Source organism: Brassica napus, unplaced genomic scaffold, assembly GCF_020379485.1.
Source record: "Brassica napus cultivar Da-Ae unplaced genomic scaffold, Da-Ae ScsIHWf_1230;HRSCAF=1757, whole genome shotgun sequence".
Classification (NCBI taxonomy): Eukaryota; Viridiplantae; Streptophyta; class Magnoliopsida; order Brassicales; family Brassicaceae; genus Brassica; species Brassica napus.
Window position 1 is genome coordinate 1 of NW_026014653.1, and position 540,350 is coordinate 540,350.

General features: G+C 34.3%; 51 protein-coding genes, 8 long non-coding RNA genes, 2 other non-coding genes and 12 pseudogenes across 90 annotated transcripts; 35 read left to right on the plus strand and 38 right to left on the minus strand.

Annotated features, from left to right (window-relative positions):
- Nucleotides 1-735: 735 nt before the first annotated feature.
- LOC106404010 lies at nt 736-6,289 on the plus strand (annotated as a pseudogene).
- Nucleotides 6,290-12,030: 5,741 nt separating this feature from the next.
- LOC111212238 (aquaporin NIP1-2-like) lies at nt 12,031-14,440 on the plus strand. The gene is made up of 5 exons (XM_022713688.2): nt 12,031-12,342; nt 12,505-12,729; nt 13,136-13,354; nt 13,862-13,923; nt 14,027-14,440. Exons 1-5 carry the CDS (start codon nt 12,172-12,174, stop codon nt 14,244-14,246), a joined length of 897 nt encoding a protein of 298 aa, XP_022569409.1. The 5' UTR covers nt 12,031-12,171; the 3' UTR covers nt 14,247-14,440.
- A 7,559-nt stretch (nt 14,441-21,999) lies between these two features.
- LOC125596564 (oil body-associated protein 2B-like) lies at nt 22,000-24,711 on the plus strand. The gene is made up of 2 exons (XM_048771642.1): nt 22,000-22,116; nt 24,365-24,711. Exons 1-2 carry the CDS (start codon nt 22,008-22,010, stop codon nt 24,619-24,621), a joined length of 366 nt encoding a protein of 121 aa, XP_048627599.1. The 5' UTR covers nt 22,000-22,007; the 3' UTR covers nt 24,622-24,711.
- An 8,944-nt stretch (nt 24,712-33,655) lies between these two features.
- Nucleotides 33,656-34,316, plus strand: LOC125596550. Its single transcript, XR_007331128.1, has 2 exons — nt 33,656-33,761; nt 33,870-34,316. It is a non-coding gene; the product is annotated as an uncharacterized LOC125596550 (long non-coding RNA).
- A 5,844-nt stretch (nt 34,317-40,160) lies between these two features.
- On the minus strand, nt 40,161-41,841 carry LOC106403181 (GDSL esterase/lipase At4g18970-like). Its single transcript, XM_013844020.3, has 5 exons — nt 41,529-41,841; nt 41,305-41,429; nt 40,984-41,229; nt 40,630-40,885; nt 40,161-40,541 (listed from the first exon to the last, which is right to left on the minus strand). Exons 1-5 carry the CDS (start codon nt 41,758-41,760, stop codon nt 40,318-40,320), a joined length of 1,083 nt encoding a protein of 360 aa, XP_013699474.1. The 5' UTR covers nt 41,761-41,841; the 3' UTR covers nt 40,161-40,317.
- An 8,136-nt stretch (nt 41,842-49,977) lies between these two features.
- LOC106405239 lies at nt 49,978-50,629 on the plus strand. The gene has a single exon (XM_013845818.3). The coding sequence runs from the start codon at nt 50,132-50,134 to the stop codon at nt 50,459-50,461; it is 330 nt and encodes a 109-aa protein (XP_013701272.1). The 5' UTR covers nt 49,978-50,131; the 3' UTR covers nt 50,462-50,629.
- Nucleotides 50,630-52,100: 1,471 nt separating this feature from the next.
- On the minus strand, nt 52,101-54,999 carry LOC111212240 (probable xyloglucan endotransglucosylase/hydrolase protein 29). Of its 2 annotated transcripts, XM_048771668.1 has the most exons (4): nt 54,465-54,999; nt 53,848-53,948; nt 53,565-53,773; nt 52,102-53,065 (listed from the first exon to the last, which is right to left on the minus strand). In XM_048771668.1, the coding sequence occupies exons 1-4, from the start codon at nt 54,658-54,660 to the stop codon at nt 52,525-52,527; spliced, it is 1,047 nt and encodes a 348-aa protein (XP_048627625.1). In that variant the 5' UTR covers nt 54,661-54,999; the 3' UTR covers nt 52,102-52,524. The 2 variants fall into 2 exon arrangements, with proteins under 2 accessions (XP_048627626.1, XP_048627625.1); XM_048771669.1 differs by lacking the exon at nt 53,848-53,948 and having other exon boundaries at nt 52,101-53,065; nt 54,465-54,554.
- A 183-nt stretch (nt 55,000-55,182) lies between these two features.
- Nucleotides 55,183-60,795, minus strand: LOC111207444 (protein ENHANCED DISEASE RESISTANCE 2-like). Of its 4 annotated transcripts, none has more exons than XM_048771661.1 (22): nt 60,302-60,795; nt 59,981-60,055; nt 59,342-59,395; nt 59,195-59,260; nt 58,991-59,094; nt 58,801-58,868; nt 58,599-58,715; nt 58,373-58,413; nt 58,165-58,265; nt 57,954-58,049; nt 57,573-57,637; nt 57,408-57,479; nt 57,165-57,320; nt 56,869-57,098; nt 56,749-56,788; nt 56,515-56,663; nt 56,321-56,422; nt 56,138-56,182; nt 55,917-56,057; nt 55,754-55,849; nt 55,579-55,680; nt 55,183-55,498 (listed from the first exon to the last, which is right to left on the minus strand). In XM_048771661.1, exons 1-22 carry the CDS (start codon nt 60,437-60,439, stop codon nt 55,448-55,450), a joined length of 2,109 nt encoding a protein of 702 aa, XP_048627618.1. In that variant the 5' UTR covers nt 60,440-60,795; the 3' UTR covers nt 55,183-55,447. The 4 variants fall into 4 exon arrangements, with proteins under 4 accessions (XP_048627618.1, XP_048627617.1, XP_048627616.1 ...); XM_048771660.1 differs by having other exon boundaries at nt 55,183-55,484; nt 58,801-58,862; nt 60,302-60,792; XM_048771659.1 differs by having other exon boundaries at nt 55,183-55,484; nt 60,302-60,790.
- A 7,285-nt stretch (nt 60,796-68,080) lies between these two features.
- Nucleotides 68,081-71,167, minus strand: LOC125596573 (meiosis-specific protein ASY2-like). Its single transcript, XM_048771664.1, has 3 exons — nt 70,813-71,167; nt 69,831-70,726; nt 68,081-69,742 (listed from the first exon to the last, which is right to left on the minus strand). The coding sequence occupies exons 2-3, from the start codon at nt 70,623-70,625 to the stop codon at nt 68,705-68,707; spliced, it is 1,833 nt and encodes a 610-aa protein (XP_048627621.1). The 5' UTR covers nt 70,626-70,726; nt 70,813-71,167; the 3' UTR covers nt 68,081-68,704.
- Nucleotides 71,168-73,007: 1,840 nt separating this feature from the next.
- LOC111207446 (cadmium-induced protein AS8) lies at nt 73,008-74,769 on the minus strand. Of its 2 annotated transcripts, none has more exons than XM_048771670.1 (4): nt 74,493-74,769; nt 74,018-74,225; nt 73,629-73,865; nt 73,008-73,345 (listed from the first exon to the last, which is right to left on the minus strand). In XM_048771670.1, the coding sequence occupies exons 1-4, from the start codon at nt 74,493-74,495 to the stop codon at nt 73,305-73,307; spliced, it is 489 nt and encodes a 162-aa protein (XP_048627627.1). In that variant the 5' UTR covers nt 74,496-74,769; the 3' UTR covers nt 73,008-73,304. The 2 variants fall into 2 exon arrangements, with proteins under 2 accessions (XP_048627627.1, XP_022561213.2); XM_022705492.2 differs by having other exon boundaries at nt 73,979-74,225; nt 74,493-74,719.
- A 229-nt stretch (nt 74,770-74,998) lies between these two features.
- Nucleotides 74,999-79,179, minus strand: LOC125574932 (cyclin-dependent kinase F-4-like). 3 transcript variants are annotated; one of them, XM_048771667.1, is made up of 16 exons: nt 78,952-79,179; nt 78,589-78,809; nt 77,821-78,319; nt 77,645-77,723; nt 77,491-77,559; nt 77,321-77,410; nt 77,091-77,229; nt 76,896-76,998; nt 76,723-76,775; nt 76,538-76,604; nt 76,331-76,439; nt 76,196-76,261; nt 76,043-76,111; nt 75,909-75,969; nt 75,580-75,807; nt 74,999-75,473 (listed from the first exon to the last, which is right to left on the minus strand). In XM_048771667.1, the coding sequence occupies exons 3-16, from the start codon at nt 77,826-77,828 to the stop codon at nt 75,241-75,243; spliced, it is 1,374 nt and encodes a 457-aa protein (XP_048627624.1). In that variant the 5' UTR covers nt 77,829-78,319; nt 78,589-78,809; nt 78,952-79,179; the 3' UTR covers nt 74,999-75,240. The 3 variants fall into 3 exon arrangements, with proteins under 3 accessions (XP_048627624.1, XP_048627623.1, XP_048627622.1); XM_048771666.1 differs by having other exon boundaries at nt 74,999-75,476; XM_048771665.1 differs by having other exon boundaries at nt 74,999-75,485.
- A 2,411-nt stretch (nt 79,180-81,590) lies between these two features.
- Nucleotides 81,591-83,832, plus strand: LOC125596574. Of its 2 annotated transcripts, XR_007331140.1 has the most exons (3): nt 81,695-81,744; nt 81,824-82,250; nt 82,323-83,832. It is a non-coding gene; the product is annotated as an uncharacterized LOC125596574 (long non-coding RNA). The 2 variants fall into 2 exon arrangements; XR_007331139.1 differs by having other exon boundaries at nt 81,591-82,250.
- A 527-nt stretch (nt 83,833-84,359) lies between these two features.
- On the minus strand, nt 84,360-88,184 carry LOC125596549 (probable methyltransferase PMT21). Of its 2 annotated transcripts, none has more exons than XM_048771624.1 (8): nt 88,001-88,184; nt 86,754-87,080; nt 86,511-86,659; nt 86,232-86,427; nt 85,932-86,142; nt 85,123-85,801; nt 84,974-85,051; nt 84,360-84,901 (listed from the first exon to the last, which is right to left on the minus strand). In XM_048771624.1, exons 2-8 carry the CDS (start codon nt 87,015-87,017, stop codon nt 84,673-84,675), a joined length of 1,806 nt encoding a protein of 601 aa, XP_048627581.1. In that variant the 5' UTR covers nt 87,018-87,080; nt 88,001-88,184; the 3' UTR covers nt 84,360-84,672. The 2 variants fall into 2 exon arrangements, with proteins under 2 accessions (XP_048627581.1, XP_048627582.1); XM_048771625.1 differs by having other exon boundaries at nt 86,754-87,027; nt 88,001-88,141.
- A 6,823-nt stretch (nt 88,185-95,007) lies between these two features.
- LOC106401469 (replication protein A 70 kDa DNA-binding subunit E) lies at nt 95,008-97,862 on the minus strand. Its single transcript, XM_013841993.3, has 2 exons — nt 97,435-97,862; nt 95,008-97,327 (listed from the first exon to the last, which is right to left on the minus strand). The coding sequence occupies exons 1-2, from the start codon at nt 97,716-97,718 to the stop codon at nt 95,191-95,193; spliced, it is 2,421 nt and encodes an 806-aa protein (XP_013697447.2). The 5' UTR covers nt 97,719-97,862; the 3' UTR covers nt 95,008-95,190.
- A 150-nt stretch (nt 97,863-98,012) lies between these two features.
- Nucleotides 98,013-99,712, plus strand: LOC106399412. Its single transcript, XM_048771622.1, has 5 exons — nt 98,013-98,408; nt 98,555-98,685; nt 98,770-98,895; nt 99,001-99,128; nt 99,277-99,712. The coding sequence occupies exons 1-5, from the start codon at nt 98,198-98,200 to the stop codon at nt 99,572-99,574; spliced, it is 894 nt and encodes a 297-aa protein (XP_048627579.1). The 5' UTR covers nt 98,013-98,197; the 3' UTR covers nt 99,575-99,712.
- A 7,600-nt stretch (nt 99,713-107,312) lies between these two features.
- LOC125596548 lies at nt 107,313-110,145 on the plus strand. The gene is made up of 7 exons (XM_048771623.1): nt 107,313-107,585; nt 107,673-108,037; nt 108,121-108,424; nt 108,503-109,033; nt 109,114-109,350; nt 109,436-109,596; nt 109,686-110,145. The coding sequence occupies exons 1-7, from the start codon at nt 107,345-107,347 to the stop codon at nt 109,779-109,781; spliced, it is 1,935 nt and encodes a 644-aa protein (XP_048627580.1). The 5' UTR covers nt 107,313-107,344; the 3' UTR covers nt 109,782-110,145.
- A 2,572-nt stretch (nt 110,146-112,717) lies between these two features.
- Nucleotides 112,718-115,470, minus strand: LOC125596547 (probable apyrase 7). Its single transcript, XM_048771619.1, has 2 exons — nt 113,291-115,470; nt 112,718-113,208 (listed from the first exon to the last, which is right to left on the minus strand). Exons 1-2 carry the CDS (start codon nt 115,182-115,184, stop codon nt 112,928-112,930), a joined length of 2,175 nt encoding a protein of 724 aa, XP_048627576.1. The 5' UTR covers nt 115,185-115,470; the 3' UTR covers nt 112,718-112,927.
- Nucleotides 115,471-115,637: 167 nt separating this feature from the next.
- Nucleotides 115,638-119,307, plus strand: LOC106401318 (ABC transporter E family member 2). The gene is made up of 13 exons (XM_048771620.1): nt 115,638-115,824; nt 116,125-116,238; nt 116,410-116,495; nt 116,597-116,694; nt 116,781-116,898; nt 116,994-117,083; nt 117,146-117,450; nt 117,528-117,723; nt 117,809-117,994; nt 118,081-118,350; nt 118,424-118,669; nt 118,762-118,896; nt 119,006-119,307. The coding sequence occupies exons 2-12, from the start codon at nt 116,136-116,138 to the stop codon at nt 118,879-118,881; spliced, it is 1,818 nt and encodes a 605-aa protein (XP_048627577.1). The 5' UTR covers nt 115,638-115,824; nt 116,125-116,135; the 3' UTR covers nt 118,882-118,896; nt 119,006-119,307.
- LOC125596546 (pentatricopeptide repeat-containing protein At4g19220, mitochondrial-like) lies at nt 119,218-122,299 on the minus strand. The gene has a single exon (XM_048771618.1). It carries the CDS (start codon nt 122,278-122,280, stop codon nt 119,368-119,370), a length of 2,913 nt encoding a protein of 970 aa, XP_048627575.1. The 5' UTR covers nt 122,281-122,299; the 3' UTR covers nt 119,218-119,367.
- A 24,599-nt stretch (nt 122,300-146,898) lies between these two features.
- Nucleotides 146,899-149,429, plus strand: LOC111208232 (abscisic acid 8'-hydroxylase 1). Its single transcript, XM_022707150.2, has 7 exons — nt 146,899-147,305; nt 147,397-147,715; nt 147,807-148,193; nt 148,308-148,473; nt 148,575-148,681; nt 148,768-148,886; nt 148,979-149,429. Exons 1-7 carry the CDS (start codon nt 147,106-147,108, stop codon nt 149,082-149,084), a joined length of 1,404 nt encoding a protein of 467 aa, XP_022562871.2. The 5' UTR covers nt 146,899-147,105; the 3' UTR covers nt 149,085-149,429.
- A 9,729-nt stretch (nt 149,430-159,158) lies between these two features.
- Nucleotides 159,159-159,265, minus strand: LOC125596579. Its single transcript, XR_007331141.1, has one exon. It is a non-coding gene; the product is annotated as a small nucleolar RNA R71 (small nucleolar RNA).
- Nucleotides 159,266-170,025: 10,760 nt separating this feature from the next.
- Nucleotides 170,026-172,103, minus strand: LOC125596563. 2 transcript variants are annotated; one of them, XR_007331134.1, is made up of 3 exons: nt 171,517-172,103; nt 170,630-170,716; nt 170,026-170,500 (listed from the first exon to the last, which is right to left on the minus strand). It is a non-coding gene; the product is annotated as an uncharacterized LOC125596563 (long non-coding RNA). The 2 variants fall into 2 exon arrangements; XR_007331133.1 differs by having other exon boundaries at nt 171,737-172,056.
- A 6,766-nt stretch (nt 172,104-178,869) lies between these two features.
- Nucleotides 178,870-185,296, minus strand: LOC125596554. Of its 8 annotated transcripts, none has more exons than XM_048771632.1 (7): nt 184,924-185,295; nt 184,669-184,835; nt 184,248-184,509; nt 184,082-184,172; nt 183,602-183,752; nt 180,894-180,989; nt 178,870-180,815 (listed from the first exon to the last, which is right to left on the minus strand). In XM_048771632.1, the coding sequence occupies exons 1-5, from the start codon at nt 185,009-185,011 to the stop codon at nt 183,686-183,688; spliced, it is 675 nt and encodes a 224-aa protein (XP_048627589.1). In that variant the 5' UTR covers nt 185,012-185,295; the 3' UTR covers nt 178,870-180,815; nt 180,894-180,989; nt 183,602-183,685. The 8 variants fall into 8 exon arrangements, with proteins under 8 accessions (XP_048627589.1, XP_048627590.1, XP_048627593.1 ...); XM_048771636.1 differs by lacking the exons at nt 178,870-180,815; nt 180,894-180,989 and adding exons at nt 182,358-182,678; nt 182,765-182,831 and having other exon boundaries at nt 184,669-184,832; nt 184,924-185,296; XM_048771635.1 differs by lacking the exons at nt 178,870-180,815; nt 180,894-180,989 and adding exons at nt 182,358-182,678; nt 182,770-182,831 and having other exon boundaries at nt 184,669-184,832; nt 184,924-185,293.
- LOC125596576 (protein decapping 5-like) lies at nt 179,637-181,013 on the plus strand. Its single transcript, XM_048771671.1, has 5 exons — nt 179,637-179,823; nt 179,944-180,044; nt 180,151-180,234; nt 180,406-180,567; nt 180,651-181,013. The coding sequence occupies exons 1-5, from the start codon at nt 179,637-179,639 to the stop codon at nt 181,011-181,013; spliced, it is 897 nt and encodes a 298-aa protein (XP_048627628.1).
- Nucleotides 185,297-186,370: 1,074 nt separating the features above from the next.
- LOC125596553 (long-chain-alcohol oxidase FAO4A-like) lies at nt 186,371-190,306 on the minus strand. Its single transcript, XM_048771628.1, has 3 exons — nt 189,999-190,306; nt 188,624-188,893; nt 186,371-188,242 (listed from the first exon to the last, which is right to left on the minus strand). Exons 1-3 carry the CDS (start codon nt 190,254-190,256, stop codon nt 186,458-186,460), a joined length of 2,313 nt encoding a protein of 770 aa, XP_048627585.1. The 5' UTR covers nt 190,257-190,306; the 3' UTR covers nt 186,371-186,457.
- A 6,351-nt stretch (nt 190,307-196,657) lies between these two features.
- On the minus strand, nt 196,658-200,452 carry LOC125596558. The gene is made up of 3 exons (XR_007331129.1): nt 199,293-200,452; nt 199,104-199,159; nt 196,658-198,949 (listed from the first exon to the last, which is right to left on the minus strand). It is a non-coding gene; the product is annotated as an uncharacterized LOC125596558 (long non-coding RNA).
- Nucleotides 200,453-200,620: 168 nt separating this feature from the next.
- Nucleotides 200,621-202,154, plus strand: LOC125596560. Its single transcript, XR_007331130.1, has 2 exons — nt 200,621-201,315; nt 201,778-202,154. It is a non-coding gene; the product is annotated as an uncharacterized LOC125596560 (long non-coding RNA).
- A 2,443-nt stretch (nt 202,155-204,597) lies between these two features.
- LOC106423425 lies at nt 204,598-205,352 on the minus strand. Its single transcript, XM_048771637.1, has one exon. It carries the CDS (start codon nt 205,286-205,288, stop codon nt 204,782-204,784), a length of 507 nt encoding a protein of 168 aa, XP_048627594.1. The 5' UTR covers nt 205,289-205,352; the 3' UTR covers nt 204,598-204,781.
- A 7,951-nt stretch (nt 205,353-213,303) lies between these two features.
- Nucleotides 213,304-218,617, plus strand: LOC106399224 (cysteine-rich receptor-like protein kinase 15). Its single transcript, XM_048771641.1, has 7 exons — nt 213,304-214,137; nt 214,268-214,411; nt 214,520-214,638; nt 217,147-217,357; nt 217,456-217,693; nt 217,785-217,935; nt 218,051-218,617. Exons 1-7 carry the CDS (start codon nt 213,339-213,341, stop codon nt 218,357-218,359), a joined length of 1,971 nt encoding a protein of 656 aa, XP_048627598.1. The 5' UTR covers nt 213,304-213,338; the 3' UTR covers nt 218,360-218,617.
- A 1,647-nt stretch (nt 218,618-220,264) lies between these two features.
- On the plus strand, nt 220,265-232,770 carry LOC106399264 (protein NUCLEAR FUSION DEFECTIVE 4-like). Its single transcript, XM_013839742.3, has 3 exons — nt 220,265-220,712; nt 231,154-232,076; nt 232,182-232,770. Exons 1-3 carry the CDS (start codon nt 220,404-220,406, stop codon nt 232,651-232,653), a joined length of 1,704 nt encoding a protein of 567 aa, XP_013695196.2. The 5' UTR covers nt 220,265-220,403; the 3' UTR covers nt 232,654-232,770.
- Nucleotides 232,521-234,917, minus strand: LOC106406250. The gene has a single exon (XM_013846878.3). It carries the CDS (start codon nt 234,234-234,236, stop codon nt 232,788-232,790), a length of 1,449 nt encoding a protein of 482 aa, XP_013702332.2. The 5' UTR covers nt 234,237-234,917; the 3' UTR covers nt 232,521-232,787.
- Nucleotides 234,918-235,104: 187 nt separating this feature from the next.
- LOC106399281 (disease resistance protein RPP2B-like) lies at nt 235,105-239,715 on the minus strand. The gene is made up of 5 exons (XM_048771650.1): nt 239,231-239,715; nt 237,516-238,617; nt 237,127-237,438; nt 236,016-237,065; nt 235,105-235,938 (listed from the first exon to the last, which is right to left on the minus strand). Exons 1-5 carry the CDS (start codon nt 239,713-239,715, stop codon nt 235,234-235,236), a joined length of 3,654 nt encoding a protein of 1,217 aa, XP_048627607.1. The 3' UTR covers nt 235,105-235,233.
- Nucleotides 239,716-239,749: 34 nt separating this feature from the next.
- On the plus strand, nt 239,750-244,260 carry LOC125575156 (disease resistance protein RPP2A-like). 3 transcript variants are annotated; one of them, XM_048771651.1, is made up of 6 exons: nt 239,750-240,805; nt 240,883-241,957; nt 242,074-242,370; nt 242,462-243,070; nt 243,208-243,393; nt 243,590-244,260. In XM_048771651.1, exons 1-6 carry the CDS (start codon nt 239,976-239,978, stop codon nt 244,052-244,054), a joined length of 3,462 nt encoding a protein of 1,153 aa, XP_048627608.1. In that variant the 5' UTR covers nt 239,750-239,975; the 3' UTR covers nt 244,055-244,260. The 3 variants fall into 3 exon arrangements, with proteins under 3 accessions (XP_048627608.1, XP_048627609.1, XP_048627610.1); XM_048771652.1 differs by having other exon boundaries at nt 242,074-242,208; XM_048771653.1 differs by having other exon boundaries at nt 243,208-243,361; nt 243,590-243,955.
- A 108-nt stretch (nt 244,261-244,368) lies between these two features.
- On the plus strand, nt 244,369-251,109 carry LOC106446421 (vacuolar protein sorting-associated protein 54, chloroplastic). Its single transcript, XM_013888146.3, is given in 19 exon segments — nt 244,369-245,450; nt 245,543-245,605; nt 245,679-245,758; nt 246,101-246,221; nt 246,399-246,473; nt 246,649-246,805; nt 247,129-247,217; nt 247,511-247,537; nt 247,539-247,768; nt 247,875-248,046; nt 248,131-248,214; nt 248,523-248,926; nt 249,090-249,243; nt 249,347-249,428; nt 249,695-249,774; nt 249,962-250,123; nt 250,201-250,268; nt 250,422-250,502; nt 250,588-251,109. Coding segments are annotated over 19 exon segments (3,120 nt in total). The 5' UTR covers nt 244,369-244,619; the 3' UTR covers nt 250,748-251,109.
- Nucleotides 251,110-255,904: 4,795 nt separating this feature from the next.
- Nucleotides 255,905-262,390, minus strand: LOC125596570 (probable disease resistance protein At4g19520). 2 transcript variants are annotated; one of them, XM_048771649.1, is made up of 5 exons: nt 261,837-262,389; nt 259,673-260,756; nt 259,183-259,476; nt 257,698-259,082; nt 257,287-257,627 (listed from the first exon to the last, which is right to left on the minus strand). In XM_048771649.1, exons 1-5 carry the CDS (start codon nt 262,241-262,243, stop codon nt 257,618-257,620), a joined length of 3,180 nt encoding a protein of 1,059 aa, XP_048627606.1. In that variant the 5' UTR covers nt 262,244-262,389; the 3' UTR covers nt 257,287-257,617. The 2 variants fall into 2 exon arrangements, with proteins under 2 accessions (XP_048627605.1, XP_048627606.1); XM_048771648.1 differs by having other exon boundaries at nt 255,905-259,082; nt 261,837-262,390.
- A 14,004-nt stretch (nt 262,391-276,394) lies between these two features.
- On the plus strand, nt 276,395-288,611 carry LOC106446424 (probable disease resistance protein At4g19530). Its single transcript, XM_013888148.3, is given in 6 exon segments — nt 276,395-277,180; nt 283,481-284,294; nt 284,296-284,673; nt 284,741-285,058; nt 286,837-287,727; nt 287,802-288,611. Coding segments are annotated over 6 exon segments (3,474 nt in total). The 5' UTR covers nt 276,395-276,710; the 3' UTR covers nt 288,405-288,611.
- Nucleotides 288,612-289,364: 753 nt separating this feature from the next.
- LOC125596571 (F-box/kelch-repeat protein At5g39560-like) lies at nt 289,365-294,615 on the minus strand. 3 transcript variants are annotated; one of them, XM_048771658.1, is made up of 3 exons: nt 293,794-294,615; nt 293,604-293,686; nt 289,365-293,418 (listed from the first exon to the last, which is right to left on the minus strand). In XM_048771658.1, exon 3 carries the CDS (start codon nt 291,982-291,984, stop codon nt 290,665-290,667), a length of 1,320 nt encoding a protein of 439 aa, XP_048627615.1. In that variant the 5' UTR covers nt 291,985-293,418; nt 293,604-293,686; nt 293,794-294,615; the 3' UTR covers nt 289,365-290,664. The 3 variants fall into 3 exon arrangements, with proteins under 3 accessions (XP_048627615.1, XP_048627614.1, XP_048627613.1); XM_048771657.1 differs by having other exon boundaries at nt 293,604-293,702; XM_048771656.1 differs by having other exon boundaries at nt 293,604-293,716.
- A 4,732-nt stretch (nt 294,616-299,347) lies between these two features.
- Nucleotides 299,348-301,041, minus strand: LOC125596572 (annotated as a pseudogene).
- A 488-nt stretch (nt 301,042-301,529) lies between these two features.
- LOC125596556 lies at nt 301,530-302,972 on the minus strand (annotated as a pseudogene).
- A 461-nt stretch (nt 302,973-303,433) lies between these two features.
- LOC125596557 (F-box/kelch-repeat protein At4g19930-like) lies at nt 303,434-305,308 on the minus strand. Its single transcript, XM_048771638.1, has one exon. It carries the CDS (start codon nt 304,935-304,937, stop codon nt 303,675-303,677), a length of 1,263 nt encoding a protein of 420 aa, XP_048627595.1. The 5' UTR covers nt 304,938-305,308; the 3' UTR covers nt 303,434-303,674.
- Nucleotides 305,309-308,967: 3,659 nt separating this feature from the next.
- On the minus strand, nt 308,968-310,126 carry LOC111207657. 2 transcript variants are annotated; one of them, XR_002659887.2, is made up of 2 exons: nt 309,991-310,126; nt 308,968-309,617 (listed from the first exon to the last, which is right to left on the minus strand). It is a non-coding gene; the product is annotated as an uncharacterized LOC111207657 (long non-coding RNA). The 2 variants fall into 2 exon arrangements; XR_002659886.2 differs by having other exon boundaries at nt 309,957-310,091.
- Nucleotides 310,073-314,519, plus strand: LOC106449779 (fe(2+) transport protein 2). The gene is made up of 4 exons (XM_013891475.3): nt 310,073-310,197; nt 310,280-313,681; nt 313,780-313,929; nt 314,017-314,519. Exons 2-4 carry the CDS (start codon nt 313,094-313,096, stop codon nt 314,320-314,322), a joined length of 1,044 nt encoding a protein of 347 aa, XP_013746929.2. The 5' UTR covers nt 310,073-310,197; nt 310,280-313,093; the 3' UTR covers nt 314,323-314,519.
- Nucleotides 314,520-316,882: 2,363 nt separating this feature from the next.
- LOC106421052 (glutathione S-transferase T2-like) lies at nt 316,883-317,758 on the plus strand. Its single transcript, XM_013861904.1, has one exon. The coding sequence runs from the start codon at nt 316,883-316,885 to the stop codon at nt 317,756-317,758; it is 876 nt and encodes a 291-aa protein (XP_013717358.1).
- A 4,551-nt stretch (nt 317,759-322,309) lies between these two features.
- LOC106449780 (fe(2+) transport protein 1-like) lies at nt 322,310-326,091 on the plus strand. The gene is made up of 3 exons (XM_013891476.3): nt 322,310-325,286; nt 325,361-325,510; nt 325,596-326,091. Exons 1-3 carry the CDS (start codon nt 324,705-324,707, stop codon nt 325,899-325,901), a joined length of 1,038 nt encoding a protein of 345 aa, XP_013746930.1. The 5' UTR covers nt 322,310-324,704; the 3' UTR covers nt 325,902-326,091.
- Nucleotides 326,092-331,475: 5,384 nt separating this feature from the next.
- On the plus strand, nt 331,476-333,759 carry LOC125596561 (fe(2+) transport protein 1-like). Its single transcript, XM_048771640.1, has 3 exons — nt 331,476-332,621; nt 332,919-333,068; nt 333,135-333,759. Exons 1-3 carry the CDS (start codon nt 331,836-331,838, stop codon nt 333,438-333,440), a joined length of 1,242 nt encoding a protein of 413 aa, XP_048627597.1. The 5' UTR covers nt 331,476-331,835; the 3' UTR covers nt 333,441-333,759.
- A 3,314-nt stretch (nt 333,760-337,073) lies between these two features.
- On the minus strand, nt 337,074-340,779 carry LOC106448485. Its single transcript, XM_022706108.2, has 6 exons — nt 340,727-340,779; nt 340,559-340,624; nt 340,402-340,478; nt 339,034-339,113; nt 338,643-338,948; nt 337,074-338,546 (listed from the first exon to the last, which is right to left on the minus strand). The coding sequence occupies exons 4-6, from the start codon at nt 339,109-339,111 to the stop codon at nt 337,269-337,271; spliced, it is 1,662 nt and encodes a 553-aa protein (XP_022561829.1). The 5' UTR covers nt 339,112-339,113; nt 340,402-340,478; nt 340,559-340,624; nt 340,727-340,779; the 3' UTR covers nt 337,074-337,268.
- A 6,433-nt stretch (nt 340,780-347,212) lies between these two features.
- LOC125596566 (E3 ubiquitin-protein ligase BOI-like) lies at nt 347,213-348,429 on the minus strand. Its single transcript, XM_048771645.1, has 2 exons — nt 348,268-348,429; nt 347,213-348,129 (listed from the first exon to the last, which is right to left on the minus strand). The coding sequence occupies exons 1-2, from the start codon at nt 348,321-348,323 to the stop codon at nt 347,268-347,270; spliced, it is 918 nt and encodes a 305-aa protein (XP_048627602.1). The 5' UTR covers nt 348,324-348,429; the 3' UTR covers nt 347,213-347,267.
- Nucleotides 348,430-359,435: 11,006 nt separating this feature from the next.
- LOC125596544 (lecithin-cholesterol acyltransferase-like 4) lies at nt 359,436-362,113 on the minus strand. The gene is made up of 11 exons (XM_048771616.1): nt 361,752-362,113; nt 361,571-361,662; nt 361,381-361,499; nt 361,171-361,306; nt 361,045-361,096; nt 360,867-360,967; nt 360,607-360,795; nt 360,360-360,517; nt 360,212-360,266; nt 360,075-360,128; nt 359,436-359,989 (listed from the first exon to the last, which is right to left on the minus strand). Exons 1-11 carry the CDS (start codon nt 361,996-361,998, stop codon nt 359,579-359,581), a joined length of 1,614 nt encoding a protein of 537 aa, XP_048627573.1. The 5' UTR covers nt 361,999-362,113; the 3' UTR covers nt 359,436-359,578.
- A 457-nt stretch (nt 362,114-362,570) lies between these two features.
- On the minus strand, nt 362,571-364,450 carry LOC125596545 (glutathionyl-hydroquinone reductase YqjG-like). The gene is made up of 6 exons (XM_048771617.1): nt 364,270-364,450; nt 363,859-364,083; nt 363,592-363,768; nt 363,291-363,515; nt 363,090-363,218; nt 362,571-363,011 (listed from the first exon to the last, which is right to left on the minus strand). Exons 1-6 carry the CDS (start codon nt 364,351-364,353, stop codon nt 362,778-362,780), a joined length of 1,074 nt encoding a protein of 357 aa, XP_048627574.1. The 5' UTR covers nt 364,354-364,450; the 3' UTR covers nt 362,571-362,777.
- A 6,555-nt stretch (nt 364,451-371,005) lies between these two features.
- LOC106421026 lies at nt 371,006-374,911 on the plus strand (annotated as a pseudogene).
- A 2,896-nt stretch (nt 374,912-377,807) lies between these two features.
- LOC125596559 lies at nt 377,808-385,423 on the plus strand (annotated as a pseudogene).
- Nucleotides 385,424-386,245: 822 nt separating this feature from the next.
- On the plus strand, nt 386,246-390,232 carry LOC106421027 (potassium transporter 9-like). Of its 2 annotated transcripts, XM_048771655.1 has the most exons (9): nt 386,247-386,975; nt 387,076-387,301; nt 387,374-387,619; nt 387,700-387,750; nt 387,822-388,082; nt 388,204-388,371; nt 388,689-388,943; nt 389,031-389,553; nt 389,639-390,232. In XM_048771655.1, exons 1-9 carry the CDS (start codon nt 386,829-386,831, stop codon nt 390,156-390,158), a joined length of 2,397 nt encoding a protein of 798 aa, XP_048627612.1. In that variant the 5' UTR covers nt 386,247-386,828; the 3' UTR covers nt 390,159-390,232. The 2 variants fall into 2 exon arrangements, with proteins under 2 accessions (XP_048627611.1, XP_048627612.1); XM_048771654.1 differs by having other exon boundaries at nt 386,246-386,975; nt 387,076-387,619.
- Nucleotides 390,233-397,629: 7,397 nt separating this feature from the next.
- Nucleotides 397,630-398,112, plus strand: LOC125596577. Its single transcript, XM_048771672.1, has one exon. The coding sequence runs from the start codon at nt 397,630-397,632 to the stop codon at nt 398,110-398,112; it is 483 nt and encodes a 160-aa protein (XP_048627629.1).
- A 5,087-nt stretch (nt 398,113-403,199) lies between these two features.
- Nucleotides 403,200-407,253, plus strand: LOC125596565 (potassium transporter 9-like). 2 transcript variants are annotated; one of them, XM_048771644.1, is made up of 9 exons: nt 403,200-403,551; nt 403,627-403,852; nt 403,936-404,181; nt 404,409-404,459; nt 404,531-404,791; nt 404,906-405,077; nt 405,177-405,427; nt 406,119-406,641; nt 406,719-407,253. In XM_048771644.1, exons 1-9 carry the CDS (start codon nt 403,405-403,407, stop codon nt 407,251-407,253), a joined length of 2,412 nt encoding a protein of 803 aa, XP_048627601.1. In that variant the 5' UTR covers nt 403,200-403,404. The 2 variants fall into 2 exon arrangements, with proteins under 2 accessions (XP_048627601.1, XP_048627600.1); XM_048771643.1 differs by having other exon boundaries at nt 404,906-405,073; nt 405,173-405,427.
- A 1,367-nt stretch (nt 407,254-408,620) lies between these two features.
- LOC106421097 (uncharacterized protein At4g15970-like) lies at nt 408,621-410,461 on the plus strand. The gene is made up of 3 exons (XM_013861943.3): nt 408,621-408,909; nt 409,023-409,388; nt 409,868-410,461. Exons 1-3 carry the CDS (start codon nt 408,679-408,681, stop codon nt 410,342-410,344), a joined length of 1,074 nt encoding a protein of 357 aa, XP_013717397.2. The 5' UTR covers nt 408,621-408,678; the 3' UTR covers nt 410,345-410,461.
- A 2,797-nt stretch (nt 410,462-413,258) lies between these two features.
- On the plus strand, nt 413,259-414,954 carry LOC125596575 (annotated as a pseudogene).
- Nucleotides 414,955-415,479: 525 nt separating this feature from the next.
- On the minus strand, nt 415,480-416,958 carry LOC125596562. 2 transcript variants are annotated; one of them, XR_007331131.1, is made up of 4 exons: nt 416,556-416,958; nt 416,144-416,225; nt 415,901-416,029; nt 415,480-415,802 (listed from the first exon to the last, which is right to left on the minus strand). It is a non-coding gene; the product is annotated as an uncharacterized LOC125596562 (long non-coding RNA). The 2 variants fall into 2 exon arrangements; XR_007331132.1 differs by having other exon boundaries at nt 416,144-416,221; nt 416,556-416,907.
- Nucleotides 416,959-418,153: 1,195 nt separating this feature from the next.
- On the plus strand, nt 418,154-420,071 carry LOC106421197 (protein OSB2, chloroplastic). The gene is made up of 7 exons (XM_013862047.3): nt 418,154-418,621; nt 418,703-418,841; nt 418,931-419,084; nt 419,260-419,369; nt 419,448-419,595; nt 419,695-419,759; nt 419,846-420,071. Exons 1-7 carry the CDS (start codon nt 418,263-418,265, stop codon nt 419,972-419,974), a joined length of 1,104 nt encoding a protein of 367 aa, XP_013717501.1. The 5' UTR covers nt 418,154-418,262; the 3' UTR covers nt 419,975-420,071.
- A 53-nt stretch (nt 420,072-420,124) lies between these two features.
- On the minus strand, nt 420,125-422,217 carry LOC106421196 (multiple organellar RNA editing factor 1, mitochondrial). The gene is made up of 5 exons (XM_013862045.3): nt 421,810-422,217; nt 421,252-421,349; nt 421,098-421,163; nt 420,424-421,010; nt 420,125-420,337 (listed from the first exon to the last, which is right to left on the minus strand). Exons 1-5 carry the CDS (start codon nt 422,169-422,171, stop codon nt 420,314-420,316), a joined length of 1,137 nt encoding a protein of 378 aa, XP_013717499.2. The 5' UTR covers nt 422,172-422,217; the 3' UTR covers nt 420,125-420,313.
- A 180-nt stretch (nt 422,218-422,397) lies between these two features.
- Nucleotides 422,398-423,495, plus strand: LOC125596569 (annotated as a pseudogene).
- On the minus strand, nt 423,392-425,637 carry LOC125596568 (polygalacturonase QRT3-like). Its single transcript, XM_048771646.1, has 3 exons — nt 425,038-425,637; nt 424,726-424,953; nt 423,392-424,477 (listed from the first exon to the last, which is right to left on the minus strand). Exons 1-3 carry the CDS (start codon nt 425,215-425,217, stop codon nt 423,461-423,463), a joined length of 1,425 nt encoding a protein of 474 aa, XP_048627603.1. The 5' UTR covers nt 425,218-425,637; the 3' UTR covers nt 423,392-423,460.
- Nucleotides 425,638-426,254: 617 nt separating this feature from the next.
- Nucleotides 426,255-428,965, minus strand: LOC125575269 (annotated as a pseudogene).
- A 2,898-nt stretch (nt 428,966-431,863) lies between these two features.
- Nucleotides 431,864-435,180, plus strand: LOC106421186 (allantoate deiminase-like). Its single transcript, XM_013862033.2, has 12 exons — nt 431,864-432,206; nt 432,343-432,431; nt 432,906-433,009; nt 433,103-433,187; nt 433,271-433,387; nt 433,471-433,580; nt 433,661-433,766; nt 433,836-433,922; nt 433,997-434,239; nt 434,325-434,450; nt 434,534-434,695; nt 434,856-435,180. Exons 1-12 carry the CDS (start codon nt 431,966-431,968, stop codon nt 434,976-434,978), a joined length of 1,593 nt encoding a protein of 530 aa, XP_013717487.2. The 5' UTR covers nt 431,864-431,965; the 3' UTR covers nt 434,979-435,180.
- Nucleotides 435,181-435,446: 266 nt separating this feature from the next.
- On the minus strand, nt 435,447-435,520 carry TRNAT-AGU. Its single transcript has one exon. It is a non-coding gene; the product is annotated as a tRNA-Thr (tRNA).
- A 613-nt stretch (nt 435,521-436,133) lies between these two features.
- BNAC07G36260D lies at nt 436,134-437,376 on the minus strand. Its single transcript, XM_013861939.3, has 3 exons — nt 437,122-437,376; nt 436,893-437,030; nt 436,134-436,397 (listed from the first exon to the last, which is right to left on the minus strand). The coding sequence occupies exons 1-3, from the start codon at nt 437,210-437,212 to the stop codon at nt 436,381-436,383; spliced, it is 246 nt and encodes an 81-aa protein (XP_013717393.1). The 5' UTR covers nt 437,213-437,376; the 3' UTR covers nt 436,134-436,380.
- Nucleotides 437,377-438,265: 889 nt separating this feature from the next.
- Nucleotides 438,266-441,899, minus strand: LOC125596551 (putative terpenoid synthase 7). Its single transcript, XM_048771626.1, has 7 exons — nt 441,645-441,899; nt 441,087-441,363; nt 440,604-440,982; nt 440,282-440,503; nt 440,065-440,206; nt 438,839-439,087; nt 438,266-438,744 (listed from the first exon to the last, which is right to left on the minus strand). Exons 1-7 carry the CDS (start codon nt 441,894-441,896, stop codon nt 438,451-438,453), a joined length of 1,815 nt encoding a protein of 604 aa, XP_048627583.1. The 5' UTR covers nt 441,897-441,899; the 3' UTR covers nt 438,266-438,450.
- Nucleotides 441,900-456,989: 15,090 nt separating this feature from the next.
- Nucleotides 456,990-459,780, plus strand: LOC125596567. Of its 4 annotated transcripts, XR_007331136.1 has the most exons (6): nt 457,280-457,411; nt 457,537-457,681; nt 457,833-458,169; nt 458,253-458,379; nt 458,552-458,600; nt 458,722-459,780. It is a non-coding gene; the product is annotated as an uncharacterized LOC125596567 (long non-coding RNA). The 4 variants fall into 4 exon arrangements; XR_007331137.1 differs by lacking the exon at nt 457,280-457,411 and adding an exon at nt 456,990-457,267 and having other exon boundaries at nt 458,552-459,780; XR_007331135.1 differs by having other exon boundaries at nt 458,552-459,780.
- Nucleotides 459,781-465,812: 6,032 nt separating this feature from the next.
- On the plus strand, nt 465,813-466,790 carry LOC125596578. The gene has a single exon (XM_048771673.1). The coding sequence runs from the start codon at nt 465,813-465,815 to the stop codon at nt 466,788-466,790; it is 978 nt and encodes a 325-aa protein (XP_048627630.1).
- Nucleotides 466,791-472,878: 6,088 nt separating this feature from the next.
- Nucleotides 472,879-480,023, minus strand: LOC106421144 (annotated as a pseudogene).
- Nucleotides 480,024-480,746: 723 nt separating this feature from the next.
- LOC106421115 lies at nt 480,747-485,758 on the minus strand (annotated as a pseudogene).
- An 11,980-nt stretch (nt 485,759-497,738) lies between these two features.
- On the minus strand, nt 497,739-508,885 carry LOC106421057 (annotated as a pseudogene).
- LOC125596552 lies at nt 502,776-503,813 on the plus strand. Its single transcript, XM_048771627.1, has 2 exons — nt 502,776-503,229; nt 503,316-503,813. Exons 1-2 carry the CDS (start codon nt 502,951-502,953, stop codon nt 503,811-503,813), a joined length of 777 nt encoding a protein of 258 aa, XP_048627584.1. The 5' UTR covers nt 502,776-502,950.
- A 17,423-nt stretch (nt 508,886-526,308) lies between the features above and the next one.
- On the plus strand, nt 526,309-529,089 carry LOC125596555 (annotated as a pseudogene).
- The last annotated feature ends 11,261 nt before the right edge of the window (nt 529,090-540,350 follow it).

Consider the following 540,350-nt stretch of genomic DNA (forward strand, 5'->3'; position numbering starts at 1 on the left):
TATTTATATTGAGGGTAATCAAAAACCTTTTTTTTTTTTTGCTGGGTAACACTTCAAACTCTTTTTTTGTTATAAATTGAAATATTTGTATGCTGTCAAATTAAAGCACCAAATGTCAACTCTTTTTTTTCTCTAAAACCAACAAAATACTAATATTTCAAGAGTTAACTGCAGTGTCACAAACTTATTTAGGAACACTGTTGTATTTGATGACATCAAACCGAGCTTTATCTTACGGATCATACTCGATTGGTTTTGTCCTACCTCAAGTTTCTCAAGGGTCGTTATGAAGAGATGGCTTAGAGTCTCTTTTTAAAAAAAAAGTTTGGTGCATGATTAGGAACAAATATCCCAAACTTCTCTGGATTGGTCTATCTAACTCTAAACAGTTTTTAACCTATAAGTCTCGTAAGTAGCATAGCGAAAGGCAAATTTCTACCAATCTAAATGAACAAGCCAAAACAACCTACATTCTCACTTATTCAAAAAAAATAAAAAAAGATTTAGAACATCTAATTGATGCAGTAACGCACGCATATAATCTTTTTTAATGCCTAATAATTTGTAAACATTAGCGGGAATGTCTTCAGACATTGTAGTCACATCGTTGTTATTAGATTACCATATAAATTGCATAGAGGCAAAGTTCTAAATGGTGAGAACAAAATATGAAATGCTTCAAGGACAGTAAGAAAGAAAGATAGAAGTACATTGGGTGCAGAAAAGTTGTATGAGATGGAGGAGATTCCTTTGTCTTGGTCATGTGCTTGGTCATAAAATGGCTATGAAACAGGATGATATGAAACTGGTTTACTTGGGAACAGTGTGGATGGTAGTCACGAGGATGAAAAGAAGAAGAAGAAGATGGAGATGAGATTAGTGAAGTTAATCATGCCAAAGCCGTAGCAAAAGGTTTTTGGTAAATCTTCCAATAGAAAGAAGGCTTCTATATCGATGGAGGTTGATGAGGTAGCTGATGGATTGAAAGAGCTCAACATGGATAACTATGATGAAGAGGATGATGGTATGTTCAGTTTTTGTTGCCTCTTTGGTAGAGAACAGAGTTTTTCCACATTGAAAGCTGCCTTTCTTTTTGTTGCTGGGTTGGACTTAGACATTCAATTCTTCAACTCTGGGCTTAGGGATCTTTATTATCCAAGTAATGAGTTGGATCCTACTCGTTTTCTGTAGGTGTAAATGTCTAGTATTGGGGGATCATATGAAAGCTATGTGACCAGGTTTATGTGTACGAGGAATATGTATGTTCAGGTTTATGTGTAATAGGAATCATCGAATGGGTCACCGAACATGTATGTTCATCATCACATAGTTATACCGGAGTTTCCATTGTGTACTGCTTGGATTTATTGTCCTCTCAGAGGAGGCGAAAAAGGTTAGATTTATTCTTGCTATGGAGGATATATCACTCTTACCATGCTGTTGTTTGCGTTGGTATTGGCAGGGAACTTTGTAGCTATTGGATCAAAGGAAACACCGACAATAGAGATATGGGATCTTGACGTTGTATGTAAACTATCTTTGTATTTATGTTGTTTAATCTGATCAACAATGAGAGTGCTGCTGATAAGGTTATTTTAATGATGTAGGTGGACGAGGTGCTACCTTGTGTACAACTAGGAGGAACAGAGGAGATGAAGATTAGTAAGGAAAAGAAGAATAAGAAAGGTAAGAGCAAGAAAGAAAAGATTAAGAAGCAGGTGTGACTCATCAAACTCGTCTGTAATTCTATGGCAATGTAAGATTACTATGGAACATCACACAAAAGAGATAAGAACATGACTCATACATAGTGCTAGTTCTGAGACATATATCCTAATGGTTTACTGTTTTGTTTGGCTCACAGGTTCAAGCGGTTGCTTGGAACCATTATGCTCCAGAAGTGCTTCTCAGTTGGTCGTTTGATCAGACTGTTGTATTGGTAACTCCTTTCTTCCATGTTCTATCTCGCATGTTCCAATTTTTTTATCATTAACATGAGTTTGTATATTATTGTTGCAGAAAGACGGAAGACAACCTTCACACTTGGGTTTCAAATGGTCTGTCATGACTGATGTTGAAACCTTAGCCTGGAATCCCCACAGTGAACATTCCTCTGTGGTGAGAGCTTCACTTCCCTTTGCTCTTATTATAGACAATCTGGTGTTATGTCATTTTAAAACATTTTCTTACCAACTGTTCCTCTTAGGTAAGTATTGAGGATGGAACCATGAAAGTTTTTGATATACGCGCCGCACAGTCAGGTTTTAGATTCTGACTTAAGACTAAGGAGTCTCCTCCATCTCATGCAACATTTCCGCACCCAATGTACTTATATATCTCTCTCTTACTGTCCTTAAGCATTTCATATTTTGTTTTTGTAATCAGTTCTCACTTTTTTATGATCTGTGATTAACAGCTTTTGGCTACGGGTTCGATGGATAAAACGATAAAACTTTGGGGCCTTACGAACAATGAGCGTTCATGCATTTATTCACACAAACCAAAAGTGGTAAAAACCAATCGAACATAAAATATATATGTTTTACTCATGTATTCCTTTTTTTTTATCATCGACTTTTACAGACTCATACTGAATCTGTAAATCACATCAGGAGATCTGCATCCATGTGAACAACGAAAGACGGTTGTGTCCTTGCACTGCGTGCGAGGCTATCCGCCTTGGTATTTTGCGTTCTTGGTACATAGTTAATCTCTGATCGGAGGAAACTTGCGTTCTTGGTACATAGTTAATCTCTGATCGGAGGAAACTTGCCATGTATTCCTTAACCATTCTGATTTTGTCAACAGGGAGCTGTATTCTCCATTTCCTTCTCAGTGGATAACCCTTTCTTGCTCGCTATCGGTGGCTCAAAGGGAAAGTTACATGTGAGTAGATAGATTAACACAAAGAAACTGATACATGGGGTATCAAGGACCAAAATTCACTTGGTGCAACAAAAGAGAAGAAGGTCTAATCTGTAAAAAATTGGATCGGGTTTTGATAAATGAAGAATGGCTGAATTCATCAAAAGCGTACTGTGTATTTGAGCCAGGGGGATGCTCAGATCACTTGCGATGTAGGATTCAGCTTGAAGTGAATGAAGAGAAGAAGAGGAAACCATTTAAGTTCTCAAATCCAATTGCAAAGATGCCAGAGTTCATACCTCTAGTGGAAAGGCATTGGAGAGAGAATGAAGCTTTGGTCCATTCCACTTATGTAATGTTTAGACTGACAAAACAGCTCAAGGCCTTGAAGCAGCCTTTGAGAACGCTGAGTAAGGAGAAGCTGGGGGACTTACCAAAACGAGCTCGAGAAGCTTATATAGAGCTATGTGATAAGTAGAAAGCTACAGTAGAGAGACCAAATCAAGATGCTATACGCGAAGAAGTGAAAGCATATGATAAGTGGAAAAGACTAGCAGATTTGGAGGAAGAGTTTTACAAAAAGAGGGCAAAACTGCATTGGCTGCAAGTTGGCGATGGCAATAATAGATCTTTCTACAATGCAATAAAGGTCAGAGAAGTGAGAAATAGTATTCAAGAAATAATGAGGTCTGATGGAACTATTGCAAAGACTGATGCAGAGATTAAGGTGGAAGCAGAGAGATTTTTTACTGAGTTTATGACTACAATACCGGATGATTTTGAAGGAGCAACAGTGGAGAGGATGAGAGAATTATTGGGGTTTCAATGCAGCAGTATGGATTGTGGAAAGTTGGAAAAGGAAGTAACAAGAGAAGAGATTAAGGAGGTCTTATTCCACATGTCGGGAAGTAAGTTACCAGGACCTGATGGATACACGGCTGAGTTCTTTAAGGAGGCATGGTCAGTCATTGGAGATGATGTCACCATAGCAGTCCAGTCTTTTTTCATCAAGGGATTTCTGCCGAAGGGATTAAACTCAACTATATTAGCGCTGATACCGAAGAAAGAAGAGGCAAAGGTATGAAAGATTACCACCCCATATCCTGTTGCAATGTGTTATATAAGGTGATATCGAACATTATAGCAAACAGGCTGAAGGAGATCCTACCTCAATGTATCTCGAGTAATCAGTCAGCATTTATAAAAGCGAGACTTCTGATGGAAAATGTGTTGCTGGCAACAGAGATAGTGAAGGATTATCACAAAGAGACAATATCTCCAAGATGTGCTACGATGATTGATATATCCAAGGCGTTTGACTCGGTACAATGGCCTTTTCTTCTCAACACATTAAAAGCTCTTGGACTGCCTGAGAAGTTTATTCACTGGATCACTCTCTGTGTTACAACGGCTTCCTTCTCTATCCAAGTGAACGGAGAACTAGCGGGATACTTTCAAAGTCGGAGGGGATTGAGGCAGGGATGTTCTCTCTCACCATACCTATTTGTTATATGTATGAATGTCCTCTCGAAAATGCTTGATGATGCAGCAGCGAAAGGACTTGTAGGATATCATCCTAAATGCAAAAACATAAGTCTTACACACTTATGTTTTGCTGATGATTTGATGGTATTTGTCGAGGGAACGAAGAGATCAGTTGAGGGGATCCTAGAGGTATTTGAGGAGTTTGATAAAATGTCAGGGCTAAAGATCAGTTTAGAGAAGTCCACTCTCTTCATGGCAGGATTCACAGCTCAAAAGCAGGAGGAAATCTTGAATCATTTCCCTTTTGAAGCAGGAAAGCTCGCTGTTAGATATTTGGGACTTCCATTATTGACAAAATGCATGACGGTAACGGATTTTCTTCCTTTGGTAGAGAAGATTAGGAAGAGAATTGGATCGTGGACATGGCGCTTTCTATCATATGCTGGAAGAGTTCAACTGATCAATTCAGTCATTGCTAGCCTTACAAGCTTTTGGATGGCAGCCTTTAGACTACCTAGTGGGTGCATAAAGGAAATTGAAAGGTTATGTTCTGCTTTCTTGTGGTCAGGGCCGGAGCTAAACAGCAAAAAAGAAAAGATTGCCTGGACAGAGGTCGTTAAAATGAAAAAGGAAGGAGGTATGGGAATTAGATCTTTGAGGGAAATGAATATAGTAAGTGTGCTGGAGCTTGTTTGGAGAATTCTTTCAGCTAACTCGCTATGGGTCACGTGGATACATGTGTATCTCATACGGAAAGAATCGTTCTGGACAGTTAGAGAAGCGTCTGTAGGTTCTTGGATGTGGAAGAAGATCTTGAAATATAGAGAAATTGCAAAGAAGTTATATAAGGTTGAAGTGGGTAATGGAAGAAGAGCTTCTTTCTGGCATGAGAGGTGGTATAATCTTGGCTGTTTGAATGATCTTTTAGAGAACAGAGGGTATATTGATATGGGTATAGCTGTAGATGCGAAGGTGGCTGACTGCAGAAACCATAGAAGGAGGAACCAAAGAATTCAGGTTCTAAATGATATAGAAGAGGAAATTGTGAAAATAAAAGAGAAAATGGTACAAGGAGAAGAGGATCTCTCACTATGGAAAAATGGCAGTGGAAAGTTTAAGAGATGGTTTTCTACTAGTGAAACGTGACATATCACTAGGGAGAAGCATAGAGAGAATGAATGGCATAAGGCAGTATGGTTCAAGAATGCAACACCAAAATTCTCGTTTTTGGTTTGGCTAGCAGTTCGAGATAGATCGTCAACGGGAAGCCGTATGAAGAATTGGAATGGGAATGTGGATCTGTCATGTATCTTCTGCCAAGAGCCATTAGAAACGGTCGGACATCTCTTCTTTGAGTGCTCATATTCAAAACAAATATGGGAAGAGCTAGTGAAAGGTGTGCTTGGATCCAATCCACAGAGTGCTGGTCAGAGATTCTGCAGTTCCTCATGAGCTCGGGCCAGAATAAACTTCAATTATACACTGTGAGATATGCTTTCCAAGTAACAGTCCATAGCATCTGGAGGGAGAGAAATAGAAGAAGGCATGGAGAGACAGCTTCTCCAACAGCTCTTTTGACAAAGATGATTGATAAAACTGTGAGAAATAAATTTTCCATTATGAAGAGGATGAAGGATAATGGCCTAGAAAGAGGGTTGAGATTCTGGTTTGCCACTAGACAAAGATAGAGCAATGAGAAGTTATAGAAGCAAAGTATTTTGTTAGCAAAGTTTTGTATAGAAGAACTTAAAAAAGGAAGCACTAGTAATAAGGATATTTTTTGAATTCAATTTAACATTCAATTCAAAAGAAACTGATACAAATTCACTTTTTATTAGAGAATATAAGTACTTATCTTGTGTTTATATTTGCAGGTTTGGGATACACTTATTAGACGATCGATAATATCTCTCGCAAATATGGGAGCAATCAATCTTGAAAAAAACCACAAGGATCACTTGCTTCTTTATATCTGAGATAATTGTCGTTATATTCTTTCACAATTATGCCAGCGCCTCCTTTTTAACTTATCAAGAAGATCTAAGTTTGTAAAATCACATTTTTTAACATAGGAACTAAGTTTACTTCTTGCGTTATAAAATGATGAAAATTAGGAAAAAGTCCAAGGTTAAAAAGTCCACCTTTGCGGTCACCCCACACGAGTTCGATTCCACTAAGTAGCGTTGCTTCATGTTGTAGAATGTAGCTATAGATTGGGGACTGGTGACAAACAAAAATGACGAAAACTAGCATTTCCAGTTGTTGTGTTTAAAGAATTTTACTGCTACTACGTATTGAATTTTTGGCAAAGTGAAATTATAAATTGAAGATACGGTATACTGGATTTTATGTAGGGTAGTGGAATACATTTAAAAGTAGTTTTGACATCTTAAAATTAAACGGAGATATTAGGACCTATGCATCTAGCCTAGCAATCGCTACTAGATGAATTCATATGACGGATTGATTGTTGTGGAGGTACGTATACATGACGTTTCTTTTGTGACTTTCGAAAAACTAGTCATGCTACATTAAAATCCAAACTCTAGACCATAGAGCATACTTGGATTTGACTCTGGCAGTCGAAGAACCCCACGAATAAATTACGGAACCGTGATTAAGTTATACTACGACTTCTACGACAGTAGATAATTAATTTCAACACAGAATCATAAACAGCAATGTCTAGTAAATAAGTCGTTGTCTGCCACAAAACTCATGAAATCTTAACTAACCCCTTTTATGTTTCTGGCTATAGAGTCAAAAAGCCTAAGATCTTCACAGGATTAAAGCATTTAGAGCACCATTAACGGTAAGTCTCTCACCTTCAATCTCTTAACTGTTTTATATTAAAAAGTACAAGTAACCACTCAGGATGAGGCAAGTGGAGAGATCATCTCTCATATCTTCTTCAAAGTCTCATCATGAAAAAACGTTTCTCATCTATTTACCATATCTCTTATTAGACCTGGTTATCTCTAGTCTCTTAATTAGAGTTTTTATCTTCGGTTAAGAGACGATTTTTAATTTTTCTTAATTTTTAACTTAGAAAAAATTAAGAACTGTCTTTTAAATAAGAGATATAAGAACCGTTTTTTAACCGAAAAGTGTAAAAAAAAAATAAAACAAAAATAAAAAAAATGTTAAATCATGAGTTAAGAATCCCGGTTAAAAGACCGGAGTTAATCATGTCCTTACTTTTAATATGAGAGACTCCTTCTCGTACTTCCACTAATCACGCTCTCAGTAACTAATAGTATGTGCCCGTAGCATTTAAAGTCGGTTATTATATTGTGTTGGTTAGTCAAATTTAGCATATATGAAGCAGTACTTTTAACTCTTAAGGAAGAGAGTGATCCAACAATGTACATATGCATATTTATTTATTTTGGTAAAATATGCATATATTTATTTTATTGTGAGCTTATCACTTATCTAACTATGTTTCTGATTTTGTCGTTCTGGGTTTTTAGCTAAAAATGTATACAAATTACAAAGTCATAATATCTTCAGATATATATAAAATTGATAGCATATGTATACAGAACTTGTTTTCATATTCCTTTGGTGAGTTTTTTATTACCTTAAAGTTTAAACCGAAACTCGTAATTTTTTTCAAACCCGACGCCATAACATAATAAAGTATTGATTACTCGAAGTCTCGAACATACAACTTCTAGGTGATCTATAAACTTCACTTTGTGTATTTTTGCAGTTGAGTTAACAAGACATAGTATTTATGTGACGGGGTCTAATCAATTAATAATCCGTCTAATAAATAAATACTAGCTTTTTAAAATAGTCCATTTTATTCTAAAACCAAATGTATAGTCACGTGGGAATGGGATCTCCGTTGAAGGTAAATGTAAATAGTGGGAGGTTAAAGATTCTGCATGCGCACTGAAAAATACTATAACCATAGTCACTTTTAAAGTACACATTTTCATTATGCTCATCATAAAATTCATAATTATGATAAAGTCTTTGTTATTGTTAAGTTTTTTTTTATAATAATAATAATACTATTTAACTGAAACTTTCAAACTCGATGGACGACGCAATAGTCAAAGTCTCGATTTAAAAGAAACTTGTGCATTATGTCAATGACAATATTATTAGTTATCTTCTCGACCAATAACTTTAGATGGTGATATGAGTAACATTATTACTATTATTGAAATGTTTGTGACATAATTATCATGAAATCACCACGACATTGTGCATTCAATAGATTCATCCCTTTTTCTAGCTTTCTTCACTTATAATTCCGTTGATCTGACGATATTCACTCGTTCCATCTTTATGAAATTTCTTTCTAGACATTGTATGCCAATCAAATGAATCAATCTATATTATTTTCTTAATTGAGATAGTTTCGTTATGAAACGTTTTACTTATAATCTTATCATATGCTAAAATAAAATAAATGCATGGAGTTATTAGAGCACCTCTAATGGTAGAGGTACTCACTTTAGTTTCTTAATGATAAAAATATTAATACTTTAATAATGGTTTAGTTTTTTATTTTAATTTTTGAATTTTATAAAAAAAAGTTATTCAATTAAAAAAGGACATCTGTACTGAAGAGTCTAAAACGTTCCAAAAATATTTTCTGCAAGAACTTATTCTGATACAAATATTTTCTTCTTGATTTTTTTGATTTTTTAAAAATTGGTTAGAACCCATCAATAATCTGTCGATGGAGGTGCTCCTAGTGGTGAAAAGAATACCAGTTTCTGTCGAAAATGGTTGTTAACGTGTTTTAATTGACACTGTAATTAGCCTAGGCAAAACAACATAAACCGAATAACCGAACCGAAACAGAAATACCCAAAATTGAAACCGGATCAAAACCTTCAAATACCCGAATGAAGGTCATCAACAAATTTAGTAAATGTTTTTTAAAAAAAATTAGAGATTTATGTTTACATAAATTATTTTTTAATTCTAAGGGATTATAGGCTAGTTTTTCATATGTATGTCTAGGACAGGTTTTGCTACTATCCCAACAACTTAAGGACCCTCAATCTTAAGTTTCTTGCTTCTCCCTTTCTCATAAGGAAATATGTGCTGGGACCTGAAGTTTATCACCTTATGGCTCCAATCTTGGGGTATTTGTTTATGGTTGATTATCTTCCTTTTATAGTTTCAATTTTTTTGCTTATACTATGTGGTTTAGTAACTTTCAACGTTTAAAAAAAAAGAAGAAGAAATTTAGCGTATCTTGAATGATTTAGTTACTAAACATGTGACTAAATTTAAAACGAACTAATAATACTAAAACTGATTTCCCGTGATCCGTGGCTCATGACCATTATTATATAACAAGTTTGTATTCTGGAGTTTTAAGTCACCCTTCCCTTCCCATAGGAACACAATGAGTCCAACAATCGAAAAGTCAAAAAATATCTCATATGATTTATCCATACAAAATTCAATGTATGTCCGAAGTATTTAAATCCGGGAGAAATCACAGACGCATAAAAAATAACAATGGATGTTCTCACATACAAATACAATGAAATATTCTCATTTATTCAATCGTGTATCTTAGTTTTCTTGTCACCGTAGGCATACGTCTCCAACTTTTTGGCACATGTGGAGCTAAGCTTAAAAATTATTGATGTATATGTGATGATTTGAACCAGTCTATCACATATATATATACATTGAAGCACGGGTTGGGAGACAAGAAGTATAGATTGGTGAAAATTCATGAAAGTGTTTCTAAGATTTTAGTTAAATCCAAAGTTGTGAACTGTATAGAAGAGTCTTTTTGGTATATATATAGCACATATTTCATTCTTATAGTTAGTCACATGTTACGACGGATAAGACCGTAACATAGAATTGGAAATTGAATTCTGAGGTGAAATTCGATATGGTCTGGTCCGAACATAGAAGTTATGCCGGCATCTAGACTCAAAAATAACTTTTAACTTTTGTAATAACTAGTTAGCAAAAAAAAAAAAAAAAAAAATTTTGTAATAACTCTTGTACTGTTTGTTTTATATCAACCATGCGTCCATATTTTCGGTTGGTAGTTGAAGACTTGAAGAGGCCTTCATCAATTCCATCAAGTGACATTTGTTTAATTTCTCTTTTTTTGTAACACTTTTGTTTAATTTCTCATAGATGTTTTTTTATCATAAAGTTTGTATGGCCAAAATGTATTTTTAATGGGTCTATATGCTACGATCAAATATGGGTGTCTCAACATCCAACAACTTCTGATCGGAGAAATGAGCAGTGTATCGGAAATTGGAGCATCCAATGTTTTGCTATTCCAAAATCCAAACTGGAGCTTTTTTCTTATAAATTAGATAATTTAGATTCATATTGACTTTTATACATAATTTTAAACATATCAATAATATTTTATAATTATGTAATAATAAAAGAGATGTGATATATATTTCCTTTTTTTTTGAAAAAAAAAAGTTAAACCAGAGTGTATTAAAGACACATACCTAATCTTCGGATGAAAGATGCAGTCTACAGATACATCTTCTTCCGAATATTCAAATGGACCGAAAAACAGTAATTCATATCTATGTAGGGTGATTTAGTTTTGCATGACAAGTAGATCAAACATAAAATGTGATTACGTCCTAAACTTTTTTTTTTACCACTTGACCACAGGTTACCAATCTATATTTCCTGTTTTGAAAACACCTATAATGAAGAATGCGATTGTCTTTTATAAAAAAAAACTCTATAAGTATCAAAAAAATTATTCTTAAGCTGTTATATGACATTTCATAAATTTTTATACGGATTTATATCAAAATTTGGATTCAGATATTTAATTATTATTATATCTAGTTATAGCACTACAACATGCAAGACATTAAATTTCATATATAAGTTTTTGAAAAATAACTAGGAAAAATGATAATTTATGGAAAGTTCCTATCCAATAATTTAAAACTCGATTACCTGGCATAACTTTATCGCTCGGAAACATGGATAAATGCCACATCAATGCTATGACGATCACATTAACCACATGATGTGGATAAAAAGTAAATGATTTTCTTTTTCAACTTATGGAAATAATATGCTTTTACGGATAAGATCAGATATATTCACTTTTTTGCTAGTATAGGAATTATATACCAAGAATTTAGAGAATAAGATTACTTTACGAAAGTATAAGAGAAATTATGTAAAAGTATATTTACAGATATTAAAACTTACACGTAAACATAAATAACAACAGATTCATGAATGTATAGAGTAACCAATTAATAAATATAGGTAAAGTAACAAAAGAAATATAGGTAAATAGACGATATTATTTTAAAATATTATATACAAAAATGTAATATAGTCAGAAATATTTGTTTATTTTGTCAAAAACTTCCAAGAAATATGTTAAGATTTTTTTTTAGTTATGGAGGAATTTGGACGCATAAAGATTTTTTTTCTTAGCTTAAAGATCAGACATATATCAAAAGCACCAAATATAATAGCGGAAAAGCTTACACGTGGATACCAGGAGTTTTTGTTCTGCTATCAGATTTTAAGTTTTATGCTTTTAGTTATTGTCGTAAAAAAAATGTTAAGTTCTTACGAAGGCAAAGTAATAATGGTCAAAAAGATACATGTGCAATAGTTTCCTACTAAGCAGTAAGCATAACATATCATCGGTTATTAATTTAATAAAATGTGAAAAGTCCAACCTCTTTCTCTCTCCCTGACGATTTGTCAATAAATTGGAGATAATCGCCACCAAACTCTTTCACACAAGTCGTAACGGTCCTTCAAAGATTTTGTTTTTCTTTTCTTCTTTGGTTCTGAAAGAGAAAAAATTACGTAATGGCGGAGATCTCGGGAAACGGCCATGGTGACTCCAAAGAAGGAGCAGTGATGGTGAACATCAACCAAGAAGTTGAACTTCAACAACAACAAAAAGAAGCTATTCATACCACAAAATCCATGAAGAAACAAGACTCTGTCCTCTCGTTCTCTGTCCCTTTCTTACAAAAGGTGTTCATTTCTGTTACTCTCAATCCCCAAACAACAAAAAACAAAAAACAAAAAAAAATCTTTCACCGATCTTTCTGGTGTTTAGACTCTTTTCGATGAAAATTTCTTCTGTTCAATGAAACTACTCTGTTTCTTATTTTGTTGCAATTGCTCTGTTTTCAGTTGATGGCGGAGATTCTTGGAACGTACTTTTTGATATTCGCCGGTTGTGCATCGGTGGCTGTAAACGCCCAACACGACAAAGCCGTGACTCTTCCGGGGATCGCCATCGTTTGGGGACTCACCGTCATGGTTCTTGTTTACTCTCTCGGTCACATCTCGGGCGCTCATTTCAATCCGGCGGTCACGATTGCGTTCGCATCTTGCGGCCGTTTCCCTCTCAAACAGGTCAACACATACACACAATATATAACACCTATCAAGTTTTGTTTTTATGTGTCATTTTGAGTTTGATGAACAAACTAGAACCTTGACGTTTTGTGTTTGATAACTCTAGCTTAGCTGTCTTCTTGATTGTATTGCACGCAACTAATTTTAATAATAAAGATTTTTTCCCTAGCCAATAAAGTTTTTATTGTAGATTGCAGTTTTATTTTTATATCTTTCAAAATTTAATTTCTGAGAAATAGTTTTGTCAGACAAGTTTTTTAAAAGAATTTATCCGTATTAGATCAATCATTTACTAAATTCCATATTCAGCTCAAGGGAGGAATTATTTAAAGCCGATTTACCTTTAATGCGACATTAAGCCACATTTTCTAAAGTTTATCTATATGATTCTTTGATATTTTAGGTTCCGGCTTATGTGATATCACAAGTGATCGGATCGACGCTTGCGGCGGCGACGCTGCGGCTTTTGTTCGGACTTGATCAGAATGTTTGCAGTGGGAAACATGATGTGTTCGTCGGAACATTACCGTCGGGATCCGATTTGCAGTCGTTTGTGATCGAGTTTATAATCACTTTCTACCTAATGTTCATCATTTCCGGAGTTGCAACCGACAATAGAGCGGTTAGTATTTCAAAATCTTCTTATACTGCATGGAAAGTCTACAGTATTTCAACAAAATTATATATAGTCAAATGATTTAAATTTGATGGCTGTTTGTTGGGGATTCTTGCTATTTTTAGCATGTTCGTTTTAACTTTAGCTAATGTTATAGCTTTTCAGTTTAGTTATAAAGATCAAGTTTATGTTAAATTGTAAAGTCTGCTTTTCAGCAAAAAAAAATATAGAGCTAATATTTTGTTTCCATTTTACCTTTTAAGGTTTTTAATGAAAAGTGGACTACGTACACTAATTTATAGTTTTATCTTTGATTTTAAATTTTTACTACTAGGAAAACAAGTTTACTATATTTTTCTTGACCAAAGCCTTTTCCTAGCCCTCGATCGTATATTTAATTATTAATTTGTGTTGTTATGATTACCTCAGCAATATTTATGATAAAGTAATTAATATTGGACCCGTTAACAAAATAAAAGTGATTAATAATATTAGACCCATATGACAAATCAGATTGGAGAACTTGCCGGACTAGCAGTGGGGTCGACGGTGCTACTTAACGTGATTATTGCCGGGTAATTATTTTTACTTATAACATCTTTTTATTTTACCGTTATGTATATATTTTCTTCTTCTATTTTTGACAAAAACTTAAATTGATATATGGTTTTTTATCAGACCGGTATCAGGAGCTTCGATGAATCCAGGAAGAAGTTTGGGACCTGCAATGGTATACAATTGCTACAAAGGAATTTGGATATACATAGCGTCTCCAATTCTTGGTGCGGTTGCGGGTGCATGGGTTTATAACACGGTTAGATATACCGATAAACCGTTGCGTGAAATAACCAAAAGCGGCTCGTTTCTAAAGTCCGCGCGAAATGGTAGCTCTCGTTAAGAAAACAAAGTCATGGCTACGTTAAGTTAGTCATTCGGAGGTTATGTTGTATATCAATTAGAAGTAATGACTGTTTTGGTAATTGTGTTTCTTTAAATGGATAACTACCACTAAAAGTTTAAGGATGTATGGTATGTAACGAATATATAAAATTAATTTACCAAAAAAGAATATATAAAATTATGAGTTTTTAACTTTTTAGCATATAATCCGCTATCTTGAGTAAATTTACAAAAACAATCATCACCAAAACAAAATACAAGTCAACCTTTTACGTAATCAAACCTGTAGGGATTGTAAAATCGGCATATAGCGGTGTACAGATTTGAACATTTAAAACCCCCACGAAAATATGAAACGGAAATTCAAGCCCTAAGAAACTTACATTAACACACTATCATTTTACCATGACAAATATATAGATGTACTAGGGTCGGCCCGGGCGTAGCCCGGCATTTTTTTTTAATTTTAATTATATATTTAGTATGTTTATTTAATATATAAATTTTAGAATCTATTATAAAAAATATAAATAGCTACAGACAAATATAAAATAATTTTAAATCATTCATTGCTTTTGGCTTACACAATTTAAAAATTTTAGTATCTAATTTTTTTTGTTATTGGAAATTATATATAAGGTGAACAGCAGAATGAAAAAAAATGAATTAAACTCTAGTTATAGTATTTAATTGGTTAAATTGTAGACATGTGTTATTTCACTTAAAATAAAAAGGGTCGGTCCGCGTGTGGATTATATATTTCAATTTGTTATTTATATTATTTGTTTTATATTTTTGTTTATTACTTTTCTTATATGTTATTTGATATTTATAATATATTTTATTACAATATTAGTAGGTAAAGATAATATAAATACTCATTATTTTAAGTAAAACTAAATTATATCTCTTATTCAAAGAAATTCATAAAAAAAGTAAATAAAATGCATTATTTATTTACATGCTAAATGTCCTCAATATATTCATCTCATGTATGTTTTTTAGTGTGTTACTTCCCCACATTGGTGAAGATTTATAACTTAAAATTGTGATAAAAATTGGTAATGAATACATTTGTGAGTGACTTATATGCACAGACAATTGTTATAACTTTTATTTTAAGAAAAACTTTAAAAGTTTTGCGTTTATGAAATTTAAAGAGTTCCACTAACTCTTTCTTCCATTTTTTTTAACTTCTTCAATTATTTTATTGTTTACTCCGTATAGTTATATACTTATATATCTCATGTAGTTCTTTGTTCATGTTACTCGAACCAATACGATGGAAGCACATATATATGAATAATATTGAGATTTCTCATTTCAAATTTAAGCAAGCTATACCTTCGTTTTAGTAGTTAGCCTTTACGATACTACTTGATCAAGTAAAAGAAAATAACCAAAGTTATGATTTAGGTGACCTTTTACTTTTTTCCCAAGTCATGCCTACTGAAATTCTACAACTCTCTGTTTTCTATCCATTTTTCAGCTTCCATGTCTCTGTTAGGCATTTCTTCAAGAAAATTCAAATTTTTTATCAACTCCAATACCAGGCCTAGCTCTGTCTGTCCAATCTATTCCATTATCATAACTACAAAACAGTCACCAACCACCATATTTCTTCTTCTCAAACTATGAACCAATGTTGTAATTTCTTGTTCAATCTCAAACTATCAAGGCACATATGATGGTATAGAGAAGAAGTATGAATCTTAGTCCATGACTGCTGGTCTTCTTGCACACATCAATTAAAAAACGTGTGAAACAGATGGATTAGCAAGATTTGCGGGCTATGAACTCCAGGATGCTTAGCTTGCATAAGATCCCTCTTCTGAGGATTTTTCAGCTTCTTTGGCACTTAATTAAATACCATGTATGCATTCTACAAAAATCTTAGAATCAACATAAACTTGCATCTAAAATAAGCATTAGCAATCCTAAAACAGTCTTATTTCACTCTAGATTGATGATTCCCAATTTATCAATGGAAAGACCAGTAAACACACAAAACAAACAGTCCACAAGCATGTTCTGCCTCAGATTTAAAAATATATAAATTACTATGGAACTTAGAAAAACAGCTGAGAAATTGTACCTTGAGCATGACAATCGATGAAAGTCAAAAAGTCAAGCAATCATCCCCACAATTGCCGCTGCTACCTCTGTTATTCGAAAATTGTTGTTGACTTCGCAACTCCTTATTTTGAAAGGTGAAAATGCCACATGAGTTTAGCTGAAAATAACAAAACCTCACTAACACTATTGATAAGAAATTTTTCAATCAGGCGTACCAGAACAGATTTTATTTGGCTAGTAATGCATAAAAAATCCCATAATTAAAGACTGCCAACCTCTCTTCCGCCCCACCTGTATTTAGTTATGCAAAAATATCAACTCTGAATCGAATTTGTTATATATGAGCACAATTCTTGTTTTTTTTTCAACAGATAGCTCATCGGCTCCATCCAGCATGTTTTTGTGTAAAGACTTTAAGCTGCTTCACTAACCCGTCTGTTTTCTAATATTTCAGGTACACATAAAGAAGGATTCTAACCCTCAATTCGTGATGCTGTTGTGTAGGGGAGTACTTGCAGTAACCCATGACCTGAAAAATACAAAACACATATCTTGATGGTCAAAGCACTGCAGGAGCTTTTGCTGCAGAAAGCATATGAATAAAAAAAGTTTAGAGACTCCCTTTTGACTGAATGTATAAATCATCGATCTGGAACAAAACGTATAAGATTAAAAGAACCAAACGAAAATAATAGATAGAGTATATGTCTCTTGGAATGAAATAGATGATGCATATGCTAAAAGATGAGAACCCAATTAACTCAAAATCCATTATTATCACCACCGATGAACCTCTCGAATTTTACAGGGAAAGATTGGCTTGCATGAACGTAGATATGGGGTGAGGTTGTTGTTTTTCTTAAAAAAATACTTTGACAAATGCAAGATATTCGTTTTCCATATCCCTCTCTGATATTTATCGAGTCAAACTTAAACTTAAACTTATACACAATGAGAGTATCAGAGATATTTACCTTTGTTCCAAACTCATGACTGATATTAGGGATGTCGTCTTCTGCTATAGTTGTCAGCACTGCAACGACACGTTTCTCTGCCACAATGGCTAACACTGGCTCCGTCAAAGTAATGATCCCGAGTCGTCAGAAACCAAACTGTGATATCGAGTCGCCGGAAACCAGACTAAGAGGATTTGGAACAATCTTGTTTCACCTTAGAATAAAATGCGATTGAAACATGGAGAGCAATCAGAAGAGCTCAACGTTTTGGAGTTGACAACGAATTCATCAGAATAAATATTGAATATTAAAAGAGATTTACAATGAGCGATGCACCTACAGGGAGAAGACGGCGAGATGATATCATTACAGTAAGCGATACACCAAATCTTCGGAAACCAATTTATAGCTATGAGGAATTGTGGGGATGTGTTAAAGGTGTTAATGACGTTTAATCAATAATCTCGCAACGTTTCAGAGGATAAGAACCGAAAACGAAACAACGATGTTTAATATAGGGATTGTTCACGACAATTCGTCTAACTCAACCCTCCTGAAACTCCATTGTGGGTGAAGATCGTCAGAGATCAATAGAAGATGAACCCTAAAACTGGATATCGCTTGCGCTAAGAAAATATTAGTCTCTCTAACGGGTTTACCATTTGACTTTCGCAAAACTAAATAAGAAAGAGCTCACTAAATATTCAAGAAAAAGCCCATTTTAATTTGATTACGTTTAAATGATACGGTGTGTTTTGTTTGGCTGGACACGTGTCACAACGCCATAGCTCGACTTTCCTATGTGGAATCCTATGTGGCGCAAGAAGGAGAGATCAAAACAATACTTTATAATAGATAGGTAGATAGATTCAATAAATCTTTGCTGCTTATCGGAAAAAAACATAATTTGATACTTGTCCAAAATTTTCGCCGTACTCTATCCCGTCGTAACTACCCAACTCGGCGACGATAAAACCGTCTAATGCGTCACAATTATTAGAAAATTTTCTCACCGTCCAATTTGTTTTTTTTTTTTTTTGAAACACACCGTTCAATTTGGTTTGGTTTGTGGTTATGCTATTTAAAGTTTTGTATATATACATGTATATATTTGTAATTACGATAAAAACTGTTGTGACAAAAATGATACTGCGTTTAAAAAAAAAAAGAGCTCAGAGGTTTGGATTTTCATTTCACATTTCTAGATCTTTTAAAATGTTGAAAACAGTAAAATTTTGATAACAATACACGGTTATGTACGTGTTGTAAAATCTATATAATAAAAGTTATACTTACAATCTATATTATTAAAAGAGAAGTACCCATTTGAATATGTTATTACTTCATTAATTAAACTTTTTTTTTTTGCTTGTCTTTTTCAGTTCATTTATGAAATATCCTAAAACGAATAAAACTGCATAATTTATTATTTGCCTTTTCAGTTACATTAATGAAATATGCTTAAATGAATTTAAACTTTCTATTTTATTGTTTGTCTTTTTCAGTTACCTTAATGAAATATCATTAAATAAATTTGGACATAACGTCATTTAATCAACAAAAAAAACTCATGAGTTATCCTTACGTGCATAATTTTAATAATGGAGATTTTTAAAAACGTTCATCATTAAAATGTTACCTAAAACATGCAGTACTAATATATAACATGCATCAATAAAACTAGAATTTGACTCACACAATTGTACGGATATTATTTTCAGTTGATTAAATTTAAAAATAATTATTTATTCAAAAAATATTTAAGAATGGCTATGTTTTTAAAAATTATATGGTATTATTTTCTCATAACTCATTTGTCATTTGATAAATTGTTAGAAATAAAATTTTAGCATAATATAACTCAGTTGTCATTTGCTAAATTTATGGTTTTTATTTATATTTTTTTATTATTTAATTATAATATTTTTATTTTATATTTGAAAGATAAATGAATTTTCTTTCAAAAAATATTTTTGTAAATGTATTTTCTAAAAAATAATCAATTAAAATTGTTATTATCATTGAATATCATTATTTTTTACATAATTTGAGTTTTCGTTTACATCAAAACTTATTATATTTTAGGATAATTTTAATTTAAAATGTAATTTTCATATTTTTCAAACAAATTCTAAAAATAGTTTTTAAATATTTTGTTATAATTGTTAAAAAAAATATTGAGTTGCATTTCAAATAATAAGGTAAAGATATTAAAAATATTCTAATTAAAATATGTAAAATTTAATATAGTTTTAAGGAAATGGTCAAAAAAAATTACACATAAAATAATCATGATTTTTGTTAACTGGGCGGATCATTATTTATATGATATCGCACACGAAAGATAAATTTCTTTTTTTTTTTTAAATTATCTAATTAACTCTATACTCATTTTTTAATATTTTTTATATGATATCACACATTCGTAAAAAAAATAGATAGTTTAAGATGCAAAAAAAATATTTACTTAATGAATATAATATGAACGAATATTACAAATACATCATTTAATAAAATAAATAATTAAAAACTGAAAATTCATATCCGGGGTCTAGTTGACTCTATAACGAAAGGTTTGCTTACATTTTATTTTTGTAATAATGACTATTTCTGTACATTTAAGCGAAGTGACGGTTTTATTTGAAAAAACTATAACAACCTTGACCAGGACTTACGTATGGTTGTATGAATTTTTTCGATCTCTTCCTCTCTTTTTTATGCGAAATATTCGATCTTCATATTCAGGAGGATAATGAACTCAGTTATGGAAGCCGACAAACTTTTCTTTTAAAAGCAATATTTTCCAAAATTACTATTTAGAACTCGTCAAAAGAAGCACCAAATACGGAGTTGCTAACATTGCCAAGTGTGCAATACATTGTCCAGAGCTTGACAATCGACTAAGTGTAACTTTGTCCACAAAACGCCAACGTTAACCTCGCTATTGTTCGCCACATCTGAACTCTATAACCATTCGCCACATATAATAACTTGTTACATCCAAACCATCGTCATATTTTCCTCATGCAACATCTCTCCTGTCTTGTAAGACCATAGCACAGAACAAGGCTTTTTAGTCGTTACGCGATGGCGTCAAGTGATAAGGCTCCGGTGGCGTGTCCAGCAAGCATCGGAGAATGTAAGGAGCCAATGGGAGATCCTACGAAGACAACTACGGCGATACTAGAAAAAGGAACGGCTATGATGCAGTCTATGAAACCAATCAAGCAAATGAGTCTCCACATGTGTTCCTTCGCTTGCTATAGCCACGATCCTGGCCGTCAGATAGAGGTTCATATCTATGGTCACCGTGTAAACCAAGACTTTCTCCAATGTGCTGTGTCTACGAATCCAGTTCCTCTAAGGCTCATCTCATAGGTATACATACGGATGTTATATTGGGTTATCCAGTCCAACCCAGCCCTATAAAATATAAACTCAGTCCTATTCTAGCCCTAATCATACTTTAGCCCTAATAGTATATGCATGAAGGGCTGGGTCAGGATTGGATCAGGGTTAGTCCATTATGTAGTCTTTCAAAACATAGGCAAATAATATTAACATGTGATTTAGATAATTATAGTAATATCATCAAATAATATATAATATAATCAAACAATGTTTTGCGGTTTTGGCGGGAAAACTCGATTTCCCGGGTTTGACGGGAAAACTCGATTTCCCTGTTTTGGCGGAAAAACTCGATTTCCCTGTTTTGGCGGAAAAACTCGATTTCCCGATTTTGGCGGGAAAACTCGATTTCTCGGTTTTGGCGGGAAAACTAGATTTCTTGGTTTTGACGGGAAAACACGATTTTTCAGTTTCGGCGGGAAAACTCGATTTCCCGGTTTCGGCGGGAAAACTCGATTTGCCGATTTTGGCGAGAAAAACTAGATTTCTCGGTTTTGGCGGAAAAACACGATTTCTCGGTTTTGATGGGAAAACATGATTTCTCGGTTTTGACGGGAAAAACTCGATTTTCCGGTTTTTGGCGAAAAAACTCGATTTTCCGGTTTTGGCGGGAAAACTCGATTTCTCGGTTTTGGTGGGAAAACACGATTTCTCGGTTTTGGCGGGAAAACTTTATTTCTCCGGTTTGGCGGAAAAATTGATTTCTCGGTTTTGGCTGGAAAACTCGATTTCCTGGTTTTAGCGGAAAATACTTTTTTTTTTGCAATTTTAGTGAAATATCAAATTTTATGAATCCAGGAGGAATTTTTTTTTTTGAAGTTTTAAGCTCTGTACTAAAACATTGTTGTTTAACAAAAAAACAAAGTTATCTAGTACTGTGTAATAAGGTCAACTCTATCAAAATATTTTATTTCTTTAACCCAACCCTAAATTAGCCCTAAACACCTCAAGAGCAATGTAGTAGGGTAAGGGTTCTTAAATTATTGGATGGGCTAAGCCATCCCTAAGTCAAGCAGCCCTATATAACATCTCTAGGTACACATAAACATTGATTATACGTATAAATGTCCTTGTTGTAACGTTGAGTTTTGAAGCTTTTGCGTTAGATTATGAATTTAAGATTTATGATGTGTTTTTTATTGTATTAAATTTCTAGGGATCGAATATATAGTGTCAGAGAAGTTATTCGAATCAAAGAATCTCATTCCCATGATTATGAGGTTCTTGATTTTTCATTTTGTATACATTTCCGGTATGTTTATTTATTTTTATCAAAGAATCAAAAATGATAAAATTGTACGTATTGTTTGTAGATCCAGATGGCTCTTCTAGTAACTCCAAGGATCCAAGAGCTCGTTGCAAAGCCGGAGCTTAAAAATCTTGCCAACTCCTACGGAAAATTTTGGTGTACATGGCAGATCGATCGCGGTAAGCAACTAGTCGTTGTAAACACTACAAGAAAAAACGCTTTTCTTAGCGGACGAAAAACGCTATCTAACGATAAGATAGCGGTTTATGAAGTGTTGTATCATCGCCCGTCATAATAGGTCAGACACATTAGATAGCGGTTTTTCACACTGCTATCTTATTATTATATATTATAGCGTTTTATTGTATGCAATTAAATATTTTTTAATAGCATTTTATTTTTGCTATTATTTACACTAAAATTATTTATTTTAAAATTTATTTATTTTTAGCTATTATTTTAAAAAAGAAAAACATAATTAAAACTTTAAACTGATTTATATATTAAAATTATGTTTATTATTTAAATTTATTTATAATTAAACTGGGTTACAAAAATATGATTTACAATTTTAATAAACTAAACCTAATAACAAAACCAAAATTAATAAACTAAACCTAATAAGAAAACCTAATAACAAAATTAATCTAAACCTATCCCGCCGCACCACCACCTTCTTCGTCGTGTTCTTCCATGACCTCCGCCTCTGCATCAGTTTTCGTCACGCCTCCGCCTCTGCCTCCGTTACTCGCGCCTCCGCCTCTGCCTCTGTTAGTCGTGCTTCCGCCTCAGCATCCGCTGTCTCATCCTTCACCTCTGGCGCACTTCCATCCCGGTTCGTCACTATTTGGGTTTGTCTCCAATCCAGATTTGTGACAAAGATGCTTGTACGGTCGACATCGAAGCTCCGTGTAAGAACAACGCCGACGACGACAGCTACATCTCCCACCAATCGTTGCGCAGTAGATCTGGTGACTGGGTCTCGATCCTTACGCTAATGGTTGGAAAGGGAGAGGTTTGGCTGGGTCTGAGGGTGGAGTTGGGTTATCGGATTCGTTTGAGAATATTGTTAAGTCTGATGGTGAACCTGTAAAGGAAGAAGAATGAAAGAGATGACAAGAAAAAGAGATGAGATCTACGAGAGAGATTTTAGGCCTTTAGATCAAAAATAATCAATGGTTAAAAATTGTAATCCTTGTCATTGAAAAAGTGACCAATGAGAAGAAAGATAAGAAAACTAAAGGATTGATCTGTTAACCAATGAGAAGAGAGAATAAAAAACTAAAGGATTGATTTGTGGCCTTTGATTTAATGTTAATCAATGGCTTGGTATTCTTACAAGAAGTGTTTTTATTTTTTTTAAATTAATATTTATTTTTTGTAATTTTAATTATATATTTTGATTATTTTATATATAAAATTAAATTATTCATTTATATTATAAAGCTAATGATATAAAATTACAAAATGATTAGATTTCATTTTTATAAGCAATTTAAGTCAAATAAAATTAAGATTAACAAATTCGGTTAAAACAATTAAGATTAACAAAATGAATAGATTTCACTTTTATAAGCATTTTAAGATTTGAAGTTAAATAATAAAAAATATTATAGTTTCAAGATTTTTAGTTAGAGTTTAAGGTATGTGATTAATTTAAGGTATGATATATATAGGGTTTGAGGGTAAAGGTTTGAGGGTATTGATTTAAGATTTTAAGTTAAGATTTGAAAATAAATTTGAATTTATTTTAAGAATTAAATTTAAGTTTGAAACTTTTTTATTTAGGGTTAGATTTAAAGTTATGAGTTTAAAATAGAGGTTGAGTATAGGGTTTAGGGTTTAGAGATTTGAGATTTATTTATGAAAATATATAACTTTGAGTTAATATTTAATATTTTAGGTTAAATTTAAGATTTGACGTTAGAATATTAGAGTTTAAAGTTCGTGTTTAGAATTTAGGGTTGAAACCTCGTTTAGGGTTTCGGGATTCAAAAATCCAAATATAGCGTTTTTAATTATGTGCTATTAAAAATACGATATCATAGCGTTTTTATATACACCACTCTATCATAGCGTTTCCAAATATACAAACGCTATCTAAAACTAAAGGGTATGTCAACCATAGCAGAAAAACAAAAAACGCTATCCTCTACTGCTATCAAAACACATATTTCTTGTAGTGAAAAAAAACCATATATTATTATTTTTGATCAAAAATAAACTATATTTTCATGTAGAACAATTTTCGGCAAAGTCTAATGAAACATTCATGTTGGCTCCCAAATTTGAATGCATTAATATATATATGTTTTACGGTCCCAAATTATAAAGGAAGACTTTATAGTAAAATTTTGTAGTAATAAATATTTCAGGACAGCCTCTCTCATAGTATGAGTTTCAATTAGGGTTTTTTGTTTGTTTTAGGGGATAGATTACCACTAGGTGTACCATCATTAATGGTGTCGCCACAAGATGTGAATCTCGGGAGGATAAAACCGGAACTTGTGAAAAAGAGAGATGAAGAACATGGGATCTCGACGGAATCGTTGAAGCCGTCACGGGAAGGGATTTGCGGACCGGAGAAAAAGAATTTGGTTGCTGATTATTGGGTTCGGTTTAGGAAAGGCTTTGCGCTTGATGTCGTTGAGACAGATATGAAGAAAACATCTCCCTTCCCGTGACTTTCTCTTGTTTAGGTTTTGTTTCCTTGATGAATTTCGAGATATTATGAGTTCGTAAGCTTATGGTACGTGTTTTAATGTATGCGTTCAATATCCTCTTGTGAATAAGAAAAATTTCGTGGACCAACTATGATTTTGACTCGACGAATTATTTACTCCATTTTTTTGTTAATCTACTAATATATATTGTTCAATGAAAGAAAGCTGATTCAATAAAAACCTCTCGTAAGAGTAAAAAGGGTGTGGTCTTCATCTCTGTTTTAAGACACAATTCGATTCAGGAAACTGCATCGACTTCATTGAGGCTCTCAAGATGGGAAAGGTAGCTACTTGTCTTCCCCAGGTTGGAGGAAAAAATATCAAACTTTTTTTTGAAAAAAGTTGGTTACTTCAAATATTTTTCTGTTGGTATGTGGTATATTTGGATAGCGAGTAACCAGCTAGTTTTCGAAGGGAGACAGATCACCCCGGAAAATACAGTATCGAAAGCCATATGGAGCACAAGAGAATGGAATATGGCCTAACTGGATACTCTCATTCGGACTTAGACACATTGCTCAAACAGTTCATTGATCACTCCCAACCTGGATGAGCTAATTACTTGTTTCTCAGACGCGGCATGGAGACAAGAAAACAACATGGCAGAGTTCGGAAGTATCTTCAAGAACAAAGCGGGTGGTACTGATCACCAAGCTACTGGGGTGGAACTAAATATCGCCTCACCGCTCGTTGGGGAAGCACTGGTTCTCGATGGGCTCTCCTCACAGCTCACGCACGGAACTACTCCAAAATCTGTTTCAACACAGATTGTCAAACGCTCTTAACAGTAATCACTTCAAAGGCTCCTCCTGCTGACCTCTACGGGATCATCCAGGACATCGATCAACTATCTCTACTTTTCATCTCTGTTTCCTTTAAATATGTTGCTTGATTGTCAAATTCAGCAGCTGATCAGCTTGCTAAGACTGCATTATGTCCTGGTATTTCATCTCTTTCCTCTTCGGGAGTCTGAGCTTTTAATCAAAAGTTATGTTTTGTGTTAAAAAAAAGAGTAAAATAGATTGTTTAGGCTTCGTATAAGCCCATTAGAGCATGATTATTGAGATATTTAAGAACCGGTTCTTAATTTTTTTGGTTAAAAGTTAAGAGACGGGTTCTTATATTCCGGTAAGAACCCCACCCTAAGAACCCCCAATAATCATGATTATTAGGTATAGTAGTAGACACGGAATTTTTATAAACTGAGTAAAATATATGCATCTTGTGGGATTGTTTCTCTAGTATAAGTCTAGTTAAAGTAGTTTGGTCTCCTTGAATAAGGGTGAACTATCCAAGGATTTGAATTATTGGATTTTATATCAGAATGATAAAAAATGATTTATGAGTAAAACACTAAGGATCTAATCAGAAATGTTGTTGACATTTGTTACACTACCTACGTAAATTCTTTTCCAAAAGGTTTGAATTCAAATTAAACGATAAAAAATTTTAAGAAGGTTTCGTGAGATGAGATGATTGACGGACGACGAATGCCCTTTGCTGAAAGAGAAGACAGTGAAACTTATAATTGCAAAGAGGGCCATCGTTCAAAGCTCCATCAAAGTAAGCTTTACCCTCATGGATTTAAAACGCCAGTCTTATTTTCTCTTCACCATTAAACGGGAAGGGACAGTTTTGCATCATTGTTTCGTTTAGTCCATCACATTGACCGGTTAGGCCCCGTCCTGTCCACTTTTTGTATCCCCTAGGTTGATAGAGGAATGCTGGCTAGATAAACCCGCCACGCAACAGAGATATTAACAAACGGTTTGAGTTCATTCTACATCATATGGGTGATGGGTCACAAGAGGCAATGGAGGGTCTCTCTCTCTCTCTCTCTCCATCTCTCTATTGCACACAACAGCATATATATGTTTTATGAACTTTTATTAGTAAAGAATAATAAATTATAAACTTATAAGAAGAAATTGCAGTTATTAAAATACCATTGGTTAAACTTATGAAAATAGTTAAGTACAAAAAAATGTATTTATAATCAACTGTTAATATATTTTATTAATATATGTAAAACACAAAAACATACATCATTTAACAACATAGGAAGTAGTTTTTAAAACCCATTCCGACCATGGAAGCTTGATCGACTTGAGTTGTTAACTCTTCTGAATGACCTAATAATTTTATCTATATGTATGATGTAAAAGCATCTAGTTTTTATATTTTTACTAATCGCTTACAGTTGTCAGTCCATGTCCTAAAATATATTTTTCTCATGTCTAAGGAAAATAAAAGCTAACAAAAACTTCCAATAAACCTATCAAAAATTAATCTTCATTTACCTAACAATATCTTTTATTCAGTGGGGACTAAACGTAATCAGAGTTTTTTTTTTGTGCACCAAATTCTTTATTAATAAATCTAAGCGATTACACGATTAATAGCAACATCGTACAAACCACGATGTGCGACCAGAAAAACTATCTCTAAAACAGAAGAAACAACATAATACAAGGATAGAGACACAAACTTGTAACAGTTTGATAAGAGATTATGAGAAATATCAAAGCTGCCACTTGCAATGCAATCAATAAAAGACACACACTGCACTTTGAAATCTGCAAATAACCAACGATTAGTCACAATGAAATGTGACGTCGCAATACCGTCTAAAACCTCGACCCTCAACCAAGTGAAAATCGTTGCATCTACCGGCCCCAAGTGAACCTTCACATAAGATAGCAAACGGCTAAGACATTGACAATTTTTACCGGTTTTGAATACCGGAAGAGTATCACCTCTTACAAAGAGGGACTGTGATGAAAAATATATCTCCCGTGAGAAGGAGGAAGTGGATGAAGATCTCTCTCGGCCCCGTCGAGAGGAATTTTTAAAAAACTTATCCAAAAAGGATAAGTTTAAAGAGCTGTTTATTTGGAGCTTTGGGAATCTCAGATTTGTAGATGATATTGTGCTTTGTCTCCCCATTGAAATAGATGGCTTTTGCAGACGCATGAAAATTGTAAGAGCATGCCAATAACTATTGAAGGAGATGCTTTTTCCCTTGTCTTGTGGAGACATCGTAAGGTGTCCATATGGCATTTGTGATGGGAGAAGGTTATGAAATTTAGGAACAGGAGCTTCCATCGCCTTTAGAGATTGACCATCATGAGATGAGCAACTAAAGTGCTCAAATCTTGTGACTTCTGAAGTAAAGCTATCGGGCATGGTGTCTCGCTCAAAGCTTGAAGGTGGAGAGCATGAGAATGATGAATCTGGCGGTGAAGACCGAACCACCTTTACACCGGCATAACAACAATGAGTTTGACAAGATTTGGCAGAACGGCAGAAACTATGGCCAAAGAGACACTCCGGACACCAATATTACCGTAGGCGATGGGACTTTGGGTCTTCCGACAGGGTTAGATTCGCCGCAGAGGATGAGGAATAGAGTTCAGAGCATACGAGGCTCGTAGATCTGACGAATGAACCTCGGAAGATAACGATACGGAAGCTTCGTTCACAACGAGGGAAGTTAGAGCATATCTTCCCCGTAGGGAGAAAGTTCATCGCCCAAGAGGACGAAGAGAGTGGTAGATCTGTACGCCGTACGTTCTTTGGAAAACGAGATAGAGCAGTACAAGCGCAAACTTCACAGGTCAGATCTGATACTAGTGCAGCCATGATGGACGAAGGTGGACTACATGTGAGAAACATAATCCAGAGGGTTTGGATACGGCATCGGCGAGAGCTTGCACATCCATTGACAAAGGAAGAACTCAAGAAACCCAAGTATAAGAGGCACACTTGGAGAAAATCAACAAAAGAAACAAAGAGGGAACTGTAACGGAGAAGCGGAGAGGATAGACGGCGACGCCGGCGAGAGCTGCCGGCGTCGGAATCCATGGCGTAAGCGGCTACCTCGAGTTTTGTGTCAGGGAGACTATAGTTTTTTTTACGTAATCAGAGTTTTGTTTCTCTTTTTTACTACTTTCAAGTTTTTTTAGAGGTTGGTATCGCGCGCATGCAATGCTAGGTTTGGCCTCTGTAAGATTTGTTGTGTTTGTTACAGAATCTTTGATCACGTCATCACACGGATGTTATTTATTCAAAGTAAAATTGTTTTTTAGACCAAAAATTTGATAACTATGTCATTTTAGGTTAATCTCATATATTTTATGTTTTATTAGTCTAAATATTTTCAAAATGGAAATATTGTCCTTAGTTTCAATTAAAAATTCGAAATTACAATTAATAAAAAAATGTTAAATATTAAAATATAATTTTTCACTAAAATAATTTTAAAAATATTAAAAATTCTCCAAAAAGGAAAATTGCCACATATACCACTTTCATAGTACCACTTTTCATGTTACACTAACCACTTTTACCTTCACTTTTAATGAAGAGTAAAAGACACTTATACCCATAGGATTAATAAATCTAGACTTAGAGTTTAGAGTTGAGGGGTGGATTAGGATTTTTGGAACGTAGAATTTAGGATTCAAATAAATATATAAATAAATATTTAAAAATATATATAATTTTTTTAAAAAAAATTGATTTTTTTTATAAAAAAGTTTGAATTGAAAAAGTATAATTTAAAAACATAATTTTTTTTTAATTTAAATAATGATTTATTATATATATAGAAAACAAGGAAATAAAAGTCCTTTTCCGGTTTAGATCAGGATCGACCGGTTCAGATCAAACGGTTTCCAAATCGATGTTTAATTTTTTAATTTAAAAATTGATTTTATAAATCGCGATTTTCTTTTTTTTTTTAAAAAAAAATCGATTTAATAAATATAAGGAAACTGAATATTTCCAAATATTCTCTTCCCATATTTATGGAACTGATTATCTTTATCCATATAATATGTATTCTACTATATGTAGAACACAGTAAACATGTTTGAAATCGATTTTTACTAGTTTTAAATTTATAGTAATGTGTAGATTTTGATTTCTACAGGTTTTAGATTTATAGTAATGTGTAGATTCCAGATTCTACAGATTTTAGAACGATAGGTTAAGCGTGGAATGTGTTTTCCAAATATTTTTAGATTACTATTATTTACGTAGATCACGTATTCTAAACATATTCAATGAAAAAAGTGGATTACATTTTCTACTGTGTAGAATGTCAATTCTACTTTTTGTAGAATAAAATATGAAATCACGATTTAAACATTTTTATAATTATAAAAAAAATATCAATAAGTTGATATAGGTATTTCATCAGTGGTTACTATTTTTTGAATTTTTTTTTGTTTGGAAAACTATTTATTTGATTTATTTTTGAAAATACTAAATGTATTAGAGAAAAAATGGTACAAAAAAATTAGCCTAATATGACATAGTTATTATTTTTTGGCCTAAAAAAATAAATTTCCCTTTATTTTATTTATCATTTACATTTATTAGTAGTAAAAGGTTGTGTTAGTTTCAGTTCTTGACTTCTGACAAAAAGGTTTATGTCATGATGAATTAATTTGGAAAGTACTTATAAATTCAAAATTGCATAGTACTACATTTGACCCCTTAATATTCGGCTTCACATTTGGACAATACCCATTGTAATTATTCCTCCTAATGAAAGCAAAATAAAAATTGACTTCATATTAGGTGTATATATACACCAAGAAAATACACAAAGAGACAAATAAATAAGGATATCTTTATATATAAAGTAAGCTTTGTATCCCTCCTAGAGTGTCCAGCTCGGATGCCATGTCACAAATTCGAGTTCCATAATCGTGACACGTGTCTATGAAGATGAAACTTACCGTTTCATTTAAACTAGGATAAGACCCGCGCCTTGCGCGGAATTAAGTTATTATTTTTATTATATTTTGGAGAATGAAACAATAGTTTAGCTTCATTTGGATTAGGGGTGTTCAATCCAGATATCGGGTTGGTTTCGATTTGGTTCGGTTTTTTCCGGTATTTTGGTTAGTAAAATATAACTACTATTCCAAATTCATATTTACTTTGACTTTAGTCTTTCACATACTTTTGAAAGAATTCAACTGGACAACTAAATTGATCAGCCAATCTTGTTGCTTTAAATCATTAGTGTATATATATATATATATATATATATATTATTTAATTTGAATATTTATTAAATAAAAATTCATATGCGTTATATTTTACGATCATTTGTAACTTATTATAACAAAAAAAAAAATCTATTGATCACAAAATTTTCAGAGTGAGAATCTTCAAATTTTTAATAATATATAGACGTTTTGAAAAATTCAAAATATAACATATAAGAAAAAATATAAATGTTTTTATTATATATTTAATGTGATTTTTTTAATATCTTTTAATAATATAAAATTAAAAAAAGAACTAAGATACCAAAATTGTTATCAAATATTTATTATTCATAATAATTAATTTTCATATATACGTTAATCATATTAGGTAATTTCGTAGCTTCTAATTAAGGAAAGTGCAAAAAAAATATTTGGTAGATTATTTATCAATTCGAATATTCGATAGTTAGTTTAATAAAAAATATAATTTAAGTTAAGATGGACCAACCTATTTTTTTAAGAATAATATATTTTATATAGTCATTTATTAAATTAGAATTTATAATCATACACTTCTATGATCATTCATATCGTTTTATAACTGAATATTTAAATCATCGATAACAAAATTTTCAATGTGAAATCTTTAATAAGTTTATAATTTATAAATGATTTGAAAATTCATTGAAAGTTTTAATATTAAAATATTTATGTAATCTTATGGTATATTGTTTAATATATATATATATATATATATGTTTTATTATTAAATAATATTTTTTACTCATATGGTTTTAAAATCATGTGTATCTTCTTATAATATTAAATAAAAGTTCATATTAATACAATTTTATGATCATTTGTAACTTATTATGACAAAAAAAATAATCTATTGATCACAAAATTTTAAGAGTGGTGATCTTCAAATTTCTAATAATTTATAGACGTTTTGAAAAATTCAAAATATAACATATAAAAAAATGTTTTTATTATATATTTAATGTGATTTTTAATATATTTTAATAATATAAAATTTTTAAAAAGAACTAAGATACAAAAATTGTTATCAAATATTTATTATTCATAATAATTAATTTTCACATATATGTTAATCATATTAGGTAATTTCGTAACTTTTATTTAAGGAAAGTGCAAAACATTTTTTGGTACGTTATTTATCAATTCGATAGTTAATTTAATAAAAAGTGTAATATAAGTTAAGATGGACCAACCTATTTTTCTAAGAATAGTATATTTTATATAGTTATTTATTAAATAAGAATTTATAATCATACGGTTCTATGATCATTCATATCATTTTATAACAAAATATTTAAATCATCGATAACAAAATTTTCAATCTGAAATCTTTAATAAGTTTATAATTTATAAATGTTCTTGAAAATTCATTGAAACTTTTAATATTAAAATATTTATGTAAGCCTATGGTATATAGTGTTTAATCTATATATATATATATTTATTTTATTATTAAATGATATTTTTTACTCATATGGTTTTAAAATCATGTGTATCTTCTGATAATAAAAATGTTAAACCATTGATCATTAATTTTTAACATAATAATTTTAATAGTTTTAGTCATTTATTGTCGTTTTTAATAATTCAAAATATAACATATACGAAAAAATCTAAATTTTACTTTTATAGCTAATTTGATTGTTTAATTTATTTTAATAATATAAAATTAAACAAAAAATGATGGAGGAGATATAAATTGTTATCAAATCTTTATTATTAAAATCATTAATTGTCATATATATATTAGTCATTTATGGTAATTCCGTAGGTTTGATTTAAGGAAAGAAAATAACATATCATATCATTATATCATATAGTTTGACCAACTTATGTATCTAACAACATATAAAAATCGAATGTGGACCTACTTATTTTTCAATTGAATGTAATTGACTACCTAATTGAGTGCCATCTATGCATTGGGGCCTATTTTAATTAATACAAAATTGAGGTTACATCTTTTCAAATGTTCCTCAATTAATATACAGGGGATGCATATGCAATTGATACGGGCTTTAGCTTTGGAAGTGGGCTCATAAAACAAAAATAATAGATATGACGTTCTCAACATTGTCTTCTCCGCTTGATCTAGGATTCTTTGTACCCTAAAACTAAGATTAGGTCAAACTCCAATGGAGGTTGTACGAGATTGTACGTCTCAAATAAAGATTGGTCTCCTTCATGACGTATCGTTCCCGATTCATGGCCTCTGTTACGTTATGTAATTAAGTGTTCATCGCTATTAACATCGTTCTTTACTCATTGGACCCACTCCACTCATGATTTATCATTCAATACTTCTCTTCTCCTTTACAGGCGGTTAAACTTCACCTAAAAAGTATGTCTTCTTCCTATAAACGTTATCCTCACCAATCCACAAAATTGCGACTCCGAGTCTCCGTCGTCTTCAGTTGACCAGAAGAAGCTTCAAGCTAAGCCTTTGAAATCAGCCGTTTGATGATTGGGTTGGGAGGTTGTTGGCTCTGGTTTCTTCAGACATGGTACAAACACTGTCTTAAATAGTGATTTAAAAGAGAAAGGTGTGGACTTTGTTGTTAAAACGAGTTTTGATTTTGGTATATTGATGTACCCAGATAAATGCTGGGTGGGTCTCGATTTGATGGGAGTAACTTACCAAGAGTGCAGCTCAGATCGTTTCTTTAGTTTATACTTTGTTTGGTTCAACAGTTTACTATCGCATATTAAGGTATGTGTGTATGGCTTTTACTCTGTGGTGAGATTGAGTATTTGTTTCAGTTATTCTGACTTTTCTATTTGTTTCAAAGCAGAATCCAGAAAGTTCTAGAATTGTTCGAGTGGTTTCATGTACTTCAATCACTGATCTCCTTACAAGGTCTGTAAGAAAATATATGTACATCAGATTGTTTATACCCTTTATTATTTTTGTTTGTTTGTGTAAATCTAAGCTGCTTTTTAAATTGGAATTAGTCTGTCTAGATTCACGAATACGAAGAAAGATGCAGTTTCTCACGCTTCGAAAGTAATCTTTCCATCATTAAACTATTGGAGGAAGAATCTTCAAAGGCACTATGGGTAAGTGTCATAATTTAACAAGGCCTTGAAGTTTCTCATTTTAGCAAACGTTAGTTCTGATCATGTCATTGCTATAATCCCCATTTTGATTGGTATTGGACTGTGCAGGAAAGCATTGTCCATCTGCTGAGTACAATCCATCAAATTTCCAGCCTGAGTCATGTGAACATGATTTTCAAATTTATTTGAATAATAGCCATCACAGCAAATATCGAGATAGGAGGAGTTGCCGGAGACATTTTTAGGATCTCAAAGTAGATACTGCCATCAGCACTATCAGTAAGTGCTCTGAAAATATAAACCAGTAAGTTCCTTTCCAAGTTGAATTCTGTTAAGGCTTCTTAATTAGATGGTTTTTGTTGCAAATAACAAAGACACATGTGTGTTTGATCTTGATATGTGATTGCATGCATCTGTTTTAAATTTCCAATCGGTGTATGGCAATAGATTTCATGCGGTACATCTGAATGGTCATTGAACTTTGTTATTATATGATGATTAAATGTCCTTTTGTTAATGAAAATCAAGTTCTTAATATAGTATTAGAAATTATATTATTATTATTATTTCTGCTTTTTGTTTCATACATGGTTTTTTTAGATTCTGGTAATATAATCTTTATGAGTTCGTCTCTTTACATGTCTTAAACTGTGGTAGAAGAAAGAAAGAACAATTATACTGAAACAAGACGAACTAAGTGACCTTCGTATCAAAACCATTTTAGCATGAATGAATTCCCACTATAGTAAACAGTTAATGTTATATACATATTTCATGGAAAGTAGGAGGTTGGATAACCGAGATGTGAGTAGAGGGTTTATGAAAAAAAACAAAAGACAAAAGGTGCGACTATAAGCTATTAGCTAGGTAATACTTAATTAACATACTTGAGCACACTTGAGTAAGCATAAAATCAAACGTATGATAAAGCTTTTCTCTTCTAGGTTGAGGACAATACACGTAAAATATAAAAACAAGAAGCATTTGTAATCGATGGATGATGTACAATGATCATGCAAGCCTATTTCGAAAAAACTTTAGTTACATATCATGTATTAGCATGTGAAATCCAAATAAAACTATAATATAGATTTCTAACCGCAATACAATATTTGTTATACTTTGTTAATAATTATTTTGATCACCAACCCATTCTGAGAAAATGACAGTATTATGTAAATACGATTATGAACATTATTCAAACAAATTGTATATAGATAGCAAATACATCAACGGAGATGGATGATGAAGAGGAAGAAAAAAACAAAAGATAAATGTTCTAATATCCTTAAACATTATAAATTTAACGGTTTTAAAGCTAAAATAAAATTTAAATGGATTGTGCATAAAATTTATTTTAATTAAAATTAAATAAGTACGATAAAAATATTCAGATTAAACTAAGCTTATATCATTTTATATGTTTTTTTATCACGTGATATATAATTTACATTAATAAAAATAACTTATTTTGAGTAGTAAAAGATTCAAATCTAATAGACCAAAAATATTTAATTTCTTAAAAAAAAATCTTTTTTAAAAAAAATTGTCTAATGATTTATATTTTAATAATAAATGTTAATATATACATAATATTGAAATAAATTAAAATGATAGAATTAAAAATAAATATTATGGAAATACCCCGGCCGTAGCAAGACGATCTCTGATCTGATTTTTTTTAAAAAAAATATTTACTAAACCACTTTCATCACAGGAACAACAACCAATCTGAAATTCAACCCTTCTGAGCTTATACGAAGCCATTGTTTTCGGAAATACAAATAATAATAGTTTGAAACTCTTGACTCCGTTTTTATTTTAAATTTCTGTCAACATATGACTCTAACTTATTTACAGTTCTACATTTCCCATTCTGATGAAAAACATCCTATTAAACTGACCCTATTAGTTAAATAAATGGCTTCAAATACAGAGTCCCTAATATATATTTACTACCTTATTTACACAGCAAATAAAATAATTATATTTCAAATAAGTCGACACAACTGGTGCATAACATAACCTCATAAAATATAATCCATACAACAAAAACTAATCAAGCATACTTTTTTTTTTGTAACAACTTAATTTTATTACTCTTCAAACTGCTTGATTACAACGAGTAGAAGGAATTAACCATCCTCTTTGATTGGAAACATAAACTACAACAATGTAAACTAAAGAAGATAATTCTTCAAATAAAGATGACAGCGAATTCGAGACGAAGCTTGAATGCGTCGGGGTAACCTTCACGACAAAGTCGGACAGCATAGAAATAGTCACATATAGTGACTTTGAAGACCAGCTCTCATAGACGAGGAAGCTGAAACCGAAACTCAACAACGAGTTCGGGAATTCCTCTCCTTTCATAGAAAGGAGAGGAAGGAGGTATGATGATGACAGAGACCAACCCGGTGAACCCACCGGTAAACTATTCTTCGTAAAAGAGAAATATGGCATTAAGCTCAAGATAAAGGCCCCAGTGAACCCACCGGAAATCCTTTGCATCTTTGCCACACTTAACAAATCATCAAACACGGGTTTAAGATTTGGTGGGCCAGCAAGATGAATAACAGATTCACAGATCTTACAGGGCCAGGCCCAGAAGATTAACATTCTCGGCTTTGAACTGAACGCCTGCTTGATCGGGAGACTTGAAAGCTTAGGGTTCTTGCCGGAGTTGAAGGGGCAGTCGCCGGTTATGAAGCATGGCGTGTCAGATGATGGTAAGTTATTCTCCCCGGAGTCGACAAGACTCACAACACCATCTATCGAAGATGGAGCAGAACTGTCGTCAGCGCGTCGGACCTCGCCGTATCCATAGTAGAGTCTTTCAAAACGGGACCTTGTCGGGATGGAGGTGGTGGTTGTGAATCGAGGTGAGCTTGTCCATATCAACCAAAATGCTTCCAGATCTGAACGGCGGGTCAAGCGTGGAGCCCCACAGACAGCAGACGTTCGGTCACCTGAAACTAAAGGCGAAAGGAGGACTTGCGGTGGAAGGGAGGAAGAGATCCGTCGAAAATCTTCGGTTGAGAGTCTCTGAGTTACGTTGATGAAGACAAGGCTCGTAGATCTGCACGAGACAAGCGAGGAGCCAAGGTAGAGGCTGCAGCGAGGGGAGGAAACGCTTGGACGAGATGTAGACCGGGAACCCCCGGAGGAACAAACAATTCCGGTGGTATCCAAACCGCCAGAGAATGCCATACGAGTCATCTCAAAGGAGGGAGGAACCGAGAACGGAAAAGACAACACAAAAACTCCAAAAGAACTTAGGTAGACAGAGACCAGAGTGAAGAGAAGCATGGGAGGAAGGAAACAGAGGAGACACCGGCGAGAAGATGCGCCGCCGGCGCCGTGAAACGGTGACCAAAAGGGTTTCTCGATAATTGTGCCTGAGAGGTTTATTGTCTCCACTATCTTCTTTTTTTTTAGTTTCTTACCGTAAACTAATCAAGCATACTTATAACTAAAATAATAGTAATATTAAAAAAAATAGATTGCATATTTTTTTTATAATATGCAATCTATTACAGCTATTTAGATCACATTTTGAATAGTTATTTAGTTTAATATAATAATATTTTATTGTTAACTATATTCCGTACGCTTTTGTATTATTTTGTATTACGTTATAAATATCTAAACATCAATCACAAAATTTCGGTGAGAATTTAATAGCTTATTAATTTATAGTCATTTTTCAAGTTCAACACATAATATACTGAGTACAGAAAAAAACATAAAAATCACTAAGATTTGATCATTATATATTATTTCTTTCAGCCAAATGCTTTATTGGGTTTAAAATATAATTTTATATATATTATTTATTTTAGCTTATATTTTACTCTTTCTTAATTGGGTACTTATGCTGTGGTTATGGAAGTTGTTATTATATAATAACTTATGAGTTGCATCTAATATCCAGAAATATTGTGTAATTATTGATTCAGATGTATATATTAGCACACTCACACCTAAGAAGAAGATGAACTCTGCACTGTACGCATTAACAATATTGTAAGCAAAGAGAATTCAATGAATTGCCGTACAACCATATCTTTCACCACCAGTGCATCGTTGACTGGTTTATATCAAATTTAAGCTGTCCAACATGTCAAGATACGGTACTTTAATATTAGTATTTCCGGTTTACACAACTAATAATTAACCGACCTAATAATAAATTTTACTCATAAATGCTTACTTAATATATAATTACAAGTTTGTCTATTTCCTCACTATTAATACTCTTTAAATTCATCCAACTCCAGAAAATTTCTAAAAATGATGTGATGGCACCATGAAAAAAAATACTTATCAATACGCCATGGTATATTTAGTCATCAAATACAATAACATATACAGAATTTAACTAATATGTATATTTTAAAATATAACAATTTATATTAAATATTTACTCTAATTATTTACATAATTTTTAAAATAGCATCCCGCCCGTAGGGTCCTAGTGCTTAATATGTTTCATATGTCTAAGAAGTAAAAGATTAATGATCACTGATTCAATAAATCTGGTACAGATACATTTATGCAATTTATGTTTGGTGTAGATACATTTATGCATTTTCTGTTTCTTGTTTTTAATCCACTTTTTTCATTTAATCTAACACCGGAACTGCGGCAGAAATTAACGCACAGGTAACTTAAGACTACACATACGAAGTCCCCACCCCTAACTTAACTATTTGATATATTAATACTTTTGAAAACTTAATTAGGCGATTGATGGGTGAGACAATAGGGTCAATGTCCCCCAAAGAGCTTAGGAATTTAGAAGGCAGGTTAGACAGAAGTATTAATCGAATCCGATCCAAGAAGGTAATTTTATTTAGTAAATGTTCTCCGAAATCAAACTGTTTCCTACAAAATTATTTATTTATATATTCATGTTTGCTAAATTTATAAATTATTCTTTAAAATGTTTTTGCAGAATGAACTCTTATTCGCTGAAATTGACTACATGCAGAAGCGAGTAAGGCACATCTTATTATTTCCATTGTTAATCTGTATATATATGATAATTTGGCTCATTTCATTTGTAATGAAAGTCTATGCAGGAAGTTGATATGCATAGTGAGAACCAGCTTCGTCGTGCTAAGGTAGATTCAGACTGTGTTGATTTGTTTTAACGTCCTAACGATTCGTTTCTACATATATAACACCAAATTTTTAAAAAAAAATAATGAAATACTAAACAAATATCTATGATATATTTGGTATATAGATAGCTGAAAATGAGAGGAACAATCCAAGTATGAATCTTATGCCAGGAGGATACGAACAGACTATGCAGCCGCCTCAAACGCAATCTCAACCGTTTGATTCACGGAACTATTTCCAAGTCGCTGCATTGCAACTTAACAATCACCATTACTCATCCGCAGGTCGCGAAGACCAAACCGCTCTTCAGTTAGTGTAAGAAAACAAATATTGGTGTTGGATGATCAAAGCCACTCTTCAGCATTGATTTGATCAAAAATTAACTCCGTATCATTTTTTCTGCAGGTAATATTGAGTGGAAGCCTTAAGGGACGAGGAGTGAATAAGAACCAGGGATTGGGCTAAGGAATGAGCAATATAAAGCTAATGCAGTGTCATATATAAATGTGTAATATCTATATTTATATTTCACGAGTGTTGTGTCAGTGATTTCTGTACTTGTTTAGATTGCTTATGGCGGTGTGAAATTCTATCATAAAGACATATTATTAATGTGTATAAGTGTATTTTTAGTTCAAATGTTTACTTTACCAATTCATGCCCTTGTTTTTTTACATGATGGCTCCATATCTACTCTTAAAACCAGCAAATAGTGCTCATTGTCAAGCCTATTTTCCATGCCTTCCTTTACAAGATTTGGAGGGAATGCAACATCTGCCTCCATTGCTAGGAATCTCAACCAGGAGCTGTACTTAGTGATGGTCCATCTATTCTAACTTTTCTGTATTAATTCTCTTGTTTCTTAGAAACCTTTTGAAAACATTTAGTGTCTTATCATTCAACTAGTATACCCTTTACACTTAAATTTTGTACATTTAAAGCGTAACTGAACTAAAAGTTTTAATATTTAACCAAAAATATCATCAAATTACCGTTCCACTCTGGTTTTCAATTCCATTTCAACTTATGTGTAGCTTGAATTTATGGGTCATATATTAGCTTTTAAACATCAAAACACTGGGCTAGGCCCGTTTTCCTCTCATGCGTTTCAAAACAAGAATATTCAAAAGGAAGTTATCATTTTCAACACGTAAATGTGTATTATGACAGAACAACATCCAGTGAAAAGTTAAGTTGGTGCTTGGTTCTTCATAGATCTATGCTAACAAAGATCGTCAAAACATCCCAAATTTTTAATCATACATAAAAAAAAAGAAAAGAAAATTCATGTCATTATATAGAACAATGATACATTAGCTCCACAACACAAACAATTCTTCTGCAACAACAAAAACAAGTATCAAACACAAGCAAAAGATTACATATCTCTCTCTTTCTCTCTTTGTCTGTGTGGAGGAAATTTCATGAGCTAGAGCAAAGCAAGCTGCTGGATATCATAAGGGTGAGCATCAGATGGAGATTCTCTCCTAAAAGATCGACTACCGATCACGATATTCGCTGCTTCTCCCGGATGAAACGCATCCCAGAACACAAACTCATCCCTGTTCAGACATGGAGCTTGACCTGGAAGACAAGTTATCTGTCCATTGTTCCTCCCAACTCCACAACAACCCGCGTTTGTCACCCTAAACCCTGAAACCATTAATGTAAACTAATCAAGAAAATGTTCCAGGCAAATACAAATCCCATCGTGTTACGGTTTAAGAGGTGAGATACTTACCATAGCGAGAAGGATTAGCTACCATGTCTTGGAAGATACCATAAGCATTGATGTAAGTGAACTTAGCATCTGGAGTGTTTTGGTTGAAATGGTCCACCAGAGACACCAGCTTGCTGTTAAAGATCCTGTTTGCTGAGTTGATCCTTTCGTCACAAGTCGTCCCGTCTCTGCTGTTCTGCGCCAGCTCGTTAGGGCTACATCCTATTGCGCCGATACCAATTAGCGCAAACTTCCTCGCTCCATTGTTATACAATATCTACTCCAAACCAAACAAAAAAAAAAAACAGAGGAAACAGAAACATTAGACACAAAAACAGAGGAAACAGAGGATATAGCACGAGTAAATGAACGGACCCTGAGTTGCTCAGTGTAGCGGTTGATAAGGTCGTTGGCAAAGGAATCTGGAGAGTACTGGTTCCCGGTGGAGTAATAGAGAGGCATAAAGTAGTTATTGAGATAGTCGTTACTTCCCAAACCAATCGAGTAGATGCATTTACTTAGGTAATTAGCAGCTTGGTTCTCGTCTCCGAGAATGTCCACCACTTGCGACACAGTGTTCACGTGATTAGCTACTTGCCCTGCAAACGTTATTCTAGCTCCCTGAAACCAAACAATGGAAACACAGTTATGCTTCCTAGTCAAGAAACCTAAACCTAAGTGATATGAATGACTTACCAGCTGACGGCCGGTTTCTTCTCGAACTCCCGCAGCTGCAGAAGCGTAGTTTACTCCTCCTAGGATGTCTTCTCCGCTTGCTTGAGAATATGGTGTAATGTAGTCATCGAAACCAAGAAGCTCAGCTTTTCAACGAAAACAGAACAAGTTAGTTTTGTTTGTTCAGTTACATGTTTTGGAGAGAAAAAAAAAAAAAAAAAACAAGGGTGTTGTTATAAGATTACTGATGACATCGACGGTTGTTTTTCCATTACAGAATCTGCCGGTTGGACCAAACTGGAAGTCGATACCGTAAGGGAAGTAGTCAGCTCTTGCTAAGGATTGAAGCTGATTGTTGTTTCCACTGTCAACCAAAGAATCACCAAATATGAAGTAACACGGTGCCATTGGTTCACCTCTAGCTACGTTCAAGATCATAGCTACCATCATCATAATCATTACACAAACTCTAGCCATCTCTCTGGAAAAAACCTTATCCGGTAAGAGAGAGAGTGCGTGACGAAGTGGAGAGAGACTGGTTTGAGAACGTGAAGAATGTAAATAGGTGTATATAATAGAGGTCAGAAGAATATGGAGGGAATTACAAAAGAACAAAAAAAAAGAAGAAGTTTTGAGCCTTTGAGGGTTGATGAAGCATTTAATGTCACGCGGTGATAATGTTTGTGTAGATATGTAAAGTAACTCTATAAATATGGATCTAGAAACAGAAAGAGTGTAGCGGAGTTATTAATATTCTGAGTACTCAGGGGCCAACTTGTATGTAATGTGATAAGTCTGTTATTACACTTTGCCAGAAAAAATTAAGAACTTTATCTTAAGAGGTAACCACATGTTTCAATCATTATTGGATTGTTGATGGGTTATTTAAAGTATTAGGAAGTTGATATTTGAAACCAAGATTGAGATGGTGACAATGACTTTTTTTTTTTTTTTTGCTAAAATTTGGTGCAATGGTGACAATGACTTGCTCTTTTGTTTAGCTTGTTTTGCTATGGATGGCAAATTGTAATCAAATCATGAGATGGGAGTGAGGGCCACTTGCATAATCTTGATCATGTATCCTGTGTCCTGGGATTGTGGCTATCTAACGGTTAAGACTTATCATGGTTGGGTTTGAGGGTGAGGTATGGATGTATGTATTAATTGAGGTAGATGGAAGAAACATTAAATGGGAAGAGGAAGAGACACTATGTCATGAAGATGATCATCATGATGTATAAAATATGGTAGTTGAAGTTCATAAATTCGTTGTCTTTGTTCATGCTTCTTGTTCAGTGATAAAGAAACAAAGTAATCACTTTGGGACACAGATTCAAGTTTACTGTACTTAGTAGCCACCAAAAGAATTAACAAAGACGAAATTAGAATAGGGTTGGTAAATAATGAAGATAGAATGGAGAATTTAAAGAATGATAAATGAAGTTGTTGTTATAATGTGACTTTGAAGTTTTGAAGTCAGTGATTCATAAATTTGAAGCATGATCTTGTGGGGTTTTGTGACAGGGTAAGTTAGTTAAGCAGCCACTCTGGATTCTTTACCAAAATAAAGAAACCATTCAAAAAAAAAAAGATAAGAACAGAAGAAACGATCATGTCTACACCAACCACAGGCAAGTATTTATGAACACTACAAAGCATGAGTGTCATTTAACACTGACAATTCATTTGTTTTATCAAGAAAAAGGATAAGTTTATTAATGTAGATTCTTTCTAGCATCTTCTTGGTGAATTAACAGTTTAGATATCACAATCAGGATTTAAGAGCTTTGGGGTAATGTTTTTCACTAGACTACTCAACTCGTGACACCATCGATAGCAACACTTGCACTTGAGGCATAGGTAGTCATTTTGCTTACTTGAATCACACGATGCCATTGGCTTGTCTTCAAAGCTCCATAAACAGCCTCTTTTTTATATGGCAATCCAGAGAGCTGCCAGTTGAGAGTTGTAAATCATCATGAAATGCTTTATTACCGTTCTATGATGTGCTTTCTTCCCTCACTTTCTTTATCTCCTTCCTACAATAAACAAACAAAAAAACTTACTAACTAATCAATCAAGACAAGAAAACAGAAACAGTTACTCAAGAGACAATTTGGAACCAGACTTTAGTCAAAACTACAAACATTCACTTGTTTAATACAAAACAGCAAATCTACTATTCACAGTGGATCCATGACTTCCGTTAACCTTCCTGTCGTGCTCTTCTGAGAACTTGAAAAACAAAGTCCACCATTGTGACATGTTGTGTTTCATCTCAAACGAAGCAAGTTTTAAAGCCAAAGAGACACTAAAACAGAACAACAGTAACTACAAATACTTTTTTTTTTGCCTTTGCCCTGATGCAAAAACCAAACCTTTTCGCCTTCAGACAACTTGTAAGTTCGAGCAATGAAAAGTTACATAGCGCCATCACTGTTCTGATTGAAGATTTCTTTTATAAAAATGGAACGACGCAAATCGATTCAGGGTTCATAGATTCGAATTCCAGTTATGGGTGATGATCAGAGAGAATAAGATATTTTGGTAAGCCGAGGCAAATCGGTTTATTTAATTACTAAACCGACCAAGAACCGAAGCAATTTGGTTAAAATTTTAAGTCAACCTAATGATTAGAATGTATATATTGGGCTTTTAAATTAAAGATGGGCCTCATATGAACCATTTTTAAGCATTGCTTATTGCTTGCTAATTATTTATGACTGAAGATTTTTTGACTCTGATGCAGCGGTTGGAGTTCCTCGGTCACTCGGTGTTCTATTATCTAGCACATATGATCTATACATAACATATTATATTTTAGTCATCTATTAGTTTTACTTGAATTGATCATTCCAAAATTTAGTTCTGCAGTATTGGATTTCACCTTTTTAGAGTATGTTATATATCCGTGATATTTATTGCATTGATTAGGACGATTTGAGGTGTTTCTTTTTATTACCTGATGACTATCGTCTAAGACAGAAAATCGAACAATGTTCATTGTATCTCTGTGAACCTGAAACTAGGAGGCTGATTATACCATTAAAAAAATGTAGATCATCTCTTTCAAAGAAGGTTAGACCTAGGAATAGAATAGTGAATCAGCTATTACTATTTCACGGTATGGCACATGGATTTCCAATTTACCATGATATTAACAGATTCTAGCAAGACCCAAAAAAAAGAAGTATTCTCTATTAAGAAAAAAAGAACTCCAGGGAAAATTAACATCAACGTCCATGTGATTAAGAAAGTTCCATACAAATTGATATTCCCTCCGTTTCATATTAAGTGTTGTTCTAGAGAAAATTTTTCGTTGCAAAATAAGTGTCGTTTTAGTATTTCGATACAGAATTTATTAACTTTATTCTGCAGTTTATTTTTCTATAAGTTGAAATAGAAGTAAGTGTATGGGTAATAACATTTTTATATGGAAAGCATGCAAAATTAATTGATTTCTTAATTTGTGTGCAAAAATCTCAAATGACATTTATAATGAAACAGATGAAGTATATAACTAATTAAAAAATGAACGCCTTGTCTCTATCTCCACTTCTCCCCAGTTAAGTTGTATTAATATCATCTGAATCCATTTGAAATTAATCAAGGCACAATCTATGAGTCATGCATGATATGACTATAAACATATGACATATGAAAAAGAGAAGAAAAATGCATCTAATGCACCGGATTGCATGCATATACATTTATTTGAAATTAATTAAGGGATATAATTATTGTATCACTAATGCACTGAATCCCATAAAAACTCTAACCAAGAAATAGCAGTTTTTTGGCTTTTTTTTTCCTCGAACTATTACTTTCACTTTTTTTTGCTAAACAGAAATAGCACAATTTTTAAATAACACAATGTATAGTGGAAATGATAGCTTTTTTTTTTTGAAACACAGATGGAAATGATAGCATAAATATGAAACAATAGTAAAATGAAAATGACATTACGTACATAGTGTTAAACAACTGTTTCACCTTTTTACCAAAGAAAACAATGGCTTCACTTTCGAAATATAAAGTACGAATGTTGTTTATGTTTTTTTCTTAATATTAGCAACACCAAGATCACGAGGCAGGATACGTAAAACTAGCAAAATAATTATTTGAGTTTGTATGTATTTGGAATGGTTTCAAATTATGAGTATCCAACATCTGAAATTATCAAAAAAAAAAAAAAAAAAAAAAAAACATCTGAAATTATCGAAGGGACCACTAGGAGTAGGAACCACACTTGTCCAAAATTATTCTAAGTTTTTTCAAGTCATTGTCTTTATGATGAGATTATATGCATCTATCAAATGCCCCAATTCGTCCAGTGTCCAATTCACTCGACTCTATCTGTCTACCTTTTTGTACATTTTCATCGTCTCTTTTCATTTTTAAGATGTATAGTAGGATAAGCACAAAATTTGATATCACCGAATTGTTCCAACATTAAATCATATAATAAATAATGGTGTGTGCAATGATGCTTTTACGTACCGCGTTTGTTTTGTTGTGAAGACGTATTTCAATTACATCCAATGCCACAATGCACTTGCAAGATAATTTTTCATGGATCTACAGAGAGATTATACATATTTGTCTTTAATGAGAATAAAATGAGATTTTTCTTAGACAAGAAGAAAGAAAAATGTGTTTCTTTATTATTGTTTAGTATACATTTTAATATTTTATTTATTGTTATTTTTAAATTAAAAATACATATAGCAAATTTTGTTGATATAATAAATTATATTTTTTTATTCTCTATAATTTGATATCCACTTTGATATATATTTTTGTTATATTTTAAAATCTATACTTGTACACGTATTCAATGATTGTGTTATGGATGAGTGATCTGTGGATGTTTGAAAAACATGGATAACTACATGTAGAATATAAGCATAGAACAACACATGTGGATGGGTGTGGGAAATAAGTGTGGACGTGTAAACATGGACGGCTATTTGTGGACGAGTAAAATTATGATGAAAATTCAAAATTCAGCATACTATATATCTCATGGTGGAGGACTGTGACGAGATCGAACCACCGCAGCTTCACCAAGCTCATCCACGGCGATGTTGAGCTCGGAATCCATGGTGTGGCTCACCGGGAAGAGGAGCTGACTCGTTTTGACCGGGAGTTTTGGAGGAGGAGATGACTCGTTTTAACTTTTTGGTTTGTTTAGCTTTGTTTTCATCACTCAAGCTTGTTTTTTTTCTCGTACATTGTAGTTATTGGTTTGAAGTTATTAATTTGTTCATCCTTGAAATTGTGGACACATTGGCATTCATATCACAATCTTTCAATATGTTACATTTTTATATCTATGTTTAGTGTTTGAGTTAGTACTCTATCCACCATATCAAGCTTCAATTCCCTATACACAAATTTAAGAGATCTCTCTTGTTCTAACTCATGGTTATGTTAGCGTTTATATCCACAACATAATCAAAATCTTCTCGTCCTCGTCCACAGACAAACATTGTTGTTGGAGTTGTGTCTTTAAGTTCAACTATTGTGGAGCTTGATCTGATAAAGCTTCTCGAATTTTCACACTCATCTCCGTCCACGCATCACCCGTTCACGTATCATCCATCCACGCATCACCCGTCCACGTAGCATCCGTCCACGCATCGAATGTCTATTAAGGACAAAGTTGTCCACAGTTTATTGCTGGCCCACAACAAAGTGTTTTACACGGAGAAAGTGACTCTGAGTGTAAAAAAAGGTCAAAAAGTGGTCTAGAGAGTAATCAACTCAAAATGTAAATACAAAACTACTATACATCTTAAAACGAAGTGTTTTGTTTTGTTGTGAACACGTAAAAGACACCACTAGTCATATAAATATCTATACTACAAAAATACAAAAAGGAGCATATAACAATAACTTGTGTCATCCTAATTTGAAGTATTGTTTTCTGAACAAAGAAAAAGCTTTTTAATCATTCGAGATTTCAAAACTATTACCTAACTAAAGCCTGGTAATTTGTCATCCTAATTTGAGTATTGTTTTCTGAACAAAGAAAAAGCTTTTTAATCATTCGAGATTTCAAAACTATTACCTAACTAAAGCCTGGTAATTTGTATACTTCTGAATTACCACTTAAATACATTTTTTGTTTACTTAAAGTTTGATATACTTCCCATTCAATATTTCAATTTTTGGTTTGTTTTGTTTGCTTTGCACTAAATGCATTTATTTGGTTTGTTTTGTTTCACACCTATCATTCTCTAATTTTAGTTTTGTAAGATTTAACACCTATATAATCAAAATCACAAAAGAAAATTTTGCCTCAATCATCAAAGGTTCTAACTCTGATGGTTTGATGGAATCAATCATTTTCAGTAACCCTTTTTGTTATATGTAATACTCAAGGCATGTCTTGCTCACTAATAATTGTGTCTCAATTAATAAAATCTTGCTTTTGCGACAACTTCACGGATAAATTTGTTTTGTCAAGAAAATATAACTAAATATAGCATTAATAAATTTTAAATTTTCCTTGGAATCACTCAACCAAACCCAGAGAAATATCAAAGAAGTTTTATTATATTTCAAGAAATTCCTCAATATTTTACTTTTTAATAACTTTACTTGTTATTTTTAATTTATTGAGTTATTTTGTTATATGATTGAAAGATTAACTTCATTACAACTTCATTCCGTACTAACTTAATAGTTTGTATAGCGCGTAAATAATTATTATACACACAGTTTGTTTCCTTTAGAATCAACATTAATATGCAGTTTTAAGTTTTTAACAATTTAGAAGATGACTTTTTAAGCCATATTTGATATTTTCCCTTTTCTTCTCCGAAAGCAACAAATTATTGGCAACAAACGCCGCCAAGTAATCGCCAAAGACCAGTTCTGGATAATTCGGACACGGCACCGTGTGGTACAAGTTAGCGCACGAGTGGAAGGGAATATCATAGCGTTGAGCGAGTAACCGCGTAGCCACGAAACGCGCTGGACTTGCTTTCAGTAGCGTTACACCTACTCGGCTTCGCAATCATTGAAATTTCGTAGTAAGTGTAAATATATTTTTTTTTCCTGAAGATGTAAATAAACTTAATTTAATAATCATCAGTACATGAGTTAATTTTTTTTTTGTAGAAGAGTTAATTAGAATACATACATCAACAATATATTTATTTAAACAGCTAGATGCAATGTCAGATAAAGAAAATGTTAAGAACTTCGAAGTTCGAACTATAAATTACTAAAATATTTTTTATTTGTATTTATCGATCCACATAATTTATATGCTAAATATATTCGAATAGTTACAATTATTTTATAATAATATATATACAGAGCCGGACTTTAATATTTTAGACCCTCAATCATATAAAATTTCTTGGCTCGTTAATATTAGCTTTCGAAAAAAAACTCAAAAACGGATTTGAATTTGTGATCTTAATTACGCATACAAAGACATTTACCAATAGTGTTATACTCCCTCTGTATCATTTTAAGAGGTGTTTAAGATTTTTGCACAAATATTAAAAAAATACAAATTTTTATGTAATTGGCTTTGGTTACATAAAATAACATTAAATAAAACTAATTCAACCAATAAAAAAAAGATACAATATTTTATAGTAGGTCAAAAATTTCAAATGACATTAAATTTCACCTAAAATTATGAGAACATCACTTATTTTGAAACAAAATCAAAATCCTTAAACACCAGTTAAACTGATACGGAGAGAGTATGTGTTTTTTTTTAACTATTTTCCCCTTAAAATATTAAAATAATTTTACCCCCAAATACATATATACATGCATGTGTATATATCACAAATTGAGAAACTAATAATAAAATATTATATTTGTTTCAAAATAATCCATGTTTTAGAGTTTTCAGACATTAATAAAATATATTAATTTTTTATATAAATGCATTTTTATGATGACAAAAGGCATTATTTTCTTATTAATTACTCAATCTGTTTTAAAATAATGTATATTCTAGAATTTTTACACTTATTAAGAAAACACGTAAAATTTTGGCAATAAATGCATTGTTTTCCGTATTTAGTTATTTCTTATGATTTTTAACCAATCAAAATTCAGTAAATACAATTAATGTTTTTAAAATTTACAATTTGCCATTATTACATACATTGAAAATATATAAACAATTTTTATTTCTAAAACATGGATTATTCTGAAATATAAGGAGTATTTTTTACAAATTTTAGTAAATAACAGTTCAGTAAATAAAATTAACTTTTAAAAGTTTCTAATTTACCTTTATTTCCTAATAAAAAATTTAAAACATTTTTTTCTAAACATAGTTCATCTTGAAACTAGTAAAGTATATATTTAAGTTATAAGTTTAAAAGTAGAAACATTGAAAATAATATATTTTGCCCCGTTCCTAATAATTGTGGCATTGTTCAAATTCCCTAAACGTCTTTTATGAGGAACTTTGAATCAAACGAGGCATGAATGCATGATGTTACTAATTAGTAATTGCATACCCACACGGATTACGATTATTTTGTGGCAAATTGATGTGTAAGTGTATACAAAGTCTTGTGTAATTCACGATACTTGTCACATCCTTAATGATTAATTAATTATTACATCGAATCCCTTGACTTCACTCAAACACATTCACGATGACGCCATCTGATGCAACACAAGAAAATATTAATACTCACGTATATACGCACACATATACATATATATACGTGTAAAACATGAGATTCTGTTAGCGATTATATAAGTTCCATTTTCCCCCATAGTTGTGTCTTCTTGTCCTAACCACGCTCTTCAATAAAGTCATTTCCCTAACGTTCTTGGCAAAGATATTTTCGACCTTTCAATGTCAGAACTTCAAGAATCAGAGGTTATATTTTCCGATGAATATTATACTAGGAACAACAACAAGAGTAGCAACGACGAAAGCAACAAAACAAAGACGACGGCGATGGAGAAAAAGTCATCTCCGGTGAGAATTCCGTCGAGAAGTATATTCCGGCGTACGGAGGAGGAGGAGGAAGAAGAGGAGGGAGAGATGACTCCGCCACATATAATCATCGGAAAACGAAGAATGGAGGCACAAATGGCGTTTTCCTTTTTTACCCTCAAAGGAAGAGAGTTGAGTCGTCACCGTAACTCCGTTCTTAGAATGACCGGTTTTTTGGAAGTCTAATTGAAAATTTTTGCGGTTTAGTTTGGTTCGGTTTCATATCGTTTTTCTCAATTCTTCCTTTGGGGTGTATACAACAGCACAGAAATGAAACAACGGAGAACGATTTTTTCCGTTACTTGGTGGATGAAAGTTTCAAGTATTAGGAATATATTTTCCCATGTTTTATCAGGTAACAGTGAGATGTTAATTTTTTAATATTATTTATGTTAACTTATTGTTTGGTTTCTTGAGAAGAGGAAAAACCATAAGAATCAAATCTTATGTTAAATTGAGTTATATATGGGTTTGCTTGTGAAGTTATTGGTTTCTTGGCTTGTAAATTTTGTTTTTGGTCCACATCCATGGGATTCTGCAATTTGCTTGCTAATATGAACCGTAAAAGCTTTTTTTTAGCTATTGTGAACTCATCAGAGAAATCGATATCTTGGAAAGGACTGTTAAATTAAATACATGATTTGTTTAAATAAACCAAATTGATACCTTAAAAAATCAATCTGACTTTTGGTTGGGTATATGCAGATGATCCAAATATACTAATCAACATGGACTTTATTTTATGTTCATGGAATGTTACATGTCATCTATTGAGCACACGAGTTAAAAAAAAGTAGTTGCTTACGATTTATAAAGTTCAGATCAATTAGTCATTCGAGTATACGACTAGTCACTAATGACTAATATATCTGACTATATAAATTGTCAGCAAATCACTCGTATACTCGTAGCGGTGGACACTTCGGTTATTTTCTCGGTTCGGTTCGGGTTCGGTTCTAGTATTTTTCCAACTGAAATAAACCATAGTTAGTTTGGTTTGGTTCAATTCGGTTTGTGTTTGGTTCAGTTTATATTCGGTTTGGTTTGCATTCGATTCGGTTGGATTTATTTTTTGGATCAGTTTATTTAGGTTCTTCTTAGTTAGGTTCTTTTTTAGTTTAATTTTTTTAAAGAGAAATTATGTTTTAAAACATAAATTATATAAACATAAACTATGTTAACTAAATTCAATATAAAACTAAAACAAAAACCTTTAAAAAGTCACAAAAAATATATAAACATTAAAACAAATGAAAGTTAACTATAAAAACCAACATCATTAGTAATGTCTCTTATATCAATGAATCATCTTCCATGTGACGCTGTGGAGAAAAATTTTTTGTTTTTAATAAAATTTGCTTTACATTTTAGGTTTAGATTTAACATCTATGTTTACATATATAAGAATATAAAGATACATATTTTTCTATTTTTTAAATGAAATATTTTAATGATACATATTCGGTTAGAAAAATATATATGTTAATAAACGAAAAATGGAAAATATGTGGTATGGTATTAGAATTTTAGTATATTGGTATTACTAATATTTTTAATTTAAATAACTACAAAAACACATCAGTTTCTCGGTTCGGTTCGGTTTAAAACCGAACCATTCGGGTTGGGAAAATCTTCAACCGAATGGTTTGAAATAGACTTTGGTTCAGTTTGAATCGGTTTCGGTTCGGTTGGTACGGTTCGACTCGGTTCGGTTCTTTTTTTTTTCCCACCCCTAACTTGTAGTGTATGTTTAACTTCAACCTGTTTATTCATTAGCTCCTTTCCCATCTTTAGCTTTTATTGGTCCATAAGGACTACTTTTTTTTTTTTGAGAATTGGCTTCCATAAGGACTAACTACTTTACTACTAGATTAAGGCTAGTATAAACTTAAACCTATTTCTCAAAAGCTACGATCTCAAGCTATATGACCGTTAGTCATATCCATGTAAAATTTATTTTGCATTTTAATAGAATACCATTAAACAAAATAAGGTAATAAAAAAATAAAATAGCAGATTAAGATTTTTATTTCTTTTCAAAAAAAAAAGATTAAGATTTTTATGGTATATAATAACGCAACAATGAAGCTTACGTTTTGGTAGATTTCGATTTTTTCATTAATTATAAAATTTTAACATGTGTGCTCTATATAAGAAATATTTTAAAATGTAAACGTGAAAACATGTTGAAATCTATAACAAAAACACTATATATATACATACTCGGGAATCAATTCAACTAATTAATGCTATAGTTCAGCCGATACCACCGGCGTGGACCGGTTCCGCCTCCTTTTTTTACGTGCTCTATGCACTTTAGTATGACTACCACCGAACTTCAACCGTCCTGTATCCCTAAACCGGTCCTTCTCAGCTGTCAAAATCACACATTCCGGCGGAGGCACCGCGTATCGTACGGTATCATAACAATACGAATAATACATGTAACGTTCTCGGAACCGTCGCATTGCAGCTGCTTGTTTAGGACTAATGGTTGAGTAATCGCTGGTCATGAGAAGTTGGTCAGAGGCAGAACAATTGATATTGTTGTAGTTATCTCTGGTCAGAGTGGTCAGTGACTCGGAGACATTACAACCATCGAGAGCAATGTCTTTGAACTCGGAGACGAAAGGTGAGAATGTGTAGTCAACGCTGAATTTACCGCCGGAAGTTGCCCAGCTTGAGGCGTCCCAAATGGTTGCGTAGAGAGACATTGGCTTTTGTGGGTAGTCTCCATTCATTTCTTCTTTTCTTTTGATTTCTCTTATTGGCACATCGTCTACCCAAAATCTGAAAATTGTAACTAAACAACATTGTTATATTGAACTTTTCTATACCATATTTTATTGGCTAATTAGAGCAAGTTTTACCATGTGGTTTCAAATCTTGATGACCTAAACTGATTCAATCTTAATCAAACTAGGTTTAATCCCATATACTTTACAAATGCATAAATAAATTCAGTCAACAATGAAAATTATTACCCTCATGCATGTAAATCAACAAGGTGTACATATATATATTGCGTTCACTAAAATACACAGCATGTCAACAACCACTTACGTTTCATGCACAGTACACTATCAAAGCTATTCAAACCACATGCACTATCTTTTTCTTGACTTAGAAAAAAACTCCTTTTCTAGATCACCTAACTATGAGTTTTTCTTTAATAAAAATTAGCTCGAAACAATACTATTTTACTCTCCAAATCATTTACCTAACAATTTTTAAAACAATGATCATAAGTTGTTGAGAAAAAAAAAAGAGTGGGAAAGAGGAAACTAACATTATTTTGGTAGGGTTCCAAAGGATGCTATAACGGTGAAACTCCTTGGAAGGATCAAACCAAAGACGGTAACGTTCTTCGCGGCCACGGCTTGTGCTACCGTTTCCATACATATTCGTCTGAAACCGCCACGGCTTCCCTTCAACGTTCCCTAAAAACTCTATGTCTAATTCGTCGTGGTTCTTCACAAACACATCGCCGTTTGATGTCTGGATTGAATATTAATTCACATTCAATCACTTTTTACTAAATTTTAAGAAATTGAAAAAGATTAATGACTTACATAGAAGGCGACTACAAGACCGGCCGTGTTAGCTCCAGGCAACTTTATCAACGAACTGAAAAATCCATGTTGATACATGCTTGAAGATATGAATCCTGACCCTATCGAATTCATTTTGAAATAATTTCGTATTAAATCTATATAATTAAAAACCCAACGACTTTAAGTAGTAACATATTTTCAAGAAACTTTATTAACAAAGTTGACAAACGGTGAAATAAATAAATTGCGTATGTCACATCATTTACTTTTACATGAACATGATGATTGAATCTAGATCAAGATTTTGCAAAAGTCTTTTTTCTTTTTAACTTATAATTTTGCAAAAGTTCATGTTTGGTAAAAGATGGTATAATCGCATGATCATGTTAAAACCATTGTAACATGAATACATGATACAAGATGGTTTAATCGCATAAGTATGTTATCACCATCGAGTTATCGTTCCATTCCTATCCATTATTATGTCCATGCAACTCACAAAATTAAAAGTAGAGATTATCATCATCATCAAAAACCTAAAACTCGAGTCTCTTAACGTGAAACTAATTGTATTTCCTGAGAAATATTTGTACTAATAATATCTAAATAATTACTTAAGAAGACAAGAAAATTACCGGTGTATTTGTCGAGGAGTAATCGAACGCTGCGATCATCAGGAGATCGAATGAGATTAGATTCACCAAATAAATGAGAAAGACCTTCATCAAAGAAGATCGGGTTAATGTTCTCCAATCCCAAAACACATCTCCAAGAAACGATCACCATCATCATCACCATCACCTTTAGTTGACGATATATTAAATCTCTCATAACTTCTTTTGTTCTCTTGAAACACAAAGAGAAGATTGATTTGTTTTTCTCTTTCTATGACTGGTCTAAGATGTTTGTTATTGGTTCTTCTTCTCTTATGATGCGTCAAAGTGGGAACGAAGACCATGGAATTGTCTAAGTTTTGCTCCTCTATATATATACTTTCTTTTTTGGTTCTCAACTAATTCCTTTTTCATGCAATAGATAAGTAAATGTTACTTTTGTTATATAGTAACCTACTAAACTCATCTTGAACTTCTATATTAGACTTTTTTATATAATAAAGATAGAATTCTAGAGTCGGTTAATTAAAAATGATTAATAATTTAATATGTTAGAAAGAATTAATTCTAGAGACAGTGATGGCTGGAAGATCTTTCTGCTTTTGTCTCTATTGAAGTGTTCCAAAACCAAAGAAGAAATCGAATGTAGGCCCTTCAAGTTTACAATGACGCATTATCATCATCGTCGGTAACTCAAATGTCATTGTATACTTGAGACTACTCATGGTCAGTTACCAAGCAGCTTAAAAGTTGTGCATTTTACACTATTGACGCATTGTAAAGAGGATATATAACAGACATATATATTTTTCACCATGAAATGAAATTACAACAGTGAACATTTCCAAAGAGCCACCAAAACACTTTGATATGACAGAACATATATGAAGTTTGATAGTAATTTCTAAGGGAGGTGTTAAGGAGTCATACACTATATTATTAACCTGACTCCAGATTTGGAACTATAGCTGAAGAGAGTTCTATATGCGAAACCCGAACCGCACCTATAAGCCTCTCTGGCAATTCTTCCGGTGCATTTGCCTGCCAAAACCAAACTAGATTTGTTCGTATACATTATTACAATAACCCCAACTACTTTAAAGCAAAACCTATAAACATTGTGTCCGTTTGTCACCTGTACAAGGAAAGCCATTTCGACAACCAACGATGTGATTACACCAATGACGAGTCCCAACACTCCATTTGCAACAGTTGATGAACCAATATCCACATCAATCTACATGATGAATCATTTGAGTTATTAATGGTTACAGAGAGCTTCGAATTCAACACTATATAACTTCACTCACTTCTAAGTATGTCGGGCCACGAATGTAGTTGCAGTCCACTGCTTTCCCTAGGAGACATGGAGTGCTTCCCACGCTTTGCCTTACTATCCATGACCCCTTACATAAAAATAATGTCAATATACTTGTTAGTGGTAATCACAAAGAGAAAGAGAGACGAACATACCTTAGGAACTAAAGGTATAAGCTTTAGCCTACTATTCCGGAACTCATCATCCCCATCAACAAATCGTTGCAATAAGGACCCGGGTACAAGTTCTTTCGTCACGAAATAAAACACCATACTGTAGTGTGTTGACCCTGGAACCTATTATACAACCAAATATGACTTTGTGGTTTGTACATTATGTTCTGAATCTTAATAATAGTTTGATCGTTAAAACTTACTTGTACATTTACAACCATTGAGAATAGACCTTTCTCTGCAGCAACCTGAACACGTTTATCAAAAGACTCAATAATCATGGATATTCCTTTCTAAGACGAATCCAAAGGCAAGAGAATAGTATGGGAAGGGAAGCATTTGAAGATTTGATTGTAATAATCTCTGCTTGATGTAATGTATCTTACTTGTGCTGCACAGCCCTTACGTCTAGCCACATGATCTATTCTTTTACTGTCTTTGAACCAATCGACAGCAACGAGGTCCATAAGATGCTTCCCAGCAGGAATCTTCAGTATAGCATTAAATGGACAGGAACAGAAGTTAGCTGGATGCAAGAACTGAACCATTCTAAAGAACTAAGACAAATAGGTTCACCGACCTTTCTTTTATCATCACAAAAGTTCTTGCTACGAACTTTGAAGTTGTTCCCGTCAGAAGTCCTCCAGCAGTTACGAGCATTTTCATTTTCATTCCGCTTTAGGTTACCCGAGAAGCATGACAGATCAATCTTGTGTGCAGGTTCTTCTTCTGAAGTTTCAATTCACATAAAACTATTAGATTATCTTTCTTGAGTCAAGGTAGAATTTTTACACTTAAATCATAGGGTGCTCACCTGTTTTCTTGACATCAGTCTCTATCTTACTTGTTTCATCCTGAAATTGTACACAAGAATGACGATTCAATACCACATGCAGCTTAGTATTAGATGATGAAAATGCTTGGATATTCAAACCTCTTTTTCTGATTCAGCGATCTGAAACTCATCATCATCATCATCAGAGTCTTCATCCATGAGCACAGAGTTTCTGTTGGCAGCATTTGTTTGATCAACAGAAAAGGCAGACTGATGCAGAGACCTTCCACTCTTACTCAAGCTCAAGGAAGATGATGCCATGTTAACCATAACAGGGATCCGGGTATGAACACCTCTCTCATCTGTCTGTGAAAACCATTCCCGCAAACCTGTGATGAGAGCATTACAACGCATGATAATAAATAGCCAGCAAGGACCAATGGGAAAGAACTTACCAGCAACACTATTCAGCATTTGAAGAAGACAATGTTGTTGAAATGCTGGAAGGTAGCCTGCACCCCACCCTTTTAAATCAATTTGTATTAGATGTTGCACCTGTGTTCTAGGCCTCCCATTTCGTGGCTTTAGTGGGGCAATATTATATCCTCCACCTAAGATAAACAACAAAAAGATAATAGTACATCAAACATTATAACATTTTAGTTAATGCTGAGATATGTTTAGGTTCATAGACATACTCTCAAGATGAGCACGGACACAGCCAGGTTGTGGACCACAGTTATCATGCTCCCTAGAACGGAACAACACAACTTCACAGAAAGAGCGAGATTAATAACCAACAAGCTATTGTAAAAACTACCTTTTCCAGATTATAGCTCGAGTAAGGAGGAAAAGAAAGGTACCATAACTCCCATCATCATTACGGCGCCAATAGCGGACATAACAGAGGTCACGAGGCCACACAACCCTGGAGCCATTTGATATAAATTAGGATAAAATTGGAAACAACAAAGTAATATTCTAAAGATCACAGATGACAACAATAACTAACTATAATCCTGAATTGTTTCCCCTGAGACCATGGTATCATGGTAGAAAGAAAATCAAAGACATTCTGCATACATTCTAGGCCCTTCAGGACAACGGAGTCTATTTAGCTAGGGATGTAGCATATAAGATGTAATTTAGTTGTGATGAAATTATCACTTCTCAGTTATTGATTAAAAGATTATGTTCGGAAGCTATGAATGTAACTGGACGATGATATTTAGGTATAACATTACATTGGAAACCAGTCGAGCAAAAGTCTACGATAGAGCACTGCTGTGTGACCATCCACCTCTTCCACTAAGCTACCATACTGAAAGCTGCAGTCCCACCTGCACCACACAGGGGAATAACTTCAGGTACAGACCAGAACAGTTAGAACAAAACACTTCTGGATGCATACTATAGACAGAAATGAAGAAAAACAGAAGGCAGAGAAGCACCTACTCATAACGAGTGCCATCCATGCTCATCACAAGTTCGAATACTTCCTCACATGTTGCCTCCACTACTCCAACAGCTTTCATTGCCCTGCTGCAGCTTCTCGGCTGCACACGTAGCACTGTAAGTTACGGTTCTTGTCTAGATAAAGTTTCTACATAATCAGAGGGCAATCACGCCACAAAAAATGACAAGCTATTAGAAACTTCCATACAAGGTAATCAACTTCAAGAAGCTCTTCAAAAATCCGAAGACCTGTCAAATGTATAAAAAACACAAACAAAGAAGATTAAGGTCAAATTCTAGCTCTTTCATTTACCAGTTACTATAGCAGATAACTAAGGAGAGCACTGGGTTCCACATAAGATATATATATTTTTGGGATTTAACATGGGAAAATAATAAACTATGTTGCGTAGCAACCCTGCAACACCACTAACCGTTTTGGCACTGAAGAAGACGCCAGTGTTTTCTCGAGAAAGCTTGGTTATCAGAATTCTGGTTCGCCAACTCTGCATCAAACTCCTTAGTCCAGTCAAGTACAGATGGCGGGGGACCTGCACATTTGCTTGAGGTGATTAGATTACAGTCAGGACTGCAGCTGACCAGATTAGCTCATAAATAAATGAACTCGGAACAAACCATTTCCAATAGTAGTCCTTCTCACTAAACGACGCCTAGAGTCATCTTCATCTTCTGGTGCACTGAATCTTAATAAAATTGGAGATATTTAGTCAGAAAGTTCCTAAAAGTTTCTCCTGGACCAGTGAGTTGTTGGCAAACTGAATCAACATGCCATCAGAGAGGGAAATTATATCAGATAGGGACTCACTGGCTTTCATAATCTGAAGATGAAGCAGTCCTTCCATTATCCATTCCAGACTTATATTCAAATGCAACATATTGCTGACCATTTAGAACTTGAGACTCTTGATGCTGCGCCAGTGAGGTAAATCAGATAAAAGCACCAATGTACGCAAGTCTAGACAAGTAAATACTAAACAAATAATTTCGTGATGGCGGGCATATGACAGACCTGGTCTATAACAGACTCAATTTTTTCCTTCCACATAAGTGCTTCCTGGATGTTGAACGCTGCCATCTAGCAAGAATATACTACTCCATAATTAACTAACAAGGTAAAATGTAGTGCTAGCTATTTTTGGAAGTAAAGAGAAGATACCGTTATTCTATGGTGCTTTTCTTTCTTGTTATAGACAGACAACACGTAAACCATCTGCAGAAAAGAGTTGACAAGCACAAAAGAAAATTTTAAAGGCATAAGTGATAGTACAGTCAAGGTTATAATAATAGGAAGTTAACTTGGCATGAAGAACCATCAACTGATTCACTACAAACATTATCAAATGTCTTTGAACTGCAGAAAGAGATTGAAAATGCTGTAAAAATCTGGCCTTGCACAACCTTTAGATGATCCCTCTAATTTATTTGTTTAAAATGTGGGATTTTTATAGCATACATATAAGTATCTTTTGTGCATTAAATGTTAATATTCTCATGAAACATGGAGCACATTTGCTAACCAAATTTAGTTGAATCAAGTATTATACTCTCAGTTACTTAGCTCAAAAAGTCTTGCTCACAACTAAGAAAATATTTCTCTACCAAGCAGTGCCTCCTATTTCCTATAATAGTCTTCTTCTCCTACTCATTAAGTTCAAATATTAGCCTAAATAATTTTCTAGCTTATAAATATAATGTCAAGACCAGAGGTTGCAATTCACAAAACCACATACTGTCGACCTATAAGCACTTGGAGTAACAAAATAGTAACAGAAAAGGTAAAGTTAAGACTACTGACATGACCATGATGCGTCTTCAAGCCTCGATCTTCAACTCTGCAGTTGCCATCAATTAACATGGTCTTGATAGGAACCTGTATTCACCACATGTAGAAAGCATCATCATTACACACACGCCCCATAAGTTATAGTAGACTTTTTTTCCTATAAGCATAGTGCCTTATACAGTCCACTCTATGATCTCACAGACATACTTGGAAACCCAGAGACATATAATACTGATTTTCAAGAAACCCAAAAGGGAAAGTTTGAAACTTGCAAAACAGATACAAAAAAAAAAAGAAAAAGAAAAGTAAAAAGAGTTTAGAAGCGGTTAAGACCTGAGAATCCTGAGGTTTCTTCTTGTAATAGGCCATAAGACGAGGCTCCAAAACGAAGTACCTCATATGAATATACGACCGTCCGATCTTCCTCCTTCCATACCTCACCATCCACCCTTCGTACACTACCTTTGACATTCTCCCTGTCCGTACGAGAAGGAAGAACAAGGGCACAACTTTCCCCACGGAAAACCGAAACTGGAACTATATGTATTTCCGCGGGAGATGATCATATACTACTTGGACATGACCTGTGTTGTTCATCGGAGCTCCGGCGCCGGAATCTGGTGTTGGATTCCGGCGAAGATTTAAAGAGCTCGAAGCTCCGGAGAAAGAATCAAGTTTGTAGACGACGAAAAAACAAAGAGAAAGCGATTCAACTTTGACAGAAACAGAAAATTTTCTTCTTCAGGGAAAAACCGTAGAGAGACAAAGAAATAATATAAAAACTGATTTAAGTGGACAACAAAAACTAATCACGCCAAAGATGTCTTCTTGTTGGATAAACAAACAAAACATAATTAATATGGTAATAAAACATAATTAATTTAAAATTAAGACATGTCAAATCAGTTCGAAACACACATTTCCGATTTGTCCTCATGTATATGCATGTATAGCTGACTATCGAAGGTCGCTGACGGCGAGCTTATATTCCGTTAGGCACGACGACGTATCAACATATTAGATGACGTGTGAACCACAATCCAAAGAAAAGTTTATTTTTCTTTTTTTTTTGCAGCGAATTATTGATGCATCGAATTCAAAATAATTTCAAAACTAATTACAGATCAATATCTGCACTAATAATTTTACAAAAAAGATTAAAAATTAAAAAAAATCACAGATCAATTTTGCAGTGACCAGATACGTATAGATTTAGCAGTGTATTGGGTTTTGTTTTGTTGTTTTATAAACATATACAAATTTGAAGAAAAATATTACATGGTCCAGTGTCTGGCTATGTGCTGAGCTACGGATTCAAAACCTCTTAGACACTAAATAAATGATAGTTAAAAGAAAACTTATAATACATGATGAGTGAAGAGGATGAAGTGCTTGAAGCATAACTGTAGGAGATGGATCTAACCATCCCTCAAGGCCCAAGGAATAGGAGGCCTGGCCCGGACCAATGAAAGCGACGGCTCGGATAGCCGGCTTAGAAGGTCAGTCTCTCGGCTCACTTCTAGAGTACCTCGAGTCGACCGTCGTCGACTAGGAGGCATCCGGCTCGGCGATCGCTCGGATTAATACGGGCCCTTCGGCCCAATGAGGAAGGCCCACGAAGACGACCTAAATTAGGTCAAGAACGACACATCAGAGGATTATATAAGGAGAAGGAAGAGGAACGAGAGAGGGATCCGAAATCATCTGACTAACACTTGGCGGCTAGATTAGGGTTTTCACCTTTGCTCATCTTGCCGATATCTGTATCTCTCCGGTAACTCATCGAGTTGCCGGCTTCTCTTCTGTCGCTTTCTCTTTACTTCTCTTGTAACCGACTGAAAGTCTCTCCGACCATAATAAAACGTCTTTGTTAAACCCACATCTTTTTATCACCGTTTTCCGATCAAACAGTTGGCGCCCACCGTGGGGCCTTTAGCAAAGTAACGTTAGTACCATGGTTGTCAGCAACGACAGTTCTTCGTCAGGCGAGGAGCGCGAAGCTCTCGAGGTGATGCCGGCTCCCGAGGTAACACCCACGCCTACACCAGCGACTCCGCTCCCCCCTCCGGCGTCTATGGAAACCATCTTGGCACGCCTCGCTCTGCAAGAGGCGGCGCAGAAGGCGGCGGTCGACCAAATCACAGCGATAGCAAAAATACTCGCCCCTATCGCTGCAAACGCCGAAGCTTCAACGGCGCAGTACCGTCGACACCTGTTCGCCACTGAACGGACCACCAACGTCGCTCCCGCGCGGAATAACAACGACCAGAGCGCCGGTATCGATAACCAGAGCGCCGGCAACAATATCAATGCCGACACCGCAAGCGAGCTGGCCGCGTTGAAACAGTCGGTCCTCGACATCAACTCCAAGATCCACCAGGTGACGACCTCGGCGCCCCAAATCGAGCACGTACTCGCGGAGTCCCTCCGTACGCCCTTCACGCAGAGGGTCACCGCCGTACGACTCCAGAAGATGGAAAAACTTCGCCTCCCGACTTTCAAGGGTCTCTCTGACCCTTCTACTCATGTCACGTCCTTCAACATAGCGATGCGGCGCGCAAATCTGACCGACGAAGACAAAGACGCCGGCTTTTGCCAACTTTTCGTCGAAACCCTAGAAGGACCGGCCCTTACTTGGTTCACAGGCCTCAGAGAAAACTCCGTCGATTGTTTCCACGATCTCTCGACGGCCTTCCTGAAAAATTACATCATGTTCACCAACCAAGAAACGACCGTGTCAGATTTGTGGAACCTCACTCATACCAGCGGCCAAAGTCTCCGCGACTTCATGGAGAAGTTCAAGGCTATCGTCTCGAAAGTTGATATTCCTGACCATATCGCTGTCGAGTCTCTGATGAATACTCTGCACGTCGACTCCACGTTCCGTCAGGATCTTTACCGATACCCGACGAAATCTGTTTCCGATGCCATCGCTCGCTCGAACAACTTCATCCGCATGGAAGAAGACACAAGAGCAAAATTCGCAAAAGAAGCAGCAGCGAAACAACGACCTGCCCGAACAAACGACACCCACCCTGAGCCCCGCCAGCACTCCTCCGGTGGGAACACCACTCAGAAACGAGGCTACGTTAGTTCGGTGGGCGACGAGGAATCACCAAAAACAGCAGCTGTCACGCGAGAGAAAGCCTGGAATCACTGGGACCGAGACTCCGCCTCGAAACAGTCGAAGTCGTCCGAGCCAACGAGTTCAAACTCCGAAGAGCCAAAGAAATGGTGCCTCTACCACAAAAGGGATTCCCACGATACAAAAGAATGCAAAGTCCTCATCGGCCAATTCTTCGACGGGATCACTAACGGAACGATTCAAATGCCCACTTCTCCAACAACACCAAAAAACACCAAGAGCTGGAGTAAAAACAAGGAGAAGAAGGCACAGAGGTCTCAACCAAACGCGGCACCGAGCGAGGAAAGAGCGAGCCCTGAGCGCACTCCTGTCAACAATGTTGGCCCCGCCAACGACTCGTCAGAAGACGAACATCCGCGTCGCCGGCGGCGAGTGGACGTCATACTCTCTCATCCTTGCGACTCCTCTGACGACGACTCCTCGGCAGTACAGCCAGATCTACGCGAGAAACTGAACAGCAAAGTCGAGAAGTCTCTTACTACCACGACAACAGATAAAGACCTGCGTACCCTGTTGAAGCGAAAGAGCGCTACAAACGAACACGTAGGAAGCGCCGACCTCCGCACAACCATCTCAAAATCCAGCACCAGGAGAATAGGTCAAGACGGCGACCTTCGCGACCAGCTCAACTCAAAGGCCGATGACCTGCGAATCCAACTAAACCGTTCGAAGAAGTCCGATCTGCGACGACGTCTCGAGTCAAAAAAGAAAAAGCCCGCGGAAGCTCCTCAGTTCGAGAACACAACCGACGATTTAAGGAAGCAACTCGAATCATTGCGAGCTACCCGCACGCCAAACATTAGCGTCATAATGGGAGGATCGCCTCCTTGCGGCGACTCAGTTCGAGCCGTCAAAGACTATAAGCGACAAGCCACCACTTCCAAGAAGTGGCCACTTCCAGTCGAGAATGATCACCAGATCACTTTTTCGGCACTAGATACCAAGGGTATCCACATGCCGCACAACGACCCCCTCCTCGTCGATCTCGACATCGGAGAGTGCCTAGTCGCGAAAGTACTTATCGATACAGGCAGCTCGGTCGATCTCATCTTCCGCGACACACTCGATAAAATGGGAGTCGATTTAAGAGATATGAAGCCTTCCTCTCGCACGCTCACTGGCTTCAACGGAGCCTCAGAGCAGATGATCGGAACAATTCGTCTCCCAGTATACGCAGGTGGCATAACCCGCACCGTCAAGTTCTCCGTCATCCGAGCCAAAGCACCATACAATGCCATCCTCGGAACACCATGGTTGCATTCCATGAAAGCCGTTCCCTCGACGTACCATCAATGCGTCAAGTTTCCCGGCAAAGACGGAAAAACACAGACGATACGGGGAGATCAACAAGCCGCGAGAGAACTGCTGATTGCAACTGTAAAGATGCAGCAACAGGCTTCCCTCGTCAACTCCGTCAGCAAACCACTCCACAAGATATACCCCCAGAAAGAGGAAGTTCGAGAAGTCGCAATTGATGAATCCGACCCAACGAAAATCATCCGAGTGGGCGTATACCTGTCCGACGACTTGTGTTCAAGGATCATCTCTTTCATCAAAGACAACGCTTCAACGTTCGCCTGGAAGACCTCCGACATGAAAGGGATCGACCCCGCAGTTACATCCCATGAACTGCACGTCGACCCCACGTTCAAACCCATCCGACAGAAGCGACGGAAACTCGGTCCAGAAAGATCTAAAGCAGTGAACGACGAAGTCGACAGGCTCCTCGACGCAGGTTTTATTACCGAAGTCCGATACCCCGAGTGGTTAGCCAACCCGGTCGTCGTCAAGAAGAAGAACGGCAAATGGCGCATATGCGTCGATTTCACGGACCTCAACAAGGCGTGCCCAAAGGATAGTTACCCACTCCCTCACATCGATCGTCTGGTCGAGTCAACCGCTGGCAACGAACTCCTAACCTTCATGGACGCTTTCTCAGGCTACAACCAGATCCTGATGCATCCCGACGATCGCGAGAAGACGGCATTCATCACCGACAGAGGGACCTATTGCTACAAGGTGATGCCTTTCGGGCTAAAGAACGCCGGCGCGACCTACCAGCGACTCGTTAATCGAATGTTCGCTGACCAGCTGGGCAATACCATGGAAGTGTATATCGACGATATGCTAGTCAAATCACTCAAGGCCGACGACCACCTCAATCACTTGCGCGACTGCTTCAAGATCTTGAACGACTATGGGATGAAACTCAACCCGGCCAAATGTACCTTCGGTGTCACTTCCGGAGAATTCCTCGGCTACATCGTCACTCAGCGAGGAATAGAAGCCAACCCCAAGCAGATCTCAGCGATTCTCGACCTTCCAAGCCCGAAAAACAGCCGCGAAGTGCAGCGACTAACAGGACGCATTGCAGCTCTAAACAGGTTCATCTCGCGATCGACCGACAAGTGTCTTCCCTTCTACGAGCTACTAAGGGGAAACAAGAGGTTCCTCTGGGATGAAAAATGCGAGGAGGCGTTCAATCAACTCAAGCATTATCTCACGACCCCACCCGTTCTATCGAAGCCAGAAGCCGGCGACACACTATCTCTCTACATCGCCGTCACCGCCTCTGCCGTCAGTAGCGTATTGATTCGAGAAGATAGGGGAGAGCAGAAACCAATCTTTTACACAAGTAAAAGAATGACGGAGCCCGAGACGAGGTATCCAACACTCGAAAAAATGGCCCTGGCCGTCGTCACCTCGGCAAGAAAACTGCGACCCTACTTCCAGTCGCACACGATCGAAGTACTGTCAAACCAACCACTCAGGACGGTTATGCAAAATACCAACCAATCGGGACGGTTGACCAAATGGGCGATGGAGCTAAGCGAACATGACATCGTTTATAAAAATCGCATAGCAGCAAAGTCGCAAGTCCTTGCCGACTTCTTGATCGAGTTAACGCCAGAGCTGGAACAAGACCTCATCCTACCAAGCGTAAACTGGATCCTCCACGTCGACGGTTCATCCACGAGTAAAGGATCAGGAGCAGGAGTGCAATTGCAATCACCAACAGGAGAGCTAATCCGGCAGTCGTTCAGCTTCGGCTTCGCGGCATCAAACAACGAAGCTGAGTACGAATCCCTCATCGCGGGGCTTCGTCTCGCCAAGGCGGTGAAAGCAAAGCGAGTCAGCGCTTACTGCGACTCTCAACTCGTCGTAAGCCAGTACCTCGGTGAATACGACGTCCGCAACGACAGGATGGACGCGTACCTCAAACTCGTCCAAGACCTCACGCGAGACTTCGAGTTCTTCGAACTCACGAAGGTTCCTCGCGGAGAAAATGTTTGTGCCGACGCCCTTGCCGCTCTGGGAAGCAAGTTACACGACCAGGTCAAAAGGACAATCCCGATCCATAAAATCGAGGAACCGAGCATCGATACGAAGGCAGAACAGGCCGCGATTATAGCAGCGATCAACGACGCGATGGATATTGACGAAGTGGAATCCCCCTCGCCAGATGATCACTCAACGGATTGGCGCAAGGAACTCATCGATTACCTCGCGGAGGGTTTACTGCCCGTCGAAAAATGGGATGCCCGGCGGCTGAAAAGACGCAGCACACACTACGTCGTCCTAGACGGGGAACTACACCGATGGACTGCATCAAAGGTACTACTCAAATGTATCGCCGGCGACGAGACGAGACTCGTCATGGCCGAGACACACGAAGGAGCAGCAGGCAACCACTCGGGCGGGCGAGCTCTCGCACTAAAAGTGAAAAACCTCGGATTCTACTGGCCAACCATGAATGCCGATTGCGAGACATACGCGCGCAAGTGCGATAAGTGCCAGCGTCACGCCAAAACCATACACAGCCCAACGGAGTTTCTCCACACCTTGACTGCTCCATATCCATTTATGAGATGGGGAATGGACATCATTGGTCCAATGCCGGCATCTCGACAAAAGAAGTTCATCCTGGTCCTCACTGATTACTTCACCAAATGGGTTGAAGCCGAAGCCTATGCCAGCATAACCGACAAGGAGGTACAACACTTCGTCTGGAAGAACATAATCTGCCGACACGGGCTCCCATACGAGATAATCACGGACAACGGTTCGCAATTCATCTCGCATCACTTCAAGGGCTTCTGCGACAGATGGCGCATACGACTCAACATGTCGACACCGAGAAACCCGCAAAGTAATGGTCAAGCCGAATCGACGAACAAGACCATCATCGACGGTCTGAAGAAACGACTTGACTTAAAGAAAGGATGCTGGGCAGACGAACTAGATGGTGTCCTGTGGTCCCATAGAACCACTCCTCGCGGAGCGACGAAAACTACGCCGTTCTCAATGGCCTACGGCATCGAGGCGATGGCTCCCGCGGAAGTGAACGTGACGAGTCTACGCCGGTCGCGGATGCCACAGAACACTGAACTCAACCGAGACATGCTCCTAGATGCACTCGACGATATCGAGGAAAAGCGCGACCAAGCACTACTCCGCATCCAGAATTACCAGCATCAGATCGAGAGCTATTACAACAAAAAGGTCAAGTCGCGTCCTCTCGAAATGGGCAACCTCGTCTTAAGAAAGGTCTTCGAAAACACTAAGGAGTGGAAGGCTGGCAAGCTCGGAGCCAACTGGGAAGGACCATACAAGATAGTCGAAGTCATCAAGCCAGGAGTATACCGCCTCGAGACTTCGACAGGCGAAGCAGTACCGAGAGCCTGGAACTCCAAACATCTCCGCCTTTTCCACCCTTAGCCTGGGAACACCAACCCGAGTGAATGCGCCACAAAGGCCACTTTCACTCGCACATACTAGTCGAGTAAAAGCACCATAAAGGCGGCTTTTACTCCAAAAAAAAAAAAAAAAAAAAAAAAAAAAAAAAAAAAAAAAAAAAAAAAAAAACGAGTGAATGCGCCACAAAGGCCACTTTCACTCGCAATCTAAGAACTACGAATGGCTTGATTCCCGCAAAGGGATACGTAGGCAGCCCAAAGAAAAAGGGTCCAGCCGAAATAAAAAAAAAATATAAAAACCCTCCCCGAGGAATCGATCTCCGAAGCAGACGATCACTTAAGCGATGCCTACTCGAACACGCCCCGGCTCCTCGAACAAACGTATCGGCACTCGCATCCCACGATTGAATACGTCCTGATCAGACACGTATTCACGGGAATCGACCGCGTTGCGACCTAAACCAACACGGCCGAGACAATGACTCCGATTCATCCTATAATTTAACTAAGTAAGGTCTGGCCAACCAAACGCTTGAAAATTACATCGGGATCGACGCGGAACCGTCAAAGTCGAAAACTCTAAATTAACGATTTAAGCTTAAAAATGGCAAACGGTCGCGACTCAAAGAGGTCAACCGAGACAAAGTCATAACAAGTTTAAAATTATAATGATTCGACATCTCGAACAATATTTACACCGAACGAGCAGAGTCACTTCAAATCTTGAGAAATCACGATTTCGATAGACAAATCTAAAGTAAATCAGTCTAAATCACCAAAAGAGTTCGAGATAGCGAGAAAACAGCAAAACAAAAGCCTCGAGGGCAAAGGTTCAAAATAAAAACAACAACAAAAGTCCTCCGGGACTCAAAAGAAAACAACACACAAAAGACGTTAACCCTCTCGATCGCTCTCACGGTCATTGAGGGCAGAAAGTTCTGAAGCCCTAACACTCGACTCGCGAGCAACCGGAGAGACGTGCATCTCATCTGATCTCGGGACCTCTTCAAGCATCCCCACATTCTCTCCTTCATTGCCTCGACGGGATCCTTCAGCCGAAGTGTCCGAAAGTACGAGCAAAGGAGCATTATCTTCAGCAACAAGGTTCCCTCGGTTAGGCGTCTCTCCCTCAAACGCAGTCGAAGGACCCTCGACGTGGGAGGGGGGGTCTGCGTGCTGTTCTTCAGTCGGATGCGTAAGAGGAGTGTGAAGAGTCAGCGCAGTCTCAGGGTCGATTAAGCCAGCGTTAGACCCATATGGATCAAGACTCGCCAAGATTCGAGCATCCACGAACTGAGAGTCCAACACAAGAGGAGAGAGTATGAGATCTTCCGCAGGTATCTCGCCCACTTTGAGTTTCTCGGCCTCTTGTTCGTATTTCCTCTCCTGCTCTGCGAATATCTCGATAACAGATTGCGAGATGTCGCTCCCAACCCTCCTTAAGGATTCAAGACATTTCCTGGTCCCAAAGGCTTGGCTATGGAGTAACCTAGCTTTATCATAGGCATCCCGCTGTTCTTCTCGGGAACGGATCCTCGCAAAGCGACGGTTAGCTTTCGCAGCCATCTCGGCCTCGACTCTCCCCCTTTCCTTCGTGACCTCTAGGATTCTGGAATCCCTAAGACGCTTCATCTCTCTTTCATGAGAGGCAGCGAGCGAAGCCTTCTCACCTTCGAGCTCCGCATTCTTCTGCTCTAACTCATGGATGACTCCACGAGAGGCCGCCAAATCGGCTTTGAGCTCATCCCTTCGAGCAATTGCGCGAGTGACCATCCCGTTAAGTCTCTCGACGTTGGCCTTCGATGCACTTAGCTGACGAGCAGAAGCCTCTTCTTTCTCCGCATGCTCCCTCTTGGCCTGCTCGAGCTCGTTCAAAGCCCCCTTCAGCGCAGTATCATATTTGTCGACCACGATGTTCATTGCGCTATCCCCCTACGAGATGCGAAGCAACGAAAACCGTAAAGAAATGGCACTAGAGGAACAAGGGAAGAAAAAGACAAAAGGAAGTCAAATTACTCACCAACAGCTTGGCCCTTGCAGCCTCCTCGTACTCGCCCCCGAAGACGAGATCCTCCACAGCGGGCAAAGGTTTCGCCCTTCCTCTAAACTGACGAAGGAGCTCCCCGCATTTTTCCGGAACATACGCCAGCGGAGCCGGCCCCTCGTAGTGAAAGTCAACTCTGTCGGGAAAGCTGACTCCGGGCACCCTCCTCAAAATGGCGTCACCGCGAGAAGAGGTACCAGTCTGGACGGCCCCGATATTGGGACGGGCTGGAATCTCTGCGTGAGGAGACATCGGAGCAGGAAGTTGCTCCTCGCCATCAGCTTCATCGCCGCGCCCTCTTATCAGAAGTGGCGACCCCTCAGATTCCTCTGCGAGGTTGTCTGAGCCCGCATCTTCAAGAGAAGTCTCAGACTCTTGTCCGTCGACGGCTTCTTCCTCGTCGCCTTCTTCTCCAAGGGCCCTATCTGCGGGAACCTCTTCCTCGGGACGAAGTTCTTCTTCCTGGACGTTCTCCCCCTCAGTTTCGGTCGGTCCCTCGAGATTCCCTGATCCCTCGACAGCAGACTTCTTCTCTGTCCTCTTTCTCTTCTTCTTCGTTTGGAGTTCACCTGAAGGAGGAACGCCGCTCGTTCCCTCGGCACTCCTTTCGGTTCCCGAGCCACCCCTCTTCCTTTTTTTACCCTTCCCTGCGTCGCGGGTATTAGAAGGGGGAATCGCGTCAGCGCGAGGAACCGCTACTGACGATCCTCCCCCACCGATCAACCCCAGCTGGGCAGACAGTATCGCACTCAAATCAGGAAGAGTTCCCATCCTCTTTGCCTCGGAAATTTGTTTTTGGATGTCCTTCGGGAAGATATCTAGTCGTTTGGTACGAATAGGAAGAACGACCGGAAGATCAGATCTCCACTCTCCTAAAAACAGAAGGCAGAGAGGTCAGGGCGCAACGAGTGAAAATCGCGACTAAAAGAATATAACTCAGAGCCGCGAGAGAACGTACTTCGCGCGATTCGATCTTTAAGCTCACGGATCTTCTTAACGGTGATCTCCGACCAACGATAGGTTCGAAGCAGAGATACGGCACGAACACTCTTCAAAAAATCTTCGGGATAGATCGGGGAGGTAGGATGGCCAACTGCATACAAAGCGAAAAAGGAGACACGATTAGAATCAATAAGTCGCTTACGGTTTGCGACAGAATATTCTACCGCAAGAACGGTTCCAAAGAACTCGACAATCGTTTTGTGGAGGTTCCTCGAAGGCCGAGCTGTCAGATCTGAGGAAGAAGTAAGAACGCTGCCAGTTCTGCGTCTTGTTCGGATGACCGGCGCACACGTTGCAGTTCGGTCGCATCTTCACCGAGTAGGTGCCGTCTTTCATGTCAGTTATCGAGGTCATCTCTTCAAACGACCTAACGCTCATCGGCATGTCGATCTGCTCCGCCAAAATCGACAAAGTAACTGCTAATCGCAGCGAGCCATTCAGGAGTTGACTGATCGCGATATCTCGGCGCCTAGCGTATGCTGTGATCAGTCGAGGAATGGGAAACCAACATCGAGTATCTCCCTGAAAATAGGATTCATACACCGTCTGATACCCGATCGGAGGAGACCAGGGCCTCTGCTCTTCCGTAGGAACGAGGAAGGTCACGCCTACAGCGCCCGCAGCCCGAAGAACCCTCTTCACGCTCCCCAGGGTAGATTTTGTCTTCTCTACGCCTTCCCAATCTTGACCGGCCAAGAAAGCAGGACGCAATAAATCGGGATGGAGTTGAGGAAGCTCTTCAAAAATCCCTTCGGGGTAAAAGGTAGTCGGAAGCAACTCGGCCTCAGAATCATCGCCTTCCGAGAGGCCGCCTCCCGCGGGGGGAGTACTCGGGGTGACCGAGTCAACAGGCATCGCTCCGCTTTGCCCGTCCCTCGAACATTCCATCGCGTCTCTCGCAACGACGCTTTCGCTCCCTTCTCTCGCGAGCCTTGCAGCATCCGCGACCAGAAGTCTCTGGGAACGAGATAGATTAACCGTATCCATCATCGCCGCGCGATGAATCACCTCCGGATCGTCGACACGATCCCCGTCGGGATTCCTTGTCGGACTCAGCGTCGCGGCGACTCCCTTCCCCTTCTGCTGCCTCGATAACCTCGGACCCGACGACATCGCGGAACGGAACAGTGAAGAGCGCTTTGAACAAATCTAACAAACGCTTAGAGATATAAGGTAAGGAGAGAGAAAGTACCTTTGATCGCGGAGAAAACTTGAAGAAATAAGGGGGGGATCTGCGTATTTATAAGGAAGAGAGAGGGGGGAAACTCGAGGCGTCATCATTAAGCCTAAACGGGCCTAAATGGGCCTCGAAATTCTCCCTAAAAACCCAGCCGACTCTCGCGGCGTTTCGACTTCTCGATGCATTTATGAAGAAAGAAAAAGGGAAAAATTCGAGGTATCATTATTAAGCCTAAACGGGCCTAAATGGGCCTCGAAACTCTCCCTAAGATCCCGATGGCTTCCGCGACTTTCCGGCTCTTCGTCTTAATTAATCGACGGCTATCCTAAAAACGGTTAAATCGACAATTAGCCAAGACGACTCAACGACTCCGAGAGAAGGCATTACCACAGCCTTTTCTGCGACTCATCGACCCCTCGCTTTAACCTCCCGACAGGACTCCCACTCCTTTGAACCCCCATGTTCTAGAATCCATCATGAGCTAAACGACCTTCGCTCACTGATGGACCGGGGGGACTTACTGTAGGAGATGGATCTAACCATCCCTCAAGGCCCAAGGAATAGGAGGCCTGGCCCGGACCAATGAAAGCGACGGCTCGGATAGCCGGCTTAGAAGGTCAGTCTCTCGGCTCACTTCTAGAGTACCTCGAGTCGACCGTCGTCGACTAGGAGGCATCCGGCTCGGCGATCGCTCGGATTAATACGGGCCCTTCGGCCCAATGAGGAAGGCCCACGAAGACGACCTAAATTAGGTCAAGAACGACACATCAGAGGATTATATAAGGAGAAGGAAGAGGAACGAGAGAGGGATCCGAAATCATCTGACTAACACTTGGCGGCTAGATTAGGGTTTTCACCTTTGCTCATCTTGCCGATATCTGTATCTCTCCGGTAACTCATCGAGTTGCCGGCTTCTCTTCTGTCGCTTTCTCTTTACTTCTCTTGTAACCGACTGAAAGTCTCTCCGACCATAATAAAACGTCTTTGTTAAACCCACATCTTTTTATCACCGTTTTCCGATCAAACAATAACTACACTTATGCACTCTGTTTTCCTTTACCGAACCTGAACTGTCTGTCTGATAAATGCTACTGCCAAACACCAAACCTCGTACATGTATCTATGTAACTGTATCATGGACCCGCACACAAATGCTTCAGGTTTGTTTCGTAGTGTGCCCTCCAACCAAGACAGGAAAGTAATAACTACTCAATCAAAATCTCGACAGGAGGGTCTCAAATGCTTGAGATCCTCGTGGTCTAACGTCATTACATAGCTGATGAATCTCCACGGTTCTTGTCCTCCAAACCTGAAAATAAAATCTGATTACATCTTACTGATTTCTCTATCCAGATTGTCCTAACAAACAAAACCATCGATTCTATCCACTAAATAAGAGTAACATCTCCAAACAGCACGAGACTGAAAAGTGTTGGAATGCTCAGGATACAGAAGCCATAATTTATTAGCTTTTCTTGTATTAGCAAAACGAGAAATCTTAAGACAATGTGTCGTATCAATGACAAGAAAACAGATAGATAAGAGCTTCAAAACATTAATAGAGAAATAAACATATAGACAGTGAAATGTACCTTTGCGCATATAGAGAAGATGGATCCCAGAGCTTCCACAATCATGTGGAATGAACAAAGGCAAACTTTTCAAGTCAACGGCATCATCTAAGAGAGGAGGCTTCTTGTTAAAACCAGAGCACATCTCACTGACTTGTCTCTGCAACCCAACAAACTGAGGCATAACATCGCTCCAGCCATCAATTGAAAGACTATTACCAAACAACTTAATAGCACCCTTTCTAGTTGCTTCTACAGCTGAAAACAAAACAAAAAAATAACATGAAAAAGAAGTTCATCAGACGAAAGATTACTTGTAATCAAGAAATTTCATAGAAAGAAAGAGTGTGTGTGTGTGTGTGTGTATATACTGTTATAAGGAGCTGCAAGAAGAAGGTTTGTGGGGAGACCAATGCCGAGACCAGCGAGTGTAATGCCAACACTGAAACCAACGCCGCAGCCAGCACCGACGTAGCCAATGACCTCAGGGCCAAAACCAGGTCCCCATCCGACGCCACAACCTATCCCAATCCCCATTCCCCAAAAAGCTCCATAAGTAGGATGAACCGGATTCCATTTCTCATACCTCCTGAATATGCCCTTGATGATCATCACCACCTATGAAGAGGTTTGAAACACAACCGTAAGATTACCACTGACCCACTAGAATCATCTTCAATACCCAAATCCAATGCACGTTAAAAGCTATAGACTATTAAACCAACACTATGTATAATATCACCAGCCAAGCATAAAGTAGATATGAGAAACCAGTTCACTTGGTGGCAAACCAGACAATTGATGAATAACAAACATTCAGACCAACTGGGATAAATCTAAAGAAGAAACAGAGACAAAGAACAGAACAGAACATCTAAGGTTTACCATTAAGGGATTGCTGTTTCAGTTTTTCTCTTCCGTTTCGATCTTCGCTCCTTCTTTGTTTTTCACCTTTGATTGGATTTGCAGATGCAAAACACTCTTCGTTAGCCTTTTCGCCGACGAACACCGATAACCACTCGTCGTTTAGCGCTTGGATAAAAGAAGAAGCAAAATAACCGGTCCGGCCATGCTTGACCGTATAATTCGACCCGGTTTACCATCCAAATATCAGAAGGCTGAAATTAAATCAATAATTGGACCGGGTAAAACGGATGTATACCGGATCCAACTGAACCAGCATTAGAGTATAAACCTTGTCCATTTCTCCCACTCGAAAACAGAACGGAGAAGAGAACACAAAAATCCGACGATGCATGTCCACTTTGTCTATATTTTGATAGGGTTTTGCTTCTTGGTTCATCGAAACCAGTACAAGAAGATACTTCAAGAGTGTGCTTCTGCCAATCCCCCAAACGCAGCTATAGCAAAGTACCCAAGTACAACGCAAATAGTCCCAAGTCGAACTTTATTGCAAACCACCAAGTTAATCGTTACTCATAATACAAACCATCACACGACCGAAAGCATGAAAAGAAAATGAAACAAGGGCTGCAGACGACACAGACCGTCGTGTAACTGAAAAGACATTAAGGTATTTGATTTTATGGACAAACCAGAGTATAGAGTAAAGATATTTATAGTAAAGAGTATTCTTCAGAAGAGGCTTGTGTTTGAGGTTTTTTTTTTTGGGTCAGCCGGCGACTTTCCTAGAGTAGGCGTTGGTGGTGGGTTGTGTTGGTCTAATGAACATGTCACGTGTTTCTCCTACACATCCTGCCTTCATCTGCGGCGGCTTCAGCTGCTGTTGCTGCATCACAGACACTGAGTGTCTTCTAGACACGGTTCCTCTGATGCTCATGTTCGAGAGCTTATCAGCAGTTTCAGATACACCACGAGCGACACGGTTCTTGTTCACCGATGAACCTGCTGCATTACCTCCAATTGAATGGTTTTGTTTTAATCAAATGAAGAAAAACAACCATTGTACGTGTTATAAGACATAAGGGGTGGTTTTAAGGTTTTTACTTACAAGGACTCTTTCTTCCGGGTGGTCTGTATATGGAGTCTTTGGCTGAACTTCTCGCCGGTTTAGTGTTTCTCGTACCATCTTGCTTAGCCAAATCGAGTTTCCTCTGAACGCCACTACCAAAAGCAGTATTCGACTTTGGAGAAGCGTGGCTGTTGAATGTCTTAGCTTTGGCAAGAGACACTGGTTGCCGTTTAGCTGGCTGCTGCTCGAATGATCCCCTTGGTCCAACTAGAGATAACCAAAGTACGAAATTTAGATTTGTAACAATCTCAATAAAGATATAATAATCCACATCCTGATATTGGCAACCAACAAACTAAAAATATTACCAGGCGGAGTTCTTGCAACAGATGGCTTGGGTCGGAGAGATGGTGGGACATAAAAGCAACTCTGCCACGTGAGAACATGTTTAAATCAGCTGATCATGAGTGGAGCTATAAGAAGAAAGTACTCTCCGGTGTACCTGAAAGAACGGGTGCTGCAGGGCCTCTGCAGCAGTCGGTCTGTTGCATGGATCCCAGGAGCAAAGCCTCTGAACAATCAGGAAAAAAGGTAAAGATTAGTGTCACGAAATACGTCCACAGCTATAGGGCCCTTTTAAAAAAGTGTTAATTACCGTAATAAGATTAATTGCATCTTTACTAGCAGATGGCATCAAGCTTGAAAGAGGCACACCAGAAAGCTGCAAGCTGACAACAGTTAGTCCTGAACTATTGAGGCTCAACACACATTATTCAAGCTCGAACAATACCTGAGGGAATTGATAGTTTATGGTGTTAGCAAGATTAAGTCCCTCTAACCAGGTCTCTTCAGTTGGACTGCCTATGACATCACAGATTTTGTAGATTTCATCTGCTTCACTACAAGAATGATACGACAACATTTTCACTTGGTTATTAGCTTTGAACTCTGCAACATTTCAAACCACCAAAATACAAATCAATCACTGCTAAGTTACCTAGCCCCTGGAAATATAGGACGCAGAGACAACAGCTCAGACATAATAGCTCCCATCGCCCACATATCTGGAAAAGGAAAATTACCACATTGTTTAGCACTAGATCAAGAAAATTACCACATTGTTTAGCACTAGATCAATAAAGAGAAAATATATTTATTTCTTACAACAGTATGGATACTAACCAACTTTTGATGTGTATACGTATGACTGAAGGAGTACTTCGGGTGCCCTATACCTATTAGTAAAAAGACTTTTGGGTCAGTTAGGCAATAATTTATAGCATCTACTCGACATATGACTTATGAGTAAAGAAAGACTCATTGCAACATAAAAAAAAGGGAGAAGTGAATCTTACCAGCGTGTAGAAACATACTCGGTAAAAGGTGGACTCGAATTAACCTCCCTTGCCAGACCAAAATCAGCAATCTTGATGATGTCTTTAGAGACTAATAGATTTTCTGCAACAACCAACACAGTATAAAGATAGATTCTTGACAAAGTATTGAACCATGATCGCTAGAAAGACAAAGTGATTAAGGCGATCGATTACCTGGCTTAAGATCGCGGTGGAAGTAACCACGCTGATGCATATAAGAAAGGCCTTGGAAGACTTGAAAGCACCAGTTTCTAATATCAGCTTCTGCGAAAAGCTTTTTTCGATCCTTCATAAGCTGATAAAGATTGCACTCCTGATCAAGTAAGAATGACATGCGCAGATTCAGTTAAATGAATTAAAGTGTACGCAAAAAAATAGCAATCTACAAGCGGGAAGAAGTATACCATGTACTCAAACACAAAGTATAGGATATCATGTTCCCGGATGACTTCCTTCAGCTTCACGATGTTTGGATGATTCATCCTCCTAAGCGACTAGTAGGAGAAAAGGGGAGGAATCAGTAAACATACGCTAAACAAGACAAAAGAGCATGTTAACAAACGCAATTCACTACCTTCACTTCTCTCAGATTAATACATTCTTCCCATGAGTAGTATTTCTTTTTCATTTTCTTAATTGCAACCTGCTCATTGAATACTTCAGTTGGTAAGAAAACCGAGCACAGAACATTAAGCAGGCATAGACAGTTCTCAAAGAAAGAAACTTACAACTTCACCCGTCTGCTTATTGATAGCTCGCCAAACAGTACCAAAAGTTCCATCACCAACCTCTTTTATTAACTTGTACCTATAAATTCATGTCAGGGAGAAGCAAACTTATAAGCAATATATCAAGGAGACATATACCAAAAGGTGTTAAAAAAATTGAGAGATCTTTGAGCTACCTGTCCATATTCTTTACGGTAAAGCAAAGTAACCTCTTTATTTTATTTTTTTATGTATGTAAAGAACTTCTGAAAGATTTATATAGCATTAATCTTCCAGTAGTTCGTAGCAAGGACTGGACACCAAAGCAGTTAAATCAATGATTCTCCAGCTGGGTAGACTGACCGTTATTTACTTTGAGAACCAAGGGGTTGACCATTAAGGGAAAAGAAAGACAGCAAGAGAAGAGGAAAACACATACTGAGAACTCAAAGCAACCAACAAGAAAGAGTGTGTTGGCTGACAGGAAGGACCCGAAGCTCACAACAACTCAGTCAGGGGTTAAGACTCAAGAAAATAGCATCATGTAAACTTGAAAACGAAACTGATATATTCTTCTTCAACCAGCGCCCATAAGAACAAGAAATGGAAGAGGGGGCTAACAGAGCTTTGTCTGCAGGGGGCAGATAAAGAGGTTTCTTTAGGACTATGCGAAGCAAGAATTTGCAGACTTCAACCCTGCAAAAGAAACAAAAAATTCCTAATTTTTAGCAGTTTTACCATTTCTTATATTGATTTTGCATTTGCCAGTTAAAAAAAAACAAGTAAAAATATCTAAATAAGATCAACTAAAACCTCCAATTGGAATATTTTACAAGGAAATACACATGTTCTAAATGCATATCACGAACTAAAGTTCCAGCAACCGCAGATATCTAATGAGGGAAGCATCGTGTAGAGCAAAAACAAAACTGTCAACAGCTTCAATATAGGAAAAAAAAACATACCAGTCTCAGAAATTTGCCTTCCCTAAAGATGATAGGAGAGAGTTTGAGAACTAAGTGCAGTTAGCGAAAGAGCCAACAAGGAAATCAGAGCGAACAAGAAACCGCCAATCAAGCGCTTCTTGGAAAGAGAAAAGCCGATGATGGAAGCAGCTTGGCCAGACGAGAACTTGCTCCATATCTCAGAAACAACACAATCCACCCAAAATTAAGCCTGATAGAGCCTGTACCAATGATATGAACCAGTCAGATATCTAAGCTAAGCCGAAATCAGATCCAATCTGATGAAACGCGAAAAACACATCAACAAATTGATAATCGAATTCGTAATAAGCAAAGACCAGAGTCAAATCACGAGACGGAGACCTCAGAGCCAACAGGCATAACCACCGTCGCCGCCGACGGAAATCCAGAGCTTCTGCTTACCCTCTTTCACCTTTCTACTTTTCGATTCCGTTTCAACAAATATCAATCCTTCCCTCTCTCTCCTCTCTTTCTGCGTGCGGTTATCTCGTGAAAAGAGAATATTTTTCCTTGCCTACCTTTGATATTGTGGTCTTGTCGCGTTTAAGAAAACTTATAATCTTCTGTGCATCGCTGCAGGAATATACCGTGCGCTTTTATACATAACCGTCAGATTGTCAAGTGGTGATGTCGTTACTTTATATGAACCGTCCGATTACGAGGATTTTCACGGTATCTTTACGTGGCCGGCTCTTTACTCTTTTTCTTTTTATTCTTGCCTTCCAGTCTTCCACGATGTAACTGATAAAAATACTTTATTTCTTTGACCTTTCGTGATTGTATTAAATATGATTCAGTAGATTAACAAAAGTAGATTTGATTACCTTCAATTTTGCTTGTTAATAATTTCACGAACAAATAACTTCTTTAAAGATTTTATGAATTTTGAGGTTTGTGGATATCATTATTATACTCTAAAATGAATAAAAAAGTCAGGTTGATATGAAAGAAAAAAATGGCAATCATAGTCAAATAGTAGACTTACTTACCTCTGGAAAATAACCTACTATGTTTTATTTGGAGGGAAATAAGTTTTAAATAGTTTGGGTGTAGAAAAAAACAACTTTCGTCGCTTCCCTCTAGTATAAATTTAAACTCGTTGCATAATACCCGAATATACGTTTTTGGATGTCTAAACTAAAGGAGATCGTTTACTTCTTTTTAATTAGATTTCATGGACTAATATCCATTTTAGTATGTTTTAAAATTGTTATGTCATATTCAACTACGAACCTTTCACCTAACCAAGCCGACCATATTTACTCTTCAGTTTTAAAATATTTCCATCATTCATCGGCTCCTATTGGTAGCGACTGTTGCTTTAGGCTTTGACTTTAGACTTTTGGCCGTAGAGATTTTGACTTTAAAAACTGTGACCGTTAGTTACAATAATTTTATAAATCTGATTGTTGTAAAAAAACGGTAGAGGTTGTAGAAAGAAAACAAATTGCATACACATATTTGAGGTAATGAAACATGGCACCAGAGCCGTAACATTACAATGCTTCGCTATAAGGTCCCTAATTTAGCCGTGCTATATCAAAATTTTAATTTCATGTGCCTGTTTAGTTTATTTCATCTTTCTCAAATACAAAAAATGCGTGAAAATATAAATTTTTGAATCAACAAAAATTGTTAGTTCTTGGAACAATCCATTCTCCCCGCTCACTTAATAGTAAGTATCATGAGAATAAAGTACACAACTCTTTCGGTCATAAGGAATTTTTTTTTTTGTTTATGAGAAATGGATCTTAAAATAAAGATAAAAAAATAATTGTTAACTAACTAATTTATTCTTTGCGATAACATATATAATAAAGGTAGAGATGTGTTTCTATTCTTCTGGTAAGAAACGAAAGAAAAAAAAGGTTTATTTTTTTTCTCAAAGCCACGATAAGCTGACCTTTAGAAAACAGGTTGGAAACTTAAAAAAGAGAAGAAAGCGGCTGTGATGGCTTTAGACAAATAAATGTTTCTAAAAGCCCGATTGGAGAAAAAATGACCGTAAGAACTGTTACAAACCATACAGCCTCAACAGTTCTACTACCAATCGGACCCCTTGTCTTTTTACTTTTTGGCTACAATATTAAAAACACGAACCAAATCCTTACCGTTAATGGTATTTGTTCTTTGTTTGGTATATAAATTGTCGGAAAGATAAAACAAAACACACAACTATTTTCTTTACGCAAATGCAAGAGAAAAGTAAGAAATTCTTTTGTAATGGATTAATGGACCACTGCAAGTATTAACGTGTAAAACAATACAACTGTATCTCAAATCAATACACGTAACTTTGGAGAAATCTCGACAATTTAAAATTTAAAATTACAGTTTAAACAAAAAGATCAATAATATATTTCTCACCGAGCATCTATTATCTATTATTATAAAAGAGTGTTTTTCTCTCTCCAGGACGTGCCACGTCGGATTCCAGCTAGATAAGTCGTTTCACGACGTGCTGACAAGTGTTATGTTCTGTAAAGTGCAGCGTTTCATTTAAGTTCTTTCGTCACGGGCTTTGTTTGTGTATGTTGGGCTCTGAAATTAGAAGGTGTATCCGGCCTGGTTAGATTGATTCTGCCCTCCAACCCTAATTATGCTCTACGAAGATCATCTCTCTTCTTCGTGCGACGACGAGTTGACGTTTGCGCTTCTCCATACGATATGAAACGGTCTGAGTTATTGGCTTTGTGTTTACTCCCACTGATTCACTCAACCCACTATGTTGTCTTCAATGCTTTGTTTCGATCTTTAAAGCGGTGTCTCTAATCCTATAAAAGGTAAACCTTCCTTTTGGTAGAACATCATCATCTGTACTCTTGATTTCGAATACGTTTGTTGATTTTGTTTGTATTTGTGATTTTGTGTTTTCATGTTTCGATTAGATTGCATTTTACCCTAGATTGAGAAACTCGATTTTGTGTTTTAGATGAGCAGTAAAGGTTTCTTCAATTAGTTCAAAGTATTTTGCAGCTTTAGGACACATCTCAGCAGTATTATCTCAGTTACTAAGCTCTTTCTTATATGCAAAAATGTGAACCCTTTTTCTTTGATCTCTAATTTCTTCTCTTTCTCTTTGGCAGAGCTAATGCATCTGCAAATTGTTTAAGCTATCCTCCATGTCATCAAAAGGTTGGTGTTTAGATCATGAAAATATCTTCATGTCACTTTCATTGCATACAACTAAGATCCACTTTCCTCCCGATTGCAGAGAGTTCGGAATCACGGTGACTCTAAAGCCTCACCAAGTCGAAGGAGTCTCTTGGCTTATGTACAAATATCTTCTCGGCGTCAATGTCCTTCTCGGTAACTCTCCGCCCTTTTTCTTCAGATATAAACCAGAACTCAAAAACTTTTTTTAGTATGATTGCAGGTTACGAGGTACCACCACTTTTTTTTTTTGAATCGCTATCTTTGTGATTGTATCTATGTTGAGACTAATCTACAGATTGAGCATATGGGGTTGGGGAAGACTCTAGAAGCAATTTTTTTTTTTTAGTTATATGAAGTTTCTTCAAGGATTACGAGAGCCATTTTGTGAGTCAGTGAGATTGGCTTCTTAAAGATTTGTCCTTTAAGCGTAACAGATGGTTGGGTGTGAGAGACAAAAGGTTCACTTCAGAACATGAAGTTCTTAGGTATGTTTGTATTGCTTTGTTTTGATCTGTAAGGCTTTGTGTAATTATATTGTTCTGTTTGTTTTGTTCCAGGAATCTTTGTTACTGTTTAGTGTGTTGTTTACAACGTATGATATAGCATTGCTGGATCAAGACTTCCTTTCTCAGATTCTGTGGCAGTATACTGTAATTGATGAAGCTCAAATACTCAAGAATCCCAACAGATTGAGCAGAAAGAGATGGGAGTAGTATACGTAGATATTGTGTATGTTGTCGCTCGCTTGGGAAACAATTGACATATATTGTATATATAGATATAGATTTGTAGTAGCTTTTCTAATTAATAACTATGAGACTCAAAATTTTGTACTCTATCCTTTTGGAATTTTGTTAGGCAAGAAACTTTTCCACCAGCATAGAGCCATAGATCAAGAGTCAGTTATTGCTTTCCCTTTCGCAGACTCACTAAAGCATTGTTTATCATTCCTGTATTAACATTATTTTTCTTTACTCCCACATGGAAAATCTATCACTTTGTTTATAATGAGGGTGATGCAATCATATATGGCTTCGGATTTCCACTTTTGGTGAAGTCTTTGTTTGAAAATAGTAATATCACCTTCATTTAAAATTCATCTCTGTTTTCCAAGTGATTATATAGGATCATCGTTCTCTGTTGTAACTTGAATGATGAATCTTAATAATTAAACAACTCCCGATAACCACAAAATAAAGCACCAAGTTGTTGACCTAGTTTTTGATTTTCAGATTGAACGAATAAACAAAAAGAAGATGAAAAAGTTGGTTTGTTTACATGACACCAAAAAATACCACTGAAATTCATACCTAAAACTAAAAACGAACCTTGAAATTTGGTTGTTTATATATGATCCATCAATAATATCCAAACACGTGACAAAAAAAAGTAAAAAAATAATAATATCCAAACATATTGGGATGAGTCCTTAATGTTTTGGTTTATACGTTTGCAAGCTATAACAATACAAGTTTTTCTCCCCACTCAAGTTACAAAATGGAAATTATAAAACCAAAGTAGTAACACATTAAGCAAGAGATTGCTAAAGTTAGAAGAAGTGTCTTTTTTTAATTAAAAAAAAAATTCATTAGCATAACAAGAAAAAAAATGCTCAAATCAGCTTTTCCAGTCAGCATCTGATTTAACACAAGAAATTGTCGGGTTTAAAATTGATTTTTAGGCTTGATTTATTAGAAAGCCAGTAATTCAACCATATTATATATACAACAATAATTATATTTAAGTGAGAGCACTATAACTGTAACTTAAGATAAATGTTGAAATTGATTTTGAGAACAAAAAGGTTAATTTAAAATTATTCAACAGATTTCTAAAAATATTGTCAAAAATTAATAATTGAGTGACTATACATAATATAGTTCAATAATATAAAAAATTCCAGTGGTAAATAGAAAACTTTTGTAAGGAAAACAAAAAAGGAGGAAATCTATTTATGATATTGCTTTTTGTTTCATCAAGTTAAAAAAATTAACAAGAAAATTATTGAAAACATCAAACACAAATTAACACATAATCAAAAAAAAAAATTCAGAAAGAAGTAGTTGGCAAAAAAAAAAAAACTGATCCAATAAATGTAACACTAACTAAAACACAAAGGAAACTATTATATTTAAAATAAAAAATGATTTCTTACAAAGAAAATTAATCTACTGATCCAATAAAAATATTCAAACAGAAATTTAATACTGATATATATATATATATATACAGTATAAACACGCAACATAAAATAAAACAAGAAAACTAAGGTTGTACAGTATAAACAGTTTTAAAAATATTTATATTTGTACAATATAAACAAAAATTCAATGTAAAACAATTTGACCAAAAATATATAAAGTATAAATAAAATAGATAAACTACCATAAAATAAATATTTTAAAAATCTAATTCGTCAAAATATAAAAAAAACATAAATATATTAAACTATTTTAACAATTTTATTAAAAAATTAACTTGATGCAACGAAACTAAGGCTAATATTTTACCATCAAAACTTTCAACTGAAAGAATCAATAATGTATATTTTTATCACAACAATTTGACTATTTTCACATTGTTTAAATAAGCAATTAAAAAAATAAAATATTAGAAAATTCAATAAATAAGTACAATTACATAGTTATATACATCAAACATAAATTATATTACGCGCGTAACGCGAACCGACCCTAGTATACTATAAGCAAAATTAAATCGAAAGTTGATAAATATGCTGGTATAATAAAATAAGAATTGGCAGCTGCTTTAAACACCTTCTTGGCTTTGAAGCAAGACAAAGAACATATACTTTGCTGTAGTGACTTTGTTCTCAAGAAACCTCCAGGACACACAAAACCAAGGCTTTAAGCTTAAGCTTTAGATTTTGCCCCTCTCACTTTTTTACTATTTTGTTTCTGACGTAGTGTTAGATGAATACCACAGCTTCTTCTGGCAAATCAAGAGCTTCTCGTTCTCTGACTCAGACTCTGTTTGTTCCTTACGGCAACTCCATCTCAGTCCTTTAGCGACGGATGCAATATTATCCACGAAATAGCTCGACTCGCGTATAATCGCATACCCATTAGGACGCAAGATCCGATCCATTTCCAGCATCACATACTTCATCTCACACCTGCGTAATACCAGATCATTACTTAGCACTATATCACAGCATCGATGAGTTTCAAAGGCTTTGAGATCTTACCTTTGGCTCTCAGATGTAAACAAACCGTCAACGTGAAGAAGATCGTAAGTTCTTGGATACGTCGAAAAAGCCTCACACCTATGTCACAACATAACGCATTATGTATGCAAATTCAAATTGATTAAAGAATAGGCTTTGATAAATTTTACCAGTCGTGATACGTTCCAATCAACCCACGATCAAACACCACGGGAAGCGTATTCGCAGCGTAAGACGACACAACGTTCATCACCCACAAAGGATCATCCACCAACGCAGCAGCCAAACCACCGTAAGCAGTGTTCATATCCATCACATTCCTTATCTTATCAGACCCAACAGCAGGCAACAGCTTCTTGTAATGCTTAGCCCTCGCTTTCCACTTGCTACCGTCGCGCTTAAACAAGCCACCGTTTCCTCCAGGAACATCGGAGATCCTCTCAGGAGTCGCGTGCAACCTCTGAGGCCATTTGGGAGTAGACTCCAAACCCGTCTTCTTAAGCTTAGGGCTCGGAACCACCACGCAAGGGCGTATGGGGGTGTACCAAGCGGAGTCCGGCTCGAGGCTGTCGTCGCATTTCGGCGGGTACGCGTCGGGGTCGTTAGACAGCTTGTTGTAGCACGCGTTGTCTGGAGATTTTTGCCACACCGCGATGTCGTCTTTCTTGGCGTACATTTTGAAGCACATTGAGGTTAAGAGATCCTGGAGCTTCTCGTAGTTTGATCTCTGAGCTTCGACGGTTGTGTCCCATCCTTTCCAACGGTTCTCGTAGTTGACTGGGGGACCGGATAAGACCCAGAAGCCACCGGGTCTTAGGATACGGTGAACCTCCAGGAGATAGACTCCACCTGAAGTCAGCAGCAAAGAGAAAAATACTTACATGAGTTTTCATCGCATTATCAGATAACCAAAACTTGGTCTAATTAAATGGGTAGCCGACAAAAAAAAAATTAGAAAATCAAGATAGCTCTTCATTACCAAACTCAGTCCATGGAATAAGGCATCTTGAGCAATGAGCCATATCGAATGAGTTTGAAGGGAAAGGGAGACGTTGAGTTGAGATGATGCCGAGTATCGCAGGGATTCCACGTTCTAGAGCAAACTGGACTTGAGCTTCGTGGTTATCTCTTGGGGCGAGTGACACCGTGAGGATACCACGGTCCAATAAGTCTCCTCCCCAGCTTGCAACCTTTTAAACAGAGCAAAAATGTAGGAAGTTGAAGAAAAGGAACCTCTAATGTTTTTAAGTTGAAATTTCAAGAAAATGTATAAACTCACCCCACAACCAGTGTCAATGGCAGTTCGTATAGTCCCATCTTTCATTTCAGGGATCAGGTCTTGCATCAAATCGACGTAAGCACTAACTCCATTAGGAAACATTGTGCCTCCACCAGGGAAATGGAACTTATCACCCTCTTTCTTTAGCCAATGCTGGTTAGATTTTTGTTTGTTAATCCAATCATATGGCACATTCCTGAAATTAAATCACATCAAAATTGTCACTTAATTACTTCAAATATCTGAGGACAGGAGAGATCTAGAGAAGCAAATATTTACCTGTACCAACATTCATTTTTACTCTTAGGCCATCTTATTGGTGACTTATACCCATTAGGAGGAGGGACTAGACATTGCTTTCTATCAAACACAGGAGGACAATGACGTTCCATGAAAGTAAGCCTGTGAGTACCATACTTCTTCCATTTCTACCACCATGCCAAAATTGAAAAATAAAAAAATTAGCTGAACTATTTTTACAGATTCAAGGACTAAAAGTATACTTAAGAAAATTGAGTGTACCCTTGGATCCGTGCAGGGAGTGTAATCTTGGTAGTCACTACTGCACTCCGGAAAAGAAACAGATTTGACTTGAGGAGAGTTATCAACAACATCCAATGAAGATCCAGCTTTTGCAACATCGTTAATTTCGAGTTTGTTCTTTCCACAGTAAAGTCCACCAAGATAGAAAGAAAGCCCACATAGCAGAATCAGCAGAGCAGTCTTGGGCAAGATCTTGGTTGAACCTCTCTCAGCTTTCTCGTACTTGTCATCGTTATCCTTCATCGTCTTTGGACTGAATTAAAGATATAAATAGAATCTTTTTTTTGGTTAGAAACTTGACAACACCTGCAAGAAACCAAGAACTAGCCGTAGTCAAGAACAAATATAACAATTACTCATGTAAAAGGGTCAAACAACAGTTTGGATCAAGAAATAGACAAGTACAGCATGAAACACTGCCATTACCAAAAGAAATTTTACTAAAGAGGAAAGATAACTTTTTGGGTAAATCTTGAATAAACAAATGATGGGACAGACACCCTTTTGACAAATGAGTGACTTGAGGAAACAAAAGGACGTAGAGATCTAATAAAGGGACAAAACAAACAACGTTGCCGACATATAGAGAGTGTTGCTTTAATGTTAATCACATGGTGTTTTGGGACCCAGACTCGACCGCCATAACATGCTCTATCAAAACTCGAGGAGGACAATAAACAATTGGATGGATAATAAATGCATACACATGAATGATTTTATTTTGTCACTGACACATGAATGATTTCTATAGTAGAGATAACGTTTAAAAGCGTTTCTTCAGTTTCGCATTTAAAGTCTGAAAACAAAACCTACACAAGAGATAAAAGCTTGCAGACAGCTAAAAAGGCACAAAGGGGGGTCAGGGGAAGAGAACTAGCATTAATCATTACTTGGCAGACACGGAAAGTCTTTAATCTTTTGTATTTTACACATACAATAAAACCAGAGAAAGCAATAGATGAAGACGAAACACACAGAAAATTAACAATGAATGTGTAAGTACTCACACGCGAAAGCAAAACTTAATGATCTGCAATCAAACGAACACAAATGAAGAAGAACCACAGAGAAAACTTTAGATCTGGTTATACCTCGGCTTGAACTAGAATAGAAAATCAATGAAGAACACAAATTAAAAACGAAGTATGTTATCTGGTTATACCTCGGCTTGAACTAGAATAGAAAATCAATGAAGAACACAAATTAAAAACGAAGTATGTAATTACCGTTGATAACAATTCGAATGGTCTCCTACAATTCTTGAGGAGAGGATTTTCTTGCGACGGCGAGAGACTTCGATTCTCTCTCTTTTTCGAAAATCCAATGAAAAAGTATATTATGGGGAGAGCGATGAAAGATTGCAGAGGAGCTAATGTTAACATATATAGCTTCTTGGATGTACACACAATTATTAATTATTTTCTTCTTTTTTTCCGTTCACTCTCTGTCTCTCCTTTCGTTTTCTATCTTTTTCGTTAGTTTAATTCTGACTATTATTTTCCACTTAATTTCACTGTTTTTTTTTTCTTTCTAAATAATAGTCACTTGTTCTGTTCTTAATTACGATTGAATACTATTCTCTACCAAAATACTTTCCGGTGGATATAACTAATTTCTAATGAGAATTTTACCACACACTAAAAAATAACTGTAAATTATAAATTAGTATCTTACGTGTAAGAAAACATACTCCAAAATACGAATTTCTATAAAATGATAGATCCTCCTCGTCTAGGAAATGTCACAACGACTGTTTTTAGATCGCCATTCACGGAATTCTATGTTAGTTTGGAAAAGTATATTAATTGTTTTCCTTTTACTAAAGTAGCCAATCGTATCTTTTAGGATTCTTATTTAGATTATTAAATATAGATAGTATAAGTGGTTCCACCACCGACAAAAGGAATCACCGTCGGCATCAGCGTTACGACTTTCCTCACCGTTCCCATGCATATCTACATAAAATGGAAAATACCAATTTTCTGGTTATTATATTTTGGGGATTCAAATTTGAATACCTAAATGAATAATAGCTGTGAATTTTCCATGTTTTGAAATATTTTTATAATCTAAATTCATAAAACTGTAAGACAGACGAATCGAAATTTGAAATGATTTTTTTCTTTGCACTTTTAAAAGTTTGTTACACAACCATTAACCAGACAATATGCTTTGGATAAAAACCAGAACAACATTGTTTCAAACCAAAAAAATATAATGACTCTGTAACCTATATGTAGGGTCTGGAATTATATACATAAAAATCTAAAAACTATGAGAATATTTTTTAATAAATTCGAAATTAATTAATTAATTACTAATTAATACTCCCTCTGTTCCTAAAAGATTCATATTCTAGAGTTTTCACACATATTAAAAAAACACGCAAAATTTTACCAATAAATGCATTATTTTCTGTTTTTAGCATTTACCTATGATTTTTAACCAATCAAAATTTAGTAAACAAGATTAATGTTTTTGAAGTTTGCAATTTATCATTATTACATGCATTGAAAATGTAAAATATAGATCTTTTAAAGATAATTTTTTTTTCTAAAACATGAATTACTAAGGAACGGAGAGAGTAGAAACTGTTGGGATCAGACCGAGTTAGTCGGTGGGTTTGTCACTTGAGATAGATCCACGAAGACACTGAATTATTAAGTGTTGACTAACTAAACCGCGTTTAAGTACACACATACTCTTCAGTTACAAAAAGAAAAGAAAAGTACACACATACTCTTCCTCCAAGACTATAGTGTATTTAATGCCTTCAGTAAAAAAAAGAGAGTCTGTAGTGTATTTGTATATAAAGATATAAATATTCCAGATTATAATGTATATATAAATATTCCAGATTCTACAGGTTATGTAGATATTAATTGACAAGAACAAAAATTAAAAGACTATAATGTGTATATAAATATTCCAGAGTCTACAGGTTATGTAGATATTCCATTCCCAATTTAACCAACATCGTCTGGTACATAATGTATTGTTCATTATCACTATGTAAGAAATATGATTATTTTAGATCTTGTTTTTTTGCCGACAAGAACTATGGTTAACTACTTTTATGTATGTGAAACCCTTATATATAACCCAAGCTGGATAAAAACAAATTCTGGTCAAAGTAAGACAAAACTACAGTTGACTTTTATTTTACATATATTTTTGTCTAAATTTCTTTTTTGACGACTATACATTTTGGAATTCATATAAATTCATAGTTTTCTCTATTTCGTTTAATCTTATAAGTTCTACTCATAATTGCAATCACAAAACGTCATAGCAGCCGGATCTAACATCGAATTATCAAGGGTCATAGACTATGAATTGTGACACACGAACCAAATACTTTTGAATAAGTCTAAAGTTCGAGAAAAAAGCACGAAAGCTGACCTTTATTTCCCCGTGTGGAATCGGTTAACTTAATGGTGCATCATCTTCCCATGTGAGTGATTAGGTCTTTTTACACAAATTATTTGTCTTATTTTTATAATTAAAGAATAGGAATAGGCGAAACCTTTGTAGAGGTTTAATGTCGATCATAATGGCAAGCGATGCAATGCAATGCATTCCAACTTTTTGTTGTTGTTGTGTGTTTGCACTGCAGCGTGAAGATATTTATGAATTTCAGTAGCATAACATGTCTTCATTTAATAATTCTCTGTATCTTTTAACATTTTGTATGTACCACCGGACTTCTTTGGTGTAGTCGATCTTAGCTATAATCTGATTTTTGTTTTTAAAATTTAAGTATCCGGTTAATTCTTTATTTTTAATTCTATTTCATGCAGATCTACTTATGCTGAAATGGATTTTGAACGCTGATTATATAATTTTTTATTAGAATGCTAGTCATTTGTTGATGTATCTGGTCGATGAATGTCTTCTAAATCTTACTCTAAACATCTGTCCTGCCTTTTGGGGGACCATTGGAGCTTCATTTTTTTTCTTTTAATAATGAATGTTTGATTTTATTCACCAAAAGACTGTTTTACAATGAATGCTTCTTTTTGTTTGAAAAATGATTGAAATGAAAAGATCAAAACAGAACTAGAACTGGGGCTGATATCTTCAAGTGTTTCTCCTTATACAGTTCTCATGTTGAACCACTTTCACGGTGCCTTGTTGAAGCTCCGGAGCTTTAATCTTGGGACGGGTAAAGTTTTGAGACAGTAACGTCTATCATGTGAATGTTGGTAAATCTGCTAAATCAACCGACTCTGTTACTGAAGGTCTAAAAGAGAACAGAGAAGAGGTCACAAAAATTGAATGCTTCTCACTATCTACATAGGATTTTGCCTCTTGGTTCATGTCTTGTCTGGTTCAGTGGCTTCTGCACCATGTCACTCCAAGCTCTCTGCTTCTCACCATCTTCTTCTTCCAAGGTAACCTTCTCTCTCGATCTCAATATATCCTTCGGTGTACTGAGGCTGAGTCGACTTGTTCCTTCTCCTCTTTCTGTCGACCAATCTGGTACCATTGATTCAACTCGTTCCTTCCTTGAAACTTCTTTTGGTTTACCAGTGGTCTCAAAATCACTACTTATATAGGAGCGGCGCTAAACGATCATGAAAAAAAGATAAAAGATTGGTGTCCCAGAATTGAAGGCACCTGATGGAATACATTAGTATTGATTCTAACCAAATTTTGATGCATAAGACTATAGAAGTACTTTAGCGACTAACAGACTTTCTGAAACAACTAACACAACATAAACGTACATTCTTGACAAACTATTTAACCATGATTGTTAGAGAGACATAGTGATTAAAATCAAAACTGTCAATCTTCATAGCAGATGTTTGAAGTTGTGTATCAATTAACACACCAAGGCTATCAATTACCTTGCGTAAGATCGCGTTGGAAGTAACCATGACGATGAAAGTAAGAAAGGCCTTGGAAGACTTGAAAGCACCAATATCAAAATCAACAAAAAGCTTTTACCAATCCTTCGTAAGCTGGTAAACATTTGACTCCTAACCAAATAAGAATTGGCATATGAAGATTCAGTGCCAGTGAACCAATGTCAGCAAATATCAAACTGCAAGCAGGTAGAAGTATAGCATGCACCCAAAGACATTGTATATCTCGCCAATAACTACCAAAAGTTCCATCACTGACTTCTTTTATTAATTTGTACATATGAGTTCAAAGCCAACTCATTAGTCATAAGCCACATGTTCATCGTGTTTCAAGTAATATGCAAAATCTGAGCTACATGTTCATCGTGTTTCAAGTAAAGCAAAGTAGCCTCTTTATTTTATTTTATGTATGTTAAGAACTGCAAGATTTATTTATTTTAACTTATTGTTTGGTTTCTTGAGAAGAGGAAAAACTATAAGAATCAAATCTTATCTTAAATTGAGTTATATATGGGTTTGATTGGAAGTAATTGCTTTCTTGGTTGTAAATTTTGGTTTTGGTCCACATCAATGGAATACTGCAATTTGCTTGCTAACATGAACCGTAAAAGCTTCTTTTTTTTTGGCTATTGTTAACTCATCAGAAGGATCAATATCTTGGAAAGTATTGTTAAATTAAGTACATTATAATGATTAGTTTAAATAAATCATATTGATACCTAAAAAAACAATCTGACTTTTGGTTGGGTATATGCAGATGATTCATATATACGAATCAACGTGGACTTGATTTTATACTTATGAAATGTTACATGTCATTTATTGTACACGAGTTTTAAAAAAAAATTAAAGTAGCTGCTTACAATTTATAAAGTTCAGTTCACTTAGTCATTCGAGTTTTGGTGAGATGATTAGTTTTAAATGTATTTATGATATTTGGTGAGATGATTGAATTTGGGAATAACATTTTATTATAGTCAAATATTAGTCAAAAAGATTTAAAGCATATATTTACTCAACCATTATCATCTCTTCTTTCTGCTTGATATATGAAATTGCTAATTAGTCTTAGATTGTTATAGTAATTAAGGGAATTACCTCTTTTGTGTTAGACACGGTAAAAAGGCTGAAATAACACTAGGCAGCACTTGTACATCAAGTCACAAAACTATATAATCTGGTGCATGATTACTTATTTATTTCAATTTGGTGTGATCGGAGTAACAACTTTTTATTGGATTGGATATAGGCAACATAGAAAGAGATGAGCAGGCTTGGCCCTTAGATCTAAACCAACCATGAGCCAACCTTTCTTTTTCTCCTAAAATTTGGTGTTCATTACTATAGAGTATAGAATTAACCGGCTCATAAAATACTCTAAACGCGTGTATATTTAGCATGTTATGTTGAAAACATTCAATCATTCAAGCCCATCATCCGCATGGGCATTCAGGTATTCAGGTTCGGTTTCAGATAGGAACTATTCGATTTCGAGTATATCGGATAAATTATTTTTATATCCAATAAATATTTATGAGATTTCGATTCGATTTCGGGTACCCATTTAATATATGAATCAAGTATATATATACAAAATATATCAACTAACATGTTAATATAAGTGGTCTAATGGTTACACACTTGCATATTTATAAATCCAACTAGAATTCGAGTCACTCAAGTGCTTGTTTTATAAGTATTTACTCTATTTTAATACATAAATACCATATAAATATGTATAATATAAAAGACAACATAAAAGATAACATGGTCTGGTGGAATTCTTCATGTCTAACTCGGATTCGAATGGGGTTGATGACATTTTATCATATATTAGAAAGCTGAACCTTGTTTTTTTCCAGATATTCGGATACCCGTTCGGTTCTTTGTTCGGTTTCGATTCTGGTTCGGTTATTCGGATATAGAAATATAGAAACCATTCGGATATTTGAAGATTTCGGTTTAGTTTTTTTTTGTTTCGGTTCGGTTTTTGGTTCCGGTTTTTTTGTCTAGGGCTACCCATCATCGTTAAGAGCATGATTATTGGGAGGTTCTTAGGGTGGGGTTCTCAGCGGAATATAAGAACTCGTCTCTTAACTTTTAACTAAAAAAACTAAGAACCGGTTCTTAAATAAGAGTTTTAAGAATCGGTTCTTAACTTTTTTAGTTAAAAGTTAAGAGACGGGTTCTTATATTCCGCTAAGAACCCAACTCTAAGAACCCCCAATATTCATGCTCTGCCATTGATTTGGTTGAGACTGTAATCTTTACTAGATTTTACTTCACGCATATTATGTATTATAAATTTGTCAAATAGTTTGATATAAAAACAGTGTGATTAAAGTATATGTTTTGTTGTTACAGTAATAAAAAAGTAGTGTGATAAAAGTATATGTCCATCAAATATAAAATAAATAAATAAATAAATGTTACACTACTCTTTTGTATGTGAAACCCTTACATTTTAAGAGTTCTATATTTAACCCATGCTGGATAAAAACAAAATTCTGGTCAAAGTAAGACACAACTACAGTTGACTTGTATTTTACCACAGATTTTAGTCTAATTTTAAATTTTGACGAATATAAATTTTGGAATTCATATAAATTCATAGTTTTCTGTATTTTGTTTATTCTTATAAGTTCTACTCATAATTGCAACCACAAAATGTCATATTAGCCGGATCTAACACGAATGATCAAGGGTCATAGGCTGTGAATTGTGACTTACGAATGAATAAAGTCTAAAGTTCGAGAAAAAAGCATGAAAGCTGACCTTTATTTCCCCATGTGGGATCAGTTAATGGGTGCATCATCTTCCCATGTGCTGTGATTAGGTCTTTTTACACACATTATTTGACTTATTTTTATAATCAAATTAAGAAAAGGAATAGACGAAACCTTTGTAGTGGTTTGATGTCGATCATAAAAATTTCCAACTTTTATTTGTTGTGTCTGCACTGCAGCATGAAAGATAGTTATGAATTTTAGCAGTATTAATAATTTTATAAATCTTCCAACATGTTGTATATTTTTGCTGTAGTGTTGAGATAAACAATTTGAAATCTGCTTCCAATTTACAATCCTTGATGGAAGCTACAAAACAGTGTAGCTTTACAAAAGTATGGAAACGCAAAGTTCCGAAGTCTCTTGCATCAACCGCAGCACCACCATTACATGCAACAATGAATAGCCCGAGAGGCTTTGTGACCGATTCTAAGAAAGCCAAAATGCAGCTCTGAACTTGCGATGACTTCCAGAGATGGTGACCAGCGGAATGGCTTACCACTCTTCATTGGTCTGATACGTATGAAACTCTTTCTAAAATATCTTAGATCGTTTCTGTTTTCATGCCAACACATATACACTTTTGCCAAAAAATCACCATACTTAAAATGTGAACACAAACTAGTTTTGAAGTTTTTGCAGAGTGACAAAAGAGAACATAATATCATAAATAACCTACAAAGGCTCCAGAAAAGCCTGCCATTATACCAAAAGCATACAACAGAGTGAGAGAATCATCAAACGATGATTGTAGTAAATTCAGTAGCTTCCAACATGTTGCCTTGGTAGTCCTCCTCCATAACTCCCCGAGCCTCCATAAGATCCTCCACCCATGTACTGCCCTTGAGGCCCACTCCTAGTGTTTGGACAGTTTGCAGAAACATGACCAGTGTTTCCACAGACATCGCAGCTAGCACCACCACCATCATGAGGCCTAGCGCCGTTGCTAGACTGATTCCCATATTGATCTGATTGGTTTGCAGGTAAACCAAACTCCCTTCTTTCCACTGATGAGACATCTCTTGTTCCTGAGGTTCCAACACCAGAGCTGCCAGCCTCGGCGGTCCTGAGTTTCTCCATAGCATCTAGAATAGTCCTGGTATCTGATGAGTAGTTTACCTTGTCTACTTTCACAACCGTTGCTTTCACCGTAGGCTCATCCCCATACGTCTCTTCTTTAACCTTCAGCTTGAAGATGTACTTTGTAAAAGCAACCTTACGGATGATATCTTCAAACTTCTCCTCATCATTGTGTTCATGCTTCACATAATACAAATCTTTAGCAGGCATCCCCATTATCTCCTCACCAGCCTCTTGAAACGCTGTGACCCAAGTCAGACCTGTATGGTCCTGCAACTGGAGCTGCAGTATATACCTGTAGTCACACTCATCCACGCACTTATCACACTTCTCGCACCGCCACGTCCCGTCTCCGTTGTCAGTCACCTTTTTGTTGCACTGACGATCACCGTTCATGAGAGGACAAGCCGTGTAGTAGAAGTTGTCCACCTTCATGTATATAATAGTGGCGTTGACTGTGATCCAGTCAGGCTTCTCCGAGGTCCCTAGCTTCTCGTCCTTGATTTGAGAGATTGTTTTGCGGACATCTACTCTGCCGCCACCGGTGAACTCTCTCGATATGGAGATGCAAGGAGCGCTCCTTCCTTCTCTAGCAAACCATTCCTTAAGCTTCTGAGCTTCAGCGAGGTCTGGCTCAACAAAGAGCTGGCTTGACCCAATGGTGCTCACCGCCTTACCATTAAACTCGCTGACCCTCCCCGCCTTAACTGCAAGAACAGGAAACTCACCAGAGTCGCAGAGACTCTGCAGCTTCTGTCCCTCTGCGTTGCAGAAGCTACCCCACATGGTTACCTCAACGCTCCGACCAGACATGTCCTTCAGCTGAAGAGATCTCTTCTGCGTCTCGGTACCCGTTTTCTTCATTATTGTTCCAGTGGGGCTGATGGACGAGACAACGCCAATCACATCGATGATGCTGTTAGTCTCCATGCTCTCGATATCACCTATAGAACGGAAGTTGTATTGATTCTGAGGGATGGCAGCGTCCTCCTCGTGGCATTGCTGTACCGTTGACGCGTTGTCCAGCGAGATTTCGTAGTCGTTAGGGAGATGGTTGAACTTCCTCTGAGCGGGACGGAGGTTCCCCCTTGAGATTAGGTAAAGGTTGCCGACGACGATCTGGTCAAAGAACTGGTCAGCCACGGCGTTGAAGCAAGTGACTCTTATCTCTCCACCATCAGCGTCGAGAAGATCGAAGCTGAACACTTTCCCACCGCCGCGTGGGTTGTTGTAAGTCCTGAGATCTCCTTTGCTCGTGACCCTGGCTTTGATGGTCCACCTGCCTGAGTAAGGGTTAAGAGCATTGATGGGAATGATCCTAGGAGGTGCCTCGTTCCTCGCCACTGGTCCCCTGTTCTGATACATTGGTGGTGGTGGCTGGTGGCGCTGGAGAGGATAAGTGGGTGGAGGGTCACGCACAAGACCTGCAGATGGATTGTTGTATGATCCAGGTAGACTAGAACCAGAACCATACACTTGTTGTCTCTGTTGGCCAATACCTGCATGACTCGTCCCTGTCCCGTTGTTGTTGATTTGACGACCACCAGACAAATCACTCCTACCATGTTGCTCAAAACTAGAACCAGAACCAGAACCAGAACCAAACACTTGTCGTCTCTGTTGACCAACAAGACTTGTCCCTGTCTCGGTGCTGTTGATTTGACGAGCACTACTCACATCAGTCCTACCGTGTTGCTCATAACTAGTGTTACCAGAGTCTCCTCCATGCTGTTCAGTAGCCTTTCGCCCTCGTGCATGATCTCCAATAATATCAGACTTCGTTGTAATCACTTCCAATTGCGCAATAACAACAATCCTAACATCAATCAAACAAAACAAAACAAAAAGCTTTTTTCACTAAAGATCCAAACTTTATAACCACAACTAATTATCATTCAACAAATACAAATGAAATGATCTTACTTTTTCTTCTGGATCTCACTACAGACGAAATGATCGAGCCTAAGGATGGAACCGGGTTGAAGAACCCCATCTTTAACAAGAGGGTTGAGAGCAACCCCCAGCATCCCCTGAATAAAGGCCGTCCCGTCTGATAACAAGACCCTAATCCTCTCCTTGGACGGTTCTTGCTGAGCCGTGAACAGCTTCAATTCCGTCACTTGAAGAACCGGCTTCATCTGTTCATGGTTCTTCACTCTATCGTTTCTTATCATCTCGATTACCCCCGCCGTCAGAATCTCCCCCATCGAATTCGATTGAACCCACAACCGGAAAACAGAGAAAAGGATTGAACTTTGTGAATCAATTCGCAAAACTGAGGAAAGGGGAAGATTTGGATTAAAAACGATGAAGAAGAAGCCCTAGAGAGTGGAAAAGGTGCCAACTTTACGCTCCTTTCGATTGAGAGAGAGGGAAACCGAAAAGGTTCGTAATTGCATATCTCAAAATTCCCGTGCAAGCTTCGTTAGGCCCATTAAGTTATGGCAAAGGCCCATTTACAGCAAACAAAACACGTAGCAAGTGAACTGCTGAGTCAGCAGAACATTGACCACCTCTGTCTGAAAAAAAAAAACATTATTTTAATTTCTCATTCACCTCAAAGAAAGGGCAACCGATTTGGTTTTTCCGGTGAACAGTCGTAGTTCCATGTTTCGATCACTGTGAAAGAAATGGATATTCGCTCTGATTAAACTCACCGGCGAAGAAGAAGAAGAAGGAAGCTTAAATGGATTCGGAAGAAACGGCGACGAAGAATCAAAAGAGGGGTTTCTCTTCGTTAGCTATGCGATTCTGTACAGCGATAGTTTTCTCGATCATCGGCTTCTTCTTCTTGTCCTTTCTATTAGGGATCTTAGTGATTTTACTCGGCGAATTGTGGGTTTCTTCTTCTTCTTCCTCCGCCTCTCTTGCTTCCCGCTGCAAAATCGTTTCCAGTTGTAAGTTAAAAGCTTTGAATGATTGATATGTTTCTTCTGCTTAGTTTTTATTAGTACTAATGGTGTCTGAGTAGTTTGAGACTGAAAGGTTAAGGCTTTTATGGATGAGACTGATGTTGGTCTTACTTACTTGATTTTGGATGTAGCGGTTGATCTAAGGTCTTCCAAAGTGTGCGGGATTGGACTTTTGAACATCAAAGCACAACATGTGTTTTACCCTTTTGAGAGACATAAATTCAGATGTCGCTATGATTACTATTGGGCTTCTGTCTTCAAGGTCACTTCTTTCTCCTGTGACTTTGTCTCTTAAGGGTTTAGCCATTTTCTTGGTTATTGGTAAACGCCATTTGACATTCCACAGGTAGAGTATACAGATCACTTGATGGGTCAAACAAGGCTAGCTTTCTCTGAAGCACCTAATGAAGCCCTTCCTCCTGAGTGCAGGCCTAACTTTGGTGCCGCTTTGCTTACCAAAGATAACTTCAAGGCAAGGTTCTTTTCATCATATACAGATTCTTAGACTGCAATTTACTTTGTTCTCTATCTCATTGTGCGTTGGGATTACAATCATTTTTTTTTTTGGTTTCTCCAGGTGAATGAAACTTATGACTGCTGGTACACACTAGGGATTCCAAAGATTAAGCTTTATCGGGATGGCTTTTTCGGTTGCCAAGCAGATGATCTTTCTTTCACCGACATTTTTAAACAATACGCTGTCTTGTAAGCTCCTAAGCTTTCTTTTCATTAGTGTCGGAGTTTCAATCTTTTTTCATTTCATCATCACTAAGCTTAGGAGCTTGTCTGTTTAATTTCTCAGTCTTGTCTTGTTATTGATCATCTTTCCACTTGTTTTTTTTTTCTTCTCCAGATTCTCTAAATTGTTACAGTCGTGGTTAAGTGTAAATGGAAGACGGAAGTACTGGAGATATGATGTGATCGCTGGCATTGTATCTGGCTTCTCAACTTCCATTCTCACAGTCTTCATCGTACGGATCTTGAGACATGCGAAATCTTGGTTCCCTCGAGCTTGTTGTTCAGTTAGAAGCCAGCTTTCTAAAGTGAACCTCTTGGTGCAAGTGAAGCGTGCTTGTTTGGTTGTTGTTTACTTCTCCATTCTCGGGTGGATGGCTACACAATACTTGAAAATTCTTTTTCCAAAGGCTTAGAGAACAAAAAAAAGAAACACATTCCTTGAGAGAGAGTTGTTGAGTATGTAATGATTCGTAGAGAGTTATGTGATGTGATCTTTAAAATCATTTACAGCAAAAGAAAGCAATCCAGAGAACGACAGCTTTAAAATCTAAGGATTGATTCAAACTGTTACTAGATTACTTGGAAACTGATGGAATCTTTATACAAACTGTTACTAGAGTACTTCAAGTAGACACTTCCATTGTTTGGTTCCTCAGTTTATTATGATCAGCTTCTGTGTCATCGTGTCTGAAGAAGCATCTTCTTTGTTCTCCTCATCGTTCACATCTTCAGAATCCCTTTATTACCTGCAACATCTGCTGGATTCTCCCGGGCCTTTGTTGTGGCTCGGACATTGGCTCCTTACTTAACCAAGTACTTGACGAGGTCCCAGTGAGAACCTTGAGCAGCGTAGTGAAGAGGTATAAGTCCCTTGCGAGTGATGAAGTTCACTGAAACTCCGAAAGACAATAGAGTTCTCTCACAAGTTCCAAGTGTGAATTGCAAAAAAAAAAAGGGTAAAGAGGAAGAGAGTGATAGATAGTTGCATTGGAGTTGAATTAGTAATGATATAAGTATATATGCTGTAGAAAGAATTACATGTCAACTGAACAGGTAAACTTTTTGCTCTCTCATGAAGATTTCCTTCTTACTTTTTCTTCCTAGATTATGTAATACCGGAAAAAGAGTAAAAAAATAAAGATTGTGGAAGAGATTAAAAAAGCCGTACCAATAAACGTCTTCTACTACATCTTGAGCATGTGTGATTCAGCCAGCGACGAACTAAGATCTTCTCGGGACTGTGATCTCCGGCTTTGGAGACGCATTTGACTCCTGCGAGGGGAGGACACTGCTGTCAACTTGCATCTCCCCTATGCAAAAAAAAAAAGAAGTCTTATTATATTCACGGAATCTTCTAAACTGCCGCTTGAAGACCTCATGTCATTGGGTCATTATATGTGTGCAAGGATTCTAATGGTATGTAGGTTGACAAACATGGTAGTCTTGTGCGGCATTTGGTAGAATTAATGTTGATTCCTTAACGTTACAGACAAAAGTAACTATTCAAGAAAATAGTTGAAAAATGTCCGCCTAAATTTCATTAAGGTGTTTTTTCCAAATGTGAGAGACGATGTTGTAATGTCATTTTTATTAACTTTTGTCATTGCTTTAATGATGGTAATATATGTCTTATTTTTATTATTTTATGTATTAGATTTTTTCACTTTTTTTAAAAAAAATTGTTTTTATTATGTATGAGACGTCAGTTAGGCGTTTTCGTCATTCTCATGCTAATTTATATATAATCTTAAGCTTGTACCACAAAGAAAAAAATAAGCAAAAAAATATGTGAGATTTTCTCCTTGTGGTCTTAGGTATGATGGAATGTGAGAATAGTATCATAAATAGATTTTTATCTTCTGTGTTTTTATGAATTTTTTCTATTATTATTCGATGCCTTTCGTATTTTTATTAGATTATGTATTCTTAATAAATTATTGTCTGTTGATTATTTTTTCACCAATCTCAAATTTTATTATGTATTTCATTATATTTATATTATTTTATTGTTATATTTTATCATTTTCAATTTCAAACTAGTTATTGTAAAAAAAAATAGTTTTGATTATGTATTAAACATTGTTTATGATTTTATCATTTCATCTTATTTTTATTAGTTCGAGCTTAGTGAAATGATAGAAAGAAAACAACTTTCATTAGATCCATTCATTTTTTAAGTGGCGTAAGTTCGATGAAACATGAGAAAAAAATATTGTAACTGTATTTTATTTTTATTTTTTTTAATTTTCTCCATTTATTCTTAATATTTTGTATTTTTGCATTATATTATATAACTTTTACTAAAATATTATTTTTTGACTAAACTTCCACCAAACTTATGTTACATTATTATTTTCACTAATTTTTATTTTATTTTTTAAATAATTTTTAAATTATTATTTTGATTATCTATTAATTTTGGGTGTAATTTTCATCATTTTTTGTGTGAGCTTAAATTTTGTGGTCAAAAGGGAGAAAATTAATTCATGAGATTAGTTTCTTGTCTTTTTGTTGGCATGAGTATGATAAAAAGTGAAAATAGTAAGGAAAATTGTCAAAAATATCATATTCATGATATCACTTTCCATGTTTACACTAACGATTATTAGCCTCACTTTTAAAAAGAAAAAAAACATTTATAACCCCATGGTTAACTAATATAAATTTAAGATTTAGAATTGAGAGGTGGGTTAGCGTTTAGGCTTTAGTGTTTAGGATTTAGGGTTTATAGTTGACGGGTGGGGTTTAAGGTTTAAGATTGAAGGTTTTTGAGTTGAGGGGTGAAGTTTAGGGTTTAGGGTCGAGGGTTTAGTGAAATAACCCAGGTTCTATTTTTATGGTTGGAAAATGAAATATTGATGAAAATCGATTTATGGGTTATTATATGTTTTGTTAATTGATTTGGTTTAGATGTTAAGAAAATGAAAATTTTAGAATAATTAATTAAATTTTAAAGAACTATGCTTATGTCTGAAAATGAAATATTGATGAAAATAGGAGTTTATGTCAAGTAGATCCTTTATCACCTTATTTATTTATTCTCTGCACTGAGGCTTTAATTGCAAATATAAAAAAGGCAGAAAGATGGCAACAACTAACGGGAATGAAAGTAGCTAGAGCTTGTCTATCGATATCTCACTTGCTTTTTGCGGATGACAGTCTTTTCTTTTGTAAAGCTCAAAAGGAAGAGTGTCAAACCATTCTCAGGATTTTGAAGGAATATGAGGCAGTTTCAGGACAACTAATAAATTTTGATAAGTCTTCAATTCAATTTGGACATAAGATTGAAGAACCCGTTAGACAGGAATTAAGGGATATTTTGGACATTCAGAATCTTGGAGGAATGAGATCCTACCTGGGTTTACCAGAAAATATGGGGGGATCAAAGATCCAAGTTTTTAGCTTTGTACAAGATCGTTTAAATAATAGAGTCAATGGGTGGACTTTCAAGTTTTTCACAAAAGGTGGAAAGGAAGTGATCATTAAATCAGTGATTACGACATTACCAAATCATACGATGTCTTGCTATCGTTAACCTAAGGCAACTGTGAAAAAATTGACGGGCGCGGTGTCACAATTCTGGTGGAGTTCAGGGGGAAGTACAAGAGGCATGCACTGGAAATCATGGGTCAAAGTATGTGTAGATAAGGATGAAGGAGGTTTGGGGTTCAAAGATATCACTGATTTCAACACAGCGATGCTTGGTAAACAGTTATGGCGTCTGATAGAGAGGCCAAACACTTTATTCTCTCGAGTTTTCAAAGGTCGGTATTTTAGAAATGCTTCACCTTTGGAACCGATTCGTTCATATTCTCCGTCATATGGCTGGCGGAGTATTGTTTCTGCTAGATCTCTGGTAAGCAAAGGACTAATCAAACGGGTGGGATCAGGTTCTTCTATATCTGTATGGAATGATCCATGGCTCCCAACCACTCGCCCGAGACCAGCCAATAAAAATCAACACAATTTATATCTGAACCTTACAGTAGAGTCTCTCATTGACTCTACCTCACGCACTTGGAATTCACAGGCAATTCGGGCTTTGGTGGATCCACAGGATGCGAAACTTATAGAAAGCATACCACTGAGCATGACTCAGAGGGTAGATAGAGATGGATGGCACTTCACAAAAAATGGGAAATATACGGGCAAATCAGGATATCAGGTAGAACGGATCTATCTAGATAGGGAAATGCCACCATTATTGATTGGTCCCACAGTTGATGTCATGAAGGCTTTCTGCTGGAAAATACGATGTCCACCAAAGTTAAAACACTTCCTATGGCAATTAGTGACATGATGTATGGCAGTGAAGAAGAATTTACAAGCAAGGGGGATATAAGGGGGTATTTGTTGTGGAAGATGTGGAGCCTAAGAGGAATCCATAAACCATGTGTTTTTTGAATGTCCTCCAGCAATCCAGGTTTGCGCTCTTTCGAAGATACCATCAAATCCAACTATTTTTCCAACAAGTTCTCTCTTCACAAACATGGATCATCTGTTCTGAAGAGTTTTCCCGCAGATGGAAGATCATCAGTTTGCATGGATGCTATGATACATCTGCAAAGCTAGGAATAATAAAGTTTTCAGTAACAGAATCAACACTGTGGGCTGAGGCACAAAAATTGAATGAACAGAAGACAATACCACAAATAGTAAATATGATCCTACCGTCAATTCCAGGAAGTTGGTGTTTTTCGGATGGCTCATGGAAAGAGGGTGATACCTTTTCAGGACAAGGTTGGTTCAGCACCTTAGAAGGATTTGATGGATTGTTGGGGGCGAGGAATGTTAGGGCTAGTCTCTCTCCCTTTCATGCGGAGATGGAATTGCTACTCTGGACAATGGAATGTATGAGGAATTTACGTCAATATCAGGTTACGTTTGCTACGAATTGTTCTCAATTGGTGAAGATGGTTTCGGAACCAGAAGAATGACCAGTTTTTGCAAATTATTTGGAAGATGTCAAGATCCTGAAAGAGAGTTTCACCCGATCAGATATTATCTATGTACCAAGGACGCAAAATTCAAAGGCGGATAGACTAGCATGCAGTGTTAGAAAGCAACCGTCTTTTGTAGTTCACATGGATGCAGATCACCCGATTTGGATTACAGAGTCAGTATGAGTCTGTATAAGTTAGACTGAAAAAATGCGTCCAATTTTTAGATATTCTCTCGATGAAGTGGCTTAAGGGGAAGATACCTTGTTCTCCTTTATATGTATACATAGATAGTAGTATCATAAGAAAAAAAAACTAAACTATAACAAAGACTATTAATTATAGTTATGAATTTAATGATTAACCATAACGAAAATGTGTACTTTGATATGTTTATAGTCAATAGATTCGAAACCCGTAGGTCTTGGACCTCTTCTGTTATAAAATTGTATGGTCTAGTGTTTTCTGTTAGTGAAATGCAAAAGTCATGCCACAGTTTTGAGGTTTTTTCATTGCCTATTGCCTTTTCCTAAGTTTGTATTTAGTAGAGATCTAGTCCATGTTGAATCTCTCTCTCTAGGAAAGATTTTGTTATGGCAATACTTACATTTTAGGATTTTATTCTAGATTTCCAATTTTCGGAAAAGAAATTAAGAGAAATTGGATTGCATATACATAAAAACATTAAAAATTAAGTTTATAACTATAACAACTTTTTGATTATGATATTCTTTGTATAATATGAATAAAAAGAAAAGTTACCCTTCATTCATGTTCATTTATACTCTCACTTCCATCGTTGATCTTTTTCTTCTTAAACTATTTTTTCTTTTCTAAAAATTTATATTGATCTTTGTTCTCTTTCTTTTATTCCATGATCATTTACAAGTTTTATGATTTTTTTGGAAAATGAACTTTCCACGCCGTACAATCATCATATCCAAAAATTGATCGTTTGATCACTTTTCTTCATATATTTGTTTGGCTTTACAATTTTGCTACTTTTCAATATATGTAGGATTAAAAAACAGAGAATGCGCCAAACTATTGGAGAAAATAAATTGTACAAGTTGTGTTGTACTATTCTATTTGATAAACATAAAATATAAAAGGTTTCTTAATGTTTCAAGAAAATATGAATTTGATAATGTGTTTGTTTAGTAGATTGTGCTTCAGTATAAACTTTTATGTGTCAAAACTTTATATCTAATGCAAACACAATTTTTTCCTGAATACTACCTTACAATGAAGTATATACACAAAATTTTGCAACAATTCTTGTGAATACTATACTATTTTATTTTAATGTCTAAGTATATTGTAGTCATCTTCCTCCCCCTCCCCCTCCCCTCCCCCCTCCTCCTCCTCCTCCTCCTCCTCCTCCTCCTCCTCCCCTCCCGTCCTCCTTCTTTGTTACGGCAAGGCATCGCTATCACTCTTTCTTAACCAATAAACGATTTAAATTGTGATGTTTCTATGTATCAAGTTCTTTATACTATTTATTTAATAGATATAGTATAGTATAATATGTTAGTTATGTATAACATGTTAAATACACATGAATTGGGTTTTGTACAGATGAAAGATGAACATGTGCACTATATATCTCGCGTTTGCTTCACCCGCACACCACTCTAACATAAACTTCCCTTGGCGTCACAACACAGACATTTATGTTAACATTCTCAAGCTATGACCCTCCCAATTGGTTAGGCATTGTAGACATACTAAAAATGAAAAGCTTATGTGGTTGTGTCGAGTATTTCATACTCAAACTGTCATACTAATTTGACCTTTCCAATTGGTTAGCCATTGTGGAATTATTAAAAATGAAAAGCTTATGTGGTTGGTTACTATGTTGTAATCATGTATAGTTTAGTTACTTACCGGATGAAATCCAACCTTGTAATTAGTTATTTTCTTTGGACTGTACTATATGGTGTGGAGTATAATATGACATATTTTTGGAGCGTCAACGTCAAATACAGAAGGAGATTTTGGTCACGTTTGTGCGTAAATTGTCTCATCCATCCACAGTTGCATTTGTAGCATTGATATATTTTTAATCTTTTTCCCTTATATATAGCAAATTTTCCCAAAAAGCAAAAAGATTGGATATCCCCTATATATTATTTGTGAAATATTACAACTTATTTTTGTAGCCACGTGTCATCACTAGGATGATTCTTAGAATTATTAGAGAAATATGTTGGTCCATCTAATTATATAATTAGCTTTTTATTAAACTAATCATAAATTCATTATTAATGTCATTTATTATTTCCTTAAATAAAGATTACGGAATTGCCTAATGTGGCTAAAGTATATATGACAATTAATAATTTTGAATAATAAAGATCTGATAAAAAACAATGTATCTTCTATCGAATTTGTTTAATTTTAAACTATTAAAATAATTTTAAAAAATCACAATAACCATATTATAAAAATTTAGATTTTTCTTTATATGTTATATTTTGAATTTTAAAAACGACTATAAATTACTAAAACTGTTAAAAGTCTCACATTCAAATTTTGCGATCCATGGTTTAAAATTTTTGTTATGACAAAATACAAATGATTACAAAATCATATAAATAAAAGTTTAATTTAATTAATCATTAAGATTTAAAATATATATGTATATATATCATTCTAAATTAAACTATAAACCATATTGAATAAATAAATATTTTAATTTCAAATTTACTTTGAATAAATTTTTTTATAAAAGTTTTGAACTAACATTGATAAATTTTTTTAAATTATAAATTACTAAAATTATTAATCGAACAATGAAAATTTTGTTATCAGTAATTTAAAGTTTTTGCTATTAAAGATACACATGATCAAAAAAAACATATGAGTAGAAAGCATCATTTAATAGACATTAATATTAAAAATATACTATGTATGTTAATATCATTTAAATTTAATTACATATCCTATCAAATTTTTTAAAAAAATGTTTGGATTAATAAAATTGATTTATACGTTTGCACCAATTTAATTATATATGTAATAGTTACTGACTTTTAATTATTCAACATATATTTATTATTTCATAATATGTAAAAACATATAATACATAAAATAATTTATATATATAATGTTTAACCCGCGCAATCTAGTAAAGTAGGTAAAGCCCACACCAATACTAGGTTTTGTTAGGCACATTAGTTTGGTGTATAAAAAGAAACCCTATACGTATGGAGGACTTGCGTGTGAGATTTGTTAGAGAGGATGTCGGGAAACGATGACGCTAAGACAGCTAAAATAGAGGTGTGGTGGGACATGAGGGACTGTCCGATTCCGGAGGGGTATGATGCTCGTCGGGTGCGTCCAAGTATAGAAAGGGCGTTCAAAAAACTAGGCTACACTGGTCGTGTCTCCATCACTGCCTATGGCGACCAAAACCAAACCCCTTGCCACGTCCTGCGAGGGCTGTCTTCCACTGGAGTCGCTGTTGTACAAACCATATCAGGTTAGTCTTTCTCTGATGTTAGTATAATAACAAAACCACCTCTAAACTAGACTAGAAATTTTATGTTATTCATCCATATATTCACAGATAGCACGCGCTCAGTCATGTATCGGGATATGGTGGAATGGCGAGGTCATAACCCTCCTCCGGCTACAATAGTGATCATATCCGATCAGGTGGAAGGTGAATTCTCCTGGGATCTGGCCCGCCTACAACAGCGCACTAGATACCACCTTTTTCTGGCTTATTCAATTAAGAGATGTAAGGACTTATTCCTGCTCTATAAAGCAAATTGGCGCTGGGAGAAATTACTAGAAGAAGAAGAAGAAGGAGGCACACCAGCGGGTGGTTTATCATCTGCTGCCGTGTTTTATTGCAAATCGTGTAATTTCAATTGCCAAAGCCTGAAGACATTCCGGAAGCATCTCTCGAGTTATAAGCATGGACTGGAAGTAAGCAAAGCATCCTCTCTCTCTATATATATCTCTCAAATTCTTTTGTTTCATAATCTGAGCATAAACTCTTTGTCGAGCAGGAGGCTATAAATTCTCCGGACTCACGACTGTCATGTGTAACGAAGACTTGGGCAAAGAACTACCCGGCCACGCCTGAACACGCCACCGCTAAAATACATGTGTTGTGGGACATGAATGACTGCCCTATTCCTGAGGGATATGATGCTTGTCGTGTCCGTCCAAGTATAGAAAGTGCGTTCAAGGAACTAGGCTACACTGGTCCTATCTCCATCACTGCCTTTGCCGACCAAAAACAAATCCCTGATCACCACCTTCTTGCGCTCTCTTCCACTGGTGTCGTTTTTGCTCATACCCTCTTTCCCTGTTAGTCCCATTTCCCTGCTGTTATATAATTAGTGTTTAATTAACTTTCAACTGAAATTGTTTCCTTTGTTGAAATAGGGGACTTACACAGTCGCATGATTACAGAATTTGAGGAATGGACAAAAGATAATCCTGCTCCGGCTTCAATTATGATCATATCGGATGAACTGGCTTTGAGAAAGTCCCATTCATCACTTATTTGCCGGAAACTACAAGAGAGTAACTACAACTGTTTTTTGGCTTATTCAGTTAGGCCTTTTGAAATGCCAGTCCTGCTCACTTCTGCTGAGTGGCTCTGGAAAAGCTTACTTTCAGGTGCTTGTTTCTTGTTTGTTCTCTCATGTGTAACGAAGACTTGGGCAAGGAACTACCCGGCCACGCCTGAACACGCCACCGCTGAAATACATGTGTGGTGGGACATGAAGGACTGCCCGATTCCCGAGGGGTATGATGCTCGTAGGGTCCTTCCAAGTATAGAAAGCGCGTTCAAGGAAATAGGCTACTCGGGTCCTGTCTCCATCACTGCCTTTGCCGACCAAAAAGAAACCCCTGATCACCACCTTCTAGCGCTTTCTTCCACTGGAGTCGATTTTGCACATACCCTTCCCTGTTAGTTAGTCCCCATTTCCTGTTATTTAATTATTAAGGTTTTAATTTTCAACTGAAATTATTTCTTTTTGTCGAAACAGGGGTCTTACACAGTCGCATGATTACAGATTGTGAGGAATGGATAGAAGATAATCCTGCTCCGGCTACAGTTATGATCATATCGGATGAACTAGCTTCGCCCAAGTCCCATTCATCACTTCTTTGCAGGAAACTACAAGAGAGTAACTACAACTGTTTTTTGGCTTATTCAGTTAGGCCTTTTGAAAAGCCTGTCCTGGTCACTTCTGCTGAGTGGCTCTGGGATAGCTTACTTGCAGGTGTTTTTTTTGTTTGTTTGTTCTCTCATCTTCCACAACATAACCACCAAACTAATTAAGCTAAGCTTTTTTTTTTCCTCCCCAGTTTCAGAGACAAAAAGACAGACTCTTCAGAAGGGCTGTGAAAGTGAAAGTGAAAGTGATGTTGAATTTACCGGTATGTTTTATTGCGATTTGTGCGACAGTGATTGCGAAAGCCTGGATGATTTCAAGAAGCATCTCTCAAGTAAAGAACATACACATGAGGTACGCATCCTCTCCCCTCTCCCTCTCTATCAATATATAGATTGTCTAGACTACAACCTGTTTAACTCTTTCTACTCGTTGTCAAACAGGACAACATAATGAATACGCATTTTCAATCTTTTTCTCACCGGCATAGGCAATTTAAAATATCCAACTACTATGAGGAGGCAAGTTTTTTTTCTTAATGATATATAAGATTCTCAACAGAGGAAAACATGTCCAAATACTCATATGTTTCGTTTCATTTCATTTCATATATACATGTTGTAGGTAGGATATCCTCCCAAGACCAAACGTATGAGGAAAGCACCCCGGAAGGGTTTTCTGCCAAGATCATTACGTTTTACTAGACGTTGAAATTGCGTTTACTAAAGTGAAGCTAGCTCGCTCTTATCTTCCTTTCTGCTCTATGTTTCCCTTTGAACTATTTATTTCTGCTCTATGCTGATCGTTAGGCTTTCGTGCACGTGCATGTTCTCCAATTACATCAGACTTCGTTATAATCACCTCCAGTTGCGCAATAACAACAATCCTAGAGTCAAAACAATCAAAAACAAAACAGAATTGTTAGAGTTGTCGAGTATGTAATGATTCGTAGAGAGTTGTGTGATGTGATCTTAAAATCATTTACAGCAAAAGAAAGCAATTCAGAGAACAACAGCATTCAAATCTAAGGATTGATTCAAACTGTTACTAGATTACTTGGAAACTGATGGAATCTTTATACAAACTGTTACTAGAGTACTTCAAGTAGACACTTCCATTGTTTGGTTCCTCAGTTTATTATGATCAGCTTCTGTGTCATCATGTCTGAAGAAGCATCTTCTTTGTTCTCCTCGTCGTTCACATCTTCAGAATCCCTTTCTTACCTGCAACATCTGCTGGATTCTCCCGGGCCTTTGTTGTGGCTCGGACATTGGCTCCTTACTTGACGAGGTCCCAGTGAGAACCTTAAGCAGCGTAGTGAAGAGTTGCAAGTCCCTTGCGAGTGATGAAGTTCACTGAAACTCCTAAAGACAATAGAGTTCTCTCACAAGTTCCAAGTGTGAATTGCAAAAAAAAAGGGTAAAGAGGAAGAGAGTGATAGATAGTTGAATTGAAGTTAAATTAGTAATGATATAAGTATATATGCTGTAGAATGAATTACATGTCAACTAAACAGATAGACTTTTTTACTCTCTCATGAAGATGTCCTTCTTACTTTTTCTTTTTAGATTATGTAATACCAGAAAAAGAGTAAAAAAATAAAGATTGTGAAAGCGCGGATCAAAATCTAGTTAAACATAAAATATTAACTTTGTTTCATTGAGTAGTTGTTGTCACATAACGTTCACATTTCTTTCATTTATTTTGTGGGTGATTTCGTTTATTTTCTTAAACCTAATATAAATTCTTTTCTTAAACCTAATATAAATTCTTTTGGGCTTTACCTCTTTAGTCCAATACCAAATTGTAATTGACAAACAAAAAAAAACGAGGGGGTAAGAAACCCTAAACCAGAGTAACATAGATCAGCGAGTCACGGAACAAGAACACGATGACGGCCGCGGAGGAAGAAACCCAAAATGTTGCTGCTAGGAAGGAGAGGAGGAAGAAGAATAAGAGGGCTTACAAGGGTAAGTAGAGGGAGAATAAGAAGAGGAAGCGGGGTGGAGCAGAAGAAGAAGAAGATCACAAAGCCTCTACCTCAACCCGAAGAAGAAAAAAAATAGGAATAAAAGAAGACGGATGAATGAAAGGACGCCGATAGCAATTACTCCTGAAGATGAAGATTTGATTGATAAGCTTAAGAGTAAGTCCACCATATTTCTACTAGATTTTGAAAATGTCAACTATCCCACTTCTGGTATTTATGACATGAAACTAGCAAACGAAGGTTACAGTGGGATGTGTACCTCGATGTGTTTGTGGGCTACAGTACCAAAAACAGCCGGGGAGAAATCAGTGTAGCATATATTTGTATCTTGAAGTTCAACCTGATATTCCTCCCCATCCTCCCCAGAATTTCCTCATCAACGGAAGAGTGAAAGGAATGTTGACTTATTTCTTCTATGAAAAAAGTTGTGATAAGAAATGTTCAATTTTTGTGCTCTTGCGACAATTAACCGATCCCTTCGGATAATTAGTCCAACGATAGCTATAATGTCATGAAGCTCCTTGTAATGATCAGAGCTTGAATCGGTCATCAGAATAAGAATTATGCCAAAAATTAACATACATTTTGGAATAGTAAAATTTATATCCAAGATAAGAAAATGAAATGCTTTCATAAAAATTCTCGTAGAATTGAGAATGAAATTTAGTTAGCCTAAGAAAAAAAAAGAACTAGTATTTCAATACATTTTTGGCCTATTAATTTGCATCCCAAAATTCATAATTGTCTCAAAAAAGTCATGCATCCCACAGTATATGATTCAATAGAAATCACACAAGGGTAGATTGATCTGTCTTCCGACTATTTTATCACCTACTTTGATTTCACGTCCATAGAATTTAATTTGATATTGTTTTGATTGGACAAAAAAATTAGATATTCTCACATACTTGTTTTCGGTATCCGAAATATATCAAAAATACTAAGTTGTAGTTAGAATCCCTAGATCATGACAACAAATCAATGAAGTTAACCAAAATGGTAGTATAATACACTACCTCTTTTTGGAATAATGAATATGTTGGGAGAGGCATTGGTCAATGGAGCTAGACCAGACAAAGGTCATTCATGGATACTAAATACATCGCGTAACCATCAAGTAAAGTAGTAAACAAAAACAAATAAAAATGTAGCATTAAAAAATAATGAATCAAAGAATCAGACATGAGCAATGAGCACTATTGTTGGGATTTTGAAAGTCCATATCTAACTCTATATTATTCGATTAATACGATATTGTCCACTTTGAGCATTAGAATCAATTCCACATGTGGATATCTCTTTATATATTAGAATTAGACATTTCTTTATATATTAGACACTTTTTATCTAATTCTTGAATGAATTATTGAGTTTACTGATGGATTCACTGGAACTCCGAAAGAAAATAGAGTTCTCACAACTTCCAAGTGTCCCTTTTGGGAGGCAAAGTGAATGGCAAAAATGGTTTAGAGGAAGAGAGTGATAGATCGTTGAATTGGTGTTAAATTAGTAAATCACATAAGTATATCAATGGTATAGAATGAATATTACATGTCAACTGAAACAGATAAACATTTTGCTCTCTCATGAAGATTTCCTTTCTTTTTCTTTTTAGATTCTATAAAACCGGAAAAGAGGAAAAAATAAATAGTGGAAGTGATTAAAAAAAAAAACCGTACCAATAAACGTCTTCTACTACATCTTGAGCATGTGTGATTCAGCGAGCGACGAACTAAGATCTTCTCGAGACTGTGATCTCCGGCTTTGGAGACGCATTTGACTCCTGCGAGGTGAGGACCAGAAGGAACTACTACCGTCGACTTGCATTTCCCCTAAGCTATCAGAAGAATAACTATGCATAACGCTGCTGCTCGATGAGTACAATGAAGAAGACTCCATGAGCTGTATGCTGCTTCCAAAACTACATGGCCTATGCGGTGAACTCCTCACAGTTGGACTCAACGGTGTCTTCACCCCTGAATGAGAAAAACAAAGCTTTTAGGAATCAATATCTTCAAGAACAGGCCATAACTCAAAGATTATGCAAAATTGAATTACCTGGGCTCATAGGACTCCATCGCTGGAACTTGAAAGGAGACGGAATGTTAAGGGAAGCGCTACTGTGTCTAAAAAGTGGGAGATATGACTTTCGAAAGAATCTTGGCATACAGTTGCTGACGCGTGACAGTGCACAGAGAAGCAGAAGCAATGAGACGAGCAAACCAGATATAAGGGCTATTGGGTTTATCTTCATGCTCAGAGTCTCATAGCTCTTTAGCCCCAATGTAGAAGAAGATAGAGCCTTCCCTGCTTCCAAAATAGCTACTCCGAGTGTCCAAGTTATACTCCCAGACCCAATTACGATTTGCTTATCCGTAATATACAAACCTTCTCGTAACAGGGAGACTATGTATGGCGCTCTAAAGCAGTACTGTTCAATGAAAGGCTGTGGAGAAACACTGGTTCTGGCAACTTGCCAAGCCTTTTCACAAAACTCCCTACCCTTTTCCAAGACATCATCAAGGGAAGCTTCAGCGCTTAGATTGAAAAACCGGTAGACCACGAAGAATCCGGATACAGCGTAGAACTGACCGTGAGGACGCGGGTAACCATCAGGAAGGGCACAAGGCTGCAAGTCACAATCCGCTCCACGTTCCGTGTTTGACCACTCAGAGCTATTAACAGCAATTTTTGCTAGAGCGCTGCACTCTCCCCAGTTTGGAGCACCAACGAGCTTGATAGGAACTCCTGTCTTCCCCTTTTTACGTCGTCGGACACTGGGAGCACACTGAGAACATATATACTGTCCCTTGTATCCAGAATTCAAACAAGGATGTTTCATCTCCAGTTTTCCTCCAATCAAATCCGATTTATTGACATCTGGCTGCCTCTTCAAAAGATTAACAACAGACCTTTCAAACGCATCGTTGAGACCATATCCGGCGAGAGAATATGCACTAAGATGATGGTTAACAGACCCAATCCTGAGATTCAGGTTGGTCTCATTATGCGTTCGCTCCTCGTTCTCAAACGTTACCTGCAACGATGAGCCACCTAAGTCAAGTGCACCAAAGGTTGCCTTCTTTGGCACGGCTCCTAACATGCTCGTTTGGTAATTAAGAGCCGTCCATCCAAAATAAGCTTCCTCTGTACCACTGATGATCTTAACCCACTCCCTCCTACAAGTGAACGGGGACTTCGCCAGTATAGACCACACATTACCCAGAAGCCAGCTTGAATCAGTAGCACGGAGCCTCCGGACACCCGCTGTTGCAAATACGAAGAGAGACGTGGTTCTATGAGCATGCTTGGGGATTTGCTTCTCTGCCCACTGGATAAGCGGTTTTATAGCAGTTTTCAACCCCGATCTGTTGTTGACAAGCTTGTCAAACCCAGGTTCTGTCTCCATCCGATCGTAAGCACGGCCACTAGTCTTTCTAGAAATACCTTCCGTCAGAGACTTCATAACAATGGGGAGACTACTATCTTTCCTGTAATTTATAGATGCCTGGTAGACATAAGCACGAGTCCCCGTGCTTCCGCAGTCAAACACAACATAGTATCTCGACGCTCCCCGAGACCAGTTTGTATAAACATACATGGAGACTATATACACCAGAAGAGCAAACAGAACCAAACACATAAGGATCATAACCGCACGGATCCATTTACGCCCGCTCCTAGATGGATTGGTCCCATTGGGAACACCTCCCTTGTCCTTGGAGAAACTAGACCCATTTGGTCCCCATGTTATATTTTGCGGAGCGAGAATGGCTTCTTCATCAGGATCAAAGCCGTGATAGGAAGACAAGTCTTGGAGAGACGCTGAGTGTCTCAAACCATTCTTTCGTCCACTACTACCAAAACTGATGGAATCTGGCGCTGAGGTTCCTACATCCAGCGATGTAACAGAAGCAGCAGTGAATAGTTGAGTGATCCTACCAAAAAACATGTCTCTCTCTTGCCTACATATACTACTTTATAGAGCTCAATCGAGAGTGATCTGCAGTTGTTAAAACCAACACTGCGATGATTTCGAGAGTTAGGGTGCGGTACCAGAAAGACGCATTGGCATTTTCCCAGCACTAGATCTGCGTCTTGGAAGCACAAAGCTAATCCACGAATCGAGAATCTCCAGCAGATCTGAGGAGGAGTATCGGTGCTGAAACCACGACTCACACCAGAGGAAACGAAGACGAATGAGGAGAACGATCTCTATGGTGGCTTTTGTCCGGTGTTGCTTCTACATTTCAATGTTTGGGGAATATTTGGAACATCTGAAAACATTTGGAGTTGAAACGTAAATAATATTTTCTGTAGTTCCTTTATTCTAAAATATTTGTTGCAATGCTGGGCCCATAATTTGACCGACCCAAGCCCAATAAAAAGCAAGTCGGGGCAAACCTGTCGGAAACAGATGATCCAGAGAAACCCTAACATTGCTTTTGGACAAAGGCATAACTCTGAGGCGCGTGTGCTCTCTCTCTCTCTCTCCGCTGGTTCCTTAAAAGAATCGACACACGCTTCTTCACCTCCATCTCCCTCGAAGCTCAGCTCAGCTCAGCTCAATCTGAATCTCTCAATTATCTCAGGTCCCTTGGCTCTTTTGATTGATTCACCGTTAAATTTTATATCTGGGATTGTATCAAAAGCTTCCAACTTTCTTCAAAATATCTTCTAGTTACCTTAAAAAAGGTTTATAGATTTTATCCCTTCTATCACTCGGGAAAGTGTCAACGTTTGTCGCTGTATAGATGAATTTTTTTTTGGAAAAAATAAAAAACTTGCTTCACCTGTTTATTCGAAGTATTGAATTTGCGTTTATCCAAGCTTGAAATGAATAGTTTGTTCTGCTATCAGATTGTGTATTGAATATATTTGCTTCTTTTTAGATATTTGAGAGATGGCAGATCGGTTGACACGTATTGCTATTGTGAGTTCAGACCGTTGCAAGCCAAAGAAATGTCGCCAAGAGTGCAAGAAGAGCTGTCCTGTGGTCAAGACGGGTGCTTTTTTTTTTTCTTACTTATTCGAAGATTAAATTCTTATGGATATGTCTAGTTATTGCGTAGTGGTTAAGGTTACGTGTGAAGCCATTAGTTTGTAACTTGATACTACCGACTTGATGTTTTTTATGATCACTCTAAAAATTTTAGTGCCACTTATGTTTATCTTAGGAAAACTTTGCATTGAGGTGACTGTTGGTTCCAAGCTTGCTTTCATCTCAGAGGAGTTGTGCATTGGTTGCGGTATTTGTGTGAAGGTATGTCTGAATATACTATTTCTGATTCCGCATATATACCTATGTACATGTAGCCATAACTGGGACGCTAAATAGATTTTTATGTTGCTTTACAATTGCAGAAATGCCCATTTGAAGCTATTCAGATCATCAATCTTCCCAGAGACTTAGAGAAAGACACGACCCATCGTTATGGTGCAAACACTTTCAAGTTGCACAGGTTTGTTTATCTTTTATTTCTTCCTTTGAGAAAAACTGATTCCTCTCCTAGTTTTAAGACAATTCAAACTATGTCTTTACTTCCAGGCTCCCGGTTCCAAGGCCAGGTCAGGTCCTAGGGTTGGTTGGGACAAATGGTATTGGAAAATCAACCGCTCTGAAAATTTTGGCGGGGAAGCTCAAACCAAATTTGGGCCGTTTCACTGTAATAGTCTCTCCTCAGTTTCTGAACTTTTGTCTGAAAATTGCATCTCTGGTCTCTGGACTAGTTTGATTTAAATAATTCTCTTTATTGTGCAGAATCCTCCAGACTGGCAAGAAATCTTGACTCACTTCCGTGGGTCTGAACTTCAAAACTACTTCACCCGTATTCTAGAAGATAATCTAAAGGTATAATTGTAAATTGACCTTTCATTGAATGACATAAATTGAGATTTTGGTGTCCACGACAGGCCATTATAAAGCCTCAGTATGTGGACCACATCCCAAAAGCTGTGCGAGGCAACGTTGGAGAGGTCCTTGACCAGAAGGATGAGAGAGACAAGAAGGCGGAGCTCTGTGCTGATCTGGAGCTGAACCAGGTCATTGATCGTGACGTTGAGAATTTATCTGGTGGTGAGCTGCAGAGATTCGCCATCGCTGTTGTCGCCATACAAAACGCTGAGATTTACATGTTCGATGAGCCGTCTAGTTACCTTGATGTTAAGCAAAGACTCAAAGCTGCTCAAGTCGTCCGTTCCCTCCTTAGGCCTAATAGGTTTTGAATTTTTCCATCTTTTGATTATTTTGGATATAGAATAAAGCTACTTACAGTTATTTTCCTTTTTCTTCCAGCTACGTCATTGTGGTGGAGCATGATCTCAGTGTTCTTGACTACTTGTCGGATTTCATTTGCTGTCTGTATGGGAAACCAGGAGCCTACGGTGTCGTGACTCTCCCCTTCTCTGTTAGAGAAGGAATCAACATTTTCTTGGCTGGGTTCGTTCCCACAGAGAATCTACGTTTTAGAGATGAGTCGCTGACCTTCAAGGTAAACTTCTTTCTTTTGATGGTGATGTCGCTTCACAACGGTAGTCAGTAACTCTGTCCTTAATGAGTTCTTCTTTTGTGGGAAGGTTGCTGAGACTCCACAAGAGAGTGCTGAAGAAATACAGTCGTACGCTAGGTACAAGTACCCAACCATGACCAAAACTCAAGGAAACTTCAGGTTGAAAGTGACGGAAGGTGAATTCACCGACTCTCAGATTATTGTTATGCTTGGGGAGAATGGTACTGGGAAGACAACGTTTATCCGGATGCTGGTATTCTCTTCCTCCGTTATAATCCTCTCTTTTGGTTAAGAGTTTCAGACTCCTAAACTTGTATTAATTGGTAAAAATTTTAACAGGCGGGTTTGTTGAAACCAGACGAGACAGAAGAATCAGACATAGAGATACCAGAATTCAATGTTTCTTACAAGCCACAAAAGATCAGCCCCAAGTTTCAGAATTCAGTTAGGCACTTGCTACATCAGAAGATTCGGGATTCTTACATGCATCCTCAGTTTGTGTCGGACGTGATGAAGCCGCTTCAGATCGAGCAGTTGATGGATCAGGAAGTTGTCAATCTCTCTGGAGGAGAGCTGCAGAGGGTTGCATTAGCTCTGTGCCTCGGAAAGGTGAGTATCTTGTGTTGGAAGTTTGTTTTCTTTGTCTCTCAGTGATCTCATGCATACACAAACTTTTGTGCAGCCTGCGGATATATACCTGATTGATGAGCCAAGTGCATATCTGGATTCAGAGCAACGTATTGTGGCTTCTAAAGTCATTAAGCGATTCATTCTCCATGCAAAGAAAACTGCATTTATAGTCGAGCATGACTTTATAATGGCTACCTATTTAGCAGACCGGGTCATTGTCTATGAAGGACAGCCATCCATTGATTGTGTTGCAAATTGTCCTCAGTCACTACTCAGTGGGATGAATCTCTTCCTATCCGTAAGTCTCTTATACCCCTCTTTAGTTATACACTTCATGAGCAAGCAAAAACATGACCTAATGTATGCTGCTAATGGTTTTCATTTATACAGCATCTAAACATCACCTTCAGACGGGATCCCACCAATTTCAGACCAAGAATCAACAAATTAGAGTCGACTAAAGACAGGGAGCAAAAGTCTGCTGGCTCATACTACTACTTGGACGATTAAGGCAACTACCATGAGGTTCTTAATCTCTAAAATACCAATGTTGTTTTTATCAATCACACAGCATTTGATAAGAGCCAATATCTGAAATGTTTGTTCTCTATTTATTTCCTTTGTGGATTCACAGAACATAGGGCATGATCTGGATATAGAAACATTGTCTGAATTCCATGAAGGTCTTTCGCTCTGAGGAAGTTGATCTATGAGCTCGCAACCATCTTTTTCCGAGGTCCTAAGGAGATGTTTCTCTTCTCAAGCTTTTGATTGTCTGTTCAGTTTTGCTACTCAGATTTTGCTGTATACTTCGCCAGGTTTTTTATTAACTGAGCAATAAAACTCTTTGAATCTTTTTAACTATTTGTACTTTCTTTACTGTTGTAATGTTATTATTTAGATTTTACAAGGAATGTACTGCCTATTACTATTTTATCTACTTCTCACAAAGCCTAAACTAATCACTGATATATGAAACTTTCAAGAAACATTATCCTACAATCCTACACTAATGTCAATACTACTGTAACCAGGAAGCTTCTTTAATGCTTTATCCTCCACCGTCTTCCGTAGCCGCACAGCTTCTTCCCAGCCTCCCAACCTAACATATGTATTCGACAATGAGACATAGTAAGATGCATTGTCTGGTTCCATTTCGAACAAAACCTCTGCAGCTTCTTTCCCCAACTCTGTATCTCCATGATAGTTACAAGCACTCAGCAAAGCTCCCCATACACCTGCTTTCTGTGCCTCTCCGATCCCTTTGATGAACTCATAAGCTTCTCTCAGTTTCCCTGCCCTGCCAAGCATGTCAACAACACAAACCCGATGCTCTGTGACTGGTTTCACCCCGAATTTATCCTCCATCTGGTTGTAATATTTTAGACCTTCTTCTACAAACCCTGAGTGGCTGCAAGCTGACAGTAGACTGATGAAAGTGCTCTTGTTTGGTTCCATCCCTGAGATACTCATTTCATTAAACAATTCCATAGCCTTCTCTCCCATTCCATGGAATCCATATGCAGAAATAACCGAGTTCCAAGCAGCAATTGACCTCACTCCTGAGTTTCTAAACACCTTCATGCCGGTTTCTACCCTCCCGCAGCTGCTGTACATGTCCACGAGCGCGGCACAGATGAAAGGGTTAGCTTGAAACCCACGGCGGATGAGATAACAATGCGCCTGCATACCATATCCTGTAGACCCGAGCTGAGTTGAAGCGGAGAGAAGGCCAACGAATGTGATCTCGTTCGGCTCTACCTCGAGTTTTCTAAATAGCTGAATCGCTTCGGGTCCAGCCTTGTTCTGAGACAAAGTTGATATCACACAGTTCCAGGAACATAAGTTAGGGTCAGAGATCAAGCCAAAGACCTTCACTGCACTATCGATGTCTTTACATCTACCATACATGGTGATCAACGTGTTCTGCAACTGGGTCTCAGACTCTCTCTCAGTCTTAATTGCTAGTCCATGAAAGCATCTTCCTTCTGAGAATAGTCCGAGGTTTCCACATGCCGAGATAGTCCCCAGAAGAGTAATCATGTCATGGCTAACTTTCCCTTCATGGCTCATTGCTCGAAACGCTCTCAGTGATTCTGAATGGTGACCATTCGATGCACAGCCATAGATAGCAGAGTTCCAAGACGCAAGATCCCTAGTTTCGGATATCATCTCTAACAGCAAAAACGCTGAAGGTAGGTCCCTGCAGCCGATGTACATGTTTATAACTGAATTAGCTGAAAGGATATTATTCCCAAATCCTAGCTTTAGCTGCCAACAATGTACTGATTTGCCAAATATGAGCGAATCAGATGAACAACAAGACGGAAGAATAGCCAACACGGTTGACAAGCTAAACTTTGAACGAGAATACTCACTGACAACTTCCTTGAACAGAGTCTTAGCTTCTTGCGTAAACCCGTTTTGCACAAAAGCAGATATCATCGAATTCCACGAAACCAAGTCTCGGTCAGTTGCTATCTTGAACAACAACTCAGCTTGCCTTGTTAAGCCACACTTGCCGTACATATCAATAAGGCTGTTAACTACCACTAATGCTCTGGACTGCATCTCCCTGCGAACAGTGTAACCATGAATTGATCTCCCCTCTCGTGACAGACACATATCACCACAAATAGAAGCTACTGTAACCACCGTGGAGATATCAGGATGAATCCTATTCAACGACTGCATTTCCTTAAAAATACCAAATGCTTCTTGAGACATCCCGTTTGAAGCAAAACCATTAAGGATTGCGTTCCAAGAAATCACATCCTTCCAAAATAATTTCCCAAACACGGTTTCTGCAGCATCGATATCCCCACATTTTGAGTACATCGAAATGATCGAGTTGGCCACAGAGACATGACCTTCTGGGACATAACCTGATCTAATAACCATCCCGTGGAAGGATTCACCTAAAGAAAGCTCTTCCAAAGAAGCACAAGCTGAGATAACACTTGAAAAAGTCACATTATCAGCTTCTTGTCCTGAAACAGTCATCGACTTGAAATACTCCAACGATTTCCAGTACTGGCCATTTGCAACACACTTTGTCACGATTGTGTTCCAAGAAACAACGTCTCGGTGTTCCATACGCGTGAACACACGCTCCACAGAGCTCAAATCCTCGCCTTGTGCGTAAATATTCATCAACGCATTGCATAAGTTATTATCAGACACCAAACCAGCCTCTATCGCCAAACAATGAACCACTGGACAGACTTTCGAAAGGTTTAAACTCGATGACGCAGACAGTGCAAGTAACAGTGTTGTCGAATCAAACCCAGTCCCCTTCTGAATCATCTCAACGAAAACTCCAAGAGCTGCCATGGAACGACCATTTTGGTTCAGAGCAGTGATCACACTGTTCCAAGCAATCACATCTTTCACTTTCAGCTCACTAAACAGACCCAAAGAAGACACAAAGTCCCCTGCTTTACCGTAAAGCGTCAGGAGCTTAGAAGACGCATGCAAATCTTGAAGAAACCCACTCTTCAGAGCAAAACAATGGATGCTCCTCGGAGTCTCTGCCACCGCTCTCATCATGGAGGATCTAAGTAAATCTCGAACGAACATATAGCTGGACTCCACCGTCTTATTATCTCGGTTACGCATTTCGTCGAACACCTTATGGTCAATAAGAGTATCTTGAGACGAAAAAGCTGAAGTGAAGGATCGCTCATGTTTTTCTTTAGTGATGTGAAAATGGGAAGAATAGCAACCGGAAAGAAACTTCCGGCGAGGAAACGAGCGCCTAAAAGAGTAGATTATGTGACCGGAGCAATAAAGTCTCAGCTTTTCCGGTGAAATTGTAGAGTTTCTTACCATCATCCAACACCTGGACATGGGTTTCCCGGCGGCGACAAAACCATTTAAATTTTTTAATTGGGCCTTTACTGGGCTCATTTCATTGAGCCTTTTTCTTAAATTGTTTTTTTTTTCCTGACACAAATGTTTTTTATAAAGTACATGCATGCATGTCTATTGTCTTTGGTTGGTTGGCGAGTAGTTTATTCCCTTTGGGACATGAATGCTCATCTTATTCTTTTCAGACCATTTGTTTATAAAAATTAAAATAAATAACTAAGAATTCTATAGTTTTTAAACACTATTTTATTATTGTATTACAAATTATGAAAATTATTAAGAGACAATTCTACAATCAATAATTCTATTTGTTAGAATTTACGTCCAACGATTCTACTTTCACCAATGAACCATATTTCCACTACTAGTTTGAAGTACAATCATACAAGGGCTCTTCAACGTATGATTCTTGGGGATTAAACTAATGTCTCCAAGACCCCAATGGTTTAATAGTTTATCAATTAATAATAGTCGACGAGATCCGTACTGTACTCGTTAACTCTCCCGAAAGCATTGCATATCATAAGTTTCGTGTCCCCGAAAGCATTGCCTATAGTATTTTTTTTTTTTATTATTGCATTGACCATTTTCGTGTAATTCGATATTAATTCAATCTTTTCTTTATAGACCACATTAATAAATCTTGTTTAAAATGCATTAACTGCCGTTAACAAACTACTACGTACATATTTTTGTTAATGCACATTGACTTTCTATTTGACTTTGAGATCGATGTACCTGTGACGTACACCTGTTTTCATTCTCATCAAACTAAACGTAACCACGTGGCTTCTGCATTTACTTGTATTATTGATCAATACACTAATATTAAGCTTGCATCAAAGTCAAAAGAATATTTTTCTTGTTTTTGTCGAGAAAAACAGTTTACTATAATGAGTCACGACGATCGAGTTGTTATAGTTTTGAGTTTCGCAATAATACATATGAAGGTATGGTTGAGTTTTTGCATTCAGCTTATTATAATAAGAGTTAATTTGTCGTAACTGAGTTATGTGTGCAATAATTTGATTATGCGTTGACAGAAGGTGTTGAGTAATTATATACTGACTATACCTTCTAAATAACTACGTGTTCCTATCATAAACACTGTTAAGAAGTTTATAGGAGTGCAAATCAAATTGTAAAACCATGATCGGTAGGCATGGATGAACTTTGCTAACATGATGCAATTGACGAGTTACATACATATTAATTTATTTAATTATTGATAGTCGGTCAATCAATACTGGCTAAATACTTCTAATCACATAGTTAGTTAAATCAGATTTGCTAATTGCATAAAGTCTGATATATATCAACTTGTACACGAATTGCTGCGTCACTTTACATTGGGCAATCTAGTGTTATTCTTATAGCTTTATATATGCCTTATATACTTCCATAACTGCTTTATCTATCATAGCATTGTAATTTCGTATATTCGTAAAACCAGCAATTGTTAATGAATATAATTTTTATTGGAAACGAACGAGTTATATACATTATTAATGTAAATTTTATTAAATAAAACTCGACAATAAGAACCACAAACTGACAAAAAAAGGATCAGCATATGAGCATAAGAATATTGAAATGCAAAATTATATATATTCTAGCATATTAAAACAGATAAATTTTCTCATAAATATATTGGTGTGACAACTAGCAACTTACGAGTAACAGAAAACTATCCATAGTTTCAACCGATACCGCTTAGCGAAGCCCATTGTTCTCTCTATTTGATTCATTTTCCTACGTCCCTACGTTTCTTTCATAACGTAGTTTTTTTTTTTTTGGTAGGCGACAGGGAACAAAGGTCCCCTATCATTTATTCAAATCCAAACCTATTACAAATAAACTTGTCGGGACCTAGCAATCCCATAAACATCATCCAACAGGATGGAAGCAACATGCTCCGGAACCAACTCAAAGTAATGAACACCAAAAGATAAAGAAAACGCATAGTTGGCTAATCCATCTGCTAGACAATTAGCTTCCCTATACACATGCGAAATTTTGACTAACCAGTCTCTCGAAATAAAGCCATAGCACAAGCGTACTAGGAATGACAGGGGATGAGCATCATGAATCCCTGTTTTAAGAAACCCCACCACAGTTGCAGAATCAACCTCCACCTCTAGCCTCCGTATCCCATTTTCCCATGCTATAGCGAGGCCGTAATAGACACCCCACAGTTCTGCTAATGTAGCTGAGCAGATACCTATATTAACCGCGAATCCTCCTTTCCACTCCCCATTCTCATTGCGCATAACTCCACCAGCTGTAGCCAGTCCCGGATTTCCTCTGGAAGCTCCATCAGTATTTAACTTGCACCATCCATTTGAAGGTCTTCGCCATTTGATATGTCGCTCTTCACGTAGGCCAACAGCTGAATGTAACCTCAATTTATTGTTCGCTAGAATCACCTCATGCGTCTTGTCCTTAACAAATTGAACTCTATCCCGACATTTCCCGGTTTCTCCAAAAACATATCCACACCTTCATTTCCAACACCACCACACTGTCAATGCGAACATTGTAGGCCACCGCTCCCCATTAGCTGACTGAGCACTTGTTAAATTTTCATAAAGCCATTGTAAGAGTGATTGATCAAAGAATCTCTATTGTTTGCTCGGATCTACCAGCCTTCTCCAAAGTCCCATTGATGCCGAACAATCGCGAAGGGTATGAAGGATTGTCTCATCGCCGTTCTTACATAACTGACACATCCCATTGTCACTCAAATGTCTACGCTTCCTCTCCATGTTTGTCATGATAACCTGGTGAGAAACCAACCATAAGAAGACTCTGACTCTCTCTGGTACTATCACACGCTACACTCTATCGTAAAAAGCATTCATATTTGGCCTCGGTTTCTCATCTTTCGTCAATAATGCATACGCTGATTTGACTGAGAAGAGTCCATCTTTACTGCCTCCCCACGACATTCTATCTCTAGCTTCTGTGACGTCATCAATTACCACCGAAGCCAGACATAGCCTATGCTCCATTGAAATATACGGTTCAATACATTGTATTAACCATCCTCTCCCACTCTGCCATAAGTCTCGAGCCTTTTCCTCCAATAACTCTTCCGGAATGTCCACTGTACTCAGGCTCTGTAATGGCTCATGCATCAGCCAATTATCTTTCCAGAAGCGTACTCTGCAACCATCTCCTAGAATCCAACAAGTGCCTGGAACCACACAAGCTCGAACTCCCAGTATTATACTCCTCCATGTCGGGGACCAAGTTCCTTGAGGTACCAACCATGATGATTCATGTATCTCCCCTACCCGAAACTTCTTGCGCAAGATCTGTACCCATAAATCGTCATGTGTATTCAACACCCTCCAACCGAGCTTCGCTAAGAGAGCAATATTCATCTCCCAAGTAACCAAGTGTTGTTTTCGGTTCCCATCCACACTCCCCCAGATAAACGATCTAGCAATTTTATCTAGTTGGTTCAGCGTCGACATGGGTAAAGCTATCGAACTCATTGTGTGTACCGGGATCGATGAGAGGACAGATTTGGTAAGAGTTATCCTTCCTGCTAAGCTCAAAAATCTTCTCTTCCAACCAGCCAGTTTTGAAGACATTCGCTCAATGACTGTACCAAAAGTCTCTTTATTAATCCTCTTTTGCAGAACCGGCATACCCAAATACTTTCCCAAGTCCTTTGTTGCTTTAATCCCGCTTTCATCACTGAACAGAGTACTAATCAATCTTTGTGTTTTATGGGGCGTAATATTGTTTTTTTGTTGCGTTTTCTCAACTATTTATGTCTTCCTTATTATTATTTTATTACTATAGAAAAAGAGTATATATATTTCGTATATATCGATATTTTGGATGGCAACTAAAATAAATGGTCGGTGAATTAATTTCGAGTTGACTTCTAAGCCCGGTATAAAGAAATGTGTAAATGTTTGTGGGGTTCCTGAAAGCTTAATCGTCATGGCAAAAATTGATTTTGGACACCAAAATTAAAGAGCTTGTGGAAATAGTCTATATATATATACAATAAACATTAAAAAGATAGTTTACAAAAAAAAAATTAAAAAGATATATATATATATAATAAACATTTAGAACAACTCTTCATTTTTACATTAATTTTATATTCACATTATCCATACGAATTAATACAATTATTTTGTCAGCAATTTCATTAAAATTATGAAATAATTTGTTTTTTAGAAAACAAAAAAAAAGTTTAGTTTAAACAGGGAAAGTATAATTTCTCAGGACGACTTTTTCATTCGATTATTAAAACGATAGCATTGAGAAACCAAACCCGTTCTTCTCCATCCAGAAACCTCCATGTACGTAAACCAAGTAAAGAAAATCATTTCGGGCACGTATGTACGAAAATTATATATTTTTTTCAAATGTAGTCCTTGGCGCATATATGTAGTCAAAACTCAAAAGAGGGGATAAATACGAGCATTATAGAAAATGTGAATATTTTCAAATTTCAAATACAAATGTGACACGTGCATTTTCTGATTGGACACTTTTCTAGTTGGTCAAATTTTGTGAACTTGATATGTAAATACTCCACAATCGACATTTTCCAGTCTAATAAGTGGGAACATACAGTAGCTGGAATTTATTCACACCATTTTGATTCTATATCACTTTTCAAATTCAAATAATACTATCGATCAACGATTTGCTAGTCTAATAATTAAAAAATGTCTACATATTTTACCACTCGGATTCAATTTTTATTGAGAATAACTATTTACATTATTCATGTTTATATTCACACCATTTTGATTTTATATCAATTTTCAAATCTAAATAATATTATCTGATGTTTTGTCGATCTAATGGTAAAAAAATGTCTAATAGATCAGATCCGGACATACGGTGCTCTTCGGAGAATCAACTCATCTGACCATCACTTAATCTAGTTTTAATGTGTAGATTCCAAAAATATGACATTATGCCACTCAAATTCAATTCTCGTTAGAAATAATTATTTACATTAATTGGGTTTATGGCAAAGAGTTAAACCCACTTTTTTTAAATGGTGGCTTTAGTGGTAAAAAAGTTGGGGCATAGTGTAAACTCATCTGTCTTGAGTTCGATTCATTCTAGGAACAAAATCATTATTATTTGGTCAATATGAACTTGGGTTTCAGCCCATTTAATTTACATGGTAGTACATTAACAAATGATTTGGCTACAGCTTGGTATTAGTCGAAAGATATTTCAAATTCAAATATAATATAAGTCTAGTAACATTAAGTGGATTTCTCCCAAGACCGATTAGATCTGCCGATAGAACATATTAAAAAAACAATCCCATTTGATAAGGCCCTTGTTTTGGCGTCTTGAAACTTTAATTTCATTGTAACATAAATTAACATATATATATATAAATTAACATATTGTCCAAATTGGATTAAAGTTAGGTTTTAGAATGTAAAAGATAATAATATAATATAACACATTGACACTATTCCAAAAAATCAAGAATGGTATTGTTCAAACGGTTAAACCATTAAAACAAATTTTATATAGTTAGATGTTTTTGAAAGTAGATACTATTCGTCATCATTATGTTTGCATGGTACAAATTAATAACTTTCATAACATTTTTCATATTTGACTTGAGAGTATATGCACTCGTATCTTTACCACTGAATCACGCAAGTCAATTTTACTTATAAAGATCAAAATTTCAACCAACCAAGAAATAACCGTAGCTGCGTTAGATCAGAAAGATAGCTAGCGATATCAATTACAAAACATCATCTTATTCACTGTTCTCTTTCTGTAACAGATTATATATAAATATTCATTGAGAAATATTCCCTTTGTTCCAAAAAGTTAAATTTTCTTGATTTTTGTTCTATAAAATATTTTTTTTTATATTTTATATTAAAAAAACATAATTAAAAAATGATTAAAAATTATTGTTATTAGTTTTAAAAATATATAATAACAATAAATAATAAACTAAATTGGAACAATGAGAGCAACAGATAGGGGATCTGGATCTAGGTCAGAATCCAGACTCATTGAAGGCACAAACCTAGCTAGTACCACCATTTTTATGGAAGAAAAGAAGAGGGAAAGGCAAAAAGAAAAAAATTGGTTAGCTTTTTAGTTAAAATTTAAGAAACGGATTCTTATATTCCGTTAAAAACCTCATCCTAAGAACCTCCAAATAATCATGGTCTAAACACCAACAAAAAAATCATACCGATAATAACATAACACCTATTAAAACTTCTCGCTTTTTACTTTTATGCTCATTTGAGAGCCGTCTCTCTTTTCTCTCCTTATATTTCTCTTCATCTCTCATACTTTTTTACACTGATATCATTATTTTAATAACAAGAACACTTGGAAGGTCTCTACAACAATTTTTTAAAGCCTACAGTCTCTACAACTACTTCCAATCGGACCCAAATCGTGTACGAAAAGAGCTTTTGTTTTTATTTCAAGAACCGGAGTTTTCTACTATTTCAAAAAAAAATGGTTTAGTAACTGTCACTGAAATTGAAGCTGTGTCTACATGCATTAAATGGTTTGTGCTTATTCACTATTGGAGGATTTGATTATCAACTAGATTGTGATAATCCTTGGTCAGAGCTAGCAAGGAAATTAAGTGGTTCTGCAAGTTTTTTGGGTTTGACCTTTTTTGTTTACGTTAATGTCCTCTGCGCATCCGTTGGTTTTTCTTTTGATATTTGTATAACTGTTCTTTTGATATTTGTATAACTGTTGTATTCCCCTTTGTTTAGGGCTTAAGCTTCTGGGAAAACTTTGTTTTCGCCGGGAAACTAGTGTTCCGCTGGCTAAGTGCATCACCCTTGTATCTTATCTTTGAATCTTTTAATGTTATAATGTTTTCAGGGTTAAAAAAAAATAGTAACTGTCACTAACTACACGTATGTGATCACTATAAGCAATATTACTTTTATCTTTCCAATCAAATAACGAAAATGAACCCCCACCCCTTCTCAAAGTCTTGGATCTGCTTTATTTGTAAGTTTTGCGGCTGAAATGGGAGATTAGGGGAAGATATTATCATATACATCATACCATACTAAAATCGTTTGGTAATATATTTGATTATTTAATTTAGTGGAAAATCCTTGGTTGAAAATATATATGCAAGAACATGTACGTAGCCTCCCTACTTCTTTTTTTGGTCAAAGCCTCCCTACTTCAATATCCAGTATTTACATTGAGAAGGATATATATATATATACACATGAGGATCTCGAATGCCTCCACACGGCGCATACGCCATTCCACATTTCTTAATACAAGAAAAATTAATATTCTAGATTGAAACATGTAATTCCTCTGTGTCCCTATATAATAATTATTTTATGAAATAATAATTTTAGAGTCTTTTAACAGTGACATGTTTTATTAGATAACTTTTTGTTAAATCACTAACTTTTTCCAATCATGGTCTATATTTTTCTGAAATTACAAAAAAGAAATTCTTCTTTTTAGTTATAGAAAAACACCTAAAACACTTATATTTAGCTTGAAATTTTTATGAAATCATTAAATCTTATCAAACATACAATTATAATCTCACAGAAATATATGTACAATCACTGCAAAAAAACTACAGTTACAAGAAAATAATATACCGCCTTAATTTTTTTAAAAATGATACTGCCTTAATTCTATAGCAAAACAAAAAAAAAAAACTAAAACTACACATTGTTTCAATCAACCTCTTATTAAATACAACTTTTAATATGTAAATATATAAGTGGTTGTAAATAATTGATATAAAATCTAAGATCCCTTTATATAAACCCTGAAATTCAATATTACTAGGATTAAATAAACTAAAATTTTCTTCTTCTTTCTTAGTTACACATTACCACAGTACCTGTGTGTTGCATCCAAATTGAAACCTAAATTTATCATATTTATTCTGCGACATAGGCGTTCTTGTAGATCCAAACTAAAATAAATTTGGTATAGTCTGCAGCCTCCCTTTTCTTATACTAATTCTCGTAGTTCTTTCAAAATATTTAATAGGTTTTTTAGTCGTTTTAACAACCTAGTATTCTAAATTTGTATGCTAATGCTCTGTTTAGGGCTGGCAAAAAAACTGAATCCGAAGAACCGAACCGAACCCGATCCGAAAAAGTAGTACCGAATCCGAACTGAAATTGATTAAATATCCGAACGGGTACAAAATTTTGGTATCTAGAGAACCGAAACTGAACCCGACCCGAACCGAAGTATTTCGGGTACCTGAATGTATCTGAAATACATTTATATATCTAAATATATTAATTATTTTTAGATTTAATGTATATTAAAAACATCCAAAATATATAATATACTTTTAAGTTGTCTAAAATACTTGAAAATATATACAAATAGCAAAAACTAAATGTCTAAAATAGCTAAAACATACTCTAAACACCAAAAATAGTTGAAATATCTACTGATTCTCTATCAAAAATATTCAATCGAAACCAATTTATATATAATATAGTATTTTATTCACTGATTTTGAGAAATTTAAACTATATATAGAATTTTAAAATTTTAAAAATCATTTAAATTGGTTATCCAAACCCGAACTGAATCCGCAAAGATTCGAACCGAACCCAAATCAAAATTTAAAAATAACCGAATGAGGCTAAAATCTTTAATCTCGAAAATCCGAAACTTGAATAAATCCGAACCGAACCCAAACGGTTACCCGAACGCCCACTCCAATCTCTGCTCATCTAGACATCTACAACGTGTTCTGTCATGCAATTAAAACGAAAAGTTGTAAAGCTTATATTTTTATTGTCTTTATAGAATGTCAACAAGTTAGAAACAATTAAATGTTATACTATAATAATACAAGTTGCAGGCTTGGTTCAGACAATTTTTTTATTTTTTTTTGAAACAAGGTTCAGACAATCGAACTCATCATTGTAACGTCCATTTTTTGTTTTTGTAATTAATGAGACATGATACCGTGTGGGGGCATATAAAGAAACAAATAGAAATCAACGTCAGGACCGGCTCAATATTGTTGAAGATTTTAATCAGTAATATTTAATACATTTGTAATTAAGATAAAACTATATACATATCAAATAATTTTGGATCATTTTCAATTTTATTTATTATTTATTATTTATTATATATAAATATATAGATTTATAAAAAAATTAGGCTATTTAACTATTATTATACGGGGAACACGGACTTGGACCCGGGACAGTCGCACGGCTTATCTCTCCTTGTGAGCCGGCCCTGATCAACATTACTTCTAAATGTCTTTATGAACAACAGTAGTTTGGTACTTGGCAGTAGGCCTGAGACGGATCGGATATCCGGACAATTTTAAAGTATCCGGATCCGGATCCTTATCCGGCGGATCCATAATTTTACTATCTTTATCCGGATCCGGGGTTCTCGGATATCCGAGTGTCGGATATCCTTTTAAAAATTGTAATATCCGGCGGATATCCGGATCCGGATTTGGATTCTTGAAATAAATAAATAAATAATATTTATATATATATAAAATATTAACAATAATTTTAAAATATTACAAAATTTATATAAAATTTACATGTATAATTATTTTTATGTATAATATTAAAAAATTCATATAAAATTTACATATACTATTATAAAAATAAAAATATATTAAATAAAATTAGTTTTTATATATAGATATTATTATTTTTGAAATAGTTATTAATAAAACTTACGGATCCGGATATCTGGACTAAAAAATCAAGATATCCGGATCCGGATTCGGCTTTAACGGATCCAACATTTTACTATCCGGATCCGTATTTGGCCCCTCCGGATATCCGGATTTTCGGATCGGATCCGGATCGAATATCGGCTCGAATCCGGATCTCGGAAAAAAGTCTCAGGCTTGCTTGGCATGGTTTCTCTAATTCTTATCTACGTGATGTACATAAAACAAAATTAGAGTGTTTTTATTTGATTTGGTTTTAATCAAAAATGCGGCCGAGTTGGTCGATTTCGCGCCGGTTAAACGCAACTCGGTGCTGCTCCGCCGCGATTGTGTTATTCGGGTAGAAACTCGGACTTGAAAAAAAAAGTATACATATTTTGATTTTCCGGTTCGAAATCGGTCCTTTAAGCATAGATCTATCATATTTCATTGTTACGGATCAAGAATCGAAGCTAATCGTCAAAGAAAAAAGATGATTTATGTTTTAAAAAAAACGGATGTCAACTAGGGTTTGAGAAGAAACAGGCCGGGAGGAAGATGATGAAAGTCAAATTACTGATATGTCCTTCATTAATTAAATGTAAAAAAAAAGCCAAAAAATAATTTTTTTGGTAATCGAACCCAGAAGAAAAGAACTAAATCAACTTAATGTAATCTTAATGTAATCGATGGACTACTATACAACGTTTGGTATAAACTATCAAAACAATTTTAGATATAGGATAGGACAATTCAAAAATGTGAAAATATTTAATTTTTTATAAAAAATTATTTTCCGAATACTTTTCGATTTTTTTCTGATTTTCTAGATCCAGGTCGAGCCTATGTATAGCGTCTAGCGCAATTTGGAACGTGGGTTTTAATTAACTTTAGTGGTTTTATTAGAGAAAGTGTAGTCAAAGATTACGATTCAGCGATTTTTCTTTTCCAAAGACTTGACATTGACTAATCGGTTTACCACGGCCTCTTTCTAACAAACAGTAAACGAATTTTTTTTTTTTCAATTCACTCAATATTTATTAAAATATTTATAGTCTCGAAAAGATAATATTTACTTCATATCCAAAATAAGAGATACGATTCTGTATAGATACGATTTACTGAATCTGTATCCATATGATGATAGGAATATGACTTATCGGTCCCATATTTTGAGCAAGAGGCCATGGACATGGCCAACTCGTGTACAGGAAAACAATTATAACGCATAACGTTAAAACCAATGATTTCTTTTGAAATTATTGAACTCTGCGGTGAAAAATTCCAAATTAATTGGGAGGCTCGAATATAATGTCCTCTCAGTTATGATACTGGTACGATGGTCGATATAACATTATAACATATCAATCTCAATTATTGTTTGTGACATTAAATTCTCTCTAGCCATAATGCTCTTCGTCGACATTCATATTAATTAAACTCGAAGAAGAGAGTACTTTTGTCATATATTACATCTATGATATATGTAAGCATCTGTCGACATGTGCATATATATACGCATGTTCTCCAGAATGTGAATTTTCATATCTATTATGTATATCAATTTGGATCGGTTGACAGTAGAAAAAATATATAGATAGGAGTTTAGCAGTCATTAGAACATAAATAATAAGAACATGTGCATATATATACGCATGTTCAGCAGAACGTGAATTTTCATATCTATTAAGTATATCAAATTGGATCGGTTGACAGTAGAAAAAATATATAGATAGGAGTTTAGCAGTCATTAAAACATAAATAATAAGAACTGCTAAGAAATAAATTGTAAAAATATATAGATAGGAGTCCGTAGGAACTACCAGTTTTGTGGGTATCAGGTTGGGCCTGTAGAGCATTGATCCTAATCCTGCATGTCAATCGGTGACAGCTTGTCACGTAGAAGAGTTATTAATGTATGAGGTCTTCGTTTTGAAGAACGCCAAGAACGCCAAGCGCACCAACAACCAAATTATGGAGTCAGCGAGGGTTCATAAATGAGCTTCGTGGGCTCAAGGCTGGCTCTGCAGGACACCAACCCTAACCCCTCATATGTGAGCCTTCACTGACTGCCCCATGTAGGTTATTGGTGTGCTTGGCGTTCTTCGAACCCAAGACCTTACCCTTTAACAACATTTTCAGAGTACAAGTTATCACCAATTGATCAAAGGGCACCGACCCTAACTCCTTACATGTGAGCATGGGTATGCAGGACGGATTGTCACATAAATTTTATACTCGAGTAGTTTCCTCATGTTGCGATGCAAGGAGATTTAGTAAGAGGCCATTTTATATGGCACTAGAAAAAAACTTATATACGAGTACCCATGTGTCTAAAGTTCTGTTGCAACCCTTGCTCGTATATGCACACATATATATGGCCATGTTCGTTTACGGGTTGCGCGACCTGCGACTAAGATTATGTTCGTTTACGTGTCGCGCGACCGGCGACTTGCGACATGCGACTAAGCATGCGACCTGCGACTAAAACTATGTTCGTTTACGTGTCGCGCGACCTGCGATCTGCGACCTGCGACCAGTCGCACGATCAAAAATTTCTTAATTTTTAGTCGCTGTTTTTTTCGGGCGACTTAAATAGAACCCGCGACTGGTCGCGCGATCAGTCGCGTGACATCAAAACGAACAACAACCTGCGACTTGCGAGCTGCGACCAATCGCAGATCGCAGGTTACGCGACAGCAAAACGAACAACAACCTGCGACCTACGATCAGTCGCAGGTCGCAGGTCGCAGGTCGCGCGATAGGTAAACGAATATGTCAGTATCGACAGGTTCGTCTTATTTTATCGGATGTCTGGTTTAGTATTAATTGAACTTTTTTTTGTTGGATTTTTTAATATTAATTGAACATTTGCAAGAACTTTATTTCCTTACCAAAAAAATACAGTTGTCCAATGTATGGTACGAATCATGAAGATGAGAAAAAGACCCAAGCTAGTAAAATCGAGGGGTCAGATTTTCATACTCTCGCTAGAGAGATCATGTTTAACAATTTTATGCATATATATATATATATATATGGCTAATTAGTTTATCACTATTTGACCAGTATAGGTCTAAGTTTCTATCCAAATAGTTAATATGGTGGATTATATCGTATGATCGGTATTTTCCCTAACATTAGTTGAAAAATATTTCAAATTCGGATCATGAAGTATGGTAGTTAGTTCATTCTGCAGCACTAATTGTGTTTTTTATAGGGCGACCAGTCAGTCGTAAGATATATAAAAAAAAATTGTTTGTGGAATTAAAAATGTCTCCTATTCGGGTATCAATACATCTTCTTGTTAGGATGTATACACTAATTGTAAATCATAATAGAAAAGAAAGGAAAAACGAATTCTCTACTTTCTTTGTCAGCATTATGGAAAAAATGTAGATAAAATATTGCATGGATGTTTAGTTATCTTGGACCTTGGTTATATGTTTAACCCCATTACCAGCCAGAGAACTACTGCCAAAGAGGCGCACGAAAAGGCGTATTTTAGTTTTGTTCGAGCTAATTACATGTGTTAAAGTTTGGTTATACCAATATTCAGGGCTGGCTCATTACCATATAGGGTCTCGGACAACATAAATTTATATGCCCTATAATTATTAGTTTTAATATTATTTTTAAATATTAATATTTAAGATAATATCAAAAACCACTAAAATAATTTAAACAGACTAACAAATTTTATTTTAATCCATTTTATGATTAAAATATTTTACATTAATATATGTACAAAATTATTTTATCTAAATCAAATATTATAACTTCATTTTTTTAAAATATTTGAAGTGGGCTCCCAAGCAGTTGCACCAGCCGCCCTTAGCTGTCCCTACCAACATTACAAGAAAATATTATAACAATGTAAGTTAAAATTACTCATATATTAGAATTATTTGGGGGGCGGCAGTTAAAAATAACAAGTAATATAAGCTGTCCCTGCCAACATTACAAGAAAATATTATAACAATGTACGTTAAAATTACTCATATATATAAAAAAATGTTCGCCTCCCTCCTGTTGCGCCACGTCATAAAGTCGTTGATTATGAGTGCGACACCTGTCTTATTTGCCTAAAATTCATCGTTTCATTAACTTTTGATGTGGGCTGCTGCGTTTCATAATTGTTTACAATTTAGTAGGTTTTTTGTTCACACTGTGATATAGCCCAAATACAAAGAGATAACCACTATAATGAAAACATATGTAAAGACTGAAACTTTGGAAACGAAAAAGAAAAGAATGAGCGTACCGTGAGTTTCTGGATGCTACTGACTTCGCCTTGGTTGGAGGCGATATCAACGGTGACGGTTCATTTCGCTGCCACCTCCGGTAACTCAATAACATTTAAGAGTTTAAAATTATTGGCGATGGGTTTTGCATAAGAGGCAGAGGGAAGATGATGATGAGCAACAACACTGAAGAGGTTAAAAAAAGAAAATCGAGCCAATTAAAAAAAATATTCCACAGTTTAAGCGGTGGCGAGTAAATCAGATCGGTTTCTCAATTCTATGACTCGATCAAGAGAGAAATATAGTTTTTTTTGTCCAAAAGAATATATATATTATCAAAGCAAAGATTGCTCCGAACGAATCATAAGAAGATAAGGGAAGCAATCAAAGGTTTTTATTTCATTTTTTAATTAGTTATTTGAAATTAACATGAATGGAAATGCCATACACGCGCAGAGACATGCGTGTTGGTGAGATATGAGATACAAATTTTAAACTTAAAAGGAAAATAGACAAGAAGTAATGCGTTCAATTCTCATTGGGTTTTTTTTTTAGCCTTTTGTTTCAAAGAAAAACGACAGAACATAACTGGATTTACTTTGGTTTAGTTTAGATTCGATTCAGCTTAAATGCATGCATGATTTTAAGATACACAAGTTTCATTCAATAAATAAATCGACGGAAAATTTTATTGTAAGAAATTGTGTTAATTGAAATTCATAAGACAGAAAACAATAAATAATTAAAAATAATTTTATAATTATCTAGCTATTTATATTTATATAATATTTATATATCAAAATAACGTAAATATATGATTATAATTAATATTTAAATAAAAATCCGGACGTAACCCTGGTCGATCCTAGTTACTCATATATTAGAATTATTTGGTTGCGGCAGTTAAAAATAACAAGTAATATAGTGATTTTTAAATTAAAAATTACGAAGATTGTTATTATTCTTATTTGGGTTTTCTGAAAAAAAAATTTCGAAGATACTTTTTTTGCGTGTTAAACTATGAACTTGAAAACCCACGGGTCAAGAAGGAACCATACGTCCGTACCGGACTGGTCTGTTCGGATCTCCGCCACGAGCTCTGATCAAACAGGTCAACACGTACGAGTACATTACCACGAACGTAGACAAATAAAGCAGAAGGTTCTCTCTTGAGTCGCTCTCGAAGCGTTTGGATATCTTGACGAGTGAGATCGAGAATGAACCAAAATTAAAAAGGTTGTTTTTAGTGTCTGTATCGAAGATCATGTACAGAGAGAAAAGGAAGAAAACAAATAATTTAGCAAATAAACAAAATTGTGTTTGACTTTGATGGTTAACAAAAAGAAACACGATAGCAAAAACGGCACCGTTGGTTTAGCTAGGGACCGGACCGGACCAGTGTTCAGTATTCTATTTATGCATTTTTACAGAAAAAAATAATAATTGCTCAAAACGAGGTCATTTCGATTTCAGTCAAAAATATACACATTTTTATACGCCACGACTGAGGGTTATATTGCGTTGACCAGTGAGTTTTTTAATTTGTGATTTAATACACACAAAAAATCATTTTCAAGAGTTTATTTTTGTCAAAAAAATTTATATACGGAGAAAATAAAAAACGATTGTAGACAAAAACAATAAAATAATGAGTTAGGCATCAATTATATCGGTAATGTGATAATAGCAAAGTTTCATCGCCAAAATTTGGATAAAATGTACTATCTGTCATATTAGATAAATGTATATTTAATGGTCTCTTCATAGAATTTTTAGTGCATTTTTATAATGTTAAAAAATGATAAAATATGTATGTGAAAGCTGATGGATATACATGATCATTTGCCTAATGCAGCAACATATGATTTCTCGGTGGCAAATGCGTTATAAATCATTTTAATTGTTACTGTAAATTACAGCGGCTTCTAGACCTGTGTTGACGTGTTGCTGATGACGAACTTTAGTGTGTTCAAACTTCTAATTTGACATGTTTTTGTTGCAACTTATTTTGACATGTTGTTGGTGTGTGTGTGTTTTTAATAGTTTTGGTCCGTTTTTAACACTATGTTAGTATGTTAGAACAACCAACAAACTACAATTTTGAGGAATTAAGGATATAAACTTTATTCATACCAAAAAGGATATAAACTTTATGAGATATTATTAACTCAATATCCTTGTTAGCTTGATTGTAGATATAATTGTGGTACTATACATTTGATTTACCCAATTATTACACTAACTGAATGAAATGGTAGTTTGGTACTCTTGAAAACAAATCTTGATAAAATTCATATTTTCCAAATGTATAAAAATATTCATGAAATTTTTTCATTTCACATTTTTTGGATTAAAAAAAACACGGCACTCCAAATTTATTGGTCGAGACTGGATGATATATAGATTACTACTAGATGGACTATTAGAATCACCGCACTGTTTAACTATCAATTATATTTTTCTTGCACCAAATTTTTATATTAGATTAAAAATCCAATGGATATAGACATATATAACCAGAGCTATACTTAACGGCAAGACGATAAACGGAAAACACTAAGTATGAAGAAATAAGTGTAAAGTTAACTACCAAAAATTGATGTAATTTTCAATACTGACACTTGTATGTTTCTTTCTTATTATTGTTCCCGAAATACTTTTTTACATTGGCGTGTGAAATACAAAATTTGTTATTGATATTTCTATGTATATATACAAATAAACCTTGCTGATATAGTATCTGTAAGTGGCTGAATATACGATGGCAGAAAATAAGACTTTAAACTATATTAAATGGTCTGTTTTATTATTTACTCTTAAATTTTTAAGAAATAAGAAAACAGAGAAGATATATATTCCAAAGTTTTCTTACAAACAAAAATTTAGTGATGGTCATTGTAACTTTTTTATCAATCTGGTTTCCTATAAGCCACCTCATCTGGAGCATTTTTGGATCTAAGAAAAACACCGGACCTTGTATAGTTTTCTTCTAATGCAAATAAATGACAAAGCTTATACAAAAATATATTGACAGTTAACGAGATCATTGTGTAAGTGTGAGTAATGGATAGACCAGACCCAGTCTCACTTTTGCTTGTCGCTTTTAGGAGATGATACGATAGATGCTCTTTTACCTTTCTCTTTGCAGCTTGCACATTATATCCGGACACGAGTCCTCCTAAATGGTTGTTTTTTATCGCAGAAAATATTATTATAGCAGTCTTTTTAGAGCTGTGGCCACAAGAGATGAGCTTACATGATAACGCCATTATTTCTAAAATAAAGAGATCAGTACAAAGAATTTTAATCTATTTCTGTGAATCTGCAGTCGAAATATAATGACATGTGGTCGAATCATATCATATCCTATTTATTATATAGATTCATGTCCTCATCACAAGATATAGAATAAACACCTACACTTTTTGTTGGAGAAAATAGATATAAAATCCATTTTTAATGATTTAAAATTGTTATATTCCCCCTCGGCTAGTAGCTATCAGTAAAAAAACTATATGAGCGAAAAACTATATAAGTGAAATATGAAAACTATATAAGCTTTTAAGGGTATATTCTAATATTTGAAAAATATTAACCAATAAAAATTGACTAGTTTTAAAAAAAATTCAAAAAAAAAATCAAAATCTCTTAAAACAATAAACTATTATTTTCCTCATTTGCTATGAGTTTATTGGTGAAATTTTCTCTGACATACTAACCAATATCAAAGTGTTTATATATAGTTTTCAACATTAGAACACTAAATTACTATAAAATAATAATAGAATAGAATAGTATTCTAAAGTGAATAATGAATTATTTTGTGCGACTTAGGCTTTGAATTATTTTGTTATGAATTATTTTGTACGATTTATATTTTGATTGACAAAGCATTTGCAAAAAAAAAAAATGCTTTTTACTATCCAATCAATTATTACCGTGTCCGTAAAAAGTGCTAATGAGCAATGAGAGCCAAACTAAAAATATTATGGGAACGGAAGAATACTTTTTAATAACTAACATATGTGACCGATCATACAATTAGAATAAGATATTAACGTATTAGAAAAATTAACAGAAAATTTAACGGGAATTTAAGAATTAAGAATGCATAAAAACGGTTGTAATGCATTAATTATCATGAATAATATTTTTTTCTTTGGCCAAAACATAAGCAAATGAAGCTATTAATTAGGGCTTTAGCTATGTGGTAAGAAGTTACTCTATCATTATTAAAAAGTAAAAACACATGAGAAAGGATAAGTTAGTTAATAAAAATGGGGAAAAACGAAGTCCGATACTCAGGATTTCGATATTAGCTATTAAAAATTATTAACAGAAAAAAAAGGAAAAAAATCATTAACAGTATCAACGTTTAATTACAACTTAAAAGATTATTTAGTTGATAAAGACGTTTTTATATGGCCCCCAAAAGAAAACTGGTAGAAGAAATCATAGGCAAATTCGTTTTCTCTACAGTTGACACGTCAAGATATACAAAGAGAACATTTTGATTAATGTTTATATTTTAAAACCGAAAATGAATCTATATACATAAATGTATCAGTTTGATATACGGAAACCCTAGAAGTCGTGTAGAGAGGTGATCACTATCGACACGTGTGAGAGTAGCCACATGGAAATTATCCTTCGCGATTCTTAAAGTTCTCTCTACCATGTTTAGGCGTTAGGCTCGATCCTTATTTAATTGCAATTCTACTTTGTGAAGTTTTTTAGTCTATCCTTTATACATACATACATATGCACAATGTATTACATTCATAGTTTTGTTTGAAACCATTAATATTCGTACTTAAATAAGACAACGTTGATGAAATACGTTTATAATGCATACTTAATTAAGCAAGTATGCAGCCAATAATATTTTCAAGGCAGCCTTGTCCAATTATATATATCTAAATATTGAAACTATTAGATTTTCAGGATTTTAACCTCTTTCTACATTTGCAATCGATCTCCTGTTGTTATTCATTTATTCAACAAGTTTGCCCCTTTAAAGACTCATGGTTGAGTGTTTGCACTTTTTGGATAAATATTGGGTATTCAAATCAATTGAAGGGTTTAGAGTAATATCAATAAAAAATATAACTCTGGATAAACACTCTATCCGGATATGCAAATAAGTTGAAAACAAAAATTTATATCCAACTTAACTTCTTATAGTAAATGAATCAAATCTAAAATGTGTCCGAAGTCCGTTTTTTTACCACTTAGCCACAAAAATTCCAGACAATAGTGTTTTTTTTTCCAATTCCAGACAATAGTTAAATAAATAAAATATGTGAAAAACATTTGTTTCATGTCACCACTAAAAGCGCTGGTTACAGAAGAATCTTAATCCTTACATGAAACAAATGTGATCACATCTTTTAAGTCCGAACTGATTCCACATCTTTTGTTATTTAGAATCGTCTACATAAGAAATCAATACCAAATTATATTTTCTAAATTAACTTCTGTTTTTCTGTTTCTTCGTGGGTCAATTGCATGGAGGGAGACTTGAGTTTAGATAAAGTAGGTTTGAATTTAAAAGAAAAAAACAAAGTCATGACTCCTCAAGAATATTCATGATTTGACATAAAATACTTTTGCTTGCAACAAGAGTTTTTTTTTTTTTAAATCATCATTTGTAATCTCTTTATTTTTTTTGTCGACTTTTGTTTCGACAAAAATTACCCTATTAACGCTGCATTCGGAAACGAATTAGTACATTAAAAACCAAAATGAAAATGCAGGCGAGCGACAGTTGTTTTCGATAATGGAAACCGAGCTGTATCTTTGGAAAAATACTTCTCTCCTTAACCAAAAAAAAAACTTATCCTTCTTTTATCTTTTTCTAAAATATAAATACAGCGATACGGAAACCAACAACATTTTCAGAAAAGGTATAAAATAATATATCAAAAAGGTTTGATTTCGTGTCCGCGTACGTACATAAATGTACAATACTGGCCAAATGTAGACAATATAGCGAACTGAGTCAATAAAGGTGATGATTCGTTCGACCGTGGCTTTAAAAATTTAGCTGTAGATGATTAGCTGTAGATAAATCGGTTGTAGCTGTAAAGTTGTTACTGTAGATTTTTTTTGCATAAACTTTTGTTGTAGTTAAATTTGTTGTAGCTGTAAGTTGTAGGCTGTAGATGAAATATGTGTTGTATATATAAAATTATTATTTTATATCAATTAAAATAATTTATATTAATATTTTTTAATAAATTATCAAAATTTATTGTAATTTAAAACGTGATATGTAAATAATATTTATATTATTTAAATATCTTAATAATTTAAAAACACTCAAATTCAAAATTAAAATATTTAGAAAATTTTTTATTTATGATTATATAATTTATTTGATATTATAGATATTTTTTTTTTCATTTACAGATTCTACAGCCTATAAAAAGAAGATGTATGATTTTTGCCTAAAATACATAAGAAAAAGTTTTGCTTTATTTTTTTTTTTGTAGTTTTAAAAATAAAAGTAAAGCATGATTGGTAAAACTAAATAAAAACTTGATGTAGACTTTAATTTTTAAAAGTAAAACTACAACTTGATTGGTAAAATTTAGTGATTTAAAAATAAATAAAGCTAAAGTAGAGAGATAAAACCTAACCAATCACTCCCAAAGTCTTTTAAGTTGTGTTTGTCACTATGAAATCAATGCAAAAAGGAAAAGTCTCATTAAAAAGGATTTTTAATTATTTATTCAAAATTATGTACATTCCATATTTTGCCTTATCGGGACATAACTCGTATCTGTTGTGGCAAATATATACCTTTTTGGTAAGCGTTTTGAATTATTAATCAATGTTCGTAATGGTGCCCATAACCCATTTGCCTTCTTCCTCTTTCCTTCGCAAAATGTTTATTTTTCCGGCAAAAAAGGGATAATTTTTAAAAAATTAAAAAGAAAAGATATGTACCCAATTGGGAAATTGCCAACGTAACTCCTTTTTTTTTTCTGGGCAAATGCCAACGTTTCTCTTTATAAAGTAATCTTCTGTCAGGCACGCAAATAAAGGTCTGCATGTTATGAAAATTATGGTCGGTCGAAGAACGATCTACCTTTCGGATATTTAGTTTCCCCCCCCTAATTATCTTTCTATATTATAAAGATAGGTTGTTTGCTAATGTTTTGTATTACATATACACGTAGAACTATTTGTTCACGTGCATTTATTGAATTTAAATTCGTTGGAATACTATTCGTTGTAGATTGTCATATTTCATTCTTGATTATATTTCTTTGATGATTTTTAAAAGATGATTACATTCCAATTTTTAACTAAGCTTATAAGTATGTAGTCGCTACTATGTCAATTTTTACAATGATAAGAAAAGTTAAACAAAAAACAATCACCAGTATTACAAAAGCATATCGATGATCATGAATAATAATTCATGATCACTTCTATCACTTGGTTTTATATGATACTAAATACTTTAGTAAAGTACGTAAACTAATAAATAGTTAAAGCCAAAAAAAACATGTCAAGTTAACTAATTAATTCGTATGTGCCTACTTTTGGGACTACTCATTCTTAGATAATTTTTGAAATAGTTAACCTAAAATGATATATACGCATAGTGCAGTGAGGATGTTAGTTATATTATGTTGTTTAAATTAGAATAGGTCATACCATTCGTACGTACAATAAGCAACCACCCCGCAATCAATATATTTCCGACCGCGTATGCTTCGTGTTGCCAAAACATTAAATTTGGGCTCGTCTATATGATCTATAAATTTCAGATTCAACTTGACTACTTGACTGGGACAAATTTATTTAACTAGCTTGAGGCATTGAGCTACCCGCTAGTTGTTTTGTTTGTATATATATATAGTTTTGCTAGTATATATTCCTTACAAAATTCGCTTCGTGATGTACAAATGCAGTCTATTTTGAAAAAGGGAATCTAGCCTTCATTTGATGGTTCATTTCATTTGAAGTAATTATAAGTTTTTATAGATTCGTCGTCAGGTTGAAACATTTTAAAAAAAATCGTTTTTAGTAGTCTGACATTTATATTATATATAGATCATGTGGTAATGTGGTATTGATGCTTACAAATATGAAAAGTTGATCTTAGTATTTTATAATTGAGATCGATTAAAAAGAGGCCTGACGCATGGCGAGCTAGGTGTCACTGAAATGTTTTGACGACATGAAAGTCGCCGCCGAACTTTTAAAACCGGGAGAAATAAGTTTTGACGGTCCCAAATTCAACAGTCACAGTTGAACATAAAGCAATTTCGTGAAACAAAAGTATCTGAATAATCTAAGCTAAGTCATACATTGCATTTGCCATTTATACACATAGAAGTGTTCTTGTTTTGATCAAATCAGGCTAGGTTTAAATCCCATAATTTGGTTCATTAATTAATTGGAGAAAGATGCAATCATTGATAATTGGTTGTGTGTACGCTAATGTAGCAAGTGTTTGTGATTAGTAAGTCCAGAGAAATATAACCAGGAGATGTTTGGTGATTTTTGCTGATGCAATCTACGCATAATCATCCAGATTAAATCTAAATAATTTATATTCTTGACAAAAAGACAATACATATGCGTCTTTATACGTAATTACGCATCTATTAATTATTGTAATTTTCCTTGACAATGTTGTAGCTAGTCATTACCCATATATATACACATATGTGTGCAATGTATTTCCTATAAATTATAATCAAGTTAACAAGTTAAACAAAATATGAAATCAAAAAGCTAAACAAAAGATTAAGTCAACAAGTTAAACAAAATAATTATTTGCATACCCGATAAGGCATGCTGACGTAGTGTTGGATCTTAACATAGATGGGGGGGGATCGTATCAGTGGATCTTAATATGGATTTACAATGCCATCTAATTAAACGTTTTAGCCAAAGTTTATGGAATTTTTTAGGTCTTGATTAGAAAAGCCAATGACAAAGCAATACCGATATACTATAAAACAATATTCACTACGCAGTATGCTGCAGAAATTGTTTGTCTGTATATATTTACTGATGTTATCATTTTATTAAAAATTATTATACGATATAAAAAACCACTCATCTTTTTTTCATTAAAAGTTTCATTAATCATAAACAGAGATTTACATGTGATGAGATACTAATCTACCAAGTTAAAACTTACCTCTAGAACCAGCCAGCAGGAAACAAATCTTTCTCTGGAAGCATAAGCGGACAGAATTAACCAAATTATTTGGAGACAAAACAACTAAAACAAAGACTAAAATACAAATATATATCAATTCTAGATCGAAATTACAAGACACCCACCCATATACGAGGAGACACAGAAAGATCGAGGAGAGGAGCATAGCGGCACCCAAACACCAAATTTTATTAGGAAAGAAGCCTCACTTCATTATATTCCTTTAAAGATTACTCCATAAGCCACGAGGAAGAAAGCGGACCATACAACTCATGTAGATGACAGACACAATTTTTAACATTCAAACTTTCACGGCAGAAGGCATAAAGAACCAGAGCCCCAATTCCTTGAGAAAAAACCAGAGATTCTATCCACCAAGACAATCGATAAGGAAATCAATCCGGGATCTACCCATCGCAATAGAAGCCAAGTAAAGCCAACTCTTACAATCCTCTGTAGATCCACCACATGAAACTGATAAAAGAACAGGCAACCAGATCAGGATGGAAAAACCATCGAAAGAAACAAAGACTCTTGAATCTAAAAACATAACAAAAGATCTCTGAAACCAACAATATAACCTAAAAAGAAAAGACAACATGCTAGAGCAGAGAATAATAAGCTTGAATAGTTAACATAAAACATAATTCAGAGCAACACTTGTTTCTAAAAAATACGAATAACTCAAAAACGTGTTAAAATGTGTGTATTTGAGATTTAACATGTCCATGGAAATAGTTAATGGAAAACAATACAATGGGTTTTTTTTTTGTCACCAAAACAATACAATACAATGGTTAGTTATTTTTTTACGATGCTCCATTCTGTTCCACAGAGATAGATTTTTTAGTATTTTCACATATATTAAGAAAACACATTAAACTAAATAATAAATGTATCGTTTCTGTAATTTTCAATTTTCAATAACTTTTAACAAATAATAATTCAATAAATTCAATTTTTTTTTTGAAGTTTATAATTTTTAACACAAAAAAATATATCTTTGTGAAACAAATTTTTTTACTAAGTCTATATCTTAATGGAACGGAGAGAGTATGAAATTGTTACGCACAAAATGATACATTTAAGACCAAATAAGCCTTTAAAGCATAGCCCTTCAATTAAAAAAAGGGTCCACGGAGTTCTGACTAAATTAAAAAAAAAAAAGACAAACCTTTCCCGTGCCTTACATTTGTCTCTACTTAAGGGCCAAATTGCTCTTAATTCTTTCATTGTATGATTAAGATTAGGCTTTATAATAAATAAACTAACTAATTAGTCCTTTTGAATGGCTCTGCATCTCTTTTAATTTAGTTGCTTCTCTTTAATTTAGTTAAGTTTATTTGGTCAAAATCTCACACGCTCTTTTTGCATGCTCTTTGCCACGTGCTATCGTCGTCTCTCTCAAATGAGCTGTCTATCTAAACAGTGTTTCTCTGTATAGGAATCTCTCTCTCTCTCTATTCTCATTCATCGTTTTCTCTCTCATCTAACACATGAGAAGAGCCTATAAAACCCCTTCACGTCTCCCACTTGGTTTGCATCACAATACATCTTCCCATTACACAAAAAACAAAAATATAACAAAATATCTTTTTTTTTCTGTTTTGTTTTAAATAGTTTGAAGTCACAAGTTCTTTGTTGTTCAGCTGTTTCCCCCTTCCCACTATCATCATACGAAGTGGGGTTTCATTGGACAAATAAACGAAAACTTTAATTTTTTTTTTCCTTTATAAAGAAAAATGGATTTCTCCGCCTTGCTTCTTACTCTCTTCACCGGAACTATCTTCCTCTACTTTCTCCGGTGCTTAGTCTCTCAGCGCCGCCGTGGATCCCCGAAACTCCCACTCCCGCCGGGAACAATGGGTTGGCCTTACGTCGGCGAGACTTTCCAGCTATACTCTCAAGACCCTAACGTCTTTTTCGCATCAAAACAGAAAAGGTCGGTGCTTTCGAAAAAATTGCTACACAGTAATAATTGCCAAAAACAGAGGATCTCGTGCTGAATAAAGCTTTGGTCTTTTTTTTGACAGGTATGGATCGGTCTTTAAGACACATGTATTGGGATGTCCATGTGTGATGATCTCGAGCCCTGAAGCTGCCAAGTTCGTGCTCGTGACCAAGTCTCATCTCTTTAAACCGACTTTCCCGGCGAGTAAAGAGAGGATGTTAGGGAAACAAGCCATCTTCTTCCACCAAGGTGATTACCACGCTAAACTCAGGAAGCTCGTCCTCCGTGCTTTCATGCCTGAAGCGATTAGAGACATGGTTCCCGACATCGAATCAATCGCTCAGGACTCTCTCCGAAACTGGGATGGAACAATGATAAACACTTACCAAGAAATGAAAACAGTAAGACGAATACTTCCTCTGTTTTGCATCTCTGTTTTTTTTTCTATATACTCTGTTTTTTTTTTTGAAACTGTTGTTTTTCTTTCGTCAGTACACATTCAACGTCGCTCTGCTCTCGATCTTCGGAAAAGACGAGGTTCTATACAGAGAAGATCTGAAACGATGCTACTACATTCTCGAGAAAGGCTACAACTCGATGCCTGTAAACCTCCCTGGAACGCTCTTCCACAAAGCCATGAAGGCACGCAAGGAGCTCTCGCAGATCCTCGCTAGGATCTTATCGGAGAGAAGAGAGAACAGATCCTCACACAACGATCTTCTCGGTTCTTTCATGGGAGACAAAGAAGAGCTGAGCGACGAACAGATCGCCGATAACATCATCGGAGTCATCTTCGCGGCTAGAGACACGACGGCTAGTGTGATGACGTGGATCCTCAAGTACTTGGCTGACAATCCCAACGTTCTAGAAGCCGTTACTGTAAGTTCTTTTACTGACACGTATTTGTCGTTTTCTGGTAATAAAAGTGGTAGTTTTGTAATTTTAATGTGTTCTTGATAGTTTTTTTTTGTTTTTTGTTTTGGTGTTTAACAGGAAGAGCAGATGGCAATAAGGAAAGACAAAGGAGAAGGAGAGTCTCTAACTTGGGGTGATACAAAGAAGATGCCAATAACTTCAAGAGTCATTCAAGAAACATTAAGAGTTGCTTCAATCCTATCTTTCACTTTCAGAGAGGCTGTAGAAGATGTGGAGTATGAAGGTATTACATAAAATTTTCATGAATCCCAAACCTTACTCTTTGAACTTATCAAATTTATTCTAAAAACGTTTTTTTTTTGTTGTTTGGTTTTTGTTATACAGGATATTTGATACCTAAAGGATGGAAAGTTCTGCCGCTTTTCAGAAACATTCACCATAGTGCTGATATCTTTTCAAATCCTGGGAAGTTTGATCCATCAAGATTTGAGGTAGTTTATTTATCTTCTAGAAAATATCTTTTTTTTTTTTCGTTTTGGAGATTGACTTGTATTGATATTATTTATTTGGTACGTAGGTGGCTCCAAAACCGAATACTTTCATGCCATTTGGAAATGGAACCCACTCGTGTCCTGGAAATGAACTAGCCAAGCTTGAGATGTCTATCATGATACATCATCTAACCACCCAGTACAGGTGTGTGTACTATTTTTACTTATTTACCTTTTCATTTACTTTAAAAGTGTTTTATTTCTCTATGCTGATAAGGAGTACTTTTGTAATTGCAGATGGTCGATAGTTGGAGCTAGTGATGGGATTCAGTATGGACCCTTTGCGCTTCCCCAAAACGGACTGCCCATTATGCTGACCCGGAAGTCGGAAATCGATATGTAGAGTTGCGTGATTGTCCCTTAGCAATTCTTTAGAGGGAGACTATAGAAGAAAAACAATAATTGATTTTTCTTGCTAAAGAAAAATAGGGATAAATGGAAAGAAAAAAATCAAGATTTTGGTAGGTAAAAAATCTCAAAATGGGAAAACAGGAGAAGCACCAATTGTAAAAAAAAAAATGCAATTTTTCTTATTTATTTTTTTAGTTTAAGATGGGGAAAAGTTGGTCATTGAGTCTTCAAATTCAGGGAAAACGTTATATGAATATCTTAATTGTATTTCATTCACCCCAAAAAATATCATGAATATATTTAAACTGATTCGTCCCGGACTGGGACTTTCCAAGTTTTTTAATTTCGTTTTATAGTATACATATAGGTATATGTGTGTGTACGTGTTAGTGAATTACTGAATTGAATGCCTGGATATATCCCAAAATCAATATTTTACAGTTTGTTGATCTTTTCGTGCATTAACACCACAATAATCGTTTCTTTGAAAATGACAGAAAATAACTTGTACTACAAAAATTGGATGAAATTAACAAAGCAGTCATATATCAAACATAACATGCGTTTTTCTGCTCTCGTATTAGGCACTGGAGATCGTGTGGTCTTTTCTGTCCTTATACGGCCTTGGCGTTGTAGCGCGAATTTTACTTCAGGCGATTGGGTCTCCTTACGCGGCCTGTCTCGTATCCGCTATTGTCCGCTATTTTCCTTGTGTGCTTCAGAGATAATTAAGATTGAAAGACTAGTAAGTTCATCGGTAACTAGCTACGCTGGAAGCTACGTGAAGAGACCCGGCAATCGAGAAAACGAGGCGAATTTCTTCTCCTCACGGTCTTCGTCAAAGGTCGAGAACGGTGATCGATACTCAACGATGTAAGAATCTATTTAGTGGAACGCGCCGGGGATATGGATTGAGCGAGACTAGATAGGAGATTTCAGATTTGAGTAATTTGGTTCGAACCAGTCTTGTTATCGAAATTATTATTTCCGCTCTCGGGTTGATGTTATAAAATTTAAATTAAATTAAAAAAACACATGCTTTTTGTTATGACCCAAAATATTATAAGCTATACATATGGCTCCGCCCCGGAATTATGCTTATGCCCTCTCCTTTTAGAAATACTTTCATTCCTCTCTGGACAAGTGCTCGAGTAAGAAATACCTTTCCTTTTCAGTCGAGTTACTAAAGCACCTAGGATAACGTCCTCTGATCTAAATAAGAGCTCATGTTTGCTTTCTGGCAATGAGCTACATGATATTTACTTTTCATCGAATTTTGAAAAATTTTATTAATATTGAAAGATTAATTTTACAATGTTCTAACAAAAGAAATAAAGTGCACATTGATGGTTACTTTTGTAATATATACGTTTTTGTGAGATTATGTATGTTTATTTAAGAATTTAACTCGTCATTGCACCATCGCACTATAATACATACTATAGTACTATCTTATGTAAATTTTGAGGATATTTATTTCGTTCCAAATATCCTGTAAAAATGAATGAGGATACTTAAATAAATTATGTTGTTCCTGTTGAGATAAGCTTGAAGTAGCTTATGATACAAGCTACTTAATCCTAATGTGTTGTGTTTATGTATAAGGATTAGGATATATCCAAATATGTAAGTCCTAATGAGTTTAGGATATTTTAGGGGTTATATAAAGAGATACCAATGTGTGGTATAGAGTGTGAGTTGTGAGAGTTTGAGAGCTTAAGTTTTGAGAGATTTTTCCTTAAGCATTGAGATTAATAAAGAGTTTGAGTTTGAGATAATACTTTGTGTTCTTGAGCCTGTAATTCTATATTTGGTATCAGAGCAAGCACGAGAACAATGGTAGATATCAAAGAAGAATCCGAGACTAGTAACAAGAAGAATGGGTCGTCCTCCATCAAATTCCCAATGCTTACCTCTACAAATTATACGGTTTGGGCAATGCGGATGAAGATTGCCCTAAAGGTGAATAAAGTATGGGAGTCCATTGATCCCGGCAAGAAGGATGAGGAGAAAAACGATGTAGCCATTGCACTCTTATTTCAATCCATCCCCGAGGCGTTGACATTACAGGTCGGGGATCTTGACACAGCAAAAGCAGTATGGGATGCGATCAAAGCAAGACACGTTGGAGCTGAAAGAGTAAGAGAGGCAAGGCTGCAAACATTAATGGCTGAATTTGATAGGTTAAATATGAAAGAGGAAGACACAATAGATACCTTTGTCGGAAAGTTATCAGAGATTTCGTCTAAATCCGCATCTCTCGGTGAAATAATTGAGGAATCGAAGCTAGTAAAGAAGTTCTTAAAGAGCTTGCCCCGGAGAAAATACATTCACATTGTGGCTTCACTGGAACAAGTTCTTAACCTAAATACTACGAGCTTCGAAGATATCATTGGAAGGTTGAAAGCCTATGAGGAGAGGATCTGTGAGGAAGAAGATGAGCAACACGATGATCAAAGCAAATTAATGTATGCAAATATGGAGAATCAACAAGAAGGCTACGGTGGTAGAGGCAGAGGCCGTGAGGGTAGCTATGGAGGTCGTTTCCGTGGACGGGGAGGCCGTTCAAACTGGAGAGGTAGAGGACGTGGCCGGTTTGGATCCTATCAATACGGCTCATATAATCAAGAACGAGATGCTTCCCACATCACCTGTTACCGATGTGATAAACTTGGCCACTTTGTAGCTGATTGTCCAGATAGGCTACTTAAACTTCAGGAGACTGTTGAGAAGAAAGATGAAGATACTCAAGAAGCTGATGAGTTGATGATGCATGAGGTGGTTTACTTGAATGAGCAAAAGGTAAAACCAAGTAAATTCGAAGCTGATTCCGACACCAAGAACGTCTGGTACCTTGATAATGGCGCAAGTAACCATATGAGTGGTAACAGATTGTTCTTCGACACCTTGGATGAGACAATCACTGGGACTGTTCGGTTCGGAGATGATTCAAGAATTGATATACGAGCAAAGGGTTCAGTACGTTTTATATTCAAAGGAGGGGAGAAGAAAATCTTAAGCAATGTGTATTACATACCAGGCCTAAAGAGTAATATTGTCAGCCTTGGACAAGCCACAGAGAGTGGTTGTGAAGTAAGGATGAAAGACGATCAGCTGATGCTGTTTGATCGTGGAGGAAAATTGATGATCAAAACAGCTAGATCAAGGAACCGACTGTATAAAGTCACTCTTCAGGCCGAAAACATTAAATGTTTAAGTCTAACATCAACGACTGAGTCATCAAGATGGCATGCGAGGCTTGGTCACGTCAATCATGAGACAATGAAGACGATGATTAATAAGAAACTGGTACAAGGCTTATCGGACATCACAGTTAACAAAGAGACGTGTGTGTCATGTCTACTTGGGAAACAAACGAGACAACCATTCCCAAAGGAAACCTCGTATCGAGCCGTGAAGCCTCTCGAGCTCATACACGGTGATCTGTGTGGACCGATCACCCCACCCACACCGGCTCATAAACGATATGTATTGGTGCTGATCGATGATTACTCGCGATACATGTGGACAGTGTTATTGAAAGAAAAGAGTGAGGCATTGGAGAAATTTAAAAAATTCAAGACACTTGCTGAGCAGGAAACAAAGACTGCGATACAAACGTTGCGAACAGACCGTGGAGGAGAGTTTACATCTCGAGACTTTCAGAACTGCTGCGACACACACGGAATTAGGAGACACTTAACAGCACCATACTCCCCTCAACAGAACGGAGTGGTAGAGCGACGCAACCGGACTCTTATGGAGATGTCCAGGAGCATTCTAAAGCATAGGAATGTACCAAATTTGTTGTGGGGAGAAGCCGTACGACACTCTACCTATCTGATCAATAGACTTGCCACAAGATCGCTACTCGGCAAGACTCCATACGAGATGCTACGAGAGAGGAAACCAAACCTATCGCACCTTAGGATTTTTGGTTGCATTAGCTATGTTCGAACTGAAGTGGCTGGGAGGAGGAAGTTGGATGATAGGTTGAGAGTATTGATACATATGGGTACAGAACCCGGCTCTTAGGCCTACCGCTTGTACGACCCTATAAAAGGGAAGATCGTAGTGAGCCGTGATGTCACGTTTGATGAGAGCCAGGGATGGAACTGGAGTAAAACAGAAGAGAGGAAAGATGAGAACCCCGGAACATTCAAGGTTGACTTGCGAATTACGGGTGATGAAGAAAAGGCTAAGCAACATGATGTGGGTACTATAGCTATAAGTGATGGAGATACAGATGATGAGTACAAAGATGATAATGAGGAAGAGAATGAAGAGCAAACAGAGGTGAGGAGATTAACAAGAAGCAGAGCAAAGCCTACTTACCTAGACGACTACATTTTGCTCGCGGAGTATGAGCATGAGCGCCTCTTAATGGCTGTTAATGATGAACCATGGACGTTTGATGAAGCTAAGGAACTGAAGGTGTGGATCGATGCGTGCAAGGAAGAGCTTGTATCTATCGAGAAAAACAATACATGGGTACTGGTTGAGCTTCCTACAGGTGTGAAGCCTATAGGCTTAAGGTGGATTTTCAAGATTAAACGAAACGCGGATGGTAGCATAAACAAGTATAAGTCACGGTTGGTAGCAAATGGCTACGTTCAGAGACATGGTATTGACTACGACGAAGTGTTCGCGCCTGTGGCTTGTATGGAAACAATCCGACTAGTCATAGGCATTGCAGCATCTTTGGGTTGGAAAATACATCATCTAGATGTAAAAACAGCTTTCTTACATGGTGAGTTAAAAGAAAAAGTATATGTTACACAACCAGAAGGATTTATAATACCAGGAAAGGAAGGGAAAGTTTACAAGTTAAAGAAGGCCCTCTATGGACTACGACAAGCACCTCGAGCATGGAACGCTAAACTTAACAAGATTCTCTGCGAGTTGAGGTTTCAGAGGTGCTGTAAGGAACCTTCCGTGTATAGGAAGGAAGAGAAGCGAGGACTTCTGGTCGTAGTGGTGTATGTCGACGATTTGCTCGTCACTGGCGCGTCTCTACAGTCAATCAACGAGTTTAAACAAGAGATGGCGATGAAATTTGAGATGAGCAACCTTGGTAAGCTTACATATTACCTTGGTATCGAAGTACATCAACACAAAGAGGGAATCATGCTTAAACAAGATAGATATGCAACAAAGATACTTGAGGAATGCGGAATGGCGTTCTGCAACTCAACCCATATACCAATGGATATGAACGTCAAGTTGTCAAAGTCACAAGAAGAGAAGAGCATTGATGAAACAGAGTATAGAAGAAGCATAGGATGTCTCCGATATTTACTTCACACCCGACCAGACCTGTCGTATAGTGTGGGAGTATTGAGTAGATATATGCATGAGCCAAAGGAGTCACATGGTGCGGCTTTAAAACAAGTACTGCGGTACTTGCGTGGAACCTCTTGCCTCGGCCTCTCTTATACGCGATCAAAGGAACTAGAGTTGATAGGTTACAGCGACGCGTCTCATAATGTTGATGAAGATGATGGGAGGAGTACCACATGCCATGTGTTCTATCTCGAGAAGAATCCTATAACATGGTGTTCTCAGAAGCAAGAGATCGTTGCACTCTCGTCGTGTGAAGCAGAATTTATGGCAGCCACAGAAGCAGCAAAACAAGCCATCTGGCTTCAGGAGTGCTTGGGCGAGATCATTGGAGAAACGTGCAGGAAAGTAACAATTCGAGTGGACAACAAATCTGCAATCGCGCTTACAAAGAACCCTGTGTTTCATGGACGTAGTAAACACATACATAGAAAGTTCCACTTCATCCGAGAGTGTGTTGAGAACGAGCAAGTTGAAGTAGAGCATGTTCCGGGAAATGAGCAGAAAGCTGATATACTAACAAAGTCACTTGGTAGAATCAAATTCAAGGAGCTGAGAGATTTGATAGGCGTTGAGGATTTGTCAAATGAGGAGTTCAAGATTAAAAGGGAGAATGTTGAGATAAGCTTGAAGTAGCTTATGATACAAGCTACCTAATCCTAATGTGTTGTGTATATCTATAAGGATTAGGATATATCCAAATATGTAAGTCCTAATGAGTTTAGGATATTTTAGGGGTTATATAAAGAGATACCAATGTGTGGTATAGAGTGTGAGTTGTGAGAGTTTGAGAGTTTGAGAGTTTAAGTTTTTAGAGAGTTTTCTTTAAGCATTGAGATTAATAAAGAGTTTGAGTTTGAGATAACACTTTGTGTTCTTGAGCCTGTAATTCTATAGTTCCAAATATAATTTTACACCACAACATAATTTGTTTGCAGACTCAAGTAAGTATCAATGAATGAGTATGGAGTCGTTAGAATTGCCACAATATTTATAGACATTTGCTAGATTGACGGACGACATTGACCATCATTCACCTATGAATTATGTGGTCATCCCCGCTTTATATAACTTTATATACTTATATCATGATTGAAGATATTGAAGAACAGCTGTAATTGATTCCTCGGGGAAAAAATATCAAACGGGCTATCAATTTCTAGTCACTATCTGTCTTATTATCGTGTTATTTCAATTACTTGTGTATTTATATTCTGATATAACTTATAGCAGATAGTACTAAATAGTATCTTATGAGTGTTGACAAAAAAATAGCATCAATATGAGCAAATGAGCAATGGACAAGTGAACCAACAGTACAGTACGATATATAGAAAAAAAAACAATTCTGCAAGATTGTCTTCGAATAGAAAATCTAAACAGAAATCCTCTGCGTCCTTTCTCACTGAAAAGTTCCATAACAACCAGGTGTAAATTTGATGTTTTCACAAAATGATGTGTGAGATTACAGGAAAAAACGGATGATTACAGATTATTATGGAAAAGAAAAACAAAACAAGTTTATATTTCTAAAAAAAAGTTATACTATAGACCAAAACAATGTTTACTTGTTTTGGGGACTTTGTATTATTTACGTCATATTGTCGTCCTTTAAATGTACCAAGCTTCATGATTTTCACGTTCATATTCTAAATTTAGAATAATATAGATATTTCATGATCAATGGTCCCGAAAATATCGGTCCGTGTAGTGATATTGCATTATCTTGTTTTTACAAGTTCATAAGTATATTACATGGGGAAAAAGTTCATATGTAAAATTAATTAGTTTTTTAAATATCTCAAATTACTTTTGTTAACATATATAATTTTCTGAAACTACTAGGTTCCCATGAGTTTTTAACTACATAGTAAAAATGTACAGCTAGGTATGGGTGAAAACATCTACAACCATTTCGCATATAGAATTCAAAATCAAAACTACTGCCAAACGATATCTAATATGGTCAATTTAAGACCATAGTTGAACTATATGTCTATTTTATCTGCACGAATACACCGTGAACCACATATGAGAATATGCATCGATCTAAATACCTTTTTAATGTGGAAGTACGAATACATCACATATATGCTGCTGGTACGTTTCAACCCAACTCCGAAATAACCCATAAATGAGCTTAAGCTTATAAAACCGCAGTCATATCGCAAGGGGATTAGATTTTAACATAAGTTTGGGCATTTCTTTCTTGTGAGCATTGCGACTATCGATCTTTTTGAACACTTGTTTAGATTTTTCCAACCTCCATATAATCTTCTCGTTATTCCACTTCTTCATCAAACAATAGCATCCTGGATCCACTCTTGATTTGACTGTGAACCGTAATTTTCTCATGGGTGTCACGTATTTTATTTATTCACCCGGTCACTAAATTTGATTATTGATTTAAAGTATCAAAAAGAAAAATCTCTGTTAAGATAAACATTTATCGTTTCGAAACTTCCCCTGGTCTAATCTGCTGGATGATATCTTGTATATTTCCATTATCTTATCCATTCATCCATGTGCATTTTGATCATATAGATTAGGATTTAGCCATGTTTAGGTTGCATTTTGCATACATAAGTCTTTATCAGGTATTTGAGTACCACATGGAGTTCTCGGAGACATATGGGTGTGTTTGGAGCTCGAAAGAGGTGTAAAGATGATCATTGGACGAGCAGAGCGTTGGGAGCGACTTCCCGGAGCGACACCAGCAAGTCGCTCTGACCTGCCTTTTCAGAGCGACCTTACCAGAGCGATGCGGAGAAGTCGCTCGCCATTTCATCCCGGTGGAAGCCGAAAACTGACCCGGAGCGACCTATCAGAGCGACCACTCCAGGTCGCTCCCGAAGCCCAGAGCGACTTGGCCAGAGTGACACCCCGAGGTCGCTCGCATTTCTATCGCATGACGACAACACAATGGAGCCAGAGCGACCTCTCGCAGCGACACAGCGAGGTCGCTCCCGAAGCATGGAGCGACTACTCGGAGCGACGAGCGGAGGTCGCTCGCATTTTCATCACTCGGGAACGCGAGAACGAGTCCGGAGCGACCTCTCGCAGCGACACAGCGAGGTCGCTCCCGAAGTGTGGAGCGACTACTCGGAGCGACGAGCGGAGGTCGCTCCGCGTCTTATTTCTGCTCGAACTTATGATTTCTCAAGGGCCTTTTGGTCATTTCATGATGCACGTTTTTATTTTCTAAACCTATGTTTTAATACTCTGTAAGCCACCAGGAGGCAGATCTATCTTTGTTCTGAAGAAAACCACCAAAAACCTTGAAAAAGGGGATCTCTTTGATTCATTGATCACATGTTCTACTGTTGATTTCTATTCTATTATCTGTATTTTCTCTGAATGATTAATCTGAAATCCAATATGGGTTTAAGAGGAATCATGGAGATTAGTGAGTAATCACCTTTTGAATTCATGGGTTAGGGAGATTAAGGGTGATTAGGTTAGTTCTAGGATGTTTTAGTGTAGATCATTCTTGTTCCTTGCTAGTAGAGTATTCTTAATGCATCTTCTGAGTTGGCCACTCAAAAGTTGATCAATAGGCATTTCCCACCCGAAAGGTGTTTGATGAAATGCCTGAGACAACTCTCCTAGGCTTTTAGTATACTTTGCCAAAGACATTTGTTGTTAAAGATGCTAAGATAGCTAATAGACTTGTTAGTAATGATTGCTTTCATATTATTCAACCAAAGACATTTGATGTTTGAGATATGTTAGCAAATGAGCATTCATCTAGACATAGAGCTTGCTTAGAATTGTGTCTAGGCTTAAGGTTGATAGTTTGATTGATCATTTGCCATCCTTAGTTCGATACTTGATCACCCAAGGTCTAATCCCTATGCCCATGAGTTCTCTTTTCCCTTAGTCAAGAAAGTATCATTCTGTTATTGCTTTCTAGTTTTAGTCATAGCTTAAAACCCATCTAAATCATTGGTTGCACTTAGATTAAGTGAGTACTTGCATTCTCAGTGCTTTGATATCCCTCAGAACTGGTTCGACAATCACTATACTACAACATTTGTCTTAGGAGCCTTGAAAACTCCTAACATCAAATTGGCGCCGTTGCCAAATTCTGAGTAGATTTAAACATTGAGATTTAGTCACTTGCTTGAGACTAAGTCATTTTAATTTTTTTTTGTTACTGATTCTTCTTCTTCACCTACCTTTCACTTTCAGGTGTATGAACTTGAGGAGCAGGGGTCCATCAAACCTAGTTCCAATAGTAGCAGACATCAGAGCTTTTGAGAGGGAGTGTGCTAGAGCTAGAAGAGAAGAAGAACACCAGGCCCACTTGGATATTGATATGGCAGATCCACCGCAAGGGGCAGAACACCAACCGCGGGCAGCTCGACCCATTGGCACTTACGACCGCCCCAACATACATGGTCACAGATTCGGAATCCGAGCACCAGCTGTGGCAGCCAACAACTTTGAGGTCAAGTCAGGACTCCTCAACGTGATCGAGAACAACAAGTATCATGGCTTGGCTCTGGAGGACCCATTTGATCACTTGGATAGGTTCGACAGCTACTGTGGGTTGTCAAAAACCAATGGTGTGTCCGAAGATGCCTTAAAGCTCAAGCTATTCCCTTTCTCTTTGGGGGATAAGGCACGTCAGTGGGAGAAGTCTCTACCCAGCCACTCTATCACCACTTGGGATGAGTGCAAGAGAGCATTCTTGGAGAAATTCTTCTCATCCTCAAGAACTGCTAAGCTGAGAAATGAGATCTCCAGTTTCCAACAGAAGAACTTGGAAGGATTCAGTGAAGCCTGGGAGAGATTCAAGGGCTACCAAGCTCAATGCCCACACCATGGTTTCTCTAAGGAGAGCTTGCTGAGCACATTCTACCGTGGTGCTCTTCCTAAGTACAGGGCCAGACTGGATACAGCTAGCAATGGGTTCTTCTTGGGGAGAACTGAGGAAGATGCAGAGGAGCTGGTTGACAACATGGTAAAGAGTGATGCAGTCTACAGTGGAGACCACGACAGAAGCAGTCGAACAGATGATAAGCAGACGAGGAAGGAGTTGAAAGCTCTACAGGATAAGATAGACATCCTCCTTGCTGATAAAGCCACACAAGAGCAGCTGCACTTTGTTGGTAACCCAAGCCAAGATACACCACCTGTTGTCCATGAGGTTGAGGGTTTGGAAGGTCAGGAAGAGCTGTGTTTCATCAACAACAATGGTAGCTGGTACAAAAAAGAGCCCAACTTTCAGTACAACAACTACCAACAGAAATCCTATCCCAACAACCAACAGAGTGGTTATCCGCCTCGAAACAACCAGCAAGGCAGCTATCAACCTCATCAAAACCCCTCATCTGGTTCCTCTGCTCCTCAAGAGAGCAGCACTGACACCCTGCTGAAACAAATCTTGGAGTCTCAGACTAGAAGTGAGAAGCATGTTGGTTATGAGTTGAAAAACCTTCATTCCAAGATTGATGGGAGCTACAATGAGCTCAACAACAAGTTCTCACATCTTGCTTCTACAGTCAAGAATTTAGAGAATCAGTTTGCTTCCATGAACACTCACCAGACTCGCCAGCAAGGATCTCTACCTGGAAAATCTGACCAAAACCCCAAGGAGGCCAAAGCTATCACCCTTAGGAGTGGTAAGCAGTTACCTCCTACAACCCTCACCAGGGATGCTGAGAAACTAGGTGAGGAGGTGGCCATCAACTTAGATGATGAAGTGGTGATTGTTGATGAGAAAATCAATGATGAAATCTTGGAGAAGATTGTGGAAGCCAAGGGTAAAGGAAAGGTTGGGGAAGAGAAGAAAACAGTGAAAGATGGTGAAGTTCTTGCTCCAGCAAGTGAGAATTCTTTTGTTCCTCCTCCCTATGAACCCAAACTACCATTCCCTGGTAGATTCAAGAGGCAGCTGCTAGAGAAGTACAAGGCTTTGTTTGACAAGCAAATGAGTGAAGCTCAGGTTGCAATGCCCATCATCGATGCTTTCATGTTGATTCCTCAATACAACAAGTTCCTGAAAGATGTTGTAGCTGCAAAGAAGAAGGAAATGGAAAGCATGATGATTCTTACCCATGAGTGCAGTGCCATCATCCAAAGGCTTGATGTTCCAGAGAAGTTAGAGGATCCAGGATGCTTCACACTACCTTGTGCTCTTGGACCTATGGTATTTGAGAAATGTCTCTGCGATTTGGGAGCTAGTGTCAGCGTGATGCCTTTGTCTGTTGCAAAGAAGCTTGGATTCACTCAGTACAAGAAGTGTAAACTCTCTCTGGTGTTAGCTGATCGTTCAGTGAAGTACCCTGTGGGCATCTTAGAGGACCTACCTGTGAAGATTGGAAGGTATGAGATACCTACAGATTTTGTGGTGCTTGAGATGGGTGAGGAGGCTCAGGACCCATTGATTCTTGGAAGGCCATTCTTAGCTACAGCAGGAGCAATTGTTAAGGTGAAAGAGGGCACGATTGATCTCCATTTGGGTAAAGGGCATGTTCTCCACTTTGACATCAAGGAGAAAATGAAGAAACCAACTGTGTTCGGGCAAGCCTTCTACATTGAAGAGATGGGCACTCTTGCTGATGAGCACCTTGAAGAGTTACCACCTGAGGACGACGAGGAGGGAGCATCTCCCTCTACTCATTCTCCATAGAAGGTAACCCACTACTTTCCCTTGTATATACCATTTCGTTTTTGCATATTAGTTTTCTCTTTTTGGGTATCTCTCTCTCCTTGACAACACAGAGACTGTGTCATTTAAGTTTGGGGGAGGTACCAAGTATTTGATCACGTTTGCTTTGATGATTTTGAGTCTCATGCATTGCATTATACATATATATTTGCATAAAAAAAAATTCATTTAGTTTGCATCATTGGCATTTCTAGGAGAGTCTAGAGCATATAGGTTGCATTTACTTGCATTGGGAGCAATGATTTGAAATGCCTTGTAAAGAACATTACTTTGCACCTGAATAGCTTATGCACCTCTCAAAAACACTTGTATGCTTCGAGCCTTGAAGACTCTTCCTGAAACTTGTTGATTGCTGAAACTCAGTCTTTGAAGCCAACTACAACCTTATTTGAACTGAACGAACTTAATGCTTCTTGCTCATGGTCCCTTGTGTACTGAGTCATGGCTATACACACTTGAGTTGTCACATCCTTTATGCCAATCTTATTTTGACAAACTCTAGTGGTAGACCACTCCCAAAACCTTTCCCTCCTTTTAAGCTTTCATTGTTTGATGAGTGAGGCCTTCTTCGGAAAGTCTTACATGTGCATAATGTTGAGAGTATCGGGAACGACAATGCTTGATCTTCATTCTTGCTAGATTGGGCACTCTATTGTCTAGCTATAGGTGGGGGGTGAGAGTTGTGATTATGATTTGGGAGCAATGAAAAAGGAAAAGAAATGACTCTTTGTGTTTAAGTGAATTGTCTTATTGGGATAAGTAGAAAAACCTCTAGCTCAAGTTATGAAAAGTCTTGGCCCCCATTTAAAAAAAAAAAAAAAAAAAAAAAAAAATATGAAAAGAAAAGAAAAAGAAAGAAAAAGGGGGCTAGCAAAGTTGTTAGGAGCTAAGTAATGTTTTGAGGTTGTGAAAAATCCCTTGTAGATTTCAAAGAGAAGGAGTTAATGTTCTTAGGATCTTTTGGTGAGAGATGTGAGTTGGGTTTGACATTTGAGAATGATTGTGTAATTGTATGTTTGGGAAAAGGGTAGAACAATGGAGATTGAGCATTGTATGCATGAGTTGATCCCTTTCTTAGATATATTATGTGCAATGTCAAGGCTACTTGTTTCGAGAGTAAACCACCTTAAAGATTTTATGTTTCGAACCTCTTGAATCACTTGAATAAAAGTCTTCCCTCACCCAACCAAATGACTTGGACCAACTTACCATTTGCAAGAATTCACCTGATGTTTTGTGCTTAATGAATGTGAGAGTTGGTTGATTTGAATGTGTGGATGCATGATGATGAGTGTAGGGATGAAAAGAGTTCAGATAGACCTAGAGAAGCTAGAGTGTAATAAGAGAGTGTGCTCGTGCTGGATTAGATGTTGAATCGAGTACTAGTTGTGTTTCTTTTGGCTATGAGCTCCCACCTTCAAACCTCTCTCCCTATGAGTTCTAGAAAGTTCACTTGTGGACAAGTAAAAGAACAAGTTTGGGGGAGTTGATATCTTGTATATTTCCATTATCTTATCCATTCATCCATGTGCATTTTGATCATATAGACTAGGATTTAGCCATGTTTAGGTTGCATTTTGCATACATAAGTCTTTATCAGGTATTGGAGTACCACATGGAGTTCTCGGAGACATTTGGGTGTGTTTGGAGCTCGAAAGAGGTGTAAAGATGATCATTGGACGAGCAGAGCGTTGGGAGCGACTTCCCGGAGCGACACCAGCAAGTCGCTCTGACCTGCCTTTTCAGAGCGACCTTACCAGAGCGATGCGGAGAAGTCGCTCGCCATTTCATCCCGGTGGAAGCCGAAAACTGACCCGGAGCGACCTATCAGAGCGACCACTCCAGGTCGCTCCCGAAGCCCAGAGCGACTTGGCCAGAGTGACACCCCGAGGTCGCTCGCATTTCTATCGCATGACGACAACACAATGGAGCCAGAGCGACCTCTCGCAGCGACACAGCGAGGTCGCTCCCGAAGCATGGAGCGACTACTCGGAGCGACGAGCGGAGGTCGCTCGCATTTTCATCACTCGGGAACGCGAGAACGAGTCCGGAGCGACCTCTCGCAGCGACACAGCGAGGTCGCTCCCGAAGTGTGGAGCGACTACTCGGAGCGACGAGCGGAGGTCGCTCCGCGTCTTATTTCTGCTCGAACTTATGATTTCTCAAGGGCCTTTTGGTCATTTCATGATGCACGTTTTTATTTTCTAAACCTATGTTTTAATACTCTGTAAGCCACCAGGAGGCAGATCTATCTTTTTTCTGAAGAAAACCACCAAAAACCTTGAAAAAGGGGATCTCTTTGATTCATTGATCACATGTTCTACTGTTGATTTCTATTCTATTATCTGTATTTTCTCTGAATGATTAATCTGAAATCCAATATGGGTTTAAGAGGAATCATGGAGATTAGTGAGTAATCACCTTTTGAATTCATGGGTTAGGGAGATTAAGGGTGATTAGGTTAGTTCTAGGATGTTTTAGTGTAGATCATTCTTGTTCCTTGCTAGTAGAGTATTCTTAATGCATCTTCTGAGTTGGCCACTCAAAAGTTGATCAATAGGCATTTCCCACCCGAAAGGTGTTTGATGAAATGCCTGAGACAACTCTCCTAGGCTTTTAGTATACTTTGCCAAAGACATTTGTTGTTAAAGATGCTAAGATAGCTAATAGACTTGTTAGTAATGATTGCTTTCATATTATTCAACCAAAGACATTTGATGTTTGAGATATGTTAGCAAATGAGCATTCATCTAGACATAGAGCTTGCTTAGAATTGTGTCTAGACTTAAGGTTGATACTTTGATTGATCATTTGCCATCCTTAATTCGATACTTGATCACCCAAGGTCTAATCCCTATGCCCATGAGTTCTCTTTTCCCTTAGTCAAGAAAGTATCATTCTGTTATTGTTTTCTAGTTTTAGTCATAGCTTAAAACCCATCTAAATCATTGGTTGCACTTAGATTAAGTGAGTACTTGCATTCTCAGTGCTTTGATATCCCTCAGAACTGGTTCGACAATCACTATACTACAACATTTGTCTTAGGAGCCTTGAAAACTCCTAACATCACTGGACTCTCGCTTTACTGGCCGATACTGAACCATTGCGAATTATATCAACCAAAACTCCACTCTTCACAGTGTTTACAAGAATTTTGACCTTTAGTATACATTTCGTAGATAGTAAAAAAATTTACGAAGCATATACAAACGCAAAAAAAGATAAAAATTACAAGAACTAATTAAAAACATTTATAGGATATTGCATACCGATATTTCCTACGTAATCATATATATTCTTTCACAGCCCTAGTTTCATTTATTTCGTACCAATCGAATATTTTTACGTATCCGTACCAAATCGGCCAATCGACGATTTGTCAACATATCTCAAATAGAATAATGATGTAGTCACAAGTAATCATAATGTAAATAATTTTTTTATATAAAATATGTCGTATTCAGCTGTACTTATGCAAGTAATGATGCACTAACTTTCATGAAGAAGCTGGCTTTTTGCTTTGACCACAAATAAATAACTTAGAACTATAGCTCTTATACGTAGAAATATCTATTTGACTTGTGAACATATTAGTTATATATTTGTAAGCTAAGTACGTGTACTATCTATCAACTCCATTACGTGGATTGTTGCAGGATAAATATATGTGATCATTGAATTAATTACGAAGAATAAACAGTCTGGCATAGAGTGTTTGTATATTAGTTGACTTTTGGCTGCACGCCATAATACTACAGTATAAGATACTAAATAATTATTTACGAGAAACGTATAGGCTAATTAGTTCTATGTCCGTTCGATTGGCATAAAGACTTAGATCATTCTCTGATGTTCTGATTTATATTTTTTAAAATAAAATAACTCTATAATAGAATTAGGTTAGACTGAAATAAAAAATAGATTAGTGAAAAGATAAAATTAATTTTCTATTTATAGAGTAAAACTATATTTATTATATTATAGAATGGAAATCGAAGAATTTAAGCTTTTTTTAAACTGTAAATGGGAAACACGCAAATTTCCAAGGAAAGCCCAATCTTGGTACTCGACCTCAAAATGCCAATTTAAACGGTTCTTTCAGATGGAGAGCGTCTTGCTGGAGGTTTCAGTCTCTTTCGGCCTGTATGTAGACTTTGTTTTATAGTGAAAATAGAATAGTGATGAAAATGTTCATAGAATAACAAGCTGTAAAACTTCTATCTCATTGGAAATGTGTTTATGGCCGCAAATGTTGAGGGAGTAAAAGAAGTATTGTAACAAAACTTGGAATTTGGAGATGAAAAAAGATACTATCACACTTTGTCTTAAACTTTTTTTTTTTGCTAAATCGTCCTAACTTGTAAAGTTTACCATTTGATAACTAATCTTACAAGTTATCAAATATTTTATCCCAAAAAAACAACATCCCGTTTGATCAATGGAGAAATTTCACTTTTACTTTCCTAATTCATGTTTACTATCATTAAAACATATTTTTACAAATACATTTTTCATTAAAGAGGCAAAAGACTCGTATACCTTTGTTTTATAGATATATAATATAAATAATTATTTAAATAAAAATAATTTTTATGGTTTTCTAATTACACGTTTTCAAATTTGAACTTTTTTATAATTATTTTTTTTTTGATTTTTTTTTTGAAAATTTTCTTTTTGAAATTAGAAAATTCTTATAGAAACTATCTTAAAAAACAATTAAATCTTCAGGTATTTGTTTATATAATTATTAAAATCCTAAACCCCACCCTTAACTTTCTAAACCCTAAATCTAGATAAATTAATCCTAGGATTATAAGTATCTATTTACTTTTTTTTAAATGAGGGTAAATGTGGTTAATGTAAACATGAGAAGTGGTATTAGGAATGTGGTAGTTTAGGCAATTTCTCTTGATGAGTATATTATATAAACCTTAAATGCTACATTTTCTTTGGTATTCTAACAAAGAAAAACTGATACCTAAATTTAAGTAATTAGATACAATTTTTTTTGATAAACCCTATCAGCTATCCGGTCGGTCCTTGGAAGAACAACTTAGTGCTACTGAATGAACTAGCCTGAAAGCGTACCACACTGCCTGATACGAGTTTGAATACCTTTCGCATATTGCTAAGGGGTGAACCAATCGTCTGATACGATCCACCATGTAAACAACTTGGACCGAAATCCAAGCTCGGACTGGCCAAGTAGTGATAATTTAGTTTCCAGGGGAAATCGAATCCAAAACTAATGTGGGTACGCACCAAGCCCAAAAAATTACCACTAAGTAACCGCTACTCGGACAGAACAACGAAATTCCGTTTCTCAATCTTATTTATGATTTCTGGTTTCATTATGTCATAAGTCATAGGCCAGATTAATTACACACCGCAAATAAAATTATCTTTCTGTCATTAAACAGTAATCATTTTAGAGTAGATAAAACAAACAATTTAGATGTAAAGTGTAATGGAATCATATGGTCGGTAGAAAGTACACAATCACAATGCGTTGTTTGTTGAGTGACTTGAGTCCGAGTCATCCATTATGAATGTCTACTGGTACACCAACAGTTTCATTTTGTTTATTACGAAAATTTTGATCATTTTCAAAAAAACATGTGTGAAGTCACAAGATGATCATCGTTCAACAAATCTTATGGTTGAATAAAATAGTCACAATATGTTTGTTTATGGAACAACTTATGAGCATCTTTTCTAACAATAAAAATATTTATTTCATAAGTATTTTACATTAAAACAAACCAAAGTACCACTCATCTTAACTGAACCACAGAACCAGTTAACCAGAGACACAAACAAAAACTGGTTTAATCTAGCAAGAGTCGTGACATTGAGGCCCATTACTTTACCTATAGCCCATGCGGTTACCAATCTAGTATCTATTCATAAGGTTCATTATTCATTCTCAGTCTTCGTCATACGTGACCCGTCCGGGTTCGGATTGGATGCTTCGGGTTTTCGAGTTTTCGGATGGAGAGGTACAGAATCTGTTCGGGTTATTTTATACTTCGGATCGGGTTCGGATTTTTAAGGTTCGGGTTATTTCGAGTATAAACTGTGTAACAAATAAAAAAAAATTCTATGTATTCTTGATTTTGACTTTGTAAGACCAGAAAAAATATTGTTGAAGTTAGAAGATTGAACAACTTAATATAAGATCTATGATCATTCTGATTTGTTATTACGTTGAGGAACACGAGTCTGTATTCTTTTTCTTCGTGTAATTTCTATTTGTATTATCTTGAATATAAAATGGTAAATAATCCATCTATTCATAAATTAAAATCAAAGAGACATCAAAATCAAACAGAAATCAAACCTGGATAATCATGAATGTTTGAGCTCATGCATGTATAAAGAGCAAAGAAAAAACAAATCATAAATCCTACTTGTAATCAAACATAAATCAAAATCGCAAAGTATAGTGATTCATACATGTAATCGGTCATAAAATGAGTCTAAGTATGTACTGAACATATACGTTGAAGAAGGAAAAGACGGAAAGATTAATGGGAATGGAAGATGTAAGTTTAAGGTTAGTAATATATATATATATATATATTCGGGTACTTCATGTAATTGGTTCGGGTATCGGATATAACCAATCGGGTACCATATCCGGACTGGTTGAATCCTAAACCTGTTCGGGTTTTTTTTAACTTCGGTTCGGTTTTTGGTTCGGGTTTTTCGGGTCGGTTCGGGTTGGGGTTCGGGTTTCGGTTAATATGCCCACACCTAGGCCCAAGTATGAAGCAACCGCCAACGCCACACGGGTTGTCTTTCCTTTTGTTTTTAAAACCAAGGTTTTGTCTTTCCAAATTCCTATACCAGCTTACAACAAAAGCGATATTCCAACAATAGAGCTAGAGCAAGAAACTTTAATAGTCGGACTAAGTTCCTCTTTGTTCTTTCCAAATATTCTCGTTGAGTTTCATTAGAATGACGAAGACTGAGAGTTTGCAGTATCCCTTGACTCCTTGACTTGTTCATCATCATTACCTCCTCCACAATATCAACATCCAGAATTTTACATAGGAAGCTTCACCAACCTGGTTACTAGCTACGGTATACGATATAAAGGTGTTCTATGTCATCTTGATTCCTACGATTCAACACTAGGTCTGCGAAACGGTATGGATTCTGTTTGAACCCTTCAAATCAACATCCCGTAACATTATGATTTATGGTATATAGTGATGTAGCTAAAAAATTAATTTAGCACCCTATATTTACCAAAACTCATTTATATTTTCAGTCACATATCTATAAAGAACTCTAAGATGAATTGTGTTTAAGTTGGAGTAGTGAAAAGATGGATAACTTATAGTGATATCAATTATGAAATCATTGTAGGATCATTAAACAAGTCTTTCGAGATAGGGTGGAACCAGATGCCTAGAAAGATCATCTGGCACACGAGAGGGGCATACATGGGCGTTACATATCCTTTTCTGATTCTTCCTTTTTCTTTTTAACAAGTTTCCCTGAATTTCCATGTAAAATAGAGTTACAAATTTTGATATATTAATCTTTTTTTTTCTTGATTGTTTTTGTGCAGTGATATGTTATGGTAATGAGGGGAAGAATAACAACGGATTAATTTTAGATTCCGTTTTCTAACGACGTTCACAGTTACCACTTTAATCAAGGTACTTCTATAGAGATAAGGACATAAATTAGAGATAAAGATAACTACTACTATAACTTCTACTTGTGTTAATGTGTATCAGTTTCATTCTTGTTTGTTATTTCGTTTTCTAAACAAATCATACTCAAATCAAGGTACTTCTATAGAGATAAGGACATAAATTAGAGATATACTAGTGGTTAGTCCGCCCTACGGGCGGGATATTATACTAAAAGTTATTTTATATGAATTTTTTAATTTTTATGAAACATTATATAAACTATTCTAAATAAAAAGCAATACCATAAACTAACAAATAATAAACATAGTTTTTGAGAACATATTGTTTTTTTCAATAAACGTTTTTTGGTTTGAATTAAGAATAACAGTAATATTCATCATTTTGTATACATAATACAAAAGTAACAGAAGTGATTCAGAAAAATGTAATGACATTTTCTTTTCTTTTCTTTTTACTTTGACTTAAGAAAAGAAAATCTGAAGTTTAAATTAATAAAAAATTATTTATTTCAAGAACTCTCAAGTTTAAAATTCTTTACATGATAATAAATTAATCCACGTGCAAACTAAATCAATAAAAATATAATAGAGAAATTTAATAAAATAATTAAACCTAATTTTTAAGTACTATATAAATAGTTTCAATAATATCAAAACAATAATTAGTATATTTTAATTTAACAGAAAATGATGTTTTAGAATATATATTTGTTTGAGGGAATAATTATATTTTGAATGAAAAGTCAATTAATGTTTTACTGATTATGTTTTGTTAATTATTATAGCTTTTGATGAACTCTATTTAATAACAAGATTATATGTTGAAATTTTTTCTCTGATATTTAATATATTTTTAAAAATTAATATTTTATAAACTAATAAAACATGATACTTCAAAGTATGAGCCAAACTGTGTAATAACAAATTATTTGTTGGAAGTTTTGTTTACTTTAGTTACATACCGCTTTATATCAAATAATTTAATCAAAAAATTAATATGAGCGAAACGTAACTAAACAAAAAAAAAATTAAATATAATGTAACCACTAATAATCTAGAAATCAAGATGAACCAAACAAATATACATGTTGATTGAAATTTGCTTTTCTTTTCATCGATAGTGAATCTATCCTGTAATTTTTGTGTTGGATTTGTATTGAATGAAAGCCTATAACTCATATCTCATCAAACGTTCCGGTCTCAGTTTTTATTACATAGTACCATCAAAAACTTTGTTAAACATATATAGATCACATAATTAAATGAAATAAAATAATCAAAGAATATGTTAGCTTTATATTACAAATCCCCAAAAAGGTACAATACAAAGAATCTTTCTCAACGAATATTGAACTTCTCCTGGACTGTCACACCTTCATGGACACATGTCCTTTCACAACATGATAAGTGTTCTCCTTATAACATGCTTGTCTATATAAAACGCCTGAAAACTATCTCAGGAGAACAACTATTAGCATTGATGTTATAAAATCGTAGCTTCTTTCCAGTCTCAATCAGAACTCCACAAGAATGGTTTCCATCATTTTATTTTTCCGAGTCCTCACTGGTTCTTGTATCATAGAACAGCTCACGGACATTGTTATCTTCTTCCTATTTTCCGGGCCCTTGGCTCTGCATCTTCCCACTTCTATTCAAAACAGTTTTGAGGCTTAGACTCATCTTTGCAACTCTCTACCGAGTTTCCAACCGTCATGACCTTTGTCTGAAAATTGAAAAACCCTTCATCTTAAAATTACAACGAACATCAAAAACGCCTTTAAAGCTACAACGTAAAAAACAGTTAAAAGATTTAACAACTAAGAATACTTGAAATCTAAATAATTAATCTTACCTACTATCCTTTTAAGAGAGTAAATCTTGCATAAAGAGAATTCAATACACCAGAGCTATATCTTCAAGCACCAGTCAGGAAAACAATCTACATGTGTAAAGGAAAAATTTATATCAAGTCGATTCACAGAAAAGAAACTGAGACCAAAAATGAAGAGAAGACAAGTATCACTGTATAAGGTAACTTCATTCTAGAGGATGGAATACAAAGTTAATCTAATATATATCAATATATGACTCTCAAAGTAGATAGAGACGCGAGATCCATATGACTTAGATAGAAGAGTTGTTCAATGAAGAAATGGGACATGAAGATTGTGATGTGACGGAAACAAACCAAGCTTTGAGGGAAAAATATTTTATCTATGCTTAGATACATAACATAATTTTGGGCAGTCACGCACATGTGAACGATTCTTTCCTCAAGTCCAAAAACAAATCATCATGAAGTCTAAACAAAGCGTCAATAAAACAGAAAAAGATGCATCAACCGCTACCGTGACCACTTAGCATCATTTTACTAATTTGGAGAAAAAGGCATATTTATAGTATTAAGGAGAGAAAAAGGATAAAGATTGAAACTTGAAACTTTATTTGCGAAGCTTTTGTTCAAAACAATCATCAGTCTCTTTTTTCACAGGAATATAATAAACAATTGGAATTTGCAGGACATGAGAATCTGGGACTCTGAAATCCAAAAAAAAAAATCTAGAACTAATGATTTAATGGTTAGAAAGGTAGACTGCAAAATGATGAGTTGTGGCTAAGACGCCCTACGGGTGAATATATATACTGAATAAAATATCTAATGAAGGCAGAGAAGATGAATGGATGAGCAAATAGTGAGCTGCTTGGATTGAATGAAGTCATCAAGAGCAATCACTTAACTGAAATATAATGGTAACTTCGTCCAAGGTGCACATATGGTGGTCTATGGCGAAAAAGTAAAAGCGTTACGTAGTCGGAGACGCAAACTCCATATGACTTAGATAGAAGATAAAACCAAAGACATAGTCTTCGTGGGGAGAAAACGTAATTGAATTCCAAGAGAGGACTCGTAATCTATGTAAGAATCTATAAAAACGAAGACAGAGCTCGCCGGACTTACCTTCTCATCCAGGAAAAACATATTAGGGATCCCGTATAACTGTGGCTATTCATCGCAGAGAAGGGACCGTTTTATAGTTGAGAGTCTCAAGCGGCTACCATTGATGATAATGATGATGTTTAATTCAGAGAGAGTGGGATGAGTAGTGGGTAAGCAATAAATGATGAGACTGAAAGAAGAAACATACGACGTTAGAACTTACAGAGTCTCTCCTTTGACTTTCAAAGAGACGAAGAGTGAGTGGAGGAGCCAAATCCTTATAGCAGGAGCTAGAAACCCTAAAGAAGATGGGCCAGTTGGTAAGAGCCCACAGAAAAATAAAAATTAGTAGCCCAAAAAGTTTTGAAAAAAACTCTCAGTGATCACGTAAAGAGGAGAGGACATGTGTCACAAATTGCCCCATGCTAGATGGTGATGTGGAGGAAGGAGGAGAGAGACAACTCTCCTTTATTGTATAAGATAGTTATCTTTTATCTCTAGTTTATGTCCTTATCTCTATAACTTCTACTTGTGTTAATGTGTATCAGTTTCATTCTTGTTTGTGCTTTCGTTTTCTAAACAAATCATACTTTCCTTTTTATTATGTGCCATTAACTTTTGCAGAAAATAGTCACGCTTCCATCGAGCTTTACCAGTTGTGGTTATTATCATTACGGTTATGGTAGCTTCGCTAGAGAAGCTACGATCAGTAAACATTCTCCTGATACCATGAAACCACCACTCCCACAAATCTTCTCATGGTACGTTCATAACGGTGCAAAGACACGGCAGAAAGTTCCGGTGCAAAGACACGCCAGAAAGTTCCATTATTAATATCCAACGAAGAGCTCAGCAAACCACAAGCTGCTACTACAGATGATTCTGATGCTGAGGGGTCTGTCGATGATGGATCACAGATCGCTCTACCACAATATTTCGGTTCAGATTTCTATGATGATCCTTGTTTTATGCCTTGTGGTGTGTGAAGTCATCATCAAGCTCCTACAAATACTACCTCCAAGCTGGTGTTTGCTCCTAAATTTTTATTTACCACTTTTCCGCCGGGAATATATTCATATCACACACTCTCTTTTATATTACATGATGTCACTTTAATACAGAGAGCATCGCACTAATTTTACTTGTTTTTTTTTTCTTCTTTCTAGATTGATGAAGGATTCAATTTTGAGACATTGACTGAGAACATCATCATGCATTACGGGTTATGGGGTAATCTTCAAGGAAGCAACACAAATAATAAAGGACATCCTAATACTATTGATGGATCTTTTTACCTGATTTCGCACAATCCTTTTGATCCTATCAGAAGACCTTGCAATGCGTTTGGCCCTACCGAGCGACCCTTCCCACACCTTCCCTCTAGTCACGAACTGGCAGATTTGTGCTTTGTGTAAAAATGGTATAGCTGTGGCACATATCATTGACGAGTTCATGTGTGTTTTGTCTCATGAATTTTTTTTCTTCTAGAGAATGTTGTTTCTGTTAGTGCAGATGAGGCTGACAAAAAACAAGTGCAGAAAGTAAAACACACAAAATTTGTTAACTGGTTTGTTTTCTACATCCCCGGGATTTCGTCCAGATTTTATTGAATTAGAACAAGGAACAAACTACAATTGCTATATGGTACAACACACACCGGTGTTTACCACTCTTTATTAAGTAAGTTTTCTATGAAGATAGGAATCAAACACAGATGCATAGATCACTATCCGGCTCACTGTCTTCTACAGATTGCAGATGCAATCTTCACAGACCACCACAATGAAATGTGCTAAACTCCACATGAGTCTAGGCTTCAATCTTCCACATCTCAAAAGTACTTCACCAAGTACATCAGCACCCAACGCATTCCCTCTCTCCTCTCTGAGGTCTTGCTTTCTCATAATACACGCCCCTCCTTATATATCAGACACATGTCCGGTCTGGAGCACAAGCAAAAGAATGGCAGCTTAGGGCATCCCAACTTTTACAAAAAAGTTTAGTTGTATAATATAGGGCATTATAAAAAAAAAAATCTATACTAATAAAAGGGAACTTTTGAGGTTCCGTAGAGCGTCCACATCAGCAAAAAAAACTTCTCCCGAAAGATGACACGTAGCATAAAATATAGTTTTTCATTTTAATATTACTAATTTTCGAAAATTATAATCTACTAATAAAAGAGACCTTTTGAGGCTCCATAGAGCGTCCACATCAGCAAAAAATCTTCTCCCGAAAGATGACATGTGGCATAAAATATAGTTTTACATTTTAATATTACTAATTTTCAAAAATTATAAATAATATGTAAACATACAACATAAAAAATGGAAAAACTATATTAAACATATGTAAAATTACCATTTTTCACTTTAAAAAAAAGACGGGTTATCTCCATAATGTAACATTACCGTTTTATAAAAAAAACAAAAAACATTATATATAATTTCGAAAATAATAAATATATGTAAACATACAACATAAAAAATGGAAATACTACGTTAAACATATGTAAGATTACAATTTTACATTTTTATTTTCAAAAAATAATATGTAAACATACAACATAAAAATAGAAAAACTATATTAAACATATGTAAGATTACCATTTTTCACTTAAAAAAAGACGGCTTATCTCCATAATGTACATTACTATTTTGTAAAAGAAAACATTATATATAATTTCGAAAATAATAAATAATATGTAAACATACAACATAAAAAATGGAAATACTACATTAAACATATGTAAGATTATCATTTTATAAAAATCGATACTAATAAAAGGAAACTTTTGAGGTTCCGTAGAACGTCCACATCAGCAAAAAAAACTTCTCCCGAAAGATGACACGTAGCATAAAATATAGTTTTTCATTTTAATATTACTAATTTTCGAAAATTATAATCTATACTAATAAAAGAGAACTTTTGAGGCTCCATAGAGCGTCCACATCAGCAAAAAATCTTCTCCCGAAAGATGACACGTGGTATAAAATATAGTTTTACATTTTAATATTACTAATTTTCAAAAATTATAAATAATATGTAAACATACAGCATAAAAAATGGAAAAACTATATTAAACATATGTAAAATTACCATTTTTCACTTTAAAAAAAAGACAGGTTATCTCCATAATGTAACATTACCGTTTTATAAACAAAACAAAAAACATTATATATAATTTCGAAAATAATAAATATATGTAAACATACAACATAAAAAATGGAAATACTACGTTAAACATATGTAAGATTACAATTTTACATTTTTATTTTCAAAAAATAATATGTAAACATACAACATAAAAATAGAAAAACTATATTAAACATATGTAAGATTACCATTTTTCACTTAAAAAAAGACGGCTTATCTCCATAATGTACATTACTATTTTGTAAAAGAAAACATTATATATAATTTCGAAAATAATAAATAATATGTAAACATACAACATAAAAAATGGAAATACTACATTAAACATATGTAAGATTATCATTTTATAAAAATGACCTTTTGAGGCTCCATAGAGCGTCCACATCAGCAAAAAAACTTCTCCCGAAAGATGACACGTGGCATAAAATATAGTTTTACATTTTAATATTACTAATTTTCAAAATTATAAATAATATGTAAATATACAGCATAAAAAAATGGAAAAACTACATTAAACATATGTAAAATTACCATTTTTCACTTAAAAAAAAAGACGGCTTATCTCCATAATGTAACATTACCGTTTTATAAAAAAATAAAAAAATTATATATAATTTCGAAAATAATAAATATATGTAAACATACAACATAAAAAATGGAAATACTACATTAAACATATGTAAGATTACCATTTTACATTTTTATTTTTAAAAAATAATATGTAAACATACAACATAAAAAATAGAAAAACTACATTAAACATATGCAAGATTATCATTTTTCACTAAAAAAAAGACGGCTTATCTCCATAATGTACATTACTATTTTGTAAAAAAAAAACATTATATATAATTTCGAAAATAATAAATAATATGTAAACATACAACATAAAAAATGGAAATACTACATTAAACATATGTAAGATTACCATTTTACATTTTTATTTTTTAAAAAAATAATATGTAAACATACAACATAAAAAATAGAAAAACTACATTAAACATATGTAAGATTATCATTTTTCACTAAAAAAAAGACGGCTTATCTCCATAATGTACATTACTATTTTGTAAAAAAAAAACATTATATATAATTTCGAAAATAATAAATAATATGTAAACATACAACATAAAAAATGGAAATACTACATTAAACATATGTAACTTTAAAAAAAATGGAAAAACTACATTAAACATATGTAAGATTACCATTTTTCACTAAAAAAATGGTTTATCTCCGTAATGTAACATTACCATTTTATAAAAATAGAAAAAAAAACATAAATATAACTATTTGACTATTTGTCCAAATTCTTCTATTAAACATTGCCGTTTTACATTAAAAATGAAAAAAATATTAAGATTTAAACATCTATCTTAAAATATAAAATATATATATTAACTAAATATAAAGTATAAGAAAGAGAAATACTCAATATATAGAAAAATAAATAATAAGTAAATATTATAAATATATAAACATATGAATTATATATACAATAATAAGTAAATGCACAATTTTTAAAATATGGAAAGAGTACATTAAATATTAAACATCTATCTTAAAATGTAAAATATAGATATTAAGTAAATAGAAAGTATAAGAAAAAGAAATACACAACTTAAAAACAATGGAAAAAGTATATTAATATTTAAACATCTATCTTAAAATGTAAAATATAGATATTACGCAAATATAAAGTATAAGAAAAAGAAATACACAATTTAAAAAAATGGAAAAAGTACATTAGTATTTAAACATCTATCTTAAAATGTAAATCTATCTTAAAATATAAAATTTTTAGTAAATAGAAAATATAAGAAATAGAAATACACAAAATAAAGAAAAATAAATAATAAGTAAATATATAATATAAGTAAATACGCAATTTAAAAATGGAAAATTACATAAAGATTTAAAAATATATCTTAAAATTTAAAATATAGATATTACGTAAATAGAAAGTATAACGAATGGAAATATACAATTTAAAGAAAATGGAAAATGTACATTAAGATTTAAACATATATCTTAAAATGTAAAATGAAGATATTAAGTAAATAAAAAGTAAAAGAAATGGAAATACATATACAGGAAAATAAATAATAAGTAAATAATGTAAATATATAATATATGAATTATATATATAATAATAAGTAAATACACAATTTTATTTTAAAAATAGAAAAAGTTCATTAAGCATTAAACATTTATCTTAAAATGTAAAATATATAATATAAGTAAATACACAATTTAAAAAAATTGAAAAAGTACATTAAGATTTAAATATCTATTTTAAAATATAAAATATAAATATAGATATTACGTAAATAAAAAATATAAGAAATGGAAATAAACATTTTAAAAAATGGAAAAAGTACATTAAGATTTAAATATCTATCTTAAAATGTACATCTATCTTAAAATGGTAGTAAATTATATAAAAATGGAAATACCACATTAAACTAAAAAAAATAAAAATGTATAGTTTTACATCAAGAAAGTTCCTATAAAATTCATTATTCCATCAACATCAACCTCACACTATTAAGGAAAACTTCAAAGCACTCGAGCAAAAAAATGATTCTACCATCAACTCTTGCCGTCCCAAAAACCTTTAATGACCTTGAAGGAGATTTTTTATAACAACGAACTTTTTGTTAGGTGGATTCATTGTTGGGAAACCCGCAACTTCCAAAAGTCAAACTTATTCATGGGAATTGAATTGATTTTCATAGACTCAAAGGTATACTTACAAATTTAAATTAATCTAATCCATAATTTTATTGTTAATATTCATATTACTCTTTCATGATCAAACCATTACAGTTAATAACCATTCAAGTGTGTATCCCGAAACACTTCTTTCTCGCCGAATCAGGTATTGGTTCATGTTGGTTTAGTATTGTTTTTGGTTTATTAACCGGTTTAGGATGGTCTTATTGTAAATATAATTTAAGTTGGTTTAGCATATATTATGCTTAAAATAACTTAAATTAAATAATAATAATATTATGCTTAAAATATAATTTTAGAGAATTTTCAAATATAGTTTACAGAACATTATAGATGATGAATTTAATTTATTAAATTCATTTATTACTTAAAACTAAGTTTTTTAAAAAACATACTGAGTTATAAATATCAATGCTGGATTGGTGAGTATAACATGAAGAAAAAAATATAAATATTTCATTTTCAAGATAAGAAATTCAACTTTTATTCAGTTACTCAATATATAATATCTTAAATTATTTTTTTAAAAATATACATAATTTATATATATAGATTAATCTTCTAAACTTAAACTATTATATTATATATGAATAATGTTTTTAAATAAAAATAATTTCTGATTTAAAAAAAGTAACAACAACAAATGGTTATTTTCAAATAATGGATGTAATTTACATTATACTATCATTTAACAAGTATTAGATACGTTTTGATAAATCATTATTTTCTATTTCCAGAAAAAAATAAATTGTTAAACATCAATATCATCTAGGTTAAGTATACTAACATCACAAATTCAAACATCACAAAAAATATTTACATAAACATTATAATACAATAATTTAATCAAAAAATACAATTCAAAAAAATATCCAAAAGAATAGTTATATACTTAATATTTGAAAATCAAAGATATTTTTGCTAAAATTGTACTTACCTGGCCAAGGAAATCAACCATCTTTTTACGGATCGATCGATTGTTGAGCATGTGGTCGATCTGAAAATACTTTGAAGTCTAATTAAATATCTAAAACATTTATTCCAACACTCAACAGATAGTTTTGCTAAATATGATAACTAGATAGCCAACAAAATTACAAAAAAATATTTAAATAGTAAAAAATATGTTAATTTAACGTGTTAAAATTTAAAAATAAATTTTAATTATGACATGCATCTTAACATTTATATAAATATATATCATAACCTAAATATAAATAATTTAACAACTTAAATTAAAATAAAAATTCCGGGTATAGCCCGGGTTAATCCCTTTAATGAAGAATGAGAACATAAATTTGTATTTTTGAGTAGGGCATTACAAGTTTTTTTCTAAAAGTTAGACCCAGAACTTGTTTTTCACGTTCTTAAACTTGCTCTTCAAGTCTCCAAAAACTCTTTAAGCAAACTTCCTTTTCCATTTAAGCAATTTTCCTTTTCTTGTAAAGGTAAACCTTCTCTCCAATCAAAAACTTTTTGCTTAATGGAAAATACCATTTTGTCAGTACATATCTTTTTTCCTTTTTCACGCTTAGAAGGTCCACGCACATCACAAAAACCGAACTCCAGTATAGCCCAGTACTACCTCCTGCACTTAAATTCTACGAGAATACGTAGCAAAATCAAGTTTATCTAATTGTCCATGTACATATGTATATTTAAACCATAGTATATTTACGTATTTATAAGTAAAAAAGGAGAAAGCCGGTACGTAGAGAAACAGAAAGAAACAATCGTCAGACGAAGGGCGCAAGAACATGATCCCCTTGAATAGAATATTTTATGAATTGCAAAAATGGTAAATCTTAATCGGATAGAGAAACATTACAAATCATGTTTATCTTATAAGGAATTATAACATATATTTCAATTTCTTCTTTCCTATATATCTATCAGCTTAGAAAAATCTTATATTTCAAATTTGACAATACTGCAAACAAGAAGCGAGGTACAGGGGGAGGAAAAAAACCCTAATCAGACTTAAAGACTCTTCTTCTTTCTTAAATTTCACTTTAGTTCGGTTGGAATGATGGCGACAGATAATTCCCAGTCTATCTCGTCATTGTCATCATCTTTACGGAAACCACAGCCACAAAATCCATATCCCGTCGATTACATTGGAAGCTTTATGACACTGGTCTCTAAATACGGTTTACGATACCAAGGCTTTCTCTATCATCTCAATCACGATGAAAAGACCCTATGTCTTATAAATGGTACGATCTGAAACCTCAGTTTGAGAGTTATATAACCTGATATATAGTTTTCGTTTAGTTTACAGAGAATATTTCGATAAAGTAATTGTTTTTTTCTAATGTTGTTTGATGTTTGTGCAGTGATATGTTACGGCACGGAGGGCAGGAACCTTATCGAGTTTCATATTCCACCTTCTTATGAACTTTATAGTTACATTGTTTTCACCACAACTCAGATAAAGGCAAGTATGTGCGTTAACTTATGCGTATCAATTTATCATTCATTCTAATTTGATGTTTTCTTGGCTAATCTCGTTCCTCTTTTTTTTGTGTCATTCATTTTTGCAGAATGTAGTAGTTGATTCTCCAGCGAGCTTAGCAAGAGGACTAAGTAGTAAGATTTATCGTCCCCCAAAACCACCACTCCCATACGTATACTCGTCATACAATCAAGACGGTGCTAAAATACGCCAAAACGTTCCCTTATTAATTTCCAATGAAAATCTCAGCAAAACGGAAGCTATTTATGATTATGATGCATCTTTAAATATGGGATCAGTCAATGATGGATTACAAATTGCTTGTAAACCTCTTGCTTTACAGCAATATCCCAGTTCAAATTACTATGATCCTTGGTTGAACCATGCTTACCAACCTATGCCTTGTGCTCCACTTTATCAAGATCCTACATATGCTGCACCGTCATCGATTGCTTCTCAAAGTTTCTTTACCACTTATCCATCTGTCCCATTTTCTCTTGGGCAGGTAATATATATCATCATTCTCTCTTTATTACATATCTGCATTTTATTAAATATGTCACTTTACTCGTTTTGTTTTGGTTATAGGGTAATGGAGGGTTTGATTTTGAAGCACTGACTAAGAACTTCGAGCCGTACAAGCTATGGGGTCCTGAAGGAGACAACAAGCAAGAAGATCAAACTTCTTGTACTGTTGATGGATCTTCTTATCAGAACGAGACATGGAATTATAGTGATGATGGATCTTCTTATCTGAACGAGATTTGGAATTATCTAGTAAACAACAATCAAGAAGATCAAACTGCTTGTACTATTGATAAATCTTCTTACATGAACTCGCGCAAGCCGTTTGATCCTATCGGGAGACCTTGGAATTCGTTTGGCCCTATCGAGCGATCCTTCTCATATCTTCCCTCTAATCATGAACTGGCAGATTTGGGATTTGTGTAAAATATAAGTTTCAAAAAGGAGCGGGTGGCACATATCATTGACAAGTTCATGTGTGTTTCTTCTGTCTAACTAACTTGCCTTTTGTTACTTATGATTTTTCGAATGTTATTTTTTATTTCTTTTCTGAAGAACAAGCTAAAAATATGTAAAAATCGTTGAAGTTTTTCTACTTCCATATTTTGTTTTTAATTTCCTTTTGGACTTTGACATAAATCTGACAAGGTCAACCAACTATCGTTGACTTAGATATTAGTGCATGGTGGTGGATGCATCTTGAAGTTTTCTTTTCACTAGTGGCGTAGCCCCCGCGCAAGCGCGGAGCCGGGTACATTGTTATGGTGTTAAGTAGTTTTGTGTACGGGATATTGTCGGGTGCGTAAATGGTTAATGCGTTGTGTAGTTTGGTGTAGGGGATGTTGTTGTTTGCTTTTCAAACATTTGTATTTTCGGCTTAACTTAGTGGTGATGAACGAGACATTGGATGTTACACAATTTCAGTAGATTGATATAAGAATAAGTGTTGAATTCATATATGTTGATATTTTTTCTATCTTTTTGTTATGAATTTATTTATGATTAGTATTATTAGCATTTTCATTTTCAAAAGATTGTGCCATGGGTTTGGTAGGGTGAAATGAGTTAGTTGTTAGTATATTTCTGTTAAATTGTGTAAGGGAAATAATATAAATTTTGGTATTAAGAATTATGCAATTTATAGTGGATTTTTTCCGTATACATGACCCAGAAAGGATATGTGTTAATCTGTTTTTTTCTGAAGAGAGAATATTTTAGTTTAATATTGTCTGATAACTTTTTTTACTAATAGCATATCAGATTGACTCATAAACTACTTACCTGACACTCTGTGCAATTTATATTTGTATGAAGCGATTGATCAATGGAAAAAAATAAGAAATTCTCATATTTGTTAATTTTTTTTGTCTTTCTTTTTAAATTTATCTAATTATATAGTTATATAACTATCTATTCTATGAATTACTGGATTCGTGGAAGAAATTGTGTTGGCTTATTAAAAATTTAAATGGTTTAACATAAAATATGAACTGTGTAGCTTAATATTTCAATATAATGAATATATAATTGTGGGTTTTATAATATTTGGTATTGATGTGTGGTGGGCTTTGAGTGTAATTTCGGTCTGATACTGGAAAAACCGCAAATTTTTATTTAATCTACAGTTGCATGTGAATTCTTGCTTGGTTAGCTTTTTAATCAGTGTGTGAGCATAAGCGTAGATGAAACTGTTGACATCAGCTAATCATTTTTAGGGAATATATTTTTTTTTGCAATATAGAATAAATATTGTTTTTTGACCAAAAAAAAAAGAATAAATATTGTTTCATAATTTGTTTTAAAAGGTTTTACTGGGCCATGATAAAATTGAATTGGAAAGTTGAAAAAAAAAAGTATGGAAATAAGTAAACAAAAAAGAAGAAAAAGGAATTGTTTTCTGCCGACACTATTGATCAAGTTGAAACCGGATTAAAATTAAAATAGAAAAACGTTTTTTCCTCAAAATATTCGGCCTTCAATCTGTCGTGGGTAACAAAATCAGGCTTTCAATCTCGCGAGACATGAGTGGAGACTCGTAAGAACAGCAACGATCGTGCGGATCAGACGAAGCAGAGAGCGAGGATTCCTGCACTGAAAGAGACATCGAAGTGTTGAAATCAGAGATATATAATTTCTAGGTTTTAATTGTATTTGTGATTGATTAGAGAGTTGCTTACATTACCTTCCTCTGACGTCGGGGTAGTCACTCAGCTTCGGTGGTTTCTTCGGCGTCATCTGTTAGCTCTGCGAGGTTACAAGGTTTGAATATGCGTATTTGATTGTTTTGTTTTGTGTCTTATTGAATTACAAATTCTGTAATGTGTGTTGTAAAACATGTCGGTGGTGGGATTGTTGTGTTTTGAGTTGTAAATCTATGGTTGATATCTAGGTATCCAATGTTGATCAGTATTTAAGTGCATTTCTCATATACATATTTTCTTAGCTTCTTGTCGTGTTTTTGATTTGGGTGGTCACACAAATGTTTTGCTTTCCATAACCCGTAAGGCAAATGTTACAATCTGGACGTCTGTTTAAATTATCCTTTTGGTGAAAGTTTGTGATTTTATGAAAGAGTTTCCTGAGTATAAAGATTTGGTTGTCACAGTTTCCTGAGTATAAAGATTTTTTCCTCTCTGTTCCGCCTTAGTTTCACTGAAACGGTTATCAAACTATGTTTTAGTGTGCTTGACATTTCAATAGTGTATGCCTGGAATGTGGAAACTCCTAGGTTTTTTTGGTTAACAACATCTTTAATTTCTTTTTTGGTTTTAGTTTGACGGTGAGAACAAAGAATATGACTTCCTCTAAGCCGGAGTCTACAGCATTCCATTTCCAGCAGGTGACTTATATTTTTTTAAATTTAAAAGTGATTTGTCAAAGCTTTAGTTTAGAGAGTTATGATTCGGTTGAGCTTTTGTGGTTTGAGCTGGACTTCCTAGGTCTATGAGTTCTATTAAAGTTTAAAACTACATGAAATTTGTTGCACTCTTAGCTGAAGATAGTAGATGACATACCGGTAGATTGAGGCAATCCGTTGTAGGCTTCTCTGTAGACTATGTTAGATATCGTTCTACTCTCTTCCCCATCTCTGCTCATGTCTAAAATTTTTGAGGCCTTTTGGTTGATGCAGCCTCATTCCACAACGACAAGTAGACAGATACATTCCTGCCGTGGAAACAATTAGAATACAGTTTCAACTAATCATAAAATCAAAACCAAACCGTGAAAGAATGAACTTTAAGCAGTAGGTTGGGTCATGTTATACGCTGAAAACTAATTCCAAAACATTTTAATTATCAAGGAACATGCAACACAACGTTGTTTCAACTAATCATAGGAGCAAAACCAAACCGTGAACAAATGAACTTTAAGCAGTAGGTTGGAGTCATGTTACACGCAAAAAACTAATTTCACAACAGTTTAAATATCAACCAACATGCAACACAACGTTCAATAATAATAAAAAGTTTGGAAGGAAGTCAAGCATAACGTACCGTTCGATTAAGAAGCGGACCACCACCCTGCTCGTGGCTGCATTGTTCTTGAGGTCGGATCCCTGCATGGACTGTATTTCACCCACCACATCTGCGATTCGGAAACTACTTTAGCGATGGAGTACAATGATAGAATTAAAATTGCAATGAGAAAAAAAAAACGCACCTGGAAGCTCAAGGTTGGTGTTTGCAAGCACTTGAAGGTGATCGTAATGCCTCACCATGAACTTGTCGAACTTGATCACAGGAGCATCCGTTTGGAGCGTTGAAGCAATGAAACGGATCAAGAACTGATGTTCTGTGATCTTGTACATGTGAGCCACACGCGCAACTTCAAAACGGTCCAATTTGACAATAGAACCGGTTTTCAAATCGTTCCGGTAGTGGCTGGCTCGGTTAGCGGGTATGAACCCGTGAATAACAGAGTCCTGCAAGAAATTAAAATAAGACCATTAGTAGCCGATAAAATAAATCTCATAGACAAAACTAAAGAAACATGAAGAACCGTTTTCATATCAGAACAAAGGGGAAGATCTGTTATAGCTTAAGACTAAAAACAAAAGAAATAGGTTAGAAATAATTCTCACCAATTCATCGAGGAGGAGAATCGTTATGCCCATAAACTCTCCATTCTTGTTGATGTTACGGGAATCCCAAAAGCGGATTAGGCGAGCAACAACAGACTGAGCGGCTCTTCCGAGGCGAAGAGATTCGAACGTGGAGTAGGCGACGGCGGCGTTAGCGACTGGAGCTGCTGATGAGGCCATTTTCGGAATAGAGTTTAGAGACTCAATGATTGTAAAAAGTGGAGAAGAAACGTTTGAGGAAAAATGATAGCTTACCTCGAGCAACTCTATATAAGGAGAAATCAGGAAGCGTTAGATGAAAAGAATGCGTTTCGTCGTCAGAGGACGCGCTTAGCAGAGCCATTAAGGGTAGGTTACAGAAATTAGACGCCGGAAGAGGAATCGTCCCGGACTTTCGGCTCGAAGAAGTCGACGGCTAGGTTTTTTTCTTAAATCAATCGACGCCTCCCCTAATGCGTTAACCTAGACGAACCTCACCCAATATCTATGGGCCAAATACCAAATAAGCCCAACACTCTTTAAGGCTTCGACCAACACACGGTTTTGTTAAAAAAAAACAACACTCTTTAAGCCTTTCAAACACACGGTTTTATTTAAAAAAAAAACATAAATAGAAGTGGGACCCACACGGTTGACACGTGGATAGTCTTAGGAGAGAGCAAAAAGTGATCTATTATAATATAGATTATCCATGTTGTACATTACCTTAGACTAGTCAGAGTTATGTGGAGCATTAATAGTAGCTTGTAAGGTTATGATTGGTTACAAATCTTCTTATTTGCATGTCATAAATTGATTAGATAAAGCAAAGAAAATATCATAATGTAAGACGAAAAATAGGATTTATGGCAATTATTTTAGCAGGACATAATCAAGAACAGTGGGTAAAGTACGATTAGTAATCCCGTAACCAGGACATATTTTCTTTTGGTTACTGTCTTGTGGGTTTTGGAACACAACTACGTTTCCACTGATCTGAGCAAGAGAGAAGCGAATAACAGCGGCTGTTCCGAGCACAAACGCATGGCTTCCTAGTAAATAGCAGTTCCTTTATGTGTCCCATCGAATATCTTCTTTCTGGGCAGAAGGTTGTGCATAGTTTCAATGCTTTCTGTGCCTTTGTTAGATTCGGTTCCTTCTGAATGGACAAAATCAATCGGACGCACGTACATATGTGTATAATTCTACAACACACAGTAAAGGTTTAATCTTTTTGTCAACTAAATAAGAGAAAATCTTCGAACAAAAGAAACTAAATAAGACTGGGAAAAGCCATAAAGGATATAGTATTCTTAACTTTTTTGTTATTTGACTTCTCAGAGAAATCTTCTTTGTCAGCTAAATATATCATATATATATCTGGAGAATAAATAGTATAATATAAATGGATAATATTTCTAAAACATTCTAAGGAAACAGATTTGACTAAAGGGAGGTCGGTGTAAATTATTTGGCCTTCATAAACAGATCATAAAAGCAAAGTATTAATAAACTTAAAACATTTTGTATTTTGTATCTTTTTTTTTTAAAAAAAAGGAAGTTAAATTTTTTAATCCATTTATCGTATCTTTACTCTCACTATTATTTTATCAAATAACTTTTCTGAAAAAAAAAATCTAGCATTCCCAATTATTCAGAAGGAATGGAATTATTGTCACTATTGTTTACCAGCAATAAACTTTTCCGGATTTAAATGGCACTCTAATAAAAACAAAAGTTTATTAAAAAATTATTAAGAAAGCATATTATTTTTCCAATATGAAAACTTAAGTCTAGTATAAACGAGACTTCACTTCTTCTTAAGAGCCCCAACAACATTAAGTCCAATACAATAAGCAATTGACTGAACGGTGACCATCGGATTAACCCCTAAAGCCGTCGGAAAAACACTTGTGTCCGCCACAAACAGGCCTTCAACCTCCCAAGTCTCTCCCGTTGGCTTCACCGCAGATTCTTCAGGTCTGATTCCCATCCTACAACTTCCCATTTGATGAGCTGAACATATCTGTCCAGACAGATCCTTCAAGCTCTTTGAACTCTCTTCTCTCACAAACCTCTTAATCTCTACCGCACTCGCTGTTCTAACGTTCAAACTCTTACCTTCTGAGTTATGCGTCCCGATCTCCTCAGCTCCAGCCGCTATCAAAATGTTCAAGACACTCCCAAGACCTTTCTTTAGACTCTCTTCGTCTTCATCGTTTAAGTTGTAGTCAATGTAACTCTTCGAATTGATTGTTCCAGTTCCTTTATCTCTCAAAAGCGTGAAAACGTGTGCGGTTCTTGAGAATTTGAGCATTCGGGTTTTGAAATCATTGCTTGACGTCCAAGGAATGACCCCTGAGAACATCCCTGGATGAAGAGAAGGCGTTTGGATCACCGTTTCACCATAAGTAGTCTTTGCTTCTGCGTTAACAACGCTGGACATTGCTGTCATTATCCCTCCCTCGTAGCTCTTTTTCTTCTTCTCAGGCCACTTCTCCTCCTCAGGGAACCATCCCCAAGCCATAACAACTGGATGTAAACAAAGGTTTCTCCCAATGTTACCATTCTTCAAACCGCTGCGTTTCAACAAATGAGGCGTTCTAAGCGCACCGCAGGCCACTACCGTGGCCCTAGACTCCACCACATAGATGTCTTCCCCAAACGCAAACGCAATTCCAGTGGAAGTCTTCTTCTTGTTCCCGCCTTCACTCTCATACAAGACTTCCATCGCTTTACAACCTGGAAGGATCAAACCATTACCAGATTCCACTAAATCTACAAGCCAAGTCTCTGAAGTCCCCTGCTTTTGACCTTTCTTGCATCCCAAGGAACAAAACCCACAGTAATGATCCTTTGAAGCATTCCTCGGAATATTCTTCACTTGTAACCCTAATTCTTCACAACCTTTCCTCAAGACCTCATTATTAAACCCTTCTTCCACAAATCCGCATTGAACACCCATTCTCTCACACACAACATCCATTGCCTCTCGATACAAATTGCTTTCAAACAACTCGAGTTCTGACTTTTCAGCCCATTCCTTCATCACGTGTTCCGGTGTCTTGATCGAGGCCGACCAGTTAATGGTTGAACCGCCTCCGACAGTGGACCCGGCGAGAATCACTACGTTCATATCAGAAGTTGCTAGTAACCCACCGGATAAGTACATCTCATCCATTGCTTGCCCCTCAAGTTGAGAGAGATTGCTTCTTGCATAGTAGTTTCCTTTCTCCACCACCAAAACTTTATAACCCGCCTTGGCTAAAAGTCCGGCCACTACTCCTCCGCCGGATCCAGACCCAACCACCACGGCATCACACCGGATTGTCATCACTGGGTTAGAAATTGATGATCTTTTTTTATTGCTCTTTTGAGTTGATATTGTGAAGCCATGACCTGTTAACTTCTTTGTCACGGCTTCTCTAGGCTTTTTGAGATTGATGATGCCATTGTATAGTGGTCCAAAGATCTCCTTAGGCATATTTTTGTTAGTCTTCGTCTCATTTAATTCTTCTTCATGATCACTATGATCTGAGCTGGGTCCATTGTATCCTATTGCTTTCCACGCTAAGTTCTTTCCTTTTTCATCCACCTGAAAATTATTAAATTATTTAAAATAATTAATCTTTGTAATAATCATTTGGAATATCAAGCTGTCAATTTTTTTGGTTGATATACATGGGCTTCAACCTACAATCCTGTTATATATTTCCTCACTATTTTTCTTTTCTTTTTTAATTTGATTTATTTAAGAAGAACACACAGATTAATGTTTATAAATTTCTATACAAATTAACGTTAACTCAATACCAAAAATCACGTGAATGGAAAGCGAGTTTAGAATTAATATTGCTTAACTTTTTACAAAGTGCTTAAATTATAAAGACAAAACTTAAAGAAAGATAAGGAGCATATGTATATGTAAAGATAAGGAATGAAAAAATGTAAGTCTTGCATGGGGTTAAATTTTTACCTGGGTAAAGAAGACAAGGGCAGTGATAAGTTTGATGGACCTAAAGAACATTCTTAGGAGTAAGAAATAGCTTGAAGCCCAATTGAGCAATGTCTCTTCTCTCTGTTTCTTTGGCAGCCGGCAGAATCTCTGGAAGTATGGAAAGCCGCCGATGAAACTTCTCTGACCACACAAGACGAGACTTCCAATCCAAGTGGAGAGTGACCACAGTCCAACTCTTAAAATCCACTTCTTTGGGTGGTGAAGTCTCTGACTCATTAACCTCGCCACCTATTATTGTGAATTTATGACATAATAAAAAACGCAAATAAAATTAACCAAGATAATACAAATCAATGATTAAATAATATTTAAGTCTGTTTAACCTATATTAGTTTTCATATTGTTATTATAAAGCTAGTATTTGTATGAAATTGGACCCAAATGTTTTGGTGTCCACGTTTTACAGTTTTGGCCATCGTAGTTATGACAAGAAAAAGAGACATTTGTATCAGCTATCGTAGTGATATTAATACCATATAGTATAAAATAATAATAATAAGTATAAGCAACCAATAAGTGGTTGCGAAAAGAAAATAACGTATATGACAATCAATTTTGAGATATATTTTGCATACGTGACGATCGACGGATTTTAGTTGTACTCGAAACCTGTCGGCTCTATATTTCACTAAGAGTACTGACTTTTTGTTCTCTTCTTAAGTAATGATTCTTTTATTTCAGCGATGAAAGGACTGAATCACATGCATGCAACAATATCTATGTTTTTACAAAATAATGTCATGCTTTATTAAAGAAATTAATAAAACATATACATATTTAATTGCTAAAAATTCATCTAGTTCAGTTATCGATAGTTTAAGCAGTGAAACTGTGGTTTCAACGTTGTCAAAACCAGCTGTGAATAATGAGAAAGAAAAGGTTCTGCGTCTTGTTCTACAACTTTTTTTTAAAATGATCATGAACCAAGAAAGACTACAAACTTAAGTTGTGTCGTCTATTAATCATTTAAGTTGTTTCTATGTTAAAGAACTGTCAATTTATTGGTTTGTTACTTTAAATTTAAGAAATACAAAAGGCAAATTAAGTTCAGTGGATGTAAAAATTCCAGCAACCAATGGTTTCAAATTATATAGTTTCAAAATTCAAATCACTCACAAAAATATGTTCTATTCTCTTTTGTTTGTAAAAAAAGGTTAGCTATAAATATATTCAAATGCATGTAACATATATAGTTGAGGAAGCATATATTTATATATATACAGAGTGAAATGGATAGGTAGATATAGAAAGATTGTCTTTAATTACATGATCATGCATGTGTATAACATATATAAATGAATGTAAATGCATGTTTGTATATATACACACTTACACGGTCGGGAGTTCCAGTATGAGAAGCAGAGGCGGAGTAGTATCCAGCGACGCCGTCATCCAGGTGTCCTACTTCAGCGCCGTCGAGAGATGGTATTAGAGTATCGCAGATCGCAACCAGAGATTCCATCTCACGCGCCGTCAGTGAGTTCGCATAAAGCGTTTTCGTTTCATCTTGCTGCCGGGGACTTCCAAATTCGACGTCAAGTTTTGCTTCCATCGAATCTTTATGAAGACTGCTTTTGTTTTGATATTCCATTAACTCAAGAATGGTTTTTGTTATTGTGACTGGTAAAGAATGTGTTTTATGTGTTTATATAGAGGGACAATGGCTAATTATACATGCACATTTATTAAATTAAATATATACAAATGGAATGTGTAGTATTTGGACAAGTCAGTTATGCGTGAACCATATCAAATTTGGTACCAGCAGGAAAATTCGGATACCGGCAAGAACACAGGATTGGTCTCAACTATTCACCAAACTATTAAACTAATTCAATTATCTATTAGCACAGTGTCTTCTTAAGATTGATATATATGTTTTCTGTAAAAATAATTGAGTTGTGTATTTTTTATCGACCATCTTGGTATATTATCTCAGAGATTTGTAGATTATACACTAAGAGGTACATCCATCTCATATGAAAAATAATTAAAACTCAATTAAAAGTCAACTCATAGAAAAGGCAACCATAACCTTTTAAAGGAATGGGACTGATCTCATAACACATTTGTTTGATACAAACCAAATTGGGGTATATATATACGTATAATTATTTGTGTATGTATCGCAAACCTACTCCACATAAAAGACAATGAGAGGATGAGGATTAGCCAATATATTTATGATGAAATATTTTTCTAAAAAGATATATGAGTACGAGGGGAATGTCCGCGCTGCACGCGGAATATTGTTTTATTATTGTTAAGAACATGATTTTTGGATAATGTAATTATTTTGTCATTTTTATTTGTTAATAACATTATTTGGTATTTTTAATGTGTTATGTAGTAGTAAGTGATAGGTTAATATATTTTGTGTTTTTTTTTTTTGAATAATGTGTTATTGTGTGTACAGTACTTGTTAATAGTGAAGTGAGCCTCTAACGTAAAAGAATATTGAATTTCAATAACTTTGCATCTATGCATTTGTTGATTAATTCTAAGATTAAAGGTTTTAACGTCAAAATTGTATTGTATTTTTTCATATTTTTGAAAATTAAAACTTTTAAGATATTTTTTGTGCTCTTCCCATATTTTGACTTGAGCCGTCACCGTCTATTTAGTTCGTTACCTTTCTGGTGTGCGGTGCTTCTCACCATCACCGGAAAAAGACTCACTTCTTTCTCTTGTTTTTCTTTAGATTCTTCACCTGTGAGATTATATGGTATTTGTTGTAGATCAGATTTCTGAGTTTTCAGTTGTTCGGTTGATTCTCACGGTATTGTAAGCTGTTACAGTCAATATTGATTGCTCATCTTTTTCTTTAGATTTCAGCTGATGTTAGGAATTGCATCTCCTTGGTTGAGTCAGAGTTTAGTCGTCTTTGATATTTTATTCCTCGTCGTTGGCTTACCGTCAATAGTCTTTGCTCGTCTTGGTTTTCAAGATCTAGTTTTTGGTGTTCTGATTTCTATGCTCTCTTTCATAGCTCGAGGTTGGCTCCATAGTTTGCTGATTTCGTTTCGTCTCTCTTTCCCTCACTATTCTCGCATCTCTTTGCAGCTTTCATCGCATCTCTAGTGGCTCTCCCTTTCACCATGTTTGCCACTCGAGGCTTAGATAATGTTTTCGTTCGTGTATGCTATGTGGGCTTGGAAGGTAATTTTTGGTTTCGAGTTTAATTTCTGATTTTTTGGTGGTTGTTTTCCATTCTCCATTCCTCAAGTTGTTTCTTTTCTTTCCATGTTTCCTTTGGTATAGGTGTGCAAAGTTAGTCTTTTGGAGCTTTGGTCTTTTCTATCCAGAGCTTTGTGTTTTTTCACTTGCATGGTCGTCTTGTATGTTCGTGTTTAGTTTATGAGATGTTTCTTACCTTTTAGGTACTGGTTGTGATTCCGGTGCTTTAAGCATAAACTTTCACCATCTGGCTCGTTTTCTTGGTTATTTGTGTTGGTGCTCTAATTTCTTATTCTTAGTTTGATTATTAATAAATATATAATTTGTAAATAAAATAAGAAAAATTAGTAAAAAAATAATAAAATGGTGAAAGTTTATGTATTTTTAGTTATTAATAAATTTAAAATATATTTATATTATTTTATTTATTTCAGACCAATAAGTGCGAGAAAGATTAGATAGTACACAATTAGAAATTTATGGAGTAAATTGTAATAATTTAAAAGAAGGAAGATTTAAAATACAAAAAAAAAAACATGAAGATACATGTCAACAAACCACCCTTCCACATGTCATAAGAAGGGAAAAAGCCAATTTATATATATAGATTTTTATTCTTTTATTTTGTTCAGAGCTTTTATAATCAAGGCTATGAATGGTTTAAATGTTTCCATTATACTAGTTACAGGCTAAATAGTTTATTCACGACGCGTAGAAGTAGTTCCAGTGACGTAAGTGTTGCAATATGAAGTGATCATCTCATGGTTTTAAAACATTGTTTGCAATACTCAATTAAAAGTCAACAATTTTACAAATATTTTGACCTCCACGTTTGATGACAAAAAGCTGATTCTAATGATGAATAAACGTCTTAGATTTTTTTGATATTACGTTGGAAGCCCTCGAGGCTGAATCATACATGTGAATGCTGCTAGATATGTGACTCAAAATAAAAGAAGTAATGATAAAGCATAATTTTGAATGATTGGGAGTATTTGGTGATAATGCTAAAACAAATTGACAATGTTAATATGATAGAATCAATAAAAGTCCAGAGATCAAGAAAGGACCCAAGGACTGCATGATATGAGTATCAAACTGGACCCAATGAAAAAAAAAACAAAAGAATTGAATGTCGAAGACAGTACAGTTAACAATACCTGTCCTCCATAATTGTATCATTCATTAAGCTTCTGATTTTCTCCCAGATTTAGAGTTTATTTTCCCTCTTTTATGTAAAACTAATACGTGCATTGATATCATCGATTGTCCAATCTCCAATGCAAGTTGACGTTGGGGTAGATGGAATTTAATAGAAATGTAGTGTTTCGTTCTTCATATATTATTATTATATATCCCTAATGCTCGTTAAATTATTGCGCAGAGAGAGAGGTTTTTGATTTTTAGATTTTGGTTTTTGGTTTTTAACTTTTAGATTTTTGTTTTTGATTTTCAGTTTTTGGTTTTGATTTTTGTTTTTTAATTTTGGTTTTGCTTTATTTTTAGTATTTTTTTATAAAATAAGCAATACATTGTTTTAAAATAATATTTTTTTAAAATTGTCATTAAAATATATCAAAATATAGTGGCTGTTATTTAAAATAAAAACATCACCATGTTTTAAATTATTTTATTTTAAGTGTTATACTTAAATATAATTAATAAAATATCTATAAATTATAAAAATTAAAATATTTAAAATTTTGAAACTATTTATAAATTTTGTTACATAAAATATTTTTTCGTTTTTTAGAACTTGAATGGCTATTTTTCAAATTAATATAATATATTATATTAATAAAATATTTTAAATTTTATAATTTTTAGTTGTTGTTTATTATGTATAATAATATTATTCAATAATTTATTTATAGATATTAAGAATTAATTGGCTACAACTAATACTAAAATTATCTATATTTATTTACATATATGAAACACATAAATTATTTTACATTAATGTTAAATGATAAAAAAATTGTATGGAAATTTTATCTTTATGAAAATATTATTTACTTAATTATTAATTAAAATATTGTATTTTATACAAAATAAACAAAATTCGTTTTTATATTGAAAACCCACAAAAGTTGGTTTTTACCTTTTCTTCACAAATTGGTTGAAATTTTGAAAAACTAGTTTTCCTAAATTTTAGGGAATCTATTTGTTAAAAAAGTTGACTGGCAAGTGAAATGGTTTTTACAAAAACAAAAATTAAAAGATAAAATTTGATTGGATAAAAAATGGTTTTTACAAAAACAAAAACCAAAAACTAAAACAAAAACTACAAACAATCAATCTTCCGAGTTAATTATTTACATTCAAAGTGTATGACGTAAGCAGTTCGAAAGATAGACCTACAATCATAAGTGCGGGTATGATTACCGAAAATTCCGAGTTCGGATTTATAATTTCATATCAAACCCAGTTCGGATTTATAATTTCATATCAAATCAGACATGCATCAATGCATCATTAAGTTTTTTTTTTCTTCTTCTTCTTCTTCTTATTCAGTAATATATACCAACCATTTTAATTTTTATGATGGTTTTCTCTAAATCCTTCTGATTTTAATGTTTTATGTAATGGAATATATAGAGTTTAAACTTTAATAATTTTTTGTCAATAACCAAAGTCATCTTTAGATTGTATTTCAAAATAATTTCCACCTTTCGGTAAGAAATCAAATATAACTATAATAAATCTTTATAAAGTAACACTTGATCAATTAAGACACTATAAAACAACACGTTTTGTTGATTCATTCAACCTTTAGGGGGAGAACATACGCCGAAGAGACTTGATTTATTGGAAGCATTATCGTGTGAAATCGACTCTGATGTGTCGAGACTGCTAATGAACAGCTCGTAAGTCCCAATCCACCAACATCACAGTTCCAAGAAGGTATATCTACAAATTCTTTATATATTAATCGACAAACATTACAACATTGTTTTGTATTCACGTGTCACCTTAAAAATGAGATTCAAAATTCTTAGAAAAATAAGTTGGTCCATCTTAACTTATATATATATATATATTTAAATTAACGATCAAAATGATAAATAATGTACAAAAGAATATTCTCACATTTTCCTTAAATAAAAGCTACGAAATTACCTAATATGATTAACGTATATATGACAATTAATGATTTTGAATAATAAATATTTGATAACAATTTTTGTATCTTAGCTCTTTTTTTGTTTAATCTTATATTATTAAAATATACTAAACAATCACATTAACCATATAATAAAAATAATTTTTTCTTATATGTTATATTTTGAATTTTAAAACAACTATAAATTACTAAAAACATTAACATATATAAATTAAACTACATAACATATAAAAAATACATAAATATGTTAATTTATAATTTGTATTGAAAAAATATCAAAACTTTAATAAATTACTAAAAACGTTAAATGTCTCACACTAAAATTTAGTGATCAATAGTTTAACTTTTTTTGTAATAACAAGATACAAATGATCATAAATCGTATGAATATGAGTCTCATTTAATAGACATTCATGTTATATATTAATATAGTTTAAAATTAAACTATATAACATATAAAAATACATAAATATGTTAATTTCTAAATTTGTATTGAAAAAATATCGAAACTTTAATATTTTAATTTTGAAATTTGCATTGAAAAATTCGCACATTAGAAATTTTGTGTTTATCATATGAGCATGAATTCTCAATAATAAATATTTATATTAAAATATACTATATATCTATGTCCATGTCATTGAAATTTTGTTATATACAATATAAAATAAATAAAATGATTGTTTTGATTTATTTACCAAAAGAATATCGTAAATAAACAAGAGATATTGTTTTGATTTATGTGTTTACTCTAATTTAATTATATACGTAAATAAACACAAATAAATAATAATATATAAAATTATTTTTATATATAACGATCATTCCATGCAATTGCGCATTTCTTAACCTAGTACGGTATATATCATAAGCAACTTATCGATTTAGTTGTTATGCATTAGTGCATATAATGTTCTAAAGCTAAACCATAGATACACAAAGTCTCATTAGTGGCTTCTACCATAAGTATTATCACCTTCCCACGATACACACAATATTGCACAAACGACTCTGTGTCCCTGCACCGATCAAATGCCAGATGGACATTTAGGCATCTGTGTCCCTGTAATGATTTATGGGTAAAAAATAATTCGTCCTCTAGGCATCCAAATACATAAGATCGGGCCTGGGGACAGCATAATAGTTTTAGAGTATAATGTGTTGCTTCTGTAAGATGCAAATAGATAAGATAAATTTACACTGAGGATTCAAACATTTAGGCAACTAAATACTAATACAACTCTCTTTATATTCACGCGGGTGATTATTTCTCCAAATATCTTTGTACAACCCAAACGCAGACGCGGGTTTCAACAACGTTTGTGAAACGCAGGCACTTATAAATTCTACGACAATCCGATCTGCCGATCTAATCCTAGCTAAGCCAATATTCTCTTTGGTTTCCACTAATTAATTACCGGTTTAATTAATCGAAATATTATACTTCTCAACTCTTGTACTTTTCTGCCAACAGTACATGTTAGCATGTCACAAGAAGAATGACACTCTCATCTTAGAAAAATAAAAGAACAACAAGAATGACATTCCCCTTGTCCAAACAACAACCACATGGACTTGATTTGCGCGAGTTTCAACAAGTTCTTTTGCCCACATGTGCTTATCTGATCTATCCTAGCCACATATCCAGCACTACCTTCTTAATCTTAAGAAATTGTTATGACCATTTCTAATAAAGCTCAAAAAGGTCTTTATTTACAAGAAAACACAAGCATTTCATGAAAATTAGGTAGCTTCCAGATACTCAAAGTTTTTGGTCTTATACGATATATATATATTTCTTCCATTAATTAAAAAATCATTATGTTCTCTGTGCTTTGGTTCATAGTTTTGCATCCCACGATTGCTCATTTGAATCAACCACCTTTCTTAATTCTACTAATGTTATTGCCTTCAGTATATCCCATTGGACCACAACCATCACCTCCAAAATTGTTCCAATGGATGTTTTTATTCTTTATGCTCTCTTTATCTGAGGATTATCTCTCGAGACTGATGAACTGGTTCATTCTTCTTTCACAGCCCCATTAAATCTATTTTTGTTTCAAATCTTATCTTCTCTCTGAAAATGTAATCAGTGACAGACTGACAGACACTGAACTTAACCTTTTTTTTTTTTTGCTTAACCACAGTGAACTAAACATGGCCCGTGCATAACCAAAATACTAAAATAATGTCTGCGATCTTCACGGGACTTAGAGCATGATTATTGGGAAGTTCTTAAGATGAGGTTCTTAGCGAAATATAAAAATCTGTCTCTTAATTTTTAACTAAAAAAGTTAAGAACCGGCTCTTAAATAAAAGTTTTAAGAACCGGTTCTTAGTTTTTTTAGTTAAAAGTTAAGAAACGGGTTCTTATATTCCGTTAAGAACCTGACCCTAAGAACCCTCCAATAATCATGCTCTTATTTTCCTAATGTTATCGATGCGAAATAAATAAGAGATATTTGTTGAGCTTTCGAGATACTTTCTCCGTTTCAACGTATATATAATATTTTAAATAATTTTTGTTATTTCATAATAAATGACGTTTTTATGTATCTAGGTAATTTTACCTTTATTAAATTGGTGTAACCAATTACATTTTGGTATTTATGTTTATAATTTAAAATATACTCAAATTATTAATGTAATTTTGAGAAAAATAGATTTCTTAATATATGTGCATTGATGCAAAAACATCATTTACTATAAAATATAGGATATTTTTTATTAATAGATATTTTGTGGAAGAAAAAAACTGTTGCACCTTAAAAGACTGCAAAATACCACTATATACATTTACATACATTGGTAAAGAATCTATACCATGAACTGTACACGCCTGTCTATTATCACAGAAATAGAACCAGGTTCTCTTTAAAGTGATTTGATTTAATTTGACACAAAAAAAGAAGTGATTTGATTTAATTTGATTATTTTTAATTAGAAAGAACTTCAACTTAAAAATTCGGTGATCATTAATGTTTACAAATATAATAAAACCTTATGAATATCCTATGTTGTGAAGACTAGATGTTACTAATTTTAGGAATATGATTAATTAAATTATGGAGCATTTTAGAGAAAGTAGTTAACATCACTTTTCTCTTTTCGACATGTTTCTTCATAGATGAATGCTAAACATTTCTAACCTAACACTAAAAATCTATTTAATATGATTTCATACAACATTTTTTTAATCCAACATGATTTCATACAACATTTTTTCAATCCAACTCTAAAAGTCACAATATTTTAGTGTAATACTATATGTTTATATTCAGTACATTAAACACTATTCACTTATGTTTATTAATAAAATATATAACCAAATAAATGATAAATAAGAGAACAAATACATATCAAATTATAAATTAAATATTTATAGTAAAATATTATATGTATTGAAATAATAGATATGTATTTAAATATTATTATATATCTAGTAAATATTTTATTATAATGTGTTTTATGTAATATATTACATTATAATTATCTATATTTAAATATTAAATTTAAAAAATTTAATTTAATAATATAATAATATATTTAGAGTGAAGTTTGGTATTGTGGTCAGAAAATATTTTTGTAGTGTTGATTGAAGTTGGATGCTCTATGTGCCTAAGTGCCTAGCCACTCTTTTACAATGTCACTACCTAGACTATACATATGGCATTGATTGGCAAATAATTTGCAAAAATATTATGTTCTTTATTATTTAATTAAACAATTATTAAAAAAATATTTTAAAACTGTAAATGCTTTCTAAATATATTTTTTTTGAAGAAAAAAAAAGTTAAACCCGGATTTATTAAAGACACAGATCTAACCTCCGGGTGGGAGGTGCAGCCCACGACAAGCTCTCTCCCGGGTTTTCATACAGACGTATCCGCAGCCGTGGTGAGCAGAACAATGTGACTTAGTTTTCGCAGCAGGAGGATCGAACTTGGAACGTGTTTGCATCTAAAGTCCGTCCACTACCACTGCACCACAAAGCCCGCTCAAAATATAATTTTTTTTTGAAGAAAAAAGGGTTAAACCTTTCTAAATATTTTTAACCAATGCTTTTATAAAATTTGTTTGATAAAGATCATGAATCCAACCGCATGAACTACTTCCACGGGAGAAGAACATTACCTAAATGAAGAGGGGCGAAGAAATGTGGAGAACAACCCATCTCGCATCACCACCACCTAAACACGAGGAGGAGATAACCGAAAACGATGAACAAGATAAAAAGAAAAAAAATGCATGCACAAGAAAAACCCACATATCCAAATAAATTCTCTTGTTCAAAATCAGACAAAGAATAGACTAATGCCATACCCCACCACTGATTCGCCTCCGCCGCCACTAGATGTCATACCCCACCTCTGAAACTCCACCCATCATCCAAAACAGGCCGAAGAGGAGAGAGGTGGAGACTTGTAAGTCCAAAATAAAGCGAACCTGTCAGCTACGTCGCACCTTCTCTGAGAGGAGCCGCCACTACCATGTTGCAAGGATAGAGAATTCACCAACTGCTGTCGATCTACAAATAGAGAGCCGAAGGACAACTATTTGCCAAAAAGAATATATATAACTTTTCTTGTTCTTATCATCAGAAGTTAAGAACATTTCGACGTTAGAGTTTTAGAGATAAAGCAACTAGATACATGACGTGTATTCAGAGTTAAACATATGTTTATTCCAGTGCCGGTCCAACATTTTTAAATTTTTTTATGTCTTATGCGCAATTAAATTTTTGTGATGTAAATTTTTTATAATGTATATATACAACTAAAATTATCACTTAAATTCATGATACTTTAAACGACATAGTTCTTACCATGATTAACCCTAGTCTTTTAACTGAGGTTCTTAGCTTCGTCTAAGAGACGGTTCTTATCTTTTCTTAGATTTTAACTAAGAAAAACTAAGAACCATCTATTAAATAAGAGATATAAGAGCAATCTCTTAGCCGAAAAGTGTTAAAAAAAAACAAAAAACAAAAAAATATCAAATCATGAGTTAAGAACCCCGGCTAGGAGACCATGGTTAATCATGCCCTTAATTTGCCTACACTCCGGATCGGCTATGGATATGTTCCAGATGATAAGTAATCAAATGTAAATATTTCAGTTCTGCATGTTATCTTTCTTTCTTTTTTTGTCAACACATGTTATCTTCTACCAAAGATATTATTATTGTTTTCTTACAAAAATGCTCTTATTAAAATTTTATTTATACAAGAAATTTCTTATCAACCAGACTACTATTTACCCAATAAAGTCAAAATTGGAAGACGCAGAAGTAGTTAACGTGACATGTACAGACCACGCTCACGTGGTTTAACTGTGGAACAACGTACGAGCGAGTGACGATGGCTTTCCGTAATTTTATTTAGGTCGGAAAATTCATACTTCGTGAAACAAAATCTACAAGTTAATATTTATCAAGTTCATAAACTAATGAAAATTTAGACTAAACCAGTTTAAAATTTAAATAAAAAATAATGATTTTGTTTCTATAAATATATACTATGATTTTATCATATCATTATCTAGTAACTAATAGTTTTTCATTTTAATTATTATTTATAAAAAAGTTTATCAACTATATATTAATAATAGCATAAAATATTATAATTGTAGATTTTTTAGTAGAATCTGATTTATACTTTTATCACTGTCAATAGAAGAATGGGGCTGTTAGAGGATTTCTAATCTTAACTTTATTTTTTACTTTAAAATTGAAATTGAGTTGGATTGGAACTAAATTCCAATTTTAAGAAAATTACATTAGCGATGCTTACGTGTGTTAAAAACACTACAAAAGGTTGTCTCTGTTTGAAAGGGTTCTCGAGAAAAAGAAAAGAACAGAAACACTCTTTTGCCTCAGAACGCCGTTACACAAACCTCTCTCTCTTCATCCTTCTTCGTACTCTTATCTCTCTCTGTCTTCGCTTTCTGTTATTACAGAGATAGAATCACCGTGGGGCTCGGATTCGCTTGGTGCAGGTCGGGACTGATATGCTGACACAACCACTGGTGCTTTTGCCTTATTGGTTTGTGAGCAGGTATTGGCTCCCGCCTTGCATCAATTGAATCGGAGCCTCCAATGGTGAAACGAATCCAATTAGATCTGGAACTTATGTATATATATATATATACTCTTCTCATCTCTTCTTTTTTCTTCTCTTGATTTCTAACTTATATTATAAGATCAAAACTAGAAATTGAGGATTAAAAAGTGTGTTTCTTTGAATCTTAAAATCATGTTGTTGGCAAATAAAAAGTTATCTAATTTTGTTTGGTTTTAAGCTATTGTGTTCCATGAGATTCAGGATCACCGGATTAAATCCTAAAAGGTAATTTGGTTTATGCAAATCTTTTGGCTTTGTTTATTGTTGACTTTAAGTTAAAATCATTAATAAAACGTGTGTTGATGATAATTGAGGAAACTTATGGTTCAAACTCTGTCTTGTTGTCAGTCCCTGAAGTTTCACATTCAAGCTCAACCCAAATCTCTATATAGAAACATATGGTCACAGTTTCTGATTTTGTTTAGTACAGTAGGTCTGGTTATATATATATATATATATATATATATATATATATATATATATATATGAAACTGCTTCATTCTTTGATTTTCACATTTCCACATCCAGCAATATATGATGAAGAAGAAGAAAAATATAAAGATCTTGTTACATCAGTAAATCTCTTGTCTTGATTTTCTCTATGTTTCTCTAAGAAGGTTCCATCTACGTTTTGATTTAGTTTCTTGATGAAATGGTAATCTCTTGTTTTGGGTGGTGTTTCATTAGCTTCATAGTTGGAGACTGAAAAATGTAAGAAGAAGAGATGAAACTGAGCAGAGTTTGTTGTGGACTGACTCACAGAGCAACCAAGAGGTAAACCACGGTCTACAGACTAAAAGTTTCAAATCCTATATTATTAAACGACGAAAAGTACACTCTCCAAGCAAAAGAAAGCAAACAAAAACTTACACTGGTTGGATCCAAGAAAAAGAACAGAGGCTGCACTTGTCTTAAAATCTTATGCCTCAGCAGACATCAATGATTCCGATTCATTTGTCTTATTTATAATACGTATGGTTATTAATGAAAGTGCATATATTGGCTTTCCTCGTTTGCACATTAAATGCTCTAGGATTTGAGTTTATAGAAGTTAGAAATATATACTCAGCAAAAAGAATACAATGTAGCCCGTTGTATCTAACCAAATCTGATGGCTTTCCTCGTATTTGTGATCTCTCTATGCTCTGTTCGACCGATGATAACCCGTTAGGAACTTGTTTATCAAACCTCTTTCTCCCTTAATTAACTTTTTATGTATTAAAGCACTGATCAACAAGTTCACTATAAGTTTGTGAAATTACACATAACTAGCCGTAGTGATAATTTGCTAATAACAACAAAATCTTGTCCTGATCATCAACAGCAACCTGACTAGGACGTCTAATCATCACTTTTAATCGCTATGCTATCGTAATGATCGACTGATAGCCAAGACTAATTTTATTTATATCACCGTCAATATAACTTCTTTAATTTGTAATTAATTAACCTATGGTGATCAATGGTCATATATATGATCTTTTTTTTTGTAACTGTATATATGATCATTTGCTGCGACCATTTTCAGTTTTTATGTTATTTATTATCAGTTCATCATCAACAACTTCATATATAGTTCTAGAAGTAATGAAGAAGAACATGCCATTCGTATTGAATGGGATAGGTAAGAGTTAAGTCAACATAAGTTACCATATATAGCGGTGCAAAGACATTTATGACTTTTGTAGAGCATATAAGCAATTTGTAACTGTGGTCCTCGTGAAAGTTAATAATGTAACTACAATGTTATGCATGTGATTCTTCATGCATGGACAGTCGTGTTACTATTCATACGTACAACATAAGTTAGTACACACTCACAATTTGATCAGTTTAGACCTTGGAGTCTTTCGCTAAGGGTACGATTGGTAATGACTGTAGCTTTAAAATTTTTGTAGACTTTTTGCTGTGGTTTTAAATTTTATTGCTGTGGAATTTTATGGAAAACACTAAAAAATTGTTTTGGATATTTGGTTCTGCAGAGCACTTTTATAGCTGTAGGTTATTTTAAGAGTTGTGGTTTCAAAAAAAACTTTAAAGCTTGATTGCTCTAAATTTTGTGCTTAGAAATAAATAGGGCTGTGGACAGCACCCAGGACAACTACCGATCACCCCCTAAATTTTTTTTAGCGCGTAAAGAAATAGTGAAAGACTCCAAATTAATGACTTCATTCAATTGTGTAGTGAGCGCAGAACTGGTGTTGGACATAGTCAAATAAAATATTGGCTTTGGCTCATAATTTATTAAATTGGGTAGTGATGCAGACTGAAATATTCAGTTTATTATATGGGGAAATTTGCTGTATAACCATATCAGAGCAAAAATGAAAAATATAGCCATACTTTGGAAAATATGTCATTTTACTACATAAATAGACATCACAGTCATTTACGGCGAGTGGACGTGTGTATATCACACACTATGATCATATACTATTCTATTTATAATCTCGATATAGAATAGATCATCTTAACCATATATGTTATAAGAATTTGATGTATCAGTACTATTTATTTATAGGGTTCAATGCAGTTTAAGTAGTAAACAATATGAAAGAACGTGTTTATTTGCAGGAATGATGTTTAGTGTATATTAAATTACGTAAAAGAATGTATTTGACTGATATATTCTAAATAATAAAATATATTATTCTATATTTTATGCCTAAATAGTATAGTATGTAAATGTATATAGGAAAGAAAAGAAAAGAAGTTAAATGAGATAAAAATAATCGATGGGAAATAGTATGGCGTATATGAAAAATATGGTGTACATGTAAAAATATGAGAAAAAGAAGGATTACAAATAGAAATATAAGTATGAAAACGAAGATGGGATGATGAAGAAAAAATTACTATTTTATTAATTGTGGTCATATATACAGTTACGTGGACGTATAAGGAAAAAAGTGAGAGAGGGAGAGAGAGAGGGAGGAGGGATGCAGAGAGGGAGGGGGAGAGGGAGAGGAAGAAAGATAGAGAAAAAAGAGAAATATTGATTTAGAAGAAAGGACGGAGAGATTTTGAGATGGAGAATTGGGAAGAGAGATAAAGTGAGAGATAGAAGAAAGAGAGATTGTATAATAACAATTCTATTATAGGTTTGTAAATAGAATAGAACAAAATCTTATTTTTTTTGTATAATTGTACATATTCAATTTATCAATACATGTTCGTTTTACAAAATTCAAAAATTTTTTATAGAAAGAAAAATCTATGTTTTTTTATAAATATTTAAAAAAATTCAAATAAATATTTTTTAAATTTATAAAGTCAATTAAAAAGAAGAGGTGAAAGTGAGAAAAGACAAAATAGAAATTAATACATAAATATCATAGCCTAATGAAGGTTATGATTATATTGTTGATTTTTTTGTTTGTTATGTGCATGTCGCCAAAATTTTCTTATTATATTGTCTAGCACATAAATACGAAACTATTTAGCTCTAGTCTATTCGGCATTTGTAATATTTTAAGTGTATTTTTTATGATTGTACGTAGGTCGAAATCACAACGCAACACGGAATTAATTTAAATATAACATTAATATTAGTTACATATATTGACGTGTTTTTTACATATATATGGACTTTCAAACACATTAAACAAAACGAAATGCTAAATACAACTTTTAATCTTTTTTTTTTTTTGACGTCGATACAACTTTTAATCACGTATGCTTGAATATTAAACTAATTACTGTAGGGTAAAACTGGAACAGAAAAATATGGATCGACCACAACCATAGTGCTACTCCCAACAGAAGTATCGCAAGAAAACTCATTGTAAAACGCTCTTGCCTTCCTTAATATAAAGCTTATGGAACATTTCATGTACCACAACAAGCTCAATTGAGCAACTTCACGTCTCAAATCTCTGTCTTTCGTTGGGATGATCGACTTACCGTAGTCTTTGTGGTTGCATATGGACAGCTTCCCGTGTTCTTGTTTTGCCGACTCCTCTTCTTTAACTGGCTGATGTTCCATAAAGAGTAGTGAGTTAGTAAGAGGGTCTGAATTGTTTAGGCCATTGTGATAGATTTCCGTAAGCGTTTTCCCAGGAAAAACATTGTTGAACATGTTCTCGCTTATGGATTTGGATGGTTGGGGCTTGTTTTGGTTGCATCTACGAGGTTTTCTGGTCGAAATTGAGATTTTGGGGCGGTGGACTTGACCGAGGGTGACGAATTTAGTAGCCATGAGAGTATTTGCTATATGGTATAAAGTGATTGGTTGTGTGAATTGCTATTCACTCCTTTCTTAGGATATTTATATGCACACATCTATACATACACATTACATAAATGTATGGCATGTATATGTGATAAAGGTTTCGTATAACTGTAAGTTTTTTTAATCTAAAATTAAACCAAAAAGCTGTTGATGGGTACGTTTTACAGGGATGGGAGCTAGAAAGTGATAAGTTGGCCTAACCGTCCAATTATGTGGTCTAAATTGGTGAAAAGAGGGGCCATGAAAGGTGGATAAAAATGAAATGTACTTTCCATTAACAAGTGACTTTACCTCTTTCACTTCACAAAATATTTACTACAAATGATTAATTTATGGGATTTAGAATAATCACTCACACGTTGTTTGAGATAATGAGAAGAAGAACCTAGAATCTATGGAATCTAGATACGAACGGATGTAGAGAGTGTTAAGTTCAAAAAAAAAAAACGGATGTAGAGAGTGAGAATGGTCCATACCATGAGCGAATAGTTTGGTATCTGTATGTGTTTTCCATTGTTATTTTCACTAAAAAGCATGTGGTCTTACGTATTTTCATGTTTTCCACGGGTCTAAATTGAGATTTTGATATAAAAGGTTTTTCTCTAAATCAGTATTTTTCATATTTTCCACGGGTCTAAATTGAGATTATGGGGGGAGGTGTGGACTTGAGCGAGGATGATAAATTTAGTAGCATGAGAGTGTTGAGTGTGATTGTTATATGGTGATTGGTACGAAGTGATATTTGTGAATTGCTCTTCACTCCTTTCTTAAGATATTTATTTGCACACATCTATATGTATTAAAAGTTTGGTATAAGTGTAAGTTTTTTTTGGCTAACAAAGTGTAAGGTTTTTTTTTCCAACTATAAACCAAAAAGCTTCACTTGCTGTTGAGTATGAATATCTTAAAGGGATGGAAACCTAAAAGCGATAAGTTGGTCTAACCGTCCAAATTGTAATGAAGTGGCAATTTTAAGCTTTCTCAATCTTGTATATTGCCTAACAAAAAGGCAAAACCTATAAAGAATACTTAACTACATAGATTGTTTTCTTCTAAATGTGATTTTTTTTTTGACATCTTTCTAATCGGTGATATTTATGAATTACAAAAATACATATTAGTCTTCTACTCTTCTCTGCACATGCTCAGATCATACGAGTAAACTCATGTTCTAATATAATGAGAAGTGAAATCGCATGTTCTCGGACTAAATTTTCAATTTGCAGGTCCGTACTAAGAATGATTCTATAATTCTATATGACATACTACGCATATATAAACTGTACATATTATAGTGTACCTCAGATCATGTGGTCTATATTGCTGGATCTAAATTGGTGAAAAAGAGGGGACATGAAAGTTGGATGAAAATGAAATGTACTTTTCCATTGACAAGTGACTTTACCTCTTTCACTTCACAAAAAGCTTAAATTATTTAAATATGGAACCTAGAGTAATTTCATTCACAAGGTATCTAAGATAACAGAAGAACCACCTAGATACGAACGGATGTAGAGAGTAAGAATGGTCCATACCACGTGCGAATAGTTTGGTAGCTGTATATGTTATACATTGTTCTTTTCACTAAAAAGTCGTATATGTGTTGGTTTACATATCTTGTATGTTTCAGAGATTCCCAGCTTTCAGGGTAATTGACTCTCAACTTACCCAAAACTTAGATACTTTTCAGTCGTCCAAGTGTGTACAAATTACTCATTATCCGATCCATACAAGGGCTTAGGTGAAACAAAGTGACAGATATTAATATATCCATATATAATACAATTTATTGGATAATGGGAAGCGATCTGTGACTGTGAGTACTGTATTTTTTTTTCTTCATGTATCCAAGAGTCCTAACTTTCACCATCTTCTCTACTGAATATGAGTAGTTAAGTATATATTATCCAACTGTGTTTGACTGCACGTTCTTTTCTCATCATCTCATCAAACAGATTCTGACCCTCTCCAGCTCTTTCAGCTTTACAACATTTATCTATCATGACTGAATATGTATAAATGAAGCATACCATTCCGTTTCCAAGAACCCCAAAACTGTATGGCCTCCTCGATTTTATTCAGCTCAAACAGCCAACGGGTCAATATGATGTAAGTATGATTGTCAGGCTTAAGTCCTCTCAGCCATTTCATCCATGAACGTAAACGCTTTTTCCAATTTCCTCTTTCTGCAAAATCCAGAAATCAACGTGTTATAAAAATGTGTATATAATAAAAACCACGCCCTAATATCTCTTCTCTAATCCTAAGAGCTTCGTCCAGCGTCCCTTCTTCACAGAGTCCATGAAGCAAAGCATTTGAAGTCTTTGTGTCTACTACAAAACCTTCCGGCTTCTATTAAACCATCAATCAAATTGCTTACTGTGTCGTATAATCTGAAGGAGAAGCTTAGCGAATCAGATGCTAAGTTGAAATAAATCTTAAGCAGTCTTGGGGTTAGCTTTGGATCGTAAGTCAGGGAACTCGTGAGGCGATAAGATAGTTATGAGTTGTTTAGACTGCTCGTAATCTAGAGATATCTTAGACAAAGAGCCTCGGATAACCATGCCGATCAGAGGAAGCTTCTTCGGAGTTACCCGCCAGGTGAGCGAGCGAGAGTCTCCTCATGTCCATGGGAAATGGAGAGAAATGTGAGGAATTCACTTCGAGGGAAATTCGATAAAAGCCAAGATAGATATTTGTTATGATAATAACACGGGATTGGATATATACACATTATTTGACCCAAAAAAAAGAGAGGATATATACACATTATAATTGGGCTGACAGATGGAAACTTTTTGAGTTTCATTTAACAGCTACTGTTTCAATTTCTCTATAAAATAATGCTAGACCTAGATGTTCGAGTGTCCTTTTAGATTCACTAGATTCGGTGTCCGCGCTACGCGCGGATAACATGTTCAAATTAAGAAAATTTATATTTTTGATTAGTAGTTTTTAGTTTAATAAAGTGTTTGTTAATTTTGTGTGTTGTAGATTTAACCATAGAATTTTTGTTTGAATGTGATGCGGTGATCAGTTTTTCTTTTCTAAACAAAAGTAAGTTGGAATAATATATTGTGTTGAGCAATCAAATTTCATAGGAGAAAAGAGTATTTTTGAGTATTGAGTGGTGTCGTTTGCTATCAGGCTTAGGATATCAGTTTATTCGTCTTTTAGAAGCGTTGTATGATATCAATGTCGGTGTCAAAGTAAAAGTGTGATCTTGATGTGGTTGTGAGTGATAATTTTCCTGTATAAGTGTAATATTTGTAAGCATTTAGTTTGACATAAACTTTTTGTTTAGTTTATTACCTTCATGTAACCTTGGAATGATACTTGTGATGATTACGATTTGGTTTTTCTTGGTAGATATGCGATTTAACTCCCTGAAATTAGCCGCCTCGTTGTCCCATATGGTTAGACGTACCATTTTGGATCTACAAAAAATTATTGTATTATATATTTATTGCTTAAAACAAATATTATTTAATAAAATGTTAGTACCTGTGTAAATACAATCCAATCCAATCCAAAGGGAACGTTATCCAGTTCACACAGTTCAAAACTAAATAGTTTGACAGTATAAATAAGTAATTGTCCAAAGGGAATAGAGTTTGGTAGCTAACGAAAATGAATAAAAATAAGATAAGACGTAGACGATGTCTGCGAAGTATATTGTGAATGGTCTTGTAGAGATGACATTTTCTATTGCGAGCGGGCCTATTGTTATAAAAGAATTTTGTTAGTACAGATTCATTATTGAGTTCGGAGAGTTTTGGTCGGCAGACTTACTGGTTACTTGCATCTTATGGTATAGAAATTTGTTCGTGATTCCGGAAAACCTGCTCTGGGTGAGCATCTGATCGTGATTCTGGGGGAGAGAGAAAGGAATTTAGTATTTTTGGATTGTGTTGTGAATTGTGTTGCAAAATAATATTTTTTTTAGGGGAGCGAGGTAGACCATTGTATATTTCTTTGTAGACTATGTTTTTAACCCTTCCTATCTTTTGATCCTTTCCTTGTATAATTTTGAAGCCTGACTGGGTAATAACTCGGCAAATACCAACATAGAGCTGTCCATGGGTGAAAACGGGTTGTGGCAAATACAATAGGACACATTTCAAACTCTGACCCTAAATTTTGTTAATTGTCATTGCGTAACATAGCCTGATTGGAAATTGTCGCCTTTCAAGGGTGAATGGATGTTTAGTTACTGATTCCGATAGTATGATTCTTGGAAGGTCCACTTTATGTCTAATATGAGAGCTTGTAACTATATCACCTCTAATAACACGCTCACCTAGATAAGGAACAATCAGACGTGTTCCATTGCATAACCCTTTCTTTTGATTTAAATTCCTTAGAAGCATGAAAGGGGCACCCATTTTCAATGTAAGCTTATTCCACTTTCAATGTAATTTTTAATATATCTAGGGTATTAGTGTCATTTTACTTATTAAATTTAGTAAAATGAAATATTTTAGAGTGATGTGGTTATTTAGGGTTATAATTAACGGGTGGGGATTTGGGATTTAGATTTAAAATTGTATAAAATAAAAAATAAATATTTAAAATTTTCAAATTAGTTTCAATAACTAACGACATAATTTCTATATATATTATTCATTCTCATTATGTATACTATTGTAATTATCATAAAACTACAAAATAAAAGCTAACAAAAGTTTGTACGTAACATCATGCAATGTTAGTTACGTAATTAATTTTCTTAAGACAAAGCAGATGGAAAATTTTATGAATATCATATAATTTTCATTTTTTATATTTTAGTTCTTCAGTTTTCAGATCAGATGTTCTACTACCCTTAACAAAAACAAAATATATTTTAATATTATTAGATATATATGTTATATGTTATATTCAAATACTAAGAATCATATATGGAACAATAAACTTGCTATCTGTATAAAAAATGGGCTGGGCCTGCGAATGAAACAGAATCGACAAAGGGCTGGGCAAATGGGCTGGGCTGCGAAACGGGATCGAGACAGCTGCACGATGGGTCAAAAGGGCTGCAAAGCTGATTAATTTTTTTAAAATCCAAGCCCAGTCCGGAATGACATGGCAGTTTGGTTGGATGAGAATATTTGTGCCTCTGTGGCATAGCTTAAAAAGCCTCAATTTAGCTGCTATTATATAGTAGGATATTGGATTTTTGAGTTTCAGGTTTTTGGTTCATTTTCTTAGGCTCCGTTCAAGTTTTATATTATCTCATCTCGGGTTTGATATATTTTGTTTCATTTTGAATCCAGTTTGATTTTGATTTTTGAGCTTGGTTATTAAGATAATTTTATATATTATATCAAAATAAACATGAAACTAAGTATTTTTAATGTTAGGTTTTAAATACTATTTTCGTCTACTAATTTGGATATTCAGATTCAACTTTTTAGATTATTTTGGTTTCAGATATCCGTTTGGATTCATGTCGGATTTGGATAATACATATAACCCAAAATATTATTGTCCATGATCCATCAAATATTTTTTTAATGAGATATGAATTGAGATTTTTTTGTTTCGGATTCGGTTTGGATCTCGGATTGAAATACAAATATCTAGACTTTAAAAAAATGCCATCATGTTCTATTCACATTATTACTTATATAAAAGTATTACATAAAAAAAAGAGAAAAAAATTATAAAACAATGATAACTTTTTTCTTAAGTTTTGTGCTATTATAATTGTTAACTAAGTTTAAAATTTACAAAATATGCAGTTTCGCTATTTATTTTAGTTTTTATTTTGTATATCATGCAAAAAAAATATATTAAAAAATAAATTTGTATTAATTTTTTAAGATTATTTGTATTAATCAAAGCGGATGAGATATCCGTAAGTATTCGTAAATATCCGCAAACATCTATTTATTTTTTGGAATATCCGGATATCCGTATTTTTCTGAAGCAAAAGCAAATCGAAAAATTAAATATCCATAACATACAAAGCAAATCACAAATACTTTCAAAAACCCGAATATCCGATCCGTGTCCAGCCCTACTGTGCAGATTGCTCTACCTTAAAGTTGGTTTCGTCGAAATTGCTCTACATTTACTATCTCTAAATTTGAAGGCAAGGAGGTACCAAAAGAAAGGAGACCTGGTAACAAGAGTTATTCTTGGGTTCACCCCCTAGGGTGAACCTCTAGGTTCACCAACCAATAGGATTTCATTATTTCAAATTCGATATCTTTTAAAAAAGGAAACAAATATTATCAAGTTATATTATGTTTTTAAAATAAAAAAGTAAAAAAAAATAGTAGTTACAAAAAAAAAAAAATTCCTAAAATATTGTTAGCGTTGTCGTCAAAACACTAAACCCTAAATCCTAATCCCTAAACCCTAAATCTGAAACCCTAAACCCTTGGGTAAACCCTAAACCCTTGGGTAAACCCTAAACCCTTGGGTAAACCCTAAACCATTGGATAAATCATAAACTCTAAATCAAAAACACTAAACACTAAAATCCTAAACCCTTGAGTGTTTTAGTGTTTAGTGTTTTTGATTTAGAGTTTATGATTTATCCAAGGGTTTAGAGTTTACCCAAGGGTTTAGGGTTTCGGATTTAGGGTTTAGGGTTTAGGGATTAAGATTTAAGGTTTAGTTTTTTATTGACGACGTTAAATTTTTTTTTTTGTAATTACTACTATTTTTATTTTTTATTTTTTTATCTTTTTACTTTGAAAATATAATATAACTTGACAATATTTTGTTTCATTTTATAAAAGATATCAAATTTGAAATAACATAATTCTATTGGTTGGTGAACCTCTAGGTTCACCTAGGGGGTGAACCCAAGAATAAGTCTGGTAACAAAAGTACCAAACAGGTAGTAAGTATGAAGCAGCTGTAAGTCTGTCTTTACTTCGTCTTCAGTTGACGAAACATTTATTTCCTCAGCGAGAATCTTCATATTCGTTTAAAATTTATCTAATATGTCTAGCCTCCTTGACTTGCTATCCGAATAAGTCGTCCGGTTTCTGGGTCTGGGCCGAGGGTCTATTTAGTCTTTTGTTTAGTCCGTAGTCTCTTGAGCTTTAAGCCATTTTTTGTCGTATTCGGGTTTCAGCCGATTACTGGGCCTGGTTTGTTTATTTAATATAAAAAAAAACATTGACTGATAAAAAAAAAGTGAAGTGTGGTATCATTTCTGCGTAGGAGATTGTAGTATAACGTGTTTTCTGGGTGCTATAGCTGCAGAAAGTCACCCAATAGAAATTGAATGGGTCAAGGATAACTTGCAATTAAAGTTTAATTGACAGAGCAGGTGTCAATAAGATACATGCTTGATGTCCTACCTCGAAGAACATATGTATGATCTTGAAAACTATCAAACTTAGAAAAAAAATACTTTCAGCAAGACTTTATTGAAACATCACTGTTGGAACATTTTATTTGATACTAGTCTACATTTTTACATTATTATAGAAACAATGGATTTTTCTCATCATCAAATTAAAAAAAAAAAAATCTGATTTTTTTCTTTTTAAGTTTTAGCTATATAAAATTTATATCTGTGTAATGATAGATACTTGAGAAAATGAGTTTAACCCCCAACATGACGAGGAATAAACATACGTAATAGAATTTCTTCTTATATGATCGAGTGCTTCTCATCTCAGTACACTATATATTTAACATTTAAAATTTAGAATCTTGATTGTTTTACCACAATATCTAGATTTTATACTGTACGTATCTAAGAAGATTTCGTTGTAGTGGTCATAAAAATGATCAAAACTTTTCGGTTTCGGCTTAGTAAATAATTTTGATTATTGGCTCAACATGAAAATTTATTCAAAATCATGTTAATAATACAGCATGGCCTTTTCCACTTTGCAAACTATTATTTTCATTGTTTTAAGTTTTTAACTTATTAAAAAGGCGTTTACTTTTCTTTTACTTTCATTGACTTTTGGTCGTCACAGACCAAGAGAGGGTTCACTTTATAAATGGGACCTTCGTAGTCTGAACCTCATATCGGGGAAACCGAACCATGTCTTCTCTTGCCTCTTGCATCTTCCTTTTCCTTTTCTCCTTCCTCACTACTATCTTCCCAGCTACTGCTGAAAGTCCCTACTTCGTACACCATCTTTGTCGGAATACGACAAGGTATTCACCGAACAGCATTTACTCCACCAATCTCAAAACACTTTGGTCCTCTCTCTCTTCCGCCAACGCCTCATACTCCTCCGGATTCCAAAACGCCACTGCCGGACAAGCCCCGGATACGGTCACCGGACTTTTCCTCTGCCGGGGAGACGTCTCGCCGAAAGTTTGTCGCGGCTGCGTCTCCCTTTCCGTCAAAGATATCGAAGCCAAGTGCCCGAATCAGAGAGAGGCCACTATCTATTACGACGAGTGCATGCTCAGATACTCTGACCAGGATGTTTCCTCGAACCTCACATTCGCTGACGCTTTTTTGATGTATAACGATTACAAAACTGCACCTAAGGATGTAGACCTGTTCGAAAAACTGGCGTCGACCACGATGATGGAAGCTGCCTTTGAAGCGGCGAATAGTTCTCGATATTTCTGTACGAGAAAGGCCAAGTGGATCGACTTCAAGGATTTGTTCGTCCTAGTTCAGTGCACTCCTGATCTGACAAGAGATGACTGTTTGTTCTGTCTGCTACAATCCATAAACGGTTTGAATTTTGAAAGTATTGGCTCAAGACTTCTTTCTCCTAGCTGTAATTCAAGGTACGAGCTTTACAAGTTCTACAACGAAACCGAAGTTAATACAACTATCCTGCCTCCACCACCGCTAGCTTCTTCTACCACTCCACGACCTAGTTAAGTCTTTCTTCTTACTTTGTTGCTTTTGCCCTCGTTTCTCGAAATAATCATATACAATTAGAGTTTTACTTTTTTAATTTAAATTTTCTCCTTGTGATTTTATAATAAACAAATGGTATTTTGTAGACGCAGGGAAAGGTGGGAACTCAAACGTGTTAGCCATAGCCATCCTTGTGGCTATAATAATGGCTTTGCTACTTTCCATAGCTGGTTATTGTTTCCTTGCAAAGAGGAAAAAGAAGACTTCTGATAATGCACCAACCTTTTATGGTTAAGATTTGAATGATTTAAAATCTTAATTGAGTTTGATTAGTGATAACTGTCACTGATCAGTCTATTTTTTTCTTATTGATTACTACTATTTTTATTGTGCACCAGGAGATGATATAACAACAGTAGACTCGCTGCAACTTGATTATAGAACAATTCAAACTGCAACAAATGATTATTCAGAGAATAACAAGATTGGGCAAGGAGGATTTGGCGAGGTTTACAAGGTATAATCGGTGATGTAACCAGGATTTTAGGGGCCTAAATTAATACTGGATTATTTTTATTTTTATTTTTATTAACGTTTTGTTATATAAATTGTAATTTTAAAGCATTTTGACAAAATATGAATATTTATCAAAAATATAATTTCTATAGTGATAAAAATATATTATATCTTGAAAATAAAATAATATGAAATATAATAATTAAATATATCTATAAATATGATAAATAAAACTATATTTATAATTCATACAGTAAATGTAGAAAATGTTATTATATAAAGTGATTTAAAAATGAATATATTTGAATAAAATCACAAAAAACAAAAAAAAAAAGCAGTTAAATACATAAATTTAGGATAATAGATGAATTTGTAATTAATAAAATAAACAATAACTGAAATAGATTCTTTAAATGATTTTTTGTACAAATTATTTCCATATAATATAACTAATTTATTAAATTATAAAGTTAAATACGCCTCTTCTTCTATGTCTAAGAGCATCTCCAAAAACTAGTCTATAACTTCAAATATGAAGTTTTTTGCTCTAAAAGAAACTTCAAATTTGAAGTTTTGAGAAGAGAAACTTTATATTTGAAGTTTCACAACTCAAAACTTCAAATTTGAAGTTTCATATTTTTGTTTGTATTTTGGCCCCTATAATTGCATATCACATTTTTGATTCTTAATTATTTTCTCGTTATCATTTTAATCCTTAAAAATTATAAATCATAAATATTTTATTTTTGTTTATAAATTTAATTTTTACACATAAAATTAAGTAAAATTTTAAATTAAGATTTAAACTAGACAACAACAATATAAAAAAAAAACTTAACAAAAAAACTTTTAAAAATTACATGAAGACATAACTATTACACAAATTTAAATATCAACAACACTAATAGTCACATAAATTTGATCAAGAACCTCCAAAATCTGCAAAATACTGTCCAATTTTTTTATGTAACCGAAGATAGTTGTTGTTTTTAATTTCTTTTCGCACAATTCTTTCTTCTTTAGATCGAATGTATTCACGAATATTAATATCACCGATAGAAGTTAAGTCTTTTAACAATATTTTCTTTTCCTCTTTTACTTTTTTTTCAGATCTAATGTAATTACAAGTATTAATATCACCCGATTTCAATAATTTTTAGCTCGTAATCTACAAATTAAAAATAAAGAGAGTCATTTTAACTTCGAAATGCACTAGATGATCATATATGCATAACGAAAATAATTTTGTGGAATCTTATGGTATTTTTCTTGAAATTTAATATTAATTATGTTATTTCTGTTTAAATTTTTATATTTTAATACAATATTTTACTAATTAATATTGTTGTAATAATTTATATATGTGCTAGTAAAAGTTTTATGAATTTAAATTAGTTATGAAAAATATAAGGACCATAATATAAAATACAAATAGTTTTGAAATTAAGTTTGAAGTTTTGTTTTTGGAGAACATCACCTTTAGACTTCAAATATAGAGTTTAAAAACTTCAAAATAGAGTGTATTTTTAGAGATGTTCTAAGAGCATCTCCAAAAAGGAACTCTATTTTGAAGTTTCCAAAACTCTATATTTGAAGTTTCAATGTGTTCTTCTCCAAAAGTAAAATTTCAAACCTAACTTCAAAATTATTTATATTTTACACTATGGTCCTTATATTTGTCATAGTTGATGTAAGTTCATAAAACTTCTATAAATAACTAGTACATATATATAAATATTACAGAAATATTAATTAAAAAAATCTTACACTAAAATATAAAATTATAAATAAAAGTACATAATTAAATATTAAACTGCAAGCAAATAGTACATTATTCCATAAAATTATTTCCGTAATGCTCTCATATATGATCAACTAGTGCATTTCGAAGTAAAAAATGATTCTCTTTATTTTTTGGAGCAAATTTACCAGACTATTAGTGTTGTTATAATATTTAAACTTGAGTAATAATTATGTCTTCATGTGTCTTTTTAATAATTTTTTTATTATGGTTTTTTGTAATATTCTTGTTGTTTAATTCTAGTTTTAAAATATTATAAAATCTTGTTTTAAAATTTTTATTTAATTTCATGTGTAAAACTTAAATTTATAAAACAAATTTGAATATTTATGAGATATAAAAGTTTTAAGGATTAAAACAATAAACAAAAAAATATTTAAGAATTATAAATATGATGTATAATTGTAAAGACCAAAATACAAATAAAAAGATGAAACTTCAAATTTGAAGTTTTGAAGAGTGAAACTCCAAATATAGAGTTTCACTTTTCAAAACTTCAAATTTGAAGTTTTGAAGTTTCATTTTGGAGAGGAAAAAACTCTATATTTGGAGTTATAGAGTTTATTTTGAAGATGTTCTAAGGCACCGCTCTGGATACCATCACTAGTATACATCATTAACTGCACGTACCTGACGCTGTATATTTTTCTCTGAAATTTTGTGCCAACCTATTTAAATAATTTGAATGATGCTCATATAAATGGATAGGGTACATTTTTGAATGGGACTGAAGTTGCGGTGAAGAGACTGTCAAAATCATCGGGCCAAGGTGAAACAGAGTTCAAAAACGAGGTTGTTGTTGTTGCAAAGCTTCAGCACAGAAATTTGGTAAGGCTTATGGGGTTTTCTCTAGAACGAGAAGAAAGGATATTGGTCTACGAATATGTGCCCAACAAAAGCCTTGATTACTTCCTCTTTGGTCAGTAGCATTTATTGCTTTCTTTCGGTGAATCTTTGGACTTTCTTAAAAAATTGGGGGTACCAATGTTTAAATTTACCATGAATGTACAAACATAGACCCTACAAAGAAGGGTCAGCTATCCTGGACACGGCGATACAAGATCATTGAAGGGATTGCTCGAGGGATGCTATATCTTCATCAAGATTCACGGCTCACAATCATTCACCGTGACCTCAAAGCAAGCAACATCCTCCTGGACGCAGATATGAATCCAAAAATCGCTGGTTTTGGAATGGCAAGGATCTTTGGAATGGACCAAACTCAGGAGAACACAAACAGAATTGTCGGTACCTAGTAAGTCATCATACATTTTACTTCTCTTATTTAAGTTGATGTTTGTAGAACATGATTTTGTCAATATACTAAATTTTGGTGAGGATTTCAGCGGTTACATGTCTCCCGAATATGTTATACATGGCCAATTCTCAATGAAATCCGATGTCTATAGCTTTGGAGTGTTAGTTCTTGAGATTATAACTGGTAGGAAGAATAGCAGCTTCTACGAGAGAGACGGTGCACATAACTTGGTCACATATGTAAGTTGAGGCAACCAGTTTTTCTATATACTATTTTAGTTTAACATACTTTTATATACACCTCTCTTACTATAAGCAACGATTGCAACAATTAATTGGTTGACTAATATTATAGGCTTGGAGACTGTGGACTAATAAATCAGAGTTAGATCTTGTGGATCCAGTTATAGTAGATACTTGCCAAATGAGTGAAGTGGTTCGATGCATCCATATCGGTCGTTTATGTGTTCAAGAAGATCCTATAGAGCGTCCGACCTTTTCAACCATTTTGATGATGCTCATAAGTAACAATGTGATTTTACCAGTGCCTCAACAACCAGGGTTTGTCACTCAGACTAGACCGAAAAAAGATCTGCCTGATTCGAATCAATCTACGATGACCAAGTCTGGTATATGGTCTGTTGGTGATGCGTCTGGTCACTGATTTATATCCTCGTTGATTATGGTGTTAACCTTCACGCTTGCATAATTGGTAATTATTGAAAACACGTGTTGTTTTTGGTTGATAATTCGGTACGTAGTAGTTTCGTTTTGGTGTGGTTTTATTATAGTTTTACAAATCAACATTTATGTTTTACAAAATCAACATTTATGTGATTTCTCTCGTATTTTAAATTTGGTTGAGTGGCGAATAAGCACAACTCACACTCGCATCTAATAATGAATAAAAAATCTTATCACCTTCAGGCTTCAGGAATAAACCTTTAGCATTTGATTCACGTGAAAACAAAAGGATTCAGAGAAGGGGCCTTACTAATATTCGTACCATTTTTTTGGTCAAACTAATATTTGTACCTATCACTCGTTGTGTTCATAATTTAATAAGATCCATCTTTCAACCTTTCTCTAGCATTCGATTATGTTAATAGTAGATTTGATCACGATTGCATATATGATAAAAATGGAACATAATCGGTGAAAAGCTTTAATTAGTAAGCTAGACGCAAAGAATCGGTAACCAAGTAAGCTGTAACTTTCACATGCTGCGTAGTATCATTATTGTCCAGCAGTCATTTGTTTTTCCTTCTGTCGGCAAACGATTCTGTAATCTTATGAAGTAAAAAAATTTCAACAGTTTGATTCTATAGTAGAGATTATGCAACATTGATCCAAGAGACAAAACAATCTTTGGGAACTAAACTTGCAACATTTTTACTAAGTTATTAGCTTTTCTTTTGATGAGCATGAACTTGTAACAAAGTTTAGGTTCAGCTAGGAGCCTAGAAGGGAGATATTTTCAATATATATTGCATGCAATAGCTTGATGGTGTCTCCATCCTTGAAGCTTATGAGGGTGAGTGTTGCTGACTAGGGCTGGCATTTTGAATTCTTTGAATCTCCACAAAAGTTCTTCTATCCATACAAGTCTTATTAATCTGCATTACAGCTTTGTAAGAGCGTATATATGCATGCTTCCATCTCTAAGGATCTTTAAGTGGGCTCTATAGAGGTTGATCCCTTAAGAATAACCAACATTTAACCACTTGAACTTTGTGGTTTATATGACACCGATGAGCCATCTACAAACACAACAAGATGTGTTTTTGACACCGATGATCCATCTACAAACACAACAAGATCTTTAAGTGGGCTCTATAGTTTGCTTTGACTATAGCTTCCCGGACTGGACTGTTTTTGGGAACCATTTATTCTCTCTTTCTCATTTTAAAATGAGCAAGTATGAATGTGATCTTCTCTGGATCTATAGAAGGAAACAGTTTCAGACCACATGCATAGTTCCATCAGTGCTTTACTGCTAATGTTAGTTTGGGATGGACCATCTCTATCATTCTCAAATTCATTCAAGTCCTCCATATCAAATGAAAGGGAACAACTTAATAGGAAAGACTGATGGCTATATCAAAGTACAAATTCTCAATACTGCCAGCTAGCGACTTATTTATAAGTTGCTCACTTGGAGGATGTTGAGCCGGAGACAGCTCCCAGCCTCCCAAATCTCTCTAGAGAGAGCAAATGGTTACTGTGTTTTCTCATTATTTGTGTTTATTTTTAGCAAATGTATTTGCACTTAAGTAAAATTAAATAGAGACATTTAAGGATTGTGTTTAAGAAAAAGAGAGATTTAAGGAGAGAAAATATAATACATTTTTGACATATACCAGTCCTTAACATATACCTTACCGCCACCATTGCTAGACTCTAGTCATCTCCAAAAGACACTTTTAAATCTTTTGCCTTTGAAACTTTTAAAATAATCAAAGTTTGACACGTAACATGAGAGTTGTTTTATATTATAATATAATTTTAATTTATTTGGTCAGCAAAATAATTGTTTTATTTGTAATATAAACACACACACCAAAGGAGAAAGTTTCACACTCACACACAACCACCTCGCGTTCTCTCTACCATACAATTACAAACAAAAGCAAAAAAAAATAATAATAATAAACAAAACCAAAGCCTCAGAGATTCGATCTTCATTCCCCGACGCCGGCGGAGATCTTATGGCGGGACAGTCGCGAAAATGGATGATTCTAGTGGCGACGATATGGATTCAGGCTTTCACCGGGACGAACTTCGATTTCTCGGCTTACTCTTCGGAGCTGAAATCGGTTCTGGGGATTTCGCAGGTGCAGCTTAACTACCTCGCCGTGGCTTCCGATCTCGGGAAGGTGTTCGGGTGGTCGTCGGGGCTCGCGCTGATGTATTTTCCGATCTGGACGGTGCTTTTCGCGGCGGCGTTTATGGGGTTCGTCGGTTATGGAGTACAGTGGCTCGTCATAACTAACTTCATCTCTTTGCCGTATATTATGGTAACTTCACTCTTTTTTGATCAAACTGTTTTTTTCATTCATTTAAATTGTTTTCTTAATCATTATTGAGAACCACTACTTTATAATAATGTATTATTTTAAAAGGAAAAACATTATTTTATCATATTCCTCTTTTTTATTGAGAATCACTATTTCTTTCTACTTTTTGATCAAACTGTTTTTCATTCATTTAAATTGTTTTTTTAATTATCGAGAAGAGAACCACTACTTTATAATAATGTATTATTTTAAAAGAAAAAACACTATTTTATCATATTCCTCTTTTATTGGGAATCACTACTTTATGACTGAGCATAATTCGTTATTAATTAATTAATCTAGGAGATAATATGTTCATGAAAAAAATCGTGAAAACATAAAAGAGAAATGAAGAGAATGTAATAATCTACAAATTGTCTTTCATTTTTGAGAAATTGAAATATTATCCAACGACGCATTGGTTACTCAAAAAATGAAAAAAAAAAGTTTAAATTTTGAGTTTATGTATTTTTTCTTATTAGACTGCAAACCTAGTTTAGTTAAAGTGACACATATTGTTTCATGATTTGTTAGAGTTTTAACTGTGGTTGTTTTGAGCTTATGAAATGATATCTATGGCGACTTTTTTCTTGAAATATAAATCATTTGGGGAAGAACAAGTTGTATCGGGATTTCACTCAATTTTTTTGTGCTCATACGTAATTAATCGATTATTTAGTTAAACAGACAAGTGTGTTTAGTTGACCCACCACAAAAAGACAAGACGAGTGTGTTTTTAGTCGAATTGTTATTAATATAATCCAAACATTAATTTTTGAAAGTTGAAGTATAGACAACTTATCTTGTAAAATTATTAGTTCTTTCAAAATGCTATAATTGTTATAAAAAGAACTGGTATTTTATTGTATCGCAGGAATTTAAATAAAGGCGAAATTTTATACCCGTAGAATTTTTAACACTGATATAGAAAGAGAGAATTTCTTATTATAGAGAGAGAAGAGATTGAGGTGTTTTTTACAATGAACGAAAACGTTCGTATATATAGAAAGAAATTTACTGCGCAAATAGTGCAGCAGACTCCACATTTTTTTATATTTTCAAACATTACGGCTGGCTGTCTTTCATAACACTCCCCTTGGGGACCGGTGCCACTATCCACTCTCGCTTAACGTCTTTGTTGCCTCGTTAAAAACCTTTCCAGGAAAACCCAATGGGAAAAACCATAGTAAGGTAAAAAGAGTACAACCACGTAAGCTCCCCCTCGAATAAGCAGTCATAGATCCTTCTGATGACGCATTCCAATGTTATGGATGTGTTTTCTGAATACCGAGGTAGGGAGTGATTTTGTGAAGAGGTCGGCTGCATTGTCGCATGATCGAACATATCTTACTTCAATCTCTTTATTCTTCTCGAGCTCTTGAGTGTATGAGAAGAACTTCGGAGGTATATGTTTGGTTCTATCGCTTTTGATATATCCTTCCTTCGTTTGAGCAACACATGCCGCGTTATCTTCATATAGAATAGTTGGCTCCGTATTTTCGTCAATCCCACTGCTTGAACAGATGTGTCGGCTTATTGATCTTAGCCATACACATTCTCTACTTGCTTCATGGAGTGCAATGATCTCAGCGTGATTTGAAGAAGTAGCAACAAGTGTCTGCTTCTGAGAACGCCAAGATATGGCGGTGCCTCCAATTGTAAAAACATATCCTGTCTGGGATCGAGCTTTGTGTGGATCTGACAAATAACCTGCATCTGCAAAACCAATCATTTGACCTTTTGAACTTTTAGGATAAAACAAGCCTAAATCAGTTGTTCCTTGAAGGTAACGAAAGACATGTTTAATTCCATTCCAATGTCTTCGCGTAGGAGACGAACTGAATCTCGCTAAAAGATTAATGGCAAAAGATATGTCAGGTCGAGTACAATTTGCAAGATACATAAGAGCTCCAATTGCACTTAAGTATGGAGTTTCAGGACCAAGTATTTCTTCATTTTCCTCAGATGGTCGAAACGGATCATTTTCAACATTAAGTGATCTAACGACCATCGGGGTGCTAAGAGGAGTTGCTTTATCCATGTTAAAGCGTTTCAATACTCGTTTGGTATATGTAGACTGGTGTACAAATATACCCTTTCGAGAATGCTCAATTTGTAATCCTAGACAATATTTTGTCTGCCCGAGATCTTTCATCTCAAATTCTCCTTTCAGATAGTTTGATGCCTTTTGGATTTCGTTTTGAGTTCCAATAATATTAAGATCATCAACGTACACCGCGATTATCACAAATCCGGATGTTGTTTTCTTTATGAAAACACAAGGGCATATAGGATCATTCGTGTATCCTTCTTTTGTTAAGTGTTCGCTGAGACGATTATACCACATTCGTCCAGATTGTTTTAACCCATATAATGATCTTTGCAATTTTATTGCACATAACTCTTTAGGTTTGGAACTTAACGTTTCTGGCATTTTAAATCCATCTGGGATTCTCATATAGATATCAGTATCTAATGATCCATATAAATATGCCGTAACGACATCCATGAGACGCATTTCTAAATTTTCATTGGCCGCTAGGCTCATCAGGAATCTAAATGTGATTGCGTCCATGACAGGAGAATAAGTTTCCTCATAATCAATTCCTGGCCTTTGAGAGAAACCTTGGGCTACGAGACGAGCTTTGTATCTTGTAATCTCGTTTTTCTCATTTCTTTTTCGGACAAACACCCATTTGTACCCAACAGGTTTTACATCTTTGGGTGTGAGCACAATAGGTCCGAATACATTTCGTTTGTTAAGCGAATCTAATTCGACTTGAATTGCATCTTTCCATTTTATCCAGTCATGTCTCTTTTGACATTCATATACAGACTTTGGTTCTGGATCTTCGTTTTCTTCATTTATTTCCTTTGCTAAAAGGTATGAGAAAACGTCATCAATATCATCCATCTCATTTCGTTTCCATATCTTTCCATTATGGATGTAATTGATAGAAATCTCATGATTTCCTTCAGATTCAAGATGCTTTATATTGTCGTTAGATTCACAATTTTCTTCGTCCAAAATATTTTCTGTTATTTTGGGAGTATCATGCTTTTCACATTCCTTACGTTTTCTAGGAAGTTTATCCTTTGAACCAATAGGTCTACCGCGCTTTAAACGTGTTCCTGATTCACGTGTATCAACTGCCGTTCCACCATTTTGTGGTATTTCAATACGAGCAGGAGTATTTGCAGCGGGTATATGTGATTTAGTTACCATTTTGGTATCAGCAAATGCATCAGGTAGCTGATTTGCTATATTTTGTAAATGCATGATACGTCGAACTTCTAGTTCTGACTGTTTCGTAGGAGGATCAAGGTGTAATAACGATGGTACACTCCATTTGATCTCTTTTCCTACTTGTTTATTGTCTCCCCCTAGAGTTGGGAATTCTTTCTCATTGAAATGACAATCGGCAAATCGTGCCGTAAACACATCACCAGTTTGTGGTTCTAGGTATCTTATTATTGATGGAGAATCATAGCCAATATATATTCCCAACCGTCTTTGCGGTCCCATCTTTGTACGTTGCGGTGGTGCTATTGGAATATAAACCGCACAACCAAAGATTTTTAGATGAGAGATATTTGGTTCTTTTCCAAATGCTAACTGTAATGGGGAATATCTATGGTATGCACTTGGTCTTATCCGAATTAGTGCTTCTGCATGCAAAATAGCATGTCCCCATACAGAGGTTGGGAGTTTTGATCTCATGATCAATGGCCTTGCAATTAGTTGCAGCCGTTTAATTAATGATTCTGCCAAACCATTTTGTGTATGAACATGAGCAACAGAATGCTCTACTTCAATCCCTGATACCATACAATAATCATTAAAAGCTTGGGATGTGAATTCACCAGCGTTATCTAATCTAACTCTTTTAATTGGATAATCTGAGAACTGTGCTCTTAATTTGATTATCTGAGTTAGAAATCTCGCAAATGCCATATTTCGAGATGATAACAAACAAACATGTGACCATCTACTCGATGCATCGATTAATACCATAAAGTAGTAGAATGGTCCACACGGTGGATGTATTGGTCCACAAATATCACCTTGGATTCTTTCCAAAAACTTTGGTGATTCTTTGTCAATTTTGGTTGGTGATGGTCTTATGATTAATTTCCCAAGAGCACACGCATCACATGTCATTTTATTACTTTGGTATATATCTTGGGTTTTTATTGAATGACCATGTGAGCTTTCAATGATTTTTCGCATCATTGTAGTGCCTGGATGACCAAGACGATCATGCCATAATGTAACATCTTCTGGATTTCTTTTGATCACAAGATGTGATTCTATAGCATCAATATAAGTGTGATGCAATCCAGAAGGAAGTTCTGGAAATTTTTCCAGTACAAGGCCTTTGCCTGATTTTTCAGAAGTTATATACAAATACTTCTTTCCATTCTCAGTTGCAGACTGAGTGTTATACCCTTGACGGTATATATCTTTGAAACTCAACAAATTTCTCTTAGAATTTGGAGAATATAAGGCATTATCTATGGAAAACTTTGTTCCATTAGGCAACATAAAGTTTGCCTTGCCAATTCCTTCGATCAGGTCTGTAGGACCTGATATTGTGTTTATAGTCATTTTTACTGACTTTAAAGTAGAGAAATATCTCTTATCCTTCAGTATAGTGTGCGTTGTGCCACTATCTGGTATGCAAACTTCTCTACCAATTTGTTTAGTTGTTGTTCCATTTGCTTTCTTATCCATTTCTGTAACACACAGTTAATATCAATAAAGAAAATAAACTTTCATAAGTAAACATATTATGCATCAATAACAAGTACACAATAATTATACATTAGATATTTTGAAATACAACATTATTTTGAAAGTGAAATACATAATATTTTATGGCATCACTAGGCATTATTAAGCTTGATCAGTACAAGCACTTCAATTATTTTGATGAGTGGCCTCGTCGAAATCTCCCATAAAGTCAGAGGATTCGAGGTATGTCGATGTTGTACCCACAAGGTGTTCATTGAGATTTACTTCCTTTGCCTTGCCTTTAATAGATTCTTGGTACAATTGGCATAGATGCCGAGGAGTTCGACATACTTGAGACCAGTGTCCCTTCGATCCACATCTGTAACAGACGTTCTCATTTTTATGAGTAGGGTTTTCTTGGGTTTCTTTCCCTTTTACCCGATCAGATCGATTCCATGTGTTGGATCCCCTTCCTCTTGGGTTGTTACTCCTTTCATGGTTGCGGTTAAATCGATAACCACGACCACGACCAAAACCACGATTGTGACCACGGCCACGACCACGCCCACGATAGGAATAATTTCCTTTTTCCGGATTTTTTATATCCGTTGCATTTACCTCAGGAAATGCTTTGGTTCCCGTGGGTCGGGCATTGTGGTTTTTAATGAGGAGTTCATTATTTCTCTCCGCTATTATAAGCGCCACAACGAGTTCAGAGAACCTCGTATACCCACAATTTCTATATTGTTCTTGTAGAACATAATGATTTTTGTGGAACGTTTGGTAAGTTTTCTCGAGCATTTCTGCTTCCGAGACAGGCTTACCGCAATAATCTAATTGCGCCGCTATTCTCAATATAGCGGAATTGTACGTTTCCACTTTTTCAAAATCTTGAAATCGTAGATTTTTCCACTCATCGAGTGCATGGGGGAGAGTAATTTTTCTTTGGTTATCAAACCTCTCCTTCAGAGCTTTCCAAAGATCTAAGGGATCTTTGGTTCTCGCATAATCATGCGTAAGATTTTCATCTAGATGCCTTCTCAGAAATATCACGGCCTTAGCCTTTTCATGAGAGGTTGATATATTGCCGTCTTTTATTGTTCCGAGTATTTCCTCGGAATCTAGATGAAGCTCCATGTTTGTAACCCATGCCGTGTAGTTTGTCCCAGTTACTTCCAATGCCGGAAACTGAAGTTTCTCGATTTTTGCCATTTGTATTTCTAAAGCACATAAATAAAAATTATTAGAATATTATTCATATTAAAAGAAACCGTTTACATTAATCATGCAAGCAATTACAAGGAGAAGCGATGTAAAGAAAATTAAACCGATATTCATCTTAAATTCACTCGGAGTAAATTCTCCAACGAATAAACCATAAATAGAAACACAAATAAAAATGGCACATAAAAACAAAAGTGCGCGAATCATCTTTCTTGAAATGAAAAATCGGAGGAGAGCGATTTGAAATTTTTGAGAGAAGATGAAATGTTTTGGATGATGAAATGGAGTGAAAATGAGTTGTATTTATAGATGAAAATTACTGTTCATGACCGTTGGAGAAAGGGGAAATTTTGAAAAATTTTCTTTGTGACCGTTGGGGTTAAATCGAGTGCACCAAAAATTAATCTGAAAATATCGTATTAAACCGTCAATCAAATCTATAAAATTTCATAAAAGTAAAAAAATTATGACAATGAAATATTTATGTCATGACAACAAATCATGCGACGGCTCAGCCGATCAATGCAGAGTAATAAATAAATTATATGGCGGCTCGGCCGACCAATTAATAATAAACAGAATATAAGGCGGCTCGACCGACTAATAAATAATAAACAGGATATAAGGCGGCTCGGCTGACCAATAAATAAATTAAATTACTAATAAATAATATAGGCGGTATTCCGGCCACTATAACATGATATAAATAATAGTAGAGGCGGTATACCGACCATTATAACAGGGTATAAATGATACAAATAAATTTTACCAAATTGAGAGTGATCGTGCTGATAACGTGTTATAAAAAGAACTGGTATTTTATTGTATCGCAGGAATTTAAATAATGGCAAAATTTTATACCCGTAGAATTTTTAACACTGATATAGAAAGAGAGAATTTCTTATTATAGAGAGAGAAGAGATTGAGGTGTTTTTTACAATGAACGAAAACGTTCGTATATATAGAAAGAAATTTACTGTGCAAATAGTGCAGCGAACCCCATATCTTTTTATATTTTCAAACATTACGGCTGGCTGTCTTTCACAACAATAATAAAATTTATCAAATTGCTGAAAGATACAAAAGACTGTTATGAAAGACAGCCAGCCGTAATGTTTGAAAATATAAAAAGATGTGGGGTCCGCTGCACTATTTGCACAGTAAATTTTTCTATATATACGAACGTTTTCTTTCATTGTAAAACACACCTCAATCTCTTCTCTCTCTATAATAATAAATTCTCTCTTTCTATATCAGTGTTAAAAATTCTACGGGTATAAAATTTCGCTTTTATTTTAATTCCTGCGATAAAATAAAATACAAGTTCTTTTTATAACACGTTATCAGCACGATCGTTCTCAATTTTTGGTAAAATTTATTTGTATCATTTATACCCTGCTATAATGGTCGGTATACCGTCTCTACTATTATTTATATCATGTTATAATGGCCGGAATACCGCCTATATTATTTATTAGTAATTTAATTAATTTATTGGTCGACCGAGCCGCCTTATATCCTGTTTATTATTTATTGGTCGGCCGAACCGCCTTATATTCTGTTTATTATTAATTGGTCGGCCGAGCCGCCGTATAATTTATTTATTACTCTGTATTGATCGGCTGAGCCGTCGCATGATTTGTTGTCATGACATAAATATTTCATTGTCATAATTTTTTTTACTTTTATGAAATTTTATAGATTTGATTGACCGTTTAATACGATATTTTCAGACTAATTTTTGGTGCACTCGATTTAACCCCAACGGTCACAAAGAAATTTTTTCAAAAATTCCCCCTTTCTCCAACAGTCATGAACAGTGATTTTTATTTATAAATACAACTCATTTTCACTCCATTTCATCTTCTCTCAAAAATTTCAAATCGCTCTCCTCCGATTTTTCATTTCAAGAAAGATGATTCGCGCACTTTTGTTTTTACGTGCCATTTTTATTTGTGTTTATATTTATGGTTTATTCATTGGAGAATTTACTCCGAGTGAATTTAAGATGAACATCGATTTAATTTTCTTTACATCGCTTCTCCTTGTAATTGCTTGCATGATTAATGTAAACGCTTCCTTTTAATATGAATAATATTCTAATAATTTTTATTTATGTGCTTTAGAAATACAAATGGCAAAAATCGAGAAACTTCAGTTTCCGGCATTGGAAGTAACTGAGACAAACTACACGGCATGGGTTACAAACATGGAGCTTCATCTAGATTCCGAGGAAATACTCGAAACAATAAAAGACGGCAATATATCAACCTCTCATGAAAAGGCTAAGGCCGTGATATTTCTGAGAAAGCATCTAGATGAAAATATTACGTATGATTATGCGAGAACCAAAGATCCCTTAGATCTTTGGAAAGCTCTGAAAGAGAGGTTTGATAACCAAAGAAAAATTACTCTCCCCCATGCACTTAATGAGTGGAAAAATCTACGATTTTGAAAAAGTGGAAACGTACAATTCCGCTATATTGAGAATAGCGGCGCAATTAGATTATTGCGGTAAGCCTGTCTCAGAAGCAGAAATGCTCGAGAAAAGTTACCAAACGTTCCACAAAAATCATTATGTTCTACAAGAACAATATAGAAATTGTGGGTATACGAGGTTCTCTGAACTCGTTGTGGCGCTTATGATAGCGGAGAGAAATAATGAACTCCTCTTTGAAAACCACAATGCCCGACCCACGGGAACCAAAGCATTTCCTGAGGTAAATGCAACGGATATAAAAAATCCGGAAAAAGGAAATTATTCATATCGTGGGCGTGGTCGTGGCCGTGGTTTTGGTCGTGGTCGTAGTTATCGATTTAACCGCAACCATGAAAGGAGTAACAACCCAAGAGGAAGGGGATCTAACACATGGAATCGATCTGATCGGGTAAAAGGGAAAGAAACCCAAGAAAACCCTACTCATAAAAATGAGAACGTCTGTTACATATGTGGATCGAAGGGACTGTGGTCTCAAGTATGTCGAACTCCTCGGCATCTATGCGAATTGTACCAAGAATCTATTAAAGGCAAGGCAAAGGAAGTAAATCTCAATGAACACCTTGTGGGTATAACATCGACATACCTCGAATCCTCTGACTTTATGGGAGATTTCGACGAGGCCACTCATCAAAATAATTGAAGTGCTTGTACTGATCAAGCTTAATAATGCCTAGTGATGCCATAAAATATTATGTATTTCACTTCCAAAAAAATTAGATATTTCAGTTGTGGTAAATACTTAGTTATAAAACTAAGGTGCTTACTTCAATTTGCACATGTATGTGTATGTAAAAGTATATAAAGATGGTTGATACATATATAAAGATACTGTTAATTAATATTAAATGATTTTTTTTTCAAAATAATACATGAAAAATAAAATTCTTAAAATAAAATTATTTAAAAACAAAAATATTGTAAAATTTATATAAACTATAATATATAACTTATCTTTAATTCTTTAAATATATGTATATATATGCATATAACGGATCCAACTGGATATCCGTTCCTATAAATATTGATATTTGTGATTTGTTTTTTTACGGATATTGCATTTTAGTATTTGATTTGCTTTGTAAAGTAAGGGATATCCGGATTTTCCGGTTCGAATCAAAACGGATGTTCCTGTTCCTAACTCCTCCCCGGGTCGTTCCCAATGTTTGGCACTTTCCATACTTCGTGAGGATAACGTATTGGCAAGAATGTTAGACCAACCCGAGAAGAATTAGAAGAGTGGCTTAAAAGCTCCTTTAAGCCATAAAATTTCCCTTCATTTATACGAGATTCATATTTCTTTTTTAATCCCGTATGAATTCTAAGGCATTCCTTTCACTTAAGGTAAAAAGTATTCCGGCATTCGAAGGGAAGTAGACTACTCAAGAATTTGACATTTTTTTCTGTCATAATTTTGAATTCACTAAAGAATCAAAATGAATAATTGGTCTTGCTCTATTCGTAAACAGTAAAAATAACGTAAAGAAGAACCATGCTTCTGAGTTTTATATTAAAAAACATAAAATATATAGTGTGAACATTTTTATGTAGAGTTTGGTTGGGAAGCTCTCTGCAGGTGACATGTGTCCATTTTAGTGTGAACATATCTATTACAATGCTTTCACGTGACATATTGTCTAATTTAGTGTAAACGCATTTATTACGATCTATTTAATATATAAGGGATATAGTTTTGACGCAATTCACAACTCACATTTTTTGTTGTCGTTTTGTTCTTTCTATATATTGGTGTATGCATTTATTTTTTAAAAACTTCGACAAGGTTCCAACAAGTCTTCTTCTTGTCATTTTCGGCTTGGCCGCCTTGTGTTTGATGGCTGCTTCAAAAACCTGCAATTATTTTTGATATAAAATATGAATAAATCAATTTTATCTGCATTGTTTTTTAAGAAACTTTTGATTAATCTTGGTTGCCTTGTGTACAGGTGTTCCTCTGTTGCTTACTTGCTGGTCTAAGCATCTGTTGGTTCAACACAGTCTGCTTTGTCCTCTGCATCAGTAACTTCCCTGCAAACAGATCACTTGCTCTTTCCCTCACCGTCAGCTTCAACGGTGTAAGCGCTGCTCTATACACTCTCGCTTACAACGCAATCAACCCAACCTCTCCAGAGCTCTACCTTCTCTTAAACGCTCTTATCCCTCTTGTCATCTCTTTCACTGCCATCATCCCTATTCTTCGCCAACCGCCTTTCGAGCCTCTTCCACCAGATGGAGTTCGCCGTGACTCTCTCATGTTTCTAATCCTCAACATTCTCGCCGCTTTAAACGGCGTTTATCTCCTTCTCTTTGAGTCAAACTCCTCTGCTTTAGCCTCTGCTCGTCTCCTCTTTGGTGGAGCTATCATTCTCTTGATCCTCCCTTTATGTATTCCCGGCTTAGTCATCGCTCGGAACTGGTATCTTCGCACCATCCACACCAGTTTCCGTCTAGAAGGTTCAGGTTTCATTCTTGTTGATCCTGATGAGCTTGAGTTGCATAAAGGGATGCTTGCACATGAAGCCAATAGAGCAAGCTACCAGTTGCTGAGCGATGATGTCGTGCCACACCAGGTTAAGACTATGGCTGTGGAGGAAGGTGATACTGGTGGTGAGTTGCTTATCTCAAGAGGTCAGCTTGAGCTATTGGGAATTGAACATTCTTTGTGGCAGCTCTTAAGCAGAGCTGATTTTTGGTTCTACTATGTCGCCTACTTCTGCGGTGGAACCATTGGACTTGTGTACAGCAACAACCTCGGTCAGATTGCTCAGTCTTTAGGACAAAGCGCAAACACCACAACTCTTGTCACACTTTACTCATCTTTCTCATTCTTTGGAAGATTACTCTCTGCGACACCAGACTATATCCGAGCGTAAGTGAAATTTATTAATTTACCTTATTTACTAATTTATCAAATATTAATTTATAGAGTTTATGGTTTGGTTCTGCGGGTTTTGACTTGGTTTAAGTTGTGCAGGAAGGTTTATTTTGCAAGAACCGGGTGGTTAGCAATCGCGCTATTACCAACACCAATCGCGCTTTTCTTGCTTGCATCATCAGGAACCGCGTCAGCACTACAAGTTGGAACTGCTCTGATGGGTCTAAGCTCAGGATTCATATTCGCCGCAGCTGTTTCCATCACATCAGAGCTTTTTGGACCAAACAGTGTTGGAGTTAACCACAATATCTTGATCACAAACATACCAATAGGATCATTGATCTATGGATTCTTGGCTGCATTGGTCTATGATTCACATGGTACGACAGGGATCAAATCCATGACCGACTCTGTTGTGTGTATGGGACGAGGTTGCTATCGCATGACGTTTGTGTGGTGGGGATGCTTGTCGGTACTTGGACTAGGTTCGAGTCTTGTCCTGTTTATAAGAACTAGAAAAGCTTATCAACGGTTTGAACAAGCTCGGATAAGTTCAAACATTGATTCATAGAAACTTGTCTCAATCCCCCAATGGCTTGTGTGTATATTATTATATGTAGGATCTACATTATAACAGAAGTTATAATGGACTGTTATACATTTTATATAAACAAAGATTCACTTTCCATTTCAGTACTTACAACTTTAGGGATATATACAAAACCTCTGATCTTTAATACAAAGAAACAACCTCTCATAAGCCAAAGCCATCTTACTCGCTGTGAACATCTCCGCCGCATACTCTCTACACTTCCTCCCTCTCTCAGCCAACCTCTCCGCTCCTTCGGCCACGGCAGCTTCCATAACCGCCGTCAAAGCCTCCACATTAGGTGCAAACATAAACCCAAACTCATCATTCACCACAACACTCCTCTTTATGCTCGGATACCTCGACGCCATCACTGGTTTACCACTCAACATCGCTTCCATCAGCGTTAAATCAAGCCCTTGTGGTCTAAGCGTCGGATTCACGAATATATCGATCCCGTTGTAGAAACCCTTGAGCTCATTTGGATTTAGGGATCCCAAAACGGTAACTTTATCGCCAAGTTTCTTGTAACGTTGCTCCCACGGACCTGATCCAGCCACCACGAGGTGAACATTAGAATGCGTTTCGATTAGTTTCGAGAGAGCTTCGAAGAGTAACGGATGTCCTTTATCTTTCACCAATCTCCCTGCGACTCCTAAAACAATCTCCGATGACTTTTCTTGTAGCCCAAGTTTCGACCTAAACAGAGAACGTAGCTTCTTGTCTGAACTGAATCCCTTTTCATCGACTCCGTTGAGGATCACGTGGACCCTTTTCTCCGGAATCTGGTAAACGTCTCTTAGCATTTCCCCGCAGCTATCGCTGATTGCTATATGATGAGCATAATTGTGAAAGAATCTGATTTCTTCAAGTATCTTGGGAAGCACGGCACTGTGTAGGCTTGCGTTGAAGCTTTGTAATCTTTGTTCTCCTGGTTTGCGGATAAAATCTTGGTAAATGCTTGAGTGTAAGCTCTCTAGCGCAATGCCGTGCCATGTTACCGCTAGGTTTGGAACCTCCCGGGCCTTCCAGTACGGTAAAGACACGCTCTCGGAGTGGACCACGTCAAAAGGTTGTTTCTGGTTCTCTTCTTGGTAAAGCTCCCATGCTTTTCTGTATTGCCATTTGCCTGGCTCTGAACCTCCGTGGGATTGTATTGTAGGGTTTATGATTTTGTTGGTTTCAAGGGAAGGGTCTAAGGGAGAGGTGAAAACGTGGACGCGGTGTCCACGTTGGGCTAGAGCAGTGTAGAGAGTGAAGGCGTGGCGTTCCATGCCGCCGGGGTTGGGTCCATCGGGCCATTTACGGGAGAAGACCGCGAGTTTTAGAGTTTTGGGAGGAGGGTTGGTTAAGGAGAAAGCAAGGCGGTTCCAGGGAACCAGGGCGGTTCGGAGGTCGCCAGACCACGGTGGCTGATTTGAGACATAGAAGGAGGAGACTACGGCGGTTGAGGAGGAGGAGCAAGAGGAGGTGCGGAGTAGGAAGAGATATAGGATGCTAAAGGGGACGGTGAAGAAGAGGAAAGTGCAAAGTCTTGGTTTCTTGGGTCTGTTTTGTGAAGGCATTGTTTTGACTTTTTCTTCTTCTGTCTTTACAGATTTTAGCTTGTCTTAAAAGAAAAGATACAACTCAGACTTAGCTCTAAACTGCAAACTCGAGCTGAATAAAAGAATCAAAACGAATAATAAAAAACATGGAACGAATCTGGCTCAGCTCAAGCACAAGAACACAAGAACTTTGAAGTGAATCAAGAGCAGAGAGAATGGATTTTGAGTTTTTATTAGTCTCGAGGTTTTTAGTCGACGGTGGTTACTTAATTCCACATGCCGAAAAACGCGCGTATCACATGGCTCATGATTTGAATAAATTGTTATTGGGTCCTCATATGTTGTGTGGTGTTTCTTTAATTGGCAAAGACTTTTAATTATTGATCAATTTGTTTCTTTTTTTTATAAAATATGTCTACAAAATAAATTATTTGGAAAGCAAAATAGAATATGAAAAAACTCAAAAACAAAGTAGACTTTGGCAGGAAGTATACTATTTATATATTGAGCTTATTTATCATGCAATGATTTTATATTCACAATATAATATACTTATTCCGTTTCTTAAAGATAGATGTTTTGGTGTTTTTACACATATTAAGAAAACACATTAATTATGCAATTTTTTTTTTGAAATTATCAAATTTCAATATTTTTTAATCGATAGTTTTTCAATAAATCCAATTAATTTTTTTATTTTTTTTCTAAAATTTTTATCTTAACAAAACGGAGGAGGTATTATGCAAGTAGATTGTGATATTGTATACTGATTAAATATTGAGCTTATTTTTCATGCAATAACTTTATATTCACAATATAATAGATTATGCAAGAAGATTTTGATATCAAGTATACTATTTATATATTGAGCTTCTTTACCATGCAATAATTTTAAATTCACAATATAATAGATTATGCATAATAAGTTTTCTCTCCACATTAAAAGTTAAAAATGACAATGAAAACAATTGTGATGATTGATCTCTACTTATTAACAGAGGTTAGGCTTTGCTGGCTATATGTAACTAAGAACAGAACAGTCACAATCAGCAAAAGAGATTTCTTTCTTTATTCTTTTCCCATTTAGTAGCTCTTCTGGTATACAGAAACGGCCTCTCTTAGACACAACAGCTTCATCCACAGCGGTTTCAGTTTCTTTTCCAGATACAGCTTTCTCGAGGCTACTCTCCTGTAATCCCTGCAATCTACAATCATTCTCATCAGGTGCATATAACAAGCTCATCCCACATTTCACAACCTCACAGCAATCTAGCTTTCTTTTAGCTACACCATCAGTAACAAAGAATTTGAACGAGGCTGTGGTGTTGCAACATCGGTTGAGATCATGGCTTTTCTTGGCATGGAAGCAGTTGTTGTAGCTGATGAAGACGTGATCAGAGGTAAGTTTTCTTGGTTCTTCTTCGCGGCTAGATGATGATCCACATTGCTCTTTCCATCCTCCAAGATTACAAGTAAAGCTGATGCAGTCACCGTCCTCGTTTCTGAACTTGCACTTGCATATCACTGAGAATCGGTTGGTTTTATCTACATAGTCCTTGAATGAGACAACTACGCAGAGAGAAAGTCCGATGAACTTATCGTCGCACCAGTGTGGAGGCAGGTGAGTTTCCATTGAAGATCCCATTCTCTGATGGCGGAACCATAATGGCAAATCGTTTCCTGGAAAACTTACACTAGCTAGAGGTTCTGAAACTAGTCCCTGAAATGATTAAAAAAACAAAGCATGAGATGTGAATAAAACGTACTAGACTAACTACAGAGTAAAGAGAGTTGAACCTTATGATTAAGTTGAATGGATCCATTCCCCAGTATTTGACTCTTGAGTTGAGTATGAGCCACAATACTTTCTTGCGCATCTCTGTTTAGCTTGAAACAATCAGTGAAGACGAAAGTAGACTGGTTCCTTTCAGCTACCACAAGAAGCGTCATGGGTTTAGCTACTGTTTCGAGCGAGATACAGCCATGAGCATCCAGATACTGCAGATTTGATGGAAGCACTGGAAGAGAAACGAGGTTTTGACAATGCTTCAAGTAAAGAGATTTGAGATGATGAAGTTTCTTGATGCTTCCAGGTAGATTCTTGATATTGTTTCTGCTCAAGCATAAAGTCTGCAGCAAGGATAAGCAGCTAAAGCTGTCTGGCAACTTGTACAGATTACAGTCTGTGAGATACATGTCTGACAACCGCGAGCAGCCAGAGAAAGGCAGCAGCTCCAAACACGCGAGATCATGGACTTTAGATCCACCAAATGAGAACAGCTTGAGATTGCTCATATCCATTTTTCTGGGAGTTTGTTTGATGGCTGTATCATCCATGAGCAGAATCTCTAAGCTTTCCATGTCTTCGTTGATGTCCGGGAAACTCTCTAGCTTTGAACATCCAGAGAGAAGCAGCTCTTTAAGAGACTTCAGCTTGCAAAGAGTGGTAGGAAGATGCATCAACCTGGAACACTTCTTCAGATTCAACACAGTAAGTTTCTGGAGACTTTCTATGGATTCAGGAACTCTTTTTACCGCTGTGCCATCCAAATACAGAGATTCTATGTTTTCTGAGATAGTTGGAAATTTCTTGAGTTTTGAACATCCACTGAGGATAACAACCTTCAGAGACTTCAAATTGATTCTCTTTGGAAGACTCTTGAGGTTTATGCAATCTCTGAGATTCAGTGAAACAAGACTGTCCATCTGCCGGATCGCTGAACACTTGGTTAAACTTGTACAGTTTTCAAGATTCAGTCTCTCGAGTTTACGAGCTTCCAACAAGCCAGTTAGATTCATCAACTCTTTTGAATAACTGAGATCGACCCACCTTAACTCTCCTGTGTTCTGCAATAAGCAGATCAATAATTTAACAACCACATATATAATAAGTACTAACTATTTGTACCTTCTCATCTTCACACAGTTGCATAGTGTTGCTATAACGCAGATTAAGATAAACGAGTTTCTTCGGGTTGAAGTTGGATGGTAGATACTCCAGAGGGTACCCTTGCCAGTGGAGATAAACCAGCTCATCTGGAAAGCAATCAAGCCCCTTGGGAAAACGTAATCTACAATCATTCTCACACCACTTGGAACAATGAGAATTGTAGAACTTGAGGAACTTAAGATTCCACATCCTCGAGAAAATATCAGCACTTAGCTTCATGCTATCTACATTAGACATATCTAAGAAGATGCCTCTGGTCTCTGCAGTACCCTGGAAAAATATAATGTCAATAAAAAAGCCTAACAGAAGAATCACATTCATAAGACAAATGAAACATTCTGGCTCACCGTTTTGTACTTTAAAACGCGACAAATGTCTTCTTGGTTCCATAACCGACTGCGGTTACCTGCTTCTTTGATGGATGATTCATAACCAACTTCCCTCCCCATAGTAAGCAGTAAGTCATGCATCTCAAGCCGGTTATCCGAGACTGTTATCAAGCACTTGTCAATAAGGTCACTAATCAGAGTAGAAGCATCGGTATGGTAAGTGCTCAGAACCCTCGAAACAAAATCCAACTTTTCTGTTCTAAAGAAGCAAGCAACATCAAGAAAAATGCTCTGTTCTTCCTCACATAGCTCCTCATAGCTCACTTTCAGCACGTCATGGATCTTCCCATCTGGTCTTCTCTGCAACCTCTCCCATTTCAACTTCCAGTAAGACTTATCTCTTTGGCATAGATCAGAACCCAACAGCTTCAGAGCTAGTGGATGCCCTTTAGAATAATCCACAAACTTGTTTGATAGATCCATGAGCTCCGGAGTGGCGCAGAGATTGCTAGAAAAGGCACTCAAGCAGAAAAGCTCCAGACTCTCTCTTCCGCTCAACCTCGGAACCACGTATGTTTCATTCACAACCTTCTCTAGGAGTTTCTTGTTACTTGTTGTTATAACAATCCGTGTTCCTTCTCGGTACAGCTCTTGTCCTGCTCCACCAATAAGATTTCTCAGTTGATTTTCGTTGGCCACATCGTCGAGCACAATAAACAGTTTCTTGTTCCGAAGACGATCCTTAAAGGCTTCGTGGGCACCTTCAGGAGCTCCAACATCAAGATTTTCTTCATCTAATAACTTACGGAGGAGTTTCCGCTGCAAATGGTCTAATCCATGTAGCTTTGACTCGTTCTGAACGTTTGCAAGAAAGCAGTAACCATCAAAGCGATTGTAGTTCTGCTTATACACACAGTCTGCAACAGTTGTCTTGCCAATCCCAGCCATCCCAAGAACTCCGACGATTCGCACACAGCCTGTCTCTTCAAAGGCAATTAACTTTTCTAGCTCCATCATACGAGATTCAATGCCTGGAAGACCACGAAATTCTGATGGAGACAACTTGTTTAGCACCTTGAACGTTTCCTTGGCAATTTTGTCGACAAAGTCGCACTCCGGGCTGCCAATATGCATCATCATGTTAACAAAGATAAGGTTGACAATGAAACGAAAAAAGGATAAAAGTTTAATCTTGATGAAATTTTATTGACTTGCATTAGAAACTACAAGAGTGATACAACACAAAGCACCTAACTTGGCATGAATAAGGTTCCAGTTAGTAAACCGTATTTCAGTTAAACTCGAGCCAGCGAGTAAACCGAGACTTAAACAGATGATACACCGGAGCTCAATGAAAACACCCAACTCAACCTCCTTTAAAAAAGGTAAACCGAGGGCTCAACCAAATATAAACCGGACTTCAATTACAATTCTAAACCGAAAATTTCAGATTCAATTTCGTATGTTTAGCTTAGGTACCTGCTCTCCGAACGAGACGTCTAATATATCAGTGGACAGTGGTATGTTTCGAAACAGTGAACCTACGCTCCTTCACCAGTTATTAAACCGTATCGAGAGAGTAAACCGAGACTTAACAAAATGATATACCGGAGCTCATTGAAACACTCAAGTCCCTTAAAAAGGTAAACCGAGACTCAAACAAATTATAAACCGGAGTTCAATTAAAATTCGAAACCGGATAATTCAGATCCAATTTCATATGGCTAAGGTACCTTCTCTCCGGAAGCACATAGCCGGCGATATCAGATGAAGCTCTTAGAGCTTCTTTCCACGCCGGAACTCTGTGTTCAGATCCCTGGAAGACCTCTTCAGATCGTTCGAACGGAGCTCCGAATTTCCCAGTCTGGTACCTCACGTCCGACGCCGGAACTTTGTAGAAGACCGGCAAAACCACCTGATCGAAAGTCCTCTTGCACTCCATGATCTTCGCGAGTTCCTCTAAGCACCACGCGGAATCCGCGTAATTCTCGGAGAAAACGACGATGGAGATCTTCGATTGCTCGATTCGTTCGAGAAGCGCCGAGAGATCGTTGCCTCGCCGGAGTTCCTCGTCGATGAAAGCGTCGATCCCTTTCCGGCGAAGAAAATCGAGGAGATAGCAGGTGAAGGAGTGGCGCGTGTCTGTGCCTCGGAAGCTGAGAAACACGTCGTACTGACGGCGGGAAGGATCGGATTTGCAGGAAGATGTAGCAGCCATGGAAGGTGAATTCGAGGTTAGGAAATGAGGATTTGAGATCTTATTTTGAATTATATATTATTATCAAAAACCATTCAATAAATCAAGTGGGGTTTAAGTTAAACCGTTTAACACGAGGTTGGTGGGTGGAAATGATTGGACTATGAACAGTGGATCTGATCTCTTTCTTGCGTCTCTCCTTCTCTTGATCGAAAGAGATACGATTCAGTGTTCTAACAAGTCCTTCTTGATCGAAACTCTCTCTCTCTACCTTCAGTGAGATGGAGATTCTCTTCGAGAAATATTTGACAACCGCCGATCTCAGTTGGCTTAACATATTTCTCTTTGGCGCCAACGAGGAGGTCGTTGAGTACTTTGGCTTAGCCACCGTCTTCGCTAGAGGCGCTGAAATGATCCTTCGAGTACAGGATGAGGAAGGCAGGCCATGGGAGTTCGGATTCTTAGACGTCAACATCCAATTCTACCAATTAACCAACGGTTGGAGTAACTACGTTAAGGAGAAGCAGCTTGGTGTCGGAGACATTGTTTTCTTGCAGCGAATTTTCACAGACAGCAGCAGGCTCTTCCTTGGCTTTAGTAGGCGCGAAGCTGCTCTCGAAGGCACATCCTCTGATAAACTCAAGGAAGTTAACTCTCCTCTCCCGCTAAGAAGTCATGTGCATAGCGTTACAGAGTTTGACCCCGTTTTAGTGCTTTCCTGTGCTGCAAACCAGGAGTCCGGGGAGAGATACTTCATCAGCTACATCTCCACAGAGTTGTGTCTCCGTGGCTTCACCCCTTTGATATATGATCTAACAAGGGGCACATTGCCTGGGGGTCTGGAGCTGCCACACAGATCACGGGTTGGTATTATTATTTTCTCCAACAACTATGCTTCTTCTAGACAGTGCCAGGATAATTTTGTGGCAATAATGGACCATTCGAAAGCAAACAGCCTTGTGCTTCTTCCAGTGTTTTTTAAAGTGAAGGTTACAGACATTAGAGGCCAAAGTGGCTCGTTTGGAAGAGCATTCTCACAGCTTGAGAATTCAATTCAGGCATCCCAAGTTCCCACCTTCACCTTCATCGATAAACATCAGTATATGAAAGGGTAAATAATTTCTTTCTTTTCTCACTAGTGTATGGTGTGTGGTAATTGTATTTGATTCTGATATTTTTTCTGCGCAGGGGAGAGGTTATACTTGCCAAAAATATTGTTAGCAATGTCTGTTTGCTGCTCAGTTCTGAAAATAACATGAAACTAAGAGGAAGGCTTCAAATGAATAGTATATTGTCTTTACTATATTGTTCTCAATCCTCTGCCCCACATATTGTTGGACTTTGGGGTATGGCTGGCATAGGGAAAACAACCATCGCTAGAGAAATTTTCAGAACACAAGCTGACAGATATGACGTCTGCTACTTTCTGCCAGACTTCCATATAGCGTGTCAAATGAGAGGACTGAGTCATCTGCGTGATGAATTCTTCTCAAAAATCTCTGGGGAAGAAAAGGTTACTGTAGACGCATGTGATACAAAACTAGGTTTCCTAAGGGATAGGTTCCTTAGTAAAAAGGTTCTCGTTGTTCTTGATAGCGTGAGTAGTGCTAGAGATGCAGAATTTTTGGTTGGAGGGTTTGGCTGGTTTTCTGGCGGACATACACTCATCTTAACATCTAGAAATAGGCAAGTTCTTATACAGTGTACCGCTAAAGAGATTTACGAAATCCAGAAACTATCCGAGCATGAATCTCTTCACGTATGCTCACAGTTTGCCGCTGTACAAAATTGGAAGGAAAGAACGTCGTTGGTCTCTGAGCTGGTGAACTACGCTAGTGGGATACCACTGGCTCTGCGTGCCTTAGGTTCGTCCTTACAAAATAACTGCATTGTCGGTGAGAAGCAACATCTGAAAACATTGCGTCAGCATCCTCTAGTTGAGATTCAGGATGCATTTAAGAGAAGTTTTGATGTACTAGATGGCAACGAGAAGCACATATTTTTGGACCTTGCATGTTTTTTCCGAGGGGAGAATAAAGATTATGTAGTGAGCATCCTTGATGCTTGCGGTTTTTTTACAGATTTAGGAATCTATGGTCTCATCGATGAGTCTCTCATCAGCCTTGTAGGTAACAGAATAGAAATGCCCAACATTTTTCAAGACACGGGTCGATTTGTTGTTTGTCAAGAAAATAATGAGACAGGGAAGCGTAGCAGATTGTTGGATCCTACTGACATTGTTGATGTGCTGACCAACAACTCCGTAAGTCTTAGAAAGTGTATATCTATTACTTCCACTGAAAATTAGAATACTGCTTAGGTTCCTTTTTACACTTAGAGAAGCTTATGTTTCTGAGCCCCTTCATCAATTTTCTTCAGGGAACAGAAGCAATTGAAGGCATATTTCTCGATGCATCTGGCTTAACATTTGAGCTGAGTCCTACTGCTTTTGAGAAGATGTACAGACTTAGATTGCTCAAGCTCTACTGTCCAACTTCTGAAAACCATTGCAAGGTAAGTCTACCTCAAGGCCTTTACTCTTTGCCTGATGAGCTACGTCTACTCCACTGGGAACGATATCCTCTAGGATCCTTACCTCGGAACTTCAATCCTAAAAATATCGTAGAACTGAACATGCCCTATAGCAACATGACAAGACTATGGAAGGGAACAAAAGTATGTTTTGACATTATAGGATTATCTGCTGCATACATTAGGTAATTAGCTTTTACTTGATTACCCATTTAGTTATTGTTGTTGTAAACAGAATCTTGAGAGGTTGAAGAGGATCATTCTGAGTCACTCCCGACAGTTGACTAAATTCCCAAGGCTTTCAAAGGCCAAGAACCTTGAGCATATTGATCTTGAAGGATGTACGAGTCTGGTTAAGGTTAACTCATCTATTCTTCATCATCAAAAGCTTACTTTCTTGAATCTGAAAGACTGTTCACGTTTGCGAAGTATGCCTGCCACGATTCATTTAGAAGCTCTTAAAGTTCTTAATCTATCTGGCTGCTCAGAGCTCGAGGATCTTCAGGATTTCTCACCAAACCTTAGTGAGCTATATCTCGCTGGGACTGCCATTACAGAAATACCATCTTCAATAGGTGGTCTCACTAGACTTGTTACACTAGATCTGGAGAATTGTAATAGACTTCAGCATCTGCCACCAGAGATAAGTAACCTGAAAGCTGTGGTCAGTCTTAGCGCAAAACGTCCTGCATCTTCCAAGGAATCAAGGGATCTTGCTAGCTTTGTGGATGTGGCACCACCATATAGAAGATATCGGTTGAAGAGATGTATTGAAGCTGTTATTCTGAGCTTAAGAAAAAGGAAGCGAGAAAAGATTTTCTCTATAGCCACAAACCTTTCTGAGGTAAACATCTGACACAATCATTAGCAAATACATGTTAATGGGATTCTGACTATCACCTTGAATGAGATTTCGTGACGGTTTAAAAAAGATTTTGAGTTTCTCTCCTCTTGTAAACCAGCTATAGCTTCATTTTGCAGGTTATGCGTGCCTCGGTCTCTACCTGGGGATTCTTTGGTTTACCAGAAAGACCCGGCGAACCTGAATGCGCATATTACATGAAGACAGGAGGCTGCAAATTCGGTAGTGACTGTAAATTTCACCATCCGAGACACAGAGAAACTCATATCCCAGGTTTAAGCTCCTTTAGCCACCCATCACAACCGGTAAGCCACTTCTTAAACTAGCAGTAGCAGACGTCAAATTTCCTTCCTTTAAACCTCATATCGTGCAAGTACAACTATCCTCACTTAAAATCCTCTGTCGACTTCAACCTGACGTCTGCTCTTTAAAAAAAAAAAAAAAAGTTTTCATCTCATTAGAATTGTCTTGTGCTCATATTTTTATCTACTCTTTCGACAGGGAAATCCTGTGTGTGCCTCGTATTATTACACTGGAAACTGCAGCTCGGGTGCTACTTGTATGTTTGATCACCCATCGTCGATACCGACTCACAGGGACACATCTTTCGTGGCTTCCTTGACACCAAACTTGAATCCGCGAGGATTTTCATCTTCAATTGGAGATTCATCAATTGAGCTTGTGGAAGCAGCAACTAAGAAACGGAGAATACACCATAACACATCTCCCATGGTTTCTGAGACACCGCTCTTGAATGTGCGAGGATTTGTTTCTTCAATTGGAGATGCATCAAGTAAGCTTGTGGAAGCACCAACTTCGAAAGTAAGAATAGCAGCACGTAAGAAACAACGAATACACAAGAACACAACTTCCATGGCTTCTGAGACGCCACATTTGAATCCCCCAGAACTTTCTTCTTCTCCTGGAGCTTTATCAAGTGAACATGTGAAGCAGAACAAGGATTAAGTGCAAAGCTTTTGTTCAAAACGTGCAAGGATTTGATGATTATTGATGAAGAACCAGTTTGTAAGCACCATTCCTTTGTATTATTCTACAGAGATTAACAAAACAATAACAGTTAACAAATACACTATGAAAACTATATATATATATATTGGATCAAACACTATGAAATTAAACTGTTGAAAGTTGAAACAAAAACATAGAAAATACATATGATAGTAAAGAACAACAAATCGCATAATGAAAAAGATCAGATGAAGATGAAAACTATATATTTTTATTCATTGGAATGAAAAAAACAAAAATGCAAATATTTATGTAGATAGCTAATCTATTCTACCGTGCATTGAATCTTCGCAGCACAACGAAGTCCCGACCCAGAGGGCTTCTTCCTCAGTCCTCCACAACTCTCCCTTTCGTTCTTGCTTTCTCTCCAGATCCAAACTCTCACCATTTTCTTCACAAGTGAACACCAAATTCGATTCGACCTACTCCATTCCAAATCTCTAATCCCATTTCCAAAATTCAAATCCACTTTCGTTTCATGATTTTGATCTCGTGAGACCTCATGGATTCGCACCCTTCCTTAACCGGAAGGTCCATCGGAAACAGCAACCGATCCAGCTTAGATCTCGGCCACTCTTCCTCTTCATCACATTCATCCTTAACCAAATCGATCTCGGACGCAAGCAGCCAAAGCCTCTCCTCGATCCTCAACAACCCGCACGTAGGCAAATCCGGCGTCTACGGCACCGACGCCTCCTGGGTCGGCTGGTGGTCATCCTCCTCAACCTCCGTATCCCCCTCCGAGTTCTCCCCCGTCGCCTCCGCAAAGCTCCCCGGCTCGGAACTAACCAGATCCGATTTCAACACCTACATCTCCTCGATCTCCGACTCTCACAGCAGATTCGAAGATATCATAAACCACACTAAAGAGGAATCGAGCTCCGAGCTCGATCAGGAGCGCCACGTGTCCGGTTTAGCTTCCTGCCTCCGCGAGGTCCCTTCGCTCTACTTCAAGGAGGATTTCGCGTTAGAGGACGGAGCTACATTCCGCTCCGCGTGCCCCTTCTCGAGCTTGAACGAGAATCTAGCGCTTCAGGAAAAGCTCTCGCAGTATCTCGACGTCGTTGAGATGCATCTCGTGAAGGAGATCTCCGTGAGGTCTGATTCGTTCTTCGAGGCGCAGGGACAGCTGGAGGATTTGAATGTGAAGATTGTCGAGGGCTGTGGGAGGATCCGTGACTTGAAAGAGACGATTCGGGTGATCGATAGGAGTTTGGTGGATTCGGCGAGGCGGATTCAGGAGCTGAGCTCGACTAGGGTTAATATGTTGGAGCTGCAGCGTAAATTGAGGGTTATTTTGTATGTTAACCAAGCTCTCACTGCACTCAAATTGGTAAATTTTTTTTTATGACTGGTTTTGGTTAGAGTAGTGTTTCAAAGTTGGCTGCTTTTTGTGTGTGGAAGTTTGATTCTTTATTGTTCCAGCTTGTTGCGTCTGCAGATTGTGCTGGGGCTTTGGATATAACTGACGATCTCCAGAACTTGTTGGTGAGTTTCTTTGTGATTGATGTTTTAAGGGTGTTTTTCTTAAGAAGCTAAAGTTGTTTCCGTCTTTTTTTAGGCTGGAGATGAGCTGACTGGTCTGCATTGCTTCCGTCATCTTCGTGATCATGTTACTATTTCCATAGATTCTTTAAACAGGTGCGTCTCTTTTCGGTTATGATAATGACGAAAATGTGTTATATTTGGTCTGCCTGTAATGGCTCTTTTGGGAGAAGCTTTTGGAGCTTTTGTTTTAACGCCGATTCTGAATTTAATGTTTAGGGAAGATGTGAAAATTGTGATCTAGTGATTATGTTTTAGTTTTGCTGTTGAACCTCTTGAAATTTGTGTCAATTAAATGTTTAGCATATGGAGTTTCTTTGGTATTGCTGTTTCGTGTAGATTTAGTAGTTCAACTTCTATGTTTACTAGTCCTGTTTCTCTATTACTCTCTTTTTTTTTGGTCTAGTGTGTGATGGATTGTTGATTTTTTCGTTGTAGTATTCTCACAGCAGAATTTATGCGTATCTCAATACACAATACTGGGGAAATAGATGTACTGATTTTATCTTCAGCAAAAAAACGGGGATCCATTTCATCTAACGGGGAGACCGGTGATGAAGTAAGTCTCATCCGATATAAATGCATAGTTTAATGAATTTGGGCGCTTCTTTTTGCACTATGTGCAGCTTGTGGGTGTAAAAACTGAATAGAAGATCTTAACCTGTCAGAGGCTTTAGATTAATCAGGAAAAAACTGGAATAATATTCAGCATGACTCTTATCTTTCAACTTTGCAGCTTAAGCTAGAAGAAGAAGATACGTCTACCTTATGTGATCGGCTTCTTCCTCTAGTAATCGGATTGCTAAGAACGGTGAGTGGCCAGTCCTGATTATTTTTGAACACATGCTACCACTGAGGTTGACAATTACTGTTTTAATTTCTTAGTTAGAGCTGTCTCTGGTCATTATTGTTAATTTGTAGGGTTCATTAAGTGTTTAGTCTGAATCCAGTTTCTTATTTGTTTTTCTTTGGACTGTATTCCGTAGGCAAAGTTCCCCTCAATTTTGAGGATGTATCGTGAGGCACTAACATCTGAAATGAAAAATGCAATCAAGAACGCAGTTGCTGAGCTGCTTCCAATTCTTGTTGCAAGATCGCTGGAGTCTGACTTTTCACATGGGGAGCGCTCAGTAGATGTTGATGGTATAATTATATTTGTTATTGCTATGTAGTAAGATTGTCATGTGACTTAGTTACTGCATGAAATCATAGTTGAACATAAGTTTAGCACTTGAAAAATGTGAAATACTTATATTCACATGCTTGTTTTCTTTTTGTTCTCTAATTTGATCTGAGACCTGGCTGAAACATCAATGGAAGAAATTAGTCAAGCTGATGAAGAATGTTGGCCGAAAACTTATTTTTAGGACTACAATGAAATTTTTATCCTCTCTTATGATAATGTATTCTACTTCAGTGGTAGTTTGTCGCTCCAGAATCCATGCTTATTTTTAGTGCTATTACAGGTGGTGGCTTATCTCTCGCAAGCAAGTTGAGGACTCTGTCATCGGAGGCGTTTGTTAATCTCTTAACTGCTATATTTAGGATTGTTCAGGTAATATATGTATCAGTTACAGGACTTTTAATTACGTTAACAAACATTATAGGAAGTACGACATATATGTCCACTTATGTTAAACCTTTGGCAGTAGTTTTATTTTGGTTTTGATACATCTACCATATTGAGGTTAGGGACCTTTCCTACATATAAATTTTCTTTGGTATTACTGTTTGGTGACGATTTAGTAGTTCATACTTCACAATATTAGTTCACCTTCTATATTTACCTGTCCTGTTTCTCTATTACCATAAGATGTAATATGATTTCATTTCATTTAGTGAATGCAGGCACATCTTGTCCGGGCTTCGGAAGTGAAAAAAAGCGATTGAATGGATCCTCTGCAATATCGATGGACATTATGCAGCTGACTCCGTTGCAGCTGCAATTGCGGTTGGTGCTGTAGCGGCCGAATCAGCCCAGGAATCAGGTTTCCAAAGCGGACAATTATTGTCTTCTCCATTGGGTAAGACTACCTCAATGACCCCTCCATTGCAGAGAAAATCAAGCGACGCAACAAACTTGATGAACATGTCAAGAAACTTCAGGTTTTCTATTTTATTTATTTGTTTATATGTTCCAAATCGTCGCAGTTGCCTGTAACGCAAGCCTTTGATACTTGGAACAATATTTAGGTTTTTCTTAAACATATAGGGCCGATGTCTTGAGAGAAAACACAGAAGCTGTCTTTGCCGCCTGTGAAGTTACTCATGCTAGATGGGCAAAACTACTAGGAGTCCGTGCTCTTCTTCATCCAAAATTGAAATTGCAGGAGTTCATGAGCATTTATGATCTTACCCAGGAATTTATAACAGTTACGGAGAAGGTATTTGTTCAAAACTTCTCCTCATAAAAGATATAAGAAATTGCATTGGTTATTCTTGCGTGACATTTGTTTGGAAATTTACAGATTGGCGGACGGTTGGGATCTAGTATCCGTGGGACACTGCAATCACAAGCCAAAGCTTTTTTAGATTCCCAGCATGAAGCTAGGGTTAGTCTCTGTACATATATGTTTATAGATTTTACAGAGAGGACATCTACTGTATTTAGTTTCATTGTTGACAAAAGAAGTGGTGAGAATGTGGCTGAAAATAGTTATACCGAAAGCAATAGGCCCAAAGCCATCTCTATACTTAGTGTAGCAAAAAGGTGATCAAACTTACATTTTATAACCGAGTAGTGTTGAGCTATATTGACTTCATCCCATACATGCATATTCCGTAATTATTTTACCATCTTACTTCTTTCATTATCAAGAGTTCTTGTCGTTGATCTAATTTGTATTTTACTTTACTGTAGATGACAAAACTAAAAGCTGTCCTTGATCAAGAAACATGGGATGAGATAGATGTTCCCGAAGAATTCCAATCCATAATCAGTTCTCTTTTTGCATCCCAAGAGTTGATTTCTGGGAAAGTAGATGATGCTGACATTAAAACATACGACAGAAACCCGCTTCCTCTCAATGGGTCTCTCACTTCAGGAACTGAAAATCAAAGTACTGAATCACGAAATGAAAAATCGGAATCTAGTGAAGGTCCTGCAGTTAGTAACGCACAAGTGAAATCCACAGTCTCGCCCGAGTCTCTTGAGAGAAGCAAGGCTGCTGGTGTGTCTTCCGTTACGAATAGTCAAAGTAATCAGAAGGCGCACGGAAAATCTAACCTTTTCTATCAAGGAGTTGGTTACCACATGGTAAACTGGTTAGTGTTCTTGTTCTGCATTTTAATTTTGTTTTTTGGTCGAAACATTTTAATGCTGTCATATATGTTATATGCGTTTGCTAGGTTTAGGTTGCTTAATATTTAGTTGCTGTCCAGGCTTAGAATGTTAGTTATGCTGATGCAATTCCTTTTATGTCTGCAGTGGGTTAATATTGCTCAAGATGCTGTCAGAATACATTGATATGAACAATTCTTTACCAGCTTTGTCCTCGGAAATTGTTCTTCGTGTTGTTGAAGTGTTGAGATTTTTCAACACTAGGACATGTCAACTTGTTTTGGGGGCTGGCGCTATGCAGGTATACATATCCTTTAAATGGAGAAAATTGTAGCTTCATTGCTGATTAGCTTTATGATTTTTTTTCTAACCAATAACATGTGATCCATATATACGTGCTATAGGTATCTGGTTTGAAGTCTATTAAGGCAAAACACTTGGCGCTTGCAAGTCAAGTAATCGACTTTCCTTACACTATTATTCCTGGTATGTGATATTTTATCTTCTTCCTTTTGATTCTTCTTTGTAAAATGTTTTACTTGGTGTTATCCAAGCATTTCTTTATTCACCTTTTGGTCCAAAATATGAGATTTCCTATATTTGTTCCTGGATTTTTATACATGTCCAAATTATCTAGTCTTAAGGTGTCAGCTTAGTCTCTCTATTTTTCAGCTTCCCAGCGATTTTTGTTTGAATCATCCTAGCTTATTATCCATGCATAACATTCTTTTTCTTTGTTTTTGTGGTCTTAGAATCCAGAAGAACTCTGTTTTCAAAAGTACCTGAGACTAGAAAGCCACTATTGTCAGTAGAGATTGATAAAGTTGCTCAGGTACGTTTCTCTCTTTGCACTCTGCCTTTTGTTTCTTTAACAGATTGTAAGGTTTTAGAGGTCGTTGCACACCTAATAAAGATGTAGTTGGAAAAAAGTTCAAACCAGTTGGTTATCTATAGGTTTATAGTATATAAGTTTTAAAATGGCGGTCTCTATTAACTTAGGCATCTTGGCCAATTCTCAGGATTATAGAGTTCATCGAGATGAAATATACACAAAACTAGTTCAGATAATGAGAGAAAGGCTATTGGCTCATCTTCATGAGCTGCCTAAAGTTGTTGAGGGCTGGAACAGACCGCCAGACACCAACAAACAAACTAAAGAGTTTGCGTGGCCACTCACGAGGGTGATTTTATTCTCATTCACTAATCTTATAAAGATAATAGTAGTGTTATTTTGTCTAATTTGCATTTAACAATACAGGAAGTTGGTTACCTTCATCGTGTCTTGTCCGAGACACTGCATGAAGCGGATGTTCAAGCAATCTTCAGGTGAGCGTTTTTGCAACTGTCTTAGGATATAAAGTTAGGCATGCGCAAAAAAATCTCTGTATTATAAATGCTAAAGCCAGGAAGTAATCTTACGGGTTCTAAACTCACTTTCTTTTTACCTTGCTCCTTAATTCGTTTTGATGATTCTTGTAGGCAGGTGATTTTGATAATTCACACACAAACTTCTCAAACGCTTGCTAACTTGGAGATAAGCTCTCCAGAGGCAAAGAAAAGGTAACTTCCATATCTTTTTTTTTTTCTCTTGTGTCAAATAAACCAACTTAGTTTCTGTAATAAACGTTATTCTTGTTTCAATCAGGTTGAAGCTTCACGTTGAGCTTATCCTCAAATGCATCCGATCATTACCATCCGACAATACCAACCAGTCAGGCATCCCAAATTGGGGGCAACTAGATGAATTCTTTGCACAGCACTTTGGAGAAGAAGAAGAAAAAGAAGAAAGCGGCCAAGCTGAGTAATGAAGTCGTGTCATTGTACAGCAAATTTGAGTATGAGGGTGGACTCCGTCCTGTAGATTTAGCGTACAGTAACAAGTTTCGGCCTTCTTCCTTCAGTTGTGGGCTCATATAAAAATTATATCAAACTATTGTTTTGTACCTTTCTCATTTTCCTCGATGTTGCTTTTCTTATTCTCCTCTTTTGACCGGAGTTGTAAAAGTTACGAGCTAGTGATTGAACAAGAGTTTTTGAGAGTAAGTAGATTTTTAGACGGTACATATATATTTCAGTGGGAGGTCGATCATTTTCTTGTGCTTTATTATATTCAGTACTTTCTGTTTAACAAAGAAATCTAATGTCAAACAGCATTTGTGTAGACTCATCCTTATTCTCTATCTGATTGTATAATCAATTAATCCCAAGCTACTCAGCTTCAAAGATTACTCTCGCAAACCCCATGGTCGTTGATTCTGTCATAGTACATGAAATCCTGCTCCTGTTTTAGTGAATAACACGTTGGATCATCAGAGAGAGCGAAAGACAATATCAAAAGTAGCATTTCTTTTTTGGTACTCATACAGCGAAAGTCAAAGACCTCGTACTTAATCTATTCGACATAGTCGAAACTTCATAAAGATGATGAAATTCTTGGTGATAGTTAATAAAAGATATGTATGTGCCACGATTTCGTGTTCGTGTTCTGTAAATGGATAAGGAACAAAAGAACACGTGTGCTTTATGTTACATAGATGGAACTTAAGGGTTTGAAGCAGAAGGATCGACGAGAAGGTAGTTGTGGCATACATGAGTACATGACGTGGACAAAGAATAAGAGTGACTGGAAATACTTTAATGATACAAACTCAAGCTATCATCAAAATGCAAGTTAAACCACAAGACAATAAAATTCAAGAAAATAAAGACAATTTGGCTCTTTTGATAACTTTTTAACAGTGGATGGAACATAATAACTAGACAGCATACGACGTTGGAGGGTAAGGCTGAGCTCCAGCGTTGTAACCTTGGTTGGCTTGTTGTGCGGTCGGGTAAGCCCTAGGCATTGCTGGTCCACCAACATTAGTTATCCCTTGATGTCGACCCATGTAGAAGCATCCTACACAACCAGCGATGGCTAAGAACACCATGAATATGACCAATGGCAGCGAAAAATACACAATTATCATGGCTTAAAAATCTCTGGTTTTTAGTAAATAAAGATGGAGAGAAGCTGAGAGTCGAAAGAGAAAGAGAAGGAAGAGGAGATGGAGAAACAAAGGAAGATGGTTTATGAATTTATAAGGGAATGTTGTTGAAGCTGCTGCTAAGTGCAAATGTCAGAAACATAAAATAGTATGATAGGCAAGTGTTCTTTGTTAATAAGATAGTACAGAGTAACAAAATATGTGTATCAGAAGTCAGACGATCAAATGAAATTAAGGACTGATCTTAATTTCTATGAAATGTCTTTTTATTGTTATGACTTGTATCATTAACATTTGTTTTATATGAGTTCATGATTAGGATTTTAAAACCATTAACATTTGTTCACTTGGTTGGCTATTTATCTGGTGAAAAACCTAACTGGCCTGGGTTTAAGTCTTTTATATGAAATTGATGTAGTTAGATAAATAAAAAAGTATCCAGATTGTAAAACTATCTAGAATAATTTCACATTGTATTCCAAAATGTAAAGAAGTCAAGAGTCTCATATAATAACAAGTCAATTCAAGCTTTAAAGTTTATCGAGTTTGGTACGGTTGTATTATTTGTTAGGATTAATTTTCTCTTAACTGATTGTTAGGACTATATTGTATGATTAATTCAAATGTATAGACTGGCAAAAGAGTTTTATTTTATCACTTCAAGGATAATTAATTTTCAACTATGTCTAATTGATGACTTCTCCATATGTAATAAATCTTCGTGGTTTCCACTTCCAAACACTTCTCCATGTAATAAATCTTCGTGGTTTCCACTTCCAAACTAACTTAAATTTTTGGCTAATGAAAATTCATAGCTTACAACTGAATTTTGTCTAGTTTATAACTATTGTTTTCAGATATTTGGATGTGTAACATGATAATATCAAAAACAAGGCTGGTCCTAAAATTTAAAGACCATAAATATTTTAAATTTGATATCTTTCTTACAGTTTGAAAGCATACCATTTTTATATAATAACTCTTTAAAATGAAGATGTGAAAACGAATGTCAACGAAATGAAAGAATAATATTAGAGACAAAGAAGAGAAATCGAATGCACAAGAAAAACACATAAGAAACTAGATTGGCTTCCTCTTCATTTAAAATTTTAATTTTAGTCTAAAACATAGTATTCTAATAAAAAATAATAGATACTTGATAATACATTTGATTAATATCTTTATTAACAAAAAAACTCATAAAGATACTTGGTAATAGATACTTATATGATGATCTGTATGAGTTTGAAGATGATTGTATCTATTGTATCTATGAATCGTTTTGAAACTTTAAATTAATCGCTCATATGATTTATTGATGAGAATCGATTCCTCTTCTTTACGCGTCGATCAAGTTGTTTTCATGTGGTATTGAATTAATTTTGATTAATTTATTGTAACTATAAACGACAGTGAAAAGTGAAATTTACATACACTTTGTGTTTTTTTTTAAGCTCACTCTATCTCATTGTTTGATGATGGAATGATTAATTTCAATGTTATCAGGTTGGAATCGCATGTCGCGGAGATATACCAAATGTGATCACACACTCTATCAACAAAATGTGTTTGATCATCAGTTTTCCAACATCCAAGAGTGAGAGTCGTTTGGCAAGTTTTCTCAGCAACAACACTGTCCGTTTCGTCTCCACGGACCGGTGTCTATGGAAGCTTTATTTCTTGCACAGCTACTTCAACGCACTTGAATCTGAAGAAGTGGAGCTGACATTTAGCAACTTGGCCGAGTGTGTTACCGGGAGCACGCTTGAGCTCAATCTAGCGGTGGTAGGCGGTGACTGGAGCGCTTGGCCACTCTCGGAAGAGCGGGTTCTCCTCTCCTCTGTCCAGGCGCATGTATCCTTCCTTGTTGCTCTCGTGTAATCAAGTTTTCAAGAGGTAGTTGAGCTTCTCTAAACTTCTCCTCTCGTATCACTTCGTTTTCTTTTACATAATGCAACACACAATCTTCCTTTATATCTCTGTTTTTTTTTGCTTACATACCATATATGGGTTTATGAGTGTTTCAAGTTTAAAACTACAGTGTTTTGAAGTTTATCAATCCTTTTGGATTTGACTTTTTCTCAATACTCTGAACGCAAACATTACAAAGCTCCTGTTTCATGTTAAAGGTTTGAGTTAACTGTACAAAAAGTTAGCATGTTAAAAAGGTTAAGAAGCTAAGACTGAAATATGTCTTTTTTTTTTGTAAATTACTACTAGTTCTTATATGTTTCCTAACCCCAAAAAAAAAAAAAAATCAAAACAAACAAAATTGAAGAAGGGGGTAAAGAAGCTTACAATCATTAACATTGGTTAGGGGCAGTTGACAAGATACTTTCATGGACTTTATGTTACCTATCACATGACTATCTTTTAAAAGGAAAACACACATAAGAGAATGTTTTGGATGATGACAATAATGTATAGGAAAAGCAGAAAATAGTATAGAAGCCCAAGGTCAATGCTAGTTTGTATATCCAATTGTAACCTGTCCTTGTCCATCTGCTATTTAGTACATAATTTGCTTGGTTATCAAGAAAGTCTTGGCTACAGAAATATTGTTACCATGAACAAAATGAAAGAAGGCACGTAAGGCCTATATACTCCGGCAAATTAAAGGGTAACACAGCTTAATAACTTGAATGATTTGGGGACTGTAAGCAAAGCATTCGACCGTACAACCTTCCCCCAAACCTCAAACTCCAATCCGAAGAAGGGCTTCTCCAACTTAATACACACCAAATTCTCCTGTTTTTGCAGACATGTTTCCGCATCTTCCCGGCCCCTGGAAACTCGAGTGAATGTAGCTCGTCCCATATAACAAGGATACTTCCACCACCATGGTTAGCTAACAGAATTGTTGTATGGTGGTTAACATGAGGCTTGGTACACACATCTTTCAAATCCTTAATACTGAACCAGTTTCCACGCTCATACCACATAAGCCTGCCCTTTAAAACACTAAACTTTACATTGTCTATAACGCACCAAGGTTCGTTCCTAGTATAAGGAAGCCCTCGATGTTCCTTCCATGTTCCTTGTTTGGGGTCAAACGCATACTTTTTATGATTACTTGTGGTGGCGAATAGCTCTCCTCTACGAAGCTGAACCTCAGGGTAGTCGTCGTCTTCACTAATGCTAGGCAATGGATTCCAAGTCGAAAACCTCAGACTCCTCTGTTCCTCCTCCAACTACATATATCTTGCCGTCTATAAGAGCAGACTCGGGGCGTTTCGTTGCTACCCTCATATCAGGAGCATCACGCCAAGCGCAAATCAAGCACACGGACGGGGGTTGATGGCAGCTGCAATCTATTCTAGCTGATGCAGTAGGTGAATTTACCCTAATTTCTTGCAAAGATTTCTGTCCGTAATAATAATTGCATATTGTTCCTTTGTACTAGTGTATTATGTGGTATGATATTATTACTAAGCCTTTTTTCCATGCCCAGACGAGTGCTCTGCATGTTCCTTGCTGAAAAAAAAGGTTGAGGAAACACCAAGGCTGTTAAAAGATATTATTATTGTCTCGTATGAGATAATACACAAGAAGGATCCTGCTACTGAACAGAAAATCAAGCTAAAGGTCTACTACTAACCTTCTTGTTTATTTAGTTATAAGTCAATGTGCTCGTTTGTCCTGTTCGTTCTATTTCCCATGATATTAATTTGGTACGAACCTTAAGACTATGCCTTTTCGTTGTTTATGATTAATCCTCCTCTCTTACTGTCCTCTACGTTGGAATTTTGGATATCTTATCAGTTTTTTGGTCACCTTATTTATTACTTCTCTTCTGTGTACTGGACTTACTTCTCTTCTAACCACATCTCCAATTCTTGCTACCAGCTTTAATTGGCCATAGTACTTATGACAGAATTTATTGGCCAATTAATGCTGTCGATAGGTCGTAGTTTCAAGAAAATCAATGATCCCACCTAAAAATCTATTATGAATGTAAACAAAGTCCCTCATTGGCCAAGTTTAGACAAATAATGTCTAGTGTATAAATTGATGTCCAACTGATTAGTACGAGATCTTTTGAGAATGAGCCCAAAACCAAATCAATGCAGACTTTGCTTGTTTGGTCCAAAGTGAAAAATAACGTATTAGTCAGCTTAAGAAGAGTTGGACATGAACTTGGAAAAACCCAACAATGTTTGTTCTGAATGCAAACAAAGTCTCACATTAGTTTAGATAAAACTCATGCGGGCTTTACTTGTTCGGTCCAAAGTTGACAATAGTGTACTATTCAGCCTAGGAAGAGTTGGACATGGCTTGAAAAAGCCCAACAAAATCCAAATAACGTCGATGTTTTCCGGTGTTATTCTTCATTAATGCCTTGATGTTTGACCAGATGATCCTTGATGTCTATGTGCGTAGCATCTCTTCCTTTTAACATGGTTTCCAACTTGAATTTGTGGTGGATTCTTCTTCAAACCTCAACAACTCTGGAGGATCTCGCTCATAAACCACTTGAGGAGAGGTTTCCAGAGATGTATGAAGTGATGAATTGTACCATTAACTCTCAACAGCCTATTCAGATCAGCACTTCTCTTCACTTCATTAGTCGACTCCTCTGTCCTACCTTTCTTCTTCTGTCTACAATAGCTTCTCCAAGGCCTGTCCCCGCAATGATTGATTCCTTTATAGCCTTGCCAGTCAGCAAACGTTTTAGGATCTGATCATCTTGGAGTGCACGAAGTCTATTGATCTTGAGCTTGTAGATAAAGTAACTAATGAAACTTTTCTTAACATCTTCCTTATTGAAGTTCAAAAAGTGACGGTACTCCCGGCTGCCAAGCAATTCAGATACCGACTCTTTTTTGCTAGCATGCAGCATGAATTTTCTACGAACAATTTCTCTACACAATTTTCTTTGCAAAAGTTGCATCGTAACCTCCCCCTTGGAAGATATTTGTATGAGAGACTTACTGGCTAACACCTCTAGCGTTGACCCAGAGTCAATGCTAGCAAGAAAGGGTAATGGCATATCAACTTTCTCATCACTGAGCAAACATCCTATGTAAAGAAATACATCTTTTTCTCTTTTTTGTAAGCCATCATAACTAACTCTCAACCTTCTTTTAACTTCATCTTCTGAAAGCCTAGATCGATCCAACGAAGACCCAAAAAGTTTTCTCGTGCTGTTTCGATTTGAACTGCCAGCTGCATCATTAAACACATAGACTCCACAATTCTTCACCTTGAGACTATCACCTATAGGCTTCTCCTCATTGTTGACAGGGTATAAATCAAAGACAACTAGATCAGCCAAGATACCTGTGACATCTCCTCCACACGTACTTGGATGCATTTTGAGGTCAAAGAAGACAAACATGTGATCTTTTGTAATCTTAGGAACAGCTTCTCCTGGAGGCATACACTGAAAAACATTCTCAAGACTATGACCATGGCCCATCTTATCCTTCCACCTGCAAACACACCTGAAGCCTAAACCAGCAGCAGCATCATGAAAATCCTTTGAGAAAGAAACTTCAACGAATAGAGCAAATCCCAAGAGCATGCTTCTTGAATAGGGGCGTAGTCTTATAATTACAGAAGATCCTGGTTCCAGATAGGGGTGTAGTCTATTATATTTAGAATTTCGACTTCTAGGTGAAGGTAGACACAGCCTGACAGCCAGAAGTTTTTCGAGTTGCTGCTGACGTTGTGGTCTCATGTGTTCTTCTACAGTAGCCTGTGCTTGTAAGAAAACGTAGGTGACCATGTAAGGAGAAAGATCAAAGCAATTACTGAATGTATAGTACCTAGAATTCTGAAAGAAGTCTAAAGGAATTGATATCAAAGATGAACAACCATGCGCATTCAAGAGCTGTAGACTTTGGGGAAGCTGTGGGAGTACTCTGAGGTTTTTGCAATGGCATAACCTTAGACTTAGTAGTTTAGAAAACTCCTTGATGCTTACTGGAATATTTCTGAAACAGTTGCCACTAAGATCCAATTTCTTTAGCAAAGACATCAAACAAATATCTTCAGGAATGTGTTCCAAGCGTGCCTTATGTAGAGACAAAGTGACTATCTGTTCATAGAATCTTGAGACAGAAGATGGCAGCTTTAATCTAAGTGGCATGACTGTATACACGTGACGTAATTCTCTGACTTTTGGGAGAGTAGTGGTAACTACCTCAAGGTCTGTGCAGCTCAAAATATCAAGAACTTTGAGAGGATTCAGGTTCTGCATTTCTACTGGCAAGGGTCGGAGTCTTTTGCAGCTCTTCAAATCTAGTGTGTCAAGTTCAGCGAGATCCCCAATAGAAGATGGCAGTTCTCTAATGGCAGTGCCACCAAGATATAACTCCTTAAGATTTTGAGGGAAATCAACTATAGTCTTCAGCTCCGAGCAGCCAGAGAGTTTGAGCGTGACGAGAGATTTCAACTTACTCATTCCTACTTGTAGATGCCGAAGCTTTGTGCAATCCTCCAAACTTAATATGACAAGCTTAAAGAGATTCTCAAGAAACGGTGGTGGGAATGATTTTACCGCAGTGCCTGCCAGATATAACTCTTTGAGGTTTCTTGGAAAATCCTGAATGTTTTCAAGATTTGAGCAGCCAGATAGTTTCAGCTTGGCAAGAGATTTCATGTTACACATACCCATTGGCACGTGTCGAAGCCTTTTGCAATTCTCCATATCTAGTGTTAAAAGTTTACACAGAGAAGATGGAATTTCATTTATGGAAGTATTGGCCAGATATAACTCTTTCAGGTTTTGTGGCAAACCCTGAATCTTCTCAAGTTCTGAGCAGCCAGAAAGATTAAGAACTTCGAGAGACTCAAAAGTGATCATGTCAGGCAGACTTCTCAAGTTAGAACAGTTTTTCAGCTTCAAGATAACAAGATTGCCAAGATCTTGATTAGAAAAGCTATCAAGGGTTATTAACTCTCTTACGCCAGTTCCCTGGAGATTCAGTTTCTTGATAGACGGTGGCACCTTTGGAAAACTTTTGATCTCTATGCAGTTTGAGAGATTAACAACTAGGAGATGTTGTGATTGACCCATGTCTGGAAAACTCTTTAAACTTGAACATCCTTGGAGATCAATTAACTCGATGTTTCGAGAATGTTGAAGTTCATCAACATTAACTAGTTGAAGGGAATGGCTGAGCGTGATCCTCTTTAACACCTCAAGATTCTGAACAAATAAAACAAAAAATGAATAAAAGCAAGTTTGGTAAAATAATCTAGTGAAAGTGAAACTATGTGTAAACCCCATGTATTGATGTGTTTCTAACCTTGGTTCCTCCCCAAAGTTTCCGAAATTGACTGCATGGCATATTGAGTTCCACAAGATACTGAGCATCAAAATTTTGTGGCAATGATTTCAGAGGACAATATGTCCAGTAGAGAAGTCTTAGCTCAGGCGGCAAAGACTGAGGGTCCTCGGAAAGACATAATACGGGGCTCTCAACAGGATTGGAACTGTGAACCTTCAGAGATCTAAGGTTGTACATTTCCTTAAACGCAATATGACCTTCAAAGTCTATGTTTGACATGTCCAAGCTAATGCCTTTTATATCTTCAATACACTGAAAGAACAAGAGAAACCATTGGTTACTTATATATTTATGGAAAAATACAAACTACCTTAAACTAACTCTCTTTTGGAGAGGATCTCTAAGACGTGATATATCTAAGAGTTTTATCCACTATGCCCAACTATTCCTTGGTAAATGCAACTTCTTTAAAGATTGATAAGAATGTGACAGACGAATATATATTTACCATTGTTGGTGCTGCTTCAGGATCTCCGTCTTCGTTTTCTTCAAGGAGAGATTGAATGTTGGAAGCATCCACGAATCTATAAGCCATCTCAGTCTCTTCAGTTGGATCCTTAATGATTTGGAGACCAAGATCGTATATCAAATTATGCATTTGTACTCTGTTGTCTGAAACAGTCACCAAACTTTTGTCCATAAGGACATCGATTCCAACTCGAGGAAAGTATCCACAACCTTCAAGAAACTGCATCACGTCGTCGATATTCACTCCCCTAAAGGAAAACACTATTTCCAGAAATATTTCCTTCTCGGTGTCACCAAGTGTATCATAGCTGATCTTGAGTGTATTAAAAATCTTGACGGGAAGAGGACGCTTGAGTTTTCCGACAACACTCTCCATTTCAGACAGCGTTTTCCCCTTTAGTTCTTCACCAAAAATGCTGAGAGCTAAAGGGTTTCCTTCAGCATAGTCAACGAGGTTCATAGACAGCTCCATGAGTATTTCATCTGGTACATCTTTCGCAAATGCACATCGGGACAAGAGCTGAAGAGCCTCGTGCTTGTTTAAGCCCTGAACCTCATATATATCGTTGACCTGGCACTGTACAAGTGCTTGTTTATCACGGGAAGTTATGATTACCAAGCTTCCAGGACCAAGCCAGTCAAATTCAGAAAGAAAAGTGGTTGCACCCAGTGGCTTGCGCACGTCATCAAGAACAAGGAGAATTCTTTTTTGGCGTAGTGTGTCTATAAGGAGGCTCAGTCTTGTAACTTGACTGCTTAAGCCAACCTTCTCCCGCAAGTGTTTCTCCAATAACCCATAGACTCCCTTCTCCTGAAAGTCATTGTCGAAGTCTTCGATGAAACAAGACGCTTCAAAGTCACCCGAATATTGTTTTAAAGCTGCTTTAGCAAGTGTCGTCTTCCCTATGCCTCCCATACCCCAAATCCCTAAGCTTCGAATGCCTAGTTGTTGCTTGTGGATCAAGTTTTGTATCTTCATCAATCTTGAGTAGACTCCAATTGCACCCTCAAGGTCAAGCTTTTGACGCACGTCTGCAACAATCTCCTCCACAAGCTCGGAATCGCTGAACAGTAACACAGAGATTTTTCAAGTCAACATATCAGAAGATTTATTTACTAACTAAATAAGACATCAACTAAAGTTTTTTTCCGGAATAAACATACATTTCGGGATATATTTCAAAATTTTCCACGATAAGAAATGATTATTTAGGGTTTTTGTTCTTATTATCATGATCATCGTCATGTTTAATGGACTAAGCAAAATATTTGTAAAATTTGATTCAATTCATTATCCGTATTTGTAAAAATAAATTTGAACATCAAAAATATGTGTTGGATGAAAAGAAATGGTATTTTGTGAATTTTCTAACCAAAGATTGAGCATTATTCGAAAAAAATCTAAAAAATTATGTGTAAAACAAAAAACAGTAGACCGTGAATAAATTAAATTGTAAGAGCATGATTATTGGGGATTCTTACAGGAATATAAGAACCTGTCTCTTAACTTTTAACTAAAAAAGTTAAAAACCGACTCTTAAAACTCTTATTTAAAAACCGGTTCTTAGCTTTTTTATTTAAAAGTTAAGAGACAGGTTCTTATATTCCGCTAAGAAACTCACCCTAAGAACCCCCAATAATCATGCTCTTATATTTTTATATTTTGAGATCTGTTTTAATTTTATGTTAGATGTTAGGCAAAAAAAAAATAATCAACTAGAAAAACTTATTTGGATGATAAGTTATGTCTGAATAGTTGACTTTAAGATAAGTTAATATACACACATTCTATTTAAACAATTTTTTTTATTTTGAAAAAAGGCTTACTATTAAAACTATGTAAATAAATTTGGCCGGTAGTTTTGATGCACTTAAAAGATGATGAAAAGAGGTTAACATTGTAGAAAGATATCAATGTGTCTTAGAGCTTAGGGGGTTTGGTTTTCTTGAGTCTTGAGTTCAAACTACTCTTGGTACGAAGAGCATAAAACCCGGAACTTTCATATTAATAAAAAACATTGTAGAAGGAGTGTGAGGTGTGAACAGAGTTTTAAATAAACTTCATTTTATTTGAAAAGTCTTTTGTCATTAAAAATAAATAAATTAACAAAATATAAAGCAAATAGTTTTGAGCAATTAATCACCTTCGTTCAAGAGATGATGCGTATCCTCGCAAGTCTGCGATTTCAAGTAAAGCATTACGCCACTCGGCTACTGGGCCTTCAGGATACATCTTTTTCAACAGCAAGCAATATTTCCTCAAAACTGACTTCGTGAGTCCATAGAAAACTGGAAGCACCAGCAGGCCGTGGCTGCTCCGGCACGCAGAAACCTTCACTAACTCGTTCAGGAACCGATAGTTCGAAACAGATTTCTCAGATAAAATCACCACAGAAACCTTAGCCTTCGCTATAGCTGCATCAGAGTTTTGGCAGGTGGAGAAAGAAATGCTTTTGCGGTGAAACTCAGCCGAGAGATGGCTGACAAAGGAGTGCCGTATCGTATCCTCCCATCTATTGAAACTGATGCAAACAGCGTTTCCGTCGACCATTTTCACGAGATTTGGCAGTGTTTTTTTTTCTTTTCTTGTCACAATGGCAATGGTATTATTTTTTTCTTTTCTACATAATTGTACTCCGCCCCTGTGAAAACGATAAGGTCACCTTCATTGAAGGTTTCTCAAATATTATTTTAATTAATATAAATAATATAAAAAATGATGAAAGATAGTGAAATTGGCAAGAAACTAGTGCGGAGCTACCTGGAAATGAGGGAGGTCAACTACTCCCTCTGTTAAAAAAAAAAATCATATTCCAGATTTTTCATATATATTAAGAAAAATCATTAAATATGTATTGTTTTTTGTGAATAACAATTTTTCATAACTTTTACCCAATAAAAATTCAATAAACACCATTAATTTTTTTGAAACTTACAATTTTTCATAAAATCATACATTGAAAAAGTAAAAAATGTATTTTTTTGAAACAATTTTTTTTCCAGAATATACATTTTTAGGAACAGAAGGAGTATTAAATTTAATTTATAGGCTTGTTAACATATTTTTTGATGCGGTCGATTAGTAAAACTTTCCTTAAATGACCTGCATTTCTTGAGTAGGGGTGGGTAGGCCTGGGACGGATCGGATATCCGGATCTGGATCCTTATCCGGCGGATCCATAATTTTACTATCATTATCCGGATCCGGGGTTTTCGGATATCCGGTTGTCGGATATCCTTCTAAAAATTGTAATATCCGGCGGATATCCGGATCCGGATTTGGATCCTTAAAAAAATAATAAAAAAAATATTAATATATAAAAAAATATTAACAATAATTTAAAAATAAATATATATATAATGCTTTTAATTATTTCTATGTATAATATTACAAAATTTACATGAAATATATATATACTATTATAAAAATGAAAATACATGAAATAAAATTAATTTTTATATATAGATATTACTATTTTTGAAATAGATATTTATAAAACTTACGGATCCGGATATCTGGAATAAAAAAAATCAAGATATCCGGATCCGGATCCGGTTTTGACGAATCCAACATTTTACTATCCGGATTCGGATTCGGTCCATTCGGATATCCGAATTTTCGGATCGGATCCGGATCGAATCTCGGATCCGGATCTCAGATAAAAGTCTCAGGTCTAGGGGTGGGCACATAACAAATAGTACAGAATCTTGAGTATTGGAATTTGTTGTTTATGTTACAGATATCTGGCTAATTTTTCGATTTATTTTGATTTAGAAAAAACTGATATCTAAAAAACTAGATATTCAAAAAATATATGGATATTTCAGATACTTACAAACACGTGAGAATTTATTATTTTAATCTTTATTTTATAATAAAAATAAAATAGTTAAATGTTAACATTGCAAGAGGCATGTTAGCTAGAAACAAAACAAGACGGATAACTTGCAGAGATTTTGTTTGCATTTGTTTAAACTTCTAGAAAACATTTTGTTTGTTTCTCTTACTGTCTTGTTGAAACTTCCACGAAAATTCAAAATATTAACTATCCTCTCTGATATCACTCATTCAGGGGATCCAAACAAAAGAAACAGATAGAAAACCTGTAGCAAACAGCTATGTTTGGTAGAAACTACAAATGTGTCACGATTTCTTCTTTTCATTTCTCTAAAGGAACGCGTCACGACTTTTCCCAGCCCCTAATCCATTTTGCAAGCAAGTTTAATAAGTTTTTCTTATTGGAGTTTTCTTTTGCCATTTAAATTTTTTTTTTTTTTTACAGCAAAGCATTTACAGACTCATATTCACTCTGTAAACCAAATCGGTAACTCCGCATCCATGTGAACGACAAAAGACGATTGTTTCCTAGCACTGCGTGCTAAGCTATCCGCCCGAAGGTTCGCCGTCCGAGGTACATGGACGATGGACGATGTCTGAGTTGAGGAAACTTCCTTTGAGAAGCATGATGTCTTCCAAATAGCTTTCGAATGCTGGTCATTCTTCTGATTCCGAAACCATCTTCACCAATTGAGAACAATCCGTTGCAAACGTTACCTGAAACTGTCTTAAATTCTTCATACATTCCATTGCTCAAATCAATGACTCTACCTCCGAATGGAGGGGTGAAAGACATGCTCGTACATTCCTTGCCCCTAACAGACCATCAAACTCCGGTAAAGTACTATACCAGCCTTGCCCTGAAAATGAGTCATTATCTTTCCATGAACTATCTATGAAGCACCATCGACCTGGTGTCGCTAGGGGAGGACTGATTTGTACCGAAAGTCCCCTCGTTGGGTCATTTCCCACATGTGCTTCTGCCCAAAGTGATGATTCTAGTTCTGCTAGTTGAAGAGTGTCCCTCGGATCAATATCCAGATTACTAAAAACTTTGTTATTTCGGGCTTTCCAAATATACCATAAAATCCATGCAAACTGATGATCATCCATCTTTGGCTGAACTCTCCAAAAAATATGATCCATATTAGCAAATAATGATGTGATATGAAAGATATTAGGAGATGACGGGATCTTAGATAATGCCCACACTTGGCGTGCCGGGGGACATTCAAAAAATACATGGTTTATTGATTCTTCCGGATCTCCGCATCGAGCACAACATATATTTCCTTGTATCCCTCTTGCCTTTAGATTTTTCATTACCGATATACATCCTGAGAGAATTTGTCATAAGAAATGCTTTATTTTTGGGGGGCACCGCACTTTCCAACAGAAGGCTTTAAGAATATCCATTGTGGGGCCATAAAAATCTGGTGGTTTTTCCTTATCAGGATATACTCGTTCCACTTGATAACCTGATTGGACCGAGTATTTTCCATTGTTAGTAAATGCCATCCATTCCTATCCTCAAGCTGATTCCTACTTAAAGGAATACTTTAAATAATTTTTGCATCCGTAGGATCCACTAGAGCCCTGATTGCCTGTAAATTCCATGAGCGAGATTCCGAATTAATGAGGGAATCCACTGTGAGGTCCGGATAAATGTTGTGAAAATTTTTGTTTGCTGATCTCGGACGAGTGGTTGGGATCTAAGGATCATTCCATGCAGAGATAGACGAACATGTTCTCACCCTTTTAATTAGTCCTTTACAAACCAGAGATCTAGCAGAAATAATACTCCTCCAGCCATATGACGGGGAATAAGAACGAATCGGTTCCAGGGGTGAAGCATTCCTGTAATACCGTCCTTTGAAGACTCTTGAAAAAAGAGTATTTGGCTTCTCAATCAGCCTCCATAGTTGATTTCCAAGCATTGCCGTATTAAAATCAACAAGATCCTTGAAACCTAACCCACCATTATCTTTGGTTTCACATAATTTATCCCATGATTTTCAATGCATACCTTTTGAACTTTCTCCTGGGCTCCACCAAAACTGAGCAACTGCACTTATTAATTTTTTAACGGTAGCCTTCGGTAACCGATAAACAGACATAACATGGTTTGGCAAGGCCGTAACCACCGATTTAATATTTACCTATTTTCCTCCTTTAGTAAAAAATCGAAAAGTCCATCCATTAACCCTATTATTTAAGCGTTCATGTACATAAACCAAATTCTTGTACCTTAGATCCTCCAAGACTTTCTGGTAAACCTAAGTAGGATCTCATGCCTCATATATTTTGAATTCCCAGAATATCCCTCAATTCTTGACGACTGGCTTCTTCAATCTTATGCCAAAATTGAATTGAAGATTTCTGTAAATTAATTTGTTGCCCTGAGACAGCCTCATATTCCTTTAAAATCCTGAGAATGGTTTGACACTCCTCCTTATTTGCCTTGCAAAAGAAAAGACTATCATCTGCAAATAGCAAATTAGAGATTGATGGACACACTCTTGCCACCTTTAAACCAGTAAGTTGTTTCTCTCTCTCCGCCCTCTTAATATTTGCGATTAATGCCTCAGTGCACATAATAAATAAATACGGAGACAGAGGATCCCTCTGCCTTAAGCCTCGTTGAGGGATAATAAGTCCCTGTGGCTGACCATTGATAAGTACCCTATATTGAACCGAAGAGATACATTCCATCATCAAGTTAGTCCAGCGAAGATCAAATCCCATTTTGTGAAGGAAAGCCACAATAAAGTTTCACTCGATCCTATCATATGCCTTGCTCATATCCGTTTTGATTGCCATAAATTTGTTCTGACATGACTTATTTGTCCTCAGTCCATGAAATATTTCCTGCGCTATGAGAATATTATCCGATATTAACTTGCCCGCCACAAATGCCGATTGTGTCTCCGAAATTAGCCTTGGTAAAAAAAATTTCAATCTTTGACACAAAACCTTCGAAATAATCTTGTAACCAACATTACAAAGACTTATCGGCCGTAATTCCTTCATCCTTATGGGTCTCTCGACTTTCGGAATCATACATATATTAGTAATATTTAAACGTGAATCCATATTTCCTGTAAGAAGGAAATTATTCACCATCTCAACCACATCCCTCTTAATTATATGCCAGGAATGCTGGAAAAAAAAGCTGTCATCCCATCCGGTCCTGGCGCTTTCTCCAGATGCATAATGAATAAAGCTTGTCGGACCTCTTCCTCTGTTGCCATTCTCAGTAATATTTGATTCATTTGGGGAGAAATAGATGGTGCTATTTCTTCCAAAAAACTATCAAATTCCGTTGGAGCCGTGGTCGTGAACAGGCTCTCAAAATAATCAATCGCCACCTTCTCAACTCCTTTCTCATCTGTTATCCAATTACCCGTTTCATCATGGAGACCCACTATTTTGTTACGAACCCTACGCTGCTTCGTCAAAGCATGATAAAATTTAGTATTAAGATCGCCAGATGAGTACCACATATTCCTGCTTTTCTGATGCCAATATTCCTCTTCATCCTTATAAGCCTCCTGCAATTTCCTAGAAACCTCAATAATCTCTTCTTGTGATCTATTATTATCCATTTGAGCTTCCTCAAGTGCCTGTTGAAGCTCCTGGATTTTATCCTTTCTAGATGGTTGATTATCTTTACGCCATGAAGAAATTTCATGATGACAATTATTAATTTTTGTAACAAAGTCTCCTGATTGTCCTTCCTGACTCTCCGTCCAGCCAGCTACAATCGACTCCATAAGACCCTCCTGACCAATCCATCTTTTGTCAAATCTAAATTGCCCCCTTTTTTTCCTTGTAAGATTATCCTCTAAGAAAGCCACCACTGGACGATGGTCAGGCCCCACCATCTTTAGATACTCTGTATAAGAACATGGAAAAAGCGTGTGCAATTCCTCATTTGCTAAAGCCCGATCCAATCGACATCTGACCGTCACTGCTCCTTTTCCTTTGCCCCTTCTTCCTTGCCACGACAGTGTATTTCCTCGAGCTGGAAATTCTAATAAACCACTATTCCTTATTATATTATTGAAAGGAATAAATGAAGTTGTACACCGTAGAGAGCCCCCATCCTTTTCATAATTCCCAGTAATTTCGTTTAGATCGCCAATAATAAACCAAGGTTCCGAACGTGCCAATCCAAATCGAGTTAGTCTCTCCCATACCTGTTCTCTTAGCTTTTGCACTGGATCCCCATAAACAAAAGTAAGAAAAACTTGTTTTCCTTTGATCACCGCCTCAATATCTATCATTCTATTACTAGAATATATAATTTTCACCTGATACTCATTATTATAAAAAAGAGCTAAACCACCGCTCCTCCCATTTGGATCCACAGTAGTCAAACTATCATATCCAAAGTGTGGTTGAAACCATTGTACAAACTCAAAATCCTGTTTCGTTTCAGATAAAAATAAAAAATCCGGTTTGTGTTTATGCCATGTCTCCCGAAGATAACTTATGGTCCAATGACTCCCAAGACCTCTACAATTCCAGCTTAATATTTTCATATATAAAAAACCTTGTATTGCTCTCTCGAGCCGGAACATTGGGATTTAAAGATACCCAGCCATTTTATGATCACAATGTAGCAAGACCATACTCCCATCACTATCGATTCCCAAACATACCATTTGGACCCCTTATTTCCATACTTGCATTTCACACTACATCCATACAATCGTCCAATTAATATACTAGACAAATTAATACTCAAACTCAAAAATGAGACATCCATTTTTGTTCCTGCTACCAAGGAACATTGCATCATCACATTCCAAATATCCTTAAGAAGTATGAAAATTGAACCTACACTTACAAATTTCCAAGTATTCCTCATAGTCCAAATTACATATACTAAAGAAAAAATAACTTTCATAACACACGCATAAATGAATACGGTTTGTTCAATCACTAAATGTGCTTGACAGTTGATCTCAATTACCATACAATCTAACAATCCCCAAATGGCTCCGCACCGACGAGGCCGGGAAACCTTTTCTGCACTCCCAATTATACCTTTAACCCGCAGGCTCCGTATACCTTTTAGTTCCCACCAAAAGTGCACCATATTTCCTAGACCCGGTTCATTTAACAATAAAACCATACATAACAACCAAATCGAGACTAAACCGTTGATCCACCATCCTCTGTTAATCCACCATCCTCTGTTCACGTAGCATACTGCCCATACATATCTAACAAGTTCCATGTCACCAAGAAACCTCAAGACAGAAAAAAGTAATCGATGATAGAGTACCAAATATTTCCACATTTCCAAATCTTTCTCAACAAAACCTCATCGCAATATATCATAAAAATGTATCCATGAATATAACACTATGAACACCTTGAACTCAAAAGACCAATCTTATTCCAAATCTTAATAAAAAGCGAGAGAAGCATAACAATGATTACTGCCCCCAGACCCACGAAACCAAATAAAACTTCAATGAAAAGTAAATTTATTGAAATAATGAAAGCGTCACCCCCAGAAACCAAATCATTTATTCGTAATCTCATTATAAATGAGGTTTGATCCATAACCTTAGAATTTTAAGTTAACCGGCTTCGGAATTGAAGGTCCCTTGTTCTCCGGTGGTTTGGTATTGTCTCCATGACGAGCCCCAACCTTAGCTACAACTTTCCTTCTTGGTGAGACAAGCGCAGCTGCTATTCAAATTTTAGTACTACCCGCAGTGCTGCTGTGGTGCTTGAATAACCTCTTACGGTGACTCTGCCTCGTCGCCAAGTCCCCTGTCCCCACCTCCTTATTGATGTTCTCCTCTCCAGTCACCGGTTGTTCCTCATCCTGAATGAGAGCGTTCCCTGCCTGAGCCTCAGAAGCTTGCTCAAGCTCCTCTTCTGAAAGAGTTTGAAACTCTTCCTCTGTCTCTAAGTCGACGCCACTCTCTATCATAGCCGCATTAATAGCATCAAGTTCCATCTCAATATCTTCAAATTTATCATCTTGTTTCTCCATCATTCCTTGCACTGCAAGTAGACCCCTCTCCTCCTCCATAGCCACCACGAAATACTATTTTAAATTATATAAATTATGAGAATATTTCAACATAAAATTTAACGCGTCTCATAAGTCTACAATATACAGAAGGGAAATGAGAAATAGCCTCATCTCAAGAAAAATGAAAATAATATTTTTTTCTTTCGGTAAAATCTTTTACATTTTTTTCCTCCGCTTCTAAAGGGAAACGAGAAGTGAATTTGTAATTCATATTTTTTGTCAATGACTTACAAATATTTTACATTCTTATATTTGAAATATATTAAAGGTTCTATTCAAAATTGAGAAATGGTATGCCATAGCCTCATTTCAAGTATTTGCTTCTTTGAAATTGTGATATTTGCTTAAAAATGAAAATAATATTTTTTTCTTTGGGTAAAATCTTTTACACTCTTATCCTCTACTTCTAAAGGGAAACGAGAAGTGGATTTATAAGTCATTTTTTGTCAATTAATTATGCTATTACAAAATACGAGTCTACGAGAAATATCACAAGACAATTATACAGTCGACAACTATATCTACCTTATGAGAATTCACATATGACTGCATTATCCTGAGCTGTTTTTTTAGATTCATGTCCGACAGTACTTTTTGTGTCATGTCGAGGATCTTCCGTATGTTTTCTTTTCTCCATAAATCTTCATAATTCGCTTTTGCTGAGATTCGAAACTCAAACCTCTTAGTATAGAAATATTAATGAACCTTTAGTCAAACTCCTTGACTAAGGGGCTTCCACAGGCTCGTGAGTCTAATGACAATGTATTGAAACTTATTTTTTGAACCTTGTAATTAAAGGTTCTTCGAAATTTTGATATTTGCTTAAAAAAGAAAATAATATTTTTTTTTCTTTGGGTTAAATCTTTTACATTTTTATCCTCTGCTTCTAAAGAGAAACGAGAAGTGGATTTGTAAGTCAAATTTTTTGTCAATGACTTACAAATCTTTTACATTCTTATATTAGAACCTTTAGTAGCCTAATATATTAAAGGTTCTATTCAAAATTGAGAAATGGTATGCAATAGCCTCATTTCAAGTATTTGCTTAAAAATGAAAATACTATTTTTTTTTCTTTGGGTAAAATCTTTTACATTCTTATCCTCTACTTCTAAAGGGAAACGAGAAGTGGATTTGTAAGTCATTTTTTTGTCAATTAATTATGCTATTACAAACTATGAGAAATATTACAAGACAATTATACAGTCGACAATTATATCAACCTTATGAGAATTCACACATGACTGCATCATCTTGAGCCGTTTTATGAGATTCATGTGTGACAGTACTTTTTGTGCCATGTCGAAGATCTTTCATACGTTTTCTTTTCTCCATAAATCTTCATAATTCGCTTTTGTTGAAATTCGAAACTCAAACCTCTTAATATAGAAGTATTAATGAACCTTTAGTCAAACTCATTGACTAAGGGGCTTCCACAGACTCGTGAGTCTAATGACAATGTATTGAAACTTATTTTTTGAACCTTGTAATTAAACATAAACGTTATAACTTCTTTTTCTTATATTTTATCTAACCACTTTTATATCTATATTATAATATGAGAAAATAACACTGGTAAAGTAGAATTTAAATTTTTAAGAATAATTTAAAATATTCTTAGAACTATATTTTATAATTTCTAAGCTTATAAAACTACAAACTTAACAAAAAATATTTAAGGAAATGATTATTTAAAGAAAACATTAAATGACATACTATAGTAATTTGTGTTAATTTATGAACACACGTAAAGTTATATTTTTTAAAATGGAAATACAAAATATAAGATAAAACTAAATTATAGATTAGCTTATAAACTTCTGAAATGAATGCTTAGAATTACACTATGTATGATTAATTATGCCTTTAAAATGGTAGCTAGGTTTATAAAGACCATTTTTTAAAAAGTTATAATTCTTAATATTTATAAATCAATTTCTATAACACGTATTTTCAAAAACTTTTAAAATTTAATGTTTTTATTAATTAATTTCATCATCATTATGTACTTTATCATATTCTACTTCATCATAACGTCAGACTTCCACTTCCACTCCGTTTCTAACGGAAAATAAAATTTAAAAGTTTGATATGATTAAACTATTAGTTGGAGAGTTAAAAGTGATATTACAAAAAGCAAGGTTTAAAATCTTTGTAAGTTTCACTTTAGAAGAAGTGATTTTCGAAAAATATCATTATGATATATGTTAAAATATTCTTTTGCAGTTCATGACTTTTGTAGTTTTAATTAAAGACTGCTATTTAAAGGGACGAAAGTAATAAAATTATTTTAAATATAATTATTTTAAATTCATATAATAACACATTTAAATTTTTGTAGCTATCAAAATAGTTATTATGGTCCAGCTAAAATTTAACTCTTTAGTAATATAAGTATTATAGCCAATCAAAAAAAAATTAAGTTTTAAACTATTATTGATCGTTTAGATTGTTTTTGAACTATCTTAGATTCTCTCAACTAAAATAAGATAAGAGTCTTTTCAAAAAAATATTATATTTTACACATCTAAAAATACATTCAAAAAACCCAATTTTAAAATATTTATTCATATAAATAGTTATAACTGTCACTAAAAATCTTTAAGACTGTTAATAAAAAAACAAAACTGTAAATTTGTATTAAAAAAATTAAAATCAAAATATTTACAAGCGAGATTGTTTGCTAGTTTTATGAATTTAAATAATAACTTTTGGTTTTGTAAAAAGAACAATACCATTACCATTGAAAATAATATTTAAAAAAAAATTATTAAAAAATATATTTTTTGCGTTTTAACGCGGATAATATCCTAGTTTTCATTATTTGTATATTCACGTGATAATTATGAAAATTGAATGCTTACTTTACATCATCCAAATATTTTCACAAAACTGAATAAAAAAACTAATTCAAATACTCCACTGAAAATTCACCTTCGACAAGAAAAACAAAAAATAATCTGTAGCACCATCTACTCGTCTAGAACAAATAAACAAACACGACCTAAAGATGAGTCAGGTCAACCATTGAAATGTCAACTTTTTTGTTTCCCGACATTATGCTACTTTTGCGGCCAACCATTCATCTACTCATTGTCTGTTTTTTTTTTTTGTGTCAAGGTATTGAATGGAGACAAAAAAACGCGTATTTGATTTTTTTATCCAAGAAAACTTTAGTCACAAATCACAAATTTTGTTTTGTTGTTAGTCTGTTTGAACCTAATTAGTAATTACCTAGCACTATTCGAATTTGCACCAAACATTAATTTTTAATTCATAATTAATAAAAACAAATAACATCATCAATTTTAATAAATAACCCTATACTAATGAAAATTATTATTTTAATTTAATTTTAGTAATTTTAATCAATAATTTGATTCCAAACATATAATTTTTTAAAACAACACATTTCATTATTTCATTTTTTTTTAAAATAATTAGTTAAAATAAAAAATAGATTTAGAGAAATACATAAACTATAGTCAATTTTAACAGAAAAATATAAACATATATTAGTTAAATTTAATTCCAAAATATTAAGTAAGTGAGCAAGAAATTTTTATTATAAAATTTTTATTTTAATAAAATATATATATGTAATATATTTATATTTTATTCAAATTATATTTTTATCTATAAATTTAAATGATACTATACGTTTGCATTCAAAAAATATAACAATCTTTAGAAAAAGATATTTTCCTAAAATATATCTGTTAAAACATATTTATATTTCAAAATTTTATTAAATATGATCCTAATTTCTTAAATAGTAAATTAACTTTATATTTCTCATTCTTACTATTAAAACTAAACCAAGTGTTTATTATTTACTGCATAATATTTTTTTCCAAACAAATATCATTTCATACAATTTATTTTTTTAAACCATATTTTTTGCATAATGCATTAATTGCAATTACACTGTATTACACTTTTTATTTTTATATTATCAAATATATTGTCACCATTCAAACTCTTCCTTATAAGAATCATCTTGTGCAAATCATCTCATCTTTGTATGTTATGAAAAATAGATACTTTTAACTAGAATGGCTCATTACTAGTTTTGATTTAACAATTTATTTTATTAGACATTACTTGCTATGATTTGAATATTATTGTTGAGTGATTTAATGTTCTGTAACTAATTCTTTTTGTAGATTAGTAATCCATTTGCTAAACACTGATTTGAAGACACTTCTAACATGTTCAAATACATTCAAGACACGGTTTAAACATATATATATCCTTTATATACTAAAGCACAAGTCACATGGCTAATCAGATTTGGACACATGGCATGTTTCACAAAAAAAAAATATCAAAACAATTTTTTCAAAATCTTTTCGATACTAACTTTTTCGGAAATTCTAAATACCCACGTTCCTAAATTTTCTCCTCCATTATCAATGATAAGATCACGATCTAAAACTATATTTATTTGTTCTTCATCCCTTTTTTCTTCTCCATTGCTTCATATTCTCTCTGTTCAGATCGTTTACTGATGCAAAATAATTTCATACAAGTAATAATCTATTAATTGTTTATTTCAGGTTGAATATTGCATGTGAGTGTACACCTGTTTTAAAGCTTTGTCAAAGCAAGATACGTAACAATAAGTATCTTGAACTCCATTATCTATATATGTGGTATTTACAAATATGTTATTTCCATGGTTTATGCTGCAAAATCTGAGTAAACGAAAAAATTAAGAATCAATCTTTATATTGTTCAGTTTTTTTTTTTAACTATTTTTGTTTGCTGCAGACATGTAATCAAACCAAAGCTAAAAGAAGAAGAAGAAAATATGAGCAATCAAAGAAAAGTTTCGATGAGATATGTTCTGAGTTAAGTTGGCCAAGGTAGAGTTGCAGAACAAAGGTAGAGTTGAAGAACGTTTGACCTTTCAGAATTCAGGTACAATAATTTATTTATTTTTAGTCTTTACAACTTTTAGAAAGCACATTACTAATCATTTTCTGTAATTAATTTTGAAATTTCTCAAGTTTTCTTTACAAAGTTCCTAGGTTTAAAAAAAAACTATATAAAACAGAAAATAATTAATATATTAGATAAAAATACTTTTCCGGAAACCTTTAAATAATAATTTAAGAAAACAGTTCTCATTTTGACAAAACAAACTAAATTTGTAAGTTTTAATCTTAAAAAATAGAATAAGTAATGTGGATAAAAAATCAAACTGAGTAAGATTACAGTTAAAATTTTAATTGTGAAAAATCTAAATTTTAATCTTAAAAATCAAATGTAATCGCAATAGTTTTCGAAAATATTGCAAACATGTAACCATTTTAAAAATAATATCAAATTTCATGTTTAATCCCCTCCCTCTTTCAATATTTTTGTTTAAATTTGAATGCATATTCAGGTCATATAGAAAATATTTGACAGAAAATATTTAAATTCTGATTGAAAATTGTAACATTATCAAATAATTTTAAAAACAGAAAATGACCCGTGCTAGGCACGGGCAGTGATACTAGTATATATCAAAGCACAAATCACTCAAGCAATAAAATTTTGACATGTGTAATTGTTTTACAAAATTCAAGTAAATCAAAACCATGCCACGTTCTATTGACTTTAAATATTTGGTTAACTGCAAAAATTCCTATTTTTCCCTCACACACGTACAAAAATGACTTACTCTTTCAATATATAACTGCTTCATCTCTCCATTTTAAAAAAAAAAAACTTTATATGTCTTTCTCTTTTATGGTGTAAAAAGAATACTAAGAAGAAATGAAAATCTTTCTTTCTCTTGCCCTCCTCGACAGTCATTTTTAATGGTTTTATTTTAGTTTTGAATGTGGCAAAAATTGATTATTTAAATCATTTATTCTCTTTTCCAGAACACATTTATACTACCTTTATATATTTCTGCATGATTCAAAGTTGAAGATTTTATTCTTCTAATGTGGCTTAAATTTTCACAAATGATGAAAAATCAGAGTTTTTTCACAAAATATTACTATCAGAAGCATGAAATTATTCTAAGTATGGGAAAAAAATTTATGGACAAAGATAAACACATGTTTAAGTATGTTTAATAGTCTTCTTTTATATAATAATAATGCCCATACGTAGCACAATGTATACTTTTATGTGTTAGAATATACCTTAATTTTTTTTTACAGAAACAAGCTTTCAAAAACATGTATGTTGTATATATTTCTCAAAACTAACATCATAGAAATTGGTTCAGTATTTCCAAATTTATGTATTAATGTGTTATCTAGATTAAGAAAATATATAAATAAAACAATAATTTATTTTGATAGTCATTACAATTTTATGATCAGATAGTTTAGAAAAAATTAAAATTGTAGGTGCTAGCACCGGGGATAATACTAGTATATAAAGGTTTCCAACTACCCGAACCACATACCCTTAATATTTGGTTTAGTACTAATTATAAATTAAGATAGTATGCTAGTCGTAGTCCCTGTTCTGGAACGCGGTAGGCGCTAGTCGGGCGGTCGGGTTGGGCCTAGCGCCTAAAGAAAAAATCGGGGATTAATCGGAAATTATGCGGGGCGGAATTTTTAGATGGTTTACTATGTTATAAAACATGTTAATCTTTAATTGTGTATAACATTAATACATTTTCATGTTTTATGATTGTATAAAACACACAAATAGAATATATAAATTTAATATAGTGTAATTTTCATCAAAATTATGAATATAAATGATATTTATAAAATTTTAGATCAAATAAACAAATAAAAATATTATTAAAACTAAAAAAAAAATTTAAAAAAAAAAAAAAAAAAAATTAGGCGGCTGCCTAGGCGGCTAGGCGGTCATTTAGGCGGCTAAGCGGTCATTTAGGCGGTCTAGGCGGAAAAAATCGGATATCCGATTTTTTAAACCGATTTGGCATAAATCGGGGCGGAAAAGTGATGCGTAGCGCGTAGGCGGCTAGGCGGCCTATTTTTAGAACAGGGGTCGTAGTATTGAAATGGTTGGAATTGGTCAAAGCAATTATTTTTTTTTTTGAAAAAGACCAAAACATATTTTTTTGAAAGGCCTTTTTATTTCAACTCCCACCACTCGGCCAAAACCCTAAACCATTTTTGATCTTCAAATCATTCTCCCATGGCTGCCTCCTCCACTGTCCGCAGCGTACCTAAGCACCAAGTGTTCCTTAATTTCCGTGGGGAACTTCGTTATCAGTTCATCAGCCATCTAGCTAAGGCCTTGACAGATAAAAATATCCAGATCTTCATTGATGAGGATGCGGAGAAAGGCCAACCTCTAAGTAATCTTTTCAAGGAGATCGAAAAGTCGAGAATCGCACTGGCTGTCTTTTCCAAATTGTACACAGAGTCAAATTGGTGCTTGGACGAGCTAGAAAGAATAAAAGAACGCACGAAAGCCGGCGAGCTCAAGACCATTCCCATCTTCTACAACGTGGACCCTAAAACCGTTAGGTATCAGACGGGAGAATTTGGCGATGCCCTCAGGAAAAATGAAAAGAGAGGTGTTACTGATGATAAAATGGAAAATTGGAAAGAGGCTCTGGCGTATGTTAGCAACCTTTTGGGCTTCGAATTTGACGGAAAAAGGTACAAACTGTTTTTTTTTTTTTTTTTTTTTTTGGGTAAAAAACTGTCTTTGTTCTTTTTGGTTTAAGAATGTGGCCTATTAAGAGTCTGAAAAAGGTACAAATTGTTTAGTGTTTTATGTCTAATATTTCCACACTCTTTTAAAACTAATCAGTTAGGTTTTCAATGGTGATCGCCAAAAAGAAAAAAAATGAGGAGAAACGTATAATTTTATTCTTTCCTTGAAAATACACCGCTCATGTGTAAATTTTGTAACATATGGAGCTAAGTTGGAAAAACATGGTGCTAGCGAAACTAGAAAACTAAACACCATTCGAGAACTGGTGCCAGTTAAAAAAAAAAGAATAATAATAATAAGGCAGACACCATTCGAAATACTAGTTATTCTTTTCTACTACATAAATATTGAAATCTGTCAGATCACGGTTCCTAAAAAAGATCTTTACATAAACAAAACAAACGCGTTTCTCTGATCTTACAATGAATAGTTGACCAGCGAAGTAGTATAACAATAAACTAATAATATTAGCATATCCCTATGTATTAATTGAGAAGGATTTAAAAAATTAGAACCTTCATTTTGTATTAATTAAAAAAAACTCCAAATCCTAGAAGACACTCTAAATGCCTTCTAAATTCTATTTCAAAGAATTCTAGAGCATCTAATATAAAGTATAGTTTAATCTAATGGTGTCACATTATTCCATAATTATATAACACTAAAGAACATTATATTAACCTAAAATATAGGAAGTGTGTATTCTTTCCTTAAATAAAAGCTACTGAATTACCTAATATGATTTACATATATATGGCAATTAATGATTATGAATAATAAAGATTTGATAACAATTTTTGCATCTTTCTTCATTTTTGTTTAAATTTATATTATTAAAAAAACTTAAACAATCACATTAACCATATAATAAAAAAATTAGATTTTTTCTTATATGTTATATTTTGAATTTTTTAAAATGACTTTAAATTACAAAATGAGGAAACCTTATATGTTATATATTTTTTTAAACGACTTTAAAATACAAAAATGTGGACACCTTATATGTTATATTTTTCTTATATGTTACAATTTTATTACATATTATATTTTGATTTTTTTTTAAAACGACTTTAAATTACAAAAATGTAAGTATTCCTTAAGTATACGACTAAAAACATTAAAATGAGATGTATCAATTCGATGATTGATTTGAAAGCTTTCAAAACCATATGAAATATAAAAGTCAAAATAATTTAACTGTGGAAACAATACTGTTCACTTTTTTCAAGAATGTGTTCGATGAAAAAAATAAGGTTTTTATGTCATAATTTGTTTAAAGTCTACTAGAGAACATTATATTAACCTAAAATATAAGAAGTGTGTATTATTTCTTTAAATAAAAGCTATAGAATTACCTAATATGATTTACATATATATGACAATTAATGATTATGAATAATAAAGATTTGATAACAATTTTTGCATCTTTCTTCATTTTTGTTTAATTTTATATTATTAAAAATAAACAATCACATTAACCGTATAATAAAAAATAGATTTTTTCTTATATATTATATTTTGAATTTTTTTAAATGACTTTAAATTACAAAAATGAGAGAACCTTATATATTATATTTTTTTTAAAACGACTTTCAAATACAAAAATGAGGACACCTTATATGTTATATTTTTCTTATATGTTAGATTTTTTCTTATATGTTATATTTTGAATTTTTTAAAATGACTTTAAATTACAAAAATGTAAGTTTTCTTTAAGTATACGACTAAAAACATTAAAATGACATGTATCAGTTCGATGGTTGATTTGAAAGCTTTAAAAACCATATGTAAGATAAAAATCAAAATAATTCAACTGTGAAAACAATACTGTTCACTTTTTCAAGAATGTGTTCGAGGGAAAAAATAAGGTTTTTATGTCATAATTTGATTAATGTCCACTAGAAAACATTATATTAACCTAAAATATAAGAAGTGCATATTCTTTCCCAAAATAAAAGCTACGAAATTACCTAATATGATTTACATATATATGTCAATTAATGATTATGAATAATAAAGATTTGATAACAATTTTTGCATCCTTTTTCATTTTTGTTTAAATTTATATTATTAAAACAAATTAAACAATCACATTAACCATATAATAAAAAATTAGATTTTTTCTTATATGTTATATTTTGAATTTTTTAAAATGACTTTAAATTACAAAAAAGTGGAAACCTTATATGTTATATATTTTTTTTAAACGACTTAAAAAAACAAAAATGAGGACACCTTATATGTTATATATTTCTTATATGTTGGAATTTTCTAATATATTATATTTTGAATATTTTTAAAACGATTTTAAATTATAAAAATGTAAGTTTTCCTTAAGTATACGACTAAAAACATTAAAATGACATGTATCAATTCGATGGTTGATTTGAAAGCTTTCAAAACCATATAGAAGATAAAAGTCAAAATAATTTAACTGTGGAAACAATACTGTTCACTTTTTTCAAGAATGTGTTCGATAGAAAAAATAAGGTTTTTATGTCATAATATGTTTAATGTCCACTAGAGAACATTATATTAACCTAAAATATAAGAAGTATGTATTCTTTCCTTAAATAAAAGCTACAGAATTACCTAATATGATTTACATATATATGACAATTAATGATTATGAATAATAAAGATTTGATAACAATTTTTGCATCCTTCTTCATTTTTGTTTAATTTTATATTATTAAAAAAAAAACAATCACATTAACCATATAATAAAAAAATTAGATTTTTTCTTATATATTATATTTTGAATTTTTTAAAATGACTTTAAATTAAAAAATGAGGAAACCTTATATGTTATATTTTTTTTTTTAAACGACTTTAAAATACAAAAATGAGGACACCTTATATGTTACATTTTTCTTATATGTTAGATTTTTTCTTATATGTTATATTTTGAATTTTTTAAAACGACTTTAAATTATAAAAATGTAAGTTTTCCTTTAGTATACGACTAAAAACATTAAAATGACATGTGTCAGTTCGATGGTTGATTTGAAAGGTTTCAAAACCATATGTAAGATAAAAATCAAAATAATTTAACTGTGATAACAATAATGTTCACTTTTTAAAGAATGTGTTCGAGGTAAAAAAATAAAGTTTTTATGTCATAATTTGTTTAATGTCCACTAGAGAACATTATATTAACCTAAAATATAAGAAATGTGTATTTTTTCCCTAAATAAAAGTTACGAAATTACCTAATATGATTTACATATATATGGCAATGAATGATTATGAATAATAAAGATTTGATAACAATTTTTGCATCGTTCTTCATTTTGTTTAATTTTATATTATTAAAAAAAATAAACAATCACATTAACCATATAATAAAAAAAATAGATTTTTTCTTATATATTATATTTTGATTTTTTTAAAATGACTTTAAATTAAAAAATGAGGAAACCTTATATGTTATATTTTTTTCTTAAAATGACTTTAAAATACAAAAATGAGGACACCTTATATGTTATATTTTTCTTATATGTTCGATTTTTTCTTATATGTTATATTTTGATTTTTTAAAAAATGACTTTAAATTACAAAAATGTAAGTTTTCCTTAAATATACGACTAAAAACATTAAAATGACAGGTATTAATTCGATGGTTGACTTGAAAGCTTTCAAAACCATATGAAAGATAAAAGTCAAAATAATTTAACTGTGAAAACAATACTGTTCACTATTTTCAAGAATGTGTTCGAAAGAAAAAATAAGGTTTTTATGTCATAATTTGTTTAATGTCCAATCCGATCAATCCATTATGTATTAATTATAGTTTTGTTCTATTCTTTTTAATAAAAATTGATCTGATCCATCGGAAAGAAATTATATAATAACAACAAAAAATATTTTATATATACAAATAAAATGATCAAATATATAAAAAAAACTATCGATAATATATACAAATAAACTCATCATGCGCAAGACGCAGGTCTTATCCTAGTTATAACTATTAAATAGACAAAATCTATATTGTTATTATGAAATATTAAATCACTAATATTATTTATGTTTTTTTAGTTTTATATACTATTAGAATAATATATAAATTAATTAAAGTATGTAATAAATAATAATAATTAGTTTATTTATATTTTTTGCCAATAAGATATAATTTATTCATAAAAAATTAATATTATATTGAAATATATTTTATATATTTATAAGTGATTAAGGAATTTTAGTGTATTTTATTTTAGTATATATATGTTAGTAACTGCAATATCTAAATGTTCATTTTAAATTTTTTATATGTATTTAAAATAGTTTTTGTATTTTTACTTACTCATTCCTAGGCACGGATCGGGTATCCGGACAATTTAAGGGATCCGGATACGGATACAGATCCTTATCCTTATCCGGATCCGGGGTTCTCGGATATACGGATGTCGGATATCCTTATAAAAATTGTAATATCCGGCGGATATCCGGATCCGGATTCTTAAAATAAATAAAAAATAATATTAATATACATAAAATATGAAAAATAATTTAAAAATAAAAAATATAATTTTTTAATTATTTCTATGTATAATATTACAAAATTTACATAGAATTTATATATACTATTATAAAAATGAAAATATATTAAATAAAATTAATTTTTATATATAGATATTACTATTTTGAAATATTTATTAATAAAACTTACGGATCCGGATATCTGGACTAGAAAATTAAGATATTCGGATCCGGATCCAGCTTTGACGGATCCAACAATTTACTATCCGGATCCGGATTCGGTCCCTCCGGATATCCGAATTTTCGGATTGGATCCGGATTGAATCTCGGATTGAATTCGGATTTCGAATAAAAATTCCAGGCCTACTCATTCCAACAATCCAAACGTAAACGCTACCAGTTGCAAAAAAAAAAAAAACACGTAAACGCTGGAAGAGAGAAAACTTAAATTTGTATTTTTATAGTATATATACGAAATGGTCCAATTGTTTTATGAATATGGTTAACGTCAACAACCAATACTACGACTAAATTAATTTATCATCACACCAAATAAATTTATTAATCGACAATAAGTATGCCTTAAGTAAACCATAACCCAGTACGTTTATCACCAAAAACAAATGTACTATCGTTGACTAATAAATCTACGACACTTTAAATATCTCTACCACATAAAAATAAATTTTATCACTATAATGTTAAATATATTGTTCATCTATTAAACTTCAATGAATCTACTGCAATTAGCATGATAGACCTATTTGTTGATCGATTTTTTAAAAAGTTCTAATATAGTAATAATACTTTCGTAAATACTTTTGTAATATATAAAAAAGGTAAAATAGGTATACATAGTGTTACTAGTAATTATAAGATTGATATCCTTCTTGTAAATAATATACTTTGGAAGGGAAAGAGAAGCTGAAAAAGTTACAACAGATTCTAGGTAAAGCGTAGTTAAAATTAGTTCTAGGACTTTTATCCGAGATCTGATCCGAAAATTCGGATATCCAGAGGGGCCGAATCCGGATTCGGATAGTAAAATGTTGGATCCGTCGAAGCCGGATCCGGATTCGGATATCTTGACTTTTTAGTCCGGATATCCGGATCCGTAAGTTTTATTAATAACTATTTCAAAAATAATAATATCTATATATAAAAACTAATTTTATTTAATATATTTTCATTTTTATAATAGTATATATAAATTTATGTAAATTTTGTAATATTACTCATAGAAATAATTAAAAACATTATATATATTTTTATTTTTAAATTATTGTTAATATTTTATATATATATTAATATTATTATTTTTATTTATTTTAATGATCTAGATCTGAATCTGGATATCCACCGGATATTTCAATTTTTAGAAGGATATCCGACGACCGGATATTCGTGAACCTCGGATCCGGATAAAGATAGTAAAATTATGGATCCGCCGGATAAGTATTCGGATCCGGATAACTTAAAATTGCCCGGATACCCGATCCGTCTCAGGCCTAGTTAAAATGGAACAAATAACAAGGATCAATTTTTTCAATAAAATAGAAATAAAAATAACAATTATATAGTTGATTTTTCATGGCATTTGCAAAACCTAGCTAGTTACCCAACATAGGGTACACGTATTTAATTATTCCCAGTTATATTTCCTAGTATTTCTACGGATAAAAATCAATACTTAGTATTGGCTTTTAATAAATAAATAAAAATTGTTATTGTCAATTTGTCATATTCTCAAACAATTGCAGCAACGAGAACACGTTCATAAATAAAATCGTCAACGAGGTTTTGCAAGCGCTGAACAAAATTCCGTTAGAAGAAAGCACACATGGAACATGCGTGGAACATGCACAAAACACCAGAGGAGAAGAACAAGAAGAAGAGGAGGAGGCAGGTCAGATTTGTGGGCTCAAACAACGCCTGGAGGAACTGGAAGAAACAGTAGACATTCATGGTGTGGAGACTCGTATTGTCCAAGTTGTTGGGATGCCAGGCATTGGTAAAACCACTCTCTTGAAAGCGTTCTACAATGAGTGGTACAGCAGGTTCTTCAGACGCGTCTTACTCCAAAATATAAGCGGCATTGTAAAGCAATGGGGATTGGAACGCTTGCCCGTGATGCTCCTCAGGGAGTTGCTTGGTAATGACGACATAGAAGATGATGGGACATACGAAGAATACAAGGAAAAACTATGTAAAGAAAAAGTTTTCATTGTTCTTGATGGGACAAGTGACGAGACGCATATACAAGTTATTTTTGAGAGTCTTCGTGAATGGATCAAGAAAGGTAGCAAGATTGTGATTGCAACACGCGCAGTGTCTCGTGATCTGGTTCCTGGGGATGATTCCATGATCCTTCATACTTATTTTGTACCGCTCTTGTGCTACCGAGATGGGTTAAAACACTTTAATCGCTATGCATTTGATCACCAAAACAAACACGACAGGGAAGCTTTCACGAAGGTGTCTAAAGAGGTTGTGCGTTACGCGAGAGGCCACCCACAAGTTCTCAAGATATTGGGTGAAGAGCTTCGTGGCAAACCCTTGCCTTACTGGATAGAAAAAACTAGATTCACTTCCGCAAAAGCTCAGCCCTAGTATTCGAGACCGTGTCTTGCAAGTAACTTATGATGAACTGAGTCAAGAGCAGAAGGATGCGTTTCTTGACATAGCTTTTTTCAGATCCCATGATTTGGTTTATGTAAAGAGCTTGCTGGATTCATCTGGTCCTAAAGCGACAATGTCCACAATAGATGCTCTCAAGGACAAGTTCATGATTTATATCTCTGACAGCCGAGTGGAGATGCATGATCTTTTGTATACGTTTGCCATGGAAGTTGGTTCAGAAGCTTATGCTAAGGATGGAAGAGGAAGACACCGGATATGGCACCGTCAGAACAAAAATAACGGGGACATGCTCGATAAGCTACGTAAAAGAAAAGTGAGACTACGCCTCCAAATAACTCTCCTTTCATTAGTTTAATTTGCTGACTTTGTGGTGTTTACAGGGAGGCGGCACCAGCGTCAGAAGTTTTTTTCTCGACTTGTATGACATGAAGAACCATGTGACCTTAGGAAGGGATCACCTCAAGAAGATGCGACATCTCAGGTATCTCAAGTTCTACAGTTCTCATTGTCCTCAGGAGTGTGAGCCTAAGGAAAACATACACATCCCTGATGAACTTGAGCTTCCACTGAAAGAGGTACGATGTTTGCATTGGCTAAATTTCCCAAAAGATGAACTTCCACAAGATTTCATCCCCGAGAATCTCGTAGACCTTAAGCTACCTTACAGCAAGATTAAACAGATCTGGAACGATGAGAAGGTCAGTGACTCTCTAGTTGATTGCTTTCTTGTTTTTTTTGTCTCAGTTGGTTAGATGGATTATACGTATGTTCAAGAAATCGCTAACTGTAACTAATGTTCAAAAAATTGTTAGACTGTAACTAAGCACTGTATAGAGTACTAACAACTAGATAGATTATTCGGGGTTTAGACGGAGCATAAGCTTTAACTAATTATTGATTTAGTTTATACTAGATGACTCATTCGCTCCCATGCGCCTTCACGAATATTTATAAGAAACTAAAATATAATAATTTGAGTGATATTTTATGAATTTTTAGTATATTTTGCATATTTTTATATTATCTTATTTAAAGTTTTATTTATAAGTTGTTTAGTTGTGGTGTTATAATTTTTTGTCCAATATATTCAACTTGGTTATGATATTTATTTCTAAAATTATAAAATCACCAGTGTAAAAATTGATCTTAATTATTTTTAATTCATATTTTACTAACTTGTTTGAACTTCTTAATCAAGCCATTGCTTTTAATTGTTGCCTGAATACGTTTTTTTTTCAATTTTCAATTTTTGATAATTGTAGAATTAGCAGAAATTGGAAAAATATGAATTTTAAAAATGATCTCATTATCAATGAAAACCATCTCAATAGGAACAGCCTCTTTAAGAGATTATTTTTCCAAAATCTCATGATGTTTATTTTGATTTTGCATACATTTAAAGAGAAACGAATTTTCTGATAGAATCGATGTGAATGATTTTTTATTTTATAATAGAAAGACTTAGTTTTATGAATAATGAATATTTTCTGTGAACGATGAATGATTGACTGATTCTTATATTTATGTCGATTGTTTAATAGTTTTGATTTATGAGAATCAGTTGTTTATTTATATAAATTTTGGAGGCATTCAAATAATATTAAAGTTAAAATCTATAATGTAAAAAGAGAAAAGTTCATAAAACTGTGCATTTTGTTGTAGAAATAAAAAATTGTTTAACTATCAAGAGGTATAATCATATAGTTTCATTTTTATTAAGAAAGAAGATATTTTATTTTTAATATCCTAAGATTTTTAATAAAATATAAACCATTTTTTATAAAATTGGAATTTATATAAAAGGAAAATTCTTTTTTACTAAATCACATGTGTCAAATATATTAAAATAGTATACTTTAATAGTTAAAATATTTCTTTTTGTACAAATTTTCTTTTTCTAATTTTATTAATAAAAACGAAAATAAAAACGAAAATATTTATAGATATTGTCTTTTATATAAATTTTCTTTTTGATAACAATTTAGTTATAAAAGGAATGTAGCAATAAAAGAAAATAAAAATAAAATATTAATAATAGCAATTATAATAATAAACTCAAATAACTAAAGGTATCAGTGTAATAAACCAAGTTAATGTAAACGCGACATGTAAGAAACTGGTTTTTAAAATAATATTATAATGATATATTATATATTTATATAAGATATTTTAGTTTATAAATTTAATTATAATATGCTCTGATGAATTATCAAAATTAGATACATATAACAAAAAACGAGATAAATTTGTGGATTTGTACTAAATTATTAAATTTAAAAGAACTATACTAATTTAGATCAATGCAAATTGCTTTATAGCGGTTTAAAACAATGTAGAATGGTTTAAACTGATTTGAGTCTCATAAATCAAACTTAAAAAAAAATCTTGGATCGATTTTCCACCTAGGGGGTCTAGAATGATTTTTAGAACTATGGATTATACTAACTTAGTGTATGGGATCCCTTTCTCATCATAGGCTGTACCAAAGCTAAGGTGGGTCGATCTAAATCACTCAAGTCAGCTGGATAACTTGTCAGGGCTATCAAAGGCTCACAATCTTGAAAGGCTGAACCTTGAAGGCTGCACAGCACTGAAAACGTTACCTCTGGATATGCAAAACATGGAAAGTCTTGTTTTCCTGAACTTGAAAGGGTGCACGTCGCTTGAATCCATTCCTGATATCAATTTGAAATCTCTGAAGATTCTCATCCTTAGCAACTGCTCAAGTCTGAAGAAGTTTGTGGTGATTTCAAAAACTCTCTATGCTCTATATTTGGATGGCAGTGCAATAAAGAAACTTCCTACAGACATGGTGAAGCTAGCAAGACTCGTTAAATTGAGCATGAAAGACTGCAAGAAGCTGGCAAAGCTTCCCGAAGGATTTGACAAGATGAAAGATCTTCAAGAACTAGTATGTTCTGGCTGTTCGAAGCTAAGTAGTCTCCCAGATGAGATGAAGAACATGAAATGCTTGCAGATTCTGATGCTTGATGGGACAGCAATAAAGGAGATTCCTAATATAAACTCACTTCAGCGTTTATGCCTAAGCGGAAATGATACAATCATTTTACTTCCGGGTTACATCAGTCTGCTATCTCAGTTGAAATGGCTGGACTTGAAGCACTGTAAGAATCTTTTATCTATTCCAGAGCTTCCACCAAATCTTCAGTGCTTAGATGCACACGGATGCGAGTCGCTAAGAACAGTTGCAACTCCACTGGCTACTCATTTGCCATCGGAGCAGATTCACTCCACATTCATTTTCACCGACTGCCACAAATTGGACCGAACTGCAAAGGAAGGAATCACAACCTACGCTCAACGAAAATGCCAGTTTCTATCAGATGCACTAAAACGCTGCAATGAGGTATCCTCCCATTCATTTCTTGCTTTTTGCAAGTAACCTTATGATGACTATAACTTTTGTAATAACTTCTGCAGGGTTTTGTTCCAGAGGCTTTGTTCAGCATTTGCTTTCCAGGTTGTGAAGTGCCCTCATGGTTTTGCCATGAAGCAGTTGGATCTGAGTTAAACCTCAAACTTTCCCCACATTGGAATGAAAATAGGTTTGTCGGAATAGCTTTATGTGTAGTTATCTCCTTTCCAAACGGCCAAGAAGGAATCAACTCCTTTTCGGTTACATGCAAGTTTAAGCTGGAAAGTAAAGATGGGTCGCGGATCTCCTTCGATCGCTTGGTTGGAAGTTGGAACAGACATGGCAAGAAGTCAGACAAGATGGCAAATGGCAAGAAACAAGACAAGAAGATGTCGTCAGAGCATGTCTTTATTTGCTATACAAGATGCTCAAATAACATCAAATGTCTTGAAGAGCAGTGCTCAGATGCATGTACTCCAACTACAACTTCCCTTGAATTTGGTGTCACAGATGAGAAAGCTAGAGTCGAAGTGCTCAAATGCGGCTTAAGATTAGTGTATGCATCTGATGAACCCCAGAAGACAAACTCAGATGTTACTGACACAACTTGTGAAGAAATCGAGTGTCAAAATTTAACTCCAATAAGGAATGGCGATTACAATGTATAGGAAGTGGACGTTTATTTTCCAAGAGGATTCATGTGGATCAACTGAATCAATCTTACAAAGAATTCCAATTGGGAGATAACACCCAAATGCAAATCAATCTGTAGTTGGGTATCTTTGGACACAACTGGTCATGTTTCCACTCTGTTGTGTCCTGAAAATTTTCCACAAGGAAATAAATGTTCGATAAGTAAGAACTTTTTTGAATCATCTCGTCTGCCAAGGCTCCAGTTGCATGGAGTTTTTTTTTTCAAACGGTTGGTCTATGCTTTAGATGCTCCTTCCAAATCCTTTTTTTGAATTTCTGATGGTTCTACATTGGCCTTTTGTTTCTCCTTCTTTATTCAATCATTTTTTTCTATTTTAAGATATTTTGTGGCCAAATGTTGGAGCTTTATGAGAAAAAAAAAACATATATCTTACATCTCAAGGTAGCATAGTTGGAATACTAGCAACTGTATAGGAGGTGAAGGCTAATAAAGGAGAGAAAGATAACAAGTCATTTGACAAAGGTATAAAGAAAAAGGATTTGATGGATGATAATGATTTGTTTGAAATAGAAGTAGGAGATATGGGGCTGCGCCATGAAGATGACAGAACAATGGAGAAGAGAGGTCAAAGCTCTTTGATAGCAACAGGAGTGTGGAACACAGTGAGATTTTAGATGCAAACCATTCAGATGCTCATGTTGTTCACAACCAACTAAACTCACCCATGGTGTGATTGACCAAGGTGACAGAATACTATAGCAGCAGATATCATTAGAGATTTTACTATCAGCCACATTCATCAAAGGAACCAAAAAACCGAAAGCTTCTTTGCATTCAGATGGAACCGTGTGTGCCATTAGCAGCTTAGCTTTAGCTCTCATATTTTCTCTTTTCTGCTACTAAGTGTATAAAACAATGCTAACGTAGAATATTAATGCTCCTTATTGATAGCAACAAATCAAACTACAGAATTTCTAACAGACCAAAGCGGCAAAGCCTACATGTCAAAAGGATATATGTTTTTAACAAAAGATGGTGAAGCTACGAAATACTAACTCAAGATAGAAACTAAGCTAGGTTGAAGTAGTCCAACGAAAACTGAATGTAACTAGTGGGGAAAGACGGAAGCCTAAACGTACTGAGACTTAAAAGCAAAAGTGAAGATGATTAAAGCAGCATAACAAAATGTAGGTAAGGAAAAGAAACTTACACTTCAAAAATGTACGGTACTCTTGCTTAGGCTGAGGTTCCTTCATCAAATCGATACCATTGAGTTTTTCTTTCTATTTCTTGTTTTCGATAAATACCCAAGAGAAGAGCTGTAAGAACAGAACAGAAACCGACAAGGTAAACCTTGAAAAGAACAGAAACCGAGGGCTGACTGGCTGAGTATGTAAACAGTGATGATTCTATACTGTTACACGGAGGATAAAAGTTGTGATTTTGTTGTAAACCTTGAAAAGAACAGAACAGAACAAAACAGAAACTGAGAAGAAGCAATGGCTTCAAAAGAAACTGAATGTTCTAAAATCATCAAAATCAGTATCCTAGGCAATTCAGAAACAAAAATACCGCAGAATCATGTCATACCATGTCACAATAGTTTCCTCCGCTTATCATCATTTGGATATTAACACCTTTGGTGTCTAAATGAAAAAGCTCACTTCAGATGAAAGAGCTCTTCTTGGATCCTATCTGGAAAATAAGACCCAGATTGTGTGCTATTAACTGAAAATTGCTTTAAAATTCCTGTCAGGCTAAATTCTGGAAAGATGAAAAATCATCTTGGAGAAATTTATCTCTACTTCCATTGTTGAGTGTCCATACATTTTCTCAATACTCTGAACGCAAACATAACAAAGCCCCTGTTTTCATGTTAAAGGTGTGAGTTGTGTAACTGTACAAAAAAGTTAGGGGCAGTTGACAAGATACTTTCATGGACTTTATGTTACCTATCACATGACTATCTTTTAAAAGGAAAACAGACATAAGAGAATGTTTTGAATGATGACAATAATGTATGTATAGGAAAAGCAGAAAATAGTATAGAAGCCCAAGGTCAATGCTAGTTTGTATATCCAATTGTAACCTGTCCTTGTCCATCTGCTGTTTAGTACATAATTTGCTTGGTTATCAAGAAAGCCTTGGCTACAGAAATATTATTATTATCGTGACCAAAATGAAAGAAGGCACGTAAGGCCTATATACTCCGTAATAAATATCCAAAATTCACAATAAAACCAATGTAAAAAAAAAAGAAAATGAAGAGCAAATTAAAGGGTAACACAGCTTAATAACTTGAATGATTTGGGGACTGTAAGCAAAGCATTCGACCGTACAACCTTCCCCCAAACCTCAAACTTCAATCCGAAGAAGCGCTTCTCCAACTTAATCACAGCACACCAAATTCTCCTGTTTTTGCAGACATGTTTCCGCGTCTTCCCGGCCACTGGAAACTCGAGTGAATGTAGCTCGTCCCATATAACTAGGATACTTCCACCACCATGGTTAGCTAACTGAATTGTTGTATGGTGGTTAACATGAGGCTTGGTACACACATCTTTCAAACCCTTGACACTGAACCAGTTTCCACGCTCAGACCACATAAGCTTGCGCTTAAAAACACTAAACTTTACATTGTCTATAATGCACCAAGGTCCACTCCTATTATAAGAAAGCCCTAGTGGTTCCATAAGGGCTAGTTGTTCCTTCCATGTTCCTTGTTTGGAGTCAAACGCATACCTTTTATGGTTACTTGTGGTGGCCAATAGCTCTCCTATACGAAGCTGAACCTCAGCTTTGTCGTCATCATTGAGGCTAGGCAATGGATTCCAAGTCTGAGACTTTAGGTCAAAAACCTCAGGCCAGGAGGAGGACTCCTTTGTTTCTCCTCCAACTACATATATCTTGCCGTCTATAAGAGCAGACTCGGGGCGTTTCCTTGCTACCCCCATATCAGGAGCATCACGCCAAGTGCGAGTCCTAAAATCAAGCACACGAACGGTGGATGATGGCAGCTGGTCGCCTCCCATTTGGTAGACTTCGAAACCGACGGCTAAAGTGGTTGACTTTGATAAAGAGGACGAAGTGGTGATAGGTAATAAGTTAAACTCATCCTTAATCAAACCATTACTGTTGGTACTAGTTACCAGAGTTTGGTCAAGAATGTACCAGCGATCATGAGTGGGTAACTCTTGGCGTATGCAGAGGCAAGGCTCTGTGTTTCCGATCAGGGAGCGAACCCTGTAGAGCTCTGGGGAAGAGATGAGAGAGCGGAAGGTCTTGGAGACTAAGGAGAGTGAACGGTACTGAGATTTAGAGATGCGTGCTATACAATTCAAAACGATCTCATCTGGAATTAGTTGTAGTGAAAACCATCCTGCACTACTACTATTCCTCTCCTTCTTCTTCTTCTGCGGCGGTTGCTCTAATTTGGTGCTTCTTATAGGTCTTGAACATAAGCTAGCCCTGGTGGAGACTGTAGTAGTATTCATCTCCTCCTTCTTCTTCTTCGGGGGTGGCTGCTCTACTTTGGATTTGGTGCTTCTTTTAGGTCTTGAATATAATCTAGCCATGCTCGAGAGTTTTTCCATCACATTTTATATTAAAATCGACTGGGCTAAATATGCAATGGGCTCGTTCATTTATAACGTTATCAGTTGTGCTATATAATTAATTAGTCTTGAGCTAACCCTTTTCATCCTCCAAACATTCAATCTATCAATCTATACTATTAAAACAGAATCTTTACTAGGATTCTGCCCTTAGTTTTTCAAGTTAATTACAAGGGAATGCCACTTCCTTTCTTTTAAAAAAAATGAATTACGACCATTTATAACTCGACCAATCAGAAACAAGAGTAAGCTTGACCAATCAAAATATCACCACCATTTCAGCCCAACAATTTTAGCCTATTTCGTGTGAAGTGTAAACCCAACTTATTAAGCCCATGAACCATTCGTCTATAACGTATGTAAGAAAATTTTACCGATGTACAAATTACATTGGAGTTCATTCCAACTTATTTAAAATTTAATTTATGAAGTCGATAAAATAAATTATTTACATTGTATTATCACTTTAATAATCCCAAAAAATATGAATATCGATTTTCAACCAAAGGTGTTACAGTATATTCTGAATTTAACAAATTGTGGATTTCTAAAGTTCTATATAATTTGGTTTTATAATTGTATTGAACTTTTAAACAGCCACTAATTTAATTTCCCTTTGAAACTAAATCAATTCCAAGTATATTCTCTAACTCATTCCTTTTTTTTTGCGTATTTGCTTACAATAAATTTAAAACAGAATATATAGAAACAAGAATTTACGATTTAACTAAAATCACGGTCCCTAATATAACTAAACTAAAATCACGGTGCTCAATCACTAACAAGATTATACGATTGAAGTAAAATTAATGTGACGAACACACAGAAAATATCTTAGGTTTGAAATTGGTAACCGAATTTGCCTAATAGTAATCATAAATGATATCGAAAATAAAGTTTACACAATCTGGTTAGATACGATTTAGAGTATTCCCCAAGTTTCTCCTATAACCTAAGCACCTCTCCCTTTAACATATAGATATTATTATAAATAGGCAACGCCCTATTCCTATTCAAACCCACACCGTCAAACAAACTATGGCTTCAAACATGCAAATTCAAACGACGAAAACTTCTACGAAAAAGTTACTGTCATTAAAGACTTGAGTCCCTCGAAAAATACATGGTTTATTCATGTGAAGGTTCTACACTCTTGAAAACAAAACATACAACTATCAAGGGAAACCATAAAATTCATCTTGGCTGATGAGAATGTAAGCGTTTGTTACTGTCTACTTATTACAACAGAATATATCAGACTAAAAGTCTAAGAACTTTCTATTTAAATAAATAGTTCTTTTTACAATTGTTTAAAGGAACTTATCTTTCACGGTTGTAGTATTATATATCCTTTCCTCTCTTGCAGCCGGAGCAGACAATGAATCCACCACTGTTCTTGCTCGTGGTTTCCATCTGAAATAAACAGAAAAATTAGCAGGATTCTTTATTTTAATTAAGATAATATTCCAAACATAAAACGAGTCTTCCTCAATCAAACATGGTATCTTCGATGGTACTGTCAAAAATTAATTTTCTAAACAATAACAAATAATCACAGAGTTAAAAAGAATCATAGGAGAAGATTATATAGTATAAACCAGGTTTCTTCAGATTTATGCAGAATCCCCGACGTATGATGATAGCATGGTAATCGTCTGTTCCCTTTCATAATATTTCAGATCTAAGAACAGATTCATCTGCATGTTACGATCTGTCAAAAATCTCATTACGACTCTGTATTTCAGATCTAACAAAAACAATTAACAGATGAGGAAACGATAGTAATACCTTTTGATTTCGAGTTTCTGAGTTGTTATTTACTCAGGCAATAGTCGACTATCTTTGATTTTCACCATGGGGAACGATTTGATCATCGGTTAAGAATCTGTCCTTTTTTTATCTTTCTTTCCTTTCTGTTCTTTTATTTCAACACGTAAACGGTCTTTACGACCAAGTACTAAATTGGCCAACAAAAAAAATGACCAAGTACTCGACTTGGGTGGGTCAAGTTTACGAAAACATTATTTGAGCCCAATACGCTGATTAATCTTTTTTCATACGGGCTCTTACGTCTGATAATTTCTAAAACTTAACATGTATAAACATATTTGAGCCCAATACAAAAACATAATTACTATTTTCTAAAAATTCATGTTTAAACATATAAAATAACTATTAAATTTTCTTTTTCCAACTAACAATTAAATATATAAATAATTTACACATATCTTTTAAAAACTTCAAATATAAATAAATCGAGCACAAAATTTTAAAACTTATATTATTAGAAATTATCATGTATTTATAAAACTCTGTGTTATTTTACAATAAACACACGATAAATATTTATAAAATCAAATATTAAATTTAGACTATGATAAAAATATATCGTAAGAACATGGTCCAAACCGATGTCAGTCCAGTAAGAACGGTATAAAGTAAGTGAGTAACACATTTTGATCTTCAAATAAACAACATATATCATCAATATATTATAATAATGAAAGTATTTATGTAATTAGACATTTATAAAAATGATATAAAGCGCGGGTCAAAATCTAGTTAAGCTTTAAGACAACAGATTGGTTACGACATGTAGATGAAGAGAACAATTCTTGCTGTCTACAAACAGAACATCAAGTTTGTTTTTTTTTTTTTGAAAGAATTTTAAATTTTATTCACTTCAAAAAAGCTTTGTACAACCTAATGCTATTTTGTACAAAAAGAGAAACCTATAGAAGTTTTTAAGAAAGAATTAGAAGTTTAGCTACTTCCAAACCATATCTCCATGGTCTTCTCATATTGTTTCCCCCTTTCTTCCTCAATGAAGAGATTCTATTGCGAATTAACTTGTCCAGAAAGATGAGAAGTAGAGCAACAGATTGTGGAGACTCTCCAACTCTGCGCTTGTTCCTCTCGAACCATATTGCATACACTGTTGCTTGGAAACAATAGCGCAAGAGAAAGGTAGAAAGATAGTCTTGCGATCCTATCACCAGTCTTTGTAACAGAGTAGGCCAGTGAACAGAGGAGACCGCGCCATCCAAACCCCTTATCGTACCTCTCCAGACCTCAGCAGAGAAAGAGCACTCAAAAAATAAGTGATCCCGAGTTTCTGTAGCAGCACTACAAAGCCAACAAGTAGAGATTGCTTGAGGATTCCACCTGAGCAACCTATCTCCAGTAGATAGCCTGTTATGGACTGCAATCCAACTTATAAAGGAGTATTTTGGTGTAGCTTCTTTAAACCAAATCCCCTTGAACCAAGAAACACGAGGAGCATGCACTCTTGTAAGATTCGAAGTTTGTGCACTTATAAACCCCGGTCAGAACTCCCCATTTTCACGCATCCAAAGACAGTTATCCTCACATTGGCGAAGACCTTTCTCTTGAAGATTTAGAATCTCACTCTCAATTTGCATCAAAACAGAATTCTTGTGTCTTCGCCTTCGGTAAGTATTCACAGCACTCTCAAACGTTGAGTTCATCGAGATGCCAAGCCTCAGGCTACCCCTTTCTCCAGCTAGGTCGATCAGAACTCCCAACTGAGACCACCTATCGAACCAGAAAGACGTCGTCGACCCATTGTTTACTTCCATTTTGGTTAGCTCTCTCGCCAAGGGTCTGAGCTGTAGAAGCTTCTTCCACATCCACGACCCTAAGGAGCTTGTTTCCTTAAAACTCCAGAAGGACCCCTTCCTTATTAGATATCTCTGAATCCACTAAACCCACAGAGAGGATGTGGAGGATAGAATACACCAAATCAACTTCAGGCATGATACTCTGTTTACTTCTTCTAAGAATCTCAACCCCAACCCTCCTTCTTCTTTCGGTTTGCAAACATCTGACCAAGCAATTTTTGCCTTTTGCGAAGACAAAACCGGACCCGACCAGAGAAACGCCGAGCAGAGACTGTCAATCTCCTGAATACACTGTTTTGGTAGGCAAAATGCTGACAGCCAGAAATTGATGACACTGTATAGTACCCAGCCAATTAGCTGAAAACGCCCCGCAAAGGAGAGGTGTCTAGCCGTCCAGGAATTAATCTTGCTTTTAATTCTCGAGAGCAAAGGGGCGTAATCAGCCACTGACAACATCTTCGATAGCAGTGGTAGGCCGAGATATCTCACCAGGAGAGAACCTGCTTCAAAGGGGAACTGATGTAGAATGTCAGCACTAGCATCCTCTTTAACACCTGCCAGAAAAAGCGTCGACTTCTCCAGACTTATGCATAGACCCGATAGCTTTGCAAACTCTTTGAACACCTCCAATATACCCTCTACAGAACTTTTCGACCCATCCGAGAACACAAGAACATCATCAGCAAAGCACAGGTGGGTCAGGGTTAGGTCTTTGCAGTAAGGGTGAAACCCAAAGCGCCTTTCTAGTGCAGCTTTGTCCAGGAGCTTCGACAGCACTTGCATTCAGATTACATATAGAAACGGCGATAGAGAGCACCCTTGACGCATCCCTCTCTTACTATTAAAGTAACCAGCTAACTCTCCATTGATCTGAACAGAGAAGGAAGCAAGCTCAATGCATTTCTTGATCCATATGATGAATTTCTCAGGCAGACCCATGGCTTCCAAGACCGATAGGAGGAACGGCCACTGTACAGAGTCGAAGGCTTTGGAAATGTCTATCTTTAGAGCACATCTCGCTGAGATTGAAGGTTTATGGTAACTCTTCACAAGCTCCGACGCTAGTAGAACATTTTCCATGAGAAGCCGATCCTTAACAAACGCTGATTGGTTTGGTGAGATGAAAGAAGGGTGCAATCTCTTCAAACGGCTTGCCAATATCTTGGATATCACCTTGTAGATCACGTTGCAGCATCAGATAGGGCGATAATATCTCATATAGATTGCTTCATCTTTCTTGGGAATGAGAGTCAGGATTGTTGAGTTGATCCCCTTGGGGAGAAACCCTTTATCAAAGAAGGATTGAATGGCTTGAACAAAGTCACCTCCAGTGATGGCCCATGTAGCACGGAAGAACTCTAAGGAAAACCCATCAGGGCCCGGGGATTTATCTGCAGCCATACCAAACAACACTCTCCTGATCGTCTCTTCCGAAACCACTCCCATGAGCATGTTCTTATCTGCTTCAGAACAGTCGTAATCCAGCAGGTCTTTTAGCGCTTCCATACTAATTCATGTATAGTTTTGAGGAGTATGGTTCAAAAATTTTCTAAAGTAATCCACCGCTTCTTTTTTGATATCCTCCTGGTTGTCAGCAATAGAACCATCCTCGCGTTTTATCTCTCTGATTGAGTTCTTTACTTCTCGAACTCTTGCCGCTCTGTGAAACGTCTTGTTATTCTCATCTCCAATCACCAACCAGTGAATCTTAGCCCGCTGACTAAGGACTTTCTCCTCCAATTTTGATAAAAACGTCCATCTTGAGAGAGCAGCAGACTCCATGACCATGTTAGTCTGTGAGGGCTCATCAAGAGTCTTGGTCTGAAGCTCGCATAACTTGTTATAAGCTTCCTTTGTTTTCTTTATAATATCTCCAATTTTTTCCTTACTCAGATTCTGCAGCAAAGGCTTTAGAGCTTTTAGTTTTTCCCCAGCCTGAAGAGAGCAGAGGTAGAGTTGAACAGTGGCTCAGTTTGCGACCAGAATTCGCTGACCAATGGTAGAAACTCCGGCATGTCGGCCACTGCATTTACAAACTTGAACGGCTTCTTCGGCTTCAGACTGTCTTTTTTTATAGTGAGCCTACACCTTTGATGATCCGAACACCCTCCAGCCTCGAAGACACAATAGGCCTGCGGAAAGACTCGCAGTCATTCTTCATTCACCAAGGCTCGATCCAGCTTCTTACAAATAATGTCATTATCTCTCTTATTACTCCATGTGTTTCTCGGACCTTGATACGAAATATCCACCAAAGAACAATAATTGGTAACCTCGGTAATTATGAAAAAGACACATGAAACCGTTTTAACCAACTTAATACAAATCTAACTGGTATACGTGCCATATGATTTAGATCTAACTGATTCCACATCCCCAACCACCGCCATGAGCACGAGCCCGGCCCACTGATGTGGAGGCATTTTGTCTAACTACCGTCGAGCTTGTGAGTTAGCCTTTTTACTGGTGTCCATGTCAAATTCATCCTGCTGCTTCGTGGATCCAGCTTGTTTCATAAGGATCTTCAGGCGACAGTTTAGTACTCATGGCTTCATATACTCTACTTCTATTTATTCTTTTTTTTTTTTTTTTTTTTTTAATATGAAATGATGGTAAAGAATCTGTCATATACTACAAATCTTAAAGAAGATAAGTGAAAGGGGAAAAAATTATTTCTTCAGCTAGGGTTTGCAAATCTCAAAGGATAACGATGAGCCAATGAAGTCTTGTGATTCAAGTAACATAACTTCCCATGTCTTGAAGAGGCTAACCTAACATATGAGTTGAAACTAGTGTGGACCAAGTTGAAATTGACTTAAGAAAGTAGTTTAATATTTTGTAAAACCAAAAATATCAGAAATACAGAACAGAATTTTCATCTTTGTGAAGAAACTCTCACGGTTTCTTGCTGGTTTTATCTCGTGGATCAATAAAAATGAAGAAATCACCATCTTGAGTTCTTTATGGAGTTTGAAAGTCGTTTTATATTTAGTTCAGTAATTCATATACATAATTTTTGACGTTCCTTTTTTAAATATATTTTTATTTGATCAAAGGCTTTCAATTGCAACGTTCATTTCAATAACACGATTTTATGCGACATGTTTATCATTTTTAACACGTATAAATTTAACAAGTTTTGTATTTCAGAGGGGGAGTTTCTCATGCTTAATATTTTGAAGGCTAAGTGTTCTTATTGGACTAATTGGTATTATATTAGGCTTCTAGAAAATTCAAAGTGTAAAGGTTAGAAGTAAAATAAAAACTTAAGTCATTTCTGGTATACTACAAAATACTAGAAGCCTTACTTTTACTGATGCAGAGCATATAAGCAAGAAGTGGCCGCAGTTTATGTCGTATTTGCTGTCCAACATTGATGATAATCAGAAAAATATCTCCAAGGGATTGACTAAATACCTTATGTGCAATCCAATCTTCTACCTGAGGTGAAGATTATTGGCACTGCGTTTGACTTTAGTACAACACTGAATAGTGAGGATGTGCTGATGCAACACGAACAATGCAAATATCTTTGCATTGACCCGTGAAATTTTTATGCAAATTTTAAACGTTAATTCAGAGCTAAGAAGTGTTCTTTAATTAGTGCAGATGATCTGCAAATTGTTTGTTGTCTGCAAACAGTTGTCATCTAAACGGTAAACGTGCCTAACATTCTTGAAGGAGAGAGTACTTTTGGCTGGTCAAGAGTCTCTTGTGGTAGCTTATAGCATACTTTTGTAACTTGTATAATGTCTTCACTGCTTTAGTTGAGATCTTCTTTTTTTTTGTGAACAAACTCTAGTTCAGATCTATTCCAGAAATTACTAGTTTCTATGCAAAGAAGCAAAAGAAAAATGTTCCTAAGTGATTGGAAGGTTTGAAAAGGGACAGAGCCTTAGAAGCATCAAATTTATAAGCCTTTATGAAAGACACAAAAATGTGCTGCATTTCGTTAAAAAGTTATAGTTGAACAAAAAATCCATACAAAATTGATTGAAGAAACATTCCAAAAATAAAATAAAACACTCACAAAGGCAATTAGAGATGCATCAAGTTCTCAGTGTCGTCCAATCCAATAACAGCCCATCTTTTGTTTAGAAAGCAGTTTGATCCTTCTTCGATTTTAACTCTTCTCAAATGATTCTTTTGTATATTGTAAAGTAAAACGTAGAAGAGAGTTGTACCTTGAGGTAAAACGTGAATCGGGCCGTGGATAACCCTACGAAATTTATTGTGAGGTGCCAAGATAACTTCACCGTTTCTAGTTGTATCATGTACCTTCAAATAATAGGGACTGTTTGCATTATTGTTTAGGACCATATTCATTTGAGAAGGATGCAACACCAGTTTCTTCCTTGACCATATATTCTTCTCTTCATCTTCCATAACCCATAGTTTCATCACACCATCTTTTACCAGATTAGCATGGCCAAAAATAGCTATTTTCCCAGCGTATTCTATAAGATTAATATAATACCCATGCCAAAAGACATCTTCAGGTTTTTGGAGTAAACGGATTTCTTCAGAACTAATATTGAAACTCACAAGCACAGGATAATACAAAGATTCCCAAGCTAGGTAATACATATACGCCCATTGATAGTTAATCTTTGTTTTAAAGGAGAATGTGGTGGACATGGGCTCGATATCTTTCTCCATCGACTTGATATACCTTCTCCTAGTATGAAGACCCAATGCTCTAGCAGAAGCTTTAACATACACCCCTTTTTGTGTGCTGAAACTATGCAAACCACTTTATATTGATCATGAACAGAGTCGTGTCCGATACGGTATATGAACTTCTTGGAGATCACATCTTCAGCTATAATGTTAGATTCTTCTATGCGGGGTAAGACAACAAGCTGTCTAGTGGTAGTGTTATATATTTTAGCACTTTGTCCATTGGTAAAGCACATCAAACCATGAAAAAAGTGAGAGACCCGGTAGCCTTCTATTGCTGGAATTGTCAAATCTTGATCAACTACAAAGGATGACATGGTACTAACATCCAAGTCAGGAGAAGACCACGATGACTTGGTTTTTGTTGTGGAAGCACAACCACATGTATAGACGGGGCGATGATGATGAAATTTTTAGGTATCGGTTGGTGAAATATTTGGAACAAATCAAGGATGACCAGAGCTTTGAGACTGATTTGAACCTCATAAGAGATTTAGGAGGGAGTCTTGTGAGAATCTCTATCACGAGATCAAACGGAATCTCCTGCGACAGTTCAAGGCTATTGCATATGTCTCTCCGTCTTCTTCTAATTATTACCTTCGATCTCCACATCATTCTACTTCTCCTCCGTTGTAAGGTGACTGCTAGGTCAAAAGAAAAAGCCATAATTTTTTAGTATCACACAATATTGTTTGTGAAAGAAAACATTGACTATCTGCTTTTTGGTATCTAATTTAAACCTTAGAAACTTCCTTTTTTTTTATATATTTATTTTTTTAAAAAATCGTAAGAATGTCCTGATTTTAACAAAATAAATTTTCTTCTCAAGAAACCAAGCAATAATTTTTTTTTTTTTAATAACCTGATAATGCAGAGGATATGCAAATTGTTTGTTGGGGATCTTCCTTCTAAACCGTCACTTTGATAGTTGTTTTCTAAAGGGATAGATGTGCCTAACATTCTTGAAGGAGACAATACTGATGGTTGGTCAAGAGTGTCTTACAGAGGTTGCTGACACATCTCTTATGGTTAGCTATATCATATTTTGTAACTTGTATAATGTCTTGATTGCTTTAATTCAGATCTAAAGGAAGATCTATTCCAAAAAAATTACAATTTTATATGCAAAGAAACAAAAGAACAAGTGAGGTTACAAAAGGAGAGAACCTTAGAATCCTCAAACATTGATAAGCCTTTATGAAAGACACAAACATGTGCTGCATTTTGTTAAGAAAATTATACTTGAACGAAAGCTTGATTAAAGTAACATTCCAAAAATAAAATAAAACACTCACAAACGCAATTAGAGATACATCAAGTTCTCAGTGTCGCCCAATCCAATAACGTCCAATCTTTTGTTTAGAAAGCAGTTTGATCCGTCTTCGATTTCAACTTTTCTCAAATGATTCTTTTGTATATTGTAAAGTAGAACGTAGAAGAGAGTTGTACCTTGAGGTAAAACGTGAAGCCGTCCGTGGATAACTCGACGAATTCTATTGTGAGGTGCCAAGATAACGTCACCGTTTCTAGTTGTACCATGTACCCTCAAATAATAGGTACCGTTTGCATTATTCGTATTGACCATATTCATTTGAGAAGGATGCAACACCAGTGTCTTCCTTGACCACATATTCTTCTCTTCATCTTCCATACCCATAGTTTCATCACACCATCTTCAACAAGATCAGCATGGCCTAAACCAGCTATTCTTCCATCGTATTCTATAACGGCAGTTTGAAAACATTGATACGGCCACGTGACATCTTCAGGTGCTTGGAGCAAACGGGTTTCTTCAGAACTAATATCGAATCTCACAAAAACAGGTTTAATCGAAGGAACCAAAGCTAGGTAATACATACGCCCATTGATAGTCAATCCTTTTGTGAAACGACAATGTTGTGGACATGGGCTCGAAATCTTTCTCCATCGACTTGATACACCTCCTCCTAGTATGAAGACCCAATGCTCTGGCAGGAACATTCTATCTTTACGTGTTGAAACCACGCAAACCACTTTATACTGATCATGAACGGGGTCGTGTCCGATACTGTATTTGGACTTCTTGAAGATCACATCTTCATCAGCTATAATGTTGGATTCTTCTATGTCAGGTAAGACGACAAGTTGCCTAGTGGTAGTGTTATATATTTGTGCATGTGTCCCATTTGTAAAACACATCAAACCATGAAAAACATGAGAGACCGAGTACCCTTCCATTGCTGGGGTTGTTAAATTTTGATCAACTACAAAGGATGACATAGTACTAACATCCAAGTCATGGGAAGACAACGATGATAGTAATAATTTCTTTTTGTTGTCCAAGCACAACCACATGTATAGACGAGGTGATAATGATGAAACTTTTAAGAAACGGTTGGTGAAATATTTGGAACAAATCAAGGATAACCAGAGCTTTGAGACTGATTTGAACCTCATAAGAGATGTACCAGGGAGTCTAGTCAGAATTTCTATCACGAGATCAAAAGGCATCCCCTGTGGCTGTGGCCGTTCGTGGCTCTTGCATATGTTAATGTCTCTCTGTCTTCTTCTTATTACTTTGGATCTCCTCATCATTCTTCTTGTCTCCCGGTGTAAGGTGACGGCTAGGTCAAAAGAAAAGGCCATATTTTTTTTGTTAGAAAACATTAAGTATCTGTTTTATGGTATCAAACTTCCTTTTTTTTCTTTTTTTTTTAAATTCAGAAATAGGAACTTAACATTAAAATTGTATTTTGCTTTGTAAATAAATAATATAATAATCACATATATAAATTGCTTGCTTCGCAAAAATGCCCTGGTTTTAACATTATAAATCTTCTTAAGAAACCAAGCAATAATTTCAAAACTTAAATAAAAATTAGCCGGATTTATGGTTTTGCAGCCTCTGAATAAAATAAATCAGAATGGACTTCTACTATCGTTTAGATTTTATTTTTAAATTATCAAACTTCATCAATCATAAGGTTTGATTTGAGTATTAAAATAAGCACAATTTTTAAACTTAGTGTTTTCTTTTAAAAAGAAGTTAGTGTATTAAAATGAAAAAAATATTAAACTCGATAGTAAAAAATTTGGACATTAAAAAACTTAAATGAAATTTGTGGGGTGTTTTTATGGATTTTCCCATTTAAATACAATTGTTTTCATTGGTTTTGTGAGATATCCTAAGTTGTGAACTATGGATAAATATGTTCTTAAATATAGGCATCAAACATCGATAACGCTTTATTAATGACACAAAAAAAATGTGCTGCGTTTCATAAGAAAAACTATAGTTGAGAAAAAATCCAAACAAAATTAAATAAAATGATTGGAGAAACATATAAAAATATATATTCACAAAAGCAATTAGAGAGACATGAAGTTCTCAATGTCGTCAAATCCAACAACGTCCCATCTTTTGGTGTTGTAGCGGTTGGATTTTATGTAAACTTTTCTCAAATGGTTCTTTTGTAGATTGTAAAGAAACACGTAGAAATGAGTTGTAACTTGAGGTAAAACGATAAACTGGTCGTCGGGTCTAGTAATATGTTGAGGAACCAAGATAACGTCACCGTTTCTAGTTGTACCTTGTACCCTCAAACTCATATTATGGACTATATGCGTTTTGACCATATTCATATGAGAAGGATGCAACACCAAAGTCTTCCTTGACCAACTATTCTTCTCTTCATCTTCCCTCACCCATAGTTCCATCACACCGTCTTTTACAAGATCGGAATAGTCTAAAATAGCTAGTTTTCCATCGTATTCTATAATCTCAGTATAATAATACCGACACCAAAAGGCATCTTCAACATTTTGGAGCACGCTGATTTCTTCAGAACTAATATCGAATCTCACAAACACAGGAGAAAGCAAATCAGGAACCAAACCTAGGTAATACATACGCCCATTCATTGTCAATCCTTGTGTGAAAGGACTATGTTGTGGACATGGACTTGGTATCTTTCTCCATTGTCTAGACACACCTCCTCCTAGTGTGAAGACCCAATGCTCCATCCTTCGAACATTGTGTGTTGAAACTATGCAAACCACTTTATATTGATCATGAACAGGGTCGTGTCCGATACGGTATATGACCTTCCTAAACTTGTACTCTTCAGCTATAATGTTGGATTCTTCTATCTCAGGCAAGACAACAAGTTGCCTAGTGGTCGTGTTAAAAATTTGTGCATTTGTGCCATTTGTAAAGCACATCAACCCGCGATAAACGTGAGATACCGAGTAGCCTTTCATCGCTGAGATTGTCAAATCTTGGTCAATTACAAAGGAACCGTCCAAGTCAGGAGAAGACGGTGACGATGATACTAATATCTTTTCTTCGTCGAAGCCCAACCACATGTATATACGTGGCGATGATGAAAGGTCGGTAAGATATTTGGAACAAACAATGGATGACCAGAGCTTGGAGACTAATTTGAACCTCGTTAGAGATTTGGGAGGGAGTCTTCTGAAAATCTCTATCACGAGATCTAAAGGAATCTCCAGTGACGGTTCATGGCCCTTAGATATGTCTCTACGTCTTCTTCTTCTTATTACCTTCCATCTCCTCTTCGTTCTTCTTGTGTCTCGTTGTAAGATGACTCCAAGGTCAAAAGAAAAAACCATATTTTTTTAGTATCACACGATATTGTTTGTGATAGAAAACACTGATTATGTACTTTTTTTGGTATCTAATTTAAACCCGAGAAACATCCTTTTTCTTTTTGAATTAGGAACTAGGAACTTATCATTTAAATGTGTTTTCCTTTGCATATTGTAAAATACTCACAGATATCATTTACATGATAACGCAAGAATGCATACATAACTTGAATTTTATCAAAAGAGATATTCTTCTCAAGAAACCAAGAGAGAATTTTATAAAAAAAAATCCCTTATATATTAATCCTGGAGCATTACAACATGTTTTCGTAGCCACGTGTCATCACGAGAATGATTCTTAGAATTGTTAGAAAAATAAGTTGGTCCATATAAATATATAATATGATTTTTATTAAACTAACTATCAAATTAATTAATAGTGTACAAAAGAATATTTGTTTCTTTCCTTAAATAAAAACTACGGAATTACCTAATATGGTTAACATATATATGACAATTAATGCTTATGAATAATAAATATTTTATAAAAACAATTCTAACCTCTCTCTTTTTTGTTTAATTTTATACTATTAAATGAAACTAAACAATCACATTAAGCATATAATAAAAACAATTATATTTTTTCTTATATGTTATATTTTGAATTCTTAAAAACGACTATAAATTAATAAACAAAAGGTAAAAATCCCACATTAAAAAATTTGTGATCAATGGTTTAACTTTTTTTTTGTTCAAGCAAGATACAAATGATCATATATCATAGGGGTGAGCGTTCGGATACACGTTTGGGTTTGTATCGGATATTTCAGCATAAAGGTATAGAACCTGTTCGGGTATTTCTACACTTCGAGTCGGGTTCGGGTATTTTATGTTCGGGTTTAGATATTTTGGGTCGTGTTCGGATATTTAAATTTTGAAGAAAAAATAAATAAGTTATTCATAGTTTAAGTTTTTTCTTAACTATTTTTTAATTTTAAGAGATTAAACTATTAATAGGTTTGGAAATAAAACTTTAAAAATAGAAGGACACTAATTTAGTTGTTGTTTTGAAATTTTAGATGCAAATTTTGTTAATGCAAGAAACAAGAATTTGATATGTATTTTAAGTGAGTATCAAATGATTTTGTCCATAATTATATGTATATTATCTAATTTTGAGCAATAAGAATCATTAATAAATATTTTGAATAAAATGAGAGAAATAAACTAGAAATATAGACTTAAGTATACTTATGTTTGGTTATCTTCGAATATCCATTCGGGTTCGGATATTACCCGTTAGGATTCAGATATTACCCGAACTGGTGAAATAAGTAATTTGTTTTGTTGTTCTAATTAGATGATTTTTAGACCGACTTGGTGAATATATATACTAGACAAACATTTATATTTCGAGTTTGCATTTATATTCTATAACAGCTTGATATATTAGATTTGAACACTAACCTGTTAATATAGTTTGCATGTGATTTTTTTTTCAAAATTTTGATTCTTAGATATGTATATGGAGTGAAACTAATTTTTACATATGCCGAATTTTTTAATTGACATTTATGTAATTCGCTGAATTCATAAAAGAAGTTAAAAAAAAACTTAACTTATATCAATAAAACAAAGACGAAAACGAAAGCACAATTCTATAGAGGTAGAAAATGAAATCACTTATGGAGTCAGTAGTAAAAAAAAAGCGAGAGCAGAAAACCTAATCCTCTTTCGTCATTATACAATCGATATTGCCTATTTGATTTTGGTGATTTGTGTCAGCCGCAAAATTTAATTTCCTTCTGTGCATATGAAATCTCGAAAATAATTAAAATGAGATGTAATACCTTAACTCTTCAACAACAATGATATATTTAAGAGACCAACATTTTTATTCATCATTTTATAATCGATAAAGATTGTAGTGTTGCAAAATGTTAAAATAATTTCATAAACAAACATTATTATAAGAATTCACCCCGCGCATGCGCGCGGATTATCATCTAGTAATTATTAAAAGGTTAACCCGATAATGGCTTTGCAGCCGCCAAATTGAACAAATCACAGTGGACTTCTAATATTTCGTTGAAATTTTATTCTCTCTTGTGACAATAACTAGATCTCGATCCGCGCAACCGTGCGGATTTTTGTTTTTATTTATTTTTATATAAATATTTTGTCTTCAATTCTAAATTGGTATATATTATAATATATATGTGTCTATCAATTTTTAAAACATAATAAGTTTACTGTATATTTTTTCATTGAATAAATTTTTTCAAACTTTCACATGTATATGTATCTTTATATATATATATATATGTATCTTTATATATATATATATATATATATATAGATTATTATTACATTATTAAAATTGTAACTATATATATAAAGATTAGTAAAATATTGTTTTATTGTCATATTCAAAGATATTGTAACATTTCACAAATTTAGAAAGTTTTTAAAAAATTAAACTTTTCGATTCATAGATTTATATTATCGAATGAATAATTAAACATTTAGTTTTTGTTTAATTTTTAAAATAAACTATATAGTTTAAAATTTGTTTTCATTGGTTTAAAGTAGTAAATATTAATCATTGTTAGATAATGTGATTTTTGTTATTTAAAAAAAAATCTTTATAATTTTAAAAGTTAACTTCGACAAATATTTAAATATTTAGCATATAGAGGTATAGTATTACAACATTAAATTATATCTATTTAATTTATACTATCTATAAATCCAATGGATCATCTATTGTTTAAATCCAATTATTGATAGTCCAATAAAAATTTCTGGTATGCCCAAAATTTAAATGATAAGATTAGATATTAAATGTAACATGACTTTCTATGAATATGTCCATTAGGTCCATTTTATAAAAAATCACACATAAATCAAGGTTGTGACTTCTGTTTTAATATATAAGATGGTTTGCTTGATGCGAGGATGCACATATATTTCAATTCTCTTTCCATTAATACTTTTAGTTTAGTTTCAATTAATTATAGTTAAGATCACTGGAATTAATTATTTTTGGGAATATAGACTCAAAGAATCAAAATGACCAAAATGTTTCATTAAAGAGGTAAGGGTTAGACTAATTCAAACCTTAGAGTTTAGAGTTAAACGGTGTGGATTTGAGTTTGAGATTTAAAATTTTATAAAATAAAAACTAAATATTACAATTTTGAAAATAAAAAATTTTAAAATAGTTTCAAAAAGTATTTTCGAATTACAAAAAGAAAATTTGAAAAAAATAAATAAAAAATAAAAAATAAAAAAATTTAGAAAAAAGTTTGAATTTGAAAACATATAATCTAAAACTATAAAAAAAATATTTTTCTAATTTTTTGTTTTATATATATCTAGGATATTAGAGTCATTTTACCTATTAAATGAAACATTTTGGTCGTTTTTTTCTTTGTGATCTATTTTTTTGATCAAAACTTCAAAATGGTCTATTTAGAAGAATTGCCCATCATTTTTTGCATATACAAATTAGCGAGAGCAAAAAAATTAATTAGGCAGCTTCATTGTTAACGACAAGAGGGGAAAGATTAGATAAGTGAGAAGATGTGAAGCTCATAGATGATGATGGCTCCCTTGCAGACAATCCAAATTGGAAACATCTAAAATATAAAAAAAATTATTTTTCTAATTTTTATTTTTTATTTTTTTATATCTAGTGTATTAGAGTTTTTTTACCTATTAAATGAAATATTTTGGTGTTTTCTTCCTTATGGTCTATTTTTGTGATCAAAACTTCAAAATAGTCTATTTAGGAGAATTGCCCATCATTTTTTACATATACAAATTAGCGAGAGCAAAAAAATTAATTAAGCAGCTTCATTGTTAACGACAAGAGGGGAAAGATTAGACAAGTGAGAAGACGTGAAGCTCATAGATGATTATGGCTCCATTGCAGACAATCCAAATTGGAAACATCTATATCACAAATTTTCTTTAACTCACATCTGATTATGTCAAGTAAATAAATAATTCAGCAAGAACATTATTAGTCTTTCTTGCAAGATTTGTAAAGTGATCAAATTCTTTTTATATATAATTGCATACAAAGTCATTTCTTGGAGTTCATCAAGAAACTAAAACTCCCAACAATTTCTTTGGGAGAGCGAGAGACTCTCTTTAGACCTCCTCTCAATCCTATCACCATTCTCCTCATTAGTTATCTGCAAAAGCCATTTGGTATAAAACAGCAAAGCTAACAAAGAGAGATAATGAAACCACTTGGAAAAAAGAGGACTTGCCTGATTATAAAGCAGCTCTGAATCAGTTACAGCAACCACTGAGTGGAGATTGTTCTCTAAAGCTACTGTAAGGCCATCGAGTAAAGCTAAGTAGTTAGCTACAGAGTCTTGAGCATAAAAGTCAGCTTCTTCTGGACCTGAATCAACTCAAAATCTTCTCCTGACCTCTCCAACACAACACCGATTCCTGAATGACCAGAACTTGAATCTCCTCTCTCGGTTATTGAAACTCCTTTGAAGAACATCTTAACAGAGAACTCATCATCAAGTTCATCTCTTTGGCTGTATTATCATCAGTTTCCTTTAACCATACTTGTTCATCATCACCACAACAGCTTCTAAAATCTTCCTCATCTACTATGTGATTCAATGACAGCTCATCATCATCAACATCACAAGAAACCTCTTGATTCTCCATGTTTGGCTACAAAAAGGTACAAACTTTATTTACTTAGCGACAAACCAAGGAAGCCCAGTAAGAGCCAAACCTTGTGGACATCATCTAACCTCAAACCTAGAGAGAGAACATGAAAAAGAAATAAACTTTACGTTACAGATCAGCAGAACAGCTAATCTTACACCAACAGATCAGCATAAATTAAATTCATTCAGACAATAACAAAAGAAACAGCTTGATTTGTTCACCGGCCACTGAAACCAACCAAACGCCTCAATTATTACATTAACTAAAGAGGGAAAATAATTAAATAATAAGAAAAAACAATTAGAGATATGTTTAAGATCATTAAGGAAGAACACAAACCCAGAGATATCTTATCAAGTAGAGGGGGATTTACATTTACACTTGGAAACTAAAACTACGACGAAAATTCTAAGCTGCCCATCTTCAAAGTCTCTGTTTTTTTTATTTTTCCAAGGGAGAAAAGGTGAAATTTACTTTATTTTTGCATTGTTTTGGATGTTCATGTTTCTACTGGAATTTGTGGAGAGAAGGGGAAGAATCATCGGTGTTTCTGTTTTTTTTTTCTCTCTCCTCGAATGACGTAAGTCAACAGTTTTTTACTTTATTTTCAGGATTAGGGTATCGGTTTGTATATGGATCTAATTGATTTTTTCAAGTATTAGATTTTCAGGTTCAAAAATTGCAAATACTTGGTCAGATTCGAGTTGGATCCTTCCGATGGGTCAGTTTACTGATATGTAAAAACCAGAAAGTAACCAATTATCTATTGTGTTTCAAAAAAAAACCAATTATCTATTGTATTTACTTTCTATTGTATTTGATGTGGGTTTGGATATTTTAAACCTAAATAACCAAACTATGATTTGATTCAGATATTTTATATTTCAAACTATCTAAAAATAATTAAAATATATATTAAATATGGTCGAAATCGTCAAAATAATCATAGATACGACTTGATTAGAGCACTTTATATCCGAGCTATCCAATTTTTTTTATAAAAAAAAGTTAAAATATTTATTTTTTATTTTTTATTTTAAGTATTATAATTAATATATATATATATATACTTATTTACTTTTCAGTGCGGATTAGGTTTGACATCATTTTTGAATATAATGATATAGGATTCATTCCAATATTTAGATTTGATTCAACTAGGCTTGAAATTCTAATTTTCGGATTAATTCTGAAACGATTTTTCGGATGTAAATATATGTTTAACCTACTTTATTCTTTCTTTTAATTATTTTTTATTTACTTTATGTATTTCTTGGCTGGCATTCTCGAACTGTGATGCAAGTTTATACATTTCTCCACGGCTTCTTTGTTAATTAGCAAATAATTAAAATGTGAGGACAGAAGATTAGTTAAGTTAAACCTGTAATCGAATTGGATTAGTCCCTGAAGAAGTATAGCTTAAGAAACCAAAGAAGCACATGGTGTATTACTGTAATAAAACAATTATTTGGAAAAACTAGTTTCCCTACATTTTAAAGAATCTATTCTTTCAAAATCTTGATTGGATGCAAAATGGTTTTTGGAAAAACAGAAACCAAAAACTAATCCAAAAACCACAAACAATCAATCTTTAAATAAAGATAACAAAAGGAAAAGTTAAATTATAAAATGAACTATTGCTGCAACAGAAAACATTCAAGAACACTTGTGGCAGCAACAAGTTTGAAAATGGAGACATCAATCATTAGCTTAACTATCTTAACTTAATTTAAATAGGGGAATTTGAATATCAACTTAATAGCTTTTTAGGGCATCTCGAACCTATGCCACCATTTTAGTATCAAAATCACATTATTTTAGTATATTTTTAGCACCAAATTTTTTTGACTCTCCAATCACAATATTAAATGTTACACCAAAAAGGAATATTTTTCATTATTTTATTATTAATCAAAATTCTGTTATTTTTAATAATTTTAATAAATATTAATAATTTTATGACTAAAATATATTAAATCATATTAAAATAATTATATTTAAATATAATATTATTATAATATATTATTAAAGCATAATGTTACATGAATTAATTAAACTCACAAAATTTAAATTATAATATACTAAATCTAAAGATTATAATTTTCCAACCACACATCTTTAAATATTTTTTTATGAATTTTAAATTTAACTTATATTTGTTTTATTTAAGCTAATATTTATATTAATTAATATAATGATGATGTACTAAAATTATTTAATTCAGTTGTAAACTAATCATACAGATCAAATGTAGTCAAATATAATTAAACAATACATAAATAAATAGTTATGACAAAAAACATTCGTCGTCGCTACATTGTTGCACCAAATATAGCGTGGTACCGTAGCAAAAAAGATAATCACACTAAAATGCAGTTAAATATGCAGTTGGATTGAAAAAAAAAACATCAAATCAGATACTATTTTGGTGTTTTGCAGTGTGGTTCGAGTTGGCTTGCAGTGCTGTGGCAACGGAACAAAAAGTACAGAACAGAGGAAATAAACAAAACAGATGTGATTGCTAAAAGAACAAACCAAATAAATTGAACAATAACATCCCTTGAATGATGATCAAACTAATATAACATTGTTTTCACTACATTAAAAAAAACAATGTAATAGATAATATTATATAAGGCTATAAAAGAGTTTTCAGATATTTTCAAACTTGTTATTTTAAAATATGTACACTGATATATTAAACTTGTAGAGAATATGTATCTTAACCAAGATGTAAATATATTTTTGGTTTGATGTATCAGTCTAAGGAACAAAGTTATATTCCACTATTTGGCAAATATCATCACACATTGGCATTGTCGAGTTCAGTTAGTAGTAACACACTGACAAAATAACCGGTGTGATCGGTTAGTGTGTTATTCTTATCAGAAATACACATTCTATGTTAAGTTCAAAAAAAAAAATACACATTCTATGTACATGTTTCACATTTGTTGGCAAGTGCAATTATTCTGAGTACCCTGAAAGAAACACACTATATAGGCCTGTAGATAAAGCAAATAAGCAATATGGCCAACATCAATAGATGGGCTAATCAAAGTTTTTTATTTTTTATTATTATTATTATATTATATTTTGTTAATATTTTTTTTAACTTAGCAATGTGTGTATATTTTATTTTGACGATGTATAACACAAGACATTTTCCCCTTATAAGAGTACTAAACTACGTGTATGGTTTCGGCATGATCCACACCCTCCACCCGATTAAACAAGAATAAGATAACGTGCAATACAATTCAAAACCTTTTGTATCTAACAATGTTCACACACTGTCAATAAATCAGGAATTTGATTCTCTAGCTAGTGTAATCTTTTTTTTCTTCTATTGATTTAGCCCATTATTTATCAGTGACTTCCCATACCAGCACCGATAATAGGCCGGCAGATATGCCTATATAAACTAACCAAAAGACAAAACATTGATTTCATCAAACATCATATACTATATTCTAATGGCTACCAAACTCGTCTACATTCTCCTCATCATATTCACATTCACCGTATCTCCGGCGATCTCAACCGCCCCGAAAGATTGCGACATCGGCTTGGAGAATCCGTGCATCAGTAAATCTAAGGCTTTGCCACTCAAAATCGTAGCCATTGTAGCTATCCTCACGACAAGCTTGATAGGTGTAATGACTCCTCTTTTCAGCCGTTACATTTCTTTCATCCATCCTGACGGCAACGGTTTCATGATCTTGAAGTGTTTTTCTTCCGGAATCATCCTAGGAACTGGTTTCATGCACGTTTTGCCTGACTCTTTCGAGATGTTGTCATCAAAATGTCTTAATGATGATCCGTGGCATAAGTTTCCTTTTGCGGGATTTGTCGCTATGGTGTCCGGTCTAGTCACTCTAGCCATTGACTCCGTTACCACCAGCCTTTATACCGTCAAAAACACAGTCGGGCAAGAGCCTGAAGAGTATGGCGTTGATCAAGAGAAGGCGACTCACACTAGCCACGGTTATGGTGTTGTGCTAGCAACTAAAGATAATGGATCTTCTGATCCACAACTTCTACGGTATCGTGTCATTGCTATGGTTAGTGTAAATGAAAATAATTTGAGCGACGTTACATTTTAAATAAAATAATACTTGGATATATATATCTTGAACCAAATTATGAAATTCATGGATAGGTATTGGAGCTTGGGATTTTATTTCATTCCATGGTCATTGGACTATCTCTAGGAGCAACTAATGATGCATGCACCATTAAAGGACTCATAATAGCTCTTTGCTTCCATCACCTGTTCGAAGGCATAGGTCTCGGTGGCTGCATCCTCCAGGTACAAATATACCTTCATATTCTCTTATCTCAAATTATTAGTTAGAGATTTATCTTCATAGATATGTACAAAATTTATGTGAAACAGGCAGATTTTAGAAATGTGAAGAAGTTCTTGATGGCATTCTTTTTCGCTGGAACAACACCTAGTGGTATCTTTCTTGGGATCGCATTGTCAAGTATCTATAGAGATAACAGTCCAACGGCGTTGATAACGATTGGGCTGTTAAATGCTTGCTCGGCCGGAATGCTCATCTACATGGCCCTCGTCGACCTTCTGGCTACCGAGTTCATGGGATCAATGCTCCAAGGTAGCATCAAGCTTCAGATCAAGTGCTTCGCGGCCGCTTTGCTTGGCTGCGCCGTAATGTCTGTCGTCGCCAAGTGGGCTTAAAACACTCTTATCAACATAATTAATCAATTATTTGATTCATTATATACATTCAAGGTGAAAATGATTCGCCTTTGTACATTTGAGGGTGTAGTTTTTAATTTTATTCCATAATTTTATTTGTATATTGACATATTGATTATTGACATGGCAATATGGCATTGTAAGAGTTTGAAATCCACTCTATTAATTTAGAGTTCTACTTTTTATCTACTTAAAAATATTTTCGTTTAAATTTGGACATATTCACAATTCTTTAGAGTAATTATAACATTCCTTATTATAGCTTATACAATATAACTTCTGTTTAAAAAAAAGTATATTCTTAAATTTGATTCTTCTATTTGGACCTATTCACAGAACTAACTTCGTATTTGAATCGTTGACTGTACTTCTTTTGGTAAAATTAAACTATAATTCCTTTGAAAAACATTAACCAAATTTAACCAATACGACATACTTATCAATTATTCAGACATTTACAGAGTTTATACAGTTTCTCTTTACAAGTTTCAATGTTTTCTTCTCCTCATTATCTCATGTTTGAATCTGTGGAAGTAACTCTAAAAAATAACCAAGTTAAAAAAAAAGACTAAATGATAATTAATTTCTTCTCCACGCTGTAACGGATGCATTGTTTCCCATAAAACAAATTTACCCATACCTCATCTTCATTCATATGTGGATGATTGAATTCATCAACATCTATAATAGATTTTTGCAATTTGTATTAGTTTATTTTTCATGTGTAGAATTAATATATTTAACATTTTAAAATATTTTTTCACTTTATGTTCACAAATATTATATATAAAAATATTTTTTTTATATATAATAAAAATAAAATGATATGTTTAATATATTATTTATCATAAATTTTCAATATTTTGAATAAAACTTAATTAAAATATAGTTTTCTTTGATTATAAAATATATTGAAAATTCAAATAATTTAAAGTAATCAAAATATAAAAATTCAAATTAAATAATCAAAATATAATCTGCGTAACACGGATAAGAATCTAGTAATAATTACTTATGACCTTGTAAATTTATTTTTAAGAATCTGGGATTTATTCTTCTTTGGATATTATTGGGGTTTGCTGATTAATTATCAGTGGTAGTTATAACTTAGGTCTGAATTCTGAAACTACAGTGCCATGGATATCAAAGCTATACGGATTAATGCTATATCTCACATTAGAATTACATTGGCTTAAAATTAAATTACACAGTATTCATGACAACTACCTACGTTAACAAACAACATATAGGGCCACGGATAGTGTACTCTAAAATAGCATAAACTCATTAATAACAAACTAAAGCACATAAAATTGTATGTCTTACCAACATTATCGGCACTTCTTAACGAAGTTGCTTAGTAATAATCACCCAAAATTTAAATCAAAATTATGGAAAAACAAAAGAGTCGTCGGTTAATTAAGAACTTTTCGAACATGTCCTTAAGGGGCATGTGGCGTAAGGCGACAGGTTTACCGAATGGGGTACGGGAAAGTAAAGTTTATGGTATCGACTTCATTCTCATCGTCTCCCTATTCTCTCTCTTTCGTCGGCGATTTCAAACAGACGGTCATCTGGTCGTTCAATCCACACCGATCTCTCTTGTCATCGAACCCTTCTCCGCCGAATCCAATCGAAACAGGGTATGTGTTCCTCCTCTGTCCTCCGTTTTGAGATTTATAGGAATTATTTGTCGAAAATAAGTCCTCCGTATCTGGGTTTGATTGGAAATTTATATTGTGACGATTTGATTGCATGCTTCTTGTTTGTGATTGTTCACCGATCTGTTTCTGATTCTATGCTTGGTGTTTGAGTAAATCTAATTGAAAATTAGAGTAGATTTAGGGATTTCAGAGATGAAGCAATTTTTAGATTCCTTTTCTTGATGAGTACAATTGATCTTCGATGGATTGTCACCATATTGGTTTATGATTTTGGTGTTTTGGTTATCTTTGTAGATTTGAGAATTCGTGTTTAGAAGTTCAGTGTTTATAGGGTTTATCATTTTTGGTAACTCAGTATTCGTTTTGTAACTCGGTGATTTATGGTGTGTTCTCATAGCATTATTTTTCAAATGATTGGTAGAATACAAGATTTGTTAGAAAACGACGTATGCATGGTGATTCACTCATTCGAGTTTTATGGTGTGTTCTCATACCATATGTAACCTTTTTGCGAAAAAGTATATTGTTTAGTACGTTTGTTCTTGTAGTTGGTTTCGAACGAAATCGTTTTTTAACTTAATTGAAGGTTAGTGAACTAAATTGACAAGTCTGAATGAAGAGATGTTTATAATTAGTTCTTTGTCATTGGAGTCTAGTTTGTTTGAAACCAAATCCTCTTATAATTTAATTACTTGATAGCTTTTTGGTTGTGCAATGTGTAATAACTCTTGATTAGACGTTGGTAGTTTATGGTTATGTCTTTATTATTCTTACTTATTGCTTCTTCAAGTTTCACCTATTAAACCTCAACCATCCCTCATTGTATCATATATCTCCGGTTTATCTTCTATACTCCTCTCTCTGTTCTAATCAATATGGATTTAAGGAATCCATATAGTCAGTCTCGTAGTTATGTAGGCCTTCTTAACAGTCAGAACTTTCCTTATGAAAGTTATCCTTCTACTTTAAACTTTGGAGCCTCAGAAATCCCTCCTTTCAGTTCACAACAAACCGACGCTCCAGATGTACGTGAAGACACACCAGTGGCCTGTAGGGAGAGAAGGAAATGGACTCCAGCTGATGACGAGGTCCTAATAAGTGCGTGGCTAAATACATCTAAGGATGTTGTTGTTGGAAATGAACAAAAATCAGGGACCTTCTGGAAACGAGTAGGTGAATATTATGCAGCAAGTCATCATGCTAGAGAGAGTGGTGAACCAAGAGAGCATCTCCATTGTAAGCAGAGGTGGCACAAAATTAATGACTTCACCATCAAATTATGTGGTGCATATGCGGCAGCAGAGAGACAGATCAGTTCTGGTCAGAATAACAATGATGTTCTCAAGGTGGCTCATGACATCTTCTACTCTGATCACAACACGAAATTTAATCTTGAACAAGCGTGGTGTGTGTTGAGGTATGAGCAGAAATGGCTTAGCCTTAACACTTCTAAACCTAGTGGGAGTTCAAAGCGAAAAGCTGGAGAGACATGTTCACAAACTTCAAGCACCACTGTTGGTGATCATGAGATCCGTCCTGAAGGTATCAAGGCTGCTAAAGCTAAAAGGAATAATGCTCAAGGGAAGTCTTTTGCTGAGTATACGAGCATTTGGGAAATGAAGAAGGAGGATCTCATGATGAAGGAGAAACTGTCAAAGCTTGCCATACTAGACACAATCCTAGCCAAGAAAGAACCACTAAGTGAGGCTGAAGAAGTTGTCAAGAAAAAGCTACTCGCCCAGTATTTCTGAGAATTAGCTACTCGCCCGGTATTTTTGAGAACTCTTTGTAATGACTCGTAATGACTTATGACTTTATTTATAAATGAACTCTTATCGTATTATGGCTATAATTATAAATGATCTCTTTGTAAACTACACATTCATGAAAACATGATTCACGATCATGATCTACAAAAATGTATGACAATTGGATTGCACTTGCCACCAAAAATGTGTCATAAGATGTCTTCACTGTGTGCCCGTGACCATTGGTCTTGGAGATTAAAAAAAAATTGTTTCTCTGCAAAACTAAACAAAGTTACATGAGAATACAAGTGTGCTCGTGAGCATGTGTGCTCGTGACCAATGAAAACAAAATATAGTGTCACAAGATGTCCTCACGAGTAATGAAAACAAAATATAGTGTCACAAGCTAGTATCACAAGATACACTTTTTTAGCCTATAAGTATAAGACATCGTAAAACATTTTTAGACATCTTCTCCTCACTTTCATCATATCTTCTCTTTTTTAAAAAAATGTCTAATGGCATCTTCTTCCCATTATCATTACCACAAAGATGATGATGATGAATTTGATTTCATATTTGATGATTATTTTGAAAACCCTGATCTTATTCCAGAACCAAAAGAGCGAAAAAAAACGGGAAGAAGGCCACCAGAAGCTCTGGAATGATTACTTTAGCGATACTCCAACATACACTCCCAAGTTATTCCGGCGACGGTTTCGAATGAACAAATCATTGTTCCTGCGTATTGTGCATCGTCTCTCCACAGAAGTACCGTATTTTCAACCAACATAAGATGCAACCGGACGGTCTAGTCTATCACCCCTACAAAAATGTACTGCAGCAATTCGACAATTGGCACATGGTGGTGGAGCTGATACAGTTGACGAATATGTCCGACTTGCTGAAACAACAGCTCGAAAAATGTTTGCATAATTTTACCGCCGGAATAATCAGCTTGTTTGGCGATGAATACATAAGACGTCCCACACCGGAGGATCTGGAAAGACTACTCCATATCGGAGAAGAACGTGGATTTCCAGGGATGATTGGAAGCATCGACTGTATGCATTGGGAGTGGAAGAATTGCATGACCGCTTGGAAAGGAATGTATTCACGAGGAACAGGAAAACCAACAATTGTGTTGGAGGCAGTAGTTTCATATGACCTCTGGATATGGCACGAGTTTTTTGGAGCTCCAGGTACTATGAATGATCTTAATATTCTTGATCGATCACCTGTTTTTGATGACAATATTAACGGAAATGCGCCACAAGTAAACTTCTATGTCAACGGAATGGAGTACCATTTGGGTTATTATCTCACGGATGGTATTTATCCGAAATGGGCGACTTTTATTCAATCTATCAAACTACTACAAGATGAGAAAAATTCATTATTTGCTAAAACCCAAGAAGCTGTTCGAAAAGATGTTGAACGTGCCTTTGGAGTCCTTCAAGCTAGATTTTCCATTGTCAAAAATCCATCTAAGTTATGGGATAAAGACAAAATAGAAAATATTATGAGAGCATGTATCATACTCCATAATATGATTGTCGAAGATGAACGATCATCATTCACTCAGTATGACGTTTTTGAATTTCAACAAGGAGAAGATGTGGATGATACATTTTCCGTCAATATGCCTACAAATCTCGGCAATACAATTGATCGTCGAACGAGCGTTCGGAATAGACAAGCCCATCAACAATTAAAAAATGATTTGATTGAAAATATATGGGCTAAATTTGGACATCTTCCAAATAACATATAATTTGTAAGTTTCTATGAATTGAATAAAATGTGTGTTTGCTTTTATTTATTAAGTTTGTAATTTTCTTTTTTTGTATTTTTTTTGTTGCAACTTTGTAATTTTATTATGTCTTCAATTTTAATGTTATATGTTTTATTTAAAACTTATATTTTATATATCATTGCTCATTAAAATAAATAATTAATTTACTAAGAGGCAACAAAAGTCCTACCAATAATCTATACTTTTGAGATTGTCTCTTAAGTTTTGTCTCTTAACATAAAAACATAATAAAATAAACTAAGGACTCAAAAAAAAATCCTACCAATAATGTTGTTCTTAAATTTCTTTAAAATGACCTCTAAGTCTCTAACCATATTCCGTCAGATTGGATACACGAGAATCATCTATTTATATATTTATCGGATTACTTTGTACATATTTGAGCTTGTCCTTTTTACCAAATATATCCATTGTACCATATAAATTACAATAATGGATTTAATAAAAATACATAGTAATTAATAAAATTGCATATATGTAGTTCATTCCACTTCATTTTTTTTTTCAGAGAACGGTAAATGGAATGACTGAAGAATAGACGCTCAAAAAAAAAGACTATATAAGTTATGCCAACTGGAATATTCGTAAATTTTGAATCTCTAGAGACGAACTGAACCATTTCATTCTTTTATCATCTTGTACTATTCATTTCAAGGATATGTAAATGAATTTTGAACACGATGTTACAGCGACTTAATATAGTTTTAGCATTATCTTGTGTAAAATTATATACTTTTCCTTATATATTAATTGAGAACAGTATAACATATGAGTTTTGTCCAGTTAAAAAAAAACATATGAGTTATGTTATGTATCACACTATAATAATTATTAAAAAATTTAAAGAAATATATTGATTCATCTAAATATACACTATATTTCTTACTAAACTAGTCAAAAATTAATATACTTCCCAAATTTTGAAATCTTTACATTAATTTATTTAACAGTTTCCGAAACGAGATATAGGGATTTTGTCACGTTGGTGGAGTGTATATGAGTTTGGCACGTAGTGCTTCGTGCTCGTCCAACCATATGAAAACGTGGAAACTAAAGCGACAGTTAAACGATATTATAAACCCAAATTTGATTTCTTTATTCATCCTGTGACACAAAAATTCGAAAACAGAAATTTTCCGAAGTTTTCATATAAGGAGGCATGACTTTATTAATTAGATACATACTCGGTATGAGAATGACCAGTATTACAGGATAATATAAATAAATTAATTTTCCTTTGCTCTCTTGCCGACTCGGAATGAAGAGTTAGCGGATTTCATGCTTACTTTCATGACAATCAATCTAATCAGTATAAAACTAATACAAAATAGATTCAATTTTTCATCGTATAGGCTTTTTCGAGTGTTGATTGTGTCTCCGTTAGAAGTTAAAACATTTTACAGACATAAAGATGTGTTAATTAGGGCAAAGACACTTTAAACCAAAAGAAAAAAGGAACACAATTACCATTGAGAAATAATTCAAAGAAAAGAAGGCATGTAACTGAATAGAATTCAAGAAGAGTGAGAATCACTGAATCACTTGTCCAAGGCTGGAAGAGTGAAAATAGTCGGTTTCGCATTGTGCGCAGAAGCGTGCTTCATGCGTAATCAAAAAGGTTTTTGTCTTAAACCCCAAAAATATATATACGTTTTAGGGCCCCCAATTTCCAAAATTCTTGTGTAGCATAGTTGTTTTAGTCAATACTATTCTTTATCATCCAGAGTTCAAATCTCTCAAGTTGCTTTTCGATGCTTTTACATAAAAGCTATATTCTTTTGTTTTATTGTCAAGTTTCCAAAATAAAAAAAAAGGAAAATCTATAAAGTCACGTTGACGTTCCAACTTCAATCGCCCCTACTAACATAATATATCCAAATTAAAGATAATGTACGATTAATTATGTCACAAAATAGTTGAATGTTTAGCAATCATATCTATATTAAGAGAACTAATTAGGAGTCTAAATTATGAAAATTTGGTGAAACAGTTTATAGAAAAAGAGAGAAAAAAAATGATGTCTTATTGTTCAGATTTTCTTTTTAATTTTTATTATTATTTCAAATATATATTACATTTTTATCAAAAAAAAAATTATAAAGAACCTCATTTTTATATCTGCTTCAAGCCCATGTGGACCTTCGCACGGCACTGATTGTGCGATCTATTCTGCGAATGATGTCTTGTGCCGTCTGAGACTTATATACATGTTAAAGTTTGCAATAACTTTCCACCTATCTTATTGGCTTGTTTGCCTTTTTTTCTTTGGCTATAAGCTAGTATAAGAGAATCTCCAACTCTATGTCATACGCCAAAATAAAATTTGAAGTAAAAAATGATCAATTCTATTTTCTGGAGTGAAAGATGGAATTACTTCATAAATGAAGTAATGATTATTTTTGTTCATTATTCTATTTCTACTCTGAAAAGGAATAGGGTTTAAGTAAACTCAACTCCATTTAAGAGTTATTTGAAGTAAAAAAAGGAGTGATATATTGAAAATGCTCTAACTTCATTGGTTTAATCTTTTGTTTTGACTTTTTCATGTCATAGTTATTCGAAACAGTCCTAATATTACATGAAAATTGTACATAAATCAGTCATTTCTTTAATTATAAACTAGAGATTGACCCGTGCACCCGTGCGGGTATTGATTTTTACATTTTTATACATCGACATTTGTTTTTCATAATTAGAGTTATATGTTTTAAATGTGTCGTAGTATAACTAATTGTATTCAAAAGACCTGGACCGAATCGGGTAATATGGTTATTTTTCGGTACAAATATCTGGACACGTTTCAAATACATTTGTTATTCAGATATTTTTAGGTTCCTATACATCAGAACCGAACTCATCCAGACTCAGAAGAACCCAACTCAAAACCCACACATAAATTTATAATTCAAGCAATGCTTAATTTCAAAAAAAAAATGATACCCGAAAGAAACAATCCGTACCTAAATGGATAGTCAATGTTCATGTCTAACTGATTGTATAAACTACTAAAAAAGACTCTTTCTATGTGTTTGGCTAAATTAAATGAAATAGAAAGAATTTTTTATTTAGTTAAATACTTATGTGGAATAAAAAATTAAGTAACAATAAATATAATACATTTTTATGTTATTATTTTATACACAAAAACATGTTTTTGAATTATGTTTTTGGCTACTTAATTTTTCACCGATTGAAACTAAAATAATAAAAAATTAGTAAAACAAACTAAACCGAACGTTTAATCATATGTAAAACCCAATTATTTTACATTTTTGATTTTATAATTAGCACAAAGTTAATGTTGATTAACTAATAAATAAAAAATCTGCACTATTATTATTATGGTAATATAATTAATAATGTGATGTATTGTTGAGCTAATATAATTAAAAAAATTGTGAAACTGATTGAAATATGGAAAGACAATTACTGTAGTTATATTAATGAAATTATTAAAATGACACTATACTTCTTTTTTATATTGTTATCCATGTTTCCAAATAATTCTCATTTATACTGCTATTCATGTTTCCAAACAATTTTCATTTGTATTACAATTTTCATTTATACTACTTCAGTTTTAATAATATAGAATTCGAGTTACTAGTTTTAAGAAAGTTAATTTATGGGTTGTTAATAAATTAAACCCTGCAGATATATAGTTCAAATAAAAAATCATTCTACCGTTGTTATGAGTAAACTTAATTAATAATGATTCATGCAATATATTGAAAATTCAAGCTATGAAACAAGGAATTTACTTTCATACTGTGCTGAATGTATGTCTGGATGATTCGACTGCAACCATGCATGCACTGAGCACGAGCTCGTCACGTGTTATTTTGTGCTCGTCGCAATCGTATAAAGTAGATATAAACCTGAGTCACAATTAGTACGTATCTGCTTAATCAGCTAAACTTAAATAAAGGATTAGAGTAACGTTTCGGAGAGTTGACGAACAGAAGTTGCAGAACTATCTAAAAGACGCATGGGGTTGACTTCCACCGCTCGACAAACGGCATGAAAATTGCGGTTATGGAACTCCCCTCTTCAGTCGATGGATGTGAATATGTGATACGATTTAGATGCACATTACTAAAAACCATCTAAATATATCAAAGTATGATTCAGTTTTTGGATTGCTGGTTATTTTGGTTCAGAAGTGAAGCAGATGCAGCAGCTCCAGAGGCTACACCTGCGGATGGGCCCCATTCGATTATTGTATATACCCATTTTTATGGTGAAACCGAATAATTGCGTATTGGTCGGTTACATGAGCGCTATAAACAATAATTCATGCACATGAGCTCATCTCTAAAAACATTTTTTTTTCTGGTCATCTCTAAAAACATTCTTCCATTAATTATAATTATATTTGCTTAAAGAAAAATTTCCCGAAATTATATACGAACACAGATTTGTATGATGAAGAAAAATAACTACACATGCTTGTTACAACTAATCCTCGTTAAGCAAAAAAAAAAATCAAGCTAATTAAAAATAAAAAGGTACGACGACAAGAAAAGAGAAAAAACCCACAAAATTACTATATTATCTTTTCACGGAAATGCTTGAACTTCGTTATTTAAGCAAGTGACTAACATAGATATAAATATTATGTTACACATATTTTGGGAAACTATAAGAATGGGGTTAGCTTGAAAGAGCTATAACTAAAATTTAAAAAGTAATATTAAATCTTACAATTTTTTAAGAATTCTCGTTAGTATATCCTACGTATATATGTGTATATATATTTATACCTGCAGTTTTATTATTTATAAAACTCAATATCTGATAAGCATTAGTAAATCTACAGCTTTTTTTATAAATCTTGTAAACTATGGTATAGTCTTGAACTATAAATAGCGCTTCAAACTTCAAAGGATTCAAAAAAAAAAAAGTATTACATCTCAATATATATATTTTATAAGTTTCTTGGTAAGTATCCCCTTTTGAAATATTGATTAATTTGTTTTCACACTCCACATAGCAACAAATCCTCATCATCAATGACAACAAATGGCATGAAAACAACAGGCACATTACTATATAACTTGACTCATCTAGTAAGTCCAAAGCACCTAAACATTAAAACAATCCAAACACACAAAACTCCAAGAGAAAACAAAGATGGCTTCAACTCCAACAGTTCTCATCAAAACAATCTTCCTCGTACTCATCTTTGTCTCTTTTACCATCTCTCCAGCCACTTCAACTGCGCCGGAAGACTGCGCAAGCGAGTCAGCGAACCCATGCGTCAACAAGGCTAAAGCATTGCCTCTCAAAGTCATAGCAATCGCTGCAATCCTCGTCGCAAGCATGATTGGTGTTGGATTACCTCTCTTTAGCCGGAACGTGACGTTCCTTCAACCCGACGGGAACATTTTCACTATCGTTAAGTGCTTCGCCTCCGGGATCATCCTTGGAACTGGTTTTATGCACGTTTTGCCTGATTCTTTCGAGATGTTGTCATCACAATGCCTTAAAGAGAACCCATGGCACAAATTTCCTTTCTCGGGGTTTCTAGCTATGCTGTCAGGTCTAATTACTCTTGTCATTGATTCCATGGCTACGAGCCTATACACTAGCAAGCATGCAGCTGGGATCGTACCCCATGGTCATGGTCACGGCCCCGGAAATGATGTTACCTTACCAACAAAAGATGGCGATTCCGGGAGTGCACAACTCTTGCGATATCGAGTCATTGCTATGGTTAGTACACCTAAGTAGTCAGTGTTAGCAGTTTAAATGATACATAACCAAATCTAAATGGTATGAATACGTAGGTACTGGAACTTGGAATCATAGTTCACTCTGTAGTCATTGGACTATCTCTAGGAGCAACAAGTGACATTTGCACCATTAAAGGACTCATCGCAGCTCTTTGCTTCCATCAAATGTTCGAAGGCATGGGTCTTGGTGGTTGCATTCTCCAGGTATATAAAACTATTTATGGTTAAAAAAAATTTTATCTCCTGTCAAAATGTTAAATTGTAAATAATAAAATTTTAATGTATTCAGGCTGAGTATACGAACATGAAAAAGTTTCTCATGGCGTTCTTTTTTGCGATAACAACACCATTTGGAATAGCGTTAGGGATAGCTCTTTCGACCGTTTACAGAGACAATAGCCCAAGTGCATTGATCACTGTTGGATTGCTCGATGCATGCTCGGCCGGATTGCTCATCTACATGGCGCTTGTCGACCTTCTTGCGGCAGAGTTCATGGGACCAAAGCTTCAAGGTAGCGTCAAGATGCAGATCAAGTGTTTCATCGCGGCTCTTCTAGGGTGCGGCGGCATGTCCGTCATTGCCAAATGGGCTTAAAGGACTTCCTCGGATAGTACTGCAGAATTTGAAGTCATGTGGATTTCGTTGTGGAACTCAAAACCTTATTAGGTTTAAGCCCGACTCTTTATCGTGTTTTCCCTTTTACAAGATATATTTACGTGGTATCTATCATATTTAATGTCTTTTAATATCTATGTATTGTGATTGGTTCAACGAGTATTTCCCAGCGACTGATCTAGAACTGGATTTAATCGGGGGCACGTAACATTTTTCACTATATTTTATAATTTATTAGGGGGTACTGTCATTGATTAAGCTTAATTACTCAAAGAAATTGAAAAACTAGATGGGGGCACATGCCCCCGTACGGCTCCTACTACATCCGCCACTGACTATTTCCTTTTGTTTTCGAGGTAACAATTCTTGTTCGTCGTATAATGTTATTTCATGTCATTTAAATAAATAAGACTCCTTTTGAAGATTAGCAAATTATAGAAAACAAAATAATTTTTACGTCAGTTTCAAAAAATAAAAATAAAAATTTGTTACGTGCTATTATAAATCCCGCAAGATGAATTAATAACTGGAACATAAAAGTCTACATAGAAGTAGGCGGCCGGTTACTTCATAAGATTTACTCTATAAATAGAGTAGTATTTTATTTTATTTTTCATCATTTTATTTTTTACTTCAAAACAGAATGAGGTTGAAATAAAATTTAATTCCATTATAAAATTATTCTATTTTGAAGGAACAATAAAATCTTATATTATTGCGGCTCTTATGCTTGCTTTGGACTGTTTTTTTTATCGTTAAAAATATGCATACCATATTGGTTCAAATCTGAAATTTATTTTCTTTATGTAATCGAAGTGGATTCTTTGTTGATACACATTTCTTAGAATAAAAATATATTATACTTCAAAACAAGAAGCTAAAGCAGCTACCAAATGACGATGATCAAATGGTTGAATGGTTGAACGCTTATATTTTATAGAGTTGGGTTCTCCTAACATCACTCATAACAAAACCTATTATATAGTTTTCCTTTTAGCTGATTTTGTTTTTTAACTCTTGGTCCACTTTGAAACCCCATCTTTTTGTCCCACACAAAAAACAATCTTTTTGTCCCACACAAAAGGCAATGAGATCTAACCCGGCGTGGGTGGGACAACCAACATTCCAGTACAAGTCCTGGGCCAAACAATCACTAACTAAAATTTCTTTTATGAATTTGAAAACTATGTCAATAGTCTTTTAATTTCTTTATTCTCCATAAGTCAATAATCTATATCACATAATTTCTACAAGGTAAATAATAAGAAAAATTTCAAGACATTTTGACATTTGGCTATAACTAGAATGCCTTAAACAAAAGAATCAGTTGCAGAGCAATTGGTTATTCCTTATTGCATATATCTTTCTTTTTTGGTCAAATCTTTATTGCATATATCTCTCTTCAGGAATTCGTTAGGCATTATGCGTAGGATACACTTCTGCCTAGAAATTTATTGAAAATGTTGAAAAAAAATTAAGGAGTATCCAAAGGGTAATTTTTGTATATATAATACCAGGTGCGCAAAAAAGTATATATAATACCACATTTTTACATTTAATATAAAATGTATGATACAATTCTCATGTATCAAGCAACATTAAAAAAAATATATATATATCAATTTAGATCATAAATAAAATTTTACTTTTTTCATTTCACATCTAAAAATATAATTAAACTAGAAGAGATACAAAAACATATTGTTTAGATTTTAAGAATAAAATATAATTGTACTTCTTTATTTATTGGGTAAGGAAATATAAGTCATTATGTATTTAACTTAATTGGTTTGTGACTAGTCCATTTTGAACTGAACAAATGAATCTGTAATTTTGAATATGGACAAAGAAAGTTTAAACCCATAAATCGTCTGTTTTACTTATTATAATACAATCACATTTTTAGTTTTTTATGCATTTTATGGTTTCTTTGAGCTTCAACAATTTATTCATTGAAATTAGAGTTTTTTTAATTAAGGCATTAAATAAACTAGAGTTTATCTTAACATTCACCGTTTGCTTAGCGATTATTTATCTGATTAATCGGTTAGACAACCGCGTTTCAGGAGAAAACCCATCCAATATATACTTTTTTACTGTATATTGCATATACCCAATTAAAAAAACAATATTTTAAACCATGACAATGACAATGTCAATGATGAATATGCAAATAATTGCGAATGTGGTTACATCAACGTCATCAAACTAATTCATTGTTTTCTAAATAACTATCAATACTATTAAAAGGGAAGAAGTTTTAATAAATCTACTTAAAAAAGTTGTTTGGACCCTTTCCTTAACTAACAATAAGTAACCAAAAATTTTTCTAACAAACATTTAATAATACATTTATTTATTAGACCACATTATTTTGTACAAGAACAAAGTTATACGACATATATACTTTCCTTTATTAGATGACCGTACCATTTGCTACACAAAATAATGTACCACATATACTTTATTATATTATTCTCTAAACATGTCTCATTAGTCTCATAATTAACAAATTACTCATTTCACCCAATATAAATAAATTATATAAATCGTTTGATCCACCAACTATGTAACAATACACGCCATCCTTTCTATACTTCTGTTTTAAATTATGAAAAAGCTAATCCATATATTTTCTAAGAATATATCTTACTTTGAAAAGTATCTAAATTTGAAACAAATCAAAACTTAAATATTCTTATACTTTTACAAAATATTTTACTACCTTAGATATGCTATTTGTCAAAAAAAAAGAAAAGAGATATGCTATTTAAATTCAATAACTTTATCAACTTTAACAGATTTCATAACTCATTTAAAAATTAACATATATCATACATCATACTATACCATGTCATCATACATTATATATTTCCAAATATACAAAATCAAATTTAATAAAGTAAACCACCTGTTCAAAATTATATATTTTACTTTAAATTATTTTTTATACAAAGTGTTTATCATAAAATTTGTTATTTAAAATAAGTTTTAAAACTATTAAAAACTTACAAATTTATACTATTAAATTAGCCAAAAATATTTCAAGTACATCTTAAAGATAATCAACTCAAAAATTGTAACTCTTATAAAATGCATACAAAATACAATCAGAGAGTGTGAGGTCGAAAAAAAATAATACAATCAGAGAGTGTAGGTCTGATCTCAGTCAACAGGTCGGGTTCATTTCGGGTCCTAAATATTTGGACATAACTAGGTATTTAATTTTTTGGTTTAGGTTTGGATTGATTATTTTCAGGTCCTGATCGGTTCGAATCTATAATTCAAATACCTATAAAATACCTATAATTTTTAAGTACGTAACATGTCCGAATTAGTTTGGGTATTGAGGAACCAAAAAATACTCGAAGTACCTGAAAACCCAAAAAAATACTGAAAAATATACCCAAGCACCCAAAATATTGAAATACCGAAAAGATCCAAAATTTTACCTGAAATCTGACCCAAGAACCGAAAAATACCCAAATTTTTTTCCAAATACCCTATATATTTTTTAATTAAAATTTTACTCAAAACCCGAAACTAAAATCGAAAACCTGAACGCAAAACTTAAAAAGTATTCGCAATACCAAAAACATATCTAAAATACTCGAATATACCTAATATACACAAAAAATTCAGGTACTTGGGTATTAGGTCGGGTCTCGGTTAGGATATTGACTCAAAGAAAACTTGCGGGTCCAAAAAAAATTGAATACGTACTTTGCCCTAGATCCAAACCCAAACAGCATCAATATTTCCAGATGGATTTCAGTTTGGTTTCACGGATCTGGTAAAATGTTCATATCTAAAAGAGAGAATTACATAAGAGTATATATATAAAATCATAAATAAACTAATTCATAAATTATACAATTTTAAATAAATTTCTTCTTCGATATAATATAACTTTTGTAACATAATAATGCATAAAATTTTAAAATACTAATTCATAATCTTTGTTTACAATCCAAAGAAAAACCCGCGCTTTCGAAGCGCGGGTCAAAATCTAGTTTACTAATTAAACTTTCACCAAAATTTCCTTCATGCATATCCGTCTTCCTTCTAGTTTATGTCTTTAGAATTGAGTTGACAAAAAAAATGTCTCTAGAATTGCATATACTCCATCCGTTTCATATTAAAAGTTGTTATAGAAAACTTTTTTCGTTACAAAATAAGTGTTGTTTTCGACTTTCAATGAAAAATTTATTAATTTTATTTTAAAAATTTTTTTATTGGTTGAAATATAGTTATGCGTATAACTAATGGTGTTTTTATATAGAAAATATAAAAAATTAATTGTTTATTTAATCTATGTGCACAAACCCAAAATAACATTTAAAACGAAATAGAAAAGAGTATAAATTAGGAGGGACTTTTCATTTAAATATAATAAGCATGAATATAAATATTTATTATATATTTACCTTCTACGCTTTCATTTAGAGCTAACAATATGATGACTAAAAATATTCATTTTCAAGCTGTCTTCTAAATCCTTCATTTCACCCACATTTTGTTTCTAAATGTGAAATTCGACTCCTCAACGGTTCAAACCGACTACTTCTGTTTTATTAGTGTGATTTTGAAGAAAAAAAGTTTCGAATTATTTACAAAAATAAAAAAAACGCACGTTGTAAGTGTAAAGATGACACCACAATAAGGTAATGCAGAAGATAAATCAAGAGAAAAACAACTACAAGCAACCGTTAAGCTTTATTAGAAATCGTTTTGTACACTCTATTACAAGTTCTGCTTAATCAGCTTTACACAGTCTGTTACACCCTAACAACTGCTACTGAAAGATTCCTAAGCTACCCGCTTGTGTCTCTCTTCCGTCGAGTACTTCAGCCACTGCTTCAGCACGACCCAGAACACTTCCAAGAGCTTCTCTCTCTTTCTATAAGATCAGCCTATGTGTCTCTGTCTCTATACAGACGACTTCATATCTATCTTATAGTTATTCTCCATGTTCCCGAAACCCTAGTCTCCAAGGCAACATGTATGGATATCTTTCATAACAATAAGTGCAACTTTCCTTTTCTTGGAATGCACTTATTCCTCTTTCTTTAAGTCATAAACTTGCTCCTCAAGTTTATTCCTCTTTCCATATCTCCAAGATACTCTCTTGCTTTCTAAGTCTACACGACTCCAGCTCAGCACATTGACTCCGCATGGTCTTCACCACTTACTACGACGTCTGCTTCAGCAACTACGTCATCGACTACTTCAGGGCGGACATCTTATATCTTCACACGTGACCAGAAGGCTTGACCCCTGATACTTGAGAAAATTTATTTTTATATTTATGATTGTATTATTCTTTGGTGTGAAAATAGTTTGAATCATCTTTTAATCATTTTTGGAAAAGATAAAAAAAAATTGAACACAAATAAATGAAACCTGTAAAAACAGAATATATCAAAGTCATGATCATAATCAAACGTACCCAAAAACAGTTTCTTATTCAAAGGGAACAACAATCAAGTTTAATGATCATAACATCAACGTAGTAATTGCATAATCAATACCAATTTAGTGGAAAGATAAAAATAAAAGGAGCACATATGAGTTGTGACAACCAATAACATGTCTAATGTCTATGTTCATAATATAATATTCCCTCATTTTTAATATATTTATTATGTTTCAGACTAGATAACGTTTTTAATTTTCAATATAAAATATATTTAATTTTTATGCTGTATAATTTTTTTTGTATTCTGCCGTATATTTTTTATTTGTTAAATTGTGGTTAAATAAATATTTAAATATTTTTTAAATTTTGGATGTATAAACCTAAAACTTCAACTAATAAAAACAGAATAAGGGAGAGAGTTTAACACATCAAACTTTAAAAAATTTCAATTTATATTTTCCATGATTATATAATAACACTTTCACAAAACTAATATGCATACACATATAATAGACAATATAAATTTTATTTTTATCCTAAGGAATATAAATAGTACGTCAACTAAAAACAATAATTTCTTCATCAACGACAATAAATGGCATGAAATAAACCAGCACACATTGCTATATAAACCGACTCATCCAACAAGTCCAAAGACACATAACAAACCGAAACACAAAACTCTGAAAGAAAAAAAAATGTCTTCAACTTCAATACTTTTAATCAAAACAACCTTCGTTGTAATCATCTTTGTCTCGTTCACAATTTCTCCAGCAACTTCAACGGTGCCTGAAGAATGCGCAAGCGAGTCAGCGAACCCGTGCGTCAACAGATCTAAAGCTTTGCCTCTCAAAATCATAGCTATCGCCACAATCCTAGTCGCTAGCATGATTGGTGTGGGCGCTCCTCTCTTTAGCCGTTCGGTGCCGTTCCTCCGACCCGACGGTGACATTTTCACAGTTGTTAAGTGCTTCGCCTCCGGGATCATCCTCGGAACCGGTTTTATGCACGTGTTGCCTGATTCTTTCGACATGTTGTCATCACAATGTCTTGAAGAGAACCCGTGGCACAAGTTTCCCTTCACGGGGTTTCTCGCTATGCTGTCTGGTCTAATCACTCTAGCCATCGATTCCATGGCTACGAGCCTCTATGCTAGCAAGAAAGCCGTTGGGATCATACCCCATGGTCATGGTCACGGCCCGGAAAATAATGTTACCTTACCAACAAAAGATGATGATTCCACGAATGCACAACTCTTGCGATACCGAGTCATTGCTATGGTTAGTAGTAAATACACATATGGAAATATTATAAACCTATTTATCGACATTACCATTTTTTCTTCTTTTTTTACTTTGGGGTTGATTGGTGTTGACTGTGAGTGCTCTACACGGCCATAATTCTCTCTAGAGCAATAAAATCAGAGCAATCAAGCTTTATTAATAAAAACTAAAGCTAAAGCCCAAAATCTTTAAAAGAAAATATAATTGCTCTAGAAATCAATTTTTCTAGAGTTTTTATCGGTTTAAATAACATATTACTAAATACCATTCAATTTAATTTCAATGGATATTTAGGTCTTGGAGCTTGGAATCATAGTTCACTCTGTGGTCATTGGACTGTCTCTAGGAGCAACTAATGATACTTGCACCATTAAAGGACTCATCGCAGCTCTTTGCTTCCATCAAATGTTTGAAGGCATGGGACTTGGAGGTTGCATTCTCCAGGTATATAAAATTATATATAAAACTTTTACATCTTCTTCAAATGTTTGATGTTTGACATATTTCCAGGCTGAGTATACGAACTTGAAAAATTTTGTTATGGCGTTCTTTTTCGCGGTGACAACTCCATTCGGAATAGCGTTAGGAATCGCTCTATCAACAGTTTACAGAGAAAACAGTCCCAATGCTTTGATAACTGTTGGACTTCTCAATGCATGCTCGGCCGGATTGCTCATCTACATGGCACTCGTTGACCTTCTAGCTGCAGAGTTCATGGGGCCAAAGCTTCAAGGCAGCATCAAAGTGCAGTTCAAATGTTTCGCCGCGGCTCTTCTCGGGTGTGGTGGAATGTCGATTCTCGCCAAATGGGCCTAACTAATGCTGCGGCATGTGGATTTCTTTATCCAACTGAAGAACCGTTTTTAGGTTTAAGTCTTGATCCTCTATCGGTTTTGTTTCCTTGTAATTCACTTACGTGGTACTATCTATCACATTTGTAAGAACATGTCTTTTGGTAGATATGTAAAGACATGTAAATGTAATTCGTCCCACGAGTCTATAGTCTTTTTCAATGTTTTTTTTTCAATGTCTTTTTCAATGTTCTTTCTATATTCTTGGTGTGAGCTCTTGGCGTGTAATGTTCTCGCAAGTTGTATGATACTATAAAAATGAATAGTACTTTTGTTTCTTTCAAGATAGCAATTTAACGAAAAGCGGTGGGTTTTAAGATTTTAGTGGCCATAAACATTTACTAAGAGTTTTAATATATTTTTTATACTTTAAAGATTTATGTCTATATATATTATTTTAAAAAAATTGGAAGTCAACCAATACAGTAAAGAACCACTACAGTGATCTAAATTAAATTATGCAAAGGTCCAACCTGCAGGCCGGTATATAGAATTAGCCCCAGTCAGTAGGTCCCGTCAGTAGAATTAGGCCACTATAGAATTAGGCTAGTGAGTTATAGGCTCATTGTCAACTTACTTGCATACCATACTGCTTCCATTGTATTTACCTGCACAGATTTGATCTTATACACCTCGTTAATATTTTTAGACTTTTAGGGGAAAATACCAAACAAGATTGGCCTGTTAACTTTTCTCCAAATATACGTTTCGTCGGTATTGACTGTTAATAACCAACTTGATAAAAATAATTTCCACACAGAATTATTTTAGATTTTTTTTCCAGAAATTTTAATAGATCAAGTAAAATTTCAATTGTTTCAAAGCCAAAAAATTATTTTTCAAATAAAATCAAAAAATATAATATTGGATCTTTATGAGCTGGTAGTCGATTGGACTGTGTTATTTAGGTAAAACTTAGGTTTTAATTTACCTGTGATACCACTGGATTTGAATTTTGTATTGTACTTCAAGTATTTGTTAGTAAAATTATATGTTTCTTGTTGTGAAATAACAACACATGTTATATGTAGAAGCAACAAATTTAACCAAACCAAAAAAGACTTCGACAAATCACTCCATATTTGTCTGTACTCTCTTGGCTCAAGTCAAGTCCAACTTCAAACCAACAGAGATGTCTAATTCCTGTTGAAGTATATGTGCAGATCAAATCGGTCCTTAAAAACTTGCGGTTTAATTTCATCCAGATGTTTGCTATAATAAAAAAACAAAGATTTGGGTAGGAACATGATTATCAGCCCATTTTAGAAGTTAGCCCAATGATACTGTGTTTTTCCAGCAAATAATCAGATACCTTATACCCAACTGTTTGTTACAAAACCAGACATTATATATAGTATTTAGATAACCAAACTATTAGGTTACATGCACGAGAAAGAAAGTGTTTCCAATGTAAGTATGTAACGTACCATTTCTAAGTAACTAGTCCTCACAGAGACCAGTTTCATTTTGGTCACAATTTATTCAATGTAACGTACCATTTTAATCTAAACTATGACATATTTTTATTACACCAAACTGAAATTTATTATTGCTATATATTTTTGCTATATTTGCCGTTAACATGGCTTCAGAAGACAAGTTAAAAATGATGGCGAAAACGCACAGATATGAAAAGGCTTTAAAATGGTAAGACAACTTCAAAGCTGTGAGATTGATTCTTTCATACCCAAAAAAGTCACTACTACATGCAAAGTTTTATCGGAAAAGTATAGTACAATGTCACTTCTTTTATAGTATTTTTTTTTTCTTGAATCCTTGTAGATATACATTGCGTTTTATGAAATTAACTTGTCTTTTACGTTCAAATTAAATAAAGATATTTTCAGATGTTAAAATAAGTAAATGATTCATCACTGGTACTTTGAGTTACTGGTTTTGTATATCGAATTAGTTTCATTGTGCCATTAGTTTGATTTCCATTCACCCAAGTTTAAAAAATATTTAGTCTGAATGTCCAACAAATCCTGATTAACAAAGAAAAAGTAAATAATGACTTTTTTTAGCAACAGAAATGGTATTGTTTTTTGTTCGCAGTCATCGTAACTCGTGTAGTCAAACGTCGTATTCATAGGTTCCGAATGGTAAAAGCAGATCAAGCGGTGCAGATCAAGCAGATCATGCAGATCAAGCAGGACAAGTGCAGATCAAGCGGATCATGCAGGAGAAATGCAGATCAAGCAGAACAAGTTATGTTTCAAAGTTATGAATGGCAAAAGCAGTTCAAAAGTGCAGATCATATATTTAAACAATAACAAATTACACCAAAAATATCAAAACACATAATAAAAAATACATAAACAAAGGTAAAATAATTTAATGATTTGCCCATAACATATCAGCAATGTTGTCTCTAATGTTTGTCATATGATCTCCATCAGCCATATTTGTTGTCTCCATGTCATTTATATCACTTTCAGAATCTTCGTTGCTGGTATTTGTATGTCTCATTTCTTCAACAAAATCTTCATCAAAATAATTTGAAATTCTGATGAAATTATGCAATCCCATTGTAGCAGTAACCACTCTTTTTTGAACTGCGATATCATATCTCGGAAATTCACTCAAAATCCTCCATTTCTTCTTCCAAACTCCAAATGTCCTTTCAATAACGGAACGTAGAGATGCATGACATCGATTAAACAGTTCTTGTTTATTCTTAGGAGGAGGGCCATTGTTGAAATGAGACATGTGATACCTAATAACCCCATTCCGAGAAGATCTATATGGAGCCAAAAAACCTTGCTTATTTGGATACCCAGAATCAGCTACATAATACTTGTCTCCTGGAGGCAAAGGAAAATCAGAATCACCGTCTTGTGTCATCGTGAGAACTGCTGTATCGTGACATGATCCGGGTGCTCCATTCCAAACATATGTAAACAACATATTGAAATCACATATCGCCATGATGTTAAATGATGTCCTATCATGTCGATTCCAGTACATTCCTTGTAGTTCAGGCTTCACTTTAACACATACATGAACTCCATCTACAGCTCCTACAAATCCACTAAAATATGGCCAATATCTTCTGTCCATTTGTAGCCTTTCAGGAATTCGAAGTAGTTCTCGTCTTGTTGGAGTCTTAACATAATTACAAGCAAGTAACTCTGTCGCCCTAAGAACTTCAAAAAAATTTCTATTCACTGTCTCTTGTGTCCGTCCAAACCGTAATCCAACATCTCTTTGAACTTCATTGTGCCCACAAATTCGCAAAAACATTGCCACACTCTCTTCAATGCTAACATTAAGAGTGGGATGTAAACCATATTTTGATTCCAATATGTCACATAAAGATCTGAAAACACCAAGAGACATTCGTAGTAACTGAAGACACGCAGCATCATCTTCTTGTAGTCGACGCCAAATATTTCTCCATCCTAAACCACCATCGGTTTGAGCTGCTCCTCTTTCAAAGAAACGATTGTAATAACTCAATGATGGTTGAATTATTAACTCTTCAAATTGCTCATTTTCTAAATTCCATAACTCAAGTCTTTCATCGTGATTTAGACTATGGGGATTTTGTGATCGCAACTGACATATACGAAAAGCCTGAAAATTTTAACCACAAAATAAAAAACTAAATCAATGAGAAATATCCTTATTCAAAAATACAATACATAACAGACATTACAAAAGAAAATATGAAACAAAACATAACGACAATAAACAAAGCACGAATCTTATTAAGCTAGTTATCCGATGTGGAATCACTTTCTTGTGTTTCATTTAGATTTAGTCCACGTTCAGTTCCCCAGATATTGAATAATCATCCTCGTCGTCGTGGACGTGATGCTTTACTTGTAGAAGCATAATTCGTGAATTCCGGTGAAACACCTCTGATAACATTCTCGGAAACAGGAACTTCTTTTTCATGTGTTGTAGTTTGTACTTCTGTTTCTAGGGAAAATCCATGTTGAACATTTCTCAGAGGAATATATTGTGGAGCATCTTGTGATGATCCCCATCGATGAGTGGTCGGTGATGATCCCCATTGCGGAACAGTAGATGTAGGACCCCATTGTTGAGTACTTGTTGATGAACCCCATTGTTGAAAATTTTGAGGTGCACCCCATTGTGGAACAGGATGTGTACCCCACTGCGGAGCATTTGGCGGTGTACCCCATTGTGGAGCATTTGGCGGTGTACCCCACTGCGGAGCATTTGAAGGTGAACTCCATTGCGGCGCATTTGGCGGTGTTCCCCATTGTGGGGCACTTGGTGGTGTTCCCCATTGTTGGAAACCAGAATTACATTGCCCACAAGTTGGACTGCCAAACTTTTGTCCAGATTCTAACCGCTTTCCCACGAATTCGTTGTCCGGTGTATATCCAGTAAGAGCTTGTAAAAACTTCAACTTATCTTCTGTGGTTCTTTCGGCTCTGTCAACAAAGTACTTGCGCCAAAATCTTTCTTCTTTAAATGCATGAATGCATGCCCAATAGAAATTGGTGTCATTTGGAAGCTCCATTGATTCGAATATCTTCACCGCAGTATCGAATCCATTGTAATCATCTTCGTCAAAAGAATTTGGACGTAGTTGTTGCAAACTTTGGCGCTGAAACTCTCTAAAACCCGTCATCGTATCTGTCAGAGTTGTCTCGAATGATTGTTTTCTACGACTTCCTTGGGATCCACTCCTGGCAGCGATCCGGGAGGTTCCTGCACCTCTTTGCGAACTACTTCCTTGTCTTAGTCCACTTCGTTGTTGAACTCTAGAAGTAGGAATCTGAAAATGATCAGCAGTTGGTGAAGAATTCTGACGCAAATTCTCACGGGTGAACTGATTTGAATGACGCATTTCATCATCAATATTTACGCGATAGACTTCTTCATTTTCTTGTGTCTCCTGGACCTGAGTGTCTTGCATATCACCGCCATATGTTTCAGTTTCATCATTATTTTGACCATCATTCAGCAACTCTTCTCTTCTTTGGTGCAAAGAGTATTGAGACTGTGATTGGACGTCGTATAATACAAAACATCGTTGCATCACATCCCAAAGCTCCGGTGGTTTTCGTTTAAATGATTTTACAATCCTATCTACCTGTTAATAAGATTATGTAGTTTTTAGCTTACAAATATTATAGATATGTTATTTTTTAAATATATTTTGGTTGTAAGGGATATTTTTTGTACTTACTTCACGATCTTTCCACCATGAATCAGACGCAGATATCACAGATGTCGTAGGATCAACCGAAATACCCGTAGAATTTTTCATTAGATGCTTGTACTTTTTGTATTTTCTTTTCAGCTGATCAAGTTTTTCTTTGAAGAACCGGTAGTTTACGCTGATATTGTATATTTGGTTGAACTTATGAACGACAAACTCTTTACCAGCGGGTGTAGGATCTTTGAAACGATAATCGCTCATGGAAATCGCTCGATCGTACAATTCAATAAATACTCGTTCTCGGTTAGGATTCCATTTAAAATTGTCTTCCCTCTATAAATTTACACAATTTTGAATCATTTTATTTTAGTATTTATTAACTATTCTAAAACATTAAAAAAATATATTATATACTTACCCGTGCTGACGTTTCAGTAGGTAGATTTATATCTTCTTCATCAGAAAATGTTGTACTTTGTCGGCGATTTGACGTCATATCTACAATTTTAAAATTGTATAAATAATATTAGATCGAGCTAATTTGGAACTATCTTTATAAGCAAAACATGAATGTGGATTTTGGTAGATATCAAAGAGCGTCGAAATCAAGAATAGCCCATGATTTCCTAAAATGATTTTCTTATTCTTATATTAAAACGCATATGATTCGATACAACATTTTAAGGGTAATTTCTTGGGCTAGTAAATGATTGTATTTTAAAACATTTTAATCATAGGAATGGAAAAAGTGCTCAATTAGTTTGTTGAATATTTTAAATTAATACTAGAGTTTGCCAACTACATAGCATAAATTAAAGGGGATCTCCAAGTTGATATTTAAATTTAACCATAAAATCTATATTAACAAAAATGGAGATGTTTATATTGATTTTATAATACAAAATATTTTTTTTGTACAAAATCATATTAATTTATGACTGATAAATTTAGAAATAATATCTTAATAATAAATGTATTACTTTCTAAAAAAATAATTATAGTGTCATCTATATTTATTTATTTTTTATTTTCTGTTTTACATTTTATGTGAATTAAAATGTAACACATACCTTTTCCAATTGATACAAGTATAGTATTATACTAATAAGCATTGCATGTATATGTTATACATTATATAAATCTTTTTCACAAGCAAGTAACTGCATGTACGTGAGTTGTGTAAGTATGAGTTTTCCACCCAATTAATTTTTCTTATGCTCGATGCTTGTCTCTTTTAATTTTTAAATGATTATTACAAAAAAATATTTTGACAATTCTTATAGTCTACTGTTTCTTTAAAATAAATATGGTCATATATATATATATATATATATATATATACGTATGTATAATTCTTATAGTCTACTGCTTTAAAAAATATTTATATTATTATTGACATAATTTTTATTTTTTTATAACAATGAATATTTTTAAAATACTGTATCAACAGTGTGGCATAATATTAAAGGTGGACATGTTTGTAGTATTTAAAAAAAATTATGAAAAATAAATAGTATGTGATTTCAGTTGATGTAAAACAAGATATGATAAATCTAAAACTTTTATTTTTTTTAAAATAATTTTTCAGTTTAAAATAATGATATCATTGATATTTTTATGTTAATTTACCTAAAAAATTTAAAACCACACATTTTTAAAAAAAAAATTAACCATATTTTTAATTTTGGTAGTTTGTTGAATTTATAAGATTTAAATTTACAAATTTGTTTTAATTTTTATAGACTACAATAAATTGTCTTTAAATAATTAATTAAAGTAAATTTACCTTTTGGTTCAGAAATGCAAGCCCTCTGGTACGTCTAGTAATAGTTTTATCGCCGAACTCAATTATAATAGTGAACACTGAAGAATAATTGATTCAACACAAAAAAAATTAATCAACAAATCTAAGAAAGTAATAAAGAGTAGAAAATAGGTAAAACCTAATGCTTGTCTCTTTTAATGTCTTTTGACTCTTGCTCTATGCCATATTTCTCAGCCTTGATTTCCTATTAATCAATAGAAAGAAAATTTCTAAATTAGCTATAATGAAGTGATATAAAATAAAGGAAAAAAGTAATGTTGATTTCATAAAAAGGAGAGAAGCATACGTTGATGTCTATTCTCATTCTCAAGAATGAATGAGTGCAATGGTGTGTGTTGATATCTGTCATTTATAGTAGATATAAACAAATATTTTAAATTTAATTTAAATTAGAAATATACATATTGGTTAGTTAAAAGAAGCATTGCATGTACAGCTCCTATTTCTATGCGGGAAGAAGAACATGCAGGACGCCTGACTTTTATCACAAGAAGACAAAAAAATTAGTATCCAATGCAGTCCTCCTGCTTTTTAGGTTTATCATACAGAAAAGTGTGAATGGTTAAAATATATGAAAATAAAAACAGGACAGGAGATCTGTGTTTATCATGTGCTCCCATTCAAACACATAGTTACAAGGGACCCTGGTTTTAATGAGAACTGGATTTCGCGGAAGGATGTATTTTAAAAAAAAATACGATATTATTTGTTTTTTTATGTCCTATTAGGGTTGGACAAATTCGAATTCGAAGAGGCGAACCGATCCCAATCCGAATAAATAGTACCAAATCCGAACCGAAATTGATTAAATATCTGAATTATTCAAAATTTTGGTATTGGAAGAACTGAAACATAATCCGATCTGAACCGAAGTATCCAAACTAGATTTATATACTTATATATATTAATTATTTTTAGATTTAATATACATAAAAACATCCAGAATATATATGATACTTTTAAATTCGTCTAAATACGTGAAAATATATACAAATAATCAAACGTAAATATCTAAAATAGTTAAAATATACTCAAAACTACAAAATTCTTAAATAATTATTAATTCTCTATCCAAATATTTAAATCAAACCAATTTATATGTTAAGTTAGGTACTCTGACATATGTTATTCAAATTTATATGTAATATATTGTATTGTTTATATATTTTTTAAAAATTAAAGCATATAATAAATTTAATTTTTTTAAAAAATAATTTAAATTGGTTATCCAAATCCGAACCGAATCCTCAAGGATCTGAACCGAACACGAAATCCCAAACAGACCCGAAAACTAACCCGATCGCCCACCCATAATCACTATTATATATCATATATGTGTCATCATATGTTACAAAAATATGTGTTATCATATAATTAATCGTATTTTATATGTACCATCAAATAAGTAATCTTATAATAATAATATTTTATACGTACAATCATATAAATAATCACATATATTATATTTCTAAATTTATGTGTGAAATATAAAAACCATAATTTAAGTTGGTGTTTGAAATTGGGCTTTGTATTGTATTTTTCTTATATATGTTGAAAACATTTTTATAATGGTTATTGGAAAATGTGTTAGTAAAAATTAATTTTTGAATATATGTATATTTTTGAATGAATTTTTGATTTAAATCAATTTTAAATTATTATTTTGATTTGAATATGTATATCAAGTAACATAAGCACATTACTTTTTAATATAATGTAATGGATTTCCAAAAAATTTAATAGCATAAGTCCATTATTTTTTTCCTAACTTACTGATATCTATGTTTCCAAACAGCATTATATTTATTTTTTACTACTATCAATATTGTCAAACAAAAGTTTAAAGAACTTCTACTTTAATAAGATAGATTGATATAGCTAACATCCGATTTTTATAGGGTTTTCGTTGTCTATATTTTTCTTGTCATCTATTATTTTATTAAAAAGTTGAGGTCCAACCGGACCAAGCCCGACAACATACAACTAAGCCCAAAAAAAGGCCCAAACATCACAAAATATAAAAGCCCATAAGGCTAAACCCAACACCTAACCAACCAATTCGGGCACGTCACACGCACACGTGTTTAATCCTCAACAGCGAGGAAAACACATGTCATCATATCCCTATCCCTTCTCCACTGCCGAAACCAAACGGTGTTTCACCGGAATCCCACCAGGTTCAACGACATCTTCGGAGAGCTTTCGAACGATCAATATCGATATCTCATCAGAGCCATCAAGCCGCCAAACATCGGATTAAAGAAATCTAGAACCACCATCTCGTTTGTCTTCCATGTCTTAGCTTCAATCTCGGAGAGCATCAATCGATCTACTCGAGATCTCATCCTAGAAAGCCAAGCCGACAAGACAACAACACGTAACCAATAACCCCACCTTGGATAGAAAGGTCAAAAAAACAAAAGCCGGCGACGTAAGGCTATGAAAGCCTCCACCCCCCAGAGTCATAAGTCGGCGATAAGAACTGACGAAGCTTTTTCATCCCGGAGTCAAAAAGAAGATATACAAAGCGAACAAGAAAAGAAAAAATACACAAACTGGACCGATGGTGGCTGTGGGAGCCCACTCCGTCGGCGAGAGACACTGTTTGCGGTGGTGAAAACCTAGAGAGAAGGCAGAGCGTTTTTAGAGAGAAGTTTTTTTATTCGAACGTTACCTAACCGTTTTTTCGTTGTCTATATATTCTTCACATGGTATGAACCGAATTTGAAATATTTACCACACCGACACGACTATAATGCTATGTACCGCAATGTGGTTAAAGCATTTGAACTCGAACGTATTTGTTTTTTCACTATTTTATAATTCCGATAGAGAAATATTCTTCTTCTTTTAATTACTACTACTATCTTATAGGGATGAGAAGGAATCGCACGTAAGCCGTAAAGGTATTTCTATTTTCAAAGCCTTCGCCTTCACGAAGTTCGAGTATCACGTAAAGTGGTATATCTGGAAATATAAAACACAGTGCCAAACTGCAAACGAGATGATTCAAGATTTACAAATCTATTTAAGATAGATATGAGGTAATGAGATGTTATGATATAGTGGTATTATAGATAAATGAAAATCTATCCAATACTCCATTTAACATAGTGGCTAATCTCGAAAGAGAAACTTGTGCCACGGTCATTTTTGTCTATCTGAACGCTTTTCAGCAGACCATATAACATAGCGACTAATCCCATTCAGGCTGAATGACTCCATGGCTACCGAGAGGTAATTTCATGATCGTTCTGGAACAAAAACTAAACGCATTTTAGGTTCAACTCTTGATACTCGTACTCCCTTACAAACAAACAAAAAAAAACTAGTTGCGTGGTATTAGTGCTTACTCTTTTCTTGTCTTTTCTATAATGGAGCTGTCATTGAGTTTATGTAAACGGATCTGTCACATTAAATTGAACATGTCGTCTTTTGGTAGTTTTGTAATGAGATTGGTCCCACGAGGTATAGTCCTATTTTCCTTTCTTTTCTCAAGGTAATCTTGTCGTGTGATTGTTATGCATTGGGCAACAAAAAATATATACTACTAGTATGCATCACTAAATCAATTAATTACTTTCACTTTATTTAAATTATAGTGTTTCCGGCCGGCGGAGTTGGTTTCCATAGCCACCGTCGGTCCGGTTTCTTTGTTTTTTCTTTGTGTTTTGATATCTCTTGGGTAGGAAAAGGATTCCGGAGGTGGAGGCTTTCTATGCTCTGTGCTGCCGGCTTATGATTCCGGGAGGCGATGGCTTATTCAGCTTCGCTATCGCCGGCTTTGATCTTGGGGTTTTTTGGTTCCTTGTCAATCTATGAATCTGTGTCTCAATCGTTACTCGGCCTCTCGATCTGAAATTGTGCTGCATGATGGTATGTCAGCGATGGAGGATTGATTGTAGGCGTTTTAATCTATGGCGATTTCGTAGATCGGGTGGTGTTTTTCCGGTGGCTCTGGATGAGGTCTTGGGATAGTCTCGATGACACTCTCCATTGGAAAGAGTCAAGGCGGAAAGTTGGGTGAGGTGGCCTCAGACTCCGGTTTGTTCCGGCGAAACTGCTGTTTGTTTCGTCTTTTCCGGCGATGTCTAGGCGTTTGGGTCGCGTTGCAGTGATCAGGTGACACGTAGGCGTCCATTCACTATTGTGGGAAGCGTGGAGAAAGGTGAAGTGGTCGGTTTAGTTGCGATCGGTGGAGCGGTCGGTTTTCGTGGGTTGGATCTAAAACCCACTTTCTTTGTTTTGGCCTTTTGTGTTTGAGCCTTTTTGGCTTATGTATGTGAAGTTTACTGGGTTTAGTCCATTAATAAAATCTAATAGATGGAAAAAAATATATATATATATATATAATTGTTGATGTGAAAAATTGTTTGCTTGCTTCGCATAAGAATCAATATTTTATGTTAACCAGGTTTAAGCTGCTGGCTAATAACTAAAACATGGATACATATTGAGTAGCCCAAATTATAATTTGTCCCATTTACAGGATAGCTTATCATATGATGAATTTTTTTGTGTGTTATATTTGACATTATCACAATCAATATGCCCATAATTTTTTTGTCTTAATTTTCACATGATAATTATCTCAAAGTTTGAGGTGGTTACAATCCAAATATATATATATATATATATATATATATAATATACATATATATCATATAAACTAGTGAATTTGCATCATATACACAAACTTAAACGACTATTTAGCTATATATATCTAAAGTGTAATTGTTAACATTTACGTATTAATTTTGGACTCTTCTACTCCTATTCCTAGTTAGCTAATTAAATCATCTAAGACAACGCTCCAGAATCAGCAACAAAAGGATTGAGAGGTAATTTCGTCTTACTCTTTTACACTGTGCGGCCCAAACTTATCTCATCGTAGATACTTTGCTAATTTTATCTTTTTTTGGGTTTCAATCCAATTTACTCTATAAAATATGTTAAAGTAAACTGGTAGAGAGGGATCTTAAGTCATCCAACCAATTAATTACTGACTATTTTTTTCTACAATCCATAACCATATTTTCTTATAAAATTTATAAAGTAAAAATAATTCCAGAATTATTTTATGTTTAAATTTCGGCCATAAGAATGTTTGATGCTCCCATAGTGATCACTAAACCTTAAATTGAAGAAGCAGAGGAGTTAAAACAAATGTGGATATTTAACTATGAAGTAATACATATAAATAGTATTAAAACACTTACAGTAACGATTTAATTAGATGTATCAACCTCTTTCTAATGATAGCTAGGTACAATGATGATTGCAAAGCCATTCAAATCTTTAGATCCAAGAGAAAAGCAATAACTTCAGCTAAAGCGTTTTACCAAAAAAAAAAAACTTCAGCTAAAGCGTGAGAAATGACGACAATATTCAGATGTATCTATTTCAAATTACTGAATTATGAACGATTTTTGACGATTGAATAGTAAAGGAGCAAAGACATGGAGATTATAAACATGTAAGTTAATTCTATCGCTCTTTCTTTACTGCAACTCCTTTGGTTAAGTACTGTACGAACCCTCTCAAAGTCGTACCATTTTCATTTTGGCCACTATTTATGTACGTGCCATTAAAGCATGATTATTGCGGGAGATTAGTGGGTTTCTTAACAAATTTTATAGTCTGAGCTCCACAAAAACTTCTAAAATCGGTTTCAGAAATCGTGAAATAAGGATAGACCAAAGTTTTTTGCACTGTTTGCGGGTTCCACTGACACGTGGCGATCCACGATGCGTTTTTTAATTTTTTAATTTTTTTAATCGGACAAAAAAAAATTGACCCTGAGAAACCGTGCATTACGGTTATAACGATAATCATGTTCTTAATTCCTATCCATATTTATATAATACAGAAAATATTACTATAATAGAAGGAGAAACTTTGAAATAAATTATTGGAGTAACGTTTCTTGGACGCAATCATCGTAATTCGTGAATTTACAGATCGTATTCATCGTTCTTTTTTGGTTACTATAGTATATATATTTTCTCTTCTGTCAACAATTTGGTTTATATAATGTATATACTTAAATATATAATTTAAAACCCATTTGAGTGGGTTTTTTTCGTTGTCTATACATGCAGTGCACATGATATGAATCATATGATCCGAATTTGAAATATTTATTACACGACAACTATAATGACTAATTAACTGAAAATGTCGTTGATGCATTCGAATTCAGACACTTTCTTTTTTGATGATATATTTTATTTTCGATAGCGAAGTATGATTCTTCTTGTTTTATATGGTTCGTGGGGTTGGAAATATAAAAGATACCGCCAACTTGCAATAGTATATATATAGACAACTTTTATAATTTTTCAATTTGTGTCGCATTCTGCAAATCTATCAAAATGAAATTAGATAACTCAAACTCATGTAATTGACTTTGATTGTTTTTTTTGTCAACCATTTACTTTGATAATATTCCTTTCTTTCTATTCATTTGCGTGGGGATATTTTCCTATAAACTGATTACAAAAAAAATATATATATTTCAATCTTGCTTACAAAAATAAGATAATTTATTTGACTAAATGAAAATTTTCCTATAAACTGATTACAAGAAAAAAATATTCAAATCTTACTTACAGAAAAATATTCCAATCTTACTTACAAAAATAAAATAATTATTTGGCAACTTTTTGTAAATAAAATATAGTTAACAAAAGAATCTAACATACAAAAATAAAATAATTGTTTGGCTAAACGAAAATTATATTTTTCGATCTTAATCCTTAACTAAAAGTTATAAGAAAAAAAAACAAAATATGAATTTAATTGCACAAAAAAAGAAGAAAAAATGGTCAAGCAGACATGTTAACATGTACACTAGCGTTCATGACCGAATCACAAACCGGACAAGTTTGTAACAAAGCCGAACCACAAACGGTACACAAACACAAATGACGACAAGGTAACACCAACACACTCGCTTCTCTCTCACCACACCGCTTGCAACCACCACCAACCGCAGTAATAGCTCCACCACCTTCGACGCAACTTCCGCTGCTCGACTCCGCATCGTCTTCTGCAACGGTTGGTGCGATTGGTAACGTTTGGATTTGAGCCAGAACTTGGTCTAGGTTTGTTCGAAGGTTGTTAGCGTGTGCTTCGTTGGTTTGAGCCATCTCACGCCATATTTGGTTTTCAACGTAAAGACTCTTGACTCGCTCTTGTAATATCCAATTAAGATTTCTCATACGTACGATCTCGTCGTCTTTCTCTTTTAACTTCTTGGCTATCGCGTTTTGAACCGCAGACGCTAACATCCGCGTTTGCGTTCGCTGACGAGCTTCAACCTCTATTCTAAGCTTCTCCGTTTGTTGAGCTACGAACTGATCAATCTCCGACTGTTGTTGGTTTTGGATCTGAGACACGAGTTCAGCGTTTATCAACGATGAGGTTAAGCCAAAGGCACCGGACCTCCGTTTAACCGGAGACGCGAAATGAGCGTCTGAGTCAAGGTGACATCCTCTCGGACGTTTTGCGGACGGAGGAAGAACAGAGGATGAGTTGAAGTTGTAAGTGGGACCATTTTCTGATTTGTTGAAGCAAGCTTTAGCTAAAGGATCTACGGCGAGAGATTCACCGGTTACAAACGGAACTTCGCCGGCGGGGAGATGAAACTCGCCGTGGTTCATGTCTTGTTTGAGTTTAACACAATCTCTGCAAATAACACACAAAAATGATTATGGGAAACCCATTTGAAAAGGACCGAGAGAGCTTTAAAAAGAAGGACATCAAGAAGAGACCATTTCTTGTCAAGAAAACAAAATAAAAACCAGTTTGTTAGAGTTTTGTTACCTGTCTGATAACAACTGAGGAGAGAAAATGTTCATGTGATGAGCTTCAACAGCCATTGATACTTCGTATAAAAAGCTCCGAGAGACTATATATATATATATGATTAAAGAGAGAGGGAGGAGAGTTGTGGCGACTGGTGAAGAAATCCATGGGGGTTGGCTTTTATTTAAGGTGAGAGAAAAAGTCAAATTATTTAATTTTCTATAAATAATTGTTTTCTATTTTTTTCTAGTATGACTAGTTATTTAGACATATATATTTAGTTTCTTTAGAAAGAATTGTCAATTCTGTGAAAGAAAACAATTTTATGGTTATAATTACCATATTTGCTTCGTCGTCCTTATATGAATTACCATATTTGTTTGGTATGTTTTGGGTATTATTAGATTTAGTTTTAATAAAATAGAAATTCTGGAAACAAAAGATTATGAGCTTAATCCGAATATTTACTTGCATATCTATTTATATATAGAGACAAAATATATGTGTATATGTGTTTCTGGAAATTCGCAATATTGGGTTGTAAAAAGAAACAAATCTGTAATATTTTATAGTATTTCTTTTTGTTCTTGATGCACTCATGCATGTTTCCTTGGCACACAAACGTATGGAACAGTATACCTTGACTAGTCAAAGCATCTTTATAATATCAGTATCTTATTCTGTGTTACTTCTAAACTTAAAATTAGATATATAAGAATGTAATACTATATAAAACTGTTTTCCAATCAAACATGTTAGTTCATTGTACTCTGTCTACATTAATTATAATTTAATCTCCTTTTAGTCAACTAATATATATCTTATAGATTCTTTTCCTTTTTTGGTGATAAATAAAATTAACATTCAATGATATTTAATACTAGAAAGTGTACGGAAAATGATAATAAATATTCACATTCTCGATTTTCAGTTTTACTGATTTAAAATTTTAAACCATCTCAAAAGCTCTCGTCATGCAGTTGTAGTTACGAAACTCCATGGCATATCTGAGACCCGTGAACCTATACGTTTTTTATATTCTGAATTTCTGATAGCTGTTACTTTTTTTCTTTTGCGGTGGTTTATATTTTATTTTAATAGTTGGCTATTTAAAATCCTAAACGAAAAAGCATTTCAAAATATTTTTGTCTTTTTAAATAAAAAAAATGTTTTTGTTAGATATAACGATTTGTAATACTACATGTTGGGCATCATATGTATTCTTATAGAAATAATGATTAAATGCAACTATAAAAAACTAAAAAGAGAAGATCGAATGCAACTGAATCTTATTCAGCATAACACAATTATTTTTGTCATGTCAGATACTCATTTTCTGAACAGATACCTATATGTCAAATCAATTGTCAAAGAAAAATATGAAGTTTTAAGATTATGCACACTTATTAAAAAATTTGTTTTTTATTTTAAAAATATCATTAAAATATAAATTAAAAATTATTCAACCAATCATATATTACAAAATATCATTAGTTACATAGTTTTTGATAAAATTAAAAAGTATATTGGTATATAAAAATATCATCTATTTTTAAAACATCAAAAAAATTTAAAATATTATTTATTTAGAAACAAAGAGAAAGAGAGTATATGACAGTAAAAAAACAGTCATGTTTTTCATTTACTAAAATTATTTACGACGAGCTCTCCATAGTGAAGATGCACGTGCAAAAAGTGTGGGTCCATAATGTGAAAATTGAAGCCACGTCTAAGTGGGGACCAAGCGAACCTTTCTGTTTCATTTCTTCGTGAAACTACACTGAAAAGTACTATATTTTATTAGTATTAAATAAAATTATTGTTTCGGTACCACCATTTTGTTTGTTTCTTCATTTGTAGTTTCACATCGCTTTCTAATCTATTAATCAATCCGTTCATAAAAGTAAGATGTTTTAGATTTTTTACTTGTCCACAAATATAAATTTTCTATATGTTTAAGATATTTTTTTATATTTTTAAGAAACATTAAATAAAAATATTTAAATTAATTAAATTTATTGGTAAAAAATTATTGGAAAATATATAATAAAGTAAAAAAAATAAATTATAAAAATTTATTGAATTTTTAATAAGCGTGAACATTTCTTTCTGGGAACAGAGGAAGTATTTTTTTAATTAATAATGTATTAATAAATATAATTTAATAAAAAGGATTGAAAGAGAAAATCGGAATCATTCGATAATGTGTTTGTAGTACGGACAAGTAGGTGTTGTCATAACTCTGGTGATTTTCGCTGTGGGACAGGTCGACCACAAAGAAAATAAAAATCTTTATTCTTCTTACATGCGGTGTCTTATATCTCTTTTTAATTATTAATATTTTTAAGTCGCTTGCGGATCTAGTGTATAAAACTTTTTTATATCAAGAAAGTATTATGAATATTTTCTAAAAAGTTAATATGAATAATGTTTAGAAAGCATAGGTTTCCGGAGTAAACCAAACTAGTAGACAAAGACATCTTCGGTTGTCTAATTTTATTTATTTATCGTCTTGGTTTGTATTTTATTTCTTATCAACCAATTCGTTTGTCTAATTTTCCATATTGCTTCAGTGTCAGACACTACGCCCAACATCACCCCTATCTTAAGACTTGCTCACAGCTTTTTATCATTTTAGAATAGACTTATTTCGTCCCATTATACGTTTTCATATTCCATTTTAATTTATCTTGAATATAGTAGGTTTATAATAAATATCGATTTCATAAGTTAGACAAACGAACAAGATAGATGGAACATGCGTGGCTGAGTTCATGCTTTGAAGAAAACGTGACAGGATGATCAATAGACAATAATATAACTTAAATTGATTTTACCAAAAAAATAAAATATAACTTACATTTATTCAGAATAAAGTTATGCAACTAGTGTGAAATGGATTTTCATTCCTAGAAATAGATTATTGTTGTCAACTGCATTTGATTTTATAAACATATTATTAATATAATCCCTTCACGTCACGGATAGGTTTTTAAACTAATTAATTTTATTTTTCATTGTTTATATTGTCATATTACAGTTGAGCTTTTCATAGTTGCCAAAACAGTTGAGCTTTTCATATTTGTTTTGTTTTGTTTTGTTTTATATGCTATGTGTTACGTATATTAGATAAAGACATTTATGTTTACATTCATATTATACATGTATTTCGCAACATTACATTTATATATTATATAAAAGAGGGAAATTACGAGAAAGTGGAAGAAAGATCAAAGATGTATAGTGTTGGAAAATCAAATTGGTCCATCCTTATCCACACCAACTACTGGTAGGTGGCAATCAGATTAATCCACAGCGGCTCGGTTGGATCACGGGTTTAACATTAATTTCGTTAGCTTGTATGAGTACGATATAACCCAACAAACTGTAAGAGTATAAAGTTAAATGAATTTGGCATAGAAAATAAAATGAATTTGGGTTTTCTGAAGAAGCGTTACATTGACGTAAAGACTGGACTAAAGCAACGTATGACTAAGGAAAACAGGAACATAGATAATGGTGTGACGACTCCTTAATAAAATGAATGAATGCAGGAAGACCTTAGCTATATTATAAGTTTATTATACCTTGTTGATATACTTCAAAATCTAATCGCAAAGTAAAAGGTTGATCGCTCTTGCTAAAAAAGAAAAAAGAAGAAGGGAGGGCATATATTATGTGAAGATTTTTATTGCACTCTTAGATACACTTGCAAATCGTAAAACTAATTAATGGGAACCGATCAGAACCTATGGCTAATTTGTCTGTATTATGATCATGACAGCATACACTTTACATAAAAACTTAATTAAAGTCCTATAAATGCTTAATCATGTGACATATTTATATATCACCTTTTTTCCTGATATTACTCTTTGAGATCAGATAAACAAGCTTTGTTACAAAATAATTTTCAACTTCATTCCATTTAACAGCAAAATGAAATTTGGAATAAAACAATGCTATATTTTATTTCCTACTCCACTATGCAGTAGAAAAATCGATTACTCCATCAATGAACAATAGTTTTATTTTTGTCATTATTTCATTATTTATTTTAAAATGGAATAGGATTAAAGTAAAACTCAATTCTATTATCGAATTACTTTATTTTGAAGTAAAAATAAAGTAATACATTGAAGTTGTTTAAGCTACGATAACTCGGTTACACATGGTGAAACCAATTCAAATTTGATACATGTTTATTTGTGTATATGTATGTTCATTTGGGTTTTGAATTCAGATTTAGAAGAAAAACATGGTATTGTATTAATTATTTTTTTGTTAAAGGTATTGTATTGCATTAATTATTAAGTCTAGTGAGACCTAAGTAACGGAACTTAATGGTGCGAAGCATCACAAAAATATTACAGAAGGATTCAGAAGTGGTGGACTACACATGCAGAAAGCATAACAAAAAGAATAGAAAGTCACTTTGCCTTTTTAACCTGATTTTCAAGTTATCTTTATTTTTTATTAATATGTTCTTTATAATATAAAATGTATAGATAACAGATCTATGTTTTTCTTTTTGAAAAAGGCCATTACCATCCAAATTTTTGATTCATTAAGATAGATCTATGTTTCATATCTCAGCATTTGTTCGAAATTTTCTTTCGTGTTTTTTTTTTTGTTGAAATGTTACTTTATTTATCAAAAAAATATCAAAAATTACTTTATAGACTTAGTCAATGGAAAAAGTGACATAAAATGTAAACCAATTTATAACGAGAAAGTGCATAAACGTAGTAGATTAGTGGGAATATCTAATCTTGTTTTCCTACACTAATATTAAGATATTTATTTTTCCGACTATATAATAGTAGGAGTCGACTAAAATCTAAATTTAGCTCGGGTGTTGATTCACCATTGAGTTCATATATTTGCCTATCAATATATACGATTAATTTAATATTTTGTAAGATTTGTTTTTCGATTTTTTTTTCTCAAGCTGGTTTAGCTTTAGTAGGCCTGGGATTTTTATCCATAACCGAATACCCGAACCGGAACCGACCCGAAATGGACCGGTTCGGTTCGGTTTCGGTTCTAGGCAATTTATCCGATGGATATTAGTGTTAATTATCCATGGGTATCGGTTCGGTTCCGGTTTTTACCCGAAACCGAACGGGTACCCGTTTAACCCGAATTCTATGCTTAAAAAACATAGATTTGTATCTTTCGAGGGTTGAACCCGGGTTGGATAGGCAAAGCAACAACTGCAATACCACTAGACTAGTTCAACTTCGTTGTATTTAATACATATTACTAATATATATACGATTTCTATTAAATTTTTTTAAAAAAATAAAATAAATAAATAAAAAACTGGTATATAATTATTTTATTTTGTAAATATTTATATAATTCACATAAGAAACGGGTACCCGGAACCGACCCGAAACCGGTAGTACCCGATCCGAAACCCGAACCGAAATTTACTAAGTACCCATTGGGTATAGAATTCATTTATCCGAAAAACCCGGACCCGATCAGATCTTATCCGAACCCGAACCGAATATCCGAAGTCCCAGCCCTAAGCTTTAGCTATGTTTTCCTATAAATATAAAATCAGATCAATAGTTCAAAACAGTGTCCACCACACCACAACCTTTCAAAAAAAAAATAATCTTGTTCTCTTTACTTTTGTAAAGTAGTTTACTTGCATATATGTACAATCAATATGTCTAAATGGATCACGGATACTTATACGTCTTTTTTTTTTTGATAAGGCTTATACGTCTTTCTTCCGATTATCTGTTTTCATACAATACCAACTTTTCTTACTATATATTGTTATTCCTCCAAAGAATACTTGCTAACAGAGTTTTATGCTATCAGATACTGATTTCATTTTTGAAACGAATTTTAAAAATCATGTTGAACGAATGGTTTGCATACATAAATTGATAAATATTATTACCAAATCTTGTTTTGTTTTCTAAAAATTAACTTAAATAATTTCGTCAGTTACGTTGATTTCTCAATTAAAAATCTGCAACCATTGGATGCTGATAAAGCCCATTATACTATTTCTGCGTTGAACTTGCAGTTTGATGCTTGTGGTGACTCCTATTTGCTATTTGATGTATAGTATCCTACTATATAAAAGGGACTAAATCCCTCATTTCTAAGCCATGCCACATAGGTAAAATATTATGAACCAATCAAGATGCCATGTCATCCGGATTGGGTTTGAGTTAAAAAAAAAGTTATTTTTAAAGTCCATTCGACCCATCTCGAAGCCCATTCCCAGCCACTCTCTCACAAGCATAATCCCGTGTTTTAAACATCCCGTGTTAAATTTTTTAAAACACTCAAATCTTAGAAATAGTTTAGAAAATATATTTATATAAATTTTTTTTCTTGAATAATATTTAATTATAATTTTTTGTATTTTTTTAACTTTTATAATAAAAATATTGTTTTCAGATAGCAACAAAAAATATATAAAATTGTCTTATTTTTTAAATTTTTCTATAATTTTATTATATTATTTTAGAATCAAATATTTAATATTAATATAACATATAAACTTCATATGATTAAAATAAAATTTATTTTTAATTATATATATAATTCATTAAGGGTATTGTTTTAATTAACACATTAACGAATCAGTTAGAAATTAATAATAAATCAATAACCTATCAAAAAGTCTAAAACCTAATAAAATATGACAAATAAGAAAAACTAACTAAATTTTAATATAAAATAGAAATTTAATATTACTAAAATAAAATTCATTTTTAATATATATAATATTAATTAAGGATATTTTTAAATTAATAAATTAGTGAGTTAGCTAAAAATAAATAATAAATCAATGATTTAGCTAAAACCTAAAAAAAACATGACAAATAAGCAAATTTACTAAAATTATGGATAATATAAAATATGATTGATTCTTTAATACGAAATTAAAATAAAAGTTTTGTTAAATAAAACATAAGTTTGCCGTACCGGTGTTACAAAAAAAAACAATCATTAATAGTGTCATAGGAATTATGTCTTTCCCATTAGCGAATAAAATTGAAGCAGAGTGTTGGAGGATAGCTCAACGTATAGACGAGTTTATGGAGATTGATATGGGAGTTGAGGTAACAGACACAACTGTTCCTCTGGAAAAAAACGCTCCTGCTAGACATCCTGGATAAATGAAAGAGACATATCTGGACTTGGCTTTGTGTTAATGGATGGTGACTTTCTAATGATGTTTGGAGCAAAGGCAGATATACACGCACCAAATCACCACTGCAGGCGGAAGCTGAAGGTTTGCTATGGGTAATGCAAGTGATACTGAAGTTTGGACACAGAGAGATGGTCTTTCAATCGACTGTGAACAACTGGTTATACTCATTCAAAAGGAGGAAAATTAACCTGCATTGGACTCGGAGCTCGACGAAATACAGGCTGTATCCAAAGAATTTTCTGAACTTTCTATTGCTTATATTCCTAGATCTTTAAAATTTCGTACGAATAGCCTAACAAAAGGTGTCCGATCACGCGCATCTCGATCAGCTTTTGTAAACCCTTTTGCACCAAGTTGGCTAGCCCCACAAGCTAGCATGAGGGTGCCAAAAAAGAGAATAAAGTTAAAAGTGAAACTAAATATCTCAATGAACAAATTTATCAGAAATCCACATTTATGTAGATGTCTATATGGGACAAACAATTTTTTTAGCCAATTATAAAATATAGTCACGAAAATCAATCCTAAAATATATAATTTTAAAAAATCATTTAAACAAACATCAAATTTTTTAATATTACACCAAATAAGAATATAAAGACCAACTATATTTTCTTCGTGTATAATGTGTTGTAGTAAGATTCAAAAAAATTAACTTACTTTACAGTAAGGAAAAATTAGATTTTTAATTCCAAATTTACAGTAAAAACATAACATTTTATAAAACTAAACAATTAACATAATAGTACAAAAATATGAAAAAAAATCAAAATACTATCCGCGCGTAGCGCGGACAAGGACCTAGTAACTATAAAATTAATAACGGAAGATCACAGCTAATTGTACAAGTATATGATAATCAATGTCGAATGATGTCAAGAGAAAATATATCAAATATCTAATGTTTAAAGCTCTTAAGTTTTAACCGATTGGACAAGTCACATTTTAAAAGAAAATTTATCCTTTTACCTATAAAATCACACTATCTAAAGCAAGAAGAATCTAATCTATTAAAAAAATATATAAATTAAGATTAACCCTTAAATCTGCACAATATTTATAACTTAATACCATTGAAATAATTAAATGAACTTATTTTTATGTAATTTTTGTTTTTTTCTAAAATTAATAAAGTAATAATTACTCTTAGTTCTATGTTTTTCATGTCTTTTTCAAAATTAATAAAACCTTTCCTAAATTAAATTCACAATCAATTCAATATAAATATTTTAACTTATCTATTTCATATTAACATTATAAACACTAATGAATATCAATAATATGCACAAAATATTTATGTAACAATATAAGTTACATTTTGTCTCATTCTCCCCCACAATTCACGTTACTCTTCATTTTTTTTGAACAAATTCTTCTTTTTACCAATATAAATATAGTACATGCACCATTATAATTATTTACCAACTTAACATGTATATAAAATAATTTATTAGACATTATCGTAAAATTTTGATCCACAAAATAAAAAAAAAATAAAAAATTTGTATAGATGCACGGATCATATTCTAAAAATGGTGGTAATACAATTGACGGTTTACAAGACAAAATAAATTTAAACAAAATATAAACTATAAAACTATCGTGCTTATAAATGTTATTAAATAATTATTTAACACATGTAAAATTTTAAAATATATACTATCACTTAGACAAAATAATTTATTTACAAAAGTAAAAGCAAACATCCACAAAGTCATGGTTTAAATGTACACAAAATTAAGCCTAATTATAATTTCTTATCAGTTACATCAAATTTATATTTTCATTTTATTTTCTTACATATTTAAATCTTAATTTATATATGTTCCAAATTTGATAGAAGTTTAACAATCATTTTATTTACTTACAAATATTATAGCTAATGTATCATTTATAAATAACATGCTAATTCACAATTATCTATTTTTGTACTTTTTATTTAAAATTTTGTTCGCTATATATCTTAGACATGGATCTAATTATATAAATGTTATATTCTTTTTATATAATACCCAATATCGGTGATACATTTTACTCTAAAATGCTAAAATATAAAATTAAGTATAAATATATTATTTACATTTACAAATATGACTATATTTACAGATATATCATTAAATACAAACACAAATTAAATTTTCGCGCGGTCGGGCGGATCAAAGTCTGGTTATATTTAAAAGCAAAGTCTTAGACTAGGGAGCAAACTTGAAAATATGCAAAAAATGATTGTAAATTAACGAAAGAACACTATATTATAAATAAACTGGAGTTATGTCAGATTCAGAGTCATTACTCATTAATTATCTTAATCATTCATCATCATCATCATCATCATCATCATTCGTCAGCATCAGCATCATCGTCATCTAAAATCGAATAATGTTAAGAGTTTTCTAATGTAATTTCTTTTTCCCCACCAATCCCGCCGATTAAGTTTTCACGACAACATCGATCAGATCTAATCACACTTTATCAAATATATTTAGTTTTTATATTTTTTTCCTATAAAACAAATTTGAAGTAATACGTATCATCTGGAACAATGTCATGATTTGGACAGACATCGACTACCGTGCTAATCTTTGAACTAAAAATGCCTTAAACATTATGACCAAAGGTGCATTATTATTTGGTTTACCGTTTACATTACAATGATAATATTTTGATTAGATAGACATTTCAGATTTTGGTTAATTAATAAAAGAATAAGCGGCCACTCATATTCTTGTTTATAATTTATAGTCTCTGTTTCTTATTACTTGATGTTTTACTTTAAATATTAAAAAAAAAACTAATTTATCAAAAGCATTACTAAATTACAATATAAACAATAAGAAAAATTCAATTGATTACACGGTTTTTGATAAAGTTAAATTTACATAGATTTATGCAAACTTCATCTATTACGAAACAACAAAACTTCTCTAAAACATCAAAAATATATTGAAAGAGTATTATTTTTGGTATTAGATCTTGTAATTCCATTTATTATAATAAATTTTCAGATAAATGACATTTGACAACCATTTTAAATTATATACAATACATGATTATATGTGAGAGTGACTATACGATATACACATGTCCCATATATAGCCATTGCTATCACGAGATTTGTCAATAACAGTAATAGTGTTCAACCACAAATGTCATAGGAGCGGGGCCAAATAAATACTCAATATCGGGTTTTTCTAAAGTTGAGTACGTTTGACGTGACAAAAATGTGGGGTTTTCTTTACTTATCTCGTGTACCATTAACTAAAAGTTGAATATGTATAAGAGATAAGGACAAAATTGATTAGACGTTCTACGATGGTATTCTGTTTATTTTTGGCTTTCGATTGTTGCTATCGCGTTGTGGACCAATTCATGTTTTCTTGTAAATGAATAAATATGTTACATATCCAGTCAATCAAAGTACTTTGTTATTGTGCCGTCGGAATTAAAAACTCAGATGAAACTATTGTGGAGTATACTGTAACCAAACTAGCCATTGTACTAATTCAGTTCTAATATAACCAAACTATTATAATATAGATTGCGCTAGTCTAAGAAAATTAAAATTCTCTAAACTAGCAAATATTTAACCAGCAAAGAATTTTATAATAGCAATAGACACTTTTTCTAATCATCTAAATTATTCTTCTAATATATTATGAAAATAATTATAAATAAATTTGTACATAGAATTTTATTGTTTTCACAAAAATCCACAATCAACATATTTGTTTGCAACAAATGCACGTAAAAATGTGATTTGGATATTTGTAGTTAAATGTCAATATCGGTGTGAAATATTCAAACCCTTTGTTGATGAGACTGTTTTACTATCCGGGTCTAAGCACAACAAGACAGAATATTTGTCTAGGTTCCCAAAAACTTAGTGGCAACATTATTAGACCCCCAACTAATTGAGAACATTGCAGGGATACATCACTGGTAAGCTTTGAGTTTTCCATGTATTTAGATTAAAAGTGGACTCTGAATCTTGCAAAGCTTAAACAACAAATCGAACACGGAATTTTATTGTTATGATTTAAGTGCACGAGGCACGTGATTCGTTTGCTATATACAGACACAGACACAGACACAGACACAGACACCTAACACATTACAAAGGTAAGAAGAGTAAGACGCGCTTTACGCATCAACAGAGACACTAACAGCATTGAGCTCGACATGTTGTCTACCATCGTTTTGTGAATGGACTGTTAACGTCGCACGAGCTTCAGCTCGAGGGTTTTGATCATCCCCGGGCCGAGACACTGATATGGAGCTAACGGTTGACGCGGCTGTGCCATTATCGTTGTTGTCGTCTGATGTGAAGTCCCATGATTCTTTCACGGAAGCAACCTCCAGACCGTTTTCGTGGTGTTCCTCCATTTCGAGTGAGGTGGGAAGGATGACGTAATCGTTTATCGGGTTGTAGAACGGGTCGGGTTCCCCTACGTTTAGCCATTGTTTGAGCATCCGGAAGACACGGTGGTCGTTGAGGATCCCACGGTGCTCACCTGGGACTCCAACTCTAGCTACTGCTTCAAGCCCATCCGCCTAGAGAAAGACACAACACAATCAAAGGAACCGTTAGAAATTATCAAATTAAATATTTTATGAGAAACACAATAATGCAACATACCATGGCAGATTCAACCGGGACTGTGCCATCACCATCAACACATATATACGTCGGCTGAGATTACAAGATCAGAACATGAGTTTCTTGCCTATAACAATGATAGTTGATACCTGAAAAAGGATGAACTATGCGGTTACCTGGAAGTATCTTAGGTTTGTTAGATCTTTGACAGGCATCTTCTCATTCCCATAGCTGCAGAGGGGTACATCAGTACATGTATCGAATTTAGAAAAGGTAGCACAAATAAACACTCGAAAACTGAGACCTCAAATAAAAAAACATTACCAAACACTATGAGGAGTTTCTAAATTGGTCCCATATATGTTATAGAATTTGACTTTAGGAGGAAGCTTTGCAGAGTGTAGCACTCTCTTGGTTTCGTTAGCCCACTCCATGATCTCCCAGTTAAAAGGAAGATCGATGGACTCTCCATTATAATCAGCCTGAAAATTTGAGAGGAGAGAAGGATCAGTCAATGCAACCTCTGTGCGTTCGTCATTTGATGAAAGATGGTGGAAAGCATGTAACTTACTTTATTATCAGAAAGAGACTTTGTGAAAACTTCAAGGCTTTCCAGACTACGATAAGACTCGAGAACAACACCTGAGGTGCCAGCTCCATCATTGCTCTCTTTCTCTCGCCAAAGCTCTAAAACGGGAGGGAGTTCCCATTTGAAATAAGGGCAACACATCAGCTCGTATATGGATGGACACTCAATAAGCTGAAACAAGGAGAAAACTTGTATCAGAAGATATATAATCAAAAGGGATTATTGTTAACTCATCAGTTTACCAGTTGATGCATGCTCCATTTTGATACGAAAAAGTTCTGTTCCCAGCCATTCACAAATGACATTCCATTCAGTAAAGTCGATGTGATATATCCAGGAGCACCTGAAACCAACAACCAATCAGTCTGGTAACTGTCTCTCGTACAATTCATAAGTACTACTAAAAGTCTGTGAAGTTACCTCGAAATGGAGCAGCAATAGCAATCCAATTCTGTACATACTTCTCGAATATCTAATAAGAAAAAAAAAAATCAGATTGAGATGTAAAGATAACATTAGAACTGAATTATATATAAATATACATACATCAGTGTGCAGACTCATGAAACATTTCACCAACAGTCCTCCCATAGAATGACTGATAACATTAATCTTCTTCTCTCCTGAAGCTTTGTAAACTGATTCCAACTTCTCAGCAAATAAGTCCATAATTTCCTGCAGCCTATATACCATTTACAAACACCAAAACTGTTAATAAACTAATCAGTTAAGAAGAGAGATATGTTGTTTTAACACCTGTTGCTTTGGCGAAAATCAAAACCAAAACCAAAAAGGGTTTTGCCTTCTTCGAATCCCCAACCAAGCATCTCAACAATCATCTCATGGAAGTAGAACACTGACTCGCGTCCAACCATCTACACAAAAGTCTTTGTCTTGATCAACAATCTACACAAAGTTAACGTGGAGAGACTATATAAACATTTACCATATCAGGGTCTAAGACATCGATTGCAAGCAGACCAGCTCTGTCTTGAGGAACCACAATACTCGTGTTTGCGTCGAGAGTGATCGTTTTACCTGTTCCACATGAAAACGTTTCCTCAGAAGCTTAGACAAAGCTAAAAGCTCATGACTTTTCTATAAAAAAGGAAACTTTTTTTTTTTACCAGTTGAAGGATCGAAGCGAGACCACATCTTTGTTCGAAACTCGTGGTCTGCACCGAAGATTCTGACCCAGACACGCTCTTCTTTCCCGGAGTCATGATCAACGGCGTTGAGAATGGAGCCGGCGATACCCGGGACGAGGAGAACCGGGTCGAGATTCGGGTCAACATAGGGTGTCGTCTGGGTCGAATTCTTGAGCTTTAGAAAGGTCTCTACTGATCGAATGATCTCTTCCAATAATAGAGCCATTTGTTGAATCGATTTAAGAAAATCCAATTTGGGGAAATTAGGGTTTGTGAGAGATTTGAAGACAAAAGGGTCGAACTTTGGAATTTAAGCCGTACAAGTTAAGGAGGGAGAAAACAATCTTGTAATCTATATCAATTAAATAAATTATTTAATTTTTCAAATGGATAACAGATTGAAATAATTGACACTTCCAATAACAAATTAATTAATAATTTAATAATATTATCTGGGATTCCATTGGGATTATTAATTATTACGATATATTTATGGTTAATCACAGGCTTATTATATTTCACACAACCCCCTCTATTTTGTTTCTGTTTTCAATTTGTCTCTCTGATTTGGTCTTTATCAAAGAAGCCCACAACCTCAGGGCTCCCGGTTGAGATAGCAGCTGGAAAGTCCGGTTCTGGACTTTCAATTTTGTGGAGACAACCAACCAGTTACAGGATTGGAAAATTGTTTCCAAACTAAATAAAACATTTGAGTTACAAGATTTTTTTAATCAACAAGGTCCCTATCAAGATTGTAAATCTTACATGGAGCCTTGCATTTCAGGAAAAGCAATGTTGTAGCCGGAGGAAAAGTTTATTTATGATCAGACCAACATTGTCTCAACTACTGAGACTGCAAACTGTAACATGATAAAACATCAAGCTTTTATTTTCCCAAAGCATACTACTCAAACATCACTTTGAAATGTTAAAAGACGCAAACTTTATTTGGCAACTTTCTGAAGACAGAAATCAACTCAAGTGTGAAAACTTTGTTTTTTTTATTCATTTGGAGAATCTGTGTCGATCATGTGGCGAAGAGTAATCGATGTTTGGTCCATGAGGGATGATCCCAAAAGGGTTGATCGAAGGGTGGCTTCCATAGTAATGCTGCTTGATGTGATTCATGTTCACGGTGCTACTCATACCGGGTACTTGAAATATATCTTTCGTGTAATTGAACAGATTCGGATACTCCCTTAAGAGTTTCTTGTTGCACTTGAAGTGAACCGCGTAAACCTGCATCATCAACGTTTCAACATCACAAACTCGTTCCCTTAATTGTGTTCTTTTTCAGTTCTTGTCGGTTTCACTTACCTCGTCAAATCTTATAAGCGTCACGAACAACCTGATATCTGTTTCAGTCAAAGTGTTACCGCAGATGTAACGATGCTTTCCAAGAATCTCCTCGCATCTATCTAATGCTTCATACACTTGCTGCACTGCCTACAAACAAGAACCATAACTCTCATGGGTGGGATCAATAATAAACACTATGTAACGTTTCTAGCACTTTACCTCCTCGTATGGTTCTTGTTTCTTTGCGAAACCGCATCTATAGACACCGTTATTAATCCCACTGTAGATCCATTCATTAGCTTCATCGATTTTAGCTTGGAGATGAGAAGGGTAGAGGTCAAGATCAGGGTTTCTCGCAATATGATTGAACTCAGTGTTGAACATCCTGATTATCTCTGCGCTCTCATTGTTCACAACGGTCTTCAGCTTCTTATCCCACAGAACCTGTCATTAAAAAAAAAAGCCATCTAGTACCAACTCAAGATGACTTAACAAAAACAAACCAAAAAAAAAGACTTACAGGAACAGTATACTTCCCAGTGTAGTTTGGGCTAGCAATCTCATATAGTTCTCTTACACTCTTAGCACCATTAAGATGGTCAGGCTCAGCTCCTTGAACCTCATTGTCTGAATCCGGGAAGACCCATCCCATATGCTCATCTGTTTCTTTTGTTCTTCCCCAAATGGGTTTAACTGACTGATGGAAACCAAACAAGGAAACTATTCAAATCAATACTGTCATGAAATGGACATAAGCAGTTTCGAAAGGGGTTTTGAGTCTACGAACCGAGAAGCTTATAGCATCGTCAAGTCCTTTGATCTTCAAGTATGAGATGCATCTAGAAGCCCATGGACAAGCATACGATATGTAGAGATGGTATCTTCCAGATTCAGCTGGAAACTGAGAGTTGGAATCTCTTGAGACGAAGTTACGGAATGTTGAGGCAGTTCTTTGAAATGCTCCCGAGTCTGATGTCTCATCAACCGCAGATCGAGCCATTGCTAGTGTACACTTGTGACAAAAAAAATTCAAAAGATCAAACTTTAGTTTGAGAACAGAGGTTTAAGAACAAAAACAGAGCATCATAGTATGAAAAACAGAGTATTTTAGTTTGGACACACAAAAACGGATCGAAAGTTGGAAACTTTTGTCTCAAAATCAGTACTCTGATCAAAGACAGGAAGGGATGATGTGTACCTGAAGACGAGATCCACGAGTAGTGAACTTTGTAGCGAGAGAGAGGAAGCTGCTGTTGTGGCTGAGGATCGTGGAGTAAGACATCAAACAAAAGCTTCTATATATTATGATTCAGCTAATACAGTTTATATACATAAATCCAAAAGTTTAGAGTCAATACTGGCGACGGCTTATGTCATTGCTATGGTCACGATATACAATTCTTAGATTAGTTATAATACGACGTCGGTTGGTCCACTAACCGATTCACCTGTGATCATTGCTTTTGTCATGCCCACTAACCGAGTCACCTTTGCATTAGAAAAACAAAACAAAAAAGGTTCATATCTTTCTACTTATAAAGTTGATATCTATTAGAAATTAAACCCACTTCTTTGTGATGAAAACTAATGTACTCTTACATGGGTAAGAAAAAGAGAGGTTTTATACTTCACTGTCTTAGAATCTTGATAGATAGATTCACACCCCTTTATTGGTGATCATAGTCGAAATCCTGCTCTCAGTCTTTCAAATTCACTAACAGTTGATAAAAAGCGGTATGAACTGATTCACAATGCAACAAACAACATTCGGCGTCTTTGACTCAATGGTTACATTTAGGGATGTCAATTGGGCACATTGTCCATGGGCGGCCCATGTCCAAATCGATATGAACTAATATCGTCACGCCCAAATCTTCCCGAAATATTTTTTGTCCAAATGGACTATGCCCAGATACGCCCAAAGTCCAATGGACAAAACCAAATGGACATGGGATGTCCAAATACGCCCATATTTTAAAGATATCTAGGGTTAGTAATTTAGTATTTGGGAAAAAAAATCTGAAATCACAAATTCACAATTGGTCTCCGTCTATCTCTCGAAACTCGAGTCTCGACTTGCCTCTCCGCCTCGTCTCTCCATCTCTCGAGCAGTGTCTCTCCGCCTCGTCTCTCCATCTCTCGAGCAGTGTCTCTCCGCCTCGACTCTCCTCTCCGTCTCTCACTTTGTCTTCGATTCGCTTCTGGTCGCTTCATCTTGACTCTCCTCTCTTTGCGATTTGATTGCTTTTAGGTTGATGGGTTTGCGATTTGATTGCTTTTAGATTGATGGGTTTGCGATTTGATTGCTTTTAGGTTGATGGGTATGCATTCCATTGTTAATGATGATTTTCGTTTGTTTGTAAGTTTCGTTTATGTAAATGTCTTTAATCTCTTTTGTTCAGATGGATGGTGATACGTTGAACCTTAATGATGATGATTATTTGAGCGATGATGGTCCTGATCAGAATGAAGATGATGGTCCTGATCAGAATGAAGATGATGATGGTCCTGATCAGAATGAAGATGATGTACAAGATGATTCTACAAGTGTGGCTGAGAGTAATAGAGGTAAAAAACGAAGGCATTCAAAGTGTTGGCAACATTTTGATATAGGAGATAGAGTGTCTGATGGTACTAACGTTGTCTGCAAGCATTGCCACCATTCCTATTGCTTTGACCTGAGTAATGGAACTACTACTCTGTGGCGTCATATTAGACAATGTTCTATGACTCCTGCTTCTGGAAGTACACCTGGCGGTAGCAATAGGAAGTTTGATATAATGGTCTTCCGTGAAATGATTGCTGGTGCCATAGTTGAGCACGATCTTGCATACTCATTTGTCGAGTTTAGAAGGATTAGAGAAGCGTTTAAGTATGCGAATCCTAGTATTTAGTTTTGGTGTAGAAATACTGCCGTATCAGATGTCTTGAAGATATATGAGAATGAGAAAGCTCATCTTAGAAAGGTTTTGAGTGAAATTCCTGGTAGAGTTTGCTTGACTACTGATTTGTGGAGAGCCATCACAGTGTAGGGTTATTTATGTCTGACAGCACATTATGTAGATGCTTGGAAGCTAAAGGCGAAGATACTGTCATTTGTTGCTTTTCCCCCACCTCACACTGGTTTTACTATTGCTGCGAAGGTGATGGAGTTAGTGAAGGAATGGGGGTTAGAGAAGAAAGTGTTCACAGTGACTGTCGACAATGCTTCTTCAAATGACAATATGCAAGGGGTTCTAAAGTCACAACTTCGCAAAGATTTGGTGTGCAATGGTGAGTTTCTACATGTAAGATGTGCAGCACACATCTTGAACCTCATTGTTCAAGATGGGTTGGTTGTGATTAGTGAAGCCTTGGAAAAAATTAGGAGCAGCATGAAGTTTGTGAACTTCAGAGTCGAGAGAACAAATGTTTCAGACCTGTATCGAAACTGCTGGGAGCATGAAAGAACCTGGTCTTGTTTTGGATGTTGCAACTAGGTGGAATTCAACCTTTCGGATGTTGGATAGAGCTATTCTGCATAAAGAAGCATTGCGTAATCTCTCTGAAGCAGATCCGAGTTACAAGTGCTTTCCATCAGATTTGAAATGGTCTAGAGGAGCACTCATCAAAGAATTGTCGTCTCCATTTGCTGTGATGACAAATCTGGTATCTGGCTCATCATATCCGACTGCAAATTTATACTTTATGGAAGTCTGGAAAATAGAATGCTGGCTGAGAGAGAATGAGACTTCAGAAGATGAGACAATTGTTCAAATGGTGGAAACAATGAGGCTGAAATTTGACAAGTACTGGGAAGAATACAGTGACATCCTTTCTATTGCTGCGGTGTTGGATCCAAGGTTGAAGTTCGCTGCATTGGAATATTGTTATGACGTCTTAGATCCATTTACAAGCAAGTCGAAAGTCGATCATATCCGGAAGAAGATAAAGAAGTTGTATGGAGTTTATAAAAAAGATCGTAAGAGCACTACTGCAAGCCCTTCAGAAATACAATTGGTGAACAGTATACCAGCTGGATATGGGGTAAGTAGTTAGTGTCTTACTGTTTTTGTACTTGGTGTTTTTGTACTTGGTGTCTTACTGTTTTTATGTTCATAATGCAGGATTTTTATGCATTCTTTTCTTCAAAGGAGGGAAGAGGAAAATCAGCTTTAGATATGTACTTGTCTGAACCGGTTTTAGATATGACTGCCTTTATGACTATAGATGTCTTGAGATACTGGAAAAACAATGCAACACGGTTTAAAGAGCTGGCTCGCATGGCGTGTGATGTTCTTTCAATTCCCATTACAACCGTGTCCTCTGAGTCGTCATTCAGTGCTGGAAGCCGTGTTCTCAGCAAGTATAGGAGTCAATTTCTTCCATCAAATGTACAAGCTCTCATTTGTGGAAGAAATTGGCTGCGTGGATTTGAAGTGACGAGTAAGTTGTCTCTTTAAGTAAATGTCTCTGATGTGATGCATGCCTCTTAGTTATGATTGATTTGAACTGGAAATGCTTTGCAAGTGATAAGCTAGTTTAAGTAAATGCCTCTATTGTGATAAGCTAGTTTCAGAAAATGCTTCGCAAGTGATATATGTTCAACATGTTAGCTCGTTCTTGTTTGTGTTGATTTTAACATATCTCTGCTCATGTTAAGTGATTCTGAAGATGAAGAAGAAGAAGAAAAAGAAGAAGAAAAAGAGAAGGAAGGTGAAAAAGAAGGTGGAAGAAAGAAGAAAAATAAGTAGATTAAATGAAGGTGATTCTGAAGATGAAGTTTAATTTAAGTACTTTTTGACTTTTGTAATACATGGATTTTAAATTTAAGTTTAAGACTTTAAGTATCTTTTGTGAAACATGAAATTTAAGTTGAAGTATCTTTTGTAAAACATGAAATTTAAGTAAGTTTAAAATATTATATATATATATGACATTTCTAATATGTACATCTTTTAAGTTTGAAAATTAGACATTTTACATTAAATGGACATCTGGACTCCATGGATAGTCCACCAGATCATGGTCTTATTTGGACATGTTCATATTTGGACATGGTGCTATTTGGGCTCGACCAAAAAAGCCCAGAAAAAAACAAGTCCATCTGGACACGCCCAAATCCACCCAATCCATCCAATTGACATCCCTAGTTATATTCCATGGTTTCTTGATCCACAGCTATGGTAACACGATCCATTAAGACCACTACCATATTTCTCCAACAATTTATACAAGAACAGAGCTGCGGCTCGACTTTCTTCTCCACAATTAGCTATAGTATTATTAGAGATATGAGAAGATGGATGGTAAGTAGTAGTAAATGGAGCACGGCACGATCATAATTTAATATGATCTAAAGTAAATGATGATCTGCATGCATAAAGAAAATCAGTCTAAAAGCAACCACATTACCCTTGAAGAATTATTAAAAGAGAAACATAAATTTGGATTCAATGACTTGGTTTCTTTTCGAAAGGGAAAAAAAAAGAATGAATAATGCAACCAATGTTAATCAAACCTTGGATTGCAAGGTTAGAAAAGTATAACTCAGAGCCAACGTGGCAGCACAGAGTTTTAGGCTCTAACTGATATCACTATTTAAAAAATATTAAAAATAAGTAGAAAAAAAAATGAAAATAAATAAAACAATAGGAATGAGTGAAAATGATTCTTCTGTGAAAATGATTCTTCATTCCCAAACTTGGTGAGGAATAATTTATTCTCTACGGAAAAAGAAATGAAAAAGAACAAAAAAAAATTATTCTTTATAAATTGTGTAATTTTATAGGAATAATAAGGAATTGAATGTTCGTCATCAGTTACTTGGTCACCATTCAAAATCTAATGTTTCATGTACAAAAAATATTAATATAATGCTTATTTTATTATTAGTAGTATTAATTATTTTTTTTGTCCTTAAAGCCTTCTCGCTCACCTCTAAAATCTTCATTTTATCTGTCACCAGAATTCAAAATCAAGAACTTCATTGTAGTTCTAGCTCGCTCTCCCTGTTGATTTCTTCAGTTTCCTAAACAATGGACAACAGAAAGCGCAAGGATCGTTCATATTCTCTAAGTATCAGTGGTTCAATTTCGTTAGGTTTCGCATCGTATTCCGTATTCATTTTTGTTTCGGATGAATATCAGTCGTAAGCGATGTGATGTACTTTGTTTGTATCAAGCATGAATGAAGTTTGTTTTCACTTGATTGATTTTGCTTGGAGAACGAATTTGATACTTCGTTTGTTTTGCTCTGTGATTGTGGCTTTGTTACCAAAAATAGATTAGGTGTTGTTTCATAAGATTAGCGCTTACTAGTTATGAATTTTGATATATTTTCAAGAGATTGTGAACATGCTGATACTTGACTATCACTTGTAAGCGGTGTATTTTGTTTGTATCAAATAGCTATGAAATTTGTTTTCGCTTGATTTATTTAGCTTGTGAACTAGCTGATACTTGATTTCTTTTTCCTTATCGATCTTTCTAAACAAACCTACCTTGATGTATTTAGCTTATGGAACATGATTTTTTTTTATCTGGATGACTTGCACTTGCTTGTGATGAAGTTTGGAGATCGATTGATTGTGAACTTGCTTATACATTTGTTTTTTCTTTGACCTCTTTCAAGCATCTCTTCACAAAAAGTCAAAGCCAAAGCTCCTAATCATGGTGACAACAAGGTCATGCCTATCATGGTAATAAGTGGGTCTCTAAGTCTATTTTTTTTTGTTCGTCTCTTCTTCACTAACTTTTTTAAATTGATTTAAGCAATGTTGTATATGACCTAATCAAATTGATACTAATTTCAAAACTTTAACTACTAAAAATAATTATTTTCTTTGCACAAAGTTTACAAAGACTTGGAATAGTGGAAACTTCTTCAACAAACACCTATAATATATGTAGTAATAAAAATATTAAATTAATCATAGAAGCTGCACTTTGAACATAAAAATCTAAGTTTTAATCAAATAAAAACAAGTTTTACATTTTATTCTGTAAATATCTTGATATTGAAAAGTACATTTGTTTAGTAACTGGTTAGCAATAATTAAACCTTGAGGGGATAAAAAATTGAACCAAAGTAAACAATCTCATAAATGACAAGTTAAGAAACAATTTTAAGGTGAACAATGAACATGTAGAACAATTAGATATTTACATGAATTGCGAGGTAATATGAAGTTTCAAAATGTAGCTTTATTAACATTATGGCAACAATTTAGTAATTTTAGAATGTATTTTTATAACTAAGTTCCAAGGAACAAATATTTAGGCAGATTATATTTTTCGTTGGTTCTATTTTTTATTTACATATAAATTTGAAGGCAATAAAAATAAATATGGAACATATTAGCATCACATAATACATTTGGGCTTATATATTTATTAAAGTATTTTAAAGACTCGTTGATTTTATTTTGAAGTATTGAAAACTCATTTTAAGTACCATTTTACTCTGCTAACATGATTTTGTTGGTAATCCTCTGCTAACATGATATTATGAATGTCTTTTACATGTCGAAATAAAATAGAAATATTTTTGCTTTCTAAACATCATGAATTAAATTAAGAATTAAGCTTATACATATTTTAACATATACTCTTTCTGTTTTGCAAAAAAAAAAAATATCATTGTGACATATTTTACTCTAATTAAAAATTTTATAAAGTATACTAGTCTATCTTTATTTAATATACAATTAAGTAAATAAAATTGATTTTGATAAAAAATATTAGTTATTAAAAAGACAAATACATAAATATATAAAGTTACATTGAAAATATAAAATGATATAGAAAATAACTGATATTTTTTGCGAAACAATGGGAGTGTGATATATGGAATATCCTATCCATACAGTGTCAATATGTATGAGAAAAGAAAAATTAACTTCTTCTTTTTTTCCTGGTTTGTTCTTTTTTTTCAAAAGTTGGATATGTCATGTTTTTTTTTTATGTCACAATCAGAAATTGAAGTATATGCCAATATTCGAAAAAGTATATACTGATACAATAGTAAACACAAAAAGAAAAGAAAATTTAACTGCTCGTGTGTGTTTCTGCCACTTGTCTTCAGTTTTGTCAGCGTCTTCTTAACTTAAAAAGTTGTGTCATTCAATCTACAGCTCTTGTTCTTTCTTTTCTTCTCCTTGGTCACTGTCTGTTGTTGTTAATATCTGAAACGAAGAAATAAAGAAGAGAGACAAAAATACATCTTTTCGTATAATCTTCATAGTTGTTAAAGATTCTTCTTTTGGCTATTATTTTATTATATCATATTTATCATTTCATTGACTGGTTCTTTTGATAAAAGGGCGGGTCCCTTTCTTCACCAGGTTCTTTCTGGTGTAGCCTTTATCCAATTCCATGACAGAACCAGAGTTGACAAGACACAAGTTGTTATGTAATGACTCGACTCGCTTCTTTTACTTACGTAAAGAATTCTCATCTCAGGCGAATCTTTCCCCAAGTGACTCACGATTTCTAGGGCTGGAGTCGGTTTAGGGGAAAGTTCAAGAAGCTCCGTTGTTGTTTCCTGATTACAAAAATGTCGGAAAGGGTAGAAGCATCTGTAGCAGAAGGAGAGAACACGATTGAAGAAAGACACATTGGAGATATGTGGGAGCTAGAGCAGAAACTTGATCAATCCATGGATGAAGAAGCTAATAAGCTTAAGATCATGTACAGAGAAAAGGTAACGACTTTCTCTGTTTTACCCTGTTTTACTCTGTTTCAGTTTCAAGAAAGTTTCCATTTTTTTAATACGACTTTTCGACTTGTCATCAGGGCTTGTCAATGTGGATGCTACTGAGACTATCATTCCAAAGTCTAGGCATAGTTTACGGCGATTTAGGGACGTCTCCATTGTATGTGTTCTACAATACATTCCCTGATGGCATTAAGGATAGTGAAGATGTGATCGGGGCTCTTTCTTTGATCATTTACTCTCTCCTGCTTATACCTCTCATCAAGTATGTGTTCATTGTATGCAAAGCTAATGACAATGGTCAAGGTAAGCTTTTAAAAAGCTTGATCGTTGTTTTGAAACCAAACCGGTTTAGTTTATACTCAATGTTTGTGTGCAGGTGGGACTTTAGCTATATACTCACTGCTTTGTAGACATGCTAAAGTGAAGCTTATCCCGAATCAGCAACGCAGCGATGAGGATCTCACGACTTATAGTCGAACTTTAGTCGCTGAAGGGTCTTTTGCTGCTAAAACAAAGAAGTGGTTAGAGAGTAAAGAATCTAGGAAGAGAGCTCTTCTCTTCGTTGTTCTTCTCGGGACTTGTATGATGATCGGTGATGGTATCTTAACTCCAGCCATCTCTGGTAATTAACAACCTTCTTGCCTTTCTTTTTTTCTTTCTTTTTTTTTTACCCAAGGTTGATGACAAAACAATCTTCTCATAGTTCTTTCAGCGACTGGTGGGATCAAAGTCAGTAGCCCAAAGATGAGCAGCGGTAACAAAACATTCACTGCACCTTTATGTCAGTTAGTTCTTTCTAACTTTACTACTTGTTGTTGTTGTTGCAGACATTGTTGTGGTTATGTCCATTGTCATTTTAGTAGGCTTGTTCAGTATGCAACACTACGGTACAGACAAAGTCGGGTGGCTCTTTGCCCCTATAGTCTTCATTTGGTTCCTCTTCATTGGAGCCACTGGAATATACAACATCTTCAAACACGATACGCGCGTTTTAAAAGCGTTTTCGCCAACATATGTATACTTATACTTCAAAAGACGAGGGTGAGATGGTTGGATCTCTCTCGGCGGCATTCTTCTCAGCATAACAGGCACTGAGGCTCTATACGCAGACATTGCTTACTTCCCGTTACTAGCGATACAGCTCGCTTTCACCTTCTTTGTGTTTCCTTGTCTTCTTCTATCGTACTGCGGACAAGCTGCGTATCTTGTGAACCACAAGGATCATTACGATGACGCATTCTATGCATCTATCCCAAGTTTGTTCCTAAACTTCTTTGCTTTAATGTTCTCTTCATTAGTGCTGAAACTCTCTTTTTGAATGTTTTTTTGACTCCATAGGGAGTGTATATTGGCCAATGTTTGTAGTCGCCACAGGAGCTGCAATCGTTGGGAGCCAAGCTGCGATATCGGGGACTTACTCGATTATCAAGCAGGCTGTGTCTCATGGATGTTTTCCTCGTGTTAAAATTGTTCATACTTCCAAGAAATTCGTTGGTCAGATCTATTGCCCTGATATTAACTGGATGCTCATGCTTGGCTGCATCGCCGTCACTGCTAGTTTCAAGAATCAGAGCCAAATCGGAAATGCATACGGTAAGATGTATGGTGATAGTGATGATATGAAAGGGTTCTTGCTTATTATTGGAGATAACTTATAGAGCAAGAATATGTATACAAAAAGACTTAAACCTATGTCAACTACAAATAGAGCTTATCAAAATCTTATGATATATATCTAAATCAGCAAATCCATGTCACAATAAGATTATATATTATCCTTAGATTTGGGATTCATATACTTCATAGTTGGATTTTAACGGTCTGTAACAATTGGTCCGCAAAATACACATGTTGCCTCTCAAGTTATCTCGAATACTTATCATCCGACTGTTTTGGTTATATCTTGTTGAGGTTAGGGACTGCGGTTGTGCTTGTGATGCTTGTGACCACGTTACTAATGGTACTAACCATGCTGCTCGTGTGGAGGTGCCACTGGATCCTTGTCCTTATATTCGCCTTTCTCTCGCTCGTGGTGGAGCTGTCGTACTTCTCGGCTGTGCTCTTAAAGGTCAACCAAGGAGGCTGGGTTCCGCTAATCATAGCAGCCATCTCTCTTCTAGTAATGTCGGTTTGGCAGTACGCAACAGTCAAGAAGTATGAGTTCGAAATGCACAGCAAAGTTTCCATGAGTTGGATACTCGGTCTTGGTCCTAGCCTCGGGCTTGTTCGTGTCCCAGGGATAGGGTTAGTCTACACGGAGTTAGCGAGTGGTGTCCCTCACATCTTCTCTCATTTCATCACTAACCTGCCCGCGATCAACTCTGTGGTAGTCTTTGTCTGCGTCAAGTACCTTCCGGTCTACACTGTCCCTGAAGAAGAGAGGTTTCTTGTGAAGAGAATCGGACCGAAGAAGTTCAGAATGTTCCGCTGCGTAGCCAGGTACTGTCCTTTCTTCTTAGATGTTCTTTAGACGAAGCGTTTGAAATCTCTATAAAAAATGTTATAGGTATGGTTACAAAGATCTACACAGGAAAGACGATGGTTTTGAAAACAAACTGTTAACTAACCTCTCCTCTTTCATCCGAATCGAAACTATGATGGAGCCAGCTTTAACCTCAAGCACCTACAGCAGCGCGTTCTCAGTCAACTATACACAAGAGTCTAGAGATGAGTTGCTCCGTAACAATAGCAACCACAACAACAACAACAACAACATGGATATGTTCTCATCGATGGTGGACTACACTGTGTCAACCCTAGACACGATAGTTCCAGCTGATTCACCCCGTAATGCAACGAGTTTCAGTCAGAACAACACGGTGGAGGAAGAGGAGGAGGAGGAGGATGAGTTGGAGTTTCTAAAGACATGTAAAGAGTCAGGGGTTGTTCATATCATGGGGAACACTGTGGTGAAAGCAAGAAATGGATCATGGCTTCCTAAAAGGATTGCGATTGATTATGTATATGCGTTTCTTGATAAGATTTGTAGAGAGAATAGTGTTATCTTACATGTTCCTCATGAAACCCTTTTGAACGTTGGACAAGTCTTTTATATTTAGCTTTTTTCTTCTTTCTATTTCTTTTTTTGTTTTTGTAAAACAACTGCAGATAAAGGGTAATAAAGGATACTAATTACAAGACTAGACCATAGAAACTGTTGTATTTTGAAACTGAGATTTCATAAAAAGCTTTTTGCAAGCATTGCAAATAATATTTTTTGAGCGGACCTTGTGGTCTAGTAGTGGACGAGCTTTGGATGCAAACACATTTCGGATTCGATCTTCTTGCTGCGGAAACTAAGTCGCATTGTTCAGCTCACTACAGCTGCGGATACGTCCGTATGAAAATCCGGGAGAGGGCCTATCGTGGACTGCACCTTCCACCCGAGGGTTAGGTCTGTGTCTTTAATAGACCCGGGTTTCACCCTTTACTTTTTCGAAAAAATATTTTCAACGATATGTTCTTGTTTCCGTAACAAATTCAAACATGAGAATACGAACTTGAGATCAAAGCTTTGTTCTTCGATAATTTATAGCTTTCCCTTTCCATCAGTTGATAGTAGATTTACTACATTTTGGAAATATCACACGTTTACGATTGACAAAGAAAATGGCGGCAACAAGTGGTGATATATAAAAAAAGAAAGAAAGTGGAGATATATGGGAGCGACTCTCTCTCTCTAGTGATCTCTTCTTCATCTACAAACCCTAGTAGCCACCGTCATCGATTCTGCCTGGGAGGAGATGGGCTTCGGCATATGCTCTTCTCTGTTTCCCTTTCTCTCTTGTGTTTTTGGCTCTGAATTACGGTGGTGCTGTCTTTTCCGGCAGAGCTTGAGATATGCGTTAGGAGCCTAGATCTGGTTATTGATGGGTCAGATCTACTCGAATTTTGCCGGATTTGAGGACTTTTAGGCAATGATTCGTTTGTAGATTGAGCTTGGTGTGTTCGGTTAAAGCTTCCATCTCTGGCCGTCAATGTCTCCAGCCAGCGTTCACGCTCTCCCTCGCGGTTCAGGCGTAGGAGCTTCTCTCCTATTTCAGCGGTACTGCTAGTCCTTCTCCTTAGTTCGGTTCCTCTTGCGCAAGTCTCTGTCTTCTCCCCTGCCTTCGTATATTTCTATGTTCCTCCTCTCTTGTTGGTGTGTTCGTGTTCTCTGAGTTGGTCCTGGTTCTGAAAGTTTGGTTGAGATGAGTGTCTCTGTAGTCAGTCTCTTCACATATCAAGCCTGCTCTGTGCTCTTCCCTTGCCGTCGGGTGGTCTGTGCCTCTTTCCTTGCCGCCTTATCCTTGTCCATGTGTTCTGTTTCTGTCAAAGGCTTCCCTTGTTTCTCTCCAGCTTTTCTGACATCGTTGCTCCTCGGTTCTTGCATTGGATGATTCTCGAATTGTGCTTGCCTTGGGTCTTAGTTAGTGACCTAGTCAGTGTCTGTGCTTCTTTCCCTTGCCGCTCTGATAGGTTCAGATTAGTGATTGCGGCCTGTGCTTCTTCTCTCGCCACCAACATCTTGATCCTCCTCAGGTTTTCACTTCTGTTGCATCACTCTATCCATGTGCATTCTCCTCTCGAGCAGTTATGTTGACTGTCCAGGTACTCTCCTCATGAACACTTTGTTGCGTAATGTGGGTTTGCTACTCTTATTTAAACCAAAGGGATCTGGGCCATTTAGAGGTTGATCGGATCTTTGGTCGTCGGTTACTTGGTCTCTGTGCATTGGTAGCTTCTTCTGCCCTCTCAAGGATTGGCTTAGTACAGGTGGTATGAGCGGTACCTTCAGCTCACTATCCTGTCTCAGTTCACGTGCGCATCTGAAGGCGGTTGGGTTTAGCTCATTCTAAGCAGTTTTTGGACTCCTTTTGCTTTTGGGCTTGTCTCTTCTGTTTCGGTTATCACTCTAGAAGCTAAGAATAAGCTAGCAAACTGTTGTACGTTCTGTAAACTCTTGCATTCAATAGAAATTTTTTGGCAAAAAAAACAAGTATGTAATTAAAAAAAAATGTTAATAACATGTTTGGCTTTATACTTTAGAAAAACACCATTTTTCAGGACATGCAATTATTATTGATACATGTTACACATAAATATAGATGACCATATAATAACATAGACATATATTAGGACATAATTATGAATATATTGAGAGTTTAGGCATTAAAAATTGTAGAGATTATAATAACATAGACACATACACGTGAGAAACTAATTTATCAAATAATCTTATGGAGATTTTAGGTATAATTTTTTTATAGAAACATTATATATATATATATATATATATCTAAATTATTATTCAAAATCAGCATTTGGTTTCTTTAATTTAAAACACACACACACACACACACATATATATATATATATATATCTAAATTATTATTCAAAATCAGCATTTGGTTTCTTTAATTTAAAACACACACACACACACACACACACACACATATATATATATATATATATATATATATATGTATATAAAGTCTTTACCTTTTTAGTTTGATAGATATTTTCTTTTCTGTTATTTGTAATTTGGGAAAATAATTATAAAGAAAAAAGGAAATTAAAATTATAGATCTAATTTAGAACTAAGAAAGAAAAGGAAACCTTAATAAAAGATTTTAATAACAACAATTAGGTATAATATTTTTACTTCATTAAAAGATATCTCTCTAATTAAACTTCCTAATAATCAATTTGAAAGCTATAAGTAGAAAACTGACTCCTCTAGCTAGTATTATAGAGATATGGCTTTCTCTTTTGACCTAGCCGCTAGTCATCTTACAAGGGGATAGAAGTAGAACGAAGAGAAGACCAAAGGTAATAAGAAGAGAAGAACCGGGGCATCTAGCTCTGGTGGTAAAGGGTTCACAGCTGTGAGTACCGCCACCTGGGTTCGATTCCCGGCCACTGCGAAATTTAACATTCGGGCCGCAGCGACACAGATTAGTCCCTTGGGCCTGGGAGGCCTTTGGGGAAACTGTGTATAATTCAAAAAAAATAAGAAGAAGAAGGCAAATGGGACATATGCAAGAGCCATGACCGCGTCTATTCATGTGGTTGGGCATCGACAACAAGAATGTATTATCATAATACTATTATGTCATCCTTAGTAGTTGACCAAGATTTAACAATCCCAGCGATGGAAGGCTACTCCGTCTCTCAAGTTTTTCACGGTTTGATGTGCTTTAGGCAAAGTGCTCAAATATATAACACCACCACTAGACAGCTTGTTGTCTTACCCGCCATAGAAGAATCTAACATTCTAGTTGAAAACGACAAGTCTAAGAGGATCATGTACTGTATCGGATCTTCACGATCAATATAAAGTGTTTTGCACAGTTTCAAAACGTGGAGAGAGAGTTTGGAACTTAGTAATATGCATGGGTTGTTAGAATGGGAGAATTGATTGAATGAGAGAATTATTGAGAGTTTATTATTGGAGAATGAAAAACATGAAGAACATAGAGAGAGAGAAAGTAGATCTGAAGATGTAAGAGAAAGAATGAGAGAATAGTTTCCTTAATTTAATTGTGGATCTGGGTACAAGTATTTAAAGACAAGTGACCTCAGTACACAATATAATAAAATATCTTTTCCTCTCTTCTTCTTCTTCTCTTCAATAAAATCGAGCTTATAAAACCCTTATAAAGCCTTATAAAACATTATAAAGTCTGGCAGCTTAATTCTCAAGTCTGGCAGCATAATTCCCAAGTCTGGCAGTTTAATTCTCAAGTCTGGCAGCTTAATTCTCAAGTCTGGCAGCTTCATCTCTTCACTTCTTGATCTTCATCTCAACACTCCCCCTCAAGCTAGACTAAGTGAACTTGTCTAGCTTGGAAACCATGAAGATCTCCCTCATTAAAAACCTCAACAAGGAAAACCCATTGGGATAAAACCTTGATGAGGGAAAAAGAGTGGAGACTCCATGGTTAAGGGGATCAGCTCCTGGAAGTAAGATCAATGAGTCCAAGCCTTGATAGTATGGACTCTATTGTCTTCTGCCTCGCTGCCTTAGTAAACACATCAGCCAATTGATCCTCACTCCTTGTGTAACATGGCAGTATTACTCCTAGGACAATCATCTGCCTCACCTTGTGACAATCAACTTCTATGTGCTTTGTTCTCTCATGAAACACATAATTAGAAGCGATGTGGATAGCAGCCTGATTATCACAATGCATTGTCATGGGAGTGGTCTGCTCAATACTCAAATGCTTCAATATCCCTTTGATCCACACTAGCTCATTTGTCAACTTCAACATGGCTCTATATTCAGCCTCAGCACTAGAACAAGAGACAACCTTATGCTTCTTACTCTTACATGTAACCAAGTTCCCTCCAATGAAGGTACAATACCCAGTAGTTGATCTCCTATCAACTCTATCTCCAGCCCAGTCAGCATCACAATAACCAACCACCTCTGTACTTCTATTGCATCCCATCCAGACTCCTTGGCCGCTAGAGCCATTCAAATACCTCAAGATCCTGTCTACCATAATCCAATGGTGCATCTTTGGAGCTTGCATATGCTGGCTAACTTGATTCACAGCAAAACATATGTCTGGCCTGGTGATTGTCAAGTAGATCAGCTTCCCAACCATCTTCCTATACAGCTTAGCATCTTCAAATGGTTGATTGTTTTCAATCTCCTCCTCAAGTAAAACCTTATACCCATCCTCAAGTGGTGTCCTAGCTGTCTTTCCTCCAAGCTTACCAGCGCCCTTCAATAGATCCACAGTGTACTTCCTTTGAGACATGAACAAGCCCTCCTTAGATCTGCATATCTCAATACCCAGAAAATACTTCATCTCTCCCAAATCCTTGATGTCAAACAATGATTTGAGAAACTCCTTAGTAGCCTGGATCCCTGCCTTATCACTTCCTGTGATAATCAAATCATCCACATACACTAGAATCACAATGATCCCTGAAGGTCCTGTCAAGGTGAAGAGAGTGTGATCCAGTTCAGATTTCCTAAATCCTCTCCCATTGAGAGTTGTACTCAGCTTCCTGTACCAAGCTCTAGGTGACTGTTTCAGCCCATATATTGCCTTCTTCAATCTCAAGACATTCCCTGGCTTTACTAGATGCTCAAGACCAGGAGGTGGATGCATGTATACTTCATCTTCCAGTTCACCTTGCAGGAAAGCATTCTTCACATCCATTTGCCACAGATCCCACTCCAAGTTTGTTGCAATGGATAACACAATTCGAATTGTGTGAAGCTTAGCCACTGGTGCAAAAGTATCAATGTAGTCTTCCCCATAAGTCTGTGTAAACCCTCTTGCCACCAGCCTAGTTTTGCGTCTCTCAATAGTTCCATCTGCCCGGTACTTGATTGTGAAGATCCATCTGCTAGACACAACCTTCTTCCCTCTTGGTAATTCACTCTCATACCAAGTGTCATTTCTGATCATTGCATCCCTTTCATCACCCACTGAGTTTCTCCAGACCTTATGTTTCATGGCTTCCTCATAAGACCTTGGGATCTCATTCTCATCCAGATTACACATGAAGACCACATGCTCCTCTGGATATGTTGCAAACGAACATACTGCTTGAGTCGGATGTGCTACAGCCTCCGCATTGTAGCACATCCTTGTATTCACCAAATTTGATGGATCTTTCTTCACCCTGGTACTTCTCCTCAGTGGTTGAACCTCTGTTTCTGGTTCCTGAATCCCAACTGACCCGACTGGATTTTGCATAGCTGCATGCTCATCTCTATCAGTCTGCGCATCCGATCTTGGACTCTCTCTATCAGCCTGCGCATCTCCATCTGATCTTGGACTCTCTTCTCCTTGTGTCTCTCCTTGATCATGACTTCCTGAATCACTCTGCTGTTGTTGTTGCACTCCTGATTCAGCTTCACTTCCCCCCTCATGATCAAGAGGGGAGATCCTTTCACTTTCCTCCTCATGAGTACTTGTGCTTCTTGGTGGTTCTCTTCTTGTTCCCTGATCCTGGGTCATGCTAATCCCAAGATTCTCCAATACCATCCTCAGATTTGTTGCCTTATCTGATGGCATTTGTGGAAGATCCTTCAAATCATCCCATATCTTTTCTTCATAATACCCTTTCCCTTCAATGAATTTAACATCTCTAGACACCAACACCCTCCCTGTTGTTGGATCATAGCACTTATACCCTTTCTGAGTGATAGAGTATCCAATAAACATAGCCTTAGTGCTCTTTGCATCAAGCTTCTTCCTCAGTTCTCCTGGAACCAATACATAGCAGGTACACCCAAACACTCTCAAATGTTGAATCTGCGGCCTAGACTTGTTCAGCACCTCAAACGGAGATAGATCCCTCAGAACTTTCATTGGCGTCCTGTTGATGAGATAACACGCTGAGACAACTGCATCACTCCAAAATCTCTTGGGAACATTGGAATGAAACATCATTGATCTTGCTACTTCCATCAGGTGTCTGTTCTTCCTCTCAGCCACACCATTCTGTTGTGGAGTGTAGGGACAGCTGGTTTGATGAACTATCCCATGCTTCATCAGATGATTCTTGAATGCATGGCTAGTGTATTCACCTCCATTGTCTGACCTTAGTACCTTCATAGTAGCATTATACTGATTAGTGACATAAGCTTGGAAGTTTATAAATGCCTCTAACACTCTATCCTTGGAAGGAAGCAATGTGACCCATGTATACTTAGATTTTTCATCTATGAAAGTCACAAAATACTTATGCTTATCCCTAGATATACATGGAGATGTCCACACATCAGAGTGTATTAAGTCAAAGCATTTCTCATAGACAGTTTCAGATGTGGGAAAAACAGTTTTGCAATGCTTCCCTAGTATGCATGCTTCACATTCCAGGTGATTAACTGATAGATTAGGCATCATGAGCTCAAGGGCGCGAGGGTGAGGATGTCCTAATCTAGCATGCCAAGTAATGCTATCACAATCATCAGCAGTACTACTCATGCATATAGAGATAGAGGGTTTAGAGAGCTTAGTTGATTGTAGCTGGTATAGGTTGTTGGTGCTGCTCCCCTTTCCAATCACTTGACCAGTAATGAGATCTTGAAACTCAACCTCCTCTGGCCTGAATACTACTTGACATTGCAAGTCAACAGGAGCTCTCTTCACAGATATCAAATTGGAAGTAAACTGAGGCAGGTACAAGGCTGTTGATTCCCTGTCAAATAGCTTCAAGTTTCCTATCCCTTCTATAGGAATTTTATCTCCATTTGCTATCTGAACATCCCCAGTAGCTGCTCTCACTTCATCCATCAGGCTCCTATCACTGATCATGTGATGACTGGCTCCAGAATCCACAATAATAGGTTTAAACCTTACTGGCTGAATTCCTTGCTTCTTAGATGCAATGAGTGCTTTTGCTTCAGCTACAAATGCATCCCACTCTCTTCTGGTAATCACCTCATCAGCTCTACCCTTCTCGTGTCTATTTTTTAATTCATCCCCATCTTTTATATCTCCTATGTATGCTGAATACAAGCTCTTGCCACTGATTACTTGTTGTAGTTCAGTAATCTGTCTCCTCTCCTCTGGCTGAGTTGTTGCTTGATTCTGCTTCAACATACCACACACACTCTCTACATCAGGTAGAGTTTCTTCTGTGAGTATCTTCCTGGCCAGTTTATCATAGGACTCATCTAAACTCAGCAGGAGACTCAAGACTTCATCTTGCTCTAGCCTTCTCTTCAGTACGATTTTATCCAAGGTACTCGGTCTGAGCGCCTTTAACTCTGCCCATAAGCTCTTAAACCGTTCAAGATGCTTACTGAGCTCTTCTCCATCTTGCTTCAGCTCCTCAATGGCCCGCTTGACCACAAAAACCTTGCCCAGATGGGATCTGTCCTTATACACAGCTTCCATACTCTCCAACAACTCCTTAGCCGTCCCTTCATGAGTATCAGCTTCCAGGATTGAACTTGAGAGCGACCTTTGGATGATCCCAAGTGTTCCTTGATTCTCTTGAATCCACTTGCCTTCATCCATCTGCTTCGTAATCACTTCACCTCCACAACTCCACTTATCAGGAGTAACCGGTGTATATAGCTTCACCATGGTGTCGTTTGTTTCCATCTACAAGAAGAGAACCTCAACACACTAATAACACAGAATATCCAATCTTCAAGAACACTCACGAACCCAGAATCTTCAAGAACACAAATTTGCGGAATGAACTCAGGTTTTAGAGTAACCTGGCTCTGATACCATGTTAGAATGGGAGAATTGATAGAATGAGAGAATTATTGAGAGTTTATTATTGGAGAATGAAAAACATGAAGAACATAGAGAGAGAGAAAGTAGATCTGAAGATGTAAGAGAAAGAATGAGAGAATAGTTTCCTTAATCTAATTGTGGATCTGGGTACAAGTATTTAAAGACAAGTGACCTCAGTACACAATATAATAAAATATATTTTTCTCTCTTCTTCTTCTTTTCAATAAAATCGAGCTTATAAAACCCTTATAAAGCCTTATAAAACCTTATAAAGTCTGGCAGCTTAATTCTCAAGTCTGGCAGCTTCATCTCTTCACTTCTTGATCTTCATCTCAACATGGGTGTCAGAGCATTGGGTCTAATTGCTACTAGGAGGAGGAGATGTATCAAGTCGATGGAGAAATATTCCAAGTAGCTGTCTACCACATCGTCCTTTAACACAGTTTAATACGATCAATATCAATGGCCGTATGCTTTATTACCTCGCTAGGACGCATGTGTGCTTGTGAGTTTTGATATGATATCTGAAGAAATAGTGTACCCCCCCATGTACCTGAGGATCTTGCCTTATGGTCGCGGCTGCCTATTTTGAATGAAATTTTAGAATGGGATGGAAGAGTAGCCTTTTTAAAACATCCTAATCTTGAAAACGATGGTGATGATTTTGAAAACGAGGGTGATGTTTTTGAAAACGAAGGTGTGATGAAAGTATGGGTTATTGAAAATGCAGAGAAGAATCAGTGGTCGAGTAAGACTTTAGTGTTGCCTCCTTCTCAAATGAAAATCTTCAACATGCCCATGGTCGTTAACTTGAGTTTGAAGCCACAAGGTACAACTAGAAAAGGCGAGGTTATCCTTGTACCTCAAAATATAAGGTATTGTAGGCGAACTCGCAACATTAGCATCGGCCCAGAAGAAATAACTCATTTCTATATTTTTCTTTACAATATACAAAAGAATCATATGAGAAAAGTTGAAATCACAAAATCATCAAGCCGTTATCTAACAACAAAGTGGGACGTTATTGGATTGGATGATGTTGAGAACTTGATGTATCTCTACGCTTGAGCGTTTTTGTTGTCGTTCTCCTTTTGTTTGGAAACGTTTGATCTAATTTTGTTTCAATGTCTTTTTGGGTACATTCATGCTCCAATAATGGTACACTATTCTGTACTATCTTGTGTAACAGCCAAAACAGCACACCAAAAAATAGTATCTCATACAAATGCTGACTACAATCATGAATGGGACAAGCGTATATAGAAGAATCTGGTCTTTTACTGTGCAAGGGCTCCATCAGTTTCAAAAACCAGAAGAATCTTCCTTATTGAGGATCCAATCTCTGTAAATTTATCTCCACTTTTATGTATGCCTTGAGCGAGCTTCTGTTCGATTAAAATCTGCAGCGAGCTGTTTGTTATGATGTAGTTCCAAAGAGAGCCTTCTTTATAAGCGGGTGTAATTTTAATGTAAAGGCCTTGGTCAAAAGTCACGGAAGCTAGAGAAGTCTACCAATTTTTGTGCATTGACATCCTAGCTTCTTTGCAACTAGTAAATTACTGGTTTTACTACAATGTACATGAAGCAGCTCATGTATAACATAAATCTTTTTTAACAGATGAAACTATTAATTTGATAAAAAAAAATGGGATATTTCATCGGATCTTGTGCCATATTAAGGAAAGAAAATGTAGAGCACTAGGGGAGTAGCCAATTGGTTTTGGTTAGGTATTTTAACTTACCCAAACCGGTTTTAGTTTTATGTTAATTTAATTTTGCTTGGTAAGCGAGCATATGAACCGAATTATTTATGATAAGATTGTTTGACAAATTGAAAGAAGAATACAAAAAGTAGGAACAAGTTTTATATTTCCTACCAGTACGGTATTGTGTGAACTATAATTTTCAACCATCAAAATATTCAACGTATTCAAATCAAAATTGACGTGATAGAATAATGTTTTCCGTTAATCAAATTATAACGTATTATTGATTGTTGTTTCCCGTCATGTAATGCAATATAAAAGTACCCACAATTTTATTAATTTTGGGTCAAATTCTTCATAGTATTTCCACAAAATCAATAAATATTAATTACATTTTCGAATTAATAAATTAATAAAAATAAAGTTGAATTTGGAAATACCGTGAACACTTTGACACAGGAAAAAACACTATCGGAGGGAGGACAGAGTCTACCTTTATTTCTATTTCTACATATCGTAAATAATGTTTCAATATTAACACACGAAATTAGGTTTAAAAATTCTCTAGTACATGCTTTTTGTAAAATTGAAATTAAGAAACGTTTATCTTTTATCTTTTAAGCAAAAAATATCATTAATTATTCATATGAGCACAATTCGATCAGTAATAAAATAAAACAGAATATAAATAATTTAAAGATTCTCTATTACATGCGTGCACACAAACCGTATAAATATCAGTTTTTATATACGTATTATGCGTGGTTTACGATTGGTTATAGACTTGTATATAGTCAATGGAATTGTTCATTTAATGTTTTATCATACCCTAACAAAATTTGTTTGCTTTAACCAGTACTTGTTAGTATGAGCACTCATAACATCACGATCGGCAACCAATAAGGCAACAATAACTAACCTTTGGCCATCTACTATGTACATCACAATTCGTATATATACTTGCTCAATCAATAGAAGTATACACTTTTAATTTATAAACAATAGGAATTATACTCGTACTCTTCTGGATTATAATTGGGTCGTGTGAAGAGTATACATGTATTGTTCTATTGTCAGTTTCATTTTATAAAGGAAGAGATATTATATATTAGCATATCCGATCAAGATGACTGTTTGTTTAACTTGGGTCTTTCCGACTGATGGTTCTTAAATTAATAATATTATATAAAAGCTGATATTAAAATCTTTTATTTTTGCAAGAGATGTATATGCGTTAAAAATGAACACGAATCAAATATCTAGGTTTTTGAAATATTTGTGATCCGATCAGTTTCATCTGAATAATCAATAATTTAATTCCATGCGAATTTTTCGGCATTTTGATATTTGAATTTTTTTTATATTTTTAATCATATATCCAATTTGATTCGTAAAAACAAAATTAATATTTTAAAAAAGGTAAATAAATAAATAATTCAAATTAAATAAAATTCTTAAGTTTTTATACAAAATATATTAATTTTATATTATATAACCATTTATGTTTTGTGTCTATGTTTTATTTTATCATTGATCGAAATTGTAGTTGGCTAAATAGTTAAGGACTATTTTTATAAGAGAATTATTATTTTTAATCTATACGAATAATTCTAAATGTCATCTATATAAAAACAGAAAAGAGTATTTTATTATTGTGAGTATACGACCCATTACATGTGTACCAAAAAAGGATTTCATGGTACACGATTATAAAATTTGTGCGGCATGTGTCAGACTGTCAGGTTGGTGAAAACAACACCAAAGGAAAATACACAACCATTTTCACACGGTGTCAATAACTTATGATTGCTTTGTCAATAGATATTACAATCAGAAATCGAAGTATATGCCAATATTTGAATGCAGAAAAGTATATACCACTCGTCTTTAATTTTGTCAACGTCTTTCAAACTATCATTTGTTTGACTGATTCTCTTTATTTCTAATTTAAGAATTCTTATAAAAGGGGGTGTCGCTTTCTTCAACAAGTTTTGAATTTTTTTTTCTTCCGGTGTAGCCTTTATTCAATTCCATGACAGAACCAGAGTTGACAAAGACATACGTGCTCTGTAATAACTCGAGTCGCTTCTTATATTCATGTCAAAACTTAAAAGAGTTTCAAGTTTGGTCTCATATCAAGATTACAAAAGATGGCAGAAAGGGTAGAAGCATCTGTTACAGATGGAGAAAGCACGATCGAAGAAAGAGACAGAGAACTTATGAGGGAATTTGAGGAGGGACTCGATCAACCCATGGACGAAGAAGCTGACATGCTCAAGGACATGCACGGAGAAAAAGTAATTACTTACTCTATTTTACTCTGTTTCGGTTTCATATAGAGAGTTTGAGAAATGGAAAAAAGATTAGGTTTTTTTTAATTTTTGCTTTTTTCATCAGAGCTTTTCGATGTTGATGCTACTGAGACTATCATTCCAAAGTCTAGGGATAGTTTATGGCGATCTAGGGACTTCTCCATTGTATGTGTTCTACAATACATTCCCTGATGGAATTGATGATAGTGAAGATGTAATCGGAGCTCTTTCTTTGATCATTTACTCTCTTCTGCTTATACCTCTCATAAAGTATGTGTTCATTGTCTGCAAAGCTAATGATAATGGTCAAGGTAAGCTTTTAAAAAGCTTGATCATTGTTTTTAACCAAACCGGTTTAGTTTATACTCAATGTTTGTGTGCAGGTGGGACTTTAGCTATATACTCATTGCTTTGTAGACATGGTAACGTGAATCTCATCCCGAATCAACAACGCAGCGACGAGGATCTCACGACTTATAGTCGAACTTCAGTCGCTGAAGGATCTTTTGCTGCTAAAACAAAGAAGTGGTTGGAGAGTAGACATTCCAAGAAGAGAGCACTTCTTGTCATTGTTCTTATAGGGACGTGTATGATGATAGGTGATGGTATCTTAACCCCAGCCATCTCCGGTAACTAAGAAGCTTCTCTCCCTTTCTTTCTTGACATGTTCACTCAGACCTTTCAGTTTACAAAACCTTCTTTTTAACAGTTCTTTCAGCCACTGGTGGGATCAGAGTCAACAATCCAAAGATGAGCAGCGGTAACATGCAAATTCAGTTTTCATATCTTTTTTGTTTTTGCTCACTTGCTATGATCATTTTGTTTTGGCAGACATCGTTGTGCTTGTGTCTGTCATCCTTTTAATTGGACTGTTCAGTATGCAACACTATGGTACGGACAAGGTGGGGTGGCTCTTTGCGCCTATCGTTCTTATTTGGTTCCTCTTCATTGGAGCCACTGGCATATACAACATCTGCAAACACGATACAAGCGTTTTAAAAGCGTTTTCGCCAAAATATATATACTTGTACTTCAAAAGAAGAGGGCGAGATGGTTGGATTTCGCTTGGTGGCATTCTTCTCAGCATAACAGGTAAAACTAGCTTCAAAGAGATTCTTTTTTAGAGCTATCTTTAAAATGTTTTAGTAGGTACAAAGTCTCACATCGGAAGTTGGAAGCTATCTTTAAAATGTTTCCTTTGAAAAAATTGTAGGCACGGAGGCACTATTCGCGGACATTTCTTATTTCCCTTTACAAGCGATACAGCTAGCTTTTACACTTTTTGTATTCCCTTGTCTTCTTCTAGCATACTGCGGACAAGCTGCGTTTCTTGTGAACCACAAGGAACATTATAAAGACGCCTTCTATGCATCTATCCCTGGTTTGTCCTAAACATTTTTCAAAAGCTTTACTAGTCTTGAATTTATAGTGTGCTCTTCCAGAATACTGAAGCTCTTATTAGGGACAAAGTCCCATGTTAGAAGTTAAAAAAGATCTTAATTATTATAAAGGATATGAGTCAATCTAGTTACTGTCATTTGTTTGGAAACTCGTCTGATTTAATATGATATCATAGCCCGAAAACTCCAATCTAGTCGATATTTGGTCTGATATCCTGAGATTAATGGTCAAACAACTATCATGTAGTTTTAAGTTGGAAGCTCATCTAACTAACTCTCTTTTGCTTTGACCCCATAGAAAGCGTATATTGGCCGATGTTAATAGTGGCGACCGGAGCTGCAATCGTTGGGAGCCAAGCTACCATCTCAGGGACTTATTCGATAATCAAACAGGCCGTGTCTCATGGATGTTTCCCTCGAGTTAAAATTGTTCACACTTCCAAGAAGTTCCTAGGTCAGATCTATTGCCCTGATATTAACTGGATACTCATGATTGGTTGCATCACCGTCACTGCTAGTTTCAAGAACCAGACCGAGATCGGAAATGCATACGGTAAGATGTACAGGACTAGAGGTTTGGCATTGTTAGTTAGATTTTTAGTATTTATCTGACTGTTTTTGGTATCTTGGCGAATATTAGGAACTGCGGTTGTGGTCGTGATGCTTGTGACTACATTACTGATGGTGCTGACCATGCTTCTCGTGTGGCGGCGCCACTGGATCTTTGTCCTTGTATTCGCCATTCTCTCCCTCGTGGTGGAATTGTCGTACTTCTCGGCTGTGATCTTAAAGGTCAATGAAGGAGGATGGGTTCCGCTCATGATAGCAGCCATCTCCCTTCTGGTAATGTTTGTTTGGAATTACGTAACAGTCAAGAAGTATGAGTTTGAAGTGCACAGTAGAGTTTCCATGAGTTGGATCCTCGGTCTCGGTCCCAGCCTTGGGCTTGTACGTGTCCCCGGGATCGGGTTGATCCACTCGGAACTAGCGAGTGGTGTCCCTCGCATCTTCTCTCATTTTATCACTAACCTCCCCGCGATTCACTCCGTCGTAGTGTTTGTATGCGTCAAGAACCTCCCGGTATACACTGTCCCTGAAGAAGAGAGGTTTCTTGTGAAGAGAATCGGACCAAAGACATTCCGAATGTTCCGCTGCGTAGCCAGGTACTATCCTTTCTTCTTCTCTGTTCTTTAGAAAAAAAAAAAAGAGTTTTAAGACCGTTATAAATCTCTAAAACTTTTTTTATAGGTATGGTTACAAAGATCTACACAGGAAAGACGACGATTTTGAAAACAAACTGTTCGATAATCTCTTCTCGTTCGTCCAAACCGAAACAATGATGGAGTCAGATTCAAACTATAGCCCTTATTCATTTAACCATAGACAAGAGTCCAGAGATGAATTGATACGTAACAACAACAACAACCACAATAAAAACATGGTTATGTTTTCATCGATGGTGGACTACACCGAATCCGCTATAGTTCCAGCTGATTCACCGCATAGCGCAATGAGTTTCAGTCAGAACTACACGGTGGAGGAAGAGGAGGAGGATGAGTTGGAGTTTCTAAAGATTTGTAAAGAGACAGGGGTTGTCCATATCATGGGAAACACTGTGGTGAAAGCAAGAAAAGGATCATTGGTTCCAAAGAAGATAGCCATTAATTATGTTTACCGGTTTCTTGCTAAGATGTGTAGGGCGAATAGTGCTATCTTACATGTTCCACATGAAGCCCTTTTAAACGTTGGACAAATCTGTTATGTTTAGCTTTTCTTTTCTTCAACTTTTGTAAAACAATTGCTGATAAAAGGGTAATAAAGGATACTAATCACAAGGCTAAACTATAGAAACTGTAATGTACGTTGAAGTTCTTTATCGAGATGAATCTTAGTACATGTATTAAATGTCCTGACACGATCCCAAAAACCAAGATTCAGCATATGGCTAGATGAAGAAGCGTGTTTCATGATCGGTGGCCATCTCGCAAACACGAGTTCAATCAAACGTGTTTGCCAAGGCCTGATTTCCTTTTTCTTTTGCGGCAATATTTTATCTAAATTACTTTGGAAAACCTAATTGAACGGAACTCGATTTTCCGGATATTAACCAATTCTTAGTTTTACTATTCGTACTAAACTGATAACTATCTGAACGAATTTCCCTCAGTTCTTAAGTGGATCCTAAACTTGAAAAAGCCGACACGAACAAGAACGAGTAACCAAACGCCGGTGCCTACAATAGACTCTTGATTTGACACAAAATATGGCATATTTCACCAGAGCTTGTGCCACATTAAGGAAGCTTAATTGTTAATGAGTGGCCGGCCAATTGGTTTTGGTTTGGTACTTTAGTTTAGCTTAATCAAATCGGTTTTAGTTTTGTTTACTTCTGATTTCGGAATTTGTTTCGTAAGCAAAAATATGAACTGAACTTTTGTGATAAGATCTCCTATATATTATTTCAGGATCTTTTAAAAAGTTGTAACCTCAATTTTGTACTAATTACAATATGAACTTGCTGAGTTGTCAACACCTAACATCTACTTATTGCTTACGTGACGGCTTTATAATAACTGTGGACAAACCTTAATGTAACAATTTATTCTCTAAAGAAATTATAACTTAACATAAAAATGGTCCGGTATATACTTTAGTCCTTACGAATCTCCCTTCCTAAACTAAATCTATAAAAGTAAAGATACATTCCAAATCTTGCTACTACACACGTAGCCACATGATACATCTTTAATCGAAACCAATATGACAGAGATGTTTTAGATCACATAATTTAACTTAATATATGCTATTACACGTACAATGGCATATTTGCTCCTTATGAATTCACATGCTAACAACTCTAGTGAGTTGAACTCATACAGTACTCATTACAAAGAGAAGTGAGTCATGTATTATTAGGTTATTAATTGAGCCATAATGTATTATTTTGTGTTGTTATATACATATGTGTATAAGATATAACCGGAATTTATATATTCATGTGACCGAATTATTTTAGTTTTGGAATGGTCTACGAAGTATACTATGAATTTGGCTTTACGAAGTTAATGGGACTATTAAATTGTGTTCAGTGTGAATCTCTCCTCAATATAGGACTAATTCATATCATTATGTCTTTATTTTCTATGTTTATTTAGAAATCAATTATGGTAGTTTAGTAATGGGATTGTGTGCGCGGCAATTCAAGATAATAACACAGATTATAAATATGGAAAAGGAAATTTGGTCAAACGAATCAACTAAAATTAAAGATCTTGCTCAAATAAGGCTAATATTAATGTGTATTGATTATGTCAGTATATTCTAATTTCGTGAAATTAACAATCATATGTTCACATATTAATTAGCTAAATATTTGTAATTATTTTTTGTTTGACGCATTATATATAAGAGGAGTTAGGTCTTGCGTTCGGTGGCCCCGTCGGTTTTGGTTCGGTTGATTCGGATTTTCGGTGTTATGTTCATAAGTCTCATTTGGGTTTTACTAATTATCAGATCGGGTTCGGTTCGGTTCCTTCGGGGTTAGGTCCGGATCGGATTGTAACCAATGTTTAAAATCGTCCAAAATATATATATTTTTAAACCTCAAAAATTGACAAAATAAATTCAAAATATATAAATTATTTGCAAATATAATTAAAATTAGTTAAACTAACTAAATTAACTAAAAGGAGTTCAAAATAAAAAAAATAAAACAAACTACAAAATATTTTGAATACTCTAAAATATCTAAATCACCTTAACATATATAAAAACATTAACATATTTAACTAATTTTGGATATCTTCGGATCCTAATTCGGATTTCGATTCGGGTTATAACCAAACTCCAAAGTACTAAACTCATAAGTCCCATTCATATATTTTTGTATAACAGTTCGGATTCGATTTCGGTTTTTCCGGTTCGGTTTAAGTAGATACTGTAAAAACGCTCAGGAGGAGTTATAAGACCCGCATATTCCTATATTCCTTCCAAATAAAAATGGATTTTTACTCTTTACGAGTCCTAAAATTGACGATGACTGCAATAAACTATAAGTCTCACTTCAGGTGTGAAGCCATTCAAATTCATGTTGAAGATTAACATTAATAAGCTCATAGTGGAGCAGAGGCCATCATTATGAATTAAGCTAAGCTCATATATTTATAAAGTCATGGGCAGTATTATAAGAGACAGATCCAAAAGTTTGCTATATAAATATAATGCATTTTTTCAGTTTTACGTACTATGTGTTTAGTGTGCGTATAGTTTGAATATTACATATGATACATATTTTCTATAATTATAAGATACAAACTATGAACGAAAATATATAGTTAATTGATGTATTTTTTATGATATTCTCATCCTGCGCATGTCTCTATCTTGTTTGATAATTTGAAATACTCCTTCTGTTCCAAAATAGTTGATGTTTTAGATGAATGCAAAAAAATTAAGACATACATATTTTCCTAAAAATTAACACTAAAAATATAAAATAAATCTAATTCAACCAATCATAAAAAATAATATAAAACATCATGGGTCACACAGTTTTCAATGACCTTTAAACTAATTAAAAAATATCAAGCATTTGAAATATCAATAACTCTTCAAAATATCATCTATTATAAAATGGAGGGAGTAAGAATTAAAAATACTTTTATATAATTTATATTTAAATTTTTTACACATAATTAATTTAAGCTAATTTTATCATCTCGTATTTGATAAATAATTTGTATGTTTGATGGAATAAAACTCAAAAGCTGCAATAAAAGTAACATTAACTATAATCTGATACTAAGTAATCAGTAAAATAATTTTTTTATTTTTAATAAATACATATTGATCTAATTTTAATTATTGAAATTTTAAAGGAATTTGTATGTTTTATATATTTATTGATATTATTTTTCTTTCAAATTTCTTTGAAATGTACTGTCATTCCATGAGTTTGTGCTATTTATATGTGTATTACTTTAAATTAATCTATAATTTAGGAGATAAATTGGGAAATTGCCACAAATACCACATTCATAGTACCACTTTCATGTTTACATTAATCACTTTTACTCTCACTTTTAATGAAGGGTAAAAGACACTTATACCCCTAGGGTTAACTAACCTAGACTTAGGGTTTAGAGTTGAGGGTGAAGTATGGTTTTTGGAAGGTGAATTTTAGGATTCTAATTATATAAATAAATACTCAAAAATATAAAAGATTTTAAAAAAAAAATAGTTTCAACAATAATTTTCGATTTTCAAAAATAAATTTTGAAAAAAGTAAAAAAAAATAAAAAAAAAGTTCGAATTTGTAAAAGTATAATTCGAAAACATAAAAAAAAATATTTTAATATTTTAATTTTTTATTTATTTAAATAATGATTTATTATATATATAGATTGCAAGTGTATAATAGTGTTTTGTCACTTAATGAATAAGATATTTTTGAAAATGTTCCTTTAGATGTGGTAAAAATGAAAAGTGGTACTATGAAAGTGGTAAACATAAAATTTTCTCAAATAAATGATATATTTATTATTTAGTGCAGTGGTTTAATTATACTTCTGAATTTATATATGTAATATATATTATTTTATTTTTATATACGTAATATATATATGTAAAAGAAAATTTAGCTAATATCAATTTATAAAAATATTTTAATTATAACACAAAAATATTTAATTACTTACAATTTTAAAATTTATATCATAATAAAAATAAATATATAAGAGAATCTTTTTAGTTATTTTTGTTTTGATAATTATTTTTTAACAAAATATTTTTTGTGATAAAGTTTGATACGATAATAAATTTGATGAAATCTTAAAATATTACAAAATCTCAATGACATAATTCGTATTATACCACGTTACATCAGCAATTTTTTAATAATTTTTTTTGTTTAAAAAGAATAATCAATAGATCGACTATGACATGAAATTTTTAGAATTAAATTTTTTCTCTTGATTATATAGAATTTTGTCTCAGTCATGCTTATAAAAAGAAACTGATCTTAAATGGAATATGCGCTGTGGAAACCCCCTTGGTCCAGTGGTTTAACAAAGGGTTCATTAATGCTTCTACACCAGGAGATCTGGATTTCAATTCCCGGAGAAAGCGGAATTATGCGAACTAAAGGAGAAAAGGTTTACAAAAGATCTACAACATGGCGCAAAGAATACCGTCAAGTGTGGATCCGATAGGGCAGCTCAGGTGATGCAGTCAGGCGTGAATCATCATACGGCAGGTAGAATTGTCGGCTGTAGAATTGTCTGTAATATTTCTCATAGTTGTAATAGCATAATTATCATCATGTATTAAAAAAAAATGGAATATGCGTCTTAATGACAAAATTTGTAGATTTTTATCAACTATTTTGAAGTAAGAAAACGATTGTATATTTCCTTGGAGTACGATATTGTGTAATTTTAACTATCAAAATATTCCAACATATTCAAAGGTAAAAATTACATGATTGAATTATATTTTTCTAGAGGCATATGCTGGAATGATGCAAGAACTAATACGACAGCAAAAGTGACATAAATTGTAGCAATTAACATAAACTGTAACAGATTTTTTCAAGAAAATATATATGTACCAGGGGAGGGTGTATTCAATTGTATTAAAATGACATACATATCTACTGTCATATAAATCTGAATTAATTATTTTTTACTGTTATTGAAAATATTTTAAGTTAAAATTTTGATTCTTTCTAATCATTTTAGAATGTTTTGGTTTTTTTAGTTAAAAATAAAATAAAATAAAATCTCAAATATCATACTTTATATGAGTTTTTTGGGTTTAACTAAAATCATTATAAAATTCCAGCTCACCTAAAATCATCTAAAATTTTAATAAAAATCATATGATTTTAGATTCTAACTTGAATGCACCCACTAGAACTTTTTTTTGTCTAACTTTCAAACGAAGTTTTTTTGTCTAACTTTCAAACGAACTTTAAAAACTTACTGGGCAGTTATCTCAAGTAGTCATTTTAAGTTTTTATCACAAAAATAGCTTTCAAAAAAGAAAATGATCAAAATAGTTCTTTTTTATTTTGAAAATTTTAATTTTAATTTTTTATTTTTTTTAATTTGAAACTCTATCCTCAAAACCTCACCCCTTAGCTCTAAGCCCTAAAGTCTAGATTAGTTAAACCTAGGGTAAAAATACATGTTTACCCTTTAATAAAATTTATTTTGATCATTTTTTTCATTGATGGCTATTTTCGTGAGAAAAACTTAAAAAAAAAAGGATTATCCAAGGAAATTTCTCAAACTTATTTTTCTTCATCTTTTTTTTACAAAGGGCTTACGACTATACTAAAGAATATTTAAGAAGTTCTTAAAAATAAAATAAAAACATGAGTATTCTAATATAAATTAGTAAAGTAGTTAATTTTTTGTTAAAAATAAAAATCATGCCTAATAAATAATTAGAAAGAACAAGAGTAAACAATTAGGAAACCAAAACCAAGAGTTGCTCGGAGATACGAATTGCTAAACAATGCAATCTACCCATTATTCAAATGTATACTAGGACTGTGAAAATCGTTTGACGATCAAATTCCATCAAAACGGTATGAACTGTTCTGGATGGTGATGAAAGCATATAAGGTAATCGCCTCTTCTCCGAAAGAGACAAGGAAGAGGAAAGCCCAAGAGTAGAAGAATATAGCGACAGAGACCAAGCCGGTGAAGAGGCTTTTACGAATTAGGATGCGGTCTCGATCTATACTATTAAAGCAGGATCCTATTGTCATAATTACCTTAGGGGCATGTTTCCTTCACTAACATTGCATGTTTCATTAAGGGTAATTAAGTAATATTAATAACAAATCTATATTGGGTCATTATTTTTGGATCCAGCCCAAATCAAATCTCTCTTGCGCCATTTGGGCCTATTAAAAAATCAGATTCAATTGTCACCTTTTTTTTTCCTTTGGACCAGTGAATCCAAGTTCAAATAATTTTTTTTCAACTATTCTTAATTATTATTTTTTTCTTTTCTTAATATAATTTAAGCATTCATAAAAATAATTGAATTTTTTTATTGAAAAGTATTAATCTTTATTAAAAGTATATAATTTTTTAATTAAAATAGTAACCCCATAATAAAATTAATTTATCAGAGTTATACCAACTTAATTCATTGAAAAAATAAAGTTTAATTTTTTTTAACATAAATAGTCATTTAAAATGAAATACGATAAATAAAGATAAAATTTTTAAGTCTTTTATAAAATAAAACACAAATATATGAAAATGTGACATTTACTAAATATTTGTCAATTGAAAAAAAAAAACAAAAATAAACTTCAAAATCTAGTTTTTTTTTAAAGTTGGATTAGGTATATTTTTAGTGTGTTGGATTTTTAATTGGGCCGTTGAAATGAGATTATGGCGTTCAGTCATTTCTGGCCGTTGAAATATGATAAGAATTGTTTAAAAGACAATGATAGAAATATCAATCGCAATGGTGAAGAAGAACTAGACATTCATAATTCGATACAATATATTTGGTTGGTACGGAATAATGGAACACACCATTTTTATTGAAATTATCGAAACCACTATGGACAAATCGATGGTTCTGAGCAGTATACTCCTTCTGTTTTATAATAAGTGTTATTTTAACATTTTTTTCTTGTTGCACAAAAAATGTCACTTTATAATTTCAATGCAAATTATACTTACTTTCAACTAAAAATTAATTGCAAACTACATTGATTTTATAAATAATTTTATTTATCTCAAATACTATTGGTTAAAGAGGTGTAATTAATAACAACTTACATACATTTGCGTCATTTTTTCTTAATTTGTGTGGAAAATATCAAAGTGACACTTATTTAGAAACGGAAGGAGTATTATCTTTATTGTACGGCACTATTGTTTCAATAGTTAAAAGGGAAAATTCCTTAAAAATACCCGGACTGAATTTCTTTTGCTACTTTAATACACGAACTTTTTAGGCTCCCCATTTAATACACAGACTAAATTGCGTTACCCAAAAAATACATCAACTTTTGAATTTCAGAAGTTTCACACTTCGATTCTAACAACGTTAACTCTGTTTAACAGAGAATCAAGACGGCGTTAATTTTTTAATTAGACACGTGATTGAACCGTTAAATCCTCGGGTTCCTTCATCAAAAGCCCCAAATCGAAAAAAAAACAAACCCTAATTTCATTCAACTCTTTATTTCCCAGAAATCCCTCAAATCGATGGCTAAGAGTGAAGGCTCGAGTTCTAGTGCAAGGTCATCCTATAAGAAGAAGGTCGACGGTCCGTTATGCTACTGTAATAAGAGATCGACTCCGGCGAAGGCATGGACAGATGACAATCCGGGTAGAAGGTTTTGGTGCTGCGGTCCTCATGGGTTCGTCGATTGGATTGATAAGGAGGAGCAAAATGAATGGCAGAAACAGAGTTTACTGGAGGCGAGAGGCGTGATGGATCGTCAGAGAGAAGAAATCAGAAATCTGAAACAGTTGCTTAGCAAAGCTTCTCAACCAACCACATCTGAAGATTCAACATCATTATTGTTAGAGGAAGGGGACAGACTCGCAGAGGAGAAGAAAAAACTTGAAATTGCTCTTATCACATCAGTTGAAAAGGAGAAATTGCTAAGGCAATTCATTGCTCTTTCGATGGGAGGCTTCGCTGTTGTCACAGTCATCCTTGTCATTACCATTCTGAAGAAGTAGTTATGGTTTGTCTCTTTTGTTGTAATGTTTCATTAGGATCTGTGTTTCTGTTTTGTTTTGTCATGTTTGTGTCTTTTGTTGGTCTTTCTGTTTCGGATTGTCATGGTTTGTGTGTGTCTTTTATTGTAATGGCATCATTTTCATCTCTCTTTGATCAATGAATTTTATGTTTGTTGTTGTTACATTTTGAGTCTTCTTTCTGTATAATTTCTTAAAAATACATATCATAGATCATCCAAACAAAAGATCATCCTACAGAGTTTTAAAACATCCAAACAAAAGAAGATCATCCTAGAGAGTTTTAAAACATCCAAATAAAATAAGAGAAGAAGATTATGAAGTTATAGAGCCTAAGAGTCTTCAGGTTGTTGTTGAGAGGCTTGTGAATTCTGATCACTCATAGCAGCAGACCCCCATACCTCAAATACACGACCAGAGTAAGGAGCAATATAGCAACCAGACTCTCTTGGAACAGGAGGCACACACTCACGTCTACGGCCTCGAGCACGCCCTCTCCCTCGTCCCTGTCCACGGCCACGGCCTCTAGCAGTTGGAGCAGTTGGAGCAGTTGATGGCTGTGGATCAACACAAGGTTGTGTGCTGACCGGATTTGGTGTGGACTGGCTTTGAGCATTCCTCCTCTTCGGTGCATTTTGAATGCTCCAAGGATCATCCTTATTAAGAAAATCATATGTGAAATTACATACACATCAAACCACAGGAAAAACATATAAGAAAAGCATTTTGCTTACAGTCTTTTTTGGCCGTCCTCTTTTGCGTTTAGGAAGCTCAGGAGCAGCTTGTAGAGTACAAGTTCCACAGTTATGACCTGTTTGCTTACAGTTGCTACATGTCATCCTTCTTCCTTCTCTTGTAACCTTTGTTGGATTTGTCTTTGACTCATGTGCCTCTTTGATCCTATCATAATTCTTCGGGCGTCCTGGCATTCTCCTTTTTTCAGGGATTTGTATAGCTTCCTTACCTGTCTTCTCCCACGGTCTCTCTCCGTTGACAGGTTTTATGTTGTTTTCGTAGGTGTCTTGCCACCTTGATGTCAGATAGTAAGGATCAACAAAGCTACAAAATAGAAAGAGAGATAGAGTTAGAACCTATATAATACTAAGATATGAGAAGAAAGAATGGTGCTTACTCTTCAGGTTCTTTGTTATGCTCGTTTATGACATAAATAGCATGCTGGCAAGGTATCCCGGTGAGGTCCCATCGATTACAAGCACAATGCTTTTCTGGAAGACATACCACATAGCTACAATCCCACTCAGTGACTTCATATAAGCTTTCACTACTTTTAATAACGGTGCAGTGGTTACTTGCTTGGCGGTTTTGCTCAAAAATCTCCATGATATTTGGTGGAAACTGAGTCGAACAGCCACTTGTTATGTCACGCCTTCGAGAGTTACGCTTCATTGCAAGTCTCCTAATCTCCTCAAGCATGTTAATCAGTGGCAACTTACGAGCATCTTTGATTGTTCTGTTGAAGCTTTCTGAGAGGTTGTTACACACATCTTCGCATCGTGCATGTCTACTGAAAAATGCTCTACACCATGTCTTCGGTTCTGTCTTCAGCAAGTCCTCATGTGCCTTTGCGTCGAACACTTCTAAAGCCTTCAAATTGATCTGATAATCACCATTCGTGAAGCTGTATGCAATTGCCCAGAAATAATCTTCATACTCTGACGCACTATAAACCTTCCTCCAATTTGCAAAAATGTGTCTAGCACAATGTCTATGCTCTGACTCGGGTAGAAGGTCTGCAACAGCATTTATCAAACCTTTCTGCTTGTCAGATATGATAGTGAATCCATTGCCTAACCCCAAATCCAAATCAGCCTTCAACTTATCAACAAACCAAGCCCATGAAGCATTATCTTCCACTCTAACTATTGCCCACGCTATAGGATAAATCCTATTATCTGCATCTCGACCAACAGCTGCAAGAATCTCACCCTTTAACTCCCATTTCATAAATGCACCATCAAGTCCTATAATAGGCCGACAACAATTCTTCCATGTGTTCCTCAGATTCTCAAAACAAATGTAGAATCTGTCGAAGACAATCTTACCATCGTCACGAGGAATAGTCACAATCTCAGTCTTCGTATTCTCATTTGAACGCTGAAGCTCCCTCTCATAATCCCACAGCTTGGCAAATTGCTCTCTCTGAGTTTGTATTACCAAATCTAGAGCCATTCTTCTTGCTTTCGTGCATATCCACTTAGAAACTGAGAGACTGTACCTCATCATTATCTCATCCTTGATGTCAGTCCACTTAATACCAGGTCTTCTTCTTGCTTCATCCTTGTACATCCTTGCAATTGTACCCTGCTTCAACATCCTTGCTTTACTACTCTTCAGATGATTATGTTTATCCACATAAGATTTCACCATCCACTTCCCCTTTGGCTTCTCAACAGAGCAATAAATCTTCCACTCGCAATTTTCCTTTGTACAAATGGCTCCCAGCTTTGTTTTCTCCCATCGGCAAAGCTTCACATCGAAATTTGTCTTCAAAACATAGCGCAATAGCTGGTCTTTGAACTCTTCTCCGCTCTTGAATGTCTGCATTAACCACAGGTATGGAGGCTTCTCATTGTTGTACGTAGTTCTCGAAATCACCTTTTCCTGTCGATTGAAGTAATCCCACTCATCATCAGTGTCAACAGCAGGAGCCGGATGTTCATTATCCTTTAATTGCCTTTCCAATTCTTCTTCATCATCATCACAACCTGCACCTCTAATCTCCTCATTATCGGCATCTCTAACTTCCTCACTAGTGGCACCTCTAACTTCATCATCATGGTTATCTCCAAAGAGTGACTGAAATGGAATATCTTCTGCTTCTTCGATGACTTCTTCCTCAACCTCATCACGAGCATTGGACGATTCCCCATTGTTCTGAGCTTCCTCGTCTCTCTCTTCTTCACCGCTGTCTTCTTCACCTCTATCTTCTTCACCATTCTCCGGAACCTGTTCACCAACACTCTGCTCAATGTAGATATCTACTCCACCTACTTTCATAGCTTCACAACACATCTGATTAATAGAAGCATCTGAAGCAAGTTCCAAAATCACTTTCACCGACTCCATAGATTCTTGTGGAAGCTTGTACCAGACGTGTTTCACCTTCCCGTTTGACCCATTGTCTTCACATAATCCTTCGAACATACACCACGTCATGTAATCTGGATCGATAGCAATGTCTTTATTCACTAATCCTCCCCGATACTGAAAGTCGTTATCTTTACGCTCCATAACGCTTCCATAATGTAGCCTAATCTTCATTAACCCTAGTTCACTGCAATCAAACCAAAGATTATGATTTAGAAACACAATCAAACCGAAGAAGAAGAAGAATCAAATAAAGATAAAGGGAAGGGATCGGGAATTACCTCATCTTTTCTGTCTCTCATAGAACATAGAAATCCGAGTTTAGAGAAGAAGAACAATGTTTAGAGAAGAAGAGAGTCTAGAGCAATTCGATTCTGGGGTAAATGAAATTAGGGTTTGTTCTTTTTTTGATTTGGGGCTTTTGATGAAGGAACCCGAGGATTTAACGGTTCAATCACGTGTCTAATTAAAAAATTAACGTCGTCTTGATTCTCTGTTAAACAGAGTTAACGCTGTTAGAATCGAGGTGTGAAACTTCCGAAATTCAAAAGTTGATGTATTTTTTGGGTAACGAAATTTAGTCTGTGTATTAAATGGGGAGCCTAAAAAGCTCGTGTATTAAAGTAGCAAAAGAAATTCAGTCTGGGTATTTTTAAGGAATTTTCCCTAGTTAAAAATTAGTGATATCATTTATATCAAGTGGTTCAGTTAATTGGATGGTAATCAGACGAATATTTATAGATTTAGTTTTGGAGTTAACCAATGTTATACAACAAAAGATAGTGGTACTTATGATGCGACATAAACTTAGGGTCTGACTGGTGACCATTCGGGAATTAAGAGGAACGAATAAAAAAGGAATGTACGGGAACAAAATATCAGGAATGAAAAGGAATGGTTGTTCCTTATCAAATTTAACAAGGAATAATTTTGTTCTTAAATTCTCTACAAAAAAGGGAATGAAAGGGAATGAGAGGGAATTATTATTCCTTATGAATGGTGATTTTTTTTAGGAACATTAGAGAATGCATTATTCCTCACCGTTCTCTGGTCACCATTCATACTCTTAAAGATTGGAGAAAATTAACATTAATATTCTGTTAATAAATAAGACCTTTAAAACATCAAGTAAATTCTTTCCATTTACTCTATTAATTATATAATTATATTAATTATGTCGCTTGTTGTTTTGCTATTCCATGAATCTTGTATGTATTCTTACATTTCATATAAATAAAGATTAGTTGAGAAAAGAAAATATTTCATGTGCAGCGTGTGTCACAATAGTGAAAGCAAGACATAGGGTCCGATTGGTAATGGCTGTAGCTTTAAAATTTTTGCTGTAGAAAAAAATCTGTAAATTTTTTGCTGTGGCTTTAAATTTTATTGCTGTAGAATTTTATGAAAGCACTAAAAATTTGCTTTGAATATTTGGCTCTGCAGAGCACTTGTACAGCTGTAGGTTATTTCTAGAGCTGTGGCTTCAAAAAAAAATTTAAAGTTTGATTGCTCTGAATTTGGTGCTTTAGAAATAAATAAGGCTGTGGACAGCACCTACAGCAACTACCAATCACCCCCATAAGAGCATGATTATTGGAGAGTTTTTAGAGTGGGGTTCTTAGCGGAATATAAGAATCCGTCTCTTAAATTTTAACTAAAAAAATTTAGAATCGGCTCTTAAAACTCTTATTTAAGAACCGGCTCTTAGCTTTTTTAGTTAAAAGTTAAGAAACGGTTTCTTATATTCCGCTAAGAACCTCACTCTAAGAACCCTCCGATAATCATGCTAAAAGGCCATAAACAACCACTCTCACACGGTGCCAATAAATTATGATTTCTCCGGAATTCAAATTTTATTTTTATTCAACTCTTTAGTTTCTTCATCCTATGCCACAATCACAAATCAAAGTATATGCCAATATTTGAATAAAGAAAAAAGTATATACCAAAATAAACAAACACACAAAAAATCCTATAAAAAGGGAGTGTCGCTTTTTTTACAAGTTTGAGGTTTGTTTTCAGTTGTAGCCTACTAGCCTTCCAATTCCATGACAGAACCAGAGTTGACCAGATACTAGTTGCTCTGTAATAACTCGACTCTCTTCTTATACTCAGGCCCAAACAAAGAAAAGTTTCGACTCTGGTCTGATATCAGGATTACAAAAAATGGAGGAAACGGTAGAATCATCTGTTACAGAAGGAGAAAGCACGATTGAAAAAAGAGACAGAAAAGCTATGAGAGAATTTGAGGAGGGACTCGATCAACCCATGGATGAAGAAGCTAATATGCTCAAGAACATGAACAAAGAAAAGGTAACTACTGACTCTGTTTACTCAGTTTAAGTTTCATATAGAGAGTTTAGGTTTTTAGTTTTGTGTTTTCATCAGGGCCTATCAATGTTGATGCTACTAAGACTATCATTCCAAAGTCTAGGAATAGTTTACGGCGATCTAGGGACTTCTCCATTGTATGTGTTCTACAATACATTTCCTGATGGGATTAATGATAGTGAAGATGTGATTGGAGCTCTTTCTTTAATCATTTACTCTCTTCTGCTTATACCTCTCATCAAGTATGTGTTCATTGTCTGCAAAGCTAATGATAATGGTCAAGGTAAGCTACAAAACAAAAACAAGGTTGATCGATGTTTTCAAACCAAACCGGTTTAGTGTATACTGATGAATGTTTGTGCGCAGGTGGGACTTTAGCTATATACTCATTGCTTTGTAGGCATGCTAACGTCAATCTCATCCCGAATCAACAACGCAGCGATGAGAATCTCACGACTTATAGTCGAACTTTAGTCGCTGAAGGATCTTTTGCTGCTAAAACAAAGAAGTGGTTGGAGAGTAGACATTCAAAGAAGAGAGCCCTTCTGGTCATTGTTCTTCTAGGGACGTGTATGATGATAGGTGATGGTATCTTAACCCCAGCCATCTCTGGTAACTAAGCTCCTCCTCCTTTCTACTTCTTTAACTTGGCAAGTTTTGTCAAACTTTCAGCCAATCTTCAAAAAAATCACTAGGCGATAATTAAACGTTTTATAGGGTCATGCACATTTAGGCGCCAACTACAATTTTTTTCCGCTTATGACCGATTTGCCGCCTAGTAGACGTTTAACCCAATTTTAAGAACACTGTCCAGCTTACAAAACCTTCCTTTTTCACAGTTCTTTCAGCTACTGGTGGGATCAAAGTCAACAATCCAAAAATGAGCACCGGTAACATGTTAAATTCAAGTTTCCAGTCGGTTTAGCTTTTGCTCACTTGCTATGATCCTTTTGTTTTGCAGACATCGTTGTGTTTGTGTCTATCGTTATTTTAATTGGACTGTTCAGTATGCAACACTATGGTACAGACAAGGTTGGATGGCTCTTTGCGCCAATTGTCCTTATTTGGTTCCTCTTCATTGGAGCCACTGGTATATACAACATCTGCAAACACGACACTCGCGTTTTAAAGGCATTTTCACCAACATATATATATGTGTACTTCAGAAGACGAGGACAAGATGGTTGGATTTCTCTCGGTGGCATTCTTCTCAGCATAACAGGTAAAGCTAGCTTCAGATAATTTTTTTTTTTTTACAGCTATCTCTAAAATGTTTCTATTACCCATAACGAAAGTTAGAAACTACTTATAAAATGTTTATTGTTAAAAATTGTAGGCACAGAGGCACTATACGCAGACATTTCTTATTTCCCTTTACAAGCGATACAGCTAGCTTTTACACTTTTTGTATTCCCTTGTCTACTTCTAGCATACTGCGGACAAGCTGCGTATCTTGTGAACCACAAGGAACACTACAAAGACGCCTTCTATGCATCTATCCCGGGTTTGTCCTAGACCTTTTCCAAAAGCTTTACAAGTCTTGAAGTCATACATAGTGTGCTTTTTCAGAACACTGAAACTCTCTTTTGCTTTGGCCCCATAGAAAGCGTATATTGGCCGATGTTAATAGTGGCGACCGGAGCTGCAATCGTTGGGAGCCAAGCTACCATATCAGGGACTTATTCACTGATCAAACAGGCTGTGTCTCATGGGTGTTTCCCTCGAGTTAAAATTGTTCACACTTCAAAGAAGTTCCTTTCTCAGATATATTGCCCTGATATTAACTGGATACTCATGATTGGTTGCATCGCCGTCACTGCGAGTTTCAAGAACCAAATAGATATCGGCAATGCATATGGTAAGTATTAAGTTAGATGATTTACCAACCTATAATTAATTGGTAGTAAGTGACCTAATCCATATCTTTTATATATTATTTAAGATCTCTTGCAACTTCCTACGTGGAGTTGTGCCTCTAATATGCCATTTCGATCGATATTATGGCTCTTTGACCATTTATCTCATAATATTTGATCAAATTTAGTGGACCAACTTTAGGCATGATGACTTATGGATCGGATTAGAAAGTATGGATTGAGCTCTGATACCCTATTAAATTAGATTAACTTCAAACCTAAAACTATTTATGATAAGTACATTGTCTCATCTCTTTATATATTATTTAGCATCCTTTCTAACTTCTGAGATTTTGGATTTTGTCTCTAATATGTCTCTCTCTAGATAATGTATCTTTAATCCTTAATCTTGAAATGTTTGGGCAAAGATCGATGAGTCTAGTTTAGCTTGGTCAATTATAGTTCGATTAGACTGAGCGTTAATACTATATTAAATTAGATGAGTTTACAACCGAAAACCAACTGGTATAAATGGATTGGTACATATCTCTTACATGTTAGCTAAATCCTTCTAACTTCTAATGTAGGACTTTTGTTCCTAACTTAATAGTAAGATGTACATGAATAGAGGTCGGTATTTTGGTTAGATTTTGAGCATTTGTTTGACCCTTTTGGTATCTTGGTGAATATTAGGGACTGCGGTTATGGTCGTGATGATTGTGACCACATTACTGATGGTGCTGACCATGCTTCTCGTGTGGAGGTGCCACTGGATCCTTGTCCTTATATTCGCCGTTCTCTCGCTAGTAGTAGAACTGTCTTATTTCTCGGCTGTGCTCCTAAAGGTCAATGAAGGAGGATGGGTTCCGCTCATCATAGCAGCATTCTCTCTTCTGGTAATGTTTGTTTGGAATTACGTAACAGTCAAGAAATATGAGTTTGAAGTGTATAGCAAAGTTTCCATGAGTTGGATCCTCGGTCTCGGTCCCAGCCTTGGGCTTGTACGTGTCCCTGGGATCGGGTTAGTCCACACGGAACTAGCGAGTGGTGTCCCTCACATCTTCTCTCATTTCATCACAAACCTCCCCGCGATCCACTCTGTCGTAGTCTTTGTATGCGTCAAGAACCTCCCCGTCTATACTATTCCTGAAGAAGAGAGGTTTATGGTGAAGAGAATCGGACCAAAGACATTCCGAATGTTCCGCTGCGTAGCCAGGTACTGTCCTTTCTTCTTCTCAGTTCTTTAGACAAAGAGGTTTAAGACCGTTGAAATAACTAATATAAATGTTATAGGTATGGTTACAAAGATCTACATAGGAAAGACGACAACTTCGAAAACCAACTGTTCGATAACCTCTTCTCTTTCATCCAAACTGAAACAATGATGGAGTCATATTCAAACTATAGCAACAGCGCGTATTACGTCAACCATACACACGTGTCCAGAGATGAACTGATCTGTAACAACAACAACTACGACAACAACAATAACAACATGGTTGTGTTCTCATCGATGTTCGACACGATAATTCCACCTGATTCACCGCATAGTGCAATGAGTTTCAGTGAGAACTACATAGTGGAGGAAGAGGAGGAGGAGGAGGAGGGTGAGGATGAGTTGGAGTTTTTAAAGACTTGTAAAGAGACAGGGGTTGTCCATATCATGGGAAACACCGTGGTGAAGGCAAGAAAAGGATCATTGCTTCCAAAGAAGATAGCCATTGACTATGTTTATCGGTTTCTTGCTAAGATGTGTAGGGCGAATAGTGCTATCTTACATGTTCCTCATGAAACCCTTTTGAACGTTGGACAAGTCTATTATGTTTAGCTTTTTTTTTTTTTTTTGTAAACAACTGCTGATAAAAGGGTAATAAAGGAGACCAATCACAACTTCACAAGACTAGACCATGGAAACTGTTGTGTCATTGGTCACGTTGAAGTTCTTTATAAAGATGAATCTTTGCGTTTATTAGAAGTCTTGACGCAGTCCCAAGAACCAAGATTCAACAGATGGCTAGATTAGCATTGTGGACTTACTATATGACAATATAATAATATACTTGATAATGATATTTTACAAATAAAGGCCATCACGATGATCCAATCACTTAGAACCAAGAGCCCGTCAAGGAAGCTATAATTTGATTTTATCTTCTTTATTGGGCAATTTGGGATTTAATTCTTCTTTATTAGCCACCAAAGCTTGGAACTCAATAAAACAATTTAGAAGTACTACATTTGACCAGCGGAACAATAGCAACGATTATACTACAAAATGCCATTTAATTCGAGGATTTCTTTTTTAGACGCCGTAGCAAATTATTGACCTAACATTCAAAGCTTACACGTAATTACTGTTTTTACTAAATACTTCAATTAAGTTTTTTTTTCTCATTCACATCTACTTTTGCTTTTTCGGGATTTCTTGATGGAGATATCCGAACGACTAAGGGCAGGATTATCGGGGGAGAGGGAGGAGTTTTTAGTGGGTTTTTAAGGGGAGGGACACAAAAAGAAAAAAATGGATTGCAGAAAAGCCAGAATAAGAATAGCTGTTGGCTGGTTTTTTGCACTGTTCGCGGATCCCACTGACACGTGACGGCCCGCGATTAGTTGGGTTTTTTTTTTATTCAGACAAAAAAAATTAAAAAACCCATTTGGTTTTCAGCGTTAATCATGATCTAACAAAATTGCTTGCCCTGAATGTAATTATATGCCCATGCTGGACTGACGATAGACTCACGTCCTCTTACCACTCTCCATTGATTAAGGCATAACAAATTCGATCCCAAATTGACAATTCTTGATAAGTATTAGAATCCAAAAGTGATGTCTACCATTAGTTTGGTAGTATCCTAGAAAAGAGAAGTTTGGTGATGTAAGCCCAATATTTGTATTATTAGCCAGTAAGCTATCAACTTCAGTCCCTGGTCAAATCATTGTTCTGAAGTTTCATGACGTTAATGTATCTATATATTTTTATAAAAAGAGAAGTAATATTCCAATGACCGTTTCTCATCCGCCAAATCAATCATCTCTCGGGATCATTTCATGTTTCTACACTTGTCTCATCATCTGATTAGTATAATAGCAAAATTTCACAATTTAAAATTCCTACAACGATTCATAAAAAAAAACTGACATAAATAAATGCATTACGTAATAAAATAATATAAAACGACGTCCTTTATAAGAACCGACAAAATAAACAGAGAAGAAAAGTGAGAAACGCTTAAAACCTTTTCAAGAATACATGAACTCTTCCTCTTCCTCCTCCCCTAGTTCCACTTCAAAGTTTCTTGATTTGGGATCTGCGATCGGACAAAAGGAAGTGAAGAAAATTTTGGTCTTGTTTCTCGGCTTAGCTGCTTCATGTCTACTTCTTTACAAAACAGCTTATCCTCTTCCTCAAGAGCTCCAGGTCAACAATCTCACCTCTCCTCGTCCTTTGCTCGATCACCCCTCTTCGTCTTCTCCACAAACAGTAAGCTGTTAATACTCATGCTGTCATGCATATGTCTCAATCTGTGCTCTGTCCGGAATGGTTTGATTTTTTTTGGAATCTTTAATCAGAAACGTGTTTCTTGTTTCTTTCAGAGATCAAAGTCAATCAGTTTTAGAGAAGTTCTGGAGAATGCGTCCACAGAAAATCGAACAGTTATCGTAACTACGTTGAATCAAGCGTGGGCAGAGCCGAACTCTCTGTTCGATTTGTTTCTTGAAAGCTTTCGTATCGGACAAGGAACACAGAAGCTACTTCAACACGTGGTTGTTGTTTGCTTGGATCCCAAGGCATTTGATCGGTGCTCACAACTTCACCCTAATTGCTACTATTTAGAAACCTCAGGAACTGATTTCTCCGGCGAGAAACTGTTTGCTACTCCTGATTACCTCAAAATGATGTGGAGGAGAATCGAGCTTCTCACACAAGTGCTTGAAATGGGATTTAACTTCATCTTCACGGTACTCATCTTAATCACCCTTTACAAATCTTTGTTCTTTAAAAATCTTTTGGATCAATCTACGAACAAGAAAATCTATTTGTAGATAACTTACGGTTACGGTTGTCTTAGAGGATGTAAGTTACATTTGCATTAGCATAGGACCCATATAAAAGTTAACATAAATTATCTATATTTTCAATTCCAAGGTTTTAAGAAAATTAGTTACACATAATGTATTGTCTGAATTTAATACATAAGGCCCTACGCAATTAAAAAAAATATCACAGCTAATATTACATCTACCTAACTAATGCATGGTAGTCCATTAATAATTGAAGAGTTCACAGTAAATAAATTAAACGCAAAATTATTGTCCAAGTGTGAATTTTAGAAAAATAAAGTACAACCATATGTGTGAATAGTAAATGCTACATTTGATATAAGAAATTCAATTAAACAAAACGATGTTAACTTTGAAAATCTCCTATATATATTTAGGATGCAGATATAATGTGGCTTAGAGATCCATTTCCTCGGCTATATCCAGATGGGGATTTTCAGATGGCGTGTGATCGATTCTTCGGTGATCCTTATGACTCAGACAATTGGGTAAACGGAGGCTTCACTTACGTGAAATCAAACCACAGAAGCATTGAGTTCTACAAGTTTTGGTACAAATCTCGTCTAGATTATCCAGAGTTACATGACCAAGATGTGTTCAACAAGATCAAACACGAGGCTATAGTCTCAGAGATTGGGATCCAGATGAGATTCTTTGACACGGTTTACTTTGGTGGGTTTTGTCAGACGAGCAGAGACATAAACTTGGTGTGTACGATGCATGCTAATTGTTGTATTGGATTAGAGAAGAAGCTTCATGATCTTAATCTCGTTCTTGATGACTGGCGAAAATATTTGTCTTTATCTGAACAAGTTATGAATACGACTTGGAGTGTTCCTACGAAGTGTTTGTGAATTGAAAGACTTGAATTCAGTTTGAGGGGCAACTTTGTTGTTTAATTTGTGTAAAGCATAAAGCTTTCAAAAATGAATAATTGTGTTTAAAGAAATAATCTTATCTTTATTTTCATCTTTGGTAAAAGCTATATTAGTCAAGAATCAAAGAAAGAGTCAAGAATCATCTATCGGTTCCGATTGGTGACACGTGGACTTAGAGTTGATTTACAATAAAAGTTATAACTCGATGTAATTTGCAGTAAAAACTATGTGGTAGAAACTGTAGATTTATGTAGTGAAATCGCAGTAAAAATAATATGAATTACAAATATTTTGTAATTATTGACTGGTAACGTTTTTGATGTATAAGTTGCAGTATATATATCAATAATAATAACATTTAACAATAATAGCTTAACATGTTAACAAAAAAATTAGCAATAATAATTAAATTTATTATAAAATTGATTAAATTTAAAATATATTAAACTAAATAAATTAAATTTAACTAAATTAAGGAAATACAGTAATATAATTATGTAAATATTCTACCAAAATGTACATATATATTTACATATAATTTAATGTATGTAAAAACCTTTAGTTACCAAATAGATTTAGCAATTAAATTATAGAAATAATATTAGATAGTTTAAATATAACTAGTAACTAGTAAACATCTATATAAAAGAAATGTTCACGTGAGAACTATGAATGCTTCTTAAAAAAATTGTTGAAGTTCAAAAAGTAACCGTATGATAACTGACATACAACCAAAAAAAAACTAATTCAACTTCTAATACATGGCATTTTGTTTGATGTTGAGTTAGAGCATCTCCAAAAGCTCCCTTATAACTTCAAATATAAGGTTTTGTGCACTCCAAAAACAATCTTAAAACTTTAAATTTTAAGGTTTTGTACAGTGAAACTTCAATATAAGGTTTCACTGTACAAAACCTTATATTCAAGGTTCTTTACTTTTCTAGTCTTTTTACTTATCTAACTTTCAAATAATGTTAATAACTTTTATTGTTTAATCATTTTAGTCCTTTTTAATACAAAATATTTAAGTAATACTACAACAAATATAATACAAAGACTAAATAATGTTATTACATGATATAATAACAGCGTGTATTATTATGCATAACATGATTATTGAAGATGAATGTGATATGAAAATACTTTAATTGATTATATATGGGAGCATTGTGAAAGTAATTATAATGAATAATTATGTAATTTATTTAAATTAAATGAATAATTTTGTATGTTTTTATTTACATACAATATTTTACTATAATATAATATTTTATTTATTAATTTTGTTTATAATACTTTTGTTGTATATTTTATAGTTATTGTAAAAGATTTATGCTTTTAGTTAAGTTTTATCAAACATAAGGACTATTATATAAAATACAAAAATTTAAGGTTTAATATAAAGTTTTGCTTTCGGAGAGAAACACTCTCAAACCTTATGTTTGAAGTTTTGCCAAAATTTAAAATAAATGGGCTTTTGGAGATGCTCTTAAAGCTTGAGTTATCAATTTTTTCAAAGAGTTAACTCAAAATTGTAACTCATATATAATACATTATAACTCAAACACTAACTAAAAGAATTAAAAATAACTCATGAATAGTAACATTTTTGAATTATGACTCTAACTCAAACTTAATCAATGGTAACTCATGTTACCAATCAATATAGTCTCCTCCCAGATATTGAAATTCGAACTTGTGCTCAGTAACTTTAATTTTTTTGTGAGATTCGTAAATCAACTCTACTAGCCATCTATTACGGCGTATTGGGCCTTATTGTTAGTACAAAATTTATCCTACCTTGAGATTTAAGTACAAACTTGTTGTACGTAATGTCTCTCCAAGAGCTTACAAACTGAAAATTAAAAATTTGATACATGTCATTTGTATAAACGGAAATCCAGTAAAATTTACAATGATTCGTTGGATTATAATTGTAGATTTTTTTTTGTAAAGTTTTGTATGCACCAATATTCGTTATGGCTGTATGATTTTGTATGTGACTGTTTTAAAATTAGAGAATGATCGGTAACTAATTGATATGTGCTGTTAATTATTTATTTAATAAAAAATAAAATCTAGTATAAAATATAATTTCATTTATAATATTAGTTATCTTATATTCATATAAAATTTTGTTTAATAATGTGGTACTGTTAAGATATATTTATAAAAATAATATATATTTAACTAATTTTGCTATTGGTATATGATAATTTGAATTTTTATACCATAAATTAAATATATGTAACAACAAAAATTATAATAACAAATAAATATTTTTTTTTGCTACGGCACTTGTAAAGCAAGGAATTAGGGCTGTCAGAGATAATGAATCTACAAGACTGCAACCATTCTATTTTTTGTTAGTTTGGGTTGTGAGTGTTTTAAGGAAAAGCTTGATTGGTTTAAGTTTGTGTATGTGAACAAAGGCTGTAAAATACAACAATTATTCCTTTAGTTGAATATCGTGATATATTTTGAATATTTAAAAAGATAATGAACTATTTCTACTGGTGTATTTAATTGCATCAAACAAATCATTATCGTTTTAAGAAATAGAATAAAATTTAAACGAAATATTAGAAGTCCATTGTGATTTGTTCAAAATGAGGCTGCCAAGTTATCCGGTTTACTTTTTATATTATTTTGGAAAATTATTGCTTGGTTTCTTGAGATTGAGAAAACAATCTTTTACTAAGATCAAGTTATTACTATTCTTGCGAAGCAAGTAATTGATCTCTTTGAGTATTTTACTATATACAAAGTAAAATTGGAAGAATTATATAAATAAAAATATGAACTTGTGAAATAATTAACTAAATAAAGAAAAACCTAAAATCCTTAATATCTTATGTTTATCAATAGCTTTTTGTTTTGTCTTTTTTTTTCCAAAATCAATACATAAATTATTTTGATTATATCATGTAATTAGATACCAAAAAGCAGACACCCATTAATGTTTTCTATCACAAAGTCACAAACAATATTGTGTGATACTAAAAATATGCCTTTTTCTTTTGACCTAGCAGTCACCTTACAACGGGAGGCACGTAGAATGAAGAGGAGGTCGAAGAGAATAAGGAGAAGACAAAGCGACATATGCAAGAGCCACGAACCGTGGCAGGAGTTTCCTTCTGATCTCGTGATAGAGATTCTCACGAGACTCCCTGCTAAATCCCTTATGAGGCTCAAATCCGTCTCTAAGCTCTGGTCAACCTTGATTTGTTCCCAATATTTCACCAACCTTTCATCAGCGCCACGTATATACATGTGGCTGGGCTTCGACAAAGAGAAGATATTAGTATCATCGTCATCTTCTCCTGACTTGGACGGTTCTTTTGTAGTTGACCAAGATTTGACAATCTCAGCGATGAAAGGCTACTCCGTCTCTCATGTTTACCGCGGTTTGATGTGCTTTACAAAAGGCACAAATGCACAAATATATAACAGTACCACTAAGAAACTTGTCGTCTTACCTGACATAGAGGAATCCAACATCATAGCAAAAGATCACAAGTTTAATAAGATCATATACCATATATCGCACACGACCCTGTTCATGATCAATATAAAGTGGTTTGCATAGTTTCAAGACTCAAAGTTGTAAAGCTCTTGCTAGAGCATTGGGTCTTCACACTAGGAGGAGGTGTATCAAGTCGATGGAGAAAGATTCCATGCACATGTCCACCACATAGCCCTTTCACACGAGGATTGACTATCAATGGGAGTATGTATTACCTAGCTTTGGTTCCTAATTCGATTAAACCCCTGTTTGTGAGATTCGATATTAGTTCTGAAAAACTCAGTGTGCTCCAAAAACCTGAAGATGCCTTTTGGTGTCGGTATTATTATACTGAGATTATAGAATACGATGGAAGAATAGCTATTTTAGACCATGCCGATCTTGTACATGACGGTGTGATGGATCTATGGGTAAGGGAAGATGAAGAGAAGAATAGGTGGTCAAGGATGAAGCGGGTGTTGCATCCTTCTCAAATGAATATGATAAAAACGCATATAGTCCATAACATGAGTTTGAGGGTACAAGGTACAACTAGAAACGGTGACGTTATCTTGGTTCCTCAACATATATTTCGTATTGGACCCGACCAGTTTAACGTTTTACCTCAAGTTACAACTCATTTCTACGTGTTTCTTTACAATCTACAAAAGAACCATTTTAGAAAAGTTGAAATCAAATCCAACCGCTACAACACCAAAAGATGGGACGTTGTTGGATTTGACGATATTGAGAACTTAATGTATCTCTGATCGCTTTGTGCGTGTGTGTTTTATTTTTTTATTTTATATGTTTATGCAATCATTTTATTTAGTTTTGTTTGGATGTTTTGCTCAACTAAAGTTTTTTTTAAAATGAAATGCAGTTGTGTCTTTCATAAAGGCTTTATCAATGTTTGATGTTTCGGCTTATCAATGTTTGATGTTTCTTTCTCTCTCCCTTTTCAAACCTTCCAATCACTGGGAAACAAAATTTATTTTCTTCTTTGCATATTCGAAAACAATTTGATTTACTTTAGATCTGATACAAGTTACATAAATATGATATAAGCTAACATAAGAGATCAAGCGAGTTTCCGATTCAAGTCATGCAATACAATTACGAGCCCACAGTCGAGGTCACTTGAGTTTTGTTTCTGATATGGTGTCTTTGGGAATTTGATGACAATTATATAATGTGATTTTATAGGTGTTCAAGTTTAGAAATAAAAACAGCATTTGGTTTGATGACATAAACGAACATGTGAACATGTAAAAAAAAACTGTTCAATTATCCATGTAAGAAGTACGAGTGAAGGCTCAGCTGGTACAGGAAACACTGAGAGCATCATTAACGGGGAGTCTATTGATGAGTCTCTCGTCCAATAAACAATTAGAAAAAGTTAAAGTAAGAGAAAGATAACAAATTTAGAACAAATAGGTGAGGTAAGACCAACTCCATTGGTTCTTAAAATGGGTTCTTAAAATTAATTTAATAGTTAATTGTGTACTTTATGAAGTTTAGAACCTCTATTAATGTAATTAGTTGTGTGAAGGTCCAATGGAAGAATCCTTATGAGATTCTTAAATATTTTTTTTAGAAATTAAACTATTAAACTTAAATATTACAAAACTTATAAATTATTGGATTTCATAACATTTAAACCAACATGACATAAAAACATATGAAAAATAGAAATACAAATTTATAAGTAGAAAGCCATCCAATGAGCTTGTAGTTGGATTCCTAGGCTGGCTTTGGGTATTATTATCATCCTCTTCTTCATTACTATCAAGACTCTCTTCATCTTCGGGTTGAGAATCGTTGTCTCCTTTAGCACAGACTTGGACTTTCATGTGAGGAGGCAAACTTGGAGAAACACCGCTGTGGTGCGCATACTTTGATGAGAAATAGTTGAATGTCAGGTTCAAGCTGGTCACCAAGACACAGAGAGAGAGATATAAGTTATGTCGGTAATTATAACGGATACAGCAGCATAAACAACAACAAGAAGCTTTATCTTTCTTTACCTATTCCAAGCTGGAAGAGTTAGCATTGTGTATGCAAGCTTGATCTTGCGTGCAAGTCCAGAGAAGGACTTGAAAGCAGCAGCAGCTTCTCGTACTGCACGCTCTCGGATGCTGCCACGCCCACTCAAACTGTAACACGAGACAAGAAAGCAAGGAGCTTTAGCCAGGAATTGGTGATTATTATTTTAAAGTTTGAAGCTTGGGGGTATCGAAGATCAGAAACTTTAGACGACAAAAGAGTACCTTTGGTCCCTTAACAGCAAGATGGTCTCCAACACACATCTCCCTGAAATGATGAGACATCCTTCCTTGCGGATACATCTAGCTTCACAATGTTAAACATGGTTCCGTTTTTCTTTATTTTGCAGAGAGTTGAGAGACAACACATTTTGATTTTAGTTTTTAAAATGAGGAAACCAGAACATCATCTGAAATATTAATACCTCTAACTACGTTCTTGTCTAAAGGTAGACCAGCTACAACACCATGTTCAAAATTCAGGAACAATGATAAGGTTTAGACAAAAATTCAAGACCAAGTTTGATCCTTTTTTTAACATGTAGCTTCAAAGAGTAAACGCTAAAAACAAAGGCAGATCAAACTCAACAGCTAGAAAATGATTAAATCCCAGGAGCTAAAATGAAAATGAAAATACCTGCATGTTGAAGGATGAACTGATAATCCCTAGAAGCAAGATAACAGATGCTAAGTAGAGCATGATATGATTATTAGCCATGAATCTCCGTCTTCTCCCTGATACAAAAAAATCCAGAATCAAACAATGATTAGGGTTTACGGATTGATTACCGAACGGCGATTCAGTGAGGAGAGGTGATTTCAATTCCAACGAGGAGATTCACAAGATTCAAATCAACACATAAACTCAAAGAATTCGAACACAGATTTGGAGAAGGAGAGCAAAGCCGATGAGAAAGAGAGAGACTGAGAGAAGAGACCAATACACAGAAGACACGTATGGGATGCTTAGTGGTTCTAAAACCCCTTAGTTTAGGGCCGGTTCTTTGGTTTTATCTCATTTTTCATTTATTTATTTTTTGGTTTTTTTTTTAGAACCCTTTCTAAAAGACTCCGATGGAGGTGTTCTAAGTAGGTTTATAAAGAGACGTTGCAGAGTTTTGGAGAAACCCATTTAATACATATCTTTTTTTATTGGTTTAACAAAAAAACAAAAGTAAAAAATTAAGAAAACAATATTTAATTGGTTGATAGACTTTAAACACTCCCTTAGCTCTGTGGATGCTTTTAGAGCAACATTATCGGTCAAGTCTTTAAAAAAGCGTTCAAAAACAAAATATTACTTTAATTAGATCAATAAATTTTAATGTGAACTATATAATTAGATTAGTTGGATACATGTGCAAAAAAAAGAAGTATTAAGATGAAGACACTTAGAAGAAAGATCCCGAAGAGCATTTCAAATGAGAACTTATTTTCATTCTCTCTTCGACTTTTTACATTTTTTATAATCTTAGATACTATTTAAAAACCAAAGTTGGAAGTGCTTTTAATCAACTGATAAACTAAGTGACTATTTTTTCATACAGAAGATGCTAATTTGCTAACGGCAAAATGCGCATACGACTGAAACTTGAATGATAAGAATAATTGTTATTTGTAGAAGCACTATAAAACATTCAGAATCTTCACTATTCAAGTTTCTTATACTTAAAATTTTACAATTAACTTAACTATTGATTTAATTTTTTAATAGGTTGAACGATTAATAGGTTTGGAAACAAACTTTTGAAAATAGAAAAACATTAATTTAGTTGTTGTTTTGGGAATTTGAATACAACTTTTGTTAATGCAAGAAACAAGAAGTTTGACATGCATTTTAAGTGAATAACAAATCACATTGGCCACAACTATATGTATATTATATGATTTTGAACTATATACAACATCAATATAAATATTTTGAATAAAATGAGAGAAATAATTAAACTGTAAATATATGATTAAGTATACATATATTCGGTTATCTTCGTATATCCGTTCGAGGTTTGGATATTAGACGTTCGAATTCAGATATCCAACATGTCCTAACTTAATATCTGTTCGGGTATTTTATTACTTCGTTTCAGATTTTTCCGGGTCGGATTCGGATTCAGATTCAGGTAAAATGCCCTAGTGTAAACAAAAAATGGTTTAATTTTAAAGTAACCAAGACCATTAAAGATTCATATAAAGCAGGCCACTATAAGGCCCAAATAACTAATATACACAGTGACTACTCCGCGCCAACTAAACGACAGTCATCACTATCCATCCATCACTACTTCTCTTCAATTTGTTTCCCTAAACCCTTCAGAAATTAGGGTTCCTCGTTGGTTATGAAAAGATGAATTTGATTTCCAAATCCTTGACGAGAATCGAATGCTCTCCGCTTTTCCATCCCCAAATCTCATCCGGAAATCGAATCACCCCTCAGCGAATCCGTTTCCACACCGCCGCCGCCGCTGTCTCCGGGAGTGGCGGAAAGAAACAAAGAGCCAAGGCGCCTCCGGAGATTGTGACGGCGAAGAAGGAGAAGGAATCGGGTCGGCCAAATGAGATAGCCTACGAGAAGGAAGCAGCGAATTGGGTGAACCTGATTGGGTTTGTGGATCAGCCAGTTCAATTCGAGGCTTCTTCCGACGGGAAGTTCTGGGCAGGCACTGTTATCTCCCAGAGGTCTTCTTCAGATTCCTCTGCTTTCTGGTACTACTTCCTCCTCTTCCTCTATAGGAAACGCATTCTTTGGTGTGATTATGATGTAAAGGTTGTGGCTTTGCTTGTCAGGATTCCGATAATATTCGAAGGTGATTTAGCGAAAACAGCAGATCGATATATAAGTAAAGACGATCTTATTCATGTTTCTGGCAAGCTTTTTATTGATTCCCCTCCTCCAAATATGACTTATGCTCAATCCAATGTCCAGGTTAGCATTTTTCTCCTTCAGTTTTGTTTGCTTGTTTTTTAGTTTTCTACAGAATCTTTGTAACCTTGAGGTGGTTTTGCTCACAACAGGTATTGGTACAGAATCTTAGCTTTGTGCAGCCTGCTTCTCCGCCTTTGGTTATATCATCATCATCTAAAAAGGAAGAAAACGGCGTTAGGAAGCGGCCTGCTTCACCGCCTGTGGTTGTAGCAGCGTCTGAAAGTGGCATTAAGAAACAGCCTGGTATATCTCTTATCAACTCTTATTTAGTGTCATGGTGCAAAACCCATTTTTTTCTTATATCCATAAGGTCTGAGTGAGGCTCTTAGGAAGAATGTTTTTTTTTGTAATATCTGGCTAACCATTGTTTTCAACTCTTTGGCTAATGGTTTGATCAATTTTTTTTTTGAGTCTCTAGCTAGAGCTAAGAAGAATATAGTTATGGATGAAGCTTCTGATTCTTGGAATCACCTCATTGAAAATCCTAAAGACTGGTGGGATCATCGTGAAAATAAAGCCAATGGATTGGTAAGTGGCCCATGTGCTTGACAACCTTCATCTTATCTTATTTCCGTTGTTTTGACTTCTCGGTTTTTCCTTGCATAGGTAAAACCAAGGCATCCTGATTTCAAAAGCAAGGACAGTAGTCTCTCACTGTGGCTTAATAAGGCTCCTTCTTGGGTTTTGCCGAAACTAGAAGGACTTGAGTTTGATGTTCTTGTCCGTAAAGGTAGAGGAGTGAAACAACTCAAAGGTAAAGTTCCCATTGTTTTCCATGTTTAAGATGTGTGCATTTATGTGGCATTTGTTCTTTATGTTTCTCTGAACCGAAGTCTGTCCTGAGATGTTGTAGGAGAAGAATCATGGAAAGAATTGGTTGAGAATCCTGATAAATGGTGGGACAATAGAATTGACAAGGTAGTACCATATTGTTTGCTAAATTTTGTCTTATCAATCTTTTGAATATCGACTATTTGATCACAAGATCGTTGTTGTTTGTGTAGAGAAACGCAAAAGCTCCTGATTTCAAACACAAGGAGACAGGTGAAGCACTTTGGCTAAATGAGTCTCCTACTTGGGTGTTATCAAAACTGCCACCAGTCAAGAAGAGACAAGAAATCACCGTCTCGTAGCCTTATTAGAATCGTTATCGCCTTGTAAAGAGCTCCAAGTGTTTACAGAATTAATCATTTTTCAATCTCTAAGTTAACGCATCAGAGTTGCTATGAATCTTTGGTCACTATACTTGATACAAAATAGCTCAACGGAAATGGCTAAAAATCTCAAGTAAAATAGGCAGGCTAAATTTTAAAAGAATGATTTGCAAAAATATTTCAAGTTAACTGATGCAACCAAACAATGTAGAAAGCTGACTAACAAAACTATGTACTCTACAACTTAATAAAAAGTGTTGCTCTGATTATCCCCTCCTGATTCAGCTCATTCCACAGCAGCAAGCATCATGTCTCTGTCTAGTATCTTCTCCCCTGTGGAAACTGAAAATATTGACTATATCAGCAACAAATATGTGTGGAAAATGGAATGTACTTAAATGCAAGATTATTTACGGTCAAGAACTTACTTGGTCAGAACCCTGTTGACCTGCTGGATTATTGTTGTTCCAGTCTCCAGCTGCATTCCTCTGCTCAGCCTGTGGAATTGTTTGATTCACCTCTAGTCCAGGTCCGGCATATCCCTGACTATATCCAAGATTGGGATTTCTAGCTCCTGGTGCAGGACCATAGTTCCCATTCATAGGCCCTCCTTGGTTGTAACCTCCTTGTGGTCCTTGGCTATAGTTACTAGGTCCCCCTTGACCGTAACCACCTGGTGGTCCTTGGAATGGAGGCACCGGAGATCCCTGGCCTTGATTGTAACCTGCCTGATATGGAGGTGGTGGAGATCGCGGCGGTCCTTGGTTGTAACCTCCCTGAAATGGTGGAGGAGGAGCTTGATTTCCTTGTCCTGGAGGACCATAGCTCTGCTGAGGACCACCATAGCCTCCTCCACCACCTTGCATTGGCGGTTGCTGACCATAATTTGGGTTTCTTTGGAAATTTTGAGGACCGCCTTGACGGTCAGATCTCTGATTGAACTTATCACGGGTTCTTCTGTTAGCCTGAATTGGTGGCGGCCTGTGTGTGATAACTCCATTCTCATATTTATCTCCTGAAGAAAAACAAGAAAATATTAAAAAAAGAAATTGTAGAGTTGCAAGAATCAGCATGGGAAGGTTCTGCAAAACCCCCTGCTCACCTCCATACGCTTTGTTCACGGGATCAATGTATGAATCTGGCAACACAAACACAACTCCGGGTAGATCTGTTAACAAGCCAAAACAAGTGAGAAATCTAGTGAAAATAGCTTCTTCGAAAGGAAAAGAAAAAACAAGGCTATCCGAACTACACACCCTTGAACTTTTCGGATTCTTGTTCAGTCATGATAGCTTGAAACCCTTGGTATGTTGTTGTGCTACAGGCATACATCTTCGTCTTGGCCTCTTCCAAGCTGACTCAACCACAAACACCCAAAGAAAGACAAAAAAAAAAAAAAAAAAAAAAAAAGAGTAAATGTAAGCTGATGTCTTGTTTAGCTTCAAACGAAAAGCATCAGTAAAAACATCCCCACAAGAGACAAACCCATCTAACGCATTTCATATCCTAAAGGAACAGAGACACAAACACATACAAATAGATGTGTAATAAAAGAAAACAAAATTTCAAAGACCCAGACTTTGAAACTTCATGTAGTAAGAAACACAAAGCTTGCAGATCAATAGATCTCTCTTGTCTTACTGTCCAACTAAAGCATCAGTAAAACATCCACATCAGGCACAAACCTATATAATGCATTCCATATACAAAATGATCAAAGGAACAGTGACCACGAAAGTAGAAACACACACAAACTGATCGTGTAATAAAAGAAGATGAAATTTCAAAAGACCAAGACTTTTGTAATAACGAACCTGATACCAAGCCCAGCGGCGCAGGTTTGCTCGTAGGTAGAGACCATTTCCTCAGGAGACAAAGGATTATCCTTGGGGAAATCCATGGTGATGAGCCAGTGATTGAAATCGCATCCTTCGAACAGCACAGTGTCTTCCGTGATCTCATCGCCTTCTTTGTAGAGCTTGTACTGCCTCGTCGAAAACAGCCTCACCGGAGCTCGAGTAGTTGTTACTTCCGTTAAACGCGCTAAAACGGATCTCTGTACCAAAGGGAAATCGGCTGTTGGAGCAACGGAAGATGTAAATAGAGAGATTGATCGGTTAAGAAGTGAAGTTGCTGTGAGTAACGCTCGCCGGAGACGGTGAGATATCATCGCCATAACTGCCGGAGAAGAAGAGAGAAATGTTGAAAGAGTAGTGACGTAACTAGGGCTTTGTGGGGTTTTACAATAAATTAATAAATTGTAATTACCTTTAAAGCCCTTCTCGTTTCGATTCTTTTAAAATACACCCCTTTTGTTTTAATTGAAAATAATCCAAAAACTTAGGTATTAATGGGCTTTAAAGCGCGAATAAAAAGAGCTTATAAACGCTGTCGTTTTGAAAATCCTCAAACGACGATATCTTTACGACTGATTCTTCTCTCCGGCGGCCGTGGAACAATGTGGTCGGCGACGCTCGCTTTCCCTTCCTTAGTGGCTTCTTCAACTTCTCTGTCATGTTACAGAAACCGTAGACTTCTGAAGATCCAAGCTTCGCTGTCTAATTACCCTCTAGCGAGCAAAATCATGGTCAGAAGTAAGTTTAGGCCTTTCACTATTAATAGCCTCCCGTTGAGATTAGCTGCGTATCGAGTCAGGATTGTAGCTGTGACACATGTGATAGTGTCCTGACGACGTTTTATATATCAGTTCATGTCCTGAAGCATAACAATCATAGTGAAATTGAAGTTGGTTTTTAGTTTCAATCTGGTGATTTCTCTATGTTAATGGTGTTTCCTCGCTTTTGAAATCTGCAGATTTGCCGTTTTCGACAAGTGAAGATTTTCTACAAAAGGAGTTTTCAGCTTTTTGGAGAGATAGCTGAAGGTACGTTAGCTTGGCTGTGTCTGAAGTTACTCTATGTTTCATGTTGTCTCCAAATCCAACTTTGGATAAGGTTAATTGATGTAACTTTACTCTTTTTTTCAAACACAGTGAAGCTTGTCAAAGATGAGTCAATGAAGAGATCAAAAGGTTTTGCCTTTATTCAATTCACGTCTCAGGATGATGCATTTCTAGCCATAGAGACCATGGACCGTAGGGTAAAAGCTTCTTTACCCCACACAGATTTAGATGGGTTTAAACAAGTTTATATTTTTATGTATCCAAATCAACCAGAATGGTTTCCATCATGTAACAGATGTACAATGGCAGGATGATATACATTGACATTGCCAAACCAGGGAAGCTTGATTTCCAACAACAGCCTAGGACTTCTGGTCCCCCTGAGAAGCTGCAAGTGCCAGAAGAACCGGCCAATAATGAAGTCGCTGATTGCTGGTATTAGTTGTCAAACCGGCCCACATTATACATATACTCCCCTCCCTTCCGTTAAGATGGATGTTTTAGAAAATAATGCTTTAAATTTTTAATAGGACAAATGATCAATATGAACACATGTTGTTTTTCTACTGATAAACAATCACTGACACAGTTCCAGTTACAGCTCTATCAGTTTCTACAACTACCACATTGTTGGAAACATTAGTCACTGCACTCGCAGGAATCTGTCCAGACTGCGCTAAAAACGAATGTTGGTAATGGTCTATCCGGTTAGGGAATACCAAAACAGACGAAAAATCAGCGACCCATCTCGTCCCGTTACCAGAAACTTTAGACCTCCCGGTCGTTGATTTCATCACCATCCCTTCCACATTGTTCTGATCAATCACAACCTGACCAACCTCATGAAACTCTCCTTCTAGCTTAACCATCGGAAAGTTGTGTTTAGGATCGCCACTAAACATGTTATTAACAATATTCACACCGTTAATCCTCCCATGCACCGATCTCAACACGATGTTCGCATCTCCCAAGAAGAGAGCGTTTGTGACATGAACGTGAACAGGGTCTTCAATGACTATACCTGTGTAATCAAGGTAACAATTGTCTATCCTCGTCAAATGAGACTTCACTAGAATGCCTATTCCACCAAACCATGTAGCCTTATTGTAGCAATGCACGCCTGTTACCATATTGGCCTGGCCATTCAACAAGATACCGATCCCTGCCGAGAAAATGACTACATCCGTTATGGCGTTATCGGTGCTCGAGATATCGATCCCTGTCCCGGAGAATTGTCTTTCTTGTTTGTCTCCGCCTACAGTTGAATGTTGTCCTAGGAAGGTGTTTGAAATGTATGTCTCGTGCCCTCCCTGGACTTTGATCCCTTGTGTTGTGAAATGGAGGAAGTAGCAATCTGTTATACGGATACGAGCTGAGTTGATTACCAAAATGCCCCCTCCTCGGAAGCTTGAGTCGAATAGAACATCTTTGAACGTTACGTCCTCAAAGAAGATCCCGGAGTTCTGGTCTTTCTGGTCGGAGAACGTATCTTCCAGCGACATTTTCATCGATGTCACGAGTTCGACCAAATGTCGATCACCAGGAAACACTTCTGATGCCCGGAATGTCCCTCCTTTTACCTGAATTACACCCAAGAAAATGAGTTAAGATTCAATCTTAATTTACAACTTTCTCTAACAAAGTCCAATTTGTTGAATTATAGGTAAATAATTACAAAATATTCAAAAATAAAATTTTCCAAAGTTATTCTAATTTTTGTATAAAGTTTCTTTGATAAAAAGTCTAATTTGTTGAAATATAAGTACATATTCAAAGTTTTTTTTTTCTTGCAAGTTTCATAAGCAAAGAGACTCTTAAAGGGACTAACCAGGAGATTTCCACCACCGGAGGAAGGGAATCTGAGAGGTTTACCGATCTTGTAACTGCCACCTTGGAGATCAATAACAACACCTCCAAGATCAGCAACACGTGGCAGCATGTTAAGCTCAGTTTGTAACTGAAAAGCATCGGTTAAAGCTTCAAGTATTGCGTCGCTACTGTCTTGTCCACCTGTCGGGTCAGCTCCGTAGCTAATTGGGTATATCACTCTGCCCACCTGCACCAAAACCAAACTCACACGCTCACAAAATACATTCACACGTGCGTGTATATACTTACTGAAATGTGGGAAATGCTTTACCATTTTGGGAAATGGAGAAGAAGGAGAAGACAATGGTGGGAGAGAGGGAGTGACTGCGAGTCTTTCTTGGATCTTCTCTTGGATTTCAAGAAGCTTTGTCATGTCTCTTCTTAAGGAAGATATCTCATTAAATTTAGTTGAAATAGTGATGAGAAAGCAAACAAAGTAATAGAGTCTCATCTTGTTCTTCTTGATTTTTTGCCTTCTTGAGAGAACGAGAGAAACGATGAAAGAGAGTTAACTATGAGGAGTGGTTATAAAGAAGATGCAGGTTGATAGTGTTTAAAGGTCATTATTTGTGTTGGAAATATTTGCTTTTGCTATTCCAATGAACCGACTCGAATTCCAATATATTTAACAGAATGATTTTTAGTGGGTATTTTTGCTTTATTCACACGAAAAATGCAAAGACTAGAAAAAGATCAAGCATGCATGTTGGTAGAAAGCTGAAGTTCATAAAGTTACATAGAACTCTCTGATGACAAAATAATTTTGTGATTTTTTAATCATAAATTATGCTTTCGTAGTTTATGTTATATCAGTCTAAATAATAATTAAATATATGTCGTTTTACGGTTTCAACGTTTAAATCAACCAATTTTTAATTTATTTGTTTGATTCTGCAATTTTACTATGCATATTTCATGTTATACGAATTTCTGAAGCATTATTGATTTTATGAGAAAATAAATCTTTCGTATTAGACTTTGCTTACACCCCCATGTTATACTTTAATCGGCATAAAGTTTGCTTTGTTCCAAATTATTTATCAATTATAAGAGAATAATAATTTTGATTTTCACCGACTTTCTTTGTTAATAAAGTTTTAGCTTTCTTTATGCAAAAAAAAAGAAGAAATTTGCAGAATGATTACTGAAAAATTAAAATGGAGAATTAATGCTGAGGATATAAATAATTTACTTTAAGGAGAACACCTAAATAAGTAGATGCAGAACCTTGAAGTCTCCTTCATAGATCTTTCTTCTTTTGTTGCCGACTTTGTAGACAACTATTTACATTAGGTTACTAGTATTATTTGATTCTAAATTTCTAATGTAAGGAAAAATAGAGCAGATAGTTGTTGGCCAGAACATAATTTCAGAAGTAATAATACTATCAAATTTATTATTCATTATATTGAATTTCATCTCAGAGAAACTAGTAAATATTTTGGCAAAGTAAAATAAACTAATAAATGTATTGAGAAAGTAAAGGAAACTAGTAAATGTCTGCCAACAACTCTTCAACTGTAATAACAATCAAACTCATTGATCCACCGTTACATACACTTTTGCAGTAACAGGTGCGTTTGTCTCAACGACCACTCGGTTACCCGAAACGTTTCTCACCTGCTCACCGCGTGAACAAGAAACCCACCACCTTCACGCGCTACGAGCGTGCACTGCACGTGGATGATTAAATTCGGAAAGAGCAAAACCGGGTTGAAATCGACGATCCAAGACGTTCCGTTTCCATCAACCGATCCTTTAGCTACCGTCGATCTGATTGCCATTCCATTCACACTGTTCCGGTCAATGACCACTTGGTCAACATTCTCAAACGCCTTACTCGTCTGATCCAATTGAACAATCTGGACTCCATTACCCGGCCCGGAAAACTTATTGCCAACAATATCAAAATAAATACATCGCCCAAGAAAAACGTTCCAGAAACTTTCAGCTGAACCGGGTTTTCCGCGACAATACCGGTATAATCCAAGTATGAATCCACAATTCGGTTCTGAGTTAAACCAGGTAGTTTCAAATAAATCCCGGTCCCGCCAAAACCGGTTGCTTTGTTATAACAATGCACACCAGAAAAAAGGTTCGCCTGTCCTGATATCATTACCCCGATAGCCGCGGAGAGAATATAACGGTGTCCGTGATGGCGTTATCGTTACCAATCAGATTCACTGCGGTGTCGGAGTATTTTCTCTCTCCTCTGTCTCCACCGGCGGTTATGTGTTAACCGAGAAACGAGTTTCTAGTCTCGTGTCCTTTTTGGACGATAATGCCGTTAGTGTCTCCGAATCGTGTGATGTAACAGTTGTCAATGCTTGTCCGGAGAGAATTGATGACGACGATTGCCCCGCCGTGATAGTTGCAATCGATGAGAAGATCTCTGAGAGTTATAAATTCGAAGATGTACTGTAACTCTGTAAGTCTGTAACTTTGACGACTCGTCGTTGAGTTCGATTATATACTTATCGACTAAAATCATTTGATGCCCTTAATGTTCTTCCGCTGATCTGACTGACGTGTTACAAGTCAATAAAAAGAAACCATTAATATCAAATATATAAAAATGTATATGCAAAGAAACAGCGATATTAGAACATGTAGAAAGAAAATATGGAATTATAGGATTTTTCAAGTTGAGATTTTTGAACAAACTATTTTCATAATTTTGAAATGATAATTATAATATAAAAACGATGATATAAAATATGGTTTACACTAAGTTTCACAATTTTAAACTTCTTTTGAATTCAAATATTTTCATTATTTCAAACATTATGATGACATGTTATGCTTTGATGGATACTTTGAATACTTTATATATAGAGTATAATGTTTGAAATTATGAAAGAAACATGCATAGAAAGAAAGAAATCATTCTGTTCTCTTGAAATAAAAAATAATGATCATTTATTTCGTTTTCGTTTGGTTCACCAAACCTACGAGCATGCATCTTTAATCAAGTTTACGTTTCCACGAAGGTTCTGTTGAGAATGTCATGTTTTAAACTTTTATTTAACAGATGGAAGCAGTGTCATATCACGTCACATAGACGGGCCATAGAGACATATTTAAATGAAGATATACCCGCACCTAACTCTACTTGTAAACTTGCCTTTGACAAATTTAATATAGTTTGACAAAAAGAGATACTTACTACGAGATTACCCGCACCGGCTGAGGGAAACCGGAGAGGACGTCTGATTAAGTAGCTTCCACCTTCAAGATCTGTTCTTGCTCCTCCAATAACATTTATACCTTCCATCAATACTCCATGATTTGGACCATCAAACGCACCTTCCATAGCTTTTGGCTCCGATTGGTAACCATCGCTTAATCGCGGAATCACAGAAATAATAGTTAAGCTGCGGAAAAAAATTAATTAAGCGGCGGAAAATTTTAAAATTTGTGGAATGGTGGAATATATATTAAATTGATTAAACTATTTTATATGATATTTATTTTTTATAACAAAAAAACAAATAGCAATAATTAAACTAATGATTATAAATCTGAAAACAAGTAAAATGTATTAAAAGTATTTTAGTTTTTATTATAAATATATAGTTTATCTTTCAATATGTTTTAACAATAGATTAACATTTTATAATATAAAAGTTATAAGAAATTTGTATTTACAACATAACTATTCATCATTAAAATATTATTAGTATGTATTTTAAATTTTAAGATAGTATTAACATATAATTGAATAATATAAAAGTGTTAATTTTGTAAACTTTTCCACCATAATCTATTAAAACTCACTTTTCCACTTAATAAACTTTCTCTTTATAATTTTGTCAGTAAAAACGCAAATTTTTTTTCAATTCCGTAACATTTTTTTGATTGGTAAAATATTTGCGGAATCGCGTTTCATATGCCATTCCGCCATTCCGCATGGTTACCAATCAAAGCCTTTCCCTATGGGATCGGCACCATATGATGCACTCGATACACTCGTGGACCGAGTACTGCCTACACCAAGCATGCATCACATATATATCATGTCATCTAATCAAACAAATAACCTAAGACAACAACTTTTGAACAAAAGCCAATCATACATAAACGCCGTACGATCGTCATGATAGATAGGGTTATATTTACCTGAAGAGGTGTAGGAGGACTGGAGGAGATACAAAAGCCGACAGATTTAGACGAACAACTGATGCCTTAACAGCTTGCATTTCCGCATTTCCGCATGATTTAATATGATTCTGTTTGAAGTCATTTGGTTTTGATAATCCTTGTCAATAATCATCCCTAAGCTTGAAGTCATTTGGTTTTGATAATCCTTGTCAATAATCTTCCCTAAGCCAACTAATTAATTTTCTCTTATTTATTTCACTAAATGAAATTAATTTCGAGGCTTATATCATTCTGACTACCTTAATTTACTTCATTTCCTATAAATTGGTTTTCTTCAGCCACACTTAAAAGCCCTAACTAAAGTCCCTCTTAAAGTTTACAGATGGTTTGACTTTTAAAGCTACCCCATCATGCCATACTACTAGGTGAAGCTGCCTCTTCTTTTCTCCTAACGAGTTTACACAGGAACATGATTAAACTAGTATTTGGGGACCAAACCCGACTTTTCAGTTTTTAGCTGAGTCCGCTTCGGTTCAGCTTAGTGCTCTGGTGTAGGAAAATTACCATATATAAGTTTCGAATGGGGCTGCTCTTCGCTTGAGCCCAATATCTTCAAGTTCTTTTGGCCCATTTGAATTGAACAATATTACGTAGATCATTTATAAAACAAAGTAACTTAGTTGTATTATATTGCCACCAATTTATATATAATCGGCCAGAGATCCTTCTTCTTCAACTTTTTTGTTTTTATTGGTTGTCAAAAAAAACTTTGTTTTTATTGGAAGTTCACAATTTTATTTTATATTTTATTTTGTATATCCAATTTTGTTTTTATATTTACCAAAATAATTTTCTAAAAATAATTAATATATATATATATATATATATATAATATAATAAACAAACAGACTCTAAATACTGTACCCAAACATTCTTCTTTTACAAAGTGATTTATTATTGGTTAGCGATTTCTTTAACATTAGGCAGTATAATATACACCCAAAATATACACTAGTGGACAACTGGATACAACAACAAATACCTATTGGCTGAATGACTGTCTCTCACATTAGTTTCATTAACTGATAAGTCAGAATAATTAGCTTTCAGAGTAATTTGAAAAATTACATTAGGGATAGAGAGTAACAAAAATACAAATTTCTCATGTTTGCTTATAGCATCTTAAGACTCAAAGCGGCTCTAAATATGGCTCTAGTTGGACGTGGTCACATTTATTTATCTACATTTCAATCGCTTCCGCATTATAAAAGTTAGTAATACTAGTCGATCAATCCTACACGCTTCAGTAAGTGATGACTAGTGAGTAAGCTAACACTCAACCCTAGGTTCTGTTAAATGATACATATTCCAAAATAGTTTTATATAATAAATTAATTAAATTTGCATTTATTGTAAGCAAAATTCCAGTATCCTGAAAATGGATTGTCGTATCAACAACAAACATTGGACAATTATATGACTTTTTAGTTTATTACTTTAATAAATATAATGTGCATGACTAGATATGCAATAATTGAAGTTGGACAATTTCTATGCTATTGTTTTGTAAAAGTTGGACAATTTACAAACGCATCGGCTCAGATTTATTCAAATTAACAAAATGGGCTATGTGGCGTAAGCTGATAATAATATAACAAAAAGAAAAATTAATTCAAGATCATAAATTTACTTTGGTTGGACTAACATTTTGAGCTCGATGAACTTAAAATCCTATGAAGATGTTATTCCTATTCGATTTATAGTCCACTTTTAAATGCTAACATCAACATATATACATAGACAAAACTAATTCTGTAAGTAAAGTTCCTCATAGTCATACCGTATAAGAAAACTATAGTGGTTCTGACATAAAATTTAAATATGATTTTACAACGAACAGTATGATTTATGTCTCATGAGTCATGAATCATGAAATTTGTTATAATATATTAAGTATAATAATCAGGGAATAGTTATAAACCCAAAATAATATGTGCCCAACCTAATTTCCTGCCTGAACTTTATCCACCATGACAAAGACTACGTACGCCATATGAGCTATTTATATGAGTATTAAACTTTTAATGAAAGTATCCACACGGTATAAACTGAGTGTCACGTGCGTCGATCACGTGAAAAGTAGGTCGGGTGCTAGAATCTTCGTCCTGTGGTGGTGGAGTGGATCCCAATTTTTTTTTCTATGGGTAATAGGAAAAATGCATCACGACTCACGAATCACTGAACATTTCAATAAACAAATTACTAGTTAAAGACATTATTATTATTTTTTTGAAAAAAGTTAAAGACATATTATAAAATATCCAAATGTATATAAAAGAAATAAATCAATAACGGAAGAGACGTAAAATACCAAAAAAATATATTTGATACGTTAACGCTACCATCATGATTTTCTGGATATCACTACTTGTGTTTAGTTTATATCATCATAATGTTAATGCACTATAAAATTGCTGAAGTGAGACAGGTTTGCTGGTAAATAGATATAGGCAAATAATAAATGTTATAGTTCTTTTATTCTTTAAATATTTCTAGACGTTACATTTATATTAAAAAAAATTTGTTAACAATTTCACTTTAGATTTTAGTTTAGGTTGATATTCAGTAAGGGGTATTTTACAGTTTTACACAACCACTTGATTTGTTTTATTTTTTAAGAAAGAAATTGTTTAATACTGTATGGTTTTAACTTTTCATTGTGGTCGATTTAATGCTTATCGCCTTTGTTGACACTGGTTTATTCAAGATTAGTGGACATAATAAACTTTATAGTAAACAAAAAACAAATATTAATGTTTTGCTCATTACAACATCCACATGATTCCTTCACTACATGTGACCTTCTCCACAAGATTCCACTGACAATTGCCACGTCACGACTTAATATGGGCCCCAACCTGACGTCCAAGTTGGACTACGGGCCCCACCAGCCGCCTCCTCTCCACCATTGAAACCATCCTCATATATAATAACGACGATAGCATTGAGAGTCAGTGGTCTGGTTCCGTTCCGTGGCTGTCTTCTTTGTTTTTCATCGTTTTCTTCTCGTCGTTAAAGCTCTTCTCAAAGCGGCAGCCATGGCGGTTCTTCATCCTTCCTCCTCTAGATCTTATCATATCCTCTCTAATGCCTACCACACTAGCTTCCATCACCATCATCATCATAACCATCACCATCATCATCACCCTTCGCTCGTGATATTCTGGTGCCTCGTGATTTCTCTGTTATCTCCTCTCGCTGTCTCCTCTTCATCCTCCTCCTCCTCCTCTTCTTCCTCTGCCTCGTCCTCGTCGTCGTCTGCTTCCCAAATCTCCCTCGGTAAATCTCTCTCTCTTTTGTCGCCTTTTGTGATTCTTGGTTTATGTCCATTCTTGATGCTGCTTAATTTGTTCATGTCCATGAGTCATCGCCATCTCTTTGTTATGTTTCTGATTTTATCTGATTGTCGGAAAAGGAATCGGTGAAACGGAAGGGACGAAGCAAGATCTGCATCTGTCGATCCTTAGGGACGAATCTGTGGCAAGGTTACACGAGCTTGGACAGGTAAATAAGAATGTTCATGGCGATTCTATTGCTTATAGTTTTCATTTATTATATGTTTTCAAGATTGTTACTGGTTAATATGTATATTCTAATGTCAAATCTATAACGTTTACACCTTCTTATGACATATGTCTTCGAATGTTTGTATTCACCTTTGACCAACATGATTGATAAAGTAGATTGAGTGTTTCCTTGTCTCTCAGGGTTGTTCTTATTTTAATCAAATACTGTACTTAAAAAATATTTTCTGGCTAATGAAACATTTATTAAGTTTCTTATACGAAGGGATCCAGCTAGTGTTATCTTGAAAGTGAATGCTTCTCTGTTTTAGATGGCGTCTAAATGCCTAAGAAGATTTCTTAAAACTCAGGAGATCATACTTAGTTTTATTGACCATCTGATAAATCTCTTCGAAGATCACACTGTTACATATATTAGTATTTTCTTGATATAATTTTTTTTAAAAATGTGTAGGTGAGTGATGCAGCTACTCATTTAGAGAGGACTTTCATGAGTCCAGCATCCATAAGGGGAATAAAACTTCTTCGTGAATGGATGGAAGATGCCGGTTTATCAACGTTAGCTTTAGCTCCACTCTCTTTGGTTTATAGTCCTTACCTACAAAACTTTGCTTTGGTAAATTAAAAAATAAAACAACTGGATTTTTTCAGATGGGTTGATAACATGGGGAATGTACATGGTCGAGTGGAACCAAAGAATGGAAGCACCCCGGCTCTTCTTATTGGTTCTCATATGGTAAATTCACAATCTTCATTTTCTTGTTACCTAATGTGTGATAAGATGATAGTGCTGACAATTTGTTTCTGCTTGTTTAAAAGGACACTGTTATTGATGCTGGTAAATACGATGGCTCATTAGGCATAATCTCTGCTATCTCTGCATTGAAGGTTCTGAAAGTAAATGGGAAGTTAGGAGAACTAAAGCGACCTGTTGAGGTTAGTCCAGTTAAAACCCGCCTAGTAAGATCTTATAGTCACGAGAATAAACAAGAAACTTATGTTGTTTACACATTGATCAGGTGATTGCGTTTAGTGATGAGGAAGGTGTGAGATTCCAGTGTACTTTCCTAGGCAGTGCTGCTCTGGCTGGTATCATGCCAGTTTCTCGGTTGGAGATTACTGATAAAAGGTTTTTACTCAAGGACCTTAAGCTTCTTCTCTCTTTGTAGATATACAATACTCACTTTTTTTCCATATTCATTCGCTCAGTGGTATTACTGTGCAAGATGCTTTAAAAGAGAACTCCATAGACATAACAGAGGAAAATCTTACGCAGCTCAAATATGATCCTGCTTCTGTTTGGGGCTATGTAGAGGTAATAGAGCCTTTTCAGTTAAACATACAAACTAGTATGTTGATTACTGATTGGTGTATTCTCATGCAGGTTCACATTGAGCAAGGGCCCGTGCTTGAATATGTTGGTTATCCACTAGGAGTAGTAAAAGGTATTGCAGGACAGACTAGACTCAAGGTAACGTATTCATAACTAAAATTTATGTTTTAAAATCTTTGGGAAGGCTAACCAAGATGGACAGAACTCTACAGGTTACTGTAAAAGGCTCTCAAGGACATGCTGGAACAGTTCCAATGTCACTGCGTCAAGACCCTATGACTGGTGCTGCGGAACTCATTGTACTAATGGAGAGTGTTTGCAAAAACCCTAAAGAGTACTTAACTTGTGATGGCCAATGCAACGAGGAGACAATAGAATCTCTTGCTAATTCACTTGTCTGTACTGTTGGAGAAATCTCTACTTGGCCAAGTGCTAGCAATGTCATCCCAGGACAGGCAAGAGAAAGAAACTAATCTCATTTTTTTTTTTTTTTTTTCTCTTGTGAATGTACTCTAAATGGTTTCATGGAAATTGATCCAGGTAACTTTCACTGTGGATTTACGTACAATAGATGACGTAGGACGCAATGCTATTCTCCATGACTTATCAACTAGGATGTATCAAATATGTGACAAAAGATCGCTTTTGTGCTCCATTGAACGAAAGGTAAGTGAGTGGTGTAATTTGCATACACTTTGATGTCTTATTCTTATCAACTGATTTTGTTCCCGGCTTTATCATCATTGCAGCACGATGCAGATGCAGTAATATCAGATCCGCACTTGAGTTTACAGCTGAAATCAGCAGCTCAGAGTGCCCTTAAGAAGATCACAGGAGAGGTCCAAGACGAGGTCCCTGTGCTAATGAGTGGAGCAGGACATGATGCTATGGCTATGTCTTACTTAACTAAGGTAATTGAGTTAAAACTCAAACAACACCTTAGTGTGGAATGTGTATTTCAACATTAGTAGTAGATTTCAAGATGCTAGAGATCATTTCAATCACAAGTTTTACAAGAGATCCACAAAGTTTTAGGTTTTAACACTAGGATATGTTTTGGTTTTCCTACAGGTGGGAATGTTATTCGTCCGGTGTCGTGGAGGAATAAGTCATTCTCCGGCAGAACATGTACTGGATGATGATGTTGGTGCAGCCGGTTTAGCCATCTTGGAGTTTCTAGAGTCTCAATTGTAATTGATTTTCATAAGAATGAAAAAAAAAATATGAGAAACAAAGTGGAGTCTTGTATCATAGAGATTCCATGAATGTATAGTGTCATTTGTTGTCTTATTTGTCTTTGTTTGGTACAATGCATTTGTATAGAATTAAATCCGATTTACTTTAAATGTGTGAACATTGTTACCTATGGAAAATAAGAACAAAGATCTCGAATCAAGTTAGCATACTATAGAAATGGTGATTCAATAGCAAAAGACTAGTGTATCTTTTCATATAAACTTGAGCTAATGTGTATATTAACAGCAACAAGAGGAAGAGATGGATGCACATAACACAACCAGATGGGTCTTCAAGCAAATCAGACGAGGAGGAGAATACAAGCCGTCCAACCAAAAACATAAATTAGATATTCAACTTATCAATATGGAAGCATCACAATCATTTAATAAGGAAAAAAGTATTGCCGATAAAAGGTTGAAAAAATGCTTTCATTGAGAGTTGAACTCAAGACCTCCCGCTTACTAAACGGGTGCTCTAACCAACTGAGCTATGAAAGCTTGTTTGTTGTACAAACATAATAATCAAAACTTGAAACAAAAGATAAATAGTGTTATATTATATATATTGATGGAAATTCCCTAGACGGGTCCATCCCTCAAGAGATTTGTAACTCGGGAGCACCCTCGATAAGAACCAGATTTTAGGTTTGCTTAAGTTCCTAGCGCGATAGGGATATGAAGAGTTTGGGCTTATCTCAACCTATCTTTCAATAAACTCAAAGGCAAAATCAAGAAACAGTTCTCAAGATGGCCAGCTGATTCCTCTATAGGCAACACAGGCCTTTGTGGAAGCCCTCTTAGTCACTGCAACAGAGCTGGAGGAAACATCAAGCAACAAGGTCTTAGTGCCAGATCAGTTGTTACAATATCAGCAATCTCAGCTTTGGAAGCGATGGTGTTGATGATACTTGTAATCGCTCTCTTCTTCAAACAAAGGCATGATTTCTTCAAGAAAGTGATGGATGGAAGCAGTGAGTACTCCTCGTCAAAGTTTTGCTGGTTCTTACGGCTACCTTGCCTCCAGGTACTTATTTTCTTCTCAAGCTTCCTTTTTTACAAACCTGAGTTTTCTGAATTTTCCAAATGGAGTAAAAGAAGATGAAGTCTTGAATAGTATTTAAGCATTGAAACGTTTCTCATTCGAAATTATTAGCCAGTTTTACAAACTGTGAGATAAGAACGCAAATCTTTAGGTTCATTAACCAAAAACACAAAACTGAAAGTGCTCCAGTGCCAAAGCAAAAGGGAACCAGGTGTAAGAAAAGCTTTTACAGGGAAGATCAAAGAAATCAAGCACTTGAAAATGACTTCAGAGGAAATATATTTCATCTCTGAAGATGTCAAAGATGACTCCATAACTAATCCCGATCTTCATCTGCATTTTAACAGGAAAAAAAAAAAAACAAGGAAAAGGTCAAATATCTAAGTATGCAAACACATTCAATCCAACAAAACAAGAATTGTAAAACACAAAATTTTGCAACACCCTCACAATAAGTAGTGATTTTGACATGAAACTAAAACAAGAAAGACCTTGAACTTAACATAAAAACAAAAACTAAGTACATCATCCATCTACATAAGAAGAAGAAAAAGAATAGACTCCCTTCAAATTCAAATCTAGTTTCTAGCATCCCGTAATGAAAATAGTATTACTTCGAGTTACAGCCTATCTAAACTCTTACTGAGACCTTTCTTAGTAAAAAAAAACATTACGTTTCACACATTATCTGGCGTTCATAACAGTGCATGACTAATCTGATTTGCAACGAGCTAAGCCTAAACTTGCAAAAGATTCAACCTTTGAGCTAAACAAAGAACAATCAAAGCATAAAAAAAAAAAAAAAACGAAAAGACAAAAAAACATTACCAAAGTAACGGCGCTCGTTGGCAGCTCTAGCCTTATCGAGCATCACCTCGAGATCTTCCTTGAGCTTCACATCCCATTTCACGAGCTGGTTCGCGAACACAGCACCGAGTCCCATGCCCACCACATGCTCCCACGGATCTTAACCATATTCCAACCAGAATCATAACCGACGGGAAAATCAAACCAGAATCGCATTTGATCAATTAGGGTTGTTGTTTCGTGGACTTACGGCGCATGTAAGGGAGCTTGCGGAGAGCGTTGGAATACATCTGGGTGCCGAGTCCCAGCAGAGCTCCCACCATCGTCGCACTCAGAGCCATCGTTTTGATCTTCTTCTGAAACTCCTGTTGTTTGGTCGATTACTCTTGACCCTTAGCTGCACTACGTTGGCCCCACATCGCTTGGTATGACGTGTAAGACATTGATTGGTTTGTCTTTTCTTATTTATTTATTTTTGATTGTGCGTATAAGTCGTATTCTAATGAGCTTTAGTCCGCATAACAAAATAATCATTTGTCCCTTATCTGTGCAGATTGGGGCCCAAGGAAGTGTGTAGAAAACTTAATTAAGTAATTTTTGTTTTTATGCTCAAAATCTATTTTCGTTAATCCAAATCATTCACTACATGGTCTTATCTTATCGAGGAGTGCTACTTAACACTATCGAATACACTTATAGAAATGATTCAAGAAACAAAAAAAGTGCATTTATCATCTAATTAGTCATTCCATATTTTTTCTTGTTGGGTTGAAACACGATCGTAAAATTATCTAATCTACTATATAACTAGTCAAGTGTTGTTGACTTCATCTTCTATAAAATGAGAAACTATTACTGGCTACAAACGTGAGACCATGCCCCCCAAGTTCACGACAATATCAAAAAGATAGATCTGCTTGCACGAACTACCTAGTTTTCATATTATCAAAGTATTTGGAGGGTAGTTAATTACTTGCATCAGTGAAGACCATAAGCCACCTAGATCATAAGCTCAGCTTTCGCTTCTGTTTAAACTGAATATCTGTAAACAACATCAAGTGATGGGTCATTACAGGAGTGCGAACTAAAGAAAGTGATGAGGATTTTTAAGGAGCTAGAGAATTTTATTGGAGGGAGATAATAGTAAAACAAGATTAACAGAATTATATAATGTGGATAGTTCAAGACTCAAGAAGTGTTGATGTTCTACAAGAAAGATAAAACAGAAAACATAGTATACAAAGAAAAAGGAGACAAATCTGAATAGTTAAACAAATATACGCAACTGTTAACTTTTCTTTCAATTCATGATCTTGTAATCTGTGTGATATCCTAACATGTCATGTTTTTTTTTTTTTTTTTTGAAAAAAGGCTTTAATTAACTAGGTTTCAGCACTAAATATAGCATTTTACTTAAATTCATTAAAAGAAAGAAGCCCACAATATAACAACATACACAAAATGTTTTGTGTTTTATTAAAAGCCATCTGAACGATCAAATGGTAGACGGTGAAAACAAAGCAGAAAGCACATGATGTTATTAAAGAAAAAAGTCAGGTAAATGATTTTGCCAAAGTCTTCAAAGACGGATCTGATCCACGAACATAGAAGTCATGTACTCCTTAATTTTTCCTTGGGGATCGGTGTAACCTTCATATCCATTGTAGCAGACGTGGATCATGCGTGCAAGATCAATGACTGCCTTAAGAACACAGTGTCGCACACCAGTTATTGTCAAGAACTCTTCATTTATTATCTTATCAGCCTCTCCAACCATTTTATTAAGCTCCCTAAAAGCTTCATTTTCGGAAACTCCATATTGCTTCATATAACAGCTGACAGCATTGGTGACGTATCCTCTACTAATGTCATCCTAATTAAAATAGTGTATGTGTAAGTCGGGATGATAGATAGAACAAGAAAGTATACATACCCGATATGTGAAGAAATGGTTTACGCATATGTACCTGGAAACCAGTTATATCATCCATAAGACGACCTTTGACACATAAAGATTGGACGATTTTTGGTCTGGACTTTAGCCATTCAAAAGCTTCTTTTGCAACCATCTTTCCCATAGACATGTATCGACTTGCCAAAGTCGCATACACTGCGACTTCCACCTCACCAACCTCCATGTACTCCTCAAAACTAGGCACGTGATAAACTAGGCCCCACTTTGCGAGATCAAAGTTGGCTTTCACATATGTCTTCAACTGCATGCTCAATAATATAGATCTGCGTTACGTTACAACACTAAATGTAGTTTTCTAAAGTTATTTTGAACTAATGATATACCCATGACCTTTCTTTTCCTTGAAATATAATCCTGCGAGTTCAGTTGAAAGTTATTCCAAAGCCATATGACAGTATATTGATATACTACTAATAATAAAAAGATGAGCATGCAAGTTGGCAACCAAAGGCAATAACAAATTTTCTGGAAAAACAAATGTACGAGGAATATTTGGTGTGTGTGGTGTTTGTGGCTTAACTTACTGCTAGTTACAAATATGAATTTGTTTGTTTGTATTATTAATATATCATAATAAAAGATTTTCTCTCTAGCTCTCTTACTCTAGGTCTTTTCATTTTCTAGTAATTCATTTATGATTTATTTTGTTTTGCACAAAAAGGAAGAGAAAAACTAGGAAAACAACGATTAATAGCTTGTGAAGATATTATGATCTCCGAAAGTATATTTGAGTATTCGAGAAAAAAAATGAGAGACAAAATGAATAAATGAAACATGTGAATCTGTATTTCCTTAAGCTATTATGAAAAACGTGATTTTTTCCCCCATAACAAGTTAAAAATATTCCTATCTTATCAATTTTTACATGGATGTAATTTATTAAATGAAAGATATATTTTATTTTAAATTTTAGAGTTAGACTTAAATTTTTTAAAACTATATATCCACATATATCTCCTACAAAATAATGGTTTATGTAACATTTAAATTAAGGATAAAACTGGAATCATGAAAATTGTTGATAATATATCTTTTTAAGAATAATATGTCACATCACAGTATTTTTCAAAATTGTTTTTCATTGACAAATTAGCACAATTATTAAGGAAAAAATAATTAGTCAGATTAGTTTAGTTTCTTAAGCGTATTACCCTTGATTGTTATATGCATGCTTATGTCTTAAACATACCAATAAAGAAGATAGTTTGATTGCCTTACCACTTCCTTTGAGGCGCTCACGTTGTATGATCTTCCTTGTGGCCCAAGTTCTCTTTCAAACTCTTCGAAAGTATCTATCATAAAGTTCAACACGAATTTCAAATAATCAGGCTGTTTATCCATGGTATGCTCGTGAGCCCACCTGTACAACATCTTCAGCATCATCATCACCATCATTATCACTATAATAATCATTGTTTACTTAATTTTTTGATACCTTTCCAAGCTATTAGCGAGGCCTTCAGCTTCAGGAAGAGATGCATATCTGTCAAATGTGTCATCTAGAATCACTAAAATGGTGAAGTACTTAACCATTATAATCCTTGCACGTGATAGTTGTGGCTCAAAGCACATCGCTTGTGCAAAGAAATGATTTTCGACGATTCTGTGTCTGAAGTAAGGTGGTAGCTTGGATTCAAACTCTAGATCATTGTACCATCTTGCATCCAAAGTTATAGGTATTTGATTAGAATAGTTTCTGTAAAGAATTGTAATTCAAGTCCATATAAATACCATTAATGTGAAGATATGTTACATACTCTGTAAGGATTTTGAGTTCGTTAAGGTATTGGAGCTGTACTAACTTGAAACTGATTTTAGCGAACTTGAGTAGCATCTCGTCATGATTTTTTTCTTGTTCAAAGAATGAGATATATTCCACTGGGAATAACATCTCCATATTCCAGTGGTGAGGTAGAGTAAGAGCATTTCGAATACGTACTGAGAGATGAGGCGGGCACGTTCCATCAGCAGCCAGTGACTCCAAGTGTCTCGATGTAAATATCAATGCTTCGTCCATTATATAATCCTTCGTCTTCCGCAAATAAGCAGCCTCATACAAGCTCAACATACCCTTGGCATCTCCGAGAAGAGATTCTTTGAAATTTCCGCTGTCCTTTGTGAATCTCCTGAATACATCTATTAATCAAAATGGATCAATTTGTTACACTTTAAATAGTTATAGACAGCAAACACTTCTATGAGTAGAATCAAAAGCCTAACTAGGTAAGAGTCTCATTTACCGGAAGATATGTGGTGACCGTATCTTCTGAAAACCCAGAAGATGATGGAAACTGTGTACAAGTCATTTTCACCTTCCATCATCTCCTCTTTCTTTTCGAAACTTTCTTTTAGAGTTTCATCTATCTCGTCCTCAAAGTGATGTGCAAGGCCAAGGCTAACCAACAAATATATCATGAGGATTCTCTTCTTCGCCGAGTCAATCCCTTGGGAAGACACGAGCGCGTTCTTCACTTTTGGCTTTATTACATCGATTTCTTTCCTAAGAGCATCCATTTCCTACAGTAAAACATATACACATGCTTAGGGCGTGTTTTAGGGCTAAAAGATTTTCTTTTAAAAAAATTTAGTTGTAGTCTAGTGATCCTACCTCTACGTTCCCTCTATGAGTGTCATTAGTTCAAACTCTCCGTCCTAAACATCATTTTTATTTTCTTATTATATTATTACTTTCTTGAATATTATTTTGGCTTAGAGCCGGCTCTGTCTCTAATCTATATATACCTGATTAGGTATATCTACATTTCTATGTACACCACCAGATATATATATCGACTTACCGAGACATCGACAGAAACAGAGTGGAACTGATCAGTCCATGGAGAAGGTAGCAGTTCCGTAAACGTGCGATTGCTTTCTTGATCATCACTAGTCATGGTAGTAGTTGCCTTCAGACGAACAAACTTTGGAGGCTTAGTGGGAACGGACATCAGTGGAAAGCAAGAGAGTTGGTTTACTGGAAACAAGTTTTTAGGAGAAGGAAAAAAGACATGGGATCCATGTTTTGGCCCAAAAACTGCTATGGATTCCATGTTCACTACCAATAATGTGGAAGTGGGAACACATTCATTATCAAATTTATAGGCACTGCACAGGGTATTTGTTCAGCCGACCACAAATTCGTACGTGATTCTCACATAAAATAGTACTATATTAAATAAAGATAATAAAAAGAGAAATTCCATAGGATAGTATTTTTAAAATTTTTTTCAAGCCATTAATAAAGAAAATTACCAAAATAAGTTATATTAAATAAGGTACATTTTTATCATAGGGTTAACTAATATAGACTTAGAGTTTAGAGTTAAAGGGTGGAGTTTTGGGGATATGGTTTTAAATTTAAAAAAAATTAAAAATTAAAATTAAAAATTTAAAAAAAAAATTTTTTGTCGTCAACTATTACAGACTCATACGGATTCTGTAAACCAAACCGGGTGATCTGCATCCATGTGAACGACAAAAGACGGTTGCTTCCTAGCACTGCGTGCTAGTCTATCCGCCATTGTATTTTGCGTCCTTGGTACATAGATGATCTCTGATCTGGTGAAGCTCTCTTTTAGGGTCTTGACATCCTCCAAGTAATTTGCAAAAGCTGGCCATTCATCTGGTTCCGAAACTATCTTCACCAATTGAGAACAATCCGTTGCAAACGTAACCTGAAACTGACGTAAATTCCTCATACATTCCATTGCCCAAAGAAGCGCTTCCATCTCCGCATGAAGGGGAGATATACTAGCCCTCACATTCCTTGCCCCCAACAATCCCTCAAATCCTTCTAAGGTGCTGAGCCAACCTTGTCCTGAAAAAATATCCCCCTCTTTCCATGAACCATCTGTGAAACACCATCTTCCTGGAATTGACGGCAATGTCGTATCCACTTGTTGTGGTATTATCCTCTGTTCATTCAATATTTGTGCTTCAGTCCACAGTGTTGATTCTGTTTCCGCTAATTTAAGTGTATCCATGGGATCCATATCCAAATTACTGAAGACTTTATTATTCATAGCTTTCCAGATGTACCATAGTATCCATGCAAACTGATGATCTTCCAGCTGCGGAAAAACTCTCCAAAATAGATGATCCATGTTTGTGAAGAGAGAACTTGTTGGGAAAATATTTGGATTTGATGGTATCTTCGAGAGAGCCCAGACCTGGAGTGCCGGAGGACATTCAAAAAACACATGGTTTATTGATTCCTCATGGGCTCCACATCTTGCACAACAAAGATCCCCTTGAATCCCCCTTGCCTGTAAATTCTTCCTTACTGATATACATCCTGTCACCAATTGCCATAGAAAATGTTTTAACTTTGGTGGACACCTTATCTTCCAACAGAACGCCTTCAGAACATTCACTGTGGGGCCAATCAGCAATGGTGGTCTCTTCCTATCTGGATAAATCCGTTCTACCTGATAACCCGATTTGACCGTGTATTTCCCATTTTTTGTGAAGTGCCACCCATCTCTGTCTACCCTCTGAATCCTGCTCAGTGGTAAACTTTCTATAAGTTTCGCATCCTGTGGATCCACCAATAACCGAATTGCCTGTGAGTTCCAAGTACATGAGGTAGAGTCAATGAGAGACTCCACTGTAAGATCCGGGTATAAATTGTGTTGATTTTTATTTGCTGGTCTCGGGCGAGTGGTTGGGAGCCATGGATCATTCCATACAGATATGGAAGAACCTGATCCCACCCTTTTGATTAGTCCTTTGCTTACCAGAGATCTAGCAGAGACGATACTCCGCCAGCCATATGACGGAGAATATGAACGAATCGGTTCCAGAGGTGAAGCATTCCTGTAATACCGACCTTTGAAAACTCGAGAGAATAATGTGTTTGGCTTCTCTATTAGACGCCATAACTGTTTACCAAGCATCGCTGTGTTGAAATCAGTGATGTCCTTAAACCCTAGACCACCTTCATCCTTATCTAAACATACTTTGTCCCATGATTTCCAATGCATGCCTCTTGTGGTTCCCCTTGAACTCCACCAAAATTGTGATACCGCACTCGTTAGTTTTTTTCACAGTTGCCTTAGGTAAACGATAGCACGACATCGTATGATTTGGTAATGCCGTAATCATTGATTTAATGATCACTTCCTTTCCTCCTTTTATGAAGAACTTGAAAGTCCATCCATTGACTCTATTATTTAATCGATCCTGAACAAAGCTAAACACTTGGATCTTTGAACCCCCCATATTTTCTGGCAAACCAAGATAAGATCCCATTCCTCCAAGATTCTGAATACCCAAAATATCCCTTAAATCCTGTCGTACTGATTCTTCAATCTTATGTCCAAATTGAATTGAAGACTTTTCAAAATTTATTAACTGCCCCGAAACTGCCTCATATTCCTTTAAAATCCTAAGAATAATTTGACACTCTTCTTTTTGGGCTTTACAAAAAAAGAGGCTATCGTCCGCAAAAAGCAAATGAGATATCAATGGACAAGCTCTTGCCACCTTCATTCTCGTCAGTTGTTTCCCCATCTCTGCCCTTTTTATATTTGCAATTAAGGCCTCAGTGCAAAGAATGAATAAATAAGGCGATAAAGGATCCCCTTGACGTAAACCCCTATGTGGAATAATGAGTCCACATGGTTGACCATTAAGAAGTACCCTATATTGAACCGACGATATACATTCCATCATCAATTTAATCCAATGGATGTCAAAACCCAGTTTTTGTAGTAGGCCCTTGATGAAAAAAAAAAAAAAATTTAAAATTAAAAAGAGTTATTTTGATCATTTTTAAAGGTTATTTTTGTGACAAAAACTTAAAAATAGCTATTTGAGAGAATTGTCCTAAGAAAAATCTCCTAAAATAGCACTAAAGTTTTTTTTATCACAAAATAGCCAATAAAGATCAAAATAATCAAAATAATTTTCATTAAAGTAAACAATATTTATGCCTTAGGTTAAGTTATCTAATCTAAATTTATGATTTATATTTGAATAGAGGTTTATAGTTTGGATACAGATTTAGAATTTAAGATTTAGGATACAAATTTTAAATAAAATTTTTGGAAAAAGGTTTCAGAAAACATTCTAGAAAAAATTCAAAAACCATTAAAAGGTCAAAAAAAGAAAAATTTCATAAAAACGTTTCGAACATTTTTTTCTGAAAATAAAAAAAATCACTTATTATTTATATTTTTTTTAATATTTATTTATTTATATATATAGAGAATAGAAGGACAAATGTATTTTATCCTTTTAATAAAATCTAATTTGGTCATTTTTCTACATGGGTGTTTTTTTGTCAGAAAAACATTTTCTAGGTCGATTTGGGAGATTTTCCCTAAAGATAAACTTTAATTAAACAAAATGGTATGTATACACATCCAACTTACAAAATGATTTATTCTTAGAAACTTAGCCGTCAACGGACATTTTTTTTTTCTTTTGAAAACGGCATGCTATTTACCTAACGTTTATCTCAAATAATTTCACAAAATTAATTTTCAACTTTATTAATACTAATTCACGTCTTAAAAATAATCATTTAACAATTAATTCACCTACCAATAATCAATTAATTGAATTAAATCAAATCATAAAATTGAATAAAATATTAAAATGTGAATAAAGTAAAAGTAGAAAGCGAATTTTGATAAACTCAGGTTTTACCCTTAAAATTATTTTACAAATGCATATGAAATCATAATAGTATTTTAGGGATATACTCAACAAGGAAGGACCAATGTTATACAATAACTCTTCGAGCTTAGAGTTAAATTAAGACAAAAAAGGTTAGTATGTAATTTTCTAGTTACATAAGTATAAAATGAGAAAGTAAAGAACGATGTACACTTGTGAATGAAAAGATCCAGGTCTTCGAAATATCAGGAAACACAAATAGGATGATATGATTGTTCAATGGAATGTATTAAGAACCGTTCTATAACTTGTTTTTGTCACAAAACGGTTATATTTATCTAACGGTTCAAAGACCTTAATCTTAAAATTATATAGTTCCTAACGTATTTATGATTTAAATGGAATGAATTCTAAACAAAACCCCTTATAAATAGAACAAATTAATTTCTGTAACAAAGTATTTAATTTGTTTTTATTAAATTTAGATATAACCCTACGTTTTTCTATAAATATACACTACCCACTACGTTATGATAACCATACGTTATATAATTGTATATATTTTTTTTAATATATAAGAAAAAATTACAGAAAAATATTACATATTTATAGAAACATTTTTTGTTTTACATCTTTTTAAGTCTTTTCAATTGGTAATTTAAATATAGGTCTAATGGCATAAACCATAATAAATAATATTCTAAATAATGATAAAGCTAAAAGAAATAATAGTTGGACCATACTTTTATCAATGGGTCACACTGCTATTTTAATAGAATAGATAACTGGAGGTAAAGTTAACCGTAAACTAATAAAAAAAGACTACAACAATGAACAGAGAGTTAGATGTGTTTAAGGGGTGAAAAGATCCAATGAGACGCTTCACTTGAGACCCATAGACTATTGCTCGAAAGAACAAGTGATGATAGTCGAATAAACAACACGTTGATGCACCAATAAGAAGAGGTTGAAGACTGAAATGTAGAGACCGTATCCGGGGTGGAATGTTGACCAGCAATAAATTTTGACGAGGAGCTCCAGAACAGTAGGCAACATTGAGAGAAAGAGGTCATATCTGACTTGATTTAACGCTGAAACAAACACGAACAATTCTAAAACCAACAAAGCTTACTAAAGAGACTAGGTGAATCTCAAAAGTAACAGAAAGCATATCGTTTGGCGAAGAGGAAGGTGGGGTGGTTGAAGCTGAAAACGGTTCCAAATCCATAGATACATTTGACTCTGAACAACATTAAATGGATGGACCTACACGTGTAGAGGCGTATGGCTGTAGGGAGCGATCTCGGTTGGCAACAGACAGGGCCGGCTTATTAGGAGGGACAAGCGGTGCGACCGCTCCGAGCCCAAGCTCGTGTTCCCCCCCCCCCCCCCCGTATAATACTAATTAAGGGGTCCAATTTTTTAAAAAATTTATATTTTTATATATAAAAAGTTATAAATATAATAAATAAAATTGAAAAGGGCCCAAATTATTTGATATGTATATAGTTTTATTTTCATTACAAAATATTACTGATTAAATTTTAAAAACATTTTAAATATTATCTACATATAATTGTAGAGGATAAAAAAAATATTTTTTGCCCTAGGCTCTTAACAGTGTTTAGCCGGCGCTGGCAACAGATGTGTTAAAACCGGCCATGAAGAACTGATATCTTTAACCTTGGCGACCTGAGATGTATAAGAGCCTGACCAGACTTGATGCGCAAGTAGTTTTTGAGTCCACGCATTGACTCCATCTTCCGACATGGTACCGTGTCGCGAGAGTTACGAAAACTAAACAAGAACGCATTTCATCAAGCTGTATCAAGCTAAGCGTGAGAGGAAAAAACTCAGGAGGTCCATGTGTGGCGGAGATGATCTTGGAATGGTTGATTTGTTGTGGAGGAGGAGACAATGTAGAAGGGTGGAAGCGAGGTGAGACCACGTCTGTCGGAATCGCTGGTTCAGTGTGCTCGGATCTTTTGATGAAATGCGGAGGTGAAAGTGGAGTTGCAGGGATTGAACTGATAGAATACCTTAGAGTTAAATCTATAAAAACAGAGCATGATCCCATCAACACAACCCGTAACGGCTTGAACTCCGCAAGGGATGAGAGAAGGTAGACAAAACCCTCCCGGGCCGCCACTATGCATCGCTGGAGCTACCCTTGGAGGAAGGAGGATGTCTGGAACAAATCCTTGGAGAGGCGGTTGAGGTGGAACTGTTGGTGAAGAGAACCGCCACAAGAATACGGTAAAGGTTTGATACTGTGACGGGGATTTGAGTCTCTGGTGGCTCTGGTGGATCCAAAGGCTGACCAGAGGAGGTGAGTAAACTGTATCCGCAATAAGATCAAGTTTGATAGGTTCGCTCATCTAAATTAGTATTGAATTTAGTCAAACACTTTCAGTACATTAAACAACATATAAACCAATAACTAGATGATCAATCCAATTCAAGCATTAACAACCTAGATGAAGAAGCCTATAGTTATTCCCTATTCTAACAAATCACCATCATCAATCCATGGATTCTTTTGAAACCCTAAACCTAACTAGAGATCTAATCAGACACAGAAGTCAGAGCACAGTGAATCATTGAGTAAGTCAGAGCAATGGAAATTATAAGGGGGTTCAGAAATGTTCTAAAGTAAGTTTCACCAATAAATATATAATTACATTTTACTTAAATTCATCAAAAGAAAGCAGGCAACATTATTACAACATACACAAACTGTTTTGTATTATATTAAAAGGCATCTGATCGATCAAATGGTAGACGGTGAAAACATAGCACATGTCGTTATAAGGAAAAAAGAGACAGCTAAAACATTTCCCAAAGTCTTCAATGACGGATCAGATCCACAAACATATATAGAGGTCATGTACTCCTTAATTAGTTTTTCCTTGGGGATGGGTGTATCCTTCATATCCGTTGTAGTAGACGTGAATCATGCGTGCAAGATCATTACTGCCTTTAGAACACAATGTCGCACACTAGTTCTCGTCAAGAACTCTTTATTTATTATCTTATCAGACTCTCAGACCATTTTATTAAGCTCCCTAAAAGCTTCATTTTCGGAACTCCATATTGTTTCATATAACAGCTGGCAGCATTCGGGACGTATCCTCTCGCAGGCATCTTTTCCATAGACATGTATCTATTTCCCAAAGTCACATACACTGCGACTTCCTCCCCACCAACCTCCTTGTGTTGGGATTGCGAAAGCCCATGTCCAACTTTGTATTGTACGATTAGTACGATATTGTCCACTTTGGACCTAATAGGCAAGCTCGCATGGATTTACTTTTGGTTTTCTTTCAAAAAAACCTTGTACTAATTAGAGTTGAACATCTCTTTATACATTAGACACTCTTTGTCTAATTTTTCAATGTAGGACTTAGTTTGATATCTCACACCATGTGCTCCTCGAAGCTAGGAACATGATAAACTAGGGCCCATTTTGCGAGGTCAAAATTGCTTTTCACATTTGTCTTGAACTGCATGCTCAAAAATATAGATCCACGTTACAACTGCAAAATGTTGTTTTTTAATATCATTTTGAAACTATGATACACCCATGACTTTTGTTTTTGTTGAAATATAATCCTGCGAGTTGATTTGAAAATTATTCCAAAGGCATATGACAGTAAACTGATATTATAATAATAAAAAGATGAGCCCTTTGTCTTGGGGAGATAGTGATGCAAGTTGGCAACCGAAGGCAATAACAATGTTCTAGAACAAAAAAAAAATGTACGAGGAATATTTGGTGTCTGTGGCCCTTTGTCTTGGGCAGGGCCGGTTCAACATTGTCGGGGATCATAGGGCAAAAAAAAAAATTTACTCTTTAAAATTTATATGTAGATAATGTTTAAAATATTTTTAAATTTTAATAAGTAATATTTTGTATATTTGTAATGAAATACATATCAAATAATTTTGAGCCCTTTTCAATTTTATTTATTATTTTTTTATATATAAGTATATAGATTTATAAAAAAATTGGGACCCTTAACTATTATTATACGGGGGGACACGGGCTTGGATCCGGGGTGGTCGCACTGTTTGTCCTCCCCATTGAGCCAGCCCTGGTCTTGGGGAGAGAGTGATCCAAGTTGGCCAAATAAAAAATGTTCTGAAAACAAAGGTACGAGGAATATTTGGTGTTTGTGGAATATTCGGTGTAGGGTCTTGGGGAGAGAGTGATCCAAGTTGGCCAAATAAAAAATGTTCTGAAAACAAAGGTACGAGGAATATTTGGTGTTTGTGGCATATTTGGTGTTTGTGGCTAAACTTACTACTCTACTAATACGAATCCCCTATATATTAAAAGAGAAACATTACAACATTTAAACCATGACACGTGTTATCACGAGAATCAATTTCAAAATTCATAGAAAAATAAGTTGGTTCATCTAAACATATAGTATACTTTTTAGGGCAAATCTCCAAAATAGCACATTTCTAAGTTTATATCACAAAAATAGCACTCAAAAACTAAAATGACCAAAATAGCACATTTCTAAGTTTATCCTTTGAAAATTTTAATTTTTTTATTTTTCAAAATTTGAAATCTTATCTCCAAAACCTCATTTCTCAACTATAAACCCTAAACCTTAAACTCTAAACCCTAAACCCTAAACCATAAACCCTAAACCCTAAACTCTAAACCCTAAACCCTAAACCCTAAACCCTAAACCCTAAACTCTAAACCCTAAACTCTAAACCCTAAACCCTAAACCCTAAATCCTAAACCCCATCCTTTAACTCTAAACCCTAAGTTTGTGACTTTTGATAAAACATTAAGTGCTATTTTTGTGACTTTTGATCTTGAGTGCTAGTTTGGGAACATAAACTTGATTTAGTGCTATTTTTGTCTTTTTCTCTACTTTTTATTCAACTAATCATATAATTAATTATTAATATAAAACTATTCTTCTTATTTCCTTAAATAGAGCATACAAAATTACCTAATATGATTAAAATATATATGATAATTACTGATTTTAAATAATAAAGATTTCATAATAATTTATACTTCCTCTATCATTTTTGTTTTATATTAATATTATTAGAATTAATTAGACAATAAAATTAACCAAATACAATATAACCTCCTTAAATTAATACTCTATAAATTAATATACACTAAATATCTCTATAAAATAATACAATTTTATAGTCTCAAATTGAGTTTTTGGTTCAATTAGTATATCGATAAATTAATATCTCTATAAATTAATAAATTTTTTTTATAGTTTTGGTGTAGTCCCAATATTATTAATTTATAGAGGTTTCACTGTACTAAAATTTTTGATTTTTCTATATATTTTATATTTTGAATTTTAAAAACAAATATAAATTAATAACTTTTAACAATCTCACTTTGAAAATTTGTGATCAATGGTTTAATTTTTATATAAAAAAAGATACAAATGTTCATAAAATTATATGAGTAGGATGTCTTATTTAATTAATATCATATTATATATATATATATATATATATACAAATATCAATTAAATTAAATTATATATATTATATAAATGTAGAAATTTCAAAATTTCAAAATTTTCATTGAACAAATACTAAGATTTTAATATTTTAGTTTCAAAATTTTTATTGAATTTGTAAAAATGATTATAAATTAATAAAAAATATTAAAAGTTCCATATTGTTTTTTTTTCAATGTTTAGATGTTTTTGTTATAAAATAAAAATGATTATAAAACTATGTGAATAGAAATTTTTTTATTTAATAAATAGTCATATTAAAAAATATATACTATACATCGATGTTCATATCATTTAAATTTAATTATTAACAATATAAAATATAAAAAATGATTATTTGAATCTATTTACCATAAAATGATTGTAAATAATAATAATTATTTTGATCTATATGTCCGCACCAATTTAATTAAATATGTAATAGTTCCTGATCTCTCACGAATTTAATATAAGCAAAAGAACACAAATCCCTTATATATTAAAAGAGAAACATTTTTTTTAAGTTGTAACATTTAGTTAAATGCTTCGGTGTTAGCTTCATAGCCTTCCTCACAAACATATGGTCCTCTCAAAACTGATAAAGGCAATCGTATGTTAAAATGGAAAATTTGACATATCCTATATACATGTTGTTTACGTAAATGAGCTTGAATCAATTGCTTATGTTATTCCATAAAAGATTGAATATTTTTTATATGGTAAGTATATATTTCGTTTAATAAATAGTGATTTTCTAGACATAATGACAACTATTTCATGTCTAATTCTTATAAAAAAAAGGCGCGGAAGATGGTTAATTCTCACACAATCAAATTTATATATCATTTTCTATTTTTGGCAAAAATATTATTAATGTGTCAACTTAATTAAAGCCGAAATTTAAAAGTGTGGACTTTAAAAATAAAAAATTATCAACAACTATGGTTCATATATTATTTATCAACCTTATATTCATGCACAAGTGTTATATACGATTTTAGACTTCATAAAATTATAGTTATTGCATAACATTAAAATTTTGTATGAGTAAATATTATAGTAAAAATTCACCTCGCGCAAGTGCGCGGTTTATCAACTAGTATGTTTGTATAACTCAAAAGTCATCAAATAAAATTTTGTCTCTCGAGCACTCTTACTAGCTCTTTTCATTTTCTAGTAGTTTATTTTTATTTTGTTTTGTTTTTCACAGATAGGAAGACGAAGACTTAAAAACTAACGATTAAGCAGGTGAAGATAATATGATCTCTGAAAAAGATATTCGAGTATTAAAACAAAAATTAGACACAAACTGAATAAATGAAAATTTTCAAATTTGAATGTTATCAATTTTTACATGGCCATGTAATTTATTAAATGAAGGATATATTTTGTTTTAAGTTTCAGAATTACACTTACATGGCCATGTAACTATTAACAAACAAAATTTGTATTTATCAATTTTTACATGGCCATGTAATTATTAACAAACAAAATTTGTGTTTACATGGCCATGTATCTTTAATGTAAATGTTACAGAAAACATTATTATTGTATATTAATAACAAAATTATTAACATACAAAATTTGTGTTTACATGGCCATGTATCTTTAATTTAAATGTTACAGAAAACATTATTATAGTATGATAACATTTAAATTAAAGATACAACTTTTTTTTGTCACGAATTAAAGATACAACTGGAATTATCAAATTGTGGATACTATTTAAGAATAATATGTCTGCTGATATATCTCGTTTTCAAAAGTTTTTGTAACATCTTGATTTCTATTTTCTTGTAATCTTTTCGAACACACGTCAGTTTAGAATTCTAGAGTTAAGTGTGGTTAAGCGGAGTAGTGGAAACATCGGTGACCTATGAAGAAGTGATTTGTGATATCGTGTGAGTGAGAGTAAAGCACGTGAAAAAATCATGTGGTAATTGTAGGATCAATAAACAAGACTAATGAGCCACCAAAAAATTAATCCACCGTCCGTCGCAAAGAATGGGGCTCACGAACAGAGAGAGCGGTCGTGGGAGGTCCATTAACCGTAGACGGTCATGGCGATACAAGTGGTATCATAACTGTTTAACCATCTTGGCTCTTATCCGAGAAGCGTCTTAAGACCTATCGTGGTACGCAGCGGGGGCGTTGCTTTTGTGAGTAGGGGTGAATTGTAACATCTCGATTTCTGTTATATGTGGAAAAGCTTAAGAATGGGCTATGCCTCCAAAATGCGTTTACCTTTTCAAACACACACTTGTTTGGAACTCTACAGTTAAACGTGTTTGAGCTGGAGTAGAAGAAAGATGGATGACTAATCGGAAAATGTGATATGTTGCTACTGAGACCAAAGAACGAAAAATGTCATGTGGTGATTGCATGGTCAGTAAATAAGACTAACGAGGCACCGCAAAATTAATGCACCGCCTCTCACATTGAATAGGGCACATAAACCGAGAGAACATGGGTAAGAGGCCCATTAGCCGTAAGGGACACTACAATTTTTTCCATGTCAATTTAGCACAAGTATTAAGGTAAAAATAATTAGCTCAATTAATTCAGTTTCTTAGCACGGATTATATACGTACTTATGTCCACGACTTAATCATACTGATAAAGAAGATATAGTTTGATTACTTTATCACTTCTTTTAAGGCGCTCACGTTGTATGACCTTCGTTATGACCTAAGATCTCTTTTAAACTCTTTAAAGGTATCTACCGTGCTCATATGCACAAGACGTCTATGGCACAAAACTTTCTTATCTTTAAATGATTTTTTCTTGACACAATTGTTTATTTAACCTAGTACATATTCACCATCTAGTAAGTACTATGATCCATACAAAGGTTTTTGAATAGCAAAAAATATAGCCTTCCCATGTCTATCATTTTTTTCAAAGCCTAATACATGCAAGATTCCAGTAGATATCAAGTTTCTTTTAGTTTCAGAATATACTAAACCCTAAACCCTTGGATAAAGCATAAATCCTTGAATAAATCATAAATTCTAAATCAAAAACGCTAAATACTAAAATACTCAAAGGTTTAGGATTTAAGATTTAGGGTTTAGGGTTTAGTGTTTTTTTTTATTTAGAGTTTAGAATTTATCCAAGGGTTTCGTGTTTACCCAAGGATTTAGGGTTTAGGATTTAAAGTTTAGGAGATATGATTTAGGTGGTTTAGTGTTTTTTTAATTTAGAGTTTAGAAATTATCCAAAAATTTAGGGTTTATCCAAGGGTTTAGAATTTAGGATTTAGAGTTTAGGGGATAAGATTTAGGTTTAGTGTTTTTTATGACGACGTTAAAAATATTTTTTTTTAAATCTTTCTTTTTTGTAATTATTACTATTTTTTCTTTTTTTTTATTTTTACTTTTTTATTTAAAAAAAAAATAATATAACTTGATAATATTTTGTTTCTTTTTTTTAAAAGATATCAAATATGAGATAACACAATCCTATTGGTTGGTGAACCTAGATAAATAAATACGGTGTGTGTGGGCGGTGATGCAAGTTGGCCAACAAAGACAATAAATAATGTGTGACTCGGGGACAGAGTGATGCAAGTTGAGTACTCCCTCTGTTTTTTTAATATAAGTCGTTTTACAGAAATTTTTATGTTTCAAATTACATGACGTTTTTGATTTTCTATGTAAAATTTATTAACACTTAATGTTATATGACCAATGATAATATACCTTCTATTTTATTATTGGTTGATTTGTGGTTAGGTAAATAATTAATTATGTTTTTGTTTAAAAAATATAAAAAATTAGTGATTTTCTTAATTTTTGTGCACAATTCTAAAACGAATTATATTAAAAACGGATGGAGTATTATCTTGGGAACAGAGTGATGCAAGTTGGCCAACAAAGGCAATACAAATGTTCTAAGAAACACATGTACTAGGAATATTTGGTGTTTGTGGCTAAACTTACTACTCCTCTATAAATATGAACTAGATCTCGATCCGCGCAACCGCGCGAATTTTTGTTTTCATTTATTTTTATATAAATATTTTGTTTTCAATTCTAAATTGGTATATATTATAATATATATGTGTCTATCAATTTTTAAAACATAATAAGTTTACTGTATATTTTTTTCATTTAATAGATTGTTTCAAACTTTCACATGTATTTGTATCTTCTTCTATATAGATATTTTCGGATTATTATTTCATTATTAAAATCATAACTATATATATAAATATTAGTAAAATATTATTTTATTGTCATATTCAAAGATATTGTAACATTTTACACATTTAGAAAGTTTTTAAAAAATTAAAATTTTCGCTTCATAGATTTATATTATCGAGTAAATAATTAAACATTTAGTTTTTGTTTAATTTTTAAAATAAACTATATAGTTTAAAATTTTTTTTCATTGGTTTAAGGTAGTAAAAATTAATCATTGTTAGATAATATGATTTTTGTTATTTAAAAAAAAATCTTTATAATTTTAAAAGTTAACATCGACAAATATTTAAATATTTAGCATATAGAGGTATAGTATTACAATATTAAATTATGTCTATTTAATTTATACTATCTATAAGTCCAATGGATCATCTATTGTTTAAATCCAATTATTGATAGTCCAATAAAAATTTCTTGTAGGCCCAAAATTAAAATGATACGATTAGATATTAAATGTAACATGATTTTTTAGGAATAAGTCCATTAGGTCTATTTAAAAAAAAAATCATACATGAATCAAGGTTATCACTTCTGTTTTAATATATAAGATATGTTTGTATCACTCAAAAGTCATCAAATAATTTTTGTCTCTCGAGCTCTCTTACTAGCTCTTTTTATTTTCTAGTGGTTTATTTTTATTTTGTCTTGTTTTTTCACAAACAGGAAGACGAAAACTTGAAAAATAACGATTAAGCAGGTGAAGATAATATGATCTCTGAAAAAGATACTCGAGTATTAAAACAAAAAGTTAGAGACAAATTAAATAAATGAAAATGATGTGATTCAAAATTTTGGCTTATGCTGATTTTGTATTTCATATATCTATTATGAAAAGTCATCATGTGATGGAGCATGAATCACGAGGAGCATGAATCACGGGGTGATTATTCTAATAATGTTCCATGGATCAAATACCATGATCCAATCAAGATTTTAATATGTGATGGAGCATGAATCACGGGGTGATTATTCTAATAATGTTCCATGGATCAAATACCATGATCCAATCAAGATTTTAATATGTGATGGAGCATGAATCACGGGGTGATTATTCTAATAATGTTCCGATTGATCAATACCATGATTCCCATCAAGATTTTAATATGTTACCTGACAATACTACTATTTCCGAAAACGTCCAATAACAGATTTACGAAGAAAATCATGATGCAGTTCGACAAATGAACCTTTATACGAATGCATCTGTTACCTTATGAACCTATTCAACAAGAGTGATGCCTCTGTTCCAACTCCCCAATCAAGCCAACAACTTAACCAAAATTCTTCTGTACACTAACTCTTCCATCTGATTTTGGTGTATTTTGTGTTTATACTATGTTAAACTTTAACATCATTAGATGTATTTTGTAAAAACATCATTAGATGTCTTTTTTTAAGAACATTACTAGATGTCTTTTGTAACTATTGAAAAATATCATTAGATGTCTTTTGTAAAAAAAACATAATTTTAATGGTATTTGACTGTTTTAATTAAAAATTATGCTTTTATGTCATAATTTTGTTTATTGTTTTAAATTTGGTTACACATCTTATTATATAAAATACAGTTTGCTTCACTCCTGGGCTGTCCACCTCAGCAGACAGGTCAGAAATTCGAGTCTTCTGGTCGTGACACGTGTCCCGCGTTTAATTAATTTCGTTTGGGTTTTATCACGATTTTATATGGGCTATCTCAATAACTTATTTGGGCTGTATATTTTATTGTTATGTTTTCAGAAAGGAAACAGCCAATGCTTTTGTAAGGTTAACATTTTATTTTTCACGCTGATCGTCATCTTCTATCTGCATCGTCATCTATAGTTCATCGTCCTTAACCATCAAGAACCGTCCCATTAATGGGTTTCAGTAGGTTGTGCTAGATGTATCTTCCTAATGAATCTCTGGATCGAGCTTCATTTGCGCCGGTTCGTCTTAGATTCGTCTCCTCCAAAACGTTACGGATTCATCAATTTATTGCCATTAAGAAGCATCTTTACTCCTTTGACCACCAACAAGCACCAATCAAACATTCAATGCTTCTAATTCCTCATTCAGGCGGTGTTTACCCCCCCCCCCCCCCCCCCCCCCCATAAAAAGGTCAGATCCCATCTCCTCAACATCATCCTCTCGATTCATAAAAACACTAGAATCTCATTTTTATGTCTATCGGTTCACAAGATCCATCAAGATCCAAACTTTCCATATTCATCGACACATCCTATTGCTTCCCATAAAGTTTAGGTCGCTCTAATTCTCTCCATCAGATTTGAAATAGATATTTCTGTTTTTTTTCTAATATATATGATTTCAGTATGATCGATATGTTTTTACTATATATATATACTCAGAAACAATTTCTTTTGCAGGATGAGAGTGCTTTCAGAGTTTTGGTGAGCTTTTACAAGTGGTGATCATGAGAGATCGAGTCACTGGCTGTGATCATGGCTTTGGTTTCTTTTTCTTCGTTGGTCCCAGTGTTCCTGTGAGAGCCATATTGCTCTATGTTAAATTGTAAGTTTTCATCAAATTCCTTTTGAGCCACTACTTCATTGCTTCAGTATCAATCAAAGGAAATGGTTGTTTGCCGATAAGCGTTAGACAAACTTAAGTGATTTTTTTTTATTCCTCAGTTTCTAACTTTTAAGCATATATAAACTTTTAGGACTGACGGGTTATCGGATTTGAGTCGAGCGGTTGGATCTCATCGTCTCGATAGACGAAGATTCACAGTCTGGATCATAACGCTGCTGCAAAGAAATGATAAGAAACGATGCTATGCTTAGTTAAGACGCAAAGAGATCTGTATATGGTATGAAAATCGAGAATTGATGCAAGTGATGCTGATAAGAAGATGGACATGTCAGTTCAACAGGGGTTCAAAGGTCCAGTGTCCCTGTTAAAATTTCTCCGACACTGTTCCATCTCTTCTTTCTTTCTACATCTCCATCGACGGTTCCGACTATGTGCTTTCTCCTCTTAAGATATATTCTCATGTACAGGTCAGATATTGCTTTGGGTATGGTGACTCATGTTGTATCTCCCTAATGAAGTTTCCTTCTCGCTCTTTGTGTAAGTTATGCAGATGGGCCCTTCGTATATGCCGGGCTTGGTGGAAGAAAATAGTTTGGATACTCAGGTTGTACCAGTCCCTGGCTCTGAGTTAATCATGGCACCTTCTCAGTGGAGCAGTAAATATTGTTGGTAACTTGGTTCGTATCTCTTTTTGGTTATGAATGATGGGTTTTTGATTAATGGTAATGTTGCGTTCTCTATGAAAAATGACCCGCTTATCCCACATACACATATTCTGCTATGTTTTGTTGGGTCTTTTTTTTTTTGGTTATATCATTATGACTTTAATCTATGCTCGCTTCTGTGCAGACAGACTTTTAAAAAATGTCGCTTTCTCTTCTGCCTGAGCATGATGACGGTATGTTGTATGGGGCCTTCATGTTATATGAGTTGAGAGAAACTCTTGATTTGTTTTTATTAATGTGGAGTGGACTCAAACTATTTACCCATGTAAACATAACACTATGTATTTTATCTAGGAGGACACTACCCTCCAAAACTTCACTTGGACGTTGACAGGACAGCCATAATAAGCACTGATGTAAGTGTCTCACCCTTCCACCACATCGTTATAAACTCGACTTTGAAGTCCTGTTATTCCCAAAAGAAGTCTCATTTGGGTCTGCAGTCGTTTTTAACAAGTGCTCGAGGGTCTATGATGTGATGTTAGAACCTAGGCTTGCAGTTTGATTAGTTTTTTTTTGGGTTCTTTTAGCCATTGATAGGTTTGGATTGAGATTAATTTTAATTAGATAAGAGTTTTTAAAATGCAGCTGGAAAATACAGTTTATGCATTGCATATCACAGAAACGTATGATGATTTCGAGGCAGAATGATTCTTGCACGAAGCCATAAATATTACTGCAAAACATTATGTTCTCGAGTGCATTTTTACGAGAGAAGTGAGTCGTTTTCTGTTCCTCTTTGGCTGAATCTCATGCCTCCTAATGGAGTGTGGTTGCTATGGAAATGCAAGCTAAAGCTAAAGTTAAAATAGCGCCCATAAGGGAAAATTGCATTGCTTAACTTTGCAAAATTTATGTTTCTTGATTGAACAGTTTGCTTGATGCCGCTCAAGAATACATAACAAAACATGCTTATTCTGTGTATCAAAATCTGTTTTCTAACCCATTTCAACATCGTTATAGAAAGAAAAGTTATGGTTTTTTATCTTTATATTTGAGATTCAAAATAGACTTCACTACAATGTCTTTTTCCTCTCTTTTTTTTAAAAAAAATTTCTTTTCTGTTCCTAGCTTAATTGGGTTGTTGATGTTTATAATATATAAAATACCATCTGCTTAAGAGTTTATACAAAATTTTCCTTAAGAGATTCGAAGTTTTGATCTGGTCCTCTGCTTGAATGTTAGTCTCCTCATTTTTGGTCTTTATAAATATGTAATAGTTCTGAAAAAGAAATAAATTCTTTAAGCTTATAGTATGTTGATTGAGTTTTCATGATTCTGTTACATATACACATCTTTTTTGTATAATCTTTGTTATAGATGGTTCTGTTATATATTCACACTCTTTTTGTACACTCTTTGTTATAGATTTAAAAAACATTGAAAAGAAAGCTAAATTTCTTTACAACAAACAAGTTAAATATAAAATGATGAAAAAATAAAAAGATATCTTCGACAGACATTACAAATCACTTATTATATACTCAATACTTTCAAACTAGAAAAGGTTATTGACAAATTAATGAGAATACTTTTCGCAACAAATAAGTTTGACGAACAATATAAAGTATAGCAATGACCCTATAACTATAAATTTTAAACTATAAATAGTGTTAAACAAAAAAACAATGAATTTATTTTTAGAACATAATTTTTTTTTAAAATGATAAAAATTTAAAGAACAACAACAAAAAATATAAAGGAAATCCCATGCGATGCAGAGTGACGAAACCTCATTATACGATGAAAAATTAAAAAAAAATAATTTTTAAATATTACAAATAAACACATGATTTTTAATTTAAAAAATATCAGCTGATCTTAATTTTTTTCAAAAAAAAATGTTAAAATTATTTGCTGCTTAACATTTTCTTCTTATGAAAAATCCAAATAAACAAAATAAAAGAATAATTGGATCATAACTAAGATTTAATTACCTATTTATTCAGTTTACTCACCATCTTATCTGTATTCTATAATATTAATAGGAAAAAATAATTTAGAAAAAAATAAAGTCAAACTATTTATAATATTAACAGAAACTACAAAACATAAAATTAAAAACATAAAATAATTGCAAAACTAAGAAAAAACCAAAAAATAATGTCAAACTATTTACATAATAGTAAACAAATATAACTGAGCTACAAAAGTTAGATATAATATTAAATGTATTTTATTTACAATTAGATTTAAACTTTCACTATGTTACTCCGTTTTTTAATATGATCTTCTGCCTAACATAAACCGTAACAAAATGTAATTATGTAGAGCTTAATCCATTTGTACAAATTATAATTACAAGAATCACAAGCCTATTTTTGAGATTCCAAAATATAGTAAACCACAATTAACCAACTAATTGGATGTAGAAGTATCAAAAATATATAACGAGAATACCACATACATCCAATATAGTATATTATACGAACTTATTGATAATGACACAAACATCAAAATCAAACATAATTAATCTTAACATACATAGTTTCCTCACATTCGAATATTCTTAAAAACCATAAACATTATTATACATTTACCTTCAAAGCTTACATATAACACACACAAAAATTATACAATTGTATAATTACATGCATCACAATTAAAGTATATCCTGCCCGTAGTAGGGCGGGTCGACCCTAGTTATTAATAGAATACAGTTTAAAAATAAACAAAGATAAATAATAAAGCAACGGAAAAGAACATATAATTTTGTGGCATTTCGTCAAATAAAACTACAAATTTCCACTTAATAAGTTGTGGCCATACACAAGGCCGTGCCTAACTTTTCTAAGGTTAGAAGCAGTCAAAAAAAATTTGGCCCCAAAAATATTATTAAGCTGGCTTGAACCCATGACCTTGACAAATGAAACAGTCTACTCATCCACTGAACCAACAAAGAATCTTGCCAAATTGGCCCCCAAAATTAATTATAAAGATATTGGCCCCAAGTCTATGCTTGACCAGCTTGTGGTCAGGCCCGGCCCTGGCTATACCAGCCACATATACAAAAACATTGTGGCTATTTTGTGTCTAAATTTCCACAAGACGTTTTGTGGATGTACGTAGAAATAAAGTCACAATTCAAAGTGTGACGCATTGTGGTTAAAAAAGCTACAAATTTATTGTGGCTATTTGTGTCCTAAATCCACAATTGGTTTTGTGGCTATTTGTAGTAGTTTCTACATTTCATATTGGGACTTTTTTTGTAGCCTGAATTACTACGAAATTGAGTTAGCGCTATTTGTAGATATTTTTCACAAAAATAATTTTTGGTTAAGTCATAGAAGCTCATAGCCATGATTATTTTTTGTGATGATTCGTAACTATGTGTTAAATAGCCAAAAAAAATATTACATAGCCACAACAATTTCAGTTGCTAGTGATATCACTCAAATTATCACTCAAATTATCCTAAGGATTGACTCTACTCTCTCAAATAACATGTTCAGCTGTAGTACTTAGGGATCAAATCCACAGAGACTCTAGGATTAAACAATAGATTTGTAATTTTCTAAGCTAGATAGAAATGTTCTTAACAGTAAATAGTTAGATTCAGGTAAATTCTCAAGTATGATAAGTATGCTTATCTTGTGGTTTATCAGGGATTTAAGAATATTAATTGTTCTCGAACTCAAACTTAAGTTATAATATATCAACTCTCGTATGTAGAGATTATCTAATGCTTAGACCTAGGAATCCAACTCTCGTATTTAATCGATCGATGCTTCCTATGGATTGTCGATCGATGTCTCGAATTTATTGTCGATCGATGTATCCTATGGAATGTCGATCGATTCTAACTCTAGCAAGCTTTAGCGAATGGGTTTGATGTGTTCTCTAACCACCTAGAACAGCTTTCGTATGTGTCTAGCTAATCAGATCATACTAGTTTTATTCAGACAACATGCCAAGTTCTCACTTGCGCTCATCAATCCAATATCTAAGTTTAGGGTTATCAATCCTAAGCTTAGCAGTAAGAACAACTATATGAAAACTAATTAAATCACCCTCACAACAATACAAATTTAGCAAACCATAATTTAACCCTTGAAGAACCCTAAATCTAACAATATAACTACTCAGAAATATTTATGAAGCATTATGATGGTCTGAATAACACTAAATTAGAATTAATCAAAAGACAAAATAGATTAAAGAAACAAAGGAAATTCAAGATCTTCCGTTTCTCAAGGTGTTCAGATCTCTCTCTCCAATCCTAAGCTCTCTCTCTAGAATAGTATGAAGCATAGCCGTCAACCATGGTTTAGAAAACAGTAAAATAGAGTTCCAAGTCGTTTAGGAGTATTCTAGTAATATGTGGTGACTTTTGGGCTTAAGTTGGTCATTAAATAGGCTCGACCCATCTTTTGGAATCACCGTCGATTGACACCATGGGTGCACTGTCGATCGACACCATGGGTGCACCGTCGATCGACGTTCCTTCATTTCCTCGACAGCTTCCTCTCACGAGACAGACTGACTACTCTTCAGTAAAACAGACATAACTTCTGATCTAACCGTTGGATTGACCTCAAACCGGTGGCATTGGAAAGCTAACTCAAAGCTCTATCGTGTGTCATAATATTGGATCAATATCACCGTGGAAAGGTCTCCATCCATAGGTAAACATCTGGTGCGTATGTGTAGTTCTGCACCTCAAAAAGCTCCAAAATCACCAAAGTTATCTAAAACGTACCTGAACCTGAAAAGACTCTAAAACATACTCCAAAAACAGATAATAATCTCTAAAAAAGTCATATATTATGGTTTAAAAGTGGTAAAATCCATGGTATATCAGCTAAATACAAAAAAAAATATTGTAGTGGTAGTGCGTCTTCAAACGATACTGATGGTCAAACTATGAGTTCTTCCTTAATTCATGAAGCGAGACATACACCATCTTTTAGCGTCGTTAGGTCTGTGCAGTTTTTTGGGTTCAAGATTTGGGATCTCATTTCATTGAACCTATTTATGTAGCATTAAAGTGTCTTGTTATGCCCTTCTATTACTGAAAAAATGGCTCCTTCTGAAACCATATCTTTTATGAAGACTGAGTAATGATTCAGGAAAGCGGTTGCTAGCTGAGTGAAATTTCCTACGAAATTTCCATATAAACGAGCAAACCATTTGAGCATGAGTCCGGTAAGATTTTCAATGAAAAGCATGTTGTTGAGGTGAAATCGAGCTACCGCGAGTCTGAAGGCACTTATATGAGCCTTAGGGTCCGATCTCTCTGAGAATTCTGAAAATTTAATTTTCCATGTATTTCGGAGACGTGTGATGGCTATCCAGTTTGTGAATAGAGTTCGACGCGTCTCTTCCCAATCTATGTCAGGTGCCAAACTAGTGGCCATGTGGACCCTTTAGTTCAGCTGCATAGATTCACGTTAGTTTGCTTGACATATCTTTGAAAAGATTCGAGATCAGTTCATCCATTTTCATTGATATGTGGAAATAGATTTTGAAGTACTCAGCCGCTAAGCGGAACTGCGTAAGTCGGATCCTCGCAATTTGCTCAAGGTCTATCACCTCAAGGATCAAGTACTCAAGGGGTTTTTTATCGCAGAACACGTGAGTTCGACAGGAATTCTGATGCTCTGAACCATTGTCTCTCGTCGACTCGCAGCCCCATGGTGGAGGTGTTTAACGACTCCAAACATTAGGATGGTCCAAGTTGGAATTACGAATGGAGGAAGATCTACAAAGTCTAGTTGCATAGGATGTGATCCTACATCAGTTGTAGTGACACTACTTACCAATTATGGTGACGGGAAGAGAGGTAAAGTTGTTCTTGGAATGGCGGATTGGGATCGGCCAATAGACTTGCTCAATTTTCTGTCTTGTTTTGATGCTGAGCGGCGTCTAAAGGAAATTCCTGCCTCTCGAAGCGAGCCTCGAGGTTTTGACTTTCTGATATGTTCGATCCACGAGTAGGGTAAGCATCCTTTAAATTTCTGATAAATCGTTCGCCATTGGCGGGAGTGGAGAGGTCGGTCGTTGATTGGACCTACCTCTGGTAGCGGACAAACTATTGCTCTGGTTCCATACCAATGAGTTAGGTCGATCGGTGGGAACACTTACAGGAGGGGCCACATGGAGAGTTTTTCACTCATGGTTGGAGAGTTTTATGGAGTGGGTGTTTGGGTCCATCATTGATAGGGGCGTGGCTATGTTCCCCGGTGGGGATGGTGCTCTGCTGAGTTGAAATGGCTTCGTCGGCTTGGATTGATGTTTTGTTGTGGTTGGATTCACTGGTTATGGAATCCATTTTGATCTGTGATCGGAGTCTTAAGTCAGAGATCGACTTTTATCGTGTCCCCACAGACAACGGTAAATTGTGAAAGTTAAATTCCGCAGTCAGAATTTTAATGTGAATAAAGTAAGATTTTGATAAACGGTAGAAAGAGATCTATGTGAGTATATCTCTAAGATAGTTTGTGTGAATTGGATTAATGTTATTGACAATGATTAAGATAATACAAATAACAAAGTCCAAGATAACACATCTCGAAGAAAGTACTCTAGGTCCCAAGTGAGAAACTCAAAAAGCGTCTATGAATAATGTTTTTGGCTTGTTTTTTATACTACTCAGCTTGCTTTAACTACTCTGCGTATCTAGGATGCACGTCATGTGCCTTTCTCCGGAGATCTCCTGTTATGTAACCAACTAACCATGAGGTGACAGAGTCTTGGTTGTTTTCCATAAACTCAGAGCTTACTACCTCAAACTGCGAAGTAGTCCTTTGGATTTAAATAACTGGACTTTGCGGATGAATCATGTTTTCACTGTCAATTTTGATTGGGCCTTTACTGAGCCAGATTTATGTGATATATCATGCTCCAACATATTATATATTATATGGCTTAGATTGCAATATACAGTCATTCATCATTTGTCTGTTAAAGATTATGAAGTTGCAGTGGAACATAGGGATACAATAGATAAGAAAAAATAAACAGAAATCTACAATGCAAACACACTCTTACCGTAGATTCAATAGACGGCTAACCAGTGACAGTGACGCACAAATGCATACCAGCTGCGATAGTTTTAAGTGGGGAACACTATTGGATCAACTTGAAATCAGGATAAGCTTGACCGAGATATGGTTAGGATAAGTTGAAGTCCTGATATTTAGGAGCTATCTAAATATCGTTGTTGTTATCGTTTAAGGTTTTGGTTTTATAAATATGGTGACATCGAGTTGTGATACACCATAAGTTGTGGAGCTTTAGTTTTGAGTCTAATTTTCTAAAGCTTGAAGTAAGTTAATAAGAGAGTAATTCTTATTGAAGTTTGGTTTGAGTTCTTAAGTCTTGTCTAATCGTTTTTCAACACTTGGTATCAGAGCTTGTAGGACTCGATCCAAGCGAAAGACAAGATGGGAGATTTATCTACGGTTGTGTTGAAACCAAAGGATGGTGGACCTTCCATGTTCAGCTGTCCAATGTTGACTGCAGTTAACTATACGGTGTGGGCAATAAGGATGAAGGTGTTGCTCAAACTGCATGATGTGTGGGAAGCTATTGAGGAAGAATCTACCGATGCTGTGAAAAATAATACTGCGATTGCAGTACTCTTTCAATCCATTCCAGAAACCCTTATACTGGAGGTGGGAGAACTCGATACTGCGAAGAAGGTTTGGGAGGCAGTAAAGTCGAGGCATATGGGGGCAGAAAGAGTACGTGAGGCACGTCTACAAACTCTCGTGTCTGAGTTTGATAGACTAAGAATGAAGGATGATGAGAAAGTGGATGATTTCGTGGGGAGGATATCAGCAATTTCCTCAAAATCTACTGCACTTGGTGAGAAGATAGAAGAGACCAGGATGGTGAAGAAGTTCATTTCAAGCCTTCCGAGAGGCAAGTATATTCACATTGTTGCTTCCCTTGAGCAAGTACTTGATCTAAAGACTACGAGTTTTGAAGAGATTGTTGGACGTATTAAAACATTTGAAGAACGAGTTGCGCTTGATGATGATGAGACACAAGAAAGTCAGAAACTTATGTATGCGAATTCAGACTCTCACTCTACCTCAAACCAAGAAATCCAAGGAACATATCGTGGAAGAGGACATGGAGGAAGGTACTACAACATGGGTAGAAGAAGAGGAAGATATGGCGGAAGAGGTTACGGTGAAACAGATTTGTCGAAAATAACATGTTTTCGTTGCGACAAAACTGGACATTACGCATCTACATGTCCTGATCGTCTCTTAAAACTACAGGAAGCAACTGAATCCAAAGAGAAGGAGGACGACACAACAGAGGCTGAAGAATTGATGGTAAATGAGGTGGTATATTTGAACGAGAAGAATGTACTACCGCAGAAATTTGAAAGTAACTCAGAGAACGTGTGATATTTGGACAACGGAGCGAGTAATCACATGACGGGGAATAGGAGCTACTTCAAAACAATCAACGAGTCAATAACAGGAAAGGTGAGGTTTGGAGACGACTCACGTATAGACATTAAAGGAAAGGGCTCGATCATCTTCCATAGCAAAGATGGAGTGAAGAGAATCATAGCTGATGTTTACTTCATTCCTAAGCTCAGAAGCAATATTATTAGCCTTGGACAAGCTACAGAGCACGGCTGTGAAGTTCTAACGAGAGATAACCTGCTTACGCTAAAGGACAAAGATGGAAGGGTCATAGCGAAGGCGCAGAGGTCACCAAATCGACTTTACAAAGTTCACATTAGTAAGGTTGATCTAGTAAGTTGCCTTCAAGCTGCAACGATGAGTGCTTCGAGTCTCTGGCATGCTCGTCTTGGACACATAGGGAGAGATTCCCTGGCAAAAATGATCAAGAATGAATTGGTGATCGGCATACCTAAGGTTGACGTTGAAAAAGACACTTGCTCTCCATGCTTACGAGCCAAACAGATACGGAGATCATTCCCACAAGCTACTAACTACCGAGCTGGAAAGTTACTGGAGTTGATACATGGAGACCTATGCGGTCCTATATCCCCTCAAACACCATCGAGAAGGAGATACATCTTTGTGCTCATAGACGACTATTCTCGCTACATGTGGTCCATTCTGCTGAATGAGAAGGGAGAAGCATTTGAAAAGTTCAAACGTTTTAAAGCAATTGTTGAGAAGGAGACTGAAACAACTATTAAGACGTTCCGAACTCATCGGGGGGGGGGGAGAGTTCACATCGACAGAGTTTACTACATTCTGTCAAGAAGCTGGCATCGTCAGGCATCTCACGGCTCCGTATTCTCCGCAGCAAAATGGCGTGGTAGAAAGACGCAACAGAACCCTAATGGGAATGACGAGAAGTGTGCTTAAAGGCATGGAGTGTCCTAACTACCTATGGGGGGGAAGCTGTTCGTCACTCTATGTATCTCATAAATAGAGTTTCCACACGTGTTCTAGACCTCAAAACGCCATATGAAGTATTGAAGGGTAAGAAGCCTGTTGTCTCTCACATACGCATTTTTGGATGTGTAGGTTATGCCAAGGTCGACACACCACACCTGAAGAAGCTCGAGGATCGATCACGCATGCTTGTGCATCTTGGTACTGAACCGGGAACAAAAGCATACCGGATGTATGATCCAACTTCACAAAAGATAATTGTCAGTAGGGATGTGGTCTTCGATGAAGAAAGAATGTGGAAGTGGACGAATGTTACAGAGGAAAGCAGAGGATCATTCAACTTAACACTCGGAATTTATGGCAACAGAGGAATTGATGCAGTCTTTGGAGAGGAAGGCACAAACGAAGGAGATAACCTCACCGTGGCTCTACCAAGTCAAACTACCAATACTCAAAATGTGGAAGCAGAGGCAGACGCCACAGATGAAGAAGATGTGACAATACTTAGAAGATCCAACAGAGAAAGAAAGAAACCAACATATCTAGATGATTACGTACTTCTAGCTGAACTTGATGGTGAGCGATTACTCTTGAGTGTCAACGATGAGCCATGGGACTACGCTGAGGCAAAGGACAAGAAGGTCTGGTGTGATGCATGTGACGATGAGATAGCCTCCATCGAAAAAAATAAAACATGGGAACTAGTTGACTTGCCTCAAGGAGCAAAACCCATCGGTCTCAAGTGGGTGTTCAAGGTGAAGAGAAACGCTGATGGGAGTATAAACAAGTTCAAGGCGAGGTTGGTTGCAAAGGGATACATACAACGACATGGGTTGGACTTCGATGAGGTGTTTGCATCTGTCGCTCGAATAGAAACTGTGCGGTTCATCATTGCACTGGCTGCGTCAAAGGGATGGCAGGTTCATCATTTAGACGTCAAGACAGCCTTCCTGCACGGCGATCTAAAGGAGGAGGTATTTGTGAGTCAGCCAGATGGCTATGTAGTCAAAGGACAGGAGAAAAAGGTGTATAGACTGCGAAAGGCGCTCTACGGATTGCGACAAGCTCCGAGAGCCTGGAATGAGAAGCTTAACAAGGTTCTTGGAAGCTTGGGTTTTACAAGATGCTCAAAGGAGCTAGCCTTATACCGGAAGCAAGATGGTGATCACATAAGTTTAGTGGCTGTTTACGTTGATGACTTATTGATTACAGGGTCAAGTCTCAGAAGTATTCACGAGTTTAAAGCTGGAATGGCTAAGAACTTTGAGATGAGCGACTTGGGAAAGGTGACTTACTATCTTGGGATTGAGGTAGTTCAACATTCAGAAGGAATTACGCTAAGGCAAGAAAGGTACGCCATGAAAATACTTGAAGACTCGGGGATGAAAGACTGCAATGCTGTTTATGTTCCAATGGACTCGAGCTTGAAGTTGTCTAAAGCAGAAGATGAGAAGAGCGTGGATGAAAAGGAGTACAGAAAGAACATTGGATGTCTGAGATACTTACTCCGTACTCGGCCTGATCTCTCTTTCTCAGTAGGCGTTCTCAGCCGCTATATGCAATCACCAAAGGTGTCACATGAGGCGGCACTGAAGGTAGTTCTGCGGTATATAAAGGGAACATGTTCCTACGGTATATGTTTCAAGAGAGCTGAAGAGAGTCGAGTTGTTGGATACAGTGACAGTAGTCACAATGTAGATGAGGATGATGGACGGAGTACAACTGGACATGTGTTCTATTACGCTGATTGTCCAATTACTTGGAGCTCACACAAGCAAGAAACCGTAGCATTGTCATCGTGTGAGGCTGAGTTTATGGCGGCGACTGACGCTGCTAAACAAGCCATTTGGCTTCAAGATCTACTAGGCGAGATACAAGGAGCAGAGTCTGAGAAGGTGATATCTTGCATATTTCCATTATCTTATCCATTCGTCCATGTGCATTTTGATCATATAGACTAGGATTTAGCCATGTTTAGGTTACATTTTGCATACATGAGTCTTTATCAGGTGTTGGAGTGCCACATGGAGTTCTTGGGGACATTTGGATGCATTTGGAGCTCAAAGGAGGTGAAATAGGTGATCATTGGACGAGCAGAGGATGAGAGCGAGGTTCCACAGCGACGTCATGAGGTCGCTCCAAAGCACCTCTCAGAGCGACCTAGCTGGAGCGACCCCGTGAAGTCGCTCGCCATATTCATCCTGTTGGAAGCCCAGAGCGACTTTCCCAGAGCGACGCACCGAGGTCGCTCGCATCTCACACCCCTCTCGGAGCGAGCTCCCAAAGCGACATCCCGAGGTCGCTCGCGTCTCTATGGCGAGACGACACGAAGCGAAGCCCGGAGCGACCTCTCAGAGCGACCCACTGAGGTCGCTCCCGAAGGCCGGAGTGACTTGTCGGAGCGACATGCCAAGGTCGCTCCGCATCTATTGTTGGGTCGATTTCTATTTTACTTAAGGCCCTTTTGGACATTTCATTATGCACGTTTTACATTTCTAAAACCTATTTTTTAAACATCTTTGGTAGCCACCAGGCAGAGGATCTTTTGATCTATTGAGAAATACACAAAAACTCTCTTGAGAAGTTCATCTCTTGGATTTTGATTGTTATGTTCTTGTGTTATTGTTGATTTTCTTGTCTATTTCTCTACATGATTAATCTGAAATCCAATATGGGTTTAAGAGGAATCAAGGAGATTAGTGAGTAATCACCTTTTGAATTCATGGGTTAGGGAGATCAAGGGTGATTAGGTTAGTTCTAGGATGTTTTAGTGTAGATCATTCTTGTTCCTTGCTAGTAGAGTATTCATAATGCATCTTCTGAGTTGGCCACTCAAAAGTTGATCAATAGACATTTCCCACCCAAAAGGTGTTTGACGAAATGCCTGAGACAACTCTCCTAGGCTTTTAGTATACTTTGCCAAAGACATTTGTTGTTAAAGGTGCTAAGATAGCTAATAGACTTGTTAGTAATGATTGCTTTCATATTATTCAACCAAAGACATTTGATGTTTGAGATATGTTAGCAAATGAGCATTCATCTAGACATAGAGTTTGCTTAGAATTGTGTCTAGACTTAAGGTTGATAGTTTGATTGATCATTTGCCATCCTTAGTTCGATACTTGATCACCCAAGGTCTAATCCCTATGCCCATGAGTTCTCTTTTCCCTTAGTCAAGAAAGTATCATTTTGTTATTGCTTTCTAGTTTTAGTCATAGCTTAAAACCCATCTAAATCATTGGTTGCACTTAGATTAAGTGAGTACTTGCATTCTCATTGCTTTGATATCCCTCAGAACTGGTTCGACAATCACTATACTACAACATTTGTCTTAGGAGCCTCGAAAACTCTTAACATAAGAAGGTTGCTATCATGATCGATAATAAGTCAGCATTAGCATTGACAAAGAACCATGTGTTCCATGGACGTAGCAAGCACATTCACCGGCGTTACCACTTCATCCGCGAATGTGTAGACAACGAGCTGATTGAAGTACATCACGTGGCTGGGACTATGCAAAGAGCTGACATACTGACCAAACCGTTGGGAAGATTGAAGTTCAGAGAAATGAGAAAACTCATAGGAGTAGAGGATGTGACAAAGAAGGATTTCAAGATGATGGGGGAGAATGTTGGATCAACTTGAAATCAAGATAAGCTTGACCGAGATATGGTTAGGATAAGTTGAAATCCTGATATTTAGGAGCTATCTAAATATCGTTGTTGTATTTAGGAGCTATCTAAATATCGTTGTTGTTATCGTTTAAGGTTTTGGTTTTATAAATATGGTGACATCGAGTTGTGATACACCATAAGTTGTGGAGCTTTAGTTTTGAGTCTAATTTTCTAAAGCTTGAAGTAAGTTAATAAGAGAGTAATTCTTATTGAAGTTTGGTTTGAGTTCTTAAGTCTTGTCTAATTGTTTTTCAACACACACAACACAAGTTGGAAAGACAACGAGAGGGAATTTGCGACAAGCCTCTATACCAGCTGCCTCGGTTAGATCAGGCTTATCAACTCCATGTCCGACTTTGATGTTCCAGTCAAAACGTTTTACAGTATTTGTCAGTGACACTTCAACCAATACCAATGCTAATCTGATTGAAGAAGAAGAAGAAGAAGAAGAAGAAGAAGAAGTTGAGCTTGAAATGGGTTAGTTGGAATAAGAGTTAATGGGCTCACGAAATAGGCCCAAATAAGAGAATGAATATAAGGTTAGATTCCAGAGATTTTTGAGCCTATAGGAGTTGTTGGAGGTTGTTAGAGTCTAAGCTTGGGATGTTACTTGTGTAAGTGAGTCTAAGAAGTAGAAGTAAAAGGTCACCAATGTGTCTAAGTAATGATGGCTTCTAAGAAGACTAATATAAGAATGAATGTGTATGTGATGTTGAAATGTACGAGAAACTGAATGAAAAAGAGTGTTGAGAAAAACATGTTCTTGCACAAGAAAGATAAAACAGAGTATACAAACAAAAAAGAGACAAATCTGAATAGTTCAGCAAATATACGCAACTGTTAACTTTTCTTTCGACTCATGATCTTGTAATCTGTGTGATATCCTAACATGTCTTGTACACAGCTTCCATCATCTCTGGGTCTTCAGGATATACCCTCACTACATGTCTTCTGGTAAGGATCAGTGTCTGGCAACTTGGCAAGGCTGGTACCCATTCGTATATTTACAATGAATCGGCTCAGCTCGGTACTTAATTCATTTGATTGGATACTTTTGGTTCTAAACTGGCCTAAACTGTACCACCTTCCGATCTCCACGTCTACCTAGGATATCCACAAGTACAGCAGTTAATTAACTAGGTTTCAGCACTAAATATAGCATTTTACTTAAATTCATTAGACCATCTTCAATGGTTTACTCTATTTTTTTCTCTACAATAGAGTAACTCTATAATAGAGTTGGATGTTGCTCCAATGGTACTCTATTTTAAAGTGAAAAATAGAGTGATGAACAAAAAATAAAAAAGTTACTCTATAAATGGAGTAAAAAATAGGTTTACACTATTATAGAGTAGAAAATAGAGTACCGTTGGAGCAACTCTATTTTAGAGAGAAAAATAGAGTGAGGTTGGAGATGCCCTTAAAAAAAGAAGCCAGCAATATAACAACATACAATCTTTTGTGTTTTATTAAAAGCCATCTGATCGATCAAATGGTAGACGGTGAAAACAAGGCAGAAAGCACATGACGTTATTAAAGAAAAAAGTCATGTAAAAGATAAAACATTTGCCAAAGTCTTTAAAGACGGATCTGATCCACGAACATAGAAGTCATGTACTCCTTAATTTTTCCTTGGGGATCTGTGTAACCTTCGTATCCATTGTAGCAGACGTGGATCATGCGTGCAAGATCAATGACTGCCTTAAGAACACAGTGTCGCACACCAGTTATTGTCAAGAACTCTTCATTTATTATCTTATCAGCCTCTCCAACCATTATATTAAGCTCCCTAAAAGCTTCATTTTCGGAAACTCCATATTGCTTCATATAACAGCTAACAGCATTGGTGACGTATCCTCTACTAATGTCATCCTAATTAAAATAGTGTATGTGTAAGTCGGGATGATAGATAGAACAAGAAAGTATACATACCCGATATGTGAAGAAATGGTTTACGCATATGTACCTGGAAACCAATTATATCATCCATAAGACGACCTTTGACACATAAAGATTGGACGATTTTTGGTCTGGACTTCAGCCATTCAAAAGCTTCTTTTGCAGCCATCTTTCCCTTAGACATGTATCGACTTGCCAAAGTCGCATACACTGCGACTTCCACCTCACCAACTTCCATGTACTCCTCAAAGCTAGGCACGTGATAAACTAGGCCCCATTTTGCGAGATCAAAGTTGGCTTTCACATGTGTCTTGAACTGCATGCTCAATAATATAGATCTGCGTTACGTTACAACACTAAATGTAGTTTTCTAAAGTTATTTTGAAATAATGATAAACGCATGACCTTTCTTTTCCTTGAAATATAATCCTGCGAGTTCAGTTGAAAGTTATTCCAAAGCCATATGACCGTTTGTTTTGAAACACCAATACTTTCATTAAATAAAAGAGCTTAAAGCCCAGAAGATTCAAAGTTTGCAAGGCAGATCTTTGCTAGGACATTTGCAGGCCCATTTGAGTTTCTAGGGACGAAAGAGAAAAAGCAGAAAGTAAACGAAGACGCGAGGCCGGCGATGTCCGACAGAACTCCGTGGAGTTCCGATGAACCTCGATTCCGGTTGATTGCTCTAACGAGCACTTGAGAATCTGAGCGTACCCAGATATGAGTGAGATTGAGAGATCGCCTGTTGGAGAGCCTCCCTAACAGCTAAGGTTTCTGCAAGAAGTGGGGAGGAGACATGCGTCTGAAGTTTCGATCCCCTGTTTACTTCCAAGGTAGATGGGGATGTGAAGATCCAGCTGATTCCTACTGTAGTTGAATCCGATTTCCAAGTCGCATCTGTGTTACATCAGATGGCAGAGCTCGTTTCAATCGAGAGATGCGGAAGTGTGTTGGTAGCTGCTCCTCTTATCAATTTAGGTTTTTGGGCAACTCCTTAGCTGGATAGATTGTTTTGTTGAAGGTCTCCTGTGGTGATATATCCTATTTTGGAAGAGGAGTTGATTGCGGGTACACAAGATAGACCAACAGATAGACCAACAAAGCCAGAGATTTATGGAGACGCCATACGGTGGAAGGTTCTTCTTCCTCTGTGAGCCTACCAGGAGGGCTCGAAAGGAGTTGAGGGCATTGTAGTCCAGATAGTCCTCCCAGGGTCCTAGGGTCCAAACTTCTTGTGCAAAGCGGCAATGGAAGAGGGCGTGTAGAGTGATCTCCTGACAATTGCACTGAATGCAATTCGTATTCGACGAGACTCCACGCCGTGTTAAGTTTTCACCTGTAGGGAGTGAATCTTGAGCCGCTTTCCACAGGAACATCTTTAGCTCCAAAGCCATATGACAGTATATTGATATACTACTAATAATAAAAAGATGAGCCCTTTGTCTTGGGGAGATAGTGATGCAAGTTGGCAACCAAAGGCAATAACAAATGTTCTGGAAAAACAAATGTACGAGGAATATTTGGTGTGTGTGGTGTTTGTGGCTTAACTTACTGCTAGTTACAAATATGAATATGTTTGTTTGTATTATTAATATATCATCAAATAAAATATTTTCTCTCTATCTCTCTTACTCTAGGTTTTTTTCATTTTCTAGTAATTAATTTAGGGTAATTCTCTCAAATAGTTTTTTTTCAAAAAAATTATGTCACAAAAAGAGCCCTCAAAAAATAAAATGACTAAAATAGTCTTTTTATTTTGAAAATTTTAATTTTAATTTTTTATTTTTAAAAATTTGAACTCATCCCAAAACTCAGTCCCAAAACCCAACATTTAACTCTAAATCCTAAGTCTTAGATGAGTTAACCCTAAAGGTATAAATGCATATTTACCCTTGCATAAAAACATCTTTTGATCATTTTTCTCTTTGAAAATCTACTTTTGTGAAAATAAACTAAAAAGGCTATCTAGAAGAATTTCTGATTTTTTTATGATTTTTTTTTTTTTTGCACAAATAGGAAGAGAAAAACTAGGAAAACAACGATTAATAGCTTGTGAAGATATTATGATCTCCAAAAGGATATTTGAAGAAAAAAAATGAGAGACAAAATGAATAAATGAAAAATGTGAATTTGTATTTCCTTAAGCTATTATGAAAAACGTGATTTTTCCCATAACAAGTTAAACAATATTCCTATCTTATCAATTTTTGCATGGATGTCATTTATTAAATGAAAGATATATTTTATTTTAAATTTTAGAGTTAGACTTAAATTTTGTAAAATTATATATCCACATATATCTCCTACAAAATAATGTTTTATGTAACATTTAAATTAAGGATAAAACTGGAATCATGAAAATTGTTGATACTATATATTTTTAAGAATAATATGTCACATCACAGTATTTTTCAAAATTGTTTTTCATTGACAAATTAGCACAATTATTAAGGAAAAAATAATTAGTCAGATTAGTTTAGTTTCTTAAGCGTATTACCCTTGATTGTTATATGCATGCTTATGTCCACGACTTAATCATACCAATACAGAAGATAGTTTGATTGCTTTACCACTTCCTTTGAGGCGCTCACGTTGTATGATCTTCCTTGTGGCCAAAGTTCTCTTTCAAACTCTTCGAAAGTATCTATCATAAAGTTCAACACGAATTTCAATAATCAGGCTGTTTATCCATGGTATGCTCGTGAGCCCACCTGTACAACATCTTCAGCATCATCATCATCATCATCACTATAATAATCATTGTTTACTTAATTTTTTGATACCTTTCCAAGCTATTAGCGAGGCCTTCAGCTTCAGGAAGAGATGCATATCTGTCAAATGTGTCATCTAGAAGCACTAAAATGGTGAAGTACTTAACCATTATAATCCTTGCACGTGATAGTTGTGGCTCAAAGCACATCGCTTGTACAAAGAAATGATTTTCGACGATTCTGTGTCTGAAGTAAGGTGGTAGCTTGGATTCAAACTCTAGATCATTGTACCATCTTGCATCCAAAGTTATAGGTATTTGATTAGAATAGTTTCTGTAAAGAATTGTAATTCAAGTCCATATAAATACCATTAATGTGAAGATATGTTACATACTCTGTAAGGATTTTGAGTTCGTTAAGGTATTGGAGCTGTACTAACTTGAAACTGATTTTAGCGAACTTGAGTAGCATCTCGTCATGATCTTTTTCTTGTTCATAGAATGAGATATACTCCACTGGGAATAACATCTCCATATTTCAGTGCTGAGGTAGAGTAAGAGCATTTCGAATACGTACTGAGAGATGAGGCGGGCACGTTCCATCAGCAGCCAGTGACTCCAAGTGTCTCGATGTAAATATCAATGCTTCGTCCATTATATAATCTTTTGTCGTCCGCAAATAAGCAGCTTCATACAAGCTCAACATACCCTTGGCATCTCCGACAAGAGATTCTTTGAAATTTCCGTTGTCCTTTGTTTGTCCTTTGTGAATCTCCTGAATACATCTATTAATCAAAATGGATCAATTTGTTACACTTTAAATAGTTATAGACAACAAACACTTCTATGAGTAGAATCAAAAGCCTAGCTAGGTAAGAGTCTCGTTTACCGGAAGATATATGGTGACCGTATCGTATCTCCTAAAAACCCAGAAGATGATTGACACTGTGTACAAGTCATTTTCACCTTCTATCATCTCCTCTTTCTTTTCGAAACCTTCTTTTAGAGTCTCATCTATCTCGTCCTCAAAGTGATGTGCAAGGCCAAGGCTCACCAACAAATATATCATAAGAAGTCTCTTCTTTGCTGAATCGATCCCTTGGTAAGACATGAGCGCCTTCTTCACTTTTGGCTTTAGTACATCGATTTCTTTCCTAAGCGCATCAATTTCCTACAAGTAAAACATGCACGCATGTGTTCACCTTCTCTAATCAGTGTCCGCCATCAGCTTAGAGCGTGTAAATCATACTAGTACTTTAGGGGCCACAAGCTCTAAAAATCTGTTGTAGTATAATGAATTAATAATCCTTGCTCTTCTATCCTTCTATGAGTGTCATTGGTTCAAATATTCCGTCCTACACATTTTCTAATTTTTCCTTTTATATTACGGATCGGCCGTTAAATATTATTTTCTTGGCTTGGAGCCACCAGCTCTGTCTCTACTCTATATACCTGATGATCAGGGTATATTTATAAATATATATATATATACACACACAGTATTAGAGCCAGACCAATGATTTGATGGAACACATAATTAATAATAATATTATACCAATATAATAAAAGTAGATAATTTATTAATAACTATAATGAACTGTTAATAACAATAGAAAAACAACTAAAAACTGTGAAAAATAATAATTACAAAAAATTTCTCCATTTCATGACAAATTTCAAAATGTAATTTCTAAAATTATATCAGTTATAATAATGAACTACTACAGATAATACTAATTAGAACATATATACAAAAGTATCCTTCAAATTTACATGTATATATATATATATATATAACAATATGTCAATATTATACATAATTTTTTTGTGGTTATCATACCATAAAGAACTATACTCTAAAATATTAAAGAAACTGAATGGAGTGTTATTATTTGAATATAATTAGAATTATTCATTTATTAACAGTTGCAAATGCCTACTATCAATTATGAAATGTGCTTTAGAAAAAGCTGAAAACTCAATATGAAAATGTGATAGAAAGACTATGGAAAATAAAGAAAAGAAAAGATATGCTAGCAAGAAAAAAATATTAACAATAAAACAAAAGTAGGAAAATGCTACCACAATAGCTAAAGAGAGATGCAATACAAGTAAACGTGTCAAACAGAACATTAATTTTACTGGAAAAAATATAAAGTGGAAGCTTCGAACTCTGTAGGAGCTGAAATTAACTAAAGGTATATCTTTACCATTTTCTGTCAAGATATGTGAATTTATTTTCAAGGAAATAGCAAAAGATACGAGAGATCTTGAATCTAAAACTGCTAAATAAGTAAAATTCTATTTAAGAGTCTTAAAACACTAAAAAGATCCTTAAATATATGATTAAGGTTTAATCTAGTTCTAAATTAAAGAAAAGATTAAAGCTAAGAAGTGAAGAAATATCAGTGAGTTAGGTCCACCAATTGTAAATTTTATAAAGTAGCTGGGGGCACATGCCCCCCAACTCTATAGACCCGCCCATGGATAATACCAGCAGTGGCGAAGCCACATGCACCCATGTGCACCTACTAATTTTTCAATCCCCTATATATTATTTGTGAAACATTACAACTTCTTTTTGTAGCTACGTGTCATCACTAGGATGATTCTTAGAATTATTAAAGAAATGGGTTGGTCCATCTAATTATATAATAAGCTTTTTATTAAACTAACCATAAATTCATTATTAATGTCATTTATTATTTCCTTAAATAAAGATTACGGAATTGCCTAATGTGGGTAAAGTATATATGACAATTAATGATTTTAAATAATAAAGATCTGATAAAAAATGTATCTTCTATCAAATTTGTTTAATTTAAAACTATTAAAATAATTTTAAAAAAACACAATAACCATATTATAAAAATTATATTTTTTACATTTTGAATTTTAAAAAATGACTATAAATTACTAAAACTATTAAAAGTCTCACATTCAAATTTTGCGATCCAAGGTTTAAAATTTTTGTTATGACAAAATACAAATGATTACAAAATCATATAAGTAAAAGTCTAATTTAATTAATCATTAAGATTTAAAATATATATGTATATATATCATTCTAAATTAAACTATAAACCATATTGAATAAATAAATATTTTAGTTTCAAAATTTACTTTGAATAATTTTTTTGATAAAAGTTTTGAACTAACATTGATAAATTTTTTTAAATTATCAATTACTAAAATTATTAATCACACAATAAAAATTTTGTTATCAGTAATTTAAAGTTTTTGCTATTAAAAATACACATGATAAAAAAACATATGAGTAGAAAACATCATTTAAAAAAAATAAAAAAATAAAATAGACATTAATATTAAAAATATATTATGTATGTTAATATCATTTAAATTTAATTACATATCCTATCACAATTTTTTTAAAAAATGTTTGGATTAATAAAATTGATTTATACGTTCGCACCAATTTAATTATATATGTAATAGTTACTGACTTTTAATTATTCAATATATATTTATTATTTCATAATATGTAAGAACATATAATACATAAAATAATTTATATATATAATGTTTATCCCGCGCAAGGCGCGGGTCTTAATCTAGTTTTTGTTATTTTGGTACGTAAAATGAAAGAAACTTATTAGAAAACTATTTTTATTACATCAAATGTTAAATATATTTTATGCACCCATAAAATTCGCCCATTAACATACTTACGGAGACATCGACAAAAATAGAGTGAAACTGATCAGTCCATGGAGAAGGTAGCAATTCCTTAAACGTGCGATTGCTTTCTTGATCATCACAAGTCATGGAAGTAGTTGCCTTCAAACGAACAAACTTTGGAGGCTTAGTGGGAACCGACATCAGCGGAAAGCAAGAGAGTTTGTTTACTGGAAACAAGTTGTGATTTGGAGAAGGAAGAAAGACTTGAGATCCATGTTTTGGCCCAAAACTGCTATGGATTTCATTTTCACTACCATTGATATGTAACACATCACACATGTTCATTATCAAATTTACAGGCACGGGGTAATTGTTCATCCGACCACAAATTCATGATTCTCACATAAGACATATGTAAATAAAATTTATTTAAAACAAAAATAGTACGCTTTGAAAAAAAAAACAAGAACAAAAAACAAAATAGTATGCATATGATCGTATGATTAAGGCACGTGCACCACATACCAACTAAAAGAGGGCACTTCGGACAACACCAACAGAAGGTACGTGACATACGGGTTACATGCACAAATAAAAGAATATATCACATATCTCAGTATGCATGCACAAACAGACAAACTGGGACATGCATACTACAGATGTGAATATGTGATACTGACTGACACATCACATTTTAAGCCGAAATATGCCCTCTTATTAACTGTCAGACAAAAAACTACAAATATCCCTTAAGAACTGTACAAAAATAAGTTTAATAGTACTCTCAAAAAATAAATACTGCATATAGAGTACACCGCTAACTTTTTTATAACGATATAAAACTAATGAAACTCTATGTTTTACATTTCAGTATAATATCAATCGTCATTAGTCCGTCAAAGATTATGAAGTTGCAATGCAGAGATATTTTTTTGTAACATGTTAAAATGTTATATTGTTCTTACAGATAACAGGTATACAACATAGATAACAAAAGAAAACAGAAATCTTTTTTTTTTTGGGTCAAAAGAAAACAGAAATCTATAATTCAAAGTCACTCTTACATTAATAGAGTCAAGAGACGGGTAACAAAAACGACCAGGAGTTGCAGAAAAAGTTTAAATGGGGAACACAACAGAAGTTGGAAAGACAATAAGAGGGTATTTGCAACATGCCTCTATACCAGCTGCCTCGGCTAGATCAAGCTTATCAACTCCATGTGGTCCGACCTGGACTCTCCAGTCAAACCGTTTCACAAGGTTTGCTACTGTCACTTCAACCAATACCAATGCCAATCTGATTGCAGGACATAGTCTTCTACCTGATCCAAAGGGAATAAATTTATAATCTTGTCCTTGAAAATCCAAAGATGAATTTAAATGTCTCTCTGGCTTAAATTCTTCTGCATCTGGTCCCCATGTTGCATTATCTCGTTGGATTGCCCACGCATTAATCATCACCTGTATTGGAATTTCTTACAAAGTTATTAGTTTTAACATTAATTTTGTAAAAAATAGTAGTATTAATATTTGGGTATATGGTTTTATAAGACCTAATATAGAACGATAATATTTTGCTTCAGTATTTACAATTATTTTTAAAGACTGAAATATTATATTGTATTACAGTAAAACCTCTATAAATTAATAATGTTGGGACTTTCAAATTTTATTAATTTATAGAAATATTAATTTACAAAAATTTCTTTTTTAGATTTTTTTTTTCTATTTTTGAATATTTTATCAATAAAATAAGAAAATATTTGATTTTATCATATATAAATTATTAAAATTTTGAATTTTGACTTTCATATTATTTTTTATCTTTTTTGGGGTATATTTTTATGTTCTTAGAATTGTTATGTGGTTTTCGATATAATTTTACTAAATATTATCAAAATATATTAAAATATTAAGAAAAATAGTAGTATTTTCATTGTGAATATAAAACCAACAATATAATGTTTAGTTTGTACTTATATAAATACATATAGAGATAGATTATTAATTATGATTTTAATTGGACTATATATTTACATGGGAGTTTTAAAAATATTATTATCTTATTATTTTATCGATTTGTGTCATATTTTACACCGGTCCAAGTTGGGACCGAGAAAATTTATTAATTTATAGAGATTATAAATTTATCGAGTATTAATTTATAGAGGTTCTACTGTAGTTTGCACTAAGAAAATATACACCTTACAATATTATTTGCAAAATATCCTTTTTTTTTTGTCATTTGTGTTACAATTTCCAAAATAATCAATTAATGGTGGTCCAGAGAATTATACTCCCTCCCTTTCAAAATGATCTATGTTTTAGAAAAAAAAAAATTTCTACAAGATTCATATTTTACTTTTTCAAAGTATGTAATAATAGTAATTGTAAATTTTAAAAACATTAATTGTATTTACTGAACTTTGATTTATTAAAAATCATAGGAAATAGCTAACACGGAAAACAATACATTTATTATCAAAATTTTATGTGTTTTCTTAATAAGTGTGAAAACTTTAGAATATACTCCTTCCGTTTCATAAAGAATGTCACTTTGACATTTTTCACACATATTAAGAAAATGATTGAATTGGATTTAAGTTTTTATTAATTACACATATTCAACCAATAGTATTTTAGATAAATAAAATTATTTATAAAATCAATGCATTTTTAATTAATATTGAGCTGAAAGTTGTATTGGAATTCTAAAATGACACTCTTTTTATAACAATAAAAATGTTAAAATGACACTTAATATGAAACAGAGAGAGTATATCATTTTGAAACGGAAGGAGTATTATTTGATAAAAAATAATTTTATGTTTTCTTCTTTTAAAAGTAAATACTATAAAAAATTTATGTTTCGCAGGATTAATGGGAGCAAGAAACACAAGGGCGTTTAACACCACTTCACTCGGAAGTTGAAGCCCTTATCTGGGCAATGGAATGCATGAAGAACTTAAGGCAGTATCAGGTTACGTTTGCAACACATTGTTCTCAATTGGTGAAGATGGTTTCGGAATCAGAAAAATGACCAGTATTTGCAAGTTATTTGGAAGACATCAAGATTCTGAAGAGAAGTTTCAATTACTCAGAGCTCATTAATATATCCCAGACACTTAATACAAGGGCGGACAATCTTGCATAGAGTGCTAGGCAGCAATGTAATACGCAACACGTATATAAAGATGTTACCTGTGTGCCTGCAGCAATGTCATATCCTCTTAATCTGACATCTTCGCTTAATAGTCGGGGTACTATTATTGAAAGTGGCGGATGTAAACGAAGTGTCTCCTTGATTATAGCATTTAAGTAGTTCATCTTCTCAACATCTTCCTCATTTACACATGAATTATGCGCTGAAACGGAACAAATCTCGTCTCGAAGCTTTTTCACACATTCTGGATGTCTCACAAGCTCTGTCAATGTCCATTCTAGTAGTGACGAAGTTGTTGCTGTTCCCCCTATGAACATGTCCTTAAAAAAAAGATAAATATGTTGATTTTACACAGTGGTTTTAAATGATTCATTCATAATATTACATGATAAAATATTTAAATGTGTCTTACCAAAATGATGAGTTTTATGTTGCTTCTATCAAAAACGAAGGGCGTCGTCTGCTCTCTTTGAATCGATAACAACGTATCAACAAAACCTGATCTTTTTTTATCTACATCTAAATCATGTTCTTGCACCACCTTTTCCAGAAAGTCATCGAATGTTTTACTTACTTCTTCTGCTTTACCGTCCAATCTGCGGATCCAATCTATCCATGCCAAACTAGGAATGTATTCCGCTACAGGGAATGAGCCAAATACCCGAGAAAATGTCCTCACTACGGTCTTGATATCGACTGTGCCTTCGTCACTACTATATTTTCTTCCCAAGGCAACTTTACTCATTACATCGCTTGTTAGGGTGATAAAAAATTGGCTAAGGTTTACTGTAGAAGAAGATGAACTTGCTTTCTCCAACTTTTCCATCAGAATATTAATCTCTTCTTCTCTCTCTTTGTCAAAGGACCGAACCATTTTGTTGGTCAGAAGATGCACTATGCATAAACTCTGCATCCAAATGAGTTAAAGGCGACATTAGGATATATCATTAATAGGTTATTTCTACGTATTCTATATAAAATTAAAACTCTATAATTTAATGTTTGATAAAATAATAAAACAATCTATAAATAAATTTTATTGATTCCAATTTATCCCAATTCAATATATGACATAATTTGATAAAATGATAAATTTTAGAAAAAATTTTTGCTAAGAAAATGTGGTTTTTCCTCTTTGTCAGAAACCCAATCATTATAAATAATCTATTGAAACCAAACGGCGGAGGGACTACTAGACACTCCTTTACCACTATGTCAACAGCTTGTTGGTAATTTTAGATATGCATACGTAAATATATGATCTCATTAAAATTATAAATAAATAATTAATATTTCTAAATTATATATTTAATATTCATAATGAATTTTATCTCAATATTTTTACAAAATAAAAATATTTTGATTTTTTTATTATTATATTATATTAAAACACCTTTATATTATAAAGTACATATTTGTTTACTCCAAATTATCATAAAAATAATATAAAGACTAAATTTAATTTTAATATAAACCGTGAAAATAGTTGTCTTTTTTATTTTAATATAAACTATGTAAATATAAAAACTTGTAAATTAATGATTCTATAATTTATTATCTCTTATATATATTAAAAGAGAATCATTATAACATTTTACCTATGACATGTGTCGTTACTAGAATACTTCTTAAAGTTTCTAGAGAAATATGTTGGTCCACTAAACATATATTTTATACTTTTCATTAAATTAACCATTAAATTAATTCACAATCTACAATTATTATTTTTTTATTTCCTTAAATAAAATCTACGGAATAAGCAAAAGTGAATAAAATATATATTTGATTAATGATTTTAATGATTAAAATTTGATAACAATTTACATATCTTTCATTATTTATAATTATATATTATTAAAATAAATTAAACAATCATATTAACCATATAATAAAATTTAGTTTTTTCGTATATGTTATATTTTGAATTTTTAAAACGGTTATAAATTACGAAATTTGTTAAAATTCTCACATTGTAAATTTTATGATCTATAGTTTAAATTTTTTATTATAATAAAATAAATAAAAAATCATATGAGTAAAAATAACATTTAATAGATATTTAGATTAATATATATAGGGCGAATGGGCAAAGTTAGTATTAAACAATTATTAGAATATACATTTCATTCCGCGCATGTGCGCGGATAATCACCTAGTAATATTATATTCCTAACATTATTATTTATAGATTTTAGATCATATGGATAACAAAGAACGATTTATGAGTTGTGAGGAATTGTCGTTGTGGATATATTTGTTCGTTGGCCACATTAGATTATGTGACAAGAAAAACTTGACTTTTTAGTTTCTAAATTTTTTTTTGATTATAAATTTAGTTTCTAGAGATAACATATATTAGATTGAGTTTAGACATTAAATTTTACGGTTATCAGAAAAGAATTAGAAAAGTGAAAACCTTCATATTCCTCCAATATTCGCCATAGGGGGCAAAGACAATATCTCGCCCACCTTTCATAACTTTCTCCATAGCTTTGGTTATAGGGCGGTTGGCGAATATACGATCGTGTGTTTTCATAACGTCATGAGCTATTTCAGCAGAGGAGACCACAAGGACGGGGACACGGCTGGTGGATGATGGGAAGCCGCCACGGAGACGGTGGTGGGTTAGGTTTGGTGGTGGTTGTTCGTTTGAAGAGTCGTTTTAGGAAGAGAAAGGCCAATAAGGTGGCTAGACATAGAGAAATTAAGATCATCTCCATTTCGTATTTTGAATGTTAATAGTGATTTGTGGATCTGATCGTGCTCACGACTATTTATTTTATTGGGGGAGGATCCCTTACCTGGCATATAATATTGTTGTACTAACATAATATTTGGATATCAGTTTTATCTTTGTACGTAAACAGAACAAAGCAGGACATCAATATTGCAATTGTTTCTATATAAAAGCAGAGAATTAACTTTGTAAAATAATAAAATCTGTTTTAATTATCCTATATGATATATATTATTATATGCTTAGATAATTCATAATATATAAATTTATAATATAATATTTTATAATTCATAGAAATTAAAACTGAAAATGTTTAAAATGAAATTAGATCATCTACCAAAAAATAAGAACATTCCACACAAAAACTAATAGTTGTTGACTTATTTTAATTCTCTTCTTTTTATTATTGGGTGAAAGGGCATAATATTTGTTTTTAGTGTAATTAACTTAATCTTTTTTATAAAACTTATTATTGACTTCATCTCCCATAAAAGGAAACATATCAGTTTAGATATCCTCATCGCGTTTTTTTTTGTACACAACCACATAACTTTCATTAAAATTAAACCGGACCGGTAAGGGTCTGATTCAAACCAAAGTCAGAGAGAGATTGTTTTGCTAGTGAGTCCTCAAAGCTCAAAACATCTCGACGACAAAACCTAAAGGAGACAGAATCAAAGAAATTGGAAAGGAGATAGATATCCGATATGATTCCGTGTAGATCGGAAAAACTTGATCCTTCTTCAATTGCCGTCACCAATTGCAGAGAATCTATTTCGAACAACACACACTTCAAACGGAGTGCGATAGCATGTTCCATCGCTGCGCGAATTGCTAGTCCTTCAGCCACGAGGGACGAGATCACACGCGCAATAGATCGACTATGAGAGCTAAATCTCTCATTCTGACTTCCGTAGAAACTCCAAGCTAGACCAGCTGCTTGAAGCTCTTCCTTCCACGCTGCATCTGACCTGAAGATCACTTCAAATTCACCTCTGCTTCGCGTGCTGTTCTTCCTCTGCGTCTCTGGTATGATCTTCGCCTGCGCCTCTGACAATTCTTTAGCATCAACAATTGCTTTCGTGATCGTTTCTTGTGCAGAGAAATTTGTTTTCTGAAACAGTTTTTGATTTCTTGATGACCAGATAGCCCAAAGAATCCATGGACCAAGGGGTCCTTTTCCAAGATCTGTAGGGGGGAGAGTTGTTGCTTGCAAGAGTATTTTCCATTCCACATCAAAATTGTTCAGAGGCCTTGGCGTGAAGCCACCAGAGAAAGGTACCAATTCCCACACTTTCTGAGCATAGGGGCACTGGAAGAATAGGTGTGAGATGGTTTCCACATTGTCACAATGGGTGCATTTAGAATTTGATAGGATATGCCTTGTTTCTAATCTGTCTCCAACTGGTAGTGCTCCATGTTTAATCTTCCAAATGAATAATTTGAGCTTAGGAGCTGTTTGGATCTTCCAGACATCCTTTAACCATTCCTGTGGGTTGGCAATATCCTGATCTCCAATATCACCCTTAGCTTCTGTAGCTGATAAATATCCTGTCTTTGTAGTATATGATCCTGATTTGTGTTTTAACAACACTTGCTTGTCTTCACCTCCCCATTTTCTGGTCTTGATACTGAGAATATTATCGGCGAGGTGAGGGAAAGATCTTTCAACTCTCTGTTTTTCCCATTCTTTAGTTTCATTAGAGATCAGATCCGAAACTTTAAGATTCACTTCATTCTCCGTTGGTGGTCCTATTGGGCGTTTTCTTTCTGTCATCGAGAGCCAATCATCATTCCAAACTTGGACTCTTTCTCCATTTCCAATGGCCCATCCTAGATGTAGGTTTAGGAGGTCTCTTCCTATTAGGATCCCTAGCCATCCATGAGAGCAGCTAGCTGAGGCCTGGACTTTGAGAAAGTCTTGATCCTCATCGCGTTGTCACTGGACTATTCCCAGTGAAACAAGATAATCTATTAAAAAGGATGGGAAATTTGTTGGATAACCAGAAAGGAAAAATAAAATAAAAGAAACAAAAGTTGATGACAGCAACAACAAAAGTGATTTTTTTTTTCTTCTAAAATTGTCATAAGATCATCAAAATGTAATCGACTTAATCTTGACCATTTACAGTAGAGATGTTAAATCAAATAATATTCAAGAGTTAAATCACTACAATGTTAAATTTGAAATTTATGATGATTATTGGTTTTGAAACATTTGAAAACAGACATGTTGCTACTAGATTACTAGTACCACTATCTGCAAAGCTCTCTCAGCAGCCTGAGAATGGCAATTGGCGCAACAACCTTATGTGTCCTCCCAAGGGCACGCTACTCCGCCTGATGTACACGCCTTATTGCCCTCTGGCTGTTTCCAATATGCAAAATGGATGCAGCATGGTCAAAAGAAACAGGAGCTGCAGGTTTAGGATGGATCTTTGATCCTGGTCATCCAGACATAACAATCTGCCAATCCAAGAGCATTATTTCTGTTTCATCGTCTTTAATGGCTGAAGCACTCGCTATACTCGGAGCAATCTTCTCAGCAAAGCAACGTCTTCTCTCCAAAGTCTGGTTTCGATCTGACTCTCAAAGACTCATCCAAGCTATCAACTTGAAATTCTCAGTTGAGCTTTATGGAGTTCCATTGATATCGAATTTCTATTCTCGTATTTCAGTTTCTCTTTGTTTTCTTTCATTCTTAGAACCGAAAACATGATGGCAACCGAAAACATGATGGCGGGCGGATTCTCTGGCGGGTGTAATCTCTACCTTCTTGTATTAGACTTCAGTTTCTATTAATCAAATGGGTGTTCAAAAAAAAAGAAACATTTAACATGATGAATAAGGATAAAGGGACCACCAGTGCTACATGTCAATTTTTAAAGATTTTTGATATCTTTATATCATTCTAGTTATTTAAAATTAATTCTATAATTATAGATGAAATAATTTATTTTATTTTTATATACAAAAAATTAAGTTTATTTTTAATTTGAATATATCAAAGTAATTATTAATTAGTAAAATAAAGAATTCACTTTATTAAACAAATCATTGTAATGAGTAAAATTGAATGTACTAAATAGAAGAAAAAAAAAACATGATATGCAATGTTAAAAGATAAAAATATGATATCAGAACTTGTAACCCTTGTAGATAGTATTATAGAAAAAAACTCTTATCGACTTCATCTCCCATAAGAGGAAGCCAGATCAGTGTAGTTGTCAAAATATCGTTGTCGCTGGTCCATTCCCAAAAAAAAAAAAGAAATTAGGTCGTGTATACACAGAATATGTCAAAATTAGGAGAATACCCCATCAACTGTTAGACTTTTTTTAATACGAAAAAACCCCTATAGACCTACAGCTCCACTATCGTATACTATTATACTATGTGTCAAACTAAGATCATAGCTCCCCTATTACACGTCATGCTATGTACAATACCTTTATCTGAAAAGACGTCGGAGATTTATTATGTTTGTGAAAAGTCACACTCTCTTTCCTTTTTATCCCTCAACTATAACGAAATTTTTTTTCGTTCTAGAGATCCAAATAGGTTATTAGTTGGCGTAATGGAAAATTTGCAGTTGCTGGAGTGCTCCCTTGTTTGTTTACGGGGAAGAGTTGTCGACGAAAAGATTAATACCTACCACAAACCAAAGAGAATTGTACCCATAATCGACGCTCTAGATCTGGAAGAGGTAGATTTTTTGCGGTACACAACGTTTGAGACGATCATATTACAAGCCGAGAACCATTTATCCTCCGAGAATTTTTGCCAGTTCGTTGTTGTCCGCATGCTTAGAGTGAAGAAGAAGTACGAGATTTGGGGAAAATGATTCCCAAGAAGAAGAAGAAGAAGAAGAAGAACAAGAAGAAGCGAAGGTTAGTAATGTTAAACGTAACTTCCAAAGGAATCAGTAGGTGTCAATAATAATCTTTTTCATTATCCTATCGAAATATCTGCAATAGGAATAGTTATCAAACTGGACGTAATCTCAGAAAGTTCCGTGTAAGATATGTAATAGACGTTACTGATAACTGATATATAATCTTTTCAGATACCATGTTAAATTATCTTTAGTGTTACTATAGTAGAGTCTAAGGTTAACAATTGAACGCTATCTCGGAAAGTAACGTCCAATAATACTAGTAGATGTTTCATATCATACTGGTTATTACCTCGCTGATCAGTTGTGTGTATTTTTGAAGACTGATGTTGATATCTATGAATGAGGATACTACACACTAGTCTGGTATGATGAAGTAGAGGACGAGGCTGAGCAGTAGGTTCCCGCTAAATATTATTGGTAGGTAAAATGTTATAAATAGTTCAATTAGTTGATACATGTTTGGTTAGTTGTTATAGAACTTGTTAACCCTTTCTAAAATGTTAGTGAGATGTTAAATAATAATTATCATTAGCTGATAAGTAGTATGTTATATGTTACATACGAGGTTATTGTTAACGTATAAAAGTTTGGGTATGAAAATTTATATAAACTTTAACATCAACAAATAACATGTGATAGTTTTAGTTAACATAATTTGTTACCGCTAATCATTGTGTTATATATTATTTTTGCAGGTCTGCCGGACTTATGATCACAACAGAAAGTCTCTCTTGTTAGACATCGTTAGATTCTTCGTGCATCTTGTGAACTAGCAAGTCGTTGGAGAGACTGTTGCTACCCACATCTTGTGGACAATTACCACATTTGTTTCGTATGTATATCATACCAATGTACATAATTACATTTATATACTAATGTTGCATTAATGATACGTGTAAGATACTTGATAGTAGTGTTGGTGTCAATTATATTATTATCACATTAACAACATACCATATATCTAACATTCTATTGTTAACTGCTAACAAGTTTGATACTATTTACCCTTAAGACAATGTTAAAAGTATTAACTACGATCGTTATGTTTCATCTTTCTTTAATCTTGAAATCAATATTGTCTCTAATATAGTAGACATTAGTATCCTTACTTGTTAGACATTAATTTATTCAGTAACCAGGTAAGGTCAATTCATAGTAGTTAACAATGATTACTTTATAAGTAATACTTCTTAATATAACAATGATTGCACATCTAAAATGATCTTAAAGCATGTGTAAACTAGTAATAATAAATCTAATCAGTAAGAAACCCATTAACAACTCATCATATATATAACATCCCATCGTTACCTGCTAACAAGTAGTATTACTACCTTTGAGGTAACAATAAACGCTTTTGTTATAATCATTAACTTTTTTATGCTTGTTTCGGTCTCAACTAATAAATTAGTGCCTACCAAGTAAGTATAGTATCGTGTACTAATTATATATTTTACATGTGATACGTGTGAATAATGTTAACGATAATATTTTATAACTTAACAGATAATATGTTATATTACACGTCCAAGATATTATAACAGTTAACTTTGTTTTTATCATATGTTAAATATGATGATTCACAAGATGTTCGACGAAATCTTAAGCTCTGTTAAATTTTCAAAATAAAATTGATCGTCTTTTCTGCTTACTTTGACCTGAGTGCTACTGAATATGTGCGTTGAAGGTAGGCATGGCATGATGAAATCGAAGTAATTATTTCAACATTATTATAGGATTCATCATGAAATCATTGTGAAAATACTAGAATAAAAAAGGTGATTATTTTAAAAAATATTATTAGTACACAGAGAGATTAATGGATAATAGACCAGTTGCTGAAAAATTGAGGATAAGAAAAAAAAACAACGAACATGGAGGAAAAAGTGTGAGAGAGATGATGAATAGTACATTATTAAATAACTATTGGACAGCTGCAGTCTGCAGACCTACATCTACATAGAAGTCTACGAATGTACTATAAAAAAATCAAACCAAATCTATCTCTCCTCACTTTTTTAGCGTACGTGTCTTTGCTTTAGGGGCATTTTGGGCAAGTCATACACAAGTTGCTACAGGGATCACGGGTTTCTTTTGCTTTCGGGTAGTTCCCTAATTTTGCGTACACTAAGATATATCTGGCCAATAATCTCAAAAAAAAACACAAGTTTGTATAGAAAAGTATTGAATTTTGTAGAAATAATCAAAAAGAAAAACAAACAAAATAAATAAATATAAAATGAAAGCAACAAAAAATAACAAAACGAAAATTTTCTAAGATTGCCTATTATAAAATTATCAAAGGGTAGTTGACAATATTTTGTACAGAAACCTATTGTTGACTGGCTCCAAATAGTATCAATGGGTTAGGCGGTGCGGGACAAGCGAATTAGTTAGTGGGGTACGGATTAAGAGCGGTATGTGTTAGAAAAACGCATACTGTGGGATAAGTGCGGTTTATCTAATAGAAGCGGTTTAAAAAATATGTGAATAGTGACCAAATAATAAAAAGTGCGGAACAAATGCTTAAATGGTATTTATAAACTAAAATATAAAATAATATTCTACTTGATATTATAAATATATTTTACATATTTTTATAAAGTACAAATAAATTATAATCAGAAAATCAATTTATTTTATTGATTTTTCCATAACATATTTGCAATATTATATCTTATTTGCCTAATATGTCCTCCATCTGTTACCTTTAAATATTAAGCAAGAGGGAATAAATGTGCACAAGTGTAAGCTTTTCCGCTATACTTAGGCTCCGAATGGTAACAGTGGTTAGTGCGGTGCGAAACAAGCAGTTAGGATAATGTGGTACGGTTTAACAGCGGTTTGTATAAGAGAAACGCATAATGCAGAAAAACTACGGTTCGCCTAAAATAAGCGGTTCAAAACCAAATATGAATGGTGACATGTATATGAATAGTGTAACTGCGGGAAATGCATGATATATTTATTTTACAAACTAAAATATCAGTGATACTAATATTATTTTCAAAATAGCTATTTTTATTTCAAAAAGTATTTTATATATCTGAAATATTAAATTTAATATAGAATTATTGAAACTTTATAGATAACATTATATTTTATTTAAAATATTATAAATTCGTAAGTTGTTTTTAAATAAAATTAATTAAGTTTGTTTTTTTTAAAATAGAGAACGTAAAATTTTATATCAAAATTTTACTATTGAATCTTTATTATGTAATTTTATAAATCATAGAACAATCGATAATTGTTTTTGGTTCATTTTTTTGGTTTTCGGTTCGGATCAGGTAACAAAGTCAGGAACTGGCTAATATTCGAAATGAACTTGGATCCCATTCAATTCCAATTCAGTTCCGTTTTATGGTTAATTCGGGTTAAAAAGTAAAAAAAATTGATATTTATGAAATATCAGATTATTAATTAAAAATAATATAATTCGGATAATTTTAAATATTTTCGACAAAATTATTCAAATAATTCAGTTTTGGGGTATTTGGGTCCTTTTCAGTTGGGTATTTCAGTTTAGAAATAGTATTTTTAAATTGTTTGATTATTTTAAAATTAAATATAGTGAATATTTATAAATATTTAAATTATATTATAGAAAACAAAATATTTTATCATAATTCATTTGTCAACTGAATAATACACATTTAAACTTGAATTTATGTGTATTATATAAATAAAAATACTAGCTTGTAGGTAAATTTGTGTTACTTAAATAATTATAAACAATAAAAACTAAATTTATTTATAGTGGGCTGTTTAAACCAGACCATATTATTTTTTTAAAAGAAAATAAAACACAACAAAATAGTGATTAATGGTGACACATTTGCCTTCGGCTATGTGGTTTGCTGGTCCTGCACTTAACATTCAATACCTTAATCTCCCATAAAAGAAAACCAGATCAATTTACATATATCAGAATATTGTTGTCCCTTAGACAATTCCCAATTTTCAATGAATACAAGAAGACAAAAAAAAACAAAAAACGAACAAAATCTTTTATATATTAATTGAGAAACATTACAACATTTTTTTATAGACATGTGTCATCAATATAATGATTCTTATATTCTCTATAAAATAGGTTTGGTCCATTTAAAATATATTGTAAATTTTATTAAACTAACTATCAAACTAGTAAACAAAGAATATTTTTCATCTTTTTTTTAAGTAAAAATTACGGAATTACTTAATATGATTACCATATATATATATATATATATATATATATCAATTAATGATTATGAATGATAACGATTTGATAATAATTTTTTGATCCTCTCTCCTTTTCATTTAATTTTATATTATTAAAGGAAATTAAAACAAAATAATTTTGATTTTTTGTATATGTTACATTTTGGATATTTTAAAATAAATATAAATTGCTAAAAATGCTAAAAGTCACACATTGAAAATTTTGTGATCAAAGGTTTAAATTTTCTTTTGTTATAAAAATGATACAAATGATCATAAAATCCTATGAATATGAAGTCTCATTAATAAATATTCATATCAAATATATAAATATGGCAATTTCAAAATTTGCATTGAGGAAATATCGAGACCTTAATATTTTCAAATTTGCATTTAAAAAATCTCACACTGAAAATTATGAGTCTAATGATTTATTTTTTTTGTATTATAATAATATACAACTGTTAATAAAATCATATGAGTATGAAGTATAAATTAAAAAAAAATTATATTAAAATATACAATATATCTATGTCAATATCATTAAATTTAGTTATATACCAAATGAAATAAATAAATTTATTGTAAATACACAAGAGGTATTGTTTTGATTTATGTGCTTCTTTTAATTTAATTATAAACATAATACTTAAATGAACACAAAATAAATAATGATATGTAAAAATCATTTATATACATAATGTTCATCTTGCAGAAGGTGCAGTATAATGAATTAGGATCACATCACATTATTCACAAAGGCTTCATAACATCTATATATATAAAGTTGGTTTTTTCCCTTTTTATGACTTGTGGAAAGGAGTTTGTTGACATGTGTCCTTATATTTTTTTTTGTATTTTAAATCCTTTTACTTTTAAATTATTACAATTTGTTCCATCAATCTCTAATTATGTACTATATAATCCTTCTCACACTTTTTAGTCCATAAAATTCAAGAAATAAATTAATATAAATATATTTTAAATATTTAATTTATTTACAATTAAAAATAGCATAAACTTTCACCATTTTATTATTTTTACTAATTTTTATTAATTCATTTACAAACTAATAATAAGAAACTAGAGCACTAACGCAAATAACCAAGAAAGCGGGTCAGAAGGAGAATAATAATCGAAAGGCCAAAGCCACCAAGAAGCAGGAACATATATATATATGTTTAAAGCACCAGACTCACAATCAGTAGCTAAAATGTAAGAAACACCTCACAAACTAAACAAGAATATACAACACGTCCATGCAAGTGAAAAACCACAAAGCTTTGTTATAGAAGGGACCAAAGCTCCAAGAGACTAATTCCGCACACCTATACCAAAGGAAACATGGAAATAAAAAAAAACAACTTGAGGGAGGGAGAATGGAAGACAACCACCACAAAATTAGAGACTAAACTTGAGACCATAAATAACCTTCCAAGCCCATATAACATGCACGGACGAAAACATTATCCAAACCTCGACTGGCAAACATGGTGAAAAGGAGAACCACTAGAGATGCGATGAAAGCTGCAAAGAGATGCGAGAATTGATATCTTGCATATTTCCATTATCTTATCCATTCATCCATGTGCATTTTGATCATATAGACTAGGATTTAGTCATGTTTAGGTTACATTTTGCATACATGAGTCTCTATCAGGTGTTGGAGTGCCACATGGAGTTCTTGGGGCTATTTGGATGCATTTGGAGCTCAAAGGAGGTGATATACGTGATCATTGGACGAGCAGAGTAGGGGAGCGAGGTTCCGCAGCGACGTCATGAGGTCGCTCCAAAGCACCTCTCAGAGCGACCTAGCTGGAGCGACTCCGTGAAGTCGCTCGCCATACTCACCCCGTGAAGCGACTTGCCCAGAGCGATGCGCCGAGGTCGCTCGCATCTCACACACCTCTCGGAGCGACCTCCTAAAGCGACGCCATGAAGTCGCTCGCGTTCTCGTCACTCCGAACAGTCTTAGATGACCCTGGAGCGACCTCTCAGAGCGACCTATCAAGGTCGCTCCCGATCCAGAGCGACCCGTTGGAGCGACACACCAAAGTCGCTCGGGACCTCTCGCCCGGAGACACCAAAAATCGGCCCTGGAGCGACCTTCCGGAGCGACACCTGCAAGTCGCTCCGCGTTATTTTGCTGCCGAAAATCATGACTTCTCAAGGACCTTTTTGCAATTTATTTTGGACGTTTTACATTTCTAAAACCTATGTTTTAAACATCATTTGTAGCCACCAGACAGATGATCTTTTGATCTATTGAGAAATACACAAAAACTCTCTTGAGAAGTTCATCTCTTGGATTTTGATTGTTATGTTCTTGTGTTATTGTTGATTTCTTATCTATTTCTCTACATGATTAATCTGAAATCCAATATGGGTTTAAGAGGAATCATGGAGATTAGTGAGTAATCACCTTTTGAATTCATGGGTTAGGGAGATTAAGGGTGATTAGGTTAGTTCTAGGATGTTTTAGTGTAGATCATTCTTGTTCCTTGCTAGTAGAGTATTCCTAATGCATCGTCTGAGTTGGCCACTCAAAAGTTGATCAATAGGCATTTTCCACCCGAAAGGTGTTTGATGAAATGCCTGAGACAACTCTCATAGGCTTTTAGTATACTTTGCCAAAGACATTTGTTGTTAAAGATGCTAAGATAGCTAATAGACTTGTTAGTAATGATTGCTTTCATATTATTCAACCAAAGACATTTGATGTTTGAGATATGTTAGCAAATGAGCATTCATCTAGACACAGAGCTTGTTTAGAATTATGTCTAGGCTTAAGGTTGATAGTTTGATTGATCGTTTGTCCTTAGTTCGATACTTGATCACCCAAGGTCTAATCCCTATGCCCATGAGTTCTATTTTCCCTTAGTCAAGAAAGTATCATTCTGTTATTGCTTTCTAGTTTTAGTCATAGCTTAAAACCCATCTAAATCATTGGTTGCACTTAGATTAAGTGAGTACTTGCATTCTCAGTGCTTTGATATCCCTCAGAACTGGTTCGACAATCACTATATTACAACATTTTTCTTAGGAGCCTTGAAAACTCCTAACATCAAGAATAGAGAGGGAAAGGGAGACGAAACGAAATTAGAAAACTATGAAACCGTCTTCGAGCTATGAAAGAGAGCATAGAAGTCAGAACACCAAAAATTAGATCTTGAAAATCAAGACGAGCAGTGACTATTGACGGTAAGCCAACGTTGAGGAATACAACATCAAAAACGACTAAACTCTGACCCAACCAAGAAGATACAGTTCCTAACATCAGCTGAAATCTAAGAAAGAAGAGGAGCAGTCAATAACCTACAATGCCGTGAGAATCAACCGAAAAACTGAAAACTCATAAACCCGATCTACAACAAATACCATATAATCTCACAGGTGAAGAAGACAAGGAAAGACAAGAGAAAGATGTAAGTCTTTTTCCGGTGATGGTGAGAAGCACCGCACATCAGAAAGGTAAAGAAATACATAGACGGTGATGGCTTAAGGTCGAAATATAGGGAGAGGGAAAAAAACATCTTAAAAGTTATAATTTTAAAAAATATGAAGAAAAATATAATACAATTTTGACACTGAAACCGTTAATCTTAGAATCAACAAAGTTATTGAAATTCAATATTCTTTTACGTTAGATGTTCATTTCACTACTAACAAGTATTATACACACAACACATTATTCGGAAAAAACAAACACAAAATATATTAACCTATCATCTATTACTACATAACACATTAAAAACACCAAATAATTATCTTAAGAAATAAAAACGACAACATAATTACATTATCCAAAAAATCATGTTCTAGCAATAATAAAAACAATATTTCGCGCAAAGCGCGGACACCCCCTGGTATACTACTAAAATCATATTAAAAGAAATAGAGAAATAATCGGATAGTTGAGCTCTTCTCCATCCGTTCATACCATCTCCATAAAATCGGAAAGTTTTGACGGTTCTCTTTGTGAAACCGGCGAGAATTACGGCTCACCTACTTAGATCCTTGGAGGAACCAGAATAAAACGACTTTGTAATAATAAAGATTCAAAGACTGTATATAGCCCGCGCAGGCCGGCGTAGCAGATGCCAAACCAGTGGTCACATTCATTAACAGTGGTTCCAACCAATGTCTTTACAGACGAATCAGTTCAACATAAAGAGAAATAATATATTCCTTAATTTTTCCTTCAGGATGTGTTAATCCTTCACCGTAGCCGTAGGCAACGTTGGTCATGCGTGCACAATTGATGGCTTCCTTGAGAACTCTCCTTGGCACATCTTTTATCGTCAAGAACTCTTCGTTCACTATTTTTTCGTTGTGTACACGCATTTGATGAAGCTTCTTAAAAGCTTCGCCTTTTGTAACTCCATATTGCTTCATATAACAGTTGACACCAGTAGTTACATATCCTCTACTCATGTCATCCTAATCAAGTCACACAGAAGTTTTTATTAAGAGACAGAAAATTTTCATGAAAATAACACAAACTATATTTTTTTCTATTTCCTTTACATGAATTTTAAGTTTTACCCATCTAACCTCATAGTTAAATTTACAGAACGAAACATTTTTTTGTACCTCGAAACCGGCCATGTCATTCATCGGACGCCCATTTATAGATAATGATTGGATAACTTTGGGTCTTGATCTGAGCCACTCATAGGTTTCCTTCGTAGCAATATGTCCCATACCCGTCAAAGTGCCTGCCATAGTCGCATACATCGTGATCTAAACCTCGCCAACCTCCATATAATCCTCAAAGCTAGGCACATGAGAGATTTGCGCCCATTTGGCAAGGTCAAGGTTTGATTTCACGAGTCTTTTGAACTGCGGGCTCAAAAATATATATAAACACGTTATATTAGGAACTTTCACGCATGGTTTATGAGAAACTTAGAGCACCATTAGAGCATGGTTAACCCGAGTTTTTAATATGAGGTTCTTAACCATGATTTGACATTTTTTCTTTACACCTTTCGGCTAAGAATCAGCTCTTAGGACATGTTTATTGGGGGTTTTTTAGGGTGAGGTTCTTATCATAATATAAGAACCGTTTCTTAAATTACACAAAGAACCCCACCCTAAGAACTATCCAATAAATATGGTCTTAGAGCATGATTAATGGTGGGTTCTTAGGATGAGGTTCTTAGCGGAATATAAGAAACCGTCTATTAACTTTTAACTAAAAAAACTAAGAATCGGCTCTTAAGTAAGATATTTAAGAATCGGTTCTTAGTTTTTTAGTTAAAAGTTAAGAGACGGTTTTTTATATTCTACTAAGAACCTCATCATAAGAACTTTCCATTAATCATGCTCTTATATCTCTTATTTAAAAAACGAATCTTAGCTTTTCTTAGTTAAAAGCTAAAAAACGGTTCTTAGCCGAAACTAAGAACCCCATCCTAAGAGTCCGGGTTAATCATGGTCCTAGTAGGTGATACCTTCCCAGAGTACCTCAACAATATTCTATTATAATCAATTCAAATTTTAGTTACATTTTATTTGTAAAAAGTATAGACCACTAATGCCCTTCATTGCTAATGCCCTTATTATTTTGTTGTATAGAAATTGGGCTAAAAACCCTTCACTGCTAATACCCTCAGAGCACATTGGGAAGTTCTACACATTAGAGTTCTAAACTTTCATATATATATATATGTATGTATATATTATGTATACGTATATAATTGTGGGGTCCATTATTTTACAGGAAATCCAATCTAAAATTTCTCTAAACAAATGTTTTAAGAAATTTTGGGTTAGATTTCTCGTAATGTAATGGACCTTACAATTACATACACATACATATTCATATATGGAAATTTAGAATTCCAATAGATAGAACTTTCCATTGAAAGTGCTCTTAGAGCACTTGCAGTGGTTGCTATTTACAAGGAGTCTCTCACCGTAAAAATATTAAAAAGTGAATTGTAGGAGAGAGGGAAATAATATTTTCAGAATCGTTTCTTTATGAGGAACTTTTGTCTGACATTAAAGAAACTGTAAATCCACATGTCATTTATTCATTGTACAACACTAGTTTTTACTTTTTAGTTTTAATTATTCAATTTTAATTATCTTCACAAATTAATATAAAAATGTTAAGATACTCTATGTAAGATATTTACCACAAATGATGTTTCTTAGTATTGAAAAGTTTGTGAATAACTCTCAAATCAAATTTGAAAAAATATAAAAAAAATTGAAACTAATTGAATAGAATATCTGCTTTTAGATTTTGTATATTTATTGTGTGAAGAAATAATTACAACTACTTACATTCTTTTTATATTTTTCAAATTTTTATATTTATATTTTGTACACAAACTATCACATCTATTAAACTTCATTTTCTTAATCCTAAAAATATATCATACATCTGAGGCTGCCCTATATGCTAATCTTGATAGTGAGTTAATCCGCCTAGCTAATAAATGTGATTTTTTACTTACTTTCAAAATTAATAAAATAAATAAAATAAACAAAGGATAATCAATTTAGGGCCGTTGGTGCCGGCCAGTGTTAAAAATCCCAGAATAATCAGATTATATATCTAGTTATAACCGTTTGTTTATGTAGCAGGTAGAAGTTAATAAAATCAATAATAATATTTTGTAGAACACAGGAAAGAAGTTGAAATAGAACACCGAAGAAACTTGTCTTTTTATTAATAGTATAATCAATATACGAAATCTAAAAGCGGATATCCGCTTCAATATATAGTTTCACTTTTTATTTTATTTTTTTCTAAATTTGATTCGAGAATTATTCACAACAAAATACTAAATTTAGTAATTTTCTTATATATTTCATCAAAAATAATTGTTCTGAAAACTGAATGGTCGATTTTTAAAATAAAAGATATCAACTACTCCAGTTTGTCCAAAAAAAAAAGATATCAACTACTCCAGTAAATAACAGTATATTAAGGTATTAAAATGTTAAAAACCAAAAGCTTATTTTGATGGTGATGCTTTTAAAATGCTTTGATATAAATGTATACAGTTTACCAATGAGTTTGATTGGTTACCTCTTCTATTGCACCTTTCACGCTGTAATATCTTCCTTCTGACCCCACTTCTCCTTCGAAATCTTTGAATACATCCAAAATAAATGTAAACACGAATTTCAAATAATCTGGTTGTGTATCCATGTCTTTATCAGGAGCCCATCTTGTAAATCATAACAATCATTCTTATCCTCAGTATCATCATCAATATGATTGTTAATTATGTTGATTTGCAACATGTAGCGTGTACCTTTCTAGACTATTGGCGAGGTTTTCAGCTTCAGAGATAGAGGCATATCGATCGAAGGTGTCGTCGGTAATGGTTTCGACCGTGTAGAACTTAGTCAACATAATCCTCGCACTTGAGAATTGTGGCTCAAAATACATCGATATCACAAAAAAGTGTAACTCCACGATTCTGTCTCTGAAATAAGGTGGCAACTTAGATGCAAAGTCGAGCTCCTTGTACCATCTTGCATTCAAGAAAAGACACATATTTATATATGATGATTGATGAAAACAAGGCGAAAATGCTTCAAAGGTTCTATTTAAAATCCTATAAAAGACTAGTAACTGATGAAATTATGTACTTTGTAACCATTTTGAGCTCCTTAAGGTATGTAAGCTGTAGTAACTTGAAATTGAGCTTGGAAAACTTGAGTAGTGTCTCGTCATGGTCTTCTTCTTGTTCGTAGAATGAGATAAATTCCATAGCAACTAATATCTCCATATTCCAGTGTTGAGAAAGACCAAGAGCATTCTGTATAAGCCTTGAGAGATGAGGCCTTACTTGTCCTGCCAACGACTCCATATGTTTCATTGTGAAACTCAGTGCTTCGTCCATTATATAATCTCTTGTCGTCCTCAAATGAGCGGCTTCATACAAGCTCAACATGCCCTTCGCATCCTTGGCTAAGGAGTCCATAAACATTCCGTCATCCCCTTTGAATCTCTTGAACGCATCTATATAAATCAGAGATTGTAAGTTCTTGTTCTATCTTTCAATCAAACATCTAGATGAACACGTACGCTAGTTAATGTGTATCAAAATTAATAAAATAAAATAAAAGCATGAACAACTTACCAGCCGACATGTTGTAACCATATGTTCTGAAAACCCAAAAGAGGATGGAGATTGTGTAAAGTTCATGTTCATTTGCAATCATATCATCTATCTTTTCAAAGGCGTGTGCCAAGGTCTTTTCGATCTCTTTCTCAAAATGATAGGCAACGCCAAGACTGGTCATCAAATAGATCAAAAGTACTTTCCTCTTCGCGGAGCCATGACCTAATTCTGCTGGGGAAGAGGACATGAGCATGTCCCTGACGTTGGGCTTGATTTCTTCAAGTTCGCTTGCAAAGACATCGAGTTCCTATAAGAATCTACGCAAGTCAGTAGCCTATTTTGTTAAACAAACAATTTACCAGGTATAACAACACTAGCTAGAAAAACCAGACCCGGTCCTGGGCAAAGCCTAACGAAACATTGGCCTTAGGCCCCCAAAAATTTTGTTAAACAAACAAATATTTCAAATTCGATATCTTTTAAAAAATGAAACAAAATATTGTCAGATTATATTACGTTTTGAAAATTAAAAAAAAAAGTATAAATAAATAAAAATAATCGTAGTTGCAAAAACAAAAAAGTCAAAAAAAATTAATACCATAAACAAAACACTAAGGTGTTGACTGGTTTCCCCGCTACCACCCGCAAACGCAGCTTTTGCGGTTGGTAGCGGTTGACAGCGTTTCGAAACAATCAAATGAACCGATTTGTACCACTTCAAACCACTTTGTACCGCTCAAAATCAAAAGCTCCTTCCCGCAAGCGTTTGCGGTTGCGGGCGGTTGCGGTTGAAAAAAAATAATAAATACTAAATTAGATTTAGATTTCATATATATCCTAACTAATCCACATCACGTACATCTACCTATATATCCTAACTAATCCATTTTTAATTAACGTTATATATGTGTATATTTGATAATATCTCATTCACGTTAACCTAATCCAGTATCAATCCATTGAAATCATGGCTTTCCAACCAAGAAGAAAGTCAAGAGAACAACGTAAGTGGATTATGCTTTTATTCCTGTTTATTGTTTTATGATTTCTGATATGTTTTGTTGTTTAAATTCTCTGAATGACCAGTATATCATTCATATATATATTTGTATGTTTCGTAATTGGATATATGTTCACCTGGTCTTTGAATAGAAACTACAATGGTCAGATGAGATGACTCGTTTCTTGTTAGAACTGATAACGCTGGAAAAACAAGATGGAAATTCTAAAGGAAAAAACTTGAGTGAGCAGGGAAAGCAAAATGTTCTCAAAAAATTTAAAAAACAGTTTCCAGTTGCGATCACTTGGAACAAAGTGAAAAACAGACTTGATACTTTGAAAAAGCAATATGAAATCTATCGTAGAATTACTTTTGGGTCAACTGGTCTTGGATTTAATAGTAGAACAGGTAGTATTGATGCACCTGAGCATTGGTGGAAAGACAAAATCAAGGTACACATAAAGCCATGTTTTCACGTTACGTTAATTTTCTTGTTTTATATATTTCTTTTTAGTGATTATTTGTTTTTATTTCTAAGGCTTACCCTGAAGCTTCGAAATTTCGCTCACATCCGTTGCGTTTTATACCGCTTCTTGACGTGGTATTTCGAGATGAAACTGTCGTGGTTGAGGAGTCATGGCAACCAAGACGTGGTGTATATCATCGTACTCCACGAGTTGAGTTAAGTGATGAAGAAGAAGTTCAGATTCAAGATTCACATGATCTTGATCTTATGGAACAAGATGACACAGCCTGGTTAGAAACTCCAATGAAAGATACTCCAAATGTTATCGAGACAGATCCTGTAATGCCGTCACAACAAAGTATGAAAGATACATCTCGCCGAAAGCGTAAGCGCAATCCAGTGGACTCCACGCTCGATCGTATTGCTGCGACCATGGAAGACCGAAATGGTATTCTAGAACAGATGGCATCATCTACATCTAAATCAAAGTCAACAAATGCAACTGAGGAACGTATGGCTCTTGTTGTCAAATGTGTGAGAGGATTACCTGATCTAATTCCAATGACATAGCTATATTGGGCATCACTTGACCTTATTGCAACAAATGATGTTGTGCGGGCTTATTTATGGCTCTTCCTGATGATGAGAAACTACCTTTTCTGAAACGTCAAACTAAGGAGTCCCGTAACGATTTTTTTGATGATTAGCTTTAGTTGTTCTTTTCATAGGAATTTTGCTTTCATGTTTGCATTTTACTTTTGACAATGAGTATCTTCTTTTGGTTTTGTTTGATTTGAGTTTTCGGTGGATTCTTCTGAGCTTACTTATTTATTTATTTATTGAAACTTAGATGACAAAAGTTTAATTTGTTTCAGGAACCAAGTAACGTGGAGTTGAAAACAATCATGGAAACTATTGATGCTGATGACCAGGCTGTTGAAGCCATCTTATGTATTGAGCGTAGTCGTTTTTCCCTTTAGAGAAAAATTAAGAACGGATCCTGAACGTGGGCTACGTATAATGCATCAACTGATGTATGAGAGCGACACACAATGCCTCCATGTTTTACGTATGAAACAAAGAGTGTTTCTTAAGCTCTTAAATACACTAAAGTCATACGGTCTTAAAGACTCTCATTGGGTAAAAGCTGAGGTTGCTTTAGGTATGTCTCTCAAGATTTTGGGACATAACCCATCACAAAGGAGCATAGCAGCAGAGTTCCAAGTCGCACAATGGACTGTTACAACAAAATTTAGTGATGTTATTAATGCCCTATGTTGCTTGCATTCAGACATAGTTTCATGGAAAAGAGAAGAACTGAATGAGACACCACCACGAATCATACATGATAAGAGGTATTTTCCTTATTTTGAAGATTGTATCGGGGCCATAGATGGTACTCACGTTCGTGTACGTGTTGGTGGAAATAAAAAGATCACATATTGGAACCATCATAATTATACTTCAATGAACATACTGGCAGTGTGTGATTTCAATATGAAATTCATATATACACGTATTGGAGTTCCGGATCGTGCACATGACTCAAAGATATTGACATATTGTGCACGTCATGATAACTTTTTCCCATTCCCAAAGTCGGGGAAATACTTTCTAGTTGATTCAGGCTATCCTAACAGAAGAGGTTTCCTAGCTCCATATAGAGGTGAGGCCTACCATCCAAATCATTTTTCTGGACGTCGACCAACCACTGTACGAAAGATGTTTAACAACAGGAATTCCTCTCTTCGGTCAATAATTGAAAGGACGTTCGGAGTGTGGAAGGGAAAGTGGTCTATTTTAGAAGGTCGTGTTCGCTATGACGTCGATATGCAAGAAAAAAATTGTTGCAGCAACTATGGTGTTGCATAATTTTATTCGAGATTCTAATATAGATGACATCGACTTTAATGCTGCCGATGAAACAGAGAATTATGAAGCTGGTCTTGAAGGAAACACATCTCCATCTCATGATGATCATGGAGTTGATCGAAATTATGATCCGACAGCTGATGCGTATATGTCAACTATTAGAGATGATATAGCAAGAAATATATGGGATGATCGTTAACTTGTGGTCAGCTTGCCAGTTTTTCTTTAATATATCTTTTTAAAGTTCTGAAAGTAACCATGTTTTAATTTTATTAGAACTCTAGAACGTATATTTATGTCTTCTTTGTCAGTTTTCACTTTTTTTTAACATTTGGAGAGTTTATTATTTATGGAACTTCATTGGTTTTTCGTTATTCTTCTGGCTCATGCTTTTCTTATGCTTCTTGTTATGTCTACTTGGATTGATGTTGCTTGTTTTTAATTAATCAATCTTGTGTATATATTCGAACACAATATATCAAAACCAGTATACACTTGTACGCTAACCAGATATACACACTTGTGCGCCAAAAAGTTGATTACCGAAACGGCGGGAAAAATTCATTACCCGCTAAATATATAGTTAGCTAGATAAATATAAAATATTTGTTTACCAGAATTTAAGATATGCATCTATCCCAAAAACATTTATGCTTATCTAATAAGCTAGTATAAAAATTGATCGATGTCAAACAAATACACAATTTGTAGTTGGTAGCACACATTCTTTTTAGCGACAAAAGAAGGTAATTCTAGTCTTCTTTTATTGTTAACTTTTGGCTCTGTTTTATATTTTTATCAGTCAAGTTCATTTGTTTTCTAAATGAGTTTTTATACTATCTAATGTTAAGAATTGATAATTATGGCTTCACAAGATATTTTGGCTTCTGCTTCGATGACGGTATGCTATTTACTATTAACTTTGTCTTTATTGGATTGCAATGAGTAAATAAATTCACTATGTCTTGGTTTTCAGAAAGTTACATGGACGAACGAGATGACACATACATTACTTGAATGTATAATTGTGGAGAAACAGAGCAAAGATGAAGGCAACAGATTTTTTAATCTGTTCCAAAAAGAAAATATTGTCAAGAAGCTTAATGAGCAATTTGGAATAGAGATGAGTTGGAAGCACGCTAAAAATCGTTGGGATTATTTGAAGAAATTTTACAATATGTATAAGATGAATCCAGAAAATCCACGTCTCGGAACAAATTTTTTTGAGTATGTTGCACAGCTTGATGAAATATTTGGTGATTATTAGAATGCATGAAACAATAATCATGCCATAAATTTAATTGTTTTTAATTATTATTTATTATTTTGTTATTGGATTTTAAGTTTATTATTTTTAATCAATTTTTTTTATAATTATTTTTTTGTCTATTAAATATTCTTTATTAATTATTTTTATATATGTGGGTGGGTGGGTAAACCAGTCAGAAATGATCCGCAAACGCAACAATTTTTAAATGTTGTGCCAGTCATACAAAACGCTTAATAACGCTAGAAACCGCAACCACCCGCATCCGCAAACTCCCGCAACAGCAAACGCAACCGCTGCGTTTGAACCAGTCAGACCCTAAACTCTAAATCTAACCCCTAAACCCTTTGGTAAACCCTAAACCCTTTGATAAATTTTAAATTCTTGAATTAAAAAAAATATATTTTTAACACAATCAACAAAACACTAAACCCTAAATCCTAAACCCTAAACCCTTGGGTAAACCCTAAACCCTTGGATAAATCCGAAACTCTTGGATCAATCTTAAACCCTAAGATTTATGATTTATTCAAGAGTTTAGGGTTTAACTAAAGGTTTAGGATTTAATATTTGTTCGCAGCGTTAAAAATACTTTTGAAAAACAAATTCTTTTTTTTGCGATTAAAAAATCTTCTTTTTGTGATTAATAAAATTTTTATTTTAAAAATATAATATAATTCAATATTATTTTGTTTCCTTTTTTAAAAGATATTGAATCTAAAATGACACAATTCTATTGGCTGGTAGGTTCACCTAGGGGTGAACCCAAGAATAAGTTTAGAAAAAAACCTCCAAAATTTTTTTTTAGGCTTCCAAATTTACCAAAAAAGTTTGATAGCTGGAATTTTTTTAAAACCGTTTACAGCCCCCTAAATCTTAAGGCCGGCCCTGAGTAAAAGTCACTATGAATATGTATCATATGATCAAATATGCTGTCAAAGTGACTGAAAATTTTGAGTGATCTCAAAGGGAATTAGAATTATTTATAGGAATTCTGAGAGCCGGAGGCGAAAGCCCCGCGATACAGTACGATACGATGAAATTAGAGGGCATGGAGCTTAGGTTTTCCTAGTAGCATCATTAAGAGACCTAAAGGTTTGCATTAATCATTCACGAGATAATAAAGAAACTATATTTGATTTCATCTAATTTCACAAAAAAAAAAATCGATACATTATTTATTTATTTAATTTTATATTTTTCGTAGATATGTGATAATAGTAAATAAACTCACCAATTCATCGATCTGAGCGTAAAGTAAGTAATCATCCCATTGAGAGGGTTGCAACATTTTAAACGTTCGTACGCTTTGATGATCAAAACCAGTTTGAGATCCCATATCAGTTAGAGAGATTCGTGGGAAGAGAGAAATCGTAAATGCATATTTATAGATGGACGGTGATCAAGGTCTCGGTACAAAAACTTGTATTTTTAAGAAGTGTGACGCCGTATAAAGTATGTTTTACAAGTGGACAATCAAAGTTTGAGTCCAAAACAAATTTTGAGCTTTTACAACCAAACAAAAACGTAAAATAATAATATTATTATTTATATTATCCTTTTTCAAAGAAAAAAAAGTACCATGCTTCACGTTGCGCAAATAGACAATTGCGTATATATTTAGTTTGTAAACATATCTGAGATTTTTGTTTGAGAGACTTTAATAAACTTTTATTTTAGTGGAAATTTAGCATATGCTTTTTATTATAATAAAAATATGATGAGATAATTGGAAATTAGAGGCGAACAAATGGTGCGACCGTCTCAGGTCCAGTCCGATCTCTCTTCATTTTTTAATAGTTAAGAGCCGATTTTTCAAAAAATATATGTAACTTTATATTAAAAATAAATATAAGGACCATATTTTTTTTTATATAAATATATTTGTTTCAACACAATTTTTTAAAAGATATACTTATAATATTTTTATTTTAAAAAATAAATTTATTACAAACTTTGAACCAATATTAATTTTAAGGTTTAAAAACATTTTGCGCTACGATCCATAAAAAAATTGAGCCGACTTTGTTGGAAATATGTGAAAATGGATCATTATAAACAAACAAACAAACAATTGGAATAAAAACAGAGTTAATAAAAATTAAAAGTCAGAATATAAACATATTAGTAAGTAAGAGAATGTTGACAAAAACTAAAGCAAGTAAGAGAATTTGTTAGAAATTTCCAACAAAATTTTATCAAAAAGTGTCAAAAAATTGATGGATTTGAAGAAAATATTTGTATCAGATATTTTTTACGAATTCTTAACAATTTTTTTTTTTACATTTTTGACGGGTGAATCCCCTTCATCACTAGTAAAGTGGAGGTGTTATCTGTATTGCAATCGTTGGGATGAAAAAATTGGGTCTAATTTCGTCTGAAATTGTTGTGTTTTCTTTTACTGATGACTATAGAATTCTCTAATAATCTATGCAAATCCATGAGTGATACGAATCTTGGCAACAAATCATCACTCATTTCTTCGGTCCCCTCCACGTGTTAAAGTTTCTCCGTTATGGTCACCGTCTGCGATCAAATCTAAATCACTTTTTAAAACCAAAACCTGTAAATCAACGGCTTATAGTAATTTAATAATACTATTTTTTTTTTCAAAATATATGATATTTTAGATATATGCATAAATATTTTAAAAAATAATTTGTATCTAGAAAATATCATCAAATGCAAACTAAAATTATTTAACTAATTACAAAATTATATAGAGCAAGGCTATAAAAGTTTTTTTCTCTTAATAAAAAATATCTTTTTAATGAAAGTAAACATGAATAATAACCATGAAAATTCTCCGGAAGATTTTCACGTGATTTATATAGAAAAAGACTAAATTCATAAAATAACTATTTTGGAGACTCCTTTCAACGTGTGTCGTTTTCGCCTTGACATCGTTCTAAAATATACTACCACTCTCAGCTATTCGCACAATAGTGCGGTATTTCTTTGTAAAATTATGCATAATCACTGAGCCAAAAGAGTAAATGGCCGACAATTCCCAACTCTCAATTTTGATATCTAAGTGTTGAAAGCAAATTGTTTCGTTTTGCAGCGGAACAATTTTTTTATTTTTTTTGGCAGTAGAACAATTTGAATCATTTTTTCAAACATATGTTCTCTTGTTTTGTCCATCAAAGACAACAGATAATGACGGCAACCCATGTGCATGGACATTGTATACTATCATCATGGCCACTTTATACCATTTCAGAAACCTCGAAGTTCTTAAAATAATACTAGAGATTGATCCGCGCATCCGTGCAGATATTGGTTTCTACATTTTTATATATTGATATTTGTTTTGCATAATTAGTATTATATATTTTAGATGAGTCGTAATATAACTAATTGTATTCAAAAGACCTATACCAAATCGGATAATACGGTTATTTTTAATACAATTATCGGAACCCGTTTCAGATACATTTGTTATTAGATATTTTTAGGTTCTTATACATCAGAACCGAACTCATCCAGGCCCAGAAAGACCCAATTCAAAACTCACACATAAATTTATAATATACAAGCGAAACCTAATTTCAAAACAAACAAAAAAATGATGCCCAAAAAGAACGACATGTACATAAACGAATAGTCATTGTTCATGCTTAACTAATTTTATAAACTAATAAAAATAACTCATTCTATGTGTTTGGCTAATAACTGAAATAAAAATAATTTTTTTACTTAGTAAAATAATTATATGGAGTAAAAAATTAAGTGACAATAAATATAATTATGATTTGGATTTAAATTATTATTTTATTCACAAAACATGTCTTAGAATTATGTTTCTAGCTACATAATTTTCCACCGATTGAAACTAAAAAAAGAGTTTTAGTAAGACAAACTAAACCAAACATTTAACTATATGCAAAATCCATTTATTTTACATTTTTTATTTTATAATTGGCACAAATTTAATTTTGATCAACTAATAGATAAAAAATCTGCACTATTATTATTGTAATATTATTAATGATGTGATGTGTTGTTAAAGTAATATAATTAATGAAATTGTTAAACTGAGTGAAATGTGAAAATACAATTAATCTAAAAATATTAATGAAATTACTAAAAATACACAATACTTTTTTTTTATATTGTTATCCATGTTTCCGAACAATTCTCATTTATACTACTATTCATATTTCTAAACAGTACCAAAAGGTACTTCACTTTTAATAATATAGAAGTAAAATTATTAAAATACTACATTCATAATACCATTTTTAATGTTTACAATAACTATTTTTACCCTTTTTTTAAAGAGGAAAAATGACATTTATAACTCTAGGGTTAACTAATCTAAACTTAGGATTTAGAGTTGAGTGGTGAGGTAGAGTTTTTAGAATGCCGACTTTAATTCTAATAAATATATAAATTAATACTTTAAAGAGAAAAAAAAATAAAAATAGTTTCAAAAATAATTTTTTGAATTTAAAAAAATTAAAGAAAATTATAAAAAATTATAAAAAAAATTGAATTTGAAAATGTATAATTCGAAAACATATAGTTCGAAAACATAAAGAATTATCTTTTTAATTTTTTTACTTTTTTAATTTAAAAAGTTGTTTATTATATATATAGAGAGAGCAAGAGTATAAGAGTTTTTTCCACTTAACGAAGAAGATACTTTTGAAACATGAATAATGTTAATAACAATGTGGTAAACACGAAAATTCTCCAAATAATATATACTTACAAATCATGTAATATATATATATATATATGTATATGCTCTCAGATTAGTCAAAAGAAAAGTTATTCATTTCCTCAGTTCTTAAATTGTTAATTTACTAAGAAACTAATTTGTTGGGTACCGAACTATTAAAAACAATCGAAGATAATAATATATTGTCATTGATGAGCCAAGAAAGTTCGTTATTTTTACTTATTCAAATTCATGTGAATCAATTAGATTTAGAAGTGTAAACAATGTTGTTGTGGAAATTTCATAGTTTTGGTATATATATTGAGGGTGGGATATTATGTCTGTCTTGTTCAATGATTGATTATCGCTAATCATTTTCATTATATTTAATTATTGTAATTAGAGAGTTTAGAGTCTGAATATTTCTGTGTTATTAATGATCAATAGAGGTTCCTTTATATAAGGACTAGGGGTTAACCGGGCTACGTCCGGGATTTTTATTTTTTTTCTAATTTAAGTTGTTCAATTATTTATATTTAGGTTATGATATATATTTATATAAATGTTAAGATGCATGTCATAATTAAACTTTATTTTTAAATTTTAACACGTTAAATTAACATATTTTTTACTATTTAAATATTTTTTGTAATTTTGTTGGCTATCTAGTTATCATATTTAACAAAACTATCTGTTGAGTGTTGCAATAAATGTTTTATATATTTAATTAAACTGCAGAGTATTTTCGGATCGACCACATGCTCAACAATCGATCGATCCGTAAAAAGATGGTCGATCTCCTTGGCCAGGTAAGTACAATTTTAGCAAAAATATCTTTGATTTTCAAATATTAACTATATAACTATTCTTTTGAATATTGATTTTTTGAATTGCATTTTTTGATTAAATTATTGTATTATAATGTTTATGTAAATATTTTTTGTGATGTATGAATTTGTGCTGTTAGTATACTTAACCTAGATGATATTGATGTTTAACAAATTTTTTTTCTGGAAATAGAAAATAATGATATATCAAAACGTATCTAATACTTGTTAAATGATAGTATAATGTAAATTACATCCATTATTTGAAAATAACCATTTGTTGTTTTTATTTTTTTTTAAATCAGAAATTATTTTATTTAAAAACATTATTCATATATAATATAATAGTTTAAGTTTGGAAGATTAATCTATATATATAAATTATGTATATTTTTTAAAAAATCATTTAAGATATTTTATATTGAGTAACTGAATAAAAGCTGATTTCTTATCTTGAAAATGAAATATTTATATTTTTGTCTTCATGTTATACTCACCAATCCAGCATTGATATTTATAACTCAGTATGTTTTTAAAAAAACTTAGTTTTAAGTAATAAACGAATTTAATAAATTAAATTCATCACCTATAATGTTCTGTAAACTATATTTGAAAACTCTCTAAAATTATATTTTAAGCATAATATTACTATTATTTAATTTAAGTTATTTTAAGCATAATATATGCTAAACCAACTTAAATTATATTTACAATAGGACCATCCTAAACCGGTTAATAAACCAAAAACAATACTAAACCAACATGAACTAATACCTGATTAGGCGAAGAAAGAAGTGTTCGGGATAAACGCTTGAATGGTTATTAACTGTAATGGTTTGATCATGAAAGAGTTAGTATGAATATTAACAATAAAATTATGGATTAGATTAATTTAAATTTGAAAGAATACCTTTAAGTCTATGAAAAGCAATTCAATTCTCATGAATAAGTTTGGCTTTTGGAAGTTGCGGGTTTCCCAACAATGAATCCACCTAACAAAAAGTTCGTTGACATAAAAAATCTCCTTCAAGGTCATTAAAGGTTTTTGGGACGGCAAGAGTTGATGGTGAAACCATTTTTTTTGCTGGAGTGCTTTGAAGTTTTCCTTGATAGTGTGAGGTTGATGTTGATAGAATAATGAATTTTATAGGGACTTTATTGATGTAAAACTATACATTTTTTGTTTTGTTTAATGTGGTATATCCATTTTTATATAATTTACTACCATTTTAAGGTAGATGTACATTTTAAGATAGATGTTTAAATCTTAATGTATTTTTTCCATTTTTTAAAATGTTTATTTCTATTTCTTATATTTTTTATTTAGGTAATATCTATATTTTATATTTTAAAATAGATATTTAAATCTTAATGTACTTTTTCCATTTTTTTAAATTGTGTATTTACTTATATTATATATTTTACATTTTAAGATAGATGTTTAATGCTTAATGAACTTTTTTCATTTTTAAAAAAAATTATGTATTTGCTTATTATTATATATATAATTCATATATTATATATTTACATTATTTACTTATTATTTATTTTCCTGCATATGTATTTCCATTTCTTGTACTTTTTATTTATTTAATATCTCTATTTTACATTTTAAGATAGATGTTTAAATCTTAATGTACATTTTCCATTTTCTTTAAATTGTATATTTCCATTTGTTATACTTTCTATTTACGTAATATCTATATTTTAAATTTTAAGATATATTTTTAAATCTTAATGTAATTTTCCATTTTTAATTGCGTATTTACTTATATTATATATTTACTTATTATTTATTTTTCTTTATATTGTGTATTTCTATTTCTTATACTTTCTATTTACTAATAATTTTATATTTTAAGATAGATTTACATTTTAAGATAGATGTTTAAATACTAAGGTACTTTTTCCATTCTTTTAAATTGTGTATTTCTTTTTCTTATACTTTCTATTTGCGTAATATCTATATTTTATATTTTAAGATAGATGTTTAAATATTAATATATTTTTTCCATTGTTTTTAAGTTGTGTATTTCTTTTTCTTATACTTTCTATTTACTTAATATCTATATTTTCCATTTTAAGATAGATGTTTAATATTTAATGTACTCTTTCCATATTTTAAAAATTGTGCATTTACTTATTATTGTATATATAATTCATATATTTATACTATTTACTTATTATTTATTTTTCTATATATTGAGTATTTCTCTTTCTTATACTTTATATTTAGTTAATATCTATATTTTATATTTTAAGATAGATGTTTAAATCTTAATGTTTTTTTCCATTTTTAATGTAAAATGGCAATGTTTAATAGAAGAAACTTGGACAAATAGTCAAATAGTTATATTTATGTTTTTTTCTTTTTTTATAAAATGGTAATGTTACATTACGGAGATAAGCCGTTTTTTTTAGTGAAAAATGGTAATCTTACATATGTTTAATGTAGTTTTTCCATTTTTTTATGTTGTATGTTTACATATTATTGTTATTTTTAAATGTAAAATGGTAATCTTACATATGTTTAATGTAGTATTTTCATTTTTTATGTTGTATGTTTACATATTATTTATTATTTTCGAAATTATATATAATTTTTTTTTTACAAAATAGTAATGTTACATTATGGAGATAAGCCTTTTTTTTAGTGAAAAACGGTAATCTTACATATGTTTAATGTTGTTTTTCTATTTTTTTTGTATGTTTACATATTATTTTTTAAAAATAAAAATGTAAAATGGTAATCTTACATATGTTTAATGTAGTATTTCTATTTTTTATGTTGTATGTTTACGTATATTTATTATTTTCGAAATTATAAATAATATTTTGTTTTTTTTATAAAACGGTAATGTTACATTATGGAGATAAGCCGTCCTTTTTTAAGTGAAAAAGGTAATTTTACATATGTTTAATGTAGTTTTTCCATTTTTTATGTTGTATGTTTACATATTATTTATAATTTTCAAAAATTAGTAATATTAAAATGTAAAACTATATTTTATGTCACGTGTCATCTTTCGGGAGAAGTTTTTTTTGCTGATGTGGACGCTCTATGGAGCCTCAAAAGGTCCATTTTATTAGTAAGGATTACAAGATAAAGATAAATGGAAAGAGTACATATCTTAATCCATCTAGATTTAGGAAAACTATTAAAACATAAACTTATAAAGAAAAGAAAATAGGGTTTCCTTTTCTCCTGAAGTCGGCTCTCTCTCTCTCCTCTCTCTAGGGTTTCGGCCATTTCTCTATCTTCTATGTATTGGGCCGGTCTTGGTTATGGACATTCACCATTGGATTTATAACACTCCCCTTGGATGCCATAACCATACATGATTTGTAGTACGCTTCATGTTGCCTCATTAAAACCTTATCAGGAAAACCCAGTGGGACAAAACCATGATGAAGGAAAAAGAGTACAACACGCACTACTCCCCCTGATGTGAACCTCAGTGTAGGTTCTACATTATACGCATCTGATGCGTAATGTTTCCTGTATATATAGGATGGGAGTAATCAGCTAGTTTCATTACTAAGCCGTAACTAGACCACTTCGACTTCTTAGGTCGTTTCTCATGTCTCTTGACATTAATGTCTCGGTAAAGCATGTGTGCTAAACAATATGAACCATATTGTCCTCGGAGATCACTATTGGGTCTTTGCAAATCGTGTTTGCATGTGTCCATGCTCTAGGCGTGATTGTCTACTATCAACTGCTCTTTACTTTGGCCATTATAATTACCATCGACCATGTATCAATCTGGTCGATCTATGTTCGGGTCATAGACCTCGTCCATACGTGTCCACTACTTGTCTCATGAGTGTTCAAGATCAATGATCATTGCTGTGAGTTTATAATCTCTTATTATGGCTCTGCGGCCGAACACTCTCATGGATGTGGACATCGATTTCTTTGCCTTAGGTAATGCCATATTCATTATTCTTTGCATTCCTATCTTAATGATGGCGTCTCATGACCTTAGTTGCTGTGGATCATATCACACGCTAAGTATATATTATTAGGTCATGAATCTCGGCTTTCACGAGCTTATGGACTATTATACTTTATATCCGACAGGAAAGGATAGATTAAACATCTCTTCTTTGTCCTCACGACAAATCTTTGTGGGAGTTGGTCATACAGCAGCAGAAAACTATTATGCTATGTCGGATCCTTAGGGGATCTGATTGTCGGATTGCAACCTGATGGTTGATCTTTTCTACTAGCCCGTGATCAAAGGATAAGAGCCGGGCGCCTTTAGCAGAAGGGGCCGGACGCCTTTATCTGAAAATCGGATGCCTTTTAGCTCAAGGGCTGGACGTCTCTGGCTGAAGGACCGGACGCCTACAGATACGTTCTGTATCAGTCTACTAACCTCTTTTAGGTTTAGTATAAACACAAGGGATTTCAAATTCTCATATGTATATGGACTGTTATTGGATTGTCTTTAATACAACTCCAAGATCATGCGTGATCACTTTCTTTTACATACTATATGCAACTGCTTTTGTTTCAGTCCATGAATCAGATTAGGAACAAAGCTGTTTTTTCAATTTTATCCAGTGATCCATATGCTACTACATCATTGTATCTAATTTCTTTCTTATGACCAGACCATTGTCAATTTTGAAATCTGTAGCAGCAACCACCACATAGGAGTTCATCTCCTTATAATATGTTCCTTTGATCTCTGTGAGTACCTTGTGTAACAAGCTATGATCTAATGCTGTTATTAGGAAATATGAACACTCTAGACCTCGTGATCATGTGCCTTTTCTCACGGTTTCTTTATCTTACAAGATCCATCTATTTCACTGGTTTTATCAGATGGCGTTTCTGTATATGTATATGGCTAATACGCCTATCTCTTCTTTAGATACTTTGAACCTCCACGTTTATCTTTCAATATAATCTTTTATGATCTTTATGAGTACTCTTTCGTGGGTTCATGATCCTCGTTTAAATCTTTATGTTCAAGTGATATTCTCTCATGCATCTTTATACAAAAACTCTTATGTGTGTGTGTCGACACTTTCATGTGGTTCCATTATGTTCCATACATGATCTAATCACTTTGAGATTTCATTATCCAGGACCTTTGTTACCTAGTAGCTTGGCGTCCCAAGACTACATGGTTTGGTACCTTAGATGTGTAGCTGCGCAGCCTTTTCTCAATGTCTGGTATGGTTTCTCTTATAACCTCGGATCTGTATTCTATGCACCACTCTTTTCTATCCGAGATTCCTTTATTTTATGGAACACTTGGTCTATCTTTTATAGACTATATAGCAACTTGATTATGTCTCTTCTAGGAAATTCATTTGGTGCTAAGCTGGTTAGTCATTTCTCGGGTCAGTGTCTGGCATTTCGATTAGCTTCTCAATTAGCTAGCTTTATATAATCTTTTTTTGGACGTCTTAAATTATAATCTCTAGTCCGAGTATCTTTGCCAAGACAATGATGGTTAAAACCATTCTTATCATTCTTTTACTTTTTAATCTTTCTTTGTCCAGCTTATAATCTTTCTCCTTTAATATTGAATATTCGGATTCATTTGTTTCATGCAATCCATACCTGGCCACTATTTTAATCACCCATGTTTTGGCTCACGGTCCTTTGAATTCGTGGAGAAGATCTTATTCTTATATATTCTCAATCCTCTTCTGAGGTTCCATCTTAGACGGCACATATATGTATGTGGTGGTTTATTCAAAATCTCTTAAGATGGTGTATGTCTGGTTTACGACCCGTATTCAATCTGAGATGGGAATATATCTATGCTCACTTATATGGCCTGATGCATATTATCATTCTATACATGTAAATTCATAATGTCCCCAAGCTTATAGACTTTATAGTCTTATCCTTATAGATAATAGCTTACATGGCCGATCATTTATAGTTGATGGCCTCTCCGGCCGGTTATGGCCTTTGCGGCCGAGCAATGTCTCTCATGGACTCTTCGGCCGAGTAATGGCCTCTTTTAGTTTGGCCGTTTAAAAACATGGTCTTAGACCATAGTAGTACACGAATTTGTAGTATTGATCATGGGTTTATCCTCTCACCCCCTCATGAACATACTATAATTTCGTGGTGCTTAGGATAATAAAGCCTTAATGAGTTTCCCTTTGTGTACATGTTTCACAACGTGAGATCTTTTATGGGATAACTCTTTTTGTGTCTTTTCAATATTAATCTTTGCATCAAGTTTTAGACTAGGATGGCTAATCCTATCATGCCATATAGTGTATAATTTTCGTGGTGTATCTCAATATGGTCACCACGGCTCTTGCCTCTCGTCATACTGATCTTTGGCATATTTTAAATCAGTAGAGATCATAGGTATAGTCTCGACCACTTTCTTATAAGGTCTTAGGCATTTTTTTTTCTTTCTTTAAATCCGAAGGAACTTGTTTCCTTCTTTGCCCATTGTTTCTATTTGGAAACCATTTATAACTCAATGGGTCACATATCATTGGGTGTGTATAATGCCTTATAGGCAATGCCTTAGCCATAGGTTCTTTATTAGGTTTACTATACCCCTTTCACGATTTCTTACTTGATATTGTGCCCTTTAGGCAACTCTTTATCACTGAACATCCATATGTTCAAGTAAGATGAAATCAAAACAAACTCTTTTATATATATAAAATCGTGAAATATCAATTAGGTTAAAGCAAATCACAAATCAAAGACTTAAAATAAAATTATCATGTCGAGATCTTTCTTTAGTCAATAGATAGGCCGGCCACAGCATCTGTTATTGTGGACACGGCTGCCTTGGATTCATCTTGATCCAATTTCCTCAGGATGTTTCATCTCACTGCTTTTCTTTAGCAACTTATTACTATGCTCAGTTAGTAATAGGTATGAGAGCAGATCATTATAGGTGGTGAAACCTTTTTCTCTATAGATATGTTGTAACAATAGATCTCTTGGATCGGCTATGAGGAAGGTCTTTTCCAGTAAGTCCTCCTCTGTTACCACTTCACCACATAGTCTCAGTTTGTAAACGACTTTGGACAAAGCAAAGTGATATTCATCCACCGACTCAAAGTCTTGGTATCTGAGACTCATCCATTCATGTCTGACATTTGGTAATAACACCATTGTGTATCTGGACTTTAATTATGTCCAAAGGTCACGAGGATTATCAATATGTAGATACTGATTTCTCAGTTCCTCAGTGAGATGATGGCGCATTATTGTAATGGCTCTTAACTTTTCACTTCTAGTTGCATAATCACCCTGAATGATACTCCTTCCGAGTCCTCTTGATTTCAGGGTAACTGAAGTGTTCATTGCCCATTCTAGATAATTATCTCCAGAGAGATTTAGAATGACATAATCCATGGGTTCAAATCTCGGCATCTGAAATCATATTATCAATCAATTCATTAATTTAGAATTCTTGCAACCAATTTAAACAATCAGTGCACATGATTTCATAAGTCTCTCTATAATACTTGGACCACACGGTCATGTATTGTGATGCTTAGATCTCACGGCCATTATGTGATACAACGATCTTAAGGATCGAATCATGATGCAATCCGGTTTATATAACCATCCGGATACTAGGCCACACGGCCACTTAAATATGCACTAAGCCACGCGTCTTTTAAGCAATCAAAGGCACAAGGCCGCAAGTGTGAGCAATGCATTAGGCCACACGGCCGTTCGGTATGTTTCGTAACAAAAACACAATGTCACACAATCCATATCAATTAAGTTTACCAATTTCAAGGTTGGTAATGTTTCAGCTAGATTATTAGAATCAAGTAATCTAGCAACCTAACTCACATTCAATATGTAAATATTCCTAATCTTTAAAGCAATCTTTCAAGCAATGTGAGATTTAAGGTTTTCAAGGCCTTTAGAAATATCAATCAAGATTAAGGGTTTCAAGGCCTTAAGGATTTCGAATTTTGAGCTTAGATAAATCAATCTATCAATCCTAAAATCTCAAATCATCAATCAATACAAAATTAATCTAGAAACCTCAATGATCAATCGATCAAATAAGGGCATTAAACAAACCGGTTTGAGCTTTAGGGTTTCAGTTTAAACAAGTCAAGCAATTCAGTTTCCGAGTTTAAACAATCCTAACAATCTTTCTAGGTGATCAAATAAAACAATCAAGTTTCAAATCAAACAATTAAAACCGATTTTCCAATTTAGGGTTTTAGGGATTTCGAAACTTTGATCTTTGATCAAGGGAATTTGATTTGAGATTCAAAATCATTAAGACTTTGATTTTAATTGATCAATGGATCAATCTCGAATTAGGGTTTAAGGGGATCAGACTTATTCGAGCTCCGATTTACTCTTTAGGATTTGATCTATTTTTTCCTATGGCTTTCATCTTTAGAGTTCTGATTTTAGGGTTTCAATCTTTACAAAACAACCAGATTTGATTCTTGTTTTCAGATTTTGAGTTACCTTTATTTTGTAGGGTTGAACCGGACCACCAAGTGAGCTGAACCTCTATCTGCACGTGGACAAACGCTGACTCCTTATCGGGTCGCGAGTTGGGAACGGACGCGAGCTGTCTCGGACGGTTTGGCGTCTGGTCGCGGATGTGCGCTGAGGACGTCGGACACAATATGATCTGGAACAAACGCGTCTTCTTCTCGTCGAGTTCGCGAGCGGCTGAGTAGGATTGCGAGCTGGCTGTGATGTGAACGTGGGCTGGCTCTGTTGTGAGCAGGGAGCTGCGGATGTCTAGGATCAGGAACGCTTAAGGTTTTTAGTTGATCGGATGTTTGCAAGCCGAAACGCAAGCAAGAACAATTTAGGGTTCTTCGGGATTAGAGTTCCAAAAGTAAAACGGCGACGCGTATTGTATCTGAGCGTGAGGGCGCGTCTGAGATCGGATAGATGAGCTGTTTGCGCTGACGGATTCTTCTCGTCAAGGGCTTCAAGATGATATGTGGATCGTCGTCTGGCTCCTCAGAGTTTGAGAGATCGATCGATTTTAAGTTGCGCCGGATTTAGAGTTTATGTGTGACGGATTTTAGTTTAGGGTTAGGGGTTGGCGATTTTCTTTCTCAGGGTTTTGGGAGTCTATCGTGCTGATAACTTGTTGTAATTAGAGAGTTTAGAGTCTGAATATTTCTGTGTTATTAATGATCAATAGAGGTTCCTTTATATAAGGATTACAAGATAAAGATAAATGGAAAGAGTACATATCCTAATCCATCTAGATTTAGGAAAACTACTAAAACATAAACTTATATGGAAAAGAAAATAGGGTTTCCTTTTCTCCTAGTCTTGTGGCCGTCTCTCTCTCTCCTGAAGCCGGCTCTCTCTCTCTCCTCTCTCTAGGGTTTCGGCCATCTCTCTATCTTCTATGTATTGGGCCAGTATTGGTCATGAACATTCACCATTAGATTTATAACATTAATATATTTGTTTTTGGACAACTTAATTTCTTCGAACAGCTAGGCCATGCGAAATAATTTTCTTTTCTTTTCCTAGTAAGTTTAATTTTCCTATTTCAGTAAGTTTGATTATTGTGATCATTGGGTTTTTTTATTTTTTTCGAACTACCAATTTTATAAAAAGTGCATATTATAAAATGTGCATATTACATAAAGAGGCTTTTGCCATACAGTCTCAGACCCATTTTGCTCTATTGGAATAAAGTAAAAATAACTGAAATTGAAAGAAGACGATAGGATTTCGATATCCAAGAGAATTTCATGGAGATTCTTTGGTTTGTTGATCGAAACAATGGCTCTGATCAATCCAAGGGAGTCTGAACTAAACCAGATTTTTGTGTAGCCAAGATGAATGGCGTGAGTGAGGGCTGCACGGATCGCTAAAGCTTCATCAACAAGAGACGTTTTTGCATGAGTTCGAAATTGGGATCCATGGGTAGATGGTGCTTCCTGATCTGAGAAGATCCAACCAAGTCCTCAGAATTTGAGACAGAGTTCCAAGCCGCATCTGTATTACATTGGATCGTTCGGTGGGGATTGAGGGAATGAGAGGTAAAGCTTGATCCTTTTTGTTGTTACATGTCGATTCCAAGCTCGACTGAGCTAAAGTCCACTCTTATGCTCCTGCGATGGCTTTTGTGACTACCGATAGAGTTGATGTCTGTCTTGATTCGAACAGAAGTTGATTAGGCTTGTCCAGATGGACAAACGATTCAGAAAAAGACGTTTCACGGGACTCCTGTTGGTGGTAGACGGACTTATTGCGCCGACGTTTCGAGAGCAGAAATGAAGGATGCGCAACTTGTAGAACAAAACGGTGTTTTAGGTTAATGTACTTTAAAAAAAATTGTAACTAATATTTTTTTTTGTGTACTGACTAATATATTATTTTATTAATTGTAATCGGTGTTCAATCCGGTAAAACCAAACCAATTAAAACCGAACCGAACCGAAATAGAAAAAATGGTTTGGATTTGGTAGTACCGAATATACCGAATGGATGTCATTTTTAAGAAACCGTGGTATATGGATATGGTTTGGTATATAAACCGAATAAACCGATCAATTAAAATATAAAGTATAAGTATATGTAAATTATAAGTATATGTAAATTATATAATATAATTAATAATATATACCTAATTTATTTTATTGGTATGATCTTCCTACTTAAATGTTTATTTTAGTTATTTAATATTTTATTTTAAGTTCAATTTTTTTTATCAAATTAAAAAAAACATATTTTTTACTTTTTTGTTTAATAGTATTATGGATTACCGATATTTCTTACTTTTATTCCATAAAACTATTACTGTTATTAAATAAATATATTTACTGATTATTTAAATAGTAAAATAAAAAATAGATTATTTAAAAACCAAAATATCGCCATGTTATAATTAAATTTAAAGCCGATATCTAAATATAAAGTAAAATTCACAAAATATTTTAAGAGATAAATATTTTTACAGTTTTTTGGTATAAAATCGAATAAATCGAAAACCAACGGTATATAAACTGAACCAAACCATATTAAATATGGTTTTAATATGGTAGATATTTTTTATAAACCGAAACACCGAAAAACCGAAAAAACCGAACCGATATCCGGATTGAACACCCCTAATTGGTGATCATGTTTTAGGAAATAAAAGATGATGAATATGCCTCATAATTGATACATGGGCTCCACTACATTCTTTTCTTTTCCTCATATACTGAGGAACTAATGAAGAAATAATTTCTTTCTCTAATTTTGATATGGAACGTTTGTTCCTTTCTATTCAATTATATTTTTCAATTCAACTTTTCAAATGAATTTTTGTTTTTTTTTTTCCATTCATTCCATTCATGGTCACCAATTAAAACAATAATTTTTTAAGAAACTGAATTTTTTTTTTGCATTATTTACATCTAAGAGTTGAGATGTTCACGAAATATCAATTTTATGCAATATAAAGTTTTAGGCAATGTTTTAAACCCAATCCGGACATTGAATTGGATTACTCTATGAGTCATCGAATCAAGGTCGACTGTGGTTAAACCTCAAATTAATAAATTATAATATATAATTATTTATGGACATAAAATAATTAACCAATAAAAATATGAGATAATATCAAATTTTCAAATTTTATTTTTTATTAAATATATTTAAATATCTAAAATTTTGTTTTAATTTAATTTTTCAACTGCCAGAAAATAAATTATATGATTAATTTTTAATACTAAATAAGAATCTGGTTAAAATTAAAAGAATAAATAATTAAATAAAAAGTCAAATTTTAAGTCTAAAATAAATAAAAGACAATTTATAATAGATTATTAATAACAAACATAAAATAATAGCCTTATATTCTCATATCAATAAATTTTGGTTTTCTATACGATCATTTTCTTCATTTTTCGAAAGACATAGTAAAATTTTCATCAAATCAAAAGAACCATAAATTTTGTAGTTTTATCAATTTTTTGTAATATTATAAATGTATGGAAAATTTAATCAATTTATTTAGAAATATTATCAAATAAAAGAATGTACGGATATCCTGAACTAGAGGGTATATCCGCTAATGGATTATCACCATTTCCCATGGATTTTATGGTAATATTTGGAAGACCATAAATAACAAAGTTTTCAGTAACATCGATGTTGACCCCATAGATTAATTAAAATTGGCAGAAACTGAATCATTGATTTGGAGGGAGGCCCATGCATCGATAACTCAGAGGGTTACTCAAACGAGGGAGCTGGGGGAGGGTACAGTGTTGCCCCAAATACCGGAAAGAAGGTGTTTTACGGATGAGTCATGGAAGAAAAATGATATTTACTCTAGACAAGCTTGGTATAGTACTCTTGAAGGTTTTGATGGTCTTATGGGGGCAAGAAATACAAGGGCAAGTTTATCACCACTTCATTTAAAAGTTGAAGTGTTCATTTAGGCGATGAATATATGAGAAATTTAAGATAGTATCACGTCACATTGGGCTAGGCATAGATCGTATATCCGGGATTTTGAAGGTATTTGTGATTTCCTTCGTATGTTACGGATATTTAATTTTTCGATTTGCTTTGCTTCGAGAAAATACGGATATCCCGAAAAACGATATCCGGAAAATAAATAGAGATTTGTGGATGTTTACGAATACTTACGGATATCTCATCCGTTTAGATTAATACAAATAATCTTTAAAATTCGATACAAATTTTTTTTTATATATTTTTTTGCATTATATATAAAAAAATTAAAAGAAGTAGTGAATCTACATATTTTGTTAAATTTTTTAAACTTAGTTAACAATTATAATAACACCAAAACTTAAGAAAAAGTTATAATTGTCATAACCAATTTCTCTTATTTTTATGTAAAACTCTTATATAAGTAATAATGTGAATAGAAATTGTCAAATCATATGTTCGAATAATAATTATATAATTTTATACATTTAAAACTTTAAATATAATCAAGATATACATGTATTTATATATTGTCGGATCGGAACGGATATCCACTTCCCATAATTTTAATATTTGTGATTTGCTTCAATCTTAACGGATATTGATTTTTAGTATTTGCTTTGTTTCGAAATTTTACGGATATCCGAATCGAATCAAAACGAATAATAAATCGAATCAAATTTAACGTAAAATGCCCAGCTCTAACGTCACGTTCGCAACAGATTGTTCTCAATTGGTGAAGATGGTTTCGGAACCAGAAGAGTTACATGCTTTTGAAAGTTATTTGGAAGATATTAAGATACTGAAAGAAAGTTTTAATCACTCAGCGTTCATTCATATACCTCGGACGCAGAATGCATGGTGCTAGGCAGCAATGGTCGTATGTCGTTCATATCGATGCAGAATTACCAGTTTGGTTCGCAGAGTCTTGGATGAGTCGGTCTATGTTGATGGCAAAAGAAAAATAGAAATATTATCGAATTTTTCTGTGTTTTTACCAGGTCAACCGATGTCCAGTTAAATGTTTGCTGAGATTTTCGTTTTTTTATGTTTTTATCGGATATTATCAGATTTTGAATAATAATTTTTTTGCTACACTCAAACCGGATTTTATAAATTTCTGGATTTATCTATTTGATCGTAGATCCGGAAACACTGATTTTAGAGCATTAAACTCTTAAGTGGATTAGAGCTTGTTATCCATGAGAACCCTTCTAAAGTTCTTAAGCAATAAAAATATTAGTATTATAGTCTAATAAACTTGAAATCTTTAATTTTAATCTTGAAATAAAAATTAGATTAACTAAGAGTTGACAAGTGTCTTTTAGTACTCTCAAAATTGTTACAAAAGCTCTTCATTTAGAACACCATTACATTCTCTCTTCACTTTTTATTACTATTTTGTTTTGTTTCGGAGTGAGAACACCTATGAGAACATATATAAGAACATCCCATTGCAAATTACTTTAAGCGTCTCAAAACATAAGACCCGGCATTTTTACACCTCACATTGCTTCAGCAATATAATATTAAACAAATTAAAATCAAAATTACTTTTTCAGATTTTGAGAATAATCATAATCCAACTCAAAGTATGACAGATATACATCAACTAAATAATTAAAACAGAATAAACAGACGTTTTATGTGTTCAATTTCAACAGAAGATCATACATTATAATATGACATTTTGAACATATATGAGATAAGAAGCATATATGTTACCCCTATAGATAACCATCTAATATTAACAATCCCATTGGTACGGGACCTACTTTGATCTTTGCCAACTCTGTTTGATGTGACCGCCAGCTGGCATATTTCCATCTTAAATTTATGTTTACCCTTGCCTATCTGCGTTCTCTTCTGTTTGACAGTTATTCCAATATTTAACTTGTACTGCTGTCTCTGACCCATTTCCGGTTATCGAAGAAAATCAGAACTAAAATCACAGTGATTCCGAAACCGGTTTACATAAAACCATGGATGGATGATGTATTGAAAAGTATTTTCGGTTTAATGTTGCTTAATTGAGGAGATAACCGCGAAGAGACGACAGAAAACGGTTAAGATGCCAATTGAGGCAAGAGGGGTAAAGAAGAGAGGGAGGGTCAATATCGTAATTAAGAAGAAAACAAGGGGTGATTTGAAGAGAACCATATCTATATGACGTGAAGGGGTTTTCAGAGAAACAATTAATCAGTTTCGTGTGTTTCAAAGAAGAAGAAGAACAGATCGAGACGGAGATCTCGAAAGAGATTTATCATCTCAAGTAAGTTTCTATATCAAACTCGTGATGAAATTAACAAATTCAAACACAAACATGTGTTTTTTATACAAGCATGTAATATATATATATATATATATATATATATATATGCGTCTACTTCGATCCTTTAGATATGTGAAAATATTCATCTTAACGGACTGTTTAATTACTAGGGTTTGTTGTTCGATGGCTTCTCCAGATTATGTAGAGAAACAAAGTTAGTAAATATATAGAGACATGATACATGATTCCTGTTTGTGTTATCAATCGTTCTACGTTCAAATTATGAGAAGTTCATCTTTCATAGTGAAACTCTCGACTATTTCCTGATTAGTCTAGGTTTTGATTCGAAAAAAACACACACACACACACATAAGCATAAGCATAAGAATCTCTTTTTTGCACAAGGCAATTCGAAAATACTAATATCATAAACACATCTTCAGGTTTAGTTTAATTTGTTTGAAGAAATACTGTTGAAGAAGGATAAAAACATAATTTTATTTTATTTTGGTGTATTGCTTTCTGTCGTTTCGTAGAACATTAATTTGTTATATGTACATTTGTTTTTATTCACCAGCAGATATGTACTATAGATATATGACAGATAAGTAACGTGGGCCTATTATGCATGATATATTTCATATTTATTTTTTTCGTTCCAAAAGAATATGTAAATAACATTTTTCCTATTTCATTGACAGAATCGTTCGAGTTGAGTAGGTTTATTTCAGGTAAAATTATCAAAAATGGGTTACTGGAATTCCAAGGTTGTTCCAAGGTTCAAGAAGATATTCGAGAAGAGTAGTGTTAAGAAAGCTGCCGCTGCTGAAGCTTGCAAGACCTTTGATGAGTCTAAGGTACATATAATTACCTAAATATTCTCTTAATTATGAGGCTATAGGTCCCTCGAGACACCTTTATTTGATCATAAATATATTATCACGCATATACAAGTTAATTTGCTGTATATTAGGTGTTTTTAATAGTTTTTTGTTTGATTCCTGAAAATCAAAACCAATAAGCACATATCGATTGGACTCTAGCAATTAAGGCTTTTTGTCCTGGAATAATTATCCACTCATATTTATTGGGATTTTTTATTAGGATATTTGGGGTTTATGTGTTTGCTAATATGGGCACGTATGATGGATCAATTGGGTTTTTTACCAAAAAAAAAAAAAAAAAAAATTTGGGTACGTATGATAGGAAGCAATCAACAAGGAAATTGAGGAGAAAAAGACAGAACTCCAACCGAAGGTCGTGGAAACCTATGAGGCCACGTCTGCCGAAGTCAAGGTCCCTATCTTCATTTTCTTTTCAATTATCTAATTTCAGAGCCATGGCTACTAGTGTTATTAAAATTCAAACTTAAAATTAAAATGGGCAGGCTTTGGTGAGAGACCCTAAGGAGGCTGGTTTGAAGAAAAACTCAGCAGCCGTGCAGAAGTATCTCGAGGCGCTTGCCGCTATCGGTAATGATTCAGTTACGCTTTCTCATTGTGCCTGTTATAAATACCCAGACGACAATATTTGCTTGTCTTATTTTACCTGATTTATCGACTATATAAACAGTTATCGATCTTACACCAAATAGTTGCTGGCAGAAACTTTGGATTCCTATCACGTCCAATATATATCGTTTTTTTACGGATGTATATCTCGAGCTTAATTCATATTCTTATATCATAGAATCAAAAATATTCATTTCTCCTAGTTGTGTATATTAATAATAAATTGGACTAACACATTATAACATTTTTGGATTATATTGAATGTTTCTTCATACTTCACTAATTTGAAAACTTTAGGTTAAACCTCATCATCTTTATAGAAAATGTGTTTTGATATATTAATTGGATCATTTTTCTTCGTCCTACTTTTATTATATGGAAATAGTGTATTTAACTTATCTTTGTGTCTAATTATGATTTGTAAATTCAGAATTTCCCGGATCAACGGCTGTGAAAGACGCTGCGTCTAGCTTCGGAGCTGGCTATGTCTCCGGACCAGTCACGTTCATATTCGAGAAGGTATGTGTGTTCCTTCCCGAGGAGGTTAAGACACGGGAAGTACCGGTGAAGGAAGTGAAAGCCGAAGAACGGCCAAAACCGAGGAGCCAGCCAAAACCGAAGAACCAAGTGGTGAGAAAGAGGAGATTGTTGAAAAGACCGTTACAACCGCTGTCGTTGAGGAGCACAAACCAGAGGTCGCCAAGGAGGAGGAGAAAAAACCTATCGAAGAAGTGAAAAAAGAAGAAGCTGCACCACCCCCGGCTCCAGAGGTGGTTGAAAGTCCGGCTAAGGCACCAGAGACGACGACGCCGGCGCCAGTGGCTGAGCCATCAAAGCCTTGATTTGATTCAAGACGGTATGGTTGCTTCTCTTTGTATGAAAACATCTGTACGTAAAAAATGAAAGGAACAAAAAACCTTTTTTCATTCTTTTTATTTTATTTTGTTTGTCTGTGTTCTTTTTTTTGGTAAGTCTTTAATGTGGTTTTATTTACGTTTATGTGAATACAAAATGTTTGTTAATGTTTTTTTGCTATACAGTTATTCAACCAATTAGTTTATCCGACACATATATATAGTTCTGATATATTATCCTTCAATCAATTTAGTCCATTGATTGATTCGCATATATTTGTATAATTTTCTGATTTGTTATTCTCAGATAAGATTTTGTAATCTACAAGACTACTCCTGTTTGTAAAATTTTTGATTAAACAGTTTTGTTAGTAGATTTTGGAATACTTTAATTTATCGATGGAACTACGTGGATGAGTTTATGTGCACGTGACATTTGATTAGTCTACCAGTAAGAGGAGAGCACATCGGATTTATTTAAGATAGTTGATGCGTGCAAGTAGGGATGGCAATTGGTACGTTAGCCCGCGGGCCTAACCCGTAAAGTCCCACTGCGGGGCGGGCTTGGGCTTACATATCTTAGGCCCGAGATATTGCGGGTCTTGCGGGTTGGTCAATTTCGGGTATGGGCCAATGCGGGGTGGGTCGACGCGGGTTTGCGGGGCATTCAGGACCCGCATGTCTTCTTCACCAGAGACGTTTGGCGTTCTGCTCACCGACGAAAAATGTGAGAAACGGCGACTGTGGAGGAAATTTTGGACCTTCTCTTCCACCCGTTGACTAAGGTCACCACTGGGCCTTATCTTCTTCATCGGTACCTTCTCTTCATCTTTGGTCTACAACCGTACTTCTTTTCGTAGAGAGCACCACCAGAGCTTCTCTTCTTCCTCGATCTACTACCATAGCTTCTCTTCTTCCTCGTTCTTCTTACTCCATCTACCATTGTAGCTTCACCTCTTCCTCGATCTATCACCATCTACCATCTACACAGGTATATGATTTCTTCCTCTCGGTAGACACGAGTTAAAGTTAAATCTTTGCATGCTATTTATCACTCACCATTCTATGCTGTAATTAGATTACAAATTTACAATCTGCTACTAAGTTACAGACTTACAGTATTGAGTTCAAGAGTTCGTTTGCTTTGTTTGACATGACTAGTTGACTTGAAACATGATGGTTGTAGACTTTGACAAGAAGTTATCAGTTTTGTTTTCTTTTTTTTTTTTTATGTATGAGTTGTTTGTTTGAAACTTTGATTGTTTTAAAGTTTTACTATTAATTGTCATTGGTATCAGACTGATTCAATATTACACTTTCATTCTTTAGTAGAGAAACCAAAGAAACCGTGTAGGCTAATATCATGTCTCATCGATGAGTTCTGAGATGTCTCAAGGTCAATGAGAAGAAGAGAACTAATGAAGACTGCATTTTCACTACCCGCGGGCCAGACCGCAAAGTCCTATGTAGCAAGCGGGGCGGGTTTGGGTAGAGGTTTATGAACCGCGGGTTAAGGCGGGCTGACCCGCAAAGATCCGCCAGAAATAGAGACCGCAGCGGGGCGGGCCACGGCGGGGCGGGTTGTCCCAATTGCCATTCCTACGTGCTAGTAATAAGGAAATTTAAATTTTCTTAACTCAAATGAAGTGGTAACCACCTTGACCATTTCCAATGGTTTACTCTATTTTTTCCTCTAAAATAGAGTAACTCTATAATAGAGTTGGATGTTGCTCCAATGGTACTATATTTTAGAGTGAAAAATAGAGTGATGAACAAAAAATAAAAAATTATTTTATATATAGAATAAAAAATAGGTTTACACTATTATAGAGTAGAAAATAGAATACCATTAGAGCATTTTTACTCTGAACTTTATTTTAGAGGAAAAAATATAGTGGGGTTAGAGATGTTCTTAGAGCAACCTCGACAGTTGGGATTGTGCACTGAGGTCCTGATTTAAATAAAACTAATAATTTATCAGAATTTTTTTTTAAAATAAATCATAATGTTTGATAAAAAATAAATTCATTTATATGGTGACATGTGTGCAAGATAGTTTTAAAGGGTATATAAAAATATCAAGTTTTGGAACTTTTCTACTATCTCTCTCTCCTTTCACTCTCTAATTTTCTTTTATGTTTCTTTTTCTTTAATTATTAAGAAACCCATAAAATGTCACAGTTGGAAGTGTTCTTAGGGCATCTCCAATCATAACACCAAATTTGATATTGAAATTACACCATATATGATGTATTGGTGTCAAATTCTTTTTGTCATCTCCAACCATGACACCAAGTATCACATCAAAAATCATATTATATATTATTTAATGTTTTCAGTTTTAATACCTTTTATATTTTTATTATTTGAAATTGATAAATAATTGTTTTTTCACACTTATATCTCTAATTGTTTTTGTAATTTTATGTTTATTAAATTTATTTACGTTTATATTGTTGGTTTAACAATATTATATATTTAATATATCTATTATAAATATAATATTATATTAAAAATTACAAACTATTAATTATAAAAAGCATGTAACAAAATAAAATATTTATTTTAATAAAACTTGTATTAGTTAGTAATACAATTTTAACTATAATATAAGATAAAAATAAGAAAGCTATTTCATTGTTTGGTTAATTTAATAGTATTACTTAAAGTTTTAATTATTTACTATTAAATCTAACATTTTTGCTAAATATTAAATCTAACATTACAACAGTGTAATATTATTAATTTTTCATTACTAATTAAATATAACTTGAATAAAGATTATATATGATATTTTAAAATAAAAATACTTTATATGATAATCATTTAGTGATAAAATACAAACAATACAATATATTTATGTTTAATTACAAATTTGAACTGATTAACAATAATAATTAAACTATATCATTAAATAAAACATAATAAAATACGAATATTTGATATTTGGTATGATGAATACTGTTACACCAAATTTGGTGTAACACTATTCACTCTACACCAAATTTGGTGGGATAATGTCATTTTTCTCTCATCGGAGATGAAATCACATTAAACTTGGTATTTTGGTGTCCCATTGGAGTTGGCCTTATATATCTTAATGGCAATCTCTCTTGAATGTATTAATTGTCCTTTCTTTAAAAGAGTTGCGTGATATTCCACTATACCCATTGTAGGCGTAATAAGAAATACTTATAATCATTTTCAATTGTAAAAAGTAGTGATGCTCATGGTTTTGACTTGACCAATTCAATCCCTTCTTTATTTTTTCCTTCAAATCCAATTAATCCATGTTTTTACGCTCTTACTTCAATATAACCAAGTCGAATGTATGCTCTCATACATTTTGTTCTAACATAACCGGAACCAGAACCGATCTAAAACAAAACAACCAGTAAGCTTGTCGACCGTCCAAAAAAATTTCTCTCCCCCTAAAACAAGTTTCTTAATGATCGAAGAGTTTTTGAAACTTGCAGGCTCTAGTAGTTTTTTGGACAGGATATTAAGCACTCGTCTAGTTTCATTGCCCCTCTATTATTTGATACCGAGAAGCATTTTTTTTATTGAACCTTTAAACAAAAACTGTCATGAGCGTTAATTACATGCCTTTCTTTTTTAGAATAAATCAGAAACTAATCATTCTCTAAGCAACTTTCAAAATGGAGGTTAATCTTGGTCCATCCATTTTGCGTATGGAGCAACTAGAAGCAGACGTTTAAGAAACAGCAGAGGTTGATCTTGGTCAATCTCTTGGGTTTAGTTATGTAGGTGACACATTGACACTACGAAAGTTTTAGTTTATATTTTGCAAAGATAAAATAGCTTAAAGTTGTTTAAGTGGAGTACAAGTATATTCTCATTGTGTTGCAAAACATTTTGCGAAACTATCAATGTATTGATCCAAATTAATTATGTTATACGCAATCACTTTGTGTGGCACAGGTCTTTGTTATTCAAACAAATAATTAAAGGTTGTCTTCTTAATGTGATACGATTCCAATTATACATAGAGCATGCTTAACATTTTTGAGTGAATAGTTTTTTAGAGGCCTTGATTGAGCTAAATCTTATAGGGAATGTGTTTTGATACATTTCTTAAGTCCGCAATGCCGAATAAGCCCATTATCATAAAAGAACAGACCTGCCATAGCATAGCATAGACTTATACAACAGTGGAGACACATCATTACCGCAGAACAAAAGAAACACAATAAAGTGAAAGAACAAGACGAGACTACACCAGAAAGTGAAGAATTGACAGGATCATCTCATAACCTTTTTTACAATTTAAAAATTCTTTCTGTAAATAAATGAAATTCCTTTTTTATCCCAGCTGAAATGAACTGAGATTAGCACTTGTGAGCCTAATCAATGAACTAATTCAACTAACACACACAAACAGTAAATATAAAAATGGTTTTAGGGTTGAAACAGAACTGTGAGGACTGAGGTGTGAACTAAAGATATTACTATCTGTCAGACTAATAACTTACATATATCAAGGATTCATGTGTTTCAAGTTTCTGGCGAGTTAATCTATCAAACCGATAGCTTCAATTTTCTTCTCTCTAGAAATCTCGAAATCATCTTGCAATATCACGCGATTATATATGATCGCTATGTTCTATTATACAAATTAAGGCGATTCCGTTCGGACCCAGATCATAACTAAATCTTAACTGAAACGATCTCGACCAACCTCTTCTTAGAATCTTTTATACAGCAACAATTCTTCAAAAAGCTAACCTTTTTAATTAACAGAAATAATTTTATTATTTTGATATTTATCTTTGAGTCAATTGGCTCATTATACAAAAGAATATGAATATTAGCAATCTACCTATAACATTAAATTTTAGTGTCTAGCAATCAAAGCACCATTATGTGGGATTTTGGGTATTTACCTAATTAAGAAAAAAGTTGTATGTATAGGATGCAATTTATCTTTATTTTTTATCTTTTAAATCATTTAAGATGTATTTTATTTTAATGGAAAAATATTGAAAATACTTACATTTTTGGCAAATTGTATTCCTTTTCATCTACAAATGTTTCTTCTAAGAAAAGCGTCAATGCACGCCAATGAAAACCTCAAAAAAAAAACAGAAATACCAAGAGAAAAATTGCAAAACAAATTCATGAGGAAAAGAGACAAAGTCGAACCCGTAGCCATTTACTAGTAAGGTTATAAGAAAAAAGTAACCACTCCATAAAGTCTCAATTCAAAACCATAGCCATTTACTGAGAAAGTTTTGCAATTGAAATAAAGTCGAACAATGGTACCAAAAAAAAAGTTTTGCAATTTGAAAAGATAAAAAGAAGAAGCCACCAACTCTCGTTTCTCTAAATTACATGAGCAACAAAACATGTAGAAATGCAGTTGGTACCCTAGTCCCTAGAAAGATGTCCATGTACTTCTTTAATTCTTTTGTGGAAACATTGGTTCCTACAACGTCAAATTTCATATCCACCTGAGAACATATAAATAGAAAATGATGGATTCGGGTCCTTCATCGGTGGTTGTTCATGCGTTTTCCGTCAATGATGTTATAGTATGCTTAAATATCCATGAACTCAAATTCTTGGCAAAAAAACAAAAAAATCACGAACTTATGTTAGTCTTCATTCATATAAAATCAGTTGTATTCCAATCCTACTTGTTTGGACCAGTGAAATCCATCATAATTACGATATATATGTCAGACAATTTTTTGCGGTGCAGTAACCTGCATAGTCAAAAGGAGTAAGCCGGACCTAGGCCTACTAACTAAAATAAAAAAATGTTCATACACGTAGTCTAAAACCAATAATGCCAGCGTTAAATAGTCCAGTCCGTGACAACATTTGTAGTTCTCACTTCTCAGCAATCACTAAATATAAACGAGGGTTGTATATCCTTTTTTTGTAAAACAGTGATTTCATTAAAGAAACTTAGAGTGGGTTTGTTGCCCAAAGGGCTTGTTTAGCAATTAAATCGGCCCTAACATTTGCCGTTCTCGGAATAAACAGAAAGAGATCGACTTGAATGAAGACGCCAGAAGGTAGATATCATTGATTGCGCCATAGATCTCCAACTTCATCTCTTTCTTGTTGATCGAGTTGATTAGGGTCTGAGAGTCCGAAAAGATTGAGGCAGTTTCAATACCAATGGAGAGGGCAAAGGTCATGGCTGAGAGGACAGCCAAAGTTTCTGCCATAAGGGGCGATGAGACTGAGGTCTCTCTTCGCTGCATGTTGGGTTATCGAGGGTTGTATATCCATATTCAAAACCAGATGAATATTTTATTCATTGTTAGTTGAATTAACTATTCTTAAGTGTTTTCTTTCTTAAATTTCATTATGGAAGTTTTCATATGCTTGAAGAAAACTAAAAGTAAAAGATTGAGACGTTCATGATTTAGTCGAACTAATATGCTTATGTGTTTTCTATCTTAAATTTCATTCTGAAAGTTTTCATATGCTTCACAGCAATTAAAAGTAAAAGATCGAGACGTTCATTTTAGAAAAAAAAGCAGCATGCTCCAAATGAATAATCAGCTGTCTTCGGCTTTTCTTTTCACTTTAGGCCAGCAAAGTTGATGGGGGAGGGCCTCCTCTTTGTTCTTCTCAAACTTTAGGCATCTCAATAATCTAAAACCGAATAAACTATTTTCCCCCAAAGTTAGGCAAATCCTTAATATCCACTTCTTTTAGTATTTTGAGCAAATTAACTCTAAACTTATTATGTTTTAAAAATTGATAAACACATATATATTATAATATATACTAAATATTTATATAAAAATAAATAAAACAAAAACCCGCGCAACCTAGTGTTCAATTAATGTATCAAAAAAATTATGGATCTTCAAACAATAAGCTATAACAGTTAGAGTTAATTTGCTCAAAATACTAAACTAAAAAGAGCCCATCAAAAATAAAAGATGGATAGATTTGGTTTGGATTTTCACTAATAAACAAATGAATTATAAGGTATTCTTTATCACATTTTCCCACGCCAAGTATTTTCGAAGTTTAAATCCTTATTGTTTTTTTTTTAAACCGATTTTTCATACTAAATCCTTATTGTTGTATTGTTTCTTACATCGTTTCATGGTGAGCATTTTACCTTATGAATATAATTTTGTATTCCCTTCAACTTATTTTGTACATTTAAATTGCATCAATGAATATACTCTCTCATTCGAAGAAAAACTCTTCTAGCTCTTAAACGAGAAAACAATATAGGCCATTATAAAAAAATAGTTGGATGAGATATGCATGCTTGAAATAACTAATATTTCTTCCAAATTATATTTACGAGTTAAACCAACCAAGAACTTTCACTATCTTAATTGCGTTATAGGTATTACTTATTTCAGATGTTATTTTATTAGAACAACTAGAAAATTCTAAATTGAAACTCAGACCTATCTATAAACCGTATGAAAGAAACCGGTATTTTAACTATTTATAATTAATCTGCAGTTGTCAACTATGACTAAACCTATAGTGAATGTATTTGAATTTGATCTTTTTATCCACAAAATGAATTAGCCGTTATATTTGTAAAACTAGCTCTGAGTTAGTCTATGTTTTTTCCATATAAATAGTTTCTCTTTAGATCATATATATACCATATCAAGTTGGTACTGTAGTTTATCTTATAAATCTGATGCGTCTTTTTAAAAAAAATATATATATCATAGAAAAGGGGAAAATAATCGGAAAGGGCAGTTTACGAAATAATTGATAATCATTGAAGATTTGCATGTACATATAAATAAGTATCTTTTTGCAGGTTCATGGTGTGAAAATTTCGAGGAGCTTAAGCTGTTGAAACATTGGGTACAGAAACAGAATCCTTGACAGAGAAGTTATTAATTTCTTCTAAAACAACAAAAAACAAAAAGAGCAGCACAATTACCAAAGATTCTAGTTACTTTGTTTTGTACTAGTTTAGTGGTTGGACAAAGACAATGCTTGCCCTCTTAAATCTGATGGATTAGATTTTGATCTTTAGTTAATGGAACATAAAACATTTGAATGACATAAAGGTACGATGTTTATTTCATAATATAGAGTAATTATATGGTTTGATATTAGCAACATGTGAGTGTGTGTCCTCTTTATGATACTGTACGAGTGTTTCTTTTTTTCTATGTAACGATTTTTTAGAAAATTATAAAGCCAGTTCAGTGTTTTTTTTTTTTTGATAAAATGTGGATTATATTACCAAAAGTAAAGGTTTTTTTAAGTTCAGTCAGTGTTTTTCTTAACTGGTACTCTCCCTCTGTTTCATTATAAGTGTCGTTTTAGGTTTCGGCACACGGATTAAGGAAACAATTAATTTGTACATTTCCTATAAAAAAAATACTATTACCTATACCCAACCATATTTTAACCAATAGAAAAATAAATTTTGCATAAAATTAATAAATTTTGCATTGAAAATAAAAAACGACACTTATTTTGTAACGAAATTTTTTTCTCTAAAACGACACTTAATATGAAACGGAGGGAGTATAATATAAGAGACAATTACTTATGACTGATTAAAAAATAAATATGACAATTCTCGCTTTTATTGGAATGTTATGTAATCACGCAAACAGTGTAAATTCAAAAGTACAAGTCAACTATCTTATATATTAAAACATAAGTTACAACATTGATTCATGTGTGATTTTTTTTAAAAAAATGGACCTAATGGATCTATTCCTAGAAAGTGATGTTACATTTAATATCTAATCTTATCATTTAAATTTTAAGTCTGCCATAATTTTTTATTGGGCTATCAATAATTGAATTTAAACAATAGATGATCTATTGGATTTATAGATAATATAAATTAAATATATATAATTTATATTGTAATACTATACCTCTATATGCTAAATATTTAAATATTTGCCGATGTTAACTTTTAAATTATAAAGATTTTTTTTTAAATAACAAAAATCATATTATCTAACAATGATTAATCTTTACTACCTTAAACCAATGAAAACAAATTTTAAACTATATAGTTTATTTTAAAAATTAAACAAAAACTAAATGATTAATTATTTACTCGATAATATAAATCTATGAAGCGAAAAGTTTAATTTTTTAAAAACTTTCTAAATTTGTGAAATATTACAGTATCTTTGAATATGACAATAAAATAATATTTTACTAATCTTTATATATATATAGTTACGATTTTAATAATGAAACTAGATCTTGACCCGCACAACCGTGCGGATTTTTTTAATACCAAAATATTTTAGATTATGTAATAAATATATCAATTAATTAATATAATTTGGCATTATATATTATCTAATTTTATAATAATATTTTTGTGACGTATAATATTACTATTATAAAATTTATAAATTTTGTATTTTTGTAACAAAATTTATTTTGAAAACATTATTATGTAAAAATACTGATTTGCATAATTTTGTTTTATTTCTAAATTTGAAACATATGTGAAAAATAAATTAAGTTGAACCTACGTACTAGAGAATTTGGTATATATTTATTAATTAAACCAATTTAGTATAGTTGTTTAAATAATAAACCCAATTATTTTTTAACTCATGGGAGTATACAGACGTTAATAACAGTAGAGTAAAGTCTTACATATACGATATAAATAAAGATCAAATGTTTCATCTATGAAAATGTGTAAATTAGTTAGTTAAACATGGTAAAATCATTTAAAGGTGTGACTTTTAAGTGGTCTAAATTTAAAAAATCACATATGAAATAAGTCATAATTTCTATGGTAAATATATAAGAATTTGTATTTTTAAATTAGAAATAGAAATGAATATTTCTTTTTAAGAACATCTTTTAAAATACTTCTTAAATTTAATTTTGAAAATTAAATAAATTTAAATTGTTATTATCATTAAAATATATTAAAAGTATTTTATATAATTAATAAAAAAATTACAATCAAAACTAAACTAAAATTTAGTTTCTAATTTTACTTTGAGTTAACTAAAATTTTAATTAACTAATTTCGAAAATATATTTTAAAAAGATTCTAAAAGATATTTGATAGATTTTCTTAGACATTTCTTTAAGATATTTATTAATATTTCAAATAAATAAAAAGATATTATAATTAGTTATGTAAAATTTAATAAATTTTTAAGGATGATCCAAATAAAAAATCACACATGAAATAAGTCATGACTTTTATTTTAATAGTATAGATAATAAATATATTTATAGAAAAATACAAATACATGTGAAAGTTTGAAACAATCTATTCAATGAAAAAATATACAGTAAACTTATGAGTATTTGCATTCCCTACCCACAACATTTATCCTATTTAGTGATCTGCACACATTTCCCCCTAGTTTTGCTCACTCCATCATCGCTATTTTCCCCCAAAGTTAGGCAAATCTTTAATATCCAACTTCTTTTAGTATTTTGAGCAAATTAACTAACAGTTATGTCAAAATCAAATTGTCGTACATAGCGGTTTTGATTTCGGACTAAGGTAAGAATAGGGTTCGATTACAACAAACTTTGCTTTTTTTTCTTACGCACACAAAATTCATGATTTCATCCAATCAAGCTTTTAAAATTTTGTTATGTTGAAACCAGTGTTATAAAACCCGACTCGAACCCGCGGTTTTGAACCGGTAAATCCGGTGACCCAAAAAAAAATCCGGTTTAGGTTTTGTGAAAATCCAATATTTAGAAACCCGCAAAAAACCCCAAAAACCCAGAATCTGGTACCGGTACCAGTTGAACCACCGGTCGAACTAATAAACAACTTTTACTTCTTTTTAGTTTTTAATTAGTTTTTGATTATGTTTTATATCTAAGTTTTCAATTAAGAAGTTAGGTGCTGACAAGAAAAAGTTAGGTTTCTTTTTTCAGTTTTATATTGTGATTTTTAGATTTTGATGAAGATTTCTCTATGCCACACGAAAAAAATAAAGTGAATGATAGGAGAGAGAACCAAAATTAGTTGATGTAATTTAGTGTAAGTTTATTTCGGTTATTGATAATTTATTACAATGATCTTTTACTTTGGTTTATTTTGTATTTGTAGTTTAATTTATTATTCACATTAGACATTTAGATATTTATAAATTTTATGTCTTGATTTTTTTAGATACAATAACTCTTACCTTGTTAGAGAAAATTTTAAATAGTCTAAACTATTTTTTTGATATTTTGTATGTCAAATGAAAATAAAAATATAAAAACTAAAATTAAGTATTTTCTAAATGTTTTTAAACATAAAATATATACATATCCAAACTATTATTTTATGTTTTAAAAATATTTAGAAAATATTAGACTTTATTTTATATTTTTATTTACATAGCTAATATATTATTATATAATAAAACTAATATTTATTAACATGCGGTTCACCCGCACTAATAATCCAGCAATCCGGTAAGTCGTACGATTCCGGATCTGGTTTAAGA

Coding starts and splice junctions, on each gene's coding strand:
- LOC111212238 (XM_022713688.2), top strand. CDS start 12,172: ATGGCGGAGATCTCGGGAAACGGCCATGGTGACTCCAAAGAAGGAGCA. Junction 12,730..13,135: donor GCCGTTTCCCTCTCAAACAG/GTCAACACATAC, acceptor TTGATATTTTAG/GTTCCGGCTTATGTGATATC. Junction 13,355..13,861: donor TTGCAACCGACAATAGAGCG/GTTAGTATTTCA, acceptor ATGACAAATCAG/ATTGGAGAACTTGCCGGACT.
- LOC125596564 (XM_048771642.1), top strand. CDS start 22,008: ATGGCTCTTCTAGTAACTCCAAGGATCCAAGAGCTCGTTGCAAAGCCG. Junction 22,117..24,364: donor TACATGGCAGATCGATCGCG/GTAAGCAACTAG, acceptor TGTTTGTTTTAG/GGGATAGATTACCACTAGGT.
- LOC106403181 (XM_013844020.3), bottom strand. CDS start 41,760: ATGGCTAGAGTTTGTGTAATGATTATGATGATGGTAGCTATGATCTTG. Junction 41,430..41,528: donor AACAACCGTCGATGTCATCA/GTAATCTTATAA, acceptor TTCGTTGAAAAG/CTGAGCTTCTTGGTTTCGAT. Junction 40,542..40,629: donor AGCTAATCCTTCTCGCTATG/GTAAGTATCTCA, acceptor TAATGGTTTCAG/GGTTTAGGGTGACAAACGCG.
- LOC106405239 (XM_013845818.3), top strand. CDS start 50,132: ATGTCAGAACTTCAAGAATCAGAGGTTATATTTTCCGATGAATATTAT.
- LOC111212240 (XM_048771668.1), bottom strand. CDS start 54,660: ATGAGAGATTTAATATATCGTCAACTAAAGGTGATGGTGATGATGATG. Junction 53,949..54,464: donor ACTCCTCGACAAATACACCG/GTAATTTTCTTG, acceptor TGAATTCGATAG/GGTCAGGATTCATATCTTCA. Junction 53,066..53,564: donor TGGAACCCTACCAAAATAAT/GTTAGTTTCCTC, acceptor TACAATTTTCAG/ATTTTGGGTAGACGATGTGC.
- LOC111207444 (XM_048771659.1), bottom strand. CDS start 60,439: ATGTCAAAGGTAGTGTACGAAGGGTGGATGGTGAGGTATGGAAGGAGG. Junction 57,480..57,572: donor TAATGATGATGGGAGTTATG/GTACCTTTCTTT, acceptor CTTTCTGTGAAG/TTGTGTTGTTCCGTTCTAGG. Junction 56,183..56,320: donor GTAAGGGCTGTGCAGCACAA/GTAAGATACATT, acceptor AAACGTGTTCAG/GTTGCTGCAGAGAAAGGTCT.
- LOC125596573 (XM_048771664.1), bottom strand. CDS start 70,625: ATGGGAACTCTTCCTGATTTGAGTGCGATACTGTCTGCCCAGCTGGGG. Junction 69,743..69,830: donor CTGCAAGGGCCAAGCTGTTG/GTGAGTAATTTG, acceptor CGCATCTCGTAG/GGGGATAGCGCAATGAACAT.
- LOC111207446 (XM_022705492.2), bottom strand. Junction 73,866..73,978: donor TCTTGCAGCTCCTTATAACA/GTATATACACAC, acceptor TTTTGTTTTCAG/CTGTAGAAGCAACTAGAAAG. Junction 73,346..73,628: donor TCTTCTCTATATGCGCAAAG/GTACATTTCACT, acceptor TTTTATTTTCAG/GTTTGGAGGACAAGAACCGT.
- LOC125574932 (XM_048771665.1), bottom strand. Junction 77,560..77,644: donor ATAAGCAGACGGGTGAAGTT/GTAAGTTTCTTT, acceptor TTCAATGAGCAG/GTTGCAATTAAGAAAATGAA. Junction 76,262..76,330: donor TAAACTATCAATTCCCTCAG/GTATTGTTCGAG, acceptor GTCAGCTTGCAG/CTTTCTGGTGTGCCTCTTTC.
- LOC125596549 (XM_048771624.1), bottom strand. CDS start 87,017: ATGAAGGATAACGATGACAAGTACGAGAAAGCTGAGAGAGGTTCAACC. Junction 86,660..86,753: donor CTCCCTGCACGGATCCAAGG/GTACACTCAATT, acceptor GCATGGTGGTAG/AAATGGAAGAAGTATGGTAC. Junction 86,143..86,231: donor CCATTGACACTGGTTGTGGG/GTGAGTTTATAC, acceptor TCTGTTTAAAAG/GTTGCAAGCTGGGGAGGAGA.
- LOC106401469 (XM_013841993.3), bottom strand. CDS start 97,718: ATGGGGGAGATTCTGACGGCGGGGGTAATCGAGATGATAAGAAACGAT. Junction 97,328..97,434: donor AGTGAGATCCAGAAGAAAAA/GTAAGATCATTT, acceptor GATTGATGTTAG/GATTGTTGTTATTGCGCAAT.
- LOC106399412 (XM_048771622.1), top strand. CDS start 98,198: ATGGATTCGGAAGAAACGGCGACGAAGAATCAAAAGAGGGGTTTCTCT. Junction 98,686..98,769: donor ATTGGGCTTCTGTCTTCAAG/GTCACTTCTTTC, acceptor GACATTCCACAG/GTAGAGTATACAGATCACTT. Junction 99,129..99,276: donor TTTAAACAATACGCTGTCTT/GTAAGCTCCTAA, acceptor TTTCTTCTCCAG/ATTCTCTAAATTGTTACAGT.
- LOC125596548 (XM_048771623.1), top strand. CDS start 107,345: ATGTCGGGAAACGATGACGCTAAGACAGCTAAAATAGAGGTGTGGTGG. Junction 108,425..108,502: donor TGCTCATACCCTCTTTCCCT/GTTAGTCCCATT, acceptor TTGTTGAAATAG/GGGACTTACACAGTCGCATG. Junction 109,034..109,113: donor TTTTGCACATACCCTTCCCT/GTTAGTTAGTCC, acceptor TTGTCGAAACAG/GGGTCTTACACAGTCGCATG.
- LOC125596547 (XM_048771619.1), bottom strand. CDS start 115,184: ATGTTTTTTGGTAGGATCACTCAACTATTCACTGCTGCTTCTGTTACA. Junction 113,209..113,290: donor ATGGAGTCCTATGAGCCCAG/GTAATTCAATTT, acceptor TTTCTCATTCAG/GGGTGAAGACACCGTTGAGT.
- LOC106401318 (XM_048771620.1), top strand. CDS start 116,136: ATGGCAGATCGGTTGACACGTATTGCTATTGTGAGTTCAGACCGTTGC. Junction 117,451..117,527: donor TCCCTCCTTAGGCCTAATAG/GTTTTGAATTTT, acceptor TTTTTCTTCCAG/CTACGTCATTGTGGTGGAGC. Junction 118,351..118,423: donor TAGCTCTGTGCCTCGGAAAG/GTGAGTATCTTG, acceptor ACTTTTGTGCAG/CCTGCGGATATATACCTGAT.
- LOC125596546 (XM_048771618.1), bottom strand. CDS start 122,280: ATGAGCCCAGTAAAGGCCCAATTAAAAAATTTAAATGGTTTTGTCGCC.
- LOC111208232 (XM_022707150.2), top strand. CDS start 147,106: ATGGATTTCTCCGCCTTGCTTCTTACTCTCTTCACCGGAACTATCTTC. Junction 148,474..148,574: donor AGAAGATGTGGAGTATGAAG/GTATTACATAAA, acceptor TTTGTTATACAG/GATATTTGATACCTAAAGGA. Junction 148,887..148,978: donor CATCTAACCACCCAGTACAG/GTGTGTGTACTA, acceptor TTGTAATTGCAG/ATGGTCGATAGTTGGAGCTA.
- LOC125596576 (XM_048771671.1), top strand. CDS start 179,637: ATGGCGACAGATAATTCCCAGTCTATCTCGTCATTGTCATCATCTTTA. Junction 179,824..179,943: donor GACCCTATGTCTTATAAATG/GTACGATCTGAA, acceptor ATGTTTGTGCAG/TGATATGTTACGGCACGGAG. Junction 180,045..180,150: donor TCACCACAACTCAGATAAAG/GCAAGTATGTGC, acceptor TCATTTTTGCAG/AATGTAGTAGTTGATTCTCC.
- LOC125596554 (XM_048771632.1), bottom strand. CDS start 185,011: ATGGCTCTGCTAAGCGCGTCCTCTGACGACGAAACGCATTCTTTTCAT. Junction 184,836..184,923: donor CTTATATAGAGTTGCTCGAG/GTAAGCTATCAT, acceptor TGGCCTCATCAG/CAGCTCCAGTCGCTAACGCC. Junction 184,173..184,247: donor CACCAACCTTGAGCTTCCAG/GTGCGTTTTTTT, acceptor TCCGAATCGCAG/ATGTGGTGGGTGAAATACAG.
- LOC125596553 (XM_048771628.1), bottom strand. CDS start 190,256: ATGGAATATCAAAACAAAAGCAGTCTTCATAAAGATTCGATGGAAGCA. Junction 188,894..189,998: donor ATACTGGAACTCCCGACCGT/GTAAGTGTGTAT, acceptor TCACAATAATAG/GTGGCGAGGTTAATGAGTCA. Junction 188,243..188,623: donor CCCTTGTCTTCTTTACCCAG/GTAAAAATTTAA, acceptor AATAATTTTCAG/GTGGATGAAAAAGGAAAGAA.
- LOC106423425 (XM_048771637.1), bottom strand. CDS start 205,288: ATGGCTACTAAATTCGTCACCCTCGGTCAAGTCCACCGCCCCAAAATC.
- LOC106399224 (XM_048771641.1), top strand. CDS start 213,339: ATGTCTTCTCTTGCCTCTTGCATCTTCCTTTTCCTTTTCTCCTTCCTC. Junction 214,138..214,267: donor TTCTACCACTCCACGACCTA/GTTAAGTCTTTC, acceptor GGTATTTTGTAG/ACGCAGGGAAAGGTGGGAAC. Junction 217,694..217,784: donor AACAGAATTGTCGGTACCTA/GTAAGTCATCAT, acceptor TGAGGATTTCAG/CGGTTACATGTCTCCCGAAT.
- LOC106399264 (XM_013839742.3), top strand. CDS start 220,404: ATGGCGGGACAGTCGCGAAAATGGATGATTCTAGTGGCGACGATATGG. Junction 220,713..231,153: donor TCTCTTTGCCGTATATTATG/GTAACTTCACTC, acceptor CCTTGTGTACAG/GTGTTCCTCTGTTGCTTACT. Junction 232,077..232,181: donor ACACCAGACTATATCCGAGC/GTAAGTGAAATT, acceptor TAAGTTGTGCAG/GAAGGTTTATTTTGCAAGAA.
- LOC106406250 (XM_013846878.3), bottom strand. CDS start 234,236: ATGCCTTCACAAAACAGACCCAAGAAACCAAGACTTTGCACTTTCCTC.
- LOC106399281 (XM_048771650.1), bottom strand. CDS start 239,715: ATGGCTGCTACATCTTCCTGCAAATCCGATCCTTCCCGCCGTCAGTAC. Junction 237,439..237,515: donor GCGTTTTAAAGTACAAAACG/GTGAGCCAGAAT, acceptor ATATTTTTCCAG/GGTACTGCAGAGACCAGAGG. Junction 237,066..237,126: donor AACTGTGTGAAGATGAGAAG/GTACAAATAGTT, acceptor TGCTTATTGCAG/AACACAGGAGAGTTAAGGTG.
- LOC125575156 (XM_048771651.1), top strand. CDS start 239,976: ATGGAGATTCTCTTCGAGAAATATTTGACAACCGCCGATCTCAGTTGG. Junction 240,806..240,882: donor AAACATCAGTATATGAAAGG/GTAAATAATTTC, acceptor TTTTCTGCGCAG/GGGAGAGGTTATACTTGCCA. Junction 243,394..243,589: donor TTAGCCACCCATCACAACCG/GTAAGCCACTTC, acceptor CTCTTTCGACAG/GGAAATCCTGTGTGTGCCTC.
- LOC125596570 (XM_048771648.1), bottom strand. CDS start 262,243: ATGGTCGACGGAAACGCTGTTTGCATCAGTTTCAATAGATGGGAGGAT. Junction 260,757..261,836: donor GCATCATCTCTTGAACGAAG/GTGATTAATTGC, acceptor GTTACTGTTCAG/CGATTCCGAGCTTGTGGAGG. Junction 259,477..259,672: donor CTGAAGCAGCACCAACAATG/GTAAATATATAT, acceptor TTGTTCTTTCAG/TGTATTGAAGATATAAAAGG.
- LOC125596571 (XM_048771658.1), bottom strand. CDS start 291,984: ATGGAAAAACTCTCGAGCATGGCTAGATTATATTCAAGACCTAAAAGA.
- LOC125596557 (XM_048771638.1), bottom strand. CDS start 304,937: ATGGTTTTTTCTTTTGACCTTGGAGTCATCTTACAACGAGACACAAGA.
- LOC106449779 (XM_013891475.3), top strand. CDS start 313,094: ATGGCTACCAAACTCGTCTACATTCTCCTCATCATATTCACATTCACC. Junction 313,682..313,779: donor GGTATCGTGTCATTGCTATG/GTTAGTGTAAAT, acceptor ATTCATGGATAG/GTATTGGAGCTTGGGATTTT. Junction 313,930..314,016: donor TCGGTGGCTGCATCCTCCAG/GTACAAATATAC, acceptor TATGTGAAACAG/GCAGATTTTAGAAATGTGAA.
- LOC106421052 (XM_013861904.1), top strand. CDS start 316,883: ATGGATTTAAGGAATCCATATAGTCAGTCTCGTAGTTATGTAGGCCTT.
- LOC106449780 (XM_013891476.3), top strand. CDS start 324,705: ATGGCTTCAACTCCAACAGTTCTCATCAAAACAATCTTCCTCGTACTC. Junction 325,287..325,360: donor GATATCGAGTCATTGCTATG/GTTAGTACACCT, acceptor ATGAATACGTAG/GTACTGGAACTTGGAATCAT. Junction 325,511..325,595: donor TTGGTGGTTGCATTCTCCAG/GTATATAAAACT, acceptor TAATGTATTCAG/GCTGAGTATACGAACATGAA.
- LOC125596561 (XM_048771640.1), top strand. CDS start 331,836: ATGCATACACATATAATAGACAATATAAATTTTATTTTTATCCTAAGG. Junction 332,622..332,918: donor GATACCGAGTCATTGCTATG/GTTAGTAGTAAA, acceptor ATGGATATTTAG/GTCTTGGAGCTTGGAATCAT. Junction 333,069..333,134: donor TTGGAGGTTGCATTCTCCAG/GTATATAAAATT, acceptor ACATATTTCCAG/GCTGAGTATACGAACTTGAA.
- LOC106448485 (XM_022706108.2), bottom strand. CDS start 339,111: ATGACGTCAAATCGCCGACAAAGTACAACATTTTCTGATGAAGAAGAT. Junction 338,949..339,033: donor CTACTGAAACGTCAGCACGG/GTAAGTATATAA, acceptor GTAAATTTATAG/AGGGAAGACAATTTTAAATG. Junction 338,547..338,642: donor CATGGTGGAAAGATCGTGAA/GTAAGTACAAAA, acceptor TCTTATTAACAG/GTAGATAGGATTGTAAAATC.
- LOC125596566 (XM_048771645.1), bottom strand. CDS start 348,323: ATGGCTGTTGAAGCTCATCACATGAACATTTTCTCTCCTCAGTTGTTA. Junction 348,130..348,267: donor CCTCAGTTGTTATCAGACAG/GTAACAAAACTC, acceptor TGTTATTTGCAG/AGATTGTGTTAAACTCAAAC.
- LOC125596544 (XM_048771616.1), bottom strand. CDS start 361,998: ATGGCTCTATTATTGGAAGAGATCATTCGATCAGTAGAGACCTTTCTA. Junction 361,307..361,380: donor GATTTTCGCCAAAGCAACAG/GTGTTAAAACAA, acceptor AATGGTATATAG/GCTGCAGGAAATTATGGACT. Junction 360,129..360,211: donor CAAACCTAAGATACTTCCAG/GTAACCGCATAG, acceptor TTGTAATCTCAG/CCGACGTATATATGTGTTGA.
- LOC125596545 (XM_048771617.1), bottom strand. CDS start 364,353: ATGTCTTACTCCACGATCCTCAGCCACAACAGCAGCTTCCTCTCTCTC. Junction 364,084..364,269: donor CTCGTGGATCTCGTCTTCAG/GTACACATCATC, acceptor TTTTGTCACAAG/TGTACACTAGCAATGGCTCG. Junction 363,012..363,089: donor CGCTTATAAGATTTGACGAG/GTAAGTGAAACC, acceptor TTGATGATGCAG/GTTTACGCGGTTCACTTCAA.
- LOC106421027 (XM_048771654.1), top strand. CDS start 386,829: ATGGCAGAAAGGGTAGAAGCATCTGTTACAGATGGAGAAAGCACGATC. Junction 387,751..387,821: donor CAATCCAAAGATGAGCAGCG/GTAACATGCAAA, acceptor TTGTTTTGGCAG/ACATCGTTGTGCTTGTGTCT. Junction 388,944..389,030: donor CGAGATCGGAAATGCATACG/GTAAGATGTACA, acceptor GGCGAATATTAG/GAACTGCGGTTGTGGTCGTG.
- LOC125596577 (XM_048771672.1), top strand. CDS start 397,630: ATGGCTAAGAGTGAAGGCTCGAGTTCTAGTGCAAGGTCATCCTATAAG.
- LOC125596565 (XM_048771644.1), top strand. CDS start 403,405: ATGGAGGAAACGGTAGAATCATCTGTTACAGAAGGAGAAAGCACGATT. Junction 404,182..404,408: donor CTTAACCCCAGCCATCTCTG/GTAACTAAGCTC, acceptor CCTTTTTCACAG/TTCTTTCAGCTACTGGTGGG. Junction 404,460..404,530: donor CAATCCAAAAATGAGCACCG/GTAACATGTTAA, acceptor TTTGTTTTGCAG/ACATCGTTGTGTTTGTGTCT.
- LOC106421097 (XM_013861943.3), top strand. CDS start 408,679: ATGAACTCTTCCTCTTCCTCCTCCCCTAGTTCCACTTCAAAGTTTCTT. Junction 408,910..409,022: donor CTTCGTCTTCTCCACAAACA/GTAAGCTGTTAA, acceptor TGTTTCTTTCAG/AGATCAAAGTCAATCAGTTT. Junction 409,389..409,867: donor GATTTAACTTCATCTTCACG/GTACTCATCTTA, acceptor ATATATATTTAG/GATGCAGATATAATGTGGCT.
- LOC106421197 (XM_013862047.3), top strand. CDS start 418,263: ATGAATTTGATTTCCAAATCCTTGACGAGAATCGAATGCTCTCCGCTT. Junction 418,622..418,702: donor TCAGATTCCTCTGCTTTCTG/GTACTACTTCCT, acceptor TTTGCTTGTCAG/GATTCCGATAATATTCGAAG. Junction 419,085..419,259: donor TGGCATTAAGAAACAGCCTG/GTATATCTCTTA, acceptor TTGAGTCTCTAG/CTAGAGCTAAGAAGAATATA.
- LOC106421196 (XM_013862045.3), bottom strand. CDS start 422,171: ATGGCGATGATATCTCACCGTCTCCGGCGAGCGTTACTCACAGCAACT. Junction 421,350..421,809: donor GCCGCTGGGCTTGGTATCAG/GTTCGTTATTAC, acceptor TGGTTGAGTCAG/CTTGGAAGAGGCCAAGACGA. Junction 420,338..420,423: donor GTCAACAGGGTTCTGACCAA/GTAAGTTCTTGA, acceptor CAATATTTTCAG/TTTCCACAGGGGAGAAGATA.
- LOC125596568 (XM_048771646.1), bottom strand. CDS start 425,217: ATGAGACTCTATTACTTTGTTTGCTTTCTCATCACTATTTCAACTAAA. Junction 424,954..425,037: donor CTTCTCCATTTCCCAAAATG/GTAAAGCATTTC, acceptor GTTTTGGTGCAG/GTGGGCAGAGTGATATACCC. Junction 424,478..424,725: donor CCGGTGGTGGAAATCTCCTG/GTTAGTCCCTTT, acceptor GGTGTAATTCAG/GTAAAAGGAGGGACATTCCG.
- LOC106421186 (XM_013862033.2), top strand. CDS start 431,966: ATGGCGGTTCTTCATCCTTCCTCCTCTAGATCTTATCATATCCTCTCT. Junction 433,388..433,470: donor AACTAAAGCGACCTGTTGAG/GTTAGTCCAGTT, acceptor CACATTGATCAG/GTGATTGCGTTTAGTGATGA. Junction 434,451..434,533: donor TGTGCTCCATTGAACGAAAG/GTAAGTGAGTGG, acceptor TCATCATTGCAG/CACGATGCAGATGCAGTAAT.
- BNAC07G36260D (XM_013861939.3), bottom strand. CDS start 437,212: ATGGCTCTGAGTGCGACGATGGTGGGAGCTCTGCTGGGACTCGGCACC. Junction 437,031..437,121: donor CAAGCTCCCTTACATGCGCC/GTAAGTCCACGA, acceptor AATATGGTTAAG/ATCCGTGGGAGCATGTGGTG.
- LOC125596551 (XM_048771626.1), bottom strand. CDS start 441,896: ATGGAATCCATAGCAGTTTTTGGGCCAAAACATGGATCCCATGTCTTT. Junction 441,364..441,644: donor CTGTTTCTGTCGATGTCTCG/GTAAGTCGATAT, acceptor GTTTTACTGTAG/GAAATGGATGCTCTTAGGAA. Junction 438,745..438,838: donor ATGATATAACTGGTTTCCAG/GTACATATGCGT, acceptor TATTTTAATTAG/GATGACATTAGTAGAGGATA.
- LOC125596578 (XM_048771673.1), top strand. CDS start 465,813: ATGGGAGATTTATCTACGGTTGTGTTGAAACCAAAGGATGGTGGACCT.
- LOC125596552 (XM_048771627.1), top strand. CDS start 502,951: ATGACTCGTTTCTTGTTAGAACTGATAACGCTGGAAAAACAAGATGGA. Junction 503,230..503,315: donor GGTGGAAAGACAAAATCAAG/GTACACATAAAG, acceptor TTTATTTCTAAG/GCTTACCCTGAAGCTTCGAA.